This window comes from Papilio machaon, chromosome 4 (assembly GCF_912999745.1).
Source record: "Papilio machaon chromosome 4, ilPapMach1.1, whole genome shotgun sequence".
Taxonomy (NCBI): domain Eukaryota; kingdom Metazoa; phylum Arthropoda; class Insecta; order Lepidoptera; family Papilionidae; genus Papilio; species Papilio machaon.
In genome coordinates this window covers 6,038,319-6,539,339 of record NC_059989.1, presented here as the reverse complement: position 1 = coordinate 6,539,339, position 501,021 = coordinate 6,038,319, and the positions used below count along the sequence as shown (strand labels likewise).

The following is a 501,021-nucleotide window of genomic DNA, read 5'->3' as shown; positions in this document are numbered from 1 at the left end:
GGGTCGGTCGACAACAATTGCAATCTGTTAGTTCTATGAATGTAATTACTTAATCTTTATAAAATAAATAAAATTGTTCCAAAACATATTAATCTTTTAAAATAAATTCATAAGTGCTCTTTTATGGTTATCCCGGTTACTTCCCGTTAGAGAGCCGGGTCCGAGATTTACGTTTCTCTTGAATTATTCATGAAAACGTGCAACTCTTAATAACAAACTAAACTTTTGTTCAAATCTTTACCTAATGTAAAAATTAAATTAATATTTTGGAAATCTTGTAGTAATAAATAATAAATGCTAGTTTTTGGAACACAAGTCTTTATAGCAAAGCAAATCTCAAATCGTCTACGTCTTATTCCACATCGTATGTACGTATCGCGATGAAATTTGGTATAGATCTAGAACATAATCTAGATAGTCATAGGCTACCTATGATCTCGGGAATGTATACGGTTCCCGTGTGATACGTTTGATTTATATATTTACTCGATAACTCCGCAACGGTTCAACAGTTCATATAGGCAACAAATATGGCACAGATAGTCTCGAGTAGCACATGAGATACATTTCACCCTACTTTAATTCTACTCGGACAAAGTCGTGGGCATAAAATAGTAATTGAACAAAGTTGTTATAGATATTATAATCGAGGTTACGATAGATTGACGCAATGTATATGTTAGAGGAGATCTATTAAACCTAGGAAATTTATAGAATTCCGAAGCTATTGAAGAAATGTATAAAGTGTTGTTGTGAATATTGTCTTAGAAATACATGTCCTGGGAGATGTACACACTAAGTATGCATTTTCTGCTTTGGAAATTTTTCTGATTGTCAGACTGGAGAATAGCAGGAGCACCATGTAAAGTAAATATATCAAATAAGCTACAGTTTAATTGTCTTGAATGTAAGAACATATTAAATTTTCGATTGAGATTATATATAGATTTTCCAGGAAATGTGTCTAGTATAATTTATTTTACACATTTCCAGCCAATTTAAGGAATTAAAAAATCCTAGTTATTGTACACGGATTTATATGTTTATATTTTATATATTTTGCAAGAATTAAAACAACATCGAGGAAAGTGGATACAACTATTTCTAATATAATTTGTATTTATATCAAATATTAAAAAAGGTTAATATAGAAGAAAAGGTTACAAAATTTTGTCGAAAAGGTTTGTGACTATTGTCATCAATTTTTATTGACTGAATTATACTCTCATGTTGACAACACTGACTCACTGACACTGACAGTGACAGTGGTGGTGACACCGATATTCCAATTTCGCGTAAAAGTAAAAACTCCGAATAGTAACATAATTACTGTATAAAACTTAAATAAACTTTAGACTACAACCACCTTTTATTTGAATGAAATAAAACTACAAAAAATATGGTTCGCCGATTACGTGAACAAAGCACAACCGAGGATGAAATTGTCATAGGTACAAATTATTTATGTTATGATAAATACACCTGAATTTTAAAATGCGGAATTATAAAATTGTTAACAATTTTAGATACTTCGCAAGAAAAGAAACAAAAGCGGCACAAACACAAAAAACACAAAAAGAGAAAACCCGAAAATGACTATGAAAGCGACACATCTATAGATGTTTCATTTGAAGATGTCTTAGATAAATCATACAGAGTTAAGTCAAAAAAAGAATTACCTGGTACTTCTGCTGCTGATTATTTAAAGTCTCAAACCATGAAATCATCCTCTGATTCAAGAAAGTCTATCCCCGGCTCATCATCTAGTACTCCTCCAAAAGCAACTGCAAAGAAAAAGAAGAAAGGTAAAGATAGTGGCACATCTAGTGAGGAAGAGAGATGGTTGGATGCTATAAAATCAGGAAAACTTGAAGAAGTAAGTAAATTTTACAACTAAAGTTGTTTGCCTCTTTGTAAAATCTCCCTTATTGAGTTGCGGAAATGGTGTAGGCAAGGTAGATGTTAAATATACAAAACATTTCTTAAAATAAAAAATTGTTTAAAACTATATATGATACATATGGCCTCTTTGAAAACTACCCTTAAACAAATATAAAAAAATTGCTCTTATGTTTGTATTAAAGTACAAGGGCACAAATATCTCCTAACACTCTCATACTTTATTATTTGTGTTCATTGTTCTTGAGTTGATTAAGTCAACTCTAAGAATTTTAATATTGAGAATTGATTTTTTATTGTCATTTGGTTTTGTTATAAAATATTGCTATATATCATACTTCATACTAATATTATAAATGCGAATGCTTAGAGGGATGGATGGATGTATCTCCAGAATGGCTCAACGGATCTTTATGAAACTTTACATAGTTATACAAAATAGTCTGGAAGAACACATAGCCAGTGTAGTTGCCTACGTCAGCTTAGATTTATAAATAAACTTCTTTATAAATCTAATAAAATATATGTGTAATAAATTAATGCAACATTCCTATTTTAGGTAGATGAAGAGTTGAAAAAGATAAAACCCAAGGATCCTAAAATGATGACAGCAAGACAAAGAGCAATGTATGAGAGAGGAAATGATAAAGAAACAAGCCCTGGAGGTGAAATACTGCTAGCTTTGCCTTCTGGCTACAAGGAAAAGGTCATGACTGCGGAAGCTATACAAAAGGCTGCTTTGAAGTCTCAAAAAAGAAAGCAATTAGCTGATGAAAAAAGGGAAAAAGATAAGAAAAAAACAATGGATAGACTTTTGAAAAAACAAGAATCAAAAAACTTGAAAAATGCACAAAAAGGAAAGTCAAACAGAAAACTCGAACCTATGATAGTGTATAAAAATAATAATCAAGAAATCACTTTAACAATGCCTCCAGACATTCCTTATCCCTTAGAAAGAAAGTTACCGATGGAAACACCAAAGCCAATGAAATGTGGTGTTGATGGTTGTGCTAATATCAAAAAATATCAATGTTCTAAAACAGGTGTACCACTTTGTAGTTTAGAATGTTATAAGAAAAATTTATTAACATTACCTTAATGAAAATTCTAAAAAAAAAAATAGTTTTGACTTTTATTATTACTAATACCTCCTGAATAAAGTAGAAAGCACTTTTCATCTTTACAATGGTATATCAATCTATATTTTTCTTTTCAATAAAAGACATCAAATAATGTGGAAACAAAGATTATATATTTTTTCAAGTACACATAAACTTCCGAGCAATTTCACATTTAGATTGTAATTTTTACATCATAGATAAGAAATGACAATATTAATGTAAAAGTAGGGTATATTTTAACATTTTTGTATCATTCTTGAATGAAACAAACTATTAAATTTTAAAGATATAAGTGATTTCAAACATGACATTTATATTGGCTACACAATAACTATTTTTAGTCTATGGATTCACCATCTAGAGGTTCTCACTAACCTAGAATAATAGCCTCAATCAAGATTTTCTGGATAGAATGTACACATGTGTTCTACAGGACATACACAATGACGTATTTTTATACATTATATAACAATATGAAGATCAAATACATTAAAATAAACCAATTTTACACTTAATTTAAAATGAAATGGAGAAAGAAATGAAATGTAGATTTTATTAAATTGATCAATGGTCAAAAATTGTGAACAATATCATAAAGCATTAAGTTTAGTTAAACAATGCACCTAAGATATTACTATAACACATCAATTTGGCAATTTATTTGAGCTATAGTCAATATAAATTTAGTACATGCAATTTTTCTACAATATTCCATACTATGTACTTTAATGTTTGCTTTATACAATCTATTTGACTACAAAGAACATTTAACATTCCAATAAGTTATGTACACTCATTTTTACTACTAATCCATAGGAAAAATCATAAAGATAACCACTGATCTCTATAAATGGACAAGTCATTGCTTGGAAATAAATGAAGGCTTTTGTTTGATTCCTACTTAAATGCGCCTGTTAATGTTACAATCAATTCTATCGTATAATTAGTTCGAATCCTTACCACCGCTACCAATCGCAACCGTCAGAGCCAAAATGGCGAAAACCAAATAGGGCCGAAATAACATGGCTTGTAACCTGTCCATGTATATAAGTCGGTGTTTATAATCAATATGAACCTAGGCTATTTCATTTTAATCTTTGCATATTTTCCACTTTTAGATCACTCAATATTATCTGCATACAAAGACAGATAATTTTAAAGCATATACTACTTACACATATGTATTAATATCAAGTGAAACATTGAAATGACCGAAGTATATTTATGACATTACAAATTTGAATATAAAGTACATCTTGCTAGTTATTTAATATACTACATCTATATTATATTAAAGATACATATAATTTCAATACATCATAGATATGTAGACACATTAGGTAAATAGTTCATCAGAGTCTAGTCACAAATGCCACCTATTCTTGAAACACATTATAAAATTCAGCAAAAGGGTCTATAACACTGTAAAGGATTACAGAATGTAGCAAGGTGGCCAGCAAAACGATAAATCGTTGCCAGCTGCGTATCAAACATTTGTCCTCTTTGAGTTGCGTAGGCGGGCCAGGCCTGACTGTAACCGCTAAGACTGATTATTTTGCTTGTTAGACCTGAGTCGGGCCAATCCCGAACGCTCCTCTTCCTCATCACTTGTGCAAGACAGCCCTCCAACAGCTCCACGGGATGAAGTTGCTTGGATCAAATCTTGATCAGGTCCATTTCTGCTCTCATAAAGCAAAATGCCCAATGTCTCTTCATAAATCCTGGCCTCCGGGAACTCAACCTTGGTGTGCTTTTTATCAGTAGCATAAACAATGGATGTGCAGCAAACTTCAGCACATTTCTTTCCATGACCGAAGAATGACCAGCAGCAGATTTCAGTGGAACCAATGACATCCTTGATGAAAAGCACCCTTCCACTAAAGCGTAGAGAGAGCTTGTCAAAAAGTTCAATGTTTTTCAGCAAATTATCATCTGAAGTGCTGGTATATGAATACTTGTTGTTATGGCGATTAATCAGCAGCTTCACCACAGGCTGAAATAAAATATTATTGCTGTATCAATGAATTTGTAAAAGATTTTTCAATTCTTGTGACTTACTTTGATTTCTAATTACCTTTGATGTGGACATTATAAGCAATTGCTCCTCCCTTTGTGAGGTAATCAAAGGTACTCGGCAAATAGGTTCAGCATCTCTTTCCTTCTTATTCAAAGCTTGCAGACAGGCTTCCGTAAGCTCTTCGATCAGGAAATACTTGGCTTCGGCAAGCAGTTCCATGGTCTCACGGAAACTCTCCGGCAACGCCACTGACCCATCGCGCAAGTAATTCAGTATAGTACCGAAATGTTTGCCGCACCGGTCGATTAAAATCCAGCCTATGATTATATACAAATAAATATTAGCTAATGTTTAAGAAGACATGATGTTAAAATAAGGAAATAGATAAATACCGTCGGAATCAGTTAGTACTTCCATCCTGCCACTGAACATGGTTCGCAGCATGTTATCACTCTTAGTCAGCGTTCCTATTGTTGTATAAAACAATGTCCCTCCCACATTTAACTTTACATACTGTGAAGGGCTCCCTTTCAAAAATGTTTTGTGATCGCCCGACATTTTAGAAATTAATCAGAAGAAAGATAAACACAAATAGAGATGGCGGCGACTTCTGTTCTGAAGAACTGACACTTGAAATGTGGAACTATTTGTTGTTTTCCATTGATATAATCAAGTACAACATAATGTTTATGAAATATTTACATAAATATTACAAAAATACTACAATAACTGACAGTATTGAATTTGCAATAAAAAATGTCAGACAGACATATCCAATCCAAAGGTTAACCCAAGCGCTGGCAAAGATTAAATCAATTCTTCATTTGCGACATGCGCACTGAATTTGAGACATGCGCAGTAATATTTTTAATCTACATGTATGAATACCATTGCTTATGTGTGTATGCCAGATATCCTATTTTTAAGGTTTTTTTACCATGGAAGTTCTTATAAATTTATTATGTATTAATAAGTTAATCTATAAAATTCAATGCAGTTTATTAATTAATCATCTTCATATCTATAGTGTTTATTCTTTTATCCAACCTTGCGTTTCCAATGTCGAAACACTTTTATACAAAATAATGTAATCCCTGTCGTCCTAATTATGTTTGCCACAGCCGAAGGTTCCAAAAAAAACCGAGATTGATTCTTATAATTTAATTTAATGAATAAAAATTACAAATTAAACTTATTACTAACTATGCTATGTTCCCTCCGAAGTTAGGATTGGAATTGCTTAACTTATTATAATTAATAATTACGAAATATCGGTGCCAATGCTGCCTCAGCGCCTCGTGTCAACTTAAGTGGGTCGCGGCGAAGTCAACGCACTGCTGTGTCGGCGATCTTCCTTATAGGCATATATGTAACACCTCCCCCCGCAGACCAGCAACTATTTGAGAACTTTAAGCGAAAATGTTGCTGGGAACTCAGGGTCTTGGCTTCGATTTTCTTTAACATCTTCATATACTCGCGGTGGTAGATTTGTAAGGTTTTCCTTCTTAGTTGGCCTCCACCACTTGTACCAGAGTCCTAATCCGATAAGAATGGCTGCACTGCATGCAAGGGTATAAAATGGTATCGTCGTATGGTATAATATGGTGTCCGAATTAAGGCTGTTGAGTTGTATCGGATTTTCGAAAGTTAGCTGTTCCTGAATATCGTGAAGTCCTTGCAGGTTGATTGAGTTAAGATTTATGTGTTTAACGTGTGCGACTTGATCTTTTATGTCATATGGAATTTTCATTATTTTTAGAGGTTGGCCCTTTATTTCGTCGTTGTCATTCGTGATGGTGAATTCCTTAGTTCTTAAGTAACAGTTAATTGGGATAGTGGTTAGATAGCTCCCTTGTAAAGAGGTGTAGTCAGTTTTTCCACAGAATAGTTCCACTCTCGTTGGATGAGGGAAACACACGACAAAGTGCTGATCGTCCAATTTTTCCATAGCCTCCCTGGTTAAAGAGATATTATGGAATCTGCAGGAATTCTCTAGGACTTGACTGGTTATAAGTTTCTTGATGCAATCCCCCTCTGTTCGCATTTTGGGTTCCCACGTCCTTTTCACATAAATACCAGGTGCTTAACTTCGGGCATTCTGCCTCTATGTACACATGATATTTTTCAGATGTTGCTATATATGGATGGGAAGGGATTAGGGCTTGGTTGTGTTTGTTAGGAACGACCGATAGTCGATATAGGTTATATATATCTAAGGAAACTATAGGAAATTTAAAAATTATAACTATTCTATCGTCAGCATAATATGACCCTGTCCTAATTATATCATAGTATTCTCTAAGTTCTAAATCTAATTTTTGACCCTTATTATATACCCTCTTAAGTTTATCTAGCATCGATTTTAATGTAGTTATATCTAACATAGAATGATGTGCGCTCGATGCGCGTATAAAAGCTAACGTATTCCCTATCCTAAGTAATTCTGCTAATAAATCATCTATATTTTCACCTATAATATCTAGTAATTGTGCAAATTTAGCGTATTTAATCAAACTCGAGTTTCTATAGGCATTTTGGTCTAGATACTGTTTTATAAAAATAAATCGCCTAAATAAATATCTAAATTTAAATTTCTATCTAGGTCTAAAGTACGTCGACGAGCCTGCTGCGATGCAGGTGCCCGCGATTTACCTAAAGGTTTAGGGTGGAAAATTTTGGTATAGGATAACTAAGACTTAAGATTAAAAGGAAGCAACACGTGAACAATTCAAGTGTACTTACAGTATTATATTAATCTGGTATTCTTTGGTGAATCGATGACTGGATTCTCCTCCGGCGTGCAGCAGGTTCGTTGCTGGATACTCGATGAGGGACTGGAAAGTCGCCCGGGCCGCCCGCGATGATCTTCTATTCTTGAAGACTTTTATACTCGCAATAGACCCGCGAGTATCCTACCGACTGCGCCAATTATGTTTGCCACAGCCGAAGGTTCCAAAAAAAACCGAGATTGATTCTTATAATTTAATTTAATGAATAAAAATTACAAATTAAACTTATTACTAACTATGCTATGTTCCCTCCGAAGTTAGGATTGGAATTGCTTAACTTATTATAATTAATAATTACGAAATATCGGTGCCAATGCTGCCTCAGCGCCTCGTGTCAACTTAAGTGGGTCGCGGCGAAGTCAACGCACTGCTGTGTCGGCGATCTTCCTTATAGGCATATATGTAACATCCTCTAAAACGTTTGTTGTGGAATGGAAACTCACAGGAAAGAATCTCCTCTCGTATAGTACAATCCAGGAATATTATTTGGATTAACGCAGGATTTTAATTATGTAAATAAATGCAATGAAACTTTTTTTTGCTTAATGTTTTAATTTTTTTCCACGGGCGCCACCGGATCGTCACCACTAGTGTTTAAAAGTACTGGTGTATACGTTTGAGTGTTTTTTCCAAATACTTGGGCATCTTCAATTGTTTCAGGCAATTTTTTATTTAATGTTTCAGGCAATAACAAGGTGCTGATAACTCCGATAACTGAAACGCCTGTTAATATTACAGACGACAGCTGCAAATTAACACGATGTCCCTGGAAACAAAAAAATCACGTATTGTCTATTTGCAAAGTCTACCTTTAAATATTTGTAAATACCTCTGTTATCATCGCTAGTACTTCTTTAAGTATTTTATCATAGTTTTGTAATGAAACATGTAGAACATGCAGAAAATATGATGAAATAAATCGTTTGGATAAAATTTTATTTAAATAAAAGAAACCAAAATGTGGTGATATATTTCTTCGCCTACTTACCAAATAAAATATGTAAGGAGCTAAAGCAGAACCTCCACTAGAAAATAAATTCCCTAGTGACATTCCTGACTGTCGGATACATGTCGGATACAGTTCAAAATTAAGTATGTTTATTATATAATAACCCATTGTTGCCGACAGCCTGGTAACAATCACTATAGCAGTGCTCGTCAATGAGTGCCGAAAAATTGCGTTAGAACCTAAAAGAAGAAAATTATTTTAAAGGGATCCTTAGGAAATGCTATAATAGTTTTAAAACAATTATTGGATACTAACTGTTTTCCCGCAACACATGGATAATCCACATGCAAGCACTGATACTGAAAGACAAGACGCCCGTGTTCCGACGACCAATCCGGTCGGCTAGCCAGGCAGCTAAAAAATATCCCGGTACTTCAGCCAATGCCTGCCATAAGAACTCCAAGAAAGGATTCCCATCTGATTTGTCTCCCGAACTCATCATTATAACTGTGTAGTTCACACTTATGCAAACCCTGTGGATATCTCATAATGGTAAGTAAATGTAGGCATTCGTTTTCTAAGTAAGTTGCAAAGCGGGGCTACATAATTTATATTTATGCTAGTTAATTAAAAAGACCTAAAATGTTTATCGTTTTAAGATAACTGGAAGGAAGTATGGCTGAAAGGAAGATAAAAGAAGAAAAGAAATTTCCATTCTTATCATATATGATTGTTTATTTTTTTAACCAAATAAATTCTTGGGAAAATATTTTGCAGTTACTGCTAATTTTCCCTTTGGTTTACATACGTACCAAAACACTAATTGTAGAGTAGTCGTTTTAGCCAACGTCCACCCTGAAAATAACGCAATATATCCCAAGGTTTCGTTATTTTGTACAGGTTTTACAGTTAGTATTGAATTCTCTGTTTCCAAAGATAGGTCTTTTTTATTTTCTTTTGCTATTTGCTTTAGGTACTTAACACATTTTTTCGATTGTCCCTGAATCCATAACCATCGTGGTGACTCAATCATCTTCCTAAAATTTCATAAAAAGAATTAACCATTGAAAAATAGTTAAAAATATTTATAATAATAAGTAGACGAAGCCGTACCAAGAAAATATAACAAAGGGAACCTGTAGAATAGTAGTGGCAATGAAAAATGTTCGCCAATGTCTTAGCCACCAAAACAATAATGCCATTAGTGCCATGCCAACACTCCAACCTGCGAATCGTAACGTCGCGGTGGTGGAGCGACGTTCCGCAGAGGATAACTCCATGGATATAACAGTGACGCTTTGGATAGCAGACCATGATGGGAACGCAGCTACCACACATCCGATTACAAATAATACGAATGATTGTCCCGCAAACAATGAAATAACTCGACCCAATACAAGCAAAACAAGGGCTATTATATACGCAGGACGCCGCCCATATCTGGAAGAAAATATATTTTGCGTTACTTATGGATACTTTGTTACAGAAATTCGGTATATGTAAAATATTGTTGGATTTAAAAAATACATTTTACGAAATATTTTTACTATTATGTAAGGAACTTCTTATGTACTTATTCATCTGCGTTTACGCAGCGTGATCTTAATGATAGGTCAAAGCAACTTTTCAATTGTTTAGTATGGTAATGTACAAGCCGTTCACAAATTCAAACTAACGTGTCTCCAAACCATCCGAAAACCATAGATCCAACAAGTTCTCCAATCTTGCTCGCAGCAAAAATATTCGCAACGTATAATTCTTTGTCGCAAACCCAATTATTTTTTGTTGGAACTGTTTCTTCGTACCAAGTTTTATCGTATTCATATTTATCACATGCTGAAAAAAACGTTATACTTATACGTATATTTATCATAAACAGATGTAAGAGTACGCATGAGCCAAATTGATCTACAATTCTGAAAGTAATTTCCCTTGTTATAAAAATAAAACAAGCAACAATTAATTTCAAATAGTACTTAAAGAGTACTAACTTATAACAAAGAGCCTCTAGAAAAACAAATAATCTCTGTTTCCAAAAAGAATAATATGAATAGGCTTTTCGGCAGCGGAAACTCACTTTACACATTTACTAGCTGTCGCCCGCGACTCCGTTCGCGCGCAGTTAAAAAAAAACTTAATAGCGGTATGAAAAATAGATAGTAGCCGATTCTCAGACCTAGCCGGCCTTCGGTCAAACCGTTTCGGAGGAGTACGGTAACTAATATTGTGACATGGAAATTTTATATATGAGATATGTATATAGTTATTCGATGGTTAAAAAACTTTTAAAAATTAACTAAGTACCTTTAGTATTGTTACTAGTAGATCCATTGATGTACATCAAACAACTTTCAAACTTTATTTCGCCAGCGGCATTTGTATACCTTTTTAAAGAAAACTGGGATTATTACTCGTTATAATATATAGCTTATTATGTTGAAAGTTATATGAGTATTCACTTACTGAGGAATATTTAATTCTTTCCAATAATGTTCACTAACACTATCGGGTTTTCCAGACACTTCACACATATGGGGAACCACTACTAAAGCTAATATTAAATTCATGTATGCCATTGGCCATAAAACCGCGAAAATTACATTATAAATAATATCAAACTTTTTCTGAAATCTACCATCTTGGCCTATTTCTATAAGCGCCTGGTCAAAGACGGAATCCATTTTTAACTATTTCGTTTCATTAAGTTACCAAAAAATTTCTTAAATAATAATGAAACTTAAATAGAAGATGTTCTTATAATGCTTAATGAAGTACTGAGCTATATAAGGACTAGAACAAGTTATGATGAAATATATTATTGTGTACTCTTTCATATTATTTAAACAAAAATTATCTTTGCATTTATACAAACGGTAAGATTTTATCTTTGTAGTCAAACATATTATTTGAACAGTAAAATTATCACTTAATTATACATTGTAGTATTTCTTAATGTTAAGATGGGACTTTACATTTGCATCTCGGTATCGTTATAAAATGCAAGTCTACGTAATTTATAGCGAACTAAAAATTTCAAACTTAGTTCTTAGTTTTTAATACCTATAAAAAACTTAGAAAATGAAAAATTATGTATTTTATTTTAATTCAAACTTCAACAACAGACTTTCAACTACAAATAAGGAAGGTTTTGTATATTTCCAGTTATTTGAACTGTAAATCACTGTTTATATAGTCCGTCACTGCTAAGTTTCTGCACACCTGATATGATTTACAAACTCATTCCCTCAAGATAAACGGCCAACAGCGCTTGGAGCATAAGTACTTTTTCAACAAAAAGAACTTAATTTCAGAGATAAATATCACCCGTGTCCAGATAATGGGTGTGAGAGATTTGGTCACTAATCTTTTTCTGGGACGTCCCCGAATAACACTGTCACTAACTCTTCGTACATCCTTTTGACTTTTAACATATGCCAGCGGACGCGGTCCTACGGATCAATTAACTTCCATACATTAAAGTTAGTAAGCGGACCCTTAGTGTAGATTTCTGATACTAAATGAACATTAAGCGACTCTCTTCCTAACTAATGTATTAAATGATTCTGAGTATATCCGTAACCGTTGAGCGGTTATTTCACTATTTCTATAATTATTTCGTAATGTAAATTAAATTTCAGGTTCGTTTGTAGGTCTAAAAACAAATCTTTAATAAGTGGCGTTTTCAGCTACTAGTGGATGGTGGTATATTAGTGCTGCAGATATTTAACTATCCAAACACCCGAGATCTGCTTATGATTCAAATAAAATTACTGCTTATATAAAATTAAGAATTAAACTATTTTTTAGGATTAAACGTTATTTAAATTGCATTACGTGGTTAATAATATTGACCAAAATCATTACATTATGTTATAAACGTATTATATTATGTTTTATTCAGAAGTTTTGTGTAAATTATATTTAGTCTGTTTCAGTTTTGTTTTGTTATCTGTGGTTGGACGGCTTGCTTGCCGCCTGCGCGATTTTTTGGGAAATTCGCGCGTCAGTTATTTTTTGGTCATATTTCATGTACACATCTTTAGTTGATCATAATGGGTGCCTATTTATCTGAACCAGTTACTGAAAAAATGTCCAGCGATGAGTCGAATGGCAAACTAGAGTGCGGTGCAAGCTCCATGCAAGGATGGCGTGTCAACCAAGAGGTATGGTTTGTTTGATAATTATATGGTTAAAAATTTTCGGCTCACTTATTCACCAGTTACTTTTGTACAAATAACACAATGTTCTATCTCCTTAACATAGTTTAAAAAAAAACAGAAGCGCTAATTGTTGGCTGTATTTTTCATTTCACACACAAGTATTTTGTCATAGATGTATAGTGTGACACCCACGGAGAAACATTGCAGCAAAGTATATACTGCCGTAATTCTTAATACAAGATTATTACAGCTATTATTCATAACTTTCTAGGATGCACACAATACAATCTTAGATTATGATGCTGATACATCTTTCTTTGCTGTATACGACGGTCACGGCGGCGCCGAGGTGGCTACATATTGTTCACAAAATTTGCCAGAATATATTAAAAAGACAGATGCATACAAGAACGGGGACCTAGTGAATGCTTTAACAGATGCTTTTTTGGGATTCGATGCAACAATTGTCACAAAAGAGGTTATGGATATATTGAAGGAACTTGCAGGTAAAAAAGTTTATTATTCAGGTTTATTATCATGTTTGGTAAAGACATCATATGATTATATTAATAACTTATCTTTGTTTGGTAGGTGAAATAAATCCTCCGGGCACAAGTGACATTGAAGATTCTGAAGATGAAAATGTTAGTAATTTATATCAAGAGGCACACCTACCTTTACAGGTGAATTATTAAGCTCGCATTACTGAACAACAAAGTAGAATATTGACTACAGAGCTGAATCAATTTTCTCGGTTCGGTTTTATGTCAATATACACCCACATTACTTTGCTGTTGATAAAGCAATTCAATGTGTCAAATTTTTAGATATGAAGACAATTATAACTTGCTTAATTGTCTAAATATCTGATAATCTATATTTCAAAGCTAAGTATTAGGATAGGAAATTGTATTTAGGATTGAATGAAATATTTGTTATTTTAATTTATTTCTAGTAACGATCTTACTTTGTATTCATATAGACAAGTCAATACTTTAATTAGATTTATGTCAAAATTATGCAAAATTGTTTTGTGTCATTTTTCTTCCAGTTATCTAGTGATTGCTAAAATTGCATTTATTATTTCTCTTCAAGGTTAATGGCAAGGATAAATTTAACTATTACATACATTATAAAATTTCTTATATACTGTAACTTACTCTTAAGTCTAATGTATAAATTATCATATAGCAAGTTAACTTTTGTACATACTGAAAAAATTCTTATATGATCTACTATCACAGTTGCTACTATTGTCCCTTGAAACTTCATTATACTTATTTTAATGCAGGAAGTGTTGGCTAAATATGAGAATAAATTAACTTCACTTCACCGAGCAAGACTTGGTGACACAACTACTCCGCTGTCACCATGCTTGAGAGCTAAAAAGAATACAGAGGAATCCGGGGCATCAGGTAACCTGCTGTAACTATATTATCTGCCATTATTTGAACATAAAAAGTAAGGATTAAGATTTTGGTTGTCTCTGGTATATTTTGCTTTTGCATCTAACTAAAATATTGTAAGTATTAAACTTACAATATTTTAGTTAGATCATATGAAACTTGCGTTACGTAAACATAATTATTGATTTTTAGATATTTAACTAAGCATTTTCCTTCAACAGCATCAAGTTCAAGCTCGGGGCATGTGGCGGGTTCTAGCTTAGAACAAACTTGTGATGCAACATCCTCTAGCAAAAATGGTTTAACAGACAATGAAAAGAAGAATGCCGAGGAGGACTCTGGAGGAGTTTCATCAACAAATTCGAACGAAGTTGACAAAGATTTGAATGGAGAGGTATAGTTACTTTCATTTCATACATATTGATGGGTTCTGTGTATAAGGTCCAAAATAGAAAATTGATGATTTTTACTTATTTGTGTTAAAAGCTACCTCTTAGTTAACAACATGCACAAAACAAAATACACATTTAAAGGTGTAAATGATATTTTTTTCTGAAGAAAAAGGGCAAATCTGGCCTATTTTCCTATATGGTTGCAACTTTAAGAGCCTCTCCTGAAAAGTTGTCAATTTGCACATTGGCCCATATTTAGCCTAAACTTATCATGCACTTAAAACTGAAAATAGAAACTTTTACAAAAATTTTAAATGTTTACTATGTAATATGTTGCCTAAATTCAATATCACATTCTAGGTTTCGACAAGTGAACCCGAGAAAGTCAAAGAAAATGTTAACAAACCAATTTTACCAGCACCAGACAGCTCTGAAGATAATTGCCAACCCGACCAGCCTGAACAAAGTGAGGATGTAAAGAGCTCTACAAATGGTTGTAATGTTGTCACCACTGAAAATTGTAATGGGGAGGTGACAGGCTCAAAACAGATAGATGGTGAAGATAGTAATATCACTTCGTCTAATGGCTCAGTGACACCTGTCAAAACTGGCAAAGCCAATGGTAAAGTGGTTTTCTTTTTAATTCTTTTAAAGTATATTTAAAATGTATTCAAAGACAAATTTTGTACCTGTGAAGTCATAGATAAATGAAGGGTTTTTATTCATTTTTTTAAATTCTGTATGATACATCATATTTTCCCTTTCATGTTATAACTTATGTTTTTTTTTTATTTCAAATCAACTGCCACTTTTTTGTGTAGATAAATCATCGCCTGTGTCAAGTTCCGGCAAGGAAGTTCCCGGGAGACCGAAAAAATCGAAGATACGCAGAGCGGCCGCGGCTGTATACGAGTCCATCTTACGTCAAGTGCCTGAAGAAGATGACGACGAGAGCGACTCCAACGACGAAACCTTCGAGGGTGGAGAAATCTGTTCATCTGATGACGACAATGTTAATGGTGTTGAGGAATCATCGGAGGGTAAATATCACTCGTTACGTAAAAATGTATAACGCTACATGTTAACCTATAAATATATTTCACTACTATGCCAAAATTATGGAAGCTTCAAATTATTTCTTTTAAAATTCAGTTGTTGGTTTTGGTTCGTCTTTGGGGAAAGGCGTCGAAATATGCCGTGAATGAATAGATCTACAGACCAACAAGGCTATCTGAACCAGTTGGCTTAAGTTAAACTAAATTACGACAGTTCACTAGCTCCCTCCTGTCGATGTTAAAAAATTTCCAGATCCTCTTTGTATTGTAGTTGTCATGTAATTTTCTATGTCTAAGTAGGTTTTATATACCATCATAATCAAAATATCAGCACCTCTCGTACCGTTCAGATATGCTTGTGTGACTATATTGGTGTTGTCAAAAACAACAATAGTATAAATGTATTTGACAACACCAATAAGTGCAGAGTAACCCAAAACAACTTACCTTGTCTAAATTTAATTAATAGTTTTTCACATAAAAACAATTTGGTTTAAATATAACTACCTTTTAAAGAGTGTGAAGAAGAAGATGAAGAAGATTACGAAGCAGAATCCAGTGATGAGGAAGGTGATGAAGATATAAACATGTCTGAGGAACCAGGCAATGATAGTGGTTGCACTGCTATTGTTGCTCTACTAAGAGGTATATATTTTTTTCTTTAACAATCTGATGATATCTGAACATGTGCATCAGATGATTGGTGTTGTAGTTAATTTAAAAAAATTAATCTCGGTAATTTTTTTTGCTCTTAGGAAACGAACTATACGTGGCTAACGCAGGTGATTCCCGTTGCATTATATGCAGAGAAGGAAAAGCCATAGACATGTCTATAGATCACAAACCGGAAGATGCCCCAGAACTTGACAGAATCATTAAGGCCGGTGGCAAAGTTTCCTATGACGGTCGTATAAACGGAGGTCTTAACTTATCACGTGCCATCGGCGATCACTCGTACAAACAGAACAAAGAATTGGATGCTAAAGAACAGATGGTGACTGCTCTGCCGGACGTCAAAACCCTCACAGTAGACCCGGCTAAGGACCAGTTTATGGTATTGGCGTGCGACGGTATATGGAACTTTATGTCGAGTCAAGATGTGTGCGACTTCATTATACCTCGACTGGCAGAGGGCCGCGAAAGATTATCACAGATCTGTGAACAGGTAAGGTTCACATTCGCTTCCCCACTTGCCATCATACCACTGTTATTATAACATTTCTCCCTAAAATTGTTCATTTTTCCAGATGTTTGACCACTGCCTAGCGCCGACAACAATGGGTGACGGCACCGGTTGTGACAATATGACTGCTATCATAGTGAGGTTCAAAGACGGTCTGATTGCGGATGTGGGCCAACACACCAGCAACACGGAGTGCCCCAAGAAGCGCACCGCGGACTGCGAGCCGTGCAATGAAAACCAACAGGACAATAAAAGGCAAAAACTTGACGATTCACTGTCAAGTTCGGTGGTGACATCGAGTGTTTAGACTTAGGTTGACTAGGGAAACAGTGTTTACGACTTACACATAGTAATGTGTCAATAAGACTTTATGGATAACATTGTCATCTGTAATGCAGGCCATTGATTACTCTTCACTTTAATTTGATAATTTCTTTTCAAAAGACATGTGACATTTATCATGAGATTTTATGTAAACTTGAGAATTTCCCCTAGCATTATCATACAACCTAGTACTTGTATAATAATGCTACCAAATGTTATTTTAAAAGGCAAAAAAGACCAGACTACAATAAAACCCCTTATAACTGAAAAATATACATACAAATTTAATAATAATACCAAAGTTTATAAAATGAAAGCTTAATTTTGTTTTTAATAAAAAATTCAGTAAATTTTAGCATTAAATGATAATCTCCTGCTCTTCATACATCATAATGGTATTCGTTCATAACATGCTACAAATATTTAAAAACATTTTTTATACATATATGTAACTTATAAATTATATTTAAGAAAGGAATAAACCAATTTGCCAAAACATACAATTTTTTATTCCTTATTGATTCAGAAAGTCATATATTTAATTAAATCAACATAAGTTTAGTACTCTTTTGATAGAATAACAGACTACATATATATTTCAGACAAATTAATTGGTATAAAATAATATTGCTGTATTTGTTGCTTTAAAAGCAGTATGAATATAATTTTGCTTATAAAATTGCACACATTAAGCTCTTATTTGCAGATTTGTTTACATAAAATCTCAAAGAAAAACGAAGACGTAAAGTATGTTAATTCATTTATTTCTATCTAGATAATTATGACATTTATCCCCTAGATTCTTATAACGAATATCTCTAGATTGGGATATGAAACTAATATGATGGAATGGTAACTTATGGGCTCGGGAATTTAGTAAACAATCTTTAAACAAGGCCATGATTAATTAGTCTATAATGGATGATTTTGTTTTAGTCCCAGTGGAAAATCGAATTGATTCTTAGTTTAAAAGGTGACACAGTCCTTGTGATTTAATTAAACATAATTTGCCTAAAGTAGCCTTATTTGTAATAAGAAGGTGATGTTTCAAGTTTATATATTAAGTATAAAATATACGCGGAATATTGGGAAGTATAGAATTTTTTGAACTGTCTCATCTGCGTTAGCATTTAGTTATAAGTTGTAAATGTAAATTTACTAAATCATTATTAAATAACACTCAATATTTAGAACATATTATGTAGAAACAATTCTTACAGTTTCATTTAGTGTTTTGTGTAAAAGTGGCATTATACTATTTTAGTCACAATTTGTTTCTCACAATTTATAAAACAACACGAGAATCACTTTAAAAAAGCGATAAAATCAATATTAAAATTGAATGGGAAATGTATTTTTCTTTTCAGTTGCGTTAAAAAGAAAATTATAAAAGATTTAAAAACATCTGTTTGGTAATATGTCAATGTTCCTACAATTTTCAAAAGTGCTTTGGTGTTTCACTTTATTCAATTATTTATCTGTTACTGTGTAGAATAAGTATGTAGTTATATTTTTGTAATCACAGGTTTGTAAAATTGTATTTCTCCAATTTATAGTCAACTTCTGGTAAAAATAAAGAAAATCATGGTTAGACTTAAATGTTTATGTTATGTTCTTAAATAAAAATAGACCAGTCTAGGTTCGGTTGTCTGCAAAACTGGTTTCATTATAGAACTGTTTTTATTTGGTGTGTTTAAATGAAAATTACATTTGTACTCACTTAAATGGTTTTCTTTAAATGAATTTATCGTATCATAGAGGAACAACTTTTAGTGCATTCGATTTTTAATCTAACTGGTAAGTTCTAGAAATGCCGATGGTAATTATCATACCAAGGAACTATCGTAGTGCTGTCAAATATTCTATGGTTTCCATTTGACTTGCTTCTAATATTTGCAAAGAATCATATTCTGCATCCAGCTGTTCTAGTAGCATGGATCTTTCACTTATCTCGTTCTGGAATAAAAATATAGTTATTTCACGATCAGATCACGCATATATAAATCGGATTATAACCTTTATAGACATAAACCTGTGACCTTTATAATTAAGTTCAAAACATTGAATTGATGGAGAAATCTCCGTATGAATTTATTTCTACATTATATCAAGTCATGTTTTTCAGTACTAGAAATTTTGACGAGAATACTTCGAGCCCTTTTCCACTAAGCAACTAACCCTGCGATTCTGCCAAAACGTTAGAGCGTATTAAAACCTTTACGTGGATTTTTAAATTTAAGATTATTAAAGACACGGGTATTTTTGCTAAAATTTTAGTAGCTTCTTTAAACCATTAATACTAGTTGACTAATCGTTGGTTTCCGAGACCAAAATCCCTGTATAAAACATCATGCCTCTCATTATTTTTGACAAAAAAAGATAGCAATTTTTTTATACAGGGATTTTGGTCTCAGAAACCAAGTAAATAATACGGGCTTCTAGTAGGTAGTCGTACAATGCCTACCTGTAATTTAGCTTGATCGTTTTCTCTTTGCTTTGTTATAGACTTCAAGAGATTCATACTTCCTATAGCTGCCATTTTCTGTTTCTCGACGTTCTCTCCCAACTCTTTAAGCGTCTCTAACAATGTACTTATTATCTTTCCAAAATCCTTCACCTCTGAAATAAAGCAAGAACATGCACGCTCCATTGGAAATTATAGCGGAAGTAGGTATAAAGTAGTGAATGCTAACTGGTTTCATATTCTTTACATGTATCCCGCAGATCTTCAGTATCCTTAAGAACATCTTGCTCTAATATCCTTATCTTATTGATGTCGTCATAATATAAATGTGCTTTTTGCAACTCATCAGCCATTACAAAACTTTAATAATTTGCTTTCGGTTTCTTGCGTTGAAGTACTTTATTAGTGTATGTTGCTTGGCAACGGATCTATAAGTCCCCACCCTACCCCTGAATCCGACAATGCCCTAATTTTACAATTCCTTCGTGACATTTTAACCTAAGTCTCCTTAAATCGGGAGATCACGAGATGGGATTAAACAGATTTGGATTTCTTTTATAATTCTTCAGCAAATTTATTTAACTATTGTGTTGCTTATAATAAAAATGAAATATAGCGTCCATGCCCATAAACAATTCTACCCTATTACTTGTCAGTGTCAATGTCAAACGAATTGAAAACACTAAGTTTTTATTGCGGTTGCACCTACAAAATTTTACTACTTGAATATCTTATAAAATTAAACTTTGATCTGTGTGTAATATCAATAACTTAGAAGTAACAATGATTACAAGAAAACATGTTTACTTATGTATTGTAATTTTTGTACTTTGACCAACTTATTTATCGAAAATGAAATAAATGCGGACAACACCAAAATATACTAACAAAAGTGACGTTATTGTTTTATTATAATATTGTTTACTGCAGCTGTTTCTTTGTCTCAGTGTAAAGTGGTTGCTACTTGCTTGGAATGGAGGTAGACAATTAGTGGAAAAATCATGGAAGGATTAACACAAAATGAAAAAATCATCTGGTCATGTTGGGAAGAAAAGTCACCTAGAGATGTGGTCAGGGAAGCGGCTGCGAAAGGCACTCATATTGATTTAGCTATTCAATATTTAATGCAAAAGAATTCTTGGAATGAATCTTCCTCAAGGGAATGGTTCCTAGCTGAGGTACTTATTGTTCCCACTAATTAACGTATTTATTTAATTTGGTCAAATAAAATTGTCCTATGTTTGTAACAGGTTAAGGCATGGACTGTTCAGCTTCTTCTACGAAAGCAAATCTTTAAAGTGCTACATGTCTTAAATAAAGTAAACATAAACCCCGAAGAACACCTAATGACACTTGCAGCAACATCTTCAAATATTGAATACAGAGACTTTATTGTAGAGCACTTGGAAAAACTATCAAAAGATATAAAAGGTGAAAATCTAGATAAATGGTTAAATTTCAAAAGGCATTGGAACTTACTGAGATATTTAGAAAAATCTTTTGAAGTTGATGGAACATTTAAGCAAAATAAAGTATTTGGCGAAGGGAATGATAGGGTGTTTGTCAATGAGAGTGAGATCAAGGCATTAACAATTGAAGAAATTGAAAAATACCCATCACATTGGAAAAGTAAAATAGCTACTACACTCTTCTTTAATACATTTGGTAAGCAGATTTCATTTCTTATCAAACAATCATAAAATTAAGTTTCAAGAAGAATAGGAACTGATAAGAATTACTATATGAATTCTTCTCTGCCATTTTCATAATGTATTTATTAATTTTTATTTTTATATTTTTTGTAAAGGTTTTGTATTGTTTTGTATTTCTTTATTTCAATATTAGTTATAAATTAACATTAACAATTTTAAGTAAGATTTGCACTAATTCAAGCAGAGTAAGTTCTATTAAAAATTTAATAATCTCTATATTTATTGTACTAATGACTTTCTGTAAAGTTTACATTTTCTTATAATAATAAAGGAATGTGACAAGGTTGATGGAACATTTAATTTATGTTTAACTAAATACTTATGTGATATTAAGTACATTTAGATTGTAAAGTAAACAATATTATTTACTACTAATAAAACTATAAATATTGATTTATCCTAGATAGTAAATTATAGTTAAAGAAAAGATACATTCTCTCTTAGTATTTTTTTAAATATTTTATACAAGCTGTCGCCCGCAACTCTGTCTGCGTGGAATTAAAAAAAACTTAATTAGAAGCCTATGTATTCTTCCAGAATATCATCTAAATCTACGCCAAGTTTCATCAAGATCTGTTGAGTCGTTCTCTAAACATTCGCATTTATATAATACTAGCTTTTACCCGCGACTCCGTCCGCGCGAAATAAAAAATAGAAAACGGGGTAAAAATTATCCTATGTCCGTTTCCTGGTTCTAAGCTACCTGCCCACCAATTTTCAGTCAAATCGATTCAGCCGTTCTTGAGTTATAAATATAATATAATATATATAATAACATGACTTTCTTTTATATATATAGATGAGTAAGACAAGGACAAAAATTAACCTTGTAATATGTTTTAGAATACTCACTACTGGACTTTTCATCCCCTCAACAAATGTGGATGCACCTTTTGGAACACAACAAGGCAATGGTATTAGTTCGATGGATAAATGTTCAAACATCGGAAGTTGTTAGAGATATGAATGCAAGATATAATTATTTTATAAATGAAAATTTTGTTAGTAAACTTTTGAATGTGGATACAAAAGGATTTAGCAGTGAAGTGCTCACTAATTTAGATAAAATTTTTCGATCTTGGCCAATCACAAATGACATGATTCAAAGTGTTGCAGCAAGTAATTGTTTTGTATACACTAAACTGTGTATTTATGATACGCTCTGCTCTTACGGCATAGTAAATGATGAGGAACGAAAAAATTTATACGTAATAATTTCCAGACTGGCACGAACTCAGAATTTGAAACAAATTGATGATATTTTCACTGAATCTTGTGCTACGATTACCAAACAAGAATTTTACGTTGAGTTGGCAAAATATTGTGTAAAGAATAAATTGTATAATGTATTGACTATGTGTGTTGAGGGACACATACTAGATACTGATTTATCCGAAGTTGAACAAGAGGCAAAAGACTGTATTGAGTTGTGGTTATTATTTAAGAGCATTGAACAGACATCGGACAGGCAGAGTCATGTAGTGCCGGTTTATAAAACTTGCCAGCAAATAGCTAAAGATAATATTGACAACTACATATCAACAAACCCTCATTTAGTCCTTGGTATGATACTACTTGAGGATGATGCAAATTTATTTGACATATTTTCTAAGCTCGACAATCTACAATTCAAAGATTTCAAATTGCCCAACAAAGGGTACAAGCATAAACTTCCTCATTTATATAATGTTTATAAGAAATTTGCTGGTGGTTATCAAATGTATGATTCAAGAGATGTCAATGTGTATCAACTACTCTCAGGATATCGTGGTTTAGACGTGTCGAAAATATTTGAATTTCAATTAATTAATCAGAACATGAAGAGTATACTAGCTGAAAAATCTGACAGGCGCAGTTTGGGTAGCCTTTTGTCTAGCGATGTGGACGTAACAGGTGGAATTAAGACATTATCACAAAGATCAGTTGATATGCCAGATTTTGAAAACGAGAAACTAATTAAACGATACGGATACGTAGCGAAATTAAATCACGTGTACTATCTAAAACAATACCGACCATGTAATGCTAGTCAGGCATTTGTGGCTCAGCAGTATCAGACATACAATAGGTTACAAGAGAAAAGTATAAAGAGTGCTTGCTGTGAAGCTCATGCCTTAGCTCTGCAAAACTGGTCGGACCCAGCGATGGCGGCTTGTGCGGTCTCCTTTGTAGCAATGATCGGCTGCAATCCCTCCAGATGTAGAGTTCACATGTCCGCAGCTAAAATGATAAAAGAACACTTGATGGTGAATAAAAATTTCTCAGAAGAGAAAGCGAATAAAGTTGTCAATGAATACATGTCTAAACTCATGCAAAGTAATGATCAGGCTGCTAAAGAAATTCTGCTGTATTTAGAAGAAATTACGATTAACAAATTAAAACACATTCAATCGGAAGATAAGTTTGACATGACTCTAGTCTTGTATGAATCTCAAACGATGGTGAAGTTTGCAATACTTCATAATTTGCAGTTACCAGAACTTCAGCTAAAGGAGTTTGTTAGGAACAACTCGTGGTTTAATTTTTTATTGTTCGGTGATGTATTCAGATATCCTCTATCACAAATGCTGCAACTGTCTCAAGACTTTGAAAAGCAATCTTATGCCGAACACTTAAAGTACATAATGTTACACAAAACTACCGAAGAGGACAAAGACTATAAGTCTGTTTCAAGTAATGGACAGAGGAGATTCTCCAGGCTCAATTCTATGGAAGTGGTAAGTTCTTTATGTAACCTTCGTATAATCTGTCCGGTTAGAAAAGTCTATCTTACGTCAAGTCATTAAATTTGTATGTAATTTTAAAAAGCCGCTTTTTTCTAGAGTCCAACTCAAAACTTGTCATTTGAGTTTCCATTGAGTTGGTACATGGGCCGCGAGCTGTGGGAGGTGGCGGCGGCCTGCCACGGCCCCGAGGACCCCCCCGCCGCGCTGCTGCGGGCCGCCGACATCTGCAGGGAACCCTTGCTGGTCATCATCGCCAGCTGTTATGAGGTATAAAGCAACAAACGTAGCGATGCTTCTGAACTTCTTTGCGCAGCGACTAGCACGAAGTTAACGAGTCGCCAATATATCTGAATAGTACTAAACTACATTTACATTGTATTAACAGCCAAACGCCGTAGATGTTCTGTGGGCGCAATGGGTTCTGGCGTCCATAGGTTTGTCAGAACACAACCGCGAGGAACTGCAGGCTAAGATCTCTCACCGGCCGCTCTCTGAACAGTTCCTAGTCGTGGCTGAAGTGTGTCTCGTTGAAGGTTATATTGCCACATTGCAGGAGTCCATGCTCGTGTTTATGTCGGTAAGATGAAAATGTTTTTATTTCCTTCTGGTTGGTTAATGTGTGGTGTTTTAAGATTAGTGGTTCTCCATTAATCTTAAAACACGATGTTTAGTATTAATTTGTTCTTTTTGATTACCGATCAATTGACATTTACCATTAAGTTATTAAAGTGTTTTATCGACACTAAAATTACCAAGTTATTTAAAATTTTTAGGATAGCCCTCTTACACTACTAACAACGTTCCTACACCGTTGCATTCGCCTGTGTACTTTCGATATGGAAACTTCGAGAACCCTCGGGAACTTTCTGCAGCAGTGCCAACGCAAGTATAGCTCGGAGTCCGCCGGCTTGCCTTGGCATATGTCCAAAGAGATGTTGCAGAAGATTGCTGTAGAATTAGTTAAGATTGCGCTGAGCTATAGCTTCGATAGTGCTTACCATCAAAGAGAATTCCTCCGTTGCTTGTCTGAGGCGCAGTTCGAGAAAGGCTTAATGGGTAAGTTCAAAAACGGCCTTGTAAAACCACGTCTTCTTTGCCAGTGCGATATTTAGTAATTGTTTTAATTTTCAGTGCCAACACCAAATTTTAAAACTCTCTTCGAAATAATACAAATATCAATGCAAACATCATTGGTTGTGAATATACAAAAATTGCTGAGAGACGATTGCGAGAATTACCTCGCCGAGTGTATAAAAATGTACACAGAAAACAGGAATTACGACGTGGCTCTAAAAATTGCCAAATTAGCCGCGTTACCTGTAAACGACATACTGCAAGTAGAATGGGCACATAAATACGAAATGTTGCATATGAGAGAGACAGAAATTGAGGACAAAGATTTGACAATGTTCATAGCGGAATGTAGCGAAGCGTTCAAAAAAGCTTCAGTAACGTTCACCGCAGCGACCGAGTTCCTCACCCGGCACGCCGCGTCCATAACCGATCCAATACAGAAGTTTTATTCGTATAGAATTATAATGACTTGGTTCGAAGAGAATCACGAATACGGCAAAAGAAGAGAAGAGATCGAACATTCGATGTGGCACGCTTACTTCAGCGTGGAAAATCAAGACAACGTGTTCCTCAATAGCTACCAGTGCCTCTTACATTTCGTACTAACGGGACAGAAAGATAAAACTTTATCTCAAAGTATGAGACAAATGAACTCTGATAAATTCTCGGTAACTCTGCACCAAATTGAGGTAGAATCTGACGTGGGGAATATAGAAGACGTGGTGCTACTAGAAGAGCCGGAGACGATAGACTGTTGGAGGAGAGTAGTTAATCAATTGCTGGAGCTTAGGTTGCTAGTCGAAGCGTTTCGTTTATCGGGTCTATATGAAACTCCTCCGGAGTACCTGTACAGGACTCCGGCCTGTCCTGTACAGATAATAAGGACGTGTTTGCGACTGGCCGAGGGCGCTTGCTCACCGTACGAGCTGCCGCAAGAGCTTCGTCTGGACATATCTTCGCCATTACTAAATAAACTCACACGTAAGTAATTAAAGCTTGGCAAAGGTTATTTAGACGATTCAATAGCTGTTTTAGCTACATTAGTTTAAAGTATCCATAACATGTCAGTATCGGAGACGTCGGAGACAAGTTTCGAGGAGCTGGTGGTGATACAGGAGCGGCAGGAGACGGGCGCGGTGCCTCACCTGGCCGCGCGCGAGGATGCCGACCGCCTCGCCGCGCTCGACGCACTCGCCGTGCGCAGCGGACTGGCCCTCGCTAAACAGGTACCCTGACAACTCATCATCAACATCGTCTTAGACTTTATCATCAATATAATCATCATCACCTAAGGATCAAAGAGAAAGTACAATGCCATTCGATACAGTCAGTCCAGTCAGTCGGTAGTGCAGTATAGGTGTAAGAGAGGTGCAAGGCTTTACCTTCACGTGCTTTGGGGCTCATCTTTGATGTCATAGTTCTTCTGCAGACTACATCTTTGTGAACTACTTTATTTATTTACAATCCAAATCTTTAAATTCTTTATGTTTGTATTTAGTAAGTCTGACCTTTGTTTCCTAGATTGCGAGTTATTTTCGAATAGCCTTACAAATCGGGCGGGAGTACATGTTCGTGTTGAAATATGAATGTAGTCCTGTTGATTTTATCAACCTGGTGAGCGGCAGGGCGCGCATGTCGCTGGCCAATCTCGTCTTCCGGACATTTAATGTTCCCTCAAAACAGGTAAGCATATAATTATAAAATTAAAGAGTTAAAATAGACTACAATATGTGATTAAAATAAAACTGAATAACATTCGCCTTCAAACATGTCTTTAGAAGTTTATTGCCAAACATTTTCTTTAAATATTTAAAAGGTGGCAAACGAGCAAGCGGCCACATGAATTCGCCGAAATAGCGAAGTAACCGCCCATAGACATCCGCAATTGCAAATGAGTTGCCTACCTTTGAGGAGGAGACGCACAGAGACTATTTCTCCTTCCTATGCGACCCCTTCTCCATTAAATCCCCATCTCCTTTCCATCCTTTACTTATAAGAGAAGGACAGGAAGGGAAAAAGCACTTATATTAAACCTCCGACCAACTCACTCATAAAACGCATTTTAATTGCAATATGTGACGAATTTGATTAAACTCTTTTAAGTTTCATGATATATTTCTCGCAATTAACATTCAAAAATTCGTAATACTTTTTTGGCAACAAGAATGTTATAATATTAAGAATTTAATATGTGTTTAAAATAATGAATACAAACAGGTTGCTGAATATCTCTGCTTAGAAATGGTAGGCGCGATAATATCACCACATCTCGTGAAGACATCTACATTCAGACAAAAAGAGCACTTTCAGTACACATTATGGGGCTTTGTTCTCAACTCTGATATTGAAATGTTTCTAAATATGAGACCGGACGCTTGCAGTCATATAGGAAGGCTGATACTTGATCATTTGATAGCCTTTCAAAAGATATACAAAGCGACGACCACTTTTAAAATACCAGAAAATACTTTAGACGACAGTTGCTTAGATTTGGAAACTTTGACAGACGAAGAATACCAACATGTTGACAATGATGAAGTGGAATCGGTTTTGACTGAAGAAGGAACTTTATTATCCGCCGAAACTGAGTCTGTGTACTCAGTATCGACAGTGTACACAGTCGGTAACAAGTTGACAAGAGACACCAGAAGGAATCTATTCGATGCAATATCAAGAAGTAACGTACATATTAGATACGAAGTGAAATCGAATTTGAGGAAGATAACTAAAGGCGCCAAACTGTCGACTAAACAGGTATATTATGTATTATTTTAATAATATTAACGATTCTTGCCTTTTGGAAAGTATCTTTTACGAATTTTGCAGTTCATTCTTCTATCTTTGATTGGTCATCTCCCATTAAAGTTTCGTAGTTATTCTGACAATGATTATTATTTTGCTAGGATCTTTTTCCACTGAGCGATCATTTTTTAAAGGAGTGTCTCATTTCCTAGTCTCGACCGCGCCTGCAGCTTGTCGCTTAATCGAAAAAGGGTTTCAATGTGAATATTTGTAGGTGAACATAATCTGTATCGAGCTGCTGGTGTTAGCTCACGAGTGCTTCTCTGGTGCGTGCGACACTGAGGGCGTGGCGGTGACGCTGAGGTCTGCGCAGGCGCTGGCGGCGCGCCTGTTGGCCGCCCGCTCCTGGCGTCTCATGGTGCGTCTGCTCACTGGACTCGCGCGGTACACTGAGTGCGCCTACATCTTCCAGGTCTGTGTGTTTTATAGAATATCTAGATGATTTGTTTCTTCCACTTTCCCACATACGAACTTGGTTTAAGAAAAGCATGTATTCTTTTTTTTTTCAATTGTTCCTTTAACTTCGGTTATACCAGGCTCTGCGTGACAATCACCAATTCGAATACCTATTGGGTCAGTTCGACTACATGCTGGGTCAGCAAGCTGACAGGATCGCGGCCTTCAAGCACGGCCTCCTCGACTTCCTGAAGACGCACTGTCCCGGAGACACCGACGCATACATCATGGTGGCTCTGCACTTCAACATGTACGCTGAAGCCGCTGACGTCAAAAGACGACAAGCTCTAAACCTGATCGATGACTTAGAAAGGATAGCAGACGAAGTACGTCCGAAGAAAACTCAACCCACCTGGGTTATGATACATGATAATGTTTCTACAAGGACCCTACTGGATACAGCTTTGAATCATTGCACGGATGCCGCGGAACTGTACCTGCAAGGTGGATGTACAGGATTCGCCGGGGAAATGGCGACTCTTGCGCAACAGATCGCCCTGCAGATGTCGCTACTGAACGCATCTCCTACCAGACTCATACTGAACAGGACTCCAGAACAAATGTACAATCTAGTCAGCGATTATTTGAGGTGAGTGGAATTCATTATGTACCAGCGGTCGCCCGCGACTTCGTTAACGCGGAATTATAATGTTACTTCTGCACACATAAGCTATCAATTATCCCCAACAAACGCAGACATGCGGACAGGCAGACGGATAGACAGACAGACAGACTTTTTTTTTTTTCAATTTGTATTTTCGTAATAAACTAGGCATATACAATATATATCTCTACATACATAAATTTTTAAACAAATTCAAAGATATGTGTGAAGTCAACCAACCCGCAGTCGGCCACCGTCGTTGTCTATGGTCTACTCACTCCTAAATTAGGGTAGGCTTCGAGCTCCTCAGTGGGGACGTATGGTGAGCTGATGATGTGGTTAAGTTTCATGGAGGGTCTGGTGCTGTTGTGTGGACGTGGCGGAGGTGCATGGCGCGAGCTGGCGTACCGCCGCGCGCTCTCCAATGACCAGGCTTACCTCCGCGACATGGCCGCCTACAGGCCCGATGTTGCTCATGACTTTATTAACAGGTAAATATCGACCTGATATTTCAGTTTCCCATTGCTCGATTGTTTCCCAGTTACTTAAGCAGTCGTTAATTGTACATTTCTCATACTAAAAGTACACTAAAGGCCCTTTTTAGTGACGACTTTTACGCTGCAGCTTAGTTTTCACTAAATAGTAGGGGAAATATACGAAATGTATACCAAGGAGAACCATTAACAAAAATAATGCTTTCTTGAATAATTTTTGTGCCTCTGAAGATAATAATTTTTATTTTATTTAAAGATACAAAACGGAGAAGAAGAAAACGCCCGTCTCTCAAGCCGCCATGACGGAGCTTCGCAATCTTATGAGATGATAATTTGCAATATATCCGTAAGCGACTAGATCTCACTGTACTATTATTTTTTTTTTTAATATTTTATATCCCAAAGCATTCATTGTTATCTTAGTTATAAATTATCATAAACTGGCTTCTACGTATATAGTGATAAATCAAAATAAACGATTTTTTAAATAACGGCTTAAATATGTAATAACTTTAATATTAAACTTTTTGTGTCAATAAAATATTTTAACGTTATAATTGTTAATAATTTTGCTATTTTGTTGCATGAAATATATTCTGTTACATTGCGGTTATCTGTAAGTAAATCGCTGTGATAATATTGAATGGACTGAGGACTATTTTTTATAACTAGTTATAATTATAAATCAATTTATAAACATTATTTTTTTTATGCTCCTTAACTCTCTGCGCTATTTAATCTTTGACCACATTACGAGTACTGACACTATAATGGACAGGGTATAAGCTGTGGTATTTTGTGCCTATTTCATTTTCGCTATTTTGACGCTGACTGTTTAGTTGGTAGCGGTGGTGAGGTTTCGAATAATAATAGAGATATAATTAACTGTAAGGAATTTCAACAGACGCGTTTATGTCGGAACGAAGTAAAAGCTGTGTTTTTCAAGCAATGACTTATCAAGTATAGATGCAACAAAAATTATTTGTAACCGTTAGAATCTTTATAAATGTAGGGGCGTAAAATTAAACAATTTTTTTTTAAATACAATTGTAATATAAATTAACATAAACCCAACACAAGACATTGGCTATCGTCCACATAGAGATTATAAAGCCCTAATTTAGGGTACAAGTAAAAAGAACCTCAGTTCTTCTAATACTCGAACGCAATTGTGTTTGCATACGAAAACATTTTTTTTCATAGAAATTAAGTACCAGTTTCCTAGATTACAAAATACTGGATACAAATTACGTAGTTTTATACAATAATAATATCTTTATCATGATTTTAACAAAACTTCAATAAATAATTAAAAAATAAAATAACCCTCAAACAAAATTTCTTTTTCGCTTTCACAAACTTTCAAAGTAGCCCAAAGCTAGAGTTTTCATATTTCAGGTATATTTTGACATCTAAACTAGTTGATTCACAGTCACAATTTTTAAATTATTACTTGGCACAAAATAGCACTTTGTAATCTACATAAACTTTATCTTTTTCGACCATTTTGTATCAAATATATAGTTAAAACATAATTACCACTCATAGATATCAAAAATTACCTGATAACATGAATTCTAGAGGCTTAATAAATATTAATAACAAAAAATTAGTCTTAAGTCGATCAAAAATACAAACACGGCAACATTTCATTGAGGGTAGGACCAAAATAACTTGGAATGTTCAATATCTAATTTAAGACTTCCTACAATTTATAATATTTATAGCGCAAGAATATTTAAATAAATAAAATAATACATATTAAAAAATCATAAGTGAATCAGTATTATTTAATAAACAATGAATAAAAAAAATTAAATTTGCATTGTACCGGTAAAATGTCATAAAAAAGTTAATAATTTGAAAATGGATAATAATGAATTCCTAAATATCTTATTGTTCCCAAGATTTAAATATACAAAGTGAAACGTACGTACAATATCGAAGTAAAATGATAAATAAATTATTATGGAATTGATTTGGTACATTCTTACATACCCATGCTTACATTTCATTTATAATCTGGATTATGATTATTCTAGATTCGATATTATATAAAACAATTGTTTCTGCTGTTTGCGTTACTTCTTGAGTTTAAAGTATATTATATATTTAAAGTATATAAATAGTCCTCTTAACATTACATATTTTCTTTTTTTTGTGAATATTTAAAATATAATAATAAATTGGACATAGAACAAGTTATATATAATTCTATTATACTATAATTATTTTATAATATATATTTTGTTTCTAGGATTTAAAGAATCTTTATGTAACTATATGTTATATATTAATTTAATTTGTATTTACTATATAATTGACTCCGGTAACGCGGTATTCTATTCTACACTAGTTATTGTACTTAACAGTATTCTACAATACTTAATATTGCAAGATTCTTATATAAAATGATAAAATACGTAAATTGCTTTTTTAATTGAGCAAAATAATTTTTTTATTTCCATGTCTATACATCAGTGCGATTTCATTAATATTGTGGTTTCTTATGTGACTTTCAGATTGTCGAATAAAATGTTAAATGGTTAGAGGTTTTTCTCTGGCAATGTGATAAGAACAGCACACTGATGAGGCTAAAGGACACCGATATCCAATGCCTTAATAAATTAAAAAAAAGCACACTGATGTGAACATGTGTTCCTTTCATTAGATGAATTGTTTCACAGAAAAGCATGTCGAATAAATGAAATAGCATCACATTATAAATTAAATTAAAAGGCCGTCATTGTTCCGCTGAAATTCCAACGTACTAGTCAACTTATCTAATATTTACAAAGATTAAAAACCATAGACTATAAAGTTTTATCAAACATCCATAAACATTTCACTTAATTAACATTTCACGTTATTAACTTCATCACAGTCTTTGTACATCACTTAGATTTATGAATGTTGATTCTTATAGGAAGGTCGTAACTTATACAGATATTTACAATTTCATTAATATGAGATTATTTACAATAGATTCATAAAATGTCAACCGATATGACTGTCATGAATCAGCTCAAATTATAGTAGAATACAAAAATACTTGATATGAAGATTGAGTTAATTCGAATACATTTTCAAAATAGTCAACATAATAAAATATCTGAGTAATTTCTAACCGTAAACTTCCATTGTCGAAACACCTATGTATTTTCTTGTTTCACTCTCTATGAAAAAAAAACATCCTATAGAGGTGTTTCGGTAGTGGAAATTCACAGCTGTACTTGTTTAAACCAGAACTGTTTTCTATAATGTCTAGTTTATTCTAAACTTTATGTATAGGCAAGTTTATACGACATGCGTAACTCTATATGAGTGTCTCTCCTCGAGCACAGTCTGCATAGTGCGGTGTACGTTCTCTGGCAAGTGGTCGAGCAACATGCGCGGCATCACCTGCAGCTCCATGAAGTCCTCAGCGCACGCCCATCTCATCTCATACGTCGGCTCCTGCGTGCGCACCTTTCTACAAACGAATTGACAATTTGCTACATCTTGTGAATGTTATATTTATCCTCAGATCTCAATACCACTGAATTTAACATCTAACCCGAAAAATCTAGTTGCAATAATCAGAAAGTTTTATTATTAACAACAATTAATAAGTTTATCCGTCGTTTAATGAAGATATATATATCTTCAGACGATATGTATTATTATTTATTTAAAGAAAGTTGTGTTAGTTACACTATTTATAACTAAAGATCGGTCGAACTGATTTAGCTGAAAATTGATGGGGAGGTAGCTTAGAACTAGGAGACGGACATAGGAACTTTTTTATTTTGTGTGCATTTTTTTTATTCCACGCGGACAGAGTCGCGGGTAAAAGCTAGTTTAATATGAAAAAATCAATACTTCAGCAATTAGATTTGCTTTTATGGCGCAAATATACTTTGTTTTTAACCAATTTACCTCGCTTCATCTGCTTCATTCCTTTGATAAGACATGAAAAAAGATAACCAATACATGCAATATTCCTTAATATTCAATACAAAATAGCAAAATAAGAATACATAAGTACACGAGACATTAGTTTCTACTTATCTTATCTATAGATATTTGTTTTATATATAAATATTTGTACTCACTTTTCAATGCCCATGCGCTTTCGTCTCACGATGTGCAGGATGCGGCCGGCGGTGAACAGTCGCGCGGATGAGAACCGGCGCGCGAACACATTCCGCGACACTAGCGCCGCTTCCTGGTAATAAAATAGTATTTATACAACTGACAGTACAGTGGCAGAAGTTGGAACTACACCCATTGATACTGATGTCTGCCAATCAGATGGCTATATTATCAACAGTGGTGCCACCTAGTATTTTGTAGAAAGTTTGGTCATGTTTATATAGATCGGCTATGATGTTTAAAATGCTTACTAAACTAGTAATTAAAATTACGAAATAGTAACTCTAGTAATAGTCTCTTGTATGAGAAAGATAGATACGAAGTCGAAAACTTAGGTTAAATACTTATATTGATTCACTAAATACATCTTAAAAGATTAATTACAATAATTATTAATTAAAACACAACAAAATTAAAACAATTACAAACACCTTTGTATGCTGATAAATATGGTTATTTTGCGATGTTAATATGATATTTTATGATAACTGAACCATCATTTACAAGTTACATGCACGAATGATAATGGCCAAAATAAATCTCAAACGATATATACCAAACTAAACACTAGAACATATTGCAACAGAATAAAAAATTTACTAAAGAACAAAAGAAAAACTATGTAACTGTTTTTTTTCTGCAGAGGTATTTTGTTTCTACAAAGTTTGGCCAGTATTGGCCATCCTTCAGCAATATGCAACTAGAAAAATTCACAAATTAATATAATTATTAGATAATCATTATACAATATACAATTTAATATATATACTGATGCAGTTTATGGCAAAGAAATTAATAACTTGTTTTTTTTCTTAACTCTAAAATTAAAACTATACACCACCTACCTCCAAAATATAAAGATATTTCGTGACAAATAAATATCAAAATACTGTTCAACCATATACTTTTTTGGTGGCAAATAATCTGAATTGTCTTAAATAAAATATTAAGAGACGTGATCGAAAACATTACATACATTTAACCGGTCATGAAACATCTTTACAAATAAGAACCATGCCAATGAAAAAGAAGCGATGACGAACACCAAGGTGACACACAGACGACACGTGACGGCACACGGCACGCGGCACACGGCACACGGCACACGGCAGCTAGTAGAAAGTGGTGAACTGACAGCACTCACGGTGGAGACGCCCTGCGCCAGCAGCGCGTCGCTGTCGTCAGCCGCGTGCGCCTCCAGCTCCTCCGGCCGCCGCCACGTCGACTCCAGGTCGCGTGCTGGTACACCGAACAGCGCGTACCCGAACCCGTTCAGCATTATACGGTACTGCAACCACACGAACACCTCACATCTTATACGATACTGAAAACTTACAATTTGACCCACTTATTGTGCAAACTTATAGTTCAAGCAAAGTTCCTGGCATACATTTTTACCTTTGGCAGTTTAGTGGCGTGTATGGTCTGTATGACCTTCGTGCGCAGGTTCTCAATGCTGTGCACGCTGAGCCGCATCACCAGGTCGTCGCCAACACCTATCGTCAGCACGAAGCTCTCGGTGAAGCGCGCCGCCTCGCGACTTATTAGCCCCGCTGGAAATACAATTGTTACTCTAACGATCAGTTTGAACTAACGTCAATCTATATATATAAAAGAAAGTCGTGTTAGTTACACTATTTAAACTCAAGAACGGCTGAATCGATTTGACTGAAAATTGGTGAGCAAGTAGCTTAGAACCAGGAAACGGACATAGGATAATTTTTACCCCGTTTTCTATTTTTTATTCCGCGCGGACGGAGTCGCGGGTAAAAGCTAGTTTTTAATAAACGATATTGCATTCCAAAGACTAGCAACGCATCGGTAGTTCCTCTGGTGATGTTTTGCATTATAAAGCCATATTTTCATTATATAAGATTTATTTTTTTTGCCGAAAAAACTGTAGCTAAATTAATTAACAAAAGTTTTCATTAGCTAATTATGTCAAGTATACAAATTATGTAACAGCTTTTATTTTTTTAATGTGGAAGATGAAATTGTAAATAAATCAATACTATGTAAATCAATAAATAAAAATAATTACAATCCAAAAACGAGACGTATCAATATAATTTTGATCAACTACAGGCTTCATAATGTCAATTAGTATAGAAAGTGTTGTGATGCTTACCTGGTGTTGAGAATGCGAACACTTTAAGATGTGGATATCTGGGTCTTAGTTTTAACGCTACTAATACTGCTACTCCAGCTCCTAGACTATGACCTGGAGATAAAGAAAATAGGTTTATAAACTATTAAATATTACAAGTAATACCAATACATTCTAGTAAAGTTAAATAGAAGGGTACTTAATAACACGTTATGAGTTACGCATGCGTGTGATGCCGCGGGGCTAAACTAGTTTACCTGTAAGTACGAGGTCGTAATGTGGGAACTGCTGGAAGGCTCGTTCGAGGACGGGCATGAGTCGCCTCAACATCTTTGCGGCGCCCATCGACATGCCTTTGTGAGCGGCTGTTTCTTCCGGCAAGCCTGGGTCGTAGACAAAATGTTTTTGACTAAAAATTATTTTTCTATAGTTTCTTAGGTAATATTCGCTTTAAATATGGGTTAAGTAATCTGAAGTGATTAATAACGCAATTACTTTTGTTGTACACTCTAAATAATTATTTATTGTAATCTACAGGTACAAATTTCAAGTTAGACGTATTCCGTGCATATAGACATAAATATGAAACGATATCGAATTCTAATTAATTTAATTTTAAAGTTATCTAAACTTAAGAATGGCTCAAATGCCCATATTTTCTTACCATCAGCCTCAAACTTCTCGGAGCCAGCTGTGAAGTCTGTGAAGATATCTCTTAGAGATATGGAGCCCCGCACAGCCACCACGATGCTCTCCCGCTCGTGGTCCGCTATCACGCAAAATGGAAGCTGAAATGTTCAACATCATTGCATAAATTTAATTAATTAATACTACTCAACTCTATGCCCTTGACATAAAAGTAAGGAAACTAATCGGAGACCACACTGTTCAAAATATAGGCTACAAGAGGTTATTATAAAATGGACTTCATACTAATATACGCGAAATACTTTAAATTATGTGACGACAAGCCAACTTACTTCAAAGACGCGATTATTGAAGGAGGCAAAGATGATGTCGTCCGCGGAAAGCTTGGACATGTACTTCACGCCTGCAAAGTGGCACAAACAGCAGTTGTCGTCGGTCACTATTGAGTTCTTCGGCCTGCAATACAAATTTCTTTTATAATTTAATAAAATTCACAGATTTTGAAATAGCTAGCTAACAAGTCTGCAATAAAGTTTTTGCTTTTTACGGAAAGGTTAAGCATGATGTAGGTACATACCGACAGCAACAGCACGTCAAGTGCTTGGCAAGTTTGCAGAAACCGGTGAAGCAATGCCGATATAATACATAAGGCCAGCCGTACGCCGCGATAGATAGCCTTAAATAATGCAACGCATCTTCAAGGTTCATCCAGGGCGGAGTTTCAGAGAATATTTTGTTGACGTCCGTCGTGTATATAGGTTCCTCGTCGTTCAGCATTTGGATACGTCTCATTTCTCTAGTCTCTCGTTTCTGTCGCACTCTCAAAAGTACACAACCGGCAACGACATCCGAAGGGACAAGATCGGTCGACCTAAATAATGCGCTGAGTAGAGCTAAAACAAAATAAGGAAACTGATGACAAATTTTCGACAGTTATTTTCGTTGTTTTGTTTTTTGTTTGTGATTGCTAACCCAGTTAGTAACGAACCATTGACCCGAAAACAAATTCGCAGCCTATACCAAAATATCTTCGATACGTATGCGACGTAACAGGACTGGTCGAAGTTGTTCTAATCTTCGGTGTCAAGGACTCAAGTTTTCTACTTAGGTATACGATTAACTTTTGCTTAGTACTATTATATTATTTATTCATTATTATTTTTATACCTATCTTACTAATATTATAAATGCGAATGTTTAGATGGATGGATGGATGTTTGTTTGAAGGTATCTCCGAAACGACTTAACGGATCTTGATGGATTCTTGCACAGATGTAGAACATGGTCGGGAAGAATACATACGCTACTTATTAAGTTTCTTTTTTAATACCGCGCGGACAGAGTCGCGGGCCATAGCTAGTATATTTATACGTCAAAGTATGTATTTGTTACAAATCTCAGCATATGAAAACATCAATTGTGGACGACGAACAATAAATACTATAAAAATAATATACACCTGCAACTTGTTGAAAAGCCTCTTTTCCGTGTTCATCTCTCTTCAGCCAACAGAACGCCCATCGGAACCTTCTGGACCACAAACCCGTCACCTTCTTGTGATGTCTGGCTTGGTTCGGCGTGTCCTGCATATCGTCGTAGTTCACTGACCCAAGAGGGTCGAATACCATGAATAGGCCGAATATTGTAAGAGCTAATTGCACCCAATTAAAAAGAACTATACCTAGAACAAAACAAAATAATTATAATTACATTTAATTAATTTTTTGTGTCCCAACCTACTGGCATGTAGAAAAAATCAATGAATAATCTTACTAATATTATAAAGCTATATATTTAAATAAATGATTTTTTTTCCAAAAATAATTATTTTTAAACAAACAATTACTTACTTTGTATTACGATACTTGAAAATTTGTCCGTGACCGAACACTCAATAACTTCGCAGAACATCCACATTGTGCCCATTGCATTTAATGCTATTTCTGGCAACACCAATAAAACCCTGCAAACAAAACATTCATATAGCAATTGTTAAATATCAATATTCATGCACACGAATTCTCTCATAACCATAACTAAACAATTTCTTTTAAATACACACTTTATAACCTAAAAATAACTACGTTTTTTATATTATAAGGTGGCAAACAAGTTCCACCTGAATTCGCTGAAATGGCGAAGCGATCGCTGCCCATAGACATCCGCAACTGCAGATGCGTTGCCTACCTTTTATCGACGGAGGAGGAGACGCATAGAAATATTTCCCCTTTCAACGCGTTCCTTGCTCCGTGAAATCCACAATCCCATCCCATCGTTTTAGAAAAGGGTAGGAAGGGAAATAGGTCAAAAATTTGGCCTCCGGAACACACTCATCAGACGAAACGCGGAATTTCTTTCACTAACGCCTGTGTATGTGTGTCGTGATATTGCACCGGTCGAGCAAACCCATTCGTACAAACAGATGTTGATGTTGCTGGCGTCTACCCTGTTAAGTTGTTACTTTAAATTCTATCATTTTACTTTCCTCTTGTTCAAATTTCATATGAATTTGTGAATTACAGTTATCTATATAAACTAATTTTATTACAAAATTTGTACATAATTAATTATAATATTTTAATAAAGACATGATAGATACCTATCTATTCAAATCGTTATGTTTAAGATTCATCTTATTACGTCAAATTTTAATTGGGTAGGATCCGAAGCAGTTTTAGTTTCAGAATTGAATACGTGCCTTTGTGAACACTTTAGGGATTTATTTCTGCTATATAACTTCAATTAATATTCTCTATTCAGAGAATATAACTTTGATCATGCTGTATAATAAATGATATTTTAATGAGTGCTAAGATAAGGGATAAATGTAATTAAATTGATAATGTTAATATATCACAACATAAAGTGTACTGCTATAGTACCTGAAGATATGTATTTAAATAAGAATAAATACTAACTTTAATAATAACAAAGGGGCGACCATCTTCCTCGCGTCGACGTCTGTGATGGTTCCCTTGGCGGAGTGCAGCGCGAGTGCTGCGAGCAGAAGGAGGAGGGTCGCCTGTAGTGCAAGCGTGCCGCACAAGTACAGCCGCACGAATGCGCCCCCCAACCAACCTTCGCTCGAGCATTGCCATGTTATTGGGATCAGCACCTCCACTACTAGAGCTATCAGTACCAACCTGTAAATAAAAGAGATATTTTAACATCTTTAAATGTCGTGAAGGATCGGGAATTCCGTCAGTACTTAATATGTCTGGACAAATTGTAAGCCCATACAACATTATATTATGCTACTTGTTGTTAGGTATTGAGATTGGCACTATAATATTTTTGAAAAAATACCATTTGATTAAATGGCAGTATGAAATTGAAAAATGAAGCTGACCGCAATCGAGTAAGGAGCGCGAAATGTCCTCTTGCTAAAAGGTTAAGCGTTGTCCGCGAGTCGCCGCGCCGTGCTGGGAGCGAGCAGTAATAAAGCCAATCAAAAGAGACATCACTACAATTTAAAATCCATTATGGAGCTATCACAGCGGAGTTTTCATGGTCAACGTTGTTGTTACCGTGCTCGAACCTTTGATGTACGAAATAAGAACGAATTGAAAATACATTTTGAACATCAGTGACATCTGCATCCTCAACTACTGTTTTTACCAAATTGTTTATTAACCCTTCTATAAATAACTACATTCTCTAATAGATCGAAATTTAGTTTAAAATGTTTGTTTCATTAAGAAAACTCATTTAATTATTAAATTTTTACGACAGCAAACAATTGAAAAGATATATGAAAACTCACTTTAGCAAATAAAAAAAACAATAAAGCAATTATAATGCCAAACTTGATCACATAAAAATTCTTTATAATTAAAATATTAAGAATTCCACACACGAGAGAAATTAAGTTTACTTTAAATTATGAGTGCTTGTGAAAGTTTTGTGACGTAATCGATCTGCGCTAAAACTGGCTAACAGTGAGCCAAGCACGATAATTTGTGACAATCGTCATCGTATCATCATCGTCAATTATGTCAAAATTAGTATGAGGTGAGATTTTTGGTGTACTTTACGCACCATATGCACGCTGCATAAAATACAAATTTAGTGTATAACGATATGATGGCAATTGTCACAAATATTTGTGCTAGGGCCCACTGAGTTACTGTCTTTTGACACTTGAAGTACTTGTCATCCTTTCATTTTCATTGAAAAAACAGAGGCAACATGTATCAAAATTTCACGGTAAAATAATGCTACCGTTACTCGATCCGTTCACTAAAATGCTTTTTGTTTTTTTTTCCTTCCGTTAAAGATACCGATTAGGAAAGACTTTTTTCACATAAAAGAAGGTGTGTCATTTCTTTTTATTTGACCGCTATAATTTATCACCGTATCAGAATCTTTGAATAGTTAAGTGTGTTTTTAAACCTAATTAAAACAATTAATTAGCATTGTATGTAAATTTACTAAGTAATATAATTTAAATATGCATACTTATGTTTTGTTTGGTTATTTTTTAACCGCAGACGGAATAGTTTTGTATATCAGACAAATACAAAGGTAACGATTATCATAACAAGTATTAAGATTTTAGATTAAAATAAATTCTGTTAAAGCCAACATTAAGTTAAATTAAATTAATAATTTAAGTAACTATAATGTGATTAGAACGTGATATTTTTTTGTATTTTTATAAAAATTTAATGCAAATAAAGTAAGTACACGTGGGATATATTTTTTAATAATATAATTATTCAATTCGAATTTCCAGAATGAGATGTAGTATACTGTGGTTGCGAGGCAAATGGTAATAAACGCAAATTCCGTTGTGGAACCACTTATCCAATATAAAGACTGATTGTTAAATAAAGTGCACAAGCAAGAAAGGCCAAAGATTATGTCATAAGTTAGTACAACGTGAGATCTCGTCGATCAACGTTTTTTTGTCAAGAAAGATTTAAATTTAACGATGTTTTAATCCGGAGAATAAAAGTAATTGTAATAACACCTCTCCCGTCAACATTCAGCAATCAATGAACCGTCCCGTCAGTCTGGTAAAAAATATCATCATCTTAAATAACATTTCTTTTAATTTATCGCCACTCAAAAGTAAATTGCTACCTTGGTGGTTCATGCAAAGTAAAAAAGTCTATGAACTACGTATTTCACTAGTCTTGTCTAGTTTATCTATTTATATTTTAATTTATATAAATGGATCCTTTTTCTACATGTACGCAAATACTAAAAGAAACATATCATAAATTATATTATTGACTCCATAAAATCGTTAAATCTTAACTTTTTAAATGCAATTCGAATCAAAGTTAGGTATATAATACTTATACGAAAGAAAATTAGTACCTAACCATAAAAAACTTAAACAGCGTTTAAGCGTACATTTAAGAGTTAACATACATAATGTCAATGTAAATTTTGACATTGTCGTTCATAAATCACCGGCGGTAATTAAACTCGTGTTTAACTGAACAGTGCCTGACTGTACTTTTTGTAGTTATATAGTTATTGTCTTAAAAAAAGCACGAGTTGCAACTCCAAAATTAGGTTGTCATTACAGAAATGTACGCGTATTATAATTAACATCGGGTTTCACTCAAGCGGCGCGGCGGCCATTTTGCGTGTCATTGCTGTGACGCTGCGTCGCAACTTTCTCAAAATAAACGCATATATTTCATATATTGCTTCTATTCATTTTAAAAACAGTAAAATATTTGCCACTTATGTGTTCTTCTCGAACTATTGTCAAATTTTTGTTGCATTCTCCATTTCCTGACAGTTTATGATAGGCTTGTGAAATTCAGAATTTAAAAAAAAATACACAACAAGAGTTGTTATCTAAAATAAAAATTTTAAGAAAAAAAAATAGCCGACTTCAAAAAAAAACAATCTCAAACAAAATGCACTCAAACTAACAATAATTATACAATATAGACATGTTACAAGAAAGAAGAGAACTTTCTTTAGAGTTTAGAGACAGGCAAAATACGCGCTTGTCGTGGAGTTGCAGGAAACTGAGCCCCTACTACTAACTACTAGAGTTTAGAGAGTTTTCATGACATTGTCTTGTTTCTTTTTAGTGCATTTTGTTTGAAATTGTTTTTTTATGATACTTTTGAGTGCATTTTGTTTGAAATTGTTTTTTTACGTTACTTTTGAGTGTATTTTGTTTGAAATTGTTTTTTTATGTTACTTTTGAGTGCATTTTGTTTGAAATTGTTTTTTTACGTTACTTTTGAGTGCATTTTGTTTGAGATTGTTTTTTTTTGAAGTCGGCTATTTTTTTTTCTTAAATTTTTTGTTTTATTTCTCAATTTTTAGTGAATTTGAAGTTCAATTACAAATTTCCTTAATACGTATAAGGACAAAAATAAGACAAATAAAGAAAAGGACTTACCTATGTAATATGTGTGTACTTCAATTCAAAAACTAATTTAAAATGCAGCAGATAACCACTTATCCTTTAAACAATGAAATAATTATCAAAATCGGTATACAAATTGAAAATTAACGAACTAATACATCGTAGCGTGCCTTTAATTTTTCGAATGCGCGTAGTTTTTAATAATTTAATATCTTCCAAACTATTGATCAGAATTACATAGTTTAAAGGCTAATGTAATCTGCATTTAATACTCTAGCCATCAAACATATTTATTTGGATAAGGATTCATATCGAATATATTATAATAGCGCCGTAAGCTTACGACGCTATTTTTCGTGTGCATTTTAATCGAAGTTTGTTCACAATATCATGGTTTTTGTGAGACATCCATAGATGATAGATATATGCCACCAAAGACTTTTATTTAGCAAATTTAAGCATCTATAATTACTCCATACATCATTTTTATGTAGGTCATATAGTTTGACCTACGTAAGCCCAGAAAGCAAAATTGTGCTTTTCGTGAAGCATTTTTCGTTTCCGCGTAATTTTATTCTTACGATATCTCCTAAACTATTAGACAGAATGATATAGTTTCAATTGCAAATATAATCTTCATTAAATTCTCTTGATAGTGAACACGTTTATTTACATAAGAGTTAACACTGAACTCGAATAATAGCGTCGGAAATAGGGCATGAATTTAATTGATGTTTCTGAAGAAAAAAATGGTTATGGTGAGAAAACTATAAAAGATACATATATGCTATCGCGGACTTTTATTTAGGACATTTAAAGAGCTACAATTCGTCCATACATCATTTTTTGTAGGTCCTATAGTTTAGCCTACGTAAGTGCTGAAAGCAAATTTGTCCCTAATTTTCGCAACAAATTTTCTTCTAGTTATTTAAAAAAAAAACAAAAAAATGGGACCCATCTGCAAGCACTTCCTTTCGATTAAAATATTTTTTATCAAAATGGAACCACCAGGGGCGGAGTTTCTCGCGGTAACACACATAAAAAAAAACAGTCGAATTGATAACCTCCTTCTTTTTGAAGTCGGCTAAAAATAAAAAGGCCCCCTTTTTACTAAGCATGCGACTGCGTGTGTAATGAAATATAAGTAGCTGGCGCGATTTGTTAGCTTAGTGGAAAAACATCTTAAAGATTGTGTCGTAGTCATTAGGCTCGCATGATCGCATTGCATTAACTCAGATTTCCGTTCAGTATCGCAAGCGAGGCGCTGAGCTAGTTTTTGGTGTCGGTTGCTACACGCGCGTGTAACCAGAAACATATAGACCCATCCGAAGAAAACAGTTACATCTCATATGTGATCTCTTAAAAGATGTAACTCCTTACGTCAGATGGTTCGTAGGTATATAGAGAAAGTGCATATCGTACCATACAAAGCGGAAGAGGAGCTCGAAGATACTCGGGAACACAAGATCATCTGAGGCTGCCAGCCATTTGCGCCCGAGTAGCCGGAGCGCCGGCATTCTGCAAATGAAATTAAACCTTAAATTTATTTATTTATTTATTACATAAAAAGAACAAACTTAGCCTAGGATTATTACATGTTTCTATTTCTATAGGTACTAACTTAAGGTAGGTATGTAATTTATATTAACTAAACATACATAAAATAAAACAATGATGTAGGCAAATTTGTTACATAGCAAATTATTCAGCTGCCCTCCGTACTAGTATAAAACGGCCCGTACGCCGAACGCCGTACTAGTATAAAAGTATTACGGCAGGGCAGTGCGGCCAGTTTAATGTGGGTAACTGTTGCAACATGTACAGTATATGCAAAAAATGCACATTAGTACTACAATATGTTTTATCTTAAATTGAATTAGACTTAATTATGTGTTGACTCTAATGTAAATAAAAATTACAGAACAACCAATAGCTTTTCTGTAGACTCATAGTCCAACTTAGAAAGATATTCATGGATTTTTATTTTTAATTTGAATTTTGTATATTTTGTCAAGGGCATCGATTTATTTATTCGGTTATAAAGAAATGGTCCCAGGAAAGGAAAAAAGTGAAGGGCAAAACTAGTTCTACATAGCGGAAGATTATAGACAGACAGTTGTCTTCGTGTACTTGACACTTGTGTTGGGAGTTTGTGTTGTCTAAGAATTATGTGTTTAATACATAATTGTTTAATACACCAAATAAATGATTTTTTTAATAGTTAGGAAATAAAAACTCTGCAAAAGTAGAAATCATATTAAATTTATGTTCTGCGCAGCGTCTCGTACGATATTACAATCGCCAAGATGTTTAAAAATTCAAAACTATGTAGTACCTACTAATAATATAATATGTTCTGTAAAATAGTTTTTAATTGGTCTTAAGTAATTATTATTATCCTATCTAAAAACAAAAAGTAATCAAGAAGAATATAACAATAGCATTATGTTGATAGTAACAGGGGAATTTTAATTGTCTATCAACTATTTTACTGTAATTATAATCAACATAATGTATATTGTTTAATAACCTTCCAAGTATTATTCACATTCTGGTAGAATATTTGATATTCATACGACATTTTTTTATTATAATATTATATACTAGTACCACTTTATGTCTCCGCTTTCTTACTGTCCTTTTATTTTTTATAATAAATAGTAATCTATTAAGTAATGCTAAATGTAAATTTATATTTTATATTGTTCTCACAGGAATTCTTCTTGTAACAACACATTTTATAAATTGATTATAATTTAATAACTAGCTGTCACTCGCGACTCTGTCTGCGCTCTATGCCAAATTTCATCAAGATCTGTTGAGCCGGTACGGATATACCTTCACACAAACATCCATCCAAACATTCGCATTTATAATATTAGTAATATAAATACTCTAAAACCGCTAAAGTAATAATAATAATGGTATATCTTTGTTTCATTTTGTATTTCCATTTTTATATAAGTATTTGTATTAGAATACAAATAATAACTTTTACGGTTACGAAATAGAATACGACTTTTTTATGTGTAATATAAAATTAACCTAAGGGGTTTCAATCGTTGAATTGCTCAAGCTAAACTTTACTAAAATAGCAAATGAACGAAATTCTAATTAATCAACCGCTTCGTCAGTACAAGCAATAAAAGTGGTCCCAACTGACTACCCAGCGGAACGCTTCAATTCGACTTGGTTTCAATTATACTCTACGAAGTGGAATCGAGTGGATAACCGCAACGGACTACCGAATTAGGTTAAGCACGTACCGCTCCGTGACAAGGGTGACAAATTAAACTTGTGAACGAGTTTGTTGTTAATTTTCATGCTATATTTCGTTTTGTTACGAAGCTTATTTTCTGTCAATTCTAATGTTTTTAAAATTAAAAGCTTTGACTAAAACGAATTAAGTTTTGGCACTATTTGCATGATTCTGGGACTTTATAAATGGCTTGATAAATAACATTACCCAATACATCTTGCTTAAAACTATGTATTTTTTACTTAGGTACTCCGTTGTCTCAGCGACACAAAGTGGGTCTTCGCCTTTGAAACAAGAGTTGTGTCCTTATAGAAGAAAAATCAGTCCATGTTTAATTCCAAATATCGTCTAGTTGTTGTTTTAACACGCTATTAGTTCTTGGTACAAACGCGAGAGCTTAATTTTAATGCCTATATATAGGAGTATTTAGATGTTTTACTTCTAAACGTCTTTATTCACAAAGGAAAATCTTCAAGTAATCTTCTCAGCGTTTTAATACTCTTGAAACGATTTGGATTCTTAGATTTTCAAAGAAATTGGCTCTGAAACTAATTGCATACACGACGCTGACGACTAATTGCTAAGTCGTGATCCTTTAATGTTAGTTCATTTAAATGTAGTAATCTTTATAAAGTTAAGAGGAAAAGGAATACCTTTTAGAGGATTATAGAATTGTGTGAATACGTTAAAATAATGTTTAGCGTTCGTGCTACCTTTAAAGGAATGATAGAACACACAAGTCTCATGTATGAGCTTGTTTTGCATTACAAAATATTAAATTCAAATTTAAGGTAGGCTGGAGTTCCTCTATGGTACAAAATATGCATTACGACGATATTTAAGAAGAAAATATATCAATAATTGTGCGCCGTCCATCCAAATATAGAAGCATCCGATCAAATTCCATTGAATAAATGACAGATGGTCAATGAACCCGGACAACCGTGTACGAAATGCATAGATGCAACAATATACAGCACATTAAACGTTATAAGAATTACACAGTAAAAATAAATAACGAAAAAACATTTAATACAATAATTCGTAATTCAATTAAATGATATAAAACGTATAAAGTAATAAAAGGGAAAAAAAGTGAAATAAATCTTTCATGTCCAAGGACAATAAAAAATTACATGTAGATTGTAGAGGTCTACATGTTCTGAAGTAGATGATGGAATCTGTTTTGTAAGCGTCCATTGTTGAAACAAACTGATGTTTTCTTGATACCAAACTAAATATACAATTTAATTGCAGGGGAGGGGTAGAAGCATTTCTTCCAACGAGTGTGCCCTTCCCACCATTTTCTAATAAGACAAAAGGAAGTGGATTTGGCGGGGGATGTACACGGAAAATATCTATTTTCTCTTTATATTCTATCCCTCTTTCTCTCTCTCTGTCTCTCTTCTGGTATAATTTTTTTTAAATGCACCAATTGATTTATCAAATCAACATAAAACAAGGTTAAAGTGTTGGGAAATTCCTAATATTTTTAACAGTAATGACACGTGATTTCGTCATTTATTAGCAGATTTTACACCATTCACCAAATGTGTTATTTTTAATGTTTGTTTTGCTTACTTCATACACAGCAATTAATAGACTAAACACAGAATGAATCATTAATAAAAACGTTTAAGGAAATGAATATTGATATTGAGTATGTACTACAAACATAAGGTACTAGCGATCCACCCCGGCTTCGCACGGATGGACATTTATTTTTCAAACATTTAAATATAGCCTATGTTATTCAGGTTTAAGGTATCTAAAATCAATCAGTTTTTAAGTTGTTTCGTTACAAACATACAGATCTTTTCTTTTTCTTATATTAGTGTACGGACCAACTTTTACGCTGACATTATCTGTAAATTACTGTTTTTTTATTACCAACTAGCGACCCGCCCCGGCTTCGCACGGGTGCAATGCAAAATATACCTACTATAGAATGTCCTTATACACAACGTTCACAGCGTTCACATTAGAAACCTTTAAATTTATCAGTGTTTCTCTACTATATTATGCATTTATTATACATACAAACCTTCCTTAAGAATCACTCTATCTATTAAAAAAAACCGCGTCAAAATCCGTTGCGTAGTTTTAAAGATCTAAGCATACATACGGACATACAGCGAAAGCGACTTTGTTTTATACTATGTATTGATGATTACATTTGTTTTAGTCGTTGACATGATATAATTTAATAACTTATACAATGATATATTCATTTCCATACGTAATAAAATTAAGTGAACAGTAAGTACACGTTTATTAATGAAATAATTATAGAGATAAGATAATCAATGAATGTCTTACGAAATGCAAATCAATAAATATTATTGATTTAAACATATTGATATTCCGTGAACAATTTTTAATACGAACTTACATAAAACAATGTTCACTTTATTTGAGCCACTTTAGTCAATTGTTGCAAGTTTTTTTCAAACTGATTGTTAGATTATTTTAAAATAAGGTAGTAATTGAAAGATTTTAACAAGGATTCGTACCGCGGAAAGTGTTTTTTATAACTCGACTCCGGTTTTACACGGGGTTTTAAGAAATCACCAAAGAGAAATCCGTAAATATAACATGTGTGAGTAAGATAACAATGTTTGTACATAAATGTTTCAGCGGGAGAAACCCACGGTTACTTCAAATTCAAAATTATTTTGCGGACAACAGAGATATATTAAGTTAGTAATTTACACAGTAGAAAATTAAATAACTAGAGTTAGATCAAATAAGTGGAAAATATATTTATATATACCTAACTCTAATCCGTCATGTACTAAGGAGTCATACCAAATGCAGGCGCGCTGTTTTTCATAGTTATTCTCCTGAAGTCTTTTCACCAACTACGCTACCTTTTTTTTGACAATGGCAAAAGTTCCAGTAACCAATGTCAGTTAATTTAACGCATGAGTTATTTGTCAGATCTATTTATTGTCTTTAATTATAATATAAAGCATGAACGGATAATAAAACAAGGAAAAACAATAACAATAATTGACCTCGGAACGTATAAATCATAACAATCAAACATGATAAGAGAAAGATTAAGACAATAATGATAAATATTTTTAGTCAGTATTCCATATAGCTAAGGGTAAACGATTTAACACAGGCAGGGATTTTTACATAACAACCACGTTGTACTATCGCATGGGTCATAAACTATGAATGGAACATCGATCTCGACGTGTGAACACAAAGAGGATGTTCATATATACCTACATACATACAAATCCAGTGGCTGTGAGTTATTCATGACCACGCGGTGACATCACTGTTGTGAATTCCACTTAACAATACTGTGTAGGACTCTAACCGTCGGTTTTCACTGCTGAAACTGCTGTACAAAAACTTATTGTTCTTTCTCTATTTTCAAAGTAAATGAGAGGGATGACATGCTTTTGTTCAGGTGTATCAGCAGTGGGAACTTACGGTGGTACAGTACAGTCTTATATCAACTCTAGTCACAGATTAGATTCTAGAGCTGTTTGTTAAGTCAAGAACGTAAGTTTTATTTTTCAAAGCGTGACCGGCAACTATGGACCAGTATTAATAGTTTCTTAATTAGATGAACTACAGTTACATTTCGTATTTCACTTTATTTTTGTACACAGCATGATTAAATGCTCTTGCAAATAAATTTGAGGTAAAATAAGCACCTTAAGAAAATGGATTAAAAGTATCGTAACAATTTATTTAATAGTTTCTAAGGTTTTATAAAGTTTGCAGAATATGTTATAGATAAAAGCAAACAGACAATCAAACAAAAATTGATGTATTGCAATATTGAATCACGGCTTAAGACAAGAAAGTTTCTAGATTCTCTCACGTTTTGGTTAAAAGCGTCATTTCAAAAACATAAATATAACTAAAGATATGTTCTAAGTTTAGAGTTTACACAGTGTTACAGTGCATTTCCATCACGAAACACTTGTAAAAAAACATATTTTTAAAACTCCCAGTCTCCTTAAAAAAACTGTGTTTCGCCAGTGAAAACTTATGATAAAACAATTTCTATAGTAATTATAATTTGTTAGTGACGTCACGGTCCAGATCTTGGTGCGGCGACCCCGGATCCGCGACGTAAATCGGTCAGCAGTTGCCTTACACTGCAACTCACCTAATTTTATCTCGACTTCGTTGTTTTGAAATAACTAAAATGATACTACGCAATACAAACGCAGACATTGTATAAAGTTTTTATTCATTACACATTATTTTTTTTTAATTACATCCGTGAAAAAATAAAAGAATGAAAATATGTTTTATGACTTAATAATAAATATCTTTAATTAAATTAAAACATGATAAAATCATCAGTACGACTTTTATTTTGTATCTTTTGTATAAATAAAAACTTGATAATTGATAACTTGACTAGTAATTATTTTAAAAAAACCGATAATTCTGACGCTATAATTTTAAGCTTTTTACATGGAATTTACAGAAAATTGAAGCGCGAAATGTCAAATCGTGGTATGAATCCATTTTCTTTGGAAATTTTTGTTAATAACCCTGACTGTTTATAAACTGTCTACTACAGTGATGAATGCAAAGAAAATGGAACCTTACTATTTTTATTCGGTCAAGCTCAATAATAATAAGTAATAATAAAACAGACATACACCCAAAAAATGTATAATATGTATAACATTGCGCAAAAAATTCTTTCATGTTTTATAACTTTCCATATAGCTAAGCTTAAAGATAAAATACAGCGTAATAATTCAAATATCGTTAAAGTCGGGTGCCGCCCTCGTATCCAATGCCGTAACGTATATATTGAATATCGAGGTCGACAGGTATTGGTTAAGGGAGATGCAAATCAATTTTACCGTGTCGTTACCGATTGGACGTGAAATTGATATTTAAACAATATGACTTGCCGCGCTTCACTTCATTTACGAGTACATTTGACGCAGAGTGTTTGACGACAGAAATACAATAGTCTATACAACCTATTTAAATTCATCATCATCATCAGCTCACTATATGTCCCCACCGAGGGGCTCGGAGCCTACCCCAAGTTAGGGGTGACTAGGCCACAGTCAACCACGCTGGTCAAGTGCGGGTTGGTTGACTTCACACATATCATTGAATTTCTTCTCAGATATGTGCAGGTTGCATCACGATGTTTTCCTTCACCGTAAGAACGTCGGATAAATGTACATATGTTAATCGAAAATCGAAAAACACATTGGTACATGGCGGGATTCGAACCCAGGACCTGCAGATTGCAAGTCAAGTGCTGAAACCCCTGAGCCACCGACGCTCTTTAAATTATATTAATTAAATTATATAATTTAAATAGCTATAATTATAAGCTTAAAAAAATACCCTCTTGCTTAAGTGTTGCCAATAAAAATGATAATTTTAAAAGCCTTTAAAAAGTTTTATTTCGTAGCTCAACTGTCTGTAAATCTAGGACCCGATAAAAAACACAATCTAACAAAGATTTAATATCACAAATCTTATGCTAGAAGAAATAAAGTTCAATGACAAGACTATACAGGAAAGATTATCTTTCAGAAAAAGGAAGTGTTTGGATCACTCGAGTTCAAGATAACAGTTTTCACTGTTGAAACCCTTGAATAAAAACATAACGCTATCTCAGTTTTCTCAAGGAGCATGACAGAGAAGACAACATTTTTGTGCCAATGTTAACACAGGGGAAACTCGCGCTATATTAGAAATAAACAATGTTCAAGAATGAGTAATTTCACTGTAAAGTTTAATCGACATGATAGATTTAAGCACTTCTTTATCATTTAAAAAGTTAATATACTTATATAACATGTAAATTTGAACAGTCCGATCATTTTATTAACGGTATACGAGTCATAAGCAATTCGTTTTGAAAATATCAAACAATTACAATTATGTGACAACTAGCTGTCGCCCGCGACTCCATCCGTGCAGAATTAAAAAAAACGTAATAAGTCGCCTATGTGTTCTTCCAGACTATGTTCTACATCTGTGTAAAATTTCATCAAGATCCATTGAGCTGTTCCGGAGATACCTTCAAACAAACACCCATTCATTTAAACATTCGCATTTATAATATTAGTAAGATATAAGATAACCAGATATGTATTTTATTTATTTATAAAAAGACGAATAAGCAATAATAATTTTAAATCGTTCTTTTTCAGAAGAATCTGTTGTAAATAACATGCGAAACAGAAACAGGAAAAAATGTTAATATACGCTTAATCAATATAATTATTATATAAAATAACATTCAGTACACATATTTTATGTCTCTGTGTGTGTAAATAAATGCATGATTCACCCTCGCGAAGTCGTTATACCACTGATTAATACAGTATTTCATCTGCTTCTGATAAAATAAATTGAGATACATCGTTAATTAATATAAATAATATCATGTTTATTAATTGCAAGATGCAATTTATAACATTGAAAGAAAATTTATGGAACCATTTTGAGTATATCAAAAAACAAAAGCCTTAATTTTTGCTGTTGATGATCGCTTACGTTGTCATGAAGCGAAAAGTTACAATAGCAGTTGCTATCACAAAGGTTAAACGAACATCGTCTCTATTAATAACGGCTTCGTTTATTAGAAATTGCTATGATATAGCTTTATTAATGACCAACGTTATATGCGAGACAATCGAGTGACGTCAACGGCCCACGCAAATTAATAAAATAACGAATTTTAGGATATTTGATGGAGCAGTTGTAATGAGAGACGCACGAAACGATCAGCAGATTACTTGATTTGCTGGTTATTTTTAGGCGAAATAATTCCCTTAGAACTTCCAGATGTACAAGTTTTTGAATATAAATTGAGAAAAAAAACATATTTCGTACATTTATTTGCGTTGATGATAAGGAAAAACCAATTTTCAACATTATTGTCTGTCTGTTCGCGAGGCTGCGTTTGTTCCGAGTCATCTAAGAAACGTCTGGACCGATTTTGACAGGACTTTAGACGGAAAGGTTAGCCGATGCACGACATATTGTAGTTTTTTTTTTTAATTCTGCGCTGACGAACTCGAGAGCTCACCGCTCATATAATTAACATGTTTTTGTCTTGTCATTTTTTTTAATACACTTAAATCTCTGAAAAACTATTGAAGCAAAACAGCTTCATGATCATTGTGTTCGAAATTGTACGTAACTGTTGCATTGCTTAATATTATCTTTAGTGTAATCTCAGATTTTAAATCATATTCATGTCAAGTTCGGGTCAAGTAAACATTTCGTGAGTAAATAATTTAAGGTCTTTAATAACGCAATGCTTGTATGTTGACAATATGGCAGGCAAAATAAATATAAAATGGTACGATGCTAATGGAAAGAAGTACGAGGAAAGTGCGAGAAGAATAATGACGTTACTTCAAAATCGGTACTTCTTAGTTTGCAGGTTACAAAATATATCTTGTTGACAATCGGTAATAATGAACTTAATAAATATAATAACCAAAGAAAGAAAGTATTTGTGTCTACAATCTACACACAAACGGAGACAGCAGAAGTTAACACGTTATGTTAAACAAAAAAAATCCTATCTTACCAATATTATAAATGCGAATGTTTAGATGGATAGATGGATGGATTTTTGTTTGAAGATATCTCCACAACAGTTGCATGGATCTTGATGAAATTTAGCATAGAGGTAGAGCATAGTCTGGAAAAATAGGTTACTTTTTTTTTTATTCCGTCGCAACTCATTTATTAAAGTGAGTCGCGGACGATAGCTAGTTAAGTATAAAAAATGTATTGTATGTTGTAGGTAATTCCTAAGAGCGTACGATGTGGGTGTAATTCAATGATGTAGTCCACTGCGCTAGTGTTCCGCAGCGACGCTTCCTACCTGTTCGTACAATACACGTGCCGTTCTCAACGATAATTGCATTTTGAACGGAACGTATCCACTTTAATATCGTCAATGTTGTTTATATCTTCGAGAATATTAAAATAAAACATGTTTACAATTTAAGCAATTGCATAATATTGTAAATCATCCTTATAACTCTGTTTAAAAAATAAGCCATCAAAATAAATTCGTACATTGTTTAACGTATTTGATTTTGACTCTTATATTGATCGGTAGATTGTAAAATGTTACTTCAGTGTCTGGATACTTCTTAAGAAAATAATAGATATACTTGCATTACTTAAGATATTTCCAAGACAAATGAAGGCAGAAAATTTATATATAGTACTAACCGGTAACAAATAAATAGTATTAACAAGGTCGCAGACGTGGCGTTGCGCAGGCCCCAGCCAACGGTAACTCGATCCTGTAGGCTCGGTATATCATACTTTGAAGGTCACATCCACTTATTTATGTGACATTAACGACCTAAGTATATGTTTATCGAATTACCTTTTCAACATATGGACTTATTAATCGATCTTAAGTAGGAAATTAGTTCTCTACAAACATATAAATCTCTGAGGCAACGTTGAGACATACACATTCTGAACGAAGAAATATTGGTTGATACATTTCTATATATTTAACATGTGTTTATTTTAGAATAAAGTAATTGAAAAAAGAAGACTATTATCCTATAAAAAACTTGTTTTTTAAATAAAAGAAAGATTACTTGGCTGATATTTCATTGTTTCACTCTAATCCCTTCACTACAATCCACTTACAATAATAAGATTTAAAGTGGTTATTTAACAAAGCAACAACGTTATGAAATTACGGTCACAATTACGTCATATCGCCGAGGGATTGTGTGGAAGCATTCAGTCCCTAAATCGAATTAGTTAATACAGTAACACGCTGAGTTAACTTCGTTAAAACCAAATCAATGCGCGTCCTCCGCTCTGCGCACGATGGTAATAACTTTCCCAACATTGATAAACCACACGATCCTATTATTATAGAACCTTGAACTGAACCTTTATGGGGATGCGTATAAATGGCATCAAAGGCATTATTATGTAACATACATTAATTTATTTTTGTATTGTAAACGTTATCCGTTTGCGTTAAGAAAAATACAGGCACATAAAAGAAAATCCTGAAAAATAAAACATACAGACGAAATCATTAACTTTTGGACATCCGTTAAAAAGGGAAAAGAATGAAGGAATTTGACGCATATATTCATCTCGGTGTCACGCATGTAGCCGGACAGATTCGGAAACACCTATAAACATCAGTGTGTGCTTAAAGGTCTAAAAATCAAACCTCTCATCCACACCTAGTGTTACCGATAACCACAAGACCATGAATGTTTATTTGTGGCTACGATATTACCTTTTTAAGACGGTTTTACGATATAAATATAGTCCGCGTTGTGAGGCTTCTCAGCTGTCCGTTTTATTCGATTACATAGTACAAACATAACAAGTATAACAATATTATTTATGAAAAAGTTATTGTTTTTATGTAACAGTGTATATCTCAGTATATAATTATAAGCAAGCAAAGTATTCAATATTTTAAATCTATAGACTACCATAATTTAAACGTTTTTTTGTCGTAACGACAGATAAAATTAAAAATTAATTGTTTTTTTACTAAAGTTAAATCATTTTATACAAATTTAGTTAAAACGTACAGAAATTTCAAGAAAGTCGTTGTACTCTAGGATTAAACCGTCAAGCTTTATTTTAAGACGGCCGAGACTTCAGGGCTTAGACGTTTGATTAAATAAAAACATAATTAAACTTGAGTATACGGTTCAAAAGACTGCGTTTTTTTTTCCATTGCCTTTTATAAATAAATAATGCATATTTTCTGTGAAATAAAAACTTTTTAATACAAGTTTTCATAAGCGAAGCACTGAGGAGACTGATAAATCTTATTGCTAACTACAGCTTTGTATGTAAATAGAAAATAGAATTCAAATTTACATTTAATTAATAAAAACACTTAAATTTAAAATTAAATTGTATGTATAAATAATTTTAAAACCTGGTAATTAGATTTTTAACTCAACTAATCATCATTTTTTTTTTTCGTATAACATGAGTCATTAAGGCGATTATACATAGAAATATATTCTATGTAGCCTTTATATCTATTAAGCAATTATATTCTTCGGATAAATACAAAAGCAGATACGGCAATGTTCTTAGAAAAAAAAATAACAGACAAGAGATTCTAAAAAAAATATTAGACGATGAAAACATTTTAAGCGACAGTAAATTGTTTGTATGAATTATTATTTACTTACAAAGTTTTCTAGCAAAACGCAAATCATGCAGACTGTGAAGTGCAACACTACATCTTGATTGACGTCAGAATTTTGAGGTTATTGATCGAATTTTGTGTTACTATGCTCTCGATAGCAAATAAAATACAAACACTTCATATTTTAAACAAGCTTTCTAATAATTAATATCAATTGCTTTTAAATTTATTTTATAAATAGCTAGCGGGTGCGACTCTGTTCGCGCGGAATTTAAAAAAAAACTTGATAACTAGGCTATGTTTTCTTCCAGACTTTATTCTACATCTGTGTCAAATTTCGTCAAGATCGGTTGAGCCATTCCGGAGATACCTCCTAACTAACATGAATTCATCCATTCATCCATCCATCCATCTAAACATTAGCATTTATAACATTAGTAAGATTGGTAAGGTACCTGGTGAACTGAATATGGATTAAAAAAGATTCTAATCTTTTTAATGAATAAAAAAATACATGGTTAATGGAAATTGCAGTATGGTCGCAACAAAGGAAAAAAATATATTGATGAAAATCTTCAATTATTATTGTTTCTCAAATTACTCTGGCTAACGAGAAAGTTGTTAACTCTCAGTATAATAGGCATCTCGTTGCTATTGGCAACTTGCTTTGTTTTTTGAATAATTTTATTTTATTTTTGTTTTTGCTATTGTAGTCTATATACTTACTTACTACTAATATTGTAAAGACGAAAGATCTGATTGTTTGTTTGCATTGAAAAAGCTCGGAAACTACTGAACCGATTTAAAAATTATTTCACTGTTGGAAATCTTCACTGTGCGCCGGTGACATTTGCATTATTTTTTATTAGATTTTTTATATCCGCACAGACGAAGTCGCGGGCAATTGCTAGTGTTTTAGAACTGTAGATAGGGCTTTAGAATATTATGTATCTGTTCTGATAAAAGTGTGACTGTCTTTTAAAGTGAACAAGACACTTGAACTTTTTAATGCGGCTTTCCACTCTAGAAACTCTTATTATGTCCTTACAGGATTGAAACAAGTTGCCAGCTTCAGTTGTTCCTTCCAAATATGACGTGGGGGCCGTCAAAAATAGAGTGAATAGGCCCATACTTACTACTAGGCTTTACTAGCTCAAATGTGATCGTGGTTAAGCGCTAGCTTATTCAATAAAAAAAAAGAAAATTGTCTTTTACAACGGGCTAAAGTAGAAATTAAGAATTCTTACTTATTCATATGCAAATTTAAGGATGATCGATATTCAAGTCAAATTTGTTCGCGACGCTATAGCTCAATATAGAATTTAGATGAAACGATTTACATTACTTTGCCTAAATGAATGTAAAGTCTATAGTAATATGAACAACGGTTTCAATGTAAGCACGTATTAAAGTTCATATTTACTAAAGACTCGCCTTTAACATTTTACTGCTAAGCAAAAGACCCTTAATTATTTGCACTCTAAAGTATACAGCATACAAGCTAATTGGTTCTCTTTTGTGTTATCAAATAACTAATTTACTAGATACAGCTTCTGTACTCTTACAAAAGTTTGTTTATCATTCAAATATTGTATATCCAATAGTTGAATAATTTTTCGGATATTGTCTGGAACCTCGTCCGTTAATTGACATGTTTTTTTTTATAAAACCATGACTATATCAATTAAGTCTATTTATAAAAACAATCGTGTATTCATTACAGCATTGTTTAAAATTAAACTAATCTAGTATTACATTCACATTAGGGGTGTATCTTTTTTTATATTAAAAAATCTAGCGCTTGACCACGATCCCACTCGATGAAGTGATGATGTGGTCTTAAGATGGTACGCGCTAGCTTTATAAATGCCCATTCACTATACTCTTGAAGGCTCCCACGTCGTACTTGGACGGAAAAACTGACGCCGGTATCATCAGTTTTGTGCAGTTAAAACTATAGGGTAGGGCGGGGCTTAAAGGTCCGCGGGTAAAAAGGTCCACCACAAATATCTCAAAAACTAGTGACGACTCGTTGTTGCGAATGATACGAGTGTAAAGAAGCGGGCGCGGGGGGAGTAACGCACAATCGCCTACAATCGTGCGACGTTGCTTGTGGGAGATACAAGATCGTGTATTCAAAATTTAACGTAAGTAATTTTTTTCGTTGTTAATCTTTTTGGTTTCAAGGACTGTTTTTAAGGCTACGATCCCCGAATATAGTTTTTAAGTATACGTTATTTAATTGGTTTTTAAATTGTATTGTCATTTTTACGTTAGACTGAGTGGTTTTTTTTTGTATAACTTCTATGAATACTCACACGTGATTGGGGTAAAAAGGTCCAGTTGGTCCTTTTTACCCCACATCATTTACATATCGGTTATAAAATCTTTCTTTTTTGTTTTAGTATGTGGAACTATAAAAGAAAAACAGATCGGGGCACTAACTCTATAGAATTAATGCAAAGTGCAGCAAATTTAGTTCTACGCGAAAGTAAATCATTAAGAGGGGTATGTCGAGATTTTGAATTAAGTAAAACTTCCTTATCAAGATTTATTAAACGAATGGAGGATGATCCTGTAAATTTGAAATTGGCTATGGTACTCCAAGACAGCTTTTTAATAAAGAACAAGAAGCTGGTCTCACAGAATATTTGCTCACACTTGCACAAATTTTCCACGGTATAGGTCCTAAACAAGTTCGTCGCATGGCTTATGACTGTGCTATTAAATATAAAATAAATATACCAGATTCATGGCATACAAACAAAATGGCTGGTATGGATTGGATGTCAGCTTTTCTTAAACGAAATACAAGTCTCTCTATTAGAAAACCTGAAGCAACAAGCCTCAGCAGAGCAACGTCATTCAACAAAACCAATGTGCAAGAATTTTACTCAAAATTAGCAGAAGTTATGGATCGATTTAAATTGACGGTTTCTTCTATATGGAATGCAGATGAAACTGGTGTATCGACTGTCACCTAACCATCAAAAATAATTGCAGCTAAAGGAAAACGAAATGTTGGTTTTGTAAAATCAGGTGAACGCGGAACTAATATTACTCAATTTTTTTTTTCGTGATCCCCCGACATGTTTTGGGTCAGAGACTTTATTTACATTTTCTATTATTAACTTAAATTTTGTACAATTTTATGCCTAATTTACTTATTTGTTAACTCTTAACTTTTGTTACAGTTTAATATCCAATTTTGTTTAATTTAATTTGCCTAATACTACATAATGGTGCAAACATTGTGTTATTTGATTAAGACTGAATCAAATTTAGTTATACTTCAACGAAGAGAATATTTTTTTTTCTATAATAATGATAACCGTATTTGTTTTTTTGAAAACCAAATATACTTTTGATTTCCATTAACTCATTTGGAGTTATAATTTCATGAAACCCTTTAAAATTAAGAATGAAATATTGGACCTTTTTGCCTCTTCGCTGTCCCTTTTTACCCCTACTATGGGGCAAAAAGAGACAGATGACAATGTCTAGAAAAACAGTAAAAAGATATATTTCTATAGTGATGAATCAACCAAGAATTGAGCCAAACATAGTTCGATAATTGTTTGTTTCATATGTGTTGTTTATTTTGATGTAGTAGGTTTGGTTTTCATAATATAATTGGTAGAAGTGAAATTGGACCTTTTTGCCCCGCCCTACCCTACGTGTGTAACCGGCTTAAGCTTGCTTGTATAAATAAATATGGCTATTATGCATTTATTTAAATATGTAATATTCATATATCTTAAGATGACGTAACAAATGTAATATCGCAGCGCGAGAGCGCGGTTACGTGGCAACCAGTCTTGTTAAATATTTGAGTGAAAACGGAATGAAACTCTTACGGCACAAACTGAATACCAGATGAGATCGCATGAGACCATGACTTTTTAATCTGTTACCAGTTTACTTTCCAAGATTTGCACTTTGTTTCTAAGACTACAAAAGAATCTGAATTATATATCTCTAAGTTTTCCAATGTATAGATAAAATATATTTGATAACTTCTTGTTGTTTAATGAAGTAGTATCAAAAGACTACAGCTGCATAGAATTTTTGTTCACTAACTATAAATTTATATACAGTATGTTTCACTTTTTCTTAAAAATTATTTAATAAAGTTAATTGAGATCAAGTACAGCAGTGTACCTACAAAATTAAATTCTGTAAGAATTTCGTGGTTCACCTACTTGACCTTTTGCATCGACACAAATTTCCTTAAGCGTTATCAAACAGGTTGAGTTTCTTATAATTCAAATGAGCTCAATATAAGATAAAAATAACTGCACATTAATCCTATTTATACATTGCATTTGCAGAACAGCAAACAAATTCTATGAACTTAAATATAATGTAGGTATCTTGGCGATATTTTATGCCTCTATACTTTTCATCTAATAAGTGAAGAACCCTAACTTATTTGTCTATTTGCTTACATAGCCTACATAAGCGCTGGCGTCTACAAGTAATAGTAAATTAATCAGGGCCCAAAACCAACAATATTAAACGATGCGTAATAAATATCTAATTATGTATGTTATACAAAAATATAAAATAATTCCTAGCCTTTATGGTTCATTCAATGCTTAATCGAGCATAAAAAAGTTTTGCGTCTCATATAAAAGTTAAGCTACAGGATATGTATTTTTTTATATCATAAGGTCGGTAAAGGATACACATTTTTGCGCTGCACAAATTTTAATACAAATGTTGACAATACGATGGCGATTGTCACAAATATTCGTACTAAGTCCACTATAGCATTCGTACATATATTCGTACTAGGTCCACTATAGTAAAAAGAAAATGACAAATTAGATATTTTCGTTTATATCTTTTAAAAAACGATAATAAAAATTGAAATATTCAGAGTATTATTTAAATACTACTCGCGAATTCGACAGCGCGGAATTAAATAAAAACCTGTGCAAATAAGTGCGAGTCGAAATCGCGCACCAAGTGTTCCGTACAAACTTATAAATATATAAGTAAAATTTACAGTTTTCGCAATTTTTTCTTCATCTGTGCCATAAGACGTTGCTTCGTACCAAATAACAAGATTCTGAGGGTCAAAATTTGCGGTATAAACGGCTGTATGTTTTGATTACGTTAGCTTAGAAATTTGAGTTTTTAACAGCACCAAGGGACAGTAGACCTGAGTATTTGATATGAATTCCAGTTTGATAACTCCACGCGTTACCGAGAAAAAAAGGTCTTGGAAGACAGATGTGTGGACAACAAAGCGATCCTATAAGGGTTCCGTTTTTTTCCTTTCTAGGTAAGGAACCCTAAAAAAGGGTAAAAAGTATAGTATGTGTTACTCCAGACTATTTTCTATATCCTATGTGTTCTACATCTATACCAATTTTCTCGAGATTTGTTTTGTCGTTCTGGATTTATCTCTTAACAAAGACCGATCGAAACAATTGCCTATTTACTTTCAAAGGAAAAGTTATGATAAAGAAACCCTAAAGAATTATAATATCTATATCATGGAAATGAAAATGAAATAAACTTGACGCAGTCTATTGTGTTTAATTTCCGACAAAAGCTTTGAAGTGGCAGTAAAAGCTCGCTGAGTGACTGTACAAAGACTGAAAACTCTGCCTTTTAATTAACATCCTTTTAAAATGAGCATTATATAAAAGCTTTATAAAAGGTAATTCATAAAAATTAGAAAAAACTTCGTTTATCAATTCCCAATTCCACCATCGAATAAATGTACTATTAAATAAAGTACTACGTACTAAGGTCAGTTAGGAAATAAACACTAATTAATCTAGTTTGCTACTGCTTTTGTTTAGTGCACACAATATGGAAGGCCGCGGTTTGACTCACGAGCAACATTTGTGTCCGCCCACACTTTGAAGGCTAATTCACTGCGTATTCAGTAAAAACAAAACACGCCAAACGTCAGTTTCCACTGGCTTCTAAAACAAAAAGTCATCGCTCTTTATTTGAGAAAACGAAGACAGCAAAATGTTTTATACGAATGTTGCGGCAGTGAAAACTAAAGGTTATATAAAACAGTGAATGGAAAACATTTGCAGCGAATATTTTCATTGGAAATTCATCAACTATAAAACATTAAACTTAACCTGCGTGTAATGGAAAAAAAATATTGCCAATCGTTTTTATTAGTGCGTTTTGTAATGCATACCAAAAACCGCTAATATATATTTTTTTAATTAATGTTCAATGTGGAAAAACTTTAAGTTTCTTGAAACTTCAAAGAAGTAAACAATGAGGACAACGCCTGTGGTTATTTTCATTTATCTTCATAATTTTAGGCGCTGTCCATAAAAGGCAGGAAAATCATTTAGGGAGACAACAAATAAAAACTGGCAGATGGCTTCAATTGCCGAAAGCATATATTAAGAAAAAAAAAACATACTGGCAACCAGTAGTGCTACTTTTGCCTTATTAAAAAATCAATACAACAGTCACAATGCACGGTCATTTATCACTTCGTATTGTTCTGTTGTGGCAGTAAAATAAAATTCTTTTGTTAATCCCATGTTTAATTTTTAATATACACTATCTTTTTATATTATACTAAAAGAGAGAACGTGTAAAAACGCAAATAAATTGAAAGTTTTTGTATATTTTATTCTTACCGCAAAGAAAATTTCTTCCATCGGTTTAACGTTCTTCTTTACAAAAATACAGTTTCTAAAATCCAATACTCCAGACAAATTGTTTAAATTGCATCTGTTTTCTCACCAAACAACGTAAAACGTTAAGGAAACTTATTTGTTAACGCAGTGACAATTTATACATTCTCAGTATGTCTAGTGCAAATGATTTTGTAGTTATAGTACGGTTTATATTTATGTTAAATATTACAAAATTTCGCTATTTAGAATTGGTACTACTCTAGTGGTTCAGATTTTCATGCATTAATTTGTTTAGTACAAGAGCTTCTTTTTCCTAATGATACAAAAATTATAACGAAACAAATGCATAAAATGAGCATTATGTTAACTTAAACCATTTTTTATTATTAATTAATTTGTCATTTTATTTTTTATATCGTTCTTCTCGGTTTTTTCTTATTGCGGGACCTGTAATTGCTTTGGAAATACCGTTTTTCGCACCTTTTTAAAGGTTAGAAGTAAAGGTATTAAGGTCACATCAAGTAGCTACGCAATGTCATTTTAATGATTAATAAATAGTTTAGGTAAAATAAAATTGCAAATGTGTTTGTAGTAGCTAATATATTCAAGATTATTTAATTTTATAATTGTATACAGTGCAAAAAAAAAACACATACATAAACGAGATTGTTGTTGAATTTTATCAATGCTTCACAGTTTGCACATTATTAAGAATTATGAGTGGAATTTAGTATTTAGTGGAAGACATTCTTGCATATTGCAGGGTAACATTGTATTCTTGTGTTTGTAACAAATTAATTTAAAACTACTACTAGATCGAATCTCGAAAATCGATCTAATTTTATTTCACCATTAGAATTCTACATTATCCCTTATAGCCTACATTTAATATTGTTACAATATAATTCAAAAAATAAATATAAACACGTGCAATACAAAGCTGCTAGTCTATCAGTACAGTTGCATACCTCTTGATAGTTACATTTGATAAATGCATCCAGTAGATGTAATTGAAACAGTTGGATCAATAAGATGAAGGTTAAACAAATCGGGCCACGGGAAGAATATAAGCAACGGCGAGTTTCCATTGTGTCCGATCCTTAGGACGGCTTCAGACTGACCTACACGCACCGTAATAATTTTGCCCATTTCTTTTACTCGGGCCGATGGATCAGAAAGTATGGTGTCATTAAATTGATGCGTATTGCAAGGCTTTGATTGGTCATCGACCATCCACAGTATGCGTTTGTTTTCAGAATCTCGCACCGTGGAAACTCGCCTTAAGACAGACGAAGGTCTAATATAATTTGTAACCAGTCGGACTAAGATAAGTGACTGAAGAGAAAAATAATAAATAAGAATAATCATAATAATAATGTTTAATTTCTGTAAACACAAAAACATTTTCTATTTGATAAAGTTGTTTACTTCAGTGAAGTCTTGAAGTACGGCTCAATAACAATGCTTAGGTCATCTGCATTCAACGATACGTAACTAATATAAATTACAATTGACTTTTGTTTGAGAGTAAACCTAACAGCGTAATGATGAAGAGTACCTACGCACATCTGATCATGTGGTAAAGGTTCAAACCGGCCATCAAGAATTTGCTAGTATTATTATATTATTATGTAGGGATATCTTTTTAATTCAAAATGTTCTATTTAAGATGATAAATTATATTAATAATGATATTTTAATGTTTAATATTCATTTAATTCAAATTCATATTTCGTTTAAATGACAGCCATGAACAAATAGTTGCATAATGAACGTATTTAAGGAAAAATAAATCTTAACCTGATATTGTGGTTAATAGAAACTTGACACTGTGTTTGTTACATGGAATAGTTTTTATAATAAACTAGCGGTCACCCGCGACTTCGTCAGCAGAAAAAAGTAGCCTACACACTATGCCCGCATACATCACCTACTTTAACGTCAAAATCGGCAAAGAGACAGACGGACAAAAATTTAAAAAATTGGGATTTCGTAATAATCAACGCAAATACAACGTGTTCACGACATACGTTTTTTTATTAGGTACATACGGACAATCCAATTTTATTAATAGTATAGATTCATAAATAATAATAATTGTTTGTATAAATAACTTAAATACTTCCAAGTACTCTGTAATCTGTTAAGTTGTTTTACATTTATGTAAATAAGCTTAATTAAATAAAGTGTAATTACAATAATAGTTAGTTGGAACGTTTCGTAGCCTTGACTTTCCACAGCCGACACAAGTACAGAAACAAATTGATATTCTGTGCATTTCTAAGAGTATTAGAGATACAAGTAATACAGTTACACGTCCATGCAATGTTTACAATTTCATATGCATTTATATACCTTTAAATTGCTAATTAAAGAATGTTTACTACTTAAAATAATTCGGTATCAAATAAATAGCGTCATTAATATATATAACATCAATCCAGATTATAAAAGATAAGTAAATTGTAAATAATTATAAAAATAAAATGTACAAATTATAAAATAAAAAGATAATTTCACTCTCACTTCTGTTATCGAACATTCTAGTGTTACTTGTTACTGTTTTATCATTATTCATTGATAGGGAGATAAAGTCGTGCAATAGATATCCCCCTTAATTTACCTAAAGTTATAATTTTATATATAAATCCTATACATATATACATATAAATCCAGTATACACCTATGTATTAATAAAAAGTGTCGACAGTATGTCTAAAAATAAAGACAAGTATCGTTCGCTATCGTAATACAAGCCAGTAATAGTCTGTTTGCATTGTTTATCTTGTGTCGATGGCCTTTCATAACAGTTGTTTTTCACTGCTGAAACAATCACACAAATACATATCATCATCCTTCTCACGCTCTTAGGTATATCTGAGATAGCAATTATTTTTCGTAAAGTTATTATAGCAATGGAACCCCGCGGGAACATGCTCATTTTTGTGTAGTTCGTTGTTTATAGCGTCATATAGTCATGATAGTTTCTCTACTAATTGCTGCGATAAGAAGTTATTCATATTAATTGCTTACCTATCTGCATTTACTTAAAACGATCAACGTTTATAAATTAGACCATTGTTGATAACAATTCGCGTGCCGTCTATCAAATTGTCATCAATATGGCATGTTAATACAAAGTATACTGATATTCAAACATTAAGGCGGCTAGCAATTTTGCACGACACGTTACCCAGAACACAATTTAAGGTATCGACGAGAAGTATTCGTATGCGTGGAGGGGAATATCCTAGAGCATAGTTTTCTCTACCCGCAGTGGTCCCAGTTGCACATATGTATGAACATACATGTACTTGCAAGGCAACTACAAGCCGCTATAGATTTTGAATCTTGTGATACTAAATAACAATCGATTAAGTCTGCGGTGCGGTGTACGCGGGCGACGTGCTCCGCGTGTCAATGGACAATAAACCAATATCAAAGTGCATCTCACGATTCGAACATATGTTTTAAGAATATTTATACGTCATTGTACAGCAAATAGTATCAAATTCCATCTACAAGAAAACGATGGTTGGCATTCCAGTGCCACGCTTTTTTCGCGTCAATTAACTTCGTAAATAAGCTGAAAGTTATAAGAATTGTAAAAAGATTATAAAAAGTTTCAAAGTAAATAAAGAGAGACTTAACAAAGATAGTCAATAATTATAAAGTCAATACAAAAAAGGAGTTCATGTAAACAAATTACATTTGTTACATCAGAGCTTGAACATCAAGTAAAGCACCGCTACTTACAAAGGTAAAAATGTAGTAAATTATCCACTTTATATACGTTGTTACAAAAATTCCGCTTTTGTTTCATTACTCTGAAGTGCCTCCGTTCTGACGGTTGTATAGAGGACGAGCGGAGTCATAAAATTTTAATGAAATATGAAGCGGCGTCGCACAAAAGGGGACAATGAATAACTTTAGGCTAGACAATAAAATCAACAAATCTCCATTAATTTTAAACCGCAATGGGAATACAAAATAATTTACTGTTCTGTGTTAGAGCGTGTATTAGAAAAAAAGTTTTTTAAATAAACCTAAGAATCCCTTAACTTTACCACTATACAGAGAGTTTGAATAAAATCTCAAACTTCTAAATTAGGAAAGCTTGGGATACTGGTTAACACCATTTGTAATGTAATAGACAAACGTATTTACATACTGAGAGTAATATTTTCTCTTTTGTCAAACTTTTATCTTGAACAGTTTCAGATAATCAGTGTATTGACAAAATACTCTTATTTTCTGTTTTCCTGCTTAATTATAAAGAAGATTTAATCAAACCAATTATATAAATAAATTGTGTTAAATAAATATACAGTTAAAGTTGAGGCAAAATATAACAGGATATTGAGAACAAAAATACGTCAAAATCATGCGATTTGTTTTACTTGATACCGTTTATAAGGAAAATAATACAATAAACAATGTATTAAAACATATTTTTATTACTAATATAGTATACTCCGACAAGGATATCTTGCCCGGTGAGAGAGGCGCTACTATTGCGGTTAATTCTGTCAGAAAATATGTAAAATCGACTTAAGCAGAGAGATTTACATTAAAAGACACTTACTGGAGGGCGCTAGTGATCTATTGTAATTTGAATGTCATTTATACCCACCGGGAGAGATAGCTTCCTAGGTCTTTATATGACGATTAACATACTGAAATTTTTAACATTGAACATTGAAATAATGAAACGGACATCGATTTGTCGCTATTTACCGGTCACGAAAGCAGTATCATTAAAAAAGTTAGCATTTATCATCATCGAAGACAAAGAAAATGGAAAGACATCCTCGATAAAGTTTTAAATCGAACGAGCACTGATTTTCCATCAATGTTTAAGTGCTAACTAGTTCCCTCAATTTACTTTTTAATTTTAATTTTTACTTAGATGGTGTTAGATGAGATTTTAATTGATCATAAACTTCAATAAATTGCATATCTTTAACAAATGCTTTTCTTAATAAAACCTGTTCAATTTTGTACATTATACGTAACGTAATTGATGCGTCTGTCTCCTGAAGGTTACCGATGTAGCAAATTGATTATTTGAATAATTTACTACGTTACTTCGTAGTGGAATATACAATTTATGTAACAGCTGTAACGTTATAAAAGAATAATCTATAACAAAGGTCTCTTTTTTTTTCTTGTTTTACAAATTTTTACATCAAATTTGGATGAATTTTAATTATAATGAATATATTTCAGAAATACATTGACACATGAAAATCGGCCATCACATATGTAAAAATTTCTAGTTCGTAATAGCCACTATAACAAAGAAACAAAGAGATAAGGAAGCTTATGTAGCTAAGAGGATATTAAAGGGAATTCTCACCTAAAAAACTATTTTCCTGAAAAGTTAAAATTTGAAATGTTTTATGACATCAATTTATTTATCAATTTATCACATCAATAATTCTTTATTTTATTTAATTAAAAGATAATAAAATTATCATGTCACATAACTTGTATTTAAATAATAAATGTTACAATTTAAAATAATTAAATCATAAAAATATATTAACTTATAGTCATTCGATGAAATTTACAAATGACTGCGGTAAAACACGGGAAATGAACTTAATACGTCAAAATTGATAAGAAGTATCAGAACCAGTAGTTAGATTATGTTATTTCGAGTCCTCAGTTCGATTATAATTGATTAAAAAGCTATGACACTCCACAGAAGAATAGGTATCAAATAACAAATCATGAATGAAAAATTTAAACAGATTAAGTTATAGGAAGAGGTAACAATGAAAAGGATTCATACATATAGCCGCGAAAATAATACCCGTCAATATTTTTGTTCACCGCATGGATGAAGATTACTCATATCCACTTCAATCGAAACATAATAACTTTATAATATTTTAATCCATTTCCTATTATTGTATACCTCGATAAGAAATTCAAAATGAATATTTGAATATTATCGACTTAGTTCTCGATTAGTTGCATGTACGAGTTATTACTACGAGGAAGTTATTAAAACCATTTAAGAATAGTCTATTATTAAAATCAAACAACTGAGAAACGTGCCGTTACTCTCACATGCATCTTTAAACTTATATTAACAGTTTTAAATTACAAGTAAATAAAAAAATACGAAATTCTTAATTCACAAGACTTGTTGGTATCAGGAGAAATCTACAAACGGTACTCCACTTTTGAAGTAGCAAACAAGCAAGCGGCGACTTAAATTCTTAGTTTTGTGTACCTACCTCAAATAGCTTAGAGGACTTGTGATGGAATTTATTGTTGTTGCATTTTAAATACTGTTAAATGTGACAATAACGGTCAACGGTTTTAAATAAGTGTTGATTGTAGAATTTTAAAGTGTGTCACGAAATTGTCTTAAATCTATCACGTCACGACTACGATGTAAAAATATCCAATGGCCGAGCAGTGCCTATTGCTTGCTTCGTTTCGCGCGTTCGCTATAATTTTCCGCCGTGCATTTTAGTGTCGTTCTAATTACCTACTTACAGCATACACGATAGTCTACGTGTAATAATAATAAAACTTTATAATATACTAGCGAATACAAATATCTAAAGCATTGCAATAATTTATATACAGGTTTCGAAAGAATCTTGATGATACTCGCTAATGGAATGGTAATTAAAGTCAAATCCTATTTGCTGCAAAAGCTATATACGATACATATGTAATATATACCTCATATAGCTCTAAATTATTGAACAAATTAGCCAATTTTTTTATGTTATAAAAACAACTTATTTCAACCATGATTAAATATACGTGTAAATAAGACTAGTAACTCTGGATACTCACACTGTTGCAACATGTACAGGTGCTAAAAGATAAAAGCCCTTCTCAGGCAGCTGCAAGGGGATCGGACCAACACTTTAATTCTCGCACATCATCCAGGTACTCAAATTGTCACAGTGAACAAGAATCAAATCCGAAAACTGTTCGTCACCACACTATCACAAACCGTAAGAATAAGAACGTGCTCCTTTCACTGTTACACCGAACGGACACCAGAATACCAACCAACCTTATTGCAAGTTGTCGTAATTCAACGCGATCGGTCGCATAGATTACAATTTATTTACTCTGAGTAATAAAACGCGTCTAAATAAGTATTTTGATGGTATAAGACGCGGGTTTCTGTCATACTGTAATATTATTTGTTTACGGCGATGACGGTCTCGGACTGATAATGTCACGTACGCACGAAACACGTTCTCGATCCGCGCCGGTCGGCGACCGACTGAATTGAACTGAGCGGCAGGCAGGCGGGCAGAGCGCTGAGCGCTGCGAACGCAGCACTTGCGACCTTTTGTTTGAACATTATCGGAGCTGTCCGACTGCGCACGAAGCAGCCCCTACTCAAAACTTGATCTTCAAAGTAAAGATTTCACATTTTACAAAGGCTTTTATAATAATAGAATCAATTCAGCGTTCATACTTAAATGTGGTTTAATTACCTAACTAAAAATAGCATAAACGCATTCAAAAATACCTACACATTACTTTTAATCAATAGTGTATTTTGCGTTCATTTAAACTTATTTCGTGGAAATTTTAACCCACAAAATCAGTTCTAGTTAGGATTAGCATACAAATGAGTTTGTTTTTTATTTACCTGCAAACTTTGTTTAAAACATCTTGTTGGGTTATCTATGTTATCTATTTGTGCTTATTTTAATATATGATAGCTTCCAAAATTAGTGAAAATTGTTAAAACAGGAATAATACCTTATCTCCTATTTAACCAAATACTGATTTATTTGTGAGCGTATTGAATTTAGAAACCATTTAACATATAACTAAAAATTAACTTAAACATCAAAATTTATAACAAGCATAACATCTATACGTAATTTGCATATTATAATGTTTGATTATGTAAGTAGTTGATTTATGGTACATTGTATCTGGTCCGAAGTACGTGTAGTACACGAGCCCTACGTACAGACCAACAGAACTTTTTACTTTCTTAACATAAATTTTACTTATGTATGATCATTTAATTGATCACATTTTTTTCTTTTGAAGGCCAAAAAATTGTTACATATTCTGGTATCATTATAACACAGTTCTACACTATCTAAATATAGCGACCAGAGCTTTAATGCATTCTTCACATTAAGACCGTGGTTTGTCACAATGGTGACCATGCTGTCAAGATTTTCGTGAAAATAGTCTTTTTTGATCATTTTTTTCCCTGACCTTAACTTATTAAAGTTAGATTACATTATTTGTACAAAAGAGTTACGTGATTTTAAATGGCTAATTATATAATTGTATCAATATTTAGTTCTCTTCACAAAAATTAGAAATGTAAGTAACCTTAAGCTGTAATTTTAGGTTAGGATTTAGACATTGTGCTAAGACAATAGTAAATGCTTACGTATTAACACGAATGCACAAATAAACGTGTTCTTATTTATCGGTTTTACTATTTAAAATATTAATTTGAGTATATCAAAAACATCTATTCAATCGTTTTTAAGTTAGCTTAGGTCTTGTATTTTACAGAGTTATTTTACATTATAATTTTGTTTACCCTAAAGACGTAAATAAAATTTTCCACATCTCCATGACCTAAATGACTTTGCGGTGACGTTGATGGCGTGACGATGATGAGAAAAACGAACGCGCGTTATGAAAATTACATGCTTTTGTTACATATAATAATTATAAGTAGGTAATACATAAACTGGTTTGTACTAGGAAGTATATATATAGCCAAAGAGTTAAATACCACACATTTAGGATCGAATATCATAACCACTAGAGCTATTATTTAGTACACTTTGTTAAGTTTTCGACCTAATTGCATTAATGAACTTCAAATGACATTTACCGAAATGGGTAATAAAAAAGTTCCTCGATTACACACACGCTATTGAAAAGTTAAAGCATTTGCTAAATTAAGACATTAAGGAATTTAATATTACTATATATGTTGTATATTTTTATTTAAAGATCGCTAAGAATATGTGTTTCAAAATAGTTTGCAAGCACACTTACATACTTCAGATGTAAAACAGAGAAAGAACCCTTATAATTGTCACCTTAGTCTATTCATAGCCAAGTGATGACAGACATAAGATTTTTCTCAACGGTGGCTGAAAATACAACGTAATAAATACAGAAATGGAAGAAAAATTTGCAACTATTTTTTATTTAAGTACTCTATACTATCAATTTAAAATATGTTCATATAATTTTAAAATTATTCTTTTTGTTTTATATGATGACGAGATATGATATTTTTAAAAAGCAGTTCTTATCAACGTTTTAGTCATTATTTCTTTAGCAAAAAGTAAAAAAAAAAAAATAGTAACAATATAAATTCATGTAATGGTTCTCACGGTTTAAAAACTAATTCTCAGTTTAATACCCCCATAAAGTTTACTGTCAAATGTTAAACCATTACAACCTTTGTCAACCTCAGAGCATGCAAACGACTTGCCTCTTTCCGTCGTAAGTGCCGCAAATTAAACACTGAATTATAACCAAAAAATAAACGACGAAGCTGGAATAATCATCATCTTTATCATATCATTATACACAATATATAGGTAGGTAGGTTATATTATTAGGTATATTGAAAAATTAAATTGATGTGGTTGTAATCAGCATAAAATCTAATCTCTCTTTCTATTTGTAAGTCTGCGTTAGTTTCAGATATTCTCAGAAACGGCTGGACTTTTAATGGAAGGTAGCTGATGTATGCTGGAGTAATATAGACTTGTATTTTTTTATAAATTTTGCGATCAGAAGAAACATGCGGACGAAGTCGTAGGCAACAGCTGTCTTTTATAACAACAGATGTCTTGTCAATAAATTTAATCGCTACAGTTATTAAAATAATATTTCCTTTATATAAAACTATTATTGAGCAATATGTATTAAAGATTATTAGACTTAATCTATATGTAATTAAAATAGTGTAATGCATCGTTAAATACCGAGCTTGTTATGTGAATATGGTCTCATAAAATCCGTAATCACTATCAATGGCTCGTGATTATCATTTTTATACCACCACGTTTGAATTACAAACGTAAAAAAATTACGACCATATCCTATTAGCTTAATAAACTGGAAAAGAGCTATGTGGTATCTTCATTTGACCTTCAAGCACAAGGAAATATAGTAAACTCTATTTTTTTTTTTCAAATAAAATGCAATGGGTAAGATCACTTGTGTAAGAAGGAAGTGAATTGAGATATGATAGCTGATAGAGATGTGCCGACCCTACGTAAGTGGGATAAGGCCAGGGAGATGATGATGATGATGATGAGAGATGTATTCAAGAGTGCATCCTTTTTGACGATCCAGATATTCATTGTGCATCCTCCGTAGTTTTGTGCAAATGTTTCTGCGGTGGAAACACACCGTAAACATTGAAATGTACAAAAATACTTTTAACTGCTAAATTAACATTAGACGAGATGTTTTCGGCTTTTCTCAAACATCATCCAAAAAAGTATAGTTGAATCCGCGTATAATTACTTCAAAAGAAAATTACAAGTCATACTTAGCGAACTGCCTACAACATTTTGTTGAAAAGAAAAACAATCTTCTGTTTTTAATAGAGAGAAACGAAATAGAAATAAAAATGTACAAATCTGTAAATTAAATACAATGCATGATTTTTTTTAGTTTCTTACGTAAGAAATCAATAACGTTTGTTTGCTTTATCTTTTTATTATATTGTAAAAACAGTCTCTAATACCATTGTGTAAAGAAGACATCGCTTACGTCAAATTATCATTATGTACCTAAACAGTTCGTGGTAACAATTCTGTAGCGTTTGATGCCTCTTCTGGGATAGCGGAATATTGTGTTAAAGTTTTTAAGAAATATATACATATAACATTACAGACACTATAACCGGCCACAATTTATTAAAAATCGGCCACAATAAGACTTGTATAAGCGAGTCATATCCGACTAAGTTAAATAAATAATTATATGAAAACCATACTTCGCTGTGAAATTACATCATATTAAAAATGATCAATATAAGTAAAGTTATAATATACGGATTCTAGTCTACTGTCTATTTAATAAATACCCACTATAATTCATTAGAGTTACATGTTACTAATAAAAACGGAGTTAAAAAAAGTTGTTCTACACGTACACAAGTAATCGCAACGCAAACTATCTAACACGTTGACTTCTAACTAATGGTTCAAGTTTTTGCTTTAAAATCCTTATTTTTAATAAGTTCTAAACAATTTTTTGTTTTATTGCAGGTTAATGATCATTGCATTTATTTAATCGAAGCTGAAATCTAATATATAAAATTCTCGTGTCACAGTTTTCATTCCCGTTCTCCTCCGAAACGGCTTGACCGATTCGCATGAAATTTTGTGAGCATATTCAGTAGGTCTGAGAATCGGCCAACATCTATTTTTCATTATTTTTTTTCTTAACTGTGGCGGACGGAGTCGCGGGCGACAGCTAGTGTTATATGAAATATAAAGTATTGTATGAATTTTAGAGACTTCAAAAATGAGGAGGTTCTCAACTTATTACATTCAGAATGACGCAATAGGTTTTTTTCTGTTGAACGCAAAATGTTGTTCGGTTTTATGTTGATTTAACAATTATATCGGCGAGTCATTTGTTTTGTACATACGAGTACAAGTCAGCTATTGTGTAACTTTGCTAATCTGTTTATTTCAGGTCACATATTAGCACTTCGTCGTATTTTTCACGTGTCAAGATTTATTCGGGTATAAATTATAAAGAGAAAATATTTATTTGTTTCGGATTAATTTAGGAGTTTCTAGACCGAATTTATAAAGATGGCAGTCGGCATAATGCCATAGTTAAATGAGCTGTCAAATGTACTCGAAGGTACAATCTCTAAATGCTAGTTAATTGTAATGATTACTTTAGCAACTTTAATAATATTTAGTCTACATTAAAAAAATATTTCACAGCAATTCTGTGCTATGTTTATTTATATCATACGTATCAAGAAATAAAAAAAATAAATGTAATAATAATGTAATTCCTGGGTAATTCCTTCTTAAATATTTTGACATTGCACGTAAATTAACAATAGTGCCTAATTTTATATTCGTAGTACAAAAGGTCAAGTTATTACTTTTATTTTTAAAAACGGTAGGGGTTCTCCGTTTTACAGTGATAAATGGTTTACTCAATTATTTAGAATTACTTCGAAATATAAATAACAATATGACCTTAAATTTACTAAGAACTATTCTCAGCAGATATGATGTAGATGTGAATGACGGTTTATAAATTGCTGTTAGTTGGTATATGATTGTGGACCGGTTTTTAGTTATTAAAAAATATTTGTACTTCGGTTAAAATCTACCGGAAGGTCTTAAAACATAATACTATCTAAGAAAGACTATCTGTTTCTCTCGACTTCGTCTGTATGAAGTTTGAATCTCCAAACTAAATTTCACTCCATTTTTAGAGTTTTGAACGGTCAATTGAAAGAAGCATATATCTTAATTTTCTATTAATTCTGCCGTAGATATAACATCTATCCATGTAAGCTTCTTAGACCTTTAGTGAATGAATTTAAAAGCTTCTATAGTGCTTGGTTATGTCAAAACAAAAACTCAATGTGAAATGCGAATTCCCCGAAACTACTATAACTTTTTTTTTCTTAATAATTTTTTTTTGCATGATTTACTGGTACCATAAACATATGTTAGCAGTGGAAATAAACTCAGTAACATTAACTGTTGTTGTAAATATACGTATAGTGTTATTAAAATTGAATTTATCATGTCTGTCGATCACAATCATGATAATTACAGCTCCGGAGAAACCGCAAGTAAACACATTGAATGGGCAAATGTCGCGCGGCCCATTTGCCTATTCGACGTGCTTACTAAACGCAAACACTATCTGAACATTTTGATCGAGTTTAATAATACAAATGTTTTACAGAAAACACAACAACAAATTTCGTAAAACTTATCCTTATTTTTTATCATTATCAATTTCTGAAAGTTATTTATGGTACGAGTATGTTTATTTTTCTGAAAAATACGAATTTTGTAACGCAAATGCACAAATTAAACCAATTTTACAAAACCGCACGACATGTAAGTGGTGACAAAATGCAGGGTCTGAAAAAAATAAAGTACGGTCTAAATGCCAATATAACTTTTATAGCTTATTTCTGTGACCACTCTTTGTGTTGAAATCTTTGAAAAACCCCTTTTTATTCACATGACTAAGTCGTAAGGACATAATCCCAAACATCCTTACCTTATCCTTTGTAGAAAATCGTTGAAATGAAAACAATATCAAAAAATTAAATGAGCCATAGTTTTACAAGCAAGTCGATAAATCATTTTTTTATTGTATATTTCGATTCGATGGAAATAGGTAACTACTATAATGCGAACATCCTCTTTAAAAAGTTACAATAAGCTTTTATATACAGACCGGAAGGGGAAATGGATTTGACGAAGAAAATAATACATAGGCAGGGGAAATATGCTCTTTCTGTGCGTCCCCTCCTCCGTCGCTTAGAGGTAGGCAACGCATCTAAAATTGAGGATGTCTATGGGCAGCGGTCGCTTCTCTATTTCGGCAAATTCAGGTGGCCACACGCTCGTTTGCCACATTGTAATAAAAAAAAACAGACAAAGATCCGGTGGGCTTAAGTCAAACTAAATTATGATATCTTACTAGCACCCTCCTCTCAATATCAAAAATTTAAGATATCCTTTTCGTACAAGAATGTAAGTAGGTTTAACATATTATTTTCTGACAGAACCAACCGGATGTCTCTCCGGGATGGATATCCTTGTTGTTAACTTTAAGTTGAAACTGACAGAAATGAATACTAGAAGAAATAGTGTATATTTATTTTTTTCGACAGAGATATTCAATTATCAACTTGTAAAACGACGATCGCAGGAAAAAACACAAAATATAATTTTTATTAAAATTATTTATATAAATAGACATCACCACGAGATGTTCAAACACTCAGTTGCCTAAACCTGGGTTAAGGGTATTACGATTCAGTCACGATATCGCCTGACCTTATGACCAATATCTCCAAAGTTGAAGCCCAAATGTAACGGACGCGATAGTCTGAGAGAGCATCCTGGTACATTTATCTTATCTATGGACACTCATTCAACTGAGAGCTTACGTATTTTAAGAACTTTCAAATGCGTTCGCGTCCCCAATTTAATTCGGAAGTATCGGCCTGTATTACGAGACAAAATACTCTACTCCGACTGAAATTTTTTTGTGTTATATTAACAGTATTTTACTTTCACATTGATATGTTTGTATAGTCCAGACATGTTTATACACATCACACAAAAATAAAAATATTTATACGCCATCATGAAATAGGAAAATATATGTTTTGTAAATATAGATTATATAACAGTTGATGCATAAATAAAACATATAAAAGGATATTTTACAACATTTATAAAAGTCGTTTTATGTACTCTAACTGTTTCTAGGAAAAACTGGTTTCTATATTTTTTACTAAACGTTTACAAAGAATGTATTACTTCCGAGTGCTTCGTTACTGCGGGGACGTTGCGAAAATTTTAACCCGAACTTCATGTTGTAGCTGGGGAAACTGGTTTAATTTTTACAAATTAAACTTCGTAGTATTATTTTCTTGCCTAACAAATACACGTTGTATTAGACAACAAAAATATGATATTAATTTGTTGCGTGTAAGTGAACGGATTGGATGTTATTTAGGCTACTGTTTTATTTACAATAGAGCTTAATGTTATAAGCTTATAAGCAATAATGAAAAAAAAAATGGCGTCTAAAGATAAAATACACAAAATATATGACTACTTGCAGACGCAAAAAAACGAGTGATAATAACAGATATATTTCGTTCTTCGATATCCGGTTGAAGGACGTATTTTTTCCATGAAGTCGGCACCAGACTAGGATCTTGTATATATTTTTATATCAAAAGAAACAGATGTTGTTTTTATAGCGCCGTTTAATCGATTGGAGAAGATAAAGTAGAAGGTGTGCCTCTTATGAGATGTCTTAAACTTCGTTAAATATTTGTATACAACGCCAAAGAGACAGCTGGACAGGTGCCAGCTAGCGAGATGAACTGCTCACAAACTATTTAAAAGTTTGAGTTTATTTAAATATAAAAGATTTTTTATGGGACAAGTAGATGTTTATGTAGAATAACCTCAGTATTAGTAGAGGTTAAAGACAAAGTAGCACAAAACTTAAAGTTTGAAAATGTACAAACTCGCCTTTTATAATATTAACATTCAATGTAATCGTAATAAAAACATTAATCAGTTTTATGATGATCGGAATAAGATTAAAAAAATTGTTTTGTGAGTTTGTCATCAACAAAAAATGGCGCGAATTATATTTTTATTTATCATTAATTTACGACCAAATTGAAACGATCATGTCAAAACAGATACAAAGATACGACAGCGATAGAAAAATGGTATCGGTTTAATCCAAGAAAATGTTTTGTGAAATTTAAAATGATGGTAAATATAATTCAATGTACTCACTTGATCTATCAACAAATTCAGGATTACATAAGCACGTGTGCTCGTTTTCGAATAGAGGCATGTGCACATTCACTGAGAGCTTCACAAACCAGATTTCGACATTTTAACACTTATTACCATTGCAACACAACACAAGCAGAACACCTACACACAGACGGATGCTGCGCCGCGTGCCCGCTCGACCGCTTTCGCTACTGCAAACAGCCTCCGGTTACTTCAAAAAGCGTCCGAACTCACGAAATATTTACTTGACGACTTCGAAAGTTGTACACAAGTTGACACAGGATAATGATTCAGTAAATAAAGTATTATATATCAACTGATATATTGTACAGTAAGTGTAATATTGTACGGTAACTAAAATATGAAAGCGCAAGAATTGGTCGAGAGTAATAGATTCGCCGGTGATGCGAGACTGCGGTAGAGCGATGTCTTTTGTAGAAGGTTGATGCGCGCGCGCAATTGACTGAGCACTCTCCGATAGACTGGCTGGCGAAGCGGGGCGGCGGCGGTAGATGATGGCCCAGAAACGCGCGTCACTGCGCACACCACTTTCCCTGTCTGTCGATCCCTTTCTCGATTTCATACTCGTTCAGCAAATTTTAATTTTTTTAATTTTTTTAATTTTTTATTTATTTCTTATTATTTGTACGTAAACGTATAATAAAGAAATGACACCATCTCATCTCCTTTGACTTTTCAACAAGCGTGTGAAAAGCGGTATAATTTCAATCTGCTAAAGATTTTTTCATCTTCTGGAAAAGGAGTATATTCACACAAAAACATTAACTTTGATACCACTTTAAATTATTTTAAAAGTCAATCAATAAATGGAATTTAAACTTTGTTATTATTTCTATTATAACTTTAGGCTCTGCTTATCCCACATGTTAATTATAAAGTAAACTTGACTATGCGACATTTATAAGAATAAATAACAATGAATATCTCTGTACCTGTACGCCTTGACCCAATAAAACACAAGCCCTTCTTGGTGTAATACGACTAGACCATTCGTAGAATTCTTCATTACAAGAACAGACTAAAAAGATATAAGTGATATATTCTGAATTCTTCTTTAAAGACACTTAATGCATATTTTAAACGACCTATAAAACATTTTTTGTTGTAAATTCTTCGCTTCCATTTTGTTTCGATAAAACAGGGCTTGGCAGGATCGCGTTGATGTTTTCTGCATTTATGCAAATAAAGTCGCCGTATTTATAAATAAATTATGATCTTTTGTTCAGGATCCAATAAGGTCTCTGATATGAATCACTCTTTTGTCCTTTAATTTTTATGCAATGCTCATGATTCACAACTTACAGTATCGCATTTTGACGGCGGCGATATGCTCACTTCTAAGAAATAATATACTTTACCGTATTTGCCATGTTGGATGACAAGAATATTGCATTTTAAGATTGTCATCTGATTGTTAATCTATCGTGAAATATGTGAATTTAAAAAATAAGTAGTCAATAGATTTTTTGTAATTTACAAATTACCTTAAATAATTAATTTGAATATTGACAAGGTCGTGTAAAGATTTAAATTTTTTACTCTGCATTTTCTTGCAGCTATTAATAATTAAATTAATTTCACAATTTTATACAAATATGTAAATTATTCTGTTATCACAATATGAGGAACGCAAAAGTAAATTGTTCGAATGCTTGAGTTAGAAACTAAGACATTCGTAAGGTCTATTGTCCTAAAATCTAGATAATATTCCGGTAATCGATACCGAAAATAACTTAGGCGGCCTCCCTTGTTCCTTGGCTTCAACTAATCCGAGCGTATTACGGAGGTTTTGCGTGTAGGGTGGGATTTATCTTAACAATACGATCGTTAGAAGGGCAAGGCCACGACTCGCATGTCAGCTGTTTATTGCAAATTGCCCCCGTTCGTGGCCTTCCCTCGGCTTTTACTTCGACAACTAGGTACTCAAGCATATGGCGCGCGAAAACTACGCCATTGTTTTCGAACGAGCTCTTTCTTAACTGCGAATTTATAATGCACTCTTTCAAAAAACACGTAGATTTTTCTATGATATTAAAGGTATATATAAATTCAAGAAACTTGTCTTATTAATAAAAAGTGTGTTTGTATAATTAATTATAGCAATAACTACATTACTTCATTTATGTTAAGCATATTTAAAGTTAAAAATATAAATATAAATCTTATTAGATTATCTAAAGGGAAAATTTTCATCATTAAAGTTATAACCACAAAATGCACAAACTTTTCCACTATTCAAAGTAATCCCATTTGTTTAGCTACCTTTCGGCATAAACAGCGGCTCTGTAAAACCCGATGACGTCAAACAGTGAAGCGGTCGTGCAAACAGGCCCGCGACCAGCGACCCGCGACCCTCGGCCAGTCACATACTGCCTTATAAAAGCTCCATAATCTATTGCCGTGACACTTGTATTAATTATACTAATTTGAATGTTTAGATGGATGGATGGATGTATTTTATTACGTATCTCCAAAACGGTCACTTAAGTAGGAGCCATCGAAATAAGTTTTTCAGCAATAAAGATTTTACTACTTCCCATAAATTACTAGTTTACCTAATCTTACTAATATTATAAATGCGAATAAAGAAGTTAAGATGGATGGATGGATATTTGTTTGAAGGTATCTCCGGAACGGCTCAAAGGATCTTGATGGAATTTGGCACAGATGTAGAACGTAGTCTATTTACTATGGTTTTAATTCCGCGCGGACGGAGTCACGGGCGACAGCTAGTGTATAATATGTTCAAATGGAAATTTAAGAATTGTGTATTAATTATCATTTAAATATGTTTCTTGGTAAATATCAATGATGTCATTAATAATCGGAATTATTGTTTCCAAAGACTTTTTAATATTGCAATCGCTTCTTAAATGTAGCAAGAAAATAGCAAAATTTTTATATCATACGCTAACAAACGAGCTACCGGTTACCTGAATTCAGCGAAATAGTGACCACTGGTCATAAATATCCGAAATTGCCGATGCGTTTGTCCACATTAAATCGATGGAGAGGTCGCTCTGCTATATCCATTTCCCCTTTCCTTATAAGAAAAGGGTAGAAAGAGGACTAAAATTAGACCTCTAATTGTACTAGATCATTAAATATGTTAGATTAATATAGAAAAATAATCTTAAAACTGGACTAGTGTACATAGTCGTACACGTGTACAGCCTTTTGTATCTTTTAGTATGTCTAAATAATCTCGCTATTTTCTACGATAGAAATTTGACTCGAGGAATATTTTTGAATAGAGACTATATATGAAAGGGAATAGACAAAAGGGTCCATTCCTAAAAATCGATAGATATTTTATGGTCGTAATACATCAGGAGCCCGTATCCTTGTCCTCGTGTTGATCCGGATGCTTTGTTATCTTCGGAAATAAATGTCTCTTATCTAATAACAATGTTTCCAGAGCCATGACTAGTGGAGGTTTTTTATCTGCTTTATACATTTTTGTCTGGGTAATTCGTTATGGAATATTTTGTACATATTATAAAAAGGTCACAGAATTGTTATTAGTGATTCTTGCATAAAATTATGCATACTTAATTAGGAGAAGAAATAAAAATCTGTATTGACAATATTGTATTTTATTTAGGTACCGATGGCCAATGTTCGTAGTGAATACAAACGTTACAGTATCACTTACGATCTAATATGTCGTACATTATATGTACACATTGTACGACTTAACTAGAGCTAAGTAACATAGTACCAAATTAAATCGAATTAAATTTAAACAATTTCATTTATATACAACAATAGTTCATCAATTGTACGACATATTTACATAATACAATGAGTTTATTTACCTATTTTTTGTATTCAATATGATTATACATACCGTATAAAATATCAAAAAATAAATCAGAAATAAGAAAAGACGCATTAAAAATAATTTGATCACTTTTGATAAATTTATACGAAAAAAAAAATTGAAAATATAAAAGTCGTTACGATAAAAGTTTAAGTAAATTATAGCGACATTCAGTCGAAAGAATACTTTGAAATGTCTTAATTATTTATAACCTAAACATTAAAGCTTCTTTGAATTAAGAACTTAAATTTATTTGTAGCTTAGGAATGTAATAAAATAATAACTAGTACATAGCTTGAGATGTATTTACATAAACCTAGCAAGCAAACTACACGACAACGTAATTTACTCGAGGCCTGTTAAATACTATACAGAGAATCTTAATGGCACTACAAGCTTTATGATCCACTTGCGATAACAAAACTTAGAATAAGAAAAAAATATAGCAAATGACTTAATATGGGAATAAGCAATCCGCCCCTTGACATACTAATTCTTTTTTTTCTATTTAAAGTTCATAAAAAGTTGAAATAATAAAAAATGTAAAAAGATAATTTAAAAAATCTGTGTTATTGCGATTTGTTGTCTGCATTAAAATGATATTATAACATTTTCCTTATAAATTAGTGAGAATTTTTATAGATTTGAGGTAAAGATAAAAAACAACAGGAAAGCTTGATTTTTGGCAACTCATTGAAGTTAATAGCGTCATTGAACAATAGAATATTGGTAAAAATTATTTCATTAATCTTTGTGACGTTTTTGGAATAAAACAAAACAAGTTTCGGTTCAAATGTCAAAAGGTTTAGTGACGAATTCATTTTTACCTGCGTCATTAGGACATGTTATTCAAGGATTTTTTTAGTACATCACCTAGCATTCAATAAGTGTGAAGGCTTTAAATTATTATTTACAACCTGCTAAAAGGCAAAGCGAGTTTGTTAAGTTTTTTTCTATCAAGTGCTTGCGAATTTAATTATTGTGCAAATTATCGTAACCAGCATCTTAATAACCTTGTACTCATTTTTTTGGGATATAGCAAATTATTTGATAACATAAAATAATACTTCGACTTTCAACAAACCTTGTTCTTTTATGTACAAAGTATATATAAAAAGTACAGATAAAAATACATAAAAACATACATTACGAGAAAAATTACAGATTTTATATTTTAGTTCTAGAAGACATACTAGTAATGAGGCGGATTGCTGAAGATGACGTGTACAAAATGAAAAAATCTTGTTTCTAAAATTTATAAAAAGCTTGCATTTACCTACATTGTAACTTAGAATAAATACATAAGTTAAATACTATTTTTATCAGTTCATAATTCAGGTTAAAATTTTGATATATCTTTCTTCAAATATCAAACCTAATTTGTAAAAAGAAATTTAAAAAAAATATCATTATATGTTTTTCGTCATAACTGGGAAATGATTAAGTAGGTATTGGACTAATTGATATTTCAAAATAAACCTTATTACAATAGCTATAAGGTTACTGATTAATCAATGATAATTTTAAATGATTTGCGGTTGATCCAGCACCGGCGGGACGGAAGTGTCAAACAGACCTACAATTTATAACTATTTTTGCGGTACATTTCCTCGTTTGTAGACTTACAACGTGCTATCGTAAACTAGTACATAGAGTTACAATTCCAGTTTCTACGTAGTATTTAAGTAAATCTGCGCCACAAAACCAACACTACATAAGTACTTGACAAAATGTTCAGGCTCCTACGCATATAGGCGTAACACAAAAAATGCGATTTTTTTTATACTCCAAGTTCCTATAATAAAACGATATACCATTTAAAATGTCACGATTTAAACAACTTTTGAGTAAAATTTAGAGATGGTTTTTAAGTTCAAAAATCACAAAAATATGGCTAGAGTAGGATCTTATGCGTAGGAGCCGTATGTTATATAAGTAGGGTATTCAAGAAGTCATGTACCATGTAACTTGTCTGATAGTATCAACTGAAATGAGAAAGTCTGCGGTCACCTCGTATCCAGCTGCTAGCTACTTAGTGCTCAAGATACTGTATCAAGTGAGTCAGCAGTCTCGTGCCTAAGTACTTAATGATACTGCCGTAGTGTACAACTAAGAAATACTTTGGAAGGTTGATGTCCAGTGTAAGCTGAGCCGCGGGTCAGTGGTAGTGCGAGAGCTTGCCGGGTCTGCGCGGCGGCGCGCTCTCGTACTCGTAGTAGTTAGACTGCGGCCGCCCACCCCCACCCCCACCCTCCCGACACGACCGTTGCGACTGGTAACCCGCGGGAACTCCTCGACGACTGGTGTATCAAAATTACATGTTAATTATAACAGAAACCTAAATCGCCCTATAAAGATGGCGACGTACTGGTCGCATCACTTGCTTGAAGCTGTTTGTGTACAGCCTTACTTGTGTGAAAATAAAAGGACTACATCGTCCTTACAAGTAGATGTTAAGTATGTGTATTTTGGACGAAAGACTGATGGTGGTAAATAAAAAGTTAGATATAATATATAATAAACCTACAGAATCTTCATCATTGAAAAAACATGCATTGCTGTTCAAGTTTAAGGCAACACAGTAAATATTACTAAGTTTTCTTTAACAATAATGGAATTAAATGTATTTATCACAACATGGTTGATAGCGTCCATTATTTAGGTACCTTTGGGTGAATGTCCTGTTCGTCTCGGTGATTTATTACATATAAAAAAAAACTTCTTTGATTGTCGGTCGAGTGAGGTTATTTATACTTCACTCGAAAATAAATAAAAGCACATTCAGTCGTGACCAAGAGGATCAAACAGAGGTCACGTTACATCTTTTTGTACGATCCTGTCAGTGTATTGCGAATCACAAAAACATACTGTATAAACAGATTACTTCTAGTTTTTTTTTTATATCGAGACCGCTACTAAAATATCATTAAACACAAGGTTACACCTAATGAATAAACGAGCTACAAACACAAAAGAAAACTAACTAAAACAAAAGTTCATAAATATTGTTCGACGCATGCGAGTGCCTTTAAAATATTTAACTTAATTAACATTCGCAATCTTATGTGCAAACATCTTACTGCCACTTAAAATGATCAGATCGACCTCATCTATTGAAGTGAATCTTACTAATATTATAAATGCGAATGTTTAGATGGATGGATGTTTGTTTGAAGGCATCTCCGGAACGGCTCAACAGATCTTAATTAAACTTGGCACAGATGTAGAACATAGCTTGGAAGCACACATAGGCTACTTATTAAGTTTTTTTTATTCTGCGCGGACGGAGTCGCGGTCGATAGCTAGTTAATAATAAATGACATTACCACTAAAACATATAATGATCACTACCTAGCGACAACAGCCAATTTTACCAAGACAATTTTATTCTATTTATAATGTTTTCACTCATTTTTATTGTTGGTGTATTTTTAGAAGTATAAAGATTATTTACTTTATAATCAACTAGCTGACCGCGACTCCGTCCGCGCGGAGTAAAAAAAACCACAATAAGTAACCTATGTGTTCTTCCAGACTATGTTCTACACCTGTGTCAAATTTTATCAAGATCCTTTGAACCGTTCCGGAGATACCTTCAAACAAACATCCATCCATCTAAACATTCGCATTTATAATATTACAATGATTAAATTTATTTAAAAAAATACTATAATTTTTATATATTCTTCCCAAGTAGGGTAAGCCAAAACATTAAGGTTCATAAAACCTTATCCGCCCATTCATGTGGGTACATGAATGGAATAAGGGCAGGGAGATGATTTGTAACCTTACGTGTAAAAATCGTATAACATATAAATTATAAGAGTACACAAAAATAACTTTACTATATTTAATAGCTAATAAAATAGATTATATTAATAGTAGTCACTACAAGAGGCTATTTATGAAGTGAATAAAGTAGTGTCTATTTATAGCGCAGATCATCGAGCTCGTTTCGTCGTAATCAAAACAATTTTATTGAAGCTCAGAACGACGCGTACTCGATACGCCCACCTACAAATTTAATAGACTACGTATTTTATTATTTTATTTTATAGACGAAGAAGGGAAGCAAGCGGCTCGTATAATGTAACGAGGTCTCAATAAACGATCGAAAGCCAAACAGCCAAAGTTAAAGTTCGTAGGTATGAAAATTAAAAGGACTACAATCTGTTTTAAATAACAATGTATATCAAAACTATGACGTCACACATCGCATATCTTACTAATATTATAAATCCGAATGTTTAGATGGATGTTTGTTTGAAGGTATCTACGGAACTGCTCAACGGATTTTGATGAAATTTGGCATAGATGTAGAACATAGTCTGGAAGAACACATAGGCTACTTATTACGTTTTTTTTTAATTCTGCGCGGACGGAGTCGCGGGCGACAGCTAGTATTTTATATATTTATATTTTATGTTGAATCATATAATTTTTTTATTACTTTATCATGGTTCGTTTAATCGCATTAATGTCTTAATTAAGTTATGTGAAATTTTAGTTTTAATAAATAATTTAACTTTATATCTTATTGTTTATTTAAAAGCATATTATTCATTTATATAATTAAAATTAGAATAATTTAAATTGGTTTATTTTTGATGTGAAATTAATTAGTGTTTTCTTAATTTTTTGTTACGCATTAAATTATTTGTATAGTGGTATTTTTTCGTCTGAAAATGGCTGCCTTTGGAGTAAGAAAAAAATAAAATAATCAAGTTAAAGCTACAAATATTAAATATGTATTTACTTTTCTTCTTCAGCCTTTGCTCTCTGCTGCCTCTCGTTCATCTGTAGCCTCATTTGGCCGATTTGCACCTCGCTTAGTTTCTCACGACGAGCGCTGCACGGAAAAATAGAATTTAATACAATTAAATAAGATTCAAAATTCTTTAATAGTAGTTAAGTAATTAAATTATAAACTAAACATTGAAGAACTATAACTTACTTAAAGTTTTGTATTTCTTCATAATTAACATAATGTCCTGTAGGACCCCACGCTGAATCCATCGCCTGCAATAAATTATAAAAGTTTAGACATGGAATTATGCTTCTTTTTATTAACAAATTCTAATATTATCCATGTTATAAATGAAAAAATTAAGACAAATTAAATACATTTATATTAATTGTAATAAAAGATTTAAAAAATAGTTAGTTAATTTGTAAATCTAGCGATATATTCATAATCTGTAAATCTACAGTCGAACCTAAATAAGCCAGAGTCCAAAAGACCGCGTTTTTCTTGCTTACAGAAATTAATCTCTTACTCGCGTTACTTGTTTATAAAGGGGGACCGGACCTTATGTTAAAGCTATTTTTTTTTATAAGTTTATTAAATTTGAATGGTTCACTGATTTTTATTATCGTTATTAAATAATTATCGATTAATAGCTACTGTAAAAAGTCTTTACATTAACATACTCCGTTTTATTAAATTCTACATAAGAACAACAATTGTACGCAATTAAAGATAATAAAAATGCAATAAACAATACTGAAAGTAATTCAATATGCAGTCACTGGCAAATTAACTATTGCTCACTTAAATACATTTAACATATACATATTAAGCAGCACGACTTTGCTTACATCACAATGAATCAAGGTTAAAAATGCAAAACGTGAATCGAACGATGTTTTTAACAATTTTTATAGCCTTGTTAGTGGCATAAGGATGGATATATACGATTTTTTACGATCGTATAAGTAATGTTTATTTAGTCATTGAAATGCTTTTTACGTGCATTCAAAAATATTTCTACCTCACAATTTTATACTTCTTAAATTTTATCAAGACCTGTGGAGCCGTTACGAAGATATATCTAAACCTTCTCATCTATCTATATATATAAAAGAAAGTCGTGTTAGTTACACTATTTATAACTCAAGATCGGTCGAACTGATTTAGTTGAAATTGATGGGGAGGTAGTTTAGAACTAGGAGACGGACATAGGAACTTTTTTATCTTATGTGCATTTTTTTTCCGCGCGGACGAAGTCGCGGAAAAAAGCTAGTTTATAATATTAGTAAGATAACAATCGTTAAAAGAACATTGGAGCATGTTACTGTGACATAACAGTTAATTAGTATAGATGTATAGATGTACTGACGTGACTGTGCGCAGGCGCAGTGCGTGCGGGCGGCGCGCGGTACGGCGGCGCGTGCGCTCGCTTCTCCGACCTCGAGCCGCGCTCGCTGCTGCTCTGCCGCGATCTACTTGACTCCTCTCTAAACAACAATGTTTACATTATTTTATAAGAGAAGGGGGAAACGAGCTGCGGGAACACCAAGGTTCATCGACGACCATGGACATCTGCAATACTAAAGGAATCGCAGATGCGTTACCACTATCATGAGATCTGAATCCTATGACGTCATAACGTTGGTCTTGTGTATACAAAATAAGTATGATATAACTAGCTATTGCTCGCAAATTCGTCAAAGTAAAATTAATGAAAAGAATTTATACTTGAATTGTATGGTATACTTAACATATTTTTTTTTATTACTGCACGGACAAAAATGCGGGCAAAAGCTAGTATTGTGATAAAAGTATAGTAATTTTCAGATATCTTGACGGCTTTTAAGAGAGACGCTGCGTCGAACACAATTTTAGGTGTGTAAGGGTGTAGCGAGATGCGGGGAGAGGGTACTGCGCATATGACCTTGAGCCTCCATGATATTTGTAAATAACAAGAAAAAGTAACAAATGCTACTAAAATCAAGTAGCAAACAGTACCTGTGTGGTGGCGGCGGCGGGTTGACGTCTTCCAGTCGCTCGTCTATCCTGTTGTGTCTCTCCAGCGCCTCCCGCGATAGAGACTTCTCCGAGGACCGTCCCGGCTGCGACCTGCCGTAAGACTCCGTTTCGCTTTTCTTATTGGGTTTACCAATTCTAAGAAAAAAATAGCATTAACTCTGTTTTTGCACATTAAATATGAAAAGAACGAAAAATATGTATGAAGGTTTTAAATACCTAAACATCGTAGACAAAGACTTGAGTAGCGATGGTTTCTTATGAGACAACGACGACTGTTGCGGCGACCCTCTTATGATATGTTCTGGTGCGTTGTTGTCGTCTGTTAACCAATGTTTTAGAGCTGCAATAAATATTTTAATTAAACATTTGAAGTTATAAAAAAAGTAAGTCATTCGAAGTAGTAACTTACGTGGGTGTGCTCGAGCATATAAGGGTTCGTTGCGTGTGTTCTTCTGAGTCTCTTGTATGGCCGTTTGTAAGGACTCCAAACTTGAAGACTTCCGCATACCGAGAGAAGGTCCGACTTGCATTGCTGAAATAAATTAATCATCAAAATTTAGACTTGCGCAAGGAGAGACCTGGAAAATAATTATGCATAGACCGTGTTAATATTTTTGGCAATTCTTAGTCAGTTAAGCACTGCTCTGCGCAGTGCTATTCATTTAATACTAGTATATTTATAAAAAAAGAAATATTTACTTACAGTTGACAGCCTTAATTTCCTTGATCTTCTTGTAGGTGCCGGTCTGCTTGGCGTCGAGCGCTGCGTGGCGCTTCTCTGACATGGAGCGGCGGCCGACGGCGTCGCGGCTGAAGCCCCCATCCCCTCCCCCGCCGCACTCGCTGCCAGACTCACCACCCCTGATATATACAAACGAATATTTAATTTTTAAATTTTAATACGTAATAGATTTTCGTACTGGAATAGTGAAGTGAATGGTACAGTAGACAGACCTGGTGGTGCCGTAGTCCTCTTCAATGATGACGTTGTGGTGCGGTGGGGGCGAGCGCGCCATGTGCACGTGGCCCGCACTCTGGCGGTAGTGGTGACCGTTGTCAGTCTGCGTGGCCATGTAGTAGCTCTCGTTGCGCAGCCCCGTCAGCCTGTCTATCACTGGGTTCCATCCGTCCAGTCGGCTCCACTCGAAGCTGTCTCTTTTCGTATCATGAGGAACGCTATCTTTGTCCCTTTCTAAATAACCTTTGCTATCGTCCGATTGGTTGGAGACCCAGCTGTTGTTGTTGTTAATGGTGACAATGGAGGCGTGCTTCTTGGTCCTGCCGTCGTGGTTGTCCGTGGCGGCTTCGTTCTGGTTGAGTTGGAACTTGTGCGTGAAGTCGAGGTTCTTGTTGTCGCCGTCCGCCGCGTTGTATATGATGGTGTTGAAGTTCTGCGAGTTGCTGTGGTCGTTCGAGTTGGTGGTGTCGTTGCCGTTGGGCGGCGTGTCGTCCTTCCATCGAGCGAGGCTGTCCATGCTATCTGTAATGAGATGTGACCATGAGAGGAGCATGAAGCCCCGGCGTGAGTTAGTTTAGTGCGTATGCGCATGCGGTACGTACCGGTGCGCCTGGCGACTGCGAGCGAGATGCTGCCGCGCACGTGGGGGCGCGCATGCAGCAGGGCGCGGCGCAGAGTGTCCATGGCCTGCGCGTTGCTCTGCCCCACCAACGACACCCCATTCACGCTCACCAGCTGGTCGTTCGTGTGCAGTCTGAACACAACACGATACACATTGAAATACTAATCAAAAAACTCGTACGATTATCATTATTCAGTATCGAAGGCTATTAATTACGTAGGCTATGTTCTCTCACCTTCCATCTCTGGAGGCGGCGCCGCCGTGCAGTACCGACTTGATGAAGATGCCCAAGTCCTGAGGGTCCGGGCCTACCGTGACTTTCCCCTTGACGCTGATCCCAAGTCCAGCCTTCTCGGAGTCGTGGACCGGGACATCTAATCGTAAGATCAGTCGGTTTCGAAGTCCAGGTATCTGAAAATTAACATAGAATTCAAATGAAATTCATTAGGATTTATCCATTTCATTTTAATAAGCTATATAAAATTAACAAACGCTACGACGTAAAAGAAACTCACCGAAGTTGTGGAGGAATTTAAAGCATCTTGTACGTGTGAGTCTAACACCTGGTCTTTATTTAGCAGGTCATCTTTAGAGGAGCTCTTCTGTATCCGTCCCCTGGCAGACCCGTTGGAGGCGTGGTTGTGGTTGTGGTTGATGGCATGGACCATGGTGGACACGCGGCCGTTCTCCGCCGGGCTCGCCTCCACCGGCATCGTCGTTATGTTAGTCGTTCCTATCGCCTTTTCTACATATTTATTCGGACTCTGCTGGGGTTCCACTCTCTGAAAGAATACCTTCAAAAGTTAGTCTAAAAGATGTTTATTTTAATTAATTTTTTTTGTAACATGTTATTCTGGTTTAAAAATTAGAGAACAAAAATTTTGATCTAATATTGTGTCCCGAAAATCTAACTTTTATTTCACTGAATATCCATAGAACTATTGGCAATCTCCAAAAACTTAATGGGAATCGTTTGGTAGACTATTTGTGTATATAGTGAGGTAAATGTTTGTGGCGCATTACCTGTGTCCTGGCGAGGGTACGTTCGATGACGATGTCGACCTGCGAGTCCGGGGGCGTGTTGCGGAGCAGCGCCACCACCTGCTGCTGCGTCAGCCCCGACACCGACACGCCGTTCACTGACACCAGCTTGTCACCGGCGCGCAGCCGCCCGTCTGTCACCGCCGCGCCCTGCAACAACACAAAGTAGACCTTTCTTTTATCTGGGCCGTCGCTTGCATTAATCTTACTAATATTATAAATGTGAATGTTTGGATGGATGGATGTTTGTTGCTCAAGAACGACGAAACGAACCTCGATGAAATGTGGTACAATACAGTCTGGAAGAACACATAGGCTACAAAAAAACTCTGCAACCGCATATCTCATTGACGAAGTCTCGGGTAAAAGATGGTAGCTTTAAAAACTTTTCAATGATCTGTTCAATCATAATTAGTGGCAATTGATTTTAAGTAACAAGACAAAATATTAAGACGATCAATGTCCAATTTGTTTAATAATTTTTCGTCGTTCAATTAAAACGAAATGTAATTACATTTATTATTATATTACATTAGAAAAACATACAAAGTAACTTCGCAAGCCGTACCTTAGGCAATATATTCTTGATGTATATGGGGCAGTGTCCGCCGGTGGGGTTGTCGCGCGTGGTGATGGTGAAGCCGAGGCCCTTCTCTCCCTTGACCAGCGTCACGTGCACCGTCTGCGCCGCGCCCCCCGCACCCCCTGCACCCGCCGCACCAGACCCCCTGCCGCTGGGGGTCACCGGCACCTCCAGGCCTGACACCGCGCGCTCGCTGATACCCACTGAAATCATCGTTGGAGAAAGAAGACGTCAAGTTCAAGGAAAAACTTAGGAAACATTTATGACAATGACTCCCCTATTTTCTTAGTAAAGGAAGCCTTTTGGTATACTTACTTTCAGGAAGAAGATCTAATTGGCGTTCTTGTCCGAGAGGCTCGCTGGAGATATTATTAACACCAGAAACCCATCGCAACATGTCTTCCACTCTGAAACATAAAATGACACTTTTAAAATAAAGCTAAAGGTATTGGTTAAATCTCAAAAGTGACGAATGCTTTTGTATTATTTAGTACCTGTGGTTTTGACTGTGTTGTGTTTCAACGGACGTGTCCTGTCCCAGGGGCTCTCTGCGGGCGTCTCTGGGCAGACTCTTGCTGCCGTAGATTTGTACTCGCTCCGCCGCGTCCAACCAAACTCCACTTCTGGAAATAAGTTATATTTCTTGTTTTATTTAATCTTTTTTTTATAGCGCCTGATGTACATAGAAATATTTGCCAAAGTTGTTAAAATCACATTCCAATAACCGCTTACTGTCAAAAAATTTGACGAACCGTAATACTTAACAATAGATCATTTACAGATCATTTAATATAATCAATTTAAAAAACACACATCTTTAAATTTATTAACTTTTGTGTACTATTACTAAATTATATTTAATTGCTACTACTATCTGCTGCTTGAACGCCAGAAGTATTGAAAATAATTTACCCAGGTCCTGAGAACTGCATGGAGAGTCTGTTGGAGTGCCGCTGGAAGTGCTGGCCGTGCGGCGCGCGCTCGGCCTCGGGCGGCGGCGCGCGCGTCTCCTCGCGACACACCACCGCCGCAGACCACCGCTTCGTCTGCTCGCACACCTGCACACACACAGACATCTAATTTTATAGATCACTACCTATCACATCACCTTCTTACGAAAAAATTAAAGATGAATTTCATTTACAAGATACGCTTTTGTGACGCACATTATTAACTATGATATTCAAATTTCCAATATCAGTACTTTTAGGTACAACAGTTTCAAAGACCGGTTCTAATTCTGTCATATCTCGTGTATTGACAGTGGGTTGGGGCTGAAATATAACTGGTTTACCTAGATACGTTATCGCCGCGTTAAATGGAAAGTCAACTGATAGCTGCGTCGGACTGTGCAATGAACCTGACTGCGCTCCCACGAGGCTAATATGAATAAGTGGATAAAAAATATATGTGCGTACATACGAAGAGTAGAAGGTAATACATTATTCTTGTATTTCTTTATGTATTCACGACTTATGCCACCAAAAAACTTTCGGTTAGGTTTATAAACTTAATAAAAAATGTAATATTATATTTCCCCTTGTCCATATGTATTTTTATGTTAATAAATTATTTGAGCACATTGGACAAATACCTAAAGCGTTTGTCCCAACCCCCTTGTAGTGGATTGATCGCCGTTTGATAAAAGTTTAATGTCCTGTGATGCTGACCTGCCTCTGCGGCGGCATGGTGTCCTGGTGCAGCGAGGGCTCGCTGCCGCGGCGCACCTGCAGCCCGCTGGCGCCGTCCTCCAGCGCTGCTCCGCCCACTTCCACGCAAGACTCTGTCGCACCCGCACCCTGCCCCGCTCCTGCACGCATGCTGCCGCCCGCGCCCCCCACTCCGCTCAGACCTCCGCCGCCCTAGAGAAAAAACCAAAATGCTCATTATATGCTTTATTGATACATACACTCGTTTAATTGTTACATAAACAAAAATCTTGGACGTTACATAAGATACTTTGCAGCGCGTGACTATTTACTAACTAGGTAAGTAATTAACTTAGCATGCCCTTGACACTCTGCCTACACCTTTTGTTGTTTACTGCTACAGCCAGTTTATAATAATATTAATATTTAAAATAAGCAAATAAATAATGGAAAATATTAATTCTAATAACATAACTGTGGGTTGCTGAGACCAAAATCACTGTTTAAAACATATTTATTCTTATCTCTGTTTTAACAGTAAATTATTGAAAAATTAAGTAAATAAAAAGCATCCAAAACGTATCAGTCAAAACTAACAAAATTCTCTCCTAAAAGTAAAAATATAATAGCTTGCATATGACACGTTTACGTGTATATATGTTATGTTGTATATTTGATAAATTTGCAAGGAAAAAAAAACAATAGTAATGTAAGCGGTGCGGTGAGTATTTGCTGTCATTGTTCTGTTATCGGCGAACACAGCCTGTCGGTGAGTAATTTGAATGCGCAAAAATGTCTAATGAGCTTAAATTACACCGAGTACCGACTGACTGAACAGCCAGCACTGTAATCTTATTAGGCTACTTACAATTACCCATTTATTTACTTTGGATTATAATATATCATATTCCATAATATTATTATAATATTATTCCATAATATTATTATTATAGTATGTATTTATCCCTGTGGTTCAACGTAAAATTAAATTGGGTTTAAATTGAGTTAGGTTCGTTTTGATCAATACTTGCATTTGTACAACGACTATATTACACTTTACCATTGATATAAAGTGAATTACTTCGAACATGAGAATAAAATTATATTTTAATCATATGATTTTGCTCAAAATAAAAATCACAAACGATAGATAAAATTACTTTAACATGTTTCACTACGACAAAATACAAATTTATAGTGAATATTCTTAAATACCTACAAATACCTTTATTTCGGAATTCCTGTGACAACACTCAGATAAACACGAGCCCATATTTATACCATAACAAAACGAAAAACTTTTGCTTACAGACATGTTATAAAGTGATTGAACTAATATACAAAACATTTTCTTAAATACTCCCACATTCAAGTTGTGACATGTCTGTGTCTGGAACTGTTTTCCCGGTATTTTTATATTTTTTTACAGATAGTGACAAAAGTTATGGACATTCTGCCACAAACGATTAATGTATTTTTAAAGTTCTTTTTAAGATGAATAAAATATAAAATTAAATTTGCAATTGTGTGACGTAAAAGTGAAACTGTAGGTATATACCTACAAAATTAAAATTTTATCCGTTTATACCACTTTTCCCCTAGCGCGATTAGCTGCTAGTACCATGTCTATTGGTGCGACGGCAACTGTCATAGAAATAGCAATCAAACGAAGCCAAAGTTGGTAGCTTAGTGGAAAGGAAGTCTGAGAAAATGAAGTAAACGTACTCGAAACATATCTGGCGAGGCGGTGCCGGCGGAGGAGCCGCTGGCACCATCAGCTTGCGCGGCGCGGTGCTGCGCCTGGCACTCCGCCGTCAGCGTCTCGCGGTCATCTGCCACGTCGCATACGCGGTCGTCCGGGTCCAAGATCCCGCCCGAACTTGCGCGTAATGCTCGCACGCCCACCCATGTCTCTGGTCCCTGGAAAGTAAAAAAAAATACTTTTACTGACTTACTAATAGTGGCAATGTTTACTTTTTATTAACTGGGTGTATGTAATTTGCGAATTCCTTTAACCTCTTCCAAGTTATCTAAAAGCGATTTGTACACAGAAAAATATAATTTTGAAAAAAATTACCAATAATAAGGTGTAATGTCTTGTTCGTATTATGCCAATACAGTATAGCAGTAGCGCTGGTCTGCCATGGATTGTTTTGGCTCACTGGCGCTAGTTAATGTTTACGTTATAAGTTGTATGCCAACTGATTAAGAGCTCTCTGAACTGGCACAATGTAAAAAATACATACAGCCACAAATGCACAAGCACAAGCTTACACACAAACAATTATAACAATACCGTGAAGATTCACATCGCTGTTGGTTTAGCGAATTTAAATTGTTTTTATCATGCGATGGAAGTAAACTCGAGGCATATGTGAAAACGTTCCCACGCCTTATTTGCGCCTTTCAATCTATTCAATGGCGTTGAATATCGCTCGTGTATTATGTCGATACGTTCTTCAGATCTTTTGTCTGCTCATCAGCCTTTTTGTTGGCCTGTCCGCGAACCTTTGTGCGCACAACATCGCTAACTCTGAATAATGTCAGACGCTGTCAGATAATATTGTGTAGACTTTAAATTAATTCTTGAATAGTTTTATATAATACGGCACGTGTAAGTATTATTTTGATTATGAATGAGCAATTATTAGCTATTTTTAATTGTCAGTAAAAAGAACATCCATCATACGTAAATAGAACATCTTTAGCAAAAACGCGTCGTAAATACACTCGATTTTTTTAGTCGTAAGCAGTCAAAATAATTTTATTTACAAAAACAATAACATAAATTTAATTTTAAATATAAGAATGCATCAATGCTTGTATTAGGTAATAATGCATCGTTCAATTAATCAGCGAAACATTTTTCCAAGGCCATAGATTGCGTGTTTTAAGGTACATAGTCTCGCATTATTTATATCGAAAATACAATCAAGAATATTTGTTCTTATTGAATGTGAAAGACACGAATGTCTTCGTAATACTAGGTAATAAACAGCTAATAATTAGATAACATGACTACGTCTTTAGGATAATGATACAAAACATTCTTAATAACGATTACATCTATTAAGGACAAAAGACATACAACACAGACTTAGCGTTTAGAAAAGTCGAGTGTACTAAGTAAATAAATAATGTGTAGTAAGTAAATAAATAATAAGTAAAAAATTAACATGTTGAAAACGTAGAAGACTGGTAGCTGATGATAATAACGCATCAAATCTTTATAAAAATCATATTCATATCCACCTCTGGTAGATTTTATTAGCCCTTTGTAATAAATAATAATATTATGTAAGCAAAATAACTAGAATATGTGATTTCCAGTTATAATTGTGGAAAGTATGTAAACGTCGCTTGTTAATTTTTCCATTCACTCAAATGTTTATAATACTTTTACGTGTCTCTTCACAACATTCACCATGTTACGTTTTTATAATTATGTCTTTAAAACAATCTCATTAAATGAGAAACTACGTTCGCTATGAACTTGCGTGTATTTAATAACTCAAATCAAGAATGTTCTCGAATATTACGTCTAAATATTCAGTCTTTGTCGTGATTGAGCTAATTATGAGAATATTTTCCACCACAAATTATGTTTTTAACATTTAACCTTCCGTACTTGTACATTTCAGATTTTCCAAATGCCTTTATTAATACAGGCTATTATTATTATAACCTTATTAAAATTATCCCATGCCACATTAACTTAAGAAATTATGGTTTAAAATATTGTAGGAAACAATTTTTTATTTTTCTAGAATAATTACCCAAGTAACAGATCTTTGGTCTCGTTTCTCGCGGGCCAACCGAGCGAGCTTTTTGACCCTCGGCGGAGGCACGGGCGTAGCAGCCACCTCCTCCATCATCACTGCCATCACCGCGGTTTCTCACATCACTGATACACTCGATTTCACCCACTTACTCCAATAAGTTGTGAAACGATTAAATATCAATGAGTTCACTCACTCGAATAATGACTGCGATCATTAATATTGAGATTATTCAATGCGGAATGGTGCTTATTTTAATGTTGTACTATAAAAGTGTAGAAAAAACTAAACCTTCATATAATCTATTTCCTCCAAATCTCTCAAATACTCAAGAAGATTTTTGATTAAAAAAAAACTAACACAACAACAGGACTTTCTGTGATTTCAGACGTGATACATATATCGTCGTGTATCGTGATATATATCTGGTTGACGAAAAAAAACATTGACAATCTTGTCCTTTTGGAAGGCGGTTTATTAAAGTAATACGTTTTGAGCTACATGATATACCTACCCTATACGATTGTTGTGTGTGCCTTTAACTTTAGATATAAACATCTCGGTATATCACAAAAGTTCTCGGAAACAACTTTCATTAATAATTACAAAACATGTTGAAATAATTGCATATTTTGTTGTGCAATTTATTTAAGGTATTATGAGATTGTCATAAATTAATGGTATAATTTCATTGACGCATACAATTAAGATGATCCAGCTTAATCTATAACAATGGGCACTTGTTTTCCGTTTAACCTCTAATCGTTTTATATCGGGTTAGCGGATGAGGCCTTGGCCTTCGTGCGCCGCTGACCAAATGCGGCCTCAGTGGCTCGCAACCGACCACAGAGCACATGACTTTGTTAAATATTCGATCGCCAAAATTGTCTTTTCAGGTCAAATATAAGATTTAGGCTAACTTGTTTACATTTAAACTTAGCGAAATATCTATTTACCAACTTAATGGAATGGGTAAAATAAACTAAATAGTGTACAAATCGTGTACTGATAACTTTTTATGCACAATGTAATAACTCGACCACGGTCAATAGTTTCCAATAACATTTATTTTGTAACGGAACGTAAACTGGGTGAGCGAAAAACAGTTTTGTTTTATTATATAGAGATGAGTGCTCTGCTGCCCGTACGTGTGTAAGACGCGAATACCAAGAATGCAGCAGAGCAGTCGGTAGCGATGCATTAGCACGCAATGTTCTTCCGAGAATAGTGAAAAAATGCATCTCTTCCGCACGAGTTGACAGATACCATAAAAGTTCTCGATGTGAGGAAGTCAAAGTTGACAAATCAATAGATAAACTATTGTATGTCTGTAGACCGTGTAATACATTATGTATCTGTATTTATTTTCATTCAGCTTTCTATGTTTGCCTAGTTATATAGCGAACCGCAGACATCGTCAACAGGTGATTAGTCAATAGCAATGTAGCTTAGAGAATATCTATGAACGAATATTACGCTACACGATGTTTACAAACGCGATTTGACAATTTCAAAATAAGTTCAGATACGTTGATCTATGAAAGTGGTAATCTTGATACGACTTGTGTTATTTTTCAAACAACTTTAAGTTACATCTTACTTATAGTTGTTTTAAGATTGTACCGTATTGTGTCGTCCTTATACAACATAATCGTTTTGTCCAAAAAAGTAATTTTTATTTGTTTTGTTTATAAATGGTATAAACGTAAACGGACAAGTTCCTCGACTAAATAACCCTAAAAGATTGTCCGAGATGTTTAAAATAAAGTTTGAATCAACTTTTAGTTCTCGTAACATTCTCGGTTAAGATAAAAAGTTAGGTAACTGCAGTATTTGATATGGAATCGAATTTTGTTATCGGAGTCATCAAATTTGTTCGCGCCCTAATACGGATTAAGGCGACGGAAATGCAAACGGTTATGGTGCTGTGCGTCACGGCTATCGAATAGAAGATGGACTTCACTACGTCAACAACCTTAAATCAGCAAAGAGATAAATAGATAATTTTAAAGCGTTGCCAAAATAAAAGAATTGTTGCCAAAGAGGATTTTATCACCACCAACCGTTAGACTCGTTAAATGTCGTCGTTCCTTAGTTAGTAGAAGATAGGACAATAAGGGCAGCTAATCCGCAGCTAGTAAAAAAGTTAAGGGAAGTGTTTGTTGTACGATTAGCATTACATTTTTAAAATCATTTCCAAACTTAGATTTTGTAAAAAAAAACATGTATGAATAGGCGTATAATTTCCAAGTTTTGATATTTATTTCAAGGTAGTTCGCGAAATTCTTATGCAAATGCCTTCACCACGCTAAGTACTTATTGCATTGTACTCTTCGGAATCCTCGCAAACATATACAAATGTATAAAATAAAATATAGATACGAGAAAAAATTATACACGAGACACAACTTTCCAAACAAATAATGCACCAGTTATAATATATACTATATTTGTAACGAAACTTAAAAGTTTGTCTTCCTTATTGAATTGCAATACAACAGCCAATAAAACAAATAAAATTAATTATTTATAACTAATATTACTGTTGAACAAGCACCAATACGCAAGAAATATAAATTTTTAAACATTTTAATACACACTGGTTTGATTCCAAAAAACTTTTTTTATAAAAAAAATTATCGGAACGCGCGACACAATCACGCGACGCCGCGGCGCGAGCAATACTGGTGAGGTGTTGAACGACTTTGAAATCGCGTTTCCACCGTCTAATGGTCTTCAGAAAATAATTTTAATGATACTTATTCAGCTCAAGGTCTCAGGTGCACTGGCTGAAAACTATACATCTCTATATTATGTTTTTATGTAGCAATATTTGACATTTTGTATCTTTTTCCTTCAATTTTCCAATAATTGCAATTCATATTTTTTTAATACACTGAGATATGTATTGTATATAATTCAAGATGCATAAGACGTTTAAATTTATTTTCTCAGGTCAAAATATGGAACCTGGTATAACAAAATGTTAATTTAAAATAGTTATTAAAGTATATGCTATATACCTAAATTAAAGGGTGACTGACCGCTGGGCTATATACACAGCTATCGCTGTTAATTAATTTTAGTTTATTTACATTAATAATTGCTTAACTTGCCATATATGTAACATATTAATTATTAATCTTAGTAGTAGTAACAAAGATGAATCGGCAGGGATGGCGTGGGACGTCGATCGTATTTTGTTTTGAGTCAGTAAATGTAGTGGACAACAAAGGTTATGCATGATTTTTATTAACTTAACAATATTATATGGATTACATGCATTAGTTGACCTAAGTTTAGCTATTAATTAAATGTCTATAGATTGCTTCAGAACATTTAAATTAGTTTAACATACAGTGTTTTATTACGATTCTAAATCGATTTCACCTCAACTGCTTTGATAAAAGATGTGAATGAATGAAAACATCTTTAACAAGTGCTAAAGAAAGTGGGCGAAAAAATCTTCAGACCTTGAATAGACGTCACATGATGTTCACGGTACGAAAAGCTAGGAATGTTAATTAGCTATTGGTTCACATGGCTGTGAACAAAAGTGCAGCGCAGAGTAACGGTTGTTTGTAGAAACATTGAGTCGCTAAAACTGTGCTGAGTGTACGGTCACCTGACGCCCACGGCGACAACTCACCGACCGTGTTAAAGTGACATAATATAGTATTAAAAGATTCACACTTTGTGTGAGCTCGTGGTATATGTCTACTGCGGGTGGAGCGAAGCTTGTGGAGCACTCACGCCTACATCCCTTTATGTCTTCCCGATAGCTAAAATTTTGTTATGATCACAAAGCCGCCGTAAACTTTAGATGACGCTGTACCCGGTACTTGACTTGGAAGGTGGGAAAAAATAGTGCATAAGTAGTTCTCGACGTGTCAAATCTATTGCCAAGTACTACAAATGTAATCTGAGTCACGACTTATCTTGGTAGTATGATAATTAAGTATTAAGTATGTTCAACTGAACAGTTCTCACCACATGCACGACTAAAATGTGAAGCTATTAAAATTCTAGTGAAAGGTCCATTTTATTTCTAGTTTTAATTACAATGATTATATCGTCTGAGTCTATTCTTTTCTATAAGGAAAAGCGTATTCAGATTACTTTCAATGTATTTGTGTTTAAACATAATACATTTCAACTACATTAAATTGCGTTATCAACATAAGTTCTAGGCTAAAGTCACGTTCAGTGTTTGTTAAGTGCTCAATAAACAGACAGGCGGCGTGAGAAATTGTCAAATGCGCATTGACGCACTTGTCAAAATATTTTGATTATAACCTGCCTTGTGATCACAAGTTTTTTATGCATGAGTATCGTCCAAGTAGTATTTTTATGTGCATTTAATTGTTGTGTACAAGATTTTTAGCAACAAGGAGAAATTGGGACAGCAAATTAATCTCTCCTTTAAATAGTCTGAGGTAACTAACTACTACACTCTCGTCAGGGAACCAATAAAAGCGGGACAAAGTTATATCCCCATCCCATGTAATGACATACAACTTCAAATTCATTCAATGGTTTAGTGTAAAAATGGTATTTCCTTCATGAATTCTATCCATTCTCGAGCAACTAACTTTTAAATTGTAATTTAAAGGAAAAAATAAATGAAAGTAATAAAATGTTTTAATCCAATACTTGATTGTGCAATTTTCTATTTTCCAATACATCATCAAGAATCACAGCAACGGCACTCCGTTATTCTGTGAAAGCGGGCTCAATTTCTTTAACACTAGCTCCATCATAGAATAATTAAATAACTAATAGTGTCATAGCCGCGAATAAAAACAAACGACGGAGCTGTTTTATCGATATTTTGAATCACGAATAAGTTACGTTACACAAAGGACAGTTTAAAACAGTATGCGCAGTTAAAAATAAAATAAATTAAAATCCGACAAACGAATGTGATCATCGTCCGTTATCTTTTTAATTATTGTCCGTGGGCTGTGCAGGCATGAATTGCCTGGCATCAGAATACACAGGAAACGGCTTTGTGCGACCACAATGCCACGGCTCAAATACCCACCAGATCTAATAAATATATACCATAGTACATATAACATATTCATGTAGAAAACTCATCATTTCAACCATAGACAAAAAACTCTATTAAATAGCTTTAGTTCATTTGAAATTTTTTGCTCGTTTCTGTGCAAAAACTGCAATATAATCTCTAGAAACCAGTTCAACACTCATTAAGTCTCAAATTCAACGCCCACGTAAAATTCTATTACTTAAACACTAGTGATAACATTTTTAATACACGTTAGCTGTTGTAATGGCCTCTTATCAGTGCTGTTATCGTGCTATCAATTAGCGTGTGTCACTGCAGCTGACTCGTGCGTATCATAATGGAATGCCAGATTAGCTCGCACCACCAGTTTACCATAAAATCGTCGTACTAATTCTACAAAATCACTTCATAACCATTATAGGAAAATATTGATAAGGAAAAGGGATCAATTTTTTCGCAACATCTTAGAACATTAGGTAATCATATAGTATCGAGCCTTCCCTGAAGATACTAAAGGCTTCTTCCGTAGACATGGTATGGTATAAAAATTTCCTGGTTAGCAAGAGTCTTATTTGAAATAAAATGCTCTTTACACAGCAATCGACATTTAGGATGTCGATAGAATTGTAAGTCACTAATACTTATTTAAACAAATTATTACTTCACGTATACAATATATTAGGTAATACTCCTTCAAGTATTCCTACCATGTTACATTTGCAAGGAGTATTTGTATGGAGGAGAAACACTGAATGCAGATTGTGTTCTCAAAGCGGACGTGCGACAGATTTGTCCGATATCATTTACGTAAACAAGTTTTGATCTAATAGTAATTCAAGAAGCACCCCTTCCGCAAGTAACTGTGTTTGTACATTTCTGTTTAATTTGTTACAATCTAGACTATCAATACCTATAATTTTAATTTAAATTAATATTTTTTTTAATCTCAAAATCTCTTTTTTAATTTAGGGTAGACTCGAGCGTCAAGTTAGGGTCTCCGACGACGACTTCTAAATGCGCGTCTGTAAAATCTTAGTGCAGTAAATTATAATAATATTAAATTCTTAATATTTTAGTACGGATATGGCTTACCCCTTCACTGTTCTTAGGCAACAAATTCCTCTGCAGCTTCTGTACGGGGTATGTCTGTCGCCATCCAAACAGCCGCACCAGCTTGTCGGCCACATCCTCACAACGAGGCGCAGAGTCTTTCATATCGACCGGTATTAGCACTTAACTTTTTCACATGTTTCACTGAACTTTAAGCTAACGATGCCGTTCATTGAACGTTTAGTTTGAGAACATAATAATCATATTAAGAATTATTGTGTATGATCAACTATTTAAGCATTAAAAGCTAAAAGGGGTCTAGACAAATTTGAAAACGGACATTGAAAAGTTATGAATAATATTGACAAAAACACCTTTATTTATACACACTTTTATAAAAGGATGTAACTTTAGCATGACTGCACAACAAACTAGATAAGCTTCGACTAAGAAAACAGTACCGCTAGACTTGCAGTCAGAAAAAATATATTGAGGCGAGCGAGCGCGATGCGGTCTCGTCGGTTCTAGGGGCCGTTATCGTGTTATCTAGGCATCCCCTCTACTTCGCGCCTGTCACTTGTACGAGCTCTATCTATAATCAAAATTGCAAGGCGCACACAAAATTTTCTGCAAATCTTTTGTAAAGTAATCGTAGGCTATTATCTTTGCATTAAAGCTAACGAGGCTGATGTAAGCCCTAGATAGAGATAAGCACATTCTCAAGTAACTCTCAGTAACTCATCGACGACACATCGCTCCATGAGCAAATAGGACGAAGAAAGTAGCGAGTTTTCTAATCAACATGATAAATGTGAAAGGGGCATACTTCAATAATAAAATAATTAGGTACTTAGGAAACATTGAAAATAATTGGTAGATTTTTTAAAATGAAGATGACAATTGTTGTGTTTATAAATAAATTAGCTTTCGCCCGCGACCCCGTCCACCCGGAATTAAAAAAAGAATTTAATAAGTAGCTTATGTGTTCTTCCAGACTATGTTCTACATCTATGTCAAATTTCATCAAAATCCGTTGAGCGGTTCCGGAGATACCTTCAAACAAACATCCATCCATTTAAACATTCACATTTATAATATTAGTATGATTAGCAATAATATATCTGTTCCTAATTTCATCTGGATTAGTTTTGTTGAATATTTTTCAACTCTTGTCTATGTATCTAGTCTAGTCTATGTTTAAACCAAGTATATTGCAAGCGCTAACCATATCTGAACTTGGGTACACCTTAGTACGTCATGTTAAACTTTCCCTTTTTAATTTTATCAGAGCCCGTATGAGTAACATAACACGCTTAGAATGAAGTTTTGTTTTTTAATTTATCGTCAAAAAAAACTTAGCAACAAAGAATTTTTACACTTTTGGTTATTTATATAGAATCGACAAGATTACAAGAACTGAGACATTAATTTTTGGATAAGATCTCAAATAAAATCAGATCAAAATAAAAATTCATTTATGTAGCTGTATCTGCATATTGCTGATGATTTACATGTTGGTTTAATAACATGTTTGCAAGCGCATTGTCGAGGTTTGCAACATCATAATGCGATAGGCTGGGCCCTTACTTCAAGATCTATCCACCTATCTTATTCATTTTATCCATAATTCATTAAAGAATACGAACATAATAACGTCGGGTAGTTTGCATAATGCACCAATCTATGGTCGTGTTATAAATGTTCTACAGTTCTGTTTTTTTTTCTGTTGTAAATCTTTCGAACAATTGGTAATTTAATGCGGCTCGGTTTCTACATTGCATCGGGCCGGAGCAAGCCATTGTCGGTGGAGGACAACCGACACCAGGAACGTGGGAGTTTTTGAACATGCTGTGTAAACTTTTCACCAATTAAGAATATGATAATGTAAATAAATCTAACAAATAGTTTGACTGGCATTCTATGTTTATGAAGCTAAAATATCTTTTTCAAGTACCCTTTTTAATAAGTGCAATAATTCCTGTTCAACTAAGATGGTTTTCTAATTATAGGGGTTTTGAAAATTGTACCATATTTTTATAAGTAATTTGCATGAAACATATAATTTAATAAATAATTGATATAATTTTCACAACCCGTGTTAAAGTAAAAAATTTTATTAATCTGTGTAGTCGCCATCTTCATGTATTATCGCCGGGGTTGTAAAAACACAGCACCGTACTATTGAGGCTGATTTCTAACTAAACATCTAGATTTCTAGATCGAACACAAAGTAAAGCTATTTTATTACTCTGCTATCAAGAATTAGATAGCATTAGATGTACTTATAAAAGTCTAATCAAACCTTTTTCGAATAAACGTTTTATTAATATTATTTATAATTAACCTTTTTATAATTCAACTATTAAACTGATAGAATAATTTCAACGCAGGTCATAGAAAGGTCATTCTATTACTAACATTAGTATTGTCAAGTAAAAAGAAAAAAACATCGTAAAAACTGAAATGTACCTTCTTTTAAAATTCATTTTTTATCATTCACATAAAACTCAAATGTAAATTAGGAAATATTTGAACAAGAACTGATAACTTAACATTCCTCTTTGTGTTAAAACATTACAAATTCATTGAACATTATCGCTCGTTGCGTTATTGTGTATAATCGGCTAAGGAACTCCGTCTGGCGTGCAGTCACGCTACACTGGATAGGCTCAAATCGAATTCCACACCAAGGCTAAATACATCGACATTAAAAAACCTGACATTCAAAATTCGAATGTTTTTTTTTAATTATCGCAAAAAATTTATCTAATCATTCGCGCGTACCACGTACCAACGTGTGGCTACCACAATTGCCTTCACCGCTACAATATATACACCAGAGGGGATAGTGCAACCTTTCTGCACAATGCAAATACCTAGCTGGCAGACCGCGTAACTCGAGACTTTTAAACCGCGCTAACACTGTCAACGTCATCAAATAAACTGTCACTGTTAAATAGATAACGTTTTTCACTTATGATTGTTCATTGCACATATTGTTATATGAAAAACGTCACCAATTACAAAGGATGTAAACAAACCGGAGGCTGCGCGGCGGGCGACTGGCTCGGCTTTCTGCGCGTGCGCCGGTCTGGAGGTTGCGGAGGGCGATAAGTGCGGCGCGCGGGGGGTCGCTCGGCCACGCTCTCCCCGCGCACCGCGTCCCTCACGACCTGGCCATTGAGCTCACCTCACACGCCGAGCAAATAATCATAACACCTGTACTATCACAAGTATGATTCAAATATTTTATATACCTTCAAGCTTATTTATGACCTTATGAGTAGAATTATTCTCTAAATATTCAACCAGTAGATAGATAATAAGCAACGTATTTAATTTAGATAGGACTCGAATAAAGTAGGCTTAAAGAATAAAATTCAATGATTTCTCTTTAAATGAACAAAACTTACAATCGTTTTAAAAATATGTAATTATTTAAAAATGTTTGAAAAATGCTCTGCTTAAGATAAAAGGTAAACGGAAGCAATAAATTTCGTGAGTAATACCATATAAATAGGTACGTTGTAATTGTAATTTTTCCCAGGGGTGCGGTGGTGTGGTGGCGCAGGTCAACGCGCGGGGGTGGCGGAGCGAGACCGTCGTGGCCGGTGCACCCAACCGGCGCACCGGACTGGGCGCCCGATTGTAAGCCAGTATTAATAAATTATTAATTAAAACCGTGAATTTCCTCGGCAGAAACACTTGCATAAACTATCTATTTTTCTTTCGAAGAAAATGAAAGGGACAATTTGGTTTTGTAAGGGAAACATTGGAATTATCTTTATTCGACTACAATAACCTGAATATTATATTAGATAGAAAGTATTACTGTTTATTAGAGGTAGGGAGTATTCGTTGATTTTTATTTACATAGTACAAGAACGTCTCCTACAAGAATCGAATAGCAATTTCAGCCATACGGCCCAACATGAAACCTGCTAACAACAATCTAACGAACGTTTTGATGATATTCCTTACTATATAAATAATTACAGTAACTATTTTAACAATACATTTGTTTTAAAAAAAAAACTATAATGCTATAAATATAACTATAATGATAAGAAAATGGAAAAAAGATTTTGTTATCATTATAGTGATGTAACCGACAAATCGTGAACGGCGAAAGTTTGAATGTCCGTAGGAAAATTGTAAAATCTTTTCTCATCCAAGATTTTCATTTTGTTCAGCGCTTAATAAACAATGAAAAAATGTATACTGTTGCCAGTAAAGGACTTTATCATTGACTATTTCGATGGGTATTTGGAATAATGTCGCAATGGATATTGCGACAGTCTTCGGGTTAAGTCAGATTCGGTATCTACGGACCTAAATACACCTTATAAATTTTTTTTACTTAATTCTGATGAAAAATGACAAAAATAGAAAAATCACTTTGTACATTAATTGTTTGTTCCTGGTAAACGTTTAGAAAAATATTACTGGAACAATACGGTTATGTTGAAAGTGAAATTTTTGTTTCAATTTTAGACCAGCAATTGTAATTACGGCTTTCTTCCAGGGAATAAAACATGTAAACATTAAAAGCACTATACATTACTGTACCTACTTTGATGTTAACAGATTCGCACTAAACATTGCTGTACCTACTAAACTATCGTTGAGTCGTTACTCAATGGCAGCAAATATTAAATCACGCACAAGACTACCAAACTATAGTTATTTTATTTGTATTACTGAAGATAATAATCTACAATAATTATTTTACAATTTTATAGTCATCTGTTCATGATTCGAATTAATGTACCTGTGTCAAAATTTTTGTTTTCTGATATTTTACAAATGACATGTACTTAAATCATCATCATCATCAACCTGCCCTTATCCCTATGGAGGGTCGGCACAGTATGTACTACTCCTCCATACATCTCTATCAGCCGTCATATCTGAATTTACCCCCTTCTTACGCATATCCTCTTTCACACAATCCATCCATACTTTCTTTGGTCTTCCTCTACCTTTATAGCTATCCACATTCAATCTCATTACTTTTTTGTTTATATGATTATCATCCCTCCGCATTACATGTCCAAACCACGCTAACCTTCTGCTCCTCAATTTCTCGATAACTGGCGCTACTTTCAAACTTCCTCTGATATGCACATTCTTAACTTTATCTTTTCTTGTCACACCACACATCCATCTTAGCATACGCATCTCAGCTACATGCAATCTTCTCTCATCCGAAACCTTGGTGGCCCAACATTCAGATCCGTACAATAAGACAGGTCTTACGATTGACTTGTAGATCTGTCCCTTAAGCTTGGGTGGCATTCTTGGATCACAAGTCACACCGGTGACCTGTCGCCATTTCATCCAATCTGCATTTATTCGGCTTTTCACATCCCGGTCAACACCACCATCGTATTGGACGAGTGAACCGAGGTACTTAAAATTGGAGCAGGTTGGTAGGTCAACACCATTTAAAGCGATTGGAGAAAAGCTGGTCGGACCACCAAAATCGCAGAACAAATGTTCAGTTTTGGTTCTGCTGATTTTAAGACCAGCTCTCTCCAATTTATCTCGCCATTTTTCCAACCTGCTCTGCACCTCGCATTCATCCTCCCCGACAAGCACGATGTCATCAGCATAAAGCATACACCAGGGTGCTTCCTCCTGTATGTCTGATGTTAGCGCATCCATTACCAGGAGGAAGAGATACGGACTTAAAGCCGAACCCTGGTGTAGGCCTACCGAGACACCAAACCTGTCACTATCGCCAACAGCGGACTGGATGTGTGTATTGGCTCGACAATACATAGCACGAATAAGCTGCAGGTATTTCCCAGGCACTCCTTTCACTTTCAAAGCCCACCACAAAACCTTCCTCGGAACCCTATCGTATGCTTTTTCGAGGTCTACAAACACCATGTGCAGGTTTTTATGCACACGCCTATATTTCTCGCAAAGTTGGCGAATAGCAAAAATGGCATCCGTAGTCCCCCGTCCTGGTGTAAACCCAAATTGGTTCCGAGTTACCTCACTCTCCTCTCTTATTCTTCCGTCCACCACTCTCTCCCAAGCTTTCATACTGTGTGACATGAGCTTTATTCCTCTATAGTTGTTACAGATTTGTATATCACCCTTGTTTTTAAAAATTGGCACCAGCGAACTCCTACACCACTCATCTGGAATCACCTTTTCCTGTAACAACTTGTTGAAGAATAGAGTCAGCCACACCAATCCGTCCGCCTTTAGGAGCTTCCATACTTCCACTGGTATTCCATCCGGCCCAACTGCTTTTCCGTTCTTCATACCTTGCACCGCTTTCTTTACTTCATCCACGCTAATCTCTTTCACCATACCAATATTAACCGGCACTTTTTCCAACACTCCACTCCAAATATTCTCTTCGTTCATCAATTTTTCAAAATAATCCTTCCAACGCTGTTTAATATCATTATCATCCGCCAATACATTTCCTTCATCGTCTTTAATACACTTGATGTGGTTTACATCTCTTGCATTCCTTTCTCTCTCTCTTGCTATACGGAACAGGCGTTTTTGTCCCGGCGGGCTGTTCAGGGATTCATATAATTTATCTTGTGCCTGTGCCTTAGCAGTTGCGATGGCTTTCTTAGTAAATGACATGTACTTAAATGTCGCAGATAATATATATTTATTAACACCGAAATACGAGTAAAACATAATGGTGACATTTTAGAGAAATTTACACGTTTAGACGTTGTTTCTACGTATTCTACAGCTGAATCTGCAACTCTTCCTGAATTACAAGGAGCTTACAACGAACCGGTTCCTGTGTCGAAAGCTCTGTACTCTGATCTACTGAGTCTTTGTAACAGTCATGATATTCCACAATATTATCACGATTTCTATAAATCTTTGGCATGTGGAACCCACGAAGCTGCTGAGGTACAGGATCCGCTACAGGAGTCAAGTCTTTAGACGTGATTTTGCTTTAAATATTTTGGTACCCAATTTTTTTATTATGTTAAGATAATACGAATGTTGGTTTAGATGAGTTTATTTCCTACAGTTCCTAATAAACTAGTCTTAGTTTATTATAATTAGAGTAGGTACATTTTATAAAATAATTTAATTTAAATAGCACAAGTTTTAAAGTTAAGCATAAGTACCTTTTTTATTAGGAACTAGCTTTTACCCGCGACTCCGTCCGCGCGGAATAAAAAAAAAAAAAATAGAAAACGGGGTAAAACTTATCCTATGTCCTTTTCCTGGTTCTAAGCTACCTGCCCACCAATTTTCAGTCAAATCGATTCAGCCGTTCTTGAGTTATAAATGGTGTAACTAACACGACTTTCTTTTATATATATAGATTCTTAATTTTCATGGATAATATAAGTAAAAAAGTCTTATAAAGTCACGAATTTGTCATTTTAATTATGCTACTTTGATTCAATAAAAGATTGTTTAATAATAACATAATGCTCTTTTTTCTACCACTTTAAATGATCCATTCTTATATTTCTAGTAAAAAAATAATAATAATAAAAGCACGCAAAGATAAAAGATTAAAAAAAAACATACAACGATGAATATACAGTAAAATATGAATACCGTCCACAAAACGCTCATCAAGTTCAAGGAATAAGAACACAAACTATGGTTACTGTATCCATCGTGTATCCTATAATACACTGAAAAAAGCTGTAACATATTATTACTGTATCAACATTCATTTTTTTTTTCGTGGAACAAAGCTGTAAGCGACTATTATGGGAACAACCTTTCGACATAAATAGTAGCAATATGATCTTTACCGATTTTTTCCTATTTGGATAAAATATACAATCTTGTAACTGCAACAGTACTTTAGGCAAAAAATAACAAACAAGGTGACATATAATTTATTTTAAGATATTCAGTGGTTTTATAGTTATTCCGTAATTTCATTAAATATTTTTTCCTGAACATTTTCATTTTTACGATTGCGGCTTTATTCCCGGTACCCATCGATTTGTAACTTGAAGTCTGTGGTTAATTAAAATATTAACAGCGCCATCTATCCACACTATGTGATACTAAGAACGTGTAATAAGATTAGCAATAGACTACTCAAAAACATTTTTTTCTATATTTGAGAGATATAGTTTAAAAAATATTTTTAAGTTTCCTGGCACAAATAGTAATTTGTGTCGCTGCTTTAATAATTATTCATTTTAAAAGAGTGTCGTAATATTTTTTCTAAAGAAAAGTTTATGTCCTGAAATCAAACTTTGAAGACATCAAAATCACATGCTAACATACCTACATAACGAGTAAATCATTAAAATAAAATATAGACCGCAGGTGTAATAATTTTTTAATTTTATAAATTGGAGCTGTGAAGAATTATTTTAGATTCCACAAGATAGATGTCGTTGTAAACAGGACAAGCAACATCAAAGTTAATTAGCACAAACAAAATTGCCAACCAAAACAGTTGAAAACCAAAGAAAAAAATACTCGATTATATACTACATATAAAACCTTTTTGAGAATTTTGTACAAGATTTAAAACGTTTAAATCTTTATTTTCAGAACTAAATTTTTCTTATCATTAATTAATTTTATTAAAAAGCTGTCAACAAAATTTTGCTAATACAAAATCAACATAAAACAAAACAATATTATTGTTTTGTCGATGAAGTAGCATTGATTTAATAAGCTTTCACCATAGATACAGCCTGTTTAAGTTGCGTGCTTACAACTTAAGTCAAAGTATCAAGTCAAGGATATCAGCAATATATTTAATGCTTATACTTAATTTTACTTTACCATTAATTTTATTTACACTTAACATTAAATCAAAATGTATTTAACCTTTGGGATGTCCTTCATTCATCTTTTCTAAATTTCAATATGCCCTTAAAATTTCTACCACAAAATCTGGTCCAATTACCGAAAAAGTTATACATCACTTGAAGACTATTTATTATACTCTGTCTTATATGTACAATCTCAGTGAGCAGCATTTTAGATATTTGAATTGATTCACAGAGTTCAAATTTATAATATTGTTTACATTTACGAGGTCAGAACGTTACGTTACGTTAGTATATTATCCTCAAATTATAGTTTTCCTTGTATATCAATCGGTTAAAGGAATGTGTAGATATTCATTATTTATTAGTGTTATTAACTATTTAAGTAAAAAACCTCTGAGCAACAGAAACCAATCACGGGAAGCCAACTAAATGCGTTTTCTATACGTTCTAGAAGTAAGCTCCATTATAGGATTACTTAGCGTGAGCCGGCGACATAGTTCATCTAATCAGCGCTATTGACCAAGGTATAATAGGTTGTATTTAATAGATATAAATGCTTAAATTGAATAACCTTGATTATCTATTAATGTAAGAGCTTTGGCGCCGATGGTAGTGCGTCGGCATTTTATCGATCTTTCATAGGTATTTCACGCTCACTTGCTATTTACATAAACTGCTGTACAACACTCAAAACTGGATCTGAATGTGTAACAAAGTTCATTGACATATAATCACCTCATCAATTCTAAGGTTGTTCACCGTTCGAAAAAAAATTCTTACCTAACACATATGACACAATTCTTTCATAAACATATTTTTTTACTTATAACATAATAAAACTGTTAATTTGTTCAATTATTTTATTCAAATACTAGCTGTCGCCCGCGACTTCGTCCGCACGGAATTAAGAAAAGCTAAATTAGTATCTTATATGATGTGTTCTTCGAGACAAGTTTCACATCTATGCCAAATTTCAGCAAGATCCATACAGCTGTTTTGGAGATAACTTCTAACAAACTTCTAGCTATAAATCCAAACATTTGCATTTATAATACAAGTATGATTACTAAAAATACAAAGGCAAAGTTTTTGACCATATTACAGCCTGTTTGTAAGATTGCATACTTCATTTATTTTTTATTTCGTGATCTAAAATATGGCATTAGATACGTCGTGCCTAATGCAATTAGAAATTGAATTTCTAGGTTATGTTTTCTCAGCATAACAATAGCGTATAAAAACTATCGTAATGTCGATCGCATCTTTTCACCCGCGTCAACTTAAATGATCGAGAACTGGGAATGAATGGAGCATATCGTAAAAAATACTGAAGATTCTTATGCCTGGTTTACATAATACCAGTATGCTGGCATACAACTAGCATAATGTAAACACTTACTGGTGCCAGTGAGCCAAAACAGACCATGCTAGGCCAGCGCTACAGTCTTACTGTACTGGCATATTGTAAGCCAGGTGTTAATAATAAGCGAACAGTTGTAATTTACACTATAATATAATAAAGCGGAAATATTTAATTGTTTGTTTGTATACAATAGGTTCCGAAACTACTGAACAGATTTGAACAATTCTTTCACTGTTGGGAAGCGACATTATACCCGGGTGACATAGGCTATAGTTTTACAAGATTTTTTTTTATTTCGCGATGACAAAGTCGCGTGGAACTGCTGGTACTTTGATAAAGTAGGACAATGTTAATCAATATTAATCGCATTAAACGATAATAATGTTTGCCACCTGATGGAGTGCAATGTTATTTGTAGTAAGTTTATCGCTTTCATCAAAGTTTAAGTACTTGATAAAAATATTAAATTAATGTCTTACTCGTCAATTTTTTGCTTATAAACCGATTTAAAATCATATAATACTTCTTTAACTTTTAAGATACAATTAATGTTAGTCTTCTTAGATATATCGCCTCTTTACAGAACAACGTGATATTTTTAAACCACAACTTTAGAGGAAAGCAATTTTTAACATTTAAATGTTGATAAATTCTAAAATATTGATAATTTTACCGTCGGAAAACAACAAAATCGTTGCGGTAATTAATGTGTAAAATTAATTTATCAACGCTTAAATGTTTGAAATTGCTCTCCTGTAAAGTTGTGGTTTTAAAAATATCACGTTGTTCTTGTAAAGAGGCGATATGTACTCGTATTATAAATGTTCATCGATAAAGTAGGATATGACACATCGGAAACCCCTGTCATACAACCACGAAGTACTTTCGTTAGCGCAGGAAACCTGCGTTAAACCTGCGTTTGTGCGGAAAGTGGGTAATTGTAATAGTGCCGGTCAGAGAGCGAAGTATGTTTCACGTGAGTAGCCTGGCGCGGCGGAGGGTGACGCGCGTGAGAAAACGAGAGTGATACACGAACGATGTCTTTACTGTCATACATCCTGTCTACTAACTTTATACTGAAGCTTTAAACTGTTTTTTTTTGTTTTTAATTCCTGTAATGAGATTAAACTTTACTTGTTAGTTCAGTCGAGAGAAATCTGTATTTTTTTTTATTACTCTATTAACAAAGCGTAAACACATAGTGCCTTTTGGAACCAACGGAGTAAACACGCACCAAAATATAAGTTTAAACTTTTGAAAACAAGGGTAATATTAACCCTTCCAAATTTTCCTAATCTTCCTAGTCCGAATAATTTGTAGTATTTGCTTTTTTTAATAAAAACGCGTCTTTTTTTTAATCCTTAGGCTTGAAATTTATTTAAACAAACCAGAATGTTTTGATTTCGTAATTAATTAAAAACTTCCAAACAATAGTCAAGATAAATAAATATGTAGGTTATCGTATGTATTGGGTTTTATTTTTGGTAGTTATTAGAGCTTATCAGTGACCTAAGCGGGTCACCTGTCGCGGAATGATAACACACTAAAGTAATCAATATTCCGCCCGCATGCACATAACTAGTGTGACTGTACCTTTATCAGTGAAAACAAATGCCTATTTTCCTAACAAGGATAAAGAGAACGTTATAGTATTACATTTATTTATTTTTTTAGTTAAAATTAAACAAAATTGCATTATATAACTTTAAACTTTCGTGGTTTTTACTAATATAATGTTCGTAAGAAACGGGATTCTCTCAACCCGTGAACATGGCGCATGCAACTGTGCCGAAATCTCGGGAGCTCAAACAGCCTAATCGTGGTAAGAATCCCGTTTCTTACGAACATTATAAAATTGCATTAATTGACGTAAATAATTCAAATAATTTAATAATAATTTAATAATAAACAAAAAACAGTACTAACAGTACTGCAGGGAATTTTAACAATAGGATCATGTGACAGGTATGCGGTGCAGGCCTCGATGTTTTCAATCCGTGTCCCACTCTTACCTGCCCGGTGCTCGCTTTGTTCCACACGGAAACAAACGCAAATACAATATTACATTACCTCGTATTTAAACAAAACGTATGCGACGTGTTCACTGAACGCTAACTACAGTATTGTTTAAAGCCTTGTTAAATGCAAATAACTCTCACGAACGACTTACCCTAACAGGGTTCAGCGGTGGGAGGGTGATTTAATTCCTGTTTATGCAGCTTTTTTTAAAAAAGATGACGATTCCACATCTTGCTATCTAGGAGTAATTGTTACTAGTGTACATTGGTTGCCACAGTGCTGCCACTCTTCATTGTGGTAACATTTACAAGCGTTAAACAGGTTTTGTGTTCCGAGACAACATGTTTCTATCAGAATATGTTGACAATGAGAACGTATCAAAAATTCACATTCTATCTTTCGCTACCGATGTTAATTCAATAACCGACATATATATCTGTTCACAAAAAAATCCTAATTATTAATATATAATATATTTGTATAAATATAATTTTCATATATACATTCTAACTGTGTTGTTTCTATACAGAAAAAAAAAATAGTGAAACAAGCTATTATTATTGTTGTTTAGCATTTTTCTAACTTATCTTACATTCCGAGACTGATTTATCAGAATGAATGGCAAGTTATTTTATCTATTGCGTAACAGATAACAAACAATATAATAACAATGATGTTTAGAATTATTTCCTATCAAATAAACATCTAGGTTCTAAACAATTTCAAGTACTATGTGCCAATAAGAATTGGCGGAAAATTGAGTTAGCCGCTGCCCATTTCATTTTGTTTTTAATTTCCTGTTTCGATTCGGAAGAGGACAATTTGCATCAATCGTTCGTACGTATTATAAATCAAGGAACCGTAGAGAGGCGTTCTGTTAAAACACTAGGGATGCCTTCAGACCAGATATTATAGTTACAACTACCTATTTTATAAATTTAAAAAGTGAAATCTTTCGCACACTTTTTTAATCAATAAATTATTTGATTACGAAATTTATTCATAAATCTTACCTTATAACTCACGCCCGTAACCAAGAAGGATACCCAGAAACCATAGACCTCCATTTGATGCGATCCTGACACACCTTTCTGGCTTCTTATACAGAAACTTAGTGTATTGAGAAAAATTTACACATTTCGATATCTAAAAGTGTTTAGTTATAGTAGCATAGTGTAGTACTAAAATAATTATGAAGCTCAATACGTAATTCAGATAAGTGAAACAATAGTTGTGTGGGCGTACCACCGCGCTTTGCCATTAGAAGATTCGAGGCCGTGATCTGACGCTTTGTTCTGCCTGTGCCATTTGTAAATTTATCAAGTAATAAATATATTGCTTGTTTGTATAAGGGGTCTTCTATGGATAGAACGAAAGTCCACAAATTCCTCACGAAGATACTATTTATTACAATGTGAAATATTGGTTAGTTTTTTTTTAATAATTAGAGTGACCTGAACACATGGTCTGCACTGTTGGATCCGATCCCGGTCCTTTGATGACACTAAAGAAATTGTAAATGTTTTAGGCGTATTTTTTACGCAAAGTGTTATAATAAATTCCTTTTCCCACACGATATGAATAGCATGGATTCGGGTGTTGATTCTGTTGTCAGTCTAAAATGATAAAAATCAGTAAAATCTAATTGAAAACATTTGTAATAAAAAGGTGTTATTCGCTTATTATAAAACATTTTAGTAATATGGACCATTTACGCCTATCTTTCGCATACAGTATTTTGTGGACGTAAACTTTCATGAACTCATGTCACGATTTCAAATAAAGAAATTACCTAAAATAAACGCAAGCGAGAGAACTTGAAAGAATTCTGGTGGACAAGCATGGTAGCGGGCGATAAAATAAAAGGAAAGCAGGTAAATCGGTAACATCCGTGAAAGCGTCGCACTAGGGAACGAAGAGGGACGGGGGAGATAGGGGGCGGATTGTAAAATAGAATTCAAACTTTATATTAGCTCGTAGTTAGCGGTGAGTGCATATATCTGCAGGTGGATATCATGAGTGCCTGCTGTTAGTGGCAAAAAAGCGCGCGGGATGTGCTCCTCCATCTACGACCCGTCTATATCTAAAATTGTATTGTTCGGTACGTCTCGAACAACATTTCAAGCTCCCATAAAGTTTGGATAGTACTATACGTTTATGCCGTGCACCCTACGAAGTTACACGCGTCGTTTGACACAGTACATTCATTGACATGACAGACACTGGCCATCCGCTCTGTCCTCACAGGAATCACAGTTTGCTGAATCTTAGTATGAACGATATTTTTATATCATTCCAAATGTAGCAAGCAAACGCTTTCCCCTCTTTCAGAGAAATGATCATGTTTTTTTTCTATTTTGTTCATAAATCCATGAATCCTTAGGCTTGTATGTAGATTAATAAAAATAAATTTATAATTAATGAATTTATTGTATTTGAGAAAAATGATTACTACAAAAACAAACTCGAAATAAATAATTCTCGACAAACTTCTAACGAATATGAATCATGGAAAGTTATTTTACATTGAATCTGATTGAATTGACTGATGATTAACGCAACCTAAAACAGACGTCACAAAAAGTTCAACGAATTCCTTATTGATTAACTAGAAACGTTAACATATAAAGCTGTGGTTAATAATAACAATATTTTTGTTCATTAATGTTTCGTTTTATGTTGTTTGGTTACTACACGATCAAGTTTTCACGATCAACCTTCAACCCGGTCTAGGATTCGTAAAGATCTAAGGGGCGATTAAAAATTAATGTAACGTCTATATAAAAAAAGGAAGTAAGTTTGAAATTAAAAATGTATTTTAGAAAGAACATGCTTTCACGCTACCTGACGGAACGAATTAAAGCATCCTATTAATATTAAACAGGTACATGTTCCAGGTAAGGAAGGACCAATTCAAATCTTTCCCTCTCTTTCTAATGTCTAATGTATTTTTTACAGATAGCTGCTCCTTCACAATGATTTGAAAGAGATTTTTTGAAGAATAGATTACAAGAATTGTAGTAAAACTATTATGTAACATCTATTTGTGTTTAACAATAATGCAGGTAAACAAAGAGAATACTAGCTGTCGGCCGCGAATCCGTACGCGCGGAATTAAAGACAAAAAAACATAATAAGTAGCCAATGTGTTCTTCCAGACTATGATCTACATCTATGCCAAATTTCATCGAGTTTCGTTGAGCCATCCTGGAGATACATTCAAACAAACATCCATCCAACCATTCATCTAAACATTCGCATTTATAATGTTAGTAAGATTGTTTGCAATAGTTTGGTTTTAAATTACTTCGTAGATACTGCACCCTGATCCGGAAATGAACTTAACACCTGTCACGTCATCCCAAACAAGTCAGGTCAAAATCATGTTCATGTAACCCGTTTTGATGTTATAAAAATTGTGTTTTACATTGATGTAAGTTTATTCCTTCACAGTAATAGTTCTTGAAGGAGCAATATCCCGTACGTTTAAATTGGATGACGCATTTCTTTAGCATTACAACAATATACTTCGTCATATATACTTGCCGTGAAGTACATGTATAATTCAATCGTCACTCCAACAGTCAACAAATAAATACATAATTTAATACACTTATAACAAAATTGAACTGGAATTGACTAGACTACAGCGTTAGCAAGCGGGAATGGAAACATGTTTCTATGCGAAAAATAAAAGAAATCTAGTCATAGATCTGCATCACAAACTAGCTACGTGTATTAAATCGAGGCAGTGTGAGGCAAGTGGCCGATTGACCTTGCTAGTGCAAAAACTGTGATTTTGAGTTATAACAAGTCAACAAATATTATTGACTACATTTTGTATTAGCCATTGTATCATGAGTGTTTTTATAATTCCAAATACAATAGAAGATTAGTGTTTGTACACCACTTTTACCGTCACACCTAGAGTATGACTGTAGGTTTCTCGTACAGAAAACCCACGTCATTATTATTAAATATTTAACGACTGTGTAGCAGTTAATGCTAACTTAATCTAATTTGGCATACCTTAATAGAAATCACAATAAAACCTTTTGTACGGTTGTATTTTAGACACGTGTTTTGATATAGTAGGTACAACGAAGCTCGACTCCATCTTAGTTCAAAGCGAGCCATAACTCCTAGTTCGTAATTTATGACGCATGCCCATTATATACTCTAAGTTATCTGAACTAATCAAGATTATAGAGTTACAAAGACACCGCTAGTTATACGTGACCTAAAAATAAAAATAACTATTGTACCTCTATATAATTATAATGAGCTATACAAAAACCGGGACACTTTGTGCCACACTCAAAGACGTTAAGTGGTCATTAAGGGTTCCCATTTTACAGATTTATTATGATGCGATACTTTTTTTAATTTTCTACCTGTTCCTTGAGTAATTTAAATAAAAAATGAAACAAATTTGTATTTATAATAAATATTAAGCTTACTTACTTACGATTTGTGCTTTAATGAAAGTTAAATTTTGCAACATACATTTTAATAAACATCAACTTCGTAATACAAAGAAATTATATACTTGATTATGCTATTAATTATATTTTCCCTGTCATCGAATGAACTAAGTTAAATTTATTCAAAGTCTTTACGACGACGCGACGGCGACATAGAGAAACGAAACCATAAAAGTTTTTTTTTTAAATCTCACGTTAAAACTTAAGTTAAAAATGTATTCCTTGTGTTAAATTCCTGCTTTAAAATAATGTGATGAATAAAAACTAAAAAATTACATGTGATTATTTTTAATGCATAACATAGCATAATCTATTAAGTAAATATACATGTATCAAATATGCAAACATATGCTAGAATGCACATAGTTCTTGCATATTGAATACTGTTTATTTGTATTTTAAACATAATTAAATGTTAAACATTTATTAGATAAGTTCATGCTAATTAATCAATTATAAAACTTTACCACAAATGGACATCGAAACAAGGATTCATGGTTTAAATAGCATATGAAACATAAATTAGTTATCAGTTATATACATGTATCACATAAAAATTATAGTGCCATCCAAACTTTATGGATGCTCACAATTTTGCACAAGACGCTGCGCATAAAACAAATTTGCGGAAGCAGAGTACATCTGCACTTGTAGCTAACTACTAACTGTTATAAAAAATGAATCTTGTTATACCAAAGTCTGACTATACCAGCAGTGAATTCGTGAATCAGTGACCGTGCGTTGTTTACCAACGTGTAGTGTGCGAGTTATCATACGCGGGTTGTTCGCTGTGACTCACGCGAGTACTGGATTCGATGTCCGCCTATTAATCGACATTTCCTTTAAATTATAAACTGTATGTTGTGATGTGAAAAACATTATGCAAATAATCTTTATAAAACTCATAGGAAGAATTTAAATTCAATGCTGACTACTCTTTGTTTCTGTAACTAATTGAGGAAACCAAAAAAACTCGATTAAAATGAGTCTTTAAGATACCTATATATAAGACACTGAACTAAACTCTCATAGACAATTCTGGATAAATATCGGTGTGTTGTGATTTAGTTCATCATTTGAATTTCATAGATTAACGTACTATAAACTATTATATGACATACTAAATTAAGATATTCGCATATCGACAACAAAGATTTACATCCTGATCGTTTTTGTATAAAGTATGAGGCAGTGACAAAGCCACAACGTTGTGTAATTATACGTGTACAGAGCGAAGCGCGTGCGTTGCATTTTGCATGCAGTTGGGAAGTATCCACTGTCCACTACAGTCGCACGTTTACCTATGCAAATCCCTATACAATATGACAAATTTGTAATGACACACTTACTCGTAATTATTGCTTTAATAGCCTAACATAGTCTTTTAGTTTATCATTTCACCAGGTCACTCCGTCCGCGCGGAATTAAAAAAAACTTAATTAGTATTTGTTCCTTCAGGTTATGTTCTACATCTATGCCAATTTTTATCGAGAACATCAATCCATTCAAATATTTGCATTTATAATTTATATACACACTCGCTAAGAAGCGAATACTGAGAATGAAGTACCTAGCAATAATACAATATAAAATTATGTATTAAGATTTACTATTGCTACATGACTTTGTTTTTCTCGCTGTCAGTTTATAAAAGGTTTGTCTGGTTTTTACGTAGACCTACAAAGGATAGAAACACGCTGCAACTCAATAAATCATCATCTAAACCTTCGTTTTTAGAAATCTAGATAGCTAGAAGGATTGATAGCAATTTACGTTGATATTAAAAAAGTTTTCCGCTTGCGCAATAGATGGAAAGTAGATTTAATCACCTATAATATAGTGTGCATTCGCCACACGATGAAACTTGATTGCCAACTTTCTTCAACAGTTAATAGCCAATATAAAATCATTCGTTATTTTAATTAAAAGTTTGCTTCCTTGCATTTTTAATGTATTGTAATAGATAAAGTGGTGTAGAGGTCGTAGCACACTTACACGACTCTGCTCCCACCCGGCAAAAAGAGTATAATTTAATTATGGGCTTTAAGTATTGCTCTTTAGATATATTTTACATTAGCATCATAAATTAGCAGACAGCTCGCTGTTAGCGAGCTTACCGCCGTCAGACTGCTCGGTAGTTGACGCCTCGCTGGCCGCACGTCGTAGATGAGCGACCGGTGCGGTGTCCGCGCGCTCACAGCAAGCAGTTGCCGCGCCGTCGGCGCTGTCGCCGCTCAGTCGGTCAGTATCTAAAGTCCAAGCGAGAGCGGTCGGCGGGTGGATAGCTGGCCGTCTGCTAGCTGTCGCCGCATGGACTGCTGGGTGCCTGCTAGCTGTCACCGCGTGGACTGTGAGCAGTCGTCTTAGTTTAGGGCGGTGTTGGGTGGGAGCGGTGTTGGAGCAGAGTCGTTTAAGTGTGCTACGACCTTTAGTGTGCTACGACCTTAACGCAACACAAAATAACATCAAACAAAACTCATGGGAATCATCTAGTTATATAAAATATAAAACTAGGTATCGCTCAAGTGTGTATATTTGAATCGTTTTGAAACCTGATCCTAGTCTTATAAGGTGTTCACATCCGCTAGGAGGCGCTGACGTTTATCTAAACGAGGTGGCAGTTTCTACGAAGTGGGACCACACCGAGCCTGCAATATGATGCATTGGAATTAACTACTACATACACAAGTGACTAATGTTACAAAAGAATATAGAGCATAACAAGTTCAGTGCTCGTGTTCATATTAACGTAGGTGTACACTGCCAAAACGTAATATGCGATAAGTAGCCATGTTGTTTTGAATTGCAGGCGTATTAAAAACAATTATAGTAGACTACAAGTAATAATAAGGATATAATTTTTGATAAAATGTATTATATACATGATAAGTAAATAAATTAATATGGTAAGAATAATCTACAACTTGTGTCGTAAGAATTTTTTCATTATTCCGCAATTTATGCCGTTTTTGTATTTTACACATAAAAATATGATTAAATAAGGTAAACTAGTTTGAAATAGATATGAATCTTGTTCTCGGTAATATAAATTACGTGTGCTTTTTATGGAAACGCTAATACAATTTGTACTAATGTTATAGTGGATAGATTTATTTGATAGTAATAAAATCTCTTAAACAGAATACGTTTTAACATTTCTCTCACCATCAGATGTTTACATTATCGGAGAGGTGCACTTACTATTGAATCAAATCCAACGCAAAGAAACATAAAATTGATCAACAGTAAGCAAGAGATTAAAAATGCTATTTCTTTGAGAAGTTATATATTATAGGATTATAGATTGCTAATAAAATGCGTTTTGCTAACATAAGTGATACATTAATGAATTCAATGACGTTTTAAATTTCAATCTCACTGTCTGTGTGGCATGTCGCTACGAACTTCAAGTGAATACGGCCCACTTACCTAATTAAAGTTGCTTGATAAGATTGCAATGTAGGTACGAACAGACACTATTTAAGTGTTTTATTTCCTCAATCGTGTTGAAATATATATATTTATTAACATTATCAACTATTAATAAATTTAACAAGTTGCAAACTAAACAGTTAAGCAATATAGTACTTAATATTGAAATACATAGGCACACAAATAAAAAGAAAGGTTTAAAGTTGATTTTCAAATTAAACATTCTGGGTCAACGTTTTTGCAAGATAAACGTTGAAACACAAAATATATGTCTGCAACATGTGCGAACCATAGGGATTGGGAACAAAGAAAAAACTGCTCAAGAGATTCGGACAAATTCACTACATTTATCCACTTGACAAGAATGCCGACATATGGCGCCATGGGAAGATTGGCACTCTGATATTACCACGATACAAAAGTTTAATGGCTAAGTTTAACAAAAATAAATAATTTGTTAATTTTAAGTAGGTACATGTGCAAGCAGAACTTCCTACATGGATAAATGTTTGAGGGAGTGAAATTTCGAAGTAGTCAAGTACGATTTTAAAAATACATATGTATATAATTTTTTAATCAAAAACTATTAATCATTATTACTTCATAAAATACTAAACCTAATATTTTATTTGTAATTGAAACGCAATAATGTAGGTACAATTTCACATTTATATTCAGACAATTATTTTGTTATCAGTATTCATGTGAGTAAGCCCATACATATAATAAACTTTATATAGATGTAAGTAAGAATGGTATGTCATTTTTCTGAGAACCGGTTGATAGACGATATCCATACAGAACGTAGCACAATGGAGATTTGAAGGCGGGCGGTGGCTGGCATGCAGCGTGCCCGGCCACGCCATGCCGCGCCACAACGGAACCATTGTTTACGATTTTAGAATTCCGACCGGTTTAGCGAATTCGAAGCAATAAAACATTCACGGAATTTCGAGTAAAAAACAAAACTCTAATAAGCAATCATCATAATGAATGCGGTTTTGAGATACTGAAGTGTTTATAATGTGTCTGAAATATGTCAAGACTAAAGGAACTTTATCATGTTCTTTGCAACAGGATATATATCCAATATTTAACAATGTATTCTTACTACGACACAGTGATCTAGATGTCTATAGCTTATTATAGCTCCGTCGAAGTGCAAACAAACCGTTTACCACTCATTAACTCAAGCTCGCGACCTTTTAAATTGAGAAATAGCAGGCGCGGGCGGCCAATCATGCGCAAACATTTGCCCAAACTACACCAACTCAACTTGTGCAATAAGTACTGTATATGGGCAAATACGGATGGAATTTCGCATTTAACTGAATAACTGATAAATAATACTACTGGTAACTAACTGACAGGAAAATGCTAGTTCGTCACTTTTGAACATTATTAAGATCTAAGAAAAGAATCTGAAAAGAGGAGAGAAAAAAAATTGATAGTCAGAAATCGACGACGTTGAAGTACTCTTTTGTCCAAGAATCACTTTTGGTAACAGCGCCAGAGAAGTAAGTAAAAGGGTTAAATAGTATGCTATCCTTGTCACCTTCCAAAGATCACGAGAGGTTTTTGTGATATCAGTTATTGAGCCTAGAGAATCAAGGTTGACAAGCTAATTTTCGAAAGCTTAATCAATGTAATAGTTTTATAGAGTAGTTTTCTGTATTAAATACACTTTTGCGCTTATTGACTGACAACAAAAATAGCCGTAATGGTAGGTCACGTAATTTAAAGGGCCAATAACCGTTCGAGGCCACCTTCAATCATTAAAATTTCAGGGACATGATTCGAATCATTGAATTGATATATTTACGCAATTTGTATGTTAAAGTGAAGCCTCATATCTGGCATATTTGCGCTAGTGTCGAGTTGCGATGGTGTCGTAAAGGTGGTGGCAAGGTCGACGGCTTCCTACATGGCAGCGAGTGGCATTCGTAGCCCCTGTCACAGCAGTGCAGGTGAATGGGAACATCTAGCTTTCATTATTTTAAAATTAACTAAATTAAATCTTACTTATAAATGCGAGTGTTTAGATGGATGGATGGGTGGATTAATTGATGATTGTTAGAAAGTATCTGAATAGGCTCAACGGATCTTGATGAAATTTGGTCTGGAACGAACAACAATAACAATAGGCTACTTATTAAGTTTTCATTTTAATTCCGCGCGAACAGAGTTGTGGGCAACACTAGTTGTTAGCAATAAAGCTAGTTAACTTAATTTTCTAATACTACTGACCATCAATTTGAATTCTGTAGTAAAAGTCATAACAAAGCTTAGCATGTGCATCGTTAATGTCCGACACGTGATTGAGTTTTCCATTTCTTTTTTAACATATAGCTACTACGATGTTTGATTGAGACACCAAACACTGCAATCTAGGGAAAGTATGACATTTTGTTTTGAAATTCAAGCAATTCGAGCGTGAATCTAGTTTGACCGCATCGACCAAGCACCGCTAATGCATGTTGTCTATTCAGAATTGATACATTGCCGCGAAAGTGGTTCTTGCTCGGCTTAAGTCGTGCATTCCACAGCAAAAAGATCATGTTCTAAGCAAAAACATAATGCCTTTTGAGATTAACCATTATAGACTTACCTAGTTCAACACATAATTATGCAGTGAGGTAAATACAATTACGTATGTTATTAAAATGAACGTACAGTAAATGCATGTGTGCACTTTGTTAGACAGTCAACTATTACATCGAAAATACGTTTCCGCTTACATATACAAATTGACAACAAAAGCAAGGACGAGCGTTCAGTAAAAACACGAAAAACCGCGCGAAAACTGGATAGTTTTGCTTGTGTAGTGAATAGTACTGACCTGTCCGGTGGCTTTCTTATAGCGATGTGTGGCTTCCCGTACAAGATCCCTGACGAGTAGGTCGCCGGCGCCACAGGGCACCAGCACCCGCACGGATCCAAAACACACCGTCACCTTCATATTCATAGTACACATACTATGATTCACAGAGAACACCGCGCCTCGCACTTCATCTCGCACCGACACAAACACAGTTCAACACGGACAATTAGTTTGTTAAAAAAACTTATAGCACATCACTCACTACCTGAAGCACATGGAGGTGGCCCTACGCCGTACAGTTGGTCACGAAGAACCGTTGAAACAAAAAGGACAATAGCCCAAGTCGGATCGTGTGTTTTCATAGCGTTGCCGTCGTCGTCCTCACTGTTTATTGTACACACACACGATTCATATTTAAATATTACACATTTATAGGAGATTTCATTCAGTAATAAAAGTGATAAGATTACGCGAGAGTCGAATGTCGCGGCGCACAACTAAACGGCATCAACGACCGTTGCAAGAGACATGAATAAGAATTCGTTTGGTATTAGCGTGAGCGTGGCGGGACGGGTGAGGGGGGCGAGCGGCGCGACCGGTTCCCGCCGGTAGCCAATGGGCGGCGGCGGTGCGGCGCGGCGGCGGCAGGCAGCTGTGTGCCGTGGTGTTGTGCTCGCGTCATACCTGCCTTCCTCACCTCACTCATGTCCCGTAATTATTTCCCTATGTTCCATCTAGCTTTTTTTTTTTTGTAAATAAAATTCACAACAAACTTTAGATTACCTATTTTTTTTTGTAATCTACGGCTATCTACATTATTCAACTAACATAATTTAAATTTAGTTTTTTCAGGGTATAAAAAAGTATTTGCTTCGATTCTCGATATAATAAATACCTCTATCATTTTTATCGAAACTTTAAGCACGTATCCAACGAGTTAGGTCTCATACTGTTGCATTATTTTAAGGTATTTGATGATTAGTATGCGGAAGACGCGCTCGAGCCGGGATCTTCATACATGACTGGCAAACTTATGAGCATCATCATACATATAGATGTTAAGGTTTCATAAAGTTCTTAAGGCTTTATAGAAATAAGTTTATTCATTTAATATGCACTAGAAGTTGACAAGTCTGGCGATCTCTTGTGTCGGAGGCCAAGACCCACTTTGGGTAGCTGCGCCAGCGGAGTAAGTAAGAAGTTGCCAGCGACTTACAGCCTGACATAGGTAGGCTTTTTAATTGCGTGTCCGGCCAAAATAAACGGTTTTCCGGCTTTTGTTAGGATTTTTACATTTCCCAAACGAGAGTGTATCTATTACCTATTAATACTGAGACAAAATCCTAAATAATATAGGGTGTCCGACCTTTCCCACATGTCCGGCCAAACTGGCTGGTCTGTCCGGCTAGTAGGTTTGGCGACCTGGCAACCCTACGGAGATAGTGTAGTTTCCCAACAGTGAAAGAATTTTTCATATCGGTTCAGTAGTTTCAGACCCTAATCAATGCAAACAAACAAACAATCAAATATCTCCTCTTTATAATATGTATTACTATAGACAAGTGAATAATGCACGAATACCTTTTCACCGTCGTATCTTATAGGGAAGGTACAAAGGTATTTTCATTATTTGGGTATCATATTTAATTGTCCATAACCTAACGTTAACCTCAATAATTACTGCTTTCTGCGTTAGGAAAATAATATAATCAGTTCATGTTTTTATTTTTTTTAATGTAATTAATATTGCTCAATTGAATCCAAATAAATAAAATACAGAATAGGTCATAATCCTTATTGTTACAAGGGTATTTACAATATCATATTAACGAAATAAGATTGGTGTAGTTAGGTACTTGCATTGCTATTTATACGCTATATAGGATAAGAATTCAAAAACCCTCTACTTATTAATAATACGTATTTACATTAGAACACAGTACAATCTTGTGGTTCCATTTTCATTTTTACCAGAAAAAAATTGTAACAATTTTAATATTATTTTTGATTTTATAATTTCTACGTTCTACAGAATTGGCTGAGTACAATAATGCCAAAAATATATAAATATGCATGTAAGTCAGTAGTTACATTTATATTTTTATAAAGCCTTGCTTGTGTTTGGCACGATACATATATATATTATAATTTTTTTTATTAAAAACAACAAGATACCAAATTAGATTCGTCCAAAAATAACCACTGTTTATAAACGAATATGCAATAGCGGTTGAAAGAATAACGATATTTACACAGATTAAGAAACTGTATATGTGACAGCGCACATGTCAGTGCAACAACTTACAAATTAATCAGTCCAGTACTACAGCACATCATGTCCTCGACTCCATCGTAAGTTTTAAAGATGAACACATTCCCTTTTGAATTTTAAATTGTTAACAACCCTTCCGCAATCGATCGTATAGTTCTCGGAATCCTGTTTAACCGGAGTGAAGTTAGGTAAAGACAGAAGTGTCAAATTATTAATTTCTCTAAGAGTAATTTTAAGTCTAAAATGTAGAAATTTTACATGGAATGAGCAAGACTAAAGCAAACGATTTAGGAATTGCTGTCGGAAACGGCAAAACAAGATCTTTTGAGTAACTTATAACTTATTGTCTACTTCGGTTACTAAAATTTTCGAGTCGTGTTTTATGACCAACTTCACCCCGATTAGTTAATATAGCGAATATTATATATATTATAACGGTTACATTAAAAAGTTCTGAAAATCAATTTGCTTAACATCATAAGACCTCACACGAATTTATATATAAGTCATCATTTATAAAATACATTAAATACAGGCTAGTTGAAAGGCACCGAACGCCTGTTAATATATAATGAACCACTATTTTAAAATATATATATTAACTATACTCTCAATACCAAGGCAAAAATTATGTAAACAATACTGTGTCGACATGAATTACAATAACTACGTCCATTTTGTGTTTCGCGATTAACGCATTGATTGAAGTTGAGTCATACACAGCAATGGAAACAATAGCAATAAGTACTCTCGCCCTAAAACTATAACAGTATCCTCGAGTCAAGTCAGAAGCGAGAATTATTTAAAATCAATTACACTTAATATCTATTATACGAAATTGACAATTATTATTAAAGTTTGTATCCCATTTTGGAGCATATTTTACAACAAATATTCACTAAATGATGTTTTTTTTGGTTGTACTATTTTTTTTAGTTTTAGTTTATTTTTAATTATATTGTTTATCTACAACTGTCCAAAATGTGGCACTGTATTATTACAATGTTTAATTATTCTTTAATATTTGAATACTAAATATAATTATATGCAAAAAAATAAAATAAATGTCGAGAGCTTTACTAAATACAGAAAATATTATGAGGTATTTGGTCACATAATTTGTGACTTAAAATAATTGTAATGATTGTAACGATAAAGTAAATTTTTATTTTTATATAATGGCACGATGTCATGAAAGAATAAAGTGCAGAAAATAAGAGATGACGTGACTAGACAAGAAAATATTAGAATAAAATGTTATTGTCAACGGGGATGGGATATAAATCAGTTGGTCGTTTTTTAAGTTCAGTTGAGTTATGAAATAAGTCTATTGAATTTTAAAAATGAATTATTTTGTGCCACTGCATATATTTAGGTTGGTATAAATAATTTACACTACTTCATGTCAGATATGAAACAAATAGGATACAAGTTTTAAATAACAACACTTTTTAAAGGACAATCAATACAACTTATTTGGATCTATGGTAACCGCTAATTAATAAGTATTGAAATGCAAAATTCTTATAACATTATGTACTATTAACAGTATATTATATATTCATTATAGTTGAAACGATACATTGTACAGGTTAGGGGCCAGCCCTTATATACTGACTCACAGATATTGGTCGCTAGAAAACTCCCTACAACATTATCACAAGATAAATGACGAATAATTCTAAGTGAGAGCACCTTACAATTGTAGAGATCATGCGTACCGTAACTCTGGGAGCCGTCACACGGCGACTGTACAACAATATACAGCCTAACATAACTACATACATATTGACAATTTACATTTAATACATAGTTTGTAGGAAGGTAAAAGAGAAATAAAATGTCATATTCGATTTTAAATATCATTAATATTAAACTGTGCACTCATTTCTAGAATACCAAAGATTAAAATACATACAAGTTCGGACATGAAATTATCTTCATTTAACTTTAATATAACTGATTGATAATTCAGACCTATACCCAGTGTATATGTATTTAAATCTTTGGCATCGACATGCAACTCGATGAAATTCAAACAAATCGATTTCTAACAACAAATTTTGAGTATTTTCTTTTAGAGAGCCAACAAAACGCTTTATCTTTGGATCCTTTATATCGTCTACGATATATCACAACACTTTACGAAGCATACGCATGATAAAGTACAAGTTTGTCCAAAAGTATTGAAAGCAACAAGCATGCCACCGCCACAAGTGTTCACTAAACGTCACTCTCGCCGTCAGTAACGTGTGCAGGTTGGCCGAAGTTCCTCGTTATAGATTCGCTGACGGTTCGTATGTTCGCCAAATATCTGTGCGCGGGCTCATCCGAGTCGTATATCGCGCTGAGGCTCTCGAGGGAGACCAGCGCCTCGGAGTCGAGGAGGCGGGAGGAGGCGCGGGAGGATACGTCATCGTCGCGGTCGAAGTAGCACGAGTTGACGTCACTGAGAGCCGCCTCTGCATCCGTGAGGCCCGCCTCGTTCAGCATGGAGACGTTCTCGAGCGCGGGGTCGTCGGTGGTGTAGCCCGTACTCTCCGGCTGCCCGCCCTCCCCCTCGCCCTCCCCGTCGCCCTCGGAGCACGAGGAGCTCCACTCCGACTGACTCTCCCCGTACAGATTCAACTCTCTGTGATTCGAAGTCGTCACCTGTTTTAAAAGAAAAATAAACTTTAGAAGTGTTGACGTAAGTGGATTGTTTATGTCGTTACTTAATTAAATGTGGAGTGAATACGTACCCGGTTATGTAGTCGCTCCTGTGCCTCGTTTTCCTGTTTTTCTTTGGTACTGCTATCGATTTTTCTATCGAAGGTGCCGCTGTTAAAAGCAAACAAAATATATCGTGGACATTTCGAACCGTTGCCATAAGAACTTATGCAAGAAAAATATATATAAAAACAGTTTTTTTATCTTATTTTTTTGATGACAGTATGTTTTTGTAAGAATGTTTCGGCATTGCGTGAAGTGAAACCTACATTTAGTATTCAATATTTTTGTATATGGTGTCTCACCCAGGCGTGTTGTCGCGCGAGGGCAGGCACACGACGACGTCAGTGGGCAGGACGCCGGGGAAGTCGGCGTGGGCGTGGGCGTGGGCATGCGACGGCGCGGGTGGGGGTGGGTGCGTGGGCGCGGGGCTGGGCTCGCGGCGCGCCAGCTGCGCGATGGCCGCTAGCCCCACCGCGTGCAGCGGACTGCTGTTGTTGTTGGCGCTGCGCCCCACCTCCAGCGACGAGTTCTGACTCCTATTGGGTTGATATTCGTTATAATAACTTTTTTAGTAAAATTCGAATTGTTCAGAGAAAACACAACTAACTTTTAAGTTATTTTTGAATTTTTATTATCTTACCTAAGTTCGAGGTTCAGATCCTTTCTTTCATTTTTAGGAGGATTGTTCATAATAATATTTTTATCGTCGAGCAGCCTCTGTATTTCTCTCTCGAAGGGCGGCACGCAGGCGACGTCGGCAGGGCTGCGTTTGCTGAACACCTCCCTGCCGTCGTGGTTCAGATGCTTCAAGTTGGTCGGCCGACTGCCGGAGCTGGAGAACGAGTTGGTCCTCGGCGCCAGGCGACTGGACACGTCCTTCTTGTCGGTCTGACTGCAGCTATCTCGTTTTGCAGAAGTTTGGAGCATGTTTAGTATACTGCGATGCAACTTTTCCTCCTCCTTTTGATAGCCGATGTCGTCGAGAATCTTGTCTTCCATAACCGGTTTGTTGGAGATTTTATGTTTCGCGTATATTTCGTTAATAACATTAGCGGTCGGTTTGTTCGTGCGGACGACGGGGTAGTCGTAGGCGGAGGTGATGTCGTTGCGCTGGGGGCGGGCGGGCGGCAGCCAGGCGGCGGGGCGCGGCGGCGAGGGCGAGGCGTCCGTGGTGCGCGAGTAGCTCTCGTCGGAGGAGCTGAGGCTGGGCGAGCGAGTCAGAGAGCTGAGCTCGTCGGCGGACGAGTGGACTCGAGGGCTCCGCGCTAGGGGCAAGCTCTCGCTCGACCGCGGCCTCGGCAGTCTCGTGGGCGGTCTTCTTTTGTGTACCACCGGGGGCCTCGGCTCCTGCGGCCGCGGCCACGGCGGCACCAGGGCTCGCGGCGGCGGCCACCTGGGGTTGGCGGAGATCCCGTGGGGCGGAGGCGGGGGTGGGTTGTCGTCTTGATCTTTGTTTCGACGTCCCTTCGTCCCTTTATGATTATTTCCATTTTGTTGTCCATTGGGAGGCAGGAGGGGCTCGTTTTCTCCCGAGCCCGTGGTCTCCCGCAGCGGCGGCAGCCTGGAGGGCTGTGCGGCGGCGCGCCTCGCGGAGTTCTGCAGCATGGCGAGCGGTGTGGCGACGCCGCCGTACGCCGACGGCGGGTTCTGAGGTTGGCCGTTGGAATTGTTCTGACCGCTGCCGTTGTCTAGCGTTCGGTCCGTTAAAAAGTAAGTCGTCATTTCACCCTTGCCTTTCACTTTCACTTTACCTCGACAGACGAACTGATATGGCATGTCCTTTAACACTTGGTAGACTTCTTCGGTGACCTGCGTGTGGTTCGGGAGGCCGGTGGAATCCATTCGTGAAGCTACATTGACGGTATTGCCCCAGATGTCATACTGTGGTTTTCGGGCACCTATAACTCCAGCGACGACGGGTCCGACGTTTATTCCTAATGAAAAAGGTAAAAATGAGTAAATTACACAAGTACAGTTAAAAATTGAATTCAAAGAATTTAATACATATTTGTATTCAAGTTTAAACTTACCAACACGCAGCATGAAGTTATTGTAAGAGTTGTCGTTTATATCTTTCAACTTGTCTCGCATCGCAAACACAAATTCCACAAGGGTCGCCATATGTTTCCTGGTGCTGGGATCGTCCGTCATCTTCTTGTCAGGAATGAGGCCGACGGCTGCCATGTACGTTGATCCAACTGTTTTGATTTTATCTATTGGACTGAAACGGTCTTCACCTAAGAGCTGTAAGAAATTAATTTAAAGAAAATCTTTAATTATATGAATTAGCAAATAATAAACTTCAATGAAAAAAATGTTTCCTCTTTTGAAGGGTCCATCGAACGTCTATCGAATCTTTTATCCGTTTTATCAGTATGTAAGTATCGTATTTACCTCATCAAAATCGGCGATGATTTCATTGAGCAGCCGGAGACACTCCATGCCCTGGTTGTTGCCGTCCAGCTCCATGTAGAACTCGTGGTAGTTGGTGATGGAGGCGAAGACGACGCCCACGCGCTGGTACGACTGGTGGTAGAGGTCCTGCCAACCACGTGTCTTGTCACCCCCCACAATCCCACCACACGTCAGGACTAAGTGACAATCTTACTACTACTATGTCTATTTTGTTTTGTTCAGTGTTTATGTTGTTTTGCATCTGTTATTTTTCATTTTGCACATATTAAATTATACATTTTGATATTTTTACTAAAACATTTCAACGTATATTTAAATCTAACGACATTTTATGCAAAAAAAATATTGTTTCACTATTTATTATTATCTATTTTTTATTATAAAAAATTGTCACTTGCTCCTTTTAGTGTGTATAGTGCAAGGTGAAGCAAGCATTAATATCTGAATGATGAATTGATTAAATGGAATGGATCCATGGATTTGTATGGAAAGTAGCGATTAGCGTGAATGTGTGTTAAATGTGCATGCGCAGTAAAATACGTTAAATAAAAATATATCCATTTTCCCCAATGCCAATATTAGAAAATAAATGCAATGTAACTAGGGTTGCCAGGTCGCCAAACCTACTAGTCAGACAGACCAGCCAGTTGGCCGGACATTTGGGTAGAAAGCTCAGACATCCTGTATTATTTAGAATTTTGTCTCAGTATTAATAGGTACACTCTCTTTTGGGAAATGTAAAAGCCTAACAAAAGCCGGACAACCGTTTATTTTGGCCGGGCCGGACCTACCTATGTCCGGCTTTATCCGGACGCCTGGCAACGCTAAATGTAGCTATATAAAATTTGTGACAAAGATATATATATATATATATATATATACATATATATGAAATACTTACCATGTTAGTTCTGAACTGGTTGTCTAAGAAATGTGTCGCCACGTGCGCAGGCAGCAAGTTGAACAATATCCTCTTGTTTGATGCCTACAACAAAATGTGTTGTCATCTCACTCACTCTCAGTAATAAAATCAGAGACAGATGTATACTTTAGTGCAGGTGCGTCAGTGAAAGCCGCCTGTTACCTGTAGCGCGTCCATGTCCCTCTTCTCGTCGCGCGCCTGCGCCTGCCAGAGGAAGTCGAGTCGCGCCGTCCACTCTGTCTGTCGCGCGTGCAGCAACACTCCCACAGCCAGCAGTAAGGACCACAGGCACATCGACCACGCCGACCCCACCACTCCCACACTACACATACAAACAACGCACACGTATTCTAAATTCTTACAGATATGGATAACTGGTTGTTAATCATACTAATATAATAAATGCGAATATTTAGATGGATGGTTGGATGTTTGTTTTTTTTAAGGTATCTCTGGAATGGCTCAACGAATCTTGATGAAATTTGGCACAGATGTAGAACATAGTCTGGAAGAACACATAGGCTAACTTATAACGTTTTTTTATGCCGCGCGGATGGTGTCGCAGGCGACAGCTAGTGCTACTTATTTTCTTTGTTTACTAGCATTATTGTTAAACACAAATAGATGTTACATTATAGTTTTTACTACAATTCTTGTAATCAGTTCTTCAAAAAATCGTTTTGAAATCATTGTGAAAGAGCAGTTATATATGTATATAAAGCTTATTGAAGATTGCGATTTTGCAGAAAGTCGAGGTCATTAAATCTAAGTGTAGAACACTCTGAAGTTGTCGTTGTGTATGTTGACCTATTATGCTACGATTCCATTGGTTCAACTAATGATTCTATTGATTTTTAGTATAATTGTTACTGGTAATTTTTTTTCCTAGAGCGCTAACCTTAGTTTTCATGCTAAAATCAAAGTATAATACATATTTTAGAACGATGCTTGAGAAACGGAACACTGTGAATACATAAGTAAGAAAATTGTTTTGATACTTACTCCGTCATCATATCGTAGCAATCGAAGAGATCCTTATGGTAGGCAAGTATGACGGCGACGTAGCCGGCGGTGATGACAGCCAGCAGTATTCCTTTGATGAGAATGGGCAGACGGAGGAAGACGGCAACAGTGAGGACAGCGAGGCAGCAGCCCAGCGCGATGTACAGCGGTACGGGACAGGCGCGGTGGTCTCCAGCTGACCACAGCGCGGCCGCCAGCCCGCCGCGGAGTTCACGGATCTCAGACATTGTTGTCACATTCTCGGTTAAGTTCCGGCACACGTCGATCTCACGGCATGTCACCTGGAATACGATACATTAACATTATAAAAGTACCAGCTACGGAATGTTTGAATAATTGCACAAATCTATGAATAAAAAAGTGAGTTTTCCGAAAAAAAAAATTACCACATTAACTTGTCCAACAGCATAACCCAGAACAATCGTGAAGGTCGTAATAGCATTCCTGAGAGCGAAAGGTCGAGACACATCGCAGGGTATGAGCCTCAGCCGCGCCGCCAGGGTGAGGGCCAGCACGGCGGCGGACCAGGCGAAGGCGGTGACGAAGAGCAGCAGCAGGATGGTGGTGCGCGGCAGTATGGCCGCCTGCAGCACTCCGCCCGCAGCCAGCGCACACAGCGCCGCCCCTAAAGACCCCGCCCATCCACCGTCGGTTGACGCCCGGTACTGAAATACAATCAGAAAATAATCCATAGATATATATTTTTTATTATAACGTGAGTTAAAAGGATACATGCGATAAGTTTTTTATAATTCTTGAATACTGCTATTGTAATAAACTTGCTAATAGAGGTTTGCACTGCGTTTATTGTATTCTGATTAGTTTAGATAGCTTTTTCTCGCGATATCGTCCGCGCGTTATTAAAAAAAAACTTAGTAAGTAGTGTATGCGTTCATCATGTGTGCCTCATGAGATATGTAGTAACAAACATCCATGCATTCAAACTTTCGCATTTATAATATTAGTAAAAAGTAAGAAGTATGATGAGTACTGGCTAAGGCAACAGTTAGGATACCTGTGCCTCTTTCTCTGGGTCCTTGAAGCAGAGAGTGAGGAGGTGCACGTGCGTGGCCTTCTCGCGGTGCACGGAGCGCGCGTCTATCGCCTGGGCGAGGTACTTGTTGACGCGGTTGGTCGGCTGATGGTACACAGACGAGTGGCGCTTTTTCAACGGGCGCTTGAACTTCTCTGTCACTTTATTCTGTTAAATTAAACCAATTAGGTCAAACTAATGAAATGTTTATGTTTTATATGATCGCTAACTGGTCCGGGTACATCGATTCAGTATAGGGATAAACATATATCGGGATAGTAAAAATCTGACGTCATCGTGAGAGGTATTTGTAGGTACACATACACTGGGTACACGTTGGGCCACCGCATGCCTTCATGCTCAATTCAGTTTTGAAACTGACCTTAGAATGGAAAAGTTCCAGAGTCCGAAGCAGCATCGCATTATTAAAAATAGCAATAGAATAAGGTATGAACAGAAAAGAGACATAAATTTGTGAATAGAAACATTTAAAAATCTTGAAACATATATCGCTTAGAAAATCTATTTGTTTCTATAGTCATATAATAGATATATTAACATTATTTACTTCTCTATTATTTATTTTAAAAATAGTGGTTATGACTTCTTAAAAGTTTTTTTTTTAAATAGACACCTATATCAGATTAAATTTGTAATAACTAAATACTACAACTAAAGCATAATTAGAAATAATATCAATCAAGCATAATACTATGTTACATTAGTATGTTTGTGGGATCGCATGCAAGTTAGGCGAGGAGCATGCCATGCTGTGCACGAGGTGGCGTAGGGCAGCGAGTGAAACTCATTTCGGTGCGTTCAATTTTATTCTCAATCAAAATTCAATAAAAAAAACAATCTTAAGAAAATTACAGTATCACAATTCGAAAGCGAATTAGTTAAATAAGAGAGACAGAGAGAATGATTGTGTGTAGTTGAATACTAGCGTCGCTTTGGCACTCTGTTCTCAACACGATCACGTTTATATTGGAATAAGAGAGGTGCCGCGAGTGTGTGGTCATAGACAACATCGAGTACCTATCTCACGGGGGCGCCATTGTGGTCACCCGGTCAACGGGGGAGAACAATAATACACAACAACATCTGTCTTTTTGTCTGCGCTTACTGTTTCATCGGGCATTTGTTGTGGAACTAAAGTCCAAGGTCGGATTATCTGAAAAACAACGAGCAGACAATCGCATGTTAGTCGCCGGTGTTCTGTCGAGCGCGAATTTATTATGTCAAAGAAAAAAACACCAAGATTTTTGTAAAGGAAGACTTGGAATTACTTACGAAGGATTAAGCGTTTTTTCGGTTTCGATCGGCATTGGAAAATATAAGATTACATTTGAATAAGCAATAAGAGCAGTATGAGACCACAGATACAGAATTAAAAATATGCTTAAACAGACTGGTAGCTACGTCTTTGAGGAGAGTTTGACAACAAGTACGACTTTAACGAGGGCTGTAAGTGTGAAGGGGATGCTGGAGGTTCAACCGGTGTAAGATACTATAAAAGTCGTGTTAGGTGCAAAGCGGCATGTGTAGGAAAACTCCTCGAAAAATTATTTCAGAAGAATTCGTGAGAAAGCCTCGGCGAAAATCTTCACCACAGATTTAGTTCTTTAACCACTCGTAAATCATACTAACTACTAGAAAACCATAAAGCGAGGTTATCAATTGACACTCATATGAAAAGCATCGGAATGTTCGTTTCAATGCATTTCATGTACAAATTTCTTAAGCTAAAATCAAAACTGTGGGAGAGGTAGAAACGTGGCTTGTGGATTTATGTCCAGTAAACCAGGTTCTAAGTCCCCGCAACCTACGTTGAACTGTTTGTGTGATGTGACAGAGTCATCATACATTGTAGGTTTGCATGTTCATGCATGATTGACGCATCCGTGATAAACTATAGGCAACTTTTTGAACCAGAAAAACATTGTATGATACCGAAATTGGCAACAAAAGAAAATAAAATTCGTCGTCGCAATTTTGTTCATAAAAAACATCTAATTAAATATTTCTGGTCTTTATTATACAGTGGTATTTATTTAGCTCGGATGCGTAGCAGTCTGTGTGTATGCGTGAGTGTTGTGTGTATGTGTATGTGAGTGGTGGGGTGCGACCGTGGGATGTGTGCGCAGGGCGTGGTGCTGCATGACGGCGTCGAAGGTGTGGTGGTGCGGGGCGGCGGCGGGTGTGGCGGCGGGTGTGGCGGGTGCGGCGGGTGCGGGGACAGCGGGCGCGGCTGGTGCGCTCACGTCGTCGCCGCGCAGCGCCGCCAGCCGCAGCGCCTCCGCGGACCCCGGCTCCGCGTGCAGCGCGCGCCGCAGGTCCAGCACCTGGCACAACCCCAACCCTGTACCCTCCTCCTACCACGCACGACCCTGTCCTACTCTGCCCTACCCTGCCCTATCTGCTGCCCTAACATACCATACATCTAGCGACGACAATAAACACTCATCTAATAAAATTTTAACGTTCTTATCTCAATCGCTGCTTATTATATTCAGCGGAGTTGTATGTGAATTATTTATGTAAAGGTTTTTTGTTTCTGGTAACTGCCCAAATATAACATGTACCACCAAGTTACAATGAAAGAACATGACACTAAGATAAAATTTAGTCAAGATCTATATTAATTTTTCTAAGGTCTAGTATTAATAACTGGTAAGAAAACTAAATGATCAATGCATTTATATTAATCATCCATTATATACCATATTTAAACTAATTTATTTTAATTTTATACCGATTTAGTTTATTGACAAAAATACCATTTCAGAACAAAATAAATAAAATAAAACTTACCTTACGGTTAAAATTATTTCCCGTTTAAATATAAATCACTCGTATAATAAAGAGCAAGACAAAGATTCGGACAAGGACTAAGCATCATGTAGTCGTGTCCAAAAGACTCGAAAAAACGTTAAGTGCAACAAAGAAAATAAATATTTATAAATACATAGATAATGTGGAACAGGACGCGTTTGTATGGTATTGTGAGTACCTTCCTGGCCGCGTTGGCCTTCAGTTCCTGCGGCGAGGCGGCCATGTTGGAGAAGGGAACGTCCACATTGAACTTGATGGAGTGCAGCAACTGCACCACCACGTTGGACACGTTCTTGAAGGAGAGCTTGCGACGCGACCCTGAACCCAGACCCACACCCGCGGATAGGCACATCTGAAACACACGCATGTTACTAAAGTCCAGTTCAAGTTTTACACCCTTACTTAGAGTCTACACTTAAGAACTCCCTTAGTGACCAATTAACGAGTCGTTTAGTCAGAGTGATTACATCCAATAAAAATTAATAGATAGGTCAGTCTATCGAAGTTCAAAATACTGTTGTGAACACATCAACAATCAAAGACCGTTTATGTTTTATCCACAGAAAGGTTACCTTTGGTTAATATTACCTACAAAACAGTAGTTACACACAAGCCGAATGTATTCAAATGAGATGTATAATGAACGAACTTTTCGTCGTCTGGGCGGCGGTATAATGAAGTATGTCTGCACGGAATGGTCGCGCAGGTAGGCATTGCGAGTGCCGCCATGGCCGGGCTCCACCTCGTACGCGCCGCCGAGGCACTCCAGCGTCGCCTGCGTCACATGCACTCGCCTGCAACACATTATACACTACTTAACAATACGTCGTATGAGATGAGACAAATATGCAGTTAGAAAGATTTCTGTTTCTGTACTCACAAAGATTCATTTCTTATAATTTTGGTGGTAAAAACATCGCGAAGCCAACATGAATGTACATACTTAGTGTAACTTAGTTATAATTTGCTTAGTTATTTTTTACATTTTGCATTTTAAAATTTGATATATAATTAAAATGTACTTGATATTGTCGTAATATAGCGGGAGCAATGTCGGAGTGTCTGGTTGACATGAAGGGCCACAATAAATCACCACGTGCGTTGACATTATCAATGGCACTCGACTGCGGAGCGTTATCATTGATTCATAGTACATTGACATTTATTCGTTATACCTAATTGATTCGAATTTATCTAAATCAATCATTTTATGTACTATTAAAATTGATTCAATTAAAAAAAATATTATAAGTTAATATTAGTTACCTATCATCGGAGACGAGAATTTATTCCCGACACTCAACAGATGTCTTTTGCGGGCTAACTACAGCGTCAACGATAGTGTCCAGTTGTCTACCTCTAGCTTCACCAAAATTCTTACTTCATACAAATGTAATAATAAAGATATAAAGCAGCTAAGCCAAATATAGGGTATGTGTAGGTACCCTGGTTCTCCGCCGGCTTCCATGTTGTTGGCGAGCGTAACATCGTTGGACCAGACGTCATACTGCCACTTGCGCAGGCCGAGCACGCCGCACAGAACACGGCCCGTGTGGATACCCACGCGCATGTTCAGCTGCACATCCGTGGCCTCCACTACAGAACTGCAACATATACTTATTGTTAAAACTACGTGTAATATTGTGACTTCCCTTGATATATAAGTCATCAATGGTGGCTCAACCTTAAACACCATCTAAAGAATTACGATGGTCGATTTGTCTCTAAATATATTCCATAAAAGTGTATGAATCTAGTGTAATACTGAAAGTGCTCAGAAATTTTTTTAGCCCTCTAGTACTTCTAACTAGGCTAAAATTCCTACCTTGATATTTTAAAACACTGTAAAATTAATTAGAAGCATAATGAGATAGCCTTTTCAAAGCTTTCACACCTTTTAATTTTCTTTGAACATTACAAACCTGGTTTGCTATTAATGCACGCACAAAAGAATACTGATAAAAGCATCTAGTTTAGAAAACAGATAAAAGGTTTACAAGAACGAATACTTATACCTTCATACTCCAGGAAGCGTAGTCTAAAGTATTCGTTATTATTATTATTATTAATATAACTACTCTTAAACAAATGCTCTGAGATTTATTACTTTTATGTTATTAATATTGAGCACGTAACTCTTTCTAGATTGTTGATAACAACTTCACAAGATGTATGGTTTAAAACTTGCCAATGTAGTTTGTTTTCATAAAGAATGCGTTATAAAATTATAGAACACTTGTATACGCAGAAAAAGATTTATGTTTATTACTGAATTTATTATTTAATTTTAAAATGCATTAGCATCATAATTTTAAAATAACATAAAGAAAGAAGATTAAGAATATCTGTGAGTCAAGCTAAAAATTGTTGTTGGACACATTTATGAATTGTCTGTGGTTGTCCATTATATATTTGACAGATGACAGGCTATTTGGCGCGCAAACATAAATAGTGGTAGTGTAAATATCAAAGAAGAAATTAGTTTCTCTATTTCACTGCAAGCTGGCGAAAATACGTAGTGGATGTGTGTTTAAAGATAATAAGGAAAAGTAAAGGGAGGTCAGTTAAAAGAAAATTCGGGAACGTTTTTAGTTCAAACGATTTCATTATAATGAATATTTTTAATTTCGTATAATGAAGAGGCAAGCCTCAACAATTCTGGCATAGCGTTAATTTTTTAAACTTGGCAGAAATGTAAACTGAAAGGATTTAAAAATCTGTTCTAAGAAATAAAAAGGCAAAGTGCTGCCTTCGAGAGTGCGTGCAGTGCACTGCTTGCATAAAACATGTTTAGCATTCCCTTTCGGAGTTAGAGCTGACGGTGTATTTTTAAAAGTCCTACATGTCATACATTACTCGTGCTCCTTTCAGTGCTATTGGGTACTTATACGTACATTAAGACTCTGAGGGCCTAGCACGAATATTTGCGATATGTGCCTTCGTAACGTGATCGACAAAATATGTCAAAGTTTGTTATGAGACTTGTACTTGTACTTTACCCCCAAGCGCTGCACAAATTTTACGAAAATGTTTACACCAATATTCGTGCTAAGCTCTACCACCTAAAATCAATATTCGATTTCGACACATGGTTGCTTATCCTTAGTATTTTTAATTAAATTTTTTTCGTCAAATTGGTTCAAATTTTACCGTACAAAAAATCGCAAAAGCTATCGAAAAACAAAACGTTCTCCGTTTTATAGATACAAAGTATTGATTCATATTAATCCTAAGATTGAAAAGATCATGACTGAAAGTCAACTGCAAAGTTTGAAAATAAAATAACAGAAGTATTTTATTCATCATCCATCATTATTAGGAGTACCGAAGACACGTACAAATCCAAGTTGTAATCGATCTTTCTATCTTGCCTCCTTTGTTGTATATGTGGTATAAGGTGACATCATTATGTTTGATGAAACACATTTAATTTACGTTATTTTTAGATTTCAGTAAAGTAATCGTTTTGTGTTATACCTAATCAGTGAGAAAAACGAGCAACAAATCCACAACCATAATAATAATTAATTTATTATTATACAATTACATTTTACTTACTGTGGGTTTCTGAGACAAAACCTCTGTATAAAGATTATTGTCATCCCTGTCATTATCTTTAACAAAACTGAGATAACAATATATTTTAAACGGAGATTTTGATCTCAGAAACCCATGATAAATTTTTTAAAACTATAAAGTAAAGTAACTTTTAAATAAAATAGATCTTAATTAAGATTATCATGTTATGAACATGAAATAAAAATGATTTAAAGTTTAACTAGCGTTACAAGCAGGTTAAAAACTAATGGGCAATTAAAACTACGTAACTACGCCTTGTCTCGAGTTATCCGTCTTAAAATAACCAGAGTATATGCATGTTATGAGTGTGGTAGAGTCGGTCGTTGGTATAATTTATTGTTCACGTAGCGCATTAATTCCGCTCTAAATATTTTGTTGACTATGCGTCAGCGGCGTAACTTGTCACGCCCGTGAACCTTAGGGCGTGGTAAAGGGTAATCTAGTAATCGAGTTCATATGACCCTTTCAAATAAAGGACTAGTCGGCTATAATGCTATTGTTAAAATTATTCCTCTTGACTTAAAATTATAAAATGTTTGCGGTTACAGTGATCAATTAATTAGTAAAAGAAATACATACTTGTCTTAACGTAGACAAATATAGTCCTATTTCCATATTACCGTCTAAAATTTATAACATTAATTCTACACGGAGTCACAGACCTGTCAGCTTCGTGTTTGTATTAGATTAGTTTTGTTCAGCTCACGGCCTCCAGCTGTTGCCGGTCTATTGTCTGCAGCGGAGCTCCAACACGGCTTGCATCAAAACGTACATATATATGTATGTCGCAAGATGTCTAGTCTATTGTAGCTTTCGTTAATTAAGGCGGAAAAAACCGTATGTATTTTGTAAAAGCGCAGTCTGCTAGAAATATTTAGTCCTTTTTTATTGCATTGTATAGTGTAGTTCAAAGGAAACAAAAAGGTTCTCAATGTCGCTACAACAAATCCCTAACCTATCCGAAAAAATACATTTATTTTTCGTTTACCTTACACGGGTTGATCCGTTTGTAATGAATGCGATTTTATGTAGCACTTCGTTGTTAACGAGAAACTTAGATTTTTTTTAAAATAATATACTTTAAGTGTGAAAAAGTCAGATGGCTCAAACTCATGATTATTTCACCAATATTGTTTGTACTATTATGATACGGTATACAAAAAATAAACTAATGAATAGTGTTTCTAGAATTTGAAAATATCTTTTTACCATCTTGACAGTGAGGAGTAGGTGGCAATGAGCCAAATACATTGTTCGTCCAAAAGTTCCTAAATCTAGAACGTTTTCTAATTAAAATACTATTCCAATTACAGAATAGTTGTACAAAGCAGTATGTAGAACTTCCTTCAATGTTAATACTTATACACCAAATAACACTACTTTTACGTCTACTTTATTTAATACGTGACTAGTTTATTTGTTGCCGACGTATATGAAATGGACATTATATAGATCATCGTTAAAAACTTGAACAAACAGCACTAAATACAACAAAAGTATGCTACATATCAGAAAGCTATGAAAATATGATCGTAAATGATTCCTTATTATATGCTATTAGTATCTAGTATTACACAACAATCTTACTAATACATATTATACCTATAAATGCGAATGTTTAGATGGATGAATGGATGGATGTTTGTTTGAAGGTATCTCCGGAACGGCTGAACGGATCTTCATGAATTTTGGTACAGATGTAGAACATAGTCTGGAAGAACACATAGGCCTTATTAAGTTTTTTTTAATTTAATTCCGCGCGGATGGAGTCGCGTGCGACAGCTGGTATAATTATATTGTTAGAGCGAAAAAACAAACGTTAACAGATGACTTGAGACTTTGTAATTAAGTATACAATCTGCCTTCTGAATGGATTAAATGAGTTTTATTAATATCCTTCCATCATTATTTTTACATTTAATACAAAGAAAAACAAAATATTTTATTGATTATGAATAACTCAAGCTAAAGCAAAATCCTTTTAAATCTTATTTGTATGTATATACTTGTGGTAGAACTTTGTGTACTTAATCCTATCTTTGTTCATAAACATTGTTAGAGGAGAATTGCTAGCTCTATTAAACTAATAAATTATTCAGAGTTGTACCGCACGAGTTATACAACACAAATTATGTTACGAACATGTATAAGTTTCTACAAGTTATGGAGAACAGTGCTTAGTTGTTGTGATACTTCTTAATATTTGCGGTCAGAGTATGCTTGATACATCCGCTCCAAGTGGCTTTATGCTAATCAACTATGTCTATATTTATATGCAATTATATTAATTAGTAAAATGTCTGAAGACATCTCATAATTTGCGAAAAAACAATTGATGAAGGTCCTTCTTGAGTTGGAGCTTTCTTTGGTCGCCAAGCCCATTCTATTGAATTTAGCTTTATAATTAATTACTGTCTCACGAGAGTTTAAAAATGGTAATACGCTTTATGAGACTACTAGCTATCGCACGTGTTCTTCCAGACTATGTTCTGCATCTGCGCCAAATTTCATCAAGATCCGTTGAATCGTTCCGGAGATACCTTCAAAGAAACATCCATCCAAACATCTAAACATTCGCATTAATAATATTAGTAAGATGTGTGTATGTATGTCATAAACATCATAGTATAACATAGAAATCTGTATCTGTTATAAAAAAAATGTACAAAAAAAATTATCAACCTTATTTTGATACTTTTTGTATAACGTTCACCATTTAAAAACTCTTAAATTGTATAATAATATTTTATAAAAAAAAAATAAACAAATAAAACCAACATTAAGAAATTGAAATGACCATGTGTCACAACTATACACGTCTAACAGTTTACGATCTTGTTGTAATTAACAGTTTAGTATAGCAGTAAATGTGGTGAGAAGTTCAATGTAAGTCGTTAACGTGGCCAAGGTCGGGGTAAAGGTCCGACCACTACTACAAGAAGTAGACTACACCTACGTACTTCCTGGAAACACAACTTTTTTGATACTGGTATATTAAGATCCTCACCTGACTTCGACAAAAGCTTGCCAGTAAAAGTTTGAACGGTATTCTAACACAACGTCACTTAAATCGACACTAAGAGAACCCTTTAGTCTAGCTTTACTTATGTAACTAGTAAATGACTGTGAGACTCATACATCAAAGTTAAAATAATGTTGGTTCATTTCTATTTGGATAAATTAGTCATCGTATAAAGTGCACCTGGTTGCATCAAAAACTTGAAACATTAACTTGCTTTTATTTATGTTTTTTTTTTCTTTATAAACTGGATAAGACTGCAATGATGAATAATGAATTACTCAGGATATGTCTATAAAACCCGATATAATAAGGTCTCCCGCATTCCCGCAATTAGGAAACATAATCCGCGTGTCAGAAGCGGTGCGGCGGCGCAAAGATGTAACAGTCTTGAGGTTTGCGGTCTGCGGCCCTTCACACGTGTTAGTTGTCAACTGTTCGATATATAAAATCAATATATGCATACTACATATATACCAACATGTTTAGGTACTATACTATTGGTAGTAGTAGTTAGTAGTTTTATGCTGAAATATGCAAATATAGAAAGCATAATATGCTATACTTTAAAAGTGGACTGATTTTCTAAGTGCTTTAAATAATTAGACAACGGAACCATGATATCTTAAACCTAAATCAACCAAGGATCAAGAAGATGAAATCTTAAAAAAAGATTTAATACATTCATAATAAACACGTTGCATTTAATTTGTTTTCTTATAATTCCTATCGGTGACTATAAATCAGCTATAAAGTTGTCCAGGATATCGCATGTCCGTGACAATGAAACTATTGAACAGGACCTATGCCTTTTGCCTTCACATCACTGTCAACGCGCCGTCACACTGATATCTTATCGCGACATGCTACCACGTACACACTTAGGGCTGCTAACAATAATACCAATACTGACTAGTCAACATCCTTATAGAAATTTAGTGTAGAATAACTTTTGTTTAGACATGATAAAAAATAATCATACGTCTACTAAAAATATCTACAAATATTTTTTTTATCTCAAATTTTTACAGACAATATTTCAGAAGAAAGTAAATGTCGTCAAGGAATGAATAATTTTTTTTTAGAAATAATGCTATGTTTTTAATAACTGAATTTATTAACTGTAAAATAGTTTTAAAATATATATGCTATGCGTTTACCAGCTGCAGTACCTATGCCTGATAAGAAGCTTAACCTTCGCCTTGTTAATGTCAGCCATTCATTGTCTCTACAACTGTTAGTTTTTCACAACGTAAATAAATAATACTTCATAACCTTGTATAGAATTAAACAAAGAAACTTTTAAATGCTACATTTTTATGCACTTTGTTGTGTTTTTAATGAAGCTCAAACTACCTATTTGTTTGCTATTTATATTATATTTATAACATGATTACTTCAAGATGTTAGTCCAATATTGAAACTTCTCATCTCAATTTTAATGACTTTTTTATGTGCTACACAATTTAATCCACTGTCGAAGTTTGGTTTGGTTTGAAATCACAGCTATTATTTATTTAATATCCTCCGAATTTGGAGCATATTTTCAGATAATAATTAGTTTGACCTATTACTAGTAAATAATTAAGCTATCACGATTTCTGTAGTTAACGGGTGTAAGTAAGTAGGTGTGTACTCACGCGATGGCATCAATCATGTCGAGGCCCATCTCGACGGTGCAGCGCGCGTGGTCTGCTCGCGGTTCCGGCAGCCCGGACACGCAGTAGTAACAGTCGCCGAGGATCTTAATGCGGAGACAGTGGTTGTCCTACACACAAACATTACAGTTATAATTCTTAAGGCCAGTAAAATTACACTACTCTACATCGGCAAACTTATCTCCTAAGGGAGTGAAGAGATCACAATAAGAAAAACATAAGTTTATACTTATTTCATCGGTTTGATTATAGGGTACGTACATTGGCGAGTTGGTCGAACCGTCCGAACAGTTCGTTGAGAAGGCGCACTAACTCCTGGGCACTGCACTGCGATGCGAGTACCGTGAAGCCTACGATGTCCGCGAATAAAATGCTGTAACAATAAACAGTTATTATCAGCCTTAGTAGCATGGGAGTGGCACATTGAACAGAACCCAAATGATAAGAAAATCGAAACAATAGCTAATCAAGTAACAGTGATTTTATCGTTGTTTACGCACTGAGACATCGAAAGAAAGCTGTAAGTTAACTATTTCAAAAGCGTTTGGTATTTGAAAAATTGCACAGTTAAAACAAAATAATACTCTTTGGAATAACTCGTTGTAATTGAAATTATCGACGTTTCCGAAGTGCACGGCTAATTACAATTGGTAACGTGTGCGGAACACGGAAGGATGCACCTTACCATGCTCTGTGTCATTAGCGCCCGTGTCGGCGCAATTACGACGCGCGCACTAATTCTATTCAATTTTAGTTCAGTGGAACGTGGTTCTTTTTTTAAGAAATAAAAAAGAAAAATAGTTCACAAACTATCGATATTATAAAAGGTCATGGAATTTTGCTTTACTAATTCATGCGTTATTTCGAACTGTGATTTCACAGTAAAATGTTAGTAAAAAAAAATTGATATACCACACTAAAGCGGTCATGTGCACTACGAAATGTAATTCATTCAGATGATAGATAGAATGCTTTTATTAGTTTTGCAAGTGCAGTGTTATAGGTGCCGGAATGTTTATTGCAGGTGGCCATGTGCCCGCAGCTGCAGTTCAAAGAGACTATCCAATTAAAGAGGAGTGCGGAACTGCGCTGCTGTTTACCCGACCACCGCGGTATGCACTCGCAAACGTAGCGTTAAACAATACCTCCCATTACCTACCAACAGACAAATAATTGTATGGTTAGTTAACACTCAAGACCATCATATCGTATCAACCTTTTACGCTACACTTCATGTTTTAAAAAGTATTAGACCGTTAGCTTCCTTATTGTATTTTCACTTAACGTCACATAATTTAAACTTAATTACAATAATTTTCGTGAAAATATGAAATAGTGAAGTGGCCACCGGGTAATGATAAATGACATTCCATTGTTTAAAACTTTAGTTTTGAGTTGGTATAAAATATAGATTAGCGCCAAGAGCGCTAGTTGGCCAAATGATTTTCGACCTTCGAAAGAAGATGGCACTCTAACGAGAAGAATAACATATTGAAGCAATAAAATAAAGAAAAGGAATACATTGGTCTGCTAACGAGATCTTTTGTACATCCGTACATTTGTACGTTAGTCAATTTCTAGGAACAATATAGAAACGGGTGTAGAAGTGAATCACTAAGTGCAACTGATTGATCGCGATGTTTGGCTTGTTGCCAAGTGACGCGCGCTCCACAAATAACAATAAAATGTTGGCCCCAAAGGTGTCAACTAAAAATTTGGATCCATTTTTAACGACGTGTGGAGTTTAATCAATCAAAATAAACTTGGATCTAAGAGTAATTTATAACTAGAATATAAATAACCATTTAATTAGGTGGGTTTTTGTACTTTGACTTTGAGATACAATTTGAACGTTTACGAGAACGATTCATAATAAAATAAAAGTTAAAAAATTATTTTTATCGCAATTTCATGCTCGAGATTTTGAAAAAATAAAAGAAATAAAAAATGATACGTTACGAAACTAAATATTTACAATTTTACAACAAATGTTTCGTAAAATATTATCTTGTATCAATTCTATTAACACAAAAAAGTAGGTCAACATCCAGACGGAAAATAATACATGTCTGCTCTCTTTACAGGATAGACATAGAACGTCTGATGTCTCTCATGCGTCGTACAAGAGATTAACATGGATAAAATTAGAGATTTCTAGGTCAAATATGTTCGCAATGCCGAAACTTATATCTCGAGACGAGACTATTCTCTGTAGAAATATGGGTTTCCTTTTTCTAAATCAAGATAGTTAAGTGAGCGTTAAGTACAAATTCTATAACACATTTGTTTTCATATACCTATTGTTTAAACTAAAACAAAAAACATATTATCTACAATACAAATTCGTCAAAATTTTAAGCCGACTGTTTTTGTTAATGTTTTGACGTCAATATTTAAACATCGCAGCATATTAATTGATGTTATGAATATAAACAGTTGACATTTAATTCATCCTGTAAAACGTGTACGAAGTATTAATGGTTTATTATTCAAACCATTGACAGAAGAACTTTTATGCGCGATATAACAATCCTTGGATATACGTATCTGACATCAAAATTATTCATACTTATATTGTATCAAATATTTTTAAAAAATTTTAGAAGGGACATGTTGCGGACCTCTTTGCTTTTTTGATAACCGATGTAGTTTTCTATTATTGACAATCATATTTTTATTATATTGCTTCTTGACGTTTGGCTGTCGATTACCCTTTTTCTTTCTGTTTCTTAATTATTTGTTATTTATTTAAATATAGTCATTTGCAGAGTTATTGGTTTGTTCATTTCATTTTATCAGTTTCATTTTGGTCCTTCACCCGTAAGTTTCCAGCGTACCTATTTTTCATTACGTAACTTTAGTTATTCATTCATTTCGTAGTATTTGCTTTCATTTTCACTACTTTATTTATTTATTTTTTTTCACCTAATGATCACCCGCAGTAAAAGTAAAATCATGCCGACAAGCCCTGCGACTAGTTCCCAACATGTAGACACCGTTGCCCCAAGTGAGAAGTCAAAGTCATCACGCTCGTCGTCCACAATTAAGGCTCAAAGGGCCGCCATAGAGGCCCTCGCTCTGCGCCGACGTCTCGAGCACGAACAGGAGCTCGCTGAACACGAGAGGCAACGTGAAAGTCGACTGGCAGCACTCCGTCGGCAGGTGGAGGAGGGCGAACTGCAGGCCGAACTTGCCGCTCTCGATGCGGAAGCCGCTTCAAGTCGCAGCAGTCGCAGTGGTTCGGCCAGGATCAGCGGAGAAAGAACAGAAAGATGGGTACAAAGTTTAGGACAGCCAGTTTGCGTTGGCGAAGATACAGTTAATAGAGGCATTCCCGCAGTAGGGCGCGAGCAAGTAATGGTTCCGCCTCCCGGCCACCAGGCACCTCTGCCGGCCACTGGGTCAACTGCATCCCCTTTTAACAGTTTTTTTCACCAGAAGCAACTCTCGAACGTCAATAGGCCGTCCGAGGCGGCCATGCTATGCGTTGGCGAAGATACAGTTAATAGAGGCATTCCCGTAGTAGGGCGCGAGCAAGTAATGGTTCCGCCTCCCGGCCACCAGGCACCTCTGCCGGCCACTGGGTCAACTGAATCCCCTATTAACCGTTTTGTTCTTCAGAATCAATTTTCAAACGTCACAAAAGCGTCCGAGGCGGCCGTGTTAACGCGACCGCTCATATCCACGGAGCTTGATCAGAGTAGCCTGCTTCAAGCTGTTGCTGACACTGCAGCTGCGGCCAAGGCGCTTGCTACTTCGCACCGTCATAAACATAAGATAGAATTGTTTCCTTTCGACGGAGATGCTTTAACATGGCTACATTTTAAACGTATTTTTAATTTAACCAAAAGCAATTTTTCAGATATTGAAAATATTAGTAGGTTACAAAATGCACTTCGCGGCGCGGCCCGAGATGCAGTTGGGTCACTGTTGCTGGCTACAGAGGACCCAAACGATATAATTAGAGCTCTGGAGGAGAACTTCGCTCGCCCGGAAATTATAGTATTTAAGGAAGTCTCCGCTCTAAAAAATCTACCACGTTTGGGAAATGACTTGAAAGAGTTAATTACGATAACGAATAAGGTACGTAATTCTATATCTTCTTTTAAAATACTGGAACAAGTTGAGTACTTGCACTCTCCAGAACTATTTCACGCCGTCTTAGGAAAATTAAACCCGGTTACTAAAGTAAGATGGACGGACTTCGCTATGCAAGATACTACAGGGCGTCCTAAATTGGAGATTATGTCTGATTTTTTGAGGCGCGAGTTAGATCAACTTATTCGGTTCGGTTTATCACCGGAATCTTGCTCAATCCAACATTCACCACAAAACTCTCAAGTAAACAAACCGTATAAACGGGAAAACATTCACATAGTTACACACTCTAAACCTAATTCTAAGGTGGTGTCTACTCAAAAGCCTGAATGCGCGTTTTGCAAAAAAGATCACAATATTAAGTCATGTTCCGAGTTCAAAGCCTTATCTGTTGATGAAAGGTGGATATGGCTGCGTGAGGTAAAAGCGTGTTATAGATGTCTTAAGCGTTATTCACATCAATGGAAAACATGTAAAGTTAACCCTTGTGGTGTCGATGGGTGTTTATTACGTCATCATCCGTTACTGCATGGTAAACAACCCGCTTCTTCTATCAATACTGCGTTCGACACGCAATCCGCCGAAAATGATCATTCGACTACGCAGCACGAGCCTACATCTGTCGAAAAGGTAATAATTTCTACCACGTCTACAGGTGTTCAAGAACCCAGCTCTATCTTAACTATGTGCCCACGTGTATTTCTGAAAATCTTACCTGTTACTGTCTCTGGTCCCTCAGGAAGTTGCAATGTTTACGCACTTCTCGACGACGGTAGCACTGCTACGCTCATCGACTCAAGTATTGCTGCTCAAATAGGTGCGACAGGGCCTCACCAGAAAATAACGGTCAATGGTATCGGTGGTCTTAGTAGAAACGCTACGATATCGTATGTAGATTTTCACATTAAGGGTAGGCACACACGGGACACATTTTTAGTGAAAAATGCGAGAGCTATGGAGTCTTTATCTCTGCGTCCTCAAACAATTAGGCAGGAAACTATTGCTTCTTTCGCACATTTAGCAGATTTACCTTGCAACGTAACTTACGAAGATGCTACTCCATCAGTTTTAATTGGGGCAGAGCATTGGCATTTGTCCATCAGCAGCGAGGTAAGGTGTGGTGGTAAGAATGAACCCGTTGCCTGTTTAACTGCCTTAGGCTGGGTGCTTTATGGAATCGCGAGCAGTAAAACTAAATTAGTGGAGTTTGTTAACCACGGTGTGTGTATCGAACCTTCCGATGACGAGAAATTAGACTCTCTTATTAGGGAACAATACAAAATTGATTCATTAGGTATTTCTAAAAAAGAAACTCTACATTCTAAGGCAGATAAACGTGCAGTCGAGATCTTAGAAAAGACTGCTAGACGTCTCCCCACTTCTGGTCGATTTGAGGTTGGTATGCCGTGGCGTGACGATATACAGCGCATTCCCGACAGCTACCCACAAGCCATGTCACGATTTTTAAGTCTAGAAAGGCGCATGGCTAAAGACGCTGACTTTGCAAAAGCATATGACGTGTTCATTTCAAACATGATAGCGAAAGGTTATGCAGAAGAATGTGCTCCTGAGTCATACTACGCCAACCACATTAAAGATAAACAATCTTCTTTTATGAGGCTATATTTACCCCATTTTGGCGTGTACCACCCTCAGAAACGTAAGCTTCGTGTAGTTCACGACGCCGCAGCCACGAATGAAGGCGTCAGCCTAAACTCTTTGTTGTTACCTGGCCCAGACCTGCTTCAGCCTTTGTTAGGTATTTTATTTCGGTTTCGCGAGGGTCGTATTGCTCTCACTGCTGATATCCGGGAAATGTTCCCTCAAGTAAGGATCAGGGAGCAAGATAGGGACGCTCTCCGGTATCTCTGGAGGTCAAGCAGAGACCAACCAATAAAGGAGTTTAGGATGACAGCCGTCATTTTCGGTGCGTGCTGCAGTCCATTTATAGCACAATTTATTAAAAATAAAAACGCTTGTGAGCACGAAAGTTTATTTCCTAAGGCAGCTCATGCTATTTTGTATAATCATTATATGGACGATTATATTGACTCTCTCGATGACGTTCAAGAGGCAGCACAACTGGCGGCAGATATTGTTACCGTACACAGCGATGCCTGCTTCGAAATACGGGGCTGGATTTCCAACGACCCATCAGCGCTGAAATTTATTCCTGCTGATCTTAGGGCCACTCAACCGTCGTCGGAAATCAGTGTTGGCAGCTGCTCTGCAAATAATATTAGAGCATTAGGAGTATTGTGGAATCCCACAACAGATAATTTAGGGTTCCGTTCAGGGTTAGGTGAAACATTTCCGAACCCTCTCACAAAACGCAAAGTTCTTTGTCACCTCATGCGTGTGTACGACCCGTTAGGCTTATTAGCTCCAATAGTTGTAAAGGGTCGAATTTTATTCCAACAAACGTGGAGGTCTAATGTCGACTGGGACACCGAGTTCCAACCCACGGAAGCATTAAGGTGGTCTGATTGGTTTCAGGAGTTGTCAAAAGTTACTTCTTTGGAAATTCCACGTTGGTATTCTAACTCTAAAAACTTTGAACCAACTCAAAGGGAGTTACACGTTTTTGCTGATGCAAGTGAGCTCGCTTACGCATGTGTCGCTTATTGGCGTCTTTTGTACTCAGACGGCAGCATCGAGCTTTCTCTCATCTCTAGTAAGGCAAGAGTTACACCCTTGAAACCTACCTCTATCCCACGTTTAGAGCTCCAGGCCGCTTTAATAGCTTCTCGTCTCGCGGTCACCATTAAGGACAGTCATAGAAAACAACCGGCACATACCTTCTTTTGGACTGATTCTATGACAGTCCTTCAGTGGTTACGTAGTGACGCGCGCTCTTTTAAGCCTTTTGTTGCCCATCGTTTAGGCGAAATTATTGAAAACTCTTGCGTCAGTGACTGGCGATGGGTACCAACAGACTTGAATGTTGCCGATGACGCTACCAGAACGCGATCAATTAACCTCGACGCGTCCCACAGATGGTTCCGCGGACCATCTTTTCTATTTAAATCCTTTGAGGACTGGCCTACAGAGCCGAGGTATGCCTCACCAAATACCGATGAACTCAAGACCAATAGTTTTGAGTTGGTCGGACTAACTTCCTTTGTCGAAGAGTTACCGACACCTGTCACAGCTATTTTTGCCAATTTTAGTAATTGGCAGCGCTTATTACGTGCCACAGCCCGGGTACTTCAAGCTGCGGCAAAGTTTGGTGTAATTTTGGCTTCCTTCAGAAATTCTAAATTGAAAGGCGAAGTTGTTTGTGCTCGCCATCCTTCAGCGTCCACTACCCTACCGCCTCTTAGTGCAGATTTAATAAAGGCCGCTGAAAGGCAAATTCTGCAACGAACACAGCTCGAGAGCTTTTCCATAGAATTTCTTCATGTCCTGAATTCGAAGCCTATTCCTCCGAACAGTCGTCTCAAAAAACTGTCACCCGCTTTGGGAGAGGACAAATTACTGCGGTTAGCCGGAAGAATTAAAGCCGCAGAAGGCATTGATCCTGACACACGCTTTCCCATCCTTCTTGACGGTCGTCACCCAATTGTACGTTTATTGGTACAATTTTATCATCGAAAAGCGGGTCACGCAAATTATGAACTAGTCGTGAACGAATTAAGACAAAAATACTGGTTGTTAAGGCTGAGGAACACAGTGAGAACAGTAGCTAAAGAGTGTCTGATCTGCAGAATTAGAAAGTCCTTGCCGGTGAACCCGAAAACAGGAGATCTGCCACCTGAAAGATTAGCTCACCATCGACGGCCCTTTACTTTTACGGGCCTGGACTACTTCGGCCCCATAAGCGTCACTATCGGGCGCAGGCATGAAAAACGTTATGTGGCTCTTTTCACCTGTTTAACTGTCAGAGCCCTTCACCTGGAGATGGTACATAGTCTATCTACTGACTCTGCCATCATGGCTATTAGAAGGTTCATTGCAAGACGGGGCTCTCCAGATACTATTTTTTCGGACAACGGAACCTGCTTTGTTGGTGCCAATCACATTCTCAGAGAGTTCTACGGTGAAAATGTCGAAGATTTCATGAGCACTCAAGGAATACGCTGGAAGTTCACCCCACCAGCAGCACCTAATTTTGGAGGATGTTGGGAGCGCTTGGTGCGATCAGTTAAAGTAGCTCTGAACGCAACATTAACCGAACGAGCTCCAAAAGAAGAAACCCTAAGCAGTTTACTAGCCGAGGCAGAAGCCATTGTCAATTCACGTCCATTAACTCATGTATCTACAGATCCTGACGACCCGACAACACTCACACCATTTCATTTCTTAATCGGTTCTTCGTCCATGCAGACCCTACCTACTGCCTTGAATGATCACGATTTGGTCAGCCGTTCTGAATGGAGGAAAGCATTGAGGCTAGCGGATCATTTTTGGTCACGTTGGATGCGCGAGGTTCTCCCGACACTACAACCACGTGAGCAGCCAAGAGGCAACCGCAGTTCAACAGCTCTTCAAGAGGGTGACATAGTGATCATAGCTGATTCTAACTTACCCCGTGGGACATGGCCACGAGGCCGTGTCGCGAAAACGTACTGTGGGAAAGATCAGGTGATAAGGGTAGTGGACGTAACAACAGCAGGGGGTATGCTACGCCGACCCGTACGAAAGCTGGTTAGGCTCTCCACCTAAGGCCTTGACTGACCTTGGTTTGAATAACCAGTTTGTGCTTAGCTGCACGAGGGGGAGGATGTTGCGGACCTCTTTGCTTTTTTGATAACCGATGTAGTTTTCTATTATTGACAATCATATTTTTATTATATTGCTTCTTGACGTTTGGCTGTCGATTACCCTTTTTCTTTCTGTTTCTTAATTATTTGTTATTTATTTAAATATAGTCATTTGCAGAGTTATTGGTTTGTTCATTTCATTTTATCAGTTTCAGGACAAATTGAACAGTGTCAAAAACTGCAAAATTATACCGGGAGAAAATTTAACAAGTCAGCACCGACTTTTAATAGCGGAATTCAAAATTAAAATAAAATCAACCAAGCACAAACCTAAAACCCCCAGTAAAATAAAATGGAGTATGCTAGAAAGGCATGAATGTGCAAAAGATTTTTGTAAGCAAGTAGTGGATAAAATGATAGAAATGAATGATATGAGTGGGATGACAGTAAATGATAGTTGGAATGAAATGGCCAGTTGTGTTAGGAATGTGGCAAAAAGTATACTGGGAGAGACAAAAGGTAAAGGGAAAATTGATAGAGAAACTTGGTGGTGGAGTGCAAATGTGCGTGAGGCTTTGAGTGAAAAGAAGAGAGCATTTAAAGAGTGGCAGGGTGTGGATGATAATGATAAGGATTTGAAAGAGAATAAAAGGCAGTTATATAAGGAGTGTAAGCGATTTACTAAGAAAGCCATCGCAACTGCTAAGGCACAGGCACAAGATAAATTATATGAATCCCTGAACAGCCCGCCGGGACAAAAACGCCTGTTCCGTATAGCAAGAGAGAGAGAAAGGAATGCAAGAGATGTAAACCACATCAAGTGTATTAAAGACGATGAAGGAAATGTATTGACGGATGATAATGATATTAAACAGCGTTGGAAGGATTATTTTGAAAAATTGATGAACGAAGAGAATATTTGGAGTGGAGTGTTGGAAAAAGTGCCGGTTAATATTGGTATGGTGAAAGAGATTAGCGTGGATGAAGTAAAGAAAGCTGTGCAAGGTATGAAGAACGGAAAAGCAGTTGGGCCGGATGGAATACCAGTGGAAGTATGGAAGCTCCTGAAGGCGGACGGATTGGTGTGGCTGACTCTATTCTTCAACAAGTTGTTACAGGAAGAGGTGATTCCAGATGAGTGGTGTAGGAGTTCGCTGGTGCCAATTTTTAAAAACAAGGGTGATGTACAAATCTGTAACAACTATAGAGGAATAAAGCTCATGTCACACAGTATGAAAGCTTGGGAGAGAGTGGTGGACGGAAGAATAAGAGAGGAGAGTGAGGTAACTCGGAACCAATTTGGGTTTATACCAGGACGGGGGACTACGGATGCCATTTTTGCTATTCGCCAACTTTGCGAGAAATATAGGCGTGTGCATAAAAACCTGCACATGGTGTTTGTAGACCTCGAAAAAGCATACGATAGGGTTCCGAGGAAGGTTTTGTGGTGGGCTTTGAAAGTGAAAGGAGTGCCTGGGAAATACCTGCAGCTTATTCGTGCTATGTATTGTCGAGCCAATACACACATCCAGTCCGCTGTTGGCGATAGTGACAGGTTTGGTGTCTCGGTAGGCCTACACCAGGGTTCGGCTTTAAGTCCGTATCTCTTCCTCCTGGTAATGGATGCGCTAACATCAGACATACAGGAGGAAGCACCCTGGTGTATGCTTTATGCTGATGACATCGTGCTTGTTGGGGAGGATGAATGCGAGGTGCAGAGCAGGTTGGAAAAATGGCGAGATAAATTGGAGAGAGCTGGTCTTAAAATCAGCAGAACCAAAACTGAACATTTGTTCTGCGATTTTGGTGGTCCGACCAGCTTTTCTCCAATCGCTTTAAATGGTGTTGACCTACCAACCTGCTCCGATTTTAAGTACCTCGGTTCACTCGTCCAATACGATGGTGGTGTTGACCGGGATGTGAAAAGCCGAATAAATGCAGGTTGGATGAAATGGCGACAGGTCACCGGTGTGACTTGTGATCCAAGAATGCCACCCAAGCTTAAGGGACAGATCTACAAGTCAATCGTAAGACCTGTCTTATTGTACGGATCTGAATGTTGGGCCACCAAGATTTCGGATGAAAGAAGATTGCATGTAGCTGAGATGCGTATGCTAAGATGGATGTGTGGTGTGACAAGAAGAGATAAAGTTAAGAATGTGCATATCAGAGGAAGTTTGAAAGTAGCGCCAGTTATCGAGAAATTGAGGAGCAGAAGGTTAGCGTGGTTTGGACATGTTATGCGGAGGGATGATAATCATATAAACAAAAAAGTAATGAGATTGAATGTGGATGGCTATAAAGGTAGAGGAAGACCAAAGAAAGTATGGATGGATTGTGTGAAAGAGGATATGCGTAAGAAGGGGGTAAATTCAGATATGACGGCTGATAGAGATGTATGGAGGAGTAGTACATACTGTGCCGACCCTACATAGGGATAAGGGCAGGTTGATGATGATGATTTTTAAAATGCTAAACTTAGTAGAATGTTTGCTGAGAACATAATGATGACTGCTCATATCGTAGCCAGATTTTATTAAAATATACATAAACACAACAGAAATTATAATATCATCAAAGTTTTGAAAACCCGCTTAATAAAACAAAATTGTTATTTTTAAACGAAGTACCTTTTAAACAAAAAAATTACCGCCAGGAAGCATCTCGAGTTAAACCATTAAATTACTTTAATGGGAATTTAAACTGTAAGTATTTAAATGTTTAACGACACTTACATTTTCATCTCAACGTAGTCGTAAACAAAACTGAAATTAAGAAGTAAAGAGTTTTATTTAGTTGAGACGAGGCTATTGAAAATTCTTTTAAGAAGATTTTCTTTAACCTTATAATATATGAATATTATGAGTGTGTATTCATACAGTAATTTTTATACATTTATACGTACATTTAACGGTAACCAAAGCGTAGCAAAAAACTCTTTCATGTCTGCATCTCTGCACTATTACGATACATAAGTTCTTTAGTGAAACTAGTAGACAAATGAAATTTAGTTCTTATGTTCCCACATCCAATAGAATGAAAAATATTTGTTGAAAGTGACTGCGGGTAAAGGGCTCGGTATTACGACATCAAGCACTGCATGCCTACTGCAATGAAGTACGGTTCGTGATGTGATGTCAATGAGGAAATCTATGTTTTGAATGTCCAACCGTAGTAATAATATGTCAACTCAAAGCTTTACGTAGTCAATAATTACGAAACATGTTCTAAAAGACTCTTGTAACAGTCACAAAATATACAGTTCTACCTTTATAATATTTTTTACTTTCGTACTCGTGTAATTTTCATTTTCAGAGGCCGCAATTTGCCAACTCTTTAAATCAGCTGGCGAATGAAGTTCTTTAAAGTGCCATGATGCATAAACTTACTTTGAAAAAGTTGATTGCGCTTGCGTAAAAAAATACGTGGCAGTTATAATTGGATTCACGATTCGAAATTAAAAAGGTCTGATTTTATGTGAGAATACATGGTTACAGCTTTGACTGGGTACTTGGACCTTTGTACGAAATTCCAGCCAGCTGTTTCCATGTTTGTTTAAAAACGGAATACTCATATAGCGTTTCATTTTCAGAGTATCTTTTGTGCTGTAGATTTTATACGTATGTATATGCACATCGTGATAAAGTGATTACAACATATGTAATTTAAAAAATCTTAGAGAACAGCACCAATACAATTTTAATGTACTTGTATGTAGAGGTATGAACACACTCTTGTTTTAATCATGCTGCACCATACAAAGATATCAACTGTTACACAATTTTTATATCTTTTACCTCGGTCTGTAATCTAATATTACGTGATATAAACGTAACTAATACATTATTTTAATTTCTTCCAATTTTAAGATGTAACGAAAATACATATCGACGATCATATTTTCATTTCATAACGAGCTACTAAAATATATGCCAATATGTCATCATATCTTATACGATAGCACAATGAGACAAACTTTGGATGTCAGCCAAATCATTTGAACTGTGGACAAGAACTTATGATCTTAAAATGAGTTATAACAAGAAGACTCAATAAACAATAATGTTTCGATACCTAATTAATTTATCAAACAATATGATTTTATATCTGCACGTACTTGACGTGTGTAGCAAAATAGATAATTTGAAATTCTAACTACTTTGTGTTTGTACTTCAGATCTCATAAGGAGAAATAAATTTATAATTTAATTAAACTTCTTATTTTACTCATTAGATAGAGAAGTTTCTTCGATCCGAGGTTTACAGGTTTATTTATATTCTAAGTACCTGAAGTAAATCACGGCGTGTACTTGAAAGCATTCTTAAATTAGTTACAATTTTAAACTCTACTTAACATTTCTTATTAAATCTTCGCCCGTAAATATTTTTCATTACATATTTTAATAGATATAAAGGCTATTGAATGGAAAATATGACTAGTTAATACGTTTTCAATCATGTTTATTGACAACATGTAAACTGGGGACAAAACACATTAGTGGCGCTGTGCAGTGACATATTGGAGTCGCGTTAGTATTTGATTAATGGTTTCGTCTGAAAGTAATGACGCTGAAATTGTAGCAATTTACAATTGTCCACTTTCTATTCTAATATGGCACAAAGATTCGCCTTTATATTATTTTTCGTAATAGACAGCAAGAACAAATTTAACAAGCGGATTTTAACATATTTATATCCAGAATGTAGCTTATTTCTTAATTTTTTTGAAAATACCACATTTCGATTACTCAAACTCATGTTACTAGATATTTTTACTTTACTTTCTTGATTAAACTCCATTCATAATATAAACCAGTAACAGTATTACTATAAAAAAAATAAAAATTGCAAATACATCAGAGATAATAAAACTTTGTTATTTGTTTTACAACATTTTAACCACACATAATAACAAATATATTGTTTGAAGTACATTGCGGAACAAACGTAAATTATTAAATCGTAGTAAACCGTGTTATTTTACATCAATTTTCCTTATTACAGTTATTGAGTTACTTAACAATAGCTGAATACGTTGAGAAGTTAATTTATACTGAGTCTGACTTAGGTAATTATAAGTCTAACGTAAATGGATCAGGAAGAGTACGAGACTTCCTCCTAGAGAACAAAACGTCCTCTACTCGTACAACGGACAATGTTAAGTCAATTGGGACGTGCTCGGAAATCAAACGATATTCAATTGTACGTTGAATGCTATTTAATTATTGCTAACAATTTTAATATAAATTAAACGATGATTTTCAGTTAAATATGGTTTAAGTTTAGATTAATTGAGCTACATAAGTGCTGAAAATTTGTTTTAGTGTACCATTCCAAGGTTGTAACACCGAATAAAATTTATTATAATTAAATCGAATTAAATTGAGGTCGCTCTATGTAAATGTTGATTAACGGATTGTGTTAGTTTTGGCAATAATGTAATTAATATTATGACAGATGGAAGATAAACCACCCGTTTAAAATGTAGTAGAAGTAGATCAAAGAGAACATCACGTAAACATTTCTAACCTTTGTTTTCGTGAAAAAAAACTTTGATACACACATTACGCTTTTTATGTATAAAATCCAAGTAGAAACGGGATAAAAGTTGATTCAATCAAGTGAAACAAAAACAAAAGTTTGCCTGTGAGTCGTAGATCGAAATTAATTAATGTGCAGTCATTTGAACTGCCGTCCGTAAAAGCCACTAGGAGAAAAAGGATAAAGGAAAGTACTTATTCACTGTCTGAACAAAGTCCCACAATTAGTTCGTTCTTACGTCATCATTTTGATAATTGTATTCTCATATCCAAAACACAAGTCAAACAAAAATTATATCGATTTTTTTTCTCAGAAGAAGAAGAAGAATTTCAGAAATAACGTTCAAACACATAATTTCTTCAGAAACCAATTTCCACATCTAAAATTAAGCAGCATTGGATTATATGTTTATTTATCTAAATAAGATATGTATATGAATATAAGAAAATAATCGATATGGAGAAGTGTTCCCAAGAGCCATTATCACTTGAAAATATAATTAAAAAAGTGAAGTTGTACTGCGCCGTGCTACACAGCAAACAACCCAGCGATTTAACGAGCTTATTTACCGAGACTACAATTAAAACGTGAACGAGCTTACGTAACACTTAATTACTCGTACAATCCTTCGTAAGTGTTGAAATATTTCTTGTAGATCACTACATTGTGTTTAGTTGATTTATTTCATTGGCTTTTTTAGTCGTGTAACTTTTCAACTGTTTTTTCTAATAATTTACTAGCTAATGCGCGCGACGTCGTCCCTATAGAATTAAAAAAAATATAGTAATAAAAAAAGCTTTTGTCAGACGAGGATAGTGTTTCTTCTCAACAGTGAAAGAATTTTTCAAATCGGTTCAGTAGTTTTGCAAACTATTCAATGCAAACAAACAATCAAACTTTTCCTTTTTATATTATTAGTAAAGATAATTGTTATTGTTTAACAAAGTAATTGCGATATATTGTAAAATCTTAAAATTCAAACATAAAAGTACAAATATATGATCTGTGTCTTGAGTTAAGACTCATGTTGAATATTCAAAATAAACAGATGATGTTGTACCATTATTTATTGTATTTAGATTCGGGACAGTACAATAAAATCCAGACATTGTGGAGGGGCAGCCAGACAATCCCATCAGCTTAATATCCGTATAGTCTAAAGCTCTAAAGGGATAAAATAGAGCCGTAGACATTCCGTTAGCGTTATGTAATAATTCTATAGAAATAATTATGTGTTTATTAAATTATGAATGCTTGCCGTGCTGATTAATACGGATTTACTGATTTATACGTATACTTGAATGTTTGAAATTAATACAACGGTTTCTTGTAATCAGCGTAATTAATGCATAATAAGGCATATTCGTTATTAATTACATAAAGAATACAAATATTTTCTCACATAGAAGAAGTATTGTAATAACATACTTGTACTAAAAACTATAACTACATTCAAGAAGTTATCATTCGTATGTACAAAACTTGTAGATTCGTTAGTAAGTACCGCTACACTTGTTTCGGCTCCGTATCACCAGAGGCCGTACTTGTCGCATTCTACTCTTTATCACACCACGCCACGCCTTTTCTACTTGTTTTAAATCCATTATAAAAGAAGTTTGCACTGCTGTTGTTTTTATTTTGCATGCATTACATAATGGAAAACACTTTACTCGAAAATATCTTGGACTTTTAAACAAACGTACAACATAACAATCTTGGTTAAAATTGTTACTGTTTTGCACAGGTCTTACAGCAGTGGAAACGCACGGACATCACCAACATTTAAATATTAAAACATTAAGATCTATATCATCATTTATCAATTACAGTATCTTATTATTAAGCCATACGATTTAATTTCTTAATATGAACAGAGATATCAATCATAATAAAAATAAACTCGGTACGTCTCAGTACAGTCACTAACAATTATCAAGCCACGCGAGATAAACAAGTTGGTACTAGCGATTCTTATCTAATAATTATTTCACTTGTCACCACTGTCAAACATACGTACAAGATGAATTGTAGCAATCAATACAGACAGACAAACCAATTGGACAGCGCCCGGCATTAGAGGGCTTCTATCAATTAATCTAGTGCGTCACTCCTACGAAATAGCAGGTACATGGCAATTCAGTAGATACATAGCATTTAACCATAGAGCATTGCACAATCACACAAATCAAAAATATAATTTTAAATCCCACCCAATTAAAGTTCATCAAGAACATTATTTAGAATTAACGAATCAGAACAATGTTTCCAGTGTTTTCCCTTTCATTTCTGGTGTACCCAAAATGCACTGATAATGCATAATAACGAAAGAATACGTTGGCCACATTGACTTAACTTACATTCCCTAATTTGAATTCCTGAAAGCATAGTGACTACACCTCTCTCAGAGATGGTTATATTGCTTTATTATTTTAAATAAATTCTAGTAAGTATATTATAGTTTAAAGTTAAAGTATTAGATATCACAAGTAATTTTAAAAATATGAAAATTAACCGTTAGGTTTGTTTTAGTTTGTTTAAACTAAAGAAAAATGACGATAAAAACATAACGTTATCAATGTTTGTAAAAGTAGTGGAAATCCATTGTATCTGGCAACGTGACTCGAAGCTTAACAACAACAAAAAAAGAAACGACGTTGAAAAATTTCACGCTAGTAATAAAAGATAGTTTCGATAAACTCTCTAGAGAACAGATTATCTGGATGCGCAAACTGTAAGTCGGGATCTAACGAAGTGTCTGATTTTAATGAAAAATAAAATAAATCTCAATGTATATATGCAAGTTTTTAACTAAAATATTATTTATTTATCAACTACTAGCGGGACTGCGACTTCGTCAAAGAGGAATTAAAAAATCTAGTAATGAATATAGCCTATGTCACCTGGGGATAGTATAGCTTCCCAACAATGACAGAATTTTGCCAAATAGGCTCAGCAGTTTCGATGCTTATTTAAAACAAACAAACAATCAAATCTTTCCTATTTATAATACTAGCTTTTACCCGCGACTCCGTCCGCGCGGAATGAAAAATAGAAAACGGGGTAAAAATTATCCTATGTCCGTTTCCTGGTTTTAAGCTAACTGCCCACCAATTTTCAGTCAAATCGATTCAGCCGTTCTTGAGTTATAAATAGTGTAACTAACACGACTTTCTTTTATATATATAGATATAGATTAGTATAGGTGTATAAAATAAACATATACAGAAGTCTTTTTCAGACTTAAAAATTTTGCAAGTTACGTGTGAGCAATGGCGAAAAATACCAATTCACCTTTAAGTCAAGTGTAAAATAAAAAATACATAAATAAAATATTTATAGCAGTATAAATACACATAAAGGTTAAAACTTTAAAAATAAAATAAAAACCTCGTTGGAAAGTGTTCACACGCTCAGATTTTCATTTAAATAGTTTGTAATCACATCAGAGCGATGACCTGGAAATAATTGCTTAATGGACCTGAGTGTTGAGCTTTATATAACACTGGCCATGGGAAAACTTTGCCTAGAAATATCTTATTTAAAAAAATATGCTCAATATAAGATTGAGATTTAATTTTAAAAATTAATATGCTTATTTATAATGTGACCGTCATAGCTAACGACATATTAAATTGTAAAACAGACGGAATCTTTGCAATTTGAAATTGAATCTATTATCATTAAAAAGTATTTCTAACATTGTTGTTATTCAAACTCTTTTACGAGAATATTAAAGCAGGGATTCAACAAATGATGGGACAACATCGTCCATGATTTCCCACAAACACTCGCTGGCCAATAAACAATATCGTCAACATGATCCGTCGTCATTTTTATAAAATTGCGCCTGTGTTTCGCGCCAAGCACAAAGCGGGTCCGATTGATCCACTGCACTTTGGCCTTTGGCCAAGTGAAGCCACTTCACAATACACTCAACACGAAGTTCACAAATCTATACGTTTTGATATGACTCAAAACATGAAATCGAAGTAATATTTGTAAGTATTTTTTGATATTGTTACATAAGTGGCTGATTGTAATTTTTAAAAATCGGAGCTTCGACTGATCGAGGTTTGGCTCTACGATAACTTTTCAACGGTGAAATAATTATGTCATGCTGGTCATCCATCGATAATATTGGATCCTATTCGATTATTATTTTTACAGACATACAGAATGATTAAATATTAATACGTTCATAGCAGACACTTTGTATACATGAAAGATAAACAAAAATACATTATGTTGGCATTGTTAGAAGTTGTATATGTTTTTCGAAAATCAGATGTTTAAATTTGCCAGCGTATATCAAAAGTTATGCGTAAATATCCGGCGGCTAAATATGAGATCCGACTCATCCTGCGAAACTAACAAAAGAAAGGCTACTAAAAAGCACTCATATAAAATAATACGAGTAAAATACGAATTAACTAAATAAAAGCCACATAACCACAAATAAAATTCATAAGTAACATACTAACTTTGATCTTCCTTTTTTCCTTAAATAGCAATTCTAGTTTTTTGTGTTACTAACTTTTTTCTTTGCTATAAACAACCTAATGTTTCGGATTACAAGATTCGGAGACCTCCGAACTTGTCTGACGTGAATTCCAATTTTTTTATGCAACAGGTAAATAATTCCTACATCCTATAAAATTAACCTGTCAAGAATACGGTCGAAACACCATTCCAAATTAATATTATATCATCGTTTACGAATATAAAATATTTTTATACCTGTTACACATTGATTTATGAAGATTACATTCCATTCCACATTAAATGATTAACGAGAGATTATATTACAAATTTCGATGAAATATTAGTCTTTTAAATTTGATATTCAACGCATTACTTATGATAAAACATTACGTCTATCAAACGGCTACAAATAAAAATATATAGTCCGTTTACATATGGCATGAATAAAGGTAACGGACGTTCATTAATTAGGTCTGATATTCCAATTGCAACTTGCAATCTGCAGGTCCTGGGTTCGAATCCCGCCATGTACCAATGTGTTTTTCGATTTTCGATTTACATATGTACATTTAACCGACGTTCTTACGGTGAAGGAAAACATCGTGATGCAACCTGCACATATCTGAGAAGAAATTCAATGATATGTGTGAAGTCAACCAACCCGCACTTGGCCAGCGTGGTTGACTATGGCCTAGTCACCCCTAAATTGGGGTAGGCTCCGAGCCCCTCGGTGGGGACGTATAGTGAGCTGATGATGATGATTCCAATTGCGGATTTTATAATTGAAGCTGGATCTTGTTGGTCAGATGACCTATTGAATGTATAAAACCTATTGAATTTGTAAAGCCGTCTTCACGAGCGGACACAGGCGAGTGGAGAGCGAAATGACTGCGCTTAATTAACTTGTATTCATACTTATTTTCAACTCATTACTTCGATGTGAAAAATATAATAAGTGTTAATGATGAATTGAAATCGAGTTGCCTCGACAACATTAAGCCCTTGATAAATTCATTATCTTCGAAGTTAACAATATCCCACGTTCATTGACTTTTAAGTCGTTATCCGGCTATGAAAATATGTACATACAATATTAACGATCTGACCCGGCTTCGGCGATGTATATCTCCTTTTTTACAGCATATATTTTTACAACAATATTATAATACCCTTTCCTGTGAATTCTCATCAATTAAGCAAAATTAGTAACCCACCAAAACAAAATTTTCACCCGAAACCGAACCTTCCACTTCAATAAGACATTTAAGCAGTGTGTATAAGATGGTAAATTTCAAAGTAAACTTACGGGATAGCATAAAAATCACAAATCAGTATGTTGAAATCTTTAGCTTCATTTATAAGTCGTAAAATATAAAGTAAAACAGCGCTTTTTTCACTTCTTTACAAACCGATAATTGTATGAACAAAGAGTTGTAAGATGTTAATTGCCAATTCACAGCGCACTTATTATTGTCATCATATTTACGATTCAACGACAGCTACATACATAAATATTGAAAATACACAATGTATACCGCATTATGATCTATTTTTATTGGAAAAATTATTCTTTTAACGCTAAGAATAATACGTAAATTATAAGCAAATAAGTGGTTTCAGTCTTTTCTTCAACATCTTCTGAGCAAAACTCACGAAAAGCCACAAGCTTAAATCCTGATTACATATACTGACGAGATAAAATTTAGGTTTAAAAGCGTCTTTGATATCGGAGTTAAGTTGCGGTATCCGTCAAGTTTCCTACGTGTCGACACTCTAACTCATAACTAAACTAAGTGACTATATATTTCATAAAAGCGTTAGTGCGTATTCACTTTGAAATTCTGTTAAAACGTGTACGTATTTTCCTTCACTATGCTAAAGAGCTTTGTTAACTTTGCGTTGTTTTGAATTATAGTAATAAAAAGCCTGTATTATGCACTTGCCATCAATACTTAGGTACGCCTTATTTTTTCCCGTCGTGTTTTGTCTACGTGTCTTATGACAGGGTAAAGTAATTAGTGAGCGATAACATAGAGCATAATGAGTGGATGGTTTCGTAGACGATAAGGAATTTCTTGAATACTATTCATATTTACTTTTAAATAGAATTGAAAATTAAGTAGCAGTGAGAGAATAAAGATGTAAATGTCACGTTTGTTTGTGCTGATATTTTATTGATCAATGTCGTATTGTTGGATTTGGATGTGTGCCAACACTCTTGTTACTCTCTCCAAGATATTAATACTGCCAAGTATAAGTGATGTGGTTGTCCGCGCCTTGTTTACTTTTGTGGTGTTGCGGCGAAAGCGATCGCGTGACTCACCTGACTTGCTCGTGCTTCTGTATGTAGATCTTGTGGAACTGTCCCTCCACGGGCGATATGATATCATTCTTCATCTCCATTGCCACGTGTTGAGGCAGGACTGATAGCAGTAGACGTTCCTGTAGAGAATTGTTTCGTTAGAAAATGCTAAAAGCAAAATACAGTCGTCAGCCATTGGACGTGTCATCTTTGCTCTTTGTTTTAAAAGTTCTAAGTGACATCACATCTTAAATGATGTGATTCCCTGCGTATTCTGAATAACATACATTGTCAGAAGATAAGACTAAATACAGGATGGCAATGATTCATATAGTAGAGCATATATTAATAAAAAATTGAAATCGTCAAATGGTATTTACTGTGTTGTCTATGAAAAAGGAATTTTTCCATTCAATATTGACAAGGAGATAGTGAAATTACCTTATGCAATTTAAATGCACACTCGCTACAATACGTCCTCTGAAAAACAAGGCCTAACTAGATATTGTATGTGACCTTAAAATGCAATAGAATTACCTGCACGTAATGTCATTTCTTTTAATGAAATTTACATTTTTCTTTGATGTCTTTATATTCCTATAGGTACTAATTGTAAAAACTGAGCTAATTTGTTAAATTCATAAACTTGTTTGCTGTTTCAATTTTACTCGTACACGACTTGATTCTTATTACATATTGATGTATATAAATAAAGATTTATAGAGATGTGAAGGCAATATGGATGGTATTGATTTCATGTAATCGAAGGCGACGCGGCGATATCCTAACTTTGTAAGACGTGATTGATCCCGGCATGGGATCAGTGGGGATCGGTTACGGCATGAACCGTTAATACAAGAACAATTACGGTCCGTGTTGTGCGCACATGTTACACTAATAATATTAACTTCGAAATACATCAATTTATTTATTTACAAAATAAATTATATTTTACATTTATGTATAAAATTAGTGCTGCAAACCAACCATATAATATCTAGAGAATATTACGAGTACACCTACACTTCGTTGTTAACTAATGGAAACAAGTCCTAAACTTTATCATAACAGAAAATAGTTTTCGCATCCTGAGGGAATTTCAATACAAATAGTTAACTCATTCATAGTAAGTAACTAAGTTGGTAAAGAAATACTTCGTAACTTATGTATTACATTGTGGTATTAATGTAAGTTAAGCAAAGTCACTAAGGAGTATTGAAGCACGAAAGCAAATCAAAATGTTCGATTACAATCTTATAAATAAAAATATTAGATAGTAAATTGCTTTATCTATAAAGTATCTTTAATAACTTATATTTTTTGGTGCGATTTGTGAAATTTTGTTCGACTTAATGCAGTGTATCAAAGGTTACATTTATAATGTGGTCGACCATCGCTTAACGCCATGATCAACAGCTCACCTTTACACAATACAGTTGTGCGACGAACCTCTATTGTTCTAAGAAAGGTTGAATACACATAAAAAGTAAATTCTTTTGTTTTAAATACTGAGAAATAAATAAAACAAGAGTGCGTAAAGATCACGAGAAAATTTTGGAAGAAACGATAAGAAAATCATTAATAGTGGGTTTCTGAGACCTTTTAAAACATATTGTTATCTCTGTTTTGTCAATAATAATGACAGGGATGACAATATGTTTTGTACTGAGATTTTAGTCTCAGAAACCAACGATTAATAATAATTTTCTTATCAAAAATGCGGGATTAATATCTCCAAGAAAATACTATAAACGTATACAAAACTAGCCTCTTTAGATATTTCTTATACAAATAAATATAAGCTTTTCTAATCTATATTGCGTTACGGCATTGTTTGATAAACAATGCATTTATATAATTTACAGAAGATAAAAAATATATAGATAAAATGTTAATACATATACAAGTAACTATACAAACAATGTAAATGTTATTGAAAAAGCTTAGCAATTAAAGTGATACATGATATTCTAATGCTTCAATGGTAGCGCGATAATTTCTACTATAGTGATATAAATGTTTACTCGATGACGTCACTATGTCACTAACCACAAAGCCGAGCCCATATTGCATCACTCCTTCAAATTGGTATAAGTAAAATAAAACTGAGCTTTAATAGATGCAATACAAAATATTAATACTTATATTTACAAAGCTGAAGGCTCGTTCATAACTTCGGAGAACTGAAATTAATCACGAGCAATAAAAGAACTCAGCACTCCTTACCCTTATCACCATCATTAGCGACATCAAGAGCAAGGAAATGGAAGGAAATAGGATGGGTCCTACGACATTAGTTATGCTGTAGATGTTGCTGACTACATTACTGGTAAATTTTAGGGTCCTCGCGTGTTTAAATTCACATTATATTCAGAAATTTATACCAGGAACTCAATCTTGCGACGGATTTAATCTCTAGTATAAACTAGAGATTAAATAAATCTTTCTAAAAAGATTAATATGCAAGTTATATGTACGTTACCAATTTTTCGTTTTCGTCCTCCATGTCTAGGCGTGCGGCGATGCAGTTGCGGGTGTCGAGGAAGGCGCGCCGCTGTGCCGTCTCCATCAGGGAGTGCATCAGCGCGCCCACCACGTTCACGCATACGAACACTACCACGTTCGCTACCATCTGCACCAAAAACATTACCTTTATGATATGATAGCACAGTCGTAATGGAAAAGAAACGAATTTGTTTAAAAATGTGATGAAGAACTGAGTCCACAAAAAAGACCTGACTTGTAGACTATTTCATAATTTTACAATACAATTACCCTTTATATTGTTAAACACGTATTTAAAAATATACATAGAAACTAATTCATGATTTTTTTTAAATAACTTTGAATTTGTCGTAATTCATTGTTCAGATATTGCGAAGTTATCATACGAAATAGCGCCCAAGTCTATAAATTATTTCAAAGTCAAGTCAAGTCTATGTATGATACTGAAATAAGGTTATGGTAGGATAACGTCTATCCGTTTAATTATGCAGAGTAATTAAATAATCTGTAATTATAATTAACACTTCAAATAACTACATTGACCTCGCATTACGGGAGCGTGCCCGCGAATGCTAATCGTTGAATTTCGTTTAAGTACCTACATTCCTTTTGGACAAGTGTTACTTACATCATATTTGCAGACTTGGACATTGCAAGTTTAGTATGTCCTTAAGAGGAAGCCGCATTCAATATAAAAAATTTGACATCACTATCAACTAAATTTAAAATCTATTCACGAATTATAAACAAAGAACTTTACGTGCGCCTATTAGAGTCTAGATTTGTATGAACAATAAAATTCTAGCAGCCGTTAAAAATGAATAATCCACGACATTTTATCATTGCAAATATCTACGGCGTAACAAAATGGTAGTGTATAAAAAAGCGCGCCAAATGGTACGCTATCAATCAACGTTACGTGAAAATGACATTCGACGCTGAGGCACTAATCGTTTCGTAGCATATTACATAAGAAAAATCTTAAACGAATAGAAAAAGACATATTATTGCGTCTTACTTCGACAGCTAGATAGCTCCGTCGCAAGCATAGAATTCAAAAAAATTATATTAGACATACAGACTGCCAATGTGACGCGCATAAAACAAAAAAAATGTACATAACTTAATACGAACAGTATAACTTCCACAAAATTACGGATGCGTTTCCCCTTCCCTTTCATTTCCGAAAAATTTTCCTTGTCTTCAGTTTTCCTTATCATTCACAGTACAGTTACATGTTTATTTGTTTCAAACTGGATTAAAAATATCACATGCGCACTGCCAAGTGGAGCTCAATGTATTTGGCTAACGAAATGTACGGAGTATGTTATAAATGTCTGCGAAATTCAAAAGTATAAGGAAATTTTTTATGTAATATAAATTTAACCACATAAATGCGTCTTACAAATATTATTACATAAAATGTATATGGTTATAACTGCTAGAAGTAATTTTATAAAAAGCCGATTCTTAGAAAGGATTCAAATAAACTCTGTTGAAATACACAGAGGACGTTTTTACTTTTTACAATTCTTAACAAATCCGAAACTAACGGACGCCTGTCTGTCCTTTAAAAAGTTTGAAAAGACATGGATTTTCTTTAAGAACGTTAACAATTTCTAAATCTTTTCACAAAGTCGTATTCCGTCTAAAATAAATAAACGAAGAGATCAATTTCAGTTGTTGAAAATTGTGTTTCATTTATAAGAAATTTTGATAATGGAAAATGATCTGACCTGGTCTATGACTCTTTAATTCTTGATAAGTATAGAATAAAACTGTTATCCTAGAAAATAAATATTAATTGATCTTCGTCGTGTGTTATCCGATATAAAAGCCTGTATTGCTCAATCGTTCTTTGGAAATTGTATATCATAAAGACAAGGATAAATCGACAATCAATAGATACCATCTAAGTTTATAATATGAAGCAATCACTCTCATGTCACCAGACATCGAATAACATAAAAGGTCTTTAGTAAAATATTGTATTACAATCCTAAAAGTGGAAGTACGTACAAATAATATCATTTATAATAGGTTAACAATATAATTAAATTATATTCTGAAACATAATTAACATCAGAAAATGCTCAATATTAGGCACGGGCGTAGAAAATTTAACTCCGATATTATAAAAGGTAAATGGGGTCGTAATAACTTTATTGATTGTAAAATGTCAGTGAAAAGGTTGCGGTTAATATATTTATAGCGTTTAAACGATAACCGGCGAGGTATAGCATCCCGAATTATATCGGTTTCACACGAGGGCAGAACATTGAGGCTGAGGAGTAAGCAATGCAGAACTGCTGTTATTTGAGCTCATACACACATTGAAACCACTTTAATTTCCTTTGACAAAATCTGTCACCGAAGTGGAAACAGTACTGCTCAATCTCGGCATATGCGTTCAAACAATAACATTACTGCTTTGACTTCTGCTCTGCCTTATTTTACTCTCGTGTGAACCTAGCATTATGTAAAAAGCGCGTGTCCTCTGCTTACACGCTTCACGCGCCCCTCATTTGAATATTCCTGAGATTGACGTAAATTGCAAATACAAAATTTATAACGTACCCACGTAGCTCTATAAAATATTATGTGAGCTTCACATTATGTAAATTAACGTTGATTACCATCTTTTCAATATAAATCAATCAAGATTTATTATGGAGGCTAACATGATCTAATTGTTTTCTTTAAACTTTGTAAACAGACTGTTATTATTAATTTTATATTGTTCCTGAATCAAATTCTTCCAATGAAAAGCTAGTATTGCCATAACACAAAAAAAAATCGAGTAAACAACGCCGACAAAAATATCAGACGAGAGATATCTTTTCACTTTAAGTACACGCGCGTAACTAAATATGTTTTTACTTTGAAGCGTCATGTTTCGGCTGCAAAGTTCTTTCACAAAAAATACCAGTATTAGTTTTTTAATTTATAAAATTGTATTTTCACACTAAGAACCAGATGTTGCTGGCATGTTTTCCTTTTAAACTCAGTATTAGTTTTGCGACTACAATTGTATTACAAAGTCATTTGACACTGAGTGGAACACAACCATGGAACAAACAAAACAGAATTAAAGAGAAGAGTAATATTAAAAACGTTTCAGTCTCAAAATTAAAAACGATTTTTAAAGATTCGATTCGAAGTAGAAACCAGTGTATGATAGCAAATTGCATGCTATTCGAACTGTACCTATTGGTTACGAACTCATGTCTCCTGATCCGTCTATATTAGTTCTGTAATCTTCATGTTATTTAGCATTCATAAGATTTTAAATACTTTATGTAAATATGTAATATGTTAACCTATAACAATCATCATCTCCCTGGCTTTCGGTTGCAAAATGTTTTTGCGAATTAGTTAATTACTGAAAGAAGTTTCCTGTCTTTATACAGGAACTAAAGTTAGAGTTTCTTAAATGTATACCATTTCATACAAAGGCTATTGTGTTAATAAAATTTGTAGATCTTAAATGTTGTAGATAAAATTCCTACTGTCAATAGATATTAATTTAATGACGGTTATTATATCAATTTGTGTACGAATATTAAGCTTATATTATCAACGAATTAATTATATGAGTAATTGGTATTGAATAAGTAATAAAGCGATACGAATAACGACAATAAGGTGCGAGCATGTTGGCAGCAATTAGACAGGTACGAGCGTGGGTGTCAGATGAATTATTAACTTTATTACCGTACTTTATATAATGCCACCGACATTTACCTCGCACCTGTATTCATTAAACGAGGAACGATATCTCAAATACTTCTTAAAAGTCACCTGCCTTATTTCATTTACCGTCGGTTTCTCAGACCAAAATCTCTGTATGAAACATCGTCATCCCCGTCATTGTATTTCACAAAACTGAGAAAACAATATGTTTATACAGAGATTTTCGTATCAAAAACCCAAAAAAAATAAGCATTCGCGTATTGGATTTCAGTTAATTAGTAGAGTAAATGTTTATAAATATATTTTATTTATCACTTCCTTTTAAGGTCTTGTATAAATTGTTCGTTTTGATTTTTTAACGTTATCTATGTTGCATGCGGGCGGCAGGTGTATGAACTTTATTTATAGAATAGACCCACATGTAACAGTTAATGTTGGCCAAACTATTGGTCTAATGAACAAACATTCAACATTTTCACAGAATTTACTATTCTATTATATTGCCCCAATTGTGAAAGTACTCCATAAATTATTATGTAACATATAACGCTTAGTTAATTTTTTTTTTACAAAAATCTTGAGTTATCATCGAGTCGCTTAAATTACTCTGGGTATCTATTATCAAACAAGAAATAAAATAAATGATTTAATATATTTTTCCTAAGCACAGATGACGTACAAAGATAATCTCTATATTTTCAAACATGCGCAAAAGAAAGCGCAGTTGTTGAACCGCATTTGCAGGTTAAGCGGTACGTTTGCGGGACATGTTTATTAGTATACAACTCTACAGGTTATACTTTCTGATGAACTTGCTGATAGTGCAGCTAGCGAAGGGTAATATGAAAATATTATAACATTATATGTTATAGTAAATAATGCTTGAAATGAAAACGAACAGTAATAAAAAAGAGAAGTCATAATGTGGATTAACTTTGTCTATCCGAAACATGTTCCCAGTATTTTATACAACAGTAACACTTTATTTCATAGTCACCAAAATAAAACAGTATCTATGGGAGGTGAATTCCTTATACAGTTTCAGGTCAAATAAATTCAATAAAACGAGTACATGCCCGTACATTGCGATTTCCATACGGCGATATCGTATTCGCTTGAATACAGCTTTACTGCATTCAATATTCCCTAAGTTATGCAGCTAACTGGCGGGATAGCTTTAACTGATGATCAACGAATATTTCTTTAGACTATATTCGCCTTTGTTTTATCAATCTTATAAATAGCAATATATCTATCTTGAATAAGCGAGACTCCAAGGGACCGTGATATTTTTTCTCGCTTATAGAGGTTCCTCTCTAACCTAACTTTCTCGCTTATGGAGGTTGTCCGTACTAATCGGATATGACTCTCGCTTATCGAGGTTCGACAGTATTTTGTTTGCCAAAATGTGTATCCGTAAATTAAACTTGTTAATCGTACAGTAACTTCTTTAGTGCTGTTGTCGATGTAATTTTTATTTAACTTGATTTTATTAATATAAAATTTTCTTATGGCTTTATTTTGTAATAGCAAGCGAACAGTCCCGTCGAAGCAACTCATAAAGTTCGAGGCCTTTTTCCATCATTTTTTATTCCAGCCATTCGCCATCCAATTTCCGCTGAAGCATGCATTTTGCAATATGTTCTGCACATCTCTGAATATAAAATCTTATTTCTGTAATCTCGGCATGGAAAATAGAATGGCCCAGGCGAACATATAAAAAGCGTTGTCTTGACTATCGGAAATTTGTTGCATATAACTTCATATGTTGGTAGTTGATAACAAACGAAAATTAACATGGAAAAAAACATGGACAACTACCAAAATATTTGAGCCACAAAATAATGACACCAACATTGTCTTTACAATTTTTTTTTGACACCAATGTCTCCAAATTTAAATAGTAAATAATTTTTTCTCTGTTTCTCAGCTTAGGGTAGAAACAATGATTATAATAGAAATATATTTAAGCTCTTATTTATAAATGATAACCAAGTAGCGTAAAACCACTTTAATAAATTATATTTGCCTAGTGACTTTTTTATAGAAAAAAAAACAACATCTATGACTATTAAAATCTGTCAAACCGGTGACATGTAAAGTATGGAAAACCCCGTGAATATAGAGATAAAATTCCCGCCTTTGCATTGAGGTTGAAAACATTATTGTAATGGAAATGTGAGGTGAGGTCGGCACGTAGTTACTCTGACTACTTTAGCTGCCGGTGCCGGCGGCGCGCTGAAACGAAAAACAAGGATGACTACACATCGCTTTGTATAAAGGAATATCGTCCACAATTATGAGAAAAATGCGTAAGTTTCCGACATTGCAAATGATGCCAATATTTTTAATCCAAAGTTGTGATCGTGATGTTTTTAATTTTTTTTAAACAAATAACAATAGTTATTTATCAATTACCGTCGTAAGAGAAGCAGTTCCTAAACAACAAATAACTAAAATAATTAGTCGTCATTAATACTCGGGAGCACAAATATTTACCCTTAACTTTAATTTGAATTTAGAACCTGCTGCATTAAAACTTGACAAGACCACAGTCTCAACGCAATTGTACAAGACCACAGTCAAACAAGCCTACATCTAATAATTAAAAATTGTATACAATAGAAGTAAAATATATCCCGACAGGGTCTCACTCATGAATCTCAGTGAAATCCAATAAATATTCTATAGAAACGAGGAGCACTTAATTTAACTGCAATCTACTCGAACCCATTACATTTTCAATCTGTAACGTACGCCAGTAAAATATGACCGTATGCTTCAGAAACTTTTTCTTTACCGTGATATTTTTGCTTTATTTTTTATCACAATTATATATAGTTTTAATTGTAAGTTTCAATTTTTTTATTATAAAACAATTTAAAAGGGTTGCTATAAAATTTTATAGAACGATCATCCAACTATGCTATGTCTGAACAAAAATGGTATTGGAAAACAGACAGTTACTGCTCTCGAACATTAAATTCATGAAATTATACTTGTTGTTCTTGATGTTAACTAATCTAATGTAACACAAGTATAATAAATTGGCAATTTGCCTTATACCAACTCCATACAATTTCCCAGGTAACGTTACACCGTCAGCCACGATTAAGGCATACAATTTCCTCGGGGATCTCTTCGTAGTAGCTCAATCAAAGTACATTCACACACATAACTGGATAACTGTAACATTTGTTAGCAATGTCAGTCATATGAATAATTTAACATAACCATTTACGATGTAAAAAAAATTGAGAAAGATGTTATGCCTAGGTTCAGGCAGGAAAAAATTATGGTGAATAATCAAAACTGTAACAAAAGGAAATACGGGAACTCTTTCTACCTTTTGAGTTAAAGTGCTTACTAAAAAGCTTGAAGTGTTACACAAATAATGTGTATTGTAATCCTTTTCTTATACAATTCGGTACAGGAAAAAGACTTCCGACAATGTAACAATGTACTTTAAAGTCTTTCACCCGACAGACATGGATGTCTAAATAATGAAATGAACGGTCGCATTAACCTGTAATAAAATATAATTCATGATGTTCGAAAATTCACTTTTAAATTCGAATATTGTGAAAATTCAGTACAACTGCATCATATAAATTATTCAGTTCAATCAATAAATGGTGGGCGGACATTTTAAAACACTTTATAAAACGTATACAATACATTTTGCGGTATTGCTTTTGTATTTATTCAGACACTTTTAGCTCTGTATTATTCATGCAAAGATAAATTACATGAGAATGATCAATTAGACTATAAATTTTCAATTAAGATTGTGAATAGTATATGAAAATAGCTCGTTTGTAGAACTAAAGTGTAGACATTCGATTAGACTTACAGTGATCTTTTCCCAAGGAAGTTGTACACGAAGCAGATGTTATACCAACAAATAATGTGATTAATTTTGTTTCCAATGAAACCGGTTTTAGACTACTAATAAATTCAAGATAAGCAGTCATTACAAATTGAATAGTAAATGTTTACTTACCAGTAAGAGATGAATAATCGCCGGAAGTATTTTGTATTAACCATGCTTTTAGTTACTTTAAAAGCATAACTAATAATTTTTTTTATTAATTGACAGATTTAATACTAAAATGAATGTTATATTGTGGTATCTAAAGTATTTAAGACACGAGTTAACAACGGCAAAGCACACATCTCATGAAAAATGTATTTCAGAACTGAGGCTTTCTGAGATATAAGAGGGACACACAAAGATGAGGACAACGATCACAAATTAACTAAATGCTGAGTATAAGTTAGATTTATAATATTCATTCATTCCTACCAAAACATGTTATTTGATAAAACTTAAAGATATGTAAATAAACCCAAAAAGTTTGTACTGGAATACGTAAACACGGAATTATTAGCTGTGGTGTATTTTATAAATATTGCCTTTAAAATAGAAAACAGGAAACGTATTAATAGCTACGCGATAAATCTAAACGTAAAATCCTAAAGCTGTCATGATAATGTAAGTCTACGACGACAGCTTAAGCATACAAGGTCGCTTTTTATCGTTAGTAATAGTGTGAACTTTTCATGTTGGTTTATGTTTGAGAACGAGCATCTTTTTGATACTACTTGAAGCCCTTAAATTTATATAAACAGTGATCCTCTGATCTAACCTAACCTAGTAACTTATAATTACCTAGAAACAGTTTTGAGCCCAAGTATATGTACATGCTTTATGGTCATTAAGTCCTAAAAAATTGTACGTTGAATATGTTAAGGGCCTAATGTGAATAACGCGTAATTTCTTTTAACAATACAATCGAACAACAACATAGCCAAATTGTATTCCTGAAAAAAAATATCGAATGTTTCTTACAAAAGTTGCTATGTAAAAAAATGATAGATTCGGTCTGTCTGGTCATTGAACTACGAGTCTGTTCCAATACTGTGCGATTGTTGGCACTCAATTATACCATTCTTTTCAAACTAAATGTAAAAGGCTTTGAATTTGAAAACTGGAAAACTGTACAGTGAAAACCTTTTCATTAAATTTTTGTATAGGAAAACGAAAATAAAAACGCGGATAACATCCATCGATGTTCGAAACGACGCATTACAAACTTTCGCAATAAATATTTCGAACAATCGCAATGGAAATAGTAATTTTGTAAAGAGGACATTAAAATCGTTTTATGTATCATATATTTCAATGGGCACGTCATGTTGGACTGGGGGAGTGACGTCATCATTGTATGCGACTACCCTCGCCTCACCAAGGCTGCGACCTTCCGACCTAATACGTGGAGACAAAAGACATCGGCGTCAACAGAAAATATAGAGGCAATATTTATCCGACTATCCACTTGTATTTATGTAGCTTCTGCCCACAAAGTTTGCTTTACAAATGTTAGGAATCAGAATCTAAGTTATGCTAATGTTGACTTAGCTCTGTCATTAAGCAATGTTTAAGTAAAGTCGTAAATTGATGTATGTTTTCTATTTTAGAGGAATAAACAGTTAAAGGGTTCTTCAATGAATAATCATTGCTATCTACTCTACATCTATAACTTCAATTCACTTTTACTAATTTTATTTAGGGCATTTAAGTAAAAACAAAATTTTCTCACCTGTTCCAAGACGTGATATGGGAATCGGTGGGCAACTAGGGCGGCGGCAATGGTGTGCGTAGTGGGGAGTAAGATGCCGAAGGTGGCGGCTACTGGTGCTCCGACGGGCAGGAGGGCGTAGGCTGCGAACACCGCCCACACGACATGCGTGGCGCCCTCCGCGGCCGAGCCGGGCCCCCAGCACGGAAGTGTGGCGGCCAGCGCGGCGCCCCCGCCGGCCAGCGCCAGCCAGCAGGCGCGTGGGAGCCGCCGCTCTGGTGCCACGCCGCCGGACCGCCCGCACCACCACGCCAACCCCGCGCACAACACCGCGTGCACGCTCAGCACTCCTACCTAGAGTCAATATGTAACTCACTAGACGAAATTAACTTATTTAAAATGACAAAAAAGGTCCAGCACATTCGCGAATAGCAAATTGATTTACGAAAGCTCGGTGTGTAACTAAGTTTATTATTTATAGTAACTAATGGCGAATAGAATATTCTGAGGACATGCGGAAGTTATATCTGGGTTTAAGACACTTTTATTGTAATTGTGTAACTTGTACTCTGTTTATCATAAATAATAAATAAATAAAAATAAATGATAATCTCTTTACTAATTATTGGAAATTATAACAATTATTGACTTCGCATGGTAATTATCTGCCTACTTAAATATTAAAAAAGGGACTTAATTATGCGTAACTTTAATGAGCGTAGGCCGTAATTTACAGCAGTTGAAAGCACAGGCTGTGCGAAAGTGAGGGTGACGGAATTTTATTACTTGACAAATTAGGACAGATGCAAGGATACTCGGACCTTAATATTCTTAAAACAGTTGAACATTCTCAATTACTTTGAACTAAACTCAAATATTAAAAGCAGGAATACAACGGCACTTGATGAAAAGATAACAAAACTTGTCTGTCTTCTTCTTTTTTAAAATTTTCTATTACAATGTTCCATATAATAAGAACATGTTTACAAAGGCGTCTATCGAAAGCTCTTGGCTTCCTCATTTCGTTATTTCATACATTTCTTCGTACGTAGTCTTAATCGATTTATTTTCTGGCATATCTTTTTCACTTTACATGAAATATTTGCCACTGTCGGCTACCAACAGAAGAAATTAGAAAAGAAAAAAGAAAATGAGTTAGAAGGAAATATATAAGTAATTTAAATTGTTTAAACTTTCGTGAGACATAATAATAAATTATTTAAGAACGGCTTAACTCACGTGTGACCGTCCGGTGACGGCACCGACTATTTAGTTACGGACCCGCCGGGGGTCTATCTTTAGTGTGTTTATTTTTTGGACTAAGTCCTCGGTGCCGTCATCGGACGATCACACGTGACTTAAGCCGTTCTTAAATAATTTATAAGTAATTTTCTAAAACATATTGTTATCTATCATTACGAGTAACGTACAGTTAAATTATAGATTTTGGTACATTTGCATAAATAACACGAATTTTATTTATTTGTAAACAGATTTAAAATAAAAGTACAAAAAAAACAATATCAGTATTCACATTATTAATTAAAAAATGATAACGTATAAGGTCAAGAAAAAAGCGGATAATAAAGTTAAATAACATAATTTTAATTTCAACGATATTGGTCCTGATTTCTTGCCTCTGATGTAATAGACCCTTCGTTTCGAACATTTACAAAACAAAATCGTAAATAAATCCTAAATTGTTCATTAACATTTCTTAATGCCCTAACAAAGTATGCCGCCTTTTTATATAATATTAAAAATTACTGCAAATGAACCAAGAAATTTTATACCTTTAACGTGTTATGACTATATAATACTATAATATTTTACATACCGATGAACATACAAGTGGGTGTTATAAATTGAAATATTTGAAACAAAAATAAGCTTATAGTCTTTAAAAATATGTGATATTGTGAGTAACACGGCTAATCAATCAAGATGTTGTTAAGGTTGCCAATATAATGTTAGCTAAGTAACCTTAAATACATGCCTAAATGTTTTTTTTTTTTTCAAAAATGAGATTCTAAAATTCCAGTGAGTGGGGTACTTAAGAAAATTTGTCACTAAAACAATTATTTTAAATCAATTGATTTTGTAAAGATTCCGCTTTCATACACAAATAACATTCGTGTGAAGCGGAGCATAAATTAATCAATTATCATTTATTTTGCGGTTTTTACCTTGTAGCCAAATAATTAAAATACACGAAGTTGTATACTTCAGGAAAGTTTCGTTAGCTGTTCTCTAAAATAACAACAGGCCGTTTCTAAAACACATTTATAATTGTTTATCTAATCCCACAGAATTATTTATCGGTCAAAGTTCAAAGGAAAGTTAAACAATACAAACTAAACTTTGTATTTCTTTTACAGAACACAATCAAGATTGTTTGTCTTTCAAAAATATGTACAATTCAAATTTATTTAATTAAAAGGAGGAAAGAATACTAAAAAGTGCAAATAGGTTAGCGTGCAGTATTCATCTTTAGAGCGGCTGGTTGTTAGCTACGAGCGCATTTCTTCGCAGGTGGGTACCAGGTGAAGGTTGCCCCACCCCACTATATAGAGCTGAATACTTGTATGTGTACCTGTGGTGCATTAGTCCAGCCGCGAGTGGCGTCGGCAGCGGCGAGGGAGGCGGCTAGCAGTGCCCAGAGCGCGAGCGCGGAACCGACGGAGGCGCGCTGCAGCTTGCACGCGTAACGCGCATACAGCTCCTCCAGCTCGGCCGACTCGAAGCGGCGCCGCGCCACCAGCCGCTCCCACCACCCGCGCCCTGACATCGCCTTCACGGCGTGGTCCATCTCACCGGCCAACGCCCGCGCGCGCCGTCACGCCCGCCGAACGCACTCGCCGCTTCATCTGCACGACAAATATTAATTGTTCAAACATTGCAAGCGATTGGGTGTTTAAATATGTTCAAGCAATAACAGAGCTTATGCTACATTTATGCAGTAGGCTGTTGTTGAAGTCTTTTCTCAGGAATATTTCAAGAAGCGGACGATTGCCGCATTTCTGACATCATAGTTCCTTTTTAAAACACTCCCAACTTAAAAATAATTCAAAGGTCAATTAAATATTCTAACACCACTATGTCAAAAACATAATATTATCGTTAACTAGCCTTTGTTCACACAAGTCATTTCACAAACATCATAAACTTACATATTTGATGTTGAAATGACGTGACAAAAACTATCAAATATTTTTGGTTAGAGTAAAACAAACAGGAATAAAGTACGCCCACGGCCTCCGGACACGATTTCCGTTCAATGGCATAAAAAGATATTGGATATTTGAGAATTTATTCGTACGGAATATACATTCCTTTGTTACCCTTTCACGGTGAAATGACTGTCGGTTGAATATGTCAAACGTTGTCTGAACGCTCTTGTCTTCTCAACAAAGACTACACAACAAGCGTGCCCTTTTTGAGCAACGGTCAGAGCCGGCGGCGGTAATTATCCTTGCACACAATAGATCCATAAGTGACAGGCTCGAAATTAAATTAGTGAAGTATTAAGCGTACAAACCAGACAGATTTTTTTATGAGTAGGTACGCCACTCGCACGTATTAACTCGTTTTTATGTTTTGTAAATATTTTAATTGACTATACCCACTCGGTACCTTGCTTGACTTGTAAAACTAACAATAATTTTATCATTTTTAACTTCAAAATGAAATGAAAACGTAATTTTTTATCAAAGAAGCGGAGATTTTAACATATAAGTGCAAAAGTGTTGTTCCTAGCTAGTCAATAGTAAATAGCAGATAGTTAATTTTAGAAAAAGTCAAAGAGCATGATGGCTCTTTATTAAAATAATAATTAAATATCGAAGACATGTGCTCTTGCCACAAAACCTCAAGATATGAGCGGCATTTAGAAAACAAAATTTGATATTCTTAACCAACAATTAGCACTAGTTTTTAAAAGCAAACTTTAAAAAATACAACCACTATCAATAACGTAGACGTAAAAAGCAATTCCGAAATAAAACGACTCTGCAATAAATGACAATTCTTCGTCTTTATGTTTTGACATTTAATAGAATAATGGCTTTTACGGATTATGACCAAAATATTCGTGTCACTATAATTTCCCTTATAAAGTTTCGTCCAGTAAACTTTAATATACTTGTACTACACTATATTTCAAATAGTAGACTTCAAATTAATGATACATTTTACTTCGTATGGGTATCAAGGGTACTTTTAAAAGCTCTGAGTGCTCTTGGAATTAATTAAAGTCAATTTAAATAAATATACAAAACTATCTTTGTAATAAACACTACCTATTAAGATACACTATTATAATTTAAATTTTTACAAACTGTAATAATCTTGGTGCCTGAACGCAAATTGTAAAAGAACGCATAATTACAGTAATAAATGTAGAAAAATTTTCAATAGATAAAGTATACCAAAAAAAAAGAAATAATATTATTTTAATCAGATAACTAAAGCAATGTTGCCATAACTAAACATAAATATGTACATGTACAATAATAGGTTTCATTAATTCGTTTAAACAGTTCACATCAAACAGATTCGGTAGTTACTACTCCGGTAACATTAGAGATAAACTCAACTCCAAACGGCCGATAAAACAACGTTTGAAGAATTATTTTTCTAACCTACATAATTGAAGACGCTTGTCATTTGACATTTGCGATAAACTGAAGATTTGTAAAAAGCGGTTTTCATTGCCTTCATTCAGGTCATATCATGCATGCATACCCAGTCATGTTATAAAGCGTACCTGAATGTATTTTTTAATTCGGATTTATTTATGTTGAAACAGCGAATTGCACATTTCAATAAATAATCTAAAAGGATTAACATCGGGATTTAGAGATCGATCGTAATATAAATTAGAGATACAGAGGATGTGTCACTATAATCCGATTAGTATTGGAACATCAATCGCTACGGGATAATCCTGGATAGAATAGGAATCTGGAACAAATAAGCGATACGTGTAGTGAAACAAACGCTCGCGAAATGGTGGTCGAGCTGTGTGGGGGAGGAGCTCCGGAGGGGGTCACGGTCGCCGGGTCAATAAACTACGCGGGCTCCGTGGTAGACGGATGAGCGCAGCAAGAGAGCACCGCGCCACAAACCGCCGACCTAGCTCAGTACCTACACAAAATTCAGAAAACAAAATCCTTTTTCTCGTCATTGTTATTTTCTATGTTCGCAGTCGCTGAAGTATGTATATGTGCACACAAGCATTAATACACAGATCTCAAAAAGGCAATTCTTTTACATTTTAAGTGAAATGTATAAAAATACATTCCTACGTATAATGAGCAAAGGATTCTTGTCAACCGCAGGCCGAATAATATAACTTTATGGGTAAACTATCAAATTGTATATGAAACGACAAACCATAGACAGAACAAACATCACGTGCAAGCACGCAATAAATCGAATTCATTGAAACATAAAAGCATTATTTTATAGGAAGCGGCAGTATTGCGAATGTCAAGAACATTTTAATTGTATAATAGCGTTAGGAGAAGCCGTCTAAATAAATGACCGGATTATTACGTGAATGCTTGTTTACATTCAGCTATCTGAATTGTAGGCTATTGTTAGGTCCCGAGAACTTACCCTTGATGATTTCTCATTGTTTGAAAGGAAATACTCTTGCTACGGCTACAACAGATATTTGAATACTGAAAGGCGCTTATTGGAATTCCACAGATTAAAATAAATAGTAGTCTACGGTCATAATGAATTGTACATCGTCTTTAGCTATTCATAAAAAGAAGAATTCCATAGTTATGGACTCCAGAACATTTGCAAAGTTAAGTATTCGCGTATTGATTTGAAAAAGAAACAACTGTGATTTCACCAAATACTTTAACTACTAATTTTAATTTAATGCACAGATATAATTTTAATTCCTAATATATTTTGAAAATATCAATATTTTATTACAATTAGAAACTAAACTATAACTTGTTTGTTATCATGTTGTCAAATATTTGATTTTTCTCACTACAATATCTAAACACGAAATATACAGTAATACTTACACGTGTATACATAATAATAAACATTAGTCACATTCCGCATGAACGCAATACAATTATATTGTAGAATTATTAATCCCTTTGTGACAACAGTAATTAATCGAATTTGCGCAACTCACTCTCTCTTCTATATACGAGTAATAGACATTTATGAAATTAAATAATACCAGTAAACTACAAGATAAGAGGCATTAAGACACAAAAACTAGCCTACCGTTAATTATTAAGAAATTTAGAACTTAAGAGTAAAACAAAAAAAGTTAAAACACAATGTTATCTTTGTTTTTTTTTTTAAAGTGACTGATGGCATGACAAACGAGTGTTCTAACAGTGGAAACCCACAGCTTGAATTTCCCGTAACCGTAAAATTCCACTGACCCGACATTTATATAGAAACATATTGTTATCCCTTTCAAGTTCATTGACAAAATAGAGACAACAATATCTATTAATGCAAGTGGAATTCTACTATAAGGGCGTAGTTTCATCAGTCGTTAATTCGTGGTGCTAGAGATTTCCAGTTCACGCATGCGAGAACCGTTTTCATTAGTCGTTAAGGCCCGCATCCGTTGGGCGAAAGTCCTTAATTTTTCAATGCATTGACAGGTGTCAAAACCATCAAAATTATATATTCCAAGTGTAATTTAAATATAAAAGCGATAAATACTTTTAATTCAGAGCGCAAATGCAATAATTAAGTTATAATTCAACTTGCAAATGTATAAAGTTGAGTCACATATGAGTAATGTTATGTTTAAAACTGAGGTTAATCGTTTATAGCGTACGGTTGAAATGAACCGAGACATAAAATACGAATCTGTGACGGAAATCTTTAGATACACTTTGATATAATGCTTCATAATGTAATCCAGAACTGCAAATGTATTGTAAAAAACTAGATTTTAAAATGTAATTACGAATAGTGGAACATGCTTGATGAATTATGTAATTTCTTACAGAAACTCTCACCTCTGAACTCTGAATAAAAAAAAAGTTCATTCATTAAAAATAAATCTCTATGTACCGAGATTTATAATTATGTCAGCCTCAAAAGATGAATTGATGTATTGAAGTACCCCGGAAAACTCATATAAATCGTATAATCATTAAAACATGATCGTTCATCTTTGAGTTTCGGCTCTGGTTCATATCGAATCGTTTTGTCGATAAGAGGCATAAAAGAGCTTTAGTCACGTATCGGGCCAAACGCGTGACGCCCGCGCCGCGTGTGTACATTGCAGAACGTACCACTTCTGCTAATACAGCGTGGCATTTGTGCACAATGGTATTGTAATATAGTCGTGATACTGCCGAGGAACGATGCTTTGAGTAAATATTTAATCTTTCAGCCCTTTTTCCACTAAGAGACCGACAGTCGCATGTCCCATTTCCACTGGTGCGTCCGCAACTCGAGCTCGTGTAAAAAGTGGTAATAGCGCACGAAGGCACACGTAGTTGCCTTTGTGGAAGGTCAAAGATGATATTCCATTTCATTTTCATGTACGAGTAAGAACTATTTCAACAGAAAAGAACAGTTACCTTTGTAAGAAAATGAATTGAATAAATAAGATTAATTTTAAGAACATTGTAAGTGTACGAAGTTACGTTTAGTTAATCATTGCAGTAATACAAGTTTGCATACGCATGAAGTCATCACAGCCTTGAAACAAGTAACGTATTTGCATAGATCGGGTAATTATGTACCTACTTACCATTAAATATATTTTTACAAATGCTTTTAACTGAGCCATATAAATAGTATAGTTACTTAACGCTATTGGTATCGATAAAACTGAAGCCATCTTCTAGTTTATGCCGTTATATATTCAAAATATATTTAATCCAATTTAACAGTTAGGGTATTAAGACTCAAAATAAAAGATGTTGGGAAATAGAAAACGATTATTAAATGAGGAAAAAAACAAATAGCAAAATATGACAATTGTTAAATGACAACATTATAATTCTATTACTAATCTGCTTATTCTCCATGTGACATTGTTAAGAGTTACATTATTATAGTTATATTACAAAAATCAAATAAAAAAATGAGCAATGAAGTCTAACATTGTAGACAGACAACGATAATCTCACAAATGTCACTTTTACTGACTGTGAATATTTTATGTGTGGCCTACACGCATATTCAATGAGCTACTTGTTATGCTCTTTTACGTAACTGACAATGAAAAATATACGGGAATAAAAAAGAGATAATATTACCACTAAATGTTACACTACGACAATAACATCAGACATCTTTTTAAAAGATTATTAGGTTCATTTAATATGCATTATATACTAAGAAGAAACTTTAACAATGTATTAATTTTACTTGACGTGCAGATGACCGTAAAATTAGACTATTGAATAATTCTTACGAATAATATTAATCAAGATACATGTGTAAACCGCACGCCTACCTTGTTACATTCTAAAGTATCTACATCGTTGCCCGTTTCCTGTATCGACATGTGGGATGCACAGGAAAGAATCCAATTATACTGTCTATAAAATGAAAATGTTATACTATTCGCATAGAGAGTATTGACATTACTCATCTTATTGAATATCAGACGTAACAAGTAGAATCTATATTGAATTTTCAATATTATTGTAGATATTTCATCATTCATCTCAACATTATATACACAGAAGAAATAAGACTATAATACATTGTACATGCACATTGTACAATTGAACTCAACACTTTGAATACTACTGACATACCGAGCGAGTTTACTTTTATATGAAAAATCGTAACGGCCTGAAACATATTAAAAGACTTCATACCTCGCCGTTAAAATTCATTCCCTAACCGTTGGTTTCTGACACCAAAATCTATGTATTAAACATTTCGACATCACTATTATTGTCTTTGACAAAACAGAGATAACAATATAATTTAAACGGGGATATTGGTCTCCGAAACCTACGAATAATCTCATAATCCAAAATGGCTTCCTATAAAAATATTCCACTGTTGAAAAAAGACTAACCGTACTTAACCGGGTTTCCGTCATCGTAAGCCCGGCGGCGGACACGACACCGCGAAGGCGAAAATAGACTGTCACCTCGAAATATGAATAAATAGATTGCTATTTACAACAACAGTGTACGGTTCGTACAACATCTCGCCTCGCCTGGAATCATTTATCACATAAACTTTCCCGCCCACGAACTATGATTAGATTACTATTATTTAATTGTGGCCTTACTTTTCCTCTGTCACAGTTTAAGTCTACAGAACAATTAACAAGACTGTATGCTCTTTAACTTTAATACCAAGAGAAGAAAGATCGCTACCTCAGTTCTTCGAGCTTTTTATCCAAAAATATAATGAAAAAAGGCAAACAATGATCTAGTGAAAGAAATACCTAAACACATTAAGTTTCCTCCTTCATCGGCCCATTAAAAATTTATTTTCATATTTTGACGATTTTTTTGATATTAAATTTTGATAATATCATACTTTTAAGATTTAATAATATATCAATGCAAATAATCAGCCTAAATATCCTTTGCTACCGATTTACGTAGTAGATACGATAAGGTATACAGATCTAAAATAAGATAGATAGATATTCACGAATTGATATACTAAATACGCATTAATAAAAACTGTAATTAATTAAAAGCTTACGTAATTGGTATAACATTAATAAATTAGACACCAAATACATGTTTTAAATCCCTCTGCGGATAGCGCTCCCTACCAATAAGCCATGCGAATTATTCCTTGGCCAAAATTCAAAATGAGCGGAAGTTGGTGGTGGCCAAGGGCAGCTATTTCCGAGCACGATTAAACAGTTGTCATACGCTGTAACGCCGCCTTTCATGTCAAACACACTGTTGTGCATCTACAAAATATTAGCTGGAACCACACATTAGAGATGAGATGCAAATCGATTTGGCTATTTAAATCGTCGATACGTACAAAGTAAAACAGAAATATGTATTTTGTCATCTTTATTTTTCTCAAGTTGTAACTTCCCTACATAATTATTATGTGTCTATTCCTAGAATATGGCTAAGGTGTGGCCACAGTGTTAAAGTCAGTTCTATCCGAGACGGGAGTAGACGTCACCTACACAGTACAACTAGCAGTGATACATCTTCGTATGATTCATTGTATTGTCTATTAAGGGTAGAATAAATAGAGATAATCCTAGAAATACAATAAAAATCATAAATAGTAAACGAATGGAATATAATTTATTGATATGTTTATGCCTGTTTCTTTTGTTGTCATTAAAATTTTAATATAATTATTTCTAATCAGCGAAAAAAAATGTGACTGAACATTTGTACGATATACAAATATCATCCCAAACGTAATAAGGACAGATAAGATCATAAATGCCATTACCCTCGGATAGATAAGAAATGTATGAATGTATGTGTTGGCACAACAGAAAAGTCTTATGCGTTTATCAACGGGCTGAAAATGCAAATACATTTTTCTATCTTATTTAAATTTAGTTAGTCTTATAAGGAAAGGATGGCAAGAGGAAGTGGATTTGACGGAGGAGGGGAACATAGGAAGGTGAAACATTCTTTTTATGTGCGTCTCCTCCTCCGTCGATTAAAGTTAGGCAACGCATTTGAAATTGCAGATGTCTATGTGCAGCGGTCGCTTCGCTATTTCGGAAAATCCAGGTGGCCGCTTGCTCGTTTGCCACCTAATAATTTAGAAAAGAGATGATGCCTGGTATGTCAACAGAGATAACGCCACTAACCGTGGGTTTCTGTGAATAAAATCTCCGATAATGACCATGTTTTATACAGGGAATATGATCTCAAAAACCCATGATAAGGAGTATATTACATCATACATTAAGTACGTTTTATTTAATAAAACAACACAGCGAACATTTTGAATGACAAGTAACATATAAATTACACGTCTAAGAGGCATATAAGTGACATTGATATATGAGGATTAATCTTAATTCGACTGGTGGAAGCAATTAAATAAAAAAATACCTATTTATTTACATTATAGTAATGTCATATTAGTTTTATTACGTGCTATTAATTTTTTGTATACATCTTACTAATATTATAAATGCGAATGTTTAGATGGATAGATGGATGATTGTTTGGTATCTCTGAATCTCTAAAATTTGGCACAGATGTAGAACAAAGTGTGGAAGAACACATAGGCTACTTATTTTGTTTCTTTTTTAATTAAGAGGATTAAATTGATAGTGTTATAATATAAACAGTATCACTTACGCCGATGACGTATCCTAATATAATATGTGAATTTTCTATTTTACACTGAAAATAATATAGCATGCATATATCTATGTTTTGTTTTTTGTACAATAATTCTGCTGCTCATAGATACTAGTATTTGCATTAAGTTAAAAAGTTAAATGCAGACTAGATTTCCCTCTTAAGAACTAACCGACATGACTTTTTATGTGTGATTATAAATTGCATATTTTTAATTAAAATGTGATAAAGAAATGTTATCTCTGGTAAGCCTCTTATACACCAGCGATTATATATTTATCACTAATAACTTGCTATCTACATATAATATGTAGAAGCAAATAGTGACTGGTTGAAGCAAAGAAAAAATAAAATGGTAGGCAAAAGGTTAACATCGTTTAGGCACGAAGGTCATGAGACACGGAGACGTAAAAATGAACGTTGGGTTTTGTCGCTAAACGTTTTGTAAAACAAAAGATGGATACATTGCATAAAAGAGAATATGAGCAAGGAAGAAGTTACTACTGAAACACCTGTATGAAGGAAACGTGTTAAATAGCACCTGAAAAGTGCCAACAACAATTGCTTATCTCCTAAACAAATAGTACTTATTCATTCTTTCAAGTCAATGAAAAAATTAAAACAATAGCATTTATTACACAGTCGGTTGAAAATTCAAGAATGTTTAAAACACGTAGAAGATCTCCACCGTATCTAAGACCACCTGCATCTTTTATTACAGTTTAGTATTATTTCACGCCCACTTTAACTCAGGAAGTATAAACGTTTTGGAATTTCGTTAGAATTCAAAACATAAATACAGAAATTTTAAACTAATTTTAAACGTTTCCATTCTATTAATTACAAATATAAACAACTACTGTAACGACTTTGTATTTACTTAATGTTTGTATACTTTTAACTGTTTCTACGCATGACTCAGAAGCAATAGTTAATGTTTTCTAAGTGGTGTATTTCTTGTATACAGTTTTCGTCTCATATGATGAAAACTCTTATCTGATTGTCTTTGTATGTGATTGTTACAAACTTTTTAACTTATAAGCTTCGAGACAAGGTGTTACTTGTGTATTTGAATATTATCAAGACGTCCTGATAACGACGATGGTTGCACTCAAAATCACAAATTCAAATTTCATTTGTTTATTAACGACCAAGTTTTACAAAATACAAACCAATATAACAAAGAACAAACCAGAAGTGAAATTCACTTTTACTTTACTGTCCTGAATACCACGAACTACAAAACGTTAATTTGTGGCTTAAGATCAACCTTCTCATTAATTGTTAATAAAACCGAGCAATAAATGGCAACAGAACTCAGTACCTTAGGTCAAGTTCAAGTGAACGATCAATGATACGGGCCAATTTTATCTGTAAAAAAGCAATTACACGATAATTTGGTGCCCCTTGCCGAAAGAACTTGAGTTCTCAGAGAAAATTCACTTAAACGAATGTTGAATAATTTTTTTCGATTATAAATTGAATGGATATAACTCTTGAGATTTCTTTAGCCAAATATGAATTTAAATCGAATAATGGATAAATAATCTCTTTATTCTGGTTCGTTATTATTTTTAATAAGGCCATAAGATTCAAAGAGCTTATTTAAGTAATATCAACTAATGTACACAGTTTTTTAATTAGCTTGCTTTATGTTATGCTGATGTACAAACTAAACCTGTTAATAACAAATACTGCAATTTGGATAGTATTTTAGATAAAAAAAAATATAGTTAATAATCCGCTATACTTTACCCTTAACTACATAAATACTTTCTAGAGAATAATTGCTGATGTATAAATATGGTATACAATGGATTCTTATTGTAACATAATATATACTTATAAATATGTATAATTGTCTTGTACATGTTTCGCATTGTAAATACTCAAAAGATATGTAAATTGGTTACACGTATTGAAACCGAATCTCCGGCGGATGGTTATTGAATGCCAGATGGACTCACCATTTCAATATCGCTTCGATTATTCAGAATACATAAGCAATTCTATATTAATGTAGGACATCGCCTCATATGCGATTTGAATAAGCGTCAGTTAATTAATTCAAACCTTGATAGTTCATATAAGGCACTCAGGTAATACGAAAAAAAACAATTTTAGGGCAAAATAATAAGTATTTTACGACAATAAACTTACGCCAATGTTACTTAGTTAACTTTTTTAAATATAACCTTGTATTGTCAACTGTTTAATACAACAAATATAAAAAAAATTGTCCGAAAAATATTGAGGCGAAGCAGACGTGCTTATGTGAAATTAAATCACATACATGAACAATAATTTAAATAAAAAAAAAACTTGAGAGGTGTCAAGTGACACCCGGATGGAACGAAGTTCCTTTCGATTAATTAGTGAAGAAATTGTAATTTTTTTTTTTTTTGAAATGAAAATATCTGGCTTGCTTTCTATAAGAGAGAGAGACAGACAGAGAAACATGCGACGCCGCACAGCTTACAATAGCTTACTATAGCAAAAAGTGTCGTGACAACTTTTCGTAAGAATTTTTTCCGTCTGGCCCCCTTTTACAACGCGCGATAAGGAACTTCGTTCCAATTATAATTAAGAAAAAATAGGGCTAAAGACTGAGGATTCGCTTATTGTAATAGTTATGTCATCCGGAGGACATTGGTAGTCGGTAGTAAAGGTTGCTTAACTGTAGAGACATCTATACGGCTCATTTATACGTGTTGTGTTTGCACATCAAATTGGATACTAATAGCAAGCTATACCTACTGGAAGAAAAAGCATGAAGCAAGCAGCATTTATAGCATGTATAGACGCATCATCAATTCGCATAATTTTATATGCTTTAAAATTTTCTTTAGTTTTTGTCGATTGTTTGGTGTAATATCAGCTAACACAATATAACGTGGAACATTACAACTCTGATCCCCTGAATCATAACGTTGGTTACACTAGACGTAGTAGCGGGTTTTCACTTACGAAGTATCCGTAAAAAACATATGTTTATCTCTATTTTTTTTAAAGTATTAAGAGGGTTGATATGTTTTTGTACACGTGTATTGACAGTGGAAACCCACTTTAAGAAGCCTTATACCAAAGCTCACGTGTCGCTTCGCTACACCCGGTTACGTACAATATTGTTTTGTTCAAGGCGATCTACTTAGGGGTCGACCTGTCCCGCGAACTAATAAAAGATGATACCTTGAATTTTTTTTATTCTTTATGCTCAAATTGCAACACTGTATCATTTAAGTAAAATAATTGAGGTTGAATTTTAAAAATGTTTATATTCAGGTAAATTGTTTACTCAATATTTTTATTTAAGTTTTAAAAAGAAGTAGTTGTTTCGCCTGATATTATTTAAAACGATAATTTCAAAAGTAGCTTTAGTTTAAATAAAATGTGATACATTTTTGTTGAATACGCAATCAAATAAAATAATATTTGTTTAGATAACATTATTAATGTATAACGTAAAATAATATCGAACAATATCCTCAACTAGTTAGTTAACAGAAACAAAAGTTCCTTTTAGCCTTCGTCACCGAAACGACTGCAGTATGAAAATATTGACATTTCGGCACAAGTCCGACACAAACTACTTTATGTGTTATAAATCCTGTTGTAATGCTTTGCGGAAACATACGGCATATAAACATTGCGCTAGCTTACTACCATTTTATTGCATACACTAAAAATACGGCTCCTGATTAAAAGAAAACATCTCTTCAAGTTGCACATCGTTAAAGTCTCTGTAAATGTTTAAATTTAGAAAACGTTAATGTTTGGTAACATCACACGCAAAACAGTTCAGCAGTCAATACGCACACTTTGTAATCTAAAGGTCTAACGTTAGATTTATAGTAGTTTTGTACTATCAGGGGATTTGACGGTATTCAACCTTAAAATGACAGTCGTTTGAACGTTTTATAAGCATTGAGACGACGACGCGGAAACAATGACCAATAGGACGCAGCTTTTAAATCGATGGCTTCTATGAATAAGGGACAATGTGCAAATTGACAACTTTACAGGAGAGGCTCTCAAAGTTTCAGCCATATAGGGAAATAGGACACAGGCAAAAAAATAACATTTTTTTTAGTGTATGTTGTTAATTAAATTAAGAGGTAGCTTGGCCCTTATACATAGCACCCATCGAAATGTTTCTACGAAAAACGGTCGGTCAATGGTCAATGGTCTACGACTTGTTTATAGCCGACTTCATAAAGAAGGAGGTTATCATTTCGACTGTATTTTTTTTTACTATAATGATGTCGTTTGCACAACTCACTGCTAACTAAAATGTACGTTTTTGTACTTTTCTAAACGTAGATGCCAGTTGCAAATCAGAATATTGCATTCTATCATGCAATATTATTGATATCAAAACTTGAACGTCGTACGATTTGAAAAATATTATCGTCGTTGGAAAAATTCTCGAGGGCTCATCCGAAATTACAGTCAGCGACAGGCTGCGACATTTTTACGACGAACGATATTGATTTCAGTTGAAATATACGTTCAAAATTACAGCAGCTATTTCATTTTGATTTTATTAAAATGTTGACGACTTGTATGCAAGATTTACAAATACACACATGTACCGATTAATTTCCATCGATATTTGAATAGTGGATATTATTTGTTGCAATAGTTGTCAAATTTTTATACTCTTAAGTATACTTTGTTATAATTGAACTTTACTATAACCCCATAAAAAAGTAGAATCATTCACAAGATATTGTGTTCTGGATACAAGGATATTTTTCAAAATCGTTGGCTCACAATAAATTTTATAGATTTCGTCAGTCGTAGAAATGTTAATACAACGTTGCAAATTGTTCACAATCAACAATGTTGCCATTTAACGTGTTAGTAAATTTACAAATTAAAGCGCGTAAAAACACGAGCCAACATGTTGTAGGACACAATTCAATTTATTACGTCCAATATTGTTGCGGAAGTTGTTCACGTTATAACGGCGCCTAAGGGTGAACTTAACAATATAATGGTAACAATGTTTCATCATAATTATTTAACACGAAATGAGGTCACGCAGAAGAAATATTCGCCACATTACTGTAAAGAAACATTGAAGAGAGTTAAAGGATTTTAATGCTACTTTTGTTAAAGCTTCTTTAGGCAGGCAAAAATTATTATTTCAAACTTAATTATAAATATTTCATAGATAATCCTTAAACCGTTTCATTTCAGACATGGCAACATTTTCATCAATTTTAAAAACTTTACCACACGAATAAAATAATATCTAAACACGAAAATCTTATTAGAACTGACTTTTCTACGCAGTTCTTTATGAATAAAAGTTATAAAGCGCACGTTTCCTCAAAAAGTAATTACTCAAGACATTTAACATGGCTGAACTGAACGCGGACGTGCGCCGTCGAATTAAACAGACAGCGATGTTTTGATAACGATCCTTACTGTTGAAAATGTAAAACAAGGCCCAGTGAATACTAGATACAAGATAAATAATCCGTGCCCAACATCTGTCACGATTCTATGAATATCAAAACAAATAAACAGAATAATTCTCTTTACGGGCCGTTTTAATAATAGATTTACGACCGGACGGACCAGCTTAATTATGGGTTTGTCGCTTCATGTTGCACACACAAGATGTTAACCGTATTAACATAATTTGAAATGAAACATAATTTGGGAGTCTTAGAAACCCAAGCCTCTTTTAATAAAATTTTTAATTCTACCGGTATCTATGAATTACAAGGGATGACTTGTCTAAAAGATATTTGTGGAGTCCAAAGATAAAACTCTGAAAGATTATGTCATCAGTTTACTTCTAAAATCTGTAAACTAAAATATTTTCTTGCACAGATTTCAGAAGCAAAGACATGATCTTTTAGTAATCGTAACTCGGTCTTTGAAATCAAAAAGACGTAAAAATTGTCCGTTTTATGAGGAGTGTTTCAAACAGAAATCAAAATAACTCGCACAAAATGTGTTCTTAATTACACACGTTTTGGCTGCTAATAAAAACCTAAAAGTATAAAGATTAGTTCGCACTGAATCATTAAATATCTGTTGAAGTAGAATAAGTAGCAAATAAAGCCTATTTTCCGGACTTAATGCATTTTATATACAACGATACTGCGGGCTAATTAATCAACGCACCGTATAAAGTTGCTTTATGCCAACTGCAAGACCAAATTGACAGGTTAGTAGGCTTTTATATAGCACATCGATGCGTGTGCACGCAACCTTACTGACAAGAACATGTTTTATCAGTTGTAAGAACGGTAATGCAGAAGATATTTTGATTTTTTATTGTCTATTAATGGCATGGAGTAGGTGCTACAATTCAGATACAGCTAAATCATATTTATTATAACACGGTCAATTCAGTGTTATAACATACTAGCTGTTGCCCGCGACTCCGTCCGCGCGCAGTTAAAAAATGGGGGGGGTATGAAAAATAGATGTTGGCCGATTCTCAGACCTACTGAATATGCTCACAAAATTTCATGAGAATCGGTCAAGCCGTTTCGGAGGAGTACGGGAACGAAAACTGTGACACGAGAATTGTATATATTAGAAGATGATACAGTTGTTCGAAATACATAAATAGCATTACATAAAAGAGCGAACGGCGGAAGAGGTTTTTTAGATTTTTGGCAATGAGATGATGACATTTTTTTACATATAGTTATGCAACGAATATATTTATGGACACCTAAATTGTGTATCTCATATTAAATCCAGAGACTTCAGGAACCATAGCAAACCGAAGTTCTTATGACAGTTATTTACAAATAAATACGGAAGAAATAATAATAATAAATAAGAATTGTAAGTATTAAGTTTAATATTTACCAATAACTGCCTTTCGTGTTTTATATAACCCCAAGGGTTGTAAAGACTTACTTAAGAACTAACACAATGAACGTTCTTCCCTCAAAGTCACGTTTACTTAGGTACAAGTTTCAAATTTCATGTAACACAAAAGCAGATTATTGAATTATGAGCTTCATAACAATACTAGATTTAGAACAAGTTTGTTTTCGAATTTACGAGCTCTCCTTCGAGTCACAGATTTCGACTTTACGAAGTTATTCGAGTTTTTGTATGGTCTGAACGTAATGCGTAATAAAAATTTCACATTAAGTAACAACTTTAACTCAGATTAAAATGTACTTTTAGAGTTTCTCTATCTACCAATGCGTGCAATAAATTTGTTAATGTCAATTTGTACTTGAAATAAGTTTAAAAACATAATAAATGCAACAAACAATACAATCAAGATAGAGGTCAAACCTGCAGTTAAATTTTGACTGGAGACATTTAAAATTTAAAATACTTCAAATAAAATTGTAAAAGGTGACTGACGTGTTAACTTCAAGTTTTTTAAAAACATTGTAAACTTTTGACGACCGAATGAGTCATATAGTTTTTTGCCTATTGAGATGTTAGTGTTTCTTATTTTTAGATACGTAATAATAGCGAGATGTACGGTAGATAAGGAAAACAAAGATACAAAACTATGATTCACCGAACTTACTTATCTTTTTAATACCATTATGTGTAAATTTGTACTTTGTAATGCCATATACATATTATGTTTAAAGTCTTTGTTTGTTTGTTGCTTGCTTAAATATTTATTTTAAAAAAAAACCAATTTCAAACAAAATGCACTCAAAAGTAACATAAAAAAACAATTTTAAATAAAATGCATTCAAAAGTACCATAAAAAACAATCTCAAACAAAATGCACTAAAAAGAAACAAAATAATGACATGAAAACTTCTTTCTTTCTTTCTTCTCTCTTTCAAAAACCCTCTAAACTCTAAAGAAAGTTCTCTTCTTTCTTGTAACATGTCTATATTGTATAATTATTGTTATTTTGCAGTCGGTGTCGGCCGAAGTAAATATAATATTATACATTTTATATTTGAGATGTATGAGACATACTTACGTTTATGTCCCTACTTAGGCCGAAACCGACTCCAAAATAACAATAATTATACAATATAGACATGTTACAAGAAAGAAGAGAACTTTCTTTAGAGTTTAGAGGGTTTTTGAAAGAGAGAAGAAAGAAAGAAAGAAGTTTTCATGTCATTATTTTGTTTCTTTTTAGTGCATTTTGTTTGAGATTGTTTTTTATGGTACTTTTGAATGCATTTTATTTAAAATTGTTTTTTTATGTTACTTTTGAGTGCATTTTGTTTGAAATTGGTTTTTTTAGGTTACTTTTGAGTGCATTTTGTTTGAGATTGTTTTTTTTTTTGGAGTCGGCTATTTTTTTTTCTTAAAATTTTTGTTTTATTTCACAATTTTTAGTGAATTTGAAGTTCAATTACAAATTTCCTTAATACATATAAAGACATAAATAAGACGAATAAAGAAAAGGACTTTCCTATTTGATATGTGTGTACTTCAATTCAAAAACTAATTTAGAATGCAGCAGATAACCACTTATCCTTTAAACAATGAAATGATTATCAAAATCGGTATACAAATTGAAAATTAACGAACTAATACATCGTAGCGTGCCTTTAATTTTGTCCAGCCGCGCGCCGCACTAGCATTTTTCGAATGCGCGTAGTTTTTAATTATTTAATATCTCCCAAACTATTGATCAGAATTACATAGTTTAAAGGCTAATGTAATCTGCATTTAATACTCTAGCCATCAAACATATTTATATGGATAAGGATTCATATCGAATGTAATATAATAGCGCCGTAAGCTTACGACGCTGTTTTTCGTGTGCATTTTAATTGAAGTTTGTTCACAATAACATGTTTTTTGTGAGACATCCGTAGATGATAGATATATGCCACCGAAGACTGTTATTTAGCAAATTTAAGGATCTATAATTGCTCCATACATAATTTTTATGTAAGTCATATAGTTTGACCTACGTAAGCCCAGACAGCAAAATTGTGCTTTTCGTGTAGCATTTTTCGTTTCCGCGTAATTTTATTCTTACGATATCTCCTAAACTATTAGACAGAATGATATAGTTTCAGTTGCAAATATAATCTACATTAAATTCTCTTGATAATGAACATGTTTATTTACATAAGGGTTAATACTGAACTCGAATAATAGCGTCGGAAATAGGGCATGAATTTAATTCATGTTTCTGAAGAAAAAAATGGTTATTGTGAGAAAACTATAAAAGATAGATATATGCTATCGCTGACTTTTATTTAGCACATTTAAAGAGCTACAATTCGCCATACATCATTTTTATGTAGGTCCTATAGTTTAGCCTACGTAAGCGCTGAAAGCAAAAATGTCCCTAATTATCGCAACAAATTTTGAAGCTATATTCAAAATCTACTAGTCTTCTAGTTATTTGAAAAAAAAAACAAAAAAATGGGACCCACCTGCAAGCACTTCCTTTCGATTAAAATATTTTTCATCAAAATCGGACCACCAGGGGCGGAGTTTCGCGGTAACACACATAAAAAAAAAAAAAATACAGTCGAATTGATAACCTCCTTCTTTTTGAAGTCGGCTAAAAACTATCTTGCACGACGCCCTGGTTAAGTTATGTCGGTATGAATACGATGGTTTGACGCAGTGATAAAGAAACAGAATACGGATATACTAGAGCAGCGGTTCTCAAACTTTCTTAACTACGGATCCCTTTTGGGAAGAGGATTATTTGTTGTGATGTTTGATTATTCTAGGGCCCTGGAATTTTTAATTAATTTCTTGGGTTCCTCGTTCAGTTAGCATCCTAACTTTTTGTAGAGAGATTAAATAAAACTTTTGTACCTTTAGGTATTTTTTTAATTATAATCAGTACCTATCTTCGCGGATTCCCAGAAAGGTATTACGAAACTCCAGGGCTGCGCGAAGCACTTTGAGACACGATAAACTAGACGACCCAGGACCAATATAAACGATCCACATATTTTACTTAAGTCGTAGTAAACAAAGATAGAATATCCTGGATCTCAATGTTTCAAGGAACGAGGCAACTGAACCCAAAATAATATCGAACTCCTGACTTGACTAATGAGTTCATCATAAACCATCCATAGGAGTGATTTAAAATACTGTAGATTATAATATTTATTCTAGTGCTGAGACTTTCCCAGGTCTATAGCTCAAATGGTTTACAAAACTAGGTCACGCATAAAAATATGCTCAAATAATAATTGAAAGAGCAACGCTGCAAACACCATTTACTGATTTATTTTTGTACTTTTTAATGTAAAAAAAAATATCTGATCAATCAGCGTAAGCAAATGGCTGCAGATTATGTGAGAAAAGTTATAATTTTCAATAATACCCAGGATCTAGTGAATTAATTAGCACTAACTAAGATTCTAAGTTCTTTTTAAAGAGGTACCTATGTTATTTCTAATTGCTCTAATTTAAATTACCTTAAACGGTGAGAATTCTTGATACTAGGTTTTACCTTTTTTAGTCATTTCGTTGACGGTTTGACTAAATCATCGATCTTTTTTATCAATTAAATGAATTCATTAAGGCATTAATTTGTCACATGCCATTTCTGTATGCATAAATCAGCCATCAATTTGTTAAGAAGGTTTTTTTCACTGCCGCAATAAGACTAGTTAGGTCCGTTGGTGGCGTTAGTTCAAGAAATCTAAACGAAAGGACTACTTAAATATCTTTTAAGGGACTCTGAGTAAAATAGTCAAAGGAGAATGCCGTGAAATGTTACAATTTAACCATAGTTTCATTGACATTACCTTCAGCTGCTTCTCAATTGTACATCTATTCATTTATTTCGAAATACATTTTTGTTCCATTACTTATTTTCATTTAATTATTTCAGTTATTCTACTTACTATCACATATAACTGCGAATATTACACAATAGAAAAATAAGAAACCGCTATTATTTCGTATTGATGGTTAAACAATGTTGTAAACTTTATCCACTTTTGATACAATTTTCATTTTGAACAAATCATCAAGTAGTGTAGTTGGTGTTTCGTAACCGGATTTTGTTTCCGAAATTCTTTGGTCTGTCGAGTAAACCGGCTTTCTGTCGGCCAAATATCAACATTAACTGCGTTTCCATAAAGTTCGCCAAAAATAAAAAAGCTAAATTATTATTTAATTTAGTTTTAACTCCTCACCTCTATTAGGACTAGTCGAGGGCGACGTCCCTCTGGCGCGCCGGACGGGACGAGCGGCGCGCTTCCAACATAAACACACCACAAAAGTAAAACGATCGCGGATTACGGAAACAATTTGGTTAAGAAATTCATACACTGCACTGACACTCGTCCGATCACTGAATTCCTATTGGACTTTTGTTTTTATTCACGAATTAATAAAAAGCGCGCATCCACTTAAACAGTGAAATATATTTTGCTGAACTTCGCTAAAGCATCTCCAAAGACCGCCGCTCGATGACTGACTGGCAGTAGCGGTGGCGGGCGCCGAGCGCGCGCCGTTTGCGTCAGTCGGGTAATAATTTGCGGCGAAACTTGGGCAAGGGGCGAAGAACGAAGCGGGGGAGGGCACATTTTACTTTAGCCGCATAATACCGGACATCGAAAATGAATGAAGCAGGGAGATACGGGACAGGTAGTTGCACTAGCAGGACTATTATGTTGGATTACTACATATAAAACCTACTAGGTAGTTAAGCCGGTTCATTGCTAATTTCATCAAAATCGAACTTTTTAAAGTCGAATTCGGCTTTAAAAAAATAAATTCGAAATTTCATTTGCAAGGTATTAAATATGATAAGTAAGTCGCACGGGCGCTTATTTTTACGCCGCATTAAAACGCATTCAAATAGAAAAAATGCATTTGCATGTATCTGTTCATACCGCAACGTTTTCCTTAAATTTTCCTTAGATAACGAAAACAGATTAAATGTGAAAGAAGTTTAGACTAAAATGGATCTTTAAGACTATAATATGTACACTTAACATATGTAAATAGCATTGACTATGTTATAACTTACAAATAAAATAAAAACTTAGTATGACGAAGGGTAGTTATAGATTTTATATATAACCTACTGTATAACCAACAATCATGTTTGACGCAGATTTAAGTTATATGAATTAAATTATTTCTTATGCGACTGAGGCACGAAATATTAAAGAATCAATTGTTAATTCTACTTGAATCCTTTCTAATTTTTCACGTTATTTAATTACAAAATCCAGTCATAAAATGTCAAAGTATCTACATGTACTTATTTCAGACCGTAAAAAATAAAATAGATATGATCTAAATTCCAAGTGAAGCAGGTACTTGTTACATTGTATACCTCCGTGTTGCTCCATATTTCGTTTGATGGAAAGCATTTTTAGGCTTTGTCCTCAGATGTCAAGAGTATTTAAAAACAGCTTACGACAGACCCTCCACAAAGGAGGTACTTATTGATAGTAACGCAGGCCTCTAAATGTTCTTCACATTTGATCTACAGCTTCAATTTACAATAATAAGATATTATATTTTTCCTTACATTTATTTGATGGTCTTGTTTTAATCAAATAATTTAATTTTCTTTATGATCAAAGAAAAGAAAATTATTCATGACATTTTTAGGGCAAAATGAACCGACATTCTAAACAATGTTAAGTAGAAAAATATTAATTTTATCAACTTACTACACTCTGCTTAGAATTTTATTTAGCTCGTTTTCAATTAGCTGCAGTTTCAATTGTCCTATATTTAAATTGAGTAGAGCCATGGCTGTTGGCCGACAATTAAACACGAACGCATATCTGAAGTGGGTTAAATGTACAACAGAGCACACTGTTGTATAAATCAAGCGAAACCATGCATTCTGCACTTGTTAATCTGCAGTTTGACGGTTAACAGTCAAACGGACACAAATAGCAGCCGCCGACGTCATAGCAACACGGACGATGCCCTCTTTATTGTCTAAAGTGTATAATTTATGCCCACAGCTACGAAAGCTAAGAAAACAATAACACGCAATCCTTCGCTGAATTTAATATGCTGAATATACGCAGAATAAATTCTCCAAGTACAAAACCATTGAACCGGAAAGGTTAACAGTACGTTCTAACCTTTTCTGTTTGTATTCAGAAATGCCGTTTGCAAATATTTAACATCGTCCATAATAACTGTACAATATATTCATTCAAATTATATTTACTGCCTCGTGGTTTCATTACAACGTAATTTACATTTATTTAATCTAATTTTACCATAAAAAAATTGTATTTTAGCACATTCTTCTGTCACTCCCACGTTATTTGGCGTCAAACTAAAATATCGAAACAGAAAATATAAATTATTCAGAATTGTATGTAGTACCTCTTGTTGTAAATATTGCGAACAATTTTCGTTATCCGTATAACTGGACTAAATACTTATCATACTAGATCCAAATTTTCCGTGTCACATATATTTTGTCTGGAATCTTGGATATAGTCCAGACCTTCGGTGGATCAGAACTAAATGTAGCCCGTGTAATGAACACTTTTCGTTATCTCGTGTCAGATAATACAGTCCAAGGAATAAAAAGGGCTTTAAATCATAGTTTTTAGTACTACCGATTGTTTTAATGGAGAACAGCTAAACAAGTGTATTCTAGCCAAGGGCAGTTCTAAAAAGACAAGGCTAAGATAGTTTGAATAGACATAAAGGGGAAGGAAGATTGTCAAATAAAATAACCTATACGTTGGGTAACTTTTTCGTGATAGATTTTCCTCTTTGATTACAATGGGGTCTTAATCGCAGGAGGTCATCATGCTGCCAATATAAATGTTATTTTTGTAAGCGCTTAATTTGTGTCATCGGGTCAGATCTGCAATATTACAATGGATTTCCACACATCTTTGCAAAAAATATATTTTTTCAGAGACTGAAAGGGATGGCATATGAACTTGTGTAGGTTTTACCGCAGTGAATACCAACAGTAATAGATACAAGTTATATTTAAAAATAATGGTGAGAGAGGTACCATCTTACTAAATATTGTAAGATGCTAAAATTTGGATGTTTGGATTGATGTTTTTTAAAAGGTATCTCCAGAACGGCTCAACTGATATCTCTGATTGTTAGAATATAGTCTGGAAGAACGAAGAGGCCACTATTTAAGTATTGTAAGACAACAGCTTTTTCTATGAAACGTAAAGAACTCAAACAACACTTATCATGACGTATTTATTAAATAAAAACGACCTCTTACGATCATTTTAATGTGCTTTTTTATTGTCGCCTAGTCAATGAAGGTTTTAATTGATCTTTCAAATCTTACTACTAAAGGGTATTTTATTGTGATACTTATATATATTTGCAATTCATTAAACTTCTACTTCTGTATACTTTGGATAATCTACTGTTATAGGATTGTATTTCATTATTTCTGTCACAGTAGACATATGAGACATCTTTTAGAAATAACGTTGAATAATAAGTAGCGACACGCAATATGAGTACCTATAATAGCGTACTGTCTTGCCAGCGGCAGTCTACGGGCGCTTTTCCTTGTAATAATGGAATACAAACATTGACAATAGTAAATGGTCCACAAATATCGGTGAGGAATGCTAACCTCGTCACTAACACTAGGGTCACAATGCTCCTTGGAACAAATGAGACGATACATATTTCTATTGCTAATACTTATGCTAATTATGCTACTGATTTATGCGTTAAATTTGATTTTTTTCTTTTAAATTAAGTTCTCAGTAAGTAAATAGATATTTCGGTTAAAATTCTCTTCCATGCAAATAAGCAGTTTAATTAGGATCATGGTTAAAGTAAAATGTTAGACTAACGACCACCGTTCCCTAGTTTGGCAAATTCCCGCCGCCATTGGGACTAAATGCTGATTACCGTCATTACCTTATATCAAACTAATTATGGACACGTATGACAAAGACGTTCCAATTCTTAAATTGGACTGAATTGAATTTGACTGCTTCAATCTTCCTAAGAGTAGTAATAATTTCCCGTTTTTTTTAATAAAAGTACAGTGCGTCAATAAGGCAATACAACGAAGGTTATTTGACCTTTCGGCCTCGTCAAATTCGTGATTCTTGTCACATCTCATATGATCGCCGTCCCCGGGCCACGGCGGTATCAGCATCACAGATTATCACCGACATTGACGCGCCACCCGCCCGAATGACAATCATTCATTTTATATTTCCGCTCCTTGAAAACGTCTTCAATGAGATTGTGTAACAACAACAAACTATAAATAATACACGCTCATTTATCTTTGGTTACAGTTGAAATGATTTTCGTAAACTTTTTACAAACTTTAAATATACATAAAACTTTCAGTTAATAAGTTGTATGTAGGTACTTTTGAAATTCACACCGGTCATCATTTCTAACAAGAAACATACTGTAGTTTATGTTTCTCAAAGCAAGCAAAAGCAATGAACAACAAAACCACATAACACTAAATCGAAAATTTACAAAACATTCAAATTATACGACCTTAACAACGAATTTACAAATATCATTCGAAGTCGGTAAATTTGTACCGAAACAAGGTATTTCTAGAGCTGAACGTTTATTACCTGGTTGGCAGGAAGCTACGATATCGACCCTGGCGGATATAGACTGCGTTTCCTTGCAGCCGAGCCGCCGCGATGCGATAGCTGTGCAGTGCAAGGCACATCCTTGCCGCGTACTGCCTACGCCAGGGGTACAGTACCTTTTTATATTTCGTATATTTCACAACAGATTCTTTAACAAGAAAGTATTAAATAAACTTATATATCTTATTTTTAAATGAATAAAACTAATTAATTCATCATACATGTACGACAAAATAATTGAAGTAACTAATAGTCTTTCTCGTTATCAATATGTCATGTAAAGCCATACAAAGTTCTGACGTTTTTTATTTAAGTCGACTCCTTCTGTTTGCTACCTCTGCAATAGACTGTAAACAAGTTCGTAACTCGAATGCGAATTGAATTTATTTAAATATAACCAATAATACCTTCTGTCTACTCGTGCATTTTCAGTATTGCAAAGCGAAATGATGACGTAATATAAATTTGTATGTGCATGATGTATTGTCATGAGTAATATATGAATAACGTATGTACGCGTTTATTTTTATAAACGACGAAGTCGCACTCGCAATAGCCTTTTTAACCGACTTCAAAAAGAAGGAGGTTATTTATAAACGAATCGAAACCCTTTCTACATCGTTCTAAATTATAGTTTAAAACGTTTACATGGATATTTATGACATTTTCGGCAACTTACCTTAAAGTAATCCTATTAGTTTGTCGATTTGCAACGCAGAGTATCTACCTATTTCAAATAGTCTTCCATCTTAGTTATTAGTGCCTATTGTAACTAAGGTTCTATACATAAAGACTGTGTTTTTTTTTTAATCTATATGTTAACCTACATCAACGCAGTCGGTATAAACTAGTTAATAGTGACGGAAAATATCGTTGCATCCAAAAAAGACTAGAGACGTCAAATCAAAATAGGTTAAGAAAATTAGAGCAAAAGGATTCGGAAGGTCGGAGAATTTCCAAATTATTTTACTAAGAGATCAAAACCGGATTTTATAAGATGACTAATTTAACTATATCATAATCGTTTCGTTATAACTTTATCTTTTGCTTGGTTACAGCACTGAAACAAAATTTGTAATTCTCCTGCTGAATTAGTTTAATTTGTGGCTAGCTGTAACTTTATCACTCATTGGCGTCTACAAATCAAAAGAAGTACGTGTTTATATCATTAAAAATATAACATGCGAGAGTTTAAAAAAATTATAAACAAAAGCAACGTTTTCCTACCTCCTCACCCTTTACAATAAAGTATATTTTTTTTAGAAAATTATTGTTATTAAATGAAATATTATAACAGCTTTATAAATATCTTACGAGCAATATACAAATATTGCATTAAATGCAGCCGACCTAGTGACCATTACCGTTTACCATGTAATTAATTTGTAGTTAACAAATTATTTGTTCATCATATAAGTTCGCCATGTTCATTATACGAGTATAAAGAGCCTTAGAAAAAAACCGAGTTGCAGTATAAAATAAACACCATATAAGTGGGTGCATCTTAATATGTTATATTTGTTGTTTACCAATTTGGCGTGTTGAAAATTAGTCCGAAAATTATAATGCTTATTTTCTATCTACTACCCTGTAAATTAACCATATCTCAATGTTGGATCTAGCCTCGTCATTTCCGCTTGGAGCACACATTCGACCTCCAAACTCAGCGGATCGCGTGCAATGGAGTAAAGCGGGTCCCTGACCCAGTGCAATGTCAATGTCGCCACATTAGGATCGCTGTACATGGACGACTTCAGTCGACGGCGGTTTTAAGAAGTCGGCGTGCTACTGGCAGCATTTTTAGCTGCAATGCTGTCGCTGGCAACTGCTTGGAGTTCATGATCCTTCACTTTTATATGTGCTCTTCTGCCGATGAATATTCACACTTGCGCTTAAACGAAAATAGCACGTACAGCTTCAAAAATTCTTTATGTACCTTTAACCGTGGATATCCACTGCCGAAACATTCGTACAAAAACAAATTGTTATCTTATGTTAAACTGTGTTAACAACACTTATGTATTCTATTGGCTTTAGCAGTCAAAACCCATGTTTATACCTAAAAAGCTGAGTTAAACAAACTGCCACCGATGTGTCAAATTACAATCTATATATATAAAAGAAAGTTGTGTTAGTTACACCATTTATAACTCAAGAACGGCTGAATCGATTTGACTGAAAATTGGTGGGCAGGTAGCTTAGAACCAGGAATAGGACATAGGATAATTTTTACCCCGTTTTCTTTTCTTTTTTTTTTTTTACTCCGCGCGGACGGAGTCGCGGGAAAAAGCTAGTTATACATAAATAAATATTTTACCCACAATATTACGTAATGTTTTTATTATTATATTTCACACAGACTGACAAAATTTAACAACAACCAACATATTTATAAGTGGATAAGGAAGAATGTAGAGATTGAGAAGTTAGTGGCCGAGCAAAACATCATTGGAGAGATAAAAGCGCACCGAGTCTGCTTGCCGGCCACTTGGAAAAAAATTAATGATGTTCGGGGTGTCAAACGTGCATACTTGAACGACCAAGTGGTCGGCGACGAGTTAGCCGTCCCAGGTATCCCTGGATAGATGAGATGGAGAAAGATCTTCACGGGCTCCAGGTCCGGGACTGGGTCGGAATGGCGAGGGATCGGGAAAATAGAGATTTTGTTGTTTGTGAAGGAAAGTCCCACTTCGAGTTACTGCATACTTGGTCATTTACCAGAGAAAATATTTAAATAAATTAAATTAAAGTTTTATATTTTTGTGTTTGTATTAAATAAATAAAAAAAACAGCAATGCAAAAAATGCACTGTTTTAAAAAAATCTTTTAATATATTTTATTTTTATTTTATTAGATGCTGACTATTCTTGAGTAACACAGGCAATATTTCATATTGTTTTAAATGTTTAGAAATATTAAAAAGGAACAGTCCGAAGTCAAAACGCGCTACTAGTTCGAACAAAACTCTTTCCAATCATCAAATATACATAAGTAAAATATCTTCCATATATTTTGTTCTATCTGTTGTATTACAAACCAATCCTTACACTCGAGATTAGTTAGATTACAATAAATTTATATTCTTGACCTATTTTGTTGTTTACGTTTTGGCATAAACACAGATGTTTAATGATGCTTGAGACAACATTACCTGGTTTATTTATACCTCGAATTATCTAGACATTTTCAACAAATGATTGAGAATTATATTTTTATAAGGTAAGTTAATGATTTAAGTACAAAGTCCATAAATCAGTGACCGGAGAGTAATTGACTAAGATGTAGTGCTTCTCGACAATGCAGGCGATCGGTACTAACGATGCTGTAGAAAATTCAGTTAGGCAACTTGAAGTAACCAACATTTACAGCATTTTTCTTGTAGTAAGTAAATAGGCAACAAACACAACAATCATGATAGAACGTAAAGATTTTGTGTTACTCACTTTGGTACTATATTAAAATATGAAAAGAAAATCTTTTTCAGTATTAATGAGACATTTTCTTGCACTCCTCTTATTTAATAAGGTATTTAAAATTTTGAACTTACTCTGATGTTGGCATTGCATCGTAAGTCGAGTTAAATTATTAGATATTAAAAAAAGTAATTTCAATAACATCACCTTCTTAAACCACATAGCAAATAAACTAATATCCCGTTGGTTTCTGAGACCAAAATACCTGTATAAACATATCGTCATCCCTGTCATTATATGTTTTAAACGGGAATTTTGGTCTCAGATACCCACTATAAGAGACATGTTTAATTTATGGACCGAAAAGGTTATATTATTGTAAAGGTCGAATTAACGACAGGTGGATGCCTATAGCCATGCTCACAGCTGGCCACACCTCGCCAAGGCCGCATTAAACTCCCACTTGAAACTAATAATAACAAATATATCAGGGGCCGAGTCTCTGAAACACTTCACTAGCAAAGACGCATGTCTATGTTCTTACAAAGTTATTAATCTCTAACCTGAGCTAAAACACATGTACAAATAATCTCTGTTTTAAGGAAAGCAAGAAGAAATATGTATTATCTTCTTTATATCATAAGGTGGCAAACGAGCAAACGGCCACTCGAATTCGCCGGAATAGCGAAGCGACCGCTTGCTAATGCACCGGGCGCGCCGGCCAATTCGTGCAACAGATATTGCTAGCGATTAAAATAAAAAATCTTAAATGAAAAAAAATTAGCTCACGTCTTCTAGAAAACCAAATGTCACTCATGACGTTTGCCTCGGAGGTTTCGTTGATCAAAACATGAAAGCTCTTTAGCTAAAATTTTAACTAAACTCATTATATTTCTATTATTTGTGAATAAATAAGTAATCTAAGATCATTTATCTAGTTATTTACATAAAAATAGTATGACATACCGCATGGCTGTGCATACAAATTATATCATTAGACGTATAATGGTCTAGGTTTTGAATTGTGTCCGAAATCAAAATATGTTCATGAACACAAATCTCTTCCCTCTCACATCTTTGTGTATTTTGTATAAGTTTTTGAAATGGTTAATTTAAAAGTGCCAAATGCATTTTAAAAATATCGTTTTTTTTTAAACGTTAATTTATAAATGCACTGTTCATACGTTGAAAAATGTCTATTTGATTTTTTCAGGCGCCCACACTTTTAGATTATTTTATATGAATTATGCACTTATATTATACAAAAATATGTAATTTCCGCCTATTTCTGTTTAGTTTTGTTTTTCAATCAGTTGTCTGTTCAAGTGAACAGGTAAAAATCTGATTATGTAAGTACATAACCTGATCTTCCAAGAGAAAAATAAATAAGTACGTCATATTCTTCAGTTATAAAATATCCGATTTACTAAAAGGAGTACAATTTGTTGAAGATATAAGATAAAGATAAAGGAGATTGTTGAGTCGCGTCACAGCGCCAGTCAACAGTATCGGAGGCAATTTAGTAGCTGTATTACATTTTGCCGCGAACGTGCTTTATCACACACGAACATCGACATGGAAATTTACCTTTTATTAAAAAAAATGCCTAAAAGGATTAAAATTCGACGAATACTTGGACGTTTTATTAATATTATTACACCTTCGATAGCTCAGTTGGTAGAGCGGTGGACTGTAGAGGCATAAACACGGTCATCCATAGGTCGCTGGTTCAAATCCGGCTCGAAGGAATTTCTTTTTTATCAGTAGTAAACAATAAACATGCCTTACCCATTTTATAACATCTTAAGACAACGACGTACGCTGCCCTATAAGTCAGCTAAAGTATAAATAGTAGAGGAAAAAGAAAAAAGTTAGGAGCATGATTACACCCTTTCCAATGGATAAGTATCCCATATTGCTGAAATTTTACTCTACTTATATTGCTATAATATTAAACTACGCGAATGGTTATAACTTTTAACCTATCCAATCAGCTACTTAGAACTAATTCCTATGGACGTCTGACTATCTATTGAGCTAGGGCAATATGGCAAGCGGTGCGATGTCCATAAATCAATCAGCGTGAGGTCGAGGGAAGACAAGACTGAGCCACGAGCCGCTGCGAAGGCTCGCCGGGAAATCGATGAGCCTCGCCTTCTGTAATAACTAAAACTCGACATCCCAAGGTTAAGGTCAAATAAATGCGCGCTGGAAAACTTATGCTGAATATTGAAAAAAAAAAACAAGGAATACTGTGAAATTTAGTCGATACGAGTCTGCACGATCCGCTTTTGCTTTCGAAGACGGCAAACTTAATACGGAATACGGAGGAATTCGTAAAGCTATAGTTATTGCCATAGTTATGGTCATAGTTAGCCAAGAAAAGTGACAATAGAAAGTTAAAAATGAAATGTGTATCAGGGGTGGTATGCCAGTCCGCACAGCTTCGAACGGCTCAGTGCGCGCCTCCGCAAGGCCGCTGCACATCAAAGCCCTTGCTCTGCTCCGATTATCCTTTACCACTTTGTTACTTATATTAGCATTTCATCGGAAAATAAATGATATCATTTCATTTCAATAAATTTAAATTTAAATAACCAAAATAACTTTAGTTCCAATTGCCACAATTATTGAAGGCGGATATAAACTTTTAAAATAAGTATGTAAACTAAATTTAATAAAATAATAGAATTTATAGAATTGTTGCTAAATATTAGGTCCTTACATATGAAATTGGCGTTTTTCGTACTGGCCACTTTAATCACGAATTTCTCCTCTTTGGTAAGGAATTCCAAATTCAAATTTGTACAGCTATAGACTCATGTATTTGTGGTTCGATGACCGTCATTCATTTGTTTTTTTTCTTCTGTTTTTTTCTGTTTGCGTCACTCATTTTACAAAATGGAAAACTTAAAATATCGCATTATTTACGAGTACGAGTTCCGCCGTGGCACTAGTGCTGCGGAAACGACTCGAAGGGTGAATGATGTGTATGGCGGTCGTGTTGCAAAAGAAAACACAGTTCGTTTTTGGTTCCAACGTTTTCGTTCTGGAAATTTCGATCTGCAGAACAAGCCCCGTGGACGGCCTGAGACTCAAGTTGATAATGAAGAGTTGAAGGCTATTGTGGAAGCGGATCCATCGCAAACCACGTCCGAGTTAGCTGCAGGCTGCGATGTTTATTTATTTATTTATTTATTTATTTATTTATTTTAGGAAGCCAACATATTACATGAAAGATGACAATCTAATAAAAAATGTTTATATCAAAGTACATTTTGTCATGTAATACACTTAAAGGCTAACACAACATTTTAACAAAATTATAATACAAAAACAGACAGAAAAACAGAAAACTTTAACATAGTAAATGAGTAAATAAGATAAATAACCTAAAAAACTCTTAAGGTGATTGATCTAAATTGAGAAAATAATCTTTAATTTTATTTTTTATAATTACACTTGAGTCTTTAAAGATGTCAATGTTGGATTGCTTATAAATTTTGTTATGATTGTTTGATATACGATTAAGTGGTGCTGATACTCCGGTATTGCTTTTGGATAGTCTAGTATTGAACAATTTATAATTTTTTAGTCTAGAATATGGTTTCGGAACTATATAAGAGATTTTACTAACAAGATTAGAAGAGCGTATTTTGTTGTTGACAATGCTATGCAATAATTTTATATCTAGTAATGTTCTACGGTTCTCTAAAGACAACATTTTGTAGTGACTCAGTCTTTCCTTGTACGTAGGTAGCTTATTTAATAGTTTATCTTTAAAAGTTATGTGTCTAATGAATTTTTTCTGAACCCTCTCTATTCTGTTTATGTACGTCTTATAATGCGGACTCCAGACTGCCGAACAGTATTCCATAGTACTAAGAATGAACGCGTTGAAAAGGATTATATTGGTTTGTGTGTTTTTAAAATCTTTGGTTACTCGCTTGATAAGCCCAAGAAATTTTAGACCCTTCTTAATAATATGATCAATATGAGTACCAAAGCTTAATTTACTGTCAATTAAAATGCCTAAATCACGAATTAAGGTTGTCTTTTGTATACTATTTTGGTTAATTTTATAATCTAACTCAAGGGGATGAATTTTTTTGTTGAATGAAATTTGATAGCATTTATCTTGATTTAGAGTCATTTTGTTAAGGTTGCACCAATCTACTAATCTATTTATATCCTCTTGAAGTAAATTTCCGTCAGCAGCAGTTTTTATTTCCTTGAAAATTTTTAAATCATCCGCGTAAAGAAGTACGTCACTATTTTGAAAACAATCTACTATGTCATTGATATATATATTAAATAAAATAGGTCCTAAATGCGATCCCTGCGGTACTCCGGAATGAATATTAACTTCATCAGACTGGAATCCATTTATAACTACTCTGAACTTTCTGTTCTTTAGGTAAGAAGTTAGCCAATTTAATAAGTTACCGTGGAAACCATATCGCTCTAGTTTTTTAATTAGAATTGATGGGTCCACAATATCAAACGCCCTGGAAAAGTCCGTATAGATCGCATCTACTTGCTCTCTGTTGTCTATAGATACGCTTATTTTATCAATAAACTCACAAAGGTTCGAGACAGTCGACTTTCCTTTCAGAAAACCGTGTTGCTTATCCGTTAAAAAAGATTTTAAATGCCAATTGATAAAAGGGCAAACAACTGCTTCGAATAGTTTAGAAAATATGGATAGTAATGAGACAGGCCTATACTTAGTAATGTCAGTTTTATCCCCCTTTTTGAAAACAGGAACCACTTTCGCCTCCTTCCAGACAGATGGAAAGTGCCCTTCCTTCAAAGAGGTGTTATATAAGTAACATAAAGGCACTGCTAAAGCTTTGGCACATTTTTTAACAAAAATCGATGGAATATTATCGGGACCAGATCCTTTAGTGCTATCAATGTTTCTCAACTTTGATTCAATTTCACCCAAACTAATAGAAATGTCTGATAACACTGACTGATTTATATCTTTGCAAGGGCTGTTGTGGTAAGCTGTATTAGAGTGATTTTTATACATACTGGAAAAATAATCAGCAAAGCTATTACATATATCTTGACCCACGGAAAAATTTTGTCCGTTATAATTCATACAGGAGGGGTATTCACTCCTGTTATTTCGCACTTGTTTTATGTAAGACCAGAAATATTTTGGATTTGAAACAATATTCTTTTCTATATTTTTTATATAATTATTATAGCAAGCTGCAATTAAATTTTTACATCTTTTACGTAGTAATTTAAAAGATATTTCGTCTAGCGGGTTTTTATATTTTTTGTATAGAACTCTGTACCTATTTTTCTCTTTTAATCTTTTAATTAAGTCTCTGGAATACCAATGTGGATAATGGTCGACTTTTCTCTTACATTTCCGTACATTAGAGTTTATTATTCCGCGTAACTTATCATAAAAGCATTCTGTCATTTCATCGATATTATTACATTCAGAAAATAGATTTGGCCAAGAGATATTATCAATCTCTTGGCAAATAACGTTGTAATCGGCGTTATGGAAATTCATTTTTTGTATCTCATTTGATTTCAAAAAAGAAGCATCATAATAATCAATTTTAAATTCAATAGCAGGATGGTGGCGATCCACTAAGCTCAAAGAATAAGAACTCTCAATTACTTCGCTAGCTACTAACTCGCTTTCATTATTTATTAATATTAAGTCTAATATTCTGTTAAATGAATTTTGTACGTGATTAAATTGGTTAAATCTGTTTTCAGATATAAAATCTATAAAATAATCTCCTGTGCGACTTTGATAGTTGATAGGATTTAGATAATTAACTTCACTATTTTGACTCCATTTAATATTAGGTAAATTAAAATCTCCTATTATAATTGTGTTCCTTTGCTCCTGAGCAATATTGGAAACATTATCACAAAAACTTTCCAGACATTCGTAAGTTAAAGGGGATGGCAAATAAACTCCGCATAATGATAGACTAAGCCTACTTGTTAACTCAATATTGATCCAAACATCCTCGTATTCACTTTCCCAATTTCTTAATCTATAACTTTTAAATTTTTTAGACACTGCTACCAAAACTCCTCCTCCTTCTCGTTTAGTATGTAAGATAGATGTTCCCCTATCACGTCTATATACTACATAACGATCATCTACGAATTCATTATTGTATATGCTTTCATCTAGCCAAGTTTCAGTTAACACAATCACATCAAAATCAGAATTTAAAATAGACCTATACACCTCATGAGTTTTTGTTTTTATACCTCTAATATTTTGATAAAAAACACTGATGTCATGCATCAATTACAAATTCGGTACGTTAAAAATATTTTTAAATTATGTAAAGTGAGATATTTGCACTAAACACACACTCAAGAAAAATTAAACCAATAATCGAAAAAGGAAACACAAAGTAAAAAGTTTAAGTAAGTTCATTAAGACACTCTAAGTTTTTGATGAGTTTGACATCACTGTGCGGCTCTTTTCTTATATAAATATTATTGTTTCTCGACCAGACGAATTGGTAGGAATTTTCTTTAGCAAAACGTCGAACAGATGCGTGTAGCGATTTGGCTTCCGGAGTAAGATGATCACATATATATATTGTTTTTTTTTCACCTCCTATTCTTATATGTGAAGTATTCAGTTTATTTAAAGGATTGGCTTTATTGAAATTGATAACCCTTCCTAAGAATTTATCTCTCAATAGGGGTGACGCAAATTTCACTAAAACCGTCCGCGGCCGATTGCTATCTTTGTTCATTTTAGCGATTCTGGTGCATTTCAAGATGTTGCCATTGTCCACATTTTCGCCAACTGTTCTACCTATTTCTTTTACAATATTGATTAAATTCTCATTCCTGTTTTCCGGCAAACAATGTATTTCTAAATTGCTTGCTCTTATTTCTTTCTCCATAATGGTCAGTCTTGAATTTTGTTGTATTTGATTTTGTCTAAGTGTTAGGATATCGGATTTTAGTATTGATATTTCTTGCATAGCCTCCTCCAATTTTCTTTGCTGATTATCGTACATCGACTGTAATATATCCATTTTATTTTTTATTTCTTGAATACAACTCAGCTCTTGTCTAATAGCCTTAATATCGGGGCTTATTGATTTATCCAAAAGTTGACTTATTTGCTGACTTATCAAGGTTATAATGGCTGGGTCTAAGGATACTTGAGGCCGATTTGGTGAAGAGCTGTATGGGTCGTCGCTTTTGCTGGCAGGCGATACCTCTGAGTCATCCGACTGGTTATTACTCAGACATGCCGAGCACTTGAATGCTTTAACGTTTTGTGAAGATTTCTTAAACGTGTTTACAGTAAAACCAACGCAATGGTAATGAAATGTAGCTGAGCATGTCAGGCACTTTATTTTATCTTTCAGAAGCAATGTGGCTTTGCAAGAAGAACAAAACATTTTTATATTTTTTAGTTGTTTTTAAGTTGTTACACTGTACACTGGAACCGTTTATGTTCCAAAGAAATAATAGTACGATGTAGGTAGACAAGAATCCTCGCTTACTACACTGTCAACTGTTATGGCCGTGCAAATTTCTGCCGCACAATTGAGGGTATTTACATGTTATCACAAATATTCCATAACGTTCATAATATTATATTCATGATTTATTTAGTAAATTTTATATTTTTCCGAACGAAACGAAACTCACTTTAACATTTACACTAATGGTTTGTTTTATTAGACTTCAACTTCACTTGAAATAGATTTAATTCGTAGGAGCGCACAATGTCGCGTTAACTGTCAACTGTCATATATGTTAGTGATAAAACTGTTTTAATTCACTTGAAGCAAATTGGGAAGATTAAAAAGCTTGAAAGGTGGGTACCTCACGAATTGACTGAAGCAAACCGGCAAACGCGCGTCGACTGTTGCGTTACATTACTAAACCGGCACAATAATGAAGGTATTTTAAACCGAATCATTACCTGTGATGAAAAATGGGTTCTTTACGATAATCGGAAGCGCTCAGCGCAACGGTTGGATCCTGGCCAGCCAGCCAAATCCTGCCCCAAGCGAAAATTAACCCCAAAAAAGTTACTTGTAAGCGTTTGGTGGACTAGTGCCGGTATTGTTCATTACAGTTTTCTCAAATCTGGCCAGACTATTACGGCTGATGTCTATTGTCAGCAATTGCAAACCATGATGGAAAAGCTAGCGGCTAAACAACCTAGGCTGGTCAATCGCTCCACGCCACTGCTGCTTCACGACAACGCTAGACCACACACTGCGCAACAGACGGCTACTAAATTAGAAGAGCTTCAATTGGAAAGTCTAAGACATCCTCCGTACTCCCCGGACCTTGCTCCAACAGATTACCATTTTTTTCGAAATTTGGATAACTTCTTGCAAGGGAAAAAATTCAACTCCGATGGGGCAGTCCAAATCGCCTTCAAAGATTTTATTGATTCCCGTCCGACTAGTTTTTTTAGTAAAGGGATCAATGAACTACCTATGAGATGGCAAAAGTGCATAGAAAATAATGGTTCATACTTTGAATAATTAAATATATTATATTAAAAAATATTCGACTTTTTGTTCCTCCCATACAAAACGCCAATTTCATATGTAAGGACCTAATATTAATATTATGGTACATAACAAGTAAGGAAGATTTAGTCAAAACGTAATAACATAAGCAAGTTCAATTGTTGGCCTCAGAATATGGTAAGAAACGAAGTTTGCATGTTATTTCGACTTTACTCCCAAGGCCATAGATGACGGAATCCAAACGAGGTTAGATTTAATATTTTGATAGATAGCAAGCAATTTGCAAGGCAAGACAACGAAATGAAATTCTATAACGGAATATTGATAGTTGAGACATGAAAAATTATAAAGTTTTCTAGTCATATTCGTCTGAAATATCTAAACTATAAACGATTGTACATGTTCGGGTAAGATTATGAACTCTGGAGATGTTTACAAGTGCTTTTACTAAGTAAAATTTATTACCCGGTAAATTTTTTATTTTTCTTTCCTTAGGTTATTTACTAACTAACTAGAATGTCTGTAACATTTTTAACACTTTTATAAAATCGCAGGATATTTAATAAACAAACAAAATGAAACACATCAAATGAAATATCATCCGTCTCAGATATCTTAGTTTTATATTGATAACAATTTAATCAGTAAAGACTCGCTCTTAGATTATTAATGTAGCAGAAATCACATCTCTATTTGTCGTGCAATTTATCCACACCATTAAGACAATTTCTTTCTCGTTTGAGTGCGCTGTAAGTTGTAACAATGCGCACAGTGAAAGGACTCGGACGATAAACAGCACATCCTATTGTCTTACACTATGAACAGACTAACAAAGCGAAGTGCATTGCGAATGTGGACGGAATTTCGCAAACGTATTTGTTTCGAAACTTTCAGTAAACCATTGTACATTTTTCAATAAAAAAAAGTGCCTATAACCAACTTTCACGCCAAATTGAAGTTGTGACAAACTTTTAAACATTTCTTTAATTCAAATAATCGAATTCATGTAGTTAAATGCACCTTCGATAGCTCAGTTGGTAGAGCGGTGGACTGTAGAGGTATTGATGCTGTCATCCATAGGTCGCTGGTTCAAATCCGGCTCGAAGGAATTCTATTTTGTTTTATTTAGAGTCTTATAAAAGTTTCTCTCTATTTGTTAAAGGTAAATATGTTACATAATATTAACTATTATTTTTCTATAACTTTATTTATAGTGAGTTATTAAAAGTACGTGATAATTATTGTTAAGAACATAACCATTTCTATAATTTAAAACGTGCAAGTGTACGATAAAACCGCTCCTGACGACAACTCGCTGTGCAGTGACGTAATAAACACAAGCGAGAAGCTCGCGGCAGTGTATCCTGTAGGAGACGTCCTCCCCGCAACTCTCAGATCCTCCGGGAGAACCATTCAACCACCGGCAAGACAAAAGCTCGCTTTCCGCACCGCGATATGTGAAATGCTTAAATGTTGTTCGCTATTCAACTCTCTATGAAACTACGAAGTGAACCAACGTGCATAGAAAAATGTGTTATGTTTTTCCTAGTGTTGATTTTGAATTCAAATCATAAGCATTCTATAAATATAAGTCATCAATAATAATAGTGTTAGAAAAAGTAGCTTTCAGTCGATATCACTTGGAAATTTATATGAAAAAATATATTTCTTTCAACAACCGATTATATTTTTGAATCCTATAAATTCCTATTTGAGATTAACCTTAAAATATCATATAAATGCAGGCGAGGCACGAGCTGGAGCGATGCGATCGGCGAGGTCGCTGCACATCAAAGTATCTAACCTCACTTCGTTATCCGTCCCGGCGAACAAGAATACACGCTTCTCATCTGTATATAATGCAAAATTATATTTGATTGATGTTATTAATTTGATATTTTCTCTTCAAATAATAATTAATTCAGGTCAAAATTTGCCTAGATTCGTAAAGTATATTTTTATTCAATCAATTTCTATACGTAACCGTTGGTTTCCGCTGCAGAAATTCCTCTCGTTCTCTTTAAATATAACAGATATTAAAATATATACGATTACTTACACAGTAAATCAGTCTTTATTTTTAGTGCATTTGTTTACGCTACTCATATCAGGCAATTGTAGGCGGTGCACTCTGGTTTGTTTATCAATAATGTTACAACCAATGCAGTAGCGGCTATTTCTATATCTTATTAATTTTGTCTGCATTTAATTTAAACGCAATCTAGGATTGTTAACATATTAGTTGTAGATAAACAGTAAAACGTGTTGGTGTGAGAATAACATTGAACAGCTTAAAGTAATTTATATTTTAAATGTGTTAACTAGATGAATACCAGAGTCGGTTGCATCCTTTTAATGCATTCTTGTATGTATGCAATGCATCATAGCCTTTTAATACATTTTTTCCTATTTACAACTAAAATCTTTGTATTTGTTCTTTCAAAAACTGATCCTGTATCAACAATTCAACAAAACATACATAATCTCAAAGGCAGTAGGTTAATGAGTTTCGTCACTGTATTTGCCAGGAGCGGTGTCTTTTTACCTCGTCATATGGATTTGCTCCTGGCGTCTCATTTATTTTCCTCCCTTCAATGCAGGTCCTAGAGAGCAATAACCTAGCAAAGGAGAACGTACATTCCGTTTCATTCGTTATTCTAATCGATGTTAGGGATTTTAAGAAACTTCAAATTTATTTCTAAAAATGTAGTCTCTGAAATAATTGATTGACATAAATTGAGGGATTTCTTAATGAAATATTAAGCAAACTTCATAGTATAAAAGATACCTTCTTTTAGCAGATGTTTTGTGACCAGCAAAGTCATCATCAACAACTATTATGCACAGTAGGAAACAAAATAAAAAGAAAAAGAACATGCTCACGACATGATAAGCATAGAGGCTAAAGCGAAGGTGAAATGTTGAGGTTCTACAATATTTTTAGATAAAACTACTGTGTGTTACGTGAATAAAATGAAGGCAGTATACCGCGGGTCTGTTTACAGCCAAATGATTACAAAAATGTGCTCGTTAGCAGTAACAACTGACATTTTCTCTTGAGATAGTTTCTAGCGTAGTTACTTTGTAAGTAATAGTAGTTTTTGTTATGTAATACGCTTTCTTAATTAATATAAATAGTTCTTATAAACAATAGTCAAACAATAAAAGTTACAGTATAATCGATTTTACTTTTTTTTATTTAAGAAGTGGTAAATAGAACGTTGGAAACTAAAGTCCTTGTTGAAAGTGGATTAACGACTGCAAAAATAAACTTTATTGGCCTAACTGAAGTGTATAAAAAATGAGAAAGTTCCAGAAAATGTTAATAAGTTTTAGAAATTGTTAATAATAGTAGTGTCGTCTCGTCTGACTTGAAGTGAACTTTTATGATTTCCAGGCTAAAAGTGTTTTATAGGCTAGAGGCATTCAGCGTGAGCCCTTGCTACTTGACGGCCGACGGACTGTAGTAAAACATTAATTAGAGAGAAAACTTGCTAGCTTCATACTTGAAGCTTGAAGGGAGAAGAATTACTTGTTTATTAGTAAGCTAAGTTACCTAAAGCAGTCATTATTATTATTAGCAATTATATATTTAGTCTTTTTGAAAAACATAAAACGGTGGATATGTAAAAATTGCTTCCTTGTAAGGTCGTAGTACCACTCATAAATCAATATAAACATTTGAAATTTTCACATGATGTTTTTTTTTAAAAGCTTTCAATGAAGTATAAACTTATAAAAGGTTATAAATAAACCTAACAAACGTTTGTCATTAAAATTGACTCCTGGTGGCGATGTATCAAAACTTTCGATTATTTAAAGACCACATAATCTAAAACCTACAAACAATATAATGGCTAGTCTCTCGGTGTTTTACAGGCTGTCATTTGGGGAGTTTGGGCAGGAATTACATGATATAATTCTACCATTGAATGTGTAGACATATGGCAGGAAACTATTCTGATGTGGTAAATCTACCGCGCGTTCGAACAAAGAGTCTTGAATAATATTTCCTTGAACCTATTGCAAATGATTGTAAAAAGTGGCCAGCGTCAGTTTTTCCGTCCAAGTACAACGTGGAGGTTTTCAAGAGTAGAGTGAATTTAGTAAGCTAGCATGTACCCTCTTTCGACCACATCAATATTTAACATCAGATGGGATTGTTGTCTTGCGCTGGCTTATTTAATATAAAAAAACATGTTCCTCTTTTTCCATACCCAAATCACACTCGCATACATTAACTCTCCAGACATAAGCGAATTATGTAAATAAAAACACTGTAATACTTTTAACTTTTTTAATAGGGATAACTTATATAATATGCAAGGGATAATCCCAAGGTCTCTAGTGATAAAAGGACAAAACCATTCACAAATGGACAATCACATTTTATCACCTGCTCAATAAATACAGTCAACAGTAAGCATAATTCTTAAACAATTTAATCTGTAAATGATATTTAGTCATTTTACAACTCTCGATAATAACTGACAAAGTTTCAAAACTAAAAAGTATGTTGATAAGGCTCAAAATGCCCAAATTCCGGGTCTCCTCCGAGCTACGGGCGGGCGAGCGCACCGGCACATGCCAGGCTCCGGCGCGACACCACAATCCTATAGGACACTAGACACCGTCCCCGAGCACTTCACCGAGTCCGCGCGCACTCACGCGATTCTATTTACAGTCAGTTCGCTGTGGTCACCAGGTGGCGAGCGCGTCACAACGAGGCCCTCGTACCACTGACACTATCCAATGCGAGCGCGCATGCAATTCGCCGGCGAATCAATACGTGTACGGGCAGTTTGCGGAGTTCACTATGTACAGTAGGGCCGCACTGGGGCGGGCGCCGCCGGGGTCACTCGCGGCGCGGGCGAGCGGGCGGGGGGGGCACGTTCACTGCGCCGCCGGGTGGCGGGGGCGGCGGCGACGCGGCTAGGACGAGGAGCCGGCGCCGAAGAGGGCGGCGTTGAAGGCGGGCGCCGCGGCCGCCGCCGCCGCGGGGGCGCCGGCGCCGCGCGGCTTCGGCATCGGCGGCTGCAGGTACTCGTGCCGCGCCAGACCGAACACGTCGATGCGCTCCTCTTTGCGGTACGCAAGGCACGCCCGGATAAAACTCTGAAATACAATTAACAACATATCAATCAAGGCAAATTGCAACATAAATACAATACACTTGTTTAATTCGCCATTCTGAAAATGTGCAACGGGCAGCCGCTATACTAAGAGCTAAGCTGAAGAAAGAAATAATTCCTATTATTTTTTCAATGATTTCAGAGGTCAGTCAACTCGATACAAATTATTGAGTAAATCACTAATTAGGTAACATGATTTCTGCTGTAAATATATGTTGATTTCAGACTCGTACTGACATATAATAGTTTTTATTTAAAAAAAACATACTTTAGTGCTATATTTACCTTAGCCTCATTACTGACTGTGGGTTTGTTAGCAAACTGAACCTCAGTTGCCTTTAAAATAGTGTTTTCTTCTAGAATAGTCGCTTGACTTTGGTTGTGACCGAATGGCTTCTTGCCGTACAGGCACTGGTAGAAGATAACACCGACGCTCCACACATCCACCTTACTACTGATCTTTGGTGGGTTCTTGCCTACTACGAAGCACTCCGGCGGCAAGTACCTACACCACACAAATAACAAAAATAAATGAAATAAATCACATTATTACTACAAGTAATAATAATAAAATATAAATTTACCAATAAGTGCCAGCGCCCTGACTTGTGAGATCCATGCCGTGGTCTGGGTTGTAGTTCTCCTCGTCCATGACCTTGGAGAGGCCAAAGTCTGTGATCTTAATTTCACCACAGACATTGCCCTCCGTCAGCAGTATATTGCCCGGCTTCAGGTCGTAGTGGATCACAGGAGGTTTGATTTCATTCAAATACTTCAACGCAGACACCACTTGCATCACAATAGAGCGCGCTTCCCGTTCCGGAATTGTTTTATGCTGAAATTATAAAAGTAACTTTAAAAATGTGCATACATTAAAAATACATCTTTTATCACCTGATGGAGTTCTATCTTATTTAGAAAAAGCTACCATTTTTCACTTTTTACTTTACTTATTAGAAACCAAACAGAATTATTTTATAAACAAATACTTATAAGCAATTAATTACATAAAATTAGGAAAGCAATTGATATAAAGATGATAATAAATATAATTAATATTAGCAGGAGAAAAGCTTTACATACCTGTTTGAGATAGAAATCTAGATCATGACCATTACAGTACTCGAGAACTGTACAAAATGAATTCCCATCAATTTCAAACACATCATATAATTTAACAATCCGCGGATGATCTAATGCTTTGTGTATATTATATTCCCGTAGTGCATGTCTGTAACAAAAGAAATCAAATATTTAAAAAAAAACATTATAATTTTTTTACGCATAAGACGGTAAATACAGACCAGTAATAAATTATTTTTTACTTACAGACAGACTTTTAAATGCATCTAAAATTATATGTTAAATGTTCCAATAAAAAAAATATTGTAATTTTCAAAAACAATTAAAAAAAGCTATCTTGTCAAAGCTAAAGTAATAGTGGATGTTGATTGGGCGTCATATACGGACTCACTTGATATAGTTGGCCTTCTTGTCCTCCTTCCAGTCCTTGTTGAGCTGGTGCACCTTGCAGGCGGTGTAGCGCTGCTCGCGCAGATCAAACGCCTTGTGCACCTCGCTGAACCCACCCTTGCCCAGCAACATCAGCAGCAGGTATCTACGACAACATGACAACCTCGAATACAACAATTACATAAAAAAAAAACTCGAATATATATTTTGATGAATACCATCATCATATTACCTAAGAAACTTCTGAAAACCATAGAAATTATAGTTCATTCTTAAAAAAAATTCATTTATACTACAGAAAAAACACTAGAATATTCATATATATGTATACAAACTTTATTGTACATGAGAAGAATATAAAAATAATTAACAAAGACGATTAACAAAATAAATAAATTTTGGATATAAAGGTGTAAAACTAGGATACAAGTACATTAAAAGTTAAGTAACACATACCTCTCAGACAAGACAGGATGCTGTGAGAATCTGCTCTGATCCTCATTGTGTATTCTCTTTAGTTCTCTTATGTGAAGATTCCTTTCCCTTTCCAATTTCTCCATCTCTAGCTGCAAGTCTGCATCTTCTTTTTTAAGCGCACTCTGTCTTAACTGAAAAATAACAATTTCAATAAATTATTTCTAGTAATCCATAACTTTGCACAGTTTTCTAAAACAACCGCCCATTCGCATTTATAAATATAGCATATATTAGATAAGTAAATACATTTGTGTGTTCCAAAAAAACTATGTTAGGGCCTTAAGAAAAATGAGATTTTTAAATATCAACATGACCAGTGTCTCTTGATGTTTACATTAAAACCTGGAAGCCGTTAACTGAGATTGTTATAATTACACTTACTTTAAGAATCTCATCGGCCTCATAGTACTCCTGCCACGTCATGCTGGGCAGGGGGTCGGGCTTGAGGAAGGTGGGTGCTTCAGTGCCATTGTGTAGCGGCTGTGGCTGCGGCGTGGTGGGCGCAGACACGCTGGATGTACGCTTGCCTCGTCCCCCGCCTTCATTGTTGGACGGCTCGCTCCGGCGCTTCTTCAGCAGCAGCTTCTTCTGACGATCTATTTCCTCCTTTTCTGCTGTTATCTCCTCTTGCCGCCTGATATAAAGTGAGAAAATATTAAAGAAATACTCACCAACATCTAACATGTCATGGGCATATACAGAAATAATGCCCAGGTTACATTATCAAGCACTGGATTATAACTGAAAAATGTAAACCCAGGTTTACAATTTTCGAGCTGTAGATATGATCGCTAGATCTTAGAAATAAAGTAAACTAGGCATAAAACAACTATAAATTTCGTTTTAACATCAAGTTAATGTAACATCCAAACTGTAAAATGGTATAAACTGCTACATTATGGTGTTCGTAAAAAATATTACAATTGTTATAAATGTGTTCTAAAATAGTGACAATGCAAATAAAATGTCCACTCCCTAGGTTGCTATTGAGGCAACATTTCAGTTGGAAATCTAGAAAAACTAAAATCATTTCAATAATTATTTTCCCACTATACATAAATAGTCTGAAAGCTTTTTAAAACAGTGTTAGGAAGAAACAACAGAGGTTTACATAGTACTAAATAGAATATCATATAAAATATAATGATGTAATTGTAAAATAAATTTTAAAATAAAAACAATAATTCCAAAAGGGGCTGGACCAACTTGACTAGAGTGGCAAAATAGAACAAGCTATTTATGTATTTTGTCTAAGAATTTGCTGTTGCATGTCTAATCTATCTATATTCCACCAGCAAAAGTTTTTTTTTCCATTCATATGAAATGTTTACCTTGTTAGTTCTTGAAATGCATATCCATCAGTCCAATTCTCTTGGAAGGTAGCCCCAACACGCTGAGTAACAAATTGACCGAGCCTTAATCTGTTCTGCATACATCTCTGCCGAGCCTCCTTCTTTTCAATAGTACTCTTCTCATTTAATAATTTCTTTACCACTTCTATACATTTGTTAATGTGTGATTTATGTTGATCTATTACCTGCGTAAGACAAAGAATGTAAATATTAGGAAGTTTTTGAAAATAGTATAAATCTGTATGGAATGGATATGTTCACTCTAATCGTAAATGGCAAGTAAAAAATTTTCATTTGATTTATACAGTCAGACTTATTGCATTGCAAATCAATTACATATCACTTTACAAAGCGTGTGTTCACATACCTTGCTCTGAGCTTGAACCTGATGTTTCAACTCTTCATTACTCCTTGTTAATTCTTCTATTCTATTATTTCTTAGCTCTAAGTCAGAAGACGCCTGAGTTTCTAACTCCTGTATCCTCTGGCATGTCAGTTCTGTTTGAATCTGTTAATGACAATTTTATATTTTATTAGTATATTTATTAACATATTGTTATGTTTTATACTACTAAACCAGTTATTAGACATGTTAACAAGAAAACTTTAATTTGTAGTCATAGCCCCGTAATGGACTAATACCATTTTAATCATACTTTGTTTGTGTGTTGTTACTATGTTGAACTCTATTACTAGTTATGTACTATATCTATATTATAAATAATAATTAATTCCTTCAATCAGACCAAAAAGGCATTGCAATGCATATTGGGTTTAATTAGTAATATAAAAGACAATAATCTTTTTGTACATCTTCAACACCTAAAACCGATTTGCTTTAATTAAGATTTAACAAAATCTTAAATTTTCAGTTGTATTTTAATTTAGTAAACAAATATTAGGTTTGAATTTACAGATAATTTATGTAAAATATATTTCTATATTAGATTGATACCTGTCTAACAGAAGTGTGCGGGCGTTGCCGAAAGAATTCAGCTCCCGAAGACAGTATTTGCGACGGTGACGGTGGGTACTGATATACAATAAAACAATCAAACTAAACAAATGAAATAATTTAACTATAATTTATATTTTTAGAAAGTAAACACAATTAATATGAATTATATTAAAAAAAGATTAATTTATTTATTGCAGATAATTTCAAAAACTACTAAAGCTTTTATAAAGTGCTTACGCCAATAGAAAATGCTTGCATTAGAGAGTAAAAAGTTTTGTACACATGCACAAATGTTAATTTGAAATCATTTACATTTTCATTACAAAATAATTAAAATTACCATTGGATAATTAGCTCCCTGAGGTGATGGAGATTTCGCTCCCGTATGCCTAACAGGGCTTGATGAAGGATGCTTGGAAAAGTATTCCCTAATATTTTTATCAGATGTATTATGTCTCTGCTTTCCTCCACCACCTCCACCGCCACCCACTCCTTCTTCACCTAAAATATTTATGTAAAAGAATTAGTTACATACAGGAATATTTTAAATTCAGCAGATTTAGACTGAAAAATACAAAAAAACCTTGTCAAAATCTACTAGATAAATTAAAAAAAATTAAAGCAGTAAGTTTAAATACACATATTTTTCTGTGGTTAAGCTATAAAATGATTTTACAAAAAATGTCTCCCTCAAATAGGAGTTTCCCGACTTAAGGTGTCGTTTACTCGTCATGATTCAAAGTACTTATAAAATAAAAAAAGGAAAACGATTGATCTTACCTTTTCTTTTCCTTTTTCTTTCAGGCACAGCAATGGTAGGAGTAGCACCACTGGGTGGTACAAGGGCATTGCCAGGACCTACAGTAGAGCCTCGCATAGCGGCAGACTTCTCAGGGGTTAAAGCATCAATTTCTTTATCACTATGTGAAGACCCTGTAATATACATGCATGTCTCATTGTATTTACTTTACTTTCAAGTAACAATGTACATATTTTATTTAGTTTATGTTAACATATAACAATTAATAGCTGATATATACTTGTGTTAAATAGATAATGTTTTGCTGTTTTCAATTACTGATAAAACATAAATTTAGTGACAATTACACTTGAAGTCACCAATCGTATTTTAGTTAGGATGTACTAACTAAGCATCGTTATTGTAAAACTCACTTTTTGTTAAATAGTTGTGATGTAGTCCGACGATGTTTACGTTAAGTCCATTTTCATAGTCTTGCATTGTGGCAAGCGATAATCCCATGCGACATAAGTAAAAATGGCACAACCACAGTTGCTAAACGGCATTATATACTTTATGATAACGTCACAATCCTTCTATGTATTACAAATTCCACAAAAGTTCGATCTTCCAGATTGAATTGAGGTTATTCTCAATGAGCGGTCGAGTGTTGTAAACACAAAATCACTGAACACATCACATTTATTTTACGCCACTTCAATCACCGATCCACAATTACCTGTGCTCATATTGGAGTCCTGGTTATGTAGTGGCTGCCCCGTGTTGACAGTAGTTTGTGGTGCCATCTGAATTTGTGACCCAGCTGACATCTGTAAAGAAAGATGGCGTCTTTACATATGACTCGCCCAGTTAAACTCGTTTACAACACATTTATTATCACACTAAACCAATCACTATATATACTAACAAACTATTTATTAAATTTTATATCATTTTTAAACATCATTATTGAATTTTCACTCCAACCGTTGAAATAACCTAACTAGTTTGACAAGTTGTAAACGCCAGCCGCGACTCGCAACAATCGGATACGCATCCGCGGGGCGAAGTAGCGGGGGGTGTGGAGAATGGAGATCGTCACGAAGTTTGCTCCGAATGTAATAATAATACCGTAAGGCGAGGCGCCATTTTACAAGGATACAAGGCCGAAAGTATTGTTAATCCAGAGAAATTGATGTTGACTACATATTTATTTGTTTGTCATTTTATAACCAAACTTACGTAAAACATAACACAGATTTTTTTCACAAATATACCTATTTTTGAACAAATCTGTAGGTCAATAGCCCGTAGTTGCGATAGTACAATTATTATTTGTAATAAATAAGAGCTGCTGATAAACGCAAATGGGGTGTAACCATTTTTATTAATACGGTTTACATTAAATTAATGAAAGTTTTAGATTTACTGGAATTTATCTGTACCTAAGCCGTAAGTTTTACGTATGTACGAAATCGAGTTGACCGATTATTCCCGCAACGAGGTGCGGTGGCAACGGCGGCGGGGCGGGTGTCGGCGGGTGGCGGCGGGCGGCGGGCGGTGTGCCACCGAGCACCGACCTGCGGCGAACGAGTACGTGATATCGGCGCTCGTGCCCCACAACAAACTGCTTACTGGACGTGTTACGTAGGCGTTTGTGCCTGCGATGTATACAACATAAACACAGATGTATTTATGTAGGTACGCAAGTATCCACCTAAACGTTGGTACCTATATAGGTATGCGCCAAGCACTGAGCGATAAACTTGTGTACATTTTACATAAAGTAGGTACTTATGTATTTTGATGTTTAATCTCGGACATACCGCGATAATGCTAATCAAACAATATTCTAGCTTAGAATATGCAAAATAATTTATCAAAGCTTTTACAGCATCATAATAATTAACATTGTATTAACCAATGCAATATTATCAAAAACATTATGTGGATGCATTTTATTCACGAACAGTGTTGTTGGCTAATAAAAATAACTTGTACCTAAACAATCGTACAACAATTTCGGAAGTATTTATAAATAAGGCCTTATTTATAAAGAAATTAATTTTTACTACATAGGGAATTTGCCAATACATAGATTTGATGTTTTCATATTGATTGTATAGCATTAAAGTGCTGTGAAGCAAATTTGCAACGTATAATATCAATTTGTTACCTAGCGCGGACATGAAGTTATTATTAGCCAATGATGAGTTATAAAAAAATAGTGAGGCACGTATCAATCGGGCATATTAGCATTATCGTCGTGGCGTTGTCGCTGCGTGCTCCCTTCGGAGCCTCTTGCCCCCTCCGCTCCCGTGCAATGCGACAATGCCTACTTAGGCCACAAAAGAGCCATATATTACATATATAGGTACAAATACGTTTGAATCAATTTAACGATAAGGAAAACAGAACCACGTGACGACTGCACAAGTTAAAATTTATATTCAACACTAAAATATTCTCGACAAGGCTAACTGACGTAACTTTAAGATAAGACTCCTACAGTTTTATTATAAAAAATCTATTTCTATGTGGAAAACTTGTCTGAGATCTGCGAATATTCGTTAATAAAAAGCGATGAAAAAGGTTTATTGGTGATATCCGAGTATGTAAATTGGCCAATGATTTGCCTGCGCTGTACTTATTGTTATGTCTATTTTTAGCGCACCTCGCATCAGACGAATGGAAAGTTAGCGAGCTGGCAACATAATATTTACGTAGCCACATACAATATGCGTGAACACAAGTGAACTAATCAGTTATTACTGTGGTTCATTTGTATGAAGTAAGACTGAAATAGAACCACTTAAGACGCAGTTGAAAAATCTTACAGTATAATAAAACTATCTAAGCAGTCGAGGTGATGACATCTAGATAGGTGGGAATAGAGACGAAATCTAGAGTGGTGCTATTCTCGTGTTTGTATTGATCAAATCGCCCCCCCCCCTCCGCCGCGCCTCCACCTCCGCAAAATCCGACCGTCTCCTGCTCTTGTAGCAACAAGCTTATTTTTTCTTCAAATATATTTGACGCAAGTTATCCTGTTTCTAAGACTCAATACTTTAAATGTTTTCTATTGGAAATTCATTGATTTATTAATATCCCATCATCGGTATTGCAATATTGCCACAGCTTTTGCATGTTTCACAATTAAATTTCTGCCTTGAGAACGATCAATTTATTCCTTAATGTTGCTACAAGTACATTACATATAAAATACCGGTTATTTTTGAGGGGTAATATTTTTTAGTTCATTTTTGGGCATTTATTACAATTTTCCGGTTTGGTTAAAGTGAACTTTCTTTTTAGGAACGTGTCATCGATTAGCAATTGTACCGCAAATGTACCAAATCTTAATTTACCACACTAAATGCCATTTTGCTTTTTTTCAGCAATTTCTTTTAATTTATATAAATTTCAGCGAGATTCATTCAACCGTTCTGAAGATACCTTCTAAATCCATCCATCCCTCCAACTAAACTTTCGCATTTATAATAATAAGAAGATTAAACTTTTAAAAAAAGGTATTATTAATTCCCAGACATGTAATATTTATTATATGTCTGGGAATTATACATTATAGAGATTTACAGGCGGGTAAGCACATTTGCTTATAATAATAAATTATTAAAATGTTAGCGAGTATTCAAGCTTGTGGCCAAGGTCAACACGAAAGGTAACATAATATAGTGAGTCGCGGCGCGGTGCGGTGCGGTGTGGGCGTGTGCATTGCTGCGCCGCAGGAAACTGCGTCTCTAGGTGGAATGGAAGACAATCAATACTCGGTCACATCTCTGCCGCGCTCATTGTGAAAGCGCAGTTCCGCGGACCCCAAAATCCCCTCTTCCGGTGCGACGTACAGCCGCGTGCTGTTTAACCCAATTTTCTAGTGCGGGGGCTAGGGGCAGGGGTGTGCAGGGTGAAGTGGGCGGGGCCGACAACTCCAGCCGCAAGTGTGCAGCACCAACGAAGCGTCACGAGATTCGAACCCGAGCCTGCAATATTGATTATTTCTAGTTCCGACTCGTCTCTGGTTGCCTTGATGCCCGCTCTGGCGTTGTTCGCTGCAATCAACTAATTCCTATATTACACGAAAGTGTTCATTTCACTACTATATTCGTGTTCATATTCTTCATATTCGTGTTCGTATTCTATGCAGGAATAGTTTGTTTTCTGAGAAAAAAATACATCAACGTAAACCATTGGCCCTCATTGCTTACAAAAGTAACTGTTGTATTCGAATACTTTACAATAAGTCTCTTCATTTACTTATATTCAAACGTGGTATAAATATAAATTTTCCGGTTTATCAACGCTTGCGACAAATTTTCAAAAAGCAAGTGCAACCCAGCTTATCTTTTTTAAATGTATAAAGCAATACAATTGGTACCGTCCACCAATAATGGAATTAACATTACTAATTCAATCATTACAGCGAATCATGTACTCAACAAGCAAGATTACGATAGTACAGTCGGGGTACTTCGTTATTTTCCTCTTATAAAAAATCTTTGCAAATAGATAATTTCTGACCCTTCTTACAATTATTCAGTTAGGTAGCAGTGAGTTGCACAAACGACGGTGTAGTAAATAATAAAAAGCAATTAGTCGTGTTCCACTAAACGATCTTTTTTCGTAAAAACACATTTGAAAGCTGCGTCCTATTGGTTATGTTGATTGTCTTTTTTAGATGCAATACCACCATATTCCCCGATAGTACTGAATATAACAATATTGAATGATGATGTAGAATAAAAAGGTTCTAATGCAGGTTATAAAAAATCACCAAAAAATTTAATGAAAGCTGAAAAATATTATATATTTAGCTATAATTAACACTGGATACGACTTAGGCAGAGAGAGAGAGAGTTATAACAAACACTCATCTCGTAAGATAAATGTACTGATCTAACTGATAATACTGATTTGTCATAGGTATTTTATCCAAAAAAAATGCAATTAAGGTAGAATTGATGTGAGCAGTAATTTATTCCAAATTTAAGTTTTTTACTTAGCCACCAACTAGCACGGTTTCGCGGAGTCCTTGGTGGTTTGTATTATATGTAACAAAATAGTTTGTAAAACAGTACAACTAAGGTTAAAAACATTAGTGTCAATAATTTCTCATGAGCGAACAACGCTGCATTAAGAAATATCTCTGTAGTAACGGCAACAGGATGGTACTTATGAGAAAGTTTCATAAAATAAGTTATTGCCGAACAAAAAAATCAAAGAGCGCTAAAGTTAAACGGCAGGCTCTACGGTGTACCCAAGCGAGCGTAGCGGGCATGCGCGACGCTCCATTCACAACAACAAATGACGTGTCGCCGTGTAGCACGCTACGTAGCCGCCAGCCCGCTCTCCTATCGTCTATTTCACTTTACGTATTCAAGTTTCTTTACAAATAAATTCAAATAACTGTTATATATTTATTTTAATTTTATATTTTAAATGAAAACACGAAGATAATATCGAAATTGCAGTTTTATGCTATGAAAGAGGAAGCCGGCCGGCGCGGCGGAGTGGGTCAGGCGAGGCGGCACGAGCGGCGCGGGGCAGTGCGGGCGGACCTTGCAATGTCGCGGCGTGACGCTCAGCTGACGCATGACAGCCGCCCGCCGCCGCCACCGCTGCCCCGGCCCCGCATTCATTGCCTTTGCGGCGGCCGGCGTGAGAACACGTATCGATGCTTCTGCACGCACCAACATAATATTTCAAAATGTTTTCGATTTCGACGTTAAAATGTCGATAACGTTCAACAATAATGCGACAGAAAAACGTATGTGTTCAGTGCTTGTACGACGATGAAAATTGTTAAATGTGAGTGCAAGTTACGGACATAATAATATTTATTTAGGAGTGCGGTGACGAACGGTGCGAAAGGTCGGATCGTGTAAAAATAACTGCGGAACCGAGCGGCTAAGCGGTGGAATGAGGTTTGACGGCACAATGTAGCCGAGGCGGGGCGAGGCCGTGTGCGCCATGTTATAATTTCCCTTCGAGTTGAATGTGCAAACCGACTGACTGAACTCTGCGCCGTGTCTACTTCTCTTTCTCTCAGTGCGGATTACCGTGCCACTGCCGATTGTGCGAGACACGAGACACTCGACAACTTGCTGAATAATTTATTCAAAAGAGATGTTCACCATATTATGAGCATCTACGAATCATTATTAAATAATACACAATCTTGTTTCGTCTCGTAAATCATAAAATTGTCCCGCATATATTAACGTTTTGAGATTTTAAGTCTTGTGATAAAAATTATAAAAATTTTTAATAATAATAATATATTCATAAAAGACGACATGTGTGGATGAGGGTAGGATATAGCTTCACTCGTGTTGATAAGCATTATAATGCAGTAAACGGGCGTATTACTTCAATTCGGTGGGTTTTGAGTGAGATAGCGCGGCGCTGCGCAGCGGGGCGCTAGTATCGCGGTGTCGCTGACCCCGCGGCCCCGAGGCTCGCCTACGCTCACCGAGGCCGATCGCACCGACACACTTTTCTGCCCGCTTTAAAAATTATTATCATAGACTAACATACACATTTGCACTATTGGTTTGCAATTCAAGAATTGTAAGTCAAGTACAAACTAATATATTGCTCTCTTTTATTGTTAAACATATTTTATTGAAAATGATTTAAAACGATCGATATCGTGACGAAGACCTCAAATATAAACATAACACCAGTGGATGAAAATAATTACGGGTTGTAAACATTCACTTCGGAGTGCGCACTGCGAAACAAATACCAATGTATTCGTTACTGGAGCTATTAATAGTGCATGTTTACACTATTTAATGTAAACGTTTCGCCTCGCAACACTCGAAAACAAGTCGGCGCAAAAGACCGGAATTCGTCAGCCGCTAGTAATCGAGTGGTAGTTAATGCGTAATAATAATGTCCTTCAAGTTTTCGTGCGCAGTAAACACTTTTATAATTAAGCGTTAGCAAATTTGTAGACGTTTAAAAAGCAGCGGGACTCACCGGTTAACGTCTTATTTAATTCGACGTAACGCATGCGCATAACACCGGAGAAAGTTTCGGACTTTCAAGGACGAAACGAAACTCATTTCAGAGACATAAGGCATTTGGAAACAAAGCACGGTCATGCAAAGACAGATAGTCCGATGACAGACGGTGTCCTGTATTCTCTCATTAATGTGTAAAAAAAAAATTGTAATCAAACTAATATAAAATGTACCGTAGACGAAAGCTATGTTGCTGCGTGAAGGTGAGTGGCGGCACAGCGTGGCTTGACACGTTTCCACTAGACCAATAATCTATTATTAGTGTATGCCATCATGCAACGGATTGTGTCGCGACACGATCACTGCGCCAATTTGATACATACGTCTCGATACTGGTAATTGAGCGCAAACAAAGTAAAACGGTCAAGCAAAATAATTGCCCTTCGTAAGTCGTACAAAAGGTAGAACTCACCGTCTTGAATTGGTGCGCCCGTTGAGTTTCTATTAGTATCTCCCCCGCGCTCACCTGCAAGCACGCGATCAATGCGCTCAATGTTAACCATATTACAGGGTACCCGGCTCTAATACATTTATTTACTGCTCGCTGGAGACCGGAAACTTTCTACGTAAAGATTTTAATAAAATCAAATTTGTTTTAGTAACAATATTTAATTTTAACCTTCGTTTCTTTCTGTTGGTTTTCGAAAGCACAAACCTATTCCGAGGTTGATAAGTCGAGTCAAATCATATATGTACATTTGTCGGTGAACTATTTACGTTCGGCCGCCATCTTGTTGAATGACGAAACTGTTTAGACTCACATATATACCTACAAGTATGTGTCATAATCCATTCTTTGTGGTATATACCTTAATTATGTATTTAATCTCTAATATGGCTTGAAAAAGACTTTTACAAGTTAGAACGGCGAACAAATCGTACAACGAATAAATATTTAAAACATTGATTTACTCACTCTATTCAATATCGTTCCGGTGAGAAAAGAATATGTACAACGCGATCGATAAAATGGATCATTTGAATAATCAATAAAACAAAACAACGTACAAAAGCAATGGCCCGGCAAAGTAAAGTGACGCGTCAATAGGACGAAGGAGTTGGGGGCTGCGGAGGGGCGGCGAGGGAGGGGGGGGGGGGGGGAGAACGGACGGAGGCGAGACACATAATGGAATTACATATCTACCACATCACTTACTCGGTCGAGAGCACTAACACACGAACGCATAACTAATAATATACGAGCGCCATCGAGCGCAAAGCGGCCCAGGCAGGTAAACTGCCGCGTTATCACCCCGCTCACGTGACCAACTCGCCACTGCAATCTTCCTATCTATTTATCATTTGATAATTAAAAATGTTTCATTTAAATCACTAACCAAAACATGCATGGTATATATCATACCTGTCAATCAATTTATCATACCTGCAGTATTATTGTATTAAGTCCGTTGAATACTAGAATACTAAACACTATGTAAACAAATTACAGATTATTTAAAACGAGGTAATTATGGTATGAAATAAATTATTTAACGAGAACAATAATATTACGCAAGATAACAAAGTGCCGGTGTGGAGTTCCTTTATGATGTTTTTAAGCGACAGTCTCTCTGTAAATTTTAGTTCGGATGGCGCGACTCGAATGCGCCGCCATTTTCTTTTGTATACGTAAGCGAGAACCGGTGAGACTGTTGTGCAGTGACGTAGGCCAATGATACACAGCTACGTCTCCGCGGTACAGACTTAGCTAACGAGTCAACCTGCCGCACTAAACGTGGGACGGAGAACAAAAGAATTGATCCAATCGATAATAACAAATCTTAAGAATTTTTCCCTTGCTGCTGAGTCCATTTTTCGCGATCATATAAGTGTAACACATAAGCTGAGCTAAAAAATCTTTATAGTCCTACATGTTTAAGGGTTACTATTGAGAAAAAATTTCCTACCTTCTTCAGAAACTTATCCATATTGCAACTCCAACTGATGTGCAACTTTTCACCTGAGATCTGGTTACTTTACTATTTAATTGATACATCTAAACACATGAGTGAATTACATACAATTAGATGCCATAACATCATGCATTGTATTTTTATGGAATTTCGAAATTATGAAAATAGTAATATTGAACCATACAGCTGTCGCTACCTTATAGGTCAAAATATGTTGCTGTCAAGATGAAATTGTCAATTCACATATTTCCGACCGCCACAAGATCCTTGTGAAACTATAATTCATCTAATTGTTTCCTATTTAAAATTTGAATGCAGAGAGCATGCAAATTTTATTGGCAGTGGTCGCTTCGCTTTATCGGTGACGCAGGTGGCGATTATAATATAAAAAAGTGTATAAATTAGTTCTCTTTGCTAAGAACCGTTTAAATAATTTAAAAAACCCTTAAGATTCAATTTATCTATTATATGGAGGAATATCTATTTTTATTGCGCCATCGAGAAAAAATCGACATTGCGAAGGGAGCTTCAGTCAACCCATCTTCAGAGCTTGCTCGATGGCTACGAAGATATATAGGGACGAAAAAGATATTTTGGCAAATATCAAAAACAAAAGTATTAGCTATGCTCTAAATTAAAACTGGAATGGTTAATTCCATCCCACTGTGACTACGTCGTTAATAACTAACTAGGGTGACGCAGTGACCCGAAGTGGGCCTTGGCCTCCGACAAAAGTCTCCACTTTCCCCGATCCCTCGCCGTCCCGACCCAGTCTCGGACCTGCAGGTCCCGGAGATCACCATCCATTCATCCATCCAACCTGGGACGGCCGATTGGGCGCCGACCATTCGGTCGTCCCATGTATGCGCGTTTAACACCACGAACATCATTCATTCTTTTTAAGTGGCCGGGCCAGTGGAGTCGTTGCGCTTTTATCTCACCAATGATGTTGTACTCGGCCACGAGTTTTTACTACTTAATACTACTACTAGTTAATACTGAAATCGAGAAACGTCGTTAATATCTGATATTATTTATTCGTTGTAAAATATGTCATCCGCTTTGTATGTTTATATCTAAACTGTTATAGCAATTATCATAAACACGTTTGTGACAATTACTAACGTCAACAAGACACGTATACAGGTGTGTTAAATAAGATCGTAACACAGTACTGATTCGCCTAAAATTATCAAATATATACTTATCTAAGTGTGAATAACATGTTTGCTATATAGCAATAAAAATATAAATAGGTATTTTTGTATCACTAAAATGGCAACTGAGACAGTTCATCTGATGTTAAGCGACTATAGGCATCTGCAACGACACGATATTATGTTGCAATTGTCTACCTGAGTTGAAAAAGGAGAGGATACACTCAAAAAGATATTTTTTATTTTCTTTTCTTATTCATCGTTTCCGTTACAGCTTCTCCCACTGTTACTATGATATCTTACCGCTTGGCTACTAACATATAACATTGATTTGCGCAAAGCTGTGTTTTAATACACTCTAAACTAAAAGTACTCTTCACATTATATTAATGACAAAACATGCGTAATAATTCTCCGAGTAAGCGGGATTCAAGACAATTCTAGCAGTCTATTCGGCAAGAACTTTTACTATAATTAGAATTTATCGTAAACAAATTGAAAAATCTCTTCAAAGTTGGTTATTTATAACAAAACATAAGCCTGTATAGACTACGCCTAGTGAAGGTCACCCCTAAAGTTTGTCTGTCGTGTTCGATCCAGTGCAGTCAAGCAAAGGGCGCCAAATCGTCGCGTCAATTATTCAGATAACAGATAGATATACCGACTTGTGCGTTGAGTCTTCGGCTAATATTATAGTAAAAAATAAATGGAAATATGATGTATCTTTGTGTATTTTGTGTTCATATATTATGTTACCTTGGCGCCTAAGAAGCGAGCCTCCAGTAACTCCTGCTTGCGAGGATCCAGCGCCGCCTGGAACTGCTCCATCTTGACGCCAGCGCCTGCAAAACACAAACTGTTGACACATACGATCCTCAATAGCATATTAACATTCAAAATTTAGATTACATATTGCGGTATCGGTTTCAAATATTGCAATTACTTTTTTATCATCTTTAGATATATACTTTTTAATCTGTCAACAAATCTGCTGTCTATTTGACATTTATGTTGGTTAATCATCTGTTGTTAGTGGTATAAACACTTTTTTTTAACAGTCTGCATATTTACACTCGTTCTTTGCGAGTAAAGAACGAGTGTAAATATAACAAGGAAAAGCTTCAGTTTTTCATAACTCAAAAGATGTGCAAGTAAGATACTACTCTAATTACATTCTCATTACTCTAATCTATTTACATTACAATATTGCAATTATAGTATTACAATTATTAGTAAGAAATGTAAACTAGATATTTATTAATGTAGTAAGATCAAGAATACGAAAGAAAAAAAAGAATAGTCACATCACCAGATATCAAATTAACACGAGCGAATTCATCTTTAGAATTAAATAATACTATAACCATATTAGGCGATTATGAGTCACATGCGTCAGTAAAGTTTCTTCAAATATTCCATGGCTCGCTCGTTTTATCAGTGGAAAACATATAAACATATTTAGTTGAGAATTCAATAACTACTGTTCTTATTGCTATGACTATGACTCACAAAAGCGTTTTAGTTTAATTAGACAAAAAAGAATTGAGTTAAATCCCGTGAGAAGAGTTTAAATTATTTTCCATAAATCACAGTCATATATTAGGTCCTTACATATGAAATTGGCGTTTTGTATGGAAGGAACAAAAAGTCGAATATTTTTTAATATAATATATTTAATTAATCAAAGTATGAACCATTATTTTTATGCACTTTTGCCATCTCATAGGTAGTTCATTGATCCCTTTCCTAAAAAAAACCAGTCGGACGGGAATCAATAAAATCTTTGAATGCGATTTGGACTGCCCCATCGGAGTTGAATTTTTTCCCTTGCAAGAAGTTATCCAAATTTCGAAAAAAATGGTAATCTGTTGGAGCAAGGTCCGGGGAGTACGGAGGATGTCTTAGACTTTCCAATTGAAGCTCTTCTAATTTAGTAGCCGTCTGTTGCGCAGTGTGTGGTCTAGCGTTGTCGCGAAGCAGCAGTGGCGTGGAGCGATTGACCAGCCTAGGTTGTTTAGCCGCTAGCTTTTCCATCATGGTTTGCAATTGCTGACAATAGACATCATCCGTAATAGTCTGGCCATATTTGAGAAAACTGTAATGAACAATACCGGCACTAGTCCACCAAACGCTTACAAGTAACTTTTTTGGGGTTACTTTTCGCTTGGGGCAGGATTTGGCTGGCTGGCCAGGATCCAACCATTGCGCTGAGCGCTTTCGATTATCGTAAAGAACCCATTTTTCATCACAGGTAATGATTCGGTTTAAAATACCTTCATTATTGTGCCGGTTTAGTAATGTAACGCAACAGTCGACGCGCGTTTGGCGGTTTGCTTCAGTCAATTCGTGAGGTACCCACCTTTCAAGCTTTTTAATCTTCCCAATTTGCTTCAAGTGAATTAAAACAGTTTTATCACTAACATCGCAGCCTGCAGCTAACTCGGACGTGGTTTGCGATGGATCCGCTTCCACAATAGCCTTCAACTCTTCATTATCAACTTGAGTCTCAGGCCGTCCACGGGGCTTGTTCTGCAGATCGAAATTTCCAGAACGAAAACGTTGGAACCAAAAACGAACTGTGTTTTCTTTTGCAACACGACCGCCATACACATCATTCACCCTTCGAGTCGTTTCCGCAGCACTAGTGCCACGGCGGAACTCGTACTCGTAAATAATGCGATATTTTAAGTTTTCCATTTTGTAAAATGAGTGACGCAAACAGAAAAAAACAGAAGAAAAAAACAAATGAATGACGGTCATCGAACCACAAATACATGAGTCTATAGCTGTACAAATTTGAATTTGGAATTCCTTACCAAAGAGGAGAAATTCGTGATTAAAGTGGCCAGTACGAAAAACGCCAATTTCATATGTAAGGACCTAATATTAAGTAGAAGCATGACTTAACAAGGATGTTAGAAATATTAGCAAAATTAGAAACATCCTGCATAAAACGAAGTACAGTCGCGGGTATCGTTTCGTGTCAGTGTCGAAGAAAAAATTTATCTTTTCAAATAATGTTAATAATTTGTGATCACATTAAAAAAAGTTAATAAATACATAATTTAATTAAGGAAATTAAATTTTTTGGAGAAAAAAAAAATAATTTATATTGCGAATAGGGTATAAGTATTAACCTAAGTACAACGGAATAATTATAGTTCGACGGCGATGATTTTTTCAACAAAAGAATGAGCAACGCTGGGGGCTAGAGGGCGGGCGGGGGGATAGGCGGGGAAGGGTAGGTGTTGTCGGTGGGGATCGGGGTTTTGGCGCAGTATCTGGAGCAGACAGTCGAGTTGCGAGAAGTTAGGTACGGTTATTTATATAGGTAGGTACGTATGTATGTTCAATGTACATATTGATCGCCTCCCTGGGCCACTCGCCACTATGATCTCACCTCGGAGCGCCTCCTCTGCGACGCCCGCCCCCGGGCCCCTCGCTCTACCGCATCGCCCCTGAGACTTATAACGAACCGACTGTCAATGCCGAATGTGACCTATGAATCTGATTACAAAACTCCGTATCCTCATATTTCTAGTTTCATGCGGATAAAGAAAGGTTCTCTGATTGTAATCTAAATCTAATTGAACGTCTCTTGCCTGTAATGGCGTTTACAAAACTATTATATTATGTCCAATATGTTTATCCTCTTTTTTTAAATATGTCTCAGTTAATTATGTGTATCAGTTCAGCGATGTTGCCATTATGAGTCAGAAACATTAAAATGAATAACGTGTCGGTCAAAATATTACGTCAGGGTCACGACCAAATTGATCATTTTTAATCTTCCAATTAAACGTTTCTAAAACTTATTTGGTAAAAAGGATTATGAACATTTATAAAAACTTAACATTTGCTACTCACCAAATACAATTTCCTCTGTATCTTACAAAACCAAATCAGATTAATTTAAAATAGAGGCATTTTTTAATATAAATCATTACATTTTTTGTAAAGTTATCCAAAAAGAGAAAAAATAATTCTATTTGTTGTGCTGCAAAGAAATCAGCGATATAAGAGCCGTGACCGTTTTAAGACCGACAACAAGGCGATGGATCGATACGGACCGCTTGAACTTGTGCCTGAATCACATTGACGAGTCTGTGAAAACCTCGTGTTTTATGTCCAACTTTGGTTAAAATTCGCGTGACTATTGCAACATGATACATGAATAAAAAGACGACACCATACCGACTTCGTAAAAGAGGCCATGTTGTGAACGGTATAAAGAATGATTCTAGATTTAAGCTTTTTGTGCAGCCGTTTATTTCCATGCTCGGTTTAAAAAAAAAACTATACAATCAGGGTATTATTAATTGAGTCAAATAATAACTCAATATGAGAAAGAATAATAAAAATTTAGCGGCACAATACACGACAATAGAGAACGGCAATTTTGAAACACCGCTGTTCTCTCTCTTTCATGTTGTCCCATCATTACAAACCAAGGTCTACATCATAATCGATAATAATAATACATACTCAGCAGTACCATTTGTATAAATTCAGGTAGTAAAAATGGTGTATCATCAACGAATCGTACCCAAAACAGGTCAACACAAAAAATTACAAACAGAACCCTGTCAAATGACGTTAAAGGTATATCAGATATTAGATACTTCCTTCAATTTATTAATGTTTAATATTTTCGTGATTATATTATACATTTATAGAATAAATATCCTACACAAGCCATCGCCCATGATTCCATCTGCGTTGAATGAAAAAAAAAACTTAATTAGTATCTTATGTGTTCTTCTAGACTATGATACATACATCTATGGAAGATTTCATCGAAATCCGTTGAGATGTTCTGGCGATACCTTCTAACAAACATCCATCCATACATACATCTAAACATTCCAGTTTATATTATTTGTAAGAAGTATGATAAATTAATGAATACATAAAAAGTGTAAAGGGAGCCCCTTGCCTAAGTTACTCTTCAAGATGTAGGTATGTATAATAATATCTACGACCACATTACGATAAAACCTCAAAATAAATATGCATACATGTGTCTTTCCTTAGTAGACAAAAAGTCTTCAAACGTAAACGGCATCGTGGTTTAAAAATTGCCACGAAAAGAAAACAGCAAGAAAGTTTTATTGCGGAAAATTTCCCATCATCATGTCTAACACATACAGCGTAGGCAGAGACAGTATCAAGATTTGTATTTCATCAATCCTATTTGGTTCTAAAATTGGCAAAACTGACCGCTTTAACACTAGTTACTGCGTGTGTGACGTAGTTACTAAATTATCACATTATATTATGCACTCAAAATATATTTTTAAGCGAAATTCGACTCGTGGATACTACGTTTTACGTTTTACATAGTGACATATTTTTCATTTCTAATTATAGCGTCTCTCATACAAATGATCGGGGGAGCAGTTAATCGATAACTTGATTAGTAGTAAACCTGTTTACAGAATGTCCATGAACCCATCCGGTATCGCAACCTAATACTTCTAATAATATAAACACATTACCTATAATATATTTGGATTACAAACCAAACTAAGATAACTTATTTGATACGTTGGCTATTGTACAATAAGTTTTGTATTTTTATGTCCCCTTTTATGGTAAAAAAACTGACAATCTAAGGTCACAAAAGTTTCATTTTAGTTTTTTTTTTTCATTATAAGACAAGGGGTCAAACAAGTAACCGGAACACCCAGGTGTTCATAGAAGCCTATGGACATCTGCAATACTAGAGGAATCGCATATGCGTTGCCGGCCTTTGCACCACGTTGTTTGTTTCTAAAGTTTGTACTGCGTACGTATGTAATAAGTCAATTGATCCATATTTTTCAGATTCGATATCGGATTACTAGGTATAATAAAACAACTGGATACGATACAAAGGGAACAAAGATGGCAACCATCTGTCAGGTGCATTTTACGTAAACATGACAAAAAATCCAGGTATTGCACAGAGAAAGAAACAAAAATTCAATCGTAACAACTTTATAATCTTTAAATGGATGCATAAATTCCAGTTAAACTGGTTTGGTCACAATCGCTTTAAATTTAAAACGAAGGCCCGATAACCGTTAGCCCCGATTACGAAGCTATGATTTAAGGTAGTCAAAATGCGTACCTATTTATTAAAGCTACTAATGTCAATATTTTCATCACAGGTTCAATAAAAAATGTATATAATAGTTGACAGAAGCAACCTTAAACATAAATTGTTTGAATAAAAATATTAAGCATGTTGTGTAGAGTGTAGGTATGCATGGGTCTATGTATCTTTAGATAAATCGTTATAAATTGAAGTCGTATTGCAGATTGAAATTTATGATCTGTCGAGCATTTGGAACGTAAAGAGCGTTTAGTTAATACGGTATAAACTCAGTACAGTACTGAGTACGAATTACGAGCTAATGTAAACTTTAAAGAAAAATATTGACAAATGCGAAGTTTCACGCATTGTTACCAGTGGTTGGTCGTCGGAACTCAGAGCTACGTTGGAACCTACGACGCACACACGAACGCCTCACGAGTATGTGTGTAAGAATTGGATATTTACATAGCAAACTATATAAGTGCGAATGTGTGTGAAGTTATTCGCGCACGCTATCGTTGTGCCACTTTCATGTCTATCCACGCCGCAGTTGTACTTATTGGAATTAGGTTGACCAGAGATCGGTAATTCGCATACATGCTATTCGACTTGTAAGTTACACTACTACACGACAGGCAACTACAATCCTATTTAATATTATCGTACATAGTAAAACGAAATAAAAAGTTTAAGTAAAATGTTGCCAAATGACCTTGAAACTTTAACACACACACGCATAATCTTCGACTTATTTACGAATTTAGTCGCAATTACTTAATATTCAATGCTGAATATGGAATGGTGATGAGCAGACTTGTGAATACAACAAGTGGTTTTGCATGTCATAAACACAACACTTATAAGCACCATAAGATCGAGTTAACAGTATTCATATGGCCGTAACCGTAGCCATAAAAACAGCGCGCGCAATGTTTTCCCTAACGACGAAACAGCTGATACATTATAAGCGAGCGCACAGCGGGCGACACCCACCCTTGCAGCGGGAGTTGCGGCGGCCGCGCTCGTTCGGACGATCGCTCATCGCGAACGACTCCTTGAAATGCATCTTCCGACTCCGCTCCGCACCCCATCCACATGCACGAGTCTCATCGGCACACCGGTACACAACGCGCACTATCCACCGAGCCGGGCACTGCGGGAGCGCGCGGTGCAGCAGCAGCGGGCCGCGCGGGATCGTCAGCCGCGGCGCGCGCCCCTCGCCGCCGCCACTACTTGACGCATTTTCGATTTCGACCGAATGTCGGAGGCGACAATGCCGGCGCGCTGACGGTACGAGGAGCGTTTCATTAGGCGCGAACCGATGCGACGGTGAGGCGCGGGCGTAGAGTGGCACGCGATGCGAGCGGCCGCCGCCGCCGCCTCCGCCGCGAGACCGGACCTCGCGTCTCGGCCCGAGCCCGAGGATGCGGGAATCGGCTTCGGCGCAATACCCGTCACGAAAATAATAGGAGCGGCGAGTGCACCTCGGAGGCGCGACGCGACGCGGTCGGTGCGAGCGAGACGCGGATAAACACCAGACTGTTTACTTACGGTGTTCGAGAGCAGGGCAGGGGCGGCAGCGCGGGGAGCGTTCGCCTGCAATCCGCGCGCTGCAATTACTGCCTCTACTACTATACAATTTCATCCTAACACGGCAGACATTTAAATAAACTGTAATGTAACTATTGAAACATCCCTACAACTACTAAAACTACACCTGTTCTAATAGACTTTCGACGTTTTTAGGTCGGTAATGAAATATTTTGGGTAGCGGAAATGTGATGTAAAATGTGAAGTTGACGAAAAAAAAACTGATTTGTTTACTTTACAAGTTTAGTTTAAAAACGTATCAATGAAGTTGGAATTGCAGCACAGATGCTGCGGAGTTGAAAAGGATTATAGCTACATCCAATAGTGACCGAAGATAGGACACGAATATAGAATAATAGAATTTTAAGTAGCGAGGCAACTCGACGATCAATCGTCGAGCTGTGCATCGAGCGGTGGTGACTGCATTCCGACGGGCCGCCGCGCCCGCCCCCGCCCCTCGTCTCCCGCGTGTCCTCACCCCCGCCCGCGTCCTTCCGGCGCGCGTCACGTGACGTGCCGATTAGCCGGCGACCAGTGAGTGTGCCACCGCGACCAAAATAGAGCGCGCGCACCGCGCACACAACACAATCTCGTAGCGCGCGGCTCTGCTCGCTCTCACGCCTCCTTTCCTCTGTTGTGTGACGTCGCCGCACCCGCCGCACACTCGCCCCATGCCCCGCACCCGTCCGCAGGTTGTGGTAAACCGCGCTCTCCGCTAATCGCCGACGCCGATCGCCTTTTAGTATTTGCGAATTATAAAACGTTATCCTCCTAACTCTATCGCGCAAAATTTTATAATATAGGTAATTCTATTAGAAGTAGATTTAACTAACAAAGATAGGATACTTACTTGTATCATCAACTTCACTTTTAACATGAAAACTAAATATCTTTCTGTATTAAGAACACGTTCAGTAGACAGTTTTATGCTGTTAATATGATCATAGAGTACGAAAACAATAGTCGGTCTCTGAATTAATCTCTTATGCAACTAAGAATAATGACCAATCAGGCCAAATATTATTAAAATATGCAGATGTGAGAATTTGAAAAAAATTATACATTTAATGCTATTTGTCCGACGCTACTTCACCCACCCGTTTTACGATTCATCTCTCGACCTTGTATGATCGAGTTTCGATTTCCGTGAAGTGCTACTGGCCAGATGACACAAAAAATACGTATTTACATTCCGCTTTTAAAAATATAACATCTCACATTTTGCAGTTAAACAATTCTTTGCAGTTATATTTAAAAGTACTATCAAGAGGTAATAGATTGGTAATACGCGTTTTGGATGAACAAAGTTATACTAAGAACATCATGACGTCTGCAGAGATTTTGTTTGACAAACAAAGTTAAGGGACAAAATAATGACATGGCACGCACCCAAAGCGGCAACGCAGTTGACGAGTTTCGGAGGGACACCGTCGATCCGGCTCGCATTATACAACACTGCGGATAGCATTATTCAGCGCGCACCAGCATCCATCGTCCCTCGCGTTCGTAACGCAACGTACAAATTAGAAACTCCCCAGTTGCTATTTTTAATCTTTCTAATATGAACCTGCCGAATACAGTGCCACGTGTTTTTCTATTGCACCGAAGTGAACTAAAAGGAAACCGTAGAATCAATGAAACCTGTTAAGCGTCGCACCGCAGCATATATAGGTCCTAAATATATTATTAGTCCGTATCGAAGTGCAAACCAACATTGTTCTATTAGAACTCCACTGGAAATTAATTCGGATGGAATTACGGAATGGTTTATGTCTTATTATATCAATAAGACTTTAAAAGGGTATTATAATGCAAGCAAACATAAAATACATCATAAATTGCATCCGGTGTACGAGTCACCCACGCCATATTTGTGAGTTAGTAAGTTATCAGGAAATACCGGATAGCGGTGACTGTCGTTTCTATCGACCCCTAGAGAACTTTATTTTATGTAACTATCATCGTGCGTGATTAAATTATGTATGCTCACTTGAAAAGTAATTAGGAGATGTTAGCTGTAACCAGTAATCGAACAAATCAGGATACTTTCATGAACCAAAATAAGGCGACCGGTTTCGTTTTCACGGCCAAGTCGCTCAGTATAAGCTTATACGGTTGTTATAAGTAAACAATTCCATTCTTACTGGTTTACTTTCTAATTGATCTCTATAATTCATAAAATTTAATAGATTACAATACATTAACAGAGTAAAAGGTCAATATAATCCATAATTTTTGTTGGATAATTTACAGCGTGCTTTAGGTTCACAAGGGCCACAAATTGGCGGAAATCACGCAGGGCTGTATTAAACAAGAAAAAGACGACAGGATCAATACGGGCTGCAAAATGTACACGTGATCGCGTCACTATACCCCTCCCACACCGACCGCACCCCTAAACACCCGGCTTACCCCTACCTCCAATGTCGATTGTCGACATTAAAACAATTCTTTTCCTCCTGTACATTTAAAGCGTCAAATCGTGCCAATACTGAAGCTATTACTTAAATGATATATCAATACATGGGTGGTATAATAAAATATAAGATGCGGTTATGTGAGTATGTCGGCTTTGCAAGACGCAGTCTCGGTGAGGCTGCCCGCCACGGGCTCAGGAACGCGTCGCGAAACCAGTTCCCGCGGGCGAAAAGCGGTGAACCATGGCTCAGGCGACGACAGACCTTTTATTACAACGTTTAAACAAAACTTTTGATTTATTTTGGTCAAGGGATAGTACATATAAGTTCCATAACTGTGCCAATCTATAGATTTAATTACGACATAACATGTTAACATTAAAAAAATTAGATGCGACAAACAAGCAAGCAGGTACCCTAATATGTCAATGGACCGCTATTTTTATTTTATTATGTTTACCTTTCTTAGATGGAAAACTGTAAAAATTAAATTTTAAATTCATCATCAAACTACATACTTGCAAAAACATCACTACAGAGCAAACGCATATATATTTCAAATCAAAATCGAGGAACGCCTCATGGTCAGTAAGAAAATATATTTCTATGAATCTTTTTGAGTTGTGTACATATTATAAGCCAACTAGAGTTCTCCAGGGCTTTCGATAGCACAGAATTGAAAAAAAAAAACGTAGCCTATAATATGCTCGCGTGCATCAGCTACTTACCCATCCAAATCATTCCAGTCATTCCGGAGATTACCCGGAACAAACGAGGTCTTGCGGACAAACATACAGATAGAGTTTTTTTTAATAAATAAGTTTTTCGTTATCTTCTACGCAAATACATCATTTGTACGAAATACCTAGATTTTTTTTCGATATTACGGACACTTAAATTTTATTAATAAGTATAGACTAGACATTATAAAATATGTAATGTGTGATCCAAGTTGCTTGGGCTGACGCAGTTGGGCGCGGGCCGGCCGTCGCGGCGGCGTCATTAGCGTGGCTCGTGAATAAGTGAGACGAGGGTGGAAGGCCGCGCGGGAAAGGGTTGAGTGGCAAAGTGCGATTCGGTGATTCCGGCGGTCGATAAGCGCCCACGGTTACCCGCTCACGAATACGGAATCCCGTGGCGCTATCATGACCTTTTCCTTCACTTAATCAGGACTACGTCAAGTTAATATATACATACATAAAGTTGGGGAATAAAATCAAACCAAACGTCCATTAATTAACAGGCAAACAATTACAACAACTTTTTGAGAAATATAAAACTAAGGTACAGTCGCTACTGATGAGTATAGTTGCAGCTACTGATTACTTTATTATATTTATATTTTTAAACATTTGTATAATATTTTAAAACGAATTTATTTATAAGACTACTTGTTTTATTTTCAAATTTAAAAACTGAGATCCAAGTCTAATAAGAATCTCGTTTATATTGTTTTCTTTTTATTTGATTACTTTTTATTTTACCCAATATGCGGAAGATAAAAGATATCTTTGTAACCTTTAGATAAGATATTACTTATGAAGGAAAATCTTAAACAAGGAAGGAAAAAAATAATATTTGAATAGTTTTCATGATTTCAGCCGATTTACAATTTTTTTAAATAATTTTTTTTAATATTTAAATAATGAGAATAATAGAGTCATAATTACTTTTACTATAAGACATGAAAGAGCAATGATACAAAAATTACGCAACGTTAAAAAAAGTTAACACGTAACTACGGTGCAACGCAATAGGTATAGCGATTCTAATAAAAAACTACATATTGATATTATATAAGTCGGATTAATTTCCTTGGCAGCTTATCATTTAAAAACACTAAATAACAATTCTAATTGACTATCCACAAGTACCATTGTTGTATTTCGCAACATTAGAAGGCCTTGTTTCGAAAACGATTCGACAGATTTTCGTTAAGCAAGGCCATGAAGAGCCTGCGAAAGCGAACATGCAAAAAATACAAAACTCTCGCGATCTGTAGACAGATCTCTTGATGAGTATAACAAAGTATATTTCTATTAACACAGAATTAAAAAAATATTTATTATTATATTACGTTTCTAAACTTAAATTCCAAAAGTATGAAATTGTCTTTTGCTAATGACTTTAAAAACTTTCGAAATAGGAAGAAGAGGCATACTTATGTCTACCTCACGAATTAATTTTATTTGTAAACAGTTATAGTTAGTTTGTATAATCCTTTTCATTTTATTTCTACTTAGTTATACAACAATAATGATGATTTTTAAATTCTAGAAGGCTGACGTAAGTGTTGTTCTTTTGTAATATAAATATTTCAAAGCAAAACAACAATGGACATAACATAGTTCTAAGCAAACTGGTAATATGGATCCAAATCTACGGATTTTACCACATACATAAGTGGGAATAATCGTAGAAAGACAATGTATATTACAAGGACAAAATTATTTGATTGGGTAATATTATCATATTATGGTACAAAGAATTTCACCCAAAATTGACATAAAATGTTTTATCATATACGTGACGTTAAATTAAAAAAAAATAACTGAAATAAATATTTACAAAGTATCTAATTGAACCATTATAAATGATTATACACGAAGTGTCGGGAGTTGGTTATAGTGACGTTGTTTCTCATTTCTTTATTTCTCAGCGGCTAGTTTTCAACAGTCGACCAAGCAATGAAAAGTGGCATATTCACAGCGAGTCGGTGGCAACAGGCAACTGGCAGCGGGCAACGACGATGCGCGATGCTCGTCGGAATATTTGCAACGGATGCAGCGAAATGAACAGTACATTGACCTCGAGCGGGCCGGGTTTCACTCGTACATTGCCGATGCCGCCCAGCCCAGTTCACTGGCCCTATTGCTACCGACATACTATGCTTTGCTAGTATTAACTATTTATATTGTTATTCGTTATATCCTTGACTTCCAGGTATGTTACATGGCACAGTCGCATAAATACAATTTTCCACAATTTGTTCCGTTTAACTTAAAAGTATTTCCAAAATCTCGAAACTATAACAATCGCAGTTAGAAATAGACTAGAATAGATATTATGAATAGGGACTAATTTATTTGTCTTTCTAATATTACAGCTGTATAAAGTTTAAATCAAAACATTCAATTTGTCAAAAATTAACTCGGCCTAAAGCAGGTGTTAATTAAATTCAAATCATAATTTTATTTATAGGAAATGGCAAAAATTTAGTAGAAAATTATTGAGTAAAGTTAAAGCTGTAATCGAAGTATGTAATGTATTGAGTTGTGTTTCGAATAATTTCTCTTTTAATTGAAGGTCATCTTTGCTGTTTTGTTCGTAGAAACTTTCGATAGCATCTTTTGCACACTCCAGTCTTCGTAACAAATATAAAGGCAACGCAGTTCGAGAGTTCGGAAAGTGTTTGTAACACCGACCTATTGTGTATAGTAAAAACATGGGGAAGATATGGACAGCCGTGATGCGTCAAGGACACAGGGGTGAGCTCATATACCCGTACATGGATGATATAAATGTTTCCGAATAAGGGGTTTTGTTTGTTTATTGGTTATCTTATTGAATATGTAATTGTGTTGTCCTCAGAAAGTATTTTATTATATGTTTTATTAGCAATATATTATAATTACTTTGCGACTTAACATCTTGTATTTTCCATTATTGTTTGATTTGTTAGACATTTTATTATATAACTACGATAAAAAAACTTTCACTTTAGCTTTAACACGCTTTCATTTCGTGGTTAGTTTAGTTTCCGATTCAACTCAACATTTTCGAGTCCGATAAAAATAAGTGTACATAGTGAGGTGCGGTCGGCGGTCCCGACATCGATCCGCGTCTTATGTACCCGCTTTACATACTTCCTCGCCCTCTGCCCCCTCCCCCCGGCCTCACACCCCGCACACCTTATGTAAAGATCCGAGCGCGATGCGTCAACCCATGCACATGCACCACGCGGCAATGCAAACTAAATCCGAGTGAACAAAGTACGCCTTTCAGAAACATCACATACGCGCAAACATTAAACTTTTGTCTTATAACCACTTACATATTAACAAGTAATAAAACTAAAACACCATAGACGTAGTATATTTAAAAACGAATATAATTTACGGAAAGTTCTAGAGCATTTCGTTCATTTTGAGTAGTGTGAGCTGTGAGCGCGTGAACAAGCCGACATCTTGTCTAGCTTTTACTACGCAACAACGAGTCCGTTTATGCGTTCAATCCAGACATCGCTGCATAAAATCAAACATTTTACAACTTTAACCTTGAGACTCACACCGATATCTATGGGACGTATACAATTATCTCTTCATTTAATACTCTTACAACAAGAAAAGGATATGATCATCAAGATTGGTCTTAATACCCTCAAAAATACAGGACATTCCGTTATAAACATCCACACCAGGACAACACTGCACTATCTAAATATTATTAATTTTATATTATGTTTTCCCAACTGAGAGGGGAGTAATATTTGGAGAATAGATCCTTATGTTTTATATATGGAGGCTTGTCTGTCGATAGCGACCTTCCTTGAACAATAGTACCAATTTTGGCAAGTAATGTTGCAATGGCATTTGATTCGTATTTTGCTGTATTTTGTATCTTAGAGGTACAGTTAGTCGGGCTTATAGATTTTTGAAATTAACAACTAATCTAGAATTCTATCAAGTGTTCGTCGTTGTTGTCAATAGTATTTAGGAACATTCTGCAAATAGGATATTACGGTGTATGTGATTATTATAAGAGTATATTTATATTAAATTCCATAGCCACACAAGTTCATATCGTAATCAACACTAACCCATATATAATTAAAAATAAATATGTAATAATAAAATCTATTGCTACAATGGCATTGAAAATCTATCTATTATTTATAAACTTTCCTTTGTGAGAAACTTGTTTATCTCAAGTATCATGTAAAAATATGATTAGTTACAAGTTTATATTAACACAAAATAAAAAAAATGCCTATTTATTTGTGAAACATTTGGATGTTGAAACGATTGGTGAAATACGAATAGTATAATATGATCTCTCTGTGTACAAAATAGGACAGCACAGAAAGAGTTACAATCATATTTCGTGAATATTCAAAAACCTATATGGACTCATTAATATACCTTAATAACAATAACGAATATTTTTTTCTACCATTATTCATAATTGCAAAGGTATGCCTTATCACAATAATATTTATTTTGAGTTAAGTTGAAAATAAGTTAATTAACTTTAATGTTCAGATTTATGTATATTTTTCGTGTTACTTTTCACGTAATGAAAATATCGAACACGTGCCACGTGCGTCGGAAGTCTTACATTTGGGGTTTGATATCGTTTTTCCTCATTTTTCTCATCCTGTACCTATAAACGAGATATTTATATATGTATCTACTAGTTGTGACCCGCGACTCCGTCCGCGCGGAAATAAAAAAAACGTAATAAGTTGCCTTTTTCTTCTAGACTTTGATCTACATCTATGCAAAATTTCATCAAGATTCATTGACCCGTTTCGGAGATGCATTCAAACAAACATCCATCCATCCATCTAAACTTTCGCATTTATAATATTAGTAAGATATTTAATTTTGTATAAGGAAAAATGAGTTGTTAAAAACTAAATAACTTCAGGACTTTGAATATTTACATTACGCCAGTACAGTAGGACAGTAGTGCTGACTTGGCATAGTCTCTTTTCGCCCACTAACACCAGTTAGTGTTTACATTATGCCAGTTGTTTGCCAGCCCTGATTTTGAGGGCTACTGTCATATATTGTGCAGGCATAATTTAATTAAGACAATACTTATGACAAATATTTGTGCTACCAAAAATTTTATACTTACTTACCTGGGTATAAAACCTTCTCAGTCATGCCTATGGGTCTAAAGTGATCCCCATTGAATCCTGGAAGCAAAAAAAATATGTGTCTTTTATATTGTAAAAGGACAAGTTGTTGCCCTTGAATGTAAACCAATGTGAAACAAATAACACCTGTACAGTCTTTAGTACCAACAAGTTCAATTTTAATGTCAGCCATAAATATTACGATTAAGTAAACAAAATACAACATTTAGTAAATAAACAAAACAACTATTTAGGCATCAGACCTGCCTCAGTCATGTATAAGTAAATTAAAAAAATCTGTCTGATTGATTTTCAACATCTATTGACATTATCTCTCTGTAAAATTGGCCTGTCTGTTTAGGCAATAGGTCCCAGTGCAACATACATCCACAAATATACCTTTTGAGTTGGTAGGGTACAAAGTTATAAGACTGCACATTTTTTTTATTGTTTATGCTTACAAACAATGATGAGGCTACTTAAATACACCAAAATAGTGAAGTGACCTCATCCTATAGAAATCCGCATGTGCAGATGCATTGCTTACTTTAATTAACGGAGATGAGGATACTTAGGAAGGGAAAATATCCTATTTTTGTGCTTCCCCTCCACTACCTATTCTACCTCACCTTCCCATCCATTTCCTAATTTGAAACGGGAAGGGAAAGGAAAGATTGCTACAACTGGACTTCTGGCACAAACACACATCAAATGAAACATGGAATGTATGTATATGTCAAAAGTTTGTTTTTACATGACAATAATGGAATAGAAGAGAATATTATAATCAAAGCTGTATTAGGTAATAAAAATATGTGACAACACAAGTAAGTGATTCTTGAATTCCTCCACATCCTTCAATTACACATCATTTAAGATGTCATACTGATGAACTGGTAATTTATGAGCAGTTAAATCTGTAATAATAAAGAATCAAGAATTCATTTCATATTCTTCAACAATCTGTATGTATTGAGTTTGCAAAAAAGGATGATTCCATGCATAAGAGATTAAAAGGTCCCATAATTTTTTTATGAACCCTACATTGAACATTTTTCTGCTATTGTTTTCACTGAAAGAAGATTTCGTATCTTTTTTTCAATAGAAATGTAATTAAAAAATTAAATGAGAAATAAAATTTTCAATATATAATCAATTTTAAACTCCAAAATGGCACCAAAAGTGAAATCCATTATCAAATATACATAAATTTTGATCTATCAAATTTATCTAAATTATTTTATTCATAGTTGCACTTGCAACTTATTTTATACCCAATAACACAATAGAACGTATTCTAATGATGTTATATGATATGATTCTAAGCAGAAAAACCTCAATTTTTACTTATATTTAGTAGTCTTTAGTAAAAGAAAAAATCTAACCTTTAATAAGGGGCACTGTCGAACGAAACAAGCGATAAACACTAGTCGAAGTAAGTTTTTTACACTTTAATTTAATCACATTGATCACGATGACATTAATTACGTAATTTTACTTAAAATACAAAACGTAAAAACTAAAAAAATCCGACAATAGGTGCGAAAATGGCGACGAAATATTTAAGCTTTAAAAGTACACAAGTAGTTTTAGTTTATGAATATTAAAGTCATCTAGGAATTGAAAAGAAGAGTTAAACTTCTGAACTGAATCGAACACTGTATTTTATTTTCAATTTAATTCGATAAAAAAACATATCAATTTATTCCAAACACAACAACAACAACACAATTTTTTTAATCGTTCGCGATTCATGATATTTGCAAGCACCAACCACAGATGAGATATGACACTATGACACGTTCAAAATTAATGAATGACGTTATAAGAAGCAACGCATGCAGCTTATCGATTCAGTGGTCTATAAACGAACGAAAAGATAGTGTAGTAAATTAAGAAACTATATTAGTTGTATTAATTTAAGAAACTTAAAAAAAGGTAAACTAATAGCTTTAAATACACAATCTATCTATTCTGTATTTCTATGTAAAAGGCCCATTCCAGAGCTATACCTCCAACATAGTACCAATTCCTAGGGAAGTAAAGCTTAGCCAACAATATAACAACCCTGTCTATACATTTTTTCTTCGCGGCGTTAAATGTTTTCAGCATATTAACAAATCAAGTTATCGTGTACTCGAAATTAACACCGCAATTATATCTTTACCAGAAAAATATAAAGCCAACGGAGGAAATTTCTTGTAATGGCAACAATAATTGATTAAAATGTAAATTCGTTGTCGAATTGTCAAAGTACTTTAATGTAATGCGGTTAAATTTTTGTGCTCATGATAATTTTATGTGTTTTAATATGATGAAAAATACTTATAGAAAAAAATGTTTAAGCAATTAACGTAAGATAAATTAAAAAAAAAAACTGGACTTAATTTCTTTTTAAAGACTGCTTTTTAAAGACATTAGCATAGACATACCTACAGCCTACAGATTATTTCTTACAAGTTTGACATTTAAAAGACTATTTTCGAAATGTCAAAACCGTTTAGATGTAAATGATTACCAGTATAATAAAAACTTTACCAAATTGGGGAAGATGTGCATGATTCCAATTTCCAATTAAATTGCGCCTGTTGATGTTACGTAACAGTTAATTCTATCAATATTATTAGTTCGAATCCACCGCTAAAAAACCATTATCATCAGCGCCAAAATGGCGAATATCAAATAGACAGAAAATACTACGTCTTATTGCTAGTCCCTTTATACAGGGCAGTGCCTCTTGGTTAAGTCTGCAACTTGTTCTAGCTATTAGTTTTATTCCCTAAGTTTATACTCTGCCTCGGCGCGGATTTTCAAAAATTTTTCATCTTTTCTTTATCTGTTTAGTAATTGTTGACTTGACTGATCTATTCTGAGTGCACTACTCTTTGGTAATTACTATTATTGGTGTGTTATGAACGCTTTTTATTAATATTATTATTTTTCAGAACCAAAATCAGTATAAAATGTGTGGTAGAGTTTTTCAAATTATCAAGATAATAAAGTAAAATGTCTTTTATTAATGATCCTGTATTAAATATTATAGTAGTAGGATTTCACCACAAAAGAGGCTGTCAGGTATGTTGGCTTCATGAATTCAATCGATTATATTTTTTCAGTATCTAAATATGATACAAAATAATAGTCCCAATATATAATAGAAAAAAAAGTTGTTTGCACATCACGATTTATTAAATACAACCATGCATGTTATAATATTTAACTATGTTTTACAATGAAAGAACTGATTTTATTTTACTTTTACTCTGGTTTTTATTTGAATACCATTTGTTTCTGTAAAATCTATAATGTAAATTAAGTAATTGTATGATTACGTTTCTACCAAATTCTTGAAACAGACCTTGTTTTGAGTGTTTTAAATTGTTGGCTAAATCTTGTTTTTAAGGTGGAGCATTGTTACCCTGAGTTGATACCTGGTAAACCATGCGAACTGCCTGCACCCTGGCGTCATCTGCCGGCTTTAGCTTTGCCAGATGGATCTCACAACTACCTTTCTGACACAATATTCTTCAATTTACCCGGCCTGTCGGAGCCTGCCCATACTGTTTATGGCATATCATGTTTTCGACAAATTCCTGTAGAGGTTTGTTATTGACATAAATTGCTTACTAATAATGCTTTAGTGGATACTATTCTTATAAACATATAAAATGTTAATGATTTTTGAGTTCCTCACTTATACCATCATCCCTCTGGCCTTATCCCACTTACGTAGGGTCGGCACACAAGGTTTTATGAACCTTAAAGTTTTGGCTTAAGTTTTTACGACCGGCCGCCTGCCTGTCGCCAACCCTACTTGAGTTCCTCACTTATACCAAATCATTTAAATATTTTCTACTAAAAAGATTTATAGATCATTTATTATTGGATATGCTCTTAGTTTAGTAAGTTAATAGTAACCTAAGTTTGATAAAATTGACTTTTATTGTCAAAAACAGGAAGTTGTCCAGAAAACAGAAGACATGACTCGGAGTTCAGTTCAAAAGAGTGTATGTGTAGTCTGCCGAGCACCACTCTTTGGTCGGCTTGCTGTAAAAATGGAGCTTGTTGTGCGCGCTTGGTTCCTCCAGGGTGACTTCTCCCAAACAAAACTCCTTGAAGATGCCTACAATCATTTAAATAGTTGCCCAGTGCAGATTGATCAAACTCTAGAAGGTATTATTATTTTCAATACATTTCCACTACCTACTATGAATTTATGTTAAATCTCAAATGCGATTTCGAAGAGTGTAATTTTTCTTCATTGCATAGGTCAAGTCCATTGTTAAAAATGTTAGATAAGATACATAGTAAACCTGGATTATTTTTTAGTTTATTTAACTTAAGTATCTTTCAATTTTGTTCTAAGAAATTTCAGACTTCATCAAAATCTGTCCCATAATTTAATAATGCACAAATATACATAATAATGTTGATTTTTATTTAATTAAAGCTTTCCTGAATAATTGATAATGTCATAAACACTTAAAAAACCTAATAATAATATAACTACAATCTCTATCTGATTAATTGTAAAAACTTGTATAATAAAGATTTAAATATAAGGTAGGTTGTAAGTGTTTTAAAAATATCTGATCTATGTATTTACAAATAAGGTTTCATATAATTTAATCCAATTGTTACAGAAAGTAGGTAAAAATCTGATAACAGTATCTGCTTTTGATTAGCTTTTTAGCTCCCTCGTTTTTGAAGTATTTTCTGTATGTTTTATGTATGGAAAATCATATTGTAAATTGTTAACCTGCATAAAAGTTATTTCTAGTATTTTTAATGAATCTGTTTACTTTCAGGTTTATCAGTTCAGAAATTAGTAGAAAGTTGGAAGCATAAAGCGTTATTATTGTTCAAATTGTTATTGTTGAGACGTAAAGTACTGATTTATGGCTCGCCTGCTGGTACACTGTCTGCTGCGCTCTTGACCCTGGTGTCGTTGTTACCACATTGTTTAGAAAGTGGACTATCCCTTGCTGCTAATGTAACGTAAGTTTTTAAAAACAAATTATAAGTAAATATAAGCATTTTAGAACTTAAATGAGAATTTACCGTGTCTTGTTAATAGCAAAAACTATGTCTTATATAAGATTTATATGTTTCAGGCTATCTAGGCCATTATCTCCAACACCTGCAGATATAGAGTGTAAAGTAGAAGAAATTGACTCAGCTGTAGTAGCTCACAATGAACCTTATTTAAATGGAACTACACAATTAGATGAAGAGTTATCTCCCAAAGAAACGGGTAATATGTTGGAAGAGAAAGACAGAATAAGTCGACAAAGTTTCGATGAAACAATACTCACTGATGTTGTGGATCGGCAAGATTTGTCTGCGAGCAGGGAGAAATGTCACAGTATCGGAGAGAAATACAAGCCGAAGTCGGTCACGGAAGCGCAACAGAGTCCTACGATGGCTCGGGACATGAGCGTGGACGGCCTGTACAATCTGACCGGACAGATAGACCATACGGAGTGTGGCTTGCCATTGCCATTATTTGAGGATGGATACCTATGTCTGCCATATTTATCATTACAGTATTTAGATTTGTTATCCGACAGTGCGGTAGAAGGCTTTGTGGTGGGTGCGTCCAATGTGTTGTTTAAACAGAAGAGGCAGCTGTTCGACGTGCTGGTGGAGCTGAACGAGATGCGCATAGAGACGGCGGACCTGGCGCTGCGCCGGCAGCTGACTCTCGGCACCGAGGACCTGCGATTCGCAGACCACGTGGTACGCCACGCCGCCGCGCAGGGCGACGCCTGGATACGAGATCAATTTGCTAGTTACTTAATTTATCTTCTAAGGACTTCCTTGTTACCAGGTAAAGTAATAATTATGTGCTTACCATTGAAATGCTCATAAAATTGCCAGCGATTTCGTTCGCTCGCAATAAAAAAAAACAGGATGAATAGTTACTGTACTATCTATTATTTGGATATTGTGTTCTATACCTGTACCAATCAAAATAGTGGCATTTATAATATTAGTAAGTTTGATTCTTGTTTTATATATTTCTCATTGCAGAAGGTAGCAGGGAATTCGACTCATACAATGCTCAATTTATGAATGCTTTAAAGTGTACACCGGCGTATCAGAAGTGGCTGAAGACAATCAATGAAGGGGACATACAGAACTTTATAAACCTTATGCCCATGCATCCATTTTCGGGCCAGTTGTCAGTTGCGGATATGAAACTAAAGTTTGCACAGTAAGTTATCACTGTTTTACCTAAAATATCATGTTGCAATTTTGACAAGGAAAATTTTGTTTTTAACTTCTGCTGGAGCTTTCATCCTCTTAATTTAGACTTAATGAGCCTTCAAAAAATCTTGTAACTGCATTTAATGAACCTAATGTTTGATCCATTCATCCAAACCATTTATATTTGTATAATTATTTCAGTACTATGTCTACAACGGAGGGTGGTCGTAAGGTGACGGCGGCGGTGGCGACTACGGGTCGCGCGGTGGCCACCACTTCGCGTGCGGTGGGCGGCGCGCTGTCGCAGGCGCGTGGTGCGCTCTCCGGATGGTGGTCGGCGCTCACCACACCCGCACCCCCCATGCCTCACACCGACACATCCGCACCCCCCGAAGCCCCTCCACACCACGGCGATGACAAGATGTCCGCCTCCGACGCGGAGGATATCGTCGAGCAGCTAGAAGATGACAATAGGAAGGAACCCCTCACCGACAACTCTGACCCCCCAGATAAACTGATCGAAGAAAGCACCAATACCATAGCGAAGATACGTGTTGTTTGAATCTTGATACGAATTTAATGTACCATATTGTTGTAGCAGTCTTTTTATCTAATTTTTGTTTCAATTTAATTGACTTTCAAATAACGTTTTATAAATAATGACATTTTTTTTTAAATCACAACCTCCTATTTAACATGTTTTTATTTATATTCATGTTTTTTTATTGTTTAGTTATTATGTATTATTTACTATGATTTGTTTTAAGTGTTTTGTATTGGAATTATTTATTGTTTTGTGAATTAAGAGAATGTTAATTTAAATAGCGCTTGAAGTATACATCAAAATGTTTAACAGTTACAATATTTATGTATATTTGCATGTAATAAATAAATATATATTGCAATAGGGAACCATTTGAACATCAGAGATCTGAAGTAGTTCAAAACATATACAAAGAAGGTAAGCACTGGGTTTTATGTTATCGTGAAATTTCATTGGTTTTTGAAATATTAAAAAAAAAATCATTCCACTAAAGGTGATATTTCCAATCGTGATAAATCTGATAAGAATCTGATAATGTAACTTTCCAATACTAATAGTATTTTATGGAACAATATTTTTTGGTTTTAAAAAAAATTGTGATGTGCTTCCCCATTATGAGTCATAAATGTGATTATTATTTTAAGTAGCAAATGTAACAATATTTATTACACGATTTGTGATCTCTGATAATACTTAATAGTTTGTTAATCTTATGTTAAATAAATACAGTCGAACCTGAAAAAGCGTTAAACCTCTAAACGAGTCATTGTCCGGTATCGATGGTCAACCTCCATAAGCAAGAAAATCTGATGAGAGAAACCTCTAAAAGCGAGAAAAATATTGCGGTCCCTTGGGCTCTCGCTTATCCAGGTTCGACTGTATACATGTTAGAATTGTACCGTGTAAAGTTATATATTAACTTGTTCTTAAATCAAGCCAATCTGTAAATATATATGCAACGGCTATGAACAAACACTACTTTTTCTTAGTATATGAATGGAGGAGTAACTATATTTTTACAAAGTCGTAGTGATTAATTTTTTTTATGTATAATTATGAAAATGTTAAACTTGTTTATGTAATGAGTCAAAGTAGTCAACATTAGATAACATATAACTTGTAGGTATTCTTCTATTGAGAAATGTGCTTAAATATGTTTCACACACTTTCAGCTGATAAAACTGAAAATAATAATAAAAAAAAACAATATTTATCTCATCTTTATTAATGAATTTAATTAGCTAAATAATCAATTTATTTTCAACTAATACAAATGTATTAGTTACACTGGAAAACATAATACCCTATCTAATTATAAAACTATGTACTTAAGTACACGTGAGCAATTGTGAATGAGATGTCACTTCTCCATTCCTACTTACAAGATGAGCTCTTGCCAGCTGACAGTCGACTGACGTTCTTGTTCTACCGTTCACAGTTTACTTTATCGAGTGTTGAAAGTAGAATAAACTATTAAAAAGAAATATCGTTTCATTTTCCATACATAAAGTATCGTACATCTACAGCAGTAAACATACCCAATCGATCTATTATAAAGACCCATTTATTGCAAGTCAATTAGTGCTTGTATAAGTAATTTGAGTGACATAATCAACATAATTCATAGTTTGGACAATGTAACTATTGACTGCATGCTGCAAAATAAGTACTCCGCTTTCACATAGCTAAATGCAACATAAATGTCGATGCTCTAGGATCAGACCGCAGAATCCGGCTCGTCGTCCCAGGGCCACGGCGGTCCGGAATCGAGAGCGTTCTGCCGCCACAGGCCCCGACAATTTTCCGCCGTGTCGTGTGCCAGCAAGTACATATTGTACGGCTCCACCATGTTGGAGAGCGACGAGCTGCTATCCTCGCGGGCAACATGGAGTTTTACATTCTTCCCATCGCCAGATTTACATTCGGGGAGATGGTCGAACTGGACCGTACATTCCCGAGGCGACTCCAAGTCGGTGAGGTCCGATCGTGGAGAGAAGTCAGTGCTGGCGGAGATGTCCTGCAGGCTACGATCTCCGCAGTCGACGCCGATAAGCTTCTTGTTGGACGAGGAGGGGCAGGCGCGCGACTGCGAGGAGGAGGCGAGCGGCGACGAGTTGGAGGTGGAGGAGGCGGAGGCGTCGCGGGGCGGGGGAGGCGGCGCGGTCGGGGAGCTCACCAGCGGCGCCGACTCGTCGTCGCTGGCGGTCTCCTCGCGCGACGGACTGCGCTCCCGGGACCCGTTGCCGCGCGACATTATTTTGTCCTTGAAGCGGGTCAGTCGCTCGGCGGACCCGACCTTCTTCAATATTTCCGCCGTCCTCTTCAGACTCCTGAGCTTGAGGTCGACGATCGGGGAGCCGGTCTTGGTGGAGTCCTCGACGGAGCGGGAGCGCGCGGCGAGGCGGTCGTCGAGGTCGCGCACGTCCTCGCCCGACACGAGCAGCGAAGAGGGACGAGAGGGCGCGGGGGCGGGCGGGGCGCGGTAGTGCACGACGGGACGCGGGCGCGCGCTGAACGTGATCTGGCCGTCGTCGGAGTCCTCCTCGTTCTCGACGTTGAAGGTGACTGCGGGCGGGTCCGCGTGGCGACGGGCGCGGAAGCTGCCGCCCTTGAGGATGGAGGGGTCGCGGCGGTGGGCGCGCGGGGAGCCGCCGCCGCTCAGACCGCCCGCCCAGGAGGCGCCGCTGCGCGCCAGCCGCACTTGCATCTCGCTGTCCCCCTCTGTAAGAAACAAGCTTCTGTATAAGCTCGGAGATCGTGTGGTGAGACTCGAGTCGCTCTAAGCGCGACTCGGGTGAATACTTCGGGCGGCGAGCGACGAGGCGACGGTTTTCTATAGTAAGTGGAACTAAAATAAAACTTCAAGCTGTCGATTGTATAATTTTATTCGGCACCACTGACCAATATATTTGGAATGATATCGACTTTCAATGTTATCTACGGCTAAGGGAACGTGTAGGTATGATATGTAAACGTTTCACATTTCAAAATTCTAGATTGGTACTTAACAACTACCTACGAAATACATTTGCTCTAATACACAACATACGTAACATTTAACATTAGATATTGTTTTAAATATCTATCTAGGGCATGATATACTTATACTCTAGTAATGTCTTTTACATTTATTTTCAGGCTTTCGAGGTCTTTTAAGTACTTACGTTGAATCAGGAAATCTTTAATCCAAATTAATTTCGATTTCGATTCCAAACGAATAAATGATATTGGCACGAGAATATTCTACTTGTGGTTTAGTGGTTGTGGGCGTTTCTCACAACCATATAAAAAGGCACAGCCAAAATAAAAAGGCCACTCTAGACATGGTTAGGAATGCTACGAGATGTAAATCACAATTTCGCTACAATAATCTAAATAAAACTAATCTATGGTGATACATTGTTTTCATTAATATGGCAACACATGTAACAATAAGTACTTAGCATTTTAATGAATATGCGTTCAATAACTATATATCGTATTAGATGTTTAAGGCGTTAATATCAATCCAGCATTTTGCGATAAATCACAATAAAAAATGTAGTCATAAATATGAAATATTAATCTATATAATATGTGCTCGGAAAAAAAAGTGATTTAAGTAAATTACAAAACATTACAAGTGGACAAAGCCGAGTCACAACACTCGAGGTTAGCGCTTCATTAGCAAACTACAATCAGCATTACTGTTCCCACTACTGTGAATACAAAATTTTATAGTAAATTGACATAATTGAATCTAATATATGAAATGAAGCAAATTATTAATGCGTGCGAAGGCAATGGCCACTGCTGATAAAATGAATTTTGTGTTGTTATTTAAAAGCTAAAAAATCCACAAGTCATGACTTGTCGTACACACAAGTTCAATGATTTCATATATCGTATACCTTTCTATAAAAGTTTTAATTGGTATATACTCATAAACAGAGCTGGGCATTAACTCGTTAATCCGTTAATCGTTAATTAACGAAGTTAACATTTTGCTTAACGGATTAACTTTTAAGTTAACTTCAAAAAGTGTTAACGCTTTTGTTAACTTCCGTTAAACTCAACTTCCGTTAATAAAAGTCCGTTAATCGTTAAATTAGAAACTTTGAGACGTGCTGTCATTTTATTTAAATTACGTGCCACGCCACGCTCGTAAGTTCAGCTATGTTGGGCGACTGTCGGCGACTCGAATGGTGAACGAACGAGTTGATAATTGATATACATAATATGTGAAGTTCGCGTGCAAGTGTATGCATCAGAGCGTCCGGGAAAGACGTGACCAACAGGACAAAAATCAAAAGAAGGTTCGAAGTAGTATATTTCATTACAAGTATACAAAAGCATGAGTATGTAATAGTCCACATTCCGAACGCTCTTCGTCCCTGCAATACACCACTTTTTGAGCAACTGTATTAAAACACTTTTTTACTCGTGCTTTTTCTTTAGCTTTTCTAAACTTATCTTTCCCAACTGTCAAAATAATGTCTGTTAAAAAGAATAACCAACCACGAAGTTTTTACAAAAAAAAAAAATCATTGAAGTTTTTATGATTCATGCAAATATTTCTAAAAAGAAGCTTCTAATTTGTTACAATATCAGATTTAATGATTTGATTCAATGAATTAGGTTAGTTTTCATTTTACTTCATTTTCATTTCATATCAATAAAAATAATCTACTGAAGACTTGGTTGTTTGGGCATAGTTGTCTTTGCCTACCCAGAATGGGTGAAGAAAACAAAAAAATACTTTGTTTGTATTCTTTTACGGTTGTTTTCCGAACATTTTAGTTAGTTGAGTTTATTGTGTTTTTATTATTCTATTAAATTGCTTCATTTTTTCGCAACTGTATCAAAAATAGTTGTTTAGTACACGTGCGAAACTGTCATTACAACTTGTTCCAACTGTCAACCCTCACCATCGGCTGCGCCTCGGCTCGAATAGGCATTTGTTGGAACTCTTTGCAATGTCAGGCAATATTTGTCTCTAATACTAATGTGTACATTCTATAAATGTATAGTCAAATTACTATTTTAAACAAGTGTCGCCACATAAGTGTGAAATTAGTATGTATAATTTTGGTATGGTTAACTGTTAACGATTAACTTTAACTTGCGTTAAATTTTCGAGAATTTAACGCTTTAACGATTAACGAAGTTAATTTTTTAATTAACGAATTAACGATTAACGAAGTTAACTTTTCGATTAACTGTGCCCACCTGTGCTCATAAATAATTGTATATCTTGTCACAAATATCACATATTTCATTAATTTAAGTCATAAGCACTTTTCATTATTACAAATTCCAACATCATAGTTGTATAATTAAATTTAATCACATAATCAAAAAGCAAACTAAGAAATTAAAAACTATACAAAGCAATAAAACATGCTTCAATCTTTAAAAAATTATAAAATTGATAATGGCAATTATTTTTAATAATCCTAAGAATTTATTAAATTATTCAAACTTTCGTAAGACATTATCATAAACTAATATATAACCAGTTAAAACACTCACGTATATTTGTCTGGTGTCGGCACCGACTAGTTTCGAGTTCATCCTCGAGGCGCGTCCTAATAGCGCAGGCGCGTAGTGAGGGATGGGCCGCGTCCGTGAAATAATACCAGTCCCATACATCGATGGACTCGAAACGAGTCGGTGCCGACACCGGACAAGTATACGAGAGTGTTAAGGCCGTTTATATATTAGTTTAATCCTATGAATGTCATACTAATAAGAACGAACGAAACGAAAGTTCGCAAAAATTTAAAAGACTTCGTCTTTCATTCAAATTAAGCTAACCAAATATAGTATCACTAATGTAATAATTTATCTTTACGGCAGTTTAATAGTAGATTAATTGAAACCGTATTAGGGATGCACTTTATTATTTGATCTTTTAAATATATTTTAGATAAGTGGCTTACTAATCTACTTCCACTAAGAAGAATTCGTAAGGATTAAGACAATATGCGAGCTTAGTACCACACACTGAGAATCAATGGAATTTAGAACATTTGTGATTTTTTTTAAATGTGATAATTTGTCTATAAATCAAAAAAGCTACTTAATAGTAACTAGGTAGGAAAAGCTACGGGTTCTAATTTTGCCTCACTTCATCGAGTCATCTGTGCAAATGCATTCAGGGTGACTTATCGACAAAAATTGCATTAAGAGATGTGATTAAATGTAAGAATCCGAAAAATATGACGTGTCGTGTATTGCCGTGTACATCGTGCATCCCTAATCTGGCAAGTAATCCGTACATATCTCAGTTCACAGGAATACATCGTCGGCGACGTTGATGACGATGTGTTCGTCGTCTGCGGCGTGCGCGGGGCGTGGCGCGATGTGCGCGGGGCGTGGCGCAGTGTGCGCGGGGCGGGGCGCAGCGTGCGCGGGGCGGGGCGCGGCGTGCGCGGGGCGGGGCGCGGCGTGCGCGGGGTGGGGCGCGTAATGCGCGGGGCGGGGCGCGGGCGAGTGCGGGGGCGTGGCGAGGTCGCGGCCGGCGCGGAGGGGGGGCTCACCTGGCGCGGGCGGCGGCGCCTCCTCCGGCGCCTCCTCGTCCAGCGTCTGCAGCGCGCCGCAGATCATCTGCTCCTCCAGCGTCACCTGGACCACCACACACAATTCAGACACACGTCACGCCACAACATGTTTATATGGGTGTTCAGAGTACGTAGCTATGCACTCATGAACAGAACAGAACAATGCGCAGGTGGATGTGGGTCGTAGAGTCTTGACAAAGGTGAAGTAAAGTGATCAGAAATTTTATTTAATGGCTACGGTGTTTTAACACACAACTTGTGTAAGGAATAATAGAAAAAAGAACATGCTCCAAAAAATAAATAAAAAACTTCATTCGTTGATCAATGATCATTCTATTTTTTTTAATAGTTGCAGGTTGAAGATAATATACAATGCTTTACATATAAGAATGTGTACGAGCAGGCGTCATATCACTTCTCACACTATGTGACGTTATAGCTACTAAATTGAATTGTTTTTTTTTATTGTAAAATTTATTTCAGTGATACAATCGTGTGACGTGCTACATGAACATAATCAAAACTATTTTATAATCACCTGATATTCCGTATACAGCTGCAAACCGGAATAAATATATATCACTATTTAATTTATGATCAGAGAATTAATAATATATATGAGAGTTCTATGGCCTGAGCATTTGTAAGATAAAAAAGTTAATTTTATTTATTGTTCATGTTAAAATATTAATATAAAACTATGAATTACCTGTTTCTCAACATTAGTAGGCCGACTTCGTTGATGCTCTAGACGAGGCTTCACTGAATCTGTTTCTGTTTCCGCAGACTTTTCAGGAATCACTTAGTAACAACAGTATTACATTTTAAAATCCAAATAAAGTATAAAATAAACACACTTTTATAATAAGATTCAAACTTTATGGCCAATGGTGGGTAGCTGTGAGTGCGTGGCCTCGCCCCCATATTAGTTTTCGCTCGCCCCATATTTTACACCCCGTAGATACTTAAACTTGTGTTCTAGCCTTTAGTGCTATTCGGAGCCGCTATAAAGTTTGTATATCAGTATATTTACCTGCGACTGAGGGTGCGTTGAGCGGCATACCGGCCTCCAGCTCGCGCAGGTTTATAATGAGCATTTTGAACAACTCCCAGTCACCGAACGGTAAATCTAATAACTAGAAAATAGAACATAAACATTAAAAAAATATATTTTACACAAAAATAAATTCAAAATTGAGTCACGATCAAGATTAAGTAAAATTTTATTTTGGTACAGTATTTATTGATATTATTTAAAGTTCGTAACGTGTAATGTACCGGTTTGAGTTCATCTAGACGGCATGCTGCGAGCACTAGGCCGCTGACATGGTGTCGCTGCAGCGCGGCGGCGGCTGCAGCGCCCGCCCCGCCCAGCGCCGCGCGCACCACGCCGCACGCTCGCTCCACACTCAGAGACGACAGACGCAGAGACGACACATCCCCCTGAGTTACATTTATATTGCACTCATTTACAAAACCTAGTATCATGTTTTTTCTAAATTGATATATCTTAGCCCACTTACTTTGTGGGTAAACAACATATGGCAATGTTGCAAAAAAGTTTCTTCGAATGTACACGTTGATTAGAATTAAAAAATCATTCTTCACAATTAATAAATCGATGGGTCCTATGTATATGTGCAAAAGTAAAAAAATGACGATTTTTACTTCTTTGATGAAAAGTTACCTCTTAGTGTTAGTAAACAACATGCACTAAACATATTACACATTTATAGGAGTAAATGTTATTTTTTGCTGAAGTAAAAAAACCTATGCCGCCTATTTTCCTATATGTTTGAAACTTTGAGAACTTCTGAAAAGTTATCAATATGCACTTTGGCCTTTATTCATAGGAGCCATCGAAATATTGAACCAAAAAAAGTATCTTATACGATCTACATCACAAGCAAAAAATAATATATAATACAAACCAAATTGGGAAAGGCAGTTTTGAGCAACGCAATCGGGTTTGGTGCCAGGGACGGCATTAAATGCGGCATGTTTGGCACTTGCGGCATTTGCGGCATCTGCGGCACTTGCGGCCCCTGCGGCAGTTGCGAGTACTGCGTGCTGGCCCATCCCACCCACACTGGCGGTACCATCGGGGCCGCGCCCACACCACTCACAGGAGACATTTTCTGTCCCAAGCAAAACAATTTCTTATGTAACTCTACGATCTGATTGATGTATTCAAAATAATGGAAACTTTAACTTAAATCTGACAGTAATTACTACCTTCTTGCCGGGTAGTAATTTGGAATGAGGTTGTCGTAGGTTCTGCTGTGCCCATGGCGCTGCAGGCATCATCTCGTCTTCCGCACCCATCTGTAGTTGTTCCTCTGCAAAAATATACACCAAATATTAATATTATGCACTGTCATTTAGTATCTTAATTTATATTCGAATTCAATGGATATAAGAAATTACAATAAACCTATTCAACTAACCAATAAACATATTAAATACCGATATTTTTATTTTATTAATTTACACAATAAAATCTGTGATGACATAAGATAACTAAGACACATAATATCGTAATAACTGAAAGAATGTATTTGACCTTTGATGACCTTCTTGATGTAAGGGTCGAGATTGATGGTGAAGGGCAAGAATATCTTGAGGTCTGCGGCGGTGAGCGTGCTGCGATGGAAGCCCAGGAACACCTCCAGCTTGCGCTCGTCGCGGTCCAGCTCAGTGAGTGTGCCCGCCTCGTGCGCACTGCTCAGTGACGGCTTCACCCTGCACACAAAAATAGGTAGGTAGAAATACAAAACATCGAAAAAAATACATTCGAATTGCAAAATAATTCATAAATAACATAGTTATTTATTATTTTTTAGAAAATTGTTGCGGTTTACTTTTCAAATATGTGCTTAAGGGGAGTGGTGTCATCGATGTGCTCCTCGAAGGTCTCATGGTGGTAGATGATCCAGGATGTGCGGTACGGCCACTGCTCCGTCAGGTTCACCCAAGACGCCAGCTGGCTCCATGTGAACTCGATTTGAAACGCCTTCAGCAGTCGCCCTGTAAAGTATTCATATAAAACTATAAATATTTTTTGCAACGTCAAGTGTAAGTAGGATATAAGTGTAAGTATAAGCCGTGGTAAATGGATAGGCTATAAGCCGTGGTATTTTGTGTCTATTTGATTTTCGCCATTTTGGCGTTGTTGGTTGCGGTAGACAGCGGTGGTGAGTATTCGAACTAATAATAGACTTAGTATTAACTGTCAGGTACGTTCAAGTGGGAACAAAGCCCTATCTATATATAGAGATATGCAGCACCAGTGATGTAGAGGACGTTCTGCAGCCGTCTCATGCTGCGCGGGTTGACGTCGCTGAAGTAGTCGTCAGTGAGCAGCACGCGGCCGAGGTCTGTGGCGGGCGCGCGGTGCAGACCAGACGCCACGGATGAGGCCAGCGACTCGGAGGGGCGAAGCCTCCGTGCACGCGCTGCGCTCTCCTTGCTGGCCTGTCCTACCTGCCCCTTGATGCGCTCCTGACTAGACATCAGCTCCGACGTCGATGATAGACGACGAGCAGATACCTAAGGTATAACAAATCAATTAAAAAGAATTATTTCCTATTTTTACTACGAAACTACATGTTGGTTATCAATTATATTTCAACAAATTAATCCAGTCAGCAAGTACTAGCAGTTGACCGCGATTTCATTCGCACAGAATTAAAAAAAAAACTGTAAATAAATATAGGCTATGTCACCCGGTGGATAGTGCATCTTCCCAACATTGAAATAATTTATCAAATCGATTCAGTAGTTTCGGAGCCTATTCAATGCAAACAAACAAACAATTTGTATATATCTGAGTAAGACTAACAGATCTCTGTAGGGAGGTGGAGAAGTCCTCAGCGGCGATGGCCTGCATGCGCTTGGCGGCGGTCTGCTGCGCAGTCTTGACGCGGCGCAGCGCAGAGTTCTGCAGGTAGAAGGGCAGCTGCACCATATTGCGCAGGTAGTCCCACCCGCCGATGTTGCTCTCAGAAAACGCACGACGGCTGTTTATTTCTACCGCCTGGTCAAATAACACACACGAATATATTTAACAAATACGAACCCCAATACAAAATATATAGAGAAATACAACATTTTACTGGATTAAGCAAGATTTTAATGTATAAATAAAAATTATAAACATTAAGAATGTAAAAGCAGAAATTATTAACAAAATCCTTTTTAACCATAGATTAAAAAACTGTAACAAAAAAATTGAACATTTCTGTTCTCCTAAAGGACTTCAAAAATCAACATGCAAACTCTTAATAATAATACAACACACGACACTGATAAAAAACAACAATAATGTATACAAACACAACGAACGCACGACTAACCTCAGTCCAAGCAAACTGCACACACAACTGAGCTTAATATGCTTACTTACTATGTAAAGATATTCATAATTTTTTTTAAATAAAACGTCAAATCACTCAAAAAATAATAACTATTGATGTACAAAGCAAACTTTCACTTTATGGCACTTAAAAAGCCTTCTTATATTTAATCCATAATGGTTGTGAAAGTTAGGTTAAAATTGACCTTACATTATTCTCTAGTGCAGACGACTTTTTTTCTTTAATATAAGGAGTTTAACACGTGAAAGATATTATTTATTATATTAAAGTGAGTAATTCCTGCCTATCCCTTTACAAGCGCGATGTCAGCGTTGTAGCGTACCTTGCTGATGATGTGCGGGTCGATGGCGAGCAGCAGTATGAAGGGGCTCTTGGGGTCAGAGCAGAGCGCGTGTACGGAGTTGAGCAGCGCCAGCACCTTCTCCTGCTCGCAGCTGTCCAGCGCGTCCACCACCACCACCAGCCGCGTCTGCTGCCCCGTGAACGCGTCCAGGCACGACACCTGCACATTTATTGCAAACAAAATTCTAGTTTTTAGACAAATTCTAAGTTACTAAAGCACTAGATTACTTGTGATTTACGTTATAACATTATAGTTGTAATTTTTATAGTATAAGGTGGGAAACGAGTATGCGGCCACCTAAATTCGCTAAACAGCGAGGCGATCGCTGCCCATAGACATACGCATTTACAGATGCGTTCTAATCGACAGAGGAGGGAACGCACAGCAAGAGGATATTTCCTTTTCCTAAGCGTTCCCTTCTCTGGCAAATCCACCACTACTTTCCATCCATTCCTTACAAGAAAAGAGTGGAAGACGACTAAAATTAGGCCTCCGACACGCACCACTCATCAGGCGAAACGCGGAAATGCTTTCATTTCACGCGTGTCTCCAGTGTGTCAAAAACTTCAAAACAAAATAAATGTAAGGTTGGTACTTGTATAATTGTGAGTGAGCGCGCAATACGCACCATGTCAGTGAGGACCTGCACCTCGGGGCGGAGCGCGAGGGCGTGCGAGTCGCGGCGCAGCGCACGCAGCAGTCGGGCGCGCGGGGGCAGCACGAGCGCGGCGAGCGCGCGCCCCGCAGTGTACAGGTTGGCGAGCAGGGCGGCGCCGGCCAGCGCGCACGCCCCCACCACCACGCCCTGCTGGATGTCACGCCGCCTCATCGACGACGGCCCACTCTCACTGAGCCGCCGTTGATCGCACGCCACACGTGATAGTGCACACATCATCATCATCCATATGCAATGTATCTCACACGCGTACATTGCATATAAATAACAATTTCCAACAGCGTCAGATACATCCTGGATACCTTACGGTAGCCAAACATAATTCAAATCATAATTCAAAGATCCCTAGTCTTGATGTATTGCTAAGTAATTTCTACCTCTAGTATATCGTTATTTAATGCTAATCATCCCTAATCTTAGACTATAGCTTACTGCTGGTCCGCGTCGGTCTCCGTGAGGAACATGACGAGCACGCACATTCCCACCAGCAGGCATATGAAGATCACCTCGAACATCACGATGTGCGGGATGCAGCACGCGCGACGCCATCTGTGAATACGTCACACTCACTAGATGTCGCCACTACATGATATAGGTTATATTACAAACTTAATGATAGTTATAATCTTTTTTCACAGTAGCATTTGCAAATACTTGTATTAAAGTGTATTGAATGTGCACTTACTTCCATCCCGATGTAGATGAGACAGGTCGGGGTCTGAAGGCGCGCGCGAGGCGCGTGCAGACGCGGCCGTACTGGTTTTCGAGCGCCTCCGCCAGGCTGCCGATCATCTGCACGACCAGCGCCGCGCCCTCCTGCCCCGCGCCGCTCCGCATGCCCTCCGTGAAATGAAATCTGCACGATTCGATTAGTTACTATTTCACGTAATGAATTAAAATTAAATGCTCTTAACATTTTTTTAAGTATTCTAACCGTATAGGCGTGGCCGGCAGCGCACGCGGGTCGTTGGGGCCGGGCGGATGACAGAACACGACTTGTAGCACCAGTAGCAGCGAGTTGAACCGCTTGCCCAGGGTCGTCATCATGCCGCCAGCCCACCACCACTCATATCTAAATAGTTAATACAACATAAATAACACTAGGTCGTAGAACAAAAATGTTGGGTTAAAAGTAACCTCCTACACATAATATAGAAGATCAGTATTATTGTTTCTAGATTTTGAACTAACCTGGTTCCTAGGTTCCATAGTAAATAGAATATGAGATATGCGACGGCGAAGAGTGCGAACGCAAGTCCGACGGCGAGGTATGACGGGGCTCCGGCCAGCGCGGCGGCGGCGGCCAGCGGCAGTGCGCCGTGCCACGCCCCCCACGCCACCGCCCACGACCACGCCCACCCCGTCTCACTCCACTGCCGGGCGAAATTCTTCATCTCCTCTGTTATATAAATATGATAATACAAATATGTATCGAGGTTGCTTTACACAAAACACATGGTTTATGATTACTCGGGAACATCATTTAACTTTTGTACTAATAACTAGTATGGACCTTTGAGTTTGCTGAGCAGAAATGATTTGCCGGAGCCCCAGCGCGCGTAGAGGCCGACGGTGATGGGCACGGCGAGGCTGGGCTCGGCGAGCATGTCCGCGAGGGCGGCGCTGTACAGCTCGTAGCCGAGCATGTTCTCGTTGTCCTCGCTGGTGTTGAGGCGGCGCGCGCCGAACATCTGGCCGAGGATCGTCTTGTTGTAGCTCATGTCGATGTTGTACGGCGTCTCCTTCATCTTGTTCGGCTTGTACAGCAGCTGGCTGTTCTTAGGGTTCCTCAGGAGGATTTCGACTATTTGCTGGGAAATTAAACAAAGCAAAATTAAATTTTCTTCTAGAATATAGAATTCTTTAACTCCAGTAATTTTGTGATGTGTCGTGGTGTACCTTTGATCGTGCGCGCATGGCGATGTGTAGGGCGGTATCTCCGCGGTTGTCAGCGGCGCCAACACGCGCCTTGCGCTCCAGCAGCAGCTGCACCATCTCCGCGTGCCGAGACCGCACCGCGCGCAGCAGCGCTGTGTCGCCGCTCTACACAACATTACACATTTATGCTACTACAAAGGTTTTATATTGAATGAAAGATGAAACATTTTGACAAAGTTTATAATTTCGAAATATTTAAACCGATTATAAAAGATTTAAATTAAAGAAATAAACAAACTGTAATTCGTAAATTTGCTTCATCATTTCACACTACAAAGTAATTTCATCTAATTTTATTATCAATTAAAATTTATACATACATGTATTTTAATTTAAGAATATCAAGTTCTAGAAAATTTTATCCAGTATTAGATAATAATTCAGAACATACATTTTCCATTAGTTTATCTTTATACAAACTGTTGCAATATGCAAATGATTTCACTAGCTTATCTAAACCAGCTCTAAGGTAAACAACAAAGTTTGCTTACGAGCGAATATTAGTACATATTGGTACTATTCGTATTACCTATAACTAAATACGCCCTTTAAAAAACACTATTAAGAAACCATTAATATTATTTCATAGAGATGTTTAGCTTGTTTAATTCCGTTTTAAAAACTAAGAAGGCTATTTTTTAATTTCCAGACAATAATCTACACCATCTGCTGCGTGACAGAGATCTCGAATTTACGTAACAAAACCAATTATAACACATCTAATAATACGTTACTATCAAAACAACAAAATTAATTCGAGCGATTGCGAACAAAAATAATTATCTTAATGCACAACGCGCGACAAAACATTCGGACACGTGACATGTACTCTGTCACTTTTGTCAGCTTTCAGTTTCATCGGGAGGCGGGTTTTGGCAAGCTCGCTGTTTGTCGACAAAACATACACAGTATTATTGTTATATGTAAGAATTATAAGATTCAAACTTAATATCAGCTCGTGGTTAGCTGCGAGCACCAATAGCTAAAGTTGTGTTCTGTGTAACCTCTCGTTCACTGCAAGCCGTCATAAAGTTTGTATAGCACTATACTTACACTGGTGCAGTGCTCGAGGTCCGGGTTGGAGGCCAGCAGCAGCTTCAGTATGGCGACGTGACCTTTCTCCACCGCGGTGTAGACGGGCGTCTTCTTGTCTTTTCCCGGCAGATCAACGTCGACGTGTTTCTTTAGTAACGCTTCTACAATGTTCCTGTGACCTCCCTTCACAGCGTGGATCAACGGAGTGTCTTTTGAATGGTCCTATAAAGGAATAAAAAAATAAACATTTCTATTTCTATATTTTAGTTATGTACTCGGAAAGTTATGTTTGTACATCACCTGAACATTGATGTAGGCACCAGAATTGATGAGAGCCAATGCGATGTCATAGTATCCCTCTTTGCAGGCTATCGCCAAAGCGGTGTAGCCGTCTTTATCTAACGCATTTACATTCGGCTTGTGCTCCAGTAGCATTTGTACGATTTCAAAGTGGTTGCCTGTAATGTGTTGGTATTAGATGGATATAAATGTAAACCTCACCGCTTTTATTTCATTTTTTAAGAATTTTTAAAATTCTTTGAAGTAGTCTTACAGTATAAACACATAAAATGTTGTTGTTCGTTTGATATGACAAGAGGCAGAATGGTATCGTTATAACTCTTCAGAACGGACACACATAATTAAGTTGATGTCAAACAGCCGCGTAGAGCGTTTACCTTGCGTGGCCTGCAGTAGCGGGGTCCAGCAGTACATGCCGGCGGTGTTGGCGTCGGCGCCGGCGCGCAGCAGTGCGGCGCAGGAGGCTGTGTCTCCGGCGCGCGCCGCCCAAGTGAGCGCGGACGTCGCGTACTTATCGCAAGAGTTGGCGCGCGCGCCCGCACTCAGCAGCCGCTGCACCACGCTGCTGTGGCGACGACCCGCCGCCCATACTAACGAACTGACAGTAAACGTTAAACGAGGATATTTCATTCTGAATTTCACAAGAACATCCTGTAATATCTAATGCTACTGCGGCTGATTTAAGAACAGTTGAATTTGTAGGCTAGACTAGACGAGCACGTTGAATTAGTAGATACAAATGTTCTATTATTCATTTGGATTTGTTGTATGTCATTTGATTTAGGAAGAGCGCACCGTTTGATGCGGAGAAAATTGTAATCGCCTGATGCATAAAACATGCACAATAGGATCAGACATTCATTCGAGATAACTAAATGTCCTCATGATGCATCTCTTTTGACCACAAAAAAGCTAGCGAGACTTTAGATATCTTATGGTTATAATGTTTAGGGTTTATAATAAACCTTAACTTCATTTACTGTTAGTAAGAGTTCAGTCATGTTTTGTACGGGCCGGTGACAATCGTAATATAAGTCAGATGTTTAAATACAGAGTTAATTAATACTCAGTTATTTACATAACGTGTATTTTTAGTTATTAGAGAATTCTAGTTACGTTAAAATATAAATATACATTGTTCAAGGTGGACTTTTTTCTGGTTTTTAGCAAATGTAAAATACTACAAATATTTCATATTTACACAGAAAAGACATTAGGAAATAATATTATTTCCGGACTAGGTAAGTCTTCTTCGAGAACAAAACTTCAAGATTGATAATGATAGAAAGGAAGCGGGACATTTAAATTGAAAAATATTACATATTTTTTTTAATACTTCATAGTATTCGAAGATGGAATTTGATATATATTTATGTATTACTTTCTTACACTTATTAGTATGGGCACGGGAAAAACTGTATAGTAGGTGTAGGAATAGCAGAAATAGATTGTGCATGATGCATATCTATATGCATCATGCATTGTCAACACGTCGCGTGCCAAGTGGTCTTGTAATGACCCTCATTAGTTAAATCATTTTTATCATATCTTAATTGTTTTGTTTTTTAACGAGAAAAAGGTAAGAGCACAAAGTGTTGCAAAGGACAGTCCTAGTATGACGATTACTCAAGCGATCTTGAACATCGTGGCGATAATTTGCCGACTGTTACTTTATATTTCATGGTTTTATTTTAATAAATAATATATAGTCGTTTATCTATCTAAAATAGATATTTTGATAGAAAAGACCGATTTGGCGCTAAAACGACCCAACGACGCAATCATGTGACATTCGATAATAAACAAATTTGTTGGCAAATTCTACACGCCTACGTCGTAATATTAGTTTCTAACTCAAGCGTTCTAGCTGCTACATCTCATATTCCTTTTTTGTCCTATTAAAAGGTGATTAAAAACTTACTTGATATTATAATTTCCGTGGGCATGTACGTCTGCTCCTTTCTCCAATAATAGTGCTACTTCTTCGTCGTGTCCCTTGTACGACGCCCACATCAGAGGCGTCCATCCTCCCTGACGATGGTAATAAACAAATAAATGCATTGATTGATTGTGGGCGACGGCAGCTCTACGACAGCTCTCTCGGATATAGCCTTTACACAAATAATGCTGAAGCAGAGCTTGAAAAATATAAAATGTCATTTTGCTGAAAAAACAACTTTCCGCCTTGTGAAAATACAAAAGAAATAATTAGTTCGTGGGAGTCCATAAAGAGTAAGCTACCAGGCGTTATTCCGATATCCAAAGAAGACCGTCCCAGTAGTTATTTAGTAAAGTATTTACAACCGATCATAATCTGTTAGACCTTTGTTTGACGCTCAAAAATGTATGGATAATAAACTACATCAATAATAAATTGATAACTATAGCTTTAATTTAAATTGGTGCACGATAGCAACTGATAAATAAGCCACTAATGTAGTCAATTAGTTCATTGAAACATAATTTAGGGGTAAAGATTCAAACGTTTTCATTGTAGACTTAATTAATAAAATGCATAACCATTAGCATACATTTTTATTTAAATTTTTGAGCGTATTATTTGTCATCTGTAACCTCGTGGGATCTTGTAGGATCTGTCTGAAAGATGAAAGAAACTAACATAAAAATAACGTGTTTACAATATGCAGAAAGTTGTTATGTACGCTCATTAAAAGTGCAAAAGAAGATCGTCAGTCAATGCGCTGCTTGCGGACGTCAGCGCCGGCGCAGATGAAACCCGCCCTAAGCTAAGTTGCGACCCCGAGGAGCGCCAATAAAAGGAACACTGCTATAAATACATTGTTTATGACAGGAGCTTTCTATGCGACAGTGCCGATGTTTATTTTAACCAGATTTAAGTATGCGTGGATGTCACTGACATCTTGGCAAGCCACCGCGTGAAGTATAAATATACATATTTTGGGTGCACATTCGTGAATACATTTTGGTCATTGCTCTATTAAATTTGGGTCACGTTGTTTGTATGTAGCACAGTATCAGTTTCAATATTGTAATGTGATAGGCAGATATGAAAGCTTTTTAAATTAAACTAGATGCATCTTTTCAAAATTCAGAAGTTTACAAAGGCCTTGTTAAACTCTTGGTCTAGCTTGCGGACTTAAAGACAATGCATCCTCAATCCATATGCTTTTCACTAATATCAATTAGTTTACACCGCATATTGCACTGCTTTATTCGTTTTTTATCTTTCAAAAGACAAAGTGTATTATACTCACGCAGTCTCTAGAGTCGACATGTGCGCCTGCATCAAGCAGCTCCCTCATAACAGGCAGGTGTCCGCCGCGCGCGGCAAACGCGAGAGGCGTCCAGCCGTCCGCGTCGGCCGCGCACACATCCGCGCCAGCAGCGACCAGCACGCGCACCGCGGCAACGCGGCCCTGCTCGGCCGCGCACATGAGCGCCGTCGTGCCATTCTAACATATACACTTTGATTAAGTTACCATATAAATAGTATTTACTTATACAAAATGCCGTAATTATTAAACATCGTAGTATTAAAACATGCATTCATTATTTAGGTTGCAAATTATAACTAAGAAGAAACGCATTACGTTATTGTCTCTTGCATAACGTCTTCGCAAGAGTAGTAATTTCTACCTTTCAAAGGATAGAATAAATATATCAGCGTATTTAAATATGAATAATCTCGAAAACATGCAAATGCATAAATTGAAGAAATTACAATAGAATACGTGGATATGACTATTCAATAAAGTGACTCAGTGAGATCTGATTCTGTACAAAAAACATATACTGCGAAGCGGCATCCAGTTCATTAATTAAATGGCGCGTCTGTATATATTATTATTAGTTAAAAATTAATATTAATATATTGATACGGATGCCAAAATAAGATTCGTCTTTGCCATTATAAAACACTAAATCAATTTAATAGGTTTGTTTTAAATGTCGCATATTTCTATTTAAGTTTATCTAATTTTTATTATATACATCTTTCGGAACTTCAATGATTGTTATTAATAATATCGTTGACAGATATTATGTTTCCTATTATTTTACTTTGTGAATCGTTATTTAAAACTTTATAGAAGTAGAGTAAAATCACAATGCGTTATGATCGTAGAAGGTATTGTGTCACAATAAAAAAAATTTCATTGCCGCGGACAGGAACAAAAGGGCTTCTTCCTACATCGATGTGTTCTATGTATAAGGTCCAAAGTAAGAAATTGATGATTTTTACTTTTTTATGTTAAAAGCTACCTCTTAGATTAGTTAACAATATGCAGTAAACAGGAGTCATCGACATATCCTCCATCTTACTGTATTAAATTTAGTTAGTTAAATAAAATACTTTTGTTTTTAGATATTAAATTAAAATTGCTAATAAATGAAATTTTCAAAACGAATAACTAAGCATTAAATATTCCCTTCTAACATTAAGATGTTTACGTGTTTACGCTAAAAGCTAGACATGTGCGTAGATGTTATTGAAATCAATTACTCATTTATTTCAAAGTATAAGGTCAAAAATTTTCCTACATTAATTCGCATAAGCCTTAGATAAGATAAACAATATTATACGACGCCATTTGGTATTATTTATACATACTTAGATTTATAACTAAAACGTGAATATTTGAAATTCATACTAAATTTCTTCACAGATTTATTAAAATTTTTAAGAACCCAATTTAAATTTTTACGGAGACAAAATAGAATATGTAATAATATCCTTAGCTGGTAATATAAAAAATTTTGCTTTGCTAGAGTAAAAAAAAATTTTCTTTATGATAGATAAGGACGAAACAATATAAAAGGAAAAATAAAATAAATATTTGTTGCCTTGAAGTTAGTATAAAAAAATGTGATTAACTTTAATTCTACAAACATCGACAACTATGGGTATTTTAGTATTGCAGAAAAATAATAATTAAATTAATTTTCTTGAGATATTGATAATTTTATTTCATGGCCATTTAGAAAAAGGCTAGGAAAATATTTATTTTTTCGCGACAGTAATTTAGCCAATTAACTTTACCCGTGAATAATGAATACCGAGATTTGTTTACTTGCTATGAGATAAGAGATTATGATTATATTATGATATATATTATTATTATTAACCATCTAAACTTTTTATATTATTTCTATGACGTAAATTTCTCGTGTGTTTTGTGTAATTTATTTATTGTAGTGTGATAATTATATTACGGAAATTACGTTTAATTTATACACATTGCGTTTGTGCTTTATCTTTTAATCTAGTTTATATATGTGGAAATTTGCTAGTGTATAAAAGAAAACGCAAAAATTAAAACTTTATTCAATAACTCAAAATAAAAAAATATGATAGTGTTGCATCCAGACCAGCATAACATGGACCAAATGGCGTCTAATGACATACCTCGTCTTTATCGTCGATGTTGAGGTTCTTGTTGTTGGCGAGGTACTGCTGCAGCTCAGTGACGTCATCGTTGTTGACGAGTTGCGAGAGCGTCTTGAAGCACGCCAGCGAGACCATCGACTCGCTGCGGTGGAGGCTCTGTTACCAATACACCCATATGTTAGACATAGTAAAGCAGGAAGTACAACGATTTTTTTTGTTTCAATGTTTTCAAAACACAAAATATAAGTACATTTCAGAATTGTACCTAGTCTTGTAATGTCTAATAAATCACGTAATACATATTTTAATAAAATATAACACACACGTCATGCAATTTTAAATGCTTTAAGCGTCACTTTAAAATGCAGGGAAAAAAAAGAGAACATGTTTACTATACACCTCAATCGATTGCAGCGTCCAGCGCTTCATTGTTTTTGTTTTTGATAAAAATTTATCGATAAGAAGGAAATGAGTAGCTCAATTAACACACGAAAACGTTAGGTCGCACGCACAACAGCGATCACAATGAACATTATTTTGTAGATATAATGATAACGGTATCACAAGGTAGCCAAATTCGTTACGCGAAAATTGTCTCAACGCGGGAAAAAAACTTCAAACGAATATTTTTATTATATATTGTTGTTCATAAAACACGTTTATTGCTTTAATCCTGAAAATATTATTTTCATTGCAAGCGTTATCTACTTTAAACATGTTTTTCTGTGCAGATTTGTCCTCGTAGAAACAGTATTTGGGTCATTCTATTCGTGCAAATGTGCACCTAGAGTATTTAGTCGACATGCAGTTGTTTTATTCCTATCCGCAATGTTAGTAACAAATGAAAAACAATGTAAAAATATGAAAATCACAAAACAGGTTATTTTCAAAAGCCGTTCACACTCGAACTATATCATCGCAGACCGTATTGGAGTGTCTGCGGAGAGCGAAGCCATGGAAGGCGAAGCCGTGGCTAAAACGGCGGCCCTCGCCCGGCGGCGCGGTCACCGTAAAGCGCGGCACGCTGAAGTGCGGCCCCGCGGTCTGCGCGCCCGAGGGCCCGCCCCAAGCCGGCCCCGGGAGGTGCAGGAACGACGGCCGCCGCTTCTTGTGTTGCCGCAGCGCCGGCGGCGCCAGCATTGGACCAGCGAAGCTGTTGCTCTTCGCGCGCCGCTGCGGCGGGTCTTCCTCTGGCGCGTTCATCTCGGACACTTCGGATATCTCCGACCTCTCGGACGCCGAGCCGCTGCGCTCCGTGTCCGACGAACCCGGTGACTCCTCGACAGCCTCGAGCGGCACATCCACCTGCGCGAAGGGGGGCCTCGACACATTCTTAGGCCTATGAATGTTCGCAATGAGGCACCTAATGTGCACATACTCGTTATCGCTGCCGGACGGCTTGGGAAGATGCGGCGGGAAAGACATAGCGTCCGCGATCCCCGCATGCTAAACGGCGCAAGCGCTCCGCAACGCGTCCCGTGACAGATTTGTGAGTGTGGTGCTAGGTGAGTAAGCGCGCGACGGGAAGCACGACGCGTTTAGTGGGCGGGCGGCAGGGCGGGCGGCGCGCGGCGGGCGCGATGAATGAAGCCGGCGCATACGTACGAGCGAGTAGGTGCTGTAGGTACGCAGAGACAAGCGCTTGAGCACAGTGGAGGCGGAGCGCAGCGCGGCGCGCTCGGGGGGCAGCATATTGCGCGGCGGCCACGCACGGTTTGACTCCGCGTACGGCCGCCGGCCGCCGCCAGAGCGGTCACTCTGCGCCCCGCCGCGCACTCATATTAACTATTTTTTATATGTTCGCAGCGGATTATTTGTAATTTCATCTCTACTAGGAAATATTAACGTCACTTATAATTTCTTACTAAGATGAGTCTCCTACTCATATTTATTGTACACAAACAAAAAAAAAAATTGCAAGCAAGAAGATGAACCAAGATATAAGTTTTTCTATTAGGTACTCTTGACATAAGTCGACGCAAAAATATTAACGGTTTTCATAAATTTTAATTAAATAGTTAATAAGAGACTTTTATTAAATAAAAAATATTAATGTAAGGTTAGCCGTCGCATGACTAGATCATTTATTATCATTTACTACATAATTAAAGGATGAATTAACTAATATTACAAGTGACATTTTAAATGATCTACTAGCTACAAGGTATTCATAAGGCGCCTGTTGATTTGCTCACAATACGTAAGCGACCGGATCCGTCTATTTATAATGAAAATAACAAAAACGATTAGAGGTTAAGATCCACGGAGTGCGCGATATAAAAAGAATAACGGGTTACAGGATTCCTTGCGTCCAGCCGCGCAACCACTTCGCCTCTTGCATATTTTCTTAGAACGCATATCTTAACGTTATTTTTTATACATTATTTTGTTGCGTATCATATTTATGTTGTTAAGGTATACAACTAAGTTTACAACTGCTCAATTCACATATCTTAGTATTTATTTACACTTACTAATAAATCTTACAAATATTATATGATTGATGGATGACTGCATGGCTGTTTTTTTAAGGTATTTCCGGAACGGCTGAACAGATCTTGATGAAATTAGGAACATATATAGAACATAGTCTGGAAGAATACATAACCTACTTCTTTTTTTAATTTCGCGTAAAAGGAGTCGCGGGCAAAATGTTTTAGATAATTCGGAAAGACTGTAACTTGAAATTGAAGCCTATTGTATTTTTTTTAATCAAAGTGACAACATTTATATAAAACTAACATATTAAAATATGTATAGGTTATTTATCCTGTGTATTATAATTTTAGCATTTTGTTGCGTTCATCATTCAGCCAGTGTGAACTTAAATTTGGTGAATATTACTATTACTAGCTGTAGCCCGCGACTCCGTCTGCGCGGAATTAAAAAAAAAATAATAATTAGTCTATGTGTTCTTCCAGACTCTGTTCTACATCTGTGCAAACTTTTATCGAGATCCGTTGAGCCGTTCTGGAGATACCTTCAAACAAACATCCATCTATCCATCCAACATTCGCATTTATAATATTAGAATGATTAAAATCGTGTTTTTACTAAAATATATGTATGTAATACATGCTTTAAACATTAAATATCGCAAAATAAACATTTGTAATGGCCACATAACCGCAGCATAATTTTTTAATTTCATATTTAAATATAAAATGTCTATTGCAAAAATATACTTAATATTAATATTGGAAATTGAAATATAAATTACCTGACCATAAGTCCTTATGAAAGACGCCGCCCGAAGCATTTCTATACCTCAACTCAAATAATGCTAATTCAAAAGTACATAAAATCATTTATATAACAAAAACTGTAACTAAATATCTCCATACACGTGTTACACTCGATGTGTATTGGCGATTCAATGACCATATGACCGTACTTATAGGTGATTATGTTATGTAAAGGATTAACTTCTGAGTTTATGCAGTATTAAGTCATAGTTTAAACAAAATTAACTGATAACGCGTTACCTTTATTGCATCTTAATTTACAAATGCTTTATAATATATGGGGTACCTATAAAGCCGTAGTTTACAGTGGTAAATGTTGATAACAGTAATTTCATGGCAAGGTCCTATAAAATAACTAGAAAATTCGCAAATAAAGTAAACAAGAAATATTTAAAAGACGGTTTCTTTTTGTGCAAAAAATTTTGATGGATAAAAAAATCATTGTTTGGTAAAAACATTATTTCATATCTTTACGTTAATTCTTAGATGATATCAATGAATGAGTGAACATTTAAAAACTAATTTGAATTACATCCATTGGTATTTAGAGCAGCATTCAACGGCCAATCGGCTAATCTTTTCTATGTTAATAGTAGGGGACGGTAACTCTGCCAACAAAACGCCAATAAACAACTCGCGATAACACAATGAATGAGTATCGAGTTAGTAACTAATTCGATGCTCGAATTGATACGGTATCGATATTTTATCGAGTTTATCTTGTGTGATAATACTTCATATTGATAATCGTCTACTAATAGTTGTCGAGGTAACGATTTAATAGGCGTAAATAGTTGTGCGAAAACATGATACTGTCGTGAATGAAATAGGTGCTGAAGCTTTCATAATTTAGTATTTTAGGTTTTCTAAAAAATTAATAATAGTATATATAATTCAAAGTCATTTTTATAACGTTGTGAATGTTAATCTTTATAAAAATGTTCTGTAAATATATATTGTTATTAATATGTACATATATTAAAAAAATATATCGCAAGTAAATTTTCCACACGAAAGTATGATATAAGCATTATGTTAAGTTACAACAGGCTGAGCTGGCGCCAGCTATAAATGGAAACCGGCCAACGGAATAAGTTGTTCTACAATTTCACCGATCATCAACTTTTCTACAAACACACCATCCATATTAGCTACGTTAATTAGAAATTGTAAGATATTTATTAGACACATACATACATTTAGCAATAAATATACATAGTTTAATGTAAAATGCTGTCCAAAATAAACCGTCCATTAAATAATGACCTTGACATTAAATCGTAACATTTTGAAGGTTAAATAAACAAGATACCTCACACACAGCTGGTTCTCTAAATGTATCCTTGACGAACTTGTAATATGGAAAGACGCTTCCATAGCTCCTTGGTACACGGAGACCTAGGACTAGGGGTCGGCGCTCGGCCGGCGACCGGGAGGGACCTGCCTCCTCGGACCACATCACAACACACCTCTAATAAAAACATTTATAACGCACATCCACATTGGTAACACATTCACCTTACTATCCTCCATAGTAAACTTATTACGAGGGTAGATTTATAAATTAAATTGGAGTGACATCGCGGGGCAATGGACTCAGGAGGTGAGTCCTGACAAGTAACACGCGGCTGACTGAGCCTCGTGGTATTGATAAGGATTGATTGGAGAAATAAACACTGTTGAAATATATAGAAGTATATTTATCTGACTTATCGGTTTGTTTGTACAATGTTCAGGACTCGCGTATTTACGTTCGTACGTTTACTTTCAACAGATAAAGCTGGCAAAGGAAGTTATTGAGAATGCAAATTTGATTGTGTTCGCACATGACATACGTGTATAGAAATAAACATTTACGATAATATAGGTTTATAAATAATCATAAGTAATTTTCGTTATCTTGTTTCGTAGGACGACATTATTCCCAACATATAGCCGTGCTTACTGGCAACTAAAAGATTAATTTTTAGCCGACTTCAAAAAGAAGGAGGTTATCAATTCGACTGAATTTTTTTTTTTATTTGTGTTACCGCGAATCTCCGTCCCTGGTGGTCCGATTTTGATAAAAATTATTTTAATCGAAAGGAAGTGCTTGCAGGTGGGTCCCATTTTTTTGCTTTTTTTTTTAAATAACTAGAAGACTAGTAGATTTTGAATATAGCTTCAAAATTTTACTAATATTATAAATGCGATTGTTTAAATGGATGGATCTTTCCATGCGTGGATGTTTGTTTTAAGGTAACTCCAGAACGCCACTCGAAATTCGATGAAATTTGGTACAAATAGAACTGAGTCTGAAAAAACACATAGGCTACTTATAAAACTTTTTTTTTAATTCCGGGCGGATGGAGTCAAAAAATTCGCATTTAATAAGATAATTAACGGTTAAATGAAGGATACATTACAATGAAATTCCTTAAAAGTCAATATCATTTAAAGCGCCATCTTGTGGTACGCTTAGACATTAAAGTAAGAAAACGAATGTCTGTGCGTTTCGATTTTCTTAACAGAAGTAGTTTTATCATGTGTTATCAAAGATGGCGCTGTAAAAGTATATCATAGTATTTATTAAACGAACAGATTCCAAGATGAAAATTATGTTTTAATCATATGTATTATGTAATGCTATTTTATTCCAAGCTTGAATTTATAAAAAAAAAAAACAAATTGTATTATCAGATCTTTTATGTACATTGCGATAATTCAATCTGCATGGTAATTAAAGGTTTTTGGCATAGGAATACGTTTATTACCGCCATGCTACCGTGTAACTGTTGTTGGCAACCACCGCTAATGACTTTATCACGGTTTGATTTCGTCAATTGAATGTCAAATGAAAAAACTCTATAACAATCAACGTCCTCGACCGCGAAGCAGGTACGGAAAACAAAACCCAAATTGCTGTAATTTTTTATCCGCAAATGAATGCCAAGCACTTTATCAACAAAAGTACGTTTATATTTCCTTCATTTATCAATGAATTAAAAATTCGGAATAATGAACTACTGTTTAACTGAAACTTATGTAGAAGTGTTGTTACTAACTTGTTTCACGACACGTGCCGGAACGATAATGTCGCAATTTTTTTCCTAGTTGCTAGCTGGTGTCAATCGCTTTTGGCGTTGATATTTGTTACACAGTGCTCAACTTTTCAACCTCCACATTTACCACTTTACAGCTAAAGCAGGTCTGTGAGGTTAGGTTTATGGCTCGCACAATATTCTCTATACTATAGTATAATCAAAACTCAGAACTCCGATGAAACGTAACTTAAATATGTATAAAGATATAATTAAATGAAAATTGATAAAATGAATTGACAATTTTGAAGGAGGAAAACCCGGTGTCGATTCGGTTCGATTAGAGAAGCTATGATAAATGAAACTATTGTATAACTGTATCACATTTCTAACATCGTTTGCATATATTTGTTGCAAAGATGAATGCGATAAACAAATACTAGCGGTGTCTGTCACTTATCGCACGTATCATTTTGCTAATGATGCTTGGTTGGACATGGTTAAATCATTTTTTTTACTTATTTATTTATTTCATGTAACATTAGGTAGATACACATATAGGAAAAATATTACATTAGTTTTTCTATATATATAATTACAATACTACAATATTACACACACACTATAAACAATTTAGCAGATTCATTATACTAAATACAACTAAAAAAATATTGAGAGGTGTCAAGGGACACCCGGATGGAACGAAGTTCCTTTCAATTAATTAGTGAAGAAACCAATGTTTATTCTATGAATAAAAAACTTAAGTCTTCACAAGAAGTACATTTTATTTCTATGAATTTTCATTATATATTGTCACGTCGTTGCCATGGTGAAGTAGCGCTCATTCGTCGTTAACATACTTACTATAGCAAAAAGTGTCGTGACAACTTTTCGTAAGAATTTTTTCCGTCTACCCTTTCACAACGCGCGATAAGGAACTTCGTTCCAAAAAAAATTTGTGTCTCATAGGTAAAGTTTGCTCTTGTCGAGTGAGATTTAGTTACGTTACGTTACACGTCGAACAGACAACCTTTTGGGGCCAAAGCATTCCCCTCTTTTAAAAAAAAACCTTTTGGGCCATGAGTTTTTAATTTGTAAAATAAATTCGTGTTAAACCAAATATGGACAGAACCCCAAAGTAAATTTTGTTCTTTATAAATAGCGGTCTCGATTACACAAGTGCTAAAGATCTCGTCTTTTCTTTTGTTTTGTCACCTTCTTACGTAAGCTATATATGCGGACGTTTGTATGATTCATCTTAAATTAAATTATATGTTACTGTGATAGTTCATGTTAACAATGTGTGATGATAAAATAAGAAATAATATTTCACGGAAATCAAGCAAATTAAATTTAGTACCGAAATATGAAACGAAATAAGATGACTGTTCGTTACTTTTGTTTAGTTCCCAAATAAACCTAATATTTGACGCTTTAAAAACCTGCAGATGCTTATTTTTTTTAATCTCAGGGATGTATTCAGTGACCTGAGAATAATCTCCAAGCGAGCGCGGGACATTTCCATACCTCTAACTGTTAGAATCTAACATATATGCGAAGTCGTGTATCCGTCAGCTCTTTATTTAGTCTGTTATATTTATAATTCATTATGAGCAGGGCCGGCGCTGTTGGGCGACCGCCCAGGGCGCTGGGCAGATGGTGCGGAAGGGGCCACGGGTCCCTCACCTTCCGACTCACGCAGGTGCTGTCCGGACACGGTTGTTTCGGACAGTATCTGCGTCGGATCGGAAGGGAGGAGACGGCGTCGTGCCATGGGTGCGGCGACGACGAGGATACGGCGCAGCACACACTGGAAGTGTGCTGCGCCTGGACAGAAGAGCGCCGCACCCTGGTGGCGGCGATAGGTGGGGACCTCTCACTTCCTGGCGTTATACGCGCCATGTTAGGAAGTGAGAGGTCCTGGGACGCCGTTGCCTCCTTCTGCGAAGAAGTGATTTCGCAGAAGGAGGCACAGGAGCGGGAGCGCGAGAGAGACCCTCTGGCGCCCCCGCTCCGACGCCGTAGAGTGGGGCGAAGGAGGCGGCAATTCGCCGCCGCCCTTCACCCCACAAATATGTGAGAGGAGCCCCCCCCCCCCGTGGGCGACAACGCAGGCGGGGTCACGGAAGTAAGCTCACGCGTTCCCGTGGCCCCGCCATAATGCGTCGGAGGGCAGTCAGGTTTTAGTGGGTATTCCGGTCGCCTTCTGCGGCCGGCGAGTCCCACACTCCCTACGCCATTGCACAGCCCGGCGTAGGGGTGCGTAAATGCATTTCCTGACGTTAAAAAAAAAAAAAAAAAAAAAAAAAAAAAAAAGGGGCGCTGGGCAGAAAGGGGCGCGATACGTCTGCGAATTATACAATCTCACTAAATACCATTAAGCTATTCCCAAAGTCATGATAAAAAAGAGGAGGCCGTAGAAATCTCGCCTACGTCCCTTGTTGAACTAAAATAGCTAAAAATAGCTGGTGTAAAACTGTATTCGCTACAAAACTATGAATAAATAAATATGCAAAATGAATTATTTCTTGTAATATATCTTCAGATGGAATTCTACAAGGGGGTATAGACGTTTACCTCACAATAAGATATTATACACTCACATACAGGAGTAAATGTACAGCTTTTAATTTTTTAATCAAATTAATTACATCATTTTTAACCATTCCATTAATTAATAAACACTAGCTGTCGCCCGCAACTCCGTCTGCGCGCATTTGAAAAAAACTTAATAGGGTTATGAAAAATAGATAGTAGCCAATTCTCAGACCTACTGAATATGAATATAAAATTTCATAAAAATCGGTCAAGTATGGTAACTAACATTGTGACACGAGAGTTTTATATACAAGATGTCTTATGACATTGGAAACTATTTCTGTCCGTACTCCAAACTTTGAGACTAACGATTAAAGTTAACTGGTTAATTTATATGGGATATGGTACCAAACTATGTAAACTTTGTCAAGAATATGTGAAAGCGATACGAAGGTCGAAGAGTTCAGGCGCCATTATTTGTATTAATTGGCTACTTGCATTAAGATAGTAGATGGAAATACCTTAACATAAAGTTAAATATAGACTAAACAACAATTCACAGGCTATATAAGACGGTATTTTGTGCCTATTTGATTTTCGACATTTTGACGATGACCTTCGGAGTTGGTGGCGGTGACGAGGATTCGAACTAATAATAGAGATACAATAAACTGTCAGTAATATTACCAGGCGTGTTTAAGTTGGAACGAAGCATAAGATGTAATTTTCACGCAACAATCGTATCCATATATAAGGTTAGTGTCATCTTAATAACTTGTAAACATTTGTTATTTAATACGGTTCGAATATAATAATGACAACCTCTAAAGTCTAAAGCAATGCAGATATTTGCAGAGACTGCAACATCTTTAGTTTCAAGGACGGAATGAGATCGATAAAGATCGTGGCTAGTGATGCTGTACATTGAACGCCACTTAATATTCACAATAAATTTAATACAATGGAAATTCTTATAGCTTTGATTGAAATATATGTAATAATAGTGCGAGCATAGTAAGATATTAACTTTCATTTTAAGAATTATAACTACAACCATTCAGTCCCCTACATTACAATTCAGATTTACGTAATTTTCATCCAAAACGCCTTTGTAGTCTAAAGAGGCAAAGAAATTTGTGTTTTTTTTTTCCAAAAGATATAGGCGTTATTTAGTTGTTCTTGTATACGAACATGTTTTGGATTATCGCCAACAGTTATGTTTGCGATAGCAAAATACGAAACCTAAAGGCATTATATTGTTGGTCTGTAACAATGATATCCTTTTATCAAAGTTAAAACTTGATTAAACTCAGTAACAAATTAATGACTGGGCTTCTAATGTTGGATCTAAAGTTGATACTTTAGATGTATTGGTTTTCAGCCTTTTAAGTGATTTCTCAGTATTAAAACTTCATCACGAGAACAATGCGTTGGAAACAAATCTATTTATTTCCACCTAAGGGTAGCTATTTTTCGTGCTCCTAGACTTGCGTCATAAAGTAGCAATATGGGCGAGAATGTTTTTAAATGAATTATTCGCTTTATCAGAGTTCTGTTACAATGAGTAGCGGTGAACGTGACACAATTTAATTTTGCTCCCTTTCATCCAAAACTGGTTCTTTACTCGATTGCGAATGCAATAAAAATGCATGTATATTTATAAACTCAACGTAACTAATAAATACAATCTCTCATCTATAGTTAAAATAACGTTTAGAATAAAATAAAAAATTGTACGAAATATTACAAAGCGCTTATAAATGTCAGGTATATTGAATGTTGATTTTCGTGACCGCATTCTATGCAACATAGATCGCAATATACAAAAAACAAAATAAGGACACTACAACGGTCATGACCCAGTGGCCGAGTAGGCAGAGATCATGGAGTCATATTTGGCAAGTTAAAATTCCAATTGCACTTTTTTTACAATATTTTAGTATTTCGTTTTAATAAATGTAATTAGTATCGCTAATGATATTATTTATCAGCATAATGTATGACTTGATTTTCTAGTGATTAGATAATATTGTTTAAATATATCAATAAGGCAAAGTGAATAATTTATTATAAAGTTTGTGATAAGCGCCTTCAAGATCTAACTTAAAGTTAATCAATTATAGTTTTAAAGTTTACCTTTATAATATGCAGGTATTTTAAATAGTTATGTCGTATTGTGTGCATCAGCACCTACAATACTTCCAAATGGAACTGCAGCAATATTCCGGACTTTAGAGCTATCCAAAAATTTGGAAAATCTAATGATAGTTAGTCTTGATATATATTAAAAGATAGATTCACAATCTTAAATAGTATTTATCAAATTGTAATATGCATATAGACAAAGAATCAAGACTGATAAAATCATTTCAGCAGGTACGCTGAAATTCGTGGTTTGAGTGATTCGTATAAAAAATATATATACACAACATGTAAAAAATACCGCATGTATTTAGCCATTTAATCTTGAGCGTCGATATACGCAATTTATTCTAGCATTGCATAGTAAGTAGGTTCGTAATGTGTCATGAGTGAGCACTGTATAATGGGTGCCGACCACCTCAGTCGAGGTCTTATATCTACGCTATAATGAATATTATTTGATAATGCACTGATTTAAAATGTTATTGAAGAATGAAGCACGTATTATTGCATGTAATTTACTCTGAAAATCCAACGAAAGAAAACTACTATAAAGTTTACGAGAAACATGAAAACAAGCTGCAACAGACATGCGTTGCAATGCCGCGTGAAGTAAAAGCCTAAAATTTCGAAGCAAATAAAATTAAAGAAAAAGAAAAAACATTGTTAAGACATTTTTCAGAAACATTTTAGCGCAACGTCATCAGATCATTTATCTAAATTAATGCGATCCGATTCAATGATTTAGGTAGGCATCGTGGTCAAGAACAAACAATGATTTTTATTTATATAGAAAAAGACAGAACACACCAACATCTAACTAAGCGTTTCTACGTTCCTAATTTAATTAGCACAAACAAATATTGAGTGACAGTTAAGGAATTTACGATCAACTAATACCCGGTATGGTTGTGAAAACTTTACGATCGTATTATCACGTCGTTGCTGTACCACATTATCTTTAGTTGTGAAATGGGACATCTCATCACGTGACAAAAAGATTGACAATGTCCTAGAAATCAACCATAGCTCTGTATAAATAACATACCCTCTACTACAAAATTAATGTAATACTATATCATATATTTATATTCTTATTCGATATTGTAAATAACAAATATCAATCACATAGACAATAATTATTTAAATTTTATATGGCAACACATTTCTATTATGGGTTATTCAACGACAAAAGCTATAAATATTTCTTGTGAAAAGGAACAAAATTAACAATGTTTATTCAAAAAGGGCCTAAATCTCAAGTGCTCGGCTCTGGGTAATTGTCTTCAATAGTCGAGAACTAAATTGAAAGCACGCGGTTCATTTGAGATGATAAATCCATGCTTGGGCATCGTAGCTGTATTAATACCTACACTAAAAAAAACTTCGTCTTTTACTGGTGCAGAAAAAATATATATAAAAAGCTAGTGTTTCGCCAATGTAAAGTCAAGGTAATCATTTAATTTCTATGAACTGCTGTTATCATTTGCACGCATAACCTCATTAATTCTTTAGACTAACCTTGCTTGCTTACATGGGATTGAACTTCACATTATAATTATGTTAAAAGGAATTTAATTTTATTAGTAAAATATCATTTAAATCACTGTATTTGATAAGTCGTAAAGTTTATGAAAGTGCGAATAAAACTCAAACATAAATCTTTTAGAAACAGTCGAAATTAAACAATCAAACTTAATGAAAATTGTAAAATCGATATTTTTCACAAAAATAATCGTATCATTAAAATGCCAAAATTTTAAGATGATATTACTGAGCAGCCACCGAAATGATTTTCATTTAGTTTTCTATTAATGTGTTAATAGAAAAGCACCAAAGTACAATAGCGATACACGTCCAATTTATTATATGAAGGCAACGTCAATGGAGTGTTATAATATTTTTATCACAAAAGACTTCTGAAGTCAATATATAATACAATGACAGCAAAATAACAAAAGGTACTTCATCGCATTCGTCGACTTCGAGGCCGTATGAAATCATAGAAACATTAACTGGGACAAACCGATATTACGAAACAACAAATTAAACTGATGTACGTACACACAAACCCAATTTTGCTCAGAAAATAAGAAATTGATGTAAAATATGACATGATTCATAACTATATTTTACAACATTTTTAACTTATAAAAGCAGCGAAGCAGTTTCGTATCATTTACAAATCAATACTCGAGAAAATAAATGAATATATTATGATTTTTTTTTTAATTACTTCTAAATCACGGAGTCTTTGCCTGTAATTAGTTTAAGGTGTATTATATTATATGTATAAAATTCTCGTGTCACAGTTTTCGTCACCGTACTCCTCCGAAACGGCTTGACCGATTCTCATGAAATTTTGTGAGCATATTCAGTAGGTCTGAGAATCGGCCAACATCTATTTTTCATTTTTTTTTAACTGCGCGCGGACGGAGTCGCGGACGACAGCTAGTATTACATGTATTCTCAACACAAAAGGTACAGACTAAAGATTACTAAGATTTCAATGACAAATACAACGTTGATTTTTTGATAATAAAAAATATATTATAAGTACGATCTGTATAGATTTTGTAATAAAATAAGTAGTTGCATCAGTTTTTAAAGTTTATCAGTGGCTCGTTGCCTTTCTGACCTATATAAGCGTGACTACACAATTATGATAATGCATCTGATTTGCGGAAATTAATTTAACTTAAACGGTTCGTGTAAATAATCAATATAATTTTATGATATGGTATTCAAACATTTATTTCTAAGTGAACATTTATTTTATAGTTGCAATTGATGTTAAAAGTGAAATTAGTTAAAAAATTGTTACGTGGAACATTCACTGTTGCAATATCTCAGGCGTTTGAAGTTCCAAATTAACTAATGCATTCTCAAGAAAGTGACATATTCTATCTTTAGCTTGTTGATGTCTAGAGATACATGATAAAAATTGTTTGATGTGTCACCTCTTTGTTGATTCGGAACTTATAAAAATGTTACCCAAAATGATATGCGACAACATTGCGATCTAACAACCACAAGATAACATGCAAAGACAATTTGCCTTTTAGATCAACGTGATCATATCAGATATTGTCACAGTCAATAATTACAATTAATCCCATAGATAATACGCTATAGTTAAGACCAACAATAATAATGATTAGAGTGCACAACATATCAATTGCACGTGGGATTAACTAAATTAAAATTTGCTTTTATTTATGAAGGTAAAGATTTAAGTACTGAGGAGTACAAAAATATTTATTCTATGCTATGCTATTCACTTATCACAAAAGGCGACTTTGTTTTACATTTATTAACTATATTATTAGTATTGTTGATAGACGTTCCCAAGTTCTTGCTCTTGTATTTGTTTGTTTACTTCATTCAATTACACCAAAATATACTTCATCATTATCATAATATTGCACGCCCGAAGGGGTATCTAGAGGGTATCAGAGCGTCGGTGGCTCAGGGGTTAAGCACTTGACTTGCAATCTGCAGGTCCTGGGTTCGAATCCCGCCATGTACCAATGTGTTTTTCGATTTTCGATTTACATATGTACATTTATCCGACGTTCTTACGGTGAAGGAAAACATCGTGATGCAACCTGCACATATCTGAGAAGAAATTCAATGATATGTGTGAAGTAAACCAACCCGCACTTGGCCAGCGTGGTTGACTATGGCCTAGTCACCCCTAACTTGGGGTAGGCTCCGAGCCCCTCTGTGGGGACGTATAGTGAGCTGATGATGAAGGGGTATCTAACTGTGTTGTAGCTGTTTATAAATGTTTGTAACTTTATAACAATGTAATACAGTTAGCAATAAATTAATTATTATTATTATTAAATTATATAAATAAATGATTTTCCAAGACCGTGAAATTATACGGACCTGAGATATATGTAACCTTAGACATTGTAGAGTTTTTTGAAGTCGAGTTATCTGATAATTAAGTTTATTGCAGACCGGGAAGTAGACATTGCTTAAATATTTCAACAATTCGAATCAATATTGACTAGAATTATGTACGGGACTGTACCTATGAATTATGGACTGGACGAATTATGTATTATATACTGGACTGCAATCTGCAGGTCCAGGGTTCGAATCCCGCTATGTACCAATGTGTTTTTTTACATATGTACATTTATCCGACGTTCTTACGGTGAAGGAAAACATCGTGATGCAACCTGCACATATCTGAGAAGAAATTCAATGATATGTGTGAAGTCAATCAACCCGCACTGGGCCAGCGTGGTTGACTATGGCCTAGTCACCCCTAACTTGGGGTAGGCTCCGAGTACCTCGGTGGAGACGTATAGTGAGCTGATGATGATTCAATATTTGAGTATTAATACAACAAGTGTTTAACACCACAGTAGCTATTATGTAAATGAATAAGAATGGTGAATAATAGTAGGTCTAAAAATAAATATTGATTACAAACCGTACGTGCCTTAAATCTCAATTCAGACGTTCAGTATTGTATGTATGTAATCTAGATTCCAATATAGCACTTAAAGTTTAGAACTATTGTAGTCTTTGTGTCACAAAGTCGTATGACAAAAATTATAAAATAAAATAGAGCCCCATTGGGCGTCATCTAAGTTTTCTATCTATGCTGATTAATCTTCAATATCTCAGCAGCAAGTACAACGTATAAGAACATTTGAAAATTCTATAGTAAATAAAATATGCGGCATTTTGATCAAGTCTATTTAATGTACGAAAATAGAGTTTTAAAAATTTAATGTATAAACTTCGAGCTTCATATCAAATTCTGGGTGAGGCGATGATGTCAGATGGGGAGGGGCGACGTATACTCTAGAATTTAGTGACAACATACAACATAGTAATCACTACATAACGAGTAGTTGTAACTCGTAGTCGTGGTAATCTTGAGGACATCAGCTATTTTATTATTAGTAAACTTTTACTGAATACTTAGCCAAGGGCTAATATGTAACTGAATATGTTTACGAAATAAAATACAAATGTTGATGACCTACATAATTTAAATAATTTACGAGAAATATAATTCAGATTCACAATACACAATACTGGTCACTGCACCACACATTGGCGGAGTGTGACTCAAACTTTGATAGTGAGTTCAATTGTGAGGATTGCAGTGCGTTCAGTGCGTCGAGTTTAATACAAGCGATTCGTTCTCGGTAATTTATCGTTAGTATACAATGCCTACAGCTGTAAACTGTATTGTCACGCGGAAGCAATTGACTTTGTAAAACAATCGTATTGTACAGATCAATTAGCAGCGAGCACGTATTATTTCGCCTTATCTTATAGGAATAAAACTTTTCTTGATATCATCGAGTTCCAGATTTTATTTTGCTTTCAACATTCAAGTGTGACCATCTTTGATAACGTTTGAAATATGTCTAGATATTGTATCAACAGGTATACAGTAAACTTATGTTATCTCGATGTACAAGCGTGCAATTGGAATTATGTATATATTTATGGCAAAAGAATTACTTTGTATGATTACAAAGTAAATAAAAAACAGATTTAATATTTAGATAAACATCGACCACGACTTTACATACGTATAAAGTTACGACAACATTGTCAAATGTTTATGTAAATAGTCTGTCATGTGATAGTTCAGTTATTACTCGTGAAACACCGACTTCCTTCGAAATCTCTTTTTTTGGTCAAAGGCAAAACAATTTCGTCTACTAATTATATCGATTTCTGCGCAGTATAAAAACGTGTTATACCTATGTTTCCGCCATTTGTTTAAATCTAGTTATATAACAGGAAATAATAGCACTGTATGAAAGATTCCAGTGCAAAATCTCACGATCGTTTGACCTTTCATGTACGAAACAATGTATACTAACAAAATGTTCGTTTAACGCTTTTGTTATCTTCTGTTATGTTTTCTTTATATTACCTTTAGTAACCTTTGCTTTTATTTTAATTATATTAATATTATATAGAAAAATAAACACAAAATGTCAGTGTCTCATATCAAGTGTTATTTTTTATTACCCATCGGTCACCCTATTGAAAATATTTAACAAATTATCGTAGATGTTAAATTGTTTACATTGTTTGTATATTGTTTACGTAGATGTTAAACTACTCTACCGAAGTAAAGACGATCTCGGTGACATCTCCACTAAATGTCCCCACTTTAGGAAGGTTACCGAATGTAATACTGTTTTAATAAATGTACTTTTCGCGATAAAATCTTTAATATGCTATGAATAGTAAAGTCTCGGGCCCATGACGTCGAACTCAGGTATAAAGGTTACAAGGGCAAAGTGACAATGCTACAAAGTGGTTTACAAAAATGTAAGATATATTTGTACAACTTAAATTTGTATTTAAATATACTTTTTAATCTTACTATCTTACTAATAACATAAATGCGAATGTTTGGATGGATCGATGGATGGATGTTTGTCAGAAGGTATCTCTAGAACGGCTGCATGGACCTCGCTGAAATTTGGCATAGATGTAAAACAATTTGAAAGAACACGAAGGCTAGTAATTAAGTGTTTTTTTTTAAATTCCAAGTAGACGTATTCATGGGCAACAGTTAGTATTAAATAAAGCACCGCTAGTTCTTTTTTACAAATTTACGAAGTGAAAAATTAATTTTGAAAGTAAAATATATTTGACCACAAGCTGCCATGAGCTTGAACATGTAATTTGCAAATTCATCTTATTCTACACGATGTCAAGGTCTAAAAAACAATTGACCCAACAGTTTTTTTCCAAAGAGGAAAATCCACAACGTGTGTCTTGTTAAATTCAATGGTTTAGGTAGGTAAATGTTTTCGACAGGTTAATGGGTTATTTGACGAAGTGCACTGAGAGATGCTGTAAAGAGAAAGTCTGGGAAAGTCGCGGATGCCAAGTGGCGGATTAAAGGCATCGTGCTGCAAGAGGACACGACAAAAACGAACCTGTTCCATGCTCAATAAGAACTTAACGACATTTTGTTAATGAACATTGAACATTTGACACATTAACGTTTGACCACTACCTCGTGTGCCTTGTTGGGTTCCCCGCTCCATCGGTCTCTCCAGTGTATCAAGTGGTGCAAATGATTCTTGTAATTATGGTGTCGGTGGTCACGTTTCTTGCGGAAGTCAGTAGGGGATGGCGGCGCCGTCAGGGACTCCCGCCGGCAGCCGGCCAACATTATCGACGGAGGCGGCTGCGAGCGCAACAGGCGCTCAGTTTCCGGTTCATCGCTGGAAACACTATCTGTCAGGAGTCGCCTCGGCCTCGACCCGCTTTTTTCCATTCCAAACTCGTCTTCGTTCTTCATAATTTCTGACCTACTGAGGACACGATATAGATCCGAAGAAACGATGTGCAAATTTTAAACAATTTGTCGTTTGGCGCGAGTGACGAGCATAACGTATAAGTATGTAGGGCGCCGCGACTCGGAGAGACGTAGTCGCGAGCACCGCCGCGCGCAGACTGCGGCGCGACCCGGCCTCACGTGGGCGCCGCCGGTCGCCGGCGCCGACGTCAACACAGCCAGCAGTCATGCCTACCGGCGCGCATGGATCGGCCATGGTGTTAAAACAACTCAACTATTGTTATTTACGATAAAAGTAAATGTCAAGTTGTAGTAGAGCAAAAGTGATTTTAAAGGTTAATACAAATCCGGCAATTAATAGGTATAAAATATTTGTATAAAGTTATATACAAAAAGTAGAAAAATATTTGAATTATAAACTATATTGATGATTAAAGTGAGATAATGTAATCGAATCTTGGTTAAAATATATATGATCCTTAATATCATCATCAATACAGCATGGCTGTTGTTATTTGACTAAAACAACCTTGGCAGAACCAGTGTATATATTGTGTTATTTTTTTATAACTAGATAATTGTATGTTTTATAACCATCAGTGTGAAACTTTGACAAAAAAATGTATTATGAATGATCATAGTTTGAATAGAATGAAGCATAAAAAAATGTTGTAAGCATCAGATAAATTTCCCAGCCTTAAAAACTATGTGTAAGGTATACCTATTGTAGGTTTTATAATTTATAAGTAGTAAGTGTAAGTGGCACTTGTCTCCTCGCCATTTGGTACCTAGTAAATGAAATCATTCATAGATAGATTGGGATCTACACTTATACTTTGAATATAAGAATTACTCAAATGATCAGGTGATCAAAATGAAGCTTAGATTTTAACTATAACACATAACATAGGTTTGTACAAACTTTGTATGTTATACATACAAGGTATAACGGTTAAAAAAAACAAGTATTGAGAAATGTAAATTTTCAATAAAACAACTGTGTTCATGATTTTTAAATTTATAAACTACATCGTCATAATGATTTTAAATGGTTAAAGGTACTTTACTATAATATTTGCATAATAATTAAGCATTACTTATTCATACCTGAGGATTAAATGTTATCTGGTCTCTGTAAGCGGATGTTTTTCAATCCTTACACTTATCACATCACACTGTATTATAACCACAAAGTTTTTACCACATAGCAAATTTCAGAAAATTATGAACATAAATACAAAACTTGACAAATCTTAAATGAAATTGTATACAGCATGTTATTTGAAGTACTTTTACAGTGTACTTTTGTGTTTTCTTTGCTATTGTTTAGTTTGACATTGAAATTGAAAATTAGAAATTGACGTTAACTTGACATATTACGGTCGGTTTAGCATAGAATAAGTAGTACTTGCTTTATTACCACACATACCGTGGAAGACGTTGGGGACCTGTGTCTGGCAGTGGGCAGACAAAGGCTGATTGTGATGGTGGTGTGGGTACAGATGGTAAAATATTACAATATCAATAGATTGAAGTGCCATCATGACAGATACTTTATTTTATTAATCTTACTTTATGCACCCTATCAAATAGGATTGATAACAAACTTTACTCTTTGATCAACTTTTCGTTGACAGATATAAGAAACCAAGCCAAGTGTCAATGTCAATGTCATATAAATGTGTGTTTATTTATAACCTATTAAAAATACCTTTGTTTAAATTACTATATCAAAATTAAGAATTATTTTTATAACCGCAAATGAATTTTATATAGATATGGCATTACCGCAGAAAAAGTATTACCGACAAAGAGCACATTCTAACCCTATAGCAGATCACTGTTTTGAATAGTAAGTTTTACAAATTTATATTTTGTACATGAAGTTTCAAATGTAGTATTAATCATTTTCTGTTGTAGCCCAGCTCATCCTGACGATTATAATTGGTCAACGCTCTTTCCAAAAACCATAGAACAAGAGCAAAAAAATAAACAGGTTGAATTTCTCGATGTTGGATGTGGATATGGTGGACTCCTAGGTTTGTTTGAATTCTAATCTGAACATTAAACCTACGTAATTATTAAGAGACTTATAATTGGACAAAGTTAGAAAAAGCGCAAGCATCCATTCAGATATAATTACAATGATATAATTACATTTGTGAGAGCCCATTGGATGTAGGTGGTAAAGGGGTAAAGGCAAATCAGTGGGTGAGGAGGAATTAAGACTATCTATTGAGCGTTAGTAACATTTTATGAAGAAAGTCAGTATTGTCATCAAACTTGATGTGAAAATCATTAAAATAGGCTATCAATCAGAAATATTGTTTTCGTATTTTGCCCAGTTTCCTGGACACTTGTTTAATTAAATAATAGGACTCAATTATAACTGGCTGAAAATGGATGGTGCTTTTACATTTTCTATGCATGTAACTTTTTAGTATATCAAATTAAAATTCTAATTGCAGTGACATTGTCTCCTTTATTCCCCAATAACTTAATGCTGGGGCTTGAGATAAGGGTAAAAGTATCAGACTATGTGAATGATAGAATTCAAGCATTGAGATCTCAACATCCAGACCAATTTCAAAACATTGCAGTTTTAAGAACAAATGCTATGAAATATTTACCCAATTTTTTTCATAAAGGACAGGTAATAATTATGTTTGCTGTATTTTCCTCTTGACAAATATTTTGCCTTTATTAAGTGCTAACATTTATTTTTTTATATTTTTCAGCTGAAAAAAATGTTTTTCCTGTACCCTGATCCTCATTTTAAAAAAGCAAAACATAAATGGAGGATAATTAATAAATGGTTGCTCTCAGAGTATGCATATGTACTGGCTGAAGAGGTATGATATAAACTGTTAAAAAATAAATAAACTTATTAAAATTTTATGTATGATTTCGCATGTTTTAGGGAGTTATTTATACAATAACTGATGTAAAAGACCTTCATGAATGGATGGTGAAACATTTTGTAGAACATCCATTATTTGAAAGGATCTCAGATGAAGAGTTAGTAAGTAAACATTTTATTTACAATTAAAATTCAAATAATGTTTTTTGTGTTAGCCATTTATAATATCTACATACCATGTATTCTATTTTAAAATGTTAGATAAAGAAAAAAGACAATCAAAACTATGATGGACTTAAGAGTCTTTGCAGATTAAACTTACTCCCCTCCAATTAAAATCACAGAATGGCATAGAAAAGCAAGCTTTATGTTGTGTGCCTTAAGAGTGAATTTGTCAACTTGAATGTTGAAAGTATAAGATGCTTGTAACTCGCGTGAAGGTTTAATTAGTTGATGCACGCATTGCCTACACATTTACATCAAGTTCACTGATGACTGACCTGTTGATCTCTTATTTGAGGACCCATTAATACTGAATCAATATTTCTAGTTAGAAGGGTATTGGATTGGTGTTGAGTCAGTGTATTGTGTGATGACCCTTAATAGTATGAGATGAATTGCATAAGAAAAATCTTTCACAATTGATAACTTTATTGGATCTATAAAAAATTGATTACATACTTGATATATTAATTATGTCATATGTTTGATAACTTTTTGTTTGTTGTTGCAAAAGCAGATGTAGCATTGTAAACAAGAGAATACTCTTATAAATTCGTATGTGCATTATGTTAAGTAACATGCATAGAATTTCATTATATTAATAAAGTTTAATCTCTATAAAAACCTTTTAAAATAAGATATATCCAGACAACAGTAATTTGAATATTAGAGAAGCACAGTATTGTTAAAATTATTGAAATATTTTACATACTGATAAAATACATTCAATATATATATTTTTATTTTATTACAGAAATCTGACATAATTGTTGATAAATTATATGAAAGCACAGAGGAAGGACAAAAGGTGACACGCAACAATGGTGACAAATATCTGGCTGTATTTAAAAGAATACCAGATGGTTACAATCCTAATTAAATATGAACAATAAAATTGTTTACTAGCCATACTCTTGTTTTTCTCAATAAAACCTTTAAATACTATTTTGTTTATATGATGCATTATTATTTATATAAGCATAATCAAATTCTAAAACTCAATATTACTTAATAGATATATCTCATAACTGTAATAGCTTGCTTAATTTTTTTTCCAATAAGGTAACCCACCTGCTCAGTGGTCTCGAAATGTCTAAATTTCGCCGCATATTTACAATAGCACTTAATATCCAGTCTTTTTTCTCTAACCAAATTTTGTTGTTTAATATGGATAGTAAAACTGCCGCCCATACTTCAGATTGACATGGATACATATGGAGACCTTCTTTGGCAATAACCATAGCTTTAGTACGGTCACCGGCGACATGTTCTGCTATGCTAGCAGTCGCAAGCATTTTTGGTGAATTACAATCTTGTTCACTATAACGGGCAGAAATAATTGCTCGCTGAGCACAACGACTAGCGATTTTCGCTTTGTCTGAAGCTTTTAAGCAATATTGGGCTAGACAAAACCAAAGATTGGCATTACTGGGGTGGTTTTGAAGTGAATCACTTAACAATTTAATACCTAATTCAACATTGTCATCACCAACTAGGTACGATTTTAAAAATCCTATATCGTATCCAAAATCTGGGTCATGCTCATATTTTTGTAATTCACTTAAAGCTAATTTTGATAAGCTTTGATCAGAATGGGCAATGCCTAATGAGCAAATTGCGAATAAACTGTATGGTGTGGGTTTTTTCTGTGATATTTGAATACTATGAAATAGTAATGTTTTTGCATCATCAACACCCTTATACATGTAAGCTATACCAGCCATGGCAACAAGAAGATCCGCCTTTTCATTGTCATTGTTGCTTAACCAATGCAGAGCAGTATCATAAGCTGAATATGCTTCCTCATACAGACCTTTTTTATAAAGTGCAAGAGCTAATCCACACGTAGAGTCTAAACTTGCTTCTGTAATAGCCTTGTAAGTGTTAATAGCATCATCATAATTTCCTATTCTAACTTGAATTCTGCCTATATTCAAAAGAGTAATATTTTTTTTGTCATCTTCAGCATTATCACAACCTTTTTCATAGCTTTTTAATGCACTTCGTAAAAGTCCGTTTCTTTCTTGTAATATTCCTAGAATTGTACATGCACAAGCATTATCAGGTTCAAAACTAGAAAACCACTCAACCAAATCTATAGCATAGGTTACTGCGTGAAGACCCTCTATGACATACTTCAGATCAGTATCGCGTTGACAATCTTCATTCTTTAAGGTACGGCAAACCCAATCAGCATAACCAAGTGCACTTTCTGGATGATAACCGAGGCGCGATGCATGTCGAAATAGATCCATGGCTTCTTCTTCCCTAATTGTTTCTGCTATTATGCCTTGTCCAATCCAACTTTGAGGATAAGATGGCAATGTAGATTGACCTCTCCAAAAGCAGTAATTGGCAAGTTTACAAAGCTGCAGTTTTACATATAATGTTCCTAGGTTGCACCATACCTTTGCTATTGACCATTTACGTGTTAATAATAAGGCTTTGATGAAACAGTGTTGCGCAATATCATATTTTTTCAAAAACATGCATATTTTACCCAATAAGTTCCAGTTCTTCCATACAGAGGGTTTCATTTTTATGCAAGCAAGTGCCAAATTAAAAGATATTTGTAAATGTACTAAATTTTTGGTTTCGTGATAATAAGATAGATAAACAGATGCTAAATCATATGATGTTATTTGCTGCTTCTGTTTTGCAACTCGAGAATAGCAAGCTAGAATTTGTGGAAAAATTACACTTTTTTCTTTTTTAACCACTCCTTCCTCAAAATCACTCTGTGTATTTTTCATATATACAAAAGAATATTTATTTGGTAATTTAGTAATGAATACAAGAGATTCAGCCAACAGATTCCAAAAACAGGAATGTTTTTTTTCTATCGTTAAAGCTTTTGTTAAATAGTTCACAGCAAACTGGGCAGTGTCTCTTGCACTGCCATATAATTTAGCGTTAAACTTTTTCTTTGCAATTCTCATCCATGTTTCGGAAATTCCCTTTAAAGCCAATAACGAAGATGGGTCAACTTTCAATACGGCTTCAAACGTTGAAATAGCATTCTCATATTCTGTTAGTAAAGAGTAGATATACCCAATTCGAGTTAAACAATGAGAGCTTCTTTCTGGGCTTAGTGATATAACCTTGTTATAAGCTTTTAGTGCTGATGTGTAAGAACCTCGAGAATAATATGCATCAGCTAAACATTCAAATGCATTCAAATTATTATGATTCATTTTGATAACATTTCTAAAATTATTTATGGCATTATCCCATTCTCTTCTACTTAAATAATGTAGTCCTAATTTGAAGTCTATCCATTCGGTCATTTTCAAACAATTCTTTGCATTATTTAATAATTCAAAATCTTCATTTTTTAATTGTAATTTAGAATAAACCTCACTTAAATGTTTAATAATATTAGTATCAGTATTATTTATACTATAGGCTTTTTCAAAACATTTCTTTGATTTGCTTACATCTTCTTTATAGTAATAATAATAATATCCTAGATACAAAAATGTATCTGGATGCTCTGAATCCATTTTTGCAGCTTTCAGTAGATTCAAGAGACATTTTTCATATTGTTTCTGTTCCCAATAAGCAATACCCATATAAAGAAAATGTAACATATTACAGTTTTCATTTTCCAGCAACGTTATCACTTCTGTATACTTTTTCTCTTTCAAATAATATAATGCTTGAAGTTCCAAATAGTGCTCTGTTGATTTTAATTTCTGGATTATATGATCAACTGGTTCATTTATTTCAATTAAACATTTTGCAAAATAAGACTGTTCACTTATACTCAAACTTTCCATTGGAAATTCTTTGATTATATTAACAGCATGTTTCCATTTCTTTTGTTCAGCAAGAGACAAAAACAACATTTTCTTTAAATCATTTGCAAAATTAAGATCCTTTACTTTTGTTAAAAAGTTTGTAACAAGTTTTTGTGTCACTGGCCACTTCTTTAACTTTATTGTACATCTAATAATGAATGTAGCTTCTGTGACTTCTGCCTCTTGGTAATTGATCAAAGGGACAGACTGCCTATAAGCTTCAAGGTATAAACCTTTACTATAGTAGATCATACTTTGTAACAAACCAGGATATTTGGAGTTTTCAATTCCTGTTGTTATTTTCTCATAGTAAGATTCAATAGGGAAATCTAAAAAGGAATTATTAACAACAAACTTTTCACACAAATATTTACATAACATTTCTCTCAAAACAACATTTTCAGAGAAAAATGAGAGTTGTATCACTTCTATCACAGAATTGTTGAAGTTTTGTTTCTGTAAGATTAATTTGCCCCATAATATTTGTAAGGATTCACTTGGTTCCTTGTTGTATATGTGAGTAAAAACATCTAAAATTATTGAAATATCTTCTTCTTCACATATAATATCTGCTTTAAGCAAAACAAGTAATTTTTCCTGGGCTGCTTCATGCAGTTTACCATCTTGAATATTTTTCATAAACTCAGCTAATGTAAATAGGGTTTTACCTTTTTTCAATGTTATACCGAGTTGCCCAAGTTTTGTTATGCATTCTAATGCTTTTTCTTCATCTATTTGTAGCTTTAATATTTCTCCATATATAGGAATTAGTTTTAGTTTAGCCACATCATCATCTTTTCGTTCATAGTAATTTGCTAGACCAACCCAAGCTAAAGGATGATCAGGTTTTGCTGCAATAGCTTTTTGATATGCTAGCGGAGCTTGATCAGATTCATTAAGAGCTTTACCCAGTAACACTAACCCTAAATAATTCTGCTTATCTTTTCTTAGAATGTTTTTACAACATTCCTGAGCCTCTTTGAAATTTTTTTCATCTATTAATTTTCTTGCTTCTTTTAATAACGATTTAATATCAGTCATCTGTAAAATCATCTATGATTAAAATTTTCATAGTTTTCTTTGCGTACAATAGTAAAAAGTGTTTTTTGTTAATAATCTTTTGACAAATGTCATTACATTTTTAACCAAATTATTTGTTAGATTAAGAAATGAATAAAATATTCATTTAGTTGAATGTGTGTATGAAATTATTATTAAAATTAACATACCTCGATGATTTAATTGATGATAATTTATATTTTAGCTATTACTGCAATGAGTGACATATCAATGATAGAGTATACAAAAGATTATAGTTATAGCAACCAAGAATCCAAATTATACCTTTTATTTTACTAAATACTTGATAATCTAAAAATCAAGTCTATGACACGGTAATAATAATACCGTGAGTGAGAGAGATACAGTTATACACAATTCCTGTGACGTGACAAAGACAGGGATAACTATCTTCCGTCCCTTTCTGCGTACCAGGGTTTGGGGTTTGTTTGGAACAAAGGTTGTCCCCTACAAACAACCTAGGTTGTCCCTAATAAAGTTTGACATTCGTGCTATTTTTCGAAAATTGTGAGTACTTAGTGGCTGTAATTGTGCAAAAATATTTTGATATTACAGTTTTAGTAAGGTAAAGTTTATAAAACATGGTATACTGCTGTATCGTCGGTTGTAAAAGCCGTAGTGAGCGAAAAGAGAAAAACATAACCTTTCACTCGTAAGTACTGAAACTACGCACTTATTCACATGTATTCATACAAAATAAGGAAGAAAATACAAACTAGTTGTTCTTTACAGTCTTTGTAATAACTAATATGTTAAAATACGGGTAAAATCAGCTAAAATAAAATAGTATTTTTCGAACATTATGCGCCCAAACGCAGATGTCATTTGTGTCAAATAATATACTGTAGATCTGGGAAACAAGCGGCCATATTAAACTTCTTTTCAAATTGGTTGGTTATTACCCGTAAAAATAATACCACCATCTTGTTGTAAAAATTACCCTGAATTTAGGGGAAATAAATTATAGTATGTAAAATGTATATAAATGAAACAATTCACATTTTTTATACTATTTTCAACAGATTTCAAAAGGAGTTTTTAATTCTAGTATATGCTGTGTTTTTTAAATATTTGATACTTTCTTATCCCGTTGATTTTAAAGAGTATGCTTTTTAATTTGTCCCATGTAAATTTTTATTTCTTAGACATTACAATCAAAATAGTTAAATATTAAGTAGTTTTACATGTAGTGTTCACTGTAATGATATACAGAGTAATTTAAAATTATATGACTATAATATTGGTATGTTTTTTGTAGCTTTTTATGAAGACTTAGGGCTTCGTGCATATCGAAGAAAAATAGGACATCGTTTGAATGCTCGTCTAATGGACCTAAGACTGAAGAGATGCCGCGCTTTGTTGAAGCAGTACGCGGGAAAAGAATATCGGGAAATTCTTTTTTTGGAGTCACTCAAGACATCCTTGATTAAGGCAGCCGCCGATATTGACATGGACCTCGTTCGTGCTGTGATAGACGACTGGCCGAGCAGATTGAAGGCCTGTATTCAAAATCACGGATGTCATTTTGAGTAAACTTTAGTGTCATAAGAATCTATGTTTTGTTAAGTTCATTTTGGTATATAAATGGTCACATAATGAATAAACTTGTTTCAATTATTTTATATTAAACATGTAACAGAATTTATGACCTGACTAAGTATTACTAAAAAAATCTGTTTACGTAATCTTAGTCACATAAACAAAAATTACGCATTGTTTTTTTATATTTATTACGTTTATTAATTACAATTTAATTGGGAATATATAAATTGGTCTATATTAAATTATATCGTAATTATTCATTTTCGGGACAAAACAAATAACTGGTAACCCCAATCCTTTTACTTATATATAGGTATAGTCTATAGTACTCTCTATCTGTCCCTCACGGGTGAACGCGCGTGTCATATCTATATAATTCTTCATCTGAGCTAAAAATAGTCCGATATCTTCAAAAAGGAAAATATGACAATGACGTTGATTGACATTTAAATTTTAAATTATTCAATTTCCAAATACGACACAGACAAAAATAAGTTATAATAAATTATTTAATACAAGTTTTTAGGATTGGGATTAGAACAAAATCCAACAAAAATATCTTACTAATATTTTAAACAAAATTAAATGGATGGATGTTTGTTTGAAGGTATATCCGGGGGATGGCTCAATGGGTCTTGATGAAATTTGGCAAAGATGTAGACATAGTCTGGAATCTGGAAGTATACATATGCTATTTATAAAGTTTTTTTTTTTATTTCACATGGAATCGCGGGCAAAAGCTAGTATAAAATAAATTGACAAAAGGATCGAAAAAAGTACAATTTTAAATTAAATTAAAAGAAAGTTAAATTAAGTTAAGATCATTCCCAGATGATTTTACATGTAAAACAACCATCTGTACCCAAAATAAAACTCTGTGATACTTATATGTACTCTGTAATCAGAATATGTTATCAATGTTTTGTTGATGTTTTCATTTAAAGTCAAACTGAACTAAATAACTGAACGTATAACGATTTACAAAACATTTATTTTTTGCCCTTTGCTTTATTTTAACTTTAAAAAAATATGATCTATTTTGAAGAATAAACACGACTACATTCTTAAAAACGAATTATATTTCGACTTAGAAATCTGGAAGCTGCCTTTCTTAAATTAAGATTGGTTCAATGGAAGTGTTATCAAGTTACATAAAAAAATTGGGTATGATAGTTTGATATATATTTAAGTGATTTTTCGTTAATTATTTTGCTATAGTTTGTGTTTAACCCAAGAGTTTACTTACTTTTAATTTATATATTTGAATATATATTTGCGGCCCTCATGGTTATCTTATTTGAGGTGTACTCCTAAAATCTCATTAGTTTCCCGTCCCCGACTGATATACCTACTAGATGTCACCCGCGACTTCATTTGACGTCATTTGTTCACTTAGACTATGTTCTACATCTGTGCCAAATTTCATCAAGATCCATTGAGCGGTTCCGTAGATACCTCCAAACAAACATCCATCCATCTAAACATTCGCATTTATAATATTAGTAAGATAAACATTTCTTTTAACATTTCTTATTTAAATTACAGATCACCCATTGAAAGAAATTAGGGAGAGATCTTTGCAATTATTAATAGAAAAATTGAAGTTAGGATGGCAGTTGGAAGATGAACTTTCTTGTACTCGGAAACTCTTGGAATGTTTGTTGGCATGGTTTCAAGTCCAAAAACCAACTTTACAATCTGAAGCTTTATGTCTTCTATTAAAAACAATTAAGGCTAGTATCACATGTCTAGTATATTTGACTAATGGTTTAATAAACAAAAATGTGACTGTTAATAATGTTGTTATTTTCTACTTCATTGTATTACAGACTAAGAGTGGAACATATATTGTTAAAGAAATGGGTATAAATAAAATCCTAAATGACTTAAAAGAAATAAAAAATAAAGTCGACACCGAAGCATTGGTCTTGTATGATGATGTGGTTGATACATTGTATTTTTTAAAGACAGTGGAGTCAGAGAATGATTTAGTGCCACCACTAATTTTCGGATCTAGTACAAGGTTATGTTAGTTTATTTTTTTAAATACTTTATATAACTTTAATATAATTTTTTATATATCCTTTTCATTTTCTATAATTTTGTAATTTTATATTTCTAACAAAAACAGTTTTTATAATTGTAGTTCTGAAAGTGCACAGGGGATAAATGGTGATAATTATAATTCACCTCACCACGAGGACTTGACTAACCAGCAAGACTTATTCAGTTTGAAATATGATAGAAAGGCAGATAGTTCAACAATGTAAGTATCTATTTCATTATTGCCCATGCTACAGTCAAAGAGTGCTTATATAAAAAAAAATCAATATATTTTTACAGGTCAACAACATCAGATGGTATTAATGTATTATTATTCCCCTGGGTTGATATTTGTCCATCTGATTTGAAGACAATCGTTTTGCTAGAGGATGCATTGAAAGTAGTAAAATCCATAAGAAGGTGCTGTAGATTCATATGTGATGTATTTTTAAAAGACTTTCCTCCAGAGATATTTCTTAATAGGCCTACTATTGTAAATGTATGTATGATAAAGACTTAAACTTTTATTAATGTATTTGATATTTATTTTAATTATATATTTATTCTTTCAAAGATACTGGTAATGATAGCAGATGGACAACAAACTGGTCATCCCAGAGAAGCACTGTATGTTTTGCTGTGTATTACTCAAGCCTTACATCAGAGACTTGAACAATTATTCTCCATTGAATTAGTTCATACTAAAAATAAGGTAAGATGTTTACTCTATTATCTAGGAGCTAGAGCTAAGAGAGGTCAAAATATCTGAAAATTACTATACATTTATAAAGAGAGGTCAAAATATCTGAAAATTACTATACAATTATAAAGAGAGGTCAAAATATCTGAAAATTACTATACAATTATAACTGAAACTATTCAGTAAACACATAATAAGTAGTGAAAATAATATAATTTTAAATTTAACAGTAGAGTATACTTATGTTGGCATGAGTTTATTTAAAAATGAAAGATAAATCTTCAACTGATTCCACACCTTTACATATTTAGTGTTTGTTTCATGTTATTGTTTTAGAATTTCGTATATTTCTAGGTGTCTGTAGAAGTAAAAGAATCATATGATGAAGTAAATGCTGAGTTGGAGAAGATTGCAGGTGGAGGCAACCTACATGGTGCAGAAGACTCCCTAACACCTCTCCGACAGATCCCTGCACCAATATTTGCATTAAACACTGCTCATTCGGTGCTATCTATTATGTCAAGAAGCATTGTTTTATTAGATCCTAATGAAAACGAAGTTCTAAGTATGGTTAGTAAAATTTATTGATAAACAATGTTACGTAACTGCCAAACTCAGTGTGCTACTATGTTCATTTAATGCTTACCCTAAGTGGAGATATAGACTACAGAAAAGCGTTCTTTATGTAACCAATAAACAGATTTTAGTGCAGTAGTTATCAATAGTCAAGTGCATAATGAGGTACTTTTTTCACAGAGAGAATTGAATACATGTTTGGATTTGATAGATTCACTTATTCAGTTATTGTTAAAATGTGTTTCTGAACAATTCTGGATAGCGGAACATAGTTACAAAACACATAAGGACATAGCGCATAAGACATGCATGTTAATGCGAATGTTAGGCGACCTTTTAATTAAATACAGGTGAGTTTTTTAAGAGTGTAACACATTTGTAAAAAATAACACGATATTTAAGACTTGATAAAATGAATTCAATAAATATTTAATTTTGCTGTTGGTGCTTATAATTGAAATAAAATGCACATATAAAATAAAAAATCATGGTTTATATAATACAAAGTTTTCTTATACAGAAAATCCTTTATGGAAAATACAGACCGTGATCATCATCGGCTAGCTTGGTTACGATTGATGTCTATTGCTGAGAAACTTCTTGATTGGGCTAAAAGTTCCCCGATACCCCCCTCTTCAATGATTGTCGCACTGCAAGCTGCTCAGTTGGACCCAGTAATTGAACTCCTTTACCCAGACTTGAGCAGAAGAATCAATGATTCTCTTTCGGTAAGCTATAAAAATTTATTAAGTTATAAATGCATTATGCATTAACCTACATTAAGTTAAAATTATTTTCAGAATTGTAAATCAGTTTTAGATCAAGAACATAAAAATAAATATAAAGCACTCAAAGATTTATACACGAGTATGGATTTCGCAGTTAAATTCATGAAGAATAAGAAAATTGATAGGAATTTAAAGGAAGTTTTAATAGAAATTCAGAATTCCATTCCAATTCTCGGTTTGCAACATAGTGAAGTGTTTTTAGAAGATATTTGCAATATTTTATTAGTTAAGACAAATAATTTGTCTGATGACAATGACTGGTCTGTTGTCAGGAATATTGCACTGAAATTAATGTCTCATAATATAGAATGGGTTAAAGTGAAGTTTTATCAAAAGTTGGAAGTTATGGTGAACTCGATTTTGTTCAGTAATGAGGTTTATCAAAGTAATGAGCAGTGTTTGATGTTACTTTGTGACGTCGGTATTTTGACTGAAATTTGCTGCCATGGATTGTCATCGAATTTAGAACAGGTAATTATCTTACATTACTAGTCCGAGATTTCTATTTGAACTGATCTGTAGATTAAAGGTTGTCAAATTTTGTTATGAAAATGTTCTAAGTGTTTTTTTTTAAATGTAAATGTGATATTTTCAGGTAAGATCGAGTGCATCAGAGATCATGCAGTACCTTCTCCGCGGCAGACTGGTGCTGAGCGAGAGTTGCTGGTGGCGTGTGCTGGCCAGCCTGCTGCCAATCTTGCCGCTATTGCACGTATACGCCGCGCATGACACACCTATAGGTACGTCAGTTTCATTTTTCATTATATCATTTACATTATTTTGCATACATGTTGTTAAAATTAAATATTTTGGTTTTTTTTTTAAGGGAAAGCGATATGTAAGTCTCTTGAACCCGATATTGTGGAACGTATGGGCGTTTCATTTGCTGAGATGGTTAGCGGCCTAACGAGACTTTTGTTTGTCAAGTGCGTTGTAGTACAGTTGGAAGCAGCGCATTCGTTATGTCGTCTTTTAGGTTTGTTTGTTTTATATTCCAATTTATCTGTACTTTATTTTAAAAGAAATATTGAATCTGGCATCTAAATAAAGCACCGATATATTTTCAGATGATGACCGATACTTGCCCCCTCGAGAATCTCTCCGTTCTGATTTATTGTTGAATGCACTACGAAGAGTGGAGCCGGAAGAATTTAATTTAGACTCTTCCTCTTCTTTCACGAAGAGTCCGCAGGTAAATTGTAAATTATTTTCCTCTATATGTCTCTGGAGTGTTATGGCGGTACAGCTAGTGTTTAAAATTGTTTTTTTTTGTGTTAGACTGCTGGTTTAGTTCAAATGTTGGAGGTGTTGAAACAAGATTTGCGTTGGGAGGGCGTGGGCAAGTCGTACGTGGCGCTCACGTCACGGCCCAGCCTCGAGCCCTCACTGCGACGTAGTACGCTGCAGCAGTTGGCGGTGCTGCTGCGCCAGCACGACACCCACGACATTTTCCTACAACATGACGGAGTTAATCTTATCGTGTCTTTACTTAGGTACGACTTAACACACTAGATACACTAAATAAACATCATGCTGGATCGTACAATGAAATGTATTTTATTGCAGGTTATCACTGATGGTAGAGGATTATTTGGTGTTTCCAGAATGTGCCATCAGCTGCGTATCTGTGCTAAACAGTGTGTGCTTCACCAGCCGACACAATTTAGTCAAGATTACGGATCTGCCTTTACTTTTGCTGAGAGGTTACTGTCAATTTTGCTCCTAATATTATTTTAAAATAATCTATAAAACGCATTGCGTGATATCTCAAAGTATTCTGGGTGTTAAAAAATATTATATTGCAGTAATCCTCGTGTTTCCGTCCAACGAGTCGTGCGTGTTGATGTCGGCTCAGACCTTATCTCTGGTAGCGTGGTCGGGCTTCGTGCTCCAGGACATCGACTCCTCGCGCCAGAAAGTCCCCGCGTTACCCTACTGCGTCACCGAACGCACTTCTCTACCCTATCACGTAAACAGCTATTGGAACACAAGTCCTAACGCAGAACATTGTACACTGGGTTAGTTTAACTACAGTCATTTAATGTTACATCAATCATGATAATTTTGCAGGATGTTTTTATCCATATTAAATTGTTTAAAGTGAGAATAATTTCCAGAATGGTTACTGAGCGAAGACGAATGGCGTCGTTGTGTACGTATACGCTGGTGGTGCACGTGGGCGGGGGGTGTGCGTGCCGTACGCACCGCCCTCGCCGCGCTGCCCCCGCTGCCCGCGCCCGCGCCCTCACCCCACGACCTCGCCCTCATGCGCAGCTCCTGTGTCCTCCACAGTAGCACTAAAGGTCTGCTGGCATTGGAGAATGCCACCTCACATGCACAAGTTTTGGAAGCACTCGCATTGCTACAGAGGTAAGTAGAGTGTTTAAATAGCAAACGTGGGTTTAGGATTTATTAATTGTTGTTGTATGTTTTGTTTTTTCTCTTCTTGACATAAAATATATGAAACTTACCTATGGGCAAGGCAAGGATCAAATATACGCTGTGGACTGAGATTAATATCATTACAATATTTGATATTTTAATTGCTTTAAATGGTTTCAAATAAATTCGTTGTTGAACAGTCACACGTCGCTGGTGAGTAGTTCGTCGACGAGCCTGATGGAGTACGGCTCGTTGCCATGGCAACACGTGCGCCGCTTCCTGTGCGCGCCGCCCGCCTCCGCCAATGACACCGCGCTGCTCACAGCACTGTTGAGGTTCATCGTCACTTATATGGATAATGTACCTTCCAGTCGTAAGTAATTATTAAATACAGATATCGCTAGTGACTCTTGCTATAGTAGTTTCCAGATATCTTGGCGGTTTTTCACTTAGCACGAGTCGCTGCACATAGCACAATTTAAATGTAGCGGGATGTTCACTGCGTCAATGACCTTGGGCCGCCATGATATTTGAAAACTACTAAGAACTGACACATTTTTTGTTAAGCTTGCTTAAAAGAAAAAGACATCTCTTATTATTACGCATTGGTGGTCATGTTAATGTGACTTTTTCTTTTATTAAAGGTGCAACTATGGGCTGGATCATATCGTATTTCATCTGCAATGACGTAGCTGTGATTTCTCTATTGAGTCGCGACCGTCTCTATCCACAACAAACATCGCAGGAGGACATAGAAGTTATTCAGCTACATATTCACATAGTCAAGGTTATATGGCGTTGTGTAAGACTGCTTGATATCCAAGACGATTATGATGCTAAGCGTATGGAGAGCTTGTTGAAGATTTTGTTGTCTTGTTTGGAAAATATTGATATAAAAAATTTTCATATGCAAGGTAAAGTTCAAATATTAAAGAGATGGTACTACACGTTAATGTTGTTAGCCAGCGATTTGAAAATAACTTATTTGTTGCTGTGTTAAAGTTATACGAAAATTACTAGTTCGTAAATTAAGTAAGCCAAAGCTTTCGTTGTAATATTGGAATTGCTAAAGCCAAAAATTATTTATTTGTAGGATATCTAAACGAGGTGATGCGATGTATACGATACGCGTTGTACTCTCGCTACTGCCATTTATCTGAGGACACATTAATTGAAGCACTCAATATATTGACAAAGACATTCTCTAACTGCGGAGTGGGAAGTGGGTTTAAGAGTCAAGGCTGTAAGTTGGACGCCCTGCTCGCATTGATGGCAATACTCAGACAAATATATGAAAATGATGTTCCCGTACAGGTATTTCATGTTTTTTTAATTAATTTAGATAGTAGTAGCATTTATCTTACTAATGTTATAAATGCGAATGTTTAGATGGATGAATGGATGGATGAATGTTTGAAGGTATAACGGATCTTGATAAAATTTGGCATAGACGTAAATCATAGACTGGAAGAACACATAGGCTACTTATTATGTTTTTTTTTAATTCAGCGCGGACGGAGTCGCGGGCGACAACTAGTTAGTATATAAATCTAACATTTTTCAATATTATTGTGTTGAAAATTTACATTTTATAATAAAATATTACTTTTTTTTTATTAGACCAGGTTACCAAAAGTTGTTCAGTCCTCGGAGATACGAAAAGTGTGTCTTGAAATTTTGTGTTACTTAATTTTGTCATAAAACCTCGTGTTATTTTGTAATATGTAAACAACACATTTCTTTTATCGCTTTACTAATTTAGAGTAAAACACGACGTACATATGTCTTCGGTTCCGGCTTCCCGATAAAATACTTTACATATCGGACACTTGTAAAGTTCACCTATTTGAAGATTTATTTACTCCGCATAGAAAAATCAACAGAATTATTTACTTAAGATCCGTTTGGTCGTTCCGGAGATACCTTCAAACATCTATCCATCCATCCATCCATCTTAACTTTAGCATTTGTAATATTAGTAAGATATATTTATCTGTATATTTTTAATTGTTTTCTAGAGGAATTTATAAAAGGTAAAATTAATTTATTCTATAATCAAGTTTTAGAATTAAAACTAGTATTAAAACATTTTATCTCATCAAAATACCAACTGCCTCGAGTGTAACACAAATTCTTACTATTTTATCAATATTTGATAAAATAAAATGTAAAACTATATAGATAATCCTTGGTATTCGTTTTTAGCTTTTGACTATTGAAGTCTGGAATTATTATTTTAATAATAGCATACTTTGACGACTTATACATAGGCGGGTAAAATCCGTTGTAGTGATCCCCTGTCGCTTATAGGCTGATTGTTTTTTCAAGTTTAAAGTATCATTCGATTTGTTTTCTTTCTCTATTTGTTATATTTTATAGGTTTTTTTACTTAGTAGATATTGATGTAATTTACAACAGAGATGGAGTGAGGCGTGGTGCGGCGGTGCGCTGCAGGCGGCGGCGGCGTGCGTGCGCGGCGAGCGCGCGGCCCTGCGAGCCGCCGCGCTGCACGTCATGGCCGCGCTCGCTCACTACACGCAGCTGCTGCCACATCTCTTGCAATGTACGTATGACCTTCACTTAAACAAACTAATATGTTCAAACTTAGTGTGAACTAACTGTGTCCGCGTGAAATAATGTTTTCTGGTGACATTTTTAATCATGAAATTCATAAAATATTACAACAAAACATGTTTTTCATGTTTACCACCATACAGACTTTCATCTCTTAATCCCATATTTCATTGTTGTTTTACACTCTTAACTGTAAAAGTTTTACAAAGTTTGAATGTTATAAAAAATGAAATTAAATTAACAGCCTGAAGAATGAGTTTCAAGCTTCTAGCTGTAAAAATAACGATACTTCCACATAACTTTTCAGCCTCCTTTCAAACCTTTTTCCGCATTAAAAAGTCTTTGTCCTGTCTCACGTTCTATCTGTGTACCAAATTTAATTTAAGTAAGTTCAGTAGTTTTAGCGAGAAAGTGCGATAGACAGACAGACAGAGTTACTTTCGCATTTATATTATTAGTAAGGATTTCAACTGTCTAACATGCTATGGATGGCGCCGGAGGCTTAATTTTAGTCCAAGTTTTCTTCCCACCCTTTTCTTATAAGGAAAGGATGGGAAGGGGAAGTGGATTTGACTGAGGAGGGATGCAAAGAAAAATATCCTCTTTCTGTGCATCCCCTTCTCTGTTGATTAAAGGTAGGCAACGCATATGCAGTTGCGGCTGATTATGGGCAGCGGTCGCTTCCCTATTTAGGCGGATTCAGGTGGCCGCTTGCTCGTTTGCCACCTTATGATGTAAAAAACAGCAGCTACTCGACAACAACAGTTATAGCCGTTAAACATTGTGTAGGTATATCGAGCGAGTCAATATGTCATTACGCCCTGGAAATTCTGCTGCGATGTGGTGAAGCAAATATCGTTCGCGCCGCGGCGGCCTCGCTGCTGGCCGCTGTCACTGCTCGCTACACACCACACTCTACGGTAAGTACACTTTTATAGGTACACTGTTCGACACCTACATGCTACAAATTGTCTTTTGAAAATGCCACATTTTCGACGTTGTATTGAACGTGTGCGATGTTATATGGAATGTATAAAACAAGGTAAACCAACCAAAGTTAAGCAATTTTAACGTTTCATGGAGTTTGGCGTTACATCGAGTGACGTTATAAGTAGTTTTCAATGTAGTTCTTGAAATTGTATACAGATGTAACTTAATATAGAGGTCCGCCGTCAACTAAACAAATCAACAACTAAGAATAGCAACTGTTAGCAAGTACCGAATATTAATGATATATTGACGCATATTACCAATTAAAGTTAGCTAAGCACATTCGATATCATGTAGGGAATATTAAAATTGATAGTAACCAGTGATGAATTTAGTATTGACTCCTTCGCAGCTTGACCTTTAGAAATTAGATTTTACTAAAGTAAAACCTACATTTAATATATCCTAAGTTACTGGTGACAATTTTACTGACACTTTCGCTTTTCGAAAAAATAAAAAAGTAAGTTAAAACAATAATCATCAACAACTAAATTAAGCTAAGTATTCTTTGAAAGTAGTGGGGATTGCTTTCAGATTAATATCACAAATGTAAATAAGTTTTAAAAAAGAATAATCATTCCATATTAATTGATGACTTGAAACAACACGGAATAACAAACAGTAACAAGTAATGAATGTTAATAACCTTGTGACGCATTTAAGTAACTTAAGTAAGCTAAAAATAAAATGTAACACGTAATAAGGACCGAAAGAAGACCGAGATACTAGCAACTAGTTGAAAATATGCGCTATAATAATATATAATAAAATACGTAATTTTAAATACGAGTATGTGATAAGGGTAACAGTAACTGGTAAAAATTGGGTATTTATGTGTACCGAAAGAATGAAGACGATTTCGGGAACATATTAAATATGTAGTATTAAAGATTTTTGAGTTGACAATTCGTTTTTTTTATCAGAATTGATGAGGCACAATAGATAAATTAAACTACTTTAGCTTGCTATTAGATAAAGATACTGTTATCTTCTAGACTCTAGACTTTATTAAATTACTCATTCATTTGATAAACAATACACATGTGTATGTCAAAAAGATGAGTTATGTGCCTAAATAGGAGGGCATTGTGGCCTACAATGAATTGCTGCAACCGCTGTAGCTCGTGACTTGAATTATAAAGATGGTAGACCACCGTGATGAAACCATTATGAGATCCGACATTGCACTTTTCCTTTAATGAGTGTGGTGCCCGAGGCCTGATTTTAGTTTTTTCCCCTACCCACAGCTTTCTTACAAGGAAAGGATGGGAAAGGGATTTGACAGAGGAGGGGATTTGACGCATAGGAAAGGGAAATATTGTCTTTCTATGCGTCCTCGGTCGATTAAAGGTAGGCAACGCATCCGCGATTGCGGATGTTTACCTGCCTTGTTCGCTATTTCAGCGAATTCAGGTGGCTGCTTGCTCGTTTGTCACCTAACAATATAAAAAGGTTGAGTAAAAGTCTTTACCGTAAATAACAGTTAAATATTCTATGGACCCACTGAACATTTTCCTCATATTGAAGTGATAGTTGGGTTTTCCCATCTATTTCGAACACGAAACTGGTATTTAACTGCATATATTGTTTTTAGTTTTCCTTCTCATATGTTACAGCATTTACATCATGTTTATATTTCTATAATAACATCCGCGGGAGGTCTGCGTTTATTCCCTATTGTTATTACGGATGTTGAAACATAAATTGTAAGTTTATTTTAACACTTCCTTTATTGCAATGTTTAATGTTAACTTTTAATAATCGTTTTTTGGTCAAATAACATGACTTGGCGTTATCCAATATCCATATAGTCATTATTATCGATCGTTAAAATTAACTCACAGTCATAAAACTAGATGTAAGTTATTTGTTCTTGAGAAAATCTATAAGTGTTTTTAAATTGTTTCTCGTAATCGTTTGATGTTCGATTGTTCATTATTTTACGTGCGTATTGTTCATGATGTCTGCAAGTGTAACAAGACATTGTTTCTTGCGCTAAGCTTGGAATGGAAATTGTTTGATAATGAGTTCTATGTAAATTTGATTAATTGACCTCATCAAAACATCTCTACTGATTAAAACCTTAATCTATGGAAATTGTACGTTATCGTTTAGATGGAATTATGAATGTGTGTATTTATAGTCAAAAATTTATTTCAAAGTGCTGCATTTGAATTCGTCTCCATACAGGGCCAAGGAATGCGAGGTTTGTTTCTTATTACATGAATAATTCTCGTTTTGGAACACAATAGCTCGCGGTGAACGTTAGTTGATCGACCCATGTTTAGTTCGCATTTTAAAGCTACAAGAAATTTTCCAACATTTTTTAACGCATATTAATTTAATTGAGATGGACTGTTTATGTTATCCGTTAAAATTAACGTCATTTAATATTTAGGAGGCCTTTGAGTAAAGAAACATGTGTTTGAATTTTGAACACAATTATAAAGCTAAGGGTCCACTAATATACATGAAACACTTGAATGGGGGTGATGAAGTATGTTGAGTGTATAAAAGCTTCGAAGTTTTGTTGATTGCTTTATGCGGGTGCATTCAAGTCACGGGCGCATCGCGTCTACTGACAACAATCGCGTCCTTGAGAGCGTCAGAACGTAGAGCTTATCTGAGGCTCGGTGCGTCGCTGCTAACGACGCGATACGGCTCATTCGAGTGCCGGCCGCCGCGGTCGTACATCTACATACCATCGCTGAGCACGCGCGCGCCTTGTTTATTATACGCCACTTCGCCGGCTTTCTGTTCCTTGTCGTGTTTCAAACTAAAAAATTATATAAAAAAACCGAACCCGTTTGCACGGAGTTAGAATGTGGTTGAGTGTAATTTTTATTATTATATTAATTTTATTAATTGTTTTGTTGACAATTTTTCACTTTACTACAAATGGAAGAAAATACTGGCTTCACAGAAAAGTGCCGTACAGAGAGCCTTGTCCCATTTTCGGAAATTTTGGTGCGACGCTGACGATGCGACGGAGTTACACCAACATGCTTCAGTTCTTCTACGATACCTTTAGAGAAGAGAAATATGTAGGTATTTTTCAAGCCAGAAGGCCCACACTGTTCGTTATAGATTTGGATATTGTCAAGAATATTTTTATAAAAGATTTTGCCTGCTTCAGCGACCGAATATCGGTGTCAACTGATACTCAAAGGGAACCTTTGCTTCGCAACCTGGCAAACATGAGCGGAGCCGAATGGAAAGCTATGCGACACATAGTAACACCGACATTTTCGTCCGCAAAAATGAAAGCGATGTTCCCTCTCGTTGCAGACTGTGCAAGTTCTCTTAAAATAGCTCTGTCTCGAGAAGCGTTGGTCGATGTCGATGTTCCGAAATTAATGTCGCGATTTACAACAGATGTAATAGGCAGCTGCGCTTTCGGTGTTGATCCTGGCTCCTTGAAAAATCCCGATTCACCCTTCTTAGCGATGTCACAGAGGATGTTCAAGACGGATCGCACGACCGTACTGAAACGTTATTGTCGGACTTTCTTCCCGAAGTTGTTTAAATTTTTGAATCTCAGAACTTACTCTTGGGAAGTCGAAACTTTCTTTACAAATATTATTAGTCAAGTACTAGAAGAGAGGCGAAGAACGGGAGTACAGAGGAACGATTTCTTACAGCTGATGTTAAATATGCAAAAGACTGAGACTGAATTTTATATGACAGATGAATTGATAACATCCAATTCTTTTATATTTATGTTAGCTGGTTTGGAAACATCGGCGACCACATTGTCTTTCTGCTTGTATGAACTGGCGAAGGATCCAGATTTGCAGAATAAAGTGAGACAAGAAATAATAGATTGTACTGAACGTTACGGAGGATTGAATTACGATGCAGTGTGTGCGATGCGTCTTGTGGTCCAAACGGCGATGGAGACTCTACGGCTGCATCCCCCCACGCCGCTAACCACGCGTCTGTGCACGGCGCCATGCACTCTGTCGAGTGAGTTAAAAGTGAAAGTTAAAGACGCTGTACTTATTCCGCTGCATTGTATACAGAAAGATCCCAGGTACTTCACGGATCCTGATAAATTTGACCCGGAGAGGTTTAAAGAAGATTTTAATCCACCAGCTTTTATGGCTTTTGGAGAAGGTCCTCGAAGTTGTCCTGGTGAGTAAAACCAATAAACAGTTTCTAAAATCTCTTTTAACTTAGGTATTACATTAAGGTTATAAACTTAACAAATTATATAAAACTTAACAAATTATATAAAACTTAACAAATCATATAAATGTGTGTGAACGAATTTGTTGAATTGAACGTTTGTAGTCATTTCATAAATTATAATAATATGCTGTCTTTAATAGCGCATTGTTTGCTAAGCAAATCCTATGTATTCACACAATCATGTTCATTCAGAGACAAAACGTGGTTCCATGTTATTTAAACATTGCGCAAACAATATGCCGGTGGGTTGTTTCAATAAGGAATGTAAACTACGTACACCGCAGGAAATGTGCCAGCCAATAACTATTAAGTTACTTTGGTAATTCTATGAATAAAATTACAAGTGACAATATTGTTTGTTTGTGTGACTATCATGTTATAATCCTGGTCCGCAACAGCGGTGATCATGATTCATAACATTACAGAAGTAATATTCCAAACTTAATGCACTTATCGTTGCAAGTCATCATAACCTAGTGTTTTGAGTGCTACGCAATAAATTTTTTATCAAATTTTAATCTTTAAATTACTACAATCTTAACGAACGTGTGCAGATAAAACTTACGTCATATAATACTACTAGTACATAAACGATAAACGTAATCTTAACAAATGACCATTGACCATGCATGTCACAAATATGTACTGATGTTGAATACATTAAATTAACCTTTATCTAAAACATGCATGAAAAACCAAAACATAGTCAAACATTAAAGCCATGCAAGAAGGATTGCGATATTAAACGAAACGCCGTTTTATTCATATTCGGAATGATTTGTGTTAGCGGTTTTATTTCCATTTATGTTTCGTTCACATAAATGTATCGTTTATATTTCATACAAAATTCCAGTCTTCCATTTCGATAGATTAAATACGATTAAAGTATAGTACAACAAGCTTATCTGGCCTGGTAAGAAAGGCGCTGCAATCGCGGTTATTTCTGACAGAAAATAAGTAAAACCTATAGACATAGAAAATTACGTAAACAAAGAATGACAAGACAGCTACGGTACGACAAGGAGCCTAATTTAGTTTGAATTATGCCCTCCGGGTCAGATAACTTTGTCGTTCTAAATGTTTTGATTTAATTAAATAAATCTTACTAATATTGTAAATGGGAATGTTTAGATGGATGTTTGTTTGAAGGATGTTTTTATGTATATACAGTACTTTTTACTTTACTTTGTATTTACTACTATTTTTAATTACGCGCGGACGGAGTCGCGGGCGTCATCTAGTCCACTATAAGTATGAAAGTGAACGTCACGAATTTAAGTTTAGAATCGTATTATGAAGTGAATAATTTACATTTTAGGTGCTCGTTTCGCTCAGCTGATCGTGTCTGCGGGTCTGGCGGCCGTGCTGAGCGGGTACCAAGTGCAGCCGTGCGCTAGAACCACGCCTACGATACAATATGATCCTCGGAGCGTTATGCTAAAGAATAAAGGTGGAATATGGTTGAAGTTTAAACCATTGTAAAGCCACTTTAGAAGTAACGATGAGTCAATAGTCGTTTTTACAAGAATTTGTTTTCAATAAAAATGAAACAAGACAAAAAAAAAACAAGAAAAGCTTTCTAATGAAGGTGTGTTCTTTCAACGTAATACAAACTTGGTGAATCAGTCATTATCCTCTTATGTCCCTAACATGAGAAAACAGTGGCTGATTCAAGCGAAGCGAGCGCTTGTTAAACTTGTTGAATGGACATGACTTTAAACCTTTTTTGTCGTAGATTTTAAATATTGATAAAATAAAATTGTTAAATATGCATATGGGATATAAGTTATTATATATTGGTTTCTATGTAATTCACAAGTTAATTAAAAAAAACATTTTTATAGATGTAATATGTAATAACGTCAGTGATCAACTTATGTAGAATAACAAGTTGTTTTTAAGTTTAACAGTATTAAAAATTCTCTACAACAAAAATGGATTACCATAAGTACTGTACTAATTATATTTTCATTTAAATTATGTATATTGATTTTAGAATGTGAAATATATTAATTGCCATAAAAAGTTTTGTTTTATTAGTGGAAATACACAGTACCGTACCACACAGTGGAGGTACACACACATATAAATTGTTTCATAAGTAAAAAGCAAGCCAAACCGAAAACCAACTTACGTCAGTGATAAATGTTTGTTTTAAAACTGGATTTACTTTGTGCCCTTGGTATTAAATGCAAACATTCCTCAAATCTTATAGCGTATGCATTACACAGCAATATCTCGCCTATTCTATTATTAACTGTACTTAATTTGGCTCCAAAATGTAGACTGTTTTATTTAGATAATTTAAAAATTTGCATTAAAATTTGTGCATCGTGCATTTCGGGCGTAAAGTACACTAAAATCTCAAATTAATTTTGACATATTTACGATGACGATACGAAGTCGACTGACACAAATATTCGTGCTAGGCCCACAGCAAAAAACATAAAGCGACTACGACTTTATGAAATTTATATACGAAATATGCGAGTTTAGTAAAAGAGTGTAAAAGGTTTATTACGTAGTCTATTTTATACTCTGAATTGTTCAACAAATTGTAAATCTTAAGTATATTTAAGGCAAAAAAAATTGAATCAATTTTTTTGTTACATTCGTAGTTTACGTACGATTGAAAGGAAATGCTGTTTACACATGCTAAGTCATGCGCATAATTATTCGTTTAAGAATAAAACCTTTATTGGTTTGAATTTTTTATATACCATGCTCTTTAGAGTTTACGTACGATTCTAAATGGTTAACATTGTTTTGTTGTATGTTAACATTTATTTGCACCTAGGTCATATATTTGTCACTTATTTAACGACGACATTGTCTTGTCTATGCGTTGGTTTTTATTTTATGAAAGTTTATTTTTATATTATAAGGTGGCAAACGAGCAAGCGGCCAACTGAATTCATCTGTTTATTACACTCTATGATACAAATCTGTGAAACATTATCAGTTTTTGTTGATTATGAATGGATGAGAGGAGCTACTCGAGTGTCCGAGTGTGAATTACTTAGCAACCCCTGAGGAAAACTTTAGACATCTGAAACATGACATGAAATGAAAACGACCATATTGTGTCTGGGGAAAATATATCATCGAAGTGCACCATTTATAATTATGCGTACTTTAAATCAAGCTATGTTGTTGAATAACAAAGTAGGACAATAAAACGATCGTTGTTGAATATTTGATTGATGTCTATTGAGTATCGAGATTGACGTTTTCGTGAATTGACCTAGATCAGCTGCAATAGTTTTGATGCGTTATACACCCAATTGATATCAGACATCAGAACAAATAAGGTCGGCGGCCATCTTTTGAAATAATCTTTTGATACTTTCGAGATGTTGAAAAGGGTAATAATTATATTGTTTTTATGTTTTTCTCAATCTTATGAATCATTTGGCCTGTAATGTATCAAACATAATAAATACAATGTGTTGAGTCAATACAGTTTTCGATTAGTTAATTCACATCTCCGACAACATGCCACATTGTGGGAAAACCGCGTGGTTATGATTTTATGACTAGGATAGATATTAAATATGTAAATATATTATATTTCAGGTTTTTGAAAATGATATCATTCAACATATAAAAGAAGCAGACTTTCTGGAGAGCTGTTTGCAAATTTTCATTGACTTTTGCGACGAGAAAAAATATCAAAATTATCTTCGTAAGTATTTAAAGATATGACAAATACTTTTAAAGTTCTTTGTTATATCATTAAATTATTTCATTTTCTTAGTACTAGATAATATTCAGCTGACTGTGGGAATTTGTACTTAGATAAGATATGCTGACACATAGAGTAAGAATGCTTTATATTGAATTGATAGAAAGGTATTTCATTTAATCTTGCTTTTATTAATAAGAGTTTAATAAGAACTTCAGCTTTAGTAATTTATTTTATCGCCAGTTCTCTTAAAATGACAGTAAATGCAGTTGTTGAACGTTTATTGGGATCCGTGGTAATTAAAAAATTACAACCCGGATAAATATTCGTACCTAATATTTTACATAATGTCATACATTAATTCAGTTTCTGAATTGTCTAATATTGTCATTGTATGTTTATGTAAACCATATGTTTAGAGCCCAACATGCCATTATCTGTATTGGAGCGTCGATCGGAGTTGGAGGTGCGAGCGTGTAAAAGCGGGGAACTCCGGCTGTCGCCGTCAGAGGAATTTGTCCAGGCGCCACCGTCGGTAGACCTGGTGGTAGCCGTGGCGGACGTCCTGCACAATATCAGCGCCTTCAAACACTGCCCTGTCGACTTGTGGAATGAGCAAGGAGTTTACAGAGTCATGTTCAGGTACCGTGGCCTACGTCGATGGGAAACTTAGATGTTATGATGATAAATTATTCTTGTTTTGGCAGAATCATGGAGATGCGGAAGGCTTAGTTTATTTAATATTTTTTGTAGTACAATTTTTGCGTACACTCGCGATGATAATCCGATTTTAATAGCTGCTAGTGACCGCGACGAATGTAATTACCTATCAAGTTAAGTACGTGAACGTTAATGGCACGTATTATTGTAAGTGGCCTAGTGTTTGCCAATTACTATTTCCGTAATGTTTGTTCTTTTAAGTAATTATTATGGGTTCATAATTAGTTGTGGAAAATTTAATATATATTTTTTTTGTTATATTTGCTTAATATCAACATCAAATCCAAGTTAATGCAATTAGGCCACATTTTCTGTGTAAGTCTCAATCAATTTGCGTGGCTATTTTTATTTTAAGTAAAATTTATATAACATCAGATGTGCGTCGTGGAGCTGCGGCAGCTTGGAGCAGCGTCACCGCGTCCGCGCCGCGGTCTGCCGCGCGCTCGCCGCGGCTGCGACGCGCAAGTGCGTGCGCGCATCCCTCGCCAATACTAAAGACTGTCTTGTCAATTTGCTTCTCACTTTGACAATGACTGAAGAGGGTATGGTTTAAATTTTTGTTAAAGTTTAAAATGACACTATTTTTAAGTATTTATATACACGTTAAATTTATTGGATGGATAATAACGTTTTGCAAATTCTATCATTTTCTGTATAACTACTGTAAATAGATACGTCAACATAAAACAGCTTAGCGACAGTTGATTTGCTGATTTTATGTTTCGACCTGTAATTGCAACATATTAAAATATATCTATCAGTTAACTGCTTAGTAAGAAAGTAACAATAAATTACCAATTTACTACGAATTGATATAGGAATAAATTTGTTTTGACGACGGTTCTTTTAACCTTATTGTTACATATTCAAAGTTAAATAAAGTTTTTCTGAACCATTTCAAGTTACAAATCTACTAGCTGTCGTCCGCGAATAAAATACAATTTAATAAGTAGCCTATTCGTTGTGCCGTTCCGGAGATAACTTCTAACAAATATCCATCCATCTAAACATTCGCATTTATATTAGGTCCTTACATATGAAATTGGCGTTTTTCGTACTGGCCACTTTAATCACGAATTTCTCCTCTTTGGTAAGGAATTCCAAATTCAAATTTGTACAGCTATAGACTCATGTATTTGTGGTTCGATGACCGTCATTCATTTGTTTTTTTTCTTCTGTTTTTTTCTGTTTGCGTCACTCATTTTACAAAATGGAAAACTTAAAATATCGCATTATTTACGAGTACGAGTTCCGCCGTGGCACTAGTGCTGCGGAAACGACTCGAAGGGTGAATGATGTGTATGGCGGTCGTGTTGCAAAAGAAAACACAGTTCGTTTTTGGTTCCAACGTTTTCGTTCTGGAAATTTCGATCTGCAGAACAAGCCCCGTGGACGGCCTGAGACTCAAGTTGATAATGAAGAGTTGAAGGCTATTGTGGAAGCGGATCCATCGCAAACCACGTCCGAGTTAGCTGCAGGCTGCGATGTTAGTGATAAAACTGTTTTAATTCACTTGAAGCAAATTGGGAAGATTAAAAAGCTTGAAAGGTGGGTACCTCACGAATTGACTGAAGCAAACCGGCAAACGCGCGTCGACTGTTGCGTTACATTACTAAACCGGCATGTCGTGAACTACATTTCTCTGTATGCTGTAGTCACGAATTGTCTACTGTGAATATACGTACCTACACACGCATGTGCACACGTATCTGAATCGAAGTACCTACGTACTTCGTCGATCTAACTCTAAATCGGGCTGCACCCGTCAGTTAATCGAGATACCTACGTATCCCGTCGATATTTACTCTAAATCGGAATGCATCCATCACTGAATCGAGATACCTACGTATCTCGTCGATGATAACTCTAAATAGGAATGCATCCATCACTGAATCGAGATACCTACGTATCTCGTCGATCTCTATGTAAGATGAACATTCTCAAGCAAGGGTTTTAAACCCCGCACATGTCTATCTAAAATAAACATCTTAGAGCAAGGGTTTTACAACCCCCCAATGGCCTCCACCACCCCTTACAGCCATCCCTGTCCACACGGTCTGAATAACTCTGATTAATATGAACAAACAACTCACCGCAGTGATACTTACACGACGCAGTAACATCGCATATAAACTGTACTTCTGATATTAATGGCAATTGTTTAATCGCTTACCAACTGGTTTTCTAAATCATCGCTTACCAACTGTATCTCTGAATCTGAATCAAAACTGAATCTCAATCTCTGTGTGCCCTTTTATATTATTCAGCCAAAGCGAGTAAAACATTACCCTCTATAATTAAAATATTCTGCAGTTGACAGGAGCAAAATGTTGCTAGTACAAATACTTAGTTTTTTACCGAACTAATTCGCGTGCGTTCGCGACACGGCACAATAATGAAGGTATTTTAAACCGAATCATTACCTGTGATGAAGAATGGGTTCTTTACGATAATCGGAAGCGCTCAGCGCAATGGTTGGATCCTGCCCAGCCAGCCAAATCCTGCCCCAAGCGAAAATTAACCCCAAAAAAGTTACTTGTAAGCGTTTGGTGGACTAGTGCCGGTATTGTTCATTACAGTTTTCTCAAATCTGGCCAGACTATTACGGCTGATGTCTATTGTCAGCAATTGCAAACCATGATGGAAAAGCTAGCGGCTAAACAACCTAGGCTGGTCAATCGCTCCACGCCACTGCTGCTTCACGACAACGCTAGACCACACACTGCGCAACAGACGGCTACTAAATTAGAAGAGCTTCAATTGGAAAGTCTAAGACATCCTCCGTACTCCCCAGACCTTGCTCCAACTGATTACCATTTTTTTCGAAATTTGGATAACTTCTTGCAAGGGAAAAAATTCAACTCCGATGGGGCAGTCCAAATCGCCTTCAAAGATTTTATTGATTCCCGTCCGACTGGTTTTTTTAGTAAAGTGATCAATGAACTACCTATGAGATGGCAAAAGTACATAGAAAATAATGGTTCATACTTTGATTAATTAAATATATTATATTAAAAAATAATCGACTTTTTGTTCCTCCCATACAAAACGCCAATTTCATATGTAAGGACCTAATATTAGTAAGATACCTACAAGTTGTAAATCGTATGGGGACAATCAGTGTTTTTATTTTTGGTTAAATGATAGGTTCAGATATTGAGAGTTATTTTTAGTTGTTTTGTTGAGATAAACATCATCACATAAACGCTGTCATTCACATATAGACAGTATCGACAGATTGTATTGTTTCTGTTATCTACATTACATGAAACTGCGAAGTATTGCCGATGATAAATCACTTTGTTGTGAATTGATAAGGATTATCATATTTTCCGATTTTGCAAAGGAGAACACTTCATTACTGTGACCTTGAAAATTACGTCATTATAAGAATTTAACTTGATTAAACATGTTTTAGATCTAGATTTTGTTTTCCGGAGGAGAAATTCTAGTACTCTTTCCCTTCATAACATTTTCTTATTTATAAGGGAAAGTAGAATCGGTCTTAATTATGTTCTAATTCTGATATAATCAATATAGCTAAATCAGATTAAAGTTGTATGTTTTTCTCAGGAGATAATGAGGAGATGTCAGCACGTACGCAGACTTTCTCGTTGCTAGCAGTTTTGTTACCGGAGCGCTCTGCCGGTGACGTTGTGTGGACAGAGCTTACAGACAGACAAGCGATGCCCTTCTTTACTATATTGATGCATTCTCTACAGACAGACGATGACGGTATGTTTTGTAGTTAATACTCTTATGATTCTCTTATCGGTGTGAGTACAGTACTTGCTTGTTTACTGCACTTATCGAGGTTTATGTAAATCAATTTGATTTTGATTGATTGAAATTGGTACAAAGAATGAAATTGTATCAAATATATGTTGAAAGTTTTAATTTACGCAGAGCTATAAATGAATAAAAAAGACTTATATTTAAATTTCAGAACTTCGAGATGCAGCAATGCATTGCCTGACGCAGCTGATCAAATCTGCATCGAATAAAAAAAACGCGGATAAAAGTAGTGACGAATATTTCATTGAGTTTTTTTCAAATATGAAATGTGAGAGTGTAGTACAAAGCGCGCGGTCGGGCGCCGGAGACTCGGGTCGCGACGACTGTCAGCCCGACTACCTGTGCGAGGAACTGTGCAAGTTGCTCATATACATATTCCAGGATATATTCGATAAGAGAAAGTGCGGCGCTAGCCAAGGTACGTTAAATATAACAAAAATTAGCTCAAAGTTGTCAAATTGCTGTTAAAAATTAAGAAAGTTATGTTAAATGCTTGGTTATAAACAAGTTTTATATCTATTATTATCACCGGACTTCTCCTGTGCGGAATTAAAAAAATGAAATAAATGAAGTCAATGTGTAATAAAAAGCCCTTTACTTACGACTTGGTTTAGGCTATATATTTTCAAGCCATAAAACTTAGTGGGTGAGTAAATTGAAAAAAGCAAGGTAATAGCAGCAAAGATGAAGAAGAATGGTTGTCATGGTAACGAAAATTCTTAGCTAATGGCAAAGGCCTTAGTTGTCACTTGAGAATTTTAATTTTGACATTTGCAATTGTTTTACGTAATGTAAAACAATGAAACAAAGTTTTTCTGTGTAACAAAAAATGGAATTTTATGATGACGAAGCCAAGCCGCACGGGAACAGCTAGTTACATATAAATTCAGTAGTAATTTATATTGCAGAGGATGCGTGGGTGCGCGTGAGTTCGTGCCTGTGCGTGTTGGTGTCGTGGTGCGCGCGCTGCCGGGCGTACGGCGCGCACCGCCAGCTGCCGCGCGCGCTGCTGGCCGCGCTGCGGGCGACGCGCGACCACCTCACCATGCACGGCAAGCCCGCTGACGTCATCAGGAATGCCAACCATGTACGTCATGATGGTTGCTTTCTGAGACCAAAATCCTTGTTTAATAAAACATATTGTTATCTCTGACGAATAAGGGTCGATGTGCAAATTGACAACTTTACAGGAGAGGCTCTTAAAGTTTCAACCATATAGGAAAATAGGCCGCATGGGTCCTTTTACTTAAGCAAAAAAATAACATTTACACCTGAAAATGTGTTTTATATGTTGCACCGATTTTGTTCCAGTAATTAATTAGACTCTAAAAATAGATAAGTCAAGATATTCACTGACAGATTTCCATTTGTAAGGATTTTGAATAATCAACTCTTTTTTTGTTTAAAATATGATATTTTAACACCGCGAACATAGATTCTTAACTATGTGGCAAAAAAATCTAATACAACCTTTTTAATTTCCAGGAGCCAGTTCTGAACACCTTGTACTGGCTGCTAACATTAATAAACAGTTTGATGGTGGACTGCCCGGCCGCTAAGGAAGCCTTCGCGGACAATATAACTTGTAGCCTCAACAAGCTGTGGCCCTGGTGTATGATGACGGAGCAGCTGAGGACCGCCATCATGCACTTATTGGTCACATTTACGAACGATTGCCCTAAAGGTAAAACATTATTTTCTGCGTTATACTTACAATTAATTTTATGATGAATTAGTTGTCGCCAAGACTCCATACCCGCGGAATTAAAAAAAAAAACTTAGAAATATAACCTATTTGTTATTCCATATTATGTACTACATCTATGCCAAATTTCATCAAGATCCATTGAGCCATCATCCATCCATCCAAACATTCGAATTTATAATATTAGTAAGATTGTTTTAATGAATAATTCTAGTAATTAATCTATTGATGAAAAATTAAAATTTAACCGTGTTAATTTATTAGCGTGGGCGTGCATGTGCGCGTGTGTGGGCGGGCGCAACCTGGTGGGGGAGGTGTGCCGGGTGGTGGGGCGCGGAGGTGGGCCACTGCTGCCCGCGCTGCGCACGCTGCGACACTGCGCCGCGCACCACCACTGCAGGGCTATACTGCTCAAGGTACTACACTTCCGATTTGATAAAATGATAGCTAATACAGTAAACATTCTTTTATACATAAGTAGGTAATTGTTTCTGGAATAATATAAAAGTATTTTCTAACTTTTTTCCCATAGCGCTATTTGTAAATGCTGTGTAAAAAACATATGAAAAATGCAAAAGTATCATTTGCGTAAATTCGAATTTAAGTAACCAATTGTGTGCCGGAGGTCTAATTTTAGCTTTTCTTATAAGGAACGGATGGGAAGGGGAAATGAATTTAATGGAGGAGGAGACGCATAGCAACCGAATGTATCCTCTTTCTGTGCGTTTCCTCTGTCGATTAAAGGTGGGCAATGCATCTGTAATTACGGATGTCTATGGGCAGCGGTCGCTATACTTAACAAAGTTGTATTTATGGCCATATTTAATTTAGAAAAAAAAAATGTCATGAAATCATCGTATTATTTTCAGAGCGAAGTATTATCGTTTATGAGTAAGACATGTGGTCGTGGTGCGTCATGGAGCGCGGCGTGTGTGGCGTGGGCGCGGCTGTGTACAGCTCTCGCGAGGTACTCGGATGGTGGTGCGGCTCTGCTGTCTCTGCCGGCACTGCGCCCCCCACACCCACGTCTTCTACCTGCGCTTGCGCACACCGCACATCACCATCGAGCCACATTCCTACACGCACGTCAGTATATACATATTAAGGAAGAATCAAATTTTAAATTTTCCACCTACCATACATTGCTTAACATGAAAGGATGGTAAGCAGAAATAGATTATGCAGTGGAAGGGATGCATAGGACAGGGTAATACTAATTCTGTGCTTGTCGTCCTATGTTTCAATTTTGCAAGTTTAAAATTTTTATTTATTACGGTCTGTTCAGCGGATCTGCTGGAGTTCCTGTCGGCGGCGCTGCTGACGGGCAACACGTCGGAGGTGGTGCTGGCTGCGCGCGCCGCATGGGCACTCGCCGCCAACAATCACAGGGTATAACAACGTTATGATATCACCCAGCATCAGAATTATGTCATCAGTTGTCTTGTCTGCTTATGCTTTTTACTTTTTTTTACTTTATACTATCTAATATATAAAATTCTCGTGTCACAGTTTTCGTCACCGTACTCCTCCGAAACGGCTTGACCGATTCTCATGAAATTTTGTGAGCATATTCAGTAGCTCTATTTAGTTTTTTTTCAGCGCGGACGGAGTCGCGGGCGACAGCTAGTTTTAATATAATTACTTTTTATCAAAGAGCGTGAAAAAAATGACAATTCTTATGCAAAAGTTACACGGCACTGTAATTCTACGGTAAGAATAACAATCTTATACAAACCGTATTAAATTCCTTGTATCTTCAGGCAAAACTAGTGCTGCGAGGAGCTGGAGTGACCTCTGCGGTGCAGTCAGCGCTGCAGCGACACCAGCGGTCTACTGCAGAAGACGCACAGCAAGCGCTGCAGCTGCTCACCTACACATACAATGTGCTGCAAGCTACATAATAAAGCTTAATGGCCAACCATTATGATATAGTATTTAAAATTATACAAAAACTATATGCCTTATAATAAACATTCCATAGTTTATTTTTTATAATTTAAAAGACAATGTTTTGTATTTTTTATTGTCTGAGTAAAGATGGAGGCTGATTTTGGCTTTTAATTCCACTTCTCTATTATCTACTGTAATTAATTATTATTTTCTTATAAACTGTATTATCTCTAAAAAAGTCTGAATTACGAATTTTTGTATTGTTTGTTAAGGTAATAAAACTGTTCTACCTCTGATATATTTGTAAAACTTTTTTTTTTGTATTGTAACTTTTGATGAAGTATTGGTAGATATTTTTTTTTACTTTTATATTCCTATTGACATTTTTTTGTATGCAAACTTCAATATCTGTTATTTTATAAATTGTTTCTATATGATTAAAAATATTAATTGAATAAAATGTACTTGGACCTACACGCTGGTGATGTTAAATATTATTGTGCGACGGAATTTTTAAATAAACGTTTTAATATTTTGTTTTTTGTTTCAAACTTTACCTTTGATTTATTTATTATATTGATTGAAAGTGTTTTGAAAAGACAAAAATTATTATTTCTACATAAATATGACGTGAACATAAATTTACTAAAACAATGTACATTGTTTTTGACTAAATGTTCGGTTTCCTCTTGACGCAGGTTTATTCTTAAAAATAATACAGTCGAATTAATATTGGTCGTAACAAATAACATTTTAATATAAACTTATGACGAGCGTACAAAGTTACTTTATGATTTTATACTAATCCTAATTACTATAATCACTAAACTCAATAATTTAATCAAGAAATTGTTTGCCTCGTCCATTGTTAAATCAAACAATTTAACGTCTATTGCAAACAGACAATAACATTCTAATATGTATTCAAGATGATGGTAGCTCCATCTGCGCTAACGTCAATTGTTTATTTATCGAAAATAATGTAGGTATGATATAAAATAAATATGAACAACCGCAGTGTGTCGCCGCCGCGCTGGATGTGCGTCGTGCGGTGTGCGCTGTGTACTGCGCCCGTCTGCGCGGCTCACTTATCGTATTCGCACACGCTCACCGATAAGGTCCGGTGTCGACGAGTACACTACGAAATTGACGACGGGGAAGTTTGCTTTACTCATTATCGACATAAAGTACGATAATCCGCGTCTGTGCGTGCGCCGGCCGCCGCGCCAGTGAGCTCGCCAACCGCGCGGCGACAGCGCCAGCTCTGCACGAGGAGCGATGGAGCGCCGGCCCGTGTGATTGACCCGTTGTGGGATAGAGTCCCATGTGTATGGCTGGTGACTCGCGAGTATTGCGACTTGACTTATCGGCCGAAATGTCGCCGCCGCGCTACAACTTTCCGCCGACGAGTTATTCCGCGGTGTATGGCAGCGATGTGACCAGTGCGAACGTGAGTACCTACTGGTGAGAGGCGAGCGGCGGACCAACTGCGCTATCGGGCCGCAGCCTGCGTATGCGCAGCGACAAGGTCGCGCCGACTGTACACTATGTGCTAGTGCATTCAACCCGTTTCGTAGAAGAGACCAGCATATATGCGTTTGCTATTATATTATCGAACAGTTCATCCACTATTAATCATAATGTTTTTTAAATTTGCATAATCTTTTCATATTTCGTTTGGGGTCTCTTAAAGCTTGCTTCATTTAGGCAAAGTATAAATTCTTTGTGCTTGCATGTAATAAACAGTTCAATCTGTGCTTTAGCGACGATTAAGTATGATTACATTGTTAGTCACATGTTAACTAATTCAAGAGGTAGTGCGTAATGTATTAATTAATTCTTTAGTTAACATTGACCTTCAAATGATTGCAATAATTTTAACAGCGTTCTCTTATTCCTATGTTTATACATTAATAAATATTTAAGAATTCGAAAGAACGACATAAAGTATAATTTGGGTCATAGTTTTCGTTTCATATGACAGAGAATTAAATGCATGTTTTTAAAAAGTTGGTTATATAGCCCTGTGTTACTTACTAGTTAAGAAGGGTTAAAACTTGATTTTACACGTGTGTGGCACATTGTTAACAAGCATATACAGTAGCACAGCTATACAATCCTTAAGTTAATACAGTCAGAAACGAGATGGAACTTTCATTAGGTAAATAAGTTGAAATCCTAAACATAAAATTTAATTTTAAACTGATTTTTGATTGAAGAAAGAATAAATGATAGAAACATAGGTATATACAAATTATAATAAATACGAGTATAAGCATTAAAAAGTTATAATAATGATAATTTGATTACAATTATTGTTATGATGCAAGAAAATATTATAATCAGGGGCTTGTTTGTCTAGGAAATACCAATCGTGTGAATAATTATTGAAGCGTAATATGTGAATAATTTAAGAAGCGTATTTGTTTACATTACTGATACTACACATGACAAAGACTTTTAGCAGACGTATTTCAACTTGCCGTTTTTTTGTATTATAAACAAAAACCACTAGCAAATTTGAACCGTAAGTTAGATGGGGGGCAAGTTATATCTATAATTCTTCCATTATATTAAACGTTAATGAGATTTTAATAAATGTTTTATTATAAAAATAACGATTTTCAGGTGAACTGTACCGCTGCGGTGTGCGACACCATTGATCTACGGAGTTACCACGGCACACCCACTTCACAAGCAACGCCTTCGCCTTCCCTGTTCAGCTGTTTTAATTGTGCGGTTAGTATTAACATAACCACGATTTGATTATTAACCTCAACAACGACAGCATAATTTACGCCTGTAACCCGGAGGGGTAGTCCTCCACTTGGCACGATCTTGCACACCTCGCTCATTACTTCTACATTCATACATCTACGCAAAATGCACGTCAGTTTCGCGTACTCTTAATACCGTCTTTCTTGAGTATTCCATCAATCTGGACGGTATAAGTCCGTCTGGGACGCCTCACTTTCGCGACATAAATTACTTAGTTAATCTCCTTTCATTCATCCTTTCAATGTGTCCAAACCATCTAAGCATACCTTTTTCAAATCCACTTACAACTACCTCTTTTATACTATACCATTCAACTCTTGTAAGACGTTTTTATTCTATCGTTCAGAGTAACTCCTATCATTCTTCACAAAGATCACATTTCCATTGCATTAATTTATGAGATTAATCCTGTTATTTTGAGGCCAAGTTAAAAAAATATCTCAATTATCAAAGAAAATATTGTTGCCCGCCACATTTTGAAAACAATGACAGCGCATTTTGAGTTAAAATAAATGTACGTAGAGAATATATGGAGTGTGACGCACTCTCGAATGGACGCATTGTTTGTTCATCGGAGATATTATTTGTTCGTGATTACTTAATTATAAATTTCTTGTTTCAGTTTCGGAACGGTATAAATGTTCTTCGTAAAAATAAACCTGCTGCTAAGGTTAAGGTGAGTGAGTTTCAGAATACTTATAACTATCATATTCATATCATATTGGTTAAAATTGTATGCATTTTTAAACAGCAGCACAGCAGACAAAATGCTTTTATTTTGGTTTTATAATATTTATATTAAAACTAAATGTTTACAACATTAATTCATAGTACTCTAATCACTCCTAAATCTCGTTGTTAACACTTCAACTACCCGTGCTATTCTCTTGTGACTTATCTTTTTCCACAGTTAAAAAAGGCAAAGTTCTAAGTGGTCAGTATGCCACCTCTATGACGTAATGTTTAATTCTACACTTTATTTCAAAGCTCAACTTTAATATTTTGTATTTTTATACATAGTTTGTCGTCATTATTAATATTTTTAAAAAAGTTTCACGTAATGTTTTTAAATTGTGTTAATTTGTAAAAGTGCCATTTGAAAAAGTGTAAATATTGGAAACCCAAAAAAATTATAAGAAAAATGCATAGCACACACAGCAATGGACGTTACGTTAAACCAAACTGTACGTAATATAATTAAATTGTTTAACAATAGTTAAACGAACAAAGGTGAGATGGCTCAGAAAGAGGCGGATCATTATTGTGAAACACGTGCTATTATACCATAAGTAGTTTAAATTTTTCAAAATGTACGTACGAGTATATGAGTACAACATCCATTATACAAAAAAGTAAAACGTATACAATATTAATTTCAATAACTAAATTTAAATACATTTTGCAGACATTTCAAAATACATTTTCCTCGTGTATTTTTTAAAAGTGTATGTAGTAAGAACTGATTATATTTTCAATGTTACCGAATCAAGTTTTTTCATAAGAATAATCCGGAAACGATGAGGCTTACATTACACAAGCGACAGGCGGCGGTGAGTGACCGGGAACGACCGGGAATGAAATGGAATGACCGAAAACAACCTGTGAATATCTCTCACGTTTCCTTAGTTATTTCGTCAACATATCTTCCATTCTTCTCTACAATGTTTAGGTTCACACGTGACCATATAATAAATTATACTTATTTTATGCACACTTAAGTTGATTTTGTTAAGCTTGATAGAATTGGTAATATATTTTATTTATGTATACTCTCTACTTCCTTTACCGTATTCTGCGATTAGAAATTTATACAGAATTTTGTTAGCATTTTTACTTTGCTTAGGAATTTTAATAATGAATGCTTTCAAATACGTTTTCGGTTAAACAAACGTAATGAAACAGATTTTTGAACTTAACAGGTTGATCATTACAGAAAATTCAGGTTTGGTTCCTACGATGTTTAAATTCTTAGCCTTCAGTACGAAAGCGTCTCCTTTATGATTGTGTTTATTTTAAAGAGGAGAGGGAAAAGTGTAGGGAGAGAGAAGAGGGAGGGATGATGTGTCGTGAATCAGCGTAGTCATTTTGGCTGTTGTTAAATATTCGGAAACTAACACCCATTATCCTTTGTTTGTCAGGATGGCCAAGCTTCTCAAAATAATGACTTTATTCTTCTTAAACCACAAGAATTTACTTTAATTCAATTTTGTAGTTTTCTGCCATAAACAAATTGTAAATTAAAATAATACAGAATGATTAGCGATAGTGACAGTCGATATTCAAATGATCTATTTAGTCAGTTCAGGTCGTCTAATAGGAGAGAGATTTGAATACTTTTGCTTCCTTATTTGCATCTGTTTAAGCGATGAGGTACACGTGACTGAGGTAGAGGTTGTCACACACGCGTAGGTAGTTTTAACTGAACATGTGACTGGATTAAAAGGACACTGGAAAACGTGCAACCACACATTTATTCTGTTTGTAAGAGAACAGTGGCGGATACATCTGACTTTATTGATTAGTCAATTGGGATAATTTAAAACTACTTGAAGATTTTCCTTAAATAAACTAAGTTTTTTTTTATAAAGCAGATAATACTTTATTTTTTCTTAATTAGGCGTAGCTTTGTGGCCAGAATTATTGGCGTGTGGTGGCCGTATTCTGTGTGTGTTATTGCGCTTGTCGAAAATTATGTAATTAACTCATGTAAAAATAATTTACCTATAAGAATAGAGTAGATGAGCTTTGAGTCCAGTCTTTTAGTTAAGTAGAGTTAGAAGATGTTTCTATACTACGAGTACAATACTAAAAACAGAAAAGAAATCGATAAATATTTCTAACCTATTCTTATAATCTTAGAATTACAGTACGAATTTTGAAAATTCTTTTGTGAGATTAAGTCTTTCGTAGGTAAGAATTAATATTTTAATTAGTTTTTCAATTTACTATAACGAAGAACGAAATCGAATCCTTTATTGTAACAATTTTTCCAAACGTGCAAATTCAATAGATTCGGAATAGGAATAAGTAGTAATGGAGTGACGTCCGGTCAAGAGGTCGTTCCTTCTCTATATGTATGTATCACATTTATGGGACTTACAACATAGATACTGCACGTGACTACAATTATAATACACTTATTTATTATGGTGTTATTATTTGGATCGGATACTTAGATATATATATGTCGCAATCAGAAGAAGAAATCAACTTTAATAAATCGAAATTAGAACACGAGCTGTGTTCGAAGAGTACGATGCGCGTCTGACATTAATCATTCTGGAAATATGGTTCGTAGCTAAAGCATTGTTCGTTGTACATGAGCCTGTGAATCAATTATAACGAGTTGAGAAGTGATAAGCAGTGTATTCCTTGAATCCGATATTACCCATAGCCGCCCACAAGTGATCTCAATCGATAATAATTCTGATAGCGAGCCATCCCGGCCGTTATCAGAAGTGGGATCCATATCGGTTCAAGTCGTAATTGAGAAAATGGAGATGAGCGCAATTTTTTTCAGTTGGTATTTGTAAAATTCTCCGTGAAATATGACATTGAGAAAAGAAAAGAAATAACATGACGTTTCCGTCCGTCATTAAGGAAAATTATTCCGACTACGCAATTAATTTGGTAGAACGTAAATAAGAAACGTTGATGTGGAAGATTATGATAAATTTATTTGATTTTGTGTACGATCTAGAGGTTTCAGCAACTAAATACGCAAACGAAGTATGCGTGAGTCGCTACGCAGCAGTACGAGGTATACGCATACCGATACAAGTGAGCCGCTAACATAATTTGGGAATCCTATGGCACACAATAATTTGAAGAAAACTATTTCGAAGATAAATTACGAGGAAAGAAAGAAAAATCCAACGCGCATGCGTGGATCCATGACATTATGCTTCGAGAAACCAAATGTCAAAAGAAAATATTGCAGAAAGATTACGGAAAAATGTATTGCTACATGAATAATAACAAGCCACTTTAGACATTGGTTCAGCATGGGCATTGAATCATTATTTGGAGCAGCGGTGAATACAACCCGATACCCGAAACCAATCCTTGAGTACAAGTCTCAAAATAATTCAATGCGGGTTAATACGGAAGTCCAAAATGATCATCAACAATTAAGAAACGATATTCTAGATCAGAATGAAACGAATTGAAATTGGAGAGAAAGAATGAAGGCTTTGAAAAGAGTAAGATAGACGCAAGGGGTCTAGAGGTCTCCCAAAAGCAGTTGGGTCGTGCAACCTATTGAATGCTTTGAATGCATTCTGCGTGAATGTGTGTTCTTTCATATCAACAGTAGTTGGTTTCAACTTAATCATCCGGTGAGTTCGTTTCTGTACTATTATGTGTTTTAGCTGTTATGCTATTGGGCACTAGTCGTGACGTATTCTAGTAAAATTCGATAATTCAAAACTATTGGTTTAATGTGTGGCACCAAAATAATAGTTCAATTAGTATTTCGGTTATTTGTGCAATGCAGTTATGTTCGGAGCTATTTAGTGAGTCGGTTATTTTACATTTTGGGATTTTTATTTATCATTAATCAATAATATCATGTCAGTTTTGTAATTAAAGGATGTTGTTTTCAATGATTGACGTTTCAGAAAAATAAAACTGATTGTCAAAATTTAAAAATATAGCGATTTCTTTGAATGTCAACTGACATAACCTGACAGTTTTAATGAAAATTATTTAAACAGAAATGAATTAAGTCGTGTAGCTGTTTCTTAAAAGCGAAAATGTGTTTAGACGTGATTAGATTTAACAGATAGAACTCTCCTCGGTCTTAAGTTCAATTAAATTCATTTTCTTGTTTATGGCTTTCCCGTAGCGGATTGGGCCTTCGGTCTTAAGTTGTAATAGTGCAAGTAAATAAATGGTTTGTTGACATTAACTAGTTGAAACGGTTTTGTGTCTAGGACTTAATGTGGGTGTCGCAAAGATGTTAGAATTAACGAGTACAATTCAGTAAAATCGATAAAAACGGGTTGGCATTGATATTAAATCTTTGGGTTTTAACGTAATCATAAATACGCTTACGAGAATTTGAATCTGGTGCCTAGGAGCTATGCTTGCTAAGAAAAAAAAAAGGACTTAGAGTTTGCTACTAACTGAATGAAAATATGGCATGTAATGACAGGATGTTTTCATTACGAATGTTATTGTTATTTCTTTACCGATTATTTTTCCTTTACTTAACGTCAAAACTTTAAAATATGTAAATTGTGAATAAGGAAGTTTGACTTCTACTAAATTTATGAAGTAAATCTTTGAAATGATGTTGTCGACGTTATCGTACGAAATGACATTTGGTGCAGATGGTTTGATTGTTTGAGCCATGTTGCCATGAGTTAGTAACGGAGAGAATTTTGTATTGGAGTTATTAATGTCCTTAAGGTCAAACATTCTTACAGTTAATTGATATGATTATTAACTATTCGTAAATCGTAATGATGCGTATGATGTCAGAATAAGACGAGCGGTGTGACACAGTAATCTCTGCGGTTTCGTTTTGTTTTTGCAGATGTACAATATGAAGGAAGTCTGTTATGAGGATAGCACGGGGACGTGCTAATGTCAGTATGGCCGAGACTGGCGGGTTTAAGCTACTGCAGTAGCGTCTGCGTGGCAGCGGTTGGTGGATACCAGCGACGTTTGCAGGATTGCAAAGCTTGGTGCAAGATAAGTGGAGTTGATAATGAATTTGGTGATATTTAGTAAAGCTAATTTGTAACAGAAACTCGGGTAAAGATCTCTATCGGCCGTATTGTGTTCGACCGTACCAGTAGTTATTACGTCGTAACCGTAGCCCTTTGGAAATCGGTATCTCTTGGGGCAGCTCAAGTAGTCCGTGGGTGAGCGGTGCGCGTTCTACTCTGGCGGAGGTCGGGGTCAGGAGGACCGGTTTGTGTAACTGTCATGTCACGGGGTGACAGGCAGGGGTCTCAAGGACCATGGTGTGGAGCTGTCACATCACAGGGTGACGGGCAGAGGTCTCGAGGACCGTGATGTGGAACTGTAACGTCACAGGGTGACGGGCAGAGATCGAGGTCTGGAGGACCGCAGTGTGTGTGATGCACTGACCTCTATAAATGGACAGGCTGAAAGACGTGGTGTTTTGTGTAATTGATTTTTGATTTTCGCTATTTTGGCGTTGACTGTATTTTTGGTTGGTAGAGGTAGTGATGATTCAAACTAATAATAGGAATAGAATTAACTGTTACTAACGTGAACATGCACTTTTAGGGCAGAACTAAGCAAAAGCTATTATTTCCAAACAAATAGCCTATTCATTTGTACAGATCGGTGGTGTGATATCACGGTAACACACGTGTTTGGTCGGCCGGAGAGCCGTGGAGAGAGATTCGGCGGGAGAGCCGTGGTGAAAGATTCGGCTAGAGAGCCGTTGAGTGAAATTCGGTCGAGAGGCCGTGGCGTTAGAGATCTTACTCGGTGGGTTTCTGGGAGATTGGGAGTAACTAACGTTGTAGAGTATTTAAGTTGATTTTTACGGCGGTGTCCCGTTAGATAACAGAAGTTGGGCCAGGAGTGGCCGAGCGTAACAAAATATTTCCTTGAGTTAATGTTCACATGCTAAGAGCACACTGAGACCGGTGTTTGCAATCTAACATCACCCGAGGACGGGTGTTCGCAGGACGGCCGTGTCGCAATCAGAAGAAGAAATCAACTTTAATAAATCGAAATTAGAACACGAGCTGTGTTCGAAGAGTACGATGCGCGTCTGACATTAATCATTCTGGAAATATGGTTCGTAGCTAAAGCATTGTTCGTTGTACATGAGCCTGTGAATCAATTATAACGAGTTGAGAAGTGATAAGCAGTGTATTCCTTGAATCCGATATTACCCATAGCCGCCCACAAGTGATCTCAATCGATAATAATTCTGATAGCGAGCCATCCCGGCCGTTATATATAACTAGCGACCCGCCCCGGCTTCGCACGGGTGCAATGCAAAATATACCTACTACAGAATAAATGCACAATTTATTTAAGGTACTTAAATGGATAAGGATTAATGCTGTATTGTTTAAAATCACTTCGTAAAAGAATAAAAATGGTTATGCTGGGTTATCCCTAAGAGATAGACATATACCATCGCGGACTTTTTTGTTGAACTTTTTAAGGTGAACAATACTGTAGTACATTATTTTGGTCTATCTCGTAGGGTTCAGCCAGCGTTTGCAATATAAGCGCAAAAAAACGTGCTTATTTACGACATCACATTAGAAAACTTTAAATTTATCAGTGTTTCTCTACTATATTATGCATTTATTATACATACAAACCTTCCTTAAGAATCACTCTATCTATTAAAAAAAACCGCGTCAAAATCCGTTGCGTAGTTTTAAAGATCTAAGCATACATACGGACATACAGCGAAAGCGACTTTGTTTTATACTATGTATTGATATTTTAAATAATAATATTGTAAGATATTTGATGCAAAAGTATTTTTAAAAGAATTAAACTAACAGCGAAACAGTGAATTTAACTCTACTTCATAATAATCCTCGCTGTAGTATAAACTTTAACCGAACGTAAGTAAACAAAAATGTCAGACGTTCCGCAATGACGGATAGAAAGAGACTGCCTCGAGCAGCAGCGCATACTTCCTTATAAAACCTTTTTTTTTGTGTGGCTACCCTCAACAGTCCTAACAATATGATATTTTTAAATATTTAAAAAGGATCATTTTTTTATTTAAGTGAGCATAAATTAATTCTACTCATTAAAGTATAATGAAGTTATAATTTTTAATATTTTTGTTACCTATGTATTTTGTGCGGATATTACTATAAATAAATAGAATTTCCTTGTAGGAAATGAGAGTATGTTGTAAATGTGAATGGTTGGTGTATGGATGTTTGTTTGAAGGTATCTGCAGAACGACTCAACGGATCTCGATGAAATTTGGCATACATCGAGAACATAGTCTAAAAGAACAAATAGGCTACTAATTAACGTTTTTTTAATTCGGCGTGAACGAATTCGTTTGTGACAGTTAGTATGAAATATGTTCATCTTAAATCAATAAAAATCATTTTTTGTATATGTACACTACTGTTTAGGAGTAGAAATTGTTGAACAGATTGTTAAAATAATTTTGAGGGGTGTTCTGAGGACACTAGCGAACAATTTTGCAGCAAACACAGAGGCTTTGTCAAATTTAAATAAAATATTTATTTATTACTTTCTTTCTTTCCATATTTGCCAAAAAAATCTTTTATAGTGTCGTGCTTCATATTTATTGGTAGGTATTTCGCGGAGACATCATAGCTCAAGTCCTTTGACATTACCACGGCTCACGTGTAAGTTTTGGTATTCAATGAACTGATGAAAATTAAATATTTTAAAGCAATGTGCATTTTATTTACCACTTTTGACGTGTATTTTCTTAATTTACTGAATCCTTATAGAGGATAAGAAATATCTCAGCTTTTCTCGTAGTTTTTCATGAAACTAGAAGAATAATGGCATCTTTGAGAATGGCATAATGTTTATTTTACTTCAACTTTATTTTTATTAAAATTCGAAAATTGAAAAACGCATTGACACATGGTTGGAATCGAACTTGGATTCGAGATTTCGGTCCGGTCCGTTCGAGCGCTTAATAACAGTGCCACCAACGCTCTCTGTATTGTGTAATAAACAAAATTAATTCAAACTATAAAATATCTAGTATTAGCCTCAATGTCACGTGCGTCCCACCGTTCAGGTTAAGTAGAGGACTTTTGTCTTCTGACCTTCCTATTTTATTTTAATCAATTCTGAAATTGAACTAGTTTTATGCATACAACTTTGTATAACCTTTATTGTTGACATGTAATTTCAAAGTAATGTTTAAGTGTGCTTTAGTAAAAGCGTTACTTAAGCTTCCACAGTTCAGTATCGTATGCATCGCACTTATCGCATCAAACGGATTTTAATATACTTAGTATAGAAGGTCATACAAGTACGTCCACTGATACGCATCGGACGCATCGCACTTCGGCAATTCCGAATCCAATGCTCCGAAGGACATCTTTTGCGATGCGTGCCGATGACGTCATGCGGATACATTGAACGCTGTACAAAAAATTCAGTCGAATTGATAACCTCCTTCTTTTTGAAGTCGGCTAAAAACAATCCATTTGATGCGATACGTCCGATGAGTACGATATCGACCTGTGGACGCTTAGCTTAAAGCTATGTCTACATTTCTAACGAAAGAGCTTCCTAGACGTCCAGCTTTATCCGATGTTCGAATTTTTATTTTAATTGAATTTAAAATACATAGGACAAACACAAACGACCTCACATGAAATATACAATAAAAAAAATTGTAATGTTTATAAAAGATTACTTCAAATTCTTCATTCGCGTGTTCGCAATTAAAATGAGTGTGTAATGTGGTGTATGCATTATGATTGTTTGTATGTTTTCTAGTATATTCGAAGAAAACAAAAACTAAAATGAAACTTATTAGAATTTTCAAAGAACGCGTCCGGAGAAAAAGAAAACGAAATGACGACAGACACATTAATAGTCAGTAGTTTTCCGAGTCACGTGTATTTACTATTTATTTGGGAAGTTTGTAGTCGCTATCACTTGACACGTGACCTGTCGTCGATCTTCTCGCCCAACATATTTCATGTTAAATTTAACATTTGTTTAAATGTCTCCTGAATTTTGAAATGGTTGGCTTCCTGCTGCAAAAATATGACTTATTATGATATGTAATTTTTGTATAACTTGCATCCTTTCATTGTAATGTTTTGAAAGAGAATTATAGATGTGCGGATGTTCAAATTGGTAACAAGAGTGGGAAAGTTTGTAGGAGAGTAACTGAGGCGGTGGATGGAAAATAATAATTTTGTTTGTGAAGGATAAATTTCAAATCCATTAAAACAATTATTACATTAATTAATTTATGGCAACTGATAATAATGAAAGGCCAAAAGCCTTTCACGCATAGTCTTTATATGTTATACAACGTATTTCTTTTGCATACAGTACGTTTTATACAAAGTAATATGTAAAAAATATAATAGGCAAAAAATCGTGTTGAAATCAAGTGTCATTGACTATATAAGTATAAAAAATATACATTAGAATTTGAGTGAATAACATTTATTTTATTACCGATTGAACATTTGAACAAGGTATAAATCTATACAGATAAAATTGTAGTGTCTGTATGTAATATAAGAATGTCCTTATATTCTTATATTTTTATTCTTTGTTATACAAAAAAAAAATCAAATTTGTATCTGTGTCTACGCAAGTCCATGTTTCTTCCGGTAATCTCAGAAACGGATGAACGGATGTCAGGACTTTTAAAGAGACGTAGGTAAGGTATGCCTTAAAGGCACGAAAGGCAATAAAAGATTAATATAGGCTTATTTAATGGTTTTAAAATATATATTTGAGGTCGCGGGCAGCAGCTAATATAAATATATGTATCTACATGATGTGTGTTTATAAAAACTAAGTTAAATTTTTCTAAGAAGACTAGAGAAGGTTTCTTCACTAAAATATAAAAAGAAATTTGTACTGAAACTTTTTGCTTGTACTAAAAACTAATTTTGATAATTTGGACTTTTGCTAGCTACTGCACGAATGCTCCGCTCCACCGCTGCAAAACCACACTTTTCCTCTGATATGTATCTTTCCAGTACTGGGTAGTGATTTATTCTGGGGATATAATGTGGTCACTGGCTTATCTGCCATTTTGTACCATAAAAAATTGCTGTGTTTTACATCATACACTAAATATAAAGTAAGCAAACCCAAATAGACGTTGCTTTATAAACTTTTTTGTCCGGAGCGACCGATAGTGTTCTCAAAGTGCCTTTAAATATCTTTGAATGCTGATTTATGTAGGAAAACCAGACACGTGAAGGAAATGGTAAACATAAAGTAATACTTACGTAAGCGTATTATGTCACTGATCATGGCCAATGTCTTGTTGTGTCACAACATGTTAAATTCTGTTCTTTTTTGTGCCGAATTATTTTATTGTTAGTATCAAATGAGTTCTATATTGAAACGTCCATATTTTTTTTCCTATTCAGATATAAACATAATGTGATAAGTAAATAGCAGAATGCGAAACAGCTATGCATAGCCTACCGACCTAGCATGAATATTCGTGAGAACGTTTTCGTAATATCATCGACAAAATTTGTATTAAAATATGTGCAGCGGCAGCGCCACTACCGGCCGTAAAATACACCAACAATTCTCATACAAATTTTTAAGACATTTTGTCGATGACATAACTAAGGCAAGTACTGCAACATATTCCATTGATTCTGTCTTCTACTATTGTTTTTGTTCAGGATACGCATTTTTTATTAAGTTTGGTGAACAGTTGAATCAAAAAGATTTATCTAATTTGAATAAAATTTAGTTTAAATCTATTAATGTGTATTCTATTATGGTATTAACATCTGTAAACTATTAAGGAAGCAGCAAAACACAATTGTAATTGTGTTATGGTATGACTCATGACACGACAGATATGAACAAGATTATAATTTAACTCTGATCTTATCGCAAACGAGGATTTGTGCATCATGCAAATAAATTAAATATCATCAGACTGACAAAAGGGTAATGTTTGTCGCGCATATTTAATTAAGTTTTTTTTTTATCTATGCGACTTTGTATGTATGTAAATTCCTTTGTGATGGCCTAGAGTTTTAATGACTTGACCGATTTCGACAATTGAGGTATCATTCGATTCGGATTCTTCCTAGGAGTGTCATAAGGTATTACTTTGGTACAAAACATATACAGTGGACGTAAGAATTAAAATTCTAAATTAATGAGAAACGAGTTCGAATCTCCCTCGCGATAATTTATTTTTACATCTCCAAATCATTTTTTCCACATTTAAGTGTATATTCTCAAATAAGAAAATGTTACATAACTATAACATTGCAGTTTATTCAGTTTACATTCAACTTTTAAATCTTTTAAAATCTTTTTTTTTAATGTAGGATATAGTACAGTTTTATTTTAGCCTGAGTTAGTTTTTTTTTAATTAAGGTTAGGTTAATAGGTATATTTAACATTTGTAATTTTGATGCAATAGTAGGAGCTTTTCTATTTGTTAAATTTCTATGATATACCTTTGGTTTTTGAAACCTTGGCATTCTTCTTTTTCAAAACAGAGATAACAATATGTTTTAAACTGTTATTTTGGTCTCAGAAACCCACGACTATATTCACATTTTATTCATATTTATAAAAAATTTACAACCAGTAAGCATTCTTGTTTTTCATTAATTATTATAGTTATTAAGTATATAAAAAATATGCAATACAATATGTACATGTGAAATCTAATACTGAGAAGCGGATGTATATCATTGCATAATTTATTATAGAAATTAATTAGTTGTCGCCCGCGACTCCGTCCATGCGGAATTAAAAATGTAATAAGTACCCGGTTTGTTCTTCCAGACTATGTTCTACATCTGTTTTAAATTTCATCAAGATCCATTGAGCCGTGCCAGAGATACCTTCAAACAAACATCCATCTAAGCATTCGCATTTATAATATTAGTACGACATATACGGTTATAACTAAAATATTGCCTTGGAACAAGTTTTGTGGTTAGTTTATACTTCACTTTAGAAAGGACATCGAGTTTCAGTTTAAGTTCTATGAGCGAAGAAAATAATTACAAGTAACGTAAACACTGATAAAACTGTAGCTTTACTAAGCTTCAGCAGACTTATAATTTTAGTACCCAATCATTTAGTTAGTGCGAAATTAAAGTCCTTTACTTGATTTTCCCGTTTGTTCCAATTGCATTAAATTTTTAATTATATTTGAAAATACAGTCAAAATCTGTTATAACGACATCGAAGGGACTACTCATATTGAGTCGTAAAAACCGATAGTTGTAACAACCGGTGACAGGTATTAATAGGAAAGATATGTAATAACATTCAGCCAGGACCTTTGATTTTGGTCAATTTAACCGGTATGTTGTTCTAAACGATGTCGCTATAAACGGTTTTGACTGTATAACATAACCGAAGCGAGTAATTCGTTAAATCAGTTTGGTTACAGTCAAGGTGGTTTTTTCCGAATAAATTTTTGTGATCCATCGCTCAAGTTACCAAGTATATTTAAATTAATCGCCAATGATGCACAATAGGTATAGTTAGTAAATAATATAAGTATGCAATGTTGAAGACCTTGTGCGTTGTTTATGGATGGCTTAATTTGTGATGTTGTAATGGAAGTGCGCGTCAAAGCGTTAAGGCAATGGTTTGCTTGTAGTGTGCGTAGGGTATTTTGGGTACGATAAGTAGAAGGCAGGCGAGCGGTATGTGGCAGGCGGGTGGCGGGCTGGCGGGTACCGCAGAGGTCAGTATTGACGTCAATGGTCACGTGATCGTGCCCGCAGGCCGCCGCGACGCGCACAGCACGCGCAATGCGCTCCCGGCCGCGCGCCTCTCACGCCGCACGTCGCACACCACATGCCTCTCGTCTCTAGCATACAAACAGTTTTGTATTTTATTTTTTAGATACTAACTACTTGAGGAAGAAATTAATTGTACATATTTTTATTGAAATTATTTCAAAATTTACTTCATCATTTTCTTTATAGACTAGTTTAGTTAAAAACAATCGGATTATTAAATTATTAGAAAAAAAAATAACAATGTTTGGTCATGATAAACAGTACAGCGCATGCATATTAACAATGACGTCACATTTCCCACAGAAGAATTTTGGAGGTCCTAAACCCCTAAAATCCCTCGGAATATAATACTTACTTCTCTAACCAGCCCATTCGTAATCCATCTCTTATCCATTATGTGCACAAAATATTACGAATGTCCACATAAGTTCCAAGTTTTTTTGTATTATAATAATATAGATACATCTATATATATAAAAGAAAGTCGTGTTAGTTACACCATTTATAACTCAAGAACGGCTGAATCGATTTGACTGAAAATTAGTGGGCAGGTAGTTTAGAACCAGGAAACGGACATAGGATAATTTTTACCCCGTTTTCTATTTTTTATTCCGCGCGGACGGAGTCGCGGGTAAAAGCTAGTACATTTTAAAACTCCGTTAAATTCAAACTGTACACGAAATGTCTGTCTAATTTGTGTTGGCAACGTCCTGAAATTCTTGTGGCACGTATTAGCTACTAACATTCCGTCAGGCGCTGAAAATATAATATGGGAGGCTATTTACAAAATCAAGTAATAGAAAAAACGAGTTATATTTACCAATCACATTAAATTACATCAGTATACTTAGAAGCTTGCCTTTCACCTTACTTTTAACCTTAATGTTTTTTTATTCAAAGTGGAATAACTATAGACTAATTATGTGTACATACATGGGTATGAAGATTTGGTGATATTGTGTAAAATGACCCCTAATGTTCAGAATAATGTTTATATGATCTAAATGTCAATGAAAGTCTATTTTAGTCAAGATTCAATTCTCAGTACGTAAACATTTAACTTATTTCCGAAGTAAATGTATAAAGAACTTAAAAGTACGATGTATGATGATAGACCATAGATTTATAATCTATATATTTATAATACCTGTATTCATTTTTCATGAAAGTTTGACGTTTTATCGAAAGTCGATTTTCGAAAAGACCGTCGGAACCCTTTTATCCGCTTCACTTTTGTGCTCAGGATTATGTATCTAACTGATATCAAAATCATATCGTCATACCTGTCATTATCTTTGACAAAACAAAGATTATTTAAACGGGGATTTTGGTCTCAGAAACCTACGGTACGTGATGACACATTTTCTGTCATATGTAGAATGTATATGAATGAAATAAAATTGCGACGGTTCATTTATTATTCAACAGTACATATTTGGTGCAATATTGAGCAATTATATTTTTACGAATTTGCAATCTAACAGTTTGTAAAGATAAATCCGTCGGAAGATTAGTGTAATACATATATAACAAATTTGTTACCTTCGATTAAATTTTATTGTGTTGCCATATTATTATAAGTTCAAAGTCCTTGACTCGGCTGTAATGGATTCCATACGTCCAACGGAACAAATCACAAAATTATTTTCGGCCAGAACACCAAAATGTTTTATAAATAAACTAAAAAGTGCGTAGGGTCATGTTAATGTTTTCCGTTCGGCGCCCTTCTGCCACACATGCGTTACAATGATAAAGTAAAATAAATCTTTAAAATGATTATTAAAACCGAACATTTTTATTTCATTTTTTAAGTTACAAACCTTTTCAGTTATCATAATAAGACCCTAGCAATTTAATGATCCAACCAGTAAAGTATAAGATATTGTTAATAGGTTACTCGTGAACAGTAGTCAAGCAAATACAAGTGAATCCTTTAAGCGACGGAGTTCTAAAAAAAATTGAACTACATAATATATACAACTACATATATGATATATATTATATTTGTTAAATTAGCACAAGATGCGTATATATCTATATACCAGTTTATCGTTAATTTATCAAAAAACCATTAAAGGTAAAATTAATACGAAACGATGCCAATTAATCGTTGGAATTAGTAGGCCAATTACGTCTATTACTAACAGATGTTGATTAAATATACCATTAGAGCAGCTCGAAGTCACGTAGGCTTCGCAGCACATAAGTGGCACGTGCCTTCTCTTAATACGTAGCTTTATTCTAACTGTACCCGTTCGATTGTTACAACCGGAAGTAGTCCGTCAAGCTGCAAATATATATGTCGTATGTGTACATATAACACTAGTTCTTCCGTCATACACTGGTTATGGTTATAATAATATATTTCAACACTTTTTATGGTTTTAGTTAATGTAGAGTATAGAAAATAAATTTAAATCGAATATGTTACTTGTAGCTATAAATTTATATAGTATAATGGTAGATTAACTTTTTTAATTCTGTAAAAAACTATTAGTAATAATTTATTTTGTGTCATGTGTCGATGAATTCTTATCGTAACTAACTTACTTTTAGAAAGTAAGTTTATTTTAAGTTGAAATAGTATTAGTTGGTTACGGAAAAAATATTACAGAAAATTCCTAACCTCGAGGTTGTATAAGATGTTTATGGCAGAATTACGACAGACGGGTAAGTACGTATATGGGATGGATTATAACGTTATTACTATGAAGTGTAAATATAAATACTGTGTACATTTCCATTCTGCCCCCTTTATTACTAAGAACTCGCTTTACATAGTTATGAATGTGACTAAGCTTAACTTTTTAATTAATTTAGATTTTTTTTGTCTCAACTGAGAACCAAACTTATTACCCAAGTCTTAGCAAATATAGGTATACTAACTGTGAGACAATAGGTAAACTACGTTTGCTTTTGCGTCATGACATTAGCTAATTTAAAAATTTATTAATTACTAATGATTGTTAATAATGTGGTACGTATTGAATTGTCCCAAGTGTCAGTTACAAAATCCCAATTAGGCCAAGTATTCATTCGGGGGCGAGTTCATTAATTGTCTGATTCATTATCAATTGTTAATTGTTTAGTAAATTATATACGTTTTCCTTCTTCGGGGGCGCTGCGTAGAAGAGCGGCGTCTAGAAGATAACGTTAGGAGAAAGTTAATGCTATTTATACGATTACTAAATAAATAAATAACTCTTTTTGAAGCAAGAAAAAGGCATATCAAAAATAAAAAACAAAAAGCAATTTATTTGAAACAGAGACTCTTAATTTAGAACAATCAACAGTTCTTTAAACGCGTTGCAAAATATCAATTTACAAAAGAACTTTGAAATTAAAATTAAAATTGCGTCATTAAATTTGATATTATTACTTTCTCAAGCAATAAAATGTTATCTTTATAGAAAGAATATAGTAAAATATTAAGATAAAGTTTCACTGGTTGCAAAGGACCAATTAATTATATATATATATATAAACTAATAATTAACTGTCCACGATAACAATATCATTGTTTTAACTTTCACCTTTTCACAGACTAGTGATTAATTTAATACTTACCATCGAATTAAATCAAAAGTTTTATGAAATAAGATTGTTTGTATTCATATTAAAAAAATATATGCTTAAGTAGACCTACGTAAGTTGTAACACTTGTGACTCAGTTCCGTTAAAAATTAATGAATTTATTTCTATATTCTTGGAGTTGGATTAACAGAGGTTAAAGGTTAAAAGAGAGCATTAACTGCAAATGTAGGTAGCATTTAAATTAAGGAACGTCATTGAACTATTCATGTCAGTGCGTAACGTTTTTTGATCATCGACTTCATTACAAGGAATGGATATTGCGGTAGGTCGAGAATAGGGCTGCCTCACTGCCTCGACGATGGTTATTCTAGAATAATCTATGCGAGTGTATACTGTTTAGAAAATAAGCAGTAATCTGTTATTTTTTTGTATACCTCGAATGGTATACAAAAAATAAGAATGAATCGAGGAACATCTGATATGGATTTTTTTTATATGAGTGACGAATGTATGCAATATCAATTGCATTGTTATATCGATCTGTTCCAAATTGTGCAAAAAATCTCAACACACGAAGACATTGATTTTTTTAAAATATATAATTAACCTTCAGCACAGACCTTTTACCTATAGAGACAAATCCTCATCTATCTATACATCTTCAGATATGAGTGGATTAACTGCACGTAGTATAAACAAATCGCGCGGTAGTAAATGTCAATCTAACTGTATCTACATCCATCATCCCTAATTCTGTGTTATGATTCACTTCGTGAACAGCCTAGAGAAGTCCAGAAGCGGTTACAGCCGTGACGTCGGCAGCTTCGTCATGTCGTCGTTGCCCTGAACCCGCGCAGGGCAAAGGGCAACGGTCAGTCGTCCTGCCAGGAATACGTTAAGAATGCAGACAGCGGAGGTAAATGCACTCAGATTGTAATGTATAATTCAGAAGGTGCATCATTGAACCCTGATGCGGTGACTTCGTTTGCGTCTATCTGTTTATATCAGCCCCTTTTGCGAATCCTCGACCCGAAGGATACCCGAATTGTAATTTCATAAGGAAAAAAATCAAAGAAAAACTATGTTCGCAATTGGGACCTACAAGGATTAAAAAAAAACGTATTGTAATTAACATCAAGTTTTATAAATTTTACTTAGCTTTACAAGTCGCATTTAAATAATATTAAAATGAGAATGAGTCTACAGAAATAAAATACTTCTAGTCGATTTAACGAAAATAAGTCTAAATAGTATGTGTAGTAGTTACAATTTTTTAATGTTAAATCAATACTCATAATAAATCATTATTAAACATCGTAAGTGGCAAATTTGCGATTATATAATAAAGTACTAGTACTCTATGATGATAGGGCTGATAGATGCTACATAATATTGCTATGTTAATACATAATTAACTACAAGAGTCTTCGTAACGGAGATCTTTATTTAAAATCAATTGTGCAAAATTGCGTGTAGAGCTGGCGTATTTTTAAAATACTTCAGTTGACCGTCATATCGTCTCATACGTTAACCTGGTAGACATTTTCCTGTTTGTTTGCAGTTATCTTAGTTAAATATAATTCCGGTAAACAGTGGAATAACTTGTAGTTAATTATTACGAAGCAATGTTGTCGAAGCTTAAAATGACCTATTAGTTTCTATGTCGCTTCAATTCTGCTGAAACAATTTGATCAGGATCTTATTTCCATCGTTTCGCAATTTTTGATAAGTATCTATCACTAGTGCTATTATTTCATCAGAGGATTGACATTATAACACTATGACATTACGTCATTGCTTGATGTATAAGAGTGACGCTATAAAAAAATAAATCAAGTTGATAATTATAAATCGAAAGCTTATTAATTTCGTTTATATGAAAATATAATCAAAATCGATTTTAAATAATTATATTTTATATTAACTACATAACTCATTAATTAATAAACATGAAATTTGTATAAGTATAAGGTATTATGTATCATAAATTTTCATGTAGCTGATTTTTAAATCATTGTGACTTGATTATTAGTGGCTATTTCCACTAAACGGCATACCGCGCATTTCCACCGTGCGCGGCTGATATTTTGTATAGCAGTCTGATGCACTAGTGGGAAAAAGGATACGCGTTTCCATACAGCGTCATGCCGCTAACTGAATTTTAAACCCGCAAATTGATTTCATCAATTTAACTATCTAAAATTTTTTGAAGAATTTGATGTAATGCCCGTTGGAATGCGCCGTGCGAAAAATAGTAATTGCTAAGTGATTGAGGTTAAATATAGGTTAAATCATAATTTCGTATGACAGTCAGTTTAAACGAAGCAATGTGCGTCGGCGACACGACCGATGCGCGTGCTCAGCAGCGCAGGCGCGCTGCGCACGTCTGCTGTTGGGATTTTGATGGCAACGTTCACAAGAAAGTAATGAAATTGAACATGGATGATTATAAAGGTAGAGGAAGACCGAAAAAAGTATGAATGGATTGTGAGAAAGAGGACATGTCTACAAAGGAAGTGAATTCAGATGTGATGTCTCGATTCCCATAAGAAAAAGAGCAGGATTATAATGTTATGCTTTGGCAAATAACAACTCATAATCTTTATTGGGGCACAGTGTTTAAATAATATAACTAGTTATATCTGTACTAGAATAGTCAAAAGAACGAACTTAAAGCGTTCACTACTCCATCTAGTCTATTGACTATGGGTAAAGGGCATCAGGTATTATTTTTTTTACCTCGAGTCAAAGTCGTGTATGGGCAACTTTAGATGGAATTGTTAATAGTTGGTATGGTTATCAGTAGGCGTGGAGTGCAGTCAATCTCGGCAATGATGATGATGATGATAAGGCGAGGCGAGCACGCGCGATGCGGCGCGGCGCGTCGTCGCCGGACAGTGGCGCCCACTCGCTCGCTTCAATTACAATTGGCTTCATTATAAATATCCTCATTTGTAATATTTTATGAATCAGACCCGTATCATTTACTTAACTTACATCATTCTTGCTCATCCTCTTTAAATTGTCTATTTTTAACAAGAACGACAAAAAGGTGTCCAATAACAAAAACTTACTTAAAATGTACTTTGTCAGAATTCTGTTCTTTCTGTTCTCAGTGTATTTTCAATTGAAAAATATAACTTTTTCCCATGCAAGATACTATTACTTTTTAAACTGTTGGATTTTGTTGTCCAAGAACTCGGTTTTCTATATATTTTATTAACCTAACTTTGTTCATTGAGGTTTACATAAGAATTAAAAAGTTAAAACTTGACTGAATCGGGTTCGGGATGGGTCGGTTGTAATCAATGCATCGTATTAGGAGTTATGTTTTAAGAAAGAAATATGTAAATAATTTGTAATCCCAAAAAAGTGTATTTTTTCGAGGTACTTAGGATAAAATTTCAATTTTCCAATGATAATGGGTGGATTTTGTATAATTTTGGTGGTTTGATGGCAGGCGCCTCCGGGCGTCGCTGAGAGATGCCGCCGTTTGCATTTATGTACGACATTATGGAAATAGCTCATTTGAAATTTGTTGAGACGCAAATATTTTTCATGCAAAGGATACAACTTGCTTTTCAAATAATATGACTGGAATTAAAAATCTTTGACGTATCTGGCGTAGGTAGTAAGTGAATAATTTGGAGATGATTTTATAAATATTAAGAGTTATTCAAAGTGAAAAATTATTCTGCTTAGCAGAGGGTAAATCTGGCTTATGTTCATGAATAATTCTTCACCCAAGAGTTAATTGTATTTTAGTAACAAAAAAGGCTATTGATATTTTTTGTATCTAACATTAGTACTGAGGGATACTTATAGTTTGTAGTTTTACATTTCTGTTTCATTTATGCAACAAATTTTTTTCAAACCCTTTTTTAACAGCCCGAGGAAAAGAATGTGAGGAAACCTACAATAACTAGATTTGGTATCAACTCTTTTCTAAAAGGTATTATTTCATCTACGGTGAAACGTAAAACCAAATGGAGCCGAATTAAATTTCAAATTCCATCTAAACATACCAATCATATTTGTGCTTACTATATACCCTTACATTTTATCATAATCGTATGAATAACATCATTAATTATCATTAACTCGTACAATAGAAGATACAGCGGAATGACAATATATTATACTTATTGTCGGTTTTAAAATTCCAAAAGTTAGGTTCGTCAAACGTCAAGTCCCTGTGAGGGAAAGGCAAACACCTTGACACTACCACTGTTAATAAGGAACCTGCCACTATTGCGAACAACAAATATTGATTGACTAATTCGCGACAACTAAGAATACCTAGTACAATTTAGTAGTACACATACATACATAATATCTTACTAATATTATAAATGCAAAAGTTTAGATGTATGGATGGATGGGTGGATGTTTGTTAGAAGGTATCTCCGGAACGGCTCAACGGATCTTAATGAAATTTGGCACAGATGTAGAACATAGTCTGAAAGAACACATAGGATACTTATTAAGTTTTTTTTTTATCCCGTGCTGACGGAGTCGCGGCGACAGCTAGTAGGTATGTATTTTAAATGAATCGATGTCTTCGAAATTTAAATTGAAATGAAAATTAAAAAAAACGTACTGAATATTTTTTCAAATAATGTGGAAAGCAAACTCATCCATTGTCGTAAGATTGTCACCTTTGAGTTGGGTATTCCATCACGACGTAGTAGCTGTATATGATTAGTGCGTGACGTATTCGAACGTATGACCGCCGGGGGTCGGCGACGGCAGGACGCGCGGGTCACCGGCCCGCGGGATCATCTACATTTCATTACGGCTGTGATTGTCCCCCGGGAGGTTTTTAAGAAGCTTCCCATTAATATTTAAGCGCCGGCCGCTGCATATTCAGCGCGACCTCGGCCATGGACCGGTCATCCGGCGATTCACACGGTGACGGGGGGCTACACGGAGAGCCCGCCTCAACCCGCCGTCACCCGTCGTTACCGTCCGCTCGCCGCCTGCCTCCTCATTCATTCACTCATTACACTTAGAATTCGTAGCTGATAGTCGACACTTTGGAAAGGTACAGAAGGCTTTGTTATTTAGCCTAATAAAATACTTTTCTTAATTTAGGAAAAATGTAAAAGAATATTCATATTCATTTACGAATATGTCGTATTTGAATCGTCTAATCGAACACGTTTTGACGTGCGTGGGATGAATATTCACTATTTATGTTTTATTTGTAAAACGTGTACTATCTACGGTGTTTAATCTTTCTCAATACATACGATGAAGAAAGAATATTTCTTAATTGGTATTTAATACGTCTTTTAAGATAATTTAGTTATTACGTCATGGTTTTGTAATAAATCGTGCCTGAAATTTTAATAGGATAGGGTTGAAATATTATAATTTCTTAAATTTTTTCCTTTGCTTAATTTATTACCACTTCTATCTTTGTTACGATTGATGATTTCCAGATTTTTAACAATTATTTATGCATTATTTGTTACATTTTTGTAAAGTAAATATTTTCTACATTTAATACCAATATTAATAATACAATTATAGTAATGGTTTTGTTTTTTTCTGCGGCCTGTCTAAAAGTTTGGGCTGGTTTTACAGTCACGCCGCTAGACGCGCCGTTGGACAGCGCGCTGTTGGACAGCGCGCGTTTGAACAGCGGTGCACCAAAAACGACATTAGTACGGCGCGTTTCGCTGCTGTGAGACAGTCGTGTACAAACAGATACAAAATGAACGGCAATGCGGTTAGAGTACTGGCTATTTACTTTTTATGGAAAAAAAGGCAACAAAAACGTCGAAGAACAGTAGGTGTTGATCCTTATAACGCTACAAGGTTACTGAGAGGCGAACACGTAACATCTTTCTCTGATTTACGAGAAAATAGTTATAAATTTTATAAATATTTTGTACACAACAGTACCTAACGGCACGTCTCAACGGCGTGAGACTAAAACGCACAATGGCCGTAGAAGCGCACGAGCGGCGCGCGCTTCGACCGCGCCGCGCGAATAGGACGCGTTCAACGAACGGCGCTGCTCAAGCGCGCGAATTTGAAACGCTACTAATACCCCAATACATATCCGAGCGCGCGCGCTCCGACGGCGCTGCCGAAACGCGTGACTGTAAAACCAGCCTTGTAAGCTGTTTAGTCTATGGTTAGTATAGTATACATTGGGTCTACGGTGGACAGCGGGCATTCGGCAGCGGCAGCGGGCACATGGGCCGCGCGGGTCAACGTTTCCCAGCGCACTATGCGCACCTCGCCGCCTCGACACTCATTATCACACTGCCTAAGCATTACCCTTGAATATGATGAATAGAAAATATTGAAATTCCTCAGATCGGACACTGATTTATTGCTCGGATGTCGTAAATGTCGTATAAAGGATAAACTCGTCCGATGCTGCCGACCCCTAGTGATTGTTCATTTTAATTTTCAAATGATTCCATAGGGTTCTAGAAGAGTCCCTGTTTCTTTGACATGAATTATTTTTATGAGCCTGCATTCACAATCATTTTGCCTTTTCATGTATGAGATTTTTCTTTGTTCGTATCATAAAGGATTTGAAAAAGATTTTGGTGAATTAGAAAATACATTATTTTAATTTATTATTTTGATTAACACGTTAACTGCGAGGCCATTTTGGCGGAACTTTCAGCCAGTGCGTTTGAGGCCTGTTCGTGGCAAAGTTGAACTTTTTTCCAGTGCTATTGAGGCCTCTCCTGCCTCACAAAATTATGTTTTCGAAAAACATTTTTAAAAAATCCAAATTAAACGATATTTGCTTGAAACTTCACTCTTATGAACTTAAATATGTGCATAATATGAATCTAGCTTCGCCTGGAGTTAGGACGTTTCGTTAATGAATAAAGTAAAATTAAAAATTTGTCATCGGTTCTGCCTCAAATCGCACTGAAAGGAAGGTCAATTAATGCCTCGACTAGTGATGGGATTAAAAGAGAGTTGTAGTTACGATAAATGTTTATTGAGTATTAATCACAGAAAATGTTTTTCATTAAAACATGGTAAACAAAAATATTTGTCACACTGGACACAAAAAGTCACAAATTTTTTAGTTTTCTTAGCAGCTTGCGTGCCATTCAATGTCAATCTTAATTTTTCGTAGCAACCTACGAAGCGCTTTCTTTGACCACCTCTTTGGAACAAATGATCAGCACATCTGCCGATAGGAAATCTTGGAATAAAATATATATTTTAGATCATCAGCAAAAACATTCAACGTTCTCTGTACATAAACGATGATCAGCACACAATGGTAAAAATTGCCACTATGGACTAAACTTCAAATGGAACTGTGACTTGCTTAAAATAACAGTGAAGAATAATCCACAACTGAGCACACATTTTAAGGCAACACCCATGTGCAAAACAAAATAATGATGATAATTGAGTATTGTTAGTGGTGAATGTGCGTGCGTGCGAATATTATATTAAGTATAAGACGTACTAATCGTGCTATTTAAGTAGAATTAGTTAATAGTAGCTTGGCTTTTAGTGTTGTGTTTCTGGCGCGTAAATACATTCTGTGTCCGATTTATGCACTTTTGGTTCATCATAGACACAGGCTACCCCCTTAAAATTCAAAGTAGCAGTAATTTAGGTTTTGTATGATATAAGTAAAATTTTTACCGAGGTCAACATAGTTTCTCATAACTCCAATAAACATTTTCAAATAAGTCAGATGAAGTACCATTATTGGTTTAAAACGTTAAGGATTTTAAAATAAAGTTCTACGCTTAATCTTTAATAAATCCTGCCAAAACGTCCTCGAAACTCGAAACGTTATCGAAACTTTCCACAACACTAAGCTAGGATGCGCGGCGCCCGCGCCGCCCGCGCTTCGTGCAGTGCGGCCATGAGGCCTACAAATTTTGAGATAGATTTGACCTCAATCCGCACTAGTCGTAATTAATTTCTTTTCAGTGCGTTTGGGGCCTGTGGGACCTCATTTTTATCTAATTACGCCATTGGGCTAGATATCGCAAGAGAAACATTTCTATATATTTGTTTCTGTCGTACTCATAGAAATACTGATCTAGGAGCCTCCCGCACAGAGCGAAACAACCCGATTTTGACTGCCGCACCAGCGAGAAGTCACGCTTTGGGCCTATCCTGCCTCAATCCGCAGTTAACGTGTTAAAGTTTGATTTGTCATCGTCAAAATATGTAGTTTAAAAAATACGACATTTGGTGATCGTACTGCGCACTCTATCATTGAGAATCAGCAATGAAACAATAGTGAATACTGATTGCCTATTTGCGTTTAATGACTGGCCGTTACTGAGAATAGCCGGGCCCACCCATGCCGATTTTGCAATAAATTACGAGCTCTTTTATTTTTAAAACAAATACTCATTAGTTTTATTATTAGTGACTCTGAAAAGGATTAACAATAAAGTGTAAAAATATTTTATATTTGTGACCATAGTCACAAGAATGATTGAACGTGAACGAATAATAACAACGAGCGTATGTGACAGGAAAAAATTATACATATGTGCGACATTTTCCTAGATTAGTTTAAGTTTTGTTTAACACTTTTTATTCTTTATGTCCATGTTATCTTCATAAGAACAGGACTCTGTATCTAATTAACGAGGAAATATATTTTATGTTTGCATTAATTAATAGAGAAAATAGTATCAATATTATGGTATAATCTCGATAGTGTCGTTGACATTGCGGAAGAAAAATACTTGAGATTATAAGTTAATTTATCGCTGTGCAAATATGTTCAGTGATATCGTTTAAAGTGGATATCCACTGGCGAAACATCCATACTAAAAGTATTGCTATTTCAGTTTTTTTCAGAGAGAATAAGGGGACATATCACTATGTTTTCTACGAATGTTTCGGTAGTGGACATCCACGGTTAGTACAAGCTTTTTAATTATCGCCGGCAAATATGATGTGGATTTATTAGAGCCAACAAAAATGCGCTCTACTTTTCCTCTATGTTTTTTTTTAACTTGTAGTTTACATTATTCAAATAGGTTTACTTTTTAACCGAATTTTAAACTATAATGGATTCTCATTTCGTTTGCATATTTTGTTTTCTTGTCAACGTAGAACTTCGCTTCTGGTGAACCAATTTTGATGATTATTTCTTCATTTGAAAGCTGGTAGCTCTGATATATTTCCATATGATTAAGATTTGACCAAAAGTTTTTAATTTTTAATAAAGCTTATTAATTCATATGCCTTATTCTACAAAAAAATATTTTTAATGTCGAAAAACATTTAACAAGAAACCTGTTTTAGTTAGGCCGTTAAAACTATTGACGTCAAACACTGGTCTAATTTGAACCTAAATAATATTTCCATCAATTAATACCGACTTTAAAACCATGTATTATGATTTAAAATTATGTAAAGCTTATATAGGTATTTTGATGATTATACTTTTCCTCGCAGCTTTAAATTTACGTCAATTGAGTTCTTTTATTTCAGGTTTTATATATATTTCGTAAACATTCCTACTGCATGAAATTAGAGTTTTCTGTTTACGACAGTTTATCTACATGCGTCTTGTTTTGATTATACAACAGGTTTGAAAACATTAATAATGTAACTTATATAACTATATATATACGTATACAACGTATGTAACTTGTATATATTTCATTATTTTAATTGCCCTTTCAGTTTCTATAAATATATGGTTAAAAGACATAATTTTTACTCAAAAAACTTGAATTTGAGGAAATAATTTGGCATTTAATCAATAACTTTAATTTTATATTGATGTTGGAAATTTTGTTACGAATATGGTACCGTGAATTTAAAAATTAAACTTTCATTTACATTTTATTATTATTCAACTCTTCGATAGAACGATGTTTGTTATCACATTATCTCTGTGATATCTGAGTTGACATTTAAATAATTAATGAGTTGTTCGTATGTAGTTAGTGTTATCAAGTTTGCGACTTACGATTCAATTACAACCAGAATTAGGTTCATACTAGATATAAACTTGCAAGTATATGTACTAGTGATGTAACGAATGTTGGATTTTTCACATTCGCGAATGCGAATGCGAATGCGAATATTCATCTTCAATATTCGCGAATGCGAATGCGAATGCGAATGTTAAATTTCAAATAAAGCGCGCGCAAAATGTTTGACATTTCGTGTCGGCCATGTTTAAATTGAACATAGCCGAGCCGATACAGGTTGAATGAACGAAGTTAGTCACAGAAAGTTCATTCGAAAAGTATTGTTTTGATTTGAGGTTAGTTTGGTGTTATTGCATTTCCCAAATTTAACCCAATTTTAAATAGAAATAAATATTTTTTGTTTTTGTAAAAAGCTTATTTACATATAGTCAAGTATTCATTATTTGATTTTTTAAGTTTATATTTCATTATCATATTTAATTCTTAGAAAATATATAGTGGGATGGAAAAATATATAATTAAAGCCAAAAAGGTTATAAATTAATATTATATTTAGATTTGATTGGATCTCTGAAGTTCTGTTTTCACAAAAGATACTTGAATTTAGAATTAGATTTTTTTCAAAATATATGTAAGGCATGGACATTCATTATTTTTTCTGTGGTGGAGTTAAGTTGTGATTTTGTTAATATTTTAATTAGACTAACAAGAACAAAAGAGAAAGTGTTTCTAATTTAGTTGCTTACCAAGACTGTTCCATAATATTTTTTTTTAATTCAAGTATGGTTAAATAAAAATATATAAATCTTATCAGTTGTGTTATCATTTCATATGCAACCATATAATAATTTCCTTTTTGTTTGTTAAATACATTCGCTAAATATTCGCATCGTTTTTTGCGAATAGGAATGCGAATGCGAATATCGAAAAATATGCGAATATTGGCGAATGCGAATGCGAATGCGAATATTCGTTACATCACTAATATGTACCTCTAACATAATTTTCTGGATAGTTTTTTTTCAAATATGATGTGTTAGTTAATACAAAAATAAATAACAAATACATTTTATCGTAAAAAACCTTTTAACTTACGAAAAATAACAACGTGTCTAATATTGGAAGCAAATATGTATAGTTAAACGAAATGAGGATAGCGAACCTCATTCGCATAGTAGAGAAAGCTATGCGAGGCAATAGGTGCGTCTTTCGCAATATCTACTCTTTGGATATAATGCGACAAGTTTATCTGCCCGGTACGCAAAAGTTAAAATAAGTACAATAGCTGGTTTAATACAATAATGTGTGAAAAATGAAACTCTAAAAATTAAAAAAGTGCTCAAAGTTTGTCCTCCAATGTGGCAAAAAAAAAACACAAGATCCTTGTTGTACTGGAGATGACTTGTTAATGTCTTGTCTATTGAGTAATATTCTATTTATAAGCAGGTTTTACATATTTTCTGATAGAAATAATAACGATAACAGAGTAACCCATTACGATTACGGGCAAGATAAGTTTATCGGACTATATGCTCTTGCGCATCATGAATAGAAATCGTTGTTCACTTTGAACCGCTCGTGGAAAGATATTTTAAATTGTAGAAAGAATTGTTTACACACTTTTTATATTAGCAATGTCGAAATTGAATTCGTCTGTTACAAAAAATGATATACGTAAGCAATAAAAACTGATCGCCTTGTTAACTTTTTATGCTACTGTGTTATAAAGGTGAATTTACATAAGCGAAAAATCAAAGTTGAAAGATTTTTTACTACATAAATTTATAAAACTATTAATTTTGAAGATACAAAAAATAGAAAAAAAACACCTAATTTAATTATTCGGTTTGTTATTTAATAAACCTTGTGTCGTCATATTATACCGGTTAGATTATTCTTCTTTCTTTTTTAATATTTAAAGTTATACTATTGATTTTCCATTTTTTTATATTGGATCCTCATAAGAATTTAGATCCTAGTAATATATTAGATCTATGTTCGTATGATTTTTAATTTAGATTAATGGTCTATTATAGGTATTATGCAAAGCTTTTTTTATTTTATTATTGTGTGTCTTGGTGATTCATAACAAATAGAATAGAGCGACTTCTATGGTCTCTTCGGTATGTACTATGTATGGACTTCGGTATCTTATGAGTTTATAGGTGAGTAATATTTTATAACATACTAGCTGTCGCCCGCGACTACATCCGCGCGCAGTCAAAAAAAAATGAAAAATAGATGTTGGCCGATTCTCAGACCTACTGAATATGCTCACAAAATTTCATGAGAATCGGTCAAGCCGTTTCGGAGGAGTACGGTGACGAAAACTGTGACACGAGAATTTTATATATTAGACTAGCTGTCGCCCGCGACTCCGTCCGCGCGCAGTTAAAAAAAATTAAAAATAGATGTTGGCCGATTCTCACACCTACTGAATATGCTCACAAAATTTCATGAGAATCGGTCAAGCCATTTCGGAGGAGTACGGGAACGAAAACTGTGACACGAGAATTTTATATATTAGATATAATTTTGATTTAGCTAGTGAGCACACACCTTGATATATATCCTATAACAGTTTCTACTTGGATCGAGTTCATATTGTTCAGTTCATTGTCAAATTACCGGTGTGTTTGTGGTATTGTAACATAAGAAGTCATGTAATGCTATGCGACATTCACACAGGATACATCAGAGCAGAAAGTAATTTAGGCGGTATTTTTAATCAAGAGTATTTGAAGCAGTATTTATAATTCAATTGACAATTTATAATTAAGTATCTATAACTTTTCTGAGATATTAAAATGCTTGTTCCTTTAGAGCTTCTAGAACCATCTATTACCGACTTGTGAGTTCACTAACAAAACTTGTTTTTTAATCTATCAAAATCTCAAACAAAAAAAACAAAATTTTTTGAATAATAACAATTATTTAGAATCAATTAAGGATAGAGCACATTTGTGTTATAAAAATCGATACCTACTAAGGGCTTAGCAACTAGATTATATTTTGATTAACTCAGAGTCATCATACCGTAAAATCTCAATTAGCACTTCTTTTCGATATCCACGCGAATTACTGAGTTTGTAATATAACCGGTTAGTTATAAGATGGACAGTAAACAAACATAGACGACTGGTTAATGAGATGTGAAAATACTTTGTCTCCATTTATAAAAGGTCCTTCCTTCTTGGCAGTGGAACACGTTAATAAATTATACAAGTTCTTACGTAATGTTATGCCTACGCTAAACTTAACTAGGCAAGTCACGTTGATATTCTTGTGATCAGACAATAAGCTTTGCATCTCTGGCGGGCGCCGTGGGGCTGTGACGTGGATGCAACTGGCCGTGTGGCGCATTCCTAATTCTATACTTTACTATAATGATGCTGAGACAATAATGCATCAGCGTCATCTTCTACAATGTCGAGTACAAAACCTTCGATTGTTTTAAATTACGGTATTAATATCAAGTTGCCGACATTTTCGAAACTAATACAAGGGTATTAGTTGGCTAAAACACGCGTATTAGTTGTATTTGTATAGAAATATATTCTAAAGAATTATGAGTGTAGATCAGAGTCTTTATTGCAAGCTAATGTCGTAAACCTCTTTGAATTAAATCAAAATCAATGATGGTATCAGTGCGGACTTATATAGGCTGATTAAGTAATGCCTAGAAGGTACTCATATTTTATGTGATTTAATGAAGTTCCATCCAACTATATGTACGAAACAATAACATTTATGAAATAAATCGATGTACTCCTTAAATTCGATGTCCTCATATCATACATTGTGTATGTCAAAATAAATAATTTGTAAATAACTCGCGAACAATGTGTAATTTCAGTATGTATCACTCGACGACGTAATGTTTATGAAATTCAATTTGCTCCGTTCTCCTTATGATAAAAACTTGTCACCGTCGTTTTTTTTTAATTTTATTACCTTTGTTCTGTAACTCATTGTCTTCTTGTACAAAAACAATGTTAATTCACGAAACGAGCATGAGGTCAGCTTGCATTGTTGATTACAACCAAAATTTTTACTTCGTGCTGTATTGTTAATGTACATATTATGTACTAGCGACCCGCCCCGGCTTCGCACGGGTGCAATGCAAAATATACCTACTATAGAATGTCCTTATACACAACGTTCACAGCGTTCACATTAGAAACCTTTAAATTTATCAGTGTTTCTCTACTATATTATGCATTTATTATACATACAAACCTTCCTTAAGAATCACTCTATCTATTAAAAAAAACCGCGTCAAAATCCGTTGCGTAGTTTTAAAGATCTAAGCATACATACGGACATACAGCGAAAGCGACTTTGTTTTATACTATGTATTGATTACATATAATCTTATTAAGTTCATCTTCAAAAGATCTTTGCTCCCAAATAGTGTATGTCAGGCATTTAATGTAAGCATTTAAATAAAAGAGTTACACAATATATCATGTCGTTTGGTAGAAAATGTGAAATAAAAAATTATAATATTTTCCTTCCGGCAGGTTTGAAAAATATTAAGTTAACAAAACGATTGTTTATTTCTTGTGATATATGCTTTGTTTGATTGCTTTCTCTCGACGCGAAAAGACGAGTAATAAATTTTAAATAAAAATATCTCAGAAAACACTTTATTAAATTTCCGTTAAATTAATATTCTAATGCTTGAGTTTGGTTAAAATGCTTAGCACAAAAATTCATTTTGGCAGTAAGTACATCTTTTTTCATGGTAAATTGGTTGGTTGGTTAGGTCACACAACTTTTGAGGGACAAGTTTTATGCCTGTATACCACATGCTAAGTACCTCTTACACTTCATTGTATATTTCTACCGTACCTGTTTTCATATATAAATATCTCTGGTATCTTATAGACGAATATAACATAATAAATATATTGTGGCATACTTCTTTAGTCCTTCAATCGTTACAAATCTTTGAGGCATCTCGAATGTCTGAAGCGCGGGTTATCGCGTGGTCTCGGCTGTTTCCACTACGCTGGCGTCATGTCACCAACACAAAAATAACATCCACTTTGTTCTACTTCCATTACTGACATATATCGCATGTACACACGATAAAATGCACATGACCTTATGTAAGTTAAGAAGAAATATTTAATAACAGCAAGATTAAATTAAAGTGTCCAAATTAAGCTCACGCTACCGTACACCTTGAGTACGTAAGCTAGGGAAGGAAAATAATGATTTCGAAGACAATCTATTGAGTGATTGATAAAGAATCAATGCCGCTTTTATCTGAGACAATGACGAATGGGTCGTTGGTACATGCGCTTTAAATGAAATACGTGTTTCGTGTAAATATTACATTTGCGAAATCTCATACATATCCGGCCTTTTTACAACAACCTCTTATCATATCTCGACACCATATTATTATGCCAAATTATAATACTTTTTGCACCTTCACGTAAACGGAACAAATCACGTACTTAACCAGTTTTTAATAAAGTTAAGCCATGCACTAACGTCATTATATTTATTTCGGTATTCGTCACTTATCGATGATAAAATTAATAATACTTTAGTCAAGTGTATCATTAAAATATACGGCTAAGTATTTATATGAGGTTCGATCATTTTTATAATTCCTGTTAAAGTTATTTAACTGAGTTAAAAAACCAATACAAATGTAAGTGTGACTAGTCAATTCATCATCAGAGGTTAATTGAAACTCTATGAATAATATTTAATTTATCATTGGTTTTTCCTACTCAATAAATGTATTTTGTGTATAAGAATTATCCTTTGAAGTTGTACGGTTTTCATGTAAAAAATATTAAAAGAAGCAGATGCATCATTGGTATAGAATACTTAATTTTCTCGAATAGATATATCTGAGTCTAACTGTGAATAGATCAGTAGATACTCACGTAAAGTCACAACTAACGGTCGTTCTGTTTCATCCTTTATGTCTTTAGTTAGATTTCTTCACAAGTACGAGAACCTGAATTCTCTTATAATAAAATAAGATTACGACACCGTACACTTAGTGTATACATTGAATGTCTGTATGAACACTAGTGCTTCCGATTGCAAATTTTATTACGACACGATATTTAACTAGTGTCTCTTCAGCGGCCGTGTAAAAATCCGTACAAGTGAAAACAGTACAGATATTAATGTCGGATATTTATGTGACAACTAGGTGTCGGCCGCGACTCCGTCCGCGCGGTATTAAAAAAATATGTAGCCTGTGTTCTTCCAGACTATAGTCTACATCAATGCCAAATTTCATCAAGATACGTTCAGTCGTTTCGGAGATACCTTGAAACAAACATCCATCCATCCATTTAAACATTCGCATTTATAATATTAGTAAGTTTAGTAAGGTTTATGACATAGTTTAATTGAGCCATTACTCATGACTGTCGTGACACTTTGACAGATATTGTTGTCTCTGTTTTGCCAAACAAAATGTAAGGGATGACAGTATGTTGTGTCGATACAAGTTCTCGGCAATCGAAACCACAGCTATATAAATCCATATTTTGTCCTTACATGGTGACTTTTTAAGCCAAATTAGAAAAGCTATAAAAATATTATACCTAGTTGACACGTTGAAAATGCTGTCATTGAATATTCAAATAATTAGTTTTTGTCTGTGATGTTAAAAGGGAAACGACACAGTAGATAAAAAATTAACAGGATATTGTCGTGATAAGTGTTAAATGAATTGCCAGTTTATTTTTAATTAGTTAATGGATTTAGTTTTTATATCGTAGGTTATTATCATTATTCTGTCATGAATTTATATTTTTATTACGTTATTATATCGATACTTGTTAACGTGTACTTAACGTATCGAGTAATAAGTAACATTAGGTATATTAACGATGTTTGACTTGTGTTTGACTTTTTATCAATATTTTATCTATAGGCTTTGAATTAGCAATTACGCAATATTAAAATATGTAATACTAGCTGTGTCAGCGCCTTCGTCCGCGTTTAATACTGTCTTTGGGTAGCCTAGTTTTTCTTCTGTGCCAATTTTCATCAAGATCCGTTGTGCCGTTTGGGACATACCTTCAAACAAACTTCCATCCATCCATCCATTCATCTAAACTTTCGCATTTATAATATAAGTAAGATTTATGTATAGAATACAATGACTCAAGACAGGACATCCGGAGAGTAAAATATTCGAATCAAATTAGTATAATATTGTTTCTTAGAAGCATCGCTGTTTGGATGAAAAAATCTTTGCTACAGTTATCCGTTCTTACCATTTATATGTATAGTTTATCCTCTCCAACGTAATAGCGCTAAGGGTATATATCTTTTTTTTGGACTTTGAGACATAATTTTTATTGAATTAACCGTTCTCTGACACCGCATGATCCAAAACGATTCAGATTTATTCTTGGTGGCCTACGTCAATCGTTAAAACAAATCGTTAATTCCTTATCCTCAATTTTTTTATTACTAATTTGAAACCAATGTGATATTAATGTATAAAGAAAGAGGATTTTCTTGGCGGTGTGGTGTGTACGTACATATTTCTACTTCATAGAACTACTATGTTATTTAATACCAATGTAATTTTGTTTACCTTATTTTTTAAGTACGTCACAGATTATGATTATTCCTTTTGAATGCCAGCTGTATTATATGGTGACGTACTGTCGCTATTATAACTATATTGTACAGCACATCACGTAAGTTAACGTAGGTACGCCGTGGCATTTACCACGACCGAGTGAGTAATTGAACCGGAAATGCTTGTAATCATAGTAAAATACCCAGAAGCCCAACCGGCTAATGTTTGTATAGAATGGATAATAGCAGTAGGGTGCGTAAAGTTGACTAGTACATTAATCAGTTAAACAAATTAATAAACTGGAGTTGTATATGTCAAGTGGCTTACAAAGTTTTGTTTTGTAGGAAAGTTACGAAGAAAACTATCGAATAGTCTTGATTTGTTTATGAATTGATGAAAGAAATACATGTTGTATGTGCAAATTACATTCGGTTCAATTCTAATTATTTTCTGCGTATTTGTATATTTATCTTTGTTAATATTAAAGGATACAAGTACATCATCTAGACGGTTTGACGTCAAAATTCACAACCGCTTAATTACAGTGATTACCTGCTGCTATTAACATTATTTAATTACTATTATTATAATAACGTGTTGTTAAAATTGCTATAATTTTACATGATTCGATATTATCATTAGTTAGGTTTTTATAACTAGCATAATTATACATTTTTACGATAGAGATTTTGAGATATCAACACTAAGGGGCTACGTAAGTAATTCTTAAACGTTTGATTGCGGTCATAAGTGTTACAAGTTCAATGAAAATTGTATGGTACATAAATATTGTTGAAAGTTGTCACATGCAACATTGTCAACAGAAAACATTCGCACGGTGCGCTCGGCTTCCGTTAATTGATGCCCGTCGCGTCTTCATGTCGCACGTGAATACGATCTCACAATGCAACTACAGCGTGAGAACTATCCGCAGTAGCCCCACAAATATTGTTTCTCACACCTCGCTTGATGTTCGCCTGGTAACCATCGTCGTGTCGCGTAATTATTGAGACCCGCAAATTGCCCTAATAGAGGAAGTGCCCTAATTATTTGTATTGTCCAATCGCTGCTCAACCTGTTACATTTATTTATCCATTATCATTACTTATAACAAATATAATAAATATAATGTAATCTTAATTGTTTAACATGAATAAATAAAATGAGAACTATTACATTATCAATGCGTGAACATCCATTAACCTTTGACAATGTCGTGATGGAACATTTCTGATACAAATCGATTCAGTTTAAGGGTGAATATTATTATAGTTGCCTAAAGTACGTGAAGTTATACGATTTTAGACGTTCACTAGACGGGATCTGACCTCCTTATCTTTTGTCGTAGACGGCGCCTCGCGACCCTGTCGTATAATTACAAAATTATTCAACAGATCGCTTTATAGGTTGTTTATTTTTCTTTTTTTTATGTAAATAAAGGCAATTAGTAAAATTTAAATAATGATAAAATATTATACGCGATCTATAAATTGATACTCTACTGCTATTTTGTAATCCGAGAAGCGAAAACTTTGTACTTCTCCCTTTTTAGGGAAATTGTGTGAACGGATGAACGTGAAATTTTACATAGTTTAAATTAATTTGGAGAAGTACATAAAGCTATTTGAACTAAAAATATAAAACCTTTGATTATGAATTAAAGTCGAATTTAGTACAATGGGCGTAGTACAAGTTAATAAAATACAACTACAATTATATAAAGATAAATTGTAAAATTTAGTTACCATTATACAGTCAAAATCTGTTATAACGACATCGAAGGGACTACTCATATTGAGTCGTAAAAACCGATAGTTGTAACAACCGGTGACAGGTATTAATAGGAAAGATATGTAATAACATTCAGCCAGGACCTTTGATTTTGGTCAATTTAACCGGTATGTTGTTCTAAACGATGTCGCTATAAACGGTTTTCATTGTATTTAGTTAATCATGGTTATTGAAACATTATTATGTGTAGGCTTGCAAAATGCGATCTTTACCAATAAATAATGAAGTACTTATACTGAAAGCATTGTGGTGAAACATAAAACCACGTTGACGTCAATAATATCAAACGGCGGCGATCAAAGGGTTAAAAGATGTGTTTAACTAAATAGTGTCAAATTTTTTTTGTAGTCATATAGAATATGTCTAACTGTTTTTATAGATTGTCTAATTTGGTGATATAGTAGGATATTTTTAAATTCTGATTGACCCTTAAACATGAAATTAAATACTATTGTTTAATTTATACATTTAGACCAATTATATATAATACTAAGAATTAGAAATTTTACTACATATATTGTTGGATTAGACGATTTTAACTTTGAATTGGGTGAAAAATATAATTAGTCATAGTACGTTCATTCATATTACTTACATTTGCAAACAATGGTTGACCTTTCGTTTTGATTAGTGAAGCGTCATTCGATTCGTATTCTTAATAGTTTTCTTAGTATTCTCCCTGAGGTTACTATCTTATACTATTACTTTATCTTGTGTGCGTTCCCTCCTCTGTCGATTACGGGTAGGCGATGCATCTGCAATTGTGGATGTCTATGGACAGCGGTAAGCGTATTCAGGTGACCGCTTGCTCGTTTGCCTACCTTGTTAAAGTGCCACAGAATTAATCAAGTTTGTTGATTTTTTCTAAATTAATAACTAGTATACACTAGGTGAAAGAAAACATCGTGATGCAACCTGCACATATCTGAGAAGAAATTTAATGTTATGTGTGAAGTCTATCAACCCGCACTGGGCCAGTGTGGTTGACTATGACCTAGTCACCTCTAACTTAGTAGCTTCACGTATAACGAGCTGATGATGATGATACACTAGAATTTTAGCTAAAACATCACAATGTAGACTCGATCAGATAAGAATAGTTAAAAAATATATAATTTAAATAGTAAATGCGTATACGTGTGCCCTTAAAGATAATGTTTATGGAAATTTATATAATGACTATTCAATCTGATAAATTCGTTGGTGAATATTATGTAAATATACCTGTCTCTTGTAAAATTCTACGACATTTGTTCAGTATGCCGAAATGAATAATTATGTGAATTTTGATAAATATGTATGTGAGAGGTGGCCAATTGACGTCAACGGCCTCCAGGCACCTAATAAAAACGCTATTAGAGAAGCTTCGCTGTTTGTTGGTCGACGTCCGCTTTGAAACACGCTCCTCGCTTTTGCGCCCTTCCATGCATTCGCCTCCGCTTCATCGTTCACTATTGACCGAAACTGTGACATCGCTCGCTAAGGCCATTTACCTCCGTATTCTCGATCGTTCTATTCACATTCGTAAATAGAAATTAGACATTTCGATGTATTTATTTATGTTAAAATAGCTTCCGCATATTATTCATTTGATTTGGTTAATTTTACTAGTTTTCGTTTTCTATTCGTTATGTAGATGTCTGTAATAATACGAGAATATGCGTGTTCAGCTGACACTGATGAATTAATAATAGGTTCAAAAATTAATGAATACACGTCAACAAAGTTTGAAATTTACATATATAAGTAGGTATATATATGTAGTAGTAGTATTATGTTTTTAGTATATGTTATAAGTTGTAGCTGTTTGCTTAAAACATAGCGTCAAACAATTTGAAAACCGGCGGCTCCTTGAGCTAGATGCCAGACGCGACGAGCTGAAAGCCCGACCACCTGCGGCTATCAGCTATAATTACGTGAACGGTGTGCTCTCATGTCCGCAATGTGCGAGGATTTTCGCAAACAAAATTGGCTACATAAGCCACATGCGAGCACACCAACGTCAAAACCGGAGCTGAAGACAGTCGCCGTGGCCGATATCGGCCGGGATTACATCATCATCATCATCAGCTGTTTGCTTTATTCCATATTGCATCCCGCCAGTCTTCCTCAAATATCAGTAGGTCCTCTAATGACATCAAATCTGTACAATATTTTTATTATGTTCTTAAAGTCATGTGTCGGAGTAACTATATTTTTTTTTTACCAATGATAAATTAATTCCATTTCCTGCCACATCACAGTCAACAACGGTAAAAATAAGCAATTAACAAAATTGGTTTAGAATATAGGGCGAACGCGCAAATATTAACTTTTATTTATATACTATATGTCGCCCGCGACTTGGTCCGCGCTGAATTAAAAAAATAATAATAATAAGTTTCCTATGTGTTCTTCCAAACTATGATCTACATCTCTGAGAAATTTCATGGAGATCAGTTGAGCTGTTCTGGAGATACCTTCAAACAAACATCCATCCATCCATTCAAACATTCGCACTTATAATATTAGTAAGATAGATTTATGTTATGACCTTTGTTTTCGAATACGGCCGAAAAATTTAAATTTTATTAAACTTATTTGTTACTTAATAATATAAAGCCATCAATGTTGTGTTAGTGACGTCAATCTTTACATTAAATATTTTAGATAAGATTTAAACGTAAGCGCCGTGGAATTCTAATTCGTGTGCGAACTTTATACATCGTATTAAATATTTGAAATCTTTCTTATTCTTATAACTCTTTTCATTTTAATTTTCACATCATGATCACCATCATCATTTCTTTCAAGTTTATCATCTTTCGTCATTTCAAAGCTGCAAGCAGAGCTCGTGCAAACCCACTCTATCCTCTTAAGTTACTATAATCCGATAGACCAATTACCTGAAACGACCGGTGGTAAAACAGGATGCAGTGAACCGCCAACCAAAATGGAATCCGGTTGATGCCCTCTAAGGCGCATCGCATCACTTTGTTATATTGCCAGAGAAGACAATGTTTCAAAACACATGTAATTAATTCATAACGTATTCATATACTTAAAATTCAACTTAAATTTTAATTCGTTATTTTACTGCTACATAACGTCGTTAATAGTAAGAAGATCTAATAAAAAAAATATATGTATAATAAAGTATTATCTTGAGTGGTATCACGGCAAGGCATTGACGTCAGAGAGTACAGGGTCGGCGTCTGCGGCGTTGCCGATCGGCAAAACGTGCAGTTTTATTGTTATTAATCTTGGTTAATCTTAAGTGGATACCTTTTCTATTGTTTTCGTTATGCAAGTTACACCGAAAAGGTAAAAAATTTGAAATACGACCATAGTCTTAAAATGTTGGATTTAGTTTTCCGATTTCATTCGTACCGTTCCGAAAGTATACTAAATTTGTACAATGACAATCATATCTAAATATGTACAAGGTTTACAAATTAACTTACCCTTGGTTTCTGAGACTAAAGTCTCTATTTAAAACATATCGTTAACCCTGTCATTATTTTTGAAAAAAACGGAGACGCCACTATGTTTGAAACGGAGATTTATTCTCAGAAACCCACGGTTAATTGCTTTCTAAATTCCGAAAAATACTCGACCATGACCTGCCCAAATAAACTGTTATGAATAAATACGAAATAATCAACATGCGTGTCAATAAGTTGCCTAAAATTACGAGTACATTGAGTTCAAGGTATTTTATTTTAATTTTCGGTAATTGCACCCATAATACCAGTAATTAGCAAGGGATCAAAGTCTGATTTTATATATTGTGTCTTATAGCTTAGGAAATAAAGTACATTATCGTCCCAGTAAATGTATACGCATGTGTAAACACTACAGTTTGTATAGAAAAAGGGGACGCTCCCGAGCTGCGTGGAGAGGAGTCGAAGCAAACGGGTTCTATGACGCGAAGTTCGCTCAATATGGCTGAATTGCTTAAAGAATTTGGAACCGTTATATTATCAATAATCTTATCGCTTCCAGTGTTATTGTTATTTGTCTGTAGATTTAGTGTAATTATAATGAACTAGTGCATTGGATGTTTTAACTGAATGTGGGAATTACCAGAAGAGGTTATGTTGACAAAAGAGCTTTTGAATCACGTGAGTACAATGGTATATTCAAAGCTTGATGTTGTCATTTATTGTTGTAAAATCATGACAATATTTGTGTTTGTAAATAATTATTTGCAATGGAAAAGGCATGTGAAACATGCATGTTTGAATTTAATATTAATTTTGTCTATAATTATATAAAATAAAATATTTAATACATAAAGTATTTATAATTGTAAGTCAAAATCATATTGTACCATTTAATTATGTATTCAAAACATATAGCAATATATTGAAGGTACTATCTACGTGGACAATTAATAATATACCATCAGTTATTACAAATAAACATCTAATAATATAACTGTACATTTTAAAATCTTGCAAAATTTCGTTCTGTGTTATTATTTCAAGTTTGAAAAATGGCGCTCTATTCACTAGCAGGTACCCATATTTAAAGTTTGAATAGCATAAATGTTTGTCAATTTCAGTAGTCGTTTACAAATACAACGATATTGTTCAGTTTGCAACAATAACAAAGCAATATTTCGAAGCAAAAGTGTTTTTATGTGCAAGACAATTTATGTGCTGGTGTCTACGTAGGAGAAACAACAATATGCAGAACATAACGTGCGAAGAATACAATAATAATGTAACATATATTTATTACGCATTTAACTAATCCATAAGTTACATAATTTAAACACGTTATACAGTGTATAAATGCAAAAGGAAAATAAAATATTTTTTGTCGGTCCCGAAGTATCAAATACGCCAGAAACTACAAAAAGTTTCTTAAGTATTTATAAAAAATCATCAAATCAAACATAATAAAAAAAAATATAAATAAGGATTGTCATAATTTTAGTAATTTACCTGACATTAAATTTAAAAACAAATTTTGTTCCCGAAAGGTTAACGATGGTTTTTAGCAAGTAGTGGTCTTGCTTCAGCCGGGCACAGGCATTCATAGTAACCTCTAAAGCTCCAGCTTTCTCCATATCAAATGTGATCATTTCAGCCACTATATATTTGTATATGTAACATTTATTTATAGTAAAAGCGGGTCAGGTCGGTGGCCTGGCAGCGTGGTGCAGGGAAAGTTGTTCGAGCGTGGTCGATTCATCGAGTACGTACGAATGTAGGTACGTTTCTTTTTTTGCAAGCGCGGCGTGTCGGGTTGCGGGTTGCGCATGCGCGGCGGCCGCACGGTACGTCAGTGTCTCGCGGGGCCGACGTTCACTTCGGACGCGCGATTGGCGTTTGTGTTCGTGACGGTGACTATCGAACGTGCTTATGAATTAATAAAGTGTGTAGTGAGTGCATGTGTGCGTTGCATCGACAATGAGCGGCACGGGAGTGGCGTCCCGGAGCGCGGAGCCCGTCTCCCTGCCCGCCGCCGCCGACCTGCCTGTCAGGATCTACATGCGCGCGCTCCGACAGTACCACAAGCTCCTCGATCTCAAGCGTTTCACTTTTAAAGAAAAAGTAAGCCAACCATCGCATTAACATAGCATTTTAATAATGTTGTTTATTATCAAAGCACGATTTAATTAAATCTACGAAACGATTATTTTACACGAGTATCTGTTTAATTAATTTGAGTTTCGTTGCAGAAATGTGTTTTTCCTTAAGAAGAATATCACAAATAGGTTTTAGTTATATTTAGCATTGTCACTGTTCATTATAATCATGTCCTAGTATGGACATATAATGAGGTCAACTGCTGCCTTTACTAATTGTTTGTGCGGATCAGACGTCATTCCAGTTATTTCCTCTGAATGGGGCTACAAATTTGGAAGAAACACGTGCATGTAGAGGAATTGGCTGTGTGACGAACATTATCGAATTGTTTCAAACTTAAAGAATGAATTATAAGAAACATGAAACACGACTAACTCTATGGAATTATAGAATGACGTAATAAGACCGTGCCATATTCCTAATAGGGTTCTTATTTCATTATATGATCTGGCCAGTTTACAATCACAGGTAAAGTAATTAACATAGAGTTGAAAATTGTCATACATTGAAATATTTCAAAATACGGGATCAATGGGGACTATTCAGGGTTCACATATAAGGGTGTTCCAAACTTTTCTATTAATTTTCAACTCTATGCTAATTGTAATTGTAATGTTTGACTAAATTGTATAAGTCTATTCCATTTTCCTAAAGCTTATTCGATTCTTAAGATGATCAATAACCCTTAAAACAGTATCCGAAGAAAAGCAAATAAACAGAGCGGTATGAAATTATTGTATGCCATTTATATTTATTTAGACAAAAAATATCTAGATTTGTTTCCTGTCAAACTTCCCATATTTATTATGATTATAAACAGTAACCAATAGATAAGTTGACAGGTGGCATTTTATCGTATTCGTCCTTCGCTTTTATAGGGCGGCAAATATTGAATAACTTCCCATATGTTCTTTCGAATATATTTATTTTAGTGTAGTTCTATTTCAAGTTTGTGACAATCAGAAAGTACAAAGTTCTCATTAATAAAAATATAAATCTTAGTAATATTATAAATGCGAAAAATTAGATGGATGGATGACTGTTTGTTTCATGGTATCTCCGGAACGGCTCAACGGATCTTGATGAAAGGTATAGATGTAGAACATAGTCTACTCATTACGATATGTGTGTCCTGCGCTGAGGATGACGTTTATGTAAGGTCGACGTACTCCCACATAGAGCGGTATCATCCAAAAATTTCAGCTTAATCACAGTATTCGATGCTTAATTAAGTTAAGGTATTGTTAGAAGTCCACACAAAAGAAATCAAACTAAGGCTTTTTGTTTTAGAAAAAAATATACAGATGAAATAAGAATCTTCTATTTTGAAATCGGTTAAAAATAGAAATATTAATATCCTTAAAGTTAGTGCGTCGTAGTAATAGTACTTATTTACTTATGATGATTAATGTACGGATGAAGTTGTTCTAGACGTTTTGAGATAAGTATTGTAATGAACCTGTTATTGTAATATCACTGAAGTCCTGCATGCAACACGCTACTACTAACACACAATCGGTAAATTTAGCGCTCCGTTTATTATAATTAACCGTAATTATCTTAAAGCTATTATAATCTTTTGCTATGTTGACTTAGTACCTTGAGAGCGAATCGAACGAAGATCAGTGACACATATGAATCTTATAAAAGACATTTAACTAATAATTTTCTTTTAATTCAAGAGTAATTGAAACTCTGTTAAATAGTGACTAAAGAGACATGTCATTTCGTCTGAAGTTGGCAATGAAAAAGTGTTTACAAATCTATTTGACCAGAAGTAATATTGTTTTCATGTTAATTCTAATATTAATCTAATAATTATATTAACATGGCACTGGGTACGATCATCTAAACATATAAATCTGAATTCAAATGACATTGAAAGCTCCTTTCGGTTTCTGACGGATATCTGTACGAGGTCATTGCAACACCTCCTTAACAACGATATCATTCACACGCCGAGCACTTTCATAGCGCGATTACTCCAAGGCCAATCGAAACTTGAGCATAGATAAGACGACATATAAATAAACACGAGAGTAAAAATATCGCATTAACAATTTTAACACTGCATCAATAAATGATACTGGCATCGTTGAAGCGTGTTCCATGTGACCTTAAGTAACGATATCGGTAAAAGGTAATTGATATATTGGCAAAAATCTGAATAGCACAGATCTTTAAAATCGAGCCTAAATTATTTAATACACTGCATTTTTAATAAGCATATTGTTTAGTATACAAATGTCTATCAGCGCTTTTATTGCACGGTGTGTGTGTGTTCGCTTTTCCGTAACAACTTCCGGAGGCCGTATCGCCGTTTTCGTGTCACGCCTCCCAATCGGCGACCACAAATATGGTCTAGAATATTCCGTGGGTGTATCGTGTATCAAACTGGTTTGTGTTTCATTTAAGTTAGGCATTAAAATCTCAAGATGAGATCTTCATGACGTGTAGTTTTTTTAGAATGGTCCAGTATTTATTTAAACTTTAAGTCAAATAATAACTCAGAAATTGGTTTTTAATTCTTTGTTTTGGGTAAATATAGTAAAATGTTATAATGCGTGTGATAAAATGTTAGAATTAGAAAATAAAAAAAACATTTTACAATTAATCAAAATCAATATTAAATTAATTACACCCATAAATAGTTGTTAAACATAAATAATAATATTCACACGCGTGATATTTAAAAGTTTATGGTGAAGCTATTGTTTTGTACGAAACAATCGTCAAGACCAAAAGTTATTGCCAGCTACAAATTCACTTATTTTATCACTTAATTAAAATACATAAAATTTATTATTTGTGTTGCATAATATTCTTTTTTATACATATGTATCATTGGTAGACGCCAGCAACAACATCTGTTGCACGAATCGGCCGGCTCGCCCGGTGAAATACTACGATCATACAGAAGACAGGCGTGAAGTGGCAATGATTCCGCGTTTCATCTGACGAGTGTGGTGCCGGAGTCCTAATTTTAGTCTTCTTTCCCTTCGCACTCTTTTCTTATAAGGAAGAGATGGGAAGGGGAAGTGGATATGATGGAGGAGAAGATGCATAGGAAGGGGAAATATTCCCTTTTTACGCGTCTCTTCCTCCGTCGATTAAAGGTAGGCAACGCATCTGCAATTGCGGATGTCTATGGGCAGCGGTCGCTTTCCTTTTTAAGCGTATTCAGGTGGCCGCTTGCTCATTTACCACCTTATGGTAAAAAAATGTTTATGGGCAGCGGTCGCTTCTCAATTTCGGCGAATTCAGGTGGTCGCTTGCTCGTTTACCACCTTTTAATAAAAAAAAATATATGCTAAGTTTGATAGATGATGGAATGTTTTATTTGCTATTTGGTTTGTTTTATTGACAATGTCAGCTTGATTTAATTTAATTTTAATTATTAATAGCTTACATATCTGCATGTAAAAGAGGTTTCCATGAGAATTCAGCGGTAAAACAGGTTGCTGTACAAACTGGGCTCAATGCCAAGGGTTAAAAGCTTGAGATGTAGCGTAATGTTTTTTTTACAATGTAACCTTTAAAGTTTAACCGGTTTGTAAGGTATTTTATCTGAAGCGGAGAAGGAAATGAATAACTTAAATAGTACTTGCTCCTTACAATAACTTAGTGCAACGTTATAACGCTTAAATTACAATGCAAATGCAAATCAACATTAACCCATAACAGATATTACATTTAGCTCTTCACTTCTCTTACTCCTCAGATGTAAAACTTCAGCTACTTAAAAACAACAATCAAATATCACATACAAATTAATTTGATTAAAAAGAGCTGTAATATTACATCTGCATTTGGTTAGCTATAGTGTACTTCATTTAGAGGCACTTAAATCCAACGAATAAAAATTATGACCTTTCTAACATACAAGACAAATATTAACTTTATTCGGTACTTGATCTAGGAACAAAGATGGATTCTTTTACTTCCACTTTTGTATTCATTTTATAATAGTTCAAAACTATAAGTAACCCCAATAACTTATACATTTTTAATCTGAATGGTCTTAAGCTATATTTTGTTCTTTGCCATCTTCGATGGATATTTGTTAAACGACATCGATATGTGAGTGTTTTTATAATAGGGGTCGCGTGCGTCAATGCAACGTAAAGGTCCGTTCAGTTCCGCCGTCAGATCCGTTTGTATAACCATACCGACCGTTTATATTGAGAACATGTTTAAATACAAAGAAAAATTATCATGCGTGCCACTTTCTCCGTCTCTCCGCTTACAAAATACTGTTCTTTGTTCAAACAATGGAATTATGATTATTTGTCACCAAAAAGCTTGGTGAGCTCAAAGTGAGATAGTAATTTTGCTGGCTCATCTCAACCGTATGAGGTAACGTGAATTTTATTATTTACATGGTTACATATTATTGTAAAATATTCTAATTCTGAAGTACTACTCTTAAGTAGAATGAAATTTTCCATCGTAAAGGAGTTTTTTAACGGTTCTGTCGCAGTTAATAGATTGAAACACCATCCCACCACCATCTCACCATAAATGAAAGCGTATCGAATATGGCAAGAATTTTGTCCTCGCTTCGTTATCGTTCGTCATGAAAGAATTCCATTCACAGCATTTCATCATTAGCATATCGAAACTGTACAATTTTATCGAAATATCTAATAATACATTCTTATGATTTTTTTTCTATTCCTTTAGAGTTGTATAAATAAATTGTGTATTCTTTCTTATAAGTCTACTTTTTTATTCACTTAACATTTAGTGAATCAGTACTTGTCGGTTCAGCAATACTACAAAACAAACTATATGAGTACAAATACATGCATCGCTTTGTTCAAGCTCTATAAGCGCCTTATCTCAAGTTAAATAAACCAAGACCGATTAATGCGCAACGGTTTCCAGTAATTAAACGCAGTATGCGTGTTCTTAAACAGAGCAAATTTTATCATTCGTACGATTTAATTTAATCCGCTGATAACGTTATAGACGTGGAATCTAACGGATGATTCCATCCCAGTCTAATGGCTTTTTGTTTGTTACCAGTGTTGTTGACTTTCAGGGTACCTAAAAAAATTTAAGATGCTTGCCCTTCGTGATTCTATAGCCTATATTTTGTGCACTTCTTGGAGCTAATAAGCTTTTTAAAGATTTTTGTGAGGTCTTGAAGTGTAATTCCACTAGTCATCATCTCCCTGGCCTCACGTGGTGCAGGAGTTTTCATAAACCTTAATATTCTGGCTTATTTTTTTTACAACTGGCCGCCTACGAAAAAATTATAAAAAAAAATAATACTTCTTTTTATATAATTTTTAAAATAAAATATATGATTATAAAATCAGTCATCATCATCATCATCAGCTCACTATACGTCCCCACCGAGGGGCTCGGAGCCTACCCCAATTTTAGGGGTGACTAGGCCATAGTCAACCACTCTGGCCAAGTGCGGGTTGGATGACTTCACACATATCATTGAATTTCTTCTCAGATATGTGCAGGTTGCATCACGATGTTTTCCTTCACCGTAAGAACGTCGGATAAATGTACATATGTAAATCGAAAAACACATTGGTACATGGCGGGATTCGAACCCAGGACCTGCAGATTGCAAGTCAAGTGATTAAAGTTAAAGTAAAGTCAAGTGGTCAAAATCAGTAATTGTAGTTAAATACTTTAAAATTACTTCTAAAAATACTCCATCTATAAATAACAATCAACATTATAAAGAGAACAAAACTTAAAGATCTTGACGCTTGGTAATGAAAACTCTGATTTTAAAGTGTAACCTACAAGTATTTTATTAATTTATTCGTAATTTATCGATTGGATAAAATATGTCTGAATTCGATATTTCCCTTTGAGATATATTGACCCCTAGATAAATCGGTTAAATCCGCTTTTAAACGGCTTTTTTAATGTGACTTATGCCAATAATATTAATTAATTTCATCATCTGTTAGAAGATGGTTAATGTTTTCACAGTGACGTTAATGTCACGCGATTATTTGACGCGTAAACGACAGATAAAGTTGTATTTTGATTTATGCGACTAAAATAGAATAAATGTTACTTATTCGGTATACGATAACCTATGATTTGTTCATACTATGAACAGTATATTGAATAATCTTTGTATATGTAAATTTATATAAACAACAAACATATCAAATACTTTAGCGAAATATGTTACTTAAAATTATAAACTCTTATAATTTATTTTGGTATTTGAATGATGGCCTTAATTAATATAATCGTAGAAATTGTTATAAAATAGTTTCTTGATACTTATAAAATAGTATATAATATGCAAGCCGCCACTTTCCGCATCAAAAAATGTTCTGTGGCTAAATGTTATCAGCCACTGACCATTTAATGTATATTAAATTATGTTATTACAAGATAAAGACTTAAGAGGCGCCAAAACATGAACTTGTATTGACACATAGCCATGACAACTCGTAGAAATTTATCTAGACAATAATGTCATTTTGAACAGTTTGTTTCAAAGGGATTATGTCAAGAAGAAACTAAATATCTTACTTTTAATTTAACATATAAATCTAACTTCATTTTGTAAATTAATGAGTTTTTTAGTTATAGAAATATTTAATATAACGACATCTTATGTGTAGACAAACAAACATAATATTTGCATTTTTTGTTAGTTTATTTTACTTAAATCTAATGTAACTTTCCACACTCACTATAAGTAACATGAGTTATAGTGATTTTAAGGAAATTCACTAATTAAGTATGATTCAATTTTATTTTATTCTTGTCGATAAGTAATAAATAAATGGCATCGGCAGTGCGCAATACGTATGATGTATAGGTTTTACATCACAGTAGATAACTCCAGCGGAAGTCTTGTCAATCTGCCCACTTCCTCGTTGCCGCATGCCACCTTATAACGTAGCCAATACTAAAAACACTACAAACAAATCAATTCAATAAGTACTACCAGTGTTGCCAACTTCTTGTTTATGTAAATAAATATTCTCTAATGAAGCTTTCTATCGGTTATTGAATTTTTAAAATCAATTCCGTACTCTTTAATTTACCTCTAATTTTAATGCAGATTTGAGCCCTTCGTATTTCTGCTGACGACGATGTCTTTTTGGGTTTAAACGGTAAACATTTTTCCCTATACTATGATTAAGGTAAAGATTATAAACATAGTATTATTAAAAAAATGAAAAACTTTATAAGATCGCAACGTTTTACTAAGCCTAGAGACACACAAGAACTCTCCGACATTTAACATTAATCTGTCTTACTTTTTTTTAATTTGTACTAAAATAAAAAACTGGTAAAGCATACAGGAATAAAGCTTACGTTTTGTTTATTTCTTGCTATTGGAAAGTCTTAAATAACTTTGGTTTATTCTTGATCGTCCTTGGTGAAGTTATGTTGAATAGTTTAGTAATATGACATAGGCAGAGACAACTCTAACCCTGCGATTTTTCTAGTAATATAAATACACTTGTCTTTTATAAATATCAAGCGATGGGTATCAAGGTTGTGCAAAACTAAATTGATTTTTTTTAATCGAAATATTTAATTTAATGAAAAATAAAAGTATTAATTTACAATTACTCACAGATCTGTGTTTTACCCTATAAATAAAAGAATGCCAGTTTACTTCCGAATTCTTCATATATTGTGGAGTTTCCTTTTTGGTATTCTTACATTAAAAAATTACCGCTTTTATATACCGCTAGTTTATATTTACGTATACTTTAAACTTGATCCTTGCTACCTTTGAGTATATGTTCAGTGTGAAATGTGGATAGCCTTCTGCGCTCCGATTTGGATAAAAGACTGTCGAGCCATGATTATCCAAAAGGAACAACAAACCTTCAAGACTGTTAATCACATGGCTTCATCTATTCTTTAACAAGAGCTTATTTACTATAGAGCTTATTTACTATTCTTTAACAAGAGCTTATTTACTATAGAGTTTATTTATTATACGTATGTAATTGTTAATAGTCAGTATCTGAATATAATTTATTTTAGTACAGTAGGCCTAGCACCAATATTTGTGACAATCGCCGTCGTGTCGTCATCGACAAAATTTATATTAAAAATTATGCAGGGCCCCCTATCGGGCGTAAAGTAATCAAAATAAAAAAATCTCATATTAATTTTGACATTATTAATGATGACGATATGAAGGCAATTATCTCAAATATTCATGCTAGGCCCACAGTACTCTTTCACTGTCCTCGTTTAAAATTTGTGTTAAATATAAAGTATTTTTTTGCAATATTTATTTAAATCGAGCAAAATAATCTGGAACAAAATATATTAACTGTAATAATTACCGCGCTAGTTTCATTTATATTCGAGTTGTACACGAGCAAAGTGCTCATTTAACAATGAACATAACCTCAGACTTTTGTATCGGCTGTCATAATTAGACCATGCATTAAACATGTTACAATGACATAATAAACTTTGACGTAATTGACTCCGAATGTGTATCACAAACTATAAGGTCTGGATGTCTCGTCTCTCACGTCATTTGTACAATACTATAAATGGCTCTACAGCACTAAATAACTTTTAAGGTGACTTAAATCGTAAGCGTTATAACGTTATTTTACAACCGAAAAAAACATTTTTAAAAGATACGTATGATAAGTAATGAAGCGAACTTTTAAAATTCATATTTGAACTTTGAGCACAATGTTCAGACTTTTGTGTACGCTATTGATGATTAGGGTAGGATACATAAGTATAACTACAAATTAGTCACGACTACATTTCCACAAATTTATGCTTATAAAAAGGATTCACGGAGGAAACATGCAATGGACCACAATGTGAAATAATAACTAAATGACACGGATTCTCATGTTACGGCGGACAATGAAATAAACAGACAATAGCGAGCGAACGAGACGAGGATTATTATAAAACAAGTTTGTTGTACGTATGCATACGTCATGTCACATACGTCTTACTTTTTTGATGAGAAAGGCTCGAGAATCAGTGTAACTTTGTTTCTTATTTTTGAATAGGAGAAAACTGGCTCTACTGCAATATATCCCTTACAAAATAAGATTGAAGCAAAAAATTGCTAAATAAGAGCCTCAAATGTCACAAATATATGATATAGAAATTAATTTATAGTAATTTGGTAAACAATTAGTTATAGGAAAAGCAAAAAATAACAGAATTATATTAAAGTGAAATAAAATTTTAATATTTTTAAATGTATCGCAATTCTTAACAATGCAGCCGTCTTGTGCGGCCACGTCAAAGTTAATTTGGTCCAAAGCCATTTGGTCTGCGTCATTTGGTCTGCAAATGGCAGCACGATATTGTTTCCCAATAAGCGCATGGGCTCGTGAGTTATCAGTTCCTTATCGATGGTGTTGGGTAAACATGACGCGTTGTCCGGACAAGCCGGATGGACTAGTTTGGTCCTCGTTTACATCGTGTTACGACGAAGTTGTAAATGTTGATAACAATATTCTCTAAAAGTTTTGTGAATTTGCATGACATATGAAACCGGACGTTGTGGCGTGATTTACTTTTTATTTGTGTATTCAAGCTTCGGAATAACATGATGTGTTTATGCCCATTATATCAATTCAATCGTCTTAAGCTTCTTTAAAGCTTTTGTGCATAGTTGTGACGAAGATTCATATCACATGTTTAAATTGCATATTCATAAAACTTATGTTAATGCCTATTCAATACATCTAAAATATATAGGTAACTTTTAAGAACGTCAATATCGTGTTGTTAATAAAGATCTCTAAATGTTTTGTCCAATTGTGACATCAATAGTTTTGTTGTATGAAACAATAATTTACATTTCCTCGTCGTACTTGCTCGAAACTCTTAGAAGCCACGTGGTTTTGGTAAACACCGTATCAAAATGTTCTAATAAATATATGTATTACCTGTTATGTATTACAGAGTAGGAATCATTGCATATATTAAAGTGTTATGTAATTTATATTAAAGCATAGCATACACGGGTAATGCGGGTGTGATTCTGGACGCGCGAGGCGGGCTGCGAACTGCGTGCGCGGCGAGGCGAGGTAATGAGGCGGTGAAATGCATAATAAAGTGAATATCGTGGTTGGTGTAATGGCGCCTACCATAGATTACGTAATCCGGTTTGAAGGACGCGGCAAGTGCACGTGTTACACAATCAAAATAACATTACTTATACAACAGGGAACTTCAGTTTACACGAATGAATTTCTGGAGATGTTTTTGAGGAAAACAAGTCTCGTTACGAAATGCTACATTACAATAAAAACACTTTTACATAATAATACCATAAGATAATGGTAATGGTGGATACATCACATGATGGTCCTCTGCACGCGCAAGTAAAATCGGGAATATATTATGTACATATAAACTGAAGATGTCTGTCGTTGAGCCTTGACTCCTGTGATGTACCCATTTACTATATCAACTTGAACTGGCGTCAGCATCTTATTTGAGACAGGTAGATAGATAAAAATCAATAAGGTGTGTTATGATGCCAGATTTCAGAAATAATAGTCTCATTCAGTATATTTATTTACAGAAGATGCAAATAAATACACCCGTAAAGCAATAGGAATGTCAAGTAAATAAGAAATATTGACGCTTTAAGTAGTTTTCATTTAAAACGACAGTAGTAAGCACGACGATTGGAAACCACAGGGTAAAAAAAATATATATTTTTCTTTTTGTGACAATAAAAGTATCGCAAGAAAGAAGAACATTTGCATTGTTCGACGACTAAAACGATGATTTCATTCATTAAATGTTTTTTAATATAAATAAAATTTAAAAACGAGTTTAATAGTTTGTATCACAGCTTTACAATATAGCTTATGGAAGTTTAGAAGATTTAGTAACAAAAAACACATTAATATTAATGGTGCGGAATCAGCCCATGAAACAATAAATTTAAACCTGAAAATGTCGCAACAAATTTTGTATAATGTGAAATATGACGCACGTTGTAGCCTTGCTGTTGGTGCGATGCGCCTATTTCGTAAGCCCCTCTGCTACAACACGAGGAAAGTCAAACGACAATACTATGTTAATACTTACTTACATATTAATAGACGGTGAATGAATCCTATGAAGGATTTCGTATAAGGTTTACCTGTCTCGCCTGATTTACTTAACCCTTTCTAAGTATTTTCCTTGGTAATATGTTTGAAAGAAGATTGTTTACGTTAATAGTATTTTAGTAAGGGTTACACTTTATAAATTACTAGCTTTCGCCCGCGACACGATCCGCGCGGAATTAAAAAAACTTAATGAGTAGCCTATGTATATCATGTTCTACATCTGCCACATTTCATCAAGATCCGTTGAGCCGTTCCGGAGATACCTTCAAACAAACATCCATCCATACATCTAAACATTCGCATTTATAATGTTAGTGAGATATGGATTGTTCGTTAGTTCTCATTTCAGACTGTGTATGATTCTCTCCATAGTTTGACAAGTGAAAAATGTTACTGACGTTTTTTTTTCGTATTTGTGAAATTTCAAGAGATCTTAAAACTTGTAACATAGTATATACAAAGTATTTCGCGCCTTTGAGATACGATTAAGTTCACAATTTGCCAAATATAAGACAAGTTCAATTTTACAAAAATTTGAATAGTCATTAATACAAATGACTATCAAAGTCAGTCTAGTGAAGATATTACTTTACTAATATTATGAATACGAATGTTTAGATGGATGGATGGATGTTTAAAGGTATCTCCAGACAGGCTCAATGTATCTCGATGAAATTAGACATACATGTAGAACATGGTCTGGAAGAACACATAAGCTACTTAATAACTTTATTTAATTCCGCGATGACGGAGTCACGGGCGACAGTTAGTATATCATAAATTACAATAAGGCGAAGGGGAAACTTTAAATTGCATAACATCAGTGGAATAATATCGTTGCAACGTCAAAATTTATTTTAATAATTGGTATATTATACGAGAACATTAAACTTTTGAACACAGTTCCGGAGTGTATTCTGTAAAATTATACTTGGTCAAACTTGATTATATGGACGATATTACGTGGTTGTGTCATATTACATCACTTACAAAAACAAATGAGCTAAGGATCTGCTTAGTTATACGAGGTGTCACCGAACGAAGTTACTTAGGAATTACCTTCGTCGTGTTTTGCGATTTAAGTTGATATTATCCAGGTATTTATACAGGTCAACCCTTATTACCAAAACCCTTATGGGGAGTAAAACGTTTTTTTGGTATTGAATACAATTTCCATCAAAACTTATATTACCCATACACCACAAATGTTCGTTATCAGACGTAGGTACAGTATAATTTAGTATATGAAATAATTAGAATGTGATTGTAACCGCGGAATCAATGATTCTTATAAAGATTTTATATGCTATACCAGATTTGGAGGAGGATTTTGAAACCGCATTACATCATTCATTTCAAAATAACATTAAGATATACTGACCAAGATTACATAACAGTTGTTACACAAGAAATCGCTTCGTTGTCCATAACTTATAAACGTTTACAGATAGTCGACACAAATTACAGTGCGAACAACAATTTTACTATCTTCATAATAACAAGTGCAGTTAACCTCGTCGGAAAATATGTAAAGTAGATCCTATCGACCATGCTAAATGCGTTGAACTCTAAGAAAAAGAAATAAAAATCGTTATCTTATCCGACCACTATCACCTAACTTCTGTCCCAACAACAGCTAGAATTATAAGAATCAACACAACTCTCAAACAATTTTAGTTTGTTTTGGTTTGTAGTTTGCTAAATTTTTCGAATTCCACCAAAAGACCTTGTATAAAGAGTTTGGAGATTTTACATAGATTAGTACTTGAAGTGAAATAGTTGAACAGTTTTTTTGATTAAAGTTAAACGAGGCATAAGATATTCAAACTTATTGTAAACTAGCAGTTGCACGCGACTTCGTCCGCGTGGAAAATAAAATAAAACCCCGTAATATAGCTATGTCAGCCGCAGATAGTGTAGCTTCCCAATAATGAAAGAATTTACCAAATGGCTTTAGTAACAACCAAGTAACAAACAAACAATCAAACCTTTTCTGTTTATAATATTAGTATAGACAAATCATTTATGTACTTACTTGATAGCAAATATTTGAACAATGCCTAAGTATCGTTGCTGCAATCGTAAAATATTTTATTGGTTTCCTCGATAACACTATTAAAATTCAGAACAGTTAAAGCGTTTGGCAAACCGTCAAAAGTAAAATCAACCTTTGTTGGTCTCATGTAGCGTAATTAAATTTAAAATACATTGAAAATATTGAATCGTTATCTAAAATAAAACCACAAAATGTTTTACTTAATAAAAAGGCGTAATTTACTGAACGTAGGTAGTTATGGGACATAGGCCTTTCTGAATATGGTCGTAAAAGTCAACTAATAAAATGTACTAGTACTCTGATAATATAAAACAATTGAAAAATTCGTTGACGAAGAGACAACAAAAATTACGAGTTAAAATAATTGGCATAAGCTATTTGGGTGCTTAATTTTCATATATGTTATGTTGACATAGGTAACAATTACTCAACAATATCGTCAACTTTTTTAAACTATACAAGGAAGTTCATATGTAGATACCCTGATATGTTTAAATTATGAATCAATATTATCAATCAATAGAACAAGTTAATCCATCTCATGTCTAAGGTGCTATGTCGTGTACGTTAGTTTGTTTAATAATTCATTTTTTATTGAGGACGATAAACTTAATTTCTTACTTATTTGTAAAATAAAAACAGATAAATACAGACTTTAAAAAAGTAGGTTAATTATCTTATGTACATTTATTAAATCATAAAATTGTTTCGTAAGTTTCCAATCATAGTACAAGCTATATTTACTTATGCTATCTATAAAATTTTGAATGAACAAACTTGACCGACTGTTCTTGCAGTCGAAACAATTAAAACTAGTATAATATGCAACTTGAAGAATAAACCGAGAAAGAAAAAACGTGGGTTATTATTATTTACCGTCAGTTTCGTTCGTTGGTCGTGGCTGTCCTCTAGGCATGGAGTAGCGTAAGTTCCGCTTCGATCCATACTTCGTATATTTTGTATTCGACAGTGCGGGTTTCCGCTTGCTGATATTATTAACATTCGACCCCGAATTACTCGCCATACTCAAAAGCACGTTTCGTGATGATTATCCTCCAGCTGGCAACCATTCTTTGTCGATGATAAAGCTACGGATTGAATTTGATTTATCGCGGTGTCATATTACAGCATTAAATGTCTGTTTATACCTTCCTTTTAGTTGCATTGTCTTTCGACCTTCAGTTATTGGGTGTTGACTGCGATCACTCGTTGAGATTTGTAATGCGTTTGCTTTTGGCAGAACGACATTCCGGCACGCCCCTATTAATGATCTATTGTTGAAGTTTTTGTCGAATTGTTTATATCAAAAGTACCGAAATCTTTACCATCACCACCTACACATAACAATGACCAAGCTGACGGCGACGTAGTACTATGTGTTCTTACGTTTTTATCTCATAAATATTAGAACTATGCCAATTTAATTAAACGTAAATAACTTCTACTGTCTGACTGTTTATTACATTGACGAAACTAGCAGTAAAATAATAGTTTACGAGTTTAGGGTAGATATGACCTGCATCTTCATATTCATCTCATACGCTTAAGGTGAGTTGAAATAGAATCAATATTCAGTTATTTTTTAACAATAATAAATTTACCGTGAAAAAATAGAACTGTCTCACAAAACATGCTTTCGTTACTGCAGATGCCGTGAGTCATGATATAGAATTGTTGTATTGAGCGGAGCAGGCACATTCACCGGCTGTGTCAACAGACAACACATGCGGCGAATCCAGCGCTACACCTTCTGCGTCATTCAGCTAATTCTCGACAGTATCAAACGCCGGGCCATTGAATAATATCACACCCTCATTAAGTTAAACTCTCACTAAAACGTATAAATAAATACTGAAGTGAGTGATGTTTTCGCATTGTTATGTACAGTCAGCTTCATAAATATAGAGGCAGTCAAGATATCCAAATATATAGGAACACCTAAAGTGATCAATTATATAAGTACAACCAAAGTTATCAAATTAATTGAAGCATCCACGCTGCTCAAAAACACCGCAGCGTTCACATCGTCATATATATGAGTACATTCAAAGTGCCCATAATTATAGTAACAGACATAGCGTCAATAGTAACGAAGCATCGAAAGTATGCAAAAATATCGCAACATTTGACAAAATTGAACTCTATCTCTATTCACTTAAGATACACTTTGAAATATACTACTTCTGTTAAATTCATTTGACGCTTTGTATCAACATAATAGGTTGTCCAATAAGTTCATTCCGATTTTCAATAGGCATCTTAGAATAGACCCGAATATATTACAATTATTGAAAACATATGACATGTTTACATAACACATACATACTGAAAAGCTTAACTTCAGCCATATTTTGACAAATGGTAGGACACGATTCGTTCTTTTCTACCAGTTTTATAAAAACTGATTGACTTAATTTTTGCCGAAATACATAAGACTTTTTGCTATAAAATCGAACAAATATAATTTAAAAGACGTATGCCAAAACTTAAGGGCCTTTAAAATTTCCCCTAAAAATGGGCACGAACTTATCGGACAACCCAACATTTTTCTTCTTATTATTATAACGCTTAAAATTTATAAATTTACGATACATGACAGATACCTAATCTACCTATCTATATATATAAAAGAAAGTCGTGTTAGTTACACTGTTTATAACTCAAGTTCGGTCGAACTGATTTAGCTGAAAATTGATGGGGAGGTAGCTTAGAACTAGGAGACGGACATAGGAACTTTTTATCTTGTGAGCATTTTTTTTATTCCGCGCGGACGAAGTCGCGGGTAAAAGCTAGTAAGTAATATCAAATTTTATTCTGTCACAATATGTGCTAGTTTCAGTGTTTTACTATTTTCGCCGCAGTACGTAAGTTTAATGGTTCGAATCCCAGGCTTACAAGGATTTTATTTTTCAATATTATCAATATATGTAGGTATAGAGCTTGATTTATTTTTTATGAAAAGGAAAAATCTAGTAATTTACTTAGAATATGTTTTTTACTTAACAAAAAAAATTTTAAATTTTTATTTTTGGGGTATTAAATATTTAAATAAAATTAATAACGATTAGGTTCGGCCATCTGTACAACTTCTGTTAAATTAATTGACAATTTGTATCAAAATATTTTTCTCTTCCTGTTAGGTATCTTCAGTCCGGTTGCAGTAGAATTTGCCAAGCATAGAGTTATTACACGTATTCGATGTCGCCTGTGACAGTCCGCGCGGAATTAAATGACGAAACTTACAATTACAAATGTGAACAATAAAAAAACATGCTAACGACGCCTCGATTAAAAAAAGGGACAAGGAATAGTGTGGTTCCTTAATTTTTAAAGATGTCGAATAGTAACCAATAATTGTTGCGATAAAGTTGAATTTTATATAACGCTTTGATAATAAAATTAAAAACCTTAAAAATGTAAAAATAAGTTTGGGATTCGAATCGCCAAAACTGCGTATTACAGCGAGCAGTTAAGCCGTAAGGCCAAACTGGCATATATGGTGACAAATTAAAATTTGATATTGCTTATCTATCTCGTACCTATCTGTCATGCGGGACGTAAACTTGAAGTAAATAGCAAAAAATGTTTTGATATAAAATGTCAAATGAATTTAACAGAAGTAGTATATTTCAAAGTGTATCTTAAGTGAATAGAGATAGAGTTCAATTTTGTCAAATGTTACGATATTTTTGCATACTTTCGATGCTTCGTTACTATTGACGCTATGTCTGTTACTATAATTATGGGCACTTTGAATGTACTCTTATATATGACGATGTGAACGCTCCGGTGTTTTTGAGCAGAGTGGATGCTTCAATTAATTTGATAACTTTGGTTGTACTTATATAATTGATCACTTTAGGTGTTCCTATATATTTGGATATCTTGACTGCCTCTATATTTATGAAGCTGACTGTACGATTGAATAAAAACACTATTCTTGTTAGAAATGTCCGATTTTTTTTAAATTAAAGGCAAGATGTCTTCTAAATTGTTTAATTAAAAAAATAATTTAAAAACATTTTTAATCTTGATTGGTACTTGTACGTACCACATAATATAGTCAATAAGAATCATTATAATAATAAATATAAAGTGACAGTGATTTCCTACATCTACGGTCGTGTTGAAAACAGGAAAGGACAATAATGGCACTGATCAACTTTTATTTGCATTTTTTAAAATAGTTTTCTTTGCCAATGTCACGAACAATTACTGTTATTTCGTAATATAACTGTAGTATATGATTGCACTACTTGTAATGCAGAAAGTGATTGCTGCTGACAAACTTGGGACTAGATAATTATATCAAATAGATCTGTGACTTACTAAATATAGCAATTTTAACTATTAGTTTTATCGAGTTAAGGAAAACCTGACTGTATTTCTGAAAATAAAAATATGTCAAGCTTGCCCATGGTCAATTTACGAATTATAGTTTTGTAATCGTTTGTTATATTTTACTATGTTCAACAGACGGATTTACTTTCTTGAGACACATTATACAAGTAGATATAACACAACTCAACGCAGTCGTAACTGTACAATTCTATTAGTCATTGCTTGCCCGACAACGTATTTTAAATAAAAAAAACTCATAATACTTTATTTTAATTACCGCGGTGAATAATAATGTGAGCAAAATAAACACACTCATTAAATATTTACACGCGCGTTTTGTTTTTCATTTGTTTTTCTGGCGTCTTCTTTTACGCGCCAAATGTCAACGTCATCATAAAGGCAACTTACACGTAGTTCAAAATGTAAAGTTTGTGAATCTTTATAAGCACGGAAACATTGGCGAGTTCTTCTTTCAAACACGATACCCTTATTGCAAACGGAGTTGTAAATGGCGTGGTTTAGATTATTCATACTCCTTTCGAAAATCGTTACTGGAACGGTACAGTTTCGATATAGTTTTAAATGTTATGTTTACGTGTTTTAATTCAAAATGAGTAGAATATTATTGATTAAAGTTCAAATAGTTATAATATACCTTATTTTTTAAGTGACGTCATTTTTGTTATCTGTTTTTGTATATACTGTTTAATATAAATTGTTTTAATTTACTTTTTCTTGTCTGCGTAACATTACAAACTGGCTACAAAGATGTAAGACATTTTTAACAACAGTTCACGCGTGTCCAGGCGCCGGTAAACTGAGTGTAATCTATTAGCTGGTGTTAAACATATTTGATTTGGACATATGCACGAACACGATTATAGTTACACGACAAACATCGGAAAAGTACGGAATGCTCACATGTACATAACAACTGACAATGCAAACGCGAACTCCTTTGTTCCCCGTTCCTTTTTGTATGCATCTTCGTTATCAGGACAGGGAATCGTTTGCTGTTAACAATTCTATATTGTGCATCCGTGCCCTAGGTGATCTTAGTCTAAGCTATCGACTGATTAAGAATGCCTTGACTCTTCGGCTCTCAAAAAATCACATCATGTCTCTTCCGCCTAATGCAGAATCCCAACATCACTATTTTGCGGCCATAAACTGTAATTACTTATCACATATATTGTAATTACTATTTTTATTCATATTTATTTTAATTATGGGTCATAAATGATATGCTTTAAAGATTTGCTACATGTCCGCCAAGACGTACAATTAATTAGCAAATTTGGAAATTGAACAATAACTACCTACATCCTTTTCTATCTGTTTTTGATAATTTTAAGTACCAGAATGGATATGTATTAAATTGTAACAATCGGTCCTTTTATTTTCAATTACGTCACGTCGTTGATTAAACCGGTACATTTAAAGGCCAACTAACAAACAATCAAAAAACTGTGAGGTCGCATTTGCTTTAAGTATAGTACGCGCGTCACATTCTGTCATTTACATAATCTTATAACCTTGCAAACGAAAATAAACTAGTAAATTGATTTAAAATCACCAATTTAAATCATATTAGTTATTGTTATGACTGAAATGTTTTACAAAAACAATACCTTCACTGACATATTTTAACATAAAACACATTAAAAATCTTATTGTTTATTAATATTTTACCCCCGTAGCACACAAGATGATTGAGTAACCGTGGGTTTCTGAGACCAAAATTCTCTGTATAAAACATATCGTCATCCCTGTCATTATTTATTATCTTTGACCAAACATGTTATAAAGAATAACAAAATGTTTTAAACTAGGATTAAATTTTGGTTTTAGAAAATCACGGTTAGTTTTTAGTAATTAAAAATTTATAAATAAACGGAAAAAACTAATTTATTTATCACACATTTAATATAATTAACTTCTATTTCAACCCCCAGGCAATGCAGGACACGAACAGCTAGTTCAATTTAAAGGACAATAAAACGGTCACACGGCCACAGCGGTCAGTGATATAAACAACATACAGCCAGTAATGCAATGTTGATAATGTTTTGGATCAATATGTTTCTATTATTACACATAATAGCAAATTTACATATCGCCGTTGATTACTATGACGCATACGTAACATTTAAACCCTGATTCTTTCAAATTACCATTGAAATTAGTGTCTACGCATCACTCGTGACTAGCTTCAGGGATCATATACGGACATCCTATTCGCCGGCCCGCAACGATGTTGATGCATTAAGACCACTACGGGGCGCCACTACTTCTATCACTTAACGACTACCATTCTTAATACTTAACGTTGTTAGTCATTACAAAATTGTTAAAATTTAATTACACGCAAATAAGCTATCCGAAGAAGTTTCATTTCAAATCCAAACAATTAGTAACATGCAATACCACTGTCGAATAAGCTGTGTAAAAACATGTTATCTCTATTTTTTAAATCAAATAGAATAAGAGGAATATTTTTTGTCCTAGTATTTCAACAGAGAACACTCACGCTTAACATTGCTTCCTAAGATTTTTAGATGATTTCTCCTTTTCCTACGAACAATGCTATAAATAATACTACGAGAATCTAAGTCAACGACTCAAACGTTATCAATATGTTGTTGTTTACATATTCATTTTTTCTCACTAAATTGTATTATGTGAGAAATACGTATAGTCGAACCTGGAAAACAGAGGACTGGATAATCAAGAGTCATCCTCTCAGTACGTAATGATTACAAAAACACAATGTAGGTATTGTGTGGCCTCCAGACAGACATTAAGTCCACGCGCCGGGTCTGCATAATGCACTAGGCTGCATTTACCTGCAATTTAGTTTCACACCTCGACCACTGCACAAACAACATACAAAAGTTATCAGATTTGTATATCACGATTTATTTAGTCTGACATATTTCTAACATACCGGGCTTATTGTACGTTTATTGTACAGATTTTATAATCTGCACCATTTTATAAAGGCACTAGCGACCCGCCCCGGCTTCGCACGGGTGCAATGCAAAATATACCTACTACAGAATAAATGCACAATTTATTTAAGGTACTTAAATGGATAAGGATTAATGCTGTATTGTTTAAAATCACTTCGTAAAAGAATAAAAATGGTTATGCTGGGTTATCCGTAAGAGATAGACATATACCATCGCGGACTTTTTTGTTGAACTTTTTAAGGTGAACAATACTGTAGTACATTATTTTGGTCTATCTCGTAGGGTTCAGCCAGCGTTTGCAATATAAGCGCAAAAAAACGTGCTTATTTACATCACATTAGAAAACTTTAAATTTATCAGTGTTTCTCTACTATATTATGCATTTATTATACATACAAACCTTCCTTAAGAATCACTCTATCTATTAAAAAAAACCGCGTCAAAATCCGTTGCGTAGTTTTAAAGATCTAAGCATACATACGGACATACAGCGAAAGCGACTTTGTTTTATACTATGTATTGATTAGCACTAGAGGAACTTGCAGATACCGCAGTTTCTCTGGCATTGCGGATGTCTAACGGCATCGATAATCATCTCGGAGTTCCCGTTCCTAGTTTAACTTGGGATAGACTAAAACGGGGTTTTAATGCAAAACTCTAAATATTAGCAACTCCATAATATGGTAGAGTAACGCATTTTATAAAATTATTTCTTTAAGCTGATTGTGCCCGACATCGTAAGCTATTCACCTAAATATATCAATGTGTTCAAAAGTAATAATAAAATCTATGTTATTTAGAAATAACTCTAAATACCTAATAGTTGTCTGCCATTTACAAACAAATGAAAACAATTCTTGTTCGATACGAAATAAAAATAATACAGGTATACAGAAAAGAATGTTACATGAATCCCAATGCCATTCGATTAGTTCTCGTTGTACTCGTATGTGCATGTTTGTGAAAATAAGCCGATGATGTTTACGAAAATATTATCGTATTGTAGATACTTGTACCTCGTAACAAAACAAGTGTACAAAAAATGTGTGCGTGTGCACAATACAAAATGTATTCATTATAAATATAGGTACAATTATGTTTCTAGCCGTTGTATCACAATTCATTCACAAGATGTTTTTTAGGGTTCCATACCTCGAATGGAAAAAAACGGAACATTTTTATCATTTTGTTGTCCGTCCGTCTGTCTGTCTGTTAAGACTCTTTTTTCAATATTATATGAGTCGAGGTAGAGTAGATTTCTTGTGTGTTAACTTGCTTTACAGGTTCAGCTAACGTTCCACTACATATGCGTTTACATCCCAATATACCAGTCTGTATAAGATAAGAAGACGCATTTATCCTAGCGTAACATTCTACTAAAAGACGTATTGCTAGTATGAAATTTCATTTTTTTATTTTAATAACCTATGACTTTTGATGACGATTGGAAACAACGCATTACAAATTTACTTAAATTATCATTTAAAAATCCCGCAGTTAAACCGCATACCTTGTATAAGGAAATTAATATAATGTGAATTTACTGTTCATCTGGCATTGTGATATAACTAAGTGGCGCCCGCGACACCGTCCGCGCGACATGAAAAAACTTAATAAGTATCATCATTCACATTTATTATTCATCATTAACATTCGCATATATAATACTAGCTGTCGCCCGCGAGTCCGTTCGCGCGCAGTTAAAAAAAAACTTAATAGGGGTATGAAAAGTAGATAGTAGCCGATTCTCAGTCCTATTGAATATGCATATAAAATTTTATAAAAATCGGTTAAGCCGTTTCGGAGGAGTATGGTAACTAACATTGTGACACGAATTTTATATATAAGATTAGTAATACATAATATATTGTACATTATTATATTATTAATAATAAGAAATAAGATAGAAATCATAAAAATAAAACTGTTGTACGTTGTTACATTGAGTAATTAAGGAATGCATTTGATACGAGGTCATTTTTATGACGTCTTTTCAATTATCTTAATGACTCTAATGAACATTTACGTTCATTAACATGCTCAACTTTCACTTACATAATTACATTCCGGCTATCACGACAAACAGTCGAGCGAGCCAGCAAACGAGCAAACAATCGCCAATAGACGCATGCCAAATCACGCGACGTCACAATATTTGGGCTGTATCTTCCCCCTACGTCACACTGTATAAACATACACTGTTCTCAGAGTCATACTTCCATATTTTTGTTGTTAATTCACCGTTTGTATATTTATATAGCTATCTGTCTATAAAGACTGTTATCAACTATTAATATGAAAAAAAAAAAACATTGATACGATGTCATCGAAATTCGTCTATGGTATTTATTTTGAGCGTTAATGATTTTTAGATCCAGAAATATCATTAAACATAATGATGGTAAAAGTAGTTTCGCTCTGTGAATTTAATTTAATGACTTCAATTCATAATTTTTGGAATTAAAGTATTCTTTTTCCTATACCAACTCTTAATTTGGATTCAGTTTTAGGTTGAAATGGATCAAATTAAGCGCACCTATGTGTAGAATTTTACGAAGTGAAAACAAATAAATGCCGTCTTAAATCTATTTATGAATCAAAAAGGTTAAGGATAATTTTTAAGAATTTATTTCATACATAGAAAGATAGCTGGAAGGTTTTACCCACATTCAAATTCATAAAACAAAGGTGAACACAAAATCGCCTGACAATATCTTGTTGTTGCTATTGCTGCAGACGTCAACAAGAATTGATTTACACATAAAAGAGTTAGGGGAAAAATTGATAAACACTACAAGTGAAGGCAAAATTTGCAATATGTTGTTCTGCTCAGTTCGAAAACAAATTACTTTATTCATGTTATTCTCTTATGAAGTAATAACATTCACATCTGTAAAATATACCATGTATTGGATATCTCTCTACCAGGCTTGCTTGGAAGTAAAAAAAAAAACTTTTTAATATTATAATTGTGAGTAAACATAAATCCTCATTCTGAATAATATTGCCTAGTATTTAGACAATAGAGAGATTAAATTATCGGTGTAAGTCAGGCGTTATTGATATCACGGATTTAAAGAAACTGAATTATTGGAAGCTACCAACATGTATCTGATGTAACACCAGACGCATAGAGAATCTTTTGGTTAAGATTTACCTATCGTGTTGCAATTAAAACCACAAAAGTAAGATATGAGTGTGCGCATATTACCTCAGTTGATAAATAAAAATTAAGTAAGCGGTAAAAATATCAATAAACTAATAAGTATTTTGTGAATTTAAAGGTTGGTTAACTTGCTTAAATATGCGCAGTTGGAACTTCAACCAAAATTCTTGAAGACGCCGGCGATGAAATAAATTGATTAATAATTAATTATACAATAATATCTCAGTTTCAAAGGTAATCAATATTGTACCAAAGAGAGATCGTAGGTTAAAAAAATTAATTAGTATACTTTCGACGTTTATCTTACACATATTTTCGATTATGAAATGTTAACATTATATTTAGGCTAACGACAATAATGCCCACGCGCCATTAGCTTACCTTATTAGAATCAAAACATGGCTGCGAAGACTCAACGTACAGAATGAAAATCCACACCCATGAATGAAAAGTTTAAAAGATAAATGGTGGCAGATGCATTGCACCACATATTACCGCTTCTGTAAATGGTTAAACTTATAAAAACACTGTAGCGGCTGCCATTTCCCTCAGATTTTTTCCTGCGAGCTTTACTGACAATTCTAAATTGTATCACCTTTAGACCGTTACCTAACACCTGGTGCTCCTTTAAAATATACTAAAATAATATTACAAGAACACAATATTTTACAATTTACACAATTTTATTCAGTAGTTAGAAATAAGCTATGTGAGAGTAGATTTTTAAGGCGATCGTCCGAGCGAGGTAGTAGTTAAGTTTGGAAGAAAAACAGACGCTAGGAAAACTGCGTTAAGGCAAGCGGGAGGGCCGCGGAGTGCGGGCGCCGCAGCCGACGTCACGAGAAAGCCGAGGTCTCTATATAAGCTGAGCCGACCCTCCCACCGACATCACTCGCAGGCAGCTGAAGTTAGTTCACGCACGTCTATCGCTCCCGCGTACATTCGCCTCTACTACGCTCACTTGTGTTCACGCGTTCACCGCACGCACTCGTCATGACTGTCACCAGCAAGATGAACAGTGTTTCCCGCCAATCGGTCCTGAGCCGCCTCGGACCTGGTGGATTACTCTATGCCGCAAATAAAATTATAGCGGTACGTTGTTATAAAGTGTTGTGTTTGCCTTATCTTCCAACAGTGACCAACGTTTGCAAGAACTCTGTTGTATAGCATTGTGTTTGAACTTGTTCTTTGGTTGTCCTCAGGTTGCATCTGGCAAGGACGAGGACCGCTGGCGCGGTAAAGACGAGGGCGCTCTCTTCAAGCGCTGGAGACGCACGCCCTCGTCAGAGTCGGCCACCGCCGTCCCAGCTCCTGCAACACCGCAGTCGCAACCTTCTGAATTACTCAAGTTTTTAGCTATTGTAAGTGTTAAAAATTATTTTTCTATCAATATTTTTTTTTTTACTCAAGGATTCCTTTTAGATTAACAATATCAAGTTAAAGTAATAGAATTATAAAGTTTGTCTATTGAAAATTTAAAACTGTAGCTAATAAAAACATGTATTTCCTTGATTTATTTGTCATTGACTTTGATTTATAAATCTAACCGCCTCAAGATATCTGAGCTAATAGACATTTTTATTGTTACAGAATGCATTAGAATTATCTGCTCCAGCTTCGGATGCACTATTGAAGTCCAGATCGTCGGAATGGTTCCAGTTGTCGGGGCACCCCGGATCCCTGGCGCCGGCTGGGCCCGGCACCGTATGGAAGAGGCGCGCGGCCGGCGATCACCCGGCTCACAACCCCGAGCGTGACGCCTATGAAGCGCTCGCCGCCTGCCCCTACATGCGCTCCGCTATCCCGCGCTACTACCGCGACCTCGAGTACGGCGGCGAGCACTTCATCGAACTACAGGATCTCTTGCACGGATTTCGTGACCCGCACGTCATGGACATCAAGATGGGCACACGCACCTTCCTTGAGGATGAGGTCAGCAATGCCCGCGCGCGGCCCGACCTCTACGAGAAAATGGTGCGTTTGGATCCAAACGCCCCCACCGAAAGCGAGCATGCGGCGCGCGCCGTCACAAAGTTACGTTATATGCAATTCAGAGAACAGCAGTCCTCGTCCGCCGAGCAGGGGTTCAGAATCGAAGCCGTGAAGCTGCCGGGACAGCCACCTCTTACCGACTTACAGAAAGTCAAGGAGCCCAACCAGCTGGCCGCGACCATAGCGCGCTTCCTGGGCGATGAAAAACATGCTCGGCGAGCCATCACGGCGCGCCTACGTGAGATAAGAGACCTCTTCGAGCGCTCAGAGTTTTTCCGCACGCATGAGATTGTCGGCAGTAGTATCTTCATAATTTACGACGACGAGCGAGTGGGTGCCTGGTTGATTGACTTCGCAAAGACACGCCGCGTGCCCGAGGACATCGTGGTCAACCATCGCGCCCCTTGGAAGCAAGGAAATCACGAAGAGGGTTTCCTGTTTGGACTCGACAGGCTGATTAACATAATAGAAACCGCCGGGCTATCTAAAAAAGACAGCGAGCCCGAGGTGACGCGTTGAACGTGGTGCGAGGGAACCTTGGACTCGCTCCGCGGTCGCTGACCGCTCGGCCCCTGCGCCCACCGCTCATCCTGCGTCAGAGTAACGCTCGGAGATGTACAGAATATACTGTTTGTGTTTGTGCATATGAAAGATAATGCGATTGTTTCGCTTTATAAAACTGATCTAGTCCTTAATAATTTAAATAAAGTATCATTTTCTTAATACTTATTTTTTTTATTTAAAACCTATATAAAAAGGCTTGATTTACTCACTTTTTACCATTAAAATTAAAATGGTTTTATAGCCAGAGATAATATAGGAAAATACACTCATAGCTGAATGTTACCAGCTTTTAATGTAATAAATAATAAAATATATAAAAAAATTAGAAAACATTTACCTGAGAAATACCTATCGCTAATAAATTTAAAGAGGTAGGTACATTAAATAAAAATAATTTAAATGCACAAATACCTTACTTAAAGGAATAAACTTCATCAATAATAATTTACACTTGAAGTTAGTTTCCTACCCTCAAGCTACACATAATCTAAGATGAATTGTCATAATATATCGTCAAATGAAAATAAGTCAGTAAAAATTATATTTATAAATGCCTATTTCTCTCTAGCCATCCTCGTAATGCCTAGAGATAGACGAAGTTATCTTAATTTTTTTACTCTTACTTGTTTTACCTACCCATCTATTAACTGGAAAGGTAGGTTAGACAGATTACTGGAGATAGGAATTCTTGTACAAATTGTGCTCATCTGCGTTTAAAAAATTTCTCTGTAAAAATGTAGCTCTCCAAGGTCTGAGGCATGACAACAGTATATATAGACGATACTATATACAGGTAAGATTAGCGATGGATAAAAAAATAAGGCTCAAAATATATTTTACACACGTATATATAATAATCTATAATTACATACTATAAAATCCGTAGTCTTTCCACTTTGCAAACCTGTTAGCCTATTTGAAAACCAGTAGCGCCATCTAACGATGAAACAATAAACTTACCACAGTTCTGTAAATTAATGTATTGATTGCATCAAAGAAAGATTGACGGGAGGTGCGTTTTGCTGCATTTACAATTGCATTATTTAAATAAAAAATCATTTACAAGGTTTCTGAGACCAAAATCTCCGTTTAAACATATTGTTATCGCTGTTATATCAAAGATATTGACAGAGATGACATGTGTTATACAGATGTTGGTCTCAGAAACCCACGGTTATAGCCTTAGCTTTATAATTTTATTAAAACAAGAAAGTTATTTGTAACTAATTTATTATGTAAGAATAAGAATAAAAGTTGTTCATCTAAGATACTATTTTTATAATAAAAATTATAATTACAATAACACTCCATAGTTATAAAAATAAAACTAAGCGTCAAGTAAATAAAAGTAAGCGTCAAGTCGTAATTAAAATTGTGAAATAATGTGCATATGATAGCCATTTTTTAGGGTACAAAAATACTGCAATATATGTTACAACTATTAACATAACACAACAATGGTTGAATTAGAAAAAAAAATGATATTTAAAAAAACTTTCAGTTTGTTTACCACAACTGAACATTGTACAAATATTTTTAACACAATCATGTACATAACTATGCAATGTCAAAAAAATGAAATAACAGTTTGAAAAATACAATGTCAAATCCTTTATTCCGTCCAGCAGTTGGGCTATTGTGTAATTTGAATACTAACGACCTTACAAAGCCCAAAAATAACCATACATACTGTTCAAAATAGTTTTCCATTAAGATCTTAACATAACTGCGGTTTTCTACTATTCTACAGCTCTCTACTCTACCTAAAAAAAAAAAAATCAGAACAAAATGTTTGTACAATTGCTTCGGCAGGGGTATTCGCATGGTTATGTTGGGAGATAATAAACATATTAGTGTAATAAATAATAAGAATAATTGTTTAGAGATTCGAGGTGACAAGATATTTGTTATCTTTGTTAAATCACAAACAAGTTTCTTCTCCCCAGTTAACGCTACTTCACTTGATTAAATTACTTTATTTTTATAACTAAATTTCAATGAGTTAAAATACATTTAATTGGTGGAATAATAATGAGAATAATAAGTTTTTGGGAAAACATTAACTATTTTATATTTAAATTTATAAACTAAATGTCCGAAAAAAGACATTTATAATTAATTAAAAATACAAATAAACTTGCATTGTAGCTATAATATTTTAGGACTAATCTAAGTTAATGCAGGTCACATTATAAGTTGTTTATAATTATAATAAGCAACATCATTTAAGCTTCAATGTAATGTCATTAGTATTAACATGAAATCAAAAATATCCGTCAGAATGTAACATTAAAAATTGTCAACCATTGTCAGATTCTTCTTCGCTTTAGTTGTGCGGCAGCTGTTTACTTTGGTAGCAAACCGCAAGGAGTTCAAAGTCTCACCGAAACATTCATCAAATTGGTTGATGTTGACCAACATAAGTGTTTTAGAATTGCCGCCGAGACTAGGCATCAGGAGGTGGGTTAATTTAGAGTTTCTGTATGGAATGTGAGATTGATGTGTTTGTAATGAAAGGATGACTTTGGAGAGTTCAGATAATGATCTGTTTATATGTTTGGTTTCATCCATTCTCTGAGTTGTTTTACCACTCTCTGATCCAGCCAGATCAACCAAATTTAAATTACTTGTAAATTTCTCTTTGCGTGTTTCATTGATAGCTGCTATCTTAATTTGTGCAACAGAGTGGGACCTGGAGCTTCGTTCGTTGTTTAATGTTGCAGCTGTTTGTCTGTTACGTTGGGCAAACATCAATAGCCTGATGAAATCGTGAGCACTTGCAACTTCTTCTTCTTTTAAATTGGACACATAGACATCAGTGCCCTTAGAATTAACCATTTTGATGTCATGATTATCCTGTTCTTTATTGGAATCCAGCAAGTCATAGATGACTTCATTGTATATTTCTAAAAAGTTTGCTTTGACAGTTAATTCCCAGCCCATTCTCTTCAAATCTTCCATACAGCTGAATATCATATCAATTGATCGAGGTATGATTCCATAATTTTCCTTACCGCAACTTCCTTCCATTGTGTATGTTTTACCTGAACCAGTTTGGCCATAGGCAAATATACATACATTGTAACCATCCAGAGCGGATTGTATCATTGATGACACCTGCGTAAAAACATCTTCTTGAGTAGCATGAGGTGTAAAAATGCCATCAAATGTAAAAGAGTGTTGCGATTTGCCTTTTTTAGCTGAACTTAACAACTCTGTCTTCTCAACTTCTATAGAACAAGCATCTAATACATTCAGGCTAAACAGAGGTTTCGATTTCTCTGATTCTAGAGGCGGCCGTACCCTGCAGTAAACTCGAATATTTCCTTTCAGATCTTGAACAGTATTTCTCAAGATTCTTTGGTCCTTATACATAAGTGCTAGTATATTCTGTAATGCATCCGTCTCTTCCTGCAAACTTTTATGACGTTGAGATAAATCATTATATTCCTTGTCCAAGTGGTCATATTCCAATGATTTTTGCTTTAGACTATTTGCAACTTCATTTAAAATTTTAATTTTATTTTGAAGTTCTTCATATGCATGTTTTGTAATATCATAATCAATTTTTAGAGTTTGTAGTTCTGAGGTTCTTTCTTTCAAATCTTTAATAGTGTTGAGCAATTTTTCTCTTATTATGTCTTTTTCTGTATTTGTACTTTGCAAAGCTTCTTTTACTTTTTCATAGTCTTCATTTGTCTCTACATGCTTTTCTTTCAAATCACTATATTCTGCCTTAAGAACTTTATGTTTTTCTAGTAAATCTTGAAATCTGGCTTTGTAATCGTATGGTGGAATCTTTGGGTTTAGATTTGTCTTATTATTACTTTTAGCAGAAGGTCCAGCAGCTACAACTGGCACTGAAGCAGCTCTCTTCACTCTGGGAGCTGGCAGTGTTGTAGGCACCCCATTTCTCCCAATAGGTTTAGTATGATTTAAAATTAAAAGTTTTTTATCTGCATCACTTAGAGTCTTCGCTAAAATTCTGGATGTGGGTCTGCCATTCAAAATGGTGGGTCTGTTTTCTTTTGTAGATATAGGCAATTTTGGAATTTTTGACATCTGTAACAGTATTTAAAATATGACTGTCACACTGTAATTATGAGTGCACAAGACATGATTACCTAACAATAAACTCAATTGACCCTTTGACACTCAGAGAAGAATATAAATAAAATGATATTCCATTTTTCAAAATAAGGCTAGGAAGTTACGATGGAATGTAAATAGATAAATACAGCTATCCCCGCTTACAAGTGGGAGCAAAAATACAACTTATGACAATATAATTATTTTTAACATTATGTAAACACATTTATTCTTCTGGTATCATCAACTTCATGGATAAATCCAAGTTAACAGATGAATTAATTAGTAATATGAGAACTAATATTGAATTAAATTTAAAGGGATATGTTAAAAATAGCTTCACTTCTGGTAAGCATATAGGACGACCATGTAAATATTTATCATCATTGTTCACAAATATACAATACAATCTTACCGTTTTAAAAATAACAACATTCAAAAACATCAATTCAAATTTTAAAGACAATTTATGTATGTCATAAACGGGATCTATTAGTATATTTGTACAGTATAATGATAAGTTTTAATCCAGTAACATATAACTTAAAAAGATGAGCAAATATACCATACCTTTTTTATTTTTAAACACACAATTATAGCGTTTTTTAAATCATAAAGCTTAGCTTTGCTGTTTGTCAAGTCAAACGGTCACTTTTCAATTCAATTCAAATTCAAAAACTATACGCTTCGTTAGTATTACCATTATGAAATATTGATTTTGCAAAAATTGAACAAATCTATTTTTTAAAACTAAAAACGCATTTTTATACAATATCCTATGACAAAATGACGAAAAAATTTATCGAAGATATTAGTACTTGCCACTTTTATTAGGTTTATAATTATAGAACGAAAAAATTTGGTTTTAGATCTTAATTTTTTACGTTTAGATTAGCTTTTGCTCAATTTTCCGTAAATTAATAAAAATGAAAATAAAATTCATGAATTAAGGCCTAAAAATTCAGCATTACGACGATACTGCTATTCTCTAATTTAAATGGTCAACTCTAGTGTACGTGCGTAGTTTCTTTTGCTCTTTGCCAGAAAAGTCCGTGGGTTGTATATTTTATTATCACTGGCAACTTTTAACGCTGTCTGTCATATTGCCATTTTCCTAATCAGTTTCTCACCAGTACTGTGTTTGTGGTGTGATACGTGCAATATGGAGCATATTGTTTTGTTAAGTGATTAAATGAGAATTAAGTGAACTTATAGATATAAATCATAATAATAGGAGATTTTTAGTGAAATCTAATTGTGTACTTTGTTTTTTGCTACTTTACAAATACCATTGTTATACCCTGTTTATCACCATTGGCGGATGTCCTTGTAGATTTTATGAGATCTGAAGTGGCGGTAAATTTAATTTTTTTAAATGTTACTAACTTAATATGTAAAATCTAGTTACTCGTAACAGTAATGATGGAGAATGTTGAAGAAAGCGTAGTTAAGAGTGAAAATAAAAATAAGATTGTTAATATGGAAAACGAGGCGGGAGACATTTCTGATACCGAAGCGCCGGATACAAGTGAACCATCTGTTTGCGTATCGCAGGCCCCAGTGGTTGATGGTGTGAGCTGCGCAAGAGAAAATGAAGCACTTGGCCCAGGAGGATCGAAGAAACCAAAGAAAAAATCTCGTGGCAAGAAGAGTCATGTCGCAGCAAAGGATAATGTTGAAAAGGGTGCTATAAGAAGAGTTCATTATCCGGGGACTAAATTTAAACAATTCAGGAAAAGGGCACAAAGTTTTCCTTCTATCTCAAAGTTTTTTCTTCCAAATAAAAGGCCGCGTAAAGAAGCTTTCATTCCACCTACGAAATTCTTACTTGGCGGAAATATTTCCGATCCGTTAAACTTAAATAGCCTGCAAGATGAAGACATAAACAGAGCAATGAATGCGGTTACTCCAGAATCATCACCCTTGCCAACACCACCCAGGCACAAAGCCAAAATAGACGTGATTATTCCTCCAAACATTCGAGATCCATTAAATTTAATGGATCCTGTGGACAATGATGAGTATGAGAAAAGGTTGGAGATGCAACAGAGAAGACCAAGGAAAAGGGCTAGAATTAGACGCCGAACCACTGAAAATATGATACCATCTATAGAGGTGACAGAGGAAAAAGTGGAGAATATAAAAGAACCCCCTCCTCCAGAGCCATCTACATCAAAGTCTAGAAAAAGATCATGCAGTGATAGTGATAATGCTTCACAGAAAGGGAAAGAGGGAAAAAAATTGAGGCGTATGGATTCTTTGGATAAAATAGTGAGCCCAGTAGTGCCCCAACCTGGAGCCTGGATGCGTGCTCGGCCAAACCAGCATCCTGCACAGCCGGAGCGCCGCACTTCGCCTCACCGCACTAAACCCAAAAGTGATGACAAAGTGGCTCAGACTTTACCAGTCTTTCATTCAAAAAATACGAGATTTCAGTATGGGAATTATGACAGGTAAATTGGAATCAAATAAGTTATCAGTATATACCATTTTAGTATGTATTTACACACCCCTTTAAATAATAGATAGCCTAAAAAATTTTCTAAGTGGAGGACATTTGATTACAAAAAGAATTATTCAAATCTATGCTGTGGTTGCTGAGATCCTATGTAACACAGAAATGAAAGTTTACGCTTTATTATGAAGGTACAATTAGACTATGATATAAATTCTGACATAAAATGTCAGACATTAATGTGTGTACTGTTTATACTTTTACGGATTTTTACACAGTGGCTGATGCGATACTTATTATCTTGTCGCAATACATTTGCAATCAGATGCGCTTGTGTTCAGAGACAATCAATGTACTCGCTGAGTGAACCTTGTATAGTGTCTTAGTCTAATAATACCTTAAAAATTTTGATAATATTTGTTTAAAATCTAGAAGTTTATTTTATTTACAAATACCCATTTATTTTTGGCTAGTATTTTGTGGTGGCAATATTTTTTTTACTTAAAAATTTTTTAACATATTTATCATTTGACATCTGTGTATTTCAATTCACAATCCTAGGACAATTGTAAGCTTATTTAATATAGTTACAAGAAATATTAGTAAATCATTTGCAATAACCTATTAATATTTTAATTAATAAATTGAGATTGAATGTGGATGGCTATAAAGGTAGAGGAAGACCAAAGAAAGTATGGATGTATTGTGTGAAAGAAGATATGCGTAAGAAGGGGGTAAATTCAGATATGACGGCTGATAGAGATGTATGGAGGAGTAGTACATACTGCCGACCCTCCATAGGGATAAGGGCAGGTTGATGATGATGATGACGATGATTTTAATTAATAAAGTAAGGGTTACAATTAGGGTTATTACTTTTTTAAATTGAGTATTGCTTATTTTTTTTTCAGGTATTATGGATACCGTCACTTGAACGCTATGATGGATATAAGGCTGCAGGTGTTTGAGATGCATAGACATTTGTTCCAGAATAAGGATGTGTTGGACATTGGATGTAATGTTGGTCACATATCTATAGCTGTTGGCCGCACACTTGGCGCTAGATCCGTTGTTGGCATTGATATAGACCCTCTCCTCATTGGTACATAACTCATTTACTTTAATATCATTTAATTATTGTTTTGTTTAATATTAGACTAATCTCAAGAATATAAATAGATGGGAAATCAGCATCAATGCATCCCGTATGATGGCTCAAAGGAGATTTAAACAAAAACAAGCTAATATTTAATTTAACAATTTAATTAATTTTTGGAATAATTAAAAACATTTTTTAAAATTAATATTTAGTAAAAAATAGAATGAAATCTAAAAATAATAGTATTTGTTAATATCAATTCATTTTGTTTGAACAAGCATTATCTGTGCCAGTTGTAGATTTCGTACTTATTTAAGTTTTCATATATATTAAAATAAACTGTCATTAATAGTGTTTATTAAATCTGTTTTAGGAAGGGCTAGAAAGAATTTGAAAGCATTTATACCGATTCCAACAGAAGTGCCAAAGATTGAGGAAGAGAAGAAATTGGAAGGTGATGTGGAAGAAGAAAAAAAGGTTGATTGTGACCAATGCAAGGAACTGAAGTGTGATGGTTGTGTTTCCACTGAACAAAAACAGGATAAGAGTGAAGATAGTAAAAAGTCACTGACTGGCAGGAAAATCAGGAAGCCAAGGAAAAATAGAAAGGCAGTAAATAAGCAAGATCATGGTCAATGTTTCTTCCCCATGTCAATGTCGGTGTTGTTTGGACCACTTGATAATACATCAGAAGTTGCTCCTCCTGTATTTCCATATAATATAACATTTAAGCAGGTAAATATACTTTTAAATATGTTTTAATATTTTTCATATGTTTTGGCAGAAAAAAGTTTTTAAAGTTTAGTGTAACTTTATTCATTACTAGCTGTCGTCCGCGATTCCGTTCATGTGGAATTAAAAAAAAACTTTATAAGTAGCCCATGCATTCTTCCATACTATGTTCTACATCTGTGCCGAATTTCATCAAGATCCGTTGAGCCGTTATGGAGATACCTTCAAACAAACATTTATCCATACATCCATCCATCAATCTAAATTTTCGCTTTTATAATATTATTACTAAGATTACTAAGACTAAGATGGTAGACTTCACTTATGATAACACTGGTGCAGTAGATATGAGTTTGTTGAAAAGTATGTTAAGTGTGATTGAATATTAACTTCAATTGTGAAATGCATTAGGTAGGTAAAGTTTTATTACAAAATTTTACTAATATTATAAATGCGAATGTCTTCGCTGTTCGCTGCTTCGGATGGATGCATGTTTGTTTGAAGATATATCTGGAACGGTTTCACAGATCTTGATGAAATTTGGCATAGATGTAGAATATAGTCTGGAAGAATACTTAGGTTTTTAAGTGTTTTTTTAATGTCGTGCGGATGGATTTGCGGGCGACAGCTAGTACTTATATAAAGGATACAGACAGTAAATGTAAAGAGAGATGAGGCGAATTTGCATAAATTTACGAAGTTGTGACTTGATAATGCAAAATATACATAACTTGGACATGCTGTACTTGAGTTGAATGAATAGAAACATTAATTAAACTTAATAATTTACTTTTTTACGCCATTACAATTTATTCTAATTTGAATTATTCTTGCAAACCTTACAACTACCTACTTTTTTCTTTTACAGGGAAACTATGTTCCCCGTGAGGACATAATAGCTTCAGGAATGGAGAGTCCACAGTTCGACTTGATTCTATGTCTGTCGACGACCAAGTGGATGCATCTGAACTGGGGAGACGCCGGTTTAAAGCGGGCCTTCCGGCGTATGTTTGCTGACCTTCGTCCTGGAGGGAAACTAGTGCTCGAAGCACAAAACTGGGCTAGTTATAAGAAGAAAAAGCGTCTAACGGTAATACTTTATTTTTAAATAAATAGGGACATACGAAACACCTTTTATTTTGGAATAAACAATTGACATTCATATTTTACAATTTCACATTCTAAACTCTTTTACTATAAACTTGCTTGGCTTGCTTATTTATATATAGTGACCTACATACATACATCTGCACTCTTAACTAATGATACTGAGACCAATATAACGGTGTTAAATTATTCAAAGTGTGTTTGTTTGAATTTCAGCCAACAATATACGAAAACTTCAATTCAATAGAGATGTTCCCCCACAAATTCCGCGAGTACCTGCTGTCGCCCGAGGTGGGGTTCAGCAAGTGTTGCGTGCTGGGGGTGCCGCAGCACGCGAGCAAGGGCTTCCGCCGGCCCATACAGCTGTTCGTGAAGGGCGACTTCACGCCTAGCAAGGCGCGCTGGTCGGACGCGCACGCGCCTTCCTCGCACCACCAGCCGGAGGCGGAGCCGCCGCGCCGCACCGTGTACGCGCCCGTCGCTCCCGCCTACCGGCCCAGCGACGACGCGCCCTCCTGCGGCGCCGCCACGCCCTACTCGCCCAACCTCGATTGCAGCGCCGACGACTCGCCCTTCTACAACCCGCGCAGCGATACGTACGCGCCCTCATATCAGCCGCCGCGGCCTACCGTGTACGCCACCATCCCGTCGCCGTTGGGCAGCGCCTCGCCCGCAGCCTCGCCGGCCGCATCGCCCGCACCCCACGCACCCCTCGCACCCCACGCGCCCCACGCCTCGCCCGCACCCCACGCCGACCAGCTGTCTGCGCGGGGCTTCCCCGCCCCCGCCCCCGCCCCCGCCCCCGACCGCCTGCACGACGACTGAACGCCGCCTCTCACTTATATGTGTAAATATCATTTTAGATCCCGTAGGATTATGTTTCCATAGGATGAACATATTTTATAATATTATACTCGGTAATATATTCGTTATGTGTTTCATTGAGCCCCCCCCCCTCTACCAGTGAAAGGCTTTTGCGTTTTTCGTTTATTACAATTTATTGTTTAATCGTCATTATGTTATTATATTGTTAAAGCGTAAATAGAAACGACATTTTTAGCGGTTTTTATTGGAAATTAATGTTTAATTTGAGCTATTTTCTCATAAAAAAATAATACAAAACAACTGCATTAAAAGAAACACTTCGGTAACATTAAGCGTACCATTAATTTCATTAGTTGTATGTTCACATGTTTATTTTTGATAAAATAGTGGTACGGTTTTTGTCACCCGTGGTGTTATAACTTACTAATTAACGATATTATAACCTTAAATTGATGCATCTCTGTGAGACAAGTCAAAGGCGTTTGGAACCGGAGTGTTAAACTACGACATCTCATCATAAATGGAGAGAGCAACAAAATAATGGGTAAAAAAAATATTTTTTATAAATATTGAACCTCTAGCACACTGTCGCGAAAATGAGGCGATGCGAACTTTGAATTTTAATAAGATAATTTTCATATGAATTTGGTATGGATTTGGTTTGTTGCAGCGAATCATTAAGCAAGTAGGCTTATTCGTAGCGCAAAATTGAATTCAACGTTGTGCAAACAACGTTCCATTTTCGCTTTGATTTTATATTTTTCGCGTTGGAAATAAATTTCACATGTATAAAAGCATATTTAAAGTAGTGAAAATTGACTAGATGTGAACGAGGGTCTTTGTATGATAGGAGAGGCTATTAAGCAGTAGACAGACCTGTGTGTTTGAACATGTTTTTCCCAAAAAATAATCTAATTGATTTTATTTTTAATTGGACATTGTTGTGTTATACATGACAGTCAAAACCGTTTATGGCGACATCGTTTAGAACAACATACCGGTTAAATTGACCAAAATCAAAGGTCCTGGCTGAATGTTATATACATATCTTTCCTATTAATACCTGTCACCGGTTGTTACAACTATCGGTTTTTACGACTCAATATGAGTAGTCCCTTCGATGTCGTTATAACAGATTTTGACTGTAATTGAATTTATTTCCTAGCCATCAAATAGTTTGTTACGTAGAGGTTCTGATTTACATCGATTAATTGTTTTCTAACGCCGAAAGCACATTGACTGACAGCAAGTAAGTGGCGATTTGAATAAGTCAGTCATGCGCGAAATTAATTTCATCGAGATGATGCTTGTGTAGTAGACCTATATGTAGTAGATTCAAACAAGCGAAAGTCTCGTACTACAGACTACAGGTCAAGTTAGTACTAGTTGTAGTTGTTAGTAGTACTAGTTGTTTATTATACTAAGATTTAACTTTTTTTACAAGGTTGTAAAGAGCGAGCGACCATTGAATTCAAATAGTAATACTAATTTGTTCAATGCATTGCTGTACCCATAGTAAATAACAAATAATTGTATACGAAAGCGAGATAAATCTACTACAAATAAACGAGTACCCATAAGTATCTAATGTTTACTTAACTTTTTATGAAGGAAGCTACAAAGCAGTCACTGTAAGTGAATAAGTAACGTTCATATTCAATAATAAAGTTATCGACGTTTCACGACGTTGCTCGTTAAGTGCACTTCAGTATTGCTATCGAGTCGAAACGAGCAAGTCGACGTATAGGTTAAAAAAAATTCAAGTAACATTTTATCTTAAGAACATTTCATTGTTTACACATTGGAGTCGTACAGTTTCAATCGGAGGCCTAATTTTAGTCCTCTTTCCCTTCCCACTCTTTTCTTATTAAGAAAGGATGGGAAGTGGAAGTGGATTTGGCAGAAAAGGGGACGCATAGGAAGGAGAAATATCCTCTTTCTGTGCGTCCCCTTTTCCGTTGATTAAAGGTAGGCAACGCATCTGCATTTGCGGATGTCTATGGGCAACAGTCGCCTTGCTATTGCGGCGAATCCAGGTGGCCGTTTTCTCGTTTGCCACCTTGTGCTTTATAAAAAAAAAAGAAATTCGTTAATTCCCCGTTGAATATTAATTTGCATTAGAAAAAAAAAAAGAATAACTAATGATATCAATAAAAACTTGAATGGCATTTGATAAAACATGACTATCAACAAAAATTAAAAACCGAAGGAGCATAAGAAAGAAAAAGTTTTTTTTTATTACTATCAGTTCGTGATAATAGTCATGGCGGTAATAAATTTACTTTAAAGGTTATAATTTGAAACTTAGAGGCACGTACATGAGATGGTATTACGTGAACGTGATCTCATTCCGTATTTCAAAGTTAAATCACGTAAAATACATAAAGTTATACAATGCAGTAGTGTTTGATTAAACTTTTCTATAGCGTGTTTTATCATTTTTTAATTGATGCAATTATCAAGTAATCACTAAGTAACCTATTTCAGGACTATAGTAATTAGTCACTTCGCGGAACCATTTAATGTACGCTCTACATACAACCTTTTTGCTTATTAACTGTATGGTGATAAGACAACGATGTTATAAAATATTATTTATATCGTTGTTTTTTTAGATGAAAGTCATTATAAAATAAAGTTTATAAATTCTACCTTGCTAAAGATGTTTCCGCAGCAGATTATGTAGAAAGGTTTTTTATACAAACCTGCTAAAGTTATACCCACACTGTTTACAAGTATTAAGTTATACGCAACTTGCTAATGGACTAGCTCTAAGTGACCATCTTACTTAACGCCATCCACCTTCATTTTACAAAGCAAATATTTGTTTTTTTTTACTTTTTTAATAACTTATGAAATAACGTAATAAGCGCTTTTGATAACAGGTTTAATTGTACAAATTTATTTTTGAATGGAGAATTATTTGCTTAAGTTATTAAATTTTATTTCACGCACCAATCACTTTCACTTTAATGTTGAACCTAATTAAAATTTGACCTTAAATATTTACTTAAGCGATGTCTCAAAATCAGCGTCTTCCATTTGAAATTCAATTTTTATAGACAAGATAGGCTTAAAATAATAAAATTACTGGAGATACGACTAAGATTAAAATGAATGATAGAGATAAATTAACAGTATTTTATATTGTATCTCTAAGCCCGACGCAAAACTAGTATTAAAAACATCTGTGTATGTGTGAGCCTATCGGTGTCAAAGAACCTAATTACTAATAGTATGAAAAAATTGGTTGCTTTATTAATTATCTGGACAACACTTCATTAAAATTTACAATAACTTTTACTTCATTTTTTATAGAATTTTATACAACATTGTTCACACCCCTTTTATGAAGATTTATGTGTCATAAAAACGCATGATTTTTTAAATATTTAATCTGCGTAATGTAGCCAGGTTATGCTAATGTCGGGTCAGAATTTACATAACAATTTTTGCAACTTCAATGAATGTCCGCAATAAATATATGTATATAGGCAACAGGAAGTGGGTTTTGGTAACATTTAAAAATTCCACACTCGCCGAAAAAATATTTTTGTGGGAAATATACGAAAAACTAACTTTATAATTGAACATTTATCGTAAATGCTTAACAACATTCATATTCAGTTTTGAAAAATTAAAAATCTTTAATGAAAATTTAAATCGATACAATTTTATTGCTAGAATAGTAACTGCAATTGTTTGAATCTACGGTTCATTAAAACCGAATAACAATTTCATTGCATGTACAAGGGAGCACTCAGTCTCTGTTTTGAATTTAACAAAATTGATAGGGAAATAGTTCGCCAATTTGTCACATAGTGATTTCCTTACGTTGCTGCTACTAAAATATAAAAGGATAGCGTCGGACTAGTCTAGATTATAAATTAAAAGTTTCAAAGGCAAATTACATTCAAAACATTGAGAGATTGACTATTTAATGACATTGTAAACTAAAGATATATCGTTATTTATAAAATATGTCGCATTACTTTTACCTAAATAATAATATTAAACCTCATAAATTTAACTCTTTAATCTTTACGTAAACTGCGAGTTCTAAAACAGGGCGTTAAATTTATTTAAATTATAACGTGTTAACTCTGCAACATAAATCCATAGGGAGCGTGTTAACTAAGCTCTTCGAATGTACCTAAGCTGTTTTTAATGGCATTTGTTTTCATTATTCTACTTTTATATTATAAGTCGCTCGATGACAATGGTTTACGTTCAGTTTATCAACCTTTTCAGTGGTTACGGGAAAACTAACTAGTAGTCTATTAGTACTAATAACTAGTTGTCTTATTTTGTTACTATTGTTTAATCTTATTCCTCATATTATTTTTATTTTCAAGGATAGGATTTGTTATGCTTCATGTTTTACTACCGTTCTACCTTTAAATAAGTAGAAGGATAGTATATATATAGTATTTTTAAAATCTCATGTCACTTGGTACTAACACAACACTCAATAATATAAACTTATTTTATTTTTACTTGAAGTATAAAAGTCAAAGTATTCAAACTACTGTTCATTTAAAAAGAATGACGAATGCACATGACTGCAGACTGGATGAATTATGGTCCTTTGAAATAAAGTTTTATGGACGATGAAAAACTAGCACATGCTTTTTATTTCATATACGTATTTTTACGATTCTGTTTGTGTTTTATACTTCAACGTGCCATCATAAAAATGATATGTTTACCATTGTATAAATTCTAATCCAGTATACCAAAGATCGACAAAGTTTTATCTATTTTTATTTACAATTGTTATATTTTAAAAGCGTACGTGAGTAAATAACACCACACGCTATGACAATTTGTCTTGCATTTAATGCAATAGTTCCCCCACCAAGAGTTGTCAAAATGTGATTAGTTTTAACTTTAACTTTACTCGTATTATCACGGAAATATATTTTTTCTTGGAAATCTCTAATTGGCAAAGTACAACAAAGATATTAAATCCTTCGACATCGTTCATTTTACGTTGCATGTTGTTTTGGTTAGAATTTAGTAATCAAAAGGAAAGTCCACAAAGCTGCAAGGTTTATGTATGCACATATTTCATTATACAACAATGTTTAAGTTTCCGGAAATAACATGTCTTTGTTAACACAAGTTTATAATTTTCACAGTGGACTGGCATCTTAAGGTATAAAGGTTTTTGATATCACAATACCATTTTTTTATTTGTGACTGATAAATACTGTGATAAATGCAGGATAAAGGTATTACAAAAAAGTCTAAACATAATAGCGAAGTGGATACCCATTTATCGCTAACCCCATGATTGATCGTGGCAATCGGAATGCGTCCACGATTTCTCTAATGGATTGTCCTAAATCTTCGGTTCAGTCGTTGAAAAAAGTAGTGGTCGAAAGAGATAGCCACTTACCATCTGCGTAATTTTGATCGAAATGTAAAGTGCTGATTTTCACTGCTGCCTATTTTAAAAATAAAAAACAAGAGTAAACATGGATCAGAGAAAATATAGTATTTAAAATATAAATAAGGAAAATTTAAATTAATTATGAAATTTAATTTAATTAATTAGGAAAATAGCATGGACTTCAAATATATCTTAAGTATACTGCGGCGTTATAAAATTCTAGTGGTAAAAGGGTGTCGATGGAAAATCACTAATTTCTGCCTGTCTTTCTGAGTTATTGCTAATATCATTTAAGTCTATAATAATGAAAAATTGTATAAAGCAAAACTTCGTTGAATTTTACATCGTGTAGATAAATCAAGAGTGGCATATAGTTATACCCTAATTGAATAAGAAATATGAGTCGAGACTTTGCTAAAATAATATTTCAATATTCTTCGTGTCAATATGCTTGTGAAAAATTTACGACTTTTGAGTTAGAGTAAGACTTATGTCGATTTAAATGTTGTAACTTTTATTAAAATTTCTTCACAGCGTCTGTGATTTGTTTATGTTCAATGCGAAGCAAAGTTCTTACCATCTACGATATTAAATTTGATACAATTTTTTTTAATCATAACGTATTATACATTATGTATCCTTCACTAGGATGAAGTTAGAAATATTTGGGTTATGTAGCGCACCCTATGTTAACTTTATTAATTTCAGTTTAATATTAGCTCCTCATTACATTTATTATACGAAATTTAGCTTGTTCTTGTGAGATTAAACACTGCCTCGAGCAATTTGAGGCAACCTTAATTAAAAAAGTTCTTATCGATAATTTTATTCTTTGCCGCATTATATTCTTGGAAGAAAATAATCTTACCAATATTATAAATGCGAATGTTTCGATGTATGGATGGATATTTGTTTGAAGGTATCTTCGGAACGGCTCAATGGATCTTGATAAATTTTTACACAGATGTAGAACATAGTCTGGAAGATATATGGCCTACTGATTAAGTTTTTTTTTAATTCCGCGTGGATAGAGTCGCGGGCGTCTGCTAGTGTTACATAATTTGAAAAGCTTATTAAAATTTTAGTGTAAAAAATGTTTCTGATAAGATAGGTTAGCCGATTTTTTTAGAAATACTAGAATAATTTACTAACTAATCTGTCTTTTGCACTGCTCAACAGAAAACACACTTTGTATTTCATTTCACATACGGCGTAGTAATTTAACCTATTCGAAATAATGTTGTAGTTAGGCTGTATTTTTGTAAATGTATATGTAAAGGTAATTTTTTTATTAAATCCTTTTATATTTAAATGTAATGTTTGTACAAAAACAAAACTTTTGTAATTACAAGTCACAGACATTTGTTAAGCTAAAGTTTTTGTTCATTTGTTTCAAGGGCGCAATTTTAACTTGCAAATGAAAGCTTACTTTCACAAGCTTAACACGTTCAGACCTTATTGATTATGCGGACCTTTTACTAATTATTTGTAATCGTTGTATCGTTCACAGATTGTGTAGGCTTTCGTGTATACCTTTCTAGAAAATAATAGAGCAAGTTTTACGACCCCTACGCAACTGTTGAACATTAGGGTTAATTTATTTTACGAGTAGGTATTTCGCTTTTATATTTAACAAACTATTGTTAACTTATAGCTATTTTGGTCGGCAAAGCGACGCGTGAGTAACAAATGAATAACGCTAGCCATTAATTCTTGTATTAAATTCAATTAGTGCGTCTAGGGTCTGTCAGGATCGCATATTATAAATTGATTAGATATGTGAATTCAAAGGGTTTAATGTTCAACGAATAAGTACTTATCTATTTAAAAATATTTTGCATGATTTGTACATCAAAAATTTAGTTTGTTCTATACAATATCGTAATAGCCAGATCATTTTAACGTTATAGGTATAAATACTAGACTGTATCATAAGTATATAAATGTTAATATTTAAATAAAATAATTTAATTTAATGGTTAAAATTTTAAAAGCTAATTTCGAAAGGTAAAATAAATTAAGTAAAAGTCTATTTGTTTGAAAAAACACTGATCCTTTCAAGCGAAACTTTCTGATTCAGCAACTCGCTGCAGATTTTTGTTTTTGAACAATCACTTCGAACTTATTATTCCTTTCATCGGTTTGGTTTTTGATAGAATTTATACTGCAGTAATTTACTAGCATTAAATTTAAAAATTTAGTTAAATCTATTGTTTTCACAAAGAACGATGTAATTTCACATAAGGGAAGTCCTTTGCTCCTTAAATACAGTTTTTACTAGTTAAGGAGTCAAGGCAACATTGAATATTGTAAACTTAGAGTGCAATAATAAAGATTTTCATTTTCATTTTTAATTAGTACTACACAACTCACACGCTAATAATGTATATTATGGAGATAAATTTGCATTTTTTTTACATTTGTATTGAATAAAGTAAAAACTACTCGACCTGTTTTTCACTATTAGATTTCTACATTATCCTCGAATAATAAAGGCAATATTTAACATTATAATTTTTTTTAATATAATATATAGAGACAAACGAGCAAGCGACCACCTAAATGCGCTAAAATAGCGAAGGATCGCTGCACATAGAGATCTGCAGTGGCAGATGCGTTCCCTACCTTTAATCAACGGAGAAAAGGACGCACAGATAAAGATATTTCCCCTTCCTATGCGTCCTATTCTACGCCAAATCCACTGCCGCTTCCAATCATTTCCGAAAAAGAAAAGGGTGGAAAGTGCACGTGGATTAGTTAGGCATCCGCCACGCTGTGTGCTAAGAAAACGCGGAATTGCTCTACATCTCGTCTGTCCACTGTGTGGTTGTGGTATTTCACTGGTGGACCCTGCCCGACTATTCGTGCACCCAACAAATATTGTTGTTGTTATGATCCACCACTGTCAAAATAAAACTTTTAAAAATAAATGTCCACCCGTGCAATGCAGGGATGGACCGCTAGTTAAAAATAATGACCTGAATTCTTTGTTTTATTTTGTGGCCTAATATTAATTTAATCTAATATAACTTCAGCTTCTAATAAGAGTTCATTAAAGGGACGTAAATGTTTTCAATTAAGGAATGTTATACCAAATTAATTTTCTTCCTCCTTCATTATTCATAAATTTGGGACAAATAGCGACATAATCATTCTATTATATAAATGTTATTAAACTCTATACCCATTTTGAATATTGAATACAAGTAATTAAGCTTACCGGGTATTTCAATTTAAATTAAAAGATCCCAACCCTTGTAGTAAATTTAAATAAGTAACAAGTTGACTAATCTTTTCCTAATTAAAATCACATTAAGTCAGACAGTTTTTCACTTTGAAATTTATCCCTAGGTTACTTTTTAACCCTAATCATTTAAACACGAGAACTTAAAATAATTTCTATGGAATTTAATAACAAATGCTAATTAAAAATTTTAAATATAATATTCCTTAAAGGTCTAAATAAGAATCCTACTAGGATTGACAGACTTCTTGATACACTTTAGAAAGTTCCCGTAGTACGTATGTAATAAAGAGTACCCTTAAGCTATTAATAATCTAATCCGTTGTTGTAACCTAACATTGTTGTCAGCCTATTTATACAAGGTTGTTTTACAATACCCAGAAACAAAAACAAATAATGTAGAATACATAAGATCAATACGCTCCACAGAAGTAGACACAAATACAACATACCGCACTACGCACAACACACTAATCCGCTAACCATGTATATTGTAAAAGTGCCTGTCATACAGGTTATACTATGAAAGGCTCCAACGTTGAACATATCTAGCAGTTACACACTGCATATGCATGTAAACATTTTAATAAATATTTTTTTTAGTCAACGATGATAAAGTGAATCAAAATTTTAAATAATCTATAACCATCACGAAATACCTAGAGGCCACAATGAATTTGGGGTGCTTAGGTTTTAATCAACCAAGCTGTCACAGTATGTCAATTGACATAAAAAACATTTTTTATTTTTTACGCAAATGCAAATGGTTTGTTTTGTTACAAAAAGTAAGTAAACTATCAATCGTGTAAAGCAAAATTCTAATTTTGTTATAGGTTTATATATAGTGGTTTAATTACTAAGAATATCTGACAGGGTCTGACAGGATTATAGATGTGGGTCCAAAGGGTTTAACACATCAAATGAAAATTACATTTATTTACTAGAAATGATTGAATTTCTCTTATCATTTACTACAGTTTCAAATACCTTTAATATTAATACATTTTATAACATTTCAGGGCGTGTTATGAAAACCAAATATCGTACTTCTAGCGATAGAAAATTATGTAACTAGGTAGAAATTTGATTTTTTAATAAATTTACTGAACCCATTTTATTTAATTTTAGTTTTATTCTACCATCCAGTACCATAGAAGATATTGTTTTATTTTTGTTCAACCAAAAGAATACCGTTACCAGACGAAATATATGCAAAAAATGTTTGTTTTCTTCGTTATTACCGAGCTCTTACATAGTTTGATCGATCACTCTAATTAGAACATATAGAAAAAATTTTATAATATTTTCCACTTTAATATGAGCCGCCAGATGGCGCTAAGGTCTACGAAATACAAAGGCCGTGGTATTAAATGCCCTGAAAATTGGTTTTGTCGCAACATCTGGTAGGTTAGACAAGTTAATTATATTTCTACAAGGATAATTAATACTATTGCAATGTTATCTAATATCTTACAAGTTTAGAATTTCCTGAAGAAAATGCAGATATAGTTGTTAAATCATACTAAGAGATAGATAAAGGAGCAAGAAGTAAAACTACTAAACATTGTTATAGCTTGTTAAAAAAAACTGTGCCATAATAAACGGCAATTAACGCTATTTAATGCAAATAATTCTAATATATTCCAAATAGATTTAAAATCTAGTGTTTTTGTATTGTTGAAAAAAAACATTCAAAAAATCTTGCTGTTATTATCTCTGTCGATGAAAAAGAAACGAAAAGAAAAGTTAAAATTATTTAGTCTTTAGTCACTAAAACAAAATATGAAGATCTGTATTCGGGATAATGTAACTGGGCCCGGGATTTGGAGGCCTGTCGCTTACTAGAGATAGCGGGTATTAAAGTTGACCCTACTAAAACAAGCTTAGTGACAACGCCCTTGATTTAACGGTTCAATGAAAAAAGTTATTTCCTTGTTACGTTATTACCTACTCTGAAATTGAAATATCGCCAGAATCATCATTAAACCCATTTCGGAAAATCCATCCATTTATGTTATCAAGGTTTTTTTTAATAATAAAGTTTGGTGAAGAAAAAAAAACAAATTTAACTACTTCTTAAATTGTTTCGGAATATTTTCAGTCTCAAAGAAATCCGTCTCAAAAGATCATCGGCTTTGCAGGTTTGAGTGAGGTGAAATTTACTCTTTGAGTGAATTTTCGTTTAACATCGGTCCATAATCGTGATTGAAATTTTACAATAAGGGCTTTTCGGCTTCGTATAAGGCTTACTTATATCGCGTAAGCTTCGTAGCAGCGCTACAAATTTTATTGAAATTCTAACTAATTTATGAAGGCTTTCTGTTAAATTTTGTTTTTATCCCAAAATTTCAACAATAAGTAAGTACATACATTACTGAATTTATTTATAAGGACCCATGGTAGATGGCATGGCATAAATTCACTATTTAGAAAATGAAAATATGCAATCTGATTAATATTAGTAAAGAAGAAAAATTAAAATCGTATAATATTGTAATAAAACATCTTACCACATGCTATTATAGTCGTAGTCATTTCTTTGATTCGCTTATTAAATATACATATATGAAATTATAAATATAATATTTACCCGCGACTTCGTCCACGCGTAAATTACAAAAATAATAATAAGTAACATATGTGTTCTTCCAGACTATTTTCTATATTTATACCAAATTTCATCGAGATTAGTTTTGCGCAGACGAAGTTGCGGGCTAAAGCTATTATTTATATTTTGTTGAACTCAAATGAACAGTCTTCTAATTATTATGTATACTAACTGTCCACCGCGACTTTGTCCACGAAGAATTAAAAAAATGAGTAACCTATTCCTTACTACCATCTAGCTCTCTTCCAAAATTTTAACCATTGACCAAAACTCACTAAATCGACCCAATGGTAAAAATATCTCAGTGGTCCGATTGATCGGTAAGCCCAACGGGAAATACCCATATGGGGCCCCCAAATACGACATGTCACATGTCATCCGGCGAGCTTTCTCGAATCGTCTCGCATTACTATCACGTGTCCGCTACTACGTGCTCGTAAAATCATCTTCAGCATGTGCTTACACTCTTGTAAACCTTTATGAGGTTATATAAGAGGTTTTTCTTTAGAAGCATTGTGCGTTCTTTCCATAAAAATAAGTAGGAAAAGCAAGGTCAGGAGCCTCCATTTGGTAGAGTCTTTAAAGGAGTTATGTTACATAAACTATTTTAAGGTCTGCATACATGGACTATTACATGAATGCGTTTTTCATTTATAAGTATAAATCTTAACTCTGCGCAAAATGAATAGTAATATAATAGTTATAACGCTTAATTTCCGAGGGACAGAAAACCACTATGAACAATGTCCTTCTGATAAGGGTAATAAAAGATGTCATAGATTTGACGATTTGTGTGTCAATTTACGAGTAGATACTTATCGACATTATGTGCCGATAATGACGTCGACAGACATAATTAAAATTTCTTTATTACTTTTCTGTTCAAGTGATTAAAATAAAGTAAAACAAAAAAATATTTATAGGTAAAAATAAATCCCTTATAGTATTTAACTAATACATACCAATTTTTCAAAATTAATTTATGTTTATACGAATATGTCATTAGTATGAAATGAAAGCCGAGTCTGGCAAAAATTACACAAATATTTTCCTCGAGTTCATAAAACGAATAACATCGAATAAAAAAGTAAAAATCCAAAAAGGAAAAAATTAACCGAAACTTCTTATAAAGGGATAGAATAAATTTGTAAAAAAAATTCTCAGATTTAATTAATGGAAATAATTGCTTTGTTACGAGTTACCTTTGATAAAATAACAAGGGAATTTAAAAAAATATTGAGACTTAATGGCAACTCCTCGTACAGAGCAAATAATATACCTTAAACGATATGGAAACAAAAGTTTTTACATAGACTCTATATACATTATTTGTACGAGAATATAAAAAAAAAAAATCTATTATCAAAAATGTTACCGGAGTGTATGTCATATTCCTATTCCTGTCACATTAGGAATCTAATTGAAGTGAAATGTGACACTTGTTTCCGACGACGTGAGAGTGATATTTCTTATACATGGTACCTCGCATTATTGTATTTTTTGTAACACTGTCACGATGCAATAATTTGTTTTTACGGTTCTATAAGTCATGTCTATGTAGTTATAATAATGTAAATAGAAACAAGAACGACAAAGAAATGACATTAAATTACTGAGTGTACAGCGTTCATACTTCTAGTGCTAAGTTTAAATATAATATAACGTTTGTGATTTAAAGCGCTAGGCTAGCACACTATAAACCAGCACAAAAAACTTTAAGTAGATAATCTTAACACACGATTTCGTGAAATATGTTCACTTTCTTCTTCTTCTTGAAGTGCCTCTTCAACTAGCGAAGGTTGGCGATCAGTTCACTGTCCACTTTATTAATCCCTAAAGAAGAGAGGGAAAAACTAAAGATTTTTTTGTTTTATATTTAAAAGTTCGAGTATTTTCCTTAGAAATTTCCAAAAGCAGGCTATTTTATGATTTTTAATATTGCCATTGCAATTTTTTTTTTTTGGAAATTAGTTTAATTTGTCTTATTCAAAAAGATTAATTATTTTTAACATTTTTCAATTATTATAAAATTATATGTAATTGTGTTGACAAATAATAATAAAAAAATATTTTAAAAATGCTACATTTTTTTGAAAAAAGTCCCTGAAGGTGTCTTGAATTAATATCCCTGAACTGTTAGGTGATAGACGTGAAGTACAGTAAAGTTACAATAGCTATATAAACAAAACTTGAAACTGGGTCGATCAATGTTTGCCAGAGATATTTTGCTGTTTGAGCGATTCCTGGTTGATGCTCCAAGTGAGCGGTTGCTTTATCTACCAGCTTAACTTGTATGAGTTATTTTAAGATAAACATGCAATCAATTGATGAGTGAGTGCCGGCCGTAAAAACTTGAGACAAAACTTTAAGGTTTATAAAACCTTGTGTGCCGACTACACGTGAGTGGGAAAAGGCCAGGGAGATGATTAAAGAAAGAGTGATGTAAAGTATAAAATTTAACTGATACCTTAATGATCAAAACTATAAGCTTATATTAGAAATTAGTATCAATGAAAATGCGAAGTTACTAATTATATTTTATTTAAAACCAGTAAAAACAATGGATTCGTTTACAGGTCGCTCGAAGCGACTTGGTATTGAAATATAAACTTACGTAATCGATCTTAGTCGCTTGTCTAACGACTAACTAATAGCATTTCTTGTGGAGCAATATTAAGTAAGGATTAATGGGTTGAAACTATAGTGTAGTGAATATTCTGGTCAATTTTAATTCAAATATATTTTCTTCCATTGAAAACAATGATAGTTTCAAAACTGACACCATCTGACAATACAATTGTGTACTCTTTGTTTTGCTGTTTTATGTTTAATTTATTTTTAAATCAGATATGTTTCTATTCGAAGGATTTATCATTTATATATCGCGACATCTTATTGCAATTGAACTGTTTGATTAAACTGGTTTTCAATAAAATGTGGATACAATCTTATATGTTACCATCTCCGGTCATTCTTTCAAGCCAAATTGCGTCTGCTTAATTTCTTGGTAAATGACACAAAATTGCTGTTGGAAGTTTAGTGAAGCAAAATAACAATAAAGTTAAAGCTTTAATATTTTTTGGGCATCGATCGAGACAACTCGCATGGTCTGACATTAATCTTGTTTAAGATATTTCAAATTGGTGCTAAATTCTAGCTAAATATAGACTTCAGTAACTCTTTAATTTACTTATGATTAACGTACGCTACTTAAATTAAAGGATGTGTTGAAAAAAAACAACAAAAACATAACTTATGCCCGTATCCCAGAGAGGTAAGCAGAGTCCGCGGATCTCCATCTGGCGCGGTCCCGATACACATCTCACGCTTCTTCTACATTCATACATCTACGCATATATGCATGTCGGTTCCGGGTGCTCTTAATACCGCCCTCCTTGTGAATATCATCGATCTGAACGGTAAAAGTCCGTCTGCGACGGCGATAAAATTCCTTCGTTAATCTAGTGGTAATTTTTACAGTGACCACAAGTATTTTAATATTTTTTTATTAAACTTGTTGTCGCCATCGACTCCGTCCGCGCGAATTAAAAAAAAAAAACTTAATAAGTAGCCTACGTGTTCTGTGTAGTAAAGTTAGGAGAAAAAAGATAGATCCACAAAATTTAAGCGAACAAAATCACTGTAAAAATATTATCTTTATAAAAATTATTAGGGTAAAAAAGTATTTCAATATTAATTTCGCTAAAGCCCTCTTATATTTTGTAACATAATCGTGATTTAAAAAATGTTTTAATAATTCAGTACCTGAAACAGACGTAAATGCTTTTAAATATATTCCGTACCATGAATACGAATGAGCGGGTAACTTCGTTACGTAACATTTTTAAACGAATCACAAACCGCAGACATTTCTAAAAAAAATAATCATAAGTTTTTCATGTCGCTTTCGCTTAGCTTGTTTAACTCTTTTACAACTGAAATTTAACAGTTTACTTGAACATTTTAAGGAGTCACTGAGCTAGTCTCTTCCCTGGAGAACTTTTTTCTAGCTGTAACTATATCTAAGTTAATTAGGTCACAGTTTAAGTTGCTTGGCTAGTTGCCCTTTAAAATAAAGTTTCTCCGAGGGCAACATGTGCTGGGACTGTTAGTTATTACGGTCTTATTATTCCGGTTTAAAGGTAACGAGAATCGAACGACCTAATCGGTATCTATATTCAAACGGTAAAGATTTTAATGTATAAACGTTTGTAACTTACCTTCAGTCAAACAATATTGCGATAGTCGGTTGATTTTATTGTATTTGTTTATTGGATTGCTGAACAGTTAATTGAATACTTCGAAATGTATTTTTGATACATTTAGCTTTCTTTACTGCCTACTTGATGATTGACGGCGTTTCTCTTTACCCTACGTTCGGATTTGAATTATTAAATGCGAAGCTTTGATTTACGTTTCTGTGCCAGAATTTATTCAGACCTGTTCAATTTACATTCGGTTTGATAAGACGATATCAAATAATAAGAAATAAATTCCTGCGATCGTTTATCACAAAAATGGAATGTCACCTCTAGCGTGAAACTGACTTGGCGACGTTGAATGCCATTTTTTACTCAACATTATGACTCTAACACCGATATGGTGGAAATTTAAAAAAATTCTACAAAAGTATTTTTTTTATGAAAAATAAAAATTGCATAAAGGTGTGTATTTACATTTTTACATTGATCTTCAAGCTGATTTTAAGCAGTTGCATATGCACCATAGGATTAAAACTCCTAAAGTTAAATTGCTTCAGGAACTGTCAGAATTGTGGATCTTCGCCTAATTATATAAATGGTAGTTATATCAATTTTCATTTTAAACATTATCATAAATTCACATCATTTGATCATTAGAAGTTCTAGATTTCGGGTGAATATACGAGTATAATACTTTACGTTAAAGACATGATTTTAAATTAAATTTAATTCATTTAAATTATATTATTGGATAAGTTGTTAATTGAAGTACTAAACCGAAAAGTTAATACTTTATATTTTTAATTCACGTGCACACAATAGGTATTTGCTAAACGCATAAAAATAGCATAATAGTGGAAAGTCAAAGCACATTCCACACATAAAATTAAAACCTATAGTTAAAACCTATAGTAGCGGACTAAAAGCCAACATGTATTTGAGTGGTTAGTGCCTATTAATAATTAAGAATCTCAATCTTTTTCTTGTCAATGACGATGTAAATTTCCAGACATTAATTTGTGTGTAATTTTGAGGCACTTTTTGAGCTTAATTAAAGATCTTTTAACTGTACACAATTAACAAAAGATGAAAGCTCACGGAGACAATTACATCTTTAATTTATTTTATATCAGGTCTCAGGATTTTTGAGACAGAGTTTTCACACAATTTGTTAATATAAAAATTTTGACGCAACTACGAAGTAAGTGTCCGCACATCGAGTAAGTGTCAGTTTCCGCTTCAATTGTAAGGTCATGTCTATCGGTCACTTGTCTCCTAATGTTGTCGTAGAGTTATTTTTAAATTATTTCAGCTTAATTTCACAAACTTTGTTAATAGTTTTAATAATAAAAAGTTAGCTTAACCTTCCAATAAGCTTACAAACAAGCCATGTTAAATAAAGTCGTTTAATACCAGATGAAAAATTATGAAATGGTAGATTTCATATCAGACGTATATAAAATGAAATAGCAGACATAACCTTTACCATAGTTTGCTACTGAAATTTCAATAAATTTGTATTGAAATAGCCTGGGAATGAAGTGTAACATTTTTAATATTTGTATTTTTGTAAATGCTTTTCTCAACAATTTATACAATTGCAGTGAATGTTGAAAGAGCAATGGGATTGGATTATCTCGGCTTAATGATCAAATCAAGTCAGTCGCAATCAGGATCCTATTTACGAGTCAATTGCCGAACATTGCACGTAGAATAACGATGGAAAGATAGAGTCGATGTCATTTTATAATATGTACTCATATAGCAAGTAACATGCTATATATTTCTTTTTATTTATTGTATTTGAGACGTCTCAATTATTGTTCTTTATTGATATTTATTTTGTAATTTGTTAAAAAGGAAAAAAATGTTGGCAAGGTTGGCGATATACAGGCGACGGCCATAAAAATAATCCAAAACATTAAGGTAAAACTTTGTACGCCGAGCCCACGTGTGTTTCCAGAGAGCTCCAACGTCAGGGAGATGATGATGATGACATAATAAGCATTTATTCTATGTTATCTACTGTAAGTTATTATTAAATCCTTTTGAAGATTCCTATGAGAGATAATACAATGTAACTTTTTTGTGGCAGTGAAGTAAAATTCGTTTCAACATCCGAGGACGGGTTTAAATTAATATTTAAATCCGTTCTCTTCTGTGTAGTAATGTTGGAAATGAGGCTCCGAGGTACAATTGAGGACTGGAAAGCACCGCGATTACATCGTTTTACGGGTCATATAACATTCTGTACGACTGCTAATATTAGACATCGATCTTTGAGTGTACGCATATTTTGCATTATTTATTCTTTTTCTATACTCTTTTAAACTATGAATATAATTTAGTTTTTCCATAGCAACGATTAGGAATAAATGTAATATAATTTTCGTATCTAGCGCCCGCGTTTTCATGAATTTTAATTTAGAAGCACTGAAATGTACTTGCAAAATGATACTGTATTTTAAATTTCCAAGAGAGTCGCTTATAGAGTTTCAGTTAAACATCGCAATTTGCGTTTTCGAAGCGGGAATATGACAAAATTTTTCGTCCTTGCAAATTTTAATTTCTTTCCATATATCATATTTCAAATGAATTTCTTCTTATAATAAGTAATCCGATGTTGTAGCAGGCTTTTATATGTATGGCCATTGCTGCGTTTTTTGGGTAATGTGACGTTTTTATATTTTTATTGAAAGATTAACAGTAAGATTCCGATATATTTATTAATTAGATTGTATGTATACAAAACAGTGCTAAAGTCTAGATCAAGCCTTTTTTTTGTATATAATCAGGATGTAATCAGTATTTTTCCTTTTTAATCACATAGATATAATTTGAAATCGCTGTCGACTATCGAGACTAAATACAGAACAATCATTGAATCGTTTAATTTCGTAATCAATATCTACACATATCCACAGATGAACTAAAAACCATATAAATATATCGATTACTAGGCATACACTGGCTAAAAAGAGTTTTTAACGAATCTTGCAAACAAAATCTCATTGATTCTATTCGAAACTATGTCTAGCAACTATTTAGTACATAACTAAAGTAACAGAATTAAATTTATCAGTAGAACTACTTACTAACTACTAAATTGTCGATTTCTAATCTCTATAAAAATAATAACCTAACCTAACTTTATCAATGAGGTAAGTACTCAACTGACCACTCTGAACTAACAACTCCATAGTTCGTTTTATTCTTATCACCTTCATAAGAAGTTCAAAACTCAAACTTGAACATCAATATAAACTTGAAATAAACTTACCACTCGCCTCATAACTATATATTGATCACATTACTTTGATGCATTAAACTCAAACAAAATTTTAAACTTTAGAAAACAAAAGTTTCTACACTTTTATCATCTTGACATATTTGTCACTATTTCTCTAATATTTTATTACGATTAAAACAATGGATATTTTTCCAAAAAAACGCTTGTACAGTCAGCTTCATAAATATAGTGGCAGTCAAGATATCCAAATATATAGGAACACCTAAAGTGATCAATTATATAAGTACAACCAAAGTTATCAAATTAATTGAAGCATCCACTCTGCTCAAAAACACCGGAGCGTTCACATCGTCATATATATGAGTACATTCAAAGTGCCCATAATTATAGTAACAGACATAGCGTCAATAGTAACGAAGCATCGAAAGTATGCAAAAATATCGGAACATTTGACAAAATTGAACTCTATCTCTATTTACTTAAGATACACTTTGAAATTTACTACATCTGTTAAATTAATTTGACATTTTATATCAAAACATTTTTTTGCTATTTACTACAAGTTTACGTCCCGCATGACAGATACTAGATAGATAAGCAATATCAAATTTTAATTTGTCACCATATATGCCAGTTTGTCCTTACGGCTTAACTGTTCGCTGTAATACGCAGTTATGGCGATTCGAATCCCAAACTTTGTTAATTTTTTCCTTTTTTTTTAAGGTTTTTAATTTTATTATCAAAGCGTTATATAAAACTTTAACGCAACAATTATTGATTACTATTCGATATCTTTAAAAATTAAGGAACCACAATATTCATTGTCCCTTTTTTTAACCGAGACGTCATTAGCATGTTTTTTTATTGTTCACGTTTATTATTGTAAGTTTCGTCATTAAATTCCGCGCGGACTAAGTCACAGGCGACATCTAATACGTGTAATAAATCTATGCTTGGAAAATTCTACTGCAACCGGACTGAAGATACCTAACAGTAAGAGAAAAATATTTTGATACAAATTATCAATTAATTTAACAGAAGTTGTATACTTTCAAAGTGTATTTCAAGGATATGGATATACGAGTAGAATTAAATTTCAATGACCGCAGTGACAAGTGAAAACACTCTCCGCCCACTCGCTTTATCCCGAGATGGCCGAACCTAACCGTTATTAATTTTATTTAAATATTTAATACCCCAAAAATAAAAATTTAAAATTGTTTTTGTTAAGAAAAAAAACATATTCTAAGTACATTACCAGATTTTTCCTTTTCATTAAAAAAATCAAGCTCTATATGTGATCGATAATATTGAAAAATAAAAACCTTGTAAGCCTGGGATTCGAACCATTAAACTTACGTACTGCGGCGAAAATAGTAAAACACTGAAACTAGCACATACTGTGACAGAGTAAAATTTGATATTACTTACTAGCTTTTACCCGCGACTTCGTCCGCGCGGAATAAAAAAAATGCTCACAAGATAAAAAGTTCCTATGTCCGTCTCCTAGTTCTAAGCTACCACCCCCCCATCAATTTTCAGCTAAATCAGTTCGACCGAACTTGAGTTATAAACAGTGTAACTAACACGACTTTCTTTTATATATATAGATTAGGTATCTGTCATGTATCGTAAATTTATAAATTTTAAGCGTTATTATAATAATAAGAAGAAAAATGTTGGGTTGTCCGATAAGTTCGTGCCCATTTTTAAGGGAAATTTTAAAGGCCCTTAAGTTTTGGCATACGTCTTTTAAATTATATTTGTTCGATTTTATAGCAAAACGTCTTATTTATTTCGACAAAAATTAAGTCAATCAGTTTTTATAAAACTAATAGAAAAGAACGAATCGTGTCCTACCATTTGTCAAAATATGGCTGAAGTTATCCTCTTTTAGTATGTATGTGTTATGTAAACATGTCATATGTTTTCAATAATTGTAATATATTCGAGTCTATTCTAAAATACCTATTGAAAATCGGAACGAACTTACTGGACAACCTGTTATCTTAATACAAAGCGTCAAATAAATTTAACAGATGTAGTATATATCAAAGTGTATCTTAAGCAAATAGAGATAGAGTTCAATTTTGTCAAATGTTCCGATATTTTTGCATACTTTCGATGCTTCGTTACTATTGACGCTATGTCTGTTACTATAATTATGGGCACTTTGAATGTACTCATATATATGACGATGTGAACGCTCCGATGTTTTTGAGCAGAGTGGATGCTTCAATTAATTTGATAACTTTGGTTGTACTTATATAATTGATCACTTTAGGTGTTCCTATATATTTGGATATCTTGACTGCCACTATATTTATGAAGCTGACTGTACAGATAATTATCATTTAATTTTTAAATTAAAGATTGTTAGGAATTGACAAAACAGCATATACAAGATGTAACTTTAATTGTTTTTTTTATTTTGATTAAATAGAGGCTTTTTTAAGTACATAAGCAAATGGAAAATAATAATTACTAAACATTTTTTGCAAAGTATTTTAATTTAGATTTATCTCAATTCAAAAACTACTTAAATTAAGTAATGAAACATAACTTCGTCAACCACAGCGTATGTCTTACATTATATTAGTGGATCTACGTTTGGAAAAAAATTATAAGTACTTTAATTTGTTTCCTAAAAAATAGAAAATGTCGAAAAGTGGAATGTTCAAAAGTCCGAAATGTTTTACAATTAAAAGTTGACGTAATTGTTCAAAAAGTCAAATATGATTACCCAGTAACGAAGGTTTATTTAAAAGGCGATTGACTAAATGAGGATTTTCTGCACTTTAATTATTATTTTTTGTTTTTTTGTTAACTATTCTTGACATATTCATATTATTTTCTAAAAAAAAATATATTTTTTAAGACAGAGCAAAATTTTTAATCGATATAAAATTATATTTTTACTTTTAAAAATGTATATATACTTAAACACTTACCTATTGCGTATTTATTTTAATATTGTAAGTGATATCTGATAGACAAGGGCAACCCCACAATGGAACAGAGAATAAAGTATGCAAATCTCTTTATTCAGAACACAAATAGTTCTACAACAAAAGGATGTAATTTTTCACTTCGTCGTATCATTCCTGTTGGAAGAGAAATGTAACAAGGGTACAATAAAAAAATGCGGCACACAGCTTTGCACGCGAATTTAATTGACGAAGTCTGAGTAATGCGTAATTGTTGTCGTTATTTTTTTTATTTATAGTATTTCATTTTCCATTTTTAATCTTTCACGTTTTTTAACCCTTTAAAATGGGTGAATGTGAAATCAAATAAAGTTTGAAATAGAATTTATGAAGAGAGCGGTGTCGGGTTGAATAAGTTTCATTTCATTGTTGCTTCACAGCCGAAGCTCTATTCTCTACAATATATCATGCGTGGTTTAAAACGTCCCGTGAAAGCTTTTTTCGCACCCCGATAAAAAGAAACTTCAACAATTTTAGGCACCCAAATATATTTTATGTTTTACAAATATTTTAATATGTAACAAAGATTTCTGTATTTTAACCGCCAACAGAAAGAAAATTCTTTTTACTGCCTTAAAACTTGTTATTTTCAATAAATAAATATGTCTTTATTTTCGTATTTGAAAATTTAATTAAACCACATTGACGTTTCTCTATAATTTCACTACTTTTTTTGTTCTTGTTTTAATTTTTTTTTTTTTTAATTGCTATTGTTGATATGTTGAAGTTTTAACTTAGACAGTACCCAGTACCGATTTATTATTTAAGTTATGTTTAAGGCCAACCTGTCACGTTATTTATGCTAAAACTGTACCTAAAATAACAGTACATTAAGAGAATTACGTTAAACACTGAGGACGAGTGGCTTTGCATGTTCTTTACCAATTTAAGTTCCTTATCTCGTACTTTTTGATGAAACTATTTGGGTTTCATTTTGAAAATTACGTCCAACACACTAGGGACTGCGATAAAAATGTTTCGTCCATTTATTCAAAATGAAAACATTCCATCGTTCATGTGAAAAACACAAACGAACAAATTTTGAAAATGGAATTCATCCAGCAACAGATTATAAAGGAAAACATATTGAACACAGTAAAGAAACTGGTTCATAGCATTCAAGAAATGCTAATATAGACATTTATGAATCAAGAGGATTACGTCCGTCGACGTTTTTAGGACGAATACATATTTTTGAGGTTTATCTTCGATGTTCTTCAAAGCTTATTTATGTATAATCTTTTCCTTAATCTTGTTTGTGTAACACGCGAAGTCTGGTGTTGGTTTCAAGCTTATAAGTACCATGTTTTTAAGCGATGATATAGATGACGATGATGATACAGGCATAATAACAAATTAACGGAAATCAAATTATTATCTACTAGACTACTAGCATTAGGAAACTAACTAGGGCCTACTACGACTATTCGTAAGATTGTTATCGTAACGTCATTGATAAAATTTGTGTTAAAGTATGTGCAGATACAAGGCATAAAATTAAAGAAAAGTACACCAACAATCTCATACATATTTTTAACATTTTTTGTTGATGACGTTACGAAGGCGCGTGTAGCAAAAATTCGTGGCAGGCTATCAGTTTTTTCCAACACATTTGCGATACAAAGTACGTATTTTTTGTACAATTGTATTTTCTTTTCCATTTCGGGATACGTCTACTGGTGTTTACTATTTTCTGATCCATTGAGCTCAGTGGCAACCACTTTTCACACATCGTTTCAATTCTGATAAGATCCCCTTCGTATCGCTCTATTAAAATAAGCTTTTCACACATTTCTTGATCAAACAACTACGGTTATTTATTTTAAAATAAAAAACATTTTAAACATAAAAAACTAAGTAGCTTAGGTTTAACTGATAAGTTGTATAATATTTAATTAGGATTTGGAAATAACTTGATAACGCAGATAAGTTATGAAAGTACACAGCACTCAAGTCTTCAATTAATGCTGAAGATGGCAGGTGGTCTTAATAACATAACGCGAAGAAATATAGTCATTTATTTTTAAATTAAAATAACTAGGGATGAAGTATGTATTTTTTTGGGAAGACAGAAAAATAAACAAAAAAAATTCAAACACCCAAATGTAAAAGATAATTTTTGATTAAAAATTAATATCAACTTATAAAACATCGAATATTAAATAAAATAACTTTTTAAATTTACAGACTGCTACGAGGTAAATATGAAGTAGAGAATGCTCTTAAAGCTCTGAGCTCGTTACTAAGTGTGACGTCTATGCTTTTAGTACATTAGATTTCTTTAATAAATGATATTTACGCTCATAATAGCTGACTTTCAGCTTAAAGAACTTTAATTTCGAAATTGCATAATGCAGTGATATTTCGTGTTTTAATATTTATATATGACTAACTTAACTTGTAACTGTCTGCGTAGTGCGCCGCTATAAAATGAAAAACATATTGTACGAGTGTAATAACAATTAAATAAATTGTTTAATAACATAAAATTGCATTTACTTATTTTCGTATAATGCAGAAGACTGGTAACTCATTATTCGGCAAAGCAAAACCAACTAACTGGTATGATTTTTTAATTTCACTATGATAAAACAAACATAAAATAATTTAAATCTTCTTTTAAAGATTCTTATCAATCTCATAATTTACAACACTTGTTAATTTACAGACTTTGCTTATTAATAAGCATGTTAAATATTTATTCCTAAATACGATCTACAGTTATGTGGTAGTTGTAACAAGACAACGTAATTATTCAAATGTAATAACTAGTATCCAATTAATTTTAGAGATTCTTATTAAATTTTCACTTGAATAATTTATAATTTGCTTTTAAAATACTTGACATTTCACCTCTCATTCATTCATTATATTGAAGAGATCGTTTAGGTTAAGCACCATTTTCACGTCGTGTTTTTTTTACTCATTAAACAAGCAACCTTTCTTAAATAAAATAATTCTTTAAGTTTTTGTATAGTGGTTTAGCCTTGCCGTGTTTTTTAATTTTCTTTATTTTGATAATTATTACACAATGATATGCTTGAATTCAAAAGTAAATAATCTCAGGTATAAGATTCTCAAGGAAGGTAAAGTAATTTTTTATTCGTAGCACAAGTTGCTAAGTTAAAATTGTAACGGAACTTTAATTAAATATTAATTAATTTAATGACAGCAAACTTCTGAGAGGTCTAATTATCTATGTATAATCACAAAGTTAATATAAATCTTCTCTGAGAAACTTTATCAAGACTAATGAATATTTCAAGACGATGTTCGTTTTAAATCAGTTTAAACGACATCGAAATTCGTATGTACCCAAGTCTATGACACGGTAATAATAGTACCGTGAGTGAGAGAGATACAGTTATACCCAATTCCTGTGACGTGACAAAGACAGGGATAACTATCTTCTGTCCCTTTCTGCGTACCAGGCTTTGGGGTTTGTTTGGAACAAAGGTTGTCCCCTACAAACAACCTAGGTTGTCCCTAACAAAGTTTGACATTCGTGCTATTTTTCGAAAATTGTGAGCACTTAGTGGCTGTAATTGTGCAAAAATATTTTGATATTACAGTTTTAGTGAGATCAAGTGTATAAAACATGGTATACTGCTGTATTGTTGGTTGTAAAAGCCGTAGTCAGCGAAAAGAGAAAAACATAACCTTTCAATCGTAAGTACTGAAACTACGCACTTATTCACATGTATTCATACAAAATAAGGAAGAAAATACAAACTAGTTGTTCTTTACAGTCTTTGTAATAACTAATATATTAAAATACGGGTAAAATCAGCTAAAATAAAATAGTATTTTTCGAACATTATGCGCCCAAACGCAGATGTCATTTGTGTCAAATAATATACTGTAGATCTGGGAAACAAGCGGCCATATTAAACTTCTTTTCAAATTGGTTGGTTATTACCCGTAAAAATAATACCACCATCTTGTTGTAAAAATTACCCTGAATTTAGGGGAAATAAATTATAGTATGTATAATGTATATAAATGAAACAATTCACATTTTTTATACTATTTTCAACAGATTTCAAAAGGAGTTTTTAATTCTGGTATATGCTGTGTTTTTAAATATTTGATACTTTCTTATCCCGTTGATTTTAAAGAGTATGCTTTTTAATTTGTCCCATGTAAATTTTGTTTCTTAGAAATTACAATCAAAATAGTTTAATATCAAGTAGTTTTACATGTTGTGTTCACTGTAATGATATACAGAGTAATTTAAAATTATATGACTTTAATATTGGTATGTTTTTTGTAGCTTTTTATGAAGACTTAGGGCTTCGTGCATATCGAAGAAAAATAGGACATCGTTTGAATGCTCGTCTAATGGACCTAAGACTGAAGAGATGCCGCGCTTTGTTGAAGCGATACGCGGGAAAAAAATATCGGGAAATTCTTTTTTTGGAGTCACTCAAGACATCCTTGATTAAGGCAGCTGCCGATGTTGACATGGACCTCGTTCGTGCTGTGATAGACGACTGGCCGAGCAGATTGAAGGCCTGTATTCAAAATCACGGATGTCATTTTGAATAAACTTTAGTGTCATAAGAATCTATGTTTTGTTAAGTTTATTTTGGTATATAAATGGTCACATAATGAATAAACTTGTTTCAATTATTTTATATTAAACATGTGACAGAATTTATGACCTGACTAAGTATTACTAAAAAAATCTGTTTACGTAATCTTAGTCACATAAACAAAAATTACGCATTGTTTTTTATATTTATTACGTTTATTAATTACAATTTAATTGGGAATATATAAATTGGTCTATATTAAATTATATCGTAATTATTCATTTTCGGGACAAAACAAATAACTGGTAACCCCAATCCTTTTACATATATATAGGTATAGTCTATAGTACTCTCTATCTGTCCCTTACGGGTGAACGCGCATGCCATATCTATATAATTCTTCATCTGAGTATGTACCATATCCATTATTAATGGAAAATTAGAAATTTCCTCTAATACATCTGATCAAACTGACCATTACTTATTTAAAGATTTATGTATCTCGTTTCAAAGTTATGGACCTCTAATATTAATAAAATAAATGATCGTAATCATAAAATGTTTCAGAAAAAATAAATATAGTCTCACCAAACGTGACAATAAAAACCTATTAAGGAAAAACAAAAGTTGATAAACGTTTTTTAATTGGAATAAATTGTTTATTTCTATGTTTATTTCAAATTGTAGAAACTTTGTGAGATGTTTTAGATTGCTTATAAATCACGTTAACGTGCTATAAATAATTCAATCAACTCTACTCAAAACAACCGTAAATTTTGGTTCAGGTGCGGACCTTTGAACCTTTAGCATCTTTGTAATAAATCCTGTCTGTCCGTTTTCCCCACATTAAGTGATTAAATCACTATTTAAAGAGCATTTACAATATGACCATTGCTTATACAAGATGTAGTTTATTAAGATGATTTATTCGGAATAAGCGGAAGGTAACATTTTTAAACATAATATATATTCATATACATAATAATGTATATAAACATATATTTACGTAAAAATGTTTTAAATTATTCAAACTTTCGTGAGACATTGTCATTAACTAATATAGAAAACGGCTATAACAAAGGGATCCCAATGGGATCGAAACTAGTCGGTGCAAATACCGGATACATGTACGTGAGTATTTTAGTTATGTCTGTTCTTTTAAAAAAAAAGACTTTAGACTAGACTTATGGTAGTTGGCCTGAGCGCGAAAAAATATAGTAAAAATTGGTAGGTTTAGTTTAAAGTCTAAGTTAGTGTGTGGCTTAAAACAGTCAGCAGTTACAATTTAGGTCTGGAAATAAATTCGATGTCGCCTTAAGCTAAACAGATATGTCTGACTATTTCAGTGGAAAACGCATTTGTTACAGCTACAAGATGTCTGCTTTATCTCGAGACAACTGACTAACAAACAGATGAGAGAATTGGTTTTCATAAAATATGGCTTTTACTTGTTTAATTTATTGGTAACTAGCGACTTGCTTCGTCATAAAAAATAATAAACTAATCTAAGTAAACAGTTAAATTGTAACAAAGATCTGATTACCAAATATTACAATGCTGAAAAATAAGGAAGTTTAATCATGTTATCGTGTGCTAATTTATTTAACCACGAGGCTATTAAGAATCTAAAGCAATCTAAAATTTAAAATACAAAAATGAAAAATACAAAAATGAAAATGATTTGTTAAAAAAGTACACAATTAAAAACAAACACACACAAAGTACAAGGGTACACAATTGTGTCACAAACATGAAAAGGATCGTCGGTCGACTTCGTTCTGAAGGGGCAAAAGTTTGCTTTTGAGTGGCTTTCCATAACTCTTGACCGTGATTGTGGACAAAGTTACTCTACAAGTGTTCTTTTGATAGTGGAATTTGTATACGAAGCAATGTTGTTCATCAAAATTCAAAGAGCATATGATTTTTTTAAGGATTATTGAATAATTTAATTGTTGTATTTATAATTTAAATTTATCAGTATTAGAAAAACCCGTTTTCCTAATTTAAATTGAACGCATAAACTTATCAAGTTACATAATTCAATAAAGATACGATTTTTTCAATTAGTTCAAAGTTCACTATTACTATCACTAAAATCTGTTCTTGGTCTTAGCATTCCAGAGATACCACGCAATCACAACTTTGATTAGATCGTCGATCCTCTAGCTGAGCCCTAACTACCTTCGATTAGTTTAAACTTTGCATTTTTACTATTCCAAAATCATATCAGATGGTTGAAGCTGATGTTTCGAACCATTTGATAAAGTGGTCAATGGCTGTGTTAAATTACAATTGTTTGTTGAGCAATAACGTCATTAGACACGACAGTCAAACCGACTGGAACTTGTTTAATATTTCATGCGACTTGAATAACATTAAAAACGTCAGCCGTTGACATTTTCGCCAAAATATATATATCTAATTTATGTTTAATATTTTTTACAGGCTGTTTATTATTGATAGAAAATTTTATTGGCAAAAGATTTTATAGATGATACGGGTATATGTCTTTCAAATTATTCGTCCTACTAGTCTTTCATCTTATTAAAATTTAGTTATTTTATGCGAGACTGCAATTTAATACTGTAATCAATAACCAATATTAAATAAACGTAGGCGAATTGGGTTTATAAAACTAAATTAAATATAATTAAATTACAGAATATATGTAAAATCGTTTCAATGACTTTAATAACAGGCTTCAATTTGCTCAATTTTATGTTTTCGTTTTCATTTATGTGTCGTTTAGTGGTTCCCTTTATGTTGTTTTAGTAAATAAATCTACACTATGTCTCTCAGCGGCCAGTAAATTAACTCTGTGAGAGGTAATTGGAGTAGGTAACTATTATTATCAAAATCAAGTATGTTTTAAATGAAATGTAAATTGAATCTGTCGCTATCTTGATCCGACAGCTGTGAGAGGATTCTCGAAATTTGCAAATGGAATACCGATGTTATTTTAAAGTCTGTTTGCAATTACAATATCAAGAACAATTTAAATATTATATTATTTAGCGCTTATGTACGTCTTCTAAGTTAGCTTTAAAGTTTGCCGTATCAGTTGCAATGGTAGTGTTAGTGACATTAGACAATAACTTCTAAGATTTTTTTTGATTATGCTAATTAATTTAGCGAATATAAATACACTTTGATTTCTATTAAACTATAATAACTCTATTACATTATCATGTTTCTTATGAATTTTAAATTAACTATGAATTAGTTTTATAAAGAAAATTATATTGCGTGTTTGCACTATTATTCGTTTAAGTAGTTTACGGGTAAAGTAAAAAATGGATAACTTTACAATAATTTAGTTCCAATCATTCATTGTCAAATCAAATAAATCAAGTAAAAAAAGTTAGACAACCGTATAATCTATCAACGTCGCGTCACCAATCTAACAAAGAACCTTACCAAATGCAAATAATATGTTAAAAGCAACCTGATTTTTATATATTTTTTTTGTTTATATGCTTTGATATTAAACTTTTACTTTATATACTTTTAACAGTGGTAGACGCCAGCAACATCAACTGAGAGGCGTGAAGTAGAAGCATTTCAGCGTTTCGTCTGATGAGTGTGCTGCCGGAGCCCCAATTTTAGTCTTCTATCCCTTCCCACTCTTTTCTTATAAGGACATGATGGGAAAAGTAAGTGAATTTGACGGAGGAGGGGACGCATAGGAAAGGAAAACATTATCTTTTAGTGCGTCCCCTCCTCCGTCGATAAAAGGTTGGCAACGCAAAAATAATTACGGGGGTGTCTATGGGCAGCGGTCGCTTCGCAATTTCGGCAATTTCATGTGGCCGCTTGATCGATTGCCAGCTTTTAATGCGCTGTAAAACATGAAAATTTTTATTTAGATTACATAATCAACACGTGCGAAACTAGCTTCTACTATCAATGTAAGTCGTATGTAGGTCAGTAGGGAACTATGTACCACCCGTATTTCATTCCCGCTATTTTACAAATCAATATGGAAATGAGTAGTTCATCAAAGCAAATTGTTCGATACACATGCACTGTGATCATCTTCAATTACGTTCTAAATTTTTGAATTTCGCGGTTCACCTATACAGGTTTAATGTAGGTAGCTCGAATCATTTTTATTCTCCCCGCACATGTGGGTAGATTGAATTCCCTTACCGCTACAAACAAGAAGACAGTGACTCGGCATATTCCGGAGAGTTTGCATCGGGTGTCGAAAGAAGTTAGACGGAAAGAGTTACACATCGAACGTGTCGGTTTCCTAGCGTATAGGGTCCCTAGAATGTTCGGTTCGATGCGCCTATAGCACGCTTACGGGAAGCGGTGCATCGGATGCATCAGGAGAGTAGCATCGCTGGCGCCTATAGAATATGTAATTGTGACTTATTTAACTCGACTGACACCAGCAGAGGCACCAGGCACCTGCAGGCGGTGAACGGGGCATTGAGTTGGTAAGTGCCACATCATCAATTTACAATATTACGCCATCCACTGCAACGCGTAATCTAAGTCGGGTTGTGCCGAGGAACACCAAGGCGTCGTGTACGACACACAATCATTTATGATTATGATACCTTTTTGACACACTTATCCATTAAAAAAATAAACAGCAAACAGGGCTGTAGAAATAAAACCTTTAAACAGCCAATAAACAGGAATCCTGTCAGTTGGAAAAATGAAAGTTTATGTGAATTATAAAAGGTACTTGTGCGTTTTCATACTCGGAGTTTGTTTTTTATTGAAATTGTTTGATGGAAACCTTTTAAGCTTGTCAACGTTTCCGGGAAAACAATTTTCTTCGGCTATTGATTGAAGAGTAGATAACGATGTAAGAATTTCTGTAAAGTAACGTTTTATGAGGAAAGGTTAACGCAATGTAATACCGTCAATTTCCGTTGCCGAAATTTCTGTACAAAATAAAATTTTTGTCTTTTAATGTTAGGAGAATGTGCGGGATTAGAATAAGTTTTTGTACATGTGACTCGGTAGTGTAAACCTATGGTAAGAGAAGTAGTTCATGAAGCAACATTACCGACAGAGAAACGTTTACTATATATTTAATCTCAGTTGTGTCCTAAAGTACACAGATATAGAAGTACTTTTAAATAAAAATAATGTGGCAATGATTTCACTTGAGTAAAATTATTTAATGACCTCTTTATGAAATTCAGTGAAGTCAAAAAGATTTTTTAACATCGAAAATGAACTTAATTATCTTAATTGGGTAAACAAAATTTTGTTTCATGATTTCTTTGTATAAATAAATAAATACTTTTATATTAACATCAACGATATTAATTTTATTTAATAGGACAACGTAACGGTGGACTGCTGTATCCTTTAAGCTCAGTGTTCCAGAAAGGTTTATGTGTACTTTGATCTTTGTTCCCGGACGTCGGACTTCCGATGTTACATATTGTTTCCAGTAATTAAATATGCTACCTTTTTTGCTAACCCTACATTCATATAACGAATGTAAGCTGAGATTTGATGTTATAATAGTGATCGTTTTGCTTTTGTGATATTACTGAAAACATAACAAGTTTTAATCTGATGGGTCCCGCAAGGACTACTTTTTTGGTTTTTAAGTTACATTTGAATGTTTTAAAATTGTCTATTGAAAGTGAAAAGATAATTACGACAGAATTATTGAATCGTCTCGTCTGAACGAACAGATGCTCTCTTAAATACAGCTGATATTAAATTATAAGTTTTTAACTTCTTATGCTAGAAATTGCTATAAATAAAATTTAAGAAAATGAAATACAACTTAGGGAATATGTACAAAGCAACATTTTATAGCATTGAGTATTCGAAACGTCTTATAAATATTTTTATGTGTATTTATTTACATTGTAACGTATTATAGTTTAGATGGTAGTAAGCTATTTTATATCTTGTCTAAGTTTTTATCAATATTTCACACTAATATTTGTCAGGTACTTGTAAAGATGTTGAGGGTAGGTATAGAAAAACAATAAATCAGTCGATACTCAGCTCCTCTTTGATTTAACACCTCTCGTATATATCATAAAATTTACAATATTATCCCTTTATCAATCATAAAAGTTTCACAATTTTTATAAGATAAAAGCATCCCGATATTACAGTTCCGTACGTGATGTTTACACTTTGTAAAATAAATTAGTTTCAATGTTTTGTGAATTTTGAACGCCATTTTTTGTAACATTTGGAGTAAATGGTACGTCGTAATCGTTTATCATAAAAGCGAAACACTTCTCATAACAAAAAGACAAACCGTCTACAATGTTTTACAAAAGCTATCAGAGACAGAGTTATTGTTATCACAGAACAAAACATAACTCTTTTAACAACAATAAATTAGCACCGTGCAATTTGTTAGCTCTTGGTGAGAAACTAAGATAAATTACTTACTTGTTTTCTAAGTATAAATTGTTGTCAGTTCAAGCTTTATCTCTTCTCTATTAATTTCACGGGTATTTACAAAATTAAGAGCCAATCCCAACCTTAGAAATGTCGCTTTAGAGCGAACATAATAAGGTTGGAAGGGTTTTCACAGTTCGATAAGAGAAAAGCACAAATTTTATCACTAAGCTTATATTATGTTTTATACACTAGAAATACTATGCTTTTATTATATAAATACTTTTAATATGTTTTATACAATAGAAAAAAGATACGAATTTCATGTGAACCTCGCGTCCTTTATCAGTACTTAGGTAAGAGATGTTACTTAAGGCGATTCAAGTAGAGGTCAGTTGGCGCTTAACCATCGTGACCCGGTCTAAGTGAGATCTCTCTAGGTAGACACGTTAGATCGAAAATATAGGTTATTTTATTGAACTAATACAAGGAAAATAATATTGTTAAAATCTACTATTATCATTAATAGAACAGCAACAACAACAACTACTAACAATAGTAAATAACGGTGATCAATATTAAATTGGCAAATGAATGATATTTAGTAAAGATAAAGTATTTAATAACTAAATGGAATTTAAAAGAAATGTTCTTCAATTTTTACCTGTGGGTAATGTTTTCCGGCAAATAAATATTGTTTGGGCAGGAAGTTTCATTTAGGTGACGTATATTTTCGTTTGTACTTCATAAGAAAAATGTTCAAGATAACACCTTTGTGCCGGGATAAAGAATCCCGTATTCAGACACACAAAGAGTCTGAATACGGGATTCTTTCTGAATAATGGTAAAGGCTTTATAGTTCTCTTATATAACCTTCATATGTGTTTTATTTTTTATTTTAATTTATTTTATAAATTATCATGATCATCAGCTCACTAGACGTCCCCACTGAGGGGCTCTAGCTCAAGTTAGGGGTGACTAGGCCATAGTCAACCACGCTGGCGAAGTGCGGGTTGGTTGACTTCACACATATCTTTTGAAATACTTCGCAGGTATATTACTTTATTTTTGTAGGTTGCACTACTTGATTAGTATGAAGAGATAAAAATACGCTATGATTTCGATTCGTTGAACGCTGTAAAGCTCCAAAATACGACAGTAAGACAATAAGTATTTTTGATAGATGAATTTTTAAAACTTATTTATCGTTTAAAAAATATATTTTCTAATACGTTATTCCTTTTTTTTATAAAAATTATACGTTAGATTTAATTAAAAGAATCTTGGGTACTATTGGTTCTTTATAGGACAAAGATTTATTCTTACAACGTGCATTTTTTAAACTTCTTCTCTGTTATTGAAGTGGTCAGTCTTCTTGAGATATTGCGACGTAATGAACATCCCGCCCGACACCGCACAGATACAAGAGTAATATATTACGTCTCATCCAATTTTAAAAGTGAGGTTAGTAACACTACTCCGCTTAAAATAAACTAAAAGTACTTTGAACTTGTAAATACATCATTATTTTCAGTAAAAGAAACAATTTTTGTAATGAAACATTTTGTTTGGATTATACTAAATCGTTTTTGTGCCGAATAATCCCCGATTTAATTTGAATATTGCAAGCGCAAACATATGGTATATATTCTGTACTAAATTGAATAGCTCTCTAACTGTAAAAGAAATGATGAAATTGGTTCGGTTGTTTATTAAATTTAATAAAATCATTGTATTTAATCTAATTGTTAATCTATTTGAAACAAGTACTTTAGTATTATCTTAAGTGAACTTGTTTTGACACTTGACAGTGGATATTAAGAGGCTTAAGTACCTCCCTTTATACAAGATTCAATTCCCTTAATCTAAGCTTTTACAAAGAGAATTGATTATACAATTAGTTGAGCTACGATTAGAGTAAGTACTGAGTGTTTGATATATGATCCCACTCAAGTAGAGTCTACTTACTAACTAGGTTGAAACTGTACTGTGAAATTTGAGTGATAATCCTATGATTTTACGAATTAGCCATTTAAATCTACGTTTACGAATTGAAAATCTTAAAGAAGGCTTAGCTAAATACAATTTGAAAGAATAACAAAAGTAATAAAATTTTCTCGACAAAATTTTAAATATTTTTTATGTATAAAGGGTTACTGAAGTTTCCAACATCTTTGGTATAGAACCGTTTAAGTGTTAACCTAAACAACTGAGAGTGCTCGAGGCTTTTAAGGGTTTACTTTGTTAAGGATAATATAGAACCGTAACTGTTTAAGTAATTTGAGCAACACTTTGAGCTTTTGCGATGTTTTACCAAACTCGATGACTAATTGGACGATGTTTTCCTCCACTTTGAGAGCTGAAAGCTTCGAGTAAAGACTCAATTCGTCTAGTATATCAAAAATTACGAACATATTATGTTACGATAGAAAGATTTTACTAGCTAATTAAGGCATGAAAATTTATTTAATACTAATATGTAATTTGTTATATACGTTGTAACGTTTCAATAAATATTTTATATTAAGCAAACATTGTTCAATTCATTAATATTATTGTTTTTAATACACAACATTAAAACATCATGTTTTGTGTATCTTCTATACATGGCTTTCCTTTGGATGAAGAAAACCAAACTAATTTTAAAGGTTTAAGATCCATAAAAATTACGTTAGCTATATTGGATTCTTGTGTTCATATGCGCAGTGTTAGTTTGAAAATCACGTTAAACTCATCCAACAACAGTAATACTCGACCAAGTGTAACTGTCGTGATGCGCTCACTGATATTAATATGAAAAAAAATCCATGCATTATCTGATCAAATTGATTTTTTTAGAGAGCATTATCGTAAAAAGCGTACAACTTTATCTATAAAACAATTAACACGATATCTAAATGAAAATCTGGTAAAATTAGAATCGCTTGAATGTCAAAGACTTATCGATATGTGCATATAGCAAACTATCAATGTTATTAGTAAGTCTGCCCAATGATAAAGTTATAGAGCCAACATTAGAAACCTTTTGAAATACTTTAATCAAAAGTAAAAGTAGTGCAAAAGTTATTGTCAAACGAGTGTCTCTTCAAGCGAGTTTGTCAAACAAGCATATCTACATAGTGGTAGCAAGACGTGGCTTACTTTGAAAGGACAGCCAATTAATGAAATTGTAATAGATCTGAGAAATTTTTATTGAATATACAGTTTTACTGCAAGTGATAAATTACCCATTTAATAAATATTTATGATGATAACAGATTTTTGTAAACCTACAACAAGCATAATCTTTATAAAAAACGGGATTCTATTAAAGTATTTCTTAACAGTTTATAACTTACCTTATATGCGCGATAGTTATAATGAGTTTGTATCAATATGGTATAAAGTCCCGCCATGCCACCGCACCTATTTCATTAGTAAATTGCTTTAATTTTTCATTCGACATTATTCCCAGTACAGACAATTTACATGCGCAAAATACATAAATAGATCCAATAAAGTTAATTTTTTTCATATTTCATACGGTATTTAAAGTAGCATATTGATATGACATTTATTTAAATAGACTATAAACTATTTTGAATAAAATTATTATATTATTATAAATTAATTTCTGCGGAGGACTTATAAGGGGTATTGAAAGCGCAATTCGCTTGAATTCTATATAGATCCTTAACTAAAGCTTATGTTGGTTGTGTGAAATGTAGCCAGATATTGAAATGCGTTGGGAATACCATATTTTGATAGTAGTTTAAATACCACTTTGATAGTTAATAGAGATATCACACTAAAATTAATTTACAACAATAATACTTATTTTTTTAGTGAAAGGTGGTAAACGAGTAAATACGAATATTATGAGACTTTGTTACCTTATCTACACTAGCTATCGCCTGCGACTCCGCCCACGCGGTATTAAAAAAAAAACTAAACAACTAGCCTATGTGTTCTTCCAGGTTATGTTCTACATCTATGCCAAATTTCAACAAGATCCATGCAAGCGTTCTGGAGATACCTTCAAATAAACATCCATCCATACATCCAAACATTCGCATTTATAATATAAGTAAGATAAAGTACCTTAATGTATTTAATATCAGAAGTAGAGAACAAAACAATAAGGTGACAAATTATACCGTTAATAGGAAAACACACCTTAATTTTTGCAATTAAGTATAAAATCTTTTTATACGATGGAGGGCTGTGAAAAATACATGTTCTACAAAAATAATACATTCTTTATAGGTTTGGCGAAATGCCAGATCGAGTGTTAAGTTTTACACTAACGGAAAATAGAGCGATAATCTATTGAGCATTAAGTTGTCATCAAATACTTGTGTGTGGGATCTGGTGATCAATTGTCTTGAAATTCATTCGTGTGGTCTGAATTCAGTGGGGAATAAGAAAATGATGACTCTTTATGTACTATAAATATTTATTAACATTCTAAACTCACATATTGAAATCAAATTATTCACTAAATAAACATGTATTTTATAAATTAAATAGTTTTAAATCTGTGTTAAGGTCGAATTCTTAAGTCGTATTTATTGTGTTGTATAACGAGTTTCCTTTTTTGAATACTAGTTGTCGCCCGCGACTCCATCCGCGCGGAATTAAAAAAAACGTAATAAGTAGCCTTTGTGTTCATCCAGACTATGTTCTACATCTGTGCCAAATTATAAAATTTGACTTGGGAATAAAAGCCAGTGAATGTAATAATCAGGGTTCTTCTATAAATTTACGGTTAAAGTGAACTAGAATGTGTAATATCAATTTTATCGTATATCATGTGTAAAGATAAAATAATTCCTATCTCCCGATCCCGTGGTAAAGTAGTGGTAAAGTAGTAGCCGCTCTATCTACGCTTATATTATCTATGATAACAGGTACTCTCGATTTAAATGGTATTACACATCTGAGAGATCTTAAGTTCATATTATTAATTTCATTTTTCTGACAGCTATACATAAAGTTTAAAAAACATTTTTTATTGTTATCTAGGTCAATGCTTTTGTAAGAAGAAAATATCCTTGAACAATACAAGGTTTTTTTAAGTTTTTTAAAACTTACATAATGAGCATTGCATTACTATGACATATATGTACACGGTTATTTTTTATTATTACCAGAGAAAAAAATATAGCGTTACCTGTTGCCCATTTTAATCATATTAATGAAATTAAAAAATGTCAATCAAAATCCAAAATTTCAATAAATATAAAATATTAATGTGCACACACGACGATACGCTTGTAATAATACGAGTAGTTTCCGCACATTTTATTCATAAAAAGCCGCAATCACATTTATCTACTATCCCCAGTCTTCTTCCCCCCGCTACGACCTAGCTATTTTTATTAATAAAATGACTCATAGTATTTTGTTTATATAAAGTACTAGCTATCGCCCGTGATTTCGTCTGCGCGGAATTGAAAAGTACTAAGTAGCCTATGTGTTCTTCCAGACTATGTTCTACTTCTATGTTAAATTTCATCAAAGGCTATTGAGCCGTTCCGGAGATACCTTCAAACAAACATCCGACCATCCTTCCATGAATCGAAACATTCACATTTATAATATTAGTAGGATTGTGTCCATGTTTTTAAAATACAAGATTTTTTAATATTGATATGTGTTTTTAACTTTATCATTGTTGAGTAAAAAAATGACTCCATATTTAAGATCTTCTGTGTATTCTACATTACCTGTATTTTTTTAGTTATCTAAAAAATAAACGTGTATTGTGCAATAAATGGTAGCTCCGCCACAGTTAATTTTCTTCCTGAAAGTCGTAATGATTTTCCAGTAAAGTTGCCTTTTCGTCCTGTAAGGAAACTTACCTGAAAATATATAACCACTACTAATCCCCTTTTATCAAATTAACCTTTTACTTGCTCTTATTTTGAGGTCTTAATAACGCTTATTTTCTTTAGTTTAAACCATAATAGTTTTAATAATGAATATATGTACGTAGAATTTAAGTTTCTGTTCAACAAAGGTCAAAAGTTCTTAAGCTTGGCAACTTATTTGTACCATTATAATTATATCGTGGTACACTTCAGACGATGGCAGCCACATTGTGAATTCACAGCAACGATGACACTGGAGAGGTTTCGGGCTTCAGACCTTTTCAAGTACTGTTGAAGGAATGTTTGATTCCTACTTCGAAACATTTCTTTTAAAAATCGTTTGATTTTTTTCAAACAAGTATTTTATATATCGCTGCAAATTATTTACTTTATCCAGATATCTATTACTTAATATTTACCCACAGTTTTCAAGTAAAATCTTATTATGAATATTTATTAAATATAGGTCTTTAATTATAAATTGCTGTAATACTAGTTTTGAATTTAGTTTGTAGATTGTCTTTTAAATTCATAAATTTACAATTTTATTTTAATATTACTATTAAGATACTGAGATCCCGCAACATAGTTGATATAGTCTTTATTCGGTTTAATTTAAACAAATAACAACTCTAAATTTAAATTTCTAATTTTGTGATAGTACTTACTAAAGTTATATTAGTGACACGTCGCGGTAATACGTTGTATTTACACGTACTTATTTGTTTCTGAATTACATAATACATAGCCCGCAGCTTTCCCAACGAGCTCTCTATCACTATCACGTCGACCTTTAAATGATATCGTGGCATGACACACTTAAAACTTGAAATAAAAAAAACGATACAATGGAAAAAATCAATGCTTAGCATTGATTTAACGTGTTTATTCGGTTAAGAGAGAAAAGTTCATAGGTACTTATGTTTCCATTGGCTATAAAACAACTGTATCGGAATGCATCTAATTTATAGCCTTTAATATTTTTTTTTCGTGAAATTTTTGTACCGTCATGTTTATACCAATTTTTCATTCCAAGTGATGTATGAAAAATTCAAAACATTCAGGAAAAGTATTACGTTGCTTACATTCTAGAGATATATACTCTCGAAATAGTAATCTTAAATAACATCACGCTGGTTCTGTTTTTTTTTTTGGATGTACGTACGAATTTCAATGGAATGAAACAAATATTTACTCGAAAATGAACATCCCAACTGTAGCTCGTAGATAAAGCGAGTATGATATCTATTAGAGAATATTGCTCGCCTCAGTAAGCAACTACAACCTCTTTTTACACTTTATTAGGTTATTTAAATGAATTAAAAACGTTCATTTAACCGTGGTTTTCTAGGACCAAAATATGGATTTTCATTTGTCGTTTATTAATTTGTCAATTAATAATAACTATGAAAGAACTGTCAAATAAGTTTATCTTTGTGTTTCCATATGAATTTACATTAAACTTGGATGCGATAATGAGTTACCACGCATTAGCTTTTTAGTGGAATACGGATTGAGCACAACATAAAAGGTTAATCTAAGCATTTTATATAATGAAATAACGGCAAATAATATCTTTACTTTTGACCTTTCCGCTGAGATTATACGGTCATAAAATGAAGCCTGAAAAAGGCTCTAAGCCTTATCCCATATATGGGAAATTGTAGCATATCGTATAGACTTAGTTGTAAATAAAATTATTTTAACTTACTTGAATATATTTTAACACTTTATTAATGGGATAGAAATAAAACAAACATTTATCTCTAATAATTCAGTCAATATTAATAATTCAATTGACTTTGTTACAGAAATCAATTAATAATAGTAGAAAATGTTAATGTGATTAAACATTACATAATTTTATAAGATTATTATTTATAAGGTTCTCTAGTTATAACAACTTTTGGACCCTAAGAATAACTTAGAGATTGATTGCAACGTCTAGTTTTCGCGTCTTGGCTCATTAGACGCGAAGGCTAGCTGTTACCAACATTGTCTACGAATTGTTAAGGTTTTAAGTGTATACTACATGTAATACATAACCTTATTTATATTTATCTATGTACAATATTTACAATACATAATTATTACAATCACAAAAAATAGGTAATATGTACATATTTTATGTGATACAGATCTAAAATTTTTATATTAATTCAACGATTTACAAAACACATTATTATAATAAGCTAAAATTTTAAATTAATAATACAGTCTAAAGTTCTTTGTAGTTATTTACAGTGTCAAGGTATATATATACAGTATGTACATTTTCGTTTGATAACTACCTAACCAAAATTTTAAGATATTCTTGTTTTCGTTGATTGTAAATCTGAAAAAGAAAATTAAAATGAATTGTGTTTGCTTTCAAAAACACTATTCTTACAATCTAATTGTCACAAAGCATAATATTTTATTAGAGAAAGTGAAATGGCCACTTATATATAAAGTATCGCAGCTTTGATCAATTTATTGATAGTATTTGTATAAAAGAAATTCATCTTTTGCCTCGTTTAACTAAAGAAGTGTTGAAGAACAAAGAAATTTTGTCCAAAGCCTAAACATGAGCATTTAAAAAAACTACTTGTCGGTACTATAAATATAGGAAACATTTCACATTCTTGATGAAGTGCTTTTTGTCAAAACTTGTAAAATTAACAAGTCTAATGAACTTTCATCACCGATGAGAGTTTGCTTATTTTTTTATTTTCCGTTAATACAATAATAAATTACCTTGACACTAAATAACGCTCTCCTCCACCACCCTAATAAGGGCGGGCATCTGTCGCTAAAGTGGCCCTGTGACCTAGGGAATAAAAATATTTCACTTTCACTTTGACACAACAAACATTTTACAAATAAAAACTTCTACAATTGATTGCCAAACAAACCGATATATAACTTACATAAAGGCCTCCATACGCAGGCAACATATAAAAGTTGCTAGCATTTTTAGCAGCGACAATGCTGGCAATACGTCGACTGCTTTAAGATGCCACTACTTGAAGTTGTCTGTGTATGTCAGCCCTAACTGTCTTTATAGGTAGGAATTTAGATAAATTTTTGATAAAGAATGTTTGTTGTATTTCACAATGTTAGCGGCAACGTATTGTGATTTACCTGTGTGGTAGGCTCGTGTTTGTTTGATGATTTAGGGGGTTCCTCAGGCGCGGACAGCATGCGACGCGCTAGGCGAGCGAACGTACATCGGAATTGGCGACTCATGCTGCAGTACAACACGAAATTTACGGACGACGTGAACAGCGCCAGCACGTCCATTAGATCACCTGATGAAAATAATGCATTTAGGAAGTGTCAATAAGATATCCGATTATGTGGCCGTTGGTCTGCCCGCCATTCGACTATTGTTGTAACAAGAACAAGTTAGCTGGAATGGTATGTTGGAAATATTTTTGCATTAAAATAATTTTACTTTACGAAATAACATTTTTGTGTAAGATGAATTTGCATCGAATTATGTCTCTTCTGTCTTTAAAAAAATTCTATACGCTTTTCTGGTAAATTATGAAAAGGAAAACATCGCCGTCGGTACTATACTCATAACGATTGTATGTAATTTTTTCCGTTTGTGATAAATGAACACACACAACGACTAGATTTTCAATTGCAAAACCGTTATCGGTTAGTTAGTTAGTTAGTACATTATTGTAAGGATTGCTTAAAACGCTGATTGCTTTTAGCTTATGAAAAATGATTTTACATTACTTTGACTAATCGACAATTTCCTGTAAGCTAAATTCAGATTAATCTACTCGAATAACATTATGAATTAGTGATGTAACGAATGTTGGATTTTTCACATTCGCGAATGCGAATGCGAATGCGAATATTCATCTTCAATATTCGCGAATGCGAATGCGAATGCGAATGCGAATGCGAATGTTAAATTTCAAATAAAGCGCGCGCAAAATGTTTGACATTTCGTGTCGGCCATGTTTAAATTGAACATAGCCGAGCCGATACAGGTTGAATGAACGAAGTTAGTCACAGAAAGTTCATTCGAAAAGTATTGTTTTGATTTGAGGTTAGTTTGGTGTTATTGCATTTCCCAAATTTAACCCAATTTTAAATAGAAATAAATATTTTTTGTTTTTGTAAAAAGCTTATTTACAAATAGTCAAGTATTCATTATTTGATTTTTTAAGTTTATATTTCATTATCATATTTAATTCTTAGAAAATATATAGTGGGATGGAAAAATATATAATTAAAGCCAAAAAGGTTATAAATTAATATTATACTTAGATTTGATTGGATCTCTGAAGTTCTGTTTTCACAAAAGATACTTGAATTTAGAATTAGATTTTTTTCAAAATATATGTAAGGCATGGACATTCATTATTTTTTCTGTGGTGGAGTTAAGTTGTGATTTTGTTAATATTTTAATTAGACTAACAAGAACAAAAGAGAAAGTGTTTCTAATTTAGTTGCTTACCAAGACTGTTCCATAATATTTTTTTTTAATTCAAGTATGGTTAAATAAAAATATATAAATCTTATCAGTTGTGTTATCATTTCATATGCAACCATATAATAATTTCCTTTTTGTTTGTTAAAAACATTCGCTAAATATTCGCATCGTTTTTTGCGAATAGGAATGCGAATGCGAATATCGAAAAATATGCGAATATTGGCGAATGCGAATGCGAATGCGAATATTCGTTACATCACTATTATGAATATTAATGATTACAAAATTACTTTGTTTATTTGATGTTGGCAAAACACTGTGGATACCTGTGTTGCCAACGTTAATTAATTGCGCTTTATTTATAGACGAAAGCATCGCCCGACCTGTCTGTTTCTTGGAAATAAAAACATATTAACGATTCCGTATTTTATAATTTTTGAAACACATTTAAAACATTCTAATTGCAAGTATTTTGAGGCACCAATTTCGGTGCGACATATGTACGAAATAGTACGAAATATAGGTATATAGGAAAATATTGTATGATTATGTTATTTAACATAATCATACAATATTTTCGTATAACTAAATCAATCGATCAATCGTAACTTTACTATGGTTGCGAAACTTTACTAATTTTTGTTTGTTAGACTACTCGTATATGTGCGGGCTGCAAAGAGACGGAATTTGCCTGGAAATATATTCAATTGAATATTATTACCTATATTGCCGCTATAAATCGCATAAATGTTTTTCTGTAATGGTCCCCATTTATTGCTTATTGTTGCGAAAGCTTTTTTGAAATTCAAATTGCGTCTTGTTATAAAAATATGAACTGGGTTTCTTCGTTATTTCTGTATTGTAACACGCCATGTAGAAAAATTATACGTTTTGTTTTAAAATTCAGTATGTTTATTTAAAATTTTCATATAAGTAGTTTATATGAAAGTTCGTATAAAGTATAAATATATCATAAAATTTATTAATTTCACCAAAAGCATCACGCAATAGTGCCCCATTCTTTTGAAAATATGGTTTTGATATGAAACTCAAGAACTTTCTTTTGCTATGGACTTCTATAAATTCATTCTCTTTTTTATCGCTTTTTCTTTATAAAAACAATGCTACTGTTATTCTTTAGGTGTTGGAGGTGTTAATGAAAACTGGTCATATGATAATATTTCTTTGTTTTTTCCTCGACCTTATTTCTATTCAGATTTCACTTTCAGATACGAGAATGTTTGTTTGCCACATAATATCGTTTAAGTAAAAATATATAGTTAGAAGATAATAATTAGGTGTCACGATCACATATTATAAGTATAATACGTTTACGTCACGTATTCATTTCACGCGCTTCGGTACTATATCGAGGGATACGTTATATGCTCCTTCTCGTCTTTAGTGAGGCGTGGGACCCATGTGTCGAAATTGATCGGATGAGCGACCCACATCCGTAGGCGTTTCATAATTAACATTTGATATTCATGATAACACGTCTATTCTCTCGATAAAACACAATTATTATTATGACATAATGTCAATATTCTGTGTAAATTTGTCATCAACAATGTCTTGTTGAAATTTTTGAAGTCTTTGGCAAAGAATGAGCTATATAATCGACTACTATCTGCAGGAATTTGCTACGAAATAATGAGTTGCTGGACTGCATTAGATATGGGAGGCAGAGATCGATCATCGTGGCCATCAATAGGGGAGGCCCACATCCAGCAATAGGCGACCACAAGCTGAAGGTATGGATCGACGAAACGACTACAAATACGTTCTTTTCCTATTAATTGCCCACCCTCATATAAAGTGAACGTAAGTAACAAGACAGGCTGGTAGACTAATAAGACCGCCACCTCACTCTTCGGAAAAACATAGAAACATTTCACACTTGTCTTCTGTAGTGTCTCGGTATTTCAACGACCAAGTTAGCCAATTTGTAAAACTTGTGTCGACTGTTCAATTCACTGATTGCACTAAACCACGATTCCTATTACAAGCGACCAACCGTTCATTGGCAACTCTGCATTCCCCATGCATTGGTTTCAAATTCAACTCATTCGAAATTTCATCTTATTGTAGTTAAGTACAAAAGATAATTTATGAAATGTTATACTATTGAGAATGAATATCGTTGTCACGTAGACTAGAATACTGAATTTGATTAAGATATTCCATTTATAATATCGGACGTCTAGACAAATAATGTGTTTTCATTGTCTTACGATATCTCTCGCATTTCTACGTCGTTAATAATGCAAACAGCTAGGGATTTAAAGAGTTAGTCAACGTTAGTTGTTTTCCGACTACAAGGTCGTCTACAAGGTTACTGTGAATCCCATTCTGATAAACTGAAATAATTTTTAGCGCTCCAAGTATTTCTTCACATCTCATGTAAAATCGGGATACTTATTGGTAATAAAATTTTTTCTTAATGTAATAAGGATTAACTACTTTTATTCCTTCTTCTGCCGACGTTGTTTTGATGGTTTTCGTAATTGTTCGTTTTCTATTTCCTTCTTAAAATAAGCGTGTACTGAAGCCAACAATGCTTCAGTTGGAATATTTAGAACTTTTAGGTAGCACTTCAAGCAATATTTTCTTATTTCTGTGATGTCGGCACCTTTTGTAAAGGATTTAATATCCTGAAAGCAACTTCTTGCTCAAAGCTTTTATAGAAACGAAAAATACCGCGATATATTTTGGTAACTTTATGTGAAAGAAAGTACTTGTAGTTTATACGAAGAGGAAAAAAACGGCCTGTTTAAATGAAACCTTCTTAGTATGAATAATAGTCCAACGTTCTATGGTACGTAATTTCGATGATTCATACTTTTTAATTTATTTTATACTTTCCCGATTAATTAGTATACGACCAGATAAGGCTACTGGAACGTGTAAACCGCTTCGTACACAAGGCAACCAATCTTCGAAACCCGGCGATTTTAGTCGCTCAGCAAATAACGCAGTACGATATCATAAAGGTTCGTACACAGGCACGCGTCGCCGATATTTTGTTCTTTAGTTGTCATATCTAGTCGCTCACAACCTGTTTGTCAAGATCGTCGTGACAAAGTTCGCTGCAATTTTCAAGATGGCGAAGCGAATCTGTACAGTTGACTATACTATGTCTGTACTGACCTAGTAGACGACTCGCATCGGCGATTCAACGTTGTGAATACGGATCGGGCATAACGGGCTACTCGCGACACAAGGATACAATTTTAGTTTCGAAGATTTACGTTGCCTTCTGTACGAAGGAGCTAACTGTTGGTTCCGACTGTCATGACATTTGTATTGACACATATTATTCTTTATTTTTTTAGAGAACGTGATGGATGACAATTTGTGTCTATATCAGTTCTGCAGTCGAAACCCAAAGAAATCTCGTTTAGTTTCAGTGTAAATGCACTGTTATAAAATTGAAACAACTAAAACCACTTCTCTGAGTGCATTTAAAGCGCTAAATGTGTTGTAACTTTGGCAATAAAACGTGTCCACATCATTTAATGTTCTCGCTCAATGCTATTTAAATTTCGTACCGAGTGAGTACATTAAAGTTGTTGAATGTAATAAAAAATCTTTGCAATTTTTTGTACTTTGTACGGTTACAATTTTGTCAGAAATTCTTACCAGGATGTTATCAAATTACAGTGTGGTACTCGTATAGGTTATGCTTAAATTGGGATGAAGATTCCATACGATGTAAAAAATAGAAAAATATACGATATGTATTAATATTAACACGGCTGCGAAACTAAAAAAAAACATCTGCCAATGAAAGTAATGACGAATGAAAGACATTTTCAACTTATTTTTATACTTTTGACCTTTAAATGATATTGTTCGTTAAAATGTCAAAACATATTCCACTTGATTTCGAATACAATAGATTTTCCGAAAATAATTAGCATAACCAATAAATAAACAGCACTTGTTACTTTTTCTGAACATTTCTCTTCTCTATAATTAAAGAACGGCAACGCAACTGTGATCAAGTCATTACAGATGTCTATGGGTAGTGGCCAGCTGCTTTACTGGGGTTTCTTACATATATGCTCGTTTGTCACCTTCAATATTAAATAATACTTACCAAACATACTATAGCAGCTTTTGAAGAAGTCTGGTGCAAGGGCGCTGGCGAGGCCTAGGAGACCCTGTGGGACCTCAGTGGACAGGAAGAGGCCCAGCACAGCCAGCAACATACGCGTCGTGCGGTCTGTACGACTCGAGCGCCGCGCTGCGCTTGGATCCTCTGCCAAGCACTGCTTCTCACTCTAAAACAATTATATACAATTGTATACTACGTAGCAGGTCAGACAAGTGTTTTCTTGCCTACTAAAAATACAATTTCAGAATTTAGTTGCCAGTCTTTCATACGAATATTTTTGAAGTTATAGTTTGTTTAGGTTTTAAAAATTTATCTACGTCAGTAAAGCTAATAAAAAGGAATAGAGAAATGGAGAAGAATAGAAAAAGGCAAAGAAAATAATTTCAGAACGAAATTGTCAGTACACTTACTTGAATACCTATAGACATCGGATCGTGTGCCAAACAGAGCGTACCAATGATTCTTATCGACAGTCGGTACGATTCAGTCTGGCGTGATCATTAGGAGCTTAGCAAGATTGGGATTAAGACTCATTTCGTGAAAATAATTGAGGTCAAGGTCAATAGAGTATCTTTCACGAGGGTTAAATCACTGTCAAAACATCTAACAGTTTAATAATATAGTTATGACATATTTTTAAAAGTGATGTTCGAAATTTTTTGAAATGATAGATGGTGACGTGGGAGAATTTTATGGCGATCCATGCTCAAATTAGCAAAGCCGAAATGTGACGAAATATGTATGTTTGATACTAATACGTCACTCGCAATTTTCTTGAAGGATGTGAGACAAAGAATGAACACGTTTCGTAGTTAGGATTAAAAAATAATCAACACTTACATCATTTGGTCCAACTATAGATCTCTTAAGAAGCTTCTGTCTTCTTCTCTCTGTGGTAGTTAATTTAGAGATTAAGCACGTACTTAATATAGATAAAGCTATGCTCGGGACTAGTTTTAATATAACACTATATATCCACATTATTGCGGTAACTAATTCCTTGTTCTTTGACATTTCTAACACGTACACTGTTCTATTATGTGGCAATGATAAGTCTTCGGCAAACTGGGAGTTGTTCTGAGGGGTCACTTCATTCTGCGATATATTCATTGCAAAATAAATTGGAAGACAAAGGAAGGGACATATGACGTAAGCGCTAACGATAGCGATTGTGGTGTTTTGTTTGCTGCACCACGTCCTGTTCTTCTGAGGAAATGCGATTGCAATGTACCGCCATACTGCAAGCGTCACGGCCAACCAGATCGATATAGTATGAAATGTTTGACTAAATATCGAATGGAAGTAAACGAAGACAGTCCAAGCGTATGTGTTCTTATTAACTTCGGGGCCTATTTTAATATTCATATGGAGAGCGTATGGTATGTACTCGAGCATCACAAGGAGGTCGGCGACCGCAAGACCTGTCAGTATGGAATTTGTGGAGCTTATCATTTCCCTGCGACTCAGCACTGCGATGTTGATGGAGTTCGTGGCTGATCCAATGATACATATCACAATTGCGATATATCCGTGCAATCGGCTGTAAGCTTTATTGAATTCCGTAGCACCGGGCACACAGAAAGCGTCGGTCGCGTTAGCCATATTGGCGCGCGACAAATCTCATATCTCGTCATGGACAGGGTGTGAATGTTATATACATTTTCAGTTTCTAACGTTAAACATTGATTCGTTGTACGTCATTTCTGGTACCTGTAACAAAGAAACGTTAAGTGATTTCAATAAGATCTTATAGTACACATTTCTTATCGGCTACGGAGCAATGTTAGGAAAATAACAAACACCGCGCGTGATATGTTTTAAGGGTAAATAAACTGAAATTAAAAGTAACATCTGTACTACGAGTAATACTATAAGGAATGGACATTATTCTTTTAAATTGAAATAGTGTGAATGTAAGCATTTTTTAATGGAAATACGCCACTACTACAAGAGATGTGTGGCCTGCCAATTTATTGCTTTAAGTATTTTGTTCCATCTTTGAATATCATAAAACTACGTAGAGGTTATGTTATTGCAAAAATTAATTTTTAATCCTACTCAATAAATTCCGATGCTCATTGTGCTAGTAACCTTGCTGATGATGTTAACTCTCATCTATGTATATAAAAGAAAGTCGTGTTAGTTACACTATTTATAACTCAAGAACGGCTGAATCGATTTGACTGAAAATTGGTGGGCAAGTAGCTTAGAACCAGGAAACGGACATAGGATAATTTTTACCCCGTTTTCTATTTTTTTATTCCGCGCGGACGGAGTCGCGGGTAAAAGCTAGTAAACAATCTATATAACTGAGTTAATATCGTGAATCCTAATATTAATATGCATTGTATGCAATGATAATATACTTCCACTATCAGTTTCTCACTTGGGTGATGAGTTGCAAATAACAAGTCTTATCTGCGGCAGCCACGGTCAGAGTTTGTCCTCCGTCGGCGTCAGTGCCACGGAATAATTAAATCTCAACAGCTTTGAATTCATTAAGCAAGTAAATAAGGCACGTGACAAAGGATCATTACTCAAAAAAGCACAAATCTTTAAAAATCAATTTTATTAAATATAGTACTGGAATTAGATAAATTTAATTTAATAAATTAAAGTCATGTGATACATAAGAGCGTCGGTGGCTCAGGGGTTAAGCACTTGACTTGCAATCTGCAGGTCCTGGTTTCGAAGCCCGCCATGTACCAATGTGTTTTTCTATTTACATATGTACATTTATCCGACTTTCTTACGGTGAAGGAAAACATCGTGATCCAACCTGCACATATCTGAGAAGAAATTCAATGATATGTGTAAAGTCAACCAACCCGCACTGGGCCAGCGTGGTTGACTATGGCCTAGTCACCTCTAACTTGGGGTAGGCTCCGAGCCCCTCAGTGGAAACGTATAGTGAGCTGATGATTATGACACATAACAGTGCATTAATAAGTAATTTAATTTTTTTTTGTATAATTGTTTTTGTATCAAGAACCTACTAAAAATTAACATTGTCAAAAATTTAAATTAATTTTTTAATTAAAAATTGACTTTATACATACGAAACATTTCAAACGTATTACTGAACACAAAAGTCTTCAATCGCTGAAAAGAAATGATCGATTCTATTTCACAAGTAAGTCAACGTCTAAATTCACCTCACATTTTGAATTAGTGTCAACTGTGAAACCTTTTTTCAATATTGCTACAGACTTTTGTACCGAACAAAGGTCCCTGTGGTATTACTTTTTTTGAAGACTATACATTATGTACATGTAGTCTTCGGCCAAAGTATATTTACTAAGAAGTTTATCGTACATTTCAGTCCTTCATATAAGGCTACTCAAGTCTCAGATACTATTGTTCGGTCCGTATACATAACATTGAATCGTCGACGTAAGTCCTCAATTCGGTCAGTAAAAATGTAGCGACTGCACGTTTGACAGTAATTTATCAAATGTTCATCTGTATAGATTTTCCCTGCCATCTGGAAAACCTCGACGAATTTTACGCAACGATCTTTACGTTCAGCTAGGTGTACTGCGTAAATCGCTTAGCGACTGAATTCGCCGAGTATCAGTGGTTTTAGGTACCCTTGTGTACGAAAGGCTTTAGAGAAATTATGGTTTAGCCCAAGATTACCGCAAGAGTTAGTTACTCTATCATTTTTAAATGTTCTGCAATGTATTTTAAATCATAGGTTTATTTTGTGGGAGGTCAAGCCACGCTCCGTCGTTCAATATGTTGTTGCCATTCACTTTTTAAGGCCTCTCGGGCATACATAAATGAAATTAGTATTAAAAAAATGTCCGTATTGTTCACAAGTTTGATTCAACTATTTTATAAGTGGGCCGGTGTGCCTTCATATGTCTAGATAGTTTACCTTGATATACACAGCTAGCGTTTTTTTTTTCTTTTAGAACGCAGTATATTACACAGTTCTTGTTTGTCGACTGTATTTCAAATTTTTATTTTTGGAATTGTAAGCAATCTCATCGTAACGAATCGTTAGCCGACTAAGCTTTGATCTTCTAAATTCTGAAATTGTGTTATGGTTTTTACTTGCAGATATTATTAGATATCTTCGTACTTTGAATTTTACATGCCCTAATTTCTGAATAACGAATGTGATATTGTGTATTTGATTTCATACGAAACGTTTATAATTTTACTAATTCACTTACTTGTTGGTTCCTGAAACTAACATATCTCTATAAAAATATCATAAAACAGATGTAACAATATGTTTTAAACGGTGATTTTAGTCTTAGAATGGGATTCTATATAGATTCGGTTAATGATAAAACAATGAAACCTTATTCCAATATCCTTTTTATTTTAGATGAATAACATTTTTTTTAATAACGGTAATGCGAAACTAACATGACAGTTGTTTGAGCAACGCCTTTATGTTTGTAGGTATATAAACACCATCATTGTTTTGTTATAGACCTTGGTACTATTATGAGACGTCTCAAACACAAAAATGTTTATCTTCACAGTAGATTAAAGAAATGAAATTTATTTCACGTTCAATTACATGCCGCCAGTCTCTGTGTTCATATTCTCTACTAAACTGATTTTGTAGAGTTAATGGCTTGACGAAGGTCCCTTTTATAACATTCACTAAATATTAATTTTATTTTTTTCAACGTTTAGAGTAAAATATTTTCATGAGGTTATGACCTTCTTGGCAGTAAACACAAAATCTTATTTATTTTTACATTTAAAAACGTTAATTTTCCAAAAAATGGAATAAATTTCAATATTTGCATCTTTATCAATAAAATTCTGTTGCACATTAAAAAAACTACCTTTTAAAATAAATATCTCTGTTGCGTCAAAGATAATAACAGGGATGACGATATGTCTTATACACATATTTTTGGTCTTAGAACCAACGGTTAGTCTTTAACTCATAATACAATGTACTAGAAGTCGCCCGCGACTCCGTCCGCACGGAGTTAAAAACAAAACTTAAGTAATAGCTTAAGTGTTGTTCCGACTACGTTCTATATCCATGCCAAATTTAATCCAGATCCGTTGAGCCGTTCTGGAGATACCTTCAAACATCCATCCATCCGTCCATCCAAACATTCACATTTACAATATTTGTCGCTTTAATACCCTACAATAAAACCTTCCATATATCCAGGCTTCGCTTCAAAGGTTAGCTAAGTTTATCAATTAGTTATTGTCAATATGTATCATCTGTTTAATAAGAATTAAGACAATTTATCTTACCTCTTGGCACTTGATATCTTCTTCAAAGTCAAAGTTTCACAATCATAAACTTTTTCGCCCTTTCGGCTTTTTATTACACAGGCCTTTGTACAAACTTCGGTAGAGCAAACCGCTAGGATTTACAAAGAATAACTAATAAATGTTTTTTACAAAATTTTGAAGGGTTTTTATAAACAAGCTTCTCTTGCGATGATGATGGTATGACGCCATTACGATATGGGACTTCTATAACAATTCACGTACGTCGTCACATATTATTTAAATTAAATATTAAGAAATTATAGCAACTTCTATGATTATAATTATTTAATAGTTTTAAAAACCATTACTGTCAAATAAAAACTGAATATTTATGTTGTACCAAGTATTGTATGGACCTACATGAACGCAAATATATATTTTTTTGTGTAGTTTACCACTTAGTAACCATTACACAAACTATATTCAAAATGTTCTCCAATCGACCTCCGTAAACTCAAATGATCTAACAACAAACTCGTTCTTACTTTACAAAATAAACATACAAAGTCCGATAATAGTTGACTGACGGCGCAAACTTTTTCTTTGTCGAAACGTCTAGTGGCAAATTAATGGAAGCGGCGTAGTAAAAGTGAGAGATGGACTTAGATATAAAACAGACGACTTGTGTTTTGATGCAGAGCTGCATTGCGTAGCTTCTTACAAAAATATACAATGCTACAGTCATTCAAAACGAATCTCTTATGTACGAAGAAGAGTTAACCTCACGTTGGCTGCCGCTTGCTTTAGTCATTACATCTCAGCTGACTTCTTTATAATAATTTAGATGGAAAAAAATGTAAGTGTAATTATATTTTCAATGATTATTTGGACTAGCATTGAAAATCAGTTTAATATACAGAAGTTTAATATACAGTATGGAAACTTTATATCGTAGACATTATCGAGTTTGCCAGCAAACGATATAACAGCGCCACCTGTATACACTAACATTATTATAATTTAAACACCCTAAATCGGTTTCCATTTGTTACTATGTGCTAAATTGTTATTCCGTGAAAATTTTATAGTAAAACAAAACATATAAAAATATATATTTTATTAATTTTATTAGCAATTGCAATAAAAAATACAAATGTTCATATATATATATATATATATATATATATATATATATATATATATATATATATATATATATATATATATATATGTGTGTGTATGTATGTATATATATACATATGTAATAATTTCGATGATTAAAAGTAATTATTCAAACGCACACGAAGCCGTGCGGTGTGGCTCTTTACTTATCGGGTAATTTAAACGAATAACTACTATATTAATACTAAATTAAATGTTCCCAAATGAATTATTATGTTATTGACTATTTACACGTAAATTATTCACTAAGTAATTGCTTGTATTTTTGCGTAGGAATATTTTTTTTTTGTTTATAAAACCTAATGGAACATGTTTGACGTAGAAGATTTGTTAATAGGTATAGCCATGCCCGATCTCCTCAAGGCAAATGGTCACGTGGCTGATACAAAAAATGTATTACCATAATATTGATTAAATGATTATTAAGTAGATATGTACGCTGTTTTAGATACTTTAAATAATTCTACATTGTAAAGAAGTTTTCTATTAATAGTGATATTTTTTGGAAGGGTAAAAATATTTTTTATTATTACATCAATGTTGTTTCCACTAGGAATTTATTAGACGTATTTATAAAGTTAATTTTTGTACTATTTACTATCGCATAAAATAATCTTGATATATTGTTTACTATTTATAACTTTTTTTTATAGTGAATAATTTCTTCGATAGCACATTCTCTTCTTTGTGTGATAAATGTCACCGTTAATTTTAGTTGCTGTTATCAGAATGTTTGCAAATAGAAAGATATTATTCAACGGTGAAGCACGTCTTCGTTTATTTATTCTTTGACGCAAAATGAGACACCCACGACAAACAATCTCGCACGTTTAGCCCGCATCCACACTTGCGCCTTTTTTCGCTTCGTTAAAAAGCGTTCCAATCGAACAAATGCATTTCGATGTATCTGTTCATACAGCAACGCTTTTAAAACGCGGCTCTTTTATCGCATTGCATTTTGAGCTGTGGTCAAAGGAAACAAGAGTGTTATTAAAGCATTCATCGCTTGACAGCTGCCAACGCCGCGTTAAAAAAGCACCCGTGTGAATACGGGCTTATATTTTCTTAACATGTCACTACGAGAAAATGTATTATGAAGAAAATATTACTAACAAATATAATTACAGATCGTCGACCCAAAGCAATCAATAAATTTTCATATTATGAATGAATCATAAGTAAGCGTTATCCTGAGCTTTATAAATCTGTTAGTTGAAAATAAAATAAATAAAACTACTACATCTACGAAAATATTTACACACCTCATGAGATCTCTTAACACATGTAATTCCTTACGTCGCATGAGTCGTAAAACTATGTTTTACTTTAAAACGGCTAATGGAGTGAGTCTTTATATTAAGTTTAAGTAATGTAATTTTAATGAACGTCTTTTATACATTAATGTCAAATACAAAAGCCATTGCATTTAATTTGGACTTCAAATAATACTAAAATAAACGGTCATGGCTCCGGGCAAGGACTACAACAAAGACTACCTATTATAATAAGCCATCTTTCCTTTCTCTGAACATTGGTGTAGTAATATTCTCATAGAAAATATTTTACAGAATGATGTATTAATTATTGGTATTTTTGTATTATTCTGTTTAGAAAAAGTGGTATAACAAAGAACAGACAAATGTCCAACAGTCGATGCATGGTGGGTGATATTATCATCATGAGTAGCGTTGCCAGACGTCCGGATAATGCCGGACATAGGTAGGCTTTTTGATTGCGTGTCCGGCCAAAATAAATGGTTATCCAGCTTTTGTTAGGCTTTTTACATTTCCCAAACGAGAGTGTACTTATTAATACTGAGACAAAATTCTAAATAATACAGGATGTCCGACCTTTTTACCCAAATGTCCGGCCAAACTGGCTGGTCTGTCCTGCTAGTAGGTTTGGCGACCTGGCAACCCTAATGAGTATTAGAGGTACTCATTTGCTTGTTGTCAAAAACTGAACATCCAATTAACTCTGTCGATTCCTGTATTTTCAATAAATATAATTTTACAGCTAAAATCGGTCCTATGTAACTCACTTATGGAAAAATCGTTTCAAAGGCTAATATTATTTTTCTAACAGCCATCGATCATAGTATCGCTTCGCATAATCCCTATACTTATTTGGTAGGATTATTTGGTAGGTTACTATGATATTGTTATGTCAATAATAAGCAATCATTTCCTCTCATGAGCGTTTCCAGATTTTATAAAAAAAAACAATGATAAAATATTAAAAAGACAAATTAAATTTATATTGAATTAAAATTAAATGTTCAACATTTTAATGTAACATTGGAAATGTACATTTCCAGAAATTAAATCATGTCATAGATAACTATTTCGTATAATCGCATCCACGCTTGCTTTTATAAATTAAATTTATATTTTGTCGATCAGCACGCAAATTAATTACTTGCGCTTCCAAAATCATTACTTCGTAGTATACTCGTATACACCGCTATAGAACGACACTCTTATTAAAGAGCTCTTTTAAAAAGAAAAGAACAGTTACTTCATATTTTAAATTATACCTCATAGATTAAAAAAAGACGGAGTTTACTAATATATGATTACAAATTAATACATTAGTCAACATTGTATTAACTATCCAAATAACCTCATGGTAATCATTCACAGTAGCTCATGATAATGAAAGTAGGTTATGGCGGACAGTACAATGGATTAATTTGGCAAAAATACGGCCATTACGAAGTATGAGGTGCGAGTCGAAATGACAGCTTAATTAATGAATTTTAAATAGCTCAGAAAGCTATGCTGACGCGGGAGCCTTATTAGGTAAAACCATTTGTTATTAGCAGACATTCAACACAACCACAACACAACAATACAACTCAGCGAATAGCCGCGACACTCTGGCCAGTCACTAGTGGAAAAGAGGTTTTACTATGCTGTGTTACAAATATAATATATTTCGATTAATTTATAGACCCGTTCGTTAAATAATATTTGCTGTATAATACAGGTTTTGTTAGTATGTCAAAGTAAAAAAAATTAAAGACAACGTCTAAGCAATTACCAAAATTGTATTTCCACACAACTGAGAAGGGTAAAAAAGATTAATGGCAGTCTCTATTTTTACGTATCCAAAAAAAATACGAGCACACATTATTTTATTTCAATTTTTTTTTATTAAGAACGGCTACATTTGAAAAAAAATATTTTTAACAGTTATCGAAGTAAGCAAAGTCAATTTCTACAAATCAATTTTTCAATTAATTTTTAAAAAATAATTAAGTATAGTTAAAGATGCGCTTAATTTAATTAAATTAATTGAAGATCTAAAGAAAATATAAGAAAACATTTTGAAAGATTGAAGAACCTTACCGTACTTTTGATTACAAAGTTATACTATTTGAGAAATAAATATTAATGTATTAGTTATGATAACATTAGAGATATTTAAAACCATTAAAAAGAATAAAATATTTTATAGTACCTTATTACTTAATTACCTATTTTCTGTTTTAATAAATTAAACGAATAATAAAGTTGTATCGTAATAAAATTTATAAAAAGAAGCAAAATATTATGCTGACAAAAGAAATCTCACTCATGAGTAATAATTAAATGTCAAGCTAAAAAAAAAATTAAAATCAATTATTGCTTAATAAAATTTAATCTTAAATGATTTTATGTAAATGACTTGTTTTTTTTAACACAAACACAATTAAATTGTTTAATAAATCCTTAAATATTTATTAGATAAACTGATTAGGAATAATATAAATTTGAAAAAGAAATTAAAAAAAAAAACTAATTCTAACTTACCAGTTATTTGTGAACTTCATACATATTCAAGTTACTCTTCGTTACTTCTTTTAAATTTAATTGACACTTTTTTTTAAATACGTCACTTTCATAAAATAAATTAATATTAAAAAACTGCGATTGTTCTTTTTGTCGGACGGAAGCGTGTAGTAACGCTGCCGGTCGAGTCTGCACTGTTTCTGTTTATGTTATGCTGCGGGAGGCGGAGCTGTGTCGGTCCCACATTATAACCGCACGACCGCCATATCAAAAGAAAAACCCGCGAACGCGAGAAATAATACCGCTATTCTGCCCTACCTAAATCATGCACTGAAATTAGAATACGGGAAAAACTTTGTTTTCAGTTTAATTTTATTTTAACCTAAATTGTAGGGACAAGAGAATAATTCTTATTGTTAAACCGTGAACTATTTTCTTTGGAACTAAAGATGGCGTGGACCACCGGCTCAATATCAAATTAACGTGACAAGTTACGCCTTTATAATCCGTTAAAAGACAATTTGTTCTAGCCTTGATTTTCACCGGAGCGAATTTGGACAAAAGTATCATAGACAAACAAACTATACGTATATCTTTATGTACATAACTTAGGAAAACAAATTATTCTAGCAATCTATAGCCTTTGTTAATCTTTGAGTTTTTTTTAGTTACATCATTTTTGCGAATAGCAAAAAGGTAGCATTTGGTATTTACAAAGCAATAAACGGTACACAAATCCATGATTATCATACGTTTTTCCCTTTAATATATACAAATCATAGTTATTTGAAATATAATAACCCAGAAAATATAGAATTATATGCTGCGGACAATTTTATTCCGGATCTCATTAGGTTTTTAGAAACAAGTTCAGACTAGACGTCCATTACTTTACATGTTAGTCCATCGCATCGGTGACTTGCTTTATTGCCGGACATGGTAAAGAAATGTTCGTAGCTGCCCGTTCGTAGTCCGAGGGAAAATGAACATTTTTGTTTTTTCATTCGTAGCCAGAAAATATTAGACAATTTAGATTCAGTGAATCGAACACAATCATGAAGTATGTCGCAACACTTATTTTCGAGCTTGTTGGAAACATTAAAGGGAATGCTATGTATTAAATATAGTTATTTCTGGATGAACAGTATAGACCAGTTTTCATCAGCATTCAAGCACAGTGGAACTTACTCTCAGCTGTTACTCTCGGTATATAAAAAAGGCGTGTTGAGAATTTGATTTCGTAGTATAACTGTGAGTTTCCATTGTCAATACTTCTGTTCGAAAACATATTTTCATCTCACTTTTTTTCAAACGTAAATAAGAGTGATGACAATACATTTTTGAACATGTGTTTCAGCAGTACAAACTCACGGCTACGTTTTTATTGGTGCGCTCGACACATGCGAGAGACGAGGAAAATTTATAGGTCCACTTCTGGACTGTGTGTATTATTACGATACTAAAAATATTAGTCTTTTAAAAAACTAAAACGTTGTATAACTACAAACTAGTCTGATATCGGGATATATTGGATATTTTTCAGTTTGGTTTATTATTTTGAAGTTAAACATAAATTATCGAATAATTTACTATGATGGTCACTTAAACCTACACCATTTAAAAGCGAAAATATTGACGGAAAGAATGAGACCATTTATCTATTTGTAGTATTACCATTTAGATATTTCATAAAGTCGCACCAATGTCCACACGAACCTATTTTGAATTACATGTTTTGAAAAAGCGTTCTTTCTTCAATTATCTTTTCCGTAGTAATTAATTATTGTTATTTAATAACAATTTGATAAATTTTGAATAAAATTGGAATAATAAGGTCATTAGAGATAATATTAAATGTTATTTATCGGAATGTTCATTTCACCTTAAGGTTATCTTTTACAATCTTAATGGTCAATCGTTCAATTGCAAGATTATACGAAAGAATTGCAGGTATTTTCCGGTTTCCCTTACTTATAATTACATTCTATTATCGCTTCTTACGAAAAAATACAAAGATTATTTGTGATACGTAAGTGAAAGTATTTTGACCTGTTCTTTTAATATTGTTCAAATTAATTTTTACTTTACGTATTAACATTGAGATTTTCTTTATGAAAAGTTTTAGTAAGAAATTAATGAAATCCCTACGTTAATCTTAAAATTGTGAGAATTTAAACAGAACGTTTGTTTTAATTTCCTCGCGTATACAAAAGTTAAATTACGTATTTTATCGTTGAAATTTGGAAGTGAAATAAATTTCGTCTCTAAAACATTGATCCCGAAGTCTATACGACCATATCAAGTTTGTTTAGTCTAGCGAGACGGGAGACAATACTTCGTTTATTGAGAAGTAATGGTCCAATTTAGCTGGCACAATAGCTGCTTCCGTCACATGTACCAAACAAAAATAAGAGATTTGACTCGTCAAATGTTATTGCCCCGATATTTATAGTATTTTTACGAGCTACGGTTTTAAAATATCGTGGATTTATTTCTGAAATCAATTAATATAAATAGTGCTGACAATTTTTGTACAGAATATTTACTTAGTTTTATACAATCTTCGGTACATTATTTTATGTATTTCTATTCATTTGTCTCTTAGGATCATCTGATTTCACACTTTTCATTTGTATTTTATATCTTATACTATGCTTAATTACGTCATTAAGTTTTGCGTTATGTAGATTGGTCAATCATGTAGATTAATTCGTGAGTGATTGGTTTGATTATTACTGCCGCATGACAATCGTATTTCGTAGAACATCGTCTAATGGCCAATTAAATTACACTCTATTGTCGGACATGGTATTAACTTACACGAGGCTATCAAGTTATAAACATTAACACTCAGTTCATAGACACAAAGAGTATAGTTATAGCCACTAAATCCTAGAACGAGATGAATTTGCCAGATCAATGGACTCTGAATTGCGTCTGTCGATTATCCTCAAAGGAGTAAATTTACGATGTGTTAACAATCGTACAATACCGCACGTGTCTTAATCTTGATAAACAAAATATACTTATATGAAAATAATCCTTTCTTCTATTCCCACGTCTCTGTCACCGTATTGAGTACGGTTTAAGCCTGAACTGGAGTAAAATCTCTTGATGTATTCTTAGAATTTATATTCCAACTAAGCTTCATATGTAAATTCTAATAATTTTCACTGTAGAAGGTACGTACTATTAGCGTTTGAAATTGAATCTCATGTTCGTTAATAGTTCGTTTCAAAACCAATTAGCGAAAATAATTGATATTGTTTTGATATACATTAAAATTAATAAAAAATTTGTTTTTATTTTTTTACAAGAAACATAATTGGAATAATACCTGTAACAGTGAAAGACGCCAGAAACAAGACCATCTGTTTCATGGATGGACCGGCTCACCCGGAGCATTACGATACACAGAAATCAGGCGTGAAGAGGAAGCAATTCCGCATTTCGCCTAATGAATGTGCATGCGGAAGTCTAATTTTACCACCCTTTCCCTTCCTATTATTTTCTAATAAGAAGAAGAAGTCACAGCATAAAAGGCTTGACGTATGTTTAAGCTAAAATGATATTTTTACATTTAATTAGCTGCCAACGTCATTTATTGTCTATAGAAAAGACCATACAATTTCCTTAAAGACCGGCAACGTATCTGCGGTTCCTCTGGTGTTGCGGATGTGTATGGGCGTCGGATCAATTAATGTTGGGCGATCCACTGCTTGTTTCCCATTATCTTGTAACAAAAATAGAATTATTTTGTAACATCCTTAGGGCCTTACCCTAAAAAACGTAGACAGTGTTTCAAATACATTTTAGCTTAAACATACGTCAAGCCTTTTATGCTTTGACTCTAGTGCCTGGAGCGGATTTTTGACAAATGATTGTTATTGAAACATTTTTATGCGTAGGCTTGCTAAATGCGATCTATATCAATAAATAATGAACCATGTTGACGTCAATAATATCAAACAGCGGCGGTCAAAGTGTTAAAACACGTGTTTAAATAAGCAATGTCTAACAGTATCCTTTTTTTGTAATTCAATTAGTGTTTAAATTGTTTAAAATGTTTGTTACAAGCCTTTATTTAATAAGTCTGTGATTACAGAAGATTACTTTGGTCGTTACACAAAATGATATTTAATTAGTAAACAATCGTATGGGCGCCATTAAAGCTCTGAGCAAATCCAATATATCCTGGTCCAAAGGTTAGTCTAATATTTGTTTAATCTACTTTCTTAGTTTGGAGGTCATTATACATTGGACATTTTTGTGTCCGAAAGCAAAAACTTAGATTAAACTAATTCTCTAGTGTAGTATAAAAAACTTCTATATCGGAAATTATTTTGCTAGAAACATTTTATATTTATATTTATATTTATATATATATATATATATTAAGAACAATCTCAAAACAATAATAAGTACTTTTAAATTAAGAATTATTGCGCTGGATAAAAAGGTTTTCTTTATATCCTTAGTTATTAAGCAATTAATACATTTATATCCAATCAAAAAATTTATTATAGTCTTAAAAGATAATTTGTGGCCTTACTTTTGATCAGGGCCAATAAATTATGATAATCTCCATAAATAAATCTAGTACATCTCAAATACAATGATTTATATAAAAACTTATTGCTAGTTACGACAGTAGAATGGATCCAATCCATTCTTAGTACCAATAGACATGACATCAGTACATGTTAGGAGTAATAGAACGAATTGTTTGAATGAACGGTTCGATACAACTGCTATATTTATCAACTGCTTGGTCTTCGTCTTGTTAAGTAATCAAATCGTCAACTCTCACGTTTATTTATCAACGAAATTTTATTGATTTTTCGTTGATTTCCAAATTTATTTATTTTTACATTTTAAAGACATAAAAATATGAATATATATGGACTCACATATGTTTATAATTAACTAAATCAATAAAATAATGGTGTATCTATCCGTGAAATAATAGTTTTGATACTAACTGAGAATTTCAGCTATCGTTCCGTATACGAAAAAAATTTTGTTATAAATGTTTTTCCAGAGAGAACACTATGGGTTATAATATTGTTAGTATATCTTTTGGAGTTATCTTAAAGATATAAAATGCTTGGAAACAAAAATTTCTCTCCAGTATGGCGTGTTACATAAGCAGGTTCTCTACTATTCAGAATTTGTTATTTCCCCGATGATGAAAAGAAAGGTGAATTTTAATTTCAAAGTTAATATTTAAAACTCTTGTCACATTTAAGTTCTTAAAACCTCTATGAATGAGTTGCCGTATTCGATCGTATAACATGTTTACAACTGAAAAAAACGCTATCGGAGCCAGCTTTGTCTATAATTAAATTGTAAAATACAGATAATTTGTATTTGTAATTGAATTAGCTTTACGTCTTAAATAAAAAATACGAGACACATAGTATTTTACATTATATTTTATGTTTCTATTCCTTGTTGTTCTAGCTCTTGATGCCTTTCTATGCTGTAATAAATCTTAGTCCTCTAGCCAGTGTAACGCAAATAGCGTTCATAAACAAAAATGTTTACAATTTACCTCTGGGCAAAAATAAACGCTAGTCACTGCATTCCGCCACGCTACGCCGTCGGCCGACACTTTCTTTTATGAAGTTGAATATAGTAGATGAGATATGGATTATGGTTTCGTCTATTTATTTCGTTTCAAAATATACCTTATATAATTAATAGCAATAGCCAAAATCACTTTAGATGTATACGCACTTCTTCTCAATATTAATATTTAACACACTTAGAGTCAAATATAATGTTTCCCTCATTAATGATATAATGATAATATCCATATAGCTATAGTATACCGTTTATTCAAATTGTATGACCTACAACGAATAAAAACAATAGATTTTATTTGAAGACTTATTATGAGGGGATGACCCGGGAAAACATTTGCCTTGCTGCTATATTTATTTATGTACATGGATTATATTTAGAAAGTATCACATATATAGAGTGCGGCAAATATTCTTGTTAAATTTATCAGTGTTCTATTATAAATTAACGTAACTTGTACATGGCTAAAGAGGGAATTAAAAAAACAGCACTGCTTTTAATTCTCTCGTGCTTTTAATATTACTTTAGCTGCTTGACCTCTTAAAAAATTGTTACATTATGCAAAAGAATTTAAACTTATTATGTAAAATTTTGAAAGCGCTTCGTAAAGACAGGATGTCAATATCATTAGACTGCTTGTCTTTGCCAAAATCTATAGACAACTAATGGATGTTTCACGGTCGATCTATTTTATCGCAGTACTCTACTTCCACAATAAATTTTTGAAAACTGGATGAATATTCCATTTTTTTACAAACGTCAAAATTCGAAAGTTTTACGTAAGGAGTACAAAGTAAATTAAAGTATGTTATCAGGTTATTAAAATATATTATGTTACAATTTTGAAGATTACAAAAGAGATTATGGAAGATATTTTGCCTCGATATATCTGTACGGCCTCTATCTAGTGACGGTATTTAAGCTTCATAAAATATATAGCATAGTAACCAGACTGAAGTTGTTCTGGGCGTCAATAAATCATTTTTACATGACGCAAAAGCTTTGCAATATTTCAATCCACTTTTCATAGATACGAAATATATTAATAGCGTATAGATATGACTTGATGAATTAGTTTCATGTGCTATAAATTGTTGTTGATGGCGCTATTAAAAATGTATGAGTATTACTTACATATGTTAATAGTTACTGTTTTGCAGCTTTACTCCTATTTTAAAATTAGCATATACATAAATAAACTTATTTCATAAAGAGAAAATATAACTCAAATAATTTATATGTCAACCAAAATATTCTCATAATAATGTACTCAATACTTCAAAGAACGAAAATTGTCATACAAAGGAATAAAAGAGATGTTCAGTTAACAAGGGTAGCTATATAGAAAGTTAAATATTAAATAGAAAGACAAAGGTTTTTGACTTGGAAGACACACAGTTGGTAGGAAGAATATCACATCTACTTGTATAATCATTATATGAACTGTAATGTTAAATTTTGTACTTTTTTAACTAAATACAATGATGAAAACTGTACGTCATAACTTTGATGTTAATTTGGCTAATTATTATTCATTTAAATTAATACTATTAAAATACAGTAAAGCGCCAGTAGCGTAGTTATTAAGCTCTTGACTGAAACAAACCTTAATCTAAAAACGTCTAGGTTCGAGCCCCGCCATATACCAATGTGTTTTTCGACGTTCTTACGATAAAAGCAAAAATCGTGATACAACCTGCATATTGACGAAGAAATTCAAAAATATATGTGAAGTAAACCAACCCTCACTGGGCCACCGTGGTTGACTATTGCCTAGTCACCACTAAATTTGAGGAGGCTCGAGTACGGCGCAATTTTTTATTCAAAGAAGTGACATTATGTAAAGTAAAACATCCCTCGAGGATTCTTCACCGTAACTTTACAAAATACTCTCAGACTACAGATAACTGTATAAATGTTTTGCTTAATGTCACTTTATGCTAACTTCTACATTTGTAATACTACGGTCTATAAACTTCAATAATTTAAATTCATATGGTCTTAGAAATAATTTTTTTTATTCATTAGTTTGAGAGCTAAACGATATCCTTCCTGCAAGTATATACTAAACAAACACAACATCATTTTTCGGTCTTAATGACAATTCGAGCAATATGCCGAAAGTATCTTAATGACCGTAGAGTATTTAAAAAATATTTAGATTATAAAAAAAAAACTTGAAAGGTGTCAAGGGACACCCGGATGGAACGAAGTTCCTTTTTTTTTTTTTTTTCGATTCGAGTTCCTTTCGATTAATTAGTGAAGGAACCAATGTTTATTTCTATGAATAAAAAACTTAAGTCTTCACAAGAAGCACATTTTATTTCTATGAATTTTCGTTATATATTGTCACGTCGTTGCCATGGTGAAGTAGCGCTCATTCTTCGTTAACATACTTACTATAGCAAAAAGTGTCGTGACAACTTTTCGTAAGAATTTTTTCCGTCTAGCCCCCTTTCACAACGCGCGATAAGGAACTTCGTTCCAAAAATAAAAAATAACCCAATCCAAGTGTTAATTTGAACACAATTTTACAATAAAATGATGCTGAACTCTTTGTTAAATAAAATAAGATACCTTTTTTTATTTGTATATTAGAGGAAATTTGAAGGTAGCTCCAGTGATAAAGCAATTGGGAAACAAAATTTTAGCGGAGATATGATGATCAAATGATCAAATAGATAAGAAAGTAATGAGATTGAATGTGAATGGCAACAAAGGTAGAGGAAGACCGAATAAATTTTGGATGGATTGTGCGAAAAGTAGTTACGTAAGTAAGGAAAGAATTCAGATCATTTCAAACTAATGGTAGCTATGCATGGAAGAGTAGTACATCATACTGTGCCAACCCAGCGTAGAGACAAGAGCAGGTTGATGATAATGACATATTGGTTATTGACCTGTTTAAAATAAAACAGAATTATACTTTAAGGACACCTTCATTCTGCATTCCTAAAAGTTATTTACATTCATCGTCGATATATTTTTATATCGGAAACATTAAAATTTTAACTTTTTCAAATTTAAACATTTCCAGGATGTTAAAATCGTGTTCATTATTTGTCTGTATCAAATGTTTCGTTTTAAAATAAATTTTGCACAAAAACGCCTAAACAAACTACAAGTCAATCAATTTTTTTTTTTTTTTGGCGTCTCTAAGAATAATTTAAGTACAATTAACATCAATTTGAATTCCAAGACGTCATGCAATTGTCGCATTTGACACAATTCTGGAAACTTGCCAAAAGTAGAATTTATATACATTTCCTTTTTTTTCTTACGTCTTCGAATATTGCGTATGAACCTTTCATAGACTAAACGATTTTCATATTATGTATATTGCAGCCTTTGATCAGCAGCATTGTAAACGCTTTTATTTAGATAGAGTATGGAATCACGTAATACAAAGACTGTTACGATGATATAGCTAAAATTTAGTAACATTTCTGACATATGGAAATAAACTAGTTGAACAAAACGCAAGTTAATTTGGCGAATACTACATTCATATATTCTTTGCTGCGCTACGCATCAGATTGTGAAATTGTTATTATAATTGGCTTTAAAAAGCTGTCAAAAGATCATATTAAATTTTGTAATTCCACGAAATAAGATCGTGCCACGGCGTAAATGTAATTAACCGAATGGCTGGTTACTGACAGCTTAGCATTTGAACAACAGTGTGCTTCATATATTAAAATATTTTTCACGTCTCGGAAACGACACATATAAATTTTAATTAATTGCCTACTCCTTCAAATCAAGCGTGCAAAAACCTTTGGAAACAGCTCAAGAAAAATTGTGTGTAAAAGTTTCCACCACCGAGTTTCGATGGTCATAATTGTACCTAGTTTTATTAGTTAGAATTCTATACATAATAAAGTTTACTCTGAGTTTGTCTGTTGCTTGAGGGAAATTCGTACGTATTCCTTACACTGCAAAAATATCTAACTTTACTATCGTGTATATTTATGGTCCGTAACAGTTTTCAACTTTATCTTCTAACTCTGTATACTGTTATTGTTGGGGAGTCTTTATTTAACGTCAATAACTATCTAAACAACAAAGTTATCATACAATATATCTATAGGATGATCAAAACGTCTGAAGAATTGATATCGTGATTCATATTTACCGTTATAAAAATTTAACATTGAGTGCTTTCAACGTTATTCAATTCAAAGTCGAAGAAAGCTATGCAGAAATACTCCTACGTGAATATTTATAAATATACTGTAATTTGCGCAGTTATTTTCCTCGAACCAGTAGAGTGAAAAAAAGATAAGGCGCTTATAAAACATTTCTTTTCAAGAACAATTTCTAAAGCAGATTTATAACAGTAACATAACGGTATCGTTTATTGAAGTTAATAAAGTAGCGGTATCATTAAATACGGAATACCTACAAATATAGACCTCTTTTAAACCGTGAGTAACTTGTTATTAACAGATAAATTATACACTACTGTTTTTTATGTAACAGGTTATCATCAGCAATGCTTGCAGTGCTTAAACATTTTTTACTGAAACTGTTTCGCATTTATCATTTTTAAGCCAACTTTTTCGTTTCTGTAAATTTTGCAACATAACTATATTACGGAAAAAACATATCTACTATTTTCTATCTAACTACTAATCTACTTCAGAAACGATTAATGTTTTGATTTATTAAGTTTTTAAATGTCGTAAATTCTTTTACAAGAATATTTGAATACGTGTATAAATTGACGACCACATAAACTTAATCTCTCTAGGTGCTATCAACGTTTTCAATAATAATCCATCAATAATTCTAGCTGTAATGCCATATGATTGATGAATTCATTAAACACACAAACTAAAACAACGTGGAGAAGATTGTGAAATAATTCATACTTTTTCTTTGAAGTTTGTCATATTAATATATAGCGGTGTTAAAATAAGATATTATATAATTTGTAGTGAATAAAGTCCGCCGATAGAGGTGTTTCAACAGTCGACTGATTACTGAGGTAACTCAAGTATGTAATTCTAAAAAAATGAACAAAAATTTAATTTAAATCTTGTAATATTTTATTTTGAATTCATGTAATATCGCCGCGTCTGGCACAACAATGAGGACTCGTACTGATCCTTTCGCCAATAACAAATGTCGTTTCTTGCAGTTATTCAGACACAGAACGAAACAAAACAATTTACATAAAATACAATTTTCTGTTCTGAATTTTTATGTAAATCGTTTTGTTCTGTAGATAAAACTTCAGACCAGACATTGAGGGTAAGAAATAATAAGTTCTACAGAGACGGCATTTCCACATTTATAGGTAACTTGTTTGCAAACAAACACGCATTATCACATAAATGACGAATACCTTGAAACATTTGCATAAAAATGTTTCAATATCTAAAGCTTGGAATAGAAACTATACTTTTGAATAAAGAATGAAATATATACAACAAAGTTTTTTATGAGTTAAACGAATTAATTTTTGTGTCGCTCTACGCCAACAATAATTATGAATATCTTTTCCTTTTTTTTTTTTGGAATCATTTACACTTTTAAATAAAAATTACAGCGATAATTATCATAAATATACCATAATTGAGAAAATACTATAAAACTTCACTGCATTTTTTGAAATAACAATTGTATACCGTAGTATTTGAAAACGCAGTGTACTGAAATTGGAAAAATTATCTTTTAAAATTCAAATCACATATCGCAATATCTTATAATATAAATTTAAAATTTAGCATTACTTTCGTGTCCTATGTACACGCAGTCAGCGAATCCTACCCTACTACGTAATCGGAAAAAAATCTGCTAGTCGAAGACACTACAGAATACCTTTTTAAGAATTTTCTTTAGGTTAATCAATTTTTTCTAGGATAGTTTCAATCGTTTCATTACGATTTCAGTCAGAGCTACAAAAATATATCTTATATATATAAAAGAAAGTCGTGTTAGTTACACTTTTTATAACTCAAGATCGGTCGAACTGATTTGACTGAAAATTGGTGGGCAGGTAGCTTAGAACCAGGAAACGGACATAGGATAATTTTTACCCCGTTTTCTATTTTTTATTCCGCGCGGACGGAGTCGCGGGTAAAAGCTAGTATTTTATAAAAAAAACATTGTAGACAAACTTTTGAAAAGCAATAAATTCAGTGAATTAACTGCGATTGTGCAAATAGTTCGATTTCTTTTAGCTAGAATAAATCTAATTTAATAGCTTGTCTATTTTTTTTTTAAGTCTAATAAATCTCCAATTGATCAATAGCGAAGGCATATTTAAGATTGGTATTACATTTTACAATTTACACTTTGTACTATCGGAGAGTTGGAAATGTTAATAACATATTTTACGACCATAATTAAAGGAATATTAAACAAACCGCAGGAACATTTGACGGTGTAAAATTATGATGGAGGGTTAATTTAATTTGTACCGCGAAGTTTATTGCGTGGAAATAAATATTAACATAATTCATAATTTTAAAATTGTATTCAAACCTGAATACAATTGTATTCATTATTGTACCTTCAGTAAATATTTAACTCGTGCAACTACTAAAGCTACTTTCGTAACTAAATTACAATATTATAAATCTGCATTATTCAGCACCTGTATACTGCATACTTACTTGCATAGAATATGTGTTTTTTTTTTTCATTCACACTTATTTGACACAATATTGAAATTCAACCTATTAGGTGTACGATTAATTAGCTCTACAAGTCCCAAATTCTAAGTGATATGTAAGCTTATCTTTATTTATACAGTCTAAATAGTATGTACAGCATTATGAACCATCTAACGTAGTAAATAGGAATAATTGTAGCTTTGAGTAGGCCAGGAAAAGCAAGGTAATCTTCACGGACCTACGTTCGCACTACAGCTTGTCGGTTACATAGACTGACAAAGACGTATTGTCTAAAATCGGTGCTCCGTGTAACAAATGGCTACACGACAATACCTTTATAAAACCTCTACACTTCAATAGAAGCAAAACGTGACCTGTTATAAATGTAAACTAAACTCCGTATCCGACGAATAAATAACCAATTAGGGTGGTTACGTTGATTACACTATTCTTAGACTGTTTCAAGGACTTCAAATTGTTATTGATTTAGAGATACCGCCAGCAAACTCCACTGTACACATCGTGATATATAAGCTTTATAAGTCTGTAGTTTGAGAAAAGTGTAGCAATACATTAATATAACTTAGATACAACCTAAAAAAGTTCACAGGGAATCCGGTAGAAGTTATAGATACTACTTTGATACTTTTAATTATGAAAAAAGCCGAACACAAGTGAAAATGCCTGAAAATATAGATATATACTTCAGTTTCTACCCAACTACTTACTTTTGTGTTACAGTTGATTCGCGTTTTAGGTCTAAATATACATAATTTGACACAACTAAAATATAAATAATAAAACAATCATTTCAAATGTCTAACATATGTGAGGAAAAGGGTTGACGGGAGGAATGGCGTAAAATTAACATGATCTTACGAGATAAGGGTTGCTTAATGTCTAGTTGGCCAAATAGAATCTTATTTGGTTTCATAGAACAATTTTCATAACGCAGTAGTACACTCTATCACCAGTCTAACGACCGGGAATTCGTTTCCGAAAGTTTTGTTTTTACTTTTAATTACTAAGCAGAACAAACTACACATTGTACTACGCATAATTTACAGCAAAGCCATCATAGAAATAAATAAGACTATTGTCACAGTTTAAGAGGATTTGATTAAAAAAACAACATAAAAGTAGGGTAATATACAAGTCCGTAATACATCCTAAACCTAAAGTTTTACAACAAATACAAATATCGGGTTCTATAATAATTTTGGTTCTATGTAACCTCACACCAAATAATGGAAGCGGCCAATAAATCTACACAAAGAATCCTGTCAAGCTCAAAATAACCTAATTTCTTGAAGAAAGTTACGACAGATATTTATTTCGTATAATCAATTTTCTAAATTTATACATTAATAATGCAAAAAAGTAACTTCGCTTTCAATTCTCTTCCATTCCATCTTACTTTAATTTTAAAATGATGTAGAAGAAACCCTTTATACCCTTTTTGCAACTTCCTATTCAGGAGATAACAAGTTATAAAGTAACAAAAATATCTTTCAGATAAATTCCTAAGTTTGGAATTTAAATTATGCTATTAATCATACCCACACATTATTAAGCATATTAAGGATGAGAGACTTAGACCTTGTCCGAGAAATTTCAGCATAATTTAGTAGTTGAGAACTTGATGAATTATAATAAATCAACTTGTGGCTCCACCTGTCGAGTGCCCAGGAACCTTATGTTAATATTCCACTCTACATTAATATTATTATGTAATCTTATACGCTAACATAAGTTGGAATTCATTTAAAACATTCTATAAGTTGGCCCTTGACGTTTTACTAGTTATGCTATATTTTTTTTCAAATTTTCTCCAAACAGTTTTACATTTTAAAAATAATCAGGAATTAACACTAAAATGGTTTTCAAATTTCAGATTTTACTATATTAATTTGCTTGAAAGTTTTTCTTTGGTTTTTCTCCTTAATTATACCTCACTAACGACATCTCATCAGCGAATACTAGAATCTCGGAAGAAATATCGGTCACTGCCATCTAGTCTAAAATTGGAATAATGAAATGTAGTGAATTCACCATTTCACACAAACAGTTCCGCCACAGTGTTATAGTGGAAACACTATTATTTTATCATTATAATCAGACTTAATAATCAATTAACTTAGGCCATAAATACTCGTAGTATATTATGATTTCTATTTGTTTACTCTAAGAAGATATGAATCTTTCGATTAAGACATTGTTTTTCTTAAAGGCTTATCGATTTGTAGTAATTTAGTAATAATAATCTATTAAATCCTAAACTGTGGTCGATTAAAAAAAATAGTTTAATAAATGCGTTATTTAGTCATTATTACCAATGCATAATTCCTTTAAAATTCCTTGTTATCCATTTTAAGCACATGAAAGTAAAAATATTGTCTTTAATATTTATTCAAATGAATATAATTTGACGACATATTTGCAGAGCTGTGGTCTTGTTATTACATGAAAGGTAGACCCTGGCGCCGCTTGAGCTTACCATTATGCTTTTATTGCCCCAATGCGGTTTAACATTTCGAGAGAATATGTTCTAAAAGTTTGGCTCAAATCCAAACATTGGAAACATATTTCAGTGAATGCTTAGAATACTAATCGATTAATTTCACATTTGCATCAAATATTTACATTTAAATTTATATTTAAATTGCTTGTCCTGGTAGAGATTTAAAAATTGTAAATTAAAATATGTGTATGAAACAAGTTTTAAAGTAAACTTTTTAGTTGGAATTCTTTAGATCGCTTAATTTAATAAAACAAATATTAATTAAAATCTTAAACAAAGGGAATAAAACTAGGGATTGTAGAAATTTCGACTTCACCAAAACTCTACTAGAATAACAAACAAAGAAAATAATACCAATGTCAATAAAGGAAAATAGCGCGTTTTGTCTATGAAATTGAAAAATCTTATTAAAATGGAGGAAGGCTATCATAACACAAATCTAATTTCTCCCTTCAATTTCTCTTCTCAAACAAAAGCAAGATCCTTCAAACATGCACCGTCATCTTTTGAAATTGGTTTAGAAAACTCAGTTATGAGGGTTTATTAAACGTTTTAATATTGCCGGCATGTAAAAGAAACGTTCTGCATATCTTTTCAGATTACCTTTAAGTTTCCCTTTTTCAGAAATCGTGGTATCTAAACAATAGTCGTAGTATATACCTTTATATTATAATTTTCCATATTTTATGTAGACTGTGCGAATGGCTGTTAAAACTATGAAGCAATATTTCATTTATAAGCGAAAACTGTATGTAAAATAGTTTATTGTGTTACATTTTAGTTTAATCGATGAAATGCCAATTGTTCAACTTTAATACTATTTCTTGGCCGTTCCATTATTTCCACGAAGTACAAAAGCGTCAAAGGATTGACATTAAATGATTTCTAAGAGCTGTAAACAAAACCATACAAGTCGCGTCTTTGACTTTCAAGACTCGAGTACAAAGGCTTTTGCAAACGGTTAATCATTCATGAAATCTAGGAAACAATTTCACAATATAATTACAATATTTATTGTTTCCAGATTTAATTTACCTCGATAACCAAAAGTGGTAAAAACCAAATTGTATAATAAACCAAAACTAATCAACGTGAATAGCTTCTGGGACAGAGTTAGACAGAAGAAAGTATGGATGAATTGTGTGTAAGAAAAGTGAAAGAAAGGAGTAAATTGAAATAATGATTGAAAATGTGAAGTGAAAGATTTGACGACTTTTAGAGATATGAAAAAGTATTCTACACTCTGGTGACCTTAAGTAAGCAAAATTGGCAGGGGGATGATGAAGAACGTATAATTAAAATCAAAGTATAGAACACAGTATCAACGAAATAAAAGTGTGCCATACTAAAAAGTGAAACATTGTTCTTTCATTTAAATCAAAGTTATTTTTCATTAAAAAGAATTATTAAAGAAATTAAAAAAGTTACATACCTTTGGCTATCGTAGAAGTTTAAGCATTGCGTTACAAATTGTTTTATTCTTTTTCCTTTTCTTTTTTTTTTTCAAACGACAGCTCATTTAAACAACTTCCAATGGTCTTAATACTTTTAATATTTCTTTGATGATTTGAATCTTTACTGTGAATCACAATTGGTATAAAACTCGGAGTTTTTAATACATTTAAAGATTTGTAACAAAACAATTCGTATCTCTATTTCTTCTTATTGTAATTAATTTTCGTTTTTGATGTTTCCTTTGTTATGTTGAGCACACCTACAAATGTTCTCAAACAATGGATATTAATTACTCAGCGCCGGACTTCCTTTACATGTACTTTAATGAAGAAAAATCTTTCCCTTGCCTTTAAAATACATAGAGATAAATGTCTTAGAGCTAAATAAGTAAGTAAAGTAGATAAAAAACAGTTCAATTTAAAATACACATTGACAAGTTATGTACATATATGAAATATATAAATAAAGTAAATAAATTTAGAATACCACTGTATATAACGTATAATGAATATAATGTATTGTCAACAATTTCAGGTTAAAAGTCCTATTTTGTTCAGATGAGTTAGAGTAAATAAGATTCCTATTTAAATTTAAAACGAATTCTAGACAATAATAAATAATACGCTATTCATTTTTATAGATATACATATATTCTATATTCATTTTTCTTTTGCTTAATTTTTTTTAACAAAACAATGTCGAATATGTAATATTAGGAGAACTTTGTGCTTAAACGATTATAAAAAGACTACATGGATATATAAGCTTACCTTGTATTTCATAGTACATGGCACGATTACAATTTACCCACGCTTATTTAATTAATTTACTTATGTACTTAATTTGTCACAAGTAACAGGAGAACATTGTAGACATTTAATTAAATCAGTACAGCTGTTCGAAGCCGTTTGAAATAAACGTGTACTTTCTAGTGAAGCAGTAATGAAAGAAAATCAATTAACAAAATTGCCACCCAAAGAATTTTGACTGTAAGTTACACTGCCCTACTTTCTACGATTTATTACAGACATTTTATCTAGACTAGATTATATGTCTTAAGAATTTTTTTTGGCCTTAAAATGATGACTTCATAGCTGAAATACTTTTTTAAATTTCAATAACAATTATTTTAAAAATATGTATTTCAAACCATTGTACCTTGGCAAGGTAAGGAAGTTCATAGATAAGTCTTATACTGAAAGTGTACTAATAAATAACCGGACAACAGCGTGTGGATGCTCTTACACCTATATTCATATTTTTTGTAAAGCCAAGGAAACGGACACGTCTTTTGTCAGGCCACTTACGTCGATCACAATGATGAACGATTCGGTGACGTACTAATGCTCATGAAAACCATCAATCATCTAATTCTGATGTAGGTCGAATTATAATTCGGCTTAAATGATAGGTTACTTCATTATATATTTAGGTATGTTCTATACACACAAAAAAACTACTAAGCCATCACGTTAATAATTAATTTAAGACTCGTATTAAGAAAACTTATATGCTTGTGGCTTTTGTTTGTTGAATAGAATAACTCTTCTCACTTATTTCTTCCTCTTTACCATTGCCTTATCTTTCTATGTACACATGCTTTACTGAGATCATCTATTCATTTACTGCAGCCTTGTAATAAAGATAATTGTCACTATCGAGTCATTTAATGTTTACTTAAATATCTCAATAAATCTATTGTGTCTTTAAGTATTTGCCTTAATGACGATAGAGTATCACAGTAAGAGTTGTAATAAAAATTATATGTATGTATATAAAAGGGTAAGCTTCGTGATATTCGCAATGGAGATAGTCACTTTGATTCAAGGGAAAATCTAATTTAGAATCCCTTCATTTGTTTGCCTTGTCAACACAGACGCTGGCTTCATTTCCTGTTAACTATTTTTTTTTTTGTATTGCATCATTGTCGGTTTTTTACTCGAAAGTTAAATATTGAGTTTTGAAATTCTAATAAAGCTATAGTTATTTCCGACAGATAAAACTATTTCATCACGCTCACCTACGCATAGATGTATAAAAATCTTGAATACATTATTTAATTTACTAAGAACTAACTTATAAGAACTGCGAGAAATAGTAATGTTCAAACATTGAAAGCAAAAATTATATTAACCTACCATTTCGCACTAAGTTCTACATTTACGCTAAAATAGGATTCGATACGATGATGGGGTCGTTTTCTATGTTAATTATGTCGACCACCGTTTCGATTACTAAGGTAATTAAAGCTAATAATTCAATTTATTACTTTCGAAAGAGGTGCAGGGACGCAGACGTGACGCCACGCGTCAACAAACAAACCGTGGAACAGTTTATTTCGAGCAATTCTGATTGGTATACAAACATCCATTGCCGTTTCCACAGTTCGTTAGAGCAAACTTCATTAATGATTTGATCATTTTGTAGTCAAAATTATCTGTTTTTAAAAATAATTACAAAAGCATATTACATGTTTACTAAGGAAACACCCATGTTAATTAAAGTGAAATTTATTTTCGAACGAACAAACTGCCCGAAATAAGGATAAGAAATGTAAAACTTTTGTAGAGATTCTCTATGAATCATATCACGAGACTGTAAAAGATATATTTACAAATAATATATTGGAATATCTTCTATAATAAGAATAAAAAGAGTACAAAATCGATGCTTTATTTATGGCCTGTGCAATACACTAGGGAGAGTCCGGCTCAACTGTAATGAGGTCACACTATACCGCACTCGTTTGTATTGTTTAAAACAGGATCGTGACAAAAAATTTAGGTCACAAAAAATCGTTAGGTACTTGGGTCGCGGAATGTTAAAAAATTCGAAATAAAAAACACCAAAAAATCGGTAAACAAATTAGAAATGCAACAATACTTCTAACTATAAATAATGTTTCGAACTTGAGACTATTTTATATGGAGTCAAGGTAGGGTAGGGTCGTCATCCTTAAACAAGTTTCAAAGAGTGATAACGTGTTTCACGAAATTGGATATTTTCTTTTATTTCAGTGAAGAAGTACATCAGGGCTTTTCTTTAATAAATTCTAAGGCAAGGTGAATTTATAGGATTGGTTTATTTGTATGATGATACAAAATTGTCCTGACAAAATTGTTTTCTTCGAGCCAATAATTTTAGTTAAGTTTTCTTATTTTCAAGATTGTGATGGATTGCTTATTAAAATTTAGTGACAATACAAACAAAACAAAATAATAACATTACGATAAACGGATAAGCCACAATCGTAAGACTTAATTTGGATTTATACAAAAATAAAAATTGACGGAAATTTTATTTTAGTTAAACCTCTAACTCAAAAGGCTCTTTAAAAGGATTAAAAAGCAATTCTACTTCAATTTGTAAGCAATCGAACTGAAAGCATTTCTGCGATGCGTTAAGTGCAATACGATTACGAGGCGTGAAATCTCAGGAAATTCACCCGCAACTAATCTTCAAAACGAGCGGAAAAGATAGCCAGGAAATTCGGGCGTCATTTCCTTTTTTTTGCATTTTTTAGTTATATTATGCTTTATTTATGTTTCACTTTGTTTTACATTATAAGTACTACCATTTACGTGAAATAATTAGCTTTTGCCAGCGATGCTGTCCGAGCGGAATCAAAAAAATATATATGTATAAGTGTTCTTTCAAACTATGTTCTACATCTGTGCCATATTTCATCAAGATCCGTTGATCCGTTCTGTATCCGTATCCGTATCTATCTAAGCTTTCACATTTAAAAATGTAATAACTCTGTCAACATTTATAGGATTAAAATTCTTAACATCAGAAAAGAGTAAAAACTAAAGTCCGTGACCGGTGGTGATTGACCTAAAAAAAGATTTACAAGGCTGTACGCGCGTTTCGTTGAATTGGATACTTTTGATCAATTGAAGTTGAGTGAGTGCTGGTCGCGACATTGTGTTCTCGAATAAATTGGAGGAAGAAAATGGACCAAGTATCGGGGGAAAACACGTATCCGCTTCAAACAACTATGACTACCGAACTACGAGAGAACTCTTACCTTTTAATTTAACGTTCCTGTGACATTTTAAATTTATAAAGAACCAGTATTGTAATATAGTGACATGTTCGTAACATGGTAACAGAGTCTTATGAATTTTGCAAAATAAGTACTGTTTTGCTATGTTTCGGTTATTTGGTTCATATTGTACATTGATTGTATTATTCCGCTTTTTATTTCTGAACTCAGTTGAATATGTAAGAAAAATTCGGATGCGAGAGAACCCAGGCATCCTACATGAATTATAACACGAAATAATATGGAAACCTGGATTATGTATGAAAAAGACAATAAATCCATCAGTCGGTAAAACCGTTATCGCCATTGGTCTAAATATATTGGTGAGTAGGCTGATATAACTCAACGATATTATGAAAGCAAAAGATATAAATTACATATGAAATAAAAAAGAAAGTTCAGAGTTGAAAATTTGATGGAGTATAACAAACAAAAAATTACGTAAACACATTTTACTTTAACATGTCTTTATGTATCTCATTATGATAGCACTAATTATTATTTGGATCAAATAAAGTTTACGAGTTTATCTTACGGGTATAAAAGATCAAACAGAGAAGTAAATAAAAGCTGTCGTTCATAAGAAAAACAAAGGTCGACAGTAAAAACAATAATCTTGGGGTCTGAGACCAAAATCACCGTTTAAATTTTAAAACATACTGTTATCTCCGTTTTGTCAAAGATAATGACTTTAAGATTTTCGTCTCAGAAATTAACGATGTTTTTTATGTAGGAATTAACAATGTAGCAAAAACAATAACGTACATACATAACGTATTTAATAAGAGGTACACCTAAATCTTTTGCCCGAGCTCTGTGCTATCCAAAACACGATTATTGGATATACGTCATTATTTTTTTATATAGAGCTCACCATTTATCATAAAAGAAAATACAAAGTGACAGATATTAAAAATACGATTTCAATATTTTACAAAGTAAATTTCAGCGCCACCAATGACACTAAATTCAATAACAATAATTTAATATAAATATTTAGCGAGGACTTCGAACTTATAATGTATTTTGATTCAAAATATTGCAGGTTCTAAAATCTATTAAAGGGTATACTAAGTTTTCTTTTGAAACAATTGCTATTTGTTTTTATAATTAGACTTTTATAAGATTTTAATTAGTTTTTAATCTTAATTATCTTAAAATGTTCTTTGTGTTCAAGCTTATGGTAGAAACATTTCACAGTTTGAAGCAGTTGAAATGGAACTGATCAACTTTAAGCACGTACTGTGGCTCTTCTCTCAGAACTTTGAATGAATTCATATTCGAGAATGCTTTAATTATGTAAGCATAATTTTCTTTGATGTCTTACTATGATTAAAACTCTCACAGCCCCCTTTTGTGAATATTCATTATTCTAGTATTAAATTAGTTTTACGTCTTGTTATCATCATAATATATCATATCAACATATTATCTATGACACTCCGGAAGACCAAAACAAATAACATCTAATGACACCTCATTCTTTAAAACGTTTCAGAACATTACAAGTAGATTGCTGTCTTACTGTGTTGTTATTTTTTTCAAATTAAGATTAAAATATATCCTATAAATCCAATCATTCACTTTGTTGTGTCAATTTAATTTAAAAGTTTATTATTGTTTTTTATGTGTAAAGAATAATACCATATTCTTTCTTGATCCCCAGCTGTCACAGGCAGAGTCGACAGATGTAAAATATCAGACATCGGATTACCATAAGATTGTACTATGATTTTCGTTCGATCTCTGGATATTTCCATATATGAGATAAACGGAATACTTGTTCGCTATCTGGCAAATATGTGTATAAAAATAAGTAAATCTGGGTTTCGAGTTGTAATTATTCTAGTTTTATTTATTGAGTAGTCCAGTGATTATATTTCCATTCCATTGTTTTATCAATGCAAATATACTATTCAGTTACAAGTAATCTTTTGAAAGTTCAATTAAAGTTTTATTTTGAAAGTTTAAATATTTATCATTTTATATTAAAAGGAGTTTTGATGTATTAACTTTCCAAAATGTTACATTTTTGATAAAAGCGATAGATGTTATAAGGTTACCCTCGGGACTGCGCTTTCCTCTGCGTCAATTACGTTTTAAACATAATACAAAATAGAAATAAAGATAAATGTTACTTGCCATCAAGGTACTTAGGGGACTTGCTCTAAATTGGTAAGATAAGAAAGACAAATATATTTTTACATTTTTAAAACATTATTTTCATGTTGCCTCAGTTCAAGATGGAAACTCTTTATCTTAGTCTTCGTACGCCGCGACGCAGATCTGTCTTTCCTTTCCTATTAAAGGAACAATGTTTTACAACATTTGTATTTTGTCAAAAATGTTGTCCAATTAATTAGTTTTTTATAACCACTATTAATTTTTTTGTATTATGAATGAAAATTAAGAGTGTTACAAAGGCTAGACAACTTTGTTTATGTCACTTTTATTTATTACAATAAACAGAAAATGAGTAATATCTCAACAACAAATCTTTTTAGTAAGTTTAACCAAAAAGGGACATTCAAAGTCCATTTATAAGCAATCAAACTGAAAGCATCTTAGAGGTAAATTAAGCGTTATACCCGAGATATAAAATTTGTTGTAATAACACCGTATTTAATACTAGCTGTGCCCAGCGACTCCGTGCGCGCATAATTTAAAAAAATAATTAGAAACTTATGTATTCTTCCAGACTATGCTTTACATCTATGCCAAATTTAATAGAGATTCGTTGAGCCGTTTTGGAAATATCTTCTAAGAAACATCCATCTAAACATTTGCATTTATAATGTTAGTAAGATTTATTTCCTTTTCACATTTTTTCTGTTCTGCAATTTCAACGTTCTACAAGTTCTGCGGTATTTGTATCACATATTTTTCATAAAAAGCAATTGAAAAAAAAAGTATTAAATTCACAGAAAACAGATGTAAATATAGATCGCAAAGAAAGTTACGTAAGATCAAATAAAGACATTTTTCTTACGCTAGTGGGTGAGAAAATATACATAAACAGTAACCGCGATAAAGTCCGAGCGGTCTAAAAAGTTTTTACGAGGCCGAAACGCGATTCACAAAATTGGATACTTTTCATCTATTGCTGTTAAGTAAGTGGTGACTGCGACATTATCTCCATAAATAAATTCTCTCAGGAAAACATTTACGAGAGACGAACACGCGCAAGATATGACGACTATTTTCTCTCCGATATTAAGTATCCAGTATCAGAATATCAGCTCTTAAACTACCTGTTTCTATACACTGATGAAGTAGTACCATCCTTAGGGCTTTCACATATATTGAATTAGTAATTCAGGTTTACGAGGGCTACGGGAAAATAAATAATAAAAGCATATTACGTATAAAAAATGATCTATACAGTAACAAAACGCTCAAACTTCTTTTAGAAAAGCATGCCGTGGTCGCTTTTGAATTTATTTTATGGACAGTTATGTTGAAATTGATGGTACCATTAAGTTAATCGTAAATGCTCTTAAGTGTTATGATTTGTATCCCTTTTCGCCGTCATTTTATGTGCGTTATCTTATTGATGCATTACGTCGCTCGTTAGTGTTAACTAGGCTTTAAAAATATTTATAACCATCAACACATACCTACTCGTATGTTTTAACTACGTAAGAACAAATTTAAACTATTTTAATAGTTATATATCTGATTATAGTTGTTAAATAACTTCTTCAAGCTACGAAATGAACAATGCTGAATACTTTCAAAGTACAGGGTAATTAAAAAATAACAGTCACACTAATAATGTAAGACCTAGGTTTTAGTATATTTTTTGTTATTACTTTATCGCGTTATATATTAGGACGTCTACTACAAACAAGCAGAGCATAATTTCTCAACTATCTCCCTAATCCCTAATGTATCAAATTGGACTTCATTTCGCCGTATCGCAGACTTTTATGCCCCAAAATGCAAGACATGATAAATTTCGGATTCCGTGAGTGTATGAGATGCCAACGTTACGTGATATACAACTTTACTCTTTTTTGCCAGGAAAAAATACTCTGTCTGAAATAAAGCATTATCAACCTACATTGCTTCACAACTGGGTACAGATGCTTAGGTTTGTTATGTTTATAATAATACAGCATGCCTAAAATAACCACAATAATCAATTCCTTGAAGACCTTGTAGAATATGTACTTATGTAAATAGACATGACAACTAACAAAAGAACAATGCTGGATTAGCATTTGTACATTTAGCTGTTGTGTTTGCAATAGACCAAAAAAGGCGTTTAATTTCTTCAAACTTAGACTAAAGCTATTGAAATATTTGGTATATATTCGTGATAGTGCCCGATGACAGGGCCCATTTCCGGAATTGGGCGTGTTTTCGTTGCGATCTTTTTTTTATTAAGTGCGTCATCCGACCTTGAATAAAGGTAAAATATTTTTTCTTATACAAGTAAAAATGTACTTTGAAAGAATACGAAGGATTTTTTTTTAATTCACATTACGAACATTCACAGAATATATGATAGGTTATATACTTAAAAATGTTTGAGTCCATTTTTTTCTATGATAATTTTTATTAAATAAAACAAATAAATGTATTAATCATTTAAAGAAAACTCCGTAATAAAAATCACTTTAATCGTAAAATATTAATAATTTCATAGAATAGTCTATTATGTTACAGTTCTATACCGATATTAAATATTTTGCAGACGCTACATTTACAATGTAATATGTATTTTCACTATAAGTCTTCCCATATAACGATTTACTTTACAATATAGAAAAAAATCCATTAAACTTTTCATTAAATAATATAAATTTGATTATTTTATGAAAGTTGTAAATGCTAAGAATAGTATAAGCTACATAATCTCCAATCAAAAAACTTCTTTTGTTGTGAACATGTGTTTTACAACAAAGATCCACATCAATCAAAAAAAGATCAAAGGTGATTCTAATTTTGTGTACACTATTTTTATCTCAGTTGTTAGACAATAACAGTTTTTAGTATGAACCTGATAAATATATACTCTTTACGATACAATTCTATGTTAATCATTATATACTAATTCAAAAGTATTATACATTATATATTAACATCATATGAAACGAATTATGAATCTTGAAAATTACAACGTTAAAACGAACTGAAATAATGTTAAGAACTTTAAAGTTTAAAATATCAAACATATTTGAAAAATATATATCTTGTCACATTTTTAATATTTTTGTACTTACTGTAATTTACATTATGATTCTATAAAAACGATTAAAAATAATAATTCTCTTCTAATGAATTTAGTAACATTCGATATTCCGCTTCTGTTATTTTTAATTTTAAAGCGTAAATAATAGTTGCATATTATGATAGCTATTTGAAAGAACATATTATACATATATAGTATACTTATATCTTATTATAATACAAGTACAACAACCCAAAACCTAACAAATAATCGACATAACCCAAACTTAAACTTGTTACATCCACTTATAAATTGTTTGGGTTGTTTCC

The 501,021-nt window shown here is 34.1% G+C and overlaps 20 protein-coding genes and 2 non-coding genes across 36 annotated transcripts; 11 read left to right on the top strand and 11 right to left on the bottom strand.

Annotated features, from left to right (window-relative positions):
• Positions 1–1,260: 1,260 nt before the first annotated feature.
• LOC106720134 (INO80 complex subunit B) lies at positions 1,261–2,977 on the top strand (the record flags this gene model as incomplete). The annotated part of the gene is made up of 3 exons (XM_014514716.2): positions 1,261–1,451; positions 1,527–1,876; positions 2,459–2,977. Coding segments are annotated over exons 1-3 (921 nt in total), but the record flags the coding sequence as incomplete, so codon positions are not given.
• Positions 2,978–3,648: 671 nt separating this feature from the next.
• On the bottom strand, positions 3,649–5,604 carry LOC106720405 (BTB/POZ domain-containing adapter for CUL3-mediated RhoA degradation protein 3). The gene is made up of 3 exons (XM_014515098.2): positions 5,430–5,604; positions 5,095–5,354; positions 3,649–5,013 (listed from the first exon to the last, which is right to left on the bottom strand). Exons 1-3 carry the CDS (start codon positions 5,593–5,595, stop codon positions 4,561–4,563), a joined length of 879 nt encoding a protein of 292 aa, XP_014370584.1. The 5' UTR covers positions 5,596–5,604; the 3' UTR covers positions 3,649–4,560.
• Positions 5,605–8,369: 2,765 nt separating this feature from the next.
• On the bottom strand, positions 8,370–11,542 carry LOC106720404 (solute carrier family 22 member 7). Its single transcript, XM_014515097.2, has 8 exons — positions 11,239–11,542; positions 11,080–11,159; positions 10,452–10,611; positions 9,889–10,215; positions 9,588–9,812; positions 9,091–9,308; positions 8,815–9,014; positions 8,370–8,592 (listed from the first exon to the last, which is right to left on the bottom strand). The coding sequence occupies exons 1-8, from the start codon at positions 11,454–11,456 to the stop codon at positions 8,377–8,379; spliced, it is 1,644 nt and encodes a 547-aa protein (XP_014370583.2). The 5' UTR covers positions 11,457–11,542; the 3' UTR covers positions 8,370–8,376.
• A 1,178-nt stretch (positions 11,543–12,720) lies between these two features.
• LOC106720168 (probable protein phosphatase CG10417) lies at positions 12,721–17,678 on the top strand. 2 transcript variants are annotated; one of them, XM_014514752.2, is made up of 10 exons: positions 12,721–12,938; positions 13,207–13,441; positions 13,527–13,579; positions 14,227–14,350; positions 14,563–14,735; positions 15,094–15,355; positions 15,555–15,773; positions 16,305–16,433; positions 16,544–16,953; positions 17,036–17,678. In XM_014514752.2, exons 1-10 carry the CDS (start codon positions 12,828–12,830, stop codon positions 17,276–17,278), a joined length of 1,959 nt encoding a protein of 652 aa, XP_014370238.2. In that variant the 5' UTR covers positions 12,721–12,827; the 3' UTR covers positions 17,279–17,678. The 2 variants fall into 2 exon arrangements, with proteins under 2 accessions (XP_014370238.2, XP_014370237.2); XM_014514751.2 differs by having other exon boundaries at positions 13,527–13,618; positions 17,036–17,677.
• A 1,117-nt stretch (positions 17,679–18,795) lies between these two features.
• On the bottom strand, positions 18,796–20,459 carry LOC106720288 (intraflagellar transport protein 20 homolog). Its single transcript, XM_014514884.2, has 3 exons — positions 19,989–20,459; positions 19,760–19,914; positions 18,796–19,251 (listed from the first exon to the last, which is right to left on the bottom strand). The coding sequence occupies exons 1-3, from the start codon at positions 20,110–20,112 to the stop codon at positions 19,135–19,137; spliced, it is 396 nt and encodes a 131-aa protein (XP_014370370.1). The 5' UTR covers positions 20,113–20,459; the 3' UTR covers positions 18,796–19,134.
• LOC106720361 (spatacsin) lies at positions 19,430–30,107 on the top strand. 2 transcript variants are annotated; one of them, XM_045686750.1, is made up of 15 exons: positions 19,430–19,492; positions 20,707–20,937; positions 21,010–21,424; positions 22,315–24,188; positions 24,294–24,464; positions 24,583–24,774; positions 24,971–25,253; positions 25,329–26,252; positions 26,340–26,497; positions 26,793–26,954; positions 27,489–28,025; positions 28,288–28,485; positions 28,610–29,118; positions 29,478–29,624; positions 29,884–30,107. In XM_045686750.1, the coding sequence occupies exons 2-15, from the start codon at positions 20,761–20,763 to the stop codon at positions 29,954–29,956; spliced, it is 5,820 nt and encodes a 1,939-aa protein (XP_045542706.1). In that variant the 5' UTR covers positions 19,430–19,492; positions 20,707–20,760; the 3' UTR covers positions 29,957–30,107. The 2 variants fall into 2 exon arrangements, with proteins under 2 accessions (XP_045542706.1, XP_014370511.2); XM_014515025.2 differs by lacking the exon at positions 19,430–19,492 and having other exon boundaries at positions 20,582–20,937.
• A 2,637-nt stretch (positions 30,108–32,744) lies between these two features.
• On the bottom strand, positions 32,745–78,910 carry LOC106720400 (diacylglycerol lipase-beta). 5 transcript variants are annotated; one of them, XM_014515091.2, is made up of 15 exons: positions 78,443–78,910; positions 44,282–44,377; positions 39,435–39,659; positions 38,367–38,479; positions 37,976–38,197; positions 37,094–37,409; positions 36,849–36,972; positions 36,533–36,656; positions 36,126–36,251; positions 35,890–35,982; positions 35,160–35,314; positions 34,897–35,049; positions 33,722–33,834; positions 33,546–33,566; positions 32,745–33,099 (listed from the first exon to the last, which is right to left on the bottom strand). In XM_014515091.2, the coding sequence occupies exons 2-15, from the start codon at positions 44,374–44,376 to the stop codon at positions 32,925–32,927; spliced, it is 2,055 nt and encodes a 684-aa protein (XP_014370577.2). In that variant the 5' UTR covers position 44,377; positions 78,443–78,910; the 3' UTR covers positions 32,745–32,924. The 5 variants fall into 5 exon arrangements, with proteins under 5 accessions (XP_014370577.2, XP_014370578.2, XP_045542690.1 ...); XM_014515092.2 differs by having other exon boundaries at positions 34,906–35,049; XM_045686734.1 differs by lacking the exon at positions 78,443–78,910 and adding an exon at positions 69,714–70,249.
• Positions 78,911–83,956: 5,046 nt separating this feature from the next.
• LOC106720360 (partitioning defective 3 homolog) lies at positions 83,957–127,182 on the bottom strand. Of its 5 annotated transcripts, none has more exons than XM_014515021.2 (21): positions 106,649–106,920; positions 103,815–104,090; positions 95,637–95,831; positions 93,933–94,124; positions 93,175–93,320; positions 92,757–92,885; positions 92,578–92,669; positions 92,248–92,465; positions 91,662–91,829; positions 91,154–91,420; positions 90,874–91,049; positions 90,619–90,770; positions 90,013–90,538; positions 89,762–89,919; positions 89,468–89,590; positions 89,275–89,398; positions 89,038–89,193; positions 88,409–88,526; positions 87,244–87,308; positions 87,046–87,138; positions 83,957–84,589 (listed from the first exon to the last, which is right to left on the bottom strand). In XM_014515021.2, exons 2-21 carry the CDS (start codon positions 103,935–103,937, stop codon positions 84,448–84,450), a joined length of 3,363 nt encoding a protein of 1,120 aa, XP_014370507.2. In that variant the 5' UTR covers positions 103,938–104,090; positions 106,649–106,920; the 3' UTR covers positions 83,957–84,447. The 5 variants fall into 5 exon arrangements, with proteins under 5 accessions (XP_014370507.2, XP_014370508.2, XP_014370506.2 ...); XM_014515022.2 differs by lacking the exons at positions 103,815–104,090; positions 106,649–106,920 and adding exons at positions 97,688–97,897; positions 100,234–100,312; XM_014515020.2 differs by lacking the exons at positions 103,815–104,090; positions 106,649–106,920 and adding an exon at positions 126,663–127,182.
• Positions 127,183–130,905: 3,723 nt separating this feature from the next.
• Positions 130,906–203,691, bottom strand: LOC106720337 (Ca(2+)/calmodulin-responsive adenylate cyclase). Of its 2 annotated transcripts, XM_045677747.1 has the most exons (22): positions 203,400–203,691; positions 183,612–183,885; positions 181,040–181,372; positions 171,721–171,870; positions 169,260–169,378; positions 148,374–148,485; positions 148,095–148,222; positions 141,302–141,460; positions 140,506–140,650; positions 140,035–140,208; positions 139,151–139,366; positions 137,004–137,189; positions 136,375–136,653; positions 135,968–136,269; positions 135,128–135,287; positions 134,945–135,028; positions 134,023–134,169; positions 133,659–133,872; positions 132,269–133,562; positions 131,931–132,164; positions 131,658–131,736; positions 130,906–131,568 (listed from the first exon to the last, which is right to left on the bottom strand). In XM_045677747.1, exons 2-22 carry the CDS (start codon positions 183,825–183,827, stop codon positions 131,140–131,142), a joined length of 5,160 nt encoding a protein of 1,719 aa, XP_045533703.1. In that variant the 5' UTR covers positions 183,828–183,885; positions 203,400–203,691; the 3' UTR covers positions 130,906–131,139. The 2 variants fall into 2 exon arrangements, with proteins under 2 accessions (XP_045533703.1, XP_014370466.2); XM_014514980.2 differs by lacking the exon at positions 139,151–139,366 and having other exon boundaries at positions 131,931–132,167.
• Positions 203,692–212,884: 9,193 nt separating this feature from the next.
• Positions 212,885–212,973, top strand: Trnay-gua. The gene is given in 2 exon segments: positions 212,885–212,921; positions 212,938–212,973. It is a non-coding gene; the product is annotated as a tRNA-Tyr (tRNA).
• A 7,781-nt stretch (positions 212,974–220,754) lies between these two features.
• On the top strand, positions 220,755–220,843 carry Trnay-gua. The gene is given in 2 exon segments: positions 220,755–220,791; positions 220,808–220,843. It is a non-coding gene; the product is annotated as a tRNA-Tyr (tRNA).
• Positions 220,844–224,667: 3,824 nt separating this feature from the next.
• Positions 224,668–247,595, bottom strand: LOC106720133 (serine/threonine-protein kinase tousled-like 2). The gene is made up of 16 exons (XM_045686834.1): positions 247,055–247,595; positions 240,739–240,824; positions 237,325–237,378; positions 230,606–230,696; positions 229,908–230,060; positions 229,468–229,628; positions 229,125–229,202; positions 228,537–228,677; positions 228,149–228,354; positions 227,199–227,451; positions 226,797–226,948; positions 226,342–226,485; positions 225,951–226,098; positions 225,452–225,702; positions 225,153–225,372; positions 224,668–224,850 (listed from the first exon to the last, which is right to left on the bottom strand). Exons 1-16 carry the CDS (start codon positions 247,125–247,127, stop codon positions 224,668–224,670), a joined length of 2,394 nt encoding a protein of 797 aa, XP_045542790.1. The 5' UTR covers positions 247,128–247,595.
• An 11,251-nt stretch (positions 247,596–258,846) lies between these two features.
• LOC106720132 (late secretory pathway protein AVL9 homolog) lies at positions 258,847–262,736 on the top strand. The gene is made up of 7 exons (XM_014514714.2): positions 258,847–259,006; positions 259,335–259,532; positions 259,888–260,104; positions 260,740–260,929; positions 261,046–261,761; positions 261,965–262,148; positions 262,343–262,736. The coding sequence occupies exons 1-7, from the start codon at positions 258,938–258,940 to the stop codon at positions 262,701–262,703; spliced, it is 1,935 nt and encodes a 644-aa protein (XP_014370200.2). The 5' UTR covers positions 258,847–258,937; the 3' UTR covers positions 262,704–262,736.
• Positions 262,737–263,900: 1,164 nt separating this feature from the next.
• On the bottom strand, positions 263,901–301,662 carry LOC106720309 (kinase D-interacting substrate of 220 kDa B). Its single transcript, XM_045686980.1, has 26 exons — positions 301,230–301,662; positions 283,282–283,419; positions 281,132–281,329; positions 279,817–279,926; positions 278,273–278,493; positions 277,896–278,053; positions 277,614–277,817; positions 276,522–276,665; positions 276,136–276,433; positions 275,814–276,021; positions 275,557–275,694; positions 275,308–275,478; positions 275,055–275,171; positions 274,575–274,770; positions 273,926–274,105; positions 273,069–273,263; positions 272,515–272,776; positions 272,089–272,254; positions 271,791–271,969; positions 271,463–271,566; positions 271,159–271,365; positions 270,506–270,670; positions 270,261–270,363; positions 269,937–270,028; positions 269,224–269,291; positions 263,901–265,369 (listed from the first exon to the last, which is right to left on the bottom strand). Exons 1-26 carry the CDS (start codon positions 301,515–301,517, stop codon positions 264,403–264,405), a joined length of 5,277 nt encoding a protein of 1,758 aa, XP_045542936.1. The 5' UTR covers positions 301,518–301,662; the 3' UTR covers positions 263,901–264,402.
• A 1,577-nt stretch (positions 301,663–303,239) lies between these two features.
• Positions 303,240–305,523, top strand: LOC106720382 (tRNA (guanine-N(7)-)-methyltransferase). Its single transcript, XM_014515062.2, has 6 exons — positions 303,240–303,366; positions 303,435–303,553; positions 303,983–304,167; positions 304,253–304,366; positions 304,435–304,536; positions 305,351–305,523. Exons 1-6 carry the CDS (start codon positions 303,293–303,295, stop codon positions 305,474–305,476), a joined length of 720 nt encoding a protein of 239 aa, XP_014370548.2. The 5' UTR covers positions 303,240–303,292; the 3' UTR covers positions 305,477–305,523.
• A 26-nt stretch (positions 305,524–305,549) lies between these two features.
• On the bottom strand, positions 305,550–309,706 carry LOC106720381 (tetratricopeptide repeat protein 37). The gene is made up of 2 exons (XM_014515061.2): positions 309,626–309,706; positions 305,550–309,437 (listed from the first exon to the last, which is right to left on the bottom strand). Exon 2 carries the CDS (start codon positions 309,435–309,437, stop codon positions 305,619–305,621), a length of 3,819 nt encoding a protein of 1,272 aa, XP_014370547.2. The 5' UTR covers positions 309,626–309,706; the 3' UTR covers positions 305,550–305,618.
• A 2,442-nt stretch (positions 309,707–312,148) lies between these two features.
• On the top strand, positions 312,149–337,139 carry LOC106720306 (rotatin). The gene is made up of 33 exons (XM_045686833.1): positions 312,149–312,182; positions 312,564–312,751; positions 312,848–313,041; positions 313,165–313,284; positions 313,362–313,560; positions 313,636–313,773; positions 314,116–314,331; positions 314,518–314,687; positions 314,858–315,065; positions 315,138–315,596; positions 315,721–315,865; positions 315,952–316,101; positions 316,193–316,317; positions 316,404–316,618; positions 316,692–316,828; positions 316,931–317,143; positions 317,243–317,495; positions 317,708–317,880; positions 318,152–318,421; positions 318,601–318,821; positions 319,926–320,070; positions 320,871–321,001; positions 328,839–328,947; positions 329,367–329,589; positions 330,043–330,209; positions 333,241–333,402; positions 333,614–333,880; positions 334,371–334,549; positions 334,948–335,146; positions 335,432–335,583; positions 336,037–336,253; positions 336,453–336,556; positions 336,928–337,139. Exons 1-33 carry the CDS (start codon positions 312,149–312,151, stop codon positions 337,066–337,068), a joined length of 6,024 nt encoding a protein of 2,007 aa, XP_045542789.1. The 3' UTR covers positions 337,069–337,139.
• Positions 323,553–327,070, top strand: LOC106720304 (cytochrome P450 6j1-like). The gene is made up of 2 exons (XM_014514917.2): positions 323,553–325,205; positions 326,581–327,070. The coding sequence occupies exons 1-2, from the start codon at positions 323,894–323,896 to the stop codon at positions 326,742–326,744; spliced, it is 1,476 nt and encodes a 491-aa protein (XP_014370403.1). The 5' UTR covers positions 323,553–323,893; the 3' UTR covers positions 326,745–327,070.
• Positions 337,140–338,074: 935 nt separating the features above from the next.
• On the top strand, positions 338,075–408,016 carry LOC106720305 (inositol-trisphosphate 3-kinase homolog). Of its 4 annotated transcripts, XM_045686884.1 has the most exons (5): positions 338,075–338,507; positions 339,686–339,796; positions 340,458–340,511; positions 406,502–406,660; positions 406,890–408,016. In XM_045686884.1, exons 1-5 carry the CDS (start codon positions 338,382–338,384, stop codon positions 407,808–407,810), a joined length of 1,371 nt encoding a protein of 456 aa, XP_045542840.1. In that variant the 5' UTR covers positions 338,075–338,381; the 3' UTR covers positions 407,811–408,016. The 4 variants fall into 4 exon arrangements, with proteins under 4 accessions (XP_045542840.1, XP_014370407.2, XP_014370405.2 ...); XM_014514921.2 differs by lacking the exons at positions 338,075–338,507; positions 339,686–339,796; positions 340,458–340,511 and adding an exon at positions 380,070–380,210; XM_014514919.2 differs by lacking the exons at positions 338,075–338,507; positions 339,686–339,796; positions 340,458–340,511 and adding an exon at positions 381,210–381,650.
• Positions 408,017–410,024: 2,008 nt separating this feature from the next.
• On the bottom strand, positions 410,025–412,596 carry LOC106720221 (protein claret segregational). The gene is made up of 2 exons (XM_014514813.2): positions 412,515–412,596; positions 410,025–411,917 (listed from the first exon to the last, which is right to left on the bottom strand). The coding sequence occupies exon 2, from the start codon at positions 411,915–411,917 to the stop codon at positions 410,145–410,147; it is 1,773 nt and encodes a 590-aa protein (XP_014370299.2). The 5' UTR covers positions 412,515–412,596; the 3' UTR covers positions 410,025–410,144.
• A 455-nt stretch (positions 412,597–413,051) lies between these two features.
• On the top strand, positions 413,052–418,162 carry LOC106720131 (7SK snRNA methylphosphate capping enzyme bin3). Its single transcript, XM_014514713.2, has 5 exons — positions 413,052–414,397; positions 415,311–415,501; positions 415,872–416,233; positions 417,099–417,320; positions 417,554–418,162. Exons 1-5 carry the CDS (start codon positions 413,364–413,366, stop codon positions 418,160–418,162), a joined length of 2,418 nt encoding a protein of 805 aa, XP_014370199.2. The 5' UTR covers positions 413,052–413,363.
• A 40,638-nt stretch (positions 418,163–458,800) lies between these two features.
• On the bottom strand, positions 458,801–475,477 carry LOC106720203 (G-protein coupled receptor dmsr-1). Its single transcript, XM_045686877.1, has 6 exons — positions 475,305–475,477; positions 465,967–466,836; positions 465,109–465,292; positions 459,695–459,861; positions 459,308–459,380; positions 458,801–458,906 (listed from the first exon to the last, which is right to left on the bottom strand). Exons 2-5 carry the CDS (start codon positions 466,726–466,728, stop codon positions 459,363–459,365), a joined length of 1,131 nt encoding a protein of 376 aa, XP_045542833.1. The 5' UTR covers positions 466,729–466,836; positions 475,305–475,477; the 3' UTR covers positions 458,801–458,906; positions 459,308–459,362.
• Positions 475,478–501,021: the final 25,544 nt, after the last annotated feature.

What these genes read in the sequence shown, in the direction of transcription:
- LOC106720306 (XM_045686833.1), top strand. Translation starts at nt 312,149, where the DNA reads ATGGAAGTGTTATCAAGTTACATAAAAAAATTGG. An exon ending in AAGTTACATAAAAAAATTGG is followed by an intron (nt 312,183 to 312,563) that starts GTATGATAGTTT and finishes TTTAAATTACAG; the next exon opens with ATCACCCATTGAAAGAAATT. An exon ending in TCTACAGACAGACGATGACG is followed by an intron (nt 333,403 to 333,613) that starts GTATGTTTTGTA and finishes TTTAAATTTCAG; the next exon opens with AACTTCGAGATGCAGCAATG.
- LOC106720361 (XM_045686750.1), top strand. Translation starts at nt 20,761, where the DNA reads ATGGAAGGATTAACACAAAATGAAAAAATCATCTGGTCATGTTGGGAA. An exon ending in TTAATGTTCCCTCAAAACAG is followed by an intron (nt 26,955 to 27,488) that starts GTAAGCATATAA and finishes GAATACAAACAG; the next exon opens with GTTGCTGAATATCTCTGCTT. An exon ending in AGTGCGCCTACATCTTCCAG is followed by an intron (nt 28,486 to 28,609) that starts GTCTGTGTGTTT and finishes CGGTTATACCAG; the next exon opens with GCTCTGCGTGACAATCACCA.
- LOC106720381 (XM_014515061.2), bottom strand. Translation starts at nt 309,437, where the DNA reads ATGACTGATATTAAATCGTTATTAAAAGAAGCAAGAAAATTAATAGAT.
- LOC106720132 (XM_014514714.2), top strand. Translation starts at nt 258,938, where the DNA reads ATGTCTTTTATTAATGATCCTGTATTAAATATTATAGTAGTAGGATTT. An exon ending in ACCACAAAAGAGGCTGTCAG is followed by an intron (nt 259,007 to 259,334) that starts GTATGTTGGCTT and finishes CTTGTTTTTAAG; the next exon opens with GTGGAGCATTGTTACCCTGA. An exon ending in AAGGACTTCCTTGTTACCAG is followed by an intron (nt 261,762 to 261,964) that starts GTAAAGTAATAA and finishes TTCTCATTGCAG; the next exon opens with AAGGTAGCAGGGAATTCGAC.
- LOC106720221 (XM_014514813.2), bottom strand. Translation starts at nt 411,917, where the DNA reads ATGTCAAAAATTCCAAAATTGCCTATATCTACAAAAGAAAACAGACCC.
- LOC106720304 (XM_014514917.2), top strand. Translation starts at nt 323,894, where the DNA reads ATGTGGTTGAGTGTAATTTTTATTATTATATTAATTTTATTAATTGTT. An exon ending in AGGTCCTCGAAGTTGTCCTG is followed by an intron (nt 325,206 to 326,580) that starts GTGAGTAAAACC and finishes TTTACATTTTAG; the next exon opens with GTGCTCGTTTCGCTCAGCTG.
- LOC106720305 (XM_045686884.1), top strand. Translation starts at nt 338,382, where the DNA reads ATGTGTATGGCTGGTGACTCGCGAGTATTGCGACTTGACTTATCGGCC. An exon ending in GCGATGTGACCAGTGCGAAC is followed by an intron (nt 338,508 to 339,685) that starts GTGAGTACCTAC and finishes AACGATTTTCAG; the next exon opens with GTGAACTGTACCGCTGCGGT. An exon ending in TACTCAAGTTTTTAGCTATT is followed by an intron (nt 406,661 to 406,889) that starts GTAAGTGTTAAA and finishes TTATTGTTACAG; the next exon opens with AATGCATTAGAATTATCTGC.
- LOC106720337 (XM_045677747.1), bottom strand. Translation starts at nt 183,827, where the DNA reads ATGGACCACGCCGTGAAGGCGATGTCAGGGCGCGGGTGGTGGGAGCGG. An exon ending in CATATCACGTCTTGGAACAG is followed by an intron (nt 171,871 to 181,039) that starts GTGAGAAAATTT and finishes TTTTTGGTGCAG; the next exon opens with ATGGTAGCGAACGTGGTAGT. An exon ending in TCATCGCCGATTTTGATGAG is followed by an intron (nt 133,873 to 134,022) that starts GTAAATACGATA and finishes AATTTCTTACAG; the next exon opens with CTCTTAGGTGAAGACCGTTT.
- LOC106720405 (XM_014515098.2), bottom strand. Translation starts at nt 5,595, where the DNA reads ATGTCGGGCGATCACAAAACATTTTTGAAAGGGAGCCCTTCACAGTAT. An exon ending in AGTACTAACTGATTCCGACG is followed by an intron (nt 5,355 to 5,429) that starts GTATTTATCTAT and finishes ATATAATCATAG; the next exon opens with GCTGGATTTTAATCGACCGG. An exon ending in TTATAATGTCCACATCAAAG is followed by an intron (nt 5,014 to 5,094) that starts GTAATTAGAAAT and finishes ATTTTATTTCAG; the next exon opens with CCTGTGGTGAAGCTGCTGAT.
- LOC106720309 (XM_045686980.1), bottom strand. Translation starts at nt 301,517, where the DNA reads ATGAAGAACGAAGACGAGTTTGGAATGGAAAAAAGCGGGTCGAGGCCG. An exon ending in CTATGGAACCTAGGAACCAG is followed by an intron (nt 275,695 to 275,813) that starts GTTAGTTCAAAA and finishes TTAACTATTTAG; the next exon opens with ATATGAGTGGTGGTGGGCTG. An exon ending in TGCAGGTCCTCACTGACATG is followed by an intron (nt 274,106 to 274,574) that starts GTGCGTATTGCG and finishes ATAAATGTGCAG; the next exon opens with GTGTCGTGCCTGGACGCGTT.
- LOC106720131 (XM_014514713.2), top strand. Translation starts at nt 413,364, where the DNA reads ATGATGGAGAATGTTGAAGAAAGCGTAGTTAAGAGTGAAAATAAAAAT. An exon ending in CAGTATGGGAATTATGACAG is followed by an intron (nt 414,398 to 415,310) that starts GTAAATTGGAAT and finishes TTTTTTTTTCAG; the next exon opens with GTATTATGGATACCGTCACT. An exon ending in TATAGACCCTCTCCTCATTG is followed by an intron (nt 415,502 to 415,871) that starts GTACATAACTCA and finishes AATCTGTTTTAG; the next exon opens with GAAGGGCTAGAAAGAATTTG.
- LOC106720404 (XM_014515097.2), bottom strand. Translation starts at nt 11,456, where the DNA reads ATGGATTCCGTCTTTGACCAGGCGCTTATAGAAATAGGCCAAGATGGT. An exon ending in ACTCTACAATTAGTGTTTTG is followed by an intron (nt 9,309 to 9,587) that starts GTACGTATGTAA and finishes AGATATCCACAG; the next exon opens with GGTTTGCATAAGTGTGAACT. An exon ending in CCATGTGTTGCGGGAAAACA is followed by an intron (nt 9,015 to 9,090) that starts GTTAGTATCCAA and finishes TTCTTCTTTTAG; the next exon opens with GTTCTAACGCAATTTTTCGG.
- LOC106720168 (XM_014514751.2), top strand. Translation starts at nt 12,828, where the DNA reads ATGGGTGCCTATTTATCTGAACCAGTTACTGAAAAAATGTCCAGCGAT. An exon ending in GATGGCGTGTCAACCAAGAG is followed by an intron (nt 12,939 to 13,206) that starts GTATGGTTTGTT and finishes ATAACTTTCTAG; the next exon opens with GATGCACACAATACAATCTT. An exon ending in AGAGGAATCCGGGGCATCAG is followed by an intron (nt 14,351 to 14,562) that starts GTAACCTGCTGT and finishes TTCCTTCAACAG; the next exon opens with CATCAAGTTCAAGCTCGGGG.
- LOC106720203 (XM_045686877.1), bottom strand. Translation starts at nt 466,728, where the DNA reads ATGGCTAACGCGACCGACGCTTTCTGTGTGCCCGGTGCTACGGAATTC. An exon ending in CTATAGTTGGACCAAATGAT is followed by an intron (nt 465,293 to 465,966) that starts GTAAGTGTTGAT and finishes TAATTGTTTTAG; the next exon opens with AGTGAGAAGCAGTGCTTGGC. An exon ending in AAGCTGCTATAGTATGTTTG is followed by an intron (nt 459,862 to 465,108) that starts GTAAGTATTATT and finishes TATTTTCATCAG; the next exon opens with GTGATCTAATGGACGTGCTG.
- LOC106720133 (XM_045686834.1), bottom strand. Translation starts at nt 247,127, where the DNA reads ATGCATTTCAAGGAGTCGTTCGCGATGAGCGATCGTCCGAACGAGCGC. An exon ending in GGGCGCACCAATTCAAGACG is followed by an intron (nt 230,697 to 237,324) that starts GTGAGTTCTACC and finishes CTTTCTTTACAG; the next exon opens with ATGTCAGCTGGGTCACAAAT. An exon ending in GGACTCCAATATGAGCACAG is followed by an intron (nt 230,061 to 230,605) that starts GTAATTGTGGAT and finishes TGTATATTACAG; the next exon opens with GGTCTTCACATAGTGATAAA.
- LOC106720288 (XM_014514884.2), bottom strand. Translation starts at nt 20,112, where the DNA reads ATGGCTGATGAGTTGCAAAAAGCACATTTATATTATGACGACATCAAT. An exon ending in ATGTAAAGAATATGAAACCA is followed by an intron (nt 19,915 to 19,988) that starts GTTAGCATTCAC and finishes GCTTTATTTCAG; the next exon opens with AGGTGAAGGATTTTGGAAAG. An exon ending in ACGATCAAGCTAAATTACAG is followed by an intron (nt 19,252 to 19,759) that starts GTAGGCATTGTA and finishes TTTTTATTCCAG; the next exon opens with AACGAGATAAGTGAAAGATC.
- LOC106720382 (XM_014515062.2), top strand. Translation starts at nt 303,293, where the DNA reads ATGGCATTACCGCAGAAAAAGTATTACCGACAAAGAGCACATTCTAAC. An exon ending in ATTTTTTTCATAAAGGACAG is followed by an intron (nt 304,168 to 304,252) that starts GTAATAATTATG and finishes TATATTTTTCAG; the next exon opens with CTGAAAAAAATGTTTTTCCT. An exon ending in CATATGTACTGGCTGAAGAG is followed by an intron (nt 304,367 to 304,434) that starts GTATGATATAAA and finishes CGCATGTTTTAG; the next exon opens with GGAGTTATTTATACAATAAC.
- LOC106720400 (XM_014515091.2), bottom strand. Translation starts at nt 44,376, where the DNA reads ATGCCGGCGCTCCGGCTACTCGGGCGCAAATGGCTGGCAGCCTCAGAT. An exon ending in GCCCCTTTGTTATTATTAAA is followed by an intron (nt 38,480 to 39,434) that starts GTTAGTATTTAT and finishes TTTTGTTTGCAG; the next exon opens with GGTTTTATTGGTGTTGCCAG. An exon ending in TCAATAATCGCGTCTTTGAA is followed by an intron (nt 36,657 to 36,848) that starts GTAAGTTGGCTT and finishes TGAACATTTCAG; the next exon opens with CTTCCATTTTGCGTGATAGC.
- LOC106720360 (XM_014515020.2), bottom strand. Translation starts at nt 126,797, where the DNA reads ATGTGTACTATGAATATGAAGGTGACGGTGTGTTTTGGATCCGTGCGG. An exon ending in ATAAGAAAGCCACCGGACAG is followed by an intron (nt 95,832 to 126,662) that starts GTCAGTACTATT and finishes TTTACTTTCCAG; the next exon opens with GGACCAGAGACATGGGTGGG. An exon ending in GAAGAAATACAAAACTTTAA is followed by an intron (nt 87,139 to 87,243) that starts GTAAGTTATAGT and finishes TTTTCCGTGCAG; the next exon opens with CGCTCGTCGTGAGAAACTAA.